Source organism: Triturus cristatus, chromosome 8 (assembly GCF_964204655.1).
Source record: "Triturus cristatus chromosome 8, aTriCri1.1, whole genome shotgun sequence".
In the NCBI taxonomy this organism is placed as follows: Eukaryota; Metazoa; Chordata; class Amphibia; order Caudata; family Salamandridae; genus Triturus; species Triturus cristatus.
Genome location: NC_140591.1, coordinates 1,526,828,346 through 1,527,405,061, shown reverse-complemented (window position 1 = coordinate 1,527,405,061; position 576,716 = coordinate 1,526,828,346). Strand labels below are relative to the sequence as shown.

General features: G+C 42.4%; 1 protein-coding gene across 1 annotated transcript; it reads right to left on the bottom strand.

The window, feature by feature from the left end:
• Positions 1-277,758: 277,758 nt before the first annotated feature.
• On the bottom strand, positions 277,759-278,694 carry LOC146806064 (olfactory receptor 6Q1-like). The gene has a single exon (XM_085623853.1). It carries the CDS (start codon positions 278,692-278,694, stop codon positions 277,759-277,761), a length of 936 nt encoding a protein of 311 aa, XP_085479979.1.
• Positions 278,695-576,716: the final 298,022 nt, after the last annotated feature.

Below are 576,716 nucleotides of genomic sequence, written 5' to 3'. Positions count from 1 at the left end.
CAGTTCTCTTGTCTCCTTCTGTAACTCACTTGCTTCTTTCTGCACTTTTCTTGTTTTTTCTGCACCTCTCTTGCTTCTTTCTGCACCCTTCCTTCCTTTTTCTGCACACCTCTTGCCTCTTTCTGCATCTCTCTTTCCTCTTTCTGTACCTCTCTTGCCCCTTTCTGCACTTCTGCCTCTTTCTGCACCTCACTTGCCTCTTTCCGCACCTCTCTTGCCTCTTTCTATACTTCCCTTGCCTCTTTCTGCATCTCACTTGCCTCTTTCTGCACTTCTCTTGTTTTTTTGATGCACCTCTGTTGATTCTTTCTGCACCTCTGGTGTCTCTTTCTACACCTCACTTGCTTCTTTCTGCACCCCTCTTGCATCTTTCTGCACCCCTCTTCCCTCTTTTTGTACATGTGTTGCCTATTTCTGCACCTCTCCTGCCTGTTTCTGCACCTCTCTTGCTTCTTTTTGCACTTCTCTTGCTTCTTTTTTTACATACATTTACAGAGTATGCTGTTTGAATCAAAGGAATTCAAGTGTTTGCATGTTTATTTTTATGAAACATGTCACTAGGTAAAAGCAGAGACACAGGCATTCATACCTTCACAAACTTGGTGAGACTGACAACAGTGATATGGTTGGGATTGCCGTTATATATTTGGGCGGCCTAGCATTCTGAGCAGTTGATGAATGGTGAACCTTCAAGAGAAATGTGAGGTTTAAGACATCTAGGGAGAAGGATTGGTTATTAGGCTACATTGAATGAGTCTGTATAAAGGTACAGCCGAAGTAGGCCTCTTTCTGCACCTCTCTTGCTTCTTTCTGCACTTCTCTTGCTTCTTTCTCCAGTTTTCTTCCTCTTTCTGGACGTCTGTTGCCTCTTTCTACATTTTTCTTGCTTCTTTCTGCCTCTTTCTTCCTCTTTCTGCACCTCCATTGTATCTTTCTGTACTTCTCTTGCTTCTTTCTGCACCTTTCTTCCTCTTTTTGTTTGTGTCTATGCTGGCCTAGTTGGAAATTAGCATTTAAAAAACCTTTAAAATTCAATGAAAAAAACAAAGGTTTCAGGGACATTAAAGTTAGAAATTAGCATTAAAAAAACTTAGAATTTCACTGAAAAAAACCACAGGTTTTAGGGACGTTATAGTTAGGCTGACATGTTACTCATATTAAACCAGAGAAATGTGGCCTTTATAGTTACCTGCCCTAACTATAACTCGCGCCCTCGCAATGTACTGCTGATGACATCACATATTACATCACTGACATGGTCAGTGAAATAAATAAAACAAGATCTTGATTTTTAAAGTTTATAGTGAAAAATAGCACCAAAAAGCACAAAGCGCTATGGTGGGATATCTGGTCGCGCCGGACCAGGACAAAGTCACTAGTTCTGGTCGAACATGATCGAGCATGGGCCAGCTACAGGAACCCAGTTAGGACTACTGAACAAAGTACCTTAAATCCTGGTTGCGTAGCATTGTGTGGATCTGCTTTGAAGATGCTTCGAGCAGCAGAAGCAATGTGTCTGTTCCGAGATACGAAGAGGCTGTGGTGTGAGGTCCTGATACATTGAAGTCGAGGATCGGTTGACATGGCTTGCATTGCAAAGTCCAGTGTCAAGGAGGCGAGGTGCAGCAGATGTGATGTGTCAGTTATGATGAATGGTAAAGTTGCAATGCTGAGTTTTGCGTCATCAACAAAGCTGCCGTTGATGAGGGATGTTAGGCGCTTGCACCAGGACATGTGCTGCGCAGCCGAGGTTTCGAAGGTGATGCATCAGTCCCAAGATGCAAGAGGCAGCAGCATTGACAGTTTTTGCAATGGGTCCATTCCACATGGTAACAGTGATGCATCAGTTCTACCTGGGGATGCGTCTCAGCCGAGGAGATGCATCAGTTCAGCTCTGGATGTTTTGCTCAGCTAAGGAGATGCCTGATTCTGCTGATAATCATCTTAGGCCCACTTCTTAGGGTCCAGAACTGGGATAGCATCACTTGGCAGGGTAGACTCGCAGATGCCACGGTGCATGAATCTCTGAGTAAGTCTATGAGCGGGTGTGAAAGAGTATGTGTGGTTCTGTAAGTGAGTAAATGAGTGTCTGAGTTGGTCTGTGAACAATAACTCACTTCTCCCTAACGGACACGGAAGACGTGTTCCTGGGTGATTTCAGTATCCACTGGAACAACCCAGAAGACAAAACAACCCAGAACCTCTCTAACCTGCTTGAAATTACCAACCTCAAACAATTCTGCAATGAACCAACACACATCAAAGGAGCACCTATGGATATGATCATCACCAAAAACTAACTGGTCTCTTTGAGATCGATTTCTCCCATTGACTGGTCTGACCACCACCTCATACTGTTTAATATTGACACACATGTCAGAAAATAACCTATATGACCTGACTGACAAACCTAAGCACTGGACCAGGAACATCAAAGGCATCCCCATAACCAAACTGGAATGCAGGATTCATGGCCATCTACTACCACAGCCCTCCATTACGACCCCACTTTAATTCCACAATGCCAGAGGTGTTAGATCAAGTAGCAACACTCAAACTCAAACATTTAAGATCTATCAAATCTAAATCTTGGTTCAACGTGGATCTTAACAACAAAAGAAGACAACTCAGACAATCAGAAAGGACTTGGAGACTAATCCCTTCAACTCTTAACCTAACGTAACTAAGAGCATCCCGATTGGCTTATAAAAAACACATTATTAGAGAAAATGACACTTTCTTCCCCAGCCAACTAGACCAGGTTAATAATAGACCTAGAGAACTCTTCAACATTGTCAAAAGTCGAACAAACAGCACACCCCCACAAGAAATAAAAGCCACCAAAGATCATTGCGAAGAAATCACCAGCTTCTTCACAGGTAAAGTCACAAAAATGGAGCAATCCTTCATCCAAACCTCAAATCCTCCCTCCCTCACAACTTGCCCCCCTTTAGCCACCCTTGACCAAACAGATCAAAATCATACCACGGACAACCAGGCCCGCTTCCAACTAAAAAATTACGCTAATTGGTTGAATTTTTAACACATGTCAGAAATCGAAGTCTTCAATACAATTGCAAGCTAAAAGCCTTCTTACCACACTATGGACCCCCACCCATCCACAAAATTTCAAAAAAACTCAACCACATCATTACCCCTTTCTGGACAGAAATCATCAACTACCCTCTCACATCAGGTTATGTCCCAGACTCCCTTCAGCTAGGACAAATCGCACCTATACCCAAGAAACCAGGGGCCGAACCCACCAAGCTCAACAACGTCAGACCTATATCCAACCTTCCATTCCTAGCTAAAACCTTGGAGAAGTTTGTTCTCCAATAACTTCACAAACATATTGATGACTTCAACCTTCTCGATACCTTTCAGTTGGGTTTCAGGAAAGGTTGTAGCACCGAGGCAGCGATGCTCAACATTGCAGATGATATCCACAGAGCCTGAGATGAAGGTAAAGCATGTCTCCTCATCTTTATTGACTTATCAGCGGCATTTGATACAATAAACCATTGAGCTTTGCTTGAGACTCTGAAGAGGCGCTCTGGCATTAATGGCACAGTACTAGAATGGTTCACTTCCTCCCTTCAGCACCGTTCGCAACAGATTAAAATCAACTCCTGCCTCTCTGTGCCAACACGAGTCAAACTTGGAGTCCCGCAAGGATAGATACTCTCACTATCGCTCTTCAATCTCTTCATGGAACCCCTTGCAATTATTCTGAAACAAGCAGGAGTTCAATACTACCTATATGAAGATGTCGCATAAATCTACTAAAAAATTAAATCACCCAGTGATGTTCAACACCTCAATGGCACTCTAACCAAGATCCAATCCTGGTTTAACGCAAACCACTTAAAACTGAAGCCGGACAAAACAGATTTAATACTGTTCTCTCCGAAAAGTAACCACCAACCAATTCAAAACTGGGCAAGGAGCTTGATGCTCTAAACTACTCCCTCATCCTCTCTGACTCTTTAAAGTCACTAGGCATTACCGTGGATAAGAAATTGTCAATTAAGGACCACATCAAGAACTCTGCAAAAAGTGTGCTTTACTCTCTAAAACCCCTCAAGAAAATTAAACCTTTCATTCCTCAAGATGATCTCAAGATAATTGTACAATGCCTAGTCCTTTCTAAACTGGACTATGGGAACGCCATCCTAACAGGGACACCAAAAGCTTACCTAGCTCCACTAAGATTAGTCCTTAACATGGCAGCTCAACTCATAACTGATGTAAAAAGATTTGAACACATCTCACCAACCCTCAACGCTCTCAACTGGCTTTCCATGAAAGGTAGATGTATTTACAAACTGGTCTGCATCACACACAAAGCCCTTCACGCCCAATCCCCCAATCCCCCAACTACCTAAACAGCAAACTAGTAAGAGCATGAAAATCAAGAAATCTGAGAAGCACAAACTCACTTCTGATCATCCCTCCGAAACTGAAAAAGAAAACAACCCAGTGCCGGTCCTTCTCTGGTAATATACCCAGGATGTTGAAAGCACTCCCCATTGACCTCAGATGAAACCCTTCCTTCCCCTGCTTCAAAAAGGACCTGAAAATCCTTCTCCTCAACAAATACTTTACTGACCATGTCAACCAACCTAGGCATCAATAACCTAATGGATTCCCCCCTCACTCTGACCTTCAAGGATGGTGATTATCTGACTGCGTCAACCACCTGAGTCGTTCTCCCCTCACTGGATACAGAAGTATTATGTCTTTGCTTATATCTTTATGCATCCTCATGTCCTGCGATGTTACACAATTTTTCTTTTCCTTTGTGTATGTAGAGAGCTCTGATACCCACAGGTTTAGCTAAAGCTATATAAAACTTTATAAATAAAATAAAATAAATAAAAATAAATGTGAATGAGTGTCTGAACATGTCTACGAGTGGCTATTGGAGTGTCTGAGTGGTTAGGTGAGTGGATGTTTGAGTGCCTGAGTGGGTTTATAAGTGGGTATAAGAGTGTCTGAGTGCATCTGTGAGTAGGTGCATGAGTGTCTGAATAGGTATATGAGTTCGTGTGAGATTGTCTGAGGAGGCCTGTGAGTTGGTGTTTGGGTGGGTCTTTGAGTTTGTGTATCAGTGTCTGTGTGTCTGTGTGGGTGTGTCAATAGCTGTGTGAGTGACTGGGCCACAATGGAACCACACCTGCCCCTCATCCTACAGGAGTCTACAGTCTTGCACAAAATATCTACTCAAGTGGAGTAATTTCTTCTGATTAATTATTAACAGCTACCTCATTGTGTAAATGTTCAGTGCGTATTCTACACTTCATCTGTGTAATGGACCACAAGGAAATGTCTCAAATGACCTTGTGTGCTTTTTGAATATTTGATTGCTCCTTGTCTGTCTTCATCCAGAAATCATTGATAACATGAATCTTCCTATAGAGAGGACAATGAGACTACAAAGAGGTAAATCTCCACCAAACAAAGGTACTTTCTCTTAGCTATATCAAGTAAGGGCATATTTTTTTGGTGGGGGATGTCCTCCTATTTTACTACATGAAGAGCACATCATGAAAATTGGGGGGAAATGCTTTTGGGGCCTTTGGGAAAGATATCCATCATCCTGCCAAAAGGCAGAAAGACTTTATATATTGCTAAGGTGGACGGGGTCCAATTATTTGAAAGGGAGAGGGGCGTGTGGCCCCCACCACTGGGCAAAATTCGGCATGAAGACCCTAACCCTCTGTGGCCCGTCGACAATTGAGAGGGAGTTGGTGGGCATGCAGCTCTCCTACCTAAGCCGATTTTTCCCAGGGATCCCATCATCTGTGGTTTGGCCTTGTTATGCCTGGGGCCCTGGAGCCCACCCCGGGTAGCCAGTCTGCACCATTAGGGATGACAGAGGGAGTCTGAATGCTGCCACAGTCTCTGCCAGCTCTCCGTCTTCAGTGGGAGACAGCATTGCTCCCACACACAGGGAGTTGCTAAACATACAGCTCCCTCTGTGTGAAAGCAATCCTTTCATCTTTTCCCAGCCTGCATGATGTAAGGAAGAGAATCAGATGAAGACTCCGCTCCGAGCAAGCTGGAGCAGATTGACAGCTCCCACTTGCTTGGAGCGAAGTTCATGTTTGTTAGGATTTAGCAGGAGCTGTCAAAACTCCTGCCAAGTCAGCGAAAACAGCTATTTCCCGGGGTGGGCACCCTGGGACATAGCAGGAGCCGGCCCTTAGGGGTGGTGGTGTCCAGGGCCATTATTGGCTCCAGAAGGGGGTCTGCTTGGCCCCCTTCTTTAGTTTGCATGGGCCAGCCCTAGGGAAGTCGGGGTCCTCAGGGCCATATATGGCCCATGAGTTATTTGGGCCCATGGAGGTGGTTGTCACAGGCGCCCAGTGTGGTCTGCTTGGCCCCCCATTAGTTTTTATTAAGCCCCGGGGAGGAAGTGGTCCCCTGTGACAGTGCCCACCAAGCAAGAGCAAACAGTAACTCTGCTCCCAGCAGTTGGGAGCAACATTTTTGTCTGTTTCCCCGCCCCCTGTCATGTGGTCAGGGAAACAGATGAAACAATAGCTCCTGCATGCAGGGAGGTAGATATTTAGCAGCTCAGTGCCTGTGGGAGCAATGCAGCCTCCTGCAGGGGGTGAGGAGCCGGCTGGGAGCGTGGGGCCTTGATGCACCCCCATGGTCCCCAATGATGCACACTGAGTGCCCTGGGTGAAACAATGGCCCATAGGTAAGCATGGCGTGGTCCCGGGTAATAGTGTCCCTGTTGCTGAAATAGGCCCTGGGATGGGGGCCGTGTAGGTTCTCTCCCCCATTGAATATTGGCTGGGCCCCAGGGGAGGGGGTCGCTGGGGCAAATCTTAGTCAGGGGAGGGGAGCCACCTGACCCCCATCCCAATTGCCCAAAAGGCAAAACAAAGAGCAGAATTAAACAGAAAAGGGAAAAACAGAGTGGAAGATGGTAAAACAGAGGGCAGAAAATGAGCAGAAAAGGCAAAGCAGAGGGCAAAAGGTGAGCAGAAGAGGCAAAACTGAGGGCAGAAAAAAAACCAGATAATGCAAAACAGAGGGCAGGAAAATGAGTAGAAAAGACAAAACAGGGTAGAAGAGGGCAAAATAGAGGGCAGAAAAATAAGCAGACAATGCAAAACAGTGCAGAAGTGGGCCAAACAGAGGTCACTCAGACACTCACACACCCACTCACAGACTCACTGAGAGACTCACAAACCTACTGACAGACCCACTAAGATACCTTTTACCATACTCAGAGACCCACTTAGAGGCTCATGCAACCACTCACAGACCCACTCAGACACGCCTGCACCCACTCACAGGCCCACTCAGACACTCATGTCTCCCCTCACAGATCCACTCAGAGCCTCACACATCTACTTAGGGACCCCTAAGAGACTCATGCACACACTTACAGACCTACTCACAGACTCATGCACTCATTTACAGACTGACTTACCCACTCATGGAGGCACTTAAAACCTACTCAGACACTCTGAAGCCCACTTAATGAGCCACTCAGACACTCATGCACCCACTCAGACACCCATTCAGACACTTACATACCGACTCACAGACCCACTTAGACACTCATACACCCACTCACGCACCCATTGAGACCCTTATGTAGCCACTCCCAGACCCACTAAGAGACTCACATACCTATTGAGACACTCACTCACACACCCACTGAGACACTCATGAACTCTCTCACACACTCACTCTCAAAGGTTACAGGTTACCATTAGAAAATAACATTTAAAAAACCTTAGTAATTCACTCAAAAAAGAAAGGTTACAGCTACTCACACAACTACTCACTCATCCATAGAACTATTCACACAACCCCTTACTCACTCATACTGCCACTTACACAGCCACTCACTCACCCACACAGCTACCCCTACAACCAGTCACTCATCAATACAGCCACTCACACAGACACACACTCACCTATACAGCTACTCACACATACTTATTCACCTATACATCCACTCAAACACCAACTCATTCACCCATTCAGTCTCCCAACACAGCCACCCACTCCTCCATACAAGCTCTCCCACATGCACTCACTCACCCATTATTACTCATTAGTAGTAGACCTAGTATACTAATTTAACTTTTGTAGTAGCTTAGTCTATTTGTTTAACAATTACATACTTTTAGAAAATACTTACAGCCAGAAAACCATCCATTCACAGACCCATAGAACCACTCACACACCCACTGAGAAAGCACACACCCACTCATATACCCACTGACATATCCATGCAGCCACTCACACACATGCACTCACACACCTATACAGCCACTGACATACCCACTCATACACTCAGATAACATATGTTAGAAATATCATCACTCATTAGTAGTACAGAAAATATACTAATTTCACTTATGTAGTAGCTTAGTATACATCTTTAAATTGAACAAAAAGTTTACGAAATGCCCACACTCACTGGATGATGCCATCAGTGATGTCATCAGTGATGTCATTTGAGATATCATCAGCGATGTCATTGACCATCTCATGAGTGATGTAATGGGTGAAGTCATAAGCAGTACATTGTGGCGTAAGTTAATGTTAGCTCAGGTAACTATAGCTTCTGAACTTCAATGGTTGTGTATGAGTGAAATATGAGCCTAACTATAATGTCCTTGTAACACATGTCAGGAGTTGATTAACTCCAGTTTGGCTTGAATGGTATTTTTTCCAATTCAAAGCTGCAATAGTGTGCCTGGAGTGGTAAAAGGCTTTTGTCATTTTTCAGATAGGTGTGAATGGCACTGTGTTAATCCTATGCTTAAAGACTTGGCTTTAGCAATGGCAAAAAAACGTTACCCCTTTCCTAGATTGAGGCCACTTTGTTAATCCTTCACTGAAAAACTTTAGTTGGAAAACTGACATTTGAGGTGAGCAAATTCAGAGTGTCGCTGGTGTTGTAGGGTGCTTTATACAAGAGTTGCTCTCCACCTGAACTTGGGAACTACCCATAGTTCTCTGCTTCTTTTTGCATAATTTATGCAGCACTTTAAACTTGAAAGGGTATTGTTTTGATTTATACTGGGTGCTCTATTGTGCCTCGAAAAAAGCTAAACCTATCTGGGGAGCCATGATGATAGCAAAACATGTGTCAAGGGTTGCTTTTATTCATTCCAGGTTGGCTCGGAAAGTATTTTTACCAAAGCAAAGCTGTAATTCTTTTGCCTGGAGTGGTAAAAGGGTTTTATCATTTTACAGCTTGCTGTAGATGGCATTGAGCTAATCCTGTGTTTAAAGACTTTGCTGTAGAAATGGCAAAATACTTTGTCCCTTCCTATGTCAGTGTGGATGGCATTGTGCTAATCCTATGCTTAAAAACTTTGCTGGAAAAACAGACATTTGAGGTTAGCAAATTCAGAGTGTTGCTGGTGTTGTAGGGTGCTTTATACAGGAGCTCCTCTCCATCTAAACTTGGGAACTACCTGGTGAGTATATATATATATATATATATATATATATATATATATATATATATATATATATATATATATATACTCACCAGTTTGACAACCTTTGTAGCAGAATGTAATACGCGGCTGTCCTGCCGCAGAGTGTGCATCACCCCGTAATGCTATGGGGGTCACCCGACATGGTAACTATCATGTCGGCAATGTGGGCCAGCAGCGGCAAACAGGATTGAGCACGAGTCCACTTGCAGGGTCCATACAGGACAAGATTTGTGTGCTATCTGGACCACATTTCCCACAATGCACAGTCTCATTCAAGCTTCCCATTGGTGGGTGTGCAATATGAAAATGGCGAAGTGGGTTCAGCGTTTGCTCACCCCGTCTCCGTTCAAGCCTCTGAAGAGAAGCATATGGAGCTTCGAAACACGTCAGGCAATTCCATTACGGAGTGGCTTCTACAAGCGGACCCTCGTCCCTGCCTATCATAAATAAAGCTGCTGATAGAGTGCTACTCACCAGGTGGACAACCTTTGGAGCAGAATATATATATATATTGATGGCCGACTAAATAAAATAAACTAAAATTGCACAGAGACGTGGTCCGTGCCTGCTTCATAAAATTCCGGAGATGGGGAATTGAGACGAGCAGTACATGACGATATATATATCGCCAGTAGATAGTTATAGTTAGAACCTAGTTTCTATAGGAAAAGCATTTTTTGATTTGCTAATAACTTTGTCATCATTTGACGAATCTTCGTGAAGTTCTCCCAAAAAAAAGTCTATCCAGGTCAGCTCCTATCCTGAAAGTTTGGGGGTGATTTGTGAAGCGGGGCTGAGAAAAAAGGGGGGTCCCAAAACGCGTTTTCCCCATATTAATTTCAATAGGAAATTTTGGGATGAGCAACAGCCCGAACTACTGAATGGAATTACCTTAAGTTTGGCAAAAAGGTAGAGCTTGTTTTGGAAAGCAACCTTTTTTTTAAATGGTGTAAACCCGTTCAGTAGTTGCTGAGAAATTCAAAAAATAAGAGTAAAAAAAACAATTTCCCATAGGAAACTTTGGGCAAGGCTACATTGGGGGCCCCCTCCGTCAATTATAAAAACAAAAAAAAATAGAGTTACAGCCCTGGGGGATGGGGTCCCCGGGGCTAATAGAGGCCTCAGGAGGGGGGCCACGCAGCCCCTCCTACATTTAAAAAAAAAAACGATGGCCATACCCCTGGGGATGGGGTCCCGGGGGCCAAAAAAAGCAAAAAGAAGGGGGACCTTACAGCCCCTTCTAAAAAAGAATTTTTAAAAAAGACCGGCATCGTGCTGGAGGCCCCGCCCCCTCCTAGCAACACTCTGGAAACGCACCCTGTGGCACGTTTTAATTTGGAGAATTAATTCCCCTTCAATTCTGGCGGTCCCTGGAGGCCAACTAGCACTCCAGTATGCGTTGCAGAGAGGTGGCCTGAGGCCGTGCCCCTTTTTACACCTCTCTGCAACGCAGCTCTGTGGCACTTACTAGAGGTACCTGGTGGGCTAGTTGGACCCCAGGGACCCTCAGTACTCAAGGGGATTTAATCCCCCAATTTACAATGCACCAGGGGGCGCGTTTGCACAGTGGTGCTGGGAGGGGGCGTGGCCTGATTTGACAAATGCGCATATGCGACCTGTGGCCTTTTTTAAGTTGGAGGATTAAGTCCCCTTCAATCCTAAGGGTCCTTGGGGGCCAACTAGCCCACCAGGTACCTCCAGTAAGCACCAGGGAGCTGAGTTGCAGAGTGGTGGTCCAAGGCCACACACCCTTTTTACACCACTCTACAACACAGCTCTGTGGTGCTTACTGTTGGTAGTTGGTGGGCTTGTTGGCCCTCAGGGGCCATCAGGATTCAAGGAGACTTAATCACCCAGCTTAAAATGCACCACAGGGCATGTTTGCACACTTGTCTCATCAGGCCCCGCCCCCTCCCTGCACCACAGTGCAAACATGCCCTGTGGCTCATTTTAAGTTGGGAGATTAAGTAACCCTTCAATCCTGATGGTCCCTGGGGGCCAAGTAGTCCACCAGGCACCTCTTGTAAATGCCACAGGGGTGTGTTGCAGAGAGGTGCTCTGAGGCCATGCCCCTTTTTACACCACTCTGCAAACGCACCTTCTGGTGCACTGCTGGTGGGGCGATGAGGTCCTCTTGTGTCCTGGGGACCTCAAGACACAAGTGGACTTCATCCTCTGAGCAGCAGTGTGCCAGAAGCTGCATTTGCAGCGTGGTGTAAAAAGGGGCATGGCCTCAGAACACTTCTCTGAAACGCAGGTCTGTGGCGCTGACTGAATGTACCTGGTGGGCTATTTGGCCACCAGGGACCTTCAGGACTCAATGGGACTTAATAGGGATGTCATAGCTAGAAATTAGCATTTAAAAAACCATTGAAATTCACTGAGAAAACCATAGGTTTCAGGTACGTTATAGTTAGAAATTAGCATTTAAAAAACCTTAGAAATTTACTGAAAAAACCATAGCTTTCATGGACGTTATAGTTAGCTGGACATTTCACACGTACAAACCATAGAAATTCCACTGTTATAGTTAGTTCAGCTAACTATAGGTCGTGCCCCCGCAATGCACTGCTGATGACGTCACATATTACATCATTCATGACATGGTCAGTGACATCACTGATGACATCACTTATGACATCTCAAATTACATCACTGATGGCATCACTGATGACATCATCCACTTGATAATCTGAAGCACCTCCTCACACCCTAATACAACCTTTCATACAACAAATCTACAATACAGACTACCGTTTTCGAAACCATAGACACACCAATACCAGTTATTACATACCCACTCACTAATTCCTAGGTCTTCACACACATCCACTCATTCACCAATACCATCACTCACAAATTGCAGTCACTCATTAATACAGCACTATCACATGTACTCATACATCTATACAGACACTCACACACCGCCACTCATCCATAGCGTTACTCACACACCTAGTCAATTATGCAAAAGATCAATCACACTTCCATTCACACACCTATACAGTTATTAAAAAACAAGCTCACTTACAGACACAAACACATACTTAATTTCCTATATAATCACTGCTATAACCACACACTCATCCATACAGCCACTCTCACAATCACTCACTCTCACATATAGTTCATTTATATACTCCGTCACTCACATATACTGCTTTTCAGATATGTCGTTACTCACACATGTACCACTGAGACATCAATTCACTCACAAACACAACCATATACTCACTCACCCATCCATACTGCTCTTCCAGATGTACTCTTCAACCCATACACCTACTGAATCACCCACTTATATATCCATGCATGGAGTCACACATACTCCACCCACCCACAAAGACACTTGGGCATCCATACAGATACTCAGACAACCAATCAATAACCCATATGGACACTCATTTAGCTACTCACCAACCCATGCAACTGCTTACTTACCAACTGACAGACTGATAAACAGATTTATAGTTTAATGACTAACTCATTCATTCACTAAGACACATTTAATTACTCACTTATACAGTCATGCACTTACTAAATCATTCATTCAAACATTTATACACCCAGTCATTCCAATATAAAACATATTTTAAACTTTACATTTTTAAACTTTACAGAAACACATAGTCACAGGATGATGTCATCAGTGATGTCATCAGTGATGTCATTTGAGATGTCATCAGTGATGTCATCAGTGATGTCACTGACCATGTCATGAATGATGTAATATGTGACGTCATCAGCAGTGCATTGCGGGGGCGCGAGTTATAGCTGAACTAACTATAACAGTGGAATTTCTATGGTTTTGTACGTGTGAAATGTCCAGCTAACTATAACGTCCCAGAAACCTATGGTTTTTTCAGTGAATTTCTAATGTTTTATAAATGCTAATTTCTAACTATAACGTACCTGACACCTATGGTTTTTTCAGTGAATATATATATATTTTGCACTATTGCGTTCATTTGCACAGTTGCTGCTAAAATTGCTAAATTATTGAATTATTTTATGCCCTGATAATCAACTGGACTGGACAGACAAATTAAAAAGGTCTTAAACTGTAAAACGGATCATGTGGTGTATGTGCTGGAGTGCCCTTGCAAGCTGAGATACATTGGGAGTACAATCCTACAAGGACATAAGCGGCTACTCCAGCACATACGTGCCATCAAAAACAATGATCAGGGTTATCTAGTGGCTCGCCACTTTCATGAACGGCATGAGAACAATCCAAAGAACCTCAAATACTTCCTTTTGGATTCTGTTTGAAAAACAAAAGAGGAGGTGATAGGGAAAAGACCCAACGTACATTAGAAATGAACTACATCTTAAATTTAGATACGAAGCATCCTAATGGATTAAATAGCTCGGAAGAACTACATGCCAGTTTACAAAAATAATGGCTCTCAGATTTACAATTGGAACCCTGTTAGCAAAACCCTACTAGTAATACCTGACCAGATAAAACAAATAAAATCTAGATAATTTGGAGTATCTAATATGATTTAATCCTTACAAAACATAGCTAGAAAATCCGCATTTAGTAAGTTTACTATACATGCTAAAAAATCTCCCTATTTGCTTTTAAATCACCATTTTCTTATGTATTAGGCACAATGCACTTTTTTTTTAGTAAGCACAATATTTTGCACTTTGTTAATTGACAACCAATCATTTTTCATCTGTGACCACAAAGGACAAGACCTAGATTTAGATGTAAACTTAAGCCGAGACCTGGGAACCGGTGAGACACATAGAAGGAGCTCAAAATGAATGCAATCGCCACAGATGATTTAACAATTAGGCATTTAAAAAAGGTTCATAAATGATCAACAGGAATTTCACATATACAGGAAATATAATTGGACTAGCAATATTGCTGCAATAATGATAATGGATTTAATCAATTATACATAGATTTTATGTATTTATTTATTTATTTATTTATATGTTTTTATCCATTTAAATAATGAAATTTGATTAACTATTACCAATGCTTTTACTGTGGCTATGATTTGGTGTACATATTGCTTACATGTGTTTTTATGTATTTATTTAGTTATTTTCTTATTTGCACTTTGAACAATTGATTGAATTTTGAACAAAATTCTGGAAGGAATTTTCACCTTAGGTTTAATGAGCATAGGAATCAAACCTAGTCCCGTCACTATGTTGATGATTGCTTTACCAGCACTGGGCTCTTTAAAGTGGTTATCATGTGGTTTACATACACAAAAAAAGGTAAAAGAAAGGGGAAGGCAAAAAAAGCGTAACCTTTAAAATGGACACAACAGATCAGCAGAATCCTTTCGCAGCTGTGCAGACCGTTGAACGCCTAACGCGTTTCCGAGTCGTTAGACTCCTTCATCAGAGGCCGCGGTGTGCTCAGAAAGCCGTTCTGATGCCGGCCCTTCCTTTTTGTAGTGCCGTGATCATACGCCCCGAATGGGCAGCGCTGGTTGCATCTGTATGTTGGCTGATGGGAGTTGCAGTCACAGAATGTTCTGCGGGAAAATTAAAAGCCCTGGATGCGCCTCCGCTGGAATGGAGTGTCCTAAATCCCCACTTGCTGTTCCAATAGGGAATAACATCTGATATTCTCCAGGGCTTTTAATTTTCTCGCAGAACATTGCCATGAACATTCTGTGACTGCAACTCCCATCAGCCAACATACAGACGCAACCAGCGCAGCCCATTCGGGGCGTATGATCACGGCACTACAAAAGGGAAGGGGCGGCATCAGAACGGCTTTCTGAGCACACCGCGGCCTCTGATGAAGGAGTCTAACGACTCGGAAACGCGTTAGGCGTTCAACGGTCTGCACAGCTGCGAAAGGATTCTGCTGATCTGTTGTGTCCATACCCAATAAAGGCTTCAAAGCACACACTGCTGTTCAAGTGCGGCTCATTCCGGAGGGAACCTTGGAGCTGTGATTTTTGGGCGGCTTTCCCTGGCCGCCGAGACCGCACCACCCCTTGTCAAAGGGGGCCAGGGAGAATATCAGATGTTATTCACTATTGGAACAGCAAGTGGGGATTTAGGACACTCCATTCCAGCGGAGGCGCATCCAGGGCTTTTAATTTTCCCGCAGAACATTGCCATGAACATTCTGTGACTGCAACTCCCATCAGCCAACATACAGACGCAACCAGCGCAGCCCATTCGGGGCGTATGATCACGGCACTACAAAAGGGAAGGGGCGGCATCAGAACGGCTTTCTGAGCACACCGCGGCCTCTGATGAAGGAGTCTAACGACTCGAAAACGCGTTAGGCGTTCAACGGTCTGCACAGCTGCGAAAGGATTATGCTGATCTGTTGTGTCCATACCCAATAAAGGCTTCAAAGCACACACTGCTGTTCGAGTGCGGCTCATTCCGGAGGGAACCTTGGAGCTGTGATGTTTGGGCGGCTTTCCCTGGCCGCCGAAACCGCACCAGCCCTTGTCAAAGGGGGCCAGGGAGAATATCAGATGTTATTCCCTATTGGAACAGAAAGTGGGGATTTAGGACACTCCATTCCAGCGGAGGCGCATCCAGGGCTTTTAATTTTCCCGCAGAACATTGCCATGAACATTCTGTGACTGCAACTCCAATCAGCCAACATACAGACGCAACCAGCGCAGCCCATTCGGGGCGTATGATCACGGCACTACAAAAGGGAAGGGGCGGCATCAGAACGGCTTTCTGAGCACACCGCGGCCTCTGATGAAGGAGTCTAACGACTCGGAAACACGTTAGGCGTTCAACGGTCTGCACAGCTGTGAAAGGATTCTGCTGATCTGTTGTGTCCATACCCAATAAAGGCTTCAAAGCACACACTGCTGTTCGAGTACGGCTCATTCCGGAGGGAACCTTGGAGCTGTGATGTTTGGGCGGCTTTCCCTGGCCGCCGAGACCGCACCACCCCTTGTCAAAGGGGGCCAGGGAGAATATCAGATGTTATTCCCTATTGGAACAGCAAGTGGGGATTTAGGACACTCCATTCCAGCGGAGGCGCATCCAGGGCTTTTAATTTTCCCGCAGAACATTGCCATGAACATTCTGTGACTGCAACTCCCATCAGCCAACATACAGACGCAACCAGCGCAGCCCATTCGGGGCGTATGATCACGGCACTACAAAAGGGAAGGGGCGGCATCAGAACGGCTTTCTGAGCACACCGTGGCCTCTGATGAAGGAGTCTAACGACTCGGAAACGCGTTAGGCGTTCAACGGTCTGCACAGCTGCGAAAGGATTCTGCTGATCTGTTGTGTCCATACCCAATAAAGGCTTCAAAGCACACACTGCTGTTCGAGTGCGGCTCATTCCGGAGGGAAGCTTGGAGCTGTGATGTTTGGGCGGCTTTCCCTGGCCACCGAGACCGCACCACCCCTTGTCAAAGGGGGCCAGGGAGAATATCAGATGTTATTCCCTATTGGAACAGCAAGTGGGGATTTAGGACACTCCATTCCAGCGGAGGCGCATCCAGGGCTTTTAATTTTCCCGCAGAACATTGCCATGAACATTCTGTGACAGCAACTCCCATCAGCCAACATACAGAGGTAGCCCTTAGGTCAAGGAAGTGCCTTTTGCAGGTCTGGTGTAAATCTGTTCAGTATTTTCAGAGAAAATAGCATTTAAAAGCATTAAAATATCTATACGCGTGCACCGTGCTCGCACGGTGCGCGCACATTGACGTGCGCGAGCGCAATTCTGATTGCTTGTTAGATGTTAGTAAACATTCGAATCGGTCGAAATCAGGAAGTGTCGGCCGCCATTTTGTATGTCGCACTGAAAAGGAAAGTTGGAGAACGTGAACAGGGGGCAGGGTAGGGAGTTCCTGACCCCCTAGCCTTTGTCAGGGGGTCACAGTAGGACCCCGAAGGGCCAAAAAAAGATTTTAATTTTTTTTTAAAAATCGCAGGGTGCGTGCACTGTGCGCGCATGCTGAAAAACCGTTAAAAAAAGAGAAAACACATATAAGAACGTCAAAAGAGGGTAGGGTACAGCGTTTCTGACCCCCTAGCCTTTGTCAGGGGATCCCAAAAGGGCCGCGAAGGGTGAAAAAATAAATTGAATTTTTTTTCGAAAAAATCGCGAGGTGCATGCACCGTGCACGCATGGTGTGCGCACCCTGAAAAAAACAATAAAATAAATAAATAAATTAGCATTTAAAAAACCTTTGAAATTCACTGAAAAAACCATAGGTTTCACACACATTTTAGTTAGGAATTAGCATTTAAAAAACCTTGCAAATTCACTTAAAAAACCATAGGTTTCACACATGGTATAGTTAGCTGGACATTTCACTCGTAAAAAACCAATGAAATTCCCCCGTATAGTTAGTAAAGGGAACTATAACTTACGCGACCGCAATCCAGTGCTGATGACGTCAGATATTACATCACTGATGACATATGTGTCTGTCTGTAAAATAAATATTTATTAAATATGTATAGCTAAAGGTTAAAGGAAGGAAAATGGCTAAATAAGTGTTTAAAAACCGTGATGTAATATCTGACGTCATCAGCACTGGATTGCGGTCGCGTGAGTTATAGTTCCTTTTACTAACTATAACGGGGGAATTTCATTGTTTTTTTACGAGTGAAATGTATAGCTAACTATAACATGTGTGAAACCTATGGTTTTTTAAGTGAATATGTATATATTCACTGAAAAAAACATATGTTTCAGGGGTGTTATAGTTAGGTGGACTTTTCACTCGTACAAAACCATTGAAATCAGCTAACTACAACTCGCGCGCCCGCAATGCACTGCTGATGACGTCACATATTACATCTATGGTTTTTTCAGTGAATTTCTAAGGTTTTTTAAATACTAATTCCTAACTATATCGTGCCTGAAACCTATGGTTTTTTCAGTGAATTTCAGAGGTTTTTTAAATGCTAATTTCTAACTATGCCTACAGAGATAGGACATGTGAAGAAGGAAGTAAAAATGCACAGAAAGAAAAAAAAAGAAATGCAGAAAAAAGCAACATAAGTCCTCAAAGACGAAGAAAAGTGCAGGAAGAAGGATAACATGCAGAAAGAACAAACAGAAGAGCAGAAAGAAGCCTTGTTGCAAAATCATCCTGTACCCTCAACTTTTTCAGACGGATACTGGTGGTAACTGAGTCTGACTAACCAGTCCTAGAGCCAGTGCTATGTTAAAAGACACTCAGAATACAGTGAAAACACCTACATACACTAGGGAACACTATGCGTTGGGGTCCCCCTGTGATCAGCATGTCCTCCTCTGTAAGCCCCTAGTATATAATATGGCAGGGGATTAAAACTACCTCTTAAAACGCGCCACAGGGCGTGTTTGCAAACGTAACCTCAGGCCCTGTCCCCTCACTTACCCACTGTGTAAACACGCCCTGTGGCCGTTTTAAGTTGGGACATTAAGTCCCCTTGAATCCTGAGGGTCCCTAGGGTTGAACTAGACCACTAGGTACCTTCAGTAAGCGCCACAGAGCTGCGTTGCATAGAGATGTATAAAGGGGCACGGCCTAGACCACCTCTCTGCAACGCAACGCTGTGGCGCTTACTGGAAGCACCTGGTGGGCTAGTTGGCCCCCCGGGTCCCTCAGGATTGAAGGGTAATTATTTCCCCAACTTAAAACGCGCCACAGGGCTTGTTTGCACACGTTAACTCAGGCCCCGTCCCCTCCCTTCACCACTGTGTAAACACGGCCTGTGGCCGTTTTTAGTTGGGAGATTAAGTTCATTTGAATCCTGAGCATCCCTAGGGGAAAAATAGACCACTAGGTACATCCAGTAAGCGCCATTGCAGAGAGGTGTAAAAAGGGGCACGCCCTGCACCACCTCTCTGCAAAGCAGAGCAGTGGCGCTTACTGGAAGCACCTGGTGGGCTAGTTGGCCCCCAGGGTCCCTCAGGATTGAAAGGGAATTATTTCCCCAACTTAAAACGCACCACAGGGCGTGTTTGCACACGTCACCCCATCACTTCGCCCCATTTAAGGTTGACGAGGTGGCGGGCATTGAGCTATTAGGATTCTCCCTACAAGAACAGAGAGGGAGGCTCCTTACAGGGATGGTCAGTTATAGACCCCCAAGCTCTAATATTCAGGTTCAGGCGCTCTTGGATGTCGTTGCGGCCCAGTCACTGACCCACTCAAGAATGTTGCTCTTGGGGGACTTCAATATGTGGGAGAATGGTGCTCATGATAGCCATTTAAGAGACTTGACGGAAACTTGTGAGAGTCTTAACCTGCATCAGTTGGTCCAGCAACCTACCCATCAAGGGGGGCATATCTTGGATCTTCTGTTTGCTGACTCTAAAGAAACTGAGGTGGTTAATATCTTACCTCAGACCTGGACAGATCACTCGTTGGTCCAGTTCCGGATTTGTATACCCGATGGTAAAATAAGTAGACTGCCTCCTGCTACATATCGTATGGGGAGAGATTGGGCAAAACTCATGAGGAGCAGGGTTGAGCCACTTTTTCAAAATCTGCCTCCTTTTGATCCTCATGAGTCAGTGTACCTAAACTATCGTCTGTATCAGAATTACATTGTTGAGGTATTAGATCAGCTCATACCTCTGAAACGACTGAAGGCCAGAACAAAACATTCCGCGCCGTTGTTTACTGAGGAGCTGAGTATTATACGTAGAGCTTCTCGGCAGGCAGAGAGGAATTGGCGAAGGCATTATGCTGAGCATGATAAAGTGGCTTTTAAAAAAGTACAAGCTCAGTATAAAGAATTGCTGGCTAAGGCCAAAGTGGACTTTTTCCTCAATTCTATTCTATCAGCACCAAATAGCACCAGAGCTCTTTTTAAGATCATTAGGGACCTCTCTAACCCCACTAGTGTGGGAAATAAGGTGGTAGCTTCACAGATGTTATGCAATAAAATCGCCTCCCATTTTGAGGAGAAAATTGCTAATATTGTAGGAGGGCTTACCAGGTCTGACCCCTCTCCGATAAATGATATTGGACAATCGCCCCTGGTTGAACTAGGGGGAGTAACCTCATTGGAGCACTTCACACCACTCACCAATGAGCTATTTAATAAATGTGCACAGAATGTGAGGTCAGGGTCTCCATTAGACCCCATACCTAACAGGATCTGGAAAGATCATGCTTCGGCTTTGTTCCCCCGGCTATGGCAGATATGCTGTCAATCCCTAGAGGAAGGGATGGTGCCTGAAACATGGAAGTTGGCTGTGGTTACTCCACTATTAAAAAAAACATCTCTGGATCCAGGAGACCCTACTAGCTTTAGGCCCATTTCCCTGCTACCTTTTCCTATAAAAATCCTTGAAAAGGTAGTGAGTAGCTCTCTTTCTGGGTATCTGGAGGAGTAACATTTCTTGGATAAGAGCCAGTTTGGCTTTAGGCCAAGTCATGGAACGGAGACAGCCCTGGTCACGGTGCTGGACAACCTTCGGATGCGGGCTGACAGAGGCCTCTCATCGGTAATGGTCCTCTTAGACATGTCAGCCGCATTTGATACGGTAAACCATCGAATCTTGTTGAACAGACTGGAGCATTTGGGAGTCAAGGGATGTGCTTTGAGATGGATACGATCTTATCTCACAGGGAGACAACAACTGGTTTCCTTGCCCTCTTTTACCTCCAGCAAGACCTTGGTGGAACATGGGGTCCCCCAGGGATCAGCCATCAGCCCCATCCTTTTTAATATCTATCTGCAGCCACTAATTCCTATCATCAAGGCGCATGGGGTTGATATTGTCAATTACGCGGACGACATCCAACTGGTGTTCTCACTAGAGGGAAAGGATGCCATAACTATGGATGAATTCCAGAAATGTATGAGTCAGACCTCGGACTGGCTCAGGGCTAACTCCCTGCAATTTAACGGAGGCAAGACTGAGGTGATCTACTGTTCCCCAGCGAGAGTAAGGGATATGCCTTTTGACTTTAGACTGGCCCCAGAGATGGATCCCATTGTCCCCTCGACTTCGGTGCGGAATTTGGGGGTCATGTTTGATAATGATCTTCAAATGGCTTCGCAAGTTAAAAAAACCGTGGGGGTGTGCTTTGCCCTTATGAAAGCTCTACAGCAGCCACTAATTCCTATCATCAAGGCGCATGGGGTTGATATTGTCAAATACGCGGACGACATCCAACTGGTGTTCTCACTAGAGGGAAAGGATGCCATAACTATGGATGAATTCCAGAAATGTATGAGTCAGACCTCGGACTGGCTCAGGGCTAACTCCCTGCAATTTAATGGAGGCAAGACTGAGGTGATCTACTGTTCCCCAGCGAGAGTAAGGGATATGCCTTTTGACTTTAGACTGGCCCCAGAGATGGATCCCATTGTCCCCTCGACTTCGGTGCGGAATTTGGGGGTCATGTTTGATAATGATCTTCAAATGGCTTCGCAAGTTAAAAAAACCGTGGGGGTGTGCTTTGCCCTTATGAAAGCTCTACAGCAGATTCTACCCTTCCTGCCGATGGAGAAAAGACCTTTGGTAGTTCGCAGTATTATCCTGAGTAGGCTGGACTACTGCAATTCTCTGTATCTAGGAGCACCTCTTTACATCTTTCAGAGATTGCAGAGGGTCCAGTCTATGGCAGCCAAATTGGCGCTGACTAGGAAACGTGACTCTTCAACTATGCTGGCGCTTCAAGAGCTTCACTGGCTTCCTATGAGGGAAAGGGTCAAATTCAAATCCCTGTGCATTGTCTATAAAGCGGCACATGGCTTTGGCCCTTTTTCCCTACAGGAGAAGATCTCCTGGTACAAACCTCAAAGGACTCTCCGTTCCTCGAACGCCTTTTTGTTAAACACTGGCAGGATCAAGAAGGCCAGAATAGGAGGTAGGGCCTTTAGTACTGTGGCCCCACGATACTGGAATGAACTCCCGTTGAATATCAGACAGGCTAACTCTCTGTTGGAGTTTAGGCGAAATCTGAAAACCTGGCTCTTCCCGAGGGAGGGGTCTATGGCCTCTTAGCTTCCCGAGTTTTTAGGTTGGCTTCCGCTCATTTATCTCTCCTCCTCTATCTGTCTCTGCTGACGCACTTTTGTTGGTTAAAGGTTCTATTCCATCACAGTCTAAGCGCCAAGATACCCGTTGGGTGATAGTTGCGCGATATAAAAACTAAATACAAATACAAATACCTCAGGCCCCGTCCCCTCCCTTCACCACTGTGTAAACGCGCCCTGTGGCCGTTCTAAGTTGAGAGATTAAGTCCCCTTGAATCCCAAGGGTCCCTAGGGTCAAACTAGCCCACTAGGTACCTCCAGTAAGCGCCACAGAGCTGCGTTGCATAGAAGTGTGAAAAGGGGCGTGACCTCAGAACACCTGTCTGCAACGCAACTCTCTGGCACATACTGGAGATACCTGTTGGGCTAGTTGGCCCTCAGGGACCTTCAGTATTGAAGGGGAATTAATTCCCCAACTTACAACTGGCCAGGGGGCGCGTTTGCAGAGTGCTGCAAGGAGGGGGCGTGACCTCCAGCACGATGCCGGTCTTTTATTTATTTTATTTTTTTAAGAAGGAGGGCTGTGTGGCCCCCCTTCTTTTTCTAATATACTGGCCCTGGGGACCCCATCCCCCAGGGCCTGCACCCTAATTTTTGTTGTTGAAAAAAATAAATTTGGCCCTCCCAAGGCCTTAATCGGCCCTGGGGACCCCAACCCCCAGGTTATGGCTTTTTTTTTTATTATTCTTTAGGAGGGGGCTGCGGTGCCCCCCTCATCAGGCCACTTATGGCCCCAGGGACCCCATCCCCGGGGCCGGCCTTTGTTTTTTATTATTTTAAAAAAATATATATTTATAGAAAACCCTAGGACATGCTGAACAAACCGTATGTACCTATCACCATGACGATTTGCGTGGTATTCATTAAAAGGCGACTATGCATAGAATGAATCCACATGGAATGTATTTACACCGCTAGTGAAGCTCTGACGTGTCTGATGCCCTACCGTGCCTAATCCCGGCGCCCCCGCCGGTGGGTACTCTCCAAGTAGACACCATTGTCGTTTATTTATACAAACATGGGTAGCTATTGACGGGCGCATTTAATATACACGCACACCAAGCCATTAAAAGGGCATTCGACAAAAATTCGATCAAACTATGCAAGAAACCCCCCTCACGGTTAATAAAACACACATCACTTGAGAGTCACAGCGTGCTCCTGGCTGAGCCCAATGCTGTGTTACACCCACCAGTGCCCGCCGAGTGCCTCACACCTCTATGTTTTATTCCACCAGCTAGTGCATATGCTATGACACTCTCTAGCCCATGTTCACTGTAACACCACCCCGTGAATATGTCATGCCACACTTGCCTTCGCACAGGTTATATTGCTCCATCTAACGTGCCTTCCTCGATGCCTATGTTATAACGCACAGTGCTATGCCATACATATTACAATCTGGGATCCATATCTTTGTTACAGTGCATATACAACGTTACACTCCCCAGCACATATTTTATATTACAACTTTAGAGACTACTTAGGTTACACAACACTGCTCTGTGCATATTACACTCCAAGGCGCATATCGCATAGCACGTGCTAGTGCCTGTGCTATCTCGCGCTCTCCAATGAATCTGTCATTGCACACATTGTATTGCATATTATATTTCATGCCCCGGTTCATCTTATATCACACTTTTTGGTGCATAGTTTATACCTAGGCTGTCCGGTTTTAGGTTTAAACCTATAATAACTGATAAAACCTCACTGAAAGGGAAATAGCCCTCACCAGTGTAAACATATAAACACTGGAAAAACCCCTGCAGAACCACAAACTAAATGCCACTCAAAGAAAGGAAGAGGAGAGTGAAAGTGTCATTTTTTTCTTCCTGAAAGGGCCAATACAATCTAACTTTGTTATACAAGCTAGCAGCAAGAAAGACTGGGCTAACATTATTATGCTTGAATTTTGTTGTCTAGGGATATCACTAAAATACTATTTCTTCTTCCTTTTGCTTTTTCAGTTTTGTAGTCTTTGGTCTAAAGATGCAAGGTTTAGAAACATGTTTTAGGTCTTATTTAATGATTTTATAAACTGTAGAGAATCAGGAAACATCAAAATCATATTTGACATTTTGGCTGTGTTTGATTCTTTCACTGATAGGTGAAATGGCTGGCTTTGTAAGAATCTTTCCCAATATGTGCCATCACAGTTACCTACAGGGAATGGGTAAAAACCCTTGATATATCAGCCCCCAGATTCTAGTGAGTCAGGATTGATACACATTTAATGCAGTGTATAGTGACAAGTATATGTGTAAAGAGTGCTGTCACCAAGCATCTGGGATAGTGGTGAAAACATGACACCAGACTTTTGGAAAACATGGAACGCAATGTCATTTGGAATGCTGCTGCAAAAAGGTTATTTCCAAGTTCAACAAAGATTTAAGTGATATTGTTTGGCTTTGCAGTGATTCAGCTACGTAAATGAAAAAGTTGTGTGATGACCTGTCAAATCGATTCCTGAGCTGAAGTGATTCCCTGTAAGAGATCCTTGCCACTTGTTTGATGATATACTGAAAGCATCTTTACAATCTTCAGAGTTATTGAAGAATGCTATTGACTTTTTAGTCCACTCTGGTGCACTGTTTTGTTATGTGTTTGAACTCAAATGCAAATATTTCTCTTTGTGTGGCATCAAAGAAAGAGTCATCCCAACTGTGTCACTTAGCTGATGGTTCTCAGTCCAAGGGGCTGTGAATGCTATATTATCTGATTCCGATTTTTGTCTTTATTTCGATTCTTAAAATCATAAAAGACACATATAATTACAATACAACACTTTAAAGGGAATTCATGCAAATATGCATCATTCATATAAAGACTAAAAATCATATAGTCATAAAAATACCTTAAAAATCTATTTATAAATTATTTTGCTGAGAACAATAAAACTATTCTATAGCAGCAATCAGTTCCACTATTATCCATGTGGCAACCGTTTACAGAATTGACAATGCCAAAGGCAAGAAATGTGAGGATCTATGGTTGCATATTGATAGTGATGTGAAAAAAAGTACACTCTACTGCATTCTTAGACTTTTACAGGAAAACATAACTGCTGTAGCGGACATAATAAAACAACTAGAGTCTGAAAACACCCTTGTCTGCCAAGTGTTCAGCGTAGATGTGAAACATCTCTTTGAGAGTAGGCTGGGCGACATCATTAGCGACTTTGGCACTGCAACATGTTCCATGTTAGAGTGCTTGCTACCTAGTAAGCAAAGCAATGTTGACAAGCAATTCAGGAACTTTCATTTTACAGTGTATGAGAAATGCCTTGCAATGATGCATAGAAGTGTCCCTTCACCAAACATGGCTTTTGAAGTAAATGAAACCTTACTGTGAGGAGTTTTCTCCGTAGTTTCAAAAGTGTTGCTTCATTTTTCACTGCTTCAATAACTCTAATGGCATAAGCGCCCAATTCAACAAAAATGTTCCTGATCCTGCCTAGAGAATCCCAATCTTCAAGTGCACCACTATTGGCATGGAAAGCTATGTCAGTGGCCAGAGTTAGCAAATTGTGTACTGGCTATTTTGGTGTTGCCCATCTCAAGTGCCAATGCTCAGAGGGCCTTTTCACAGATAGCAGTTTACATGGGAAGGAAAGAGCGAGCACTCGTGACTAAAGATTCACTAAAGAAGTATTGTATGGTACACTACAATAAGATTGATTTGCAAAATTGTATTCGGACCTCATATATACTGTAAGTACACTGTCTATATCCCCTTGACTATCAGTGCAGAAAGCAAGCAATAATAAAAGCAAAACGTTCCAGAAGCACCGGAAAAACACTGTTTCGGTTGTTTTTAATGGCGTGAAAATGTGTAACCACTGATAACCACTGTTTTTTTAAGGTATTGAAATCACTTTAAAACACTGAAAAAAAACCACCAGAATTTACCATAAATAGAAACTGAAAACAGGAAAGCCTAGTTATACCATATACCATATCTAGTTTTCATTTTCAATCGTGTTCTCAGGACTATGTTCTATATAACACTGCGTCCACCTACCCTTTTCACGGGCATTATATTTTGCGATGGGGGGTGGATGGTCAGGGGGTGTTTCTGCCAAGTGAACCCGGAGTCACAGTCACAACCGTCCTCTTCTTCCTGAATAAAAGTGAGATTATGCTGCATACTTGTTCATATTTTAAGTGGTTCGCACAGACACACATTTGAAAAACAATAAAGTTCCTAATACACACCTTCTCTGAACAGTTAGCTTGCTGCCCCATCCACCTCCTCCCTATCCTCTGTTGTCTGAATCCATGGACTAGCCTCCTCCCTCCTACTATGCATGGTCTGATGTGCTGCCACTGCCCTCCATTTAGCATGATGTACCAGTCCACTCCTCCTGCCCTCCATTGCCCAATTCTATGGCCCATCATTGACCTCCTCTTAGCCTCTGTGCTTAGCTTGCTGCCCCTATTCACTTTCCCCCTGCCCTCCGATGTCTTTGTGCATGCCCCTGCTCCATCCTTTTTGCCCACCATGTTCCATGGACCTGCCACTCCTATCTACTCTGAGTGTTCTGTTGAGCTGCCACTCCCCTCCCACCTGCCTAGCATTGTCAGATGACTGTAACCTGTCCCTGCCACCTCCACCCTGCCTGTCTACATGCCATGCCCCTATCCCCTTCCTCCTGACCTCCATGGTCCATTTTACTGCCACAACATTCTGCCCTCCCTGGTGTGTTGTGCTGCAACTGCTCCTCCTGCCTACCCCGCGTGGTATGTTTCCCTTCCCCTGAACTCTCTTGTCTGTGCCCAGGTCCTGACCCTCCCTTCCATCCTCCATGGTCCTTTGTGCATGCCCCTGCACCCTCCTTCTTGCCCATCATAGCCATTGTGCTGCCACTAACCCTCCTGCTTGCCATGCATGGTCTTCTGTGCTGCCATGGCCCCTCCCACCTTCCCTGTGTGGTCAGCTAGCTGCCCCTGACCCCCTCCCACCTTCCCTCCATGGCCTGTGTGTATGCCATCATAGTCTCATTGTTGCTCTCCATGGTGTGTCTTGTTTCTAGTGCCCATCCTGCCTGACCTCCATGGTCATCTTGCTGCTCCTGCCCTGCCCCCTTGCCCCCAGCCCTCTGTTTCCATGTGCAGACCCCTATTCCCTCCCTCCTGGCTTGTCTGTTCCATCGTAATGCCCCTTATCCGTCCCTCCTGCCCTTATGGTCTATTATGCTGCAGCTTTCTCTCCTGTCTGTCCATTATGGTCAGCTAGCTACCATTGCCTCTTTCTCCTCTGTTCTCTGTTGTCCATGTGCATGGTCCTGTCCCCTCCCTATTGCTTTCTATGGATTGTTGTGCTGTACTCCCCTCCCGCATGCGCTGTGTGGTGTATTGTGCTGCTGCAAACCATGATGCCTGCCCTGTAGGGTCAGTTTGGTGCACCTCTCCATGTCCCTCCTGTCCTCTGTTATCCGAGTCCATGTCCCTACCCCAATTCCTCCTGCCTACCATGATCCAATGTACCATACTTGCGAACATTTTGAACTTGGTAAGAGGGAGATTTTGAAAAAAAACTGGGGTATTGATTTTCCCCTTTGAGTTACATAGAAAAAGAGGAGATTGTAGATAGGAGACAGATCAAATAAAGCCCATTTGAGCTTAAAAACATTGGACGTTTCCTGGCTGAAACGGGTCTGTTGGCATGTATGGTTGTACCACAACTGCCTCTTCCTTCTGCCCACAATGGTCTAATATATTGCCACAGCCTCTCTTGCCAGTCCTGTATTGTTGGTTTGTTGCCCCTGCCCCCCTTTCCACTGCCCTCCATTGTCTATTGTGCTGCCACTGCCCTTCCTGCCTGCCCAGTGTGGTCAAATAGTTGCATCTGCACTCTCCTACCTGCCTTCAATTTTCAGAGTCCGTGCCCCTGGCCTCTGCCTCTCAACAGTATCCCAATGAACAACTAGATCGCTAACATTCTATATTTATTACAAAAGTGTGGAACGCCTGACATCATCTTGATGTAATCAAAACTGTAATACCTAGAGTATTTCCTTTAGAAATTACATATATGAGAGGGTCTTATTTGCATCAGAATTATGGTTAGTGCTCTAAAAAACTAAAATGAGGACATATTTTCTGAGTTTTCAAATAGCGACAAAGAACTTTTAAATTATTTGTAATCTTTATGTTTTTTTATCCAGTTGACCACTTGATTAAATGTTGCACCTAGGGGAGAGGATGTGGTGTTACTTCCAGAGCTGCAGACTTTGCAACTGGGGAACCAGGTTGGAGTTTCTGCTCCAGCTCAACATTCTGTGATTCTGGTCAAATCACTTAATCTCCCCATGTCTACAACCAAAATGAATTTGATCGTGTGTGATGTAACCAATGCTCATGTAAAGGACTCCAATACCTGAAAAGTATGCACTATATAAAACTGCAAATACACAAAAAATAAGTGTTTTGCACACTTCTGTCATTGGTCTACATGTGGGTTACATCTGGGTGATATTTGTGCTGCATTTGGGCTCTTTTGTCTCTGGTGGCCATCTTGGGAGATTTATTTGTTATGAAGTTTCCTAATTTCCTCATTTACTGCAGTCTCCTCAGTAGGAAATGCTTTCAGTTTTTTACTTTGATTCCATCAAGAAGGTATTCAGATATGTCACACATTTGCCATACATTCTGAATGTTAGCACTCTAGTTGCTCATTAGATCACTGTAGTAAAACTACTGCTCACCAGGGAAGTCTACTGCTGGTATTCAAAGTGCATGTTTCAGTCTGCATGTTAGAATTATTTTATGAAATAGAAGAGGATTTGAGAAGTCAAAATGTGCCCTAATTTTTCTTTCTGCAGAACTAATCATAATTTCTATGGCAAAATGAACCCCCTCATTTTGTTCCTTTGTAAATTAAATGTTTTAAGTGTTACCACTTTAATCCAAACAAGATGGCTTCAGGTGTGCCATACTTTTGTCATAAGTAAGACTGTTAGCGCTCTAGTTGTTTGTTAGAACACTCTGGGACATTCTGTCATTGGGCTATACTTGGGCTACATTTGGGTGATATTTGTGCTACATTTGGGCTATTTTGTCTCTGGTGGCCATTTTGGGAGATTTATTTGTTATGAAGTTTCCTAATTTCCTCATGTACTGCAGTCTCCTCAGTAGGAAATACTTTCAGTTTTTTACTTTGGTTCCATGAAGAAGGCATTCAGATGTGTCACACATGTGCCATAAATTCTGAATGTTAGCACTCTAGTTGCTCATTAGATCACTGTAGTAAAGCTACTGCTCACCAGGGAAGTAGAACCGAGGCACAAGAAAACAGGAATAGAAATGCAAAAAAAAAGAAAAGGGGGCAGGGTAGAAACACCCTTACCCCCTAGGCCTGCTCAGGGGGTCCCACAATGACCCCCAGGGCCCAAAAAAGCTTTTTTGTTAAATCGGCGAGATTCGCACACCCAGCGTGAATTTTGGCTGAATTTTTCTTTTTTTTTAAACGAAGTTATTCTTTAGCCCCCCCGGTGGGCCAAGTCCTGGGGCCATGTTCAAAAAATATTGGCGGGGGCCCAGGGGGACCCACGCAGCCCAGGGGACCACCACCCCTCAGAGCTTTCTAAAAATATTTGCGGGGGCACACAACCCCCCCCCCGCATCCCTGGGGACCGCCAGCCCCCGGGACTTGTTTATTAAATGGATGGGGGGCCTTGGAGGCCCCCCAAGCCCCAGGGACCACCAATCCCTGGGGCTTTTCTAAAATATTTGCGGGGGTGCTTGAACTTTTTTATTTTTAAAGTACCTGTAGGGGGGCTCGAGCCGCCCACACACCCCATGGACCGCCACCTCCCAGGGGCACTAAACATGCATATTTTGGGGTCTGTTACGGACCCCTGAGCCCCGGGGACCACTACCTCCCCGGGGCTATGTTAAATGATGGTCCTGGGGACTGCCACCCCCCAGGGCTGGCTCCTGCAGTGTCCCGGGGTGCCCACCCCAGGGACACTTCTGTTTGCAATGACAGGGCAGGAGTCTTGCGGCTCCCGCCCTGTCATTACAAATTCTGCTTTGCTTCACTGAAGTGAGAGCAGGGAAACTTGCTCTCGCTTCAATGAAGCAAAGCAGAATTGCTTTTCCATAAGGGGAGCTGCATGTCAGCAGCTGTCCTTCTGGAAAAGCAAAGCTGGCTCCCGCAGGTCACGGGGAGACAGCAGGACTGTGGGGGGATTGGGGACCCCCCACGGTCCCCAATGAGAGGCCAGGCCCCGGGGGATGGGGTCCCCAGGGCCATGAGTGTCCCGGGAATGGGGCCACGTGGCCCCCTCCCCCATAAAGAAAAATAAATAAATAAATAAACAACGCAAAAGCCGGCCCCGGGGGATGGGGTCCCCGGGTCCATAAATGGCCTGAGGAGGGGGGCCACGCAGCCCCCCTCCAGTTATTTAAAATAAAAAAACAATGTCCATGCCCGGGGATGGGGTCCCCGGGGCCAAAAGGGGCCTCAGGAGGGGGGCCATGCGGCGCCCCTTCCATTTTTTTAAAAATTAAACAAAATAGGGGTCAGGCCCTGGGGGATGGGGTCTCCAGGGCCCAAAAATAGGAAAGGAAGGGGGGCCACACAGCCCCCCTTCTAAAACAAATATTTCAAAAAAAAGACCGGCATCGCGCTGGAGGCCCCGTTCCCTCTGCAGCACTCTGCAAACACCCTCCCTGGCACATTGTAAGATGGGGAACTAATTTCCATTGAATACTGGGGGTCCCTGGAGGCCAACTAGCCCACCAGGAAACTCCAGTATGTGCCAGGGAGCAGCGTTGCAGAGTGGTGTAAAAAGGGGCATGGCCTCTGAACATCTCTCTGCAACGCAGCTCCCTGGCGCAGACAGGAGGTACCTGGTGGGCTAGTTGGCCCACAGGGACCCTTAGGATTGAAGAGGAATTAATTCCCCAACATCACTGATGACATCATCCAGTGACTGTGTTTTTTTGTAAAGTTTAAATATGTTTAATATATATGGGGAAAGGCTTATTGAAGAACGAGTTGGTGTATAAGTGTATGAATGGATGATTTAGTAGGTGCGTGACTGACTCTAAAAGGGAGTGATTAAACGTATGTTACTGAATGCATGGGTTAGTGACTAAACTGTGTGAATGTCTGTATCCGTCTGTCTGTTGGTGTGTAAGTGGCTGCATGGGTTTGTGAATAGCTACATGAGTGTCTATATGGGTTATTGATTGGTTGTCTGAGTATCTGTACGGGTGCCTGAGTGTTTGTGTGGGTGGGGTGTGTGTGCATAGATGTTTTAGTGGGTGATTCACTGGGTGCATGGTTTCAAGAGTGCATCTGTGATGGACTATATATATATATATATATATTTTTTTTTTTATATATTAATATATAAAAAAATTACCCCTAAAACTCTACAATTACCCTTACTACCCAAAAAGCCATACCCCTTAAAACCCTTAAATTACCCCATTACCACAGTACTCATACCCCTAAAATCCTAAATTTACCCTTAACCACCCAATACCCATACCCCCTTAAATCTAAAAGTTACCCCTGACACCCCAAAACCCATACTCACCCTGAACCCCAAAATTAATCCTTGCACCCCAAAACCCATTCCCACCCTGAACCTCAAAACTAATCATTGCGCAACAAAACCCAAACACACACTGAACCTTAAAATTACCCCTGGCACCCCAAACACCAAACAAACCTTGAACCCTAAAATTTCCATTGGCACCCCAAACCCACCCTGGACCCTAAAATTACTCCTTGCACCCCAAAACCCAAACCCACCCTAAACCTTAAAAATACTCCTGACACCCCAAAACCCATACCCACCCTGAACCCCAAAAATAACCATTGCACCCCAAAACCCAAACACACACTGAACCCCATAATTATCTCTTGCACTCCAAAACCCAAACACACCCTGACCCCTAAAATTATCCCTTGCACCCCAAAACCCATACACCCCCTGAATCCTAAAATTACCCCTAACACCACAAAAACCATACCCACGCTGAACCCAAAATTAATCCTTGCACCCCAAAACCCAAACACACCCTGAACCCTAACATGATCCCTTGCACCCAAACACCCTTACCCACCCTGAACCCTAAAATTACCCCTGGCACACCAAAAACCCAAACGCACCCTGAACCCTAAAACTAACCTTGGCACCCAAACACCCTTACCCATCCTGAACCCTAATATTACCTCTGGCACTCCAAAACCCATACCCACCCTGAACCCTAAAATTACCCCTTTCACTCCAAAACCTGTATCAACCCTGAACCCTAATATCACTCTTAGCACTCCAAAACCCAAACCCACCCTGAACCCTGCTACACCAAAACCCATACCACCTTAAAAACTTGAAATTACCCTTGGCATCCCAAAACCAAAATCCACCCTGAACCCCATACTTACCATATACTTACATGTTAAACACATATGCCTTTACAACGAAATTCGTTGTAAAGGCATGTGTGGTCAAAGCATATGCATTGTAATGCCATGAGTTATAATGGCATCGCGATGTAATGGTAGTTGCATTTTTACAACCGTGCTGTAATGGCAACGCATTGTAACATCCGCGTTGTAAAGGACGTTTCCCCATTAAACACCTTATTGGCTAAAGGGCTGATGACGGTTGCCCCCAGTACTAGCAGTTTGCGAAGACAAGGATCCATTGGAGACTCTGGGGCATATGTACAAGCCCCCAGCGCCAACTCAACGTCACATTTACCAACGTTGTGTTGGCAATAGGGGCTGTGCCTTATGTACAAGGCAGCATTAAGCCACTTAACGTGGCTTAACTCTGCCTCGTAATAAGGCCCCCTTTCATGCTATGGTTAGCATGAAAGGGATGGGCTGTGGGTATTATGGTGGACGTTCCACTGCAACACCCATTTATTTTGACGCTGCCCCCTATGTACAAGGGTGGCTTACTTAAGAGGCAGTGCCAAAATTAAGACTAGGTAAATCCTAGTCTTAAATTGGCGAAACGAGGAGAAATGCATTATTTCTCCTCGTTTTTGCTTTTTCCGTGTGTGCTGCCTTGTGCAGCACACATGGAAAAAGCAAAATTCCATGGTTTGTTTATGTACAGGAAGGTGTCCCTTCCTGTACATAAACAAACCTTTAAAACATGCCATTTTTTTCACTTTCTTATGTGCTGCATGATGCAGCACACATGAAAGTGACAGAATGGCACTTTAGGATTGTTTCTGTGCAGGAAGGGACACCTTCTTACACATAAACAATCCTCCCCTGCAGGCAGCACCCTTGCACTATGGTGCAAGGGTGCCTGCGTTGGCGCTAAGATCGCAGAGGGAAATGCAAGAGTGCACCACATTTCTTGTAAATATGGTGCAGCCTTGTGTTTCAGAAGTGGAGGAGAGAAGGGTTAAGCCAGGAAGGCTAACGCCTCTCTCGTCCACTTCCTTGTACATATCCCCCCTAGTCTTTACGCCACTGACTTTCCAAATTCCTGCACCAGTTCTTCCCTGCCCTGAGACTGTCTGTAAACCAGGGACCTGATGGCTTACTTCTGCAGGGTCTACGCTGTGAAAGCGGCGCCAGATTCTCAAACGTATTCGGAATCCATCTGTATCCCGAACTGGTATCAACCTCAACTGAGCCCAAAGAGTGGCAGTGAAGAGCAGAATGTGAGTGATACTGTGAAATACAATGTACAATGTAAAAAAATCTGAGCTATACTGTTCCATACAATGTACAATATGTACAACGTGATCTATACCTTACAATACAGTGTACAATGTGAGCTATACTGTACGATACAGTGTAATTGTACTATATTATAAAAAAACACTTTGTAGGTTCACAGGGCAGACATTGTTAGAATTATTATTTTATTCATGCATCAGTGGAACAAAAGGCAAAAAAACAAGACAGTTGACTGCACATCTTCAGAGAGAGTGCCAGTCTTCATTGTTACTATTGTAATTACTGTGACAAGCACCACATTAAAGCAGTAGAAGTTATGATTAGGAAGGTTTCCTCCTGCTACACAGTATTCCTTCACCACACCTTGTGCCCCAGTCATCTGTGGCCATGGGAGACCTCTGTATTCTTTAGACTTTATTCCACAGCACACTACTATTTGGTAACATCATGTCACTAAGCACAGTAATTCTGATGGCAGAAAATCCCCTTAGACAAAATTACTTATTCTATTTTTTAATTATAACAGATTCATTCTAAATTGCTTTATGTCTCCTTGCAATATATTTATAAAGGGCATTAATTACTCCATCTGTTGCTTAGTTTATCTGGTGGACAAAATGTGATCTGCTACTTATATCTTTTTCTACAATACATCCCCGGTTCCAACCAAGCACAGGTGAATCTAAAGAGGATGAACAGGTTTTTGATGCTACAAAGGGTCATTGTCATAAATAAAACCAAAAATCCTTTGACATGTGTCAGTTATGCTTAGCTCGGGGCATGGCCAGGCTGCCAACAATGATGGCTGCGCAGCGCTGAAACTCCGCCAGCAATCCCGACTAACTTCGCCTATTGCACCTGGCCTAAATCGATGCCGCAGCCTGTTGCAGAGCACCCGCATCCATCGGTGTCATTTGTGGAGCCGGAGCTCCGAAAAGTGCGCCAGTGGTAGCAGAAGTGCTCCGACAACGGAGCCGCGGCGTGGAGAAGGGTGTGGCCAGGGATTAGGCTAACCCTGGGCGTAGTTCGCAAAGTAGCGCTACGCGTAGCTACGCAAAGTGCACTTCGCACTACGCGAGCTACGCGTAGCACTTCGAGAACTGCGTAGTACCCTGTTCACACTGTGCAAGATGCTGTTTTCAATGATTGCACAGTGCAGACAAGCATCCGGCACTGTGCAATCATTGAAAACGGCATCTTGCATAGTGCAAGCTGTAGTTTTCTGACGCTCGAGTAGATTTTTACTCGAGCAGCAGCTTTCTCAACGCGGACTGGTAGTTTCTCATCGCGAGCAGTCGCGAGCATACGCGACCACTCGCAATGAGAAACCTGACCTTCCATGTTGAGAATCTCGCCGGGAGGTTTTATTCCACGCACGCGATCGCCAACTTGATGTTGCTGATCGCGAATGAGGAAAAAGTCTCGCCGGGATGTCATTTTGCTTGCTCGCGGTCGCTAACTTGATGTTGAGGACCGCGAGCAAGCAAAAAATGACCGCTGCACTATGCAACGCTACGCGTGTTTGCACTGTGCTACGTGCAATTCGCATAGTGCGAAGTAGTGCAAACTATGCGAGCGTGGCGTAGTGCTTTGCCCAGACTTAGATTAGGCCTCGCAGATCTCCACAGTTGATTTTAGCTCCAGCGGACCTTTGTTGCTGGGTTGATCTTGCGGGCGCTGTCAGTCTAAAGGAAGGCCTGTTCTCTTTGTGCGACCTCCCCTCTTTGGGTGTATTCTGTGGCCTGTGACTCTATACTTACCATTGCTCAGCCCTTTCCGCCCCTGGAGGCCCCGCAGCGATAGGGGCCGCGAGTGAGCCTGGGGGCCAACCACTCGGATGTTGGTGCCAGGCGGGAGGACCGCGGGAGGGTTGGGCTTACCTGGCAGTGCTGTCTGAGACTGCCTGGATGCAGCAATAGCAAGGCATGTTTTTTTTGGGCAATTAATGTTCAAAAATAGGGACCCCCTGCAGGGACTAGCAGTACTCCTAGGGCAGGGTAAATGACATTGTAAAAATAAACACCTAGGCAGTCTAAGCACAAAGCAATATAATGTTCAATAGAAAGACATTAAACAATGTAATATTCAATAGAAGAACATGAATGTTATAGAAGGAGACACAACATACGATATATTATAAAAAATATATTCAATTTATTATATTTGAATATAGCAATGATAGAGATAAATTGATGATACAGGACTATATAATTAGAAGATGTGATTTAAACAGAGATTGAATGAAATGGACAATGCATTAAACAATATGCAACAAATCGCATCTATAGTCGATCAAATAACAGAATATAAATACAGAAAAATAAAAATAGGAGTGGCGAAGACCGAGATGTTCTCAACGCGCGTTTCGACGCTAACACAGCGTCTTCATCAGGAGAGCCACAGTATCTTTAAATCTGTATCGATAATAGAGCAAGACGGTGAGTAAGCCCATGAGGTCCAACTGAAAATCACGGGCGTGAAGAATGCTACCTAATAATTAAAGGCGTCGCTTGTGGCCAAGGATGAGCCAAAATAGTAAAAATCCGCGAAGGAGGAAGTTCAGAGCCGTCCAATTACAGGTTTTAAACTACCGAAGGGTACTGCCATGCAGATCCGGTTGATGTATGTAATGTCGACGGTGGTCCATCGACGCGGAGCTCTTTGATGCGTGACTCTATTAATGGTCACCTGCATACCTTACGCGTCTATCCATGACCCATTACGAAAGCTGGGTTTTTATACGCTGACCAAGCAGATTTCATACTTCCGTTTTCACATTTGCTGCTGTGTAAGGATCACAACGTTCAGATATCTCTTCAATATTGTAACGTGAGGCGTTATACCCACCCGGAGGAAAGATGCAGGCGAGGGCATTCTCACACAAATTTAAGAATTCATGGCCACGTGAGCAATGGCATTTTCACAAGGACATTTGGAGCTCGGAAAACACGAAGTAGGACAGAACAGGGCTGCACGACTAAACTAAGTGTATCTTTCTTCCCATAAGTGCACCCATATACCTGTTAATTTCTGATTATACAGATTTCTCAGCGGGAATCTCTTGATCCACATGTGGTGTTACATGTACGGGTAAAGAGCCAGAGATGCCACACTGTAATTAATCACATATATTTAAACCCGGTGCAGACGTCACAGTACTGAAAATACATGACTTACGGTAGAAGTAGGTATTTCACCAAGCTCTGCATTGCTCCTTGTATAGCGCTTTTGTACTCCTTGCAGTCCCCAAAATACTTACTGGGTAATCAAATTGCAATATTTATAATACACATACTCCTGGTGCAGGCCCGGCCCTAAATTGGATTGGCTGGGACAGCGCCATGGGCGGAAAGAAGAATTTGGCGGGGGTTGGGATTGGTGGTTGCGGTTTAATGGCAGGTGGTGCGAGGAAGATGGCACGAGGGCAGGGGGTGATGGGATGCTACGCTGATGTACCTTAAGGGCTAATTACAAAGGGGCATATGCATCAACATTAGCATTTGCGATTCCTTATTAGCGAAAAATAAGGAATCGCTAATAAGGAATAGCAAAAGGCTATGCATGTAGGAATCGCTATTCAAATAGCGATTCCTTAACATTCCTTATTACCGAATCGGTAATACCGAATCGGTAATAAGGAATACCTACCCATTCATTCCTATGGGCTTGGAGGCCCATAGGAATGAATGTAAAGCCATTCTGTATTAGCTATTCGGTATTACCGAATCGCTAATAGCTGGAGCACTTTCAAGGGTGCCAGGGTGTCAAAAGGACACCCTGTTGCACCCCTGAAAATGATATGTGCACATATGTTGCACACACACATGCTCTAAGGGCATGTGTGTGCGAAACATGACACTTTGAAAAATGCACAAAAGTGCATTTTTCAAAGTTTTTGCAAATTACCATGCAGTTCATCTTCATGGTAATTTGCTCCCCTTATTAGCGAAATCGCTAATTTTTTAACTTTGATGCATTGCATTTAAGGAATCTCACTTTGGGATTCCTTAAATGCAAGAGCTATTTAAGCAATCGGTATTTAAGGAATCCCTATTTAAAGAATCGCTATTTAAGGATTCCTTAAATACCGATTTCTGCTTTTGGGTTGATGCATTGGGATTGGGTATTTTTTACTTAATACCGGGAGCTAATAAGGAATCGGTATTTTACCGACTGGATTTTGGCTTGATGCATAAGGGTGAAAGTCTTTACTGGGACCCGATTTTTTTGGGGGGCGGTTTAATACATAGCATGAACTCGAGCGAAGGTATTTGAGCACTTTACATGAGCACTAGTTAACGTTACACAACCAGGACACATTCATTAGTTTGAGCATCAACCTGTTGTATCTCTTTTATGGGTTTTGGCTCATCCACTGACTGCCATTTGTTGTCGAGGTATTCAGAAATACTGGCTCGTTATTGGTGCATTTGTGCAACTGTCCCTCCTTTGTTTGCTAAGGTCCCTCCCTGACTATTTCACTAAGAGAACATTTTGGTTGGCCATTACACTCTTCAGCGCGTTAGGGCCTCGCCTCCCTAATGGGCATTGCAGTTTTTGTTTTTTGCGAGGTCAGTAAAATAACATTTTTTCTTTACATGGAGAAAAGCTGGGATACAAAGGGGCCCTCACATTATTGGGCTACGGTGTCACTGCGCCTCTTGAGCTGATTCTAGCTGTTTCCTGCGCTCTCTCTGCTTCCAGTCTGTCCCAGCTGACACCCCTTCCAAAGCTCTGATTGTGTTGCCCCTTCATCGCAGCCCCCAGCTCACGAGAGGCATTCCATGCAGCATATCAAACTAATTACGAACTCAGTATGCACTGCTGAGAGCAACATATCTCCAAGAGAAAGGTGACCATGGATCTTAAACAGCGAGACAACCGCATGATTTGAGAGCCCCCTGTGGGGATATTTGCAGAACTCACAGGTTTGAACCCTGGTAGTTCTAGCTCAGCCTCTCATGCTGTGGGGGTTGGTAAAAAGAACAGCGTTAAAATGTGCGTGGACAGGAGCTGTTAAGACTAATTGGTGTAGGTTATTAAAAAATGAAAACACTATAAAATAATATAAACAGACCTGACTGTTGGACAGTTCTCAGTCATTTTTTGTTCTCGCTCCCTAAGATGGTGTGCATGATCCTCAGCGTTGAGTGAAGCAACACAGAAGAGGCAAATAAAAGCCCCTAGAAAAGCGCTGAGCTTGTCACGACCAGGCACAGACTGCAGCCTTCATTAAAAAAGAAATATAGGCCTTGGTGTGGTAAAGGATATAATGCTAACAGCGCGTGAATAAACGCAAAGTGGGCATTCTTAGATTGACATATTTTGACTGAGGCACATTTTATAAATATTTCAAAAACAATAAATATTTTATGAAAGAGACTTACAGGTAACATGCAAATATCTTTCAAATGTTTATGGCAGAGTACCGAAGGTTGGCAAGAGGAGAATGCTACTGTAGGGTGTCGGTGTGATGAAAAATATCTCACTATCCACAGGAAATGTAGCAGCTCAAAGTCATAAGAGGCCAAACTCACTCACCCTGTGTTTTTTAAAAGGAAGCCTTCTTCTCCTCAGCAATGGACGGGCTTTGGTGAGAAGAGGAGGGAGCGGGGAGGGGATCTTCAGACTGCCTGAGTCACCTGTGTTGTAGAAAAGAGAATGTTGTAAAAAAGAGCTCCATAGACTGGCTCACACCTGCTGTATTTGTGATAAAGAACTACTGAATGGAACATCACAATTCTATTTTAGCAATCTGGATCTTACATGCATTTGTTGTGAAAACCCTGCAAAGAGAGATCACATTGATGACAGTAATTTCAAGAGATGTGTACACACATTATTTCCTGCAACTGTAATACAGCATTACACATTTAAACCGACACTGTAGATTCGCTGTGGACTTAATATGAAGTATTTATTGCAGAACTAAATATTCTGCAAAACATGGATGCAATCAAGTTAATTACCCTGATATCTGCACAGGCTAAAATGGGACTTACCTCTCCCCCCCAGCCCCGGATGGGGTTCTACAAGGGATGTGCTGCTTATCTGAACAAATTTATCTGTTCCTTATGGCCACAGAGGAGAGTCACTCTCTAAGGCTTCAAAGTCTCTAACATGATGAAATGTTTGAGCTGAATGCCCTGGGAATATGTTTTTAGCAATCAGAAATGTTATTATGTTTTGCAAACTTCACTTTAAAAGAAATATAGCATTCAAGATGGCTTCAAAAATTATGTTAATTGCCTGTAAAGGCTCCACTGTGGTGTCAACAGCTGAACATAATTAGACCTGCAGTTGTGTTTTTGATTTTATTTTTTCGCGTGTGTTTTTCTATGAGTTTGGGTTAAAAAGTCCAGGAAACGGTCAGTAATTCTGAAGTTGATTTATTCAAGAGTACATACACAGACCACCAGCCCAGGCAGCAGCTAAAATCCAACTGCCAAAGATGCAGCTGGGGAAGATAGAGCATTGTGTTGTCATGGATGACCCAGATAATGCAGAGATGCTGCCCAGCAACAATAATAGAAGGCAAAGGAATGAAGCATAGCTAGGTAAATAACTAACCAGGGGATGAGTATAGAGAACACCGCTAAATGTAGCAAACTAAAACCCACAACACATCTTCCCCCCACACAAAATGAAGAACAAAAAAAACATTCAACAATACAATGTGAAAATGCAAAAGCAATTGAAGAAAAACATTCAAAGGTAGAATTAGAAAACGCAACAGCCAATGAGAACCAGGGCAAAATCAGTCACTGACATCTCAGGACGTCTCATGGTCTTGATGCCAAGTCGGTCTGAATCACAACTTCCTGGAAATCCCCGAATCAGGCACACCAGAACCAGGAACATCACAAGGACCAGACCGCTCAGACACATCAAAAGGACCATGACCACGATCAGACATATTGGGAGCACCATTCCACTTAACCAACCATCGACATGCTTCACACCTCATCAGAGTTCAACACAACAACATTCATCCTCACCTCTTTGATAACAAAAGGGCCCATAAGCCTGGAACGACCTTTCTTCAAAATCCCTGGATTCCTGATCAACACTTCATCACCCACACGCCGAACCCTGCAAAGAGCTGAATTCTTTTGGTCAAACCAGCTCTTATACTTTTTTGGTAGAGTCTCCGCTTAGACACAGACTGTTCATCCCTCCTCACATCTTTCACACACAATCTCAACTACTCAGGACTCAACTTATCATGAGGCTTCTTACCTGTCAAGATAGAAAAGGGGGAACCAAGGTCAAACAGTTAGGCGTATTGCGGTGAACCCACCACGTCTCTCTGAGCATCCTTTTAAGAGAGGACCTAGTCTGCAAAGCCCTCTGAGCACAACTTTTCACCAATTTATTCATACTCTCAGCCCAACCATTGGCTTGAGGTGAATACAAAGCCGTCTTGAAATGAGTAATGGACAACTCTTTCAGAAACAAACTCATGTCACGTGAGATAAACTGAACTCTATTATCAGTAATGAGATGTTTAGGAATGCCCTCTCTTGAAAATTCCACAGAAAGAAACTCAATAACAGCTCCGGTGTTGACTGTAGGCACATATTTGGTGACCACCCACCTAGAAGTGTAGTCCACCAACAGCAACACATAACTTTCATCATGAACAAAAAGTTCAAAGGGACCAGCAAGGTCCAGTCCCAACTTGGACTAAGGCTCTGCGGAAATCTCTACAAGTGACAGAGATGCAGTGCTTGTCTTCTTGCTCTTATCACTATTGGCACGATCCGCAGTTGGACACCAATACCATTCACAAACCCTAGATTTAGTCAGGTTCCTCCCTAGATGCCCTTCATGGGCCAAGTTAATGAGCTTGCACCTAAGATTACTGGGAGATATCACCCCATTACCCCTCAACAACTTCTCCTCAAATACGCACAAATCATCCTTGACATTGAGAAAACCTTTCAAAGACTCAGGCACATCCTTGTCCGCTGGCCAACCCTTCACAGTATACTCCTTAACCATCTCCAAATCCTTGTCACTATGAGAAGCCAAAGACAACTCCTCCAAATTACCAGCAGATGTGTGCACCCACGCCACAAGGGAATTTTCAACCTCCACACCAGATTGATCCAAAGGCATCCAAGACATGCAATCAGCAACAGCATTCTTCAGGCCAGGCACATACTCAACCATGAAGTTAAACTCAGTCAACCCTTCCATCCAATGTTTTATTCTTGGAGAAAGAATATTGACTTCCCTGCAAGTAAAAATTTGACACAAAGGACGATGATCAGTCCCGGCTACCACAGGTTAACCCCAAAGATCAAATTTGAAATGGTGAATAGCCCAGAAAACCGTGAATGCCTCCCGCTCAATTACGGAGTTTTACTGCTCCGCAAGTCTGAGTGAACGAGAAGCAAAAGCAACAATCCTGAATTCGCCATCCGCAACCTGTGAGAGGACAGCACCCAAATCAAGCATGCTGGCATCAGTGGACAGTACAGTCTTTTTGCAAGCATCAAAATGTCCCAAAGTAGGCATTCAACCAATGACATTCTTGATAGTGTTGAAGGCAAGGGTACAATCATCAGGCCATGTAAATCTGGCACCCTTCTTGAGCAATACCCTTAATGGAGAAGACACACAAGCAAAATTGGGAACAAACTTTGAACACAATTTAGCTAACCCCAAGAATGATTGAACTTGATCTCTGTTAGGAGGTACAGGTGCCTTTACAATGCTCTCAGCAAGATTTAATTTGGGACTGATCCCTTCACCAGAAATCGTGTGGCCCAAATAATTTACAGATGATACTCGAAATTTACATTTTTCTTTCTTGATAATAAGACCAGCATCCTGTTCATGTTGATCCGTCCCATAAACAAGAATGTCATCTTGAAAAATGAGAACTTTAGACAACCCTTCCAGTACTTTCTTCATGACTCTCTGGAAGCAGGCGGCAGAAGATGCCAGACTAAAAGCCATGCAGATGAACCTGAAAGCACCCAAAGGAGTCACTAATGATGTTATATGCCTTGAATCCGGATGAAGCAAAACCTGGTGGTATGCGGAAGACAAGTTCATAACACTAAAACATTTAGCATCCTTAATAAGAGTCTCGGAGATGTTTGGCAAGGGGTGCCTGTCGATCCAAATATGCTTGTTTAGGCTGCTCAAGTTCACACACATGCAGATCCCTTTGCCCCGATCCTTGGATGCTAAAACAATCAGGGCCAACGACTCCTAACACTGAATCTCCTTGATAACGCCAGCAGCTAATACCCTTTTCAGCTCCTGACCTAAAGGATCCATCATCATATGAGGTACCTTCCTCACCTTGCTGAGAAACGGCTGGACATTCTGTTTCAAAACAATCTTGTGCTCAAAATTCTTGGGCAAAGCCAGACCATCACTGAAAACTTTAGGGATCTGAGAACACACATCCTCATACAGTTGACCAGAAGACAGAAGCAAAACCTTTTCGGGTGAGTAAGGGTTTGAAGTGATCCCCATGTCCTTCTGGTGTCTCCATCCAAGAAGATTATCACCCCTTTCAGCCAGGTACACTTTCCCAACTGTTTCTTCGTCTCTGACCTGAATTCTTCTGACCACATAACCCAAAACATACATTCTGATGCCACCATAGCCTACAGGATTGATATCCGGTGGAGACAGTGTGGTATGTACATTCATATGTTGTATTTTTACTGTTCCTTTAATGTTCTTTGCTCTTGTCAGAACCCTTATGCTTCAGGGTTCTGACTAGTGGAATTTGGAGTCCTGGTTGATGAGTGAGAGTCAGTTACTCTCAGCTCATCTGACTGCTGTGTTGCTTGGGTTCTTTACAGTTAGCCTTTATCCTGGAATAAAAACCAATTTTCTTCAAGATAAGGTCTCTGAAAGTTATTATGGCTTAATCCCGTACCACAGACAGTTCAACCTTGTCATGACCAAACACAACTTCCCAATTGGCATCACCCACCCTGGTATAAGGCAAACCAGAGTCTGCCAGAAGAGAGAACTGTTTACCATCAATCAACACCTCACACTCAGGCATCTCTAAATTGTCTACATACACAACACCATCTTCTCTGACGCTCAACATATATTTTTTCTCTTCCTCAACACAATGTACCGCTTGGTTCTTAGCAGCTCGACATACAAAAGCGTAATGCCCCTTTTTTCCACAATTATCACAGGTGACAGACCTCGCAAAACAATTGGGGCTGTTGGACATGTGACTTTCACTCCCACACCTAAAACACTTAAAGCCAGGCTTGCTGTACCTGGAACCAGACTGCTCAGAATCAGACAATTTTTTATCCCTCTCGCCAAGAATACTTTTCTTAAAATCAGACCCCTTTGCATCATCTTTCTTGACCTCATGAACCAACTTGTCCTCCAGGGAAATATCATTACTTTTATCAACTCTCATTTCACGCACCCACATGTTGGTGTTCTCCACCCACATGTTGGTGTTCTCCATACTCTCCACAATAGCTAAAGTCTCCTTAAGATCCTGGTTTTTGGCAAGAAGTTTCTGTTGAACCTTCACACCATTAGTGCACCTGTCAATTTGGTCTCTAGCAAGAGAATCAGTAAGCTGTTCGAATGCACAAGTGCAAGCCAATGTTTTCAAGGTTGCCACACAGCTACCTATTTTTTCTTGTTTACCCTGAACTCTAGAAAAAAACTTGAGACGCTCCAAAACTACGTTAATTTTAGACCCAAAATGTTTCTCGAGGCATCATAACAGACATGTCAAAAACATTGTCAGGTTCTCCCTCTCCATGCCCCAAAACAATTTCATCTAAACTACAATACACATGTATACCCTAAAATCCCAGATTGTGTAACAACAAAGCTTGTTTTCTTAAGGCAGAGAATTATTTCTCACCCCCAATATCCACAAGATAAGAATCAAACAGTGACTTCCACCTGTTCCAAGGTAAAATTGGGTCACCTTTATCTGAAAGAAACTGTGGAGGCTGAAACATGCTGGATGAGGCCATTGAGAAGAGAAAAAAAAACAAATAACTGTGAAGCAAAGAGTTAAGAAACAACACAATCTAAATTAACTGGAGAAGCCAAAATGGTGCGTGCACTACAGAAATGCCTCAACAAGTGAGAAAGGTGTGCGCATCACCACGCACATAATGGAGCACAAATTAAACCAGAAGAAGTGAGCCCGTCACTGACACGCTGGAAAAACAAAGTACCTCACAGAAATGGTGTGTGCATCATCACACAATGTTCCAAACTGAATAATAGTAAAACTCAGTACCATAAAAACACAATGTGCATGCCCCAAACTTCCAAGAAGGTGTGCGCATCACCACGCATGCTTACAGCTCAGAGAAAGGTGTGTGCATCACCGCACATGCTTACAGCCCAGGGAAAGGTGTGCGCATCACTGCTTGCATTTGAGAAAGAGGTGTGTGCATCACTGCGCATGCTTACAGCTCAATAGGAAGTGTGCACACAACCGCGCATGCTCCCTGCAGAAGAAAACTTTTGGGCGCACATTGTGCCAGCACCGCACACATCAGGGAGAAATGGCTGCGAAACCTTGCCATACGGTGAATCCAGTAGGTGTAAGTGTGCACCACAACCTGAATGATCCTCTGCATGCCAGAAGGGAACCTTCGATCAGGAACAATGGCTCAAGGGCTTAAGGCTCATCACGCCACCATGAAGAAACCCAACATCAAGAACAATGGAGAAGCGCGTGTGTCCACAGCGCGCACACCATTCAGTTACCAAGGAAACAGCACAGAGGTCCAGGTAAGGGATGTCACAAGGCCTACTCTGACAGATAGTTTGAGTAGAACATTTCCATTACTTCAGGCCTGCAATTTTCTTAAGTTCAATCCCTAGACCACAGAAATAAAATAATAGAAACATTTTCCCCAAAATTATTAAAACCAGGATGTAGAAATAGTTCAAGCCAAATATACAGACTAACTGAATCGCCACAGTCCAAGGAGATGTCAAACCATGGCCAAGTAAGTTCTGCAGTTCATAAATGGGTTTGATGGGGAAGCTGAGGGTCTAGAGATACATGTTCCACGTAGGCACAACTCGTCGCCAGTGTTAAAAAGTCCAGGAAACAGTTGGCAATTCTTAAGTTAATTTTTTCAAGAGTACATACACAGACCACCAGCCCAAGCAGCAGATAAAATCCAACTGCCAAAGATGCAGCTGGGGAAGATAGAGCATTGTGTTGTCATGGATGACACATAGAATGCAGAGATGCTGCCCAGCAACAAAAATAGAAGGCAAAGGAATAAAGCATAGCTAGGTAAATAACTAACCAGGGGATGAGTATAGAGAACACCACTAAATGTAGCAAGCTAAAACCCACAACAATTTCGCATCTTTTTCTTTTGTTGGTCTTAAACAATATCAATGGGGATTTTTCTCAAGCTTGATTGGTTGGAGACTTTTAGGTTGAGAATTTGAATGGGGGAACGGAGATGGCCAGAGAGTGTTCTGGCAAAAATTAATACACTTCAAAGCCAAATCACTGAAACCAATGTCTTTCAGATGGTCTAACGTCTGAGTGGAGGCCTAATAGTACAAAAGCGTCTATGTCACGCTGATAGATCTTTTTCTCTGATCACCAATGACTAAGGTGACAACTGATTCAGTGTTGTGCTCTGGTCTAAAACCTGCCCTAATGTTTGTTTTCATGAATATGTGTTATTGGGTAAAGTCTTGTCTGTCCAGTACTTTCTTTAAAAAGGCAGAAGTGATATCCAATATTATTTGTAGGGTCACTTGGGGGGAACAATAACTTTTATTAATAGTGGCTATACAAATGCCATTTTTTGTTGATGCTGAACAATTCACTGCTTTAGGGAAATAATCAATAAGGTAACCCTTTAATGTATTATTTGCTGTCTCAGCTGTGTCAGGTTCTATGTCAGACAGCTGTCTGAAGGTCAGCCTGAAGATTGAGAAGTTGATGTAATTTAAACTTCAGGTACTGGTATATAAGGCTCAAGAGTCATGGAAATGGGCTTATCTGAATCAATGTAGGAGCAGATATGTTTGACTTTGGAAATGAAAACGTATGATAAATTATTACTGGGATGTTGAGAAGGCTCAATTATCGCTAGATGCCCCACAGGAGCTGAGAGATTTGTGAGTACTCTGAAAGGTTTTCTTGTTGAGCTAGTGCTTGGAAAATGTAAGTTGTGTAGTAGTTTAGCTTGGCTATCCTTAATTTGAAGTTTGTATGTAAAGTAGATTTGTTTTGTTTCCACGCTGTACTTTTATCGTCATTGCATTTTGGCTCTCTTGGTTTTGAGTTTCAGGGTTTTGAGTTGTAGACATTTTTGTGCATTAATTATTTTGTGCATCATTAACAAAGTGCAGTATGTAGTTTTACTCTTAATGTTGCAGGTATACAATGAGAAAATGTTATTGTGTTTGAAACAAAGGACCCTATTACGATGACGATCAGACGAGCATCTGACTGGCATCGTGGCAAAAGTGGGACCTCCCGACAAGAAGTCGGAGGTTCCGCTACCATTATAATGAAGCGCCCACCTTCACAGTGGTCGGAAAGTTTATACTTTCCATTACGGTTGTGAATTATCTCTTGCCCAACCCCTGTATGGGGTTCTACAAGCCATGTGATGCTCATCTGAGCACATTTATCAGTTCTTTATGGCCATAGAGGAGAGTTTCTCTTTAAGGCTTCAAAGTCCCTAGCATGGCGAAATATTTGAGCTGAATGTCCTGGGGATATATTATTAGCAATCAAAACATTGTGCACCCACAATTTGTTGATAGTGGAGCATTGATGTGAGTTAAGAGCACCTCCTTTCTGCTTTCTGCTTTTTTTTCTCCTCTTTTTGCCCTATCCATAGTTTAGTCAAGCAGTGGTTCCAAACTTTTTAGACCCACTGCTCCCTTGATCTCATTGTCCATTGATCATGGCTTCCCACCCTGTCACTTTTTTCAGGTGGGGTAAACCTTTTCAGCTTCTGATTCTGGTAAACAGTAGATCCTGCTATAGACGGCTATAGCACAAGCCCCAATAGGAAATATACACTTCGGAGACATCCATGTGAGCTGCATCACAAGCCATAATAGAAAATATGCAATTTGGAAACCTCCATGCACCGTGTGGCAGGCACCATGCGGTGCCTGCCACATGTGCATGGATGTTTAGGGGGACACCAGGGGTGCCCTCCAGGGCTCATAGTAAAGGGCAATGGGGGACAGGGGACCTGCCGAGGACCCAAAAAGAACCTAATTCCCAACTTTTTCATGGCAGAAAAACCAACTTGAAAAGGCTGGCTGAAATCCCACCAGCGGTGCCTGAGCAGACACGTCCTACATTTTGGGGCATTCAAACCGACTGACAACCCGTCGGAAGCTGTTGGTCAGTACCTCTACCAATACGACCTAACTGACCGCATTGTAATACGGCAGTCGGGCCGTGTCTCCAGATGTCAATGGGACCACCACCTACGGCTTGTTGGTGGCTGTCCCACCAACATCATAATAATGCCCAAAATTCCTGTGACCTATTGAAAGTGTGTTTTATGAACTATTGTTAATGAGGCCTCAATTTAGGTCCAGTCACCATCTTTTTCAAACTGCATTTTTTTCCCCAACACATTTCACAGTTCATGATGTCTGCAGCACAGAGTGAAGTAGAGTCATATTTGTTTATTTATATTGACCTTGTTCTTGCTGTTCTTTATCACATCTTCCCAGATTGGTCACAAATAATGTTACATTATTTGTAACATTTAATGGAACTTCTGTCAGCTAAATATACCTTATTCATTCCTAATAGTTTGCTGTTGTTCATGTAACTAGTTTGTTCTGCCATCTCCGGGTACCATTAGCATAGGGTGGGCAGCATCAATATTCATATAATGAGGTGGTACTTAGATGCTAAGGCAATATAATGTTTAATAACGCTGTCCTTTGAGATGCTTAAAATGTAACATTTTAGATTCAACCACAGTGTTTTTTTAATTTTATGATTAAGTATATAACAATAGTGTATTTAAATCCTTGATTTTGGGAGTGAGCCAGAATTTCTCTGAGAACTTCCCTATGCTGCTATTAATACTGCCTAATTCTCCATTGTTTGTTCTGCTTACTAGGGACTTAGTTATATTTTTGATTTTGTACTTCTCTGTAATGCTCTATTTACTGAGAGACTTCATGACTATGACTTCATATAAATTCTGTACTACATCTTTTGAATTTTTGTAATAAAACTTTTACATTTATTTTGCTGATCTATAACCTAATCATTGTGTGGGGTTTAACACCGTCTTTTATAAATCTATGTTCTGTTGCGGTAAACTTTTGGGGTGTACATTTTTCAGGGTTCCCGCACCCACAAATTGTGGATAGCGTAGCTTGTTTGTGAGTTAAGAGTTCCTCCTTTCTGCATTAGAGAGTCCTCTTTCTGCCCTGTCCTTAGTTTAGTATTGAAGTGGTTTCGAAACTTGTTAGACACACGGCTGCCTTAACCTATTTGTCCTTTGGTCATGGCTCCCCATCATGTCACTTTTTTTCCGGGCAGGTAAACCTTTTCAGGTTCTGATTCTGTTAAACAGTAGAGCCTGGTATAGACTGCTATAGCAGCTGAGCTCCTATGTTGACATAAAGATTGAGAAACACATGTCATATTGAGACCACTCACTGCTCGAGTGACTGGCATGGGGTAAGATTTTTACCTTTTCGTCATCCTTTTATTCTTGTACTTTTGATATTTGTAGAAAATAATGTGGATCATAAAGTAATGAAACATTTTTTGCATGTGTAGACCACTTGCATCCTCTACCAACCCCCAGTGCTAATCATTCCCTCATTCTACTGCTCTAATTAACTTTGTCTAGGTCCCTTTCTCTTATTCGTAACCAAACACTATGCTAAATCTCCTTGCTTAGCTCTTTAACTTTACACTTACCTGTGCTCTTCTCAATTGATTATTTGTATGCCTTTTTTTAACCCATCTACCTCCACAAAAAAAAAGTTTCTGTCATTATATGTAATATAAAAAACTGTAGGGTTAGTGTGAATTAAACTGGTTATTCATGGACACATCACGAAAGTGACAGACAGGTCGATATGGTCACATGTCATGAAAGCATTGTTTGACTGAATTATAGTTATAGCTTTTTCACTTGTACTAACTTTTCCTGTTAAATCAACCCACCAATAAATAATAGCTGAAGGGCATCTTTGTGGCCTTGATAGGAAAGATAAACCACTTCCCTGGAGTGTAGGGAAAATATCACTTCAAAGTTCGGAAGGCCCTGATGAGTGCATAATGTCACAACAATCTGCCCAATTACGAGGCTGGGTGTTAATATGTTCTGAACTCTGCCTCAGATCAGTAGATAGTCCCATGTATTATGCCTGCACCTGTGTCATTTGATATTATTAATTGTGGCACTGAATGACGACACAGCGCAGTGTATACTCCTACGCTTTTCATAGGACTGATGAACCTCCTTTACTGTGCCATTCAAAGGAAAGCGTTGCACTATTCACTGAAGGAACACATAAGGTGGTGTACCTTTTCTACTCATTCAGTGCTCATTAGTGTCATGCTAGGAGGTGGTCATGCTAGAACTGTAGTATTTGTGTGTGAGTTGGTGTTTGACAAAGCTTAGACGGTTTTGTGACTTCGCAATCGTAATGGACACGGTAATGACTGTGGCAAACGGTTTAATGAGATCTAGCCTTGTGGATCTCCTCCATCAAGTCTAAGCACAACCGTACACAAATCCTTAATAATGAGTGGCTCATACTCTGACTTTGGGAACTGTGTAAGATAGGGTGATTTACTTTCATATTGATTGTCAGTATGAAGAGGTTGTGAAATAAGGGGTGGTGTAGAGTTTGGGGAAATTTCACATTTCCTACAGCTCAATGAAACGTACCTGTAATGACGATGGCCATGTGGCAAAACTCGGGCAGCAACAACGCTTGGCATCACTGTGTCTTGATCGCGCCTGGCCCCACCTAAGCAGAGACTCTTTATTACATGAAGCATGTTTCGGGCTGCCAAACCATGAATCCATACACTGACAGGCGGTGCTTTCATAACTCCCCAACATGACATGCCCACATGGGTTACTTGGGGCAGCAAAGGCTTCTTAATACTTAATTCATAAACTTTGCACATTACAAAGATCTTGGTCAGCACCTCTATCAATACTACCTAACCGACCGCATTGGAATGCGGCACTCGGGCCGTGTTCCCAGATGTCAATGGGACCACCACCGACGGCTTGTTGGTGGCTGTCCCTCCAACATCATAATAATGCCCAAAATTCCTATGACCTATTGAAGTGTGTTTTATGAACTATTGTTAATGAGGCCTCAATTTAGGTCCAGTCACCATCTTTTTCAAACTGCATTTTTTTCCCAACACATTTCACAGTTCATGATGTCTGCAGCACAGAGTGAAGTAGAGTCATGTTTGTTTAGTTATATTGACCTTGTTCTTGCTGTTCTTTATCACATCTTCCCAGTTTGGTCACAAATAATGTTACATTATTTGTAACATTTCATGGAACTTCTATTGTGTAGAGTTTGGGGAAATTTCACATTTCCTACTGCTCAATGAAACGTACCTGTAATGACGATGGCCATGTGGCAAAACACGGGCAGCAACAACGCTTGGCATCACTGTGTCCTGATTGTGCTGCCAAACCATGAATCCATACGCTGACAGGCGGTGCTTTCATAACTCCTCAACATGACATGCCCATATGGGTTACTTGGTGCAGCAAAGGCTTCTTAATACTTAATATATAAACTTTGCACATTACAATCTTTTTCAGAACTTAATACTTTTTCCAAATTCCCTAGATGTTCGCTCTACCCCAGGCTAGTTCTAATGGTGCACTGGGGTGCCGTGAGACACAGTTTGGGAACCACTGTTTTAGAGAGAACCTTTAATAATTGGAAGCTAGTTTTCTTAAGACAGACCAAGAATGAGAGGGAGCCTTTACCTAGACATGCATAGCTTGAGGCACCAAATAAATAGTGTTAGAAATTGGTGTCTCTAGTTGGCAATGGTTTGCACCTTTGTCCAAGTAGGAACCCTTGTTCCTAGTCATGGTAATGGGGATACACTTCTAAAATAACCCCTGCTCACCCCCTTGGTAACTTGTCATGAGAAGACAGGCTTATCTCAGAGGCAGATTGTAAAGTTGTTGTGCACACAGACAGTAATACAGTGAAAACACTACAAATAGACACTACACCACTTTAGAAAAATAAGTAGTCTTTATCTAGACCAAACAAGAACAAAACGACAAAAATCCACATTACAGTAATCAAAATATGACTTTTAAAAAGTAGAAACAGTTCTGTCAATGGCAAACTATAGATGCAACACTCTCAACACAAAGTACCTCAGATGCACCACAAACATAAACAAAAACAGCCACAGGGAAAGTGATGTGTGGGGTCCTTCCGCACAGAGATGGTGATGCGTCCTTTCCTTACTCCAGGGGAGGTGATGTGTCGGTTTCTAACTGTGCGGGGAGGTAATGCAGTGTTTCTTACCGCAGCCCCAGCGTTGATGCAGACTTGGCGCCCCCGTTGCAATGCATGAGGATTTGGGCTGCATGGGTTTCTCCAGCAGTGGTCCCACTATGCATTGGTTCTTGCAGGCGCACACCAGGTCCTGCGATGTAATTGTTACGGTAATCTCAAACTTCGTAGATCAGTGGGGCGATTCCTCTCACCGCAGGCTGGCGCTGCGTTTGTTTCTTCAGCGATGCATCGGAAACAGGTGCAGATGCATCACACATTGCTATTCCAGCTTCCAACAGCAGGAACAAACTCCAGGGGCCCAGAACAGCAGCAGGCACCTCCTAGCTGGTTCAAACTCCCAGCAAGGAAGTTCAGGGGAGCTGGGGGTGAAGTCATTGTATCCCTGAGACTTCAAAAACAGGAGGCAAGCTCTACTTCAAGCCATTAGATATCTTCTTCAAGGAGAGGGCACAGCACACAGCAAAGTCCTTGTCCTTTCCTTGGCAGAAACAGCCCCTGCAGGCCAACCCCAGACAGCACACAGGAAAGAGACGGTACTTCTTCTGAGTTTCTCCTGCACTTCTCCTTGGCAAAGGTTCCTCTTGAATCCCAGAAGTAATCTATGAAATGTTTTCTATCCCTGAGACTTCCAACAGGAAGCATGCTCTACTTCAAGCCCTTGGAGAAAACTTTAACAACAGGATGATGAAAGTACAGTCCATTCCTTTCCCTGCCTAAGACAGAAGCAACCACTGCAGGCCAACCCCAACACCACACAACACAAGGGCATCCCCAGCCCCTGTCATTCAAAAGCCAGACAGTCAACCCACAAACCAGCAGAGGCACACAGGATGGCTAAGCAAGAACATACCCACTTTCTAAAAGTGGTATTTTCAAACACACAATATAAAAATCATCTTTACTATAAGATGCATTTTTATATTCTGAGTTCATGCATACTAAACTCCATCTTTCTATCTTGTCCTAATGGGGAGTTATATTTATAAGATGTTATAAATAAACTTCCATTCTATCCTATGGGACAGATAGCATTTCTAGTGAAAAACGAAATTGGCAGTATTTCACTATCAGGACATGCCACACACATCAGGACATGTCTTATGTTTCACATACACTGCAGTCTGCCCACAGGGATACCTTGGGCCTACCTTTGGCGTGTCTTACATGTAAGAAAATGGAAGGTTAGGGCATGGCAAGCCGGTGCACTTGCCAGGTCAACATGGCAGTACCAAACTACACACAGACACTGCAGTGGCAGGTCTGAGTTACATTTACAGGCTGCTCATGTGGGTGGCACAATTATTGCTGCAGGCCCATTAGCAGCATTTGATTTATAGGCCATGGGCACACACAGTGCACTGTACTAGAGGCTTACCAGTTAACCAAATATGCCAACCATGGAATCACCAATCCATCATAATAATTTACAGGGCGACCATATGCACTTTAGCACTGATCAGCAGTGCTAAATTGCCCAGAGTCATAAAACCAACAAAAATAGGATCCAAAACAGGAGGCCAAAAAGCCAAAAATCTGGGGATAAACTCACTAGACAAGCCAGGTCTAACAAACAGGATTAAATGGCCACAAAGAAGGAGAGAAAGAAAATGAAGAAACATGTGAAAGGTTCATTTAGACAGAGGTTGGAAGGCAAGTGGAAGAATATATCTCTTTACATGAATGCGCTACAACGCATTCCATTACAAATTGGTCACTTCAACAACTGTGTTGTTACAACGCAAACCATTACATCACAAGTCATTACAACAACTTGCTGTAGGGGGTGCCCTGGACTTAGGAATAGTATAATTTACTATTCCTACTCCAGTTTGTGCAACAGCAGAAACACTTTCTGCCCTAAACAGCAAGTCGTTGTAACGACTTGCGATGTAATGGTGCACGTTGTAATGGAATGCATTGTAGTGCATTTGTTGTAAACGATGTCTCCCCAAGTGAGATTATAAGGTGAGATGTTAGAGGGAGGACCTGGTGGAAGGAGTGAGAGTTTTCCCTTTACTAGTGAAAGAAATGGTATGTAAAAGAAAAAATAATGAGGGAAACAGAGAGAAGCAGAGCAGACAACAGGATTCAGTTGAGAAGGATAACTTTTTAAATAGTCTTTTGAATTCCAGACCTTCTCCATTCACTGATGGGATCCAGACAAGGGTGAAGTGTTCTGCTGTACCTGATATTGACACACCTGGCGAGGGTATGAGTGGTCAAGCACATGGATAGACAGCACTACAGTTACAGGTATAGAAGCAAGTGCCCCACCTGGAAATACATTGACATTTTGCTGAGATTTTATTGTCGTCTCTCCAGTTTCAAAAGGCATGTCTACTATTACTACTGCTGAGCCTCCTAAGGAGAGAGATATTAATATTGGGCTTAGAAAGACTCTGGGCTCAATTCAGTGTAAACTTAGACCTGAAGTCTAACGTTAGACCCAAAGTCTAAACCTAGACTTCAGATCTAAACTTAGACTTTAGGTCTAAACTTAGACATAGGTCTAACCTTACCTTTGTGAATAAGGTTCCTAATGTCTAACTTTACATCTGAAGTCTAAGGGTAGACTTGAAGTCCAAGCTCACACGTAAAGTATAACTTAGATGAAAAGTCTAACTTTACTACTTTTCCATATTCAACAAAATAAGTTGCTACTAGTAAGTTTACTACTTGTAAACATACTTGTAGTGAAGTTACCACTAGTAACATTACTAGTGGTAAGGTTACTAGTAGTAACTTACCTTTGTGAATACCAAAAAGTAGTACTGTTAGACTTTTGGTCTAAACTTAAACTTCAGTTCTAAACTTAGACTTCAGATATAAAGTTAAACTTCAGGTGAAAAGTTATACTTTAGGTGTAAAGTTGGACTTTAGGTGTAAACTTAGACTTCTGGTCTAAAGTTTGACATGAGATTTGGGATTTCAAAGGAAATATAAAATTAAATAAAAGTTCAAAGCCTGTCAAAATTAATGTAAAACTAAATGCAATTTCCACTAGAATTAGTCAATACAGATTTCCAAAAAATATATATAACGTAATAAAGCCTGATTTTGTAATCTTCCCTCCTGTTTCCCTCTCTCCCACTCCTTTGTACATTCCCTCCCACCCCCAACTCCCTTGGAACGTTCCGCTGAAGTTCGCCTTAGAATGTTGGCACGCTTCTGGCAGTTATGGAGAGGGGATGACAGAATAAAGATGTTTGTACTCACATCTGCGTCAGAGTACTTCTTTACATCACTGGAGATGATTTGGCCCAGGGGGTCAGCTCTGTCATTTCCCCTTTCAGTACTCTCTCCATTTCGTACATCGACGTGCTGGTTCTGCAGTTCTGCATTGCTTCATCTGCCACCTTGTGTCTAGAGTCCTCTGGTTCACCCTTATCTGCCACCTGCCTGATGTTACCAAAGCCTTCTCCATGCCTTTCCTAGTCCCTGTGAAGACTCTTTGGTCTGGCTGGAATCAGAACTACGTTTACTGAGAACCTCCTCATCCCTGCTGCCCCACCTCCATCTCCATGAGGACATTGCCTGCATTATTCTCTGGTGCTCTTAGTTCGCCTGCCCGGTGGTTTTGGAGGTCACGGAGGGAAACCTACTGGAATCCTGCTCTGCCTTCCGGTGGCCCACAGTCCTCCACCTTCTCATCCTTCGAGGCACTTCGGTATTGTACTTCTCTTTGCACTAGCAAGGTGCTTTTCTTCGCCTGCGCTTTTCTTCGCCTGCCCGGTGGTCTCGGAGGTCACAAGGGAAGTCTGTGAGAATTCTGCTCTGCTAACCTATGCCCCAGAGCTCACCGGTCCATCATTCCATCGATTTCCTGCCAGACTTTTTCTGCCTGAGGTGACTCGGACTTCATGGAAGGAAACCATGCCTGCCGACCTCAAGATTTCCTGTTCCCTTGTGCCTGCGCATCATGAGGTAAAATCATTCCTCTCACGGCGGTGCACTTTCGTCTCTCTCGCCAAGATCACCACCATGCCTGCGCTCCTTGAGGTAAAATTTTCCTTCCTCTCAAGGTGGAACATTTCTTCACTCATCAGCTGTGTGGGCACAAGCTATTCGCGGTGATACGCACACCTCTTTCCCCTCAAACTTTTGCACTGTGTGTGCACCTGTACACGGTAACACGCAAACCTTTCACTATAATCTCGCCACTGTGTGTGCACTCCATTTTCGTTGACATACACACCCTTCTGTTAACATTCCATTCATCCCTGCCTCACTCCTCAGTAGTGTGTGCGCCTCTTCGGTGACGCGCACATCTGCACTCCCCTTTTCAAGTGCTCTAGTGCATACCTCAAATGGCCTTACTTTCCTCAATGTGCAGAGCTTATTGCAAATTGTGTTGACTTACTTACCTCCTTTCCCCTCGTCAATAGCGTTCTTCACTTGGAGGAACTACAAGTTTTGCCGACCCTACAGTTTGTTGTGCACATCATCTGCCAAAAACCTTAGGTACTGTGCATTCTGTTCCTTTTAGTCTGCACATCAGTCCTAGTTCGTAGTCTCTGCCTCTTACAGTCATCGTTAGGTCATTTTCTCCTGCAGGTTTAGGTGTGCACACGCTTCCCACGGTGACACACACACCACCTACTCTCAGACTCCTTCTGTGTGGGCACCAGTTACACGGTGACACGCACACCTTCGCCCTATTTTCCACCTTTTATGCACTCTGTCTGGTGCTTCCTCCTCCCTTCCCTATCAGAGTGAGTGCACCCTACGGTGATATGCATACCTCACTCTGACGTCAAAGATCCAAACACGTACCCATGTGTCAGTATATTTTCAGCTTTTGAGGACATTTTAGTTTTAGGTTGCGATATAAGTGGACTTACTTACCGGCAGCACTTCTTTTCTATCTAGAGTTGATTATCTGTGTATACCTATACTAAGATCTCAAGTGATCCAAGTGCATCCTATGTGACAGTACATGTTCTGGTTTTAATGTGATTTTCAGTAGTGGGGATTACCATCTATGTTGACTTGCTTACCTGCAGTACGTCTGCTCTACTAGTGTTGGTTAGCTGTGTACTGATTTCTCCGTGTTCACTTTGTGATTCATGTAATAGTTTTTTGGGCAGGGTAATTGTATTAGCATCTTCTACCTTTACTATGGCTGTACCAGCTATGAGTCAACCAACCTCTTTTCTTAATGAGATTGGGGAACCGGAAATCCACTGGAAGTAATGGATTAATTTGTTTGCTTCATACCTTATCGCTATTGTTGGTAGAATGTATTCTGCCGTTCACAAACAACACATCCTATTACATAACTTAGGTATTAAAGGTAGAAAGATATACAACACCTTACCTGAACCAGAGCTAGAAGAGGATGAGGAGGATATTGATGAGTTTAAGATTACCCTTTTGAAATTAGAGACACATTTTGGTGACAGGATAAATGTAGTCTTGGAGCGGCATAAATTCTTTACTCATATCCAAGGGAAACAAGAATCCGTCACCAACTATATAGCGGCACTCAGAGGTCTAACAAAGTTATGTGATTTTAGGGAACTCACTGATTCCCTTATCAGGGACCAATTAGTCAGGTTCACCAATAATAGTGTCATACAAGAAAACCTCCTGGCAAAAAACCCTACTCTAAAAGAGGCTTGTAGAATAGCGCTATCTATAGAGCACACTGCTCAGTGCATCAAGGAAATGAAAACTCCAAACTAACTAGTTACCAATGTTTTCAACACCAGTGGTGCACACGACAGTTGCAATGACATGGAAATACTTAAGGTTAGACCCGGAGAAGTCAATGTTAACAAATCAGTCAGAGTAACCGAAGGTTTAAAATGCTACAGATGTGGCAGCAGCACTCACCATGTGAACAATATGTGTTGTACTGCCCGCAATGTAACATGTAAAAGGTGTAACAGGAAGGGACACTTTGCTAGAGGGGGACCTATACCCCAATTATGTATTTCAAGTAAAAGATACCAACAATGACGCCTCTCCAAATCCTCCTGAATATACTAAGTATCCTACATGTACCATTCATTTGAACAGCAAGCCCCTGGTTGTGTTTGCTGATTTGTGTTCCTCTTTTACTATTAATCTTGACGATATTAATGATTTGTTTGACATCTCTAGTCTTGATGTGTTGGAACCTGACATTTCACCAAAAGGATACGCCAGAGAAACTATTCCAATAGTTGGGATGGTGAAAATGCTTATAAATTTCAAGGGGAGATCTACATGGGGTAAAGTGTACATTGTAAGAAAAGGTTCTAATCTGTTGGGCAAAAGGAGTTGGGGATCATGCTTGATCCAAATAATAAAGACCAAGTACTCCTTGTGGAATTCCCTATGTTACCAATTTCTGTGGAGCGGGAGGTGGGAACCAACGAGATTGGTAAGGAGCATGCTGAATTGTTCTCTGAAAAATGCCACAGAGGTGGCATTAGCAATATCCTTTTTAATAATATCCATTGTACTGCCCACAATGTGCCACCGGGTGGGGAAAACATCATTATGAACTGTGCTGCCCGCAATCTACCTCCGGGTGGGCAACACATCATTGCGAACTACTCCACCAGGGCACCTGTAGTAGTGGGTATACCAGATCAGTTATCTGCCATAACAGAAAGCGGATGGGATAAATGTATGTCTGATGATAAAGATCTGTACATGCCCAAAAACCCAGTAGCTGGCCATGGACGTAATCAGTCCCATGAACCACTTGGGAGTCCAAAAGAGATTCATGATTGTACTCATTGACTACACCTCCCATTGGATCAAGTTCAAGTTTGTGTAATGTACCACGACAGGTGTTCTCATCGAATTCTTAAGAGACTCATTCACCAGTGAAGGTGTACCAGAAACTTTAGTCACAAACGAGGGTATCAAATTCTCTTCGACTGAAATGATGGAATTCCTAAGTGAGCTGGGCATCAAGAAAGTGAAAACTGCCCTACCTTGTCACATAACCAACTGCCTCATTGAAAGGACAATCCGCATGATTAAAGGACACATTCTATTAGCCCTTATCAACAGTCAGAATGTGGATAAGACCGTAAGAGAAGGTATGTGGACATGTCACACCTCTCCCAACTTGATATCAGGAATCTCCCCTTTTGCCTCCATCAGGGGAAGAGGACCAAGCACTAATAGCAATCCCCTATGTTACCAATACCAATACACTAGAAATCAGCTATATGACCGCAAACACAGAGTCCGTGATCCCAACTGGATGTCGGGGGCTCTTTCAAGCTATTATAGCAACCAAAGGGAAAGTATTCCCAGTAAGCTATAATAGACACAGCTATGTAACCACATAAGCGTTGTTCAGATTGAATTGTTCAGATTGAACCGTCACACTCCAAGGGGGTTATTTTTGTTAATGTGGGCACTGACTCCATGGTCCACACCTTTGGTTGGCTCTAGGGCCTTTGCACTTTTGCTGTTCCGGTTGCATTGTGGTTCCTTCTTGTCCGTGTTCCTGACCCATTATTTTGTGTTCAGATTAACTCTGTCAGTCATGGAAGGGAACCCATCAGGTTTCTTTAGCACCTACCTGTTCTTTGTCCGTAGGTAGATGTGTTGTAATCTTCCCTCCTGTGTACCCCTCTCCCACTCCTTAGTACATTCCTCCTCCTTCCCCCCCACCCCCTTGGAACGTTCCGTTGAAGTTCACCTTAGAATGTTGGCATGCTTCTGGCAGGTTCCTGAAGCCTGTTCCTGGGTCTCATGACTAGTTGTAGTTTGCAGCTGGCCTTTGCGCTTCCTTTCTAGACAGTATAACAATGGAGGGTATGGATGTTGCCAGGATGGGCCATCTCAGATTTGATGAGGGTGGAGCCATCACCTACCACACTTGCAGTTTGAAGGCACAGGATCAGCTTACACACAAAGAACTTTACACTAGCCTACTCTGCCTCGCAACAGACTGGGGTAACGGTAGTGGGGCAGGAAATTCCAGATACATTTAGAAGGGTGGAACTTCAGAAACTTCTCCAACTTCAAAGAAGACACGAGGAATAAATATTGGATCCTCACACCCAATTCTTGAGATTACTTCTGGAGCTGTGGAAGACCCAAAAGAAGGATTGTTCTGCTGCACGAAGAACTGCTCTGCTACTGTGCTGCTCTGCTGGTTTGCTTTGCTGTCCTGCTGCCTCTGTGAGAAGGACTGGGCCTGCACCTTGAACCCAGTACCAACAGAGTGATTGCAAGGGCTAGCTGCCTGGCCTCAGTGACAGAATAAGCTCCAACCAACCTGAGCCCTGCTCATGGACACTGCCCGCTGTGAGTTCTAACCCACCCAAGTGGAGCCTCTCCAGTCCTGGACCCTTGGAATTGGGACTAAATGTGCTCAGCCAGGCCTGCTGTGGACTTCACCAGAACCAATGTAGCATAATGCAAACTAGACACAGCCTTGAAGCTCATCATCACAACCAACTCATCATAACACAGCCTCGTCACAAGCCTGCATTGCAACCTTCACAACCCCTCACTGGAACCGGTTCAGCCTGATGCAGCCTCAATGCCACCCTGCATCATAGTCCTCTCAGTGAATCAGAACCGTTGCTGCATGAAGAATCCTCATTGCAGACCTCATATTGTTCCTTGGAACTGCTGCTGCGCAGCGCAAAGCTCCACACCCCAGACTTGAGGTACAATCATCAGTGGGCCTAGTATGTTTCTTGTACCTGACCCGCACTCCATCACGGTTGGCCTAAATGTGTAACTTTGCTCCAGTCGGGCATGAGCAGATAGCCCTAGTTGGCACTTTGTGCTTTTCATAACTTTTTATTGAAATCTTTAAAATTACATATCTCGGTTCTACCGATTTAATTTTTGTAGTTTTGGTGTCAAATATTTTATCAAAATGTACTCTAGTTTTGTAAATTTGTGTTTTTTTGTGTTGTGTTGCATAAGTACTTTATAAATTGCCTCTAAGGTAAGCCTAATTGCTTTTGTGCCAAGCTTCCAGAAAGTAAAGCACAAGTTAATTTAGTGACTTTTGTGGTTTACCCTGACAGGGATTGTGGCTGTTGCTTGAGCAGAATTATCACCCTGTGAACCAACAACTCAATTTTTCACATGGTCTTTCTACTTTCATTTGAGGTTTTGCATATCTGTACCCAGACTCAGCACAATCAATCAATCAAAGGTTTATTAAGCGCAACTGTTCACCCAGGAGCGTCTCAAGGCACTGGGGAGCAGTGCGTGCAGCTCCTTGGTGCTTGTGAAGTACCGTCAAGAGGCCAAGTAGGTCCTGAGGACTTCCAGGGCCCATCAGGTCTTCCAGGGCCCACCAGGGTTCGTGCAGTTGCCGGACGCTCATGGCGATTCGGCGAAGAGACAGTTCTTGAGGTACTACAGGAACTTGGAGAGAGTTGGTGTCTGGCGGAGGTGGAGAGGGAGGGTGTTCCATGCCTTGGCCGCGAGCAGGGAGAAGGAGCAGCCTCCCGCTCTAGCCTTCTAACAAAAATCATCTTACAAGATATGAACAAGTAATACTGCCAGCTGAGAACATCTTAGATGCGGTTTTCTGAATGCTGCAATGCTGCTTCCCATTTCAGATAACAATAGAGACAAACACAAAAGTGATGAATATGAGAAACCAGAGCACGATTGCATAAATGTCACAAATATATGAAATCCTCTCAAAATAGCTGATCTAATTTTGTTTGTAGATGGATCTTTTATAGACCACTAGTGAGCATTGAAGTCTACTTAAGCACAATGTTCCATTTCTGAAATTCCTGATGCATTATACCTGATTAATATAACGTCAGCTCATGAGCAGATTTTATTGCATTGACAAAGGTTTGTTGCCTCGCAATTGATTTGAATGTGATGATCTATATAGTCGGCCTGTATGATTTTGGAGTGGTTCATGACTTTGGGCATTTGTGGTCACAAAAGCATTTTATGACATCCTTTGGGACACCCAAGAGAAATGGTTCCTATGTTCTTGATTTTTTGGAAGCAATACAAACGGCAGACGGAATTGATGTGGTCAAGTCTACTGCCCACATGATTGGAAATTATATGGTCACACTTGGATATAAATATGCAGATCAAGTAGTGGAATTCTGGTCATTTTAGAATGAAACTGTAGAATGAACTGAACAAATTCTGATTCAGGAAATAGAACAAGTTGAATTAAGGGAGAGTTCTGTTGATAATGCACACATTTTTCATTGTTTCTTGTTGAATCTGCTACAGACTTCCTTGAGTGAATTGAAGGATCTCCGGGAGAAAATACCAGAGGATGGAAAAAAAGGTGGGAAATATTGGTTTAAAAAAGAATTACCAAGATGATTGGATCACTCCTGAGAATAAATATATCCCACCAGACTCAATGGTGACTTGCATGGCAAGATACCTGCATGAACAGATTCTTGTGTAAAGGGATGCTATGACCAGAAGGTTTAATAAATATTAGTTAAAATATCAATTCAAAAATGTTTTAGAAGATTTGTGTCAAATGTGCATTAATTGTCAGAGAAATAATCAGGGAAAGAGGACTGCAGTTATCATGAATCACATTGGCAAATCACAGGGCCCATTTAGGATACTCCGAGTAGACTTCATAAAGATGCCAGTTAACAGTGCCCTTAAGTATATTCTCATGATTGTCTGTTTATTCTGTAAATGTGTTGAGGCATATCCCACCTGGAGATTAGATAGCATGATATTAGCCAAGGTTTTGTTAAAAGAATAAATATCTCGCTTTGGCCAGCTGACCTCTATTGAGACAGATAGTGGTTCTCACTTCAAGAATGACTGAAATAGATTTGTACAGCTCTCCAGATTGATAAAAGATTTCATTGTAATTTCCATCCTCCATCATCTGGTCTTGTGGAGAGGATGACTAAGATCGTCAAAAATAAGTTGCTTAAAGTATGTGCATGTACTAGTTTGAAGTGGCCTGATGCTCTTCGTTTTGTTGTGATGTGTTTTAGGAGTACCCTAGAAAAAAAGATAGGTCTTTCACCTTGTGCAGCATTGAAGGGCATAACTTTAAGACTGGCCTACATTCCTTCAGCTACACTTGTTTCAATAACTGACTACATTGTACTAGGCTACTGTAAAGGTCCGGCTGATGTAGTGAAATCTCTTTCTCATCAGTAGAATTTGGCAGCAGCATCATCAAAAGAAGCGAGCGCCGAACATCAAAAACAGTGAAGAGAAACTGCAAAAGAAAACATTGGCAGAATGAAAGGTTAGAGTCAATCAAAGAAGAGCCTTAAATAATTTAAATCAACTCAGAGAATAGTAAAATTGGTTTGTTAGTTGCTAAATGACAAGCAGGAAAAAGAATTCAGAACAGAAAGTATGTTTCACATTAATTGGCGTATCTTGTAACAGTGGCAGAAGATGAATAAGAAGAATAAGAAGAGTCAATTGCAGGGATCTATACTCCAATAAATTGTTGCCAATTAACTTTTGAAAAATGAGCTAGAACAAGAGTCACCATGAACTCTAAAATAAAAATCTAACAGTGCTGAAATCAGTTTTGAATTTTGGGAACAAATTCACATGAAGAAAAAAGTCTGAGAATATGAATTTTATGAGGCCAGCCAGGAAAAAAGCTAAAAGTGTTTTGAAGCCTTAGAGGCTGTTATCAAAGCAAGCGTTCCAAACACAAAAGCCCTGCAACAGATGTAGACTAAAAATGTGATTCTAATTTAAAAACACAAATGTTTCTGCAGTACGAACAGGAATACCCTCCCCCAAATGAAATATTATCTCTTGAACAGTACGAATACATAATTTATACAGATGGGTCTGCCCAGCCTGCCGTAGGAAGTAAACAGCAATACAGCACAGCATTTGTGATTGTGTGATTGTGTAGGGACATATGCAGGCGGCAAGTTCCTTCCTAGCTATACACAGATGCAGTCTCTAGGAGATTGCACGACACAGTTGGCAGAACTAAAAGCTGTGATACTGGCACTAAAAAATACAGATTGGGAATTCCCCACACTCATTGTGTGGGATTAGTTTTATTGTGTTCAGTCATACAATGAATATCTTCACTACTGGGGTCAGACTGGGTTTAGAGATTCCAAAGACTACACAATAAAGCACAAGCTGCTTTGGGAACAAGTAGAAAAGCTGAAGAAATGCTTGCCATGGGCTCATGTAATTCACACATTGAGTCATCAATGTGTTGGCGTGCACGTTGAAGGGAATTCATTGGCTGAAGAAGCCGCCAAGGCGACAGTGCAAACTGCTGCTATCGCTGCAATCACTGATTCTGGTAGGAGGATAGACAGACAGAAAATGATAGCTGTAATGCTAGGTGCAACAGCTCAGCCTTACCAAAAGGATTTCCACTCAAGTACTCCTACAAGTTAGATGCGCAAAACATTCTGTATGCTCAAATTCCAGGAGTGGGGGATAGAGTAATACCAAATATGAATCGCAGGTTCAGCATACGCAGGTATCACTTCGACTGTTTCACTACTAAAGCAGCATTATTGGTGGCCAGGTCTTACTATGCAGACCAAGGGCTTTGTCCTAAGTGTGACATCTGTCAGCAGATGAAAGGTTCTACCATAGCACCTCCACCTCAAACAACACTACTGACATCAGACAGACCCCTTGCATGTGTCTATTTGGACCACTGCAGCCCCCTACAATCTGTCGGGGCTTACAAGTACATCTTGGTGGAGTGGATTCATGCTCTAGATTCCTGTGATACTAATTGGTTGATACTCAACAATAGGTTGCGTGGTCTCCCCTCGCTACCATACAGGAAGTTCAGATGGAAAGAGTAATAACTTTTGATTACTCCGCTCCATGAAGTGAAGAAATTACCAACAATGGAATGCAACTTGTACCTGTTAAAATTGAAAAACATCAAACTACAAATGATACACAGATCTCAATGCGGCCTAATATCGACATCTATGTGAATATGTCTCGAACAGAGGCATCTGCCAGTTCAACAAAACCTGCTGATCTACCAAAGAAAGATCTGACTGCATCTAGCTACTTCATTGATTTTGACAATTTCTCATTGGATACAAGTGAACCCGAGTTACCGCCAGCGCCTGTTCCCCACAAGCAACAAATTTGTGATTTCTACGTTTGGCTGAAAAAGACTTACTTTATTTTCCCCTGGCATCAGCTCTGGATTGCAATTGTTCTGCTGTTCCTGGTCCTTTAGATTGCTCCTAAATGGACATTACCTCCCAGAACGCTCTGTAGTGCAACATGTGAACCTGGTCCTGAAACCGCACGCATCATCACACCATGAACAGAGAGACCTGTCCTTAGTGAACATTACAGCAGTTCCATTTCCTGAAGCAATAGTTTGGGACAGAGTTACCTATGGTGTGCATGGTCCTACTGAACATTTTGGAATTCCACATTTATTCAAAATTTCTCATCTCTAGTACTCTCTCTGATGGTTGGGACATTGAATCTGTGCATAGTATTCTATCTGATTTAGAACAATCTGCTGCATTTTCAAATGATGAATTGTATGATGGTACATCTAATTTTACACCATGTATTGTTAGCAACACTATGGTCACCATTTTTTGCATAAAGCAAGTATCCCACTTAATTGTTTTACTGACCATCAATGGAAACATAGCAAGGTAGTTGAACAACATTTGCACAGAAGTTTGTTTGTTTTTCTGGGTTTAACACTTTAGACCTGACCTCTTACTACAATAAGCTTGCACCTACACCTGCAAATAAAAATATGCTCACTAACACTAATCTCATATACTCTGCTTCCTTTACTTCCCGACTGTCTGTACAGGGTTTCGAATTTTGGAAAGACACTATAGACACAAAATCTGTCTGGGGGACTAAAGACTGGCAAGATCAGGGAACTGAGGCCTTATTTAGGGCATGCCTCATACCACAACAATGATTTTCCTGATCGACACAATAGATTTCTTGTCTTGGGCTAGCCAAAATCAAGGGCTTGAATACACCTCAGAATCCCTCCCTTACACACTTTGAGTGTTGGCAAAATTACACAGTGAGGATACATTACTAATTGGAAGGGATGGTTGGTTTGGCCTGTCAACACAAATAGGTGTCAGTGAAGAGTGAGGGGTATCCCTAAAGGATTCAGTATCCAAAGGCTTGATCAGCTCTATTTACAATTAGAACATTCGGGGGTGGTGACATATTTACAGTGTTAGGAACTTGTTGGACCCGGCCTCGTAGAGTGGCCCTCCGTGCCCCCGCACCACCGAAACCTGGTGCCTGCAGCCCAAGCACACGGCCCAGCCGACCCTTCCCGCCAGGACACCCGCACCAACCCCGGACATCCCCGTCCATGGCCTCTCTCCTTTCGGCCACCCCGGGCCCACGTGCCCACTCCATGCAACAAGATGGCCGCCCAGCCCCAGCGCGACCCGGGCCTCGAGGCGCCACTCCGGCTGGAGGACATCACGCTTCCAGGGGATGAGAGAGGGAGGAGCAGTTTCTATCGCACCTCTAACTCCCCTGGGACGATGGGTTTCGATCGCCCCTCCGGCCTCCCTGCGGGCTGGCTTCGTGCCTGCTGGGTGTCTGGGACTCCTCCCGACCCGGCCCTGAAAGGATCAAAAGACAATAGCAGGAAACCCCGACAAGCGGCCCCCAGGTGACAAGACCCCTGCCTGCACAGACTCCGGACATCAAAGAGGGGTCGACCTATAACAAGGGGTGCTCTGAGACTGTCCGGCAGATTCGACGCTGGAACAACGAGAGCCTGCCGACGCGGTCGCGGCTCCTGGAACTTGAACCTACCTGAGCCCTGCTGAGTGACTCGCGGCTCCCTGAAGATCGTAAGACCTCCGAACTCGTACCTGAGCCCTGCTGAGTGACTCGCGGCTCCCTGAAGATCGTAAGACCTCCGAACTTGTACCTGAGCCCTGCTGAGTGACTCGCGGCTCCCCTGAAGATCGTAAGACCTCCGAACTTGTGCCTGAGCCCTGCTGAGTGACTCGCGGCTCCTTGAAGATCGTAAGAACTCCGAACCTGTACCTGAGCCCGCTGAGTGACTCGCGGCTCCCCCAGACTCTCACGGTCCCGCCGGACCCCGACTCCGACCACGTATCCCCCAGCTCGAGGATTGTGAGCTGTGCGCCGGATACATCCCTGCTTTGAACCGTTACCAGAGACAGTCCCCGCTACCCCCCTACCTTTCCGAGACTCTTGAGCCCGTGCTCACCTTGTACATATTTGCAGTGATACCTCTTTGATAAAGCTTGTTTTCTGAGAATACCCAGTGTGGTCTCTCTGCGTCGTGTGGTGCCAGAAGTACGATCCTAGTTGCGAGATTCCTCCCCCTGGGGAATCTCTCGCCAGTGCCCGGCTACAATACTACACGGGTGGGACTCAGGGTAGTCAGGACCCCCCTTCCGGGCTCCTCTGAGGTCGCCGTCTAACATTGGTGGCAAGCGACGGGATTCGGGCCCATCACCTAGAGATCGTACAGTGAACAACGGACGCACGTCCAACAAAGATGGCAGAAGGAAGCGCCATGAGCTCCGCAGAAACCAACGCCAACAGAGTGTTCCAGGTGGAGCATCTAGAAGAATACACACACAAAGAGCTAAAGCAATTTTGCAAAGAACTTAAAATCGCTACCACTGGCCTCAACACTAAGGAAGACTTGCAGAAAGCACTGAAAACTTGGGTGGAGACCGGGGCCTCCCGCCCGGAAGGCACGGGGGAGCGCCCCGACGAAGCCGAACCCCCTCCAAGTGAAAGCAGCGACAATCAGGTGCGAGGCATTGTACCAGACGGGGGCCTATCCCCGGAAGAACTCGCGGACAGAGAGAGAAGCCGCAGTCATGAACTCGAGTTAGCCAAACTCAAAATCGAGGGCGAATTGAAGTTAGCGGAGAAAAAGCTAGCGGTAGAGCAAATGCGCGTACAAGGCGAACTGGAAGAAAAGAAGCTCCAACGGGAGCACGAAGGAAGGAAGCTCCAACTGGAGCACGAACGCAGCTTAAAGGAACTCGAGCTCAAGGCCCGAAATGAGGACGGGAGGCCCTCGGGAAGCCGAGAGACGGCCCCCCCAGCGGAACAGAAGGTCCACATCCCCAAGGATGTGGTCAAGGAATATTATAAAAACGATGACATTCAGCAATGGTTTCGGGCCTACGAGGTCGCCATGACCTCCCATCGAATTCCACAGAAGGACTGGGGGGCGGGGTTGTGGGGGCGGTTTCTGAGCGAAGGAAGGGACACCCTGCTCGACCTACCCCTCTCCCTGCAGACCTCCTACAGCCACATGAAAGAGGCTCTCCTCACAAGATACGGCCTCACCCCAGAAATGTACCGCCAACAGTTCCGGGACTGCAGGAAGATCCCGGGCACCACCTGGGTGGAGTATGTAAACTTTTTTAGTCGGGCCTTCGATGGGTGGGTCAAGGGCAGCAAGGTCACCACCCTGGCCGAACTCACTGATCTCATGTTATGGGAACATCTGGCTGCGAACTGCTTCATAGAGCTACGTCAACATCTGCTAGATAGCAAGCTCACAGATCCCCGGAAGCTGGCTGTGGAGGCCGACCGCTGGACCAACACCCGGGTCTCCCGGGGCATGGTAGGAGAGTACCCCCGAACCAGTCAGGGACCACCCCGCCAGAGAGGGGGAGGGAACCAGGGAGGGCCGAGAGAGTCCCAGCCTAGCCCCCCGAAGACACCACCTCCACCTTTCCCGGCGCCCCCCCCACCAGTAACAGGGCCCCCTGGGAGACGAGGACACCGGGTGACCGTCACATGTTTCCGTTGCCAGAAACCCGGGCACTACGCCAATGACCCAGAGTGCCCCATGGCCACCCAAGTCACCCCTGCGAGACAGATAGCCAACGTAGCCCTGGGGGAGGAGGTTGAGGAAGCCGAGGAGTGGGAGCCCGCCGCTATGGCCCTAGTATCCCTGGGAGATAGGGAAATGATCCCTGGTAGCCTCCTACCGTCCAACACACAGAAATATGGGCAGCTCGTCAAGATCAATGGCCACCAGGTAGAGGCCATGCGGGACACCGGGGCCAGTATCACCGGTGTCCTCAGGCACCTAGTTCCCGAGGAGCAGATCCTCCCCAATGTCTTTTGCCCCGTAATATCCGCAGACAATAGGGAAAGTATGTGTCAGGTAGCCCTGGTGCCATAAGAGTGGGGAGGGGTGATAGGTAAACTCAAGGTGGCCGTAAGAACCTCCCAGCCGGTCGACTGCCTCCTAGGGAACGACCTGGAGAGTTCTCCCTGGAAGCACGTAGAACGCAAGGCCCACCTAGGAATGATGGGACTCCCCGAGTGGGTGTGTGCCACCACCCGATCTATGACAGCCCGACTCACTCCCCGGAGAGAAGTCGAGGGCACCCCGGTCGAAGAAACCCGTACCGTCCCCGCCGAGGGTCCTCCCGTTCCCCCATCGGAAGGGTCCGTCGCCAGCGACGAACCCGCACCATCCGACCCCGCCCCGGTCCCCGAGTTGGGGGATCTACCCGAGTTGGCCCATTGGCACCACGAGGGCGGGCCCACCCGGGAAGAATTTTGCCGGGAGCAAGCCACCTGTCCTTCCCTGATCGGGCTGCGGCGCCAGGCCGAGGGCCAAGCCGCAGGTGACCAGACCGGAACGCACCGAATCTATTGGGAGAATAACATCCTGTATAGTGAGCAGAAATCGGTGGAACTGGGATCCGGACGGGTACTGGTGGTACCCCTCCGCTTCCGAGATTTCCTCCTGGGCTTAGCCCACGATGTCCCCCTCGCCGGTCACCTGGGTCAGGACAAGACCTACAGCCGTCTCGTGACCCATTTTTTTGGGCCTAAGATGAAAGCAGCGGTAGAGGCACACTGCAAGTCCTGCCCCACGTGCCAAGCCAGTGGGAAGAGTGGGGGGAAGCGCAAGGCTCCCCTCCAACCCTTCCCGGTCGTCAGTACCCCCTTCGAACGAGTCGGAATCGACATCGTGGGGCCACTGGACCCCCCCACCTCCCAAGGTCACCGGTTCATCTTGGTCCTAGTAGACCACGCCACCCGCTATCCGGAGGCTATTCCCCTACGCACCATTACGGCCCCCGTGGTGGGCCGGGCCCTGATGGGGATCTTTTCCAGGGTGGGTTTCCCCCGCGAGGTCGTGAGCGATCGCGGCACTAATTTTATATCAAGGTATATGACGTCCCTGTGGCAACAATGTGGGGTGTCCTATAAGTTCACCACCCCGTACCATCCCCAAGGGAACGGCCTAGTAGAGAGGTTTAATAGGACTTTGAAAGGGATGATCGCTGGCCTAGAAGAGCCCCTCCGGCGTAAGTGGGACGTCCTGCTCCCCTGCCTCTTGTTCGCTTACCGGGAGGTCCCCCAGAAGTCCTTAGGGTTCAGCCCGTTTGAATTACTCTATGGGCACCCCGTCCGAGGTCCCCTCAGTTTGGTTAAGGAAGGGTGGGAGGCAGCACCCCAGACCACCCCCCGAGATGTGTTCCAATATGTCCTGGCCCTCCGGAACCAGACCAGGAGATTCCGAGAACTGGCCGAGGCCAACCTGGAGGCGAGTCAAGAAGAAATGAAGCGCTGGTACGACCAGAATGCTACTCTGGTCGAGTTCCAGCCGGGCCAGCAGGTGTGGGTCATGGCCCCCGTGAAGCCTGGCGCCCTCCAGGACCGATGGACTGGGCCCTACAAAGTGGTTGAGAGGAAGAGTCAAGTCACCTACTTGGTGGACGTCCAGTCGCCTCGGGATCCCCTCCGGGTCCTGTACGTGAACCGCCTCAAGCCTCACTTCGTGCGGACAGAACTGAGCCTCCTGCTGGCCACCGATGACGGGGCCGAAGATGAGTCGGATCCCCTCCCGGACCTCCTGTGTGTCAAGGAGCAGGATGGCTCCGTGGAGGGAGTGAACCTCTCCCCAGCCCTCACTGCCCAGCAACAAGCGGACTGCCGCCAGCTCCTCAGACAATTTTCCGACCTCTTCTCCCTGACCCCCCGGGTCACCAACTGGTGTGTTCACGATGTGGACACCGGGGACAGCCCGCCGGTGAGACACCGAGCCTACCGGGTTCCTGACCGGGTCCGGTCCTGCATTCAAGCTGAAGTCTCGAAGATGTTGACCCTGGGGGTGATCGAGCCCTCTGACAGTCCCTGGGCCAGCCCCGTGGTCCTGGTTCCGAAGGCAGCAGCCCCCGGTGTCGCCCCCGAGCTCCGGTTCTGCGTGGATTACCGGGGGCTCAATGACATTACCCGAGCCGATGCCCATCCCATTCCACGAGCCGACGAGCTCATTGACCGACTAGGGGCCGCCCGGTTCCTCAGCACTTTCGACCTCACCTGCGGCTACTGGCAGATTGCGCTCACCGAAGGGGCCAAGGAGCGGTCTGCTTTCTCCACCCCCGATGGGCACTACCGCTTCCGCGTGATGCCCTTCGGGATGAAAAATGCCCCGGCCACTTTCCAGAGACTGGTAAATAGGGTCCTGGCCGGGCTAGAACAGTTCAGCGCGGCCTATCTGGACGACATCGCTGTCTTCAGTTCAGAGTGGAGTGAGCACCTCCAGCACCTCCGGAGAGTGCTAACCGCCCTGCGCCAGGCAGGCCTCACCGTAAAAGCCAGCAAGTGCCAGATCGGGCAAGGATCCGTAGTCTACCTGGGGCACCAAGTCGGGAGTGGCCAGGTCGCCCCTCTACAGCCAAAGATCGACGCCATCCTGGCCTGGGACCCACCCATCACCCAAACGGAAGTCCGAGCCTTTCTGGGACTCACGGGCTACTACCGCCGATTCATTCGGGGGTATGGCAGCCTGGTCGGCCCTCTCACTGAACTCACGTCTAAAAAACAGCCAAAGAAGGTGCAGTGGACGGCTGCCTGCCAGGAAGCTTTCGATGCTCTAAAAAAGGCCATGTGCACTGCCCCCGTCCTCCAGGCTCCCGACTACACCAAGGAGTTCATAGTCCAGACCGATGCCTCCGAGCATGGCATTGGGGCCATCCTGTCCCAAGTGAATGATCAAGGCCTAGACCAGCCCGTCGCCTTCCTCAGTCGGCGGCTGCTACCCCGAGAACAGAGGTGGAGCACCATAGAGCGCGAAGCCTTTGCCGTGGTCTGGGCACTCAAAAAACTACGACCCTACCTGTTCGGCACTCATTTCAGAGTCCAAACTGACCATCGGCCCTTGCGATGGCTCATGCAGATGCGAGGAGAAAACCCCAAGCTACTGCGGTGGTCAATCTCCCTCCAGGGAATGGACTTCACCGTAGAACACCGCCCTGGTACGGACCACGCCAACGTTGACGGCCTCTCCCGGTTCTTCCGCCTCAGCGAAGAGAACCCCCCAAGGTGATGGGCAGTTCTCTCCGGCTTTCAGCTGGGGGGGACGCGTGTTGGACCCGGCCTCGTAGAGTGGCCCTCCGTGCCCCCGCACCACCGAAACCTGGTGCCTGCAGCCCAAGCACACGGCCCAGCCGACCCTTCCCGCCAGGACACCCGCACCAACCCCGGACATCCCCGTCCATGGCCTCTCTCCTTTCGGCCACCCAAGGCCCACGTGCCCACTCCATGCAACAAGATGGCCGCCCGGCCCCAGCGCGACCCGGGCCTTGAGGCGCCACTCCGGCTGGAGGACATCACGCTTCCAGGGGATGAGAGAGGGAGGAGCAGTTTCTATCGCACCTCTAACTCCCCTGGGACGATGGGTTTCGATCGGCCCTCCGGCCTCCCTGCGGGCTGGCTCCGTGCCTGCTGGGTGTCTGGGACTCCTCCCGACCCGGCCCTGAAAGGATCAAAAGACAATAGCAGGAAACCCCGACAAGCGGCCCCCAGGTGACAAGACCCCTGCCTGCACAGACTCCGGACTTCAAAGAGGGGTCGACCTATAACAAGGGGTGCTCTGAGACTGTCCGTCAGATTCGACACTGGAACAACGAGAGCCTGCCGACGCGGTCGCGGCTCCTGGAACTTGAACCTACCTGAGCCCTGCTGAGTGACTCGCGGCTCCCTGAAGATCGTAAGACCTCCGAACTCGTACCTGAGCCCTGCTGAGTGACTCGCGGCTCCCTGAAGATCGTAAGACCTCCGAACTTGTACCTGAGCCCTGCTGAGTGACTCGCGGCTCCTTGAAGATCGTAAGAACTCCGAACCTGTACCTGAGCCCGCTGAGTGACTCGCGGCTCCCCCAGACTCTCACGGTCCCGCCGGACCCCGACTCCGACCACGTATCCCCCAGCTCGAGGATTGTGAGCTGTGCGCCGGATACATCCCTGCTTTGAACCGTTACCAGAGACAGTCCCCGCTACCCCCCTACCTTTCCGAGACTCTTGAGCCCGTGCTCACCTTGTACATATTTGCAGTGATACCTATTTGATAAAGCTTGTTTTCTGAGAATACCCAGTGTGGTCTCTCTGCGTCGTGTGGTGCCAGAAGTACGATCCTAGTTGCGAGATTCCTCCCCCTGGGGAATCTCTCGCCAGTGCCCGGCTACAATACTACACGGATGGGACTCAGGGTAGTCAGGACCCCCCTTCCGGGCTCCTCTGAGGTCGCCGTCTAACAGAACTTATGCCTAGAGTGGCTAAAGACCTCGACACTGTTCAAAGTGAAACAACACTTATTCCTTCTCTCAGATGACATGGATCTCAGAGATCTCTTGTTAGGTCCCAAGAAGCCACGTCAAAAGCACTAATTGTATGCTCTTTACAACAAGCTTTTGAAAATCTCTCAACAGGAGGCTGCTGAGAAACTACCTGAAATAGATAGGGTTACCCTTGAAAAGTCTTTGGGGCATATTCTCAAGAAAGTGTGATAACCATCGCAAAAGTTACTGAACACAACCTCCAACATTGCAGTCTATCGCGGGAAATTTACGCTGTGTTAACCAAGTATTCACAACACAGTGGCACCATGCGATAAACCCCAGATAACGCGGCAAATGACCGCTATAAAATCAATGCCACTCCACAAAAATGCAAAACACTAACGCAAAAAAAGCTGCGATGAGGCCAAGTGCAATATAAAAAGCTGCGAAAACCAGCCACAGGCCTGAAAATCCAATGCATCTGGCGGGAAAATGCCCTATAAAAGCAGAACAAGAAAAACTCACCAGAAACAATCCAAAGTACGCCGCACCATGAATGCACCCTGACCGAGCGCAGAGGCCAACGCGAACCTCATAAGCTCTACAGACCACCAGCAAGGTACAACGGGTCAGGGAAGGCCAGGGAGAAGAGGTAGAGGAACATGGGGTGCAGTCCGCAGCAACACAAGACCAGCGTCACGGAGGTGACAGAAAACTATCAGCAACTGTCCCACAATCACACTACCTGGAATGCAGTCGGAGTGTCGGGGAGGACAATGGATGAGCCCAAGAGGCACTGGCATGACCTGAAAACCTAAACCAGGCACAAACCCGCTGCCAACAGGAAGGCAGCAACAGCGACAGGAGGTGGGAGTCTTGTGCCACAGGAGGAGCAGGAGGAAATGGAGGCCAGTCATCAGTGTGGAGACGGTGCAAGGAGGTGGGAGTATGGACACGGCTCAAGAGGACCTGAAACAACAACAACATGGTGAGTAACGACCAGGGACTGAGGGGACCGGGGGAGATTGGCACAATGACACACATGCACAATCAAGTATAGCACACTGCACACCCACAATGACCCAGGATCATGTCCCTCATCCCCGTGGCACACTGCAGCACACACAAATAGCAATCACAGCACATCCCATGACAATGTGGCACAAAGTTCAACACCGACACTGCAGAACACAACTGGGTCCGCTCATGCGCAGAAACAGGCCAATCACATTGGACAGAGCAGGGAACTGTATGAGATGCATATGCATGGGTACAACCTCACATCCGACATGTAGTCCCAATGTCCACTCTCCTCCCCAAATTGCCAGCACCGCCCAAACAGTCACAATGTACATTGTTACACAGTCTGCATGTAAACAGGAACAATGCGCAAACATAAATGTTAACACACTGTCAACATGCATCTCCCCTCCACATTGCAGAGGGACAAAACACACCTCCAGCAGTTCGGACCAGACCACCCATCAGTGATGCCGGAGACGACCACCACACCTCCAACACCGACACCCTACAACAGCTCATGGACTTCTCAGGCAACCCACAGGGCAGCCAAGCTACATAGAGAAGACCCCAGCACCTGCACAGACCACACAGCAGGAAACACCTGCCACCATGGCTGGCTCCCAACACTTCATGGAGGCACACATTGCATTCCAATGCCAGGTGTCAGAATGCCAAAAGGAGGTGGCCGAACAGGTGCGGGTGGGCTCAGAGCTCATGGAAGCCGAAGTAGATCACATACGTGGGCGTTCAAGTCCCATCAGGGACCACCTACACCCCACAAAGGAGACCCACACTGCGACAGACACACATGCATGTGCACATGTCCTGCAATGAACCACGCCCAGACCCACAGAATCATCATTCACACCCTGACGCTGGTCCTCTGTACGGTGGCCCAGTCCACTCCTCTTATGTATTGAGTGGCTGACCAGAAAGCTACATGTCCAAGGTCTTACCCGCTGCCTGCGGTGACATGTCTGTGTCCGCTGTACACAGCACAATGTAATGGTGTAGGGCCCAGGGCCCTCATGCATACAACAAGACAACAGGGGCGCACGCATATATCATGTTGAACTGGCTACAGGCACGTGCGCCTGGCACCTTGATTGGGAGGGCCACATTTACAGTGATGCCTGTGCTGGATGTGTGTGGGGTGAGTATAAGCCAGCCCGCAAGGAGTGCTTGGTGCTGGCAACAACTTGAACAGTGGACACCAGTGCAATGGAAACAGAAAACACCTGCATAACAGAGTCAACAGCTGAGCAACATGGAGGGAGCTGGAGCAAGGACAGCCATCACCCAACATTCAAACAGAAGTGTACGTGAGTTGCAGTGCACTGAGGTTGGGGCACTAGAGATGAGCGCGCTCATGTGAAGAAATTGCTAGGATTGTGTCCCTTCAGGTTAGTCCTGATGCAGATGCAGTGGGGTGTGTTACACCTGCATCAACTTCCTCATCAACGCCCCAGGTCTCCCACTCTGCCTGAGGTGACATTTGCTGCGCAACCTCTCCACAGCACAAAACTCAATCAGTAACGGTCCATGGGTTGCGGTGCACTGAGTCAGTGGCACTTGGAGTGCTGAGCAGGGGATCAGGCAGATGATGGCATCCACGACAGGTCTGAGTGACTCTGTTAGTCTGCCAGTACCACTGTTTCGACTGGCAGATGGTGGATGGCGTTGACCCTTGCGATGGTGGCGTGTGCTTCCTGTGGTGATGCGACATCCGGGCCGGTCAGGACTCGATTTGATGTGTGAGCCCTGGTGGTCCGCAGTTGAGGCCGGAGGCAGCGGACAGCGCAGGGCCACATGCACATGGCATCGATGACCGCAAGACTACCGTCACAGCAGTCATCCAATTTTCATTCAGACAGACAGGGTCCTTGCCTTGAGCTGCACAGAGTTAGTGACAGCGACATTAGGATGAAAACTACCCCCTAGTCCATATACTCAGTCTACACCAATGTATGACCAGAGAGTGTCCATGAATGTGGGGGAACAGACTTAGTGGCACCGGGGCTGGGAGGGGGTGCAGTCTGTGATGGTGCCAGTACACTAATTTGAACTCTGCTAAATCTAGACTCTGTGACCTACTGGACCGCAGTCTAGGCAGGAGACAGGGGTCAGCAGTGGCCCACAGCCACGTCTCATTGGCTCGCGATGCACAGATTTAATGACACCAGGGCAGTTGTCGGTAATGTTCGATCACCTCCGTAACGATGATCCTATTCCCTCCGGACTGCAACACATCATCCTCTTACGCCTCTCCTTGCGTGCAATGATACGTATTCTGCCTTTAAATAATTGATGTTCAGTTCCAATTCTGTGACCTACTCGTGTGCAGCTTAGGCCGAGGGCAGTAGTCCACATAGGCCCACAGACACATGTGGTTGTAATGCTATGCATAGATTTGGTGGCACCACATCGAAGGGAGTATTGTGACATAAACTCTGCCTTAAATAATTTTCACTGCCATGGTGTAATCAAGACTCAGTTCCAAATGTGTGACCTACTTGTCCGTAGTGTAGGCCAAAGGCAGTAGTCAGCAGGGGACAACAGACATGTGTCATAAGAATGCCATGCACAGGGTTGGTGGCACTACATTAAAGGGAGTACACTGATATAAAATCTGCAATGAACATATGTACTCTGCCATCGTGTAATCAAGACTCAGTTCCAAATGTGTGACCTACTTGACTGTAGTGTAGGCCGGATGCAGCAGTAGAGTACGTCAACGTAAAAGGAGTAAAGCAGGCCTGTGTCGTGGAGGCTGTGATGGACTGAGGAGGCTGCCAAGGTCTCAGGCCTCGGGCTTGGAGCTTGCGCTGGCATGTGTTGGACCCTCCATGACACACGCCGTTGTCAGCAGGTGATCAGTGTGGCCTGGCTGCACAGGGGGGGCCTGACGGGTTCGGAGTCCAGGAGGCCGGGGTACGGCAGGCATACAGGATCGCAGGCAAGTCCGCTCATGAGGACGGCGTCGGCCTCGTGCACGGTGAGAGGCGCCGCCCTGGCAGAGACATTGGGCATTCAAGGAAGAGGACCACGCCCAGGGCTACATGTGTTTTATTCACACCCCTACGCTGGCCTAGCGTAGGCCGGGCCATCCGACTCCGCTCATGTTTATAGTGGGAACATAACAGGCAACATTTCTGCGAACTCCCCCACTGGCTGGGGTGACATGGTTGCATCCACTGTCCACTACACTCCATACACCAGCGGTGTAAGTCGCCATGGATATGGGTGTGTTATGCATACTGCGGTCTGTCCAGCACTCGTCGCCACTCTTGGCATTGTGTACTTTCCCAATCATCGTTCTCATGCCTCCTTCCCACATGCCTGGTTCCCACCTCTCCCCACATTCCGCTATTGTGTGGCTGAGGTGCCATGCCGTTGATGGCTCATGTTGACAGCTTGCCCAGGTTACCATTGTAAGTTGTTCTGTTGTGTCTGGTGGGTGGGCATATTGTTTGCATGTTGTATGTGATTTTCTGACGTATGCATTGCCAGATTTGGGAGTTGCATGGTTGTGGAGTTGAAGTGTGTGGGGTTTTCATTTGGTACTTGACAACAGGCAGTGCATTGCCATTGGTGCCATCCTGGAAGCGCATTGGTTGGTGATGGACAGTCGGAGGATGAAGGAATCATGCACACTGGCTGGGTATTTGGTGACAACTTTGGTGGAGATTCCACGCTCTTCGTATGTTGCCTGCACATTGATGTGAGACGTGTGCTTTCTGTTGCGGTGATTGTGTGCTGTGTCACCAGGGGGCACAAGTAGGACATGTGTGCTGTGGATTGCCCCAACACGTGCGTGCATCCAGCTATGGCGTATGGTCCTTGCCTGGTCTCCAACAGATCCTGTGCATTGTGGTGGACGTATCGATACTGGGATACCAGGCTGATGATGGCATCCAGGACAGGTGTGAGGGACTTTGATGTGGCTGGCTGTGAGACTCCTCCGACTGTGGCAGGTGTTGGTTGGGGGTACCAGAGGCCAACGGGTGCAGCACAGCCAGCAGCTTTGTGTGGGGTGGGATGTTGGTTGTCCGCTGTGTTGTTGACGTCGGCGATGATGGTCAGGATGCGTAGGATGGTTGTCCTTTTGAGCCTGTAGTGGGCAATGACATCCTCTAGTGTTTAGTTTGTGAGTCTGGTGCATTTCCTGCGGGTCCGCTGTCTTTGTCCGTGCTGCCTCTGTGGTAGTCTGATGGGGGTTACCGGGGGGGTTGTGGTCCTGGGTGTGGTGGCGGTGGGTGTTGTTGCCCTATTGGGGCTCCGGGCTGCATGTTCAGTTGCTCGGGGCATCTGTTCTTGTTTGGCTTTGGGCTGTGCTCCCTTGGCTGCTGCCAGTTGCCGTCCGACTTTACACCAGGTCAGAGCAGGTGTTAATTTCCGGCTGCTAACGCGCATTATCGCATGTTTCGTGGTCTTTTCCCTGATGTGGCTGGTTGTTGAGAATGTTGGGGAGTGGTGTTGTCGTGGCTTTTTGCATGGGAACTCCTACTCTGCATCTCATTAGCGATAGTTGCCGGCCCATCTGTGGCAATGTTTTTTGCGGATGCTATCGCGGATAAACTGGTGTTATGGGCTGTTGACACCAGTTTGTGAATAGGGTGATAAATGTATCGCAACTTTGGCTGCGATAAAGTGCCGTTAACTCGGCGATAGCGCCTTGAGAATATGGCTCTTCGTGTGGTCGACAATGGTATGACCACACTATCATCTAGGATTTATTCACTGGGCAACATTGAGGCTTCTGAAATAGATATAATGGAACATGATTTGTCTATTCTACAACATGAATAATTGCAGTTACGGTCTATTATATTGCTGAGCTGGAAGCGGTAAATCATTGCATTTGGCCACTGGCCCTGGTGTTACATCAACAGTATGACTCTTTTTTCCAGATACAATCTAATGGAAATGGCGCTAAGAGACGTAATACATACTATATTGCACATTGAGAAATTGGACCAATTTCCTTTCACCGTGGCTGAGTCACCTTCCACAGTATGATTAATCTATGGCTATATTACACTGTTAGTCACGACTTTCCGATTTCAAAACTGTCTCCATCATCACCAGGTAGGCAGATATGAAGCACTAGGAAAAGGATACATACATGAGTACTGGGAATTACCGTATAGATTTAGAAGCAAGAATGGGGACGCTGAAGTTTTTCTCAGCAGTTCAAACTGTGAAAGTGCTTTCAGTGGGTCCTTAGTTTGCAAAGACATTTCGCTTCACAGGGCCAGTAATGACTCGGTTGCTGACGTGTCCTTTCACTTGAAGGGTTTTCCAGTCACCGTGATTCATCCAGTATTTGACCTGCTCTCCATTGGGAGCTTTTTAATGCTGAATGATCAAGGTTGTTGTGGGATGGTACTGCGCATCAGATATCTTGTCACAGTAAGTTCCAGGGTTGCTTGTTGTATGCAAGTATTGTTTCCACTGACCCACACAGTTAGGGAGGCAACTTGATGACCTTCATTGAATGTTTCCTTTATATGGTTTGATTCGCTGAGCAGACTGAAAGCCATGCTTTTTTAGAAAGATGTAGCCTTAACCTCAGCCGGAGAGATGTTTCATCTCCAGGTTGCATTATAGATACTGTCACTAGTCCGTACAAACTTCCCGATCCATTCAAGAAAATGGTTCATTGTATCTTTAACATGTCGGATACGAAGGGGGATCATGCACCTATTTAAACATATAGGTTCTGGACTATTGAGCACATTTCAAATAATCATCGGCATTATTCCAGCATTCATACACTCCGTATTGGGAAGCATTTTTGGAGGGCTTCCCCTGGTCCTACCACTTGTAGTGAGCATCCTGGTTTTCATTTTCCAGCTTCACAATGGACGTCCCGGTTTATAGAGAGATGGAAAAAGCACTGCTTTGTGTGACATTTTAGTGAACGCATGGTGTTTCATCTAGGCACACCTCGACCTCGGGATCTAAGTGAGCGGGATCTAAGCGAGCATTGGTTCCTATCATTCAGACCAGACTGGTTTGACTGCATCTTGCCTGTTTTGCGGATACGAATGCGTGTTGGCATTGTGTCGGATCCTTCCATCGGTTGTGCCACCGGACATAGATATACTACAGGACCCGTTAAAGGCCCACGTGTATCAATGTCCTCAGCATATTCCCATGTTCAAGGCAGCATTCTTTGAGCCTCCACAGGATGCTTCAGCTCCTGGCAGAACAGACAATGGCTCTACAATAGGATCACAGGTGTGGGTGCTTCCTTAGCGGCTGCTGTGGGAACCTGAGAAGATCACCTTTGCTCTATTGACTTGATACAGGATGTATTACAAGGACCGTCGTTTGTGAATGCGTGTGACAGTGATGTTGCATCTTCCACACAGGACACAATAAAATTTGGGTCTTTGTGTGCTGGGAACGATTCAGCCTTTTTTCCAAAACAAAAACAAATTGTAATGAAAACATCAGTATGTTTTATTTTTCTTCTGCTCTCATTGGGCACCATGGCTTTGGATGTAGACCTCTCTTAGCATTAGTTGACCATGTCGACCTTCAGATGAGGAGTGGGTGTTATGATCTCCAATTTAGGCCTAAGTAGCAAAGGGGCCTTTTACCTGCATTTGTCCTACCTTGCTCTACATAACAGTTCTAGCAGTGACCTTTTATCCAGTTATGTGCTGAAAAAAAGTTGATTTGCTCCCTTAAAACTAGCCTCATTTATTATGCATGAGGAAGTACATAACAGGATTAACATACTCTGTACAAAAGTCATTTCTATCTTTCATCCTAGGGTGACCAGACTTCTTTGCATAAGTACAATTATTGATTTAGGCTCATCTACATAATCATACTCACAACATAACGATTGTAGTAAATGCCCTGAGGCTACCTTTTTGTTATAAAAGTACTGTACCTTCACTAGTTAGTGACATGAGACACTTCCATGCTGACACAATACACTGAGGTCCCTGCATGCTGAAGCTTCAACACGCAGCGGTTCAGACATCCCTTGCGGGGTGTTCAACTCGTGACTAATACCGGGTCCTTCATTCTCTCCCATCAGGTAATGAGGTTGGCTCTTTCCTAGGAGATTCTTGGCTTTACACCCACATACATGCTAGCTACACTTAAGTATACTTAGGTGGGATCCGCATCATAGGAGTACGCTTGATTACTGTCATGTTTAAATGCTGCATATATTCGCTGTTTTAGCACCATGGTAGAATTCTACCTTCTATTTACATTGCTGGTGCTTGTAATCTGGGTTTGGTAATTCTATTGTGAATAAACTCAGGCTTTCATCTGTGCTGGGTAAACATATTGTGGGTAAACTTAGGTTTACACTGGGTTTGGCATTCCTCTTATAGATAAACTGGTTTTGGTATACTGTTAGACCTGACAAGATTGAGCTTCTTCTCACAATTCCTGAAACCACATAGCCAAAGAATTCCACTTACAAATATGTTGAGCCCATCCCCCCCACACTAGGTCAGTGGGACGAGGGTCCGACGATGAAGCAAGCCATAGGAGGTACCTCTGGGTGAGGACTCTAAAATATATCCCACAAGGGCACAGTAATTCTCACAGATTTACCTGGGTGAACAATCCTACACCTAAGTGAGATAGTGGCAACACAACTTTCTGTCTTGAGGATTGTAATAGGATTGAAGAAAATAAGTTAACCCTCCTCAAGTATTGCTGCTGTTACACATGTGTCATGCCTGCCATTGCAGGCCTGGGTGTGTGCAATTGCACTTATGCTCAGGTTGGCCTTTCTAAACCCCTAGCCAATCCCGAGGGGCCCTTTCACTACCACTAGGCACCCCTGGGGTAAGTATTAATGGGTGAAGCAAATGGTAGGTGAAATGCAGGGCAGGTAAACATGTCTGTTCCCTGCTCAAGTAGTGAAGAATACTCATGTGTGTTTTCACTACCTATGAGGTTTGATCTTCTCATACATTAACAAGGGGGAATTGTTGAAAAATGCTTCAAGGTGCAAAAATGGCTTAGAGCCCCAAAAGTACTGCCCGTATCGAAGGAGTGTATCCCCTGCACCTTGGGGCCTCAACACGTATAAGCATCTTTTTGGTGGTGGGCGGATTCACCTGTTGTCGGCCCCCATGTGGTCTGTTTTGTCAATCGCGCCGCATCTATCTCGTGAGACATGCCCACTGCATGGGCATTCCATGCAGCGGCCGATCCACAGAGCTGATCTGAGGTAAAATCCTAAACTTACTACTTTTGGTATTCACAGAAGGCATTTAGTAGTAGGAAAGTTAGGACTCCTAACTTTACTACTAATAAACTGGGATAAAATCCTAAACTTACTACTTTTTGTATTCACAGAAGGCACTTAGTAGTAGTAAAGTTAGGAGTCCTAATGCTGGATCTAACCTTCTCAGTCAGCCTGTAAATCTTGTGTTTTATAGGTGCACTATCCCTAGTATCCACATAATGTGTGCACCAGTGGGTGACTCCTGGGGTCAAGGAGAACAGGGAGGCAAACTGTCCCAGTAACTGGTGACAGTCCGCCTGCTGCTCTAAGTGTTGGGGGGAGGTTCACACCTTCCACTGACCCATCCTGATGCTGGGCAGATAGAAGGTCACCAAGAGGGTCACTTTCCTCCCCATTTCATCATCTGTCAGCAGTAGAATGGTCACTTCAGACCTCTCAAAGTGAGGTTCAAGGAAGTTCACATGCAGGACCCTCAAAGGATTCCTTGGAGACTGCAAGATCACCAGTTAGGTGACATCACTTTTGCGCTCCACCATCTCATAAGGCCCAGCCCACTTGTCCTGGAGAGCACTAGGCTTTTCTGGGGCCATGACCCACACTTTCTGGCTAGGTTGAAAATCAACCAGAGTGGCATTCTGATCAACCCAACATTTAATCTCTTACTGGCTAGGCTTCCAGGTTCACCTGAGTGAGTTTCCTGAAGCGCCCAGTCTGGTTTCTAAAGGCCAGAACTTAGCTAAATGCATCTGGGAGGGCTTCTTTGGGAGCTTTCTCCCGCTTCCCCTCATAAGTCTGAGAGGTCCTCTTACTGGAAGCTCATACAGTAGCTCAATGGAACAAAAACCCAAGGCCTTCTGCTTTACCTCCCGGTAAGCAAACAGGAGGCATGACAAGAGGATGTCCCACTTACCCCTCAGGGAGTCTGGCAGACCCGGAATTATGGCGTCCAGGAATTGGTTGAATCTCTCAACCAACTCATTACATTGAGGGTGTTAAGGTGTGGTAAACTTGTAGGTTATACCTCAGCACTTCAGTGCCATCCTGGCATAGGCTGGACATTTGGGGAAGGACAAGACCTATGACCAGCGTGTCACCCACTTCTGGTGGCCCCAAATGCACAGATAATCTGCAACCCATTGTAGAACTTGCCAGATTTGCCAAGCAAGTGGCAAGAGTGGAGGGAGATGTAAGGCTCTTATAGAAATATATGATGTTGGCACCCCAGTTGGATACCACCTCTTTGGGGAAACCCATGTGGGAAAACATCCCCATCAATGCCCGGACCACCACAGGTTCCATAATTGTCCTTAGAAGTAGAGCTTCCAGGTACTGGGTGGCATGGCTCACCAAGACCAGGACAAGCATGTTACCTATAGCTGTCTTGTAAATGCCAATACCCACCCTCTAAAAGGGGTTGCTAGCAACAGGGAAAGACTGTAGAGGAGCCTTACATCTCCCTCCACTCTTGCCACTTGCTTGGCAAATCTGGCAAGTTCTACAATGGGTTGCAGATTATCTGCGCATTTGGGGCCACCAGAAGTGGGTGACACGCTGGTCATAGGTCTTGTCCTTCCCCAAATGTCCTGCCTATGCCAGGATGGCACTGAAGTGCTGAGATACCACCAGCACACAGGCTGACCACAGGCTCAGCAAGCTCCGACTCGCTATACAGGAGATAATTCTTCCAGTAAATCCAGTGTGAGCCAGACTCAAGACCTGCTGCTTGGTCTGGGGCCTGCCGCTGCAAACCCTCAAGGAAAGGGCACTCCTTTTGCTCCCTGCAGAACACCTCCCTGGTAGGACCCTTTCTCGCTGCCAATGAGTCAGCTCGGGTAAGTCTTCCAGTTCATCCACTTGCTCCCCAATAGGTTCCTGGGCACCCCCTCAGGTTCTGCCTCCTCCTGGACTGTGGGAACTTTTGGGGCTGGTTTCCCATGCCCCCTGGTCCTTCTCTTTCCGGCAGTGGCAGATGGTGACTTTTCAAAGTGGTGAGGCATAAAAATGCACAGCCTTATCATACATGCATTAAAGCACTGTGCAGCAGGAGCATGAGTGCAGCGCTAGTAACTACTGTTGGTCATTGTATGAACCTACTGGGTTGTGATGCCACCCTTCGCAATATCATTTGGAAATTTGTAAAATACTCAGTGGGCAAACATGTACAATTTGACAACTGAGTCAACATTCTGCAGATGTTTAAAGGAAGCACCGTGATCGCTCCTCACGTTAAGTAAGGTCACAAAAAGTACATTGCCTCCTCGCAGGAAGGCAGGTGTGTTAAAGTGGCCTATTTCCAGATGGTGAGCTCTTCTAATACGATGCACACTTATTGATTTTGGATATAAAACACTGTCACCTAGAGACAATTGTTATTGCAGAAAAAGGGCTCACTCTTTAAATTTGAAGAAATATGCATGTGTAATTGAATTCCTATGAGAAGCCATTGTTTTCTCAGTGCGTGCCAAATAAACATCATCCTCTGGCAAGTCACCATTTCCAAACATTCAAATGAACACTTATTATTCTTAATTACCACTGCAATAGCGCACTACTGTCACATTGCAGTTTCATTCTTTAGGTTCGGGTATGATTTGCCAAGCGCTAACATCGCAGAAAAGAGACCTATTTGAAATCAAGCTTGTCCTACATTAAACACAGCACTGCCCTTTGTACACACTGCTCACTGCTCACAGGTGCTAAATAACTGTTATAATTTAGGCCGTTATCGGGACACATCACAGCAAATGTTTTTTTATTTTTACTATCATTAAATCATTTTTTCAAAAAAAGAAACACTGACCTAAGAAAGTATCTGCCTTTTGCCGTCAAGTTCCGAAAGGAGACCAGCCATGGCCAGACTACCTCTCTCTCAGGAACGGTCTACAAACAAACTCTGCAGGACAGAAATGAGCGTGAGACAAGGTGACTCTTCTTTACACTGTGCTCAGGCTAGAGGAATACCGAAATTGGAGCTATGCATCGCATTGGATAGGAACTTGGCCAATGACTGTGTAGCTTCAAATAAAGTCACAGAGTGATTGGCCATGTTCCATAATCCTTTGCCCCGAAATGACTTGTGCATACAGGCCTGAGAGAGAAGATAGTCACAGTGAACCAATAGGTACTTTGCTCTCATGTTTTTTTGTGATAGTAAGAGCATGAGAGCACAGAGCCTGGATTGGTTGTGGCAGTGAAGCCACGGCTCTAAAATAGACAGGGGACTGCAACGAGCTCCCACTGGCTTGATAAAGCAGCACAGGTTCAACAAGCCTGAAGTGCGCATGTGGGGCTGGTTGAAGTAAGAGACCTGTCCAACCTGACATGCTCACTTGAATTCAAATCACAGCACCAGCCCTGCTGCCTTCCAATCAATAGAATTGGCCCCACCCCACCTCAGAAACTCAACCCACATAGTACTGTGATCTGGAATACGGTACTGTAATACATTTAAAAAATTGAATATGTGGCATCCCTAATGGACCTGAGACCCCCTAGAAAAGGCAACCTGTGCCACGTTGTACTGGCACTCTGAGATGTCCACAGCAACTATATGGTGAAACACATTGGGGACAACCAGCTCTTCAGACACCAAGTGACACTTTACCATAGTCACACTGGCTCCTGTGTCTCTCAGAGCCTCTACCCTCTGGCCATTGATGGTCATCTACTGCCCATACATCTTAGTGTTCTCAGGCAGGGGTTTCTCTGGACCATCTCACTGTCCCCTAATGAGACAAGGGTCATCTCAGCTGGCTCTCACCCTTACCATGGGACTAAATCCTCACAAGCGCTACACTGCCACCCCAATGACTGCTTACCAGTGGGTGCCGGTGCTCACTTGGGACACTCAGGATTTCCCTTTATGTGGCCCTCCTGGCCACAGGCATAACATTTGTGGGGACCCCCTTCTGCAGGCTTCCCTGCAGAAATTAATGTATTTTTCTTATCTGGGGGATAGGAATCCTTACCCTGGGAACTAATTTGGGGCCCTTCAGAAAACTCCTTCTATTTGCCCTTGTCCCCCCACTCGTTTGCTGGGGACCCTGCCTACCTTTGGCTGAGTTTACCCCATTCTCCTTGTAGACCCAGATACAGGTCCAAGCGATCTGCCTCCTGACAAAGCTTCCTGGGGCCAGTCATCTTGATATCCATCAGATGCTGGTGCAACTCTGGCAAACAAAGACTTTACAAGTGCTCTCATGCAATTAAATCATACAATCCCCATAGTCCATTACTCTGCTGCTCTTTATTTGACCATCAAGCGACTTGCAATAAAGATTCACACATTCAACCCAAGTTTTAGACTCAATCTTTGTAAAAGATCTGAACTTCTCTCTATGCTGCTCAGGAGTGAGCCCTTAACAGAGACATAAAGCCTCCTTTATGATGGGATAAGTAATGGTACGTGCCTCCTCTAGGGTCATCAGGAGGTTCGGCCCATAGACCTCAATGTGTTTCCACAAGCCCGCTCCCCAATGCTTCTCTGAGACCTCATTCATGCAAAGTGCTGCCTCATAAGCTGTAAACCAAGCATTGATGTCCTACTCTTTCTGGAATTTATGTACCAGACCCTTTGGAATGTGTACCTTCCCCACAGACTGCACTGGCCTGCATGCCTGCTTGGCCTTAATTTCCAGCTACTCCGAACTTAACTCATAGACCAGCAACAGTTTTCTCTCTTCCAGAGAAAGGGTCTTCTACTTCTCTTTCTGTTAGAGCACCACCTCAAACTGTTTTTACCTCAAATTTGAGCTTCTCAAGCTCTCTCTGTAGCTCTCTCTCTCCCGTCATCTGTCTTCCAACTCCTCTGGGGACAGACCTCTAGAAAACACACTGCTGCCAAGCCTTGAGGGCCCTCCTACCACTGGCAGATCTTGAGCTCCAAACTCCCCTTGCTAGTTCTGTGCATCCACATTCTCATCCTTAGCCTCCTGAGCCTCTCTTGCTGTCTACAAGGCCTTCAGCACCTTCTGCAGCTTCTCCTTCCTAGCGGAGCTTTTAATTGGGCATTGAAAGTCTATGCAAAACTGTTTAAGTTGATCCTCTTTGCAAGACTGCAACTTCTCAATCGAAAACACACAATTTGCAACATCACTTGCTGGCTCACCGAGAGAGACATGGTATGTGGATACTTCAAGGGTTATCCTCAAAATAGGACCAAGAGTCAAAAAGCAGTATGCGGTTGCATAATGGTCTTCACTCAACAATACTGTACACTAATCACTGTATGTCAAATGCAAATACAAGTCCAAATCCTCACTGCTGACCACCATGTCCAAGTAGGGACCCTTCCTTCTAGTCAGGATAATGGAGTTACACACTTTAGATAACCCCTGCTACCCCATTTAGTAGCTTGGCACGAGCAGACAGGCTTATCCAAAGGTAATGTGCAAAGTATTTGCACCCAGACACACAGTAACACAGTGAAAACACTACAAATAAACACCACACCAGTCTAGAAAAATAAAGAATATTTATCTAAACCAAACAAGACTAAAACAACAATAATCCAACATACACAATTCAAAATACGACTTTTGAAAGGTTTCCAGCAACTCTGTCCATAGAAATCTATGGATGCGCAATTTTACATACTGTACCTTTAAGTGAGTCAAAATGCACAAGGTCAAACAGCTGAAGAGAAGGGAAGCATCGGAAAACACAGTGATGTGTCAGCTCCTGAGTCCTTTGGGAGTTGATGCGAGAATTCTGCTGCTTGGAATCCGGCCTGTTGGGGGAAGTGATGCGTCAATTCCAAGTCGGTTCTGGTCTGCGGGTGATGCGTCTGAAATCTTGCCGCACAGGTTCGATGCATTGAAATCCGGGATGTTCTGGTGGTTGATGCGGTGGTGGCAAACAGGCGCTTCTTTGACTTATTCAGCCTTGGTCCCTCAGTGCATTAATTTTTTAAACCGCATTTCAGGGCCTGTGTCAGAGTCGGTGCGGTGATCTCGGACTTCAGAGGTCAGTGCAATGGACTTGACGTACGGCGGATTTTTCAGCCGCTGAGAGGCACTGAGTTGATTCTTTTGCAGTACAGTGGCAGTACGTGAAATTCTTCCCACATAGTGGTGTGGCTTCAGAAAACCAGGCGCTGGAAGGGCAATGTTTCAATTTTCTCGGTTTCTTTGATCCTTTTTAGTTCCCAGCAGCAGAATAACCTCCAGAGGCCTAGAACTGGAATAGGCAGGCGAGAACTCCCAGCAGTGGAATTCAGGGAAGCTGTTGGTGAAATATTTCTGTCTTTGAGACTTCAGAACAGGTGACAAGCACACACATGCCCTTAAAGATTTTCCACAAGCAGGTTCATAGCAAAGTTCCAGTCTTTGTCCTCTCCTTGGCAGAAGCAGCAACTACAGGCCAACCCAGCAAAGCAACACACAGGAAAGGGGCAGTCTCCTCCTCAGAGCTCTTCTTTCTTGGCAGTGGTTCCTCTTGATTCCAGAAGTTATCTTAAGTTGTGGGTTTTTAGGTCTAATATTTAAACCCCAAATTTTTCTTTTTAGTCTTTGTTTCAAGAGTCTCTGAGCTCAGTAAAAACCAGTTCTGTCCTCCCTGGTCCAGCTTCACTACAGGAGGTGGAGACAGCATTTTGTAGAGTAGACACAGCCTTTTCAGGTGCTACTGAACACTCCTCCCACCACTCTAAGGGCCTCATGTAGGTAGCCAAATACCGGTCGGTAACAGCCGATTTTCGGTAATTATACCGTTACCGACCGGTATTTTGGCTTTTGAGATGTAGGGGGAGAATTTCTGTATTCGGAATTTACCGAATCTGTAAAATTACCGATTCGGTAAGATTACCGATTCGGTAATTTTACCGATTCGGTAAATTCTGAATACAGAAATGAGATGTAGGGGGACTGTGTGGTGTGTGTGGGGATTCGTTATTTACCACCAACTAATAGTTGGTGGTAAATGACGAATATGTGTGTAAATGCAATATTTTGCCCGTAGATGTGTGCAATGTGGCAGACACACATGCCCTCAGGGCATGTATGTGTGCCACATGTGCACACATGGCCGAATCAGGGGTGCAACAGGGTGTCAATGTGACACCCTGCCACCCTTGCATGTGCTCCCCCATTACCGAATCGGTATTTACCGATTCGGTAATGAGGCATACCTTCCCATCAATGGGAAGGTATGCCTCATTACCGAATCGGTAAATATCGATTCGGTAATTACAGAATTTGTCCGAATCGGTAAAATTTACCGACCAATTACCTACATAGCATTTACCACTTCATAAATACCGAATCGGTATGATTCGGTATTTATGAAGTGGTAAATGCCAGCCCACCTACATAAGGCCCTAAATGCAGAAAGGTCTATTCAGCCTGGGTATGAGTCTCCCAGGAAAGGCAGGACACACCTCAACCCCCTTGTGACTGTCTAGAGTGAATGTACATCCCCAGCTCTTGTCACTCGAAAACCAGACGGTGGAGATACAAATAGGCAGAGGCACACAGGATGGTTAAACAAGAAAATGCCCACTTTTTTTATAATCAACAATTAATACTAATTAATTAATTAAAAACACAGAAAAATATCAGAGCAAGGACATCCTAAAAGTGTACCCAACACAAAAATGATTAAAAAAATATCTTTTTTCCTAAAGTAGCAAGATGTAAAAAAGCAATTACAAAAACATGGTGCTCACATAATAACAAAAAATACATAATTCAAATCATAATATACAGTGTAAGACAAAAAAACAATGGTAAAAGGAAACAAGGTCTTTAAACAAGAATCAGTCCAACAAATAACAAGAACAGAAAGTGGCAGTCAATGCTTCCTTATAAATGTAAGCCTAAGGCAGGCGTCTACGGTGTTTCAATCTATAATATTTTAAGGTCATCATCAGGACTGGTACATATTTAAAGGAGAATCCAGTCAAAAGAATTTGCATGTTTCGAAAGAAACATTCTCAATGCGAATATATAAGGGCGACCTCATAGGGACTGCATCCAAAATTTGGAAAAAAGAGAGAATAAAGCAAGTGCAAAGATGAGTCACAAATTCCGTGCCAATCTAGGGATCAGTACAATTTTCCAACCCGACCCAAAGGGAGTTCAGTGCACTAGGCACCTGAACGCAATAGAACAAATCAAAAGAGACTGCATCTCACTTGTGCATCTCAATTCCTGGTTCTGTATGTGCATTATCAACTGACCTGCTTGATATCAGTGGCAACGCATTAGTGTGCTGTGGGTGTGTGTGTGTGTGTGAGCATGCTCCATACAGAACTGCTTGATATCCATGGCAATGCGTATTGGTGCTGAGCGAGTGTGTGGGAGTGACGGTATTTATTACACCAGACAGCGGTGTTGCCTTACACATTGATTCCTTGCCATAAGAATACTATGTTTGACATTCATTTTTACCCAAGTGGCCTTGACCCACTGTGCTGTTTAAAAGTGTTGAAATTATTTATATGTACATTGTGATCTGGAGTGCACCCTATAATTGTGTGATATTAAATTTCAATAATTGCCAGGGTGGGCCTAGTTCTTACAATGGTTTGCACCATATAAGGGTGCGGGATGGTAAAAGTAGGATCTTTTGCAAGTGTGCATACTACTAATGTCATTTTAAAATGGTTGGGCCTAGTACTGCTAGTGATATTTCCAAATATGATTTATGCCCAGAAATCATGATCATGTTGTGTAAATTAATCTGTGTGTTGAAGACAAAGTTTATTACATATACCATTTGTGAAGTCTCTTTTGTGACACTCAATGTATTTATTTTGTGAGAGTACTACGCCAATGCTTTACACATTGCCTCTGTGATAAACCTGACTGCTCAGTGCGAAGCTAACCAAGGGTGAGGGCATGTTATACAGTGAGTGTAATCATCCACCTCTGATGGGAATAATATGTTCTGCCTGGCTAGGACACCTTCTTTGCCAACCGAAAAGTGCCAGTTTCAACATATACCTATCGTGGATAAACTAGGGTTTTAAACTGGGCTTGGTTAGCCTATAGTGGCTAAGCATAGGTTTTGCGCTATTGATACATTGATATCGAGAGTTATTACATTACTGGAGTTACACCAGGAGTTTTTCCCTTGCAGGTAAGATTTCAGTCTTGTACTTTATAAATCTTTACATTACAGATATGTTATATACTTTTATTGTTTTTAGTTACCTAACCTTACATGTTTTTGTGTGTGTGTATTTACTGAAAAAAATAAAGACTAAAGGGACATTATAGTTAGGTATTATCATAATAATAACACTAATGTTTAAAAACAAAATAAACACACTGAAATTCACCAGTTATAATTATGTGAACTAACTGTAACTTGCATCCCCCATACGCTCCTTATGACCTCACATATTATATCACTCATGATATGTCGAATGGCATCATTAATGACATCACTAATCACATCTCAAATGACATAATTGATGACATCACTGATGACATCGTCCAAGCTAAAGCTCATCAAATGGCTCTAGGTACTGCTTGATCATTTAAAAAAGCAAAGTAAGTAGTAATGAACCTTTAAACATATGCAGCGTAGACTGACTTTATGTACATGCAAGCATGTGCGAAATAGAAATAGTATAGTTCTGTAAACAATTGTGATTCAGTATGGTAAAAGTTAAATGATGCACACTTTTGCTACCAGTGAAGTTTTAAGTGCAAACGGTACTTCATTTACCAAAGGTAGGGACTGAGGCCAACTTGTGTCAGTTGCAGACCTACTTTCCAAATAGGTTGTGGGTTAGTTACTGATCTGTGGATTTCTGCACACATACTAACGTTAACAGGTTCTCATGTAGTTCTACCAACAATTTCTATTTATTTCAATAATTTCATTATATATATATATGTGTGTGTGTGTGTGTGTGTGTGTGTGTTTGCGTGTGTGTGTGTGTGTATATATATATGTATATCTGCTGGCAATATCCTCGTGCGGACGCGCACAGATAGGACCACGGACACAAAATATGCTGTTGACGATATATGGTGCTTTATTTTATGGAAAAGTGCAGTCTCAGACGCGTTTCGGACATGGACTGTGTCATTGATCACTTGGCGACATATTGAAAACCGCAACATAGCACTTCCGGTTCACGTGATCAGCAAAAACATTAACATGAAGGAAATACTCTACATTGTGTTACTTACTTAGAGGAAACCTCGCTGTAAATACAGCAAAATGGCTACAAATTAAATGCGAAAAATAAATGCACATTACTATTGATAATAGATTTGTAAAACAAAGCAATTTAGAGATCTTAAAAATAGAATTGAAACATTTCTGTTTTGTATCAAATGCACAAATGCTCATATATCAGATCATTATGTTTTGTACCTGCGCCCATCACTATGGCATCTAAATGAAATGTGCAAATACACTGAAGTAAAATTCTACAGGTCGGAAATTCATTTCTTATACCTGAGCAACTTCATACGACATTTTTGTGATGTGCAAATATGCTAATGTAAACTAATACAGGAGTTAGTAATTAATATTTCATCTATATTTAACATGCGCAAATACGCTACAAAATGCTACAGCATATAACAGATATAAATACAATATAGCTAAAACAACTGGTTTTTAAATAAATTAAAAAGCTTATTGCTAACATACTTAAAATACATATTTAGTTGTAATTTTAGCAGCAATATATTGTTATATCTCCTGTAAGCAGAACAAGATGGTATATGACTGAAATGTCCTGACAGATGTGCAAATACGAAATATTAAATTTGATTAGCCAAATAGAAAGAAGTGAAATTTTCATGCCCACACACTATCGATAAAGTGCTATTGGTGTGAGGGGTGCAAAATGAAGAGATTATGTGCAAAATAGTGCTTAAAGATAAAAGAACTAATCCCAAAATGGATTAAGCAGCGAATGTCATTATGGACTGGAGTCTGCAACAATGAATGCAATATCCAATGCTCTAGTACAAATACTATAAATAGCTATTCAAAATAATGGTGCTCCAGTACGATTCTTTGCCATATGTGACCCAAATATTAAATAGATAAAAGGATCTATGTTTGGTTGGGGAAGACAATGTATGGCACAATCAGCATAAGAACAAAGCATATCTATACTGTTGTGACCGTCATAATAAAAGCATATACTTCTGAGGGGAGACTGAGATAATCTAACAGATACAGGTAACATAATAGTCGCAGCCCCTCTTTATAGGAAATTATGTAAATCTTCCCCTGTATTCAGTCCAGTCGGTAACTTAGTGTCTAACTCTATAATGTATTTAGATTCTAGTTGCCGCAGCTGTTTTTCTCAATTCCCACCTCTCTTGTTGAAGGGTGCTGCATCTATTACAAAATATTGTAGACATTTTATGTTGTTCTCATGCACAGCTTTAAAGTGTCTTGCAACTGGATAGGCTGGATCAGAATTTACAATCGCACGGAGGTGCTGCAATATACGCATATGTACCTGAAGTTTTGTGCTTCCAACATAGCATAAATCACAACTACACATAAGTACATATACAGCATGGTCGATCCTACATGTATTTTTGGGATATTGTAGGGGTAGCGACTCCGGCGCAATTTTAAAAGGTTTGAAATATCACTGTGCAAAGTATAAATATCTGTTTTGCTTAAAGACTGTTCACTAAAATACTTTTAAAATAATTTACAATTTACAACTATATATACTTTTAGATGAAATTTTGCAAATTTTATGGACATTTTACGGAAACGTGACATATATGTGGTGGGTTGGTGACTCCTTTGCGACGTCATGTCACATGAAAAGAAAGCTTTTCATTGGTTTGAAAGGTTTTCATTCTCTTAGAAGGAGGATCCAACACCTGTTCCTTTCTTCTTGTTTTGGGGTGTCTGCATCTGTGGACATCTTTTTTGTCAGCTCTACTAACTTTTTTATATTTTTGGTGTTTTGGCCAGCAAATTTTTCAACATGGCATCTTCACATCCAGAAGAAGAGCAGCTCAAGGAGGTATTGAAGAGTCAATGAAGAAGGACAAGAGAGCATTGTTTGGACCTTTTTCACCATTCCTGAGGATGAAAAAAAGGTAAATGTTCGAAAAGTCACCTGCACTCTGTGCCAAAAAGTTGTCTCCCAGAGGATCTGAAAAAACATATTCATGCAGGACATCCTCCATGAAAAAACATCTGGAGACCATGCACCCAACTCATCTTGCAAGGGAAGTGAAGGATCCAGAGAAGAGGGAGAAGGCTACACAACTTGACATCAATGAGCCATCAACATCTGCTGCACCTGTTCTCTCCACACCTCAACTCTAGAGCTTCCCGGATTTGGCAGATGCTGGAGTGCACTGCAGAAAGTGCCAAATTATTCTCTGTGTCGGGTCTATTAATGCTGTCATCAATCTTGTTTAGACACGCCAGTGTACATTTTTTGTTGGCTTTGCAGCCTCATGTTTCTTCGTTGGTTAAATATATCTCAATTGTACTGTAGAACTTTTTTTATTTTTCGTAGAAAAGTCAAAAACATCAAAAAATATAAAAACAGTGTTAGAAAATACAAAAAAACCCTCAAAATAGTTTAAAAAAAATAGGTTCTTAATCAACCACCTATTTTGGTTGAAAATAAAAAAATTTCTGTCATGAAACTTATTGGATGGATAAATGTGTGTGTGGGTGAATGATTTGTATAATAGAGTATGTATATGTGATGAATGGATGATTCGCATTTGAAAGTTTAGTTGACTGGTGAATAGTGCATTACTGTTTGTACGAGTACATAAGTACTGCCTGTTTGATTAAATGACTGTTTAATTAGTGTGTGAATAATTGCAAAAACGTATGCGTAGTGCCCTGATAATTTGATGAGTATATAAGTGTAATGCCTGAGTGATGGAATGAGTTGACAGGTAGTGGTTGGTGATTGGCTGAATGCACAGACACATGGGCAGTGTGTGTGTGATTGCGTGAGTGCATGGGTAGTGCCTGGATGATTGAATGAGTGCATGTGTAGTGCCTCAGTGAATGCATGAGTATAAGGATGGTGCCTAGGTAATTGCATGAGTGCAAGGGTAGTGCCTTAGTGAAACGATGTGTGAAAATGTAGTGCTTAGATGATTGGATGAGTGCATTTGTAGTGCTTGAGTGAATGGATGAGTACATGGATAGTGCCTAAGTGATTGTACGAGTTATGGGTAGGATGTAAGTGATTACATGTGTGCATGGGCAGTGCCTGGGTTGAAGAGTGCGAGGGCAGTGGCTAAGAGAATGGATGAGTTTATGGGTAGTGCATGAGTGTATAGCTGAGTGCAAGGTTACTGTTAGAGGGAATGGATGAGTGGAGAGCTAGTACTTGGTGAATGTATGAGTGCATAGGTAGTGCCTGAGTCAATGGATGAGTGCATGGGTACAGCCTGAGTGTTTGTGTGAGTGCGAAGATAGTGACTGGGTAATTGCATGTATGCATGGACAGTGTCTGGGTACATGGATGAGTGCAAGGGTATTGACTAAGTAATTGCTTGTCCCCATGAACAGTGCCTGGGTGAATGAATGAGTGCAATGGTAGTATTTGAGTGAATTAATGAGTGCATGGGTAGTAGCTGAGTTAATGGATGAGTGCAAGTTTAGTGTCTGGGTGAATGCATGAGTGCATGGATAGTGTCTCTGTGAATGGATGAGTACATGGTTAGCGGCTTAGGAAATGGATGAGAGTATAGGTAGTGCGTCATTAAAAGAATGAGTGCATGGGTAGTGCTTGAGTAAATGGATCAGTGCATGGATAGTGCCTGGGTGATTGGATGAGTGCTTGGGTAGTGCCTGAGTAAATGCATGAGTGCATGGATAGTGCCTGGGTGATTAGGTGACTGCATTGAGAGTAGCTGGGTGTTTGAATAAGTGTTTAGCAGGTGCCTGTGTGAATGGACAAGTGCATGAGTAGCACCTGGGTGATTGGATGGCTGCATATGTAGCGTCTTATTGAATGAATGAGTCAAAGGGTAGTGCCTGAGTGATTAGATGAGTGCATGGGTAGTGCCTGAGTGAATCGATAAGTGCACGGATAGTGCCTGGGTGATTGAGTGAGTGCATGGGTAGTATGTAAGTAAATGGATGAGTGCATGGGTAGTACATATGTGTCTGAATGCATGGATGAGTGTATGGGTAGTAAATGGGTAGTGCCTGGGTGACTGGACAAGTGCAAGAGTAGCACCTAGGTGATTAGGTGAGTCCATGGGTAGCATCTCATTGAATGGATGAGTGCATGGGTAGTGCCTGAGTGAATGGATAAGTGCATGGATAGTGCCTGTGTTATTGGATGAGTGCAGAGGTTGTGCCTGGGTAAATGCATGACTGCAAGGGTAGTGCCTGAGTCAATCAATGAGTACATGGGTACTGCCTGAGTATGTGAATGAGTACAAAGGAAGTGACTGGGTGATTGGATGTGTGCATAAGCAGTACCTGGGTGAATGGATGAGTGCAAAGTAATTTACTGAGTTTATGGATGAGTGCAAAGCTAGTGACTGGGTGATTGGATATGTGCAAGGACAGTGTCTGAGTGAATGGATGAGTGCATGGATAGTGCCTGGGTGATTGGGTAAGTGCATGGGTAGAATGTAAGTGAATGGATGAGTGCATGAGTGAATAGATGAGTGGAAGGTTAGTGCCTGGGTGACTAGATAAGTGGAAGAGTAGCACCTGGGTGATTTGATGAGTGCATGGGTAGCGTCTCATTGATTAGATCAGTCCAAGGCTAGTGTCTGAGGGATTGGATGAGTGTATGGGTAGTACCTGAGGGAATCGATAAGTACATGGATAGTGCCTGGATGATTGGGTGAGTGCATGAGTGCTATTAAAGTGAATGGATGAGTGCATGAGTAGTGCATGAGTGAATAGATGAGTGCAAGGTTAGTGTCTGAGTGAATGGATGAGTGCAGAGGTAGTGCCTGGGTGAATGCATAAGTGCATGGGTAGTGTCTGAGTCAATTGATGAGTGCATGGGTATTGCCTGAGCAGATGAATGAGTGCAAAGGTAGTGACTGGGTGATTGGATGTGCGCATAAGCAGTACCTGGTGAATTGATGAGTGCATGGGTATTGAATGAGTGACTGAATGTGTGTGTGGGCAGAGCCTCTGTGATTGAATGAGTGCAAGGGCAGTGGCTGAGTGAATGACTGAGTGCATGGGTAGTGCATGAGTGAATAGATGAGTGCAAGGGTACTATCTGAGTAAATGGATGAGTGCAGAATTAGTATCTGTGTGAATGCCTGAGTGCATAGGTAATACTTGAGTCAATCGATGAGTGCATGGTACTGCCTGAGTTTATGGATGAGTACAAAGTTAGAGACTGGGTTATTAATGTGTGCAAGAGCAGTGAAAGAATGAGTGCAAGGGTACCACCTAGGTGATTGGATCATTGCATGGGTAGTGCCTGAGTGAATGGATGTGTGCATAGCTAGTGCCTGGGTGATTGAATAAGTGCATGGGTAGTACCTGAGTTAATACATGAGTGCATAGATAGTGCCTGGGTAATTAGGTGACTTCTTTGATAGTTGCTGGGTGATTGAATACGTGTTTAGCTAGTTCCTGGGTGACTGGACAAGTGCAAGAGTGGCACCTGGGTGACTGAATGACTGAATGGGTGGTGTCTTACTGAATGAATGAGTCCAAGGTTAGTGTCTGAGTGGATGGATGAGTGCATGGCTTGTCCCATATATAGTAAAGTCTATAGTTCAAAATTTAGGCCTATTAGCTCTATGTTATATGTTAAAATACTTGTTCAAATGAGAAGATATATTAGACTTGAAAACTGTCAAATTTTCAAAAGTAACAAAATGCACTTTCAGTTTCAAACATAGATATCACTATCTATGTACTACTTCAATTGTACCTTTATGGAGAATAATATAAGGTAGCATAGAGGTAAATAGAGTTTGTTTTCAACATGTTTCAAAAGTCACATAACTATACTAGTGTCTTGAAGCTGAAGCAGTTTGCAATAGAAGGAGTAACTCAAAATAAAAGGCCAACTATTATTGTACCACTTTTATTAGTGTCTGCATTATCTCAGAAAGTGAGTGTGTTACTGCTTCTCGGGAGTAGGATGATACTTTTCAAATAGTCTAAAAGTAGTAGATTATTCATGTTAGACACAAATTACATATTTGTTCATCTTAAACAATTTTCCAGTTTATCATAAATATTGTATTATGTATTCTTACCTTTGACGTAATTTAGATACATCATTCAGTAAATCTGTTTTATAGTAGTATTGTCCTAAACACTATTAAAACTGTTTTCAATATTGAACAGTACCTACTATTAAGAATAAAAAGAAAAACTATTATGTAATCATATTATATTAGAGAAATTATAATATAACCTTTTTGGTAACTTAACATTATTTTATAATTAGATAACATTTTCAGTTTACCTTTTTTTGCTGTTTTCATATTGCACATAACTTCACCATACACAGTGACTTGAATGTAGCATTATCATTGAACATTGAAAAAAACAATCGGATTGATTGTACAAATAAAAGCAAATCAGCATATCAATATGTGTGAGTATGTGTTTTCCTATCTACACTTTGTTAATCACTTCTTTCATTTACATTAACTCTATTATTTATCAGAAATACATAAAAAAAATATAGAATTTCATTTACATCTGGTACAACATTGAAAACAAATATAAAAACTATTTGCTTTTTAAACACAATTTTAAAAATGTAATATCTATCAAGCAAAATAATAATCAAAACACTAATTATAAACTCTAATAGATTGCAGTGCTTTCTTTCGGATTTCTGTTGACATCTTGCCCAATAAGCTGAATGATTTTCTTAAAACCTTTTCTGGTGAAATAATAACATATACGAATTTGATAACTGAGTAAGCAATCTAGCTTTGAATTCCAAGTGGGCATCATTGCAGTGTCTCCATCCTTTGTTACACTTTAAATAAACAGTTTAGTGTCCAGATGTTGCAGTAGGTCTATCATGGTAAATAATAGCCACTAATATATAACTTCTTCCTAAAATAGATATTTGACTTCCTTTAAAATCCTTTATCTTTGTTTCCAATTTTTTCCATTTGCTCTACAATGTTGTAACATTAAAATGACATATTTTTCAAATCTTTCACTATGTAATGTAGATAACATCTCTGATCTACAATGTGAATATATCATATCTTGAATTGTTGTTTCAATCAATTTGTTAAAAGGTACTGATTTGCAGTCTGGTATTAATAAGTATAGGAATCAAACTGATTGCATTTCAGTGGTAAAACTAAATGAACACTCTTTGAAGTTATGGTCCCATTTGTAACTTAAATCAGTTATCAATGTGTATTCCTTCGTGTTCAACTACTCCAAGCATGAGCATTAGAAATTCTTGTGCATCTTGTTCTATGTTTTTAGTAAGTGTCACTAAACCAGTACATATATCTAAAACATGTCTGTCACCTAACAACTGTTGAAATAAATGATTTAGTGCAGAAAGAATCAGTTTTCATGGTTTTCTATGATTTCATGATGAAGATGTTGTAAATGAAACACTATTTTCAGAATCACATTAGCATAACATTTAACATCTGAACTATTTTCCATTTGGTATCCAACAATGTCATCATCACTTTCCACTTGTTTTTCTTTATGCCTACAACTTTCTCTTCAATTGTTTTCTTATTTTCAACTCAGTTGAATGCTTGGCATATTTCCGTTTTGGAAACACTATACACTTCTCCTATATTGGATATTTACCTAAATGAGGATCATAAAGTTTTCTTAATCGATTGTACTCTCCTACACCATTTGCATCAGCACTAAGCTGTTTCTCATCAAAATCTATCAAATACAAACTAGAAAAGGTTCTTTCTTGAGACAATACAATGTATGCAACTCCCTCTTTGAACGCAATACTCCTAATATTTACAAAAGCTCGGTCTACACTTTAAACTGAAATATTTGTGAATAGTTACTGCATATGCTAGAGACAGAGGAAACTGTTGTCTTCGAACATACACGTCCTTGACAAGCAAAAAATGTACAACACAACACCCAATCTGTCTTACCTTTTTAATCTAGTCAAATTTTATATTCAAAAATTCTATTTCATCTCTATTTTGAAAATGTACAAAATTAATGTTTCCCATTGCTTCATTTACTTATCCTTCTCCTACATTCAAATTACGCTGCTAAATTACTCAACAGTTTTTACATACATGTAAACACTTTTCTAATCCTGCAGTTTTAGATAGACTTTTCCAAAGAATTCAATTTAGCCTGTAATTTTTCAGTAAGAATAATTGTTACTCCCTGGTGTTCGATCTGTTTTTCCAGATGTAAACAAGTTCCTTAGTAGGCGACTTTCTAAAGCTTGTTTACCATGTTCTGTAACATACCAATTCTTATCTCTTTATGAATATTTCCGTAATCTTCAAAAACTGCTAGTCGCATATTCTTAAAAAGTTCTTTATATTCAAAGTTTAACCAAATATTTACATTCCCAATACTTCAAAAAGTTTCCTTGTGTCATCAAGGAGAAATGTTTTAAAAACAGGATGTCCTTTAATGGGAGTAAATTGTAGTAGGTCTCCAAATACAATTAAACATTTTCCTCCAAACAGAACATCCTAATTTGTTTGTAAAATCGATTGCATTCGCATGTGTACAAACGCAAGCATTAAGTTTGAGACCAAGTTCACCTCATCAATGATTAAAAGTGTCAGTTTCTTTAGTACTCTTGAGACTTCAGAACAGGCTTCTCCCAATAGCTTTTGATATTCCTAATTATTATTATGGTCGACAGGAAGCATGAGTAATACATGTAAAGTAATACCTTTAATGTTATGTGCTGCTAATCTAGTTGGAGATATTATGACACAAGATACATTTGATACTGTAGTTTTGTGTAGATAACTGGTCAAAACTTTAATTAGGAAACTTTTTTCCTGTTCCAGCTTGACCACTAATGTACAATAGAATAGGTTGAAATTATGAACATTGCCAATCTTTTTTGTAGTGGAGGAAGCCATGTTCTACCTGTTGTTTGACTTGTAGATAGATTTCTTTTTGTTCAATTTTAAGTTGTTCCTCTAACTTTTGAAACTGAATAATATCCTGTTGTGCTTGCTGCTTTGCAGTTTCTATCGCTGCTTTATTTTCAATATTTGGTTGACTCAGTGGGTCTTCAGTCATTGGACCTGAACTTTGACTGCTTTGTGAACTTTCTCTAGCTATTTCAGCTGCAATAGTTCCTTCTTCTTCAATCTCATCATTTAGCATTTGTAAGTAAGTTGGAAAAATTCTACACTGAGGTGCCGATTCCGATCCCTTAAAAATATTCCCCGTAAGAATCGTATCCGTATTTTTTTACGTACGAATCGTACAAGTCCCGTACAAACTGGCAAGTACGATTTGTATGTGAAAAACTACATACGAATCGCATTGGGAAAATTCCCCGACACGTCCTCGGATCAGAAAAAGTCCCTGACAGGTCCCCGTACATTTTTACGTACAATTCGTAAAAATGAAGTCCGAGCGCGCAAGTACGATCCGTCCCGTCCGTCTGACTGTACAACCGTATGGAAAAAAGACCGTACGGAGCGAACTTCAATAGCACTCATGTACATGTCTAAACATGTGCCCGCATACGCACCGAACACCCCTCCCATGTACGTGCCGTACCCCCGGTCCCCCGTATGTACGCACCGTACCCCCAGCCCCCCTATGTACGCGACGTACCCCCATTACGCGCCGTACCCCTGGTACCCCATATGTACGCGCCGGGCCCCCAGAACCCCCTATGTATGCACCATACACCTGGTCCCCCATATGTACGTGCCGTACCCCAAGCCCCCCTATGTACACGCCATGCCCCCAGCCCCGTATGTACGCGACGTACCCCCAGCCTCCCGTATGTACACGACGTACCCCCAGCCCCCCGTACGTCCGTGCCGTACCCCCAGCACATACCCCTAGCCCCCCATATGTACGCGCCGTACCCCCAGCCCCCCCTATGTACGCACCGTGCCCCCAGCCCCCGTATGTAGGCGACGTACCCCCAGCCCCCCATATGTACGCGACGTACCCCCAGCCCCCCATATGTACACGCCGTACCCCCAGCCCCCCCGTATGTACGTGACATATCCCCCAGCTCCCCCGTATGTACGCGCCATACCCCCGGTACCCCGTATGTACGCACTGTACCCCCAGGCCCCTACACCATGCCCGTGCCAGTACGCACCGTACCCCAACACCGTACCCCATCCCCGTGCATGTACGCACCCTACCCCAGGCCCCCACACCAGCACCCTCACCCAGCATCACGCATGTACGAATCGTACTACACCATTGCAAATGTGAGCACTGTACAACAACATGGCGGATGTACGCACCTTACAGACGCGAAAACCACTCGTACTGAACCAGGACACTGTAAAACACCACAAGGAGGGTCAATTCGAATTGCACAACACCACAAAACACGTCCAACAAGCCCAAATACATCGAATACACTGACCTGCAACATCCAAACAGGTAAACAGAGGCCCAAACCACAACCACCTCTTATTACACACCCACCCAAAATTCAAACACAGCCACACCCACAAATGGACCAATAAAAAGGGCCCACACACAAACCATGAGCCTTTGCAACAGACCCACTGCTGCCAGAGCCCACAGACAAACCACTGCACCATACTTGAACCTTGACTACACCTTACACTTGCACACCTTCACACAACAACCTTCACAAACACCCCCTCATCACATTCACACCCACACCGTCACATCCACACCCACACACCCACAACCATCCACACCCACACCCCACACCATACCCACAGACAAGAATCAAAAGTTCACAACGGAGGAGCTGGACATCCTTGTCAACGAAGTCATCAGAGTCGAGCCACAGCTCTTTGGAACATTGGTCAGACAGACCAGCATAGCGGAGAAATCAGCCATGTGGCAGAGGATCGTCGATCGGGTCAATGCTGTTGCGCCCATCAGAAGGACCAGGCATGAATGCCAAGCCAGGTGGTACGATCTGCGGAGGGCGGTCAAGAGAAAAATTAATGAAGAGCACGCCCAGACCCACATCATTGGAGGTGGTGCCCCCCGCAGACCAGTACATTACCATCCCTGGGAGGAGAAGGTGATGGCCACGCTTCCGCCGGTGGGAGTACATGGACTTGAAGGAGTCGCAGAGACTGGTGAGTACACAAAAAACTCAGTTTACATGGGGGGAACCGCATCCACAACCCAACTCCAAATCATGCATGCAACTACCCCAAAGCCCTCACCGGACACATCCACACTAAAAAATCACGCACATGCCACTAACCGGTCCATGCCCCATTCACTAAGCAAGGCCATGCCAAGTCACAGGCTACACAAAACACCAACACAAGACTGGATGTCCACGATGCTGGGAGGTTGGGCCTCCCAAAACACATTGTGCAACTCAGAATCAGACACCAATGCCCTCAGCCCAAATGGCCTAGGGAAGAGTCTTCCAAACAGTGTGTCCCGACACAGTACTGTGTCGCCTGCAAATGGTGGGCGCGTCGCAGGATGACATCGGTATGAACACATAACAGCAGCTAATGAAGAGGCAGCCCTTTGAAAGAGTGTCAGCACACCCCCCCCGCCGCAGCGCAGACTCAGAGACACTCTGCCATTCCAAACTAAGCCTCATGAACAAGCAAATGGCCTTCGAAAGACCTGCAAAGTGTGTGTGCCCAGGAAGCTGGGTTGAGGTGACAGAGGGTCACAGACAGAGGGAGGGAGGGAGACAGAGGGAGGGAGAGAGGGAGGGAGTGAGGGAGACAGAGGGCTGGAGACAGAGGGAGACAGAGAGGGAGACAGAGGGTGACAGACAGAGGCAGAGACAGGGACAGACAGACACTGAGACAGACAGACAGAGACTGAGAGGGAGACCGAGAGGGAGACCGAGGGAGAAAGAGAGATGGAGACAGAGGGAGACCAAATCCCCCTTGGGTGGTTTGGGTCTGCTCGCTCGTCAGCAGGTGGACTTAGTGCATGGTTCCAACGTTTGCCAGTGCGTGAACCAGCCCTTTTTGTGACGTTAATCACTGGGGCATGTGTCAATGTGTGCATGAGTAGATCCTTGCTTCAGGCACAAACCTAACCTTACACCCAGATTTGCCACTCACAGTGTCTGTTAGAACTGATTCACAAATGCCTTAGTAACCTTCCTGCATTCTCTAATTGTCTTTAAAAAGCACCATTTTCCCACTCTCAGTTCAAACCATCAGCCGGTTCTGCCTCCCTCGCTACGCCCGCTCTCTACACTGCCTTACTGTCTCCCAAAATTATGCATCTACAAAAAGTGTGTTACCAACAGGAAAAGTGTGGAAAGCTGTGGCCTAGGGACATACCCATGCACCATGCTCAATGCTCAGGGACTTGCCAAGTACAGATAACGTAGATGACACTTGGCCCTGCTGTAGACAGCACAAGGCCCTCCTGTGACCACTGTACACTCAAACACCAACTCCACATGCCACCTACCTAACACAGGAACTCACATTCACTGTCATGCCAGCATGCACCATGAGGGGATAGACACATCACCTGGTAGATCCAATGACAAATCACACCACACCCAACAGCATGCCCGGTCACACACACCCCCACCCCTTACACAAACACACACCCCCGGGGCAGGCAACGGACTTTGCCACTCCCACAATGGACATGTGACACAACAAGACCAATCCATTGCCAATTAAGCAGGCCACCATTACTGTCACAGGCCAAAGACTCAGGAGAACACATCAAACTGTCCCCCGCAATATACCCATCCACAAGTGTACATTGAGAGGAATGCCAGGCACATCCAACTACCTGGAAGAACTGTGCCAACTTGAATATGTAGCAAACATGGATGTCGCATGAAACACCATTAACATTGTCTCTCTCTCACACACAGGGCAACATCAGGGATCTCCCCCCAACACTGGGGGGGAAGAATCACAGGCCCAGGCTCGGCGTCAAGAAGATCCCACCGGCAGCGACGACTCTCACCACTCTGTGGATGACCCCGACCAACCTGGCCCCTCTGGTGCCCAAGCCCCTGCAGCACCTGTATCAGGTACAACTGTGCCAACCACCACCCCCATTCCTGCCACATCCCAGGAGACACCCAGCAGCCCTGCTCGCACTGAACAACACAGCCAGTCTGACCAGGAGGGACAAGGTTCTCCGGGCACCCAGGAAGAGGCAGGCGACCCCGCAAATGCCATCCCTCAGGGGTCCCGGAGACCCGATGTGCCCACAACGGCAGGCCAGGCTCGTGTGGGCAGGGGTGGTGGGAGTGGAGGACGGCGGAGGCGAGAACGTGACCAGCCAGCTGAGGGAACCGGTATGGCACACATACGCCATATCCTGGACACATACCGGCGTGACACCAGGGGCATCAGCCAGGTAGTGGACAGCCTCACAGACATCAAGGGGACCCTCAAGGAGATGAAGAACCTGCAGGCCGAGCAACATGCCTGTCAACGACAACACCAAGGACGGATGGAGGCAAGACTGGCTGAGCTCGGGGAGGTGCAAACGGACATGAGCCGTTCACTCCGTCGGATTGCCGACAACATGGGCAACCCTCCCTGTGCCACCAGGCGAACATCACCACCAGCCACAGGGAGGGATGAGGAGGAGGAGGATTCGTCTGACGGAGCATCACAAACATCGTCACGGCCTGCATCTGAGGGTCCCCAGAGGAAGGTGGGTCGTCCACGGAAAAGACCGTGAGAGTCAGCGTACCATCAACATCTCCCAGGTCACCTGGCCTGGCACCTGGCCCTCTGGCGCAACAGCAGTACCTCATTCAATGACATTCTCTGCCACATGGACTTGCTGGTCACAGTCTGACCAATGATGACCAAGACTGTGGCATGGACTCTGATGACTTCCAAAGCCAAGGATACCAACTCCCCCTGTGAACTTTGGATTCAAGACACCCGGCGAGCACCTCTTTTCATCCACCAAAACACGTACCCCACCACAAATAAAATTACTCAAAATCATGAGATGTTGCCGTCATTTTGCATTATTCCACAACATGTAAGTGTTGTAATGTCAAACTATGCCTGAGTGTTGAAGTAACTCCAACCATCCATACCCTGGAATCTGAGTCTGGCACAGGACACACATGGGTCACAATGTATCATTCAATACAGACATGGAGCACTATACTCACCCGTGATGGGCTCAACCTGCTGAGGGGGGCTTGCACAACTGTGCGGACAGACCTATTTTGAAGAGCATCATTGATGCGCAGAGGTCAGGGCTCATGTGGACCGTCCTGGGGAGGGAGTCCCAGGTATGTTTAGCCAGGTGGGAGAACTATGTCCTGCCTGCTGGAGTAAGGTGGATGTGGAGAATGGTGGCCAGGCCAAGGTTGGATGCACGGAGATGGCACAATGGGGTCTTGGATGACAGTGCCACAAGGTTGTTTTTGGGTCGTGGTCGTGGCCTGCCTCCTGAGTGTGGGTGTGGAGTGTGAAGGTCATCCTGCATCAGACAGTGATCCATTGCAGCTATCTCTGCAGGACGGTGATGTGGCTGGGGCGCCGGATGTTGAAGCTGAGCTGTGCAGATGCACCCTGTATGTGGACAAGTTTCATGGGAGTAGTAATGTACTTGCTCCGTAGAGGGCAGGGTAGGATTCAACACGGATGTCGTAGTGGAACGGGGGGATGGTCTGTCTTGCCTTGAGGTGGATCAATCTGGGGATCATGTGCATAATGCAGAGTGTGCTGCAGCCTGAGGTACAGATGCTGGTGATCAGCATAGCACATGTGAGCAAGCAATACATGAGGCACACCAGCTTGTGTGCGTGGCCACTGGGTGCTTGTGCAGGGCTCTTGCAGGTGGGACACAAGCAGTTGACCCAGCTGTAAGGGGACAATCCGCAGATGGTCACCACAGTCCTGTACAAGTCCAGCCTCAGGTGGCTGATGTTCAGCCATCTGCCAATGGATCACATGCATTATTGAATATGAGAACTGGCAAGGTCTGCGTCTTTGGGGAGGGTGAGGCGCACCTGGCTGTCAATGGCACACGAGATGATGATGAGATGCTGTGCGCATGTGATGGTGTAGAGGGGGATCCTGGACACATTGTAGACTGACACACTGAGACATGATACCTGTGCCATGTGTCCGACAACAACACCATACTACATGCAGAGGCCTGGAGTCCACTCCCATGGCCTTGTTGGGGTACATAGCCGGTGGGGAGTAGGAGGGACATGACCTGGTTGGTGTGACAGGGCTTGGAAGGCATGCCAGCGCTGTGTAGGCAGTTGGAGTTGCACACTCATTATGCAAAGGTGTTGTGTGGGCGCTCAGTGCATGCCTGAGTGCAGGCAACAGATGTTTCGGATGGACATTGCTTGGAGGGTGGCTGCAACATCATACTATAGCGTGATGTGGCTCATGCAAGGACATGAGGCTCGTGCAATGTGCACCTAGCATGTGCAGACGGTCCAGCCTTTGCCACCGCGTGGCCGCAACTGTGTCACACACAAGCTAATGACACCCAAATGAATGGGTGGAGGGAGGAAGGGAGGAGCATCTTAGAGGCGTGTGTGTGGCCAAATCTTGAAACTTTGTGTGCCCTTGCTGCAGGGCCTGCAGCAGCATGCGACATGTCCTGAAAACCATGCCACAAGTTGCACACGAATACAAGGATGTCAGAAAGGACTACTGCAAAAGGTGTATGTTAAGGAAGGAGTGTCTGGTTCAACATGGCACACACAGAGACAATGGATGCACAATCAGCAAAGATGACTGACACCGGATCAGGAAACTGAAGGGCGAGCTGCGCACAGGAAACAAACACTCAGCGGGTGTTGAGTGCCCGTTGTGGGGACAGAGATGCAAAAATACATACACATCCATGGACTTTATGCACAATACAGATTCAAATCCCTGACAAACAGCCTGCATCTTGCTAATCTACACATTGACTCATATGCACAATCTCTGATGACTATGCCAGAGATGCCGCATGCACAGTGGCAAGAGACGTGTATTGACAGAGATGAGGCACCTTGGAGGATGAGGGACACCTTTATTATTCAGGCTTGCACAAAGGCAAAAGCATCAATACGAACATACGCACAGGTCATGTGGATGAACATGTGGGACCTACACTGGCACCCCCCTTTGCACCACAGATGCTGGAAATCCATTGAACGGGCACACAAGTGACGGTGTTGAGCCAAACACCCCCTGCTGCTCACGGAGAGGCTGCTATTCACCATTGTGCCCCTTATGGGGATGTCCCACACTATGTCAACCCGGTGCATCCCGTATGTTTCCCAGGGCAGTGTTACACACATTGATGCCTTCATCACAATCCACAATCCCATTACAGATGACTGTCACCAAGTGTGACTATCAATTCATGTGAATCCTGCTACATGTCATGTGCCCCATGGTGAGTCGACATGTATGCATAGTAACAACACATGTACAGGAGCAGTGCATACACATTGTAAACAACAACCACACCCAAAAAGCCGTGCTGCAATATTTACCCAAAGGAGACTTTTCACCATGTCCGTGCATGTAACGCAGACTCAGCACACGTTGCTGTACTCATGAGGAATGGCAGGAGCACAACGATGCCACCAGCAGACAGCATGCGCAAATACCTGGGGATGAGAGACACACAAGAAGTCAGCCAAAAGATGCTCATCCGCATACATGGGTATGTACTCGACACGTATAAGGTAGTCAACATGCTAGGTGGAAATAGAGTGTCTCACCAACAATGAGTTTAATGACATCATCACTCGAGTCACACATCCAAACACACCTCTGAGTCACTTAGCATACATGCAGATGGACCCACACATTGCAACACATGCCACACAAGGCTCAATGCGTGCACACTCAGACACTGGAACTCACCATTATGAGATGAAGTTGCGTATGAGCTGACTGCGGATGTCCTCCTCCTCCTCCACATCACTTGCCTCGTGACCAAGCCCTTCCTCCTCCACGGGTGGATGTTCCTGCTCATCCGGATCCAGGATGAGTGGCACAGCTTTCTCCTCTGCCATGTTGTGCAGCATGCAGCACACAAGGAAGATTTTGCAGACCTTCACCGGTGCATATGGGAGGGACCCGCCGGTTTTGTGGAGGCACCGGAATCGGCTCTTCAGGAGGCCAAAAGTCCTCTCAATCCCTCGCCTGGTCTGGCCATGGGCATTGTTGTACCGGTGATCGGCAGCCGTTCTGGGGTTGCGGAGAGGCGTCATCAGCCATGGCATGTTGGGATAGCCAGAGTCCCCTACATGGAAACATCAGGGACAGAAGTGGGTCAGGAGAAGCTGTGAGATACAAAGATACCGCTAAATACAGGACTAACAGAGTCTACCCACCAACAAGACATGCTCGTTTGTTGCGCAGCTGCAGCATCATTTCAGGCACCCTGCTACGCCTCATGATGTATTACAAAGAACAAAGGTCCTTAGCTTAAGGTAGATAATAAAAGCATTTCAACATAGGCTTCAATGAGAACTATGGATAGTTTTCCAATGTCCAGCCGGACAAAGGAGCGTTTATTTAGAATAGATGTCACAAGAATTAAACAAATTGAAGCAAGTATGAAGGATAAAGCAAGGGCACAATCCTGTGCCGAGTTTTGAAAGAGAGAAAGTAGAGAAATACGTGGAAAAAGTATCAGGCAGAAACTTTGGAGCAATTGGTGGCTTAAAATATAATACAATCTTCAAAAAGCTCAAAACAACAGTAACCACAATAAAGTTTACACAATGGATACATTGCGGTACTGTTTGAAAAGTCGACGTTTCGATCTCTAGCTCCTAATACAATGGGATCACCTTCAGGACTAAACATTAAACAGTTGCCTGATTTAATGCCTGTGGAATACAATCATGAAAAGGGGGAAGAAAAGGGAAACAATAAGGACCAACATTTAAAATTGGAGAAAACATGTCAATGTCAGTTGCAAATTGAGCGGATCATATAAAGGCTACGTGATTAAGTGAATAATTACTCAAGCGATAACCAGAATCATGCAAATGATTTGCGGAAGTGTCAAAGGAAGCTGTGGTGAGAGTCTTAGGACCTAAAAAGAAAAATTCTTTCATTCATACACGTGCTGTGAACCAGTGTTTGAAAAAAGGTGAGAAAGGAAAAGTGATGCAATGAGAAGTAAAACAAAATCAAACTCAGGCCTATCAAGTGCATGTTCTAAGTGCTGGTGGATTAGAATGGCATGCCGCGAGGAGTTCGGTGTGGGGCCAAGCAGGCGAGTGCTTGAGACAATTATCAACAACACAGATGGCGCGGTGTGTCAATTTTCGGGTGGCGGCGCACGGGTAGCGGTCACAGGGGAAGTGTTAACGTGTTAAGGAGGTGTACGATGTTGTGAATGATGTAAACTCACTGGGAGCAACCGAGGGGTTTGGAACGGTAACTCGTGGTAGGACCAGTAATGTAGACAGTCACGTAGTGGTATGATTGCACCTGGGGAGGAAGGGAAGTGGTGAGCGGCTAGGGAGCTAAACAGGCATGACAATTAGTTTCAAGGCAAGGCGGCGGTGCACCATTACCTTGGCCTCGAGTCTTGAGTGGAAGTGCTCGGTGATGGAAGTACCCGGCTAGGTACGGCGTCAGTATGGACACAGTGGGAATCAAGGTAGCATGCTGGGGCTGCTGAGCAAAAGCGGAAAGGGGCATTTAGTTTAAAATTATCTAGGGCAAGAGTCATTCCCGGACCAACGGAAACACTATCGGTGATGTACCTCAAAAGAAGTGTCTTGGGTGCAGCGACCGGTCGTCCTTAGTTTGAAACACGGTGGCTGTGGCTCGATCCCAGCAGCTACAATGGCTGATGTATATTTATGGAGCTGTAATTGCGGAAAGGAACATTTGGTATATAATTATAAAGGGGGGGAAGGGGAGAGAGAGTGATTCCCGATATGCCGGAAACAGTCTCGGTAGTTTACCTCATGCGAGTCTCGTTGTGGCTGTGTCCGGTCTTCCTTAGTTTACAGCATGATGGCTGTAACACGGAGTGGATCTGAGCCGGCTGTATTTGTGCGGGACTCATGGAGCTCTAAAAATGGAAATGGACAGGGGACTATGCAAACAGTGTTGGAGCTAGTGCTTGTGTGGGGGCCATTTTGAGTAGGGCTGGTTGTCTGGCAGACATCTTGGAATGGTGAATGGGAGACTATAGTGATGGCGCCGAGTGCACAATTAGAAAGAAATAATTTAGAAGGAACCAGTTATGGGTGCCGTGATGCTAGAATATTGGATTCTTTAAAGACAAGTAACTGTATAGATCTATGATCTTGTTATATACATATTTACAGTGATGTTCCGAAGAAAAAGCAGTAAATACAATAAACAATGCATCCAAATTAGGACAATGTCATTAGAGCTAACCTTGCTTTTAGTGAGTCTCTGTAAAGTACAACAACCTGGTGTTTAAATTAGAGTTGTCCAATCTTCGGTTCTATTCAACCCCTTTCGTATCGAGTCAAAGAGGATAATCAATTTTAGTTCCTCTCTGTTCAGCAATTGGGCAATATTGCCTCCCCTTTCGGGCAATTTCAAGACTTTGAGAACAGTCCAGCGTATGTAATCTTCATTGTGATTAGCATCAAGGAAGTGGTCCACAAGGGGCGCATTTGGTGTCCTGCAACAAATGCGGCTTCTGTGTTGACATATTCTCATCTTGACTCTTTGGGTGGTTTGTCCAATGTATACTTTTTGGCAAGGACAGTTGATAAGATAGATCACATTGGAAGTATTACAATTGGAAAATGATTGGAAATGTATTGTGACGTTCTGAAACGTGAAGCTTTTTCCTTCAATGGTGAACACACAAACATTGCATCCCCCACATTTAGAGTGACCAACAATGGGGGACAGACCCCACATTGCATCAAGAGTAGAAGCGTTAGGAGTGACAGGTAACGCAGCTCTGACAAGCTGATCCTTTAAGTTTTTACTCTTTCTAAATGCAAATGGAGGTCTGTCAATATTAAGAGTACCTGCATTTAGAATTGGCCAGTGATGTAATATCATTTTCCTCAATTTGTTGGACACAAGGGAAAAGGTTGTAACGCATGCTATTCTTTTTAATTCTTTTTTAGGTTTTGGGGTCAATAGGACTTCTCTGGGGCAATACCAGGCTCGTTTAGAAGCATTTTTAACAAGTCTTTTGGGGTATCCCCTGTCCTTTAGTTTCGAAGCAAGAACAGTTGCCTCTCTGAAGTAGTCAGCCTTACATGAACAGTTTCTCCTGATTCTCAAAAATTGGGAATAGGGTAAAGAGTCCCTTAGGGCCCTGGGGTGATTGCTGGTGTAATTAAGGAGTGTATTGCGCTCAGTCGGTTTGCGGTATAGGCGTGTGAGTAGCTCGCCCTCCGAATGAAAGATCGTTAAATCCAGAAACGCAATAGAGTCACTATCAGTGGTGATTGTGAAGGACAACCCCGAGCAATTATTGTTCATCCAATGTAGGAATTGGCGTAGAACACAACCGTCTTGTCTCCAAATAATGAAGATATCGTCGATGTATCTACGCCAAAAAACAATGCCTTGAAAAAAGGGGTTTGTAGGAGTCAGAATAAGATTGGTTTCAAGTTAGTCCATGAAGAGCACTGCCAGATTAGGAGCAAAAATAGCACCCATAGACGTGTCCTTGATTTGTTGATAGTAGGTATTATCAAACAGAAAGAAATTGCGAGTGAGACATAGTTCTAGGAGTTGTAGGATGAAGGTGCTTGGTACAGCGTGTGGGCGTGGGCATGAGTCCAGAGTTTTTTGTATCACTAGAAGAGCAGTCGTCTGTGGTATATTCGTGTACAGAGACTCCTTGTCCATGGTGCACAGAATCTCTGACAAAGGATTGTAAGGGCGGTGTTCAATCATATTTATCATTGCCATAGAGTCTCTCACATAACATTGGGTGGTGGGAATGAAATCTTTGATAAAAAAATCCACGTAGGAGCCGAGTGGTTCCAAAATTGAGCCACAAGCCGAAACAATTGGATGGCCAGGAGGGTTGGTTGTGTTTTTATGGATTTTGGGGAGTGTGTATAGTACAGGAGTACGGGGTGTTTTTACGTTCAGGAAATTAAATTCCTTCTTTGTGAGGAAGCCAGCATGGAGTCCCTCTGAGGTGGTCTTGAGGATCAATCCCTGTATCTCTTTTGTGGGGTTTGAAGCTAGCCTCATATAATGCTCCTTATTCTCTAGTTGGCTTTGGATTTCTGCTATATATGCAATTTTTTCTTGGAGCACTATCCCGCCCCCTTTATCAGCACTTTTGATTACAAGTGTGTCATTTGTTTTGAGGTAATTGATTGCTCGTTTTTCTTTGAGTGTAATGTTAAAAGGGATGAACCTTTTGTTGCTCTGTAGGCAGCAAAGGTCTTTCAAAACCATTTTTTCAAAGGTGAGTATTTCTGTGGGTATCATACCCACAGAAGGCAGAAAAGTTGAAGGGGGACGAAAAGGTGTGTTGGCAGTGTGTTCTGTTGTGGGATGCAACTGGAAGAAGGCTTGGAGGCGTATGCGACGGAAAAATCTAAGGAGTTCTGTCTGTAGATCCATCAAGTTCGGTGGAACTGTCGGAACAAAAGATAGTCCTTTTTTAAGGAGGGATAATTCGTCTTTGGTCAATGAATGGGTGGAAAGGTTAAAAATAGGAATTACGACAATACAGTGCTCTTCAGAGTGATCTGGTATTACCATTGGTAAAAAATTTTGCGGGTCCTCCGTTCCCCTGGCGGATTGTAATAACGCTGTGTTTTCTTCACTCTGCTGCGTGGAGGAGGATCTTGTGGACCCCTGGCTAAAAAAGTATTCTGGTGTGAGCCCCCCCTTCTTGCAGTGCTGCTGCCTTCCCCTGGGTCAGAACTATCAGATGAGTCAAATGAGGTGTCTGAGAAACCTACCAAATTCTGTCGTCTGTTGTAGCGGCCCCAAGGGCGGTTATTCTGATGTGTGGAATAGGACCTGTTGGTATAGAAATCTTTATGAAGGTATGGGTAGGTGGACTCTACAGTGTAAGATTTTATATCTTTCTTTATTTTGTTGGCCTTTTTATTCTGCTCAATTCTGTGAAAATCTGCGACCGTTTTGTCGATCTGTTCTAACAATTTTTTGCCTTCAGACGTTGGGTTAGAATCTTGAATTTGTTTAAGTATGTCTGAAATCTCTATTTCTAGTTCTTTGAGAGTTTCTGTGGCAATGTCAATTCCGAGTACCAACCAGTGGCGTGAACAAGTAGTGCCGATGTAGCTAAAATTGGATATATATTTAGGATTGTCGGTAAAGATGCCAGGAATGTTGCGTACCTGGAGACCTAGTGGGGTGACTTCTGCCTTGAGGTAATCTGTTAGCATCAGAATCATTAACTGGAATCGGACCTGCTTTTTCTTTAGTTTCTCAAGTTGGTCTGGTATTGAAGCAATCAATTACCTCAAAACAAATGACACACTTGTAATCAAAAGTGCTGATAAAGGGGGCGGGATAGTGCTTCAAGAAAAAACGGTATATATAGCAGAAATCCAACGCCAACTAGAGCATAAGGAGCATTATATGAGGCTAGCTTCAAACCCCACAAAAGAGATACAGGGATTGATCCTCAAGACCACCTCAGAGGGACTCCATGCTGGCTTCCGCACAAAGAAGAAATTTAATTTCCTGAACGTAAAAACACCCCGTACTCCTGTAATATACACGCTCCCCAAAATCCATAAAAACACAACCAACCCTCCTGGCCGTCCAATTGTTTCGGCTTGTGGCTCAATTTTGGAACCACTCGCCTCCTACGTGGATTTCTTTATCAAAGATTTCATTCCCACCACCCAAAGTTATGTGAGAGAATCTATGGCAATGATAAATATGATTGAACACCACCCTTACAATCCTTTGTCAGAGATTCTGTGCACCATGGACGTGGAGTCTCTGTACACGAATATACCACAGACGACTGCTCTTCTAGTGATACAAAAAACTCTGGACTCATGCCCACGCCCACACGCTGTACCAAGCACCTTCATCCTACAACTCCTAGAACTATGTCTCACTCGCAATTTCTTTCTGTTTGATAATACCTACTATCAACAAATCAAGGGCATGTCTATGGGTGCTATTTTTGCTCCTAATCTGGCAGTGCTCTTCATGGACCAACTTGAAACCAATGTTATTCTGACTCCTACAAACCCCTTTTTTCAAGGCATTGTTTTTTGGCGTAGATACATCGACGATATCTTCATTATTTGGAGACAAGACGGTTGTGTTCTACGCCTATTCCTACATTGGATGAACAATAATTGCTCGGGGTTGTCCTTCACAATCACCACTGATAGTGACTCTATTGCGTTCCTGGATTTAACGATCTTTCATTCAGAGGACGAGCTACTCACACGCCGATACCGTAAACCGACTGAGCGCAATACACTCTTTAATTACACCAGCAATCACCCCAGGGCCCTAAGGGACTCTTTGCCCTATTCCCAATTTTTGAGAATCAGGAGAAACTGTTCATGTAAGGCTGACTACTTCAGAGAGGCAACTGTTCTTCCTTCGAAACTAAAGGACAGGGGATACCCCAAAAGACTTGTTAAAAATGCTTCTAAACGAGCCTGGTATTCCCCCAGAGAAGTCCTTTTGACCCCGAAACCTAAAAAAGAATTAAAAAGAATAGCATGCGTTACAACCTTTTCCCTTGTGTCCAACAAATTGAGGAAAATGACCTTACATCACTGGCCAATTCTAAATGCAGGTAGTCTTAATATTGACAAACCTCTATTTGCATTTAGAAAGAGTAAAAACTTAAAGGATCAGCTTGTCAGAGCTGCGTTACCTGTCACTCCTAACGCTTCTACTCTTGATGCAATCTGGGGTCTGTCCCCCATTGTTGGTCACTCTAAATGTGGGGGATGCAATGTTTGTGTGTTCACCATTGAAGGAAAAAGCTTCACGTTTCAGAACGTCATAATACATTGCCAATCATTTTCCAATTGTAATACTTCCAATGTGATCTATCTTATCCACTGTCCTTGCCAAAAAGTATACATTGGACAAACCACCCAAAGAGTCAAGACGAGAATATGTCAACACAGAAGCCGCATTCGTTGCAGGACACCAAATGCGCCCCTTGTGGACCACTTCCTTGATGCTAATCACAATGAAGATGACATACGCTGGACTGTTCTCTAAGTCTTGAAATTGCCCCAAAGGGCAGGCAATATGGCCCAATTGCTGAACAGAGAGGAACTAAAATTGATTATCCTCTTTGACTCAATACGAAAGGGGTTGAATAGAACCGAAGATTGGACAACTCTAATTTAAACACCAGGTTGTTGTACTTTACAGAGACTCACTAAAAGCAAGCCTAGTTCTAATGACATTGTCCTAATTTAGATGCATTGTTTACTGTATTTAATGCTTTTTCTTCGGAACATCACTGTAAATATGTATATAACAAGATCATAGATCTATACAGTTACTTGTCTTTAAAGAATCCAATATTCTAGCATCACGGCACCCATAACTGGTTTCTTCTAAATTGTTTCCTTCTAATTGTGCACTTGGCGCCATCACTATAGTCTCCCATTCACCATTCCAAGATGTCTGCCAGACAACCAGCCCTACTCAAAATGGCCCCCACACAAGCACTAGCTCCAACACTGTTTGCATAGTCCCCTGTCCATTTCCATTTTTAGAGCTCCATGAGTCCTGCACAAATACAGCCGGCTCAGATCCACTCCATGTTACAGCCATCATGCTGTAAACTAAGGAAGACCGGACACAGCCACAACGAGACTCGCATGAGGTAAACTACCGAGACTGTTTCCGGCATATCGGGAATCACTCTCTCTCTCCTTCCCCCCCTTTATAATTATATACCAAATGTTCCTTTCCGCAATTACAGCTCCATAAATATCCATCAGCCATTGTAGCCGCTGGGATCGAGCCACAGCCACCGTGTTTCAAACTAAGGACGACCGGTCGCTGCACCCAAGAGACTTTTTTTGAGGTAAATCACCGATAGTGTTTCCGTTGGTTCGGGAATGACTCTTGCCCTAGATAATTTTAAACTAAATGCCCCTTTCCGCTTTTACAGTTCCGCATTGCTCAGCAGCCCCAGCATGCTGCCTTGATTCCCACTGTGTCCATACTAACGCCGTACCTAGCCGGGTACTTCCATCACGGAGCACTTCCACTCAAGACTCGAGGCCAAGGTAATGGTGCACCGCCGCCTTGCCTTGAAACTAATTGTCATGCCTGTTTAGCTCCCTAGCCGCTCACCACTTCCCTTCCTCCCCAGGTGCAATCATACCACTACGTGACTGTCTACATTACTGGTCCTACCACGAGTTCGTTCCAAACCCCTCCGTTGCTCCCAGTGAGTTTAAATCATTCACAACGTCGTACACCTCCTTAACACGCTAACACTTCCCCTGTGACCGCTACCCGTGCGCCGCCACCCGAAAATTGACACACCGCGCCATCAGTGTTGTTGATAATTGTCTCAAGCACTCGCCTGCTTGGCCCCGCACCGAACTCCTCGCGGCATGCCGTTCTAATCCACCAGCACTTAGAACATGCACTTGATAGGCCTGAGTTTGATTTTGTTTTACTTCTCATTGCATCGCTTTTCCTTTCTCACCTTTTTTCAAACACTGGTTCACAGCACGTGTATGAATGAAAGAATTCTTCTTTTTAGGTCCTAAGACTCTCACCACTGCTTCCTTTGACACTTCCGCAAATCATTTGCATGATTCTGGTTATCGCTTGAATAATTATTCACTTAATCACGTAGCCTTTATATGATCCGCTCAATTTGCAACTGACATTGACATGTTTTCTCCAATTTTAAATGTTGGTCCTTATTGTTTCCCTTTTCTTCCCCCTTTTCATGATTGTATTCCACAGGCATTAAATCAGGCAACTGTTTAGTGTTTAGTCCTGAAGATGATCCCATTGTATTAGGAGCTAGGGATCGAAACGTCGACTTTTCAAACAGTACCGCAATGTATCCATTGTGTAAACTTTATTGTGGTTACTGTTGTTTTGAGCTTTTTTAAGATTGCATTATATTTTAAGCCACCAATTGCTCCAAAGTTTCTGCCTGATACTTTTTCCACATATTTCCCTACTTTCTCTCTTTCAAAACTCGGCACAGGATTGTGCCCTTGCTTTATCCTTCTTCCTTGCTTTCAATTTGTTTAATTCTTGTGACATCTATTCTAAATAAACGCTCCTTTTTCCGGCTGGACATTGGAAAACTATCCATAGTTCTCATTGAAGCCTATGTTGAAATGCTTTTATTATCTACCTTAAGCTAAGGACCTTTGTTCTTAGTAATAAGTAATCCCCCGAGGTCCGAAGCTACCTGATCGGGTCCCCTTGTTAACTATACTGTGACTTAGCGCAATCGCTGGATTGCAAGGGGCCCTTACCCCTACCAGCCCTGTTCTGATTTGGCCAACCTAGTACTGAGTGTTCCCATATCCCCTCTTTCCCATTCGTCTGTATTGTCCCCATTTTTTTACCACAGCATGTCAGCCTTTGCACCACTATATACGGATGATTATATAAAACAGCTCTGTTCAGGTCCATCACTACTATCTGATACTTCAGATATACCCACCGCATCAAAGACTTCAATACCAGACCAACTTGAGAAACTAAAGAAAAAGCAGGTCCGATTAGAGTTAATGATTCTGATGCTAACAGATTACCTCAAGGCAGAAGTCATCCCACTAGGTCTCCAGGTACGCAACATTCCTGGCATCTGTACAACAATCCTAAATATATATCCAATTTTAGCTACATCGGAACTACTTGTTCACACCACTGGTTGGAACTCGGAATTGACATTGCCACAGAAACTCTCAAAGAACTAGAAAGAGAGATTTCAGACATACTTAAACAAATTCAAGATTCTAACCCAACGTCTGAAGGCAAAAAATTGTTAGAACAGATCGACAAAACGGTCGCAGAGTTTCACAGAATTGAGCAGAATAAAAAGGCCAACAAAATAAAGAAAGATATAAAATCTTACACTGTAGAGTCCACCTACCCATACCTTCATAAATATTTCTATACCAACAGGTCCTATTCCACACATCAGAATAACCGCCCTTGGGGCCGCTACAACAGACAACAGAATTTGGTAGGTTTCTCAGACACCTCAGCTGACTCATCTGATAGTTCTGACCCAGGGGAAGGCAGCAGCACTGCAAGACGGGGGGCTCACACCAGAATACTTTTTTAGCCAGGGGTCCACAAGACCCTCCTCCACGAGGCAGAGTGAAGAAAACACAGCGTTGGTACAATCCGCGAGGGGAACGGAGGACCCGCAACAATTTTTACCAATGGTAATACCAGATCACTCTGAAGAGCACTGTATTGACGTAATTCCTATTTTTAACCTTTCCACCCATTCATTGACCAAAGACGAATTATCCCTCCTTAAAAAAGGACTATCTTTTGTTCCGACAGTTCCACCGAACTTTATGGATCTACAGACAGAACTCCTTAGATTTTTCCATCGTATACGCCTCCAAGCCTTCTTCCAGTTGCATCCCACACCAGAACACACTGCCAAAACACCTTTTCGACCCCCTTCAACTTTTCTGCCTTCTGCAGGTATGATACCCACAGAAATACTCACCTTTGAAAAAATGGTTTTGAAAGACCTTTCCTGCCTACAGAGCAACAAAAGGTTCATCCCTTTTAACATTACACTCAAAGAAAAACAAGCAATCAATTACCTCAAAACAAATGACACACTTGTAATCAAAAGTGCTGATAAAGGGGGCGTGATAGTGCTCCAAGAAAAAATGGCATATATAGCAGAAATCCAACGCCAACTAGAGAATAAGGAGCATTATCTGAGGCTAGCTTCAAACCCCACAAAAGAGATACAGGGATTGATCCTCAAGACCACCTCAGAGGGACTCCATGCTGGCTTCCTCACAAAGAAGGAATTTAATTTCCTGAACGTAAAAACACCCCGTACTCCTGTACTATACACGCTCTCCAAAATCCATAAAAACACAACCAACCCTCCTGGCCGTCCAATTGTTTCGGCTTGTGGCTCAATTTTGGAACCACTCGGCTCCAACGTGGATTTCTTTATCAAAGATTTCATTCCCACCACCCAATGTTATGTGAGAGACTCTATGGCAATGATAAATATGATTGAACACCACCCTTACAATCCTTTGTCAGAGATTCTGTGCACCATGGACGTGGAGTCTCTGTACACAAATATACCACAGACGACTGCTCTTCTAGTGATACAAAAAACTCTGGACTCACGCCCACGCCCACTCGCTGGACCAAGCACCTTCATCCTACAACTCCTAGTACTATGTCTCACTCGCAATTTCTTTCTGTTTGATAATACCTACTATCAACAAATCAAGGGCACATCTATGGGTGCTATTTTTGCTCCTAATCTGGCAGTGCCCTTCATGGACCAACTTGAAACCAATGTTATTCTGACTCCTACAAACCCCTTTTTTCAAGGCATTGTTTTTTGGCGTAGATACATCGACGATATCTTCATTATTTGGAGACAAGACGGTTGTGTTCTACGCCAATTCCTACATTGGATGAACAATAATTGCTCGGGGTTGTCCTTTCACAATCACCAGTGATAGTGACTCCATTGCGTTTCTGGATTTAACGATCTTTCATTCGGAGGGCGAGCTACTCACACGCCTATACCGCAAACCGACTGAGCGCAATACACTCCTTAATTACACCAGCAATCACCCCAGTGCCCTAAGGGACTCTTTGCCCTATTCCCAATTTTTGAGAATCAGGAGAAACTGTTCATGTAATGCTGACTACTTCAGAGAGGCAACTGTCCTTGCTTCGAAACTAAAGGACAGGGGATACCCCAAAAGACCTGTTAAAAATGCTTCTAAACGAGCCTGGAATTGCCCCAGAGAAGTCCTATTGACCCCGAAACCTAAAAAATAATTAAAAAGAATAGCATGGGTTACAACCTGTTCTCTTGTGTCCAACAAATTGAGGAAAATGATATTACATCACTGGCCAATTCTAAATGCAGGTAGTCTTAATATTGACAAACCTCTATTTGCATTTAGAAAGAGTAAAAACTTAAAGGATCAGCTTGTCAGAGCTGCGTTATCTGTCACTCCTAACGCTTCTACTCTTGATGCAATCTGGGGTCTGTCCCCCATTGTTGGTCACTCTAAATGTGGGGGATGCAATGTTTGTGTGTTCACCATTGAAGGAAAAAGCTTCACGTTTCAGAATGTCACAATACATTGCCTATCATTTTCCAATTGTAATACTTCCAATGTGATCTATCTTATCCACTGTCCTTGCCAAAAAGTATACATTGGACAAACCACCCAAAGAGTCAAGACGAAAATATGTCAACACAGAAGCCGCATTCGTTGCAGGACACCAAATGCGCCCCTTGTGGACCACTTCCTTGATGCTAATCACAATGAAGATGACATACGCTGGACTGTTTTCAAAGTCTTGAAATTGCCCGAAAGGGGAGGCAATATGGCCCAATTGCTGAACAGAGAAGAACTAAAATTGATTATCCTCTTTGACTCGATACGAAAGGGGTTGAATGGACCTGAAGATTGGACAACTCTAATTTAAACACCAGGTTGTTGTACTTTACAGAGACTCACTAAAAGCAAGCCTAGTTCTAATGACATTGTCCTAATTTGGATGCATTGTTTACTTTATTTACTGCTTTTTCTTCAGAACATCACTGTAAATATGTATATAACAAGATCATAGATCTATACAGTTACTTGTCTTTAAAGAATCCAATATTCTAGCATCACGGCACCCATAACTGGTTTCTTCTAAATTGTTTCTTTCTAATTGTGCACTCGGCGCCATCACTATAGTCTCCCATTCACCATTCCAAGATGTCTGCCAGACAACCAGCCCTACTCAAAATGGCCCCCACACAAGCACTAGCTCCAACACTGTTTGCATAGTCCCCTGTCCATTTCCATTTTTAGAGCTCCAAGAGTCCCGCACAAATACAGCCGGCTCAGATCCACTCCGTGTTACAGCCATCATGCTGTAAACTAAGGAAGACCGGACAGAGCCACAGCGAGACTCGCATGAGGTAAACTACCGAGACTGTTTCCGGCATATCTGGAATCACTCTCTCTCCCCTTCCCCCCTTTATAATTATATACCAAATGTTCCTTTCCGCAATTACAGCTCCATAAATATACATCAGCCATTGTAGCTGCTGGGATCGAGCCACAGCGACCGTGTTTCAAACTAAGGACGACCGGTCGCTGCACCCAAGAGACTTCTTTTGAGGTAAATCACCGATAGTGTTTCCGTTGGTCCGGGAATGACTCTTGCCCTAGATAATTTTAAACTAAATGCCCCTTTCCGCTTTTACAGTTCCACATTGCTCAGCAGCCCCAGCATGCTGCCTTGATTCCCACTGTGTCCATACTGACGCCGTACCGAGCCGGGTACTTCCATCACGGAGCACTTCCACTCAAGACTCAAGGCCAAGGTAATGGTGCACCGCCGCCTTGCCTTGAAACTAATTGTCATGCCTGTTTAGCTCCCTAGCCGCTCACCACTTCCCTTCCTCCCCAGGTGCAATCATACCACTACGTGACTGTCTACATTACTGGTCCTACCACGAGTTACCGTTCCAAACCCCTTGGTTGCTCCCAGTGAGTTTACATCATTCACAACGTCGTACACCTCCTTAACACGCTAACACTTCCCCTGTGACCGCTACCCGTGCGCCGCCACCCGAAAATTGACACACCGCGCCATCCATGTTGTTGATAATTGTCTCAAGCACTCGCCTGCTTGGCCCCACATCGAACTCCTCGCGGCATGCCGTTCTAATCCACCAGCACTTAGAACATGCACTTGATAGGCCTGAGTTTGATTTTGTTTTACTTCTCATTGCATCGCTTTTCCTTTCTCACCTTTTTTCAAACACTGGTTCACAGCACGTGTATGAATGAAAGAATTCTTCTTTTTAGGTCCTAAGACTCTCACCACAGCTTCCTTTGACACTTCCGCAAATCATTTGCATGATTCTGGTTATCGCTTGAGTAATTATTCACTTAATCACGTAGCCTTTATATGATCCGCTCAATTTGCAACTGACATTGACATGTTTTCTCCAATTTTAAATGTTGGTCCTTATTGTTTCCCTTTTCTTCCCCCTTTTCATGATTGTATTCCACAGGCATTAAATCAGGCAACTGTTTAGTGTTTAGTCCTGAAGATGATCCCATTGTATTAGGAGCTAGGGATCGAAACGTCGAATTTTCAAACAGTACCACAATGTATCCATTGTGTAAACTTTATTGTGGTTACTGTTGTTTTGAGCTTTTTGAAGATTGTATTATATTTTAAGCCATCAATTGCTCCAAAGTTTCTGCCTGATACTTTTTCCACGTATTTCCCTACTTTCTCTCTTTCAAAACTCGGCACAGGATTGCGCCCTTGCTTTATCCTTCTTCCTTGCTTTCAATTTGTTTAGTTCTTGTGACATCTATTCTAAATAAACGCTCGTTTGTCCGGCTGGACATTGGAAAACTATCAATAGTTCTCATTGAAGCCTATGCTGAAATGCTTTTATTATCTACCTTAAGCTAAGGACCTTTGTTCTTTGTAATAAGTAATCACCCGAGGTCCGAAGCTACCTGATCGGGTCCCCTTTCTAACTATACTGTGACTTAGCGCAATCGCTGGATTGCAAGGGGTCCTTACCCCTACCAGCCCTGTTCTGGTTTGGCCAACCTAGTACTGAGTGTTCCCATATCCCCTCTTTCCCATTTGTCTGTATTGTCCCCATTTTTTTACCACAGCATGTCAGCCTTTGCACCACTATATACGGATGATTATATAAAACAGCTCTGTTCAGGCCCATCACTACTATCTGATACTTCAGATATTCCCACCGCATCAAAGACTTCAATACCAGACCAACTTTAGAAACTAAAGAAAAAGCAGGTCCGATTACAGTTAATGATTCTGATGCTAACAGATTACCTCAAGGCAGAAGTCATCCCACTAGGTCTCCAAGGACGCAACATTCCTGGCATCTTTACCGACAATCCTAAATATATATCCAATTTTAGCTACATCGGAACTACTTGTTCACGCCACTGGTTGGTACTCGGAATTGACATTGCCACAGAAACTCTCAAAGAACTAGAAATAGAGATTTCAGACATACTTAAACAAATTCAAGATTCTATCCCAACGTCTGAAGGCAAAAAATTGTTAGAACAGATCGACAAAACGGTCGCAGATTTTCACAGAATTGAGCAGAATAAAAAGGCCAACAAAATAAAGAAAGATATAAAATCTTACACTGTAGAGTCCACCTACCGATACCTTCATAAAGATTTCTATACCAACAGGTCCTATTCCACACATCAGAATTACCGCCCTTGGGGCCGCTACAACAGACAACAGAATTTGGTAGGTTTCTCAGACACCTCAGCTGACTCATCTGATAGTTCTGACCCAGGGGAAGGCAGCAGCACTGCAAGACGGGGGTGCTCACACCAGAATACTTTTTTAGCCAGGGGTCCACAAGACCCTCCTCCACGCGGCAGAGTGAAAGAAAACACAGCATTGGTACAATCCGCCAGGGGAACGGAGGACCCGCAACAATTTTTACCAATGGTAATACCAGATCACTCTGAAGAGCACTGTATTGACGTAATTCCTATTTTTAACCTTTCCACCCATTCATTGACCAAAGACGAATTATCCCTCCTTAAAACAGACTATCTTTTGTTCCGACAGTTCCACCGAACTTTATGGATCTACAGATAGAACTCCTTAGATTTCTCCATCGCATACGTCTCCAAGCCTTCTTCCAGTTGCATCCCACACCAGAACACACTGCCAACACACCTTTTCGTCCCCCCTTCAACTTTTCTGCCTTCTGCGGGTATGATACCCACAGACATACTCACCTTTGAAAAAATGGTTTTGAAAGACCTTTCCTGCCTACAGAGCAATAAAGGTTCATCCCTTTCAACATTACACTCAAAGAAAAACAAGCAATCAATTACCTCAAAACAAATGACACACTTGTAATCAAAAGTGCTGATAAAGGGGGCGTGATAGTGCTCCAAGAAAAAACGGCATATATAGCAGAAAACCAATGCCAACTAGAGAATAAGGAGCATTATATGAGGCTAGCTTCAAACCCCACAAAAGAGATACAGGGATTGATCCTCAAGACCACCTCAGAGGGACTCCATGCTGGCTTCCTCACAAAGAAGGAATTTAATTTCCTGAACGTAAAAACACCCCGTACTCCTGTACTATACACGCTCCCCAAAATCCATAAAAACACAACCAACCCTCCTGGCCGTCCAATTGTTTCGGCTTGTGGCTCAATTTTGGAACCACTTGGCTCCTACGTGGATTTCTTTATCAAAGATTTCATTCCCACCACCCAATGTTATGTGAGAGACTCTATGGCAATGATAAATATGATTGAACACCACCCTTACAATCCTTTGTCAGAGATTCTGTGCACCATGGACGTGGAGTCTCTGTACACGAATATACCACAGACGACTGCTCTTCTAGTGATACAAAAAACTCTGGACTCACGCCCACGCCCACACGCTGTACCAAGCACCTTCATCCTACAACTCCTAGAACTATGTCTCACTCGCAATTTCTTTCTGTTTGATAATACCTACTATCAACAAATCAAGGGCACGTCTATGGGTGATATTTTTGCTCCTAATCTGGCAGTGCTCTTCATGGACCAACTTGAAACCAATGTTATTCTGACTCCTACAAACCCCTTTTTTCAAGGCATTGTTTTTTGGCGTAGATACATCGACGATATCTTCATTATTTGGAGACAAGACGGTTGTGTTCTACGATAATTCCTACATTGGATGAACAATAATTGCTCGGGGTTGTCCTTCACAATCACCACTGATAGTGACTCTATTGCGTTTCTGGATTTAACGATCTTTCATTCAGAGGGCGAGCTACTCACACGCCTATACCGCAAACCGACTGAGCGCAATACACTCCTTAATTACACCAACAATCACCCCAGGGCCCTAAGGGGCTCTTTGCCCTATTCCCAATTTTTGAGAATCAGGAGAAACTGTTCATGTAAGGCTGACTACTTCAGAGAGGCAACTGTTCTTGCTTCGAAACTAAAGGACAGGGGATACCCCAAAAGACTTGTTAAAAATGCTTCTAAACGAGCCTGGTATTGCCCCAGAGAAGTCCTATTGACCCCTAAACCTAAAAAAGAATTAAAAAGAATAGCATGCGTTACAACCTTTTCCCTTGTGTCCAACAAATTGAGGAAAATTATATTACATCACTGGCCAATTCTAAATGCAGGTAGTCTTAATATTGACAAACCTCTATTTGCATTTAGAAAGAGTAAAAACTTAAAGGATCAGCTTGTCAGAGCTGCGTTACCTGTCACTCCTAACGCTTCTACTCTTGGTGCAATCTGGGGTCTGTCCCCTATTGTTGGTCACTCTAAATGTGGGGGATGCAATGTTTGTGTGTTCACCATTGAAGGAAAAAGCTTCACGTTTCAGAACGTCACAATACATTGCCAATCATTTTCCAATTGTAATACTTCCAATGTGATCTATCTTCTCCACTGTCCTTGCCAAAAAGTATACATTGGACAAACCTCCCAAAGAGTCAAGACGAGAATATGTCAACACAGAAGCTGCATTCGTTGCAGGACACCAAATGCGCCCCTTGTGGACCACTTCCTTGATGCTAATCACAATGAAGATGACATACGCTGGACTGTTCTCAAAGTCTTGAAATTGCCCCAAAGGGGAGGCAATATGGCCCAATTGCTGAACAGGGAGGAACTAAAATTGAATATCCTCTTTGACTCAATACGAAAGGGGTTGAATAGAACCGAAGATTGGACAACTCTAATTTAAACACCAGGGGCCGATTCACAGAACAAACTTAAGACTAAATCCTAAACTTAGTACCATTCTGGTATTCACAGAATGCACCTAGTACTTCTGGTATTCACAGAATGAACTTACAACTTTTGCTATTCACAGAATGAACTTAGGACTTTTGCTATTCACAGAATCCATTTACTACTACTAAACTTACGTCCGCACCCGGGCCGGAACTTCCGCACCCGGAGCGGCCTTTCCGCACCCGGAGCGGAAAGTCCGCACCCGGAGCGGAAAGTCCGCTTATGGGCCGGAAAGTCCGCTCACGGGCCGGAAGTCCCGCCTACGGGCCGGAAAGTCCGGCTACAGGCCGGAAGTTCCGATTGCGGGCCGGAATGTCCGATTTGGTGGCCATTGATCATGTGAGCCAAGGGTGAACACCTGTCCAAGTCCCTACCATCCCCCACCATGCATCAGCTGACACACTCCAGCCAATCCTAGCTCGGCAGCATGTATAACTGCAGAGCAGACACACACAAACCCTTTCAACATGTCACTGAATGTGTTTATTGCACTGCCCCTTGCCATGTGGCAAAACGACTTGAGGAGGAGGAGGAGGAGAGCCAGAGCAGAGAGGATCTTCAGACAGAGGATCAACTTATTTGGAATGTCCAGTCAAGATGTAAGGGCCAGGTACCGTTTCCCTCCAGAAATCATCTTGGATATGGTATGTGAGTGGGAGCAGGAACTTGACTCCGTGACATACTGCTCACATGCAATACCAGCATACCTAAAGATCCTATCTGCGCTCCATTTCTTTGCCACTGGCTCATTCCAAAGGGTCTCCAGTGACCATGTGGGCATATCCCAGGCGAGCCAGTCGCGGTGCCTGCATCAGGTACTGCGATGCATCACTGCAAGATCCCACCACCACATACATATGCCACCGACACTGGCCCTGAGACAAAGGGCAGCACGAGATTTCTTTCTCATTGCACAATTCCCACGTGTGCTGGGTGCAATTGACTGTACCCATGTGGCCCTTCAGCCACCCCGCCACATTGCACACATCTTCTGCAACAGACACCGATGGCATTCCATCAACGTACAAGCTGTCTGTGATGCCAGAGGGAGGTTCATTGATGTGCATGCGGTGTTCCCCGGCAGTACCCATGACAGCTGACAGCTTCATATTCTGCATGTCACCTCTTGCCCGGCGGATGGCTGCGGGAGAATTTGGCAACATGTGGCTACTGGGTAAGTACCAAGCGTTAGAAAGGAGGAATATGTGTTTTTGAAATGTCTGAATGCCCCCCAACATTAACCATTGTACTATAAGAATCATAAAGCTAGATACAGGGCCCAACTGACAATGCATGTAATACAGTATAGATCATGTCCTGTGCAATTCAAAGAGGGAAATGTAACCAACTGCCCTTTCCCCTCTACTCAGGTGACGCTGGGTATGCACTCACCCCACATCTCCTCACCCCTTACAGGCGTGAAGACACTGTACCACGGCGTAGGTACAATAGGGCACACATACGGACTCGAGCCATCATAGACCGCACTTTTGGTCTGTTGAAGTCGCGATTCAGATGTCTCGACCGTACAGGGGGGGTGCTGCAGTACTCCCCAGAAGTAGTGTGCAAGATCATTTTAGCCTGTTGTGTCTTGCACAACATTGCCTTAACGCATGGCTTACAGATACCGCTGGAACCTCGGCTAGCTATGAATCTGGGAAACCGAGCCATTGCACATTACCGAGGTCAGGGCATGCAAGTCCGTGAGCAGCTCGTTGCCACGTTTTTCACATGAGCAACCTGTAGTGGAATGGACTAAATGTGGATTGCTGTCTGTTGCCAATGATGAAACTTGGATATACACGACTGTGTCAACAAATTCCTTCCTGAGGCAACTTTGCAAGCCACACTAACTGCATGTTAATCACAGCTCTTGACAGTAGTCAAAAGGTTGAGCCTGCTTCAGCACATGTGCCCATGTCAGCGATCAGTGTAGTGGATGTCCCTAAAGAATCTATTGCCGCAGATGGAAGATGATACATGTACTGAGAGACCTTGCGGGACCTCATAAGGATGGGTCACTTAATCAGAAAAGGCCATAACCATAGCATTGTCGGCCCTGTGCCATCAACAGATGTGACTCCCCCCAATTGATCCGCCCACGACGTGAGTGATGCAATGGGTCAATCAGACACCATGGGGCAGGTCAATGTGGGACTTGCGCCCCTTTCACGCCGCCGTTGCGTCACTTTTGGGATGCAGCGGCGGTGCAAAGCCAGCGCCATGCTGCGGGGTATGTACTATATGACGCATCTAGGAGATGCGTCACATTGTAAAGGCCTGCGCCACATGTAGGTGTCCTGGCGCAGGGGGGGGCCTTCCGGCGCAGGGACGCCTCCTAAAAGTGCTGGGTGAAATCCACAATATTTCACTCAGTCACCTTCAAGGCCATGCTGCGTCAAAACCCTGCGCCTGCTTGAAGCAGACGTAAGGATTGATGCAGCATCATGGGGATAGGGCACCCCCGAGCCTTGCTGGAGCTGCGTTGCGCTTGCGACGCAACTCCAGCAATGCGCCGCCTTTCCAATGGGGGATGCGTCACGCATCTGCACATCCGAGCACCACGGTGCACCGCATTGTCAATGCGGCGCATCTGTGTTGGCGCACGGGTGGGCAGATGCATCGCAACTCTTCTGATGCATCTCTGCTGATTAGCAGAGATGCGCCAGAAGTCGTAAATCTTCCCCCATGTGTCTGTAATATATCCACACTTCTCCAACCCAATGTTCCGTAACACATCACACAACTCTGCAAATGAGCACCTAATATGGACTACATGTACCATAATGCAAAGCAGGAGAAACAGAAACTGAAACTGCAGATATGACTTGAAATTGTCTCTTCCCCGTCTTTTCACATTTTAATAATTCTCACATGCACTGTCTTTTCTTTTTTATCCACAACAGAACAGCAGGATGGCAGTAGATTTGATTCCTGATTGTGGATGGATCTGGATGAATACAAAATGGCTGCCAACTATTTCCTGTGATGTATTTCCTGCCTCCCACTCCCTGTCAAACATTTCCTGTATGGAATTATATGTTCCGGGTCATTTTCGGAGTTTACGGCCAAAAAGCGGAAGTTCCGATAACGGAGTGTACGGCCCGTGTGCGGACGCTCCGATTACGGAGCGTACGGCCCGTGTGCGGAACCCCCGCTCCGGAACCGGAAACTGCGCTTACGGGCCGTAAACTCCGAAAATGACCCGGAACACATAATTTCATTCAGGAAATGTTTTACAGGAAGTGGGAGGCAGGAAATACATCACAGGAAATAGTTGGCAGCCATTTTGTGTTCATTCTGAGTCATCCTCCATCACAGACAGATCCTCTGACACCCTGCTGCTCTCATCCTTCTTATTATCCCCATAAAGGTTGAGGGTTACGAAGAGTAGGCACCCCCTTTCACTGAAAGTGAGTTGAACATCTTGGCTGAGGGGGTGCTGGCCAAATTTCCTCAGCTATATGGGGACCCTGAACACCAGCTGAGCAATGCAGCCCGGGCCAGGCTGTGGGCCAACATCGCCGAGCTCTGCAGTGCAGTGGGAGTCCACTCCAGGAGTGCGAGGGCATGCCGCAAGCGCTGGGAGGACCTAAAACGGTGGGCCCGGCACAAGGCTGAGTAGCTGGTGGGCCAGTCTTCCCAGCACCATGTGCATCGTCCTCGCCTATCCCCACTGTACCGGAGGGTCCTGCGATCAGCTTGGCCGACCCTCCATGCTCAGCTGGAGGAGCATGAGGAGCAGGGACATGGTAAGTGCATCATATGCTAAATGTGTCTGGGAGTATGATGTGAGTTAAACAGTGCTGTACCATTGTGTGTCCGATGCCTCCATTCACAGATTCCGTGTCCATGCAGCAGTCACCAAGCTTAAAAAGGCACACTGTGGCTTATGGACTGTACAGGGCAGAGTGCATTTTGGGAGTTGGAGTTTCGTCATGACAACAGGCTAAATGAGCCATAATTGTGCATTTATACTGAAATCTGCTCCTCCCGCACCACTACAATTGGCACTAGGAAATCATGTGTGCATTGGATGAGCAATGGTACAGACACTGTCCAGTGTGCGCATGGCAGGCCAAAGGGTATTGGATGCTATGACTTGCATTGCATTTTTAGAGTTTGATTTCCAATTGTGACAAAACATCATGTGCCATGGAGTCAAGACAGACTTTGACATCCTTGCATCACTCTTAAGCGCTTCTAAATTTGCAAGGGGTGTCCACTGACAGACGTCTCAGCCTCAGTGGCCTGTTTCACATTTCACATGTACAGGTAGCTGTCACTAAATTCCCCCAGTGTTCAGCAGTGTACTGCATTACCATATCAGTCACCAAATCCAAAATGTGCCACTGGATTGTCAGAACATGTGTGGGGACAGCCAAAGGCTAGACTCACAATTTAGCTACAGAAATAGGCCAGAGCCTCAGTGCATGTGTGAACCACATTCGCCACATGTCGTGTCCCATACAATGCTACAAAGCAGATGACACTTGTCCAGACCTTAAATAGCTGTGACTCCCTATGAATGGCCATAATCTGAGATTCTGGACTTCATGTTCTCCATTGGTGGACTGCTTTTGGAACCTGCACATGTAGCTGTGGCAGGACACACAGATCACCAGATTGCCAGGTTGAGGGTTGGCCAATACAGTTGTGTAAGCCACACACATCCACGTGAGATGGCCATGTCAGACTCAATCCAGTAAATGACGGTGAACATACACGTAATGTCAGCTCATAGACACTGACAACTATTGAGTGTGATCAGAGGACAATAAGTCTGACCTTGGCTCCTCTATGAATGTGTCTCGTCCTGCATGACACAAACATAACATTTGGATTTTGCTTACATTTCAGCAGGCACAGCTGGCAAAACAGAAGGACAGCAGGACCAGGTCCGGAGTGCGAGGCCACCAGTGCGGCGGCGGATACACCCTCTTTCCACCAGTGAGGAAGAGGAGGATGAGGAGGGACCCTCAACATCACGAGGCAAGGGGATTGCGCCCACCCGGACTGACAAGGGACACCCTGATGCTGGTGCCACATCCCGGGTGGAGGCTGCAGACATTGAATCGGGGGGGTGAACACGACACCTCGGACCATGAGGTGTTGGAGAGCTACTCTCCTCAGGGATCTACACCTGTGGTCCCTGAAGAGGTGTCCTCGGGGCAGGCCAACAAACAATCTGGGCCTGCCATCATCCCCTCCCTACCTCTAGAGTTCCCCATTCCATCGGGGGACCCAGCTGCATCCCCTGCAACCAGTCCCCCTCATCGTAGCCGCCAGCTCCCGAACATCATTGGCTCCGGACCTCGAGCACCACATCCCTCTTGTCCCCCCCAGGCCACTCCCGGTGTTGTTCCTCCTGTGGCTGTGCCAGTGGACTTGATGTGGATGTGTGAGGGTCAGCCAGACATGTCCGCTCGCATCATGCTACAAGTGTGCATGGAGGTACACATGATGCGAGAGGACATGCTCCGATGTATGGCCACCCTCGCCACCAGCATCAATTCACTGACCACAGCCATGTCGTCTGTTGTCTCCCCAATCCCTTCCCATACCACCGTCAATTTCTCCCCCTGTCCGTTGCCCCACACTGTTTCCCCCCGTACTCCTCATGTGGCACGAACCCAAGTGGTGCCTGTTCCTGCACCCGCCAGACGTGTGCCTGCATCGGACTCTGAGGATCTGGACATTGTGGTCCTAGAGGATGACCAGAAGGACCCTTGACTTTTGACGTGAACAATTATTTCATTTTCCCCTTGTAAATAGACTGTTTTCCCTGACGCTCCCTGACGTGTTATATTTTTGTTGCCCCACCCCAATCCAGGTTCCCATCTCCCTCTGCATTAAGATCATAATTTTTTTCCTTTCTCCCTTCCAAACGGACGGTTGTTCTTTTGTACCTTCTTAAAATACAATTTGGAATACTAATAACTTCCACTTGTTTGACTTCATTCTGAATGTCTGGTTCTGAAAATGGACACATATTTGGTGAGTCATCTGCTATGCACATAGTGGCTTGTTGCAATGATGGGTTACACTTGTAACTGTGTCACACACACACATACCTTCTCACATCTCGAGGCCAACTACATCGTTACACAGGACAAGATACACAACAGAATGTTATTTTTGGTAGGTGTTTATTTGGTGCACACACAATCACGTGATCACATTGTCCTGGGTTCCTGTCACTGGTGAGTGCGACGCCGCAATTTGGGGGGTGATGACCGCTCGGAGTGCTCAGGTCTGGCTCGCCGCCTACGTGGAGGTGGGTACTGTCCAAGGGACTGTCCAGGGTCATCCACATGTGCTGGGGCAGATGCTGTATGCACACTTGATGGTTGTGCATGTGGTGGGAGTGCCTGTACAGGTGGTGGTGGTGCTGGTTGGGCAGGTGGCGGGAGTGCCTGTACAGGGGTTGCTGGTGGTTGTGCGTGTGGTGGGAGTGGCTGTACAGGTGGTGGTGGTGGTTGTGCAGGTGGCGGGAGTGACTGTACAGGTGGTGGTGGGAGTGACTGTACAGGTGGTGGTGGTTGTGCAGGTGGCGGGAGTGCCTGTACAGGGGTTGTTGGTGGTTGTGCAGGTGGTGGGAGTGCCTGTACAGGGGTTGTTGGTGGTTGTGCAGGTGGGGGAAGTGCCTGTACAGGGGTTGATGGTGGTTGTGCAGGTGGCGGGAGTGCCTCTACAGGGGTTGGTGGTGGTTGTGCAGGTGGTGGGAGTGCCTGTACAGGGGGTGGTGTTGGGAGTGCCAGTTCAGGCTGCTGGTGTGGATGTCTCACTTTGCTGTGTTGGTGTGCAGTTGGTACAGGTGTGGGGATGTGCTGTCCTGTGGGCAGATATGATGGCTCCCCTCCCTGCGTTGACCGTGAAGGGAAAGGTTGGCTCACTCTCAATATGCCCTCCATCATCTTCATGGCCAAGGCACGGTGTCTTGCACTCTCTTCCCTCTGGATGGATAGCATGTCTCGCATATTTCTGGACATGTCCTGCCAAGTCCTATCCATCCTATCCAACACTTGGCTCAGCCTCTCCACCACCTGAGGGAAGTGGACCATGTCCTGCAGGGAGTCCGACATGTCGGACAGGGTAGCCCCTATGGCACTAATGTCCTGCCTCACATCGCTCTGCTGTTGGAAGAAGTCCTGCTCCCACTGGTCATCACAGCCAGGTGCAGGCCCTCTCTGCAGCTGTCTGCCGATGAGCAGGTCCTACGGCAGGGGGTGGGGTGGGAGGTGGGAGCCTGTGGGCAGGTGAATGGTGCCCAGGGGATTCCGGCAGCACAACAGGGCTGGTACTACCCCCAGATGGTGGAGAGGATGGCAGGGATACACTGTCTAGGGAAGAGTGGGTAGGGGAACCACCATGTTGCTCCTGGACATGAGGACTGTGAGGGAGTGATGTCTGTGTTGTGATGCGTGTGTGCTGTGGCTGGTTTGCTTGAGTCTGGGGACAGGCCATGGTATGCCTGGGAGGAGGCTGAGGGACGTTGCTTGGCAGAGGAGTTGATGCCCTGACCGATTTAGCCAATCTGGCACGATATCGCGCATTGGCATCTTCATCGTCAGACATGTAGTCCTCATCATCCACCAAGTAGAGGTCCTCAGGAAATTCTTCCTCCTCCTCCTGAGCAGTGCTTGCAGCCGACATCACAGCTTGGAGGATCAGGGGATTCTCCCCTCTGATTCCACGTCAGCCCGCACTGGTCATAGGCCTGTCATCCTCGTCATCAGCATCCCCTGGAACAGAGGTTGCAACCGTATTAGGGATTGACCTGGTATGACATGTGGTGCAACACAAGGGTTTGTATCAACTGTATTTTGCATCAACAGATGAGGATCATGTGACCTGTGTAGGGTACCACCACAAATGACAGCTCACACCATAGCACTGAGGTGTTACACAGATACAGGCAAACTCACCAGCTCCAGCCACAACTCTCTGTCCCTTGGTGTTCCCCCCTAGTGTCACCTGCTGGACCTGTCTCCTCACGGACCTAGCTGTCCCTGAACCAGCAGCTGTAGAGGGAAGTGACAACATTCTCAATTATCTGCATCACCAATTGTCAGACAGGCACATGACACTCCTGATTTGTATTTCACTTTGTACACAACAACTGCTGATTACATGCAGAGGGGAATCAGGATCTCTGTCATGGCTTTGGAGTCAAAGCCAGTGACACACCTCATGCCAGAATTACCTGAAGGACGGGTGCGCGAGGGTTGAACTGCAGCAGCCAGGATGTCATTCAGTCCCCGGGATGGTGCATGCTGCTGGGGTGTAATCCGGTCAGCAGCTGTGATAAGACATACAGGTCTATATTTTGCAACCACAGATGGTAGCTCTGAGCCAACATGTCATTCTCAATGACTATTTGTGGGTAATCCAGAACTATGTGCAGCATGTTTAGCTCCTGAACTTTACATTTGGGCACCTGCTCACATGCAGCAGTTGCCAGCCGTACCCTCCACACAGCAGTGACATCAATCAGATGACACATCAACAGACACCTCATGCTAGAATTACCTGAAGGATGGCTGCGCGAGGGTTGAACTGCTGCAGCCAGGATGTCATTCAGTCCCCGGGATGGTGCACGCTGCTGGGGTGTAATCCGGTCAGCAGCTGTGATAAGACATACAGGTCTATATTTTGCAAGCACAGATGGTAGCTCTGAGCCAACATGTCATTCTCAATGACCATTTGTGAGTAATCCAGAACCATGTGCAGCATGTTTAGCTCCTGAACTTTACATTTGGGCACCTGCTCACATGCAGCAGTTGCCAGCCGTTCCCTCCACACAGCAGTGACGTCAATAAGATGACACATCAACAGACACCTCATGCTAGAATTACCTGAAGGACGGCTGCGCGAGGGTTGAACTGCTGCAGCCAGGATGTCATTCAGTCCCCGGGATGGTGCACGCTGCTGGGGTGTAATCCGGTCAGCAGCTGTGATAAGACATACAGGTCTATATTTTGCAAGCACAGATGGTAGCTCTAAGCCAACATGTCATTCTCAATGACCATTTGTGGGTAATCCAGAACCATGTGCAGCATGTTTAGCTCCTGAACTTTACATTTGGGCACCTGCTCACATGCAGCAGTTGCCAGTCGTTCCCTCCACACAGCAGTGACATCAATAAGATGACACATCAACAGACACCTCATGCTAGAGTTACCTGAAGGACGGCTGCGCGAGGGTTAAACTGCTGCAGCCAGGATGTCATTCAGTCCCCGGGATGGTGCACGCTGCTGGGGTGTAATCCGGTCAGCAGCTGTGATAAGACATACAGGTCTATATTTTGCAAGCACAGATGGTAGCTCTGAGCCAACATGTCATTCTCAATGACCATTTGTGGGTAATCCAGAACCATGTGCAGCATGTTTAGCTCCTGAACTTTACATTTGGGCACCTGCTCACATGCAGCAGTTGCCAGCCGTTCCCTCCACACAGCAGTGAAATCAATAAGATGACACATCAACAGACACCTCATGCTAGAATTACCTGAAGGACGGCTGCGCGAGGGTTGAACTGCTGCAGCCAGGATGTCATTCAGTCCCCGGGATGGTGCACGCTGCTGGGGTGTAATCCGGTCAGCAACTGTGATAAGACATACAGGTCTATATTTTGCAAGCACAGATGGTAGCTCTGAGCCAACATGTCATTCTCAATGACCATTTGTGGGTAATCCAGAACCATGTGCAGCATGTTTAGCTCCTGAACTTTACATTTGGGTACCTGCTCACATGCAGCAGTTGCCAGCCGTTCCCTCCACACAGCAGTGACATCAATAAGATGACACATCAACAGACACACATGTATGAGAAGATTACTGATAGGAAGGGATGAATGACCCGGATTCCTCCCCATTAAACTGCTATCACCTTTGCCATTCAGACTTACATATTTCCAGAGTCTCATGTTGTTTGTTGTCAAGTCAGAAAGGGTTTCATGTGTGAGATTTGCAATAGTCAGGGACATGATGTTGCTCATTTGTGCTTCCCCACGCATGAAGTCACACATATTTGTATGAGAGAACACAGATGTCTTATATCCATCCTTTGAGTGTCCTCTCTTTGCGTACTCTATTTCCCAGATCATGGTACTACTTAGCTGACGATGATTGGTGTCTTTTAGAGCAGACATCCAAACCTCATATGTCAAACACTCACATATACATGTGAATACAGTAGGAGAGGAGGCAAGCGGAATGTAACATTTGGTTTATACTCACACATTGCGGATAGGCTGAGAGGCTTTGATGCCTTCTGCCTGCACTGGATTAGCGTGTTGCTCTTCTGCCTAGTCATTTAGCATGTGTAACTGCATGAAGATTCACCTTAGCAGCCCCTACATTCATCTCAAAGGTACACTACTGGCATCAGTGTTGGCCTCAGCCATGCTATTTTCATCATGGTGTTTCCTATCATTGAATTGCAAGCCGGTTGTGTTTTGGTCACTTCATATGACTCATAGTACTATTGAATGTCCATTCTGCACTCACTTGGCATACATCTTGTGTCATCCTTTCATTAGCCACCAGGGTCTGATCTTGCATGGGTTCAAATGCCACATGTGAGCATATTGTGATGCAGAACAACAATGTTGTAATACACATGCAACATACGGGGCGGACGTGAAAGGCACATTTCATGAGCAGTCAGCCTGATATATTCTTGGGTTCCCCTCCCTTGGCCCAGCACGGGAACAGTGAGTGGGCCCTGAACAGATGTCACAGCCAACCTTGTAGCAGAAGTCAGTGTGTGTCTTTGATTCTGGGAGGACCTCGTTGTACCTACTATGATAAGTGTGTTTTGCTACTTAACATTCCTGCAGCCACATGTGATGCACTAGATTTCTGGCACAAAGGATGAGCACAAGCAGTTGTGGGCACCAGCGTCGCTGAAGTGTGTTATACGTAATTTTATGATTGCTCCCACATGACTTCGAATGGGCCCACTACCTGGATGCAACCAATATCGCAATGACATGTCTACGGATCCTGATGTGAGGTCCACTATCGTGTTTTGTTGATGGGCAACACAAACGCCAGACAATGTAAGTGGTACATGACCAGCTGTGTGGACTGGGAATTTGATCTATATTGGAAACATTCAAAGTTGGACAGTGTATGCATTGTCAATACTAATGACCCTGGGATCTCACTTGTTCATCATTGCCATATTTCAGTCATTTACTTTGATTGATTACGTCTACAGACACCATTACAACATAGTGGGGGCACCCTTTTGAGTAGTTGTGGCACTCGATAACAGGATTGGATTCCCAGGTCTGGGGCTGTTGCTGTAAAACATGTCATGTTCCGCAATTACGAAGGTTTGATGAGCCAAGACATGTAATATATTGTCTTCAGCTGTTCACAATTATAATTAGCTAAAGGTGGATGTCCATTGACTACTCCAATAGTAATGCAGTTATTTGTTCATCTCTGGTTGACTTTCATATGTGGGCACTATATGTCCCTCGGTCACTCCTGACAATGTATGCATTTTGACCATCTCCTGGCCACTTTGACTTACCAGTCGGTGAGGGTGTACGGTGGCGATTCCTCCCAGTCGATGCAGGGACCTCTGCTGCAGCAGTTGTCTGTGTTCTGGCTGAATGTGTCAATGGGTGAGAAGAGAGAAAACTAAACATCTGGAATATGTGCTTGTGGAACATTTCTGTGATTTCCCCATTTCTTCTGCATGCTAACAGTGTTATGCAGTACTGCCGCTGACTGGGCAGGTAGGAGCAGTGGTGCATTGGGGTCGTAATGGCGTGGCAGGGTGGGAAATGTACAACAGAATAGGTGTCTGACTTTTGGATCAGATGATTCTCTAACCTTCTGCTTTGTGCTTTAAGCTTGCACGGGGTGATTTACTTCTTTGATATTTAGTGGCAGGTTTCCACGCCCCTTGTAAAACATTTACACCGCAGTTGCGTCACTTCTGTGACACAGCGGTGGGGTAATACAGGTGACACATTTAGACTTATTCCCAATGTACTGCATCTATGGGGATGCCTCACGGGGTGCGGTCCTGTGCAACATTAAACATGCATCAGCTGTGATGTAGGCAGGGTGTGTGTTTATTTGGTTATGCCTCGTACAAGTGATGCATTGTAATCGACGGCATTTCACGTAGTCACTTTTCATAGGGTGGTGCCATGCTAACTTAAACCAGCTTGAGGCACATGTAATGAGTTGCCCTGAACGTTAGGTGTAGGCGGTCCATGGACATTGTTGGAGTTGAGTCACACTTGCGACACTACTCCAGCAGAGCATCCCCCTAATGCCATCAGTTGCGACACCCATCTGTCTATCCCAGCGCCACAGTGCACCGCATTGTAAATGTGACGCATTCGCGGTTGCACAAGAGTTGGATTGCGTGTGGCATTGTTACTGGCGCATCTCTGCTGATATTTGTCAATTGCTAGTTAGCGGGCTGGTGTATTACTACAACTGGACAGTGGCCATGTTTTCTGAAGTGGGGGAGAGATTTGCCATTTCCATTGCTAAGGATTGTGGGACTTGTAGTGCTACATACAGAGGGTGACACAGGAGTCTCTGACTGACGGATTAATTTATACACTTTGGACTACTTCCTTATTCACACTGACAGTGCAACACAGACATTCTATTCATGCACTTTATCTTTTCATCCCACTTACCTGGTACCACGTAGCGGACGTCACTGACAGGCAGCCCATGGACCAAGTGGGGGTGTATGGTTGTCAGGATATCCTCCTCCAGTGGGGTGAGGCGGATGCGTGGTCCAGAGTGTGCGGCTGGGAGGATCCGTTGTAATTCCATCCTGGAGTATTTCTCCTTTACCCTCAGCCGCTCATCCTGCCATTTTTTTTTTAGGTCCTGGACAGTGCGCCTCTCCTCCCCCAATGCTGTGACAACAGTGGATAATTGCTGCCACAGGGCTGCCTTCTGTGTCCCACTGGTGCAGTAGGGTGGGAGTCCATAGAGGCGTTTGTGGTGCCTGACAATGAACTCCACAAGCATGGTGGTCTTCTCTGCTGTGTATTTCCTCTTTCTCTTCAGGAGCTCCATTTTTCTTAGCCGGTCTCTGCTTGCAAATACAAACTGTGTGTGGCCAAACCTGTTCCTTCACTGTGTGCTGCTTTTAAATGTTTTTTTGCTGCTGGTCAATGAGTGTTAATTGGCTTCAGCTGGATCATGGTGGGGGATGGTAGGCACTAGCAACATGATGGCTAACTGGAGCAGTTGGCTTGGATTGGCTGGAGTGCGTCAGCTGATGCATGGTGGGGGGTGGTAGGGACTTGAACAGGTGTTTACCCTTGGCTCAAATGATCAATGGCCACAGTTAATGTAGTCTGGTCCCAAATCTGATTTTCCAGCCCGGGAGTGGGATTTCCGGCCCGAGAGCGGAATTTCCGGCCCGGGAGCGGAATTTCCGCCTCCGGGCCGGACTTTCCGGCCCGTGAGCGGACTTTCCGCTCCGGGCCCGGAAATTCCGCTCCGGGGGCGGAAATTCCGGCCCGAGTGCGGACGTAAGTTTAGTAGTCGTAAGTCCATTCTGTGAATAGCAAAAGTCCTAAGTTCATTCTGTGAATAGCAAAAGTTGTAAGTTCATTCTGTGAATACCAAAAGTACTAGGTGCATTCTGTGAATACCAGAATGGTACTAAGTTTAGGATTTAGTCTTAAGTTTGTTCTGTGAATCGGGCCCCAGGTTGTTGTACTTTACAGAGACTCACTAAAAGCAAGCCTAGTTCTAATGACATTGTCCTAATTTGGAAGCATTGTTTACTGTATTTACTGCTTTTTCTTCGGAACATCACTGTAAATATGTATATAACAAGATCATAGATCTATACAGTTACTTGTCTTTAAAGAATCCAATATTCTAGCATCACAGCACCCATAACTGGTTTCTTCTAAATTGTTTCTTTCTAATTGTGCACTTGGCGCCATCACTATAGTCTCCCGTTCACCATCCCAAGATGTCTGCCAGACAACCAGCCCTACTCAAAATGGCCCCCACACAAGCACTAGCTCCAACACTGTTTGCATAGTCCCCTGTCCATTTCCATTTCTAGAGCTCCATGAGTCCCGCACAAATACAGCCGGCTCAGATCCACTCCGTGTTACAGCCACCATGCTGTAAACTAAGGAAGACCGGACACAGCCACAACGAGACTCGCATGAGGTAAACTACCGAGACTGTTTCCGGAATATCGGGAATCACTCTCTCTCCCCTTCTCCCCCCTTTATAATTATATACCAAATGTTCCTTTCCGCAATTACAGCTCCATAAATATACATCAGCCATTGTAGCTGCTGGGATCGAGCCACAGCCACCGTGTTTCAAACTAAGGACGAACGGTCGCTGCACCCAAGAGACTTCTTTTGAGGTATATCACCGATAGTGTTTCCGTTGGTCCGGGAATGACTCTTGCCCTAGATAATTTTAAACTAAATGCCCCTTTCCGCTTTTACAGTTCCGCATTGCTCAGCAGCCCCAGCATGCTGCCTTGATTCCCACTGTGTCCATACTGACGCCGTACCTAGCCGGGTACTTCCATCACGGAGCACTTCCACTCAAGACTCGAGGCCAAGGTAATGGTGCACCGCCGCCTTGCCTTGAAACTAATTGTCATGCCTGTTTAGCTCCCTAGCCGCTCACCACTTCCCTTCCTCCCCAGGTGCAATCACACCACTACGTGACTGTCTACATTACTGGTCCTACCACGAGTTACCGTTCCAAACCCCTCAGTTGCTCCCAGTGAGTTTACATCATTCACAACGTCGTACACCTCCTTAACACGCTAACACTTCCCCTGTGACCGCTATCCGTGCGCCGCCACCCGAAAATTGACACACCGCGACATCCGTGTTGTTGATAATTGTCTCAAGCACTCGCCTGCTTGGCCCCACACCGAACTCCTCGCGGCATGCCGTTCTAATCCACCAGCACTTAGAACATGCGCTTGATAGGCCTGAGTTTGATTTTGTTTTACTTCTCATTGCATCGCTTTTCCTTTCTCACCTTTTTTCAAACACTGGTTCACAGCACGTGTAAGAATGAAAGAATTCTTCTTTTTAGGTCCTAAGACTCTCACCACAGCTTCCTTTGACACTTCCGCAAATCATTTGCATGATTCTGGTTATCGCTTGAGTAATTATTCACTTAATCACGTACCCTTAATATGATCCGCTCAATTTGCAACTGACATTGACATGTTTTCTCCAATTTTAAATGTTGGTCCTTATTGTTTCCCTTTTCTTCCCCCTTTTCATGATTGTATTCCACAGGCATTAAATCAGGCAACTGTTTAGTGTTTAGTCCTGAAGATGATCCCAGTGTATTAGGAGCAAGGGATCGAAACGTTGACTTTTCAAACAGTACCGCAATGTATCCATTGTGTAAACTTTATTGTGGTTACTGTTGTTTTGAGCTTTTTGAAGATTGTATTATATTTTAAGCCACCAATTGCTCCAAAGTTTCTGCCTGATACTTTTTCCACGTATTTCCCTACTTTCTCTCTTTCAAAACTCGGCACAGGATTGTGCCCTTGCTTTATCCTTCTTCCTTGCTTTCAATTTGTTTAATTCTTGTGACATCTATTCTAAATAAACGCTCCTTTGTCCGGCTGGACATTGGAAAACTATCCATAGTTCTCATTGAAGCCTATGTTGAAATGCTTTTATTATCTACCTTAAGCTAAGGACCTTTGTTCTTTGTAATAAGTAATCACCCGAGGTCCAAAGCTACCTGATCAAGTCCCCTTGTTAACTATATTGTACGCCTCATGATGTAGGCATCGTGTGCTGACCCTGGAAAACGAGCACAGACATGGGAAATCAGCATGTTAGCAAGACACACCACAAGGGCATTAATGGAGTGTTAATGTTTACGGTTCCTATAGGCTACCTCCTGTGCCTGTGGTGGTACCAAAGCCACATGTGTCCCATCAATAGACCCAATTACATGGGGCATCCCTCCCAGGGCATAGAATTCACCCTTGACACCTGTCAACTGCTCACGAGTTGGGAAATGTATGAATTCATCCAGGTGAACCAACATGGCCTCTAAAACATCATGCAGGACACGGCTGAACATGGTCTGGGACATGCCACCAACATCAGCTATGGTCAATTGAAACGTACCCGTGGAAAAAAAATGTAGGGCTGCCATCACCTTCATCTTGGGTGTCAATGCAGTAGGATACCTGTGTAGCAGTTGGAGGTGTGGTGCCAGCTTTGCGGTCAAGTTCTCAATCAACGGTTGCGAGAAGCGGCAGCGGCGTATACAGTCACGTTCCCTCAGGGCAGCCAAGTCTGGCATTGGTCGGGGGAGAGGCGGTGCCCTGCATTAATTTGGAAGGGATAACGAAGAGTGAGTACATTACAACACCAATGTCAATGGACTGAGCACATGTTCAACAGCTAATACACATATGCTACATACAGAGTCTGGTCTGTGCAATATATCCTGGACACGTATGCCAGCCAGGTGATACTCCTACCAAGAGCCAGCTACAAACGTGGGTTCTCAAGGTCAACATGCCATGAAACTAGCTGTGTGCCAGTGTAAGTGAACAGGCAGACGCATTACAGGAGTGACAGACATCCACATATGTGCAGAAGAAGGATCTTTCCTCATACAGGCAGGTTGCAGAACACTAGACGCACAGGTCACATGTCATAGAAAAAGGACAGACCACACACCTTGCCATGAAGGGGTACATGTCAAGACTGATCACACATACATTGAGACTACGCAGATATGTCCTTGTCTCGCAAGTCCATGTTCGATGCATGCATACACACGTTACGTCTGATTCCACATGTGGCCTGGTATGCGTCATTGTGTGCCATGCCCATCTACACACAGACACATGTTGGATGCAGCAACTGCAGATGCATTTGACGGAACACCAACAGCAAGCTCATGGGAACACATGACACACACATGATATCGTCACATCGTGCCACGCCGGTAGTTACATGTCAGGTGTAATTATCTGTGTACCTGGCATGAGGGGACAGTTGTGGGTGTTGGTGACTGTGCCATGCCAGTGATGCAGTGCTCGACAAGTCTGTACTACATGCACACATGTAAAAGGTGTGAAGGGGATGTGTGGCACATAGTGCACCGTCACACATGACATGTGTACACACCTCATCACACATCTATTGGGTTCAAACATAAGGAGATATGTGCAACATCACAGCCTGACACACCTAGGCCGGAGACATGTAGGAATGCACTGACAATGACTTGATGTCCAGCCTTGGGCAAGTATGTCACCAGTGTAAGGTGCGAAACGCACCGTACACAGGCTCTGAGGGCGTGTGTAGGGTCCGTATCACTATGCTAGTGTTGCCGTAGGCGGACGCCATAGGGATACGGTCTGTACACGCGTGTGTAGGGTCCGTATCACTATGCTAGTGTTGCCGTAGGCATATGCCATAGGGATCGTCCGTACAGATGTGTAGGGTCTGTATCACTATGCTAGATAGGGATACGGACCCTACACACGCGTGTACGGACCGTATCCCTATGGCGTTCGCCTACGGCAACACTAGCATAGTGATACGGACCCTACACACGCGTGTACGGACCGTATCCCTATGATGTACGCCTACGGCAACACTACCATAGTGATACGGACCCTACACACGTGTGTACGGACCGTATCACTGGAGTAGTGGTGCCCTAGGGGTACATGTGGAACGCACCATACCTGTGTGTGTATAGTGAAATTACATAGGGGACACGTGAGGGACAAGTATAAGGGCCTAAATGCATGCTGGTTGTCATGGAGACCGGGTTTCCATTTCAAATCTTTAATCAGGTGGCCAGCAAAAGTCGGTTGGAGACAATATACTATGTTGCAAAGTGGTTGTTGACTTGACATCATGCTCAAATTTTGAACCATGCAAAGGCCCTAACTGGGGTAGGTTTAAAGGGATTGGAGGAAACGTGGGATGCAAATGAGATTGACCAATCACTCTGTACTCCTGTAAATGAAACAGCCCAGCAAGGCAGATATAAGGCAGCCAGGACCCAGGAGAGAGCACTTGCCTGCACAACCTTTCATTCCACACCACTGCTGCTGCTCGTGATTCCTCTGGCACCATGTCCAGGTCTGTGGAGAGGGCCCAGCCATTCACCCTGGAGGAGAATGTGGCATTGCTGTATATCATCCTCCCACAGTACCCCAGCCTGTATGGGAGACCAGGGTAGCAGGTGAGTGCTGACTCCACTAGCTTAGACTGTGCCCCTTTTTTGTGACTGTCACTTCTGGCATTGTGTCCAGGTGTGACAGACATGCAATGTTGTTTAGAGTGGGTCCCAGGGGGGGAATGCCTCATGTCTCCCATGCAGAGCATGATGTAGTTCATGTCTGCACTCCTCACTTGCATTGTGCTTACTGTGACAATCACTGCATGGTGCATGCCACATTCAGCCTGGCTAATCCTCTTGGGAATGTTGTTTCTACAGTCCTGATGTGATTCTGTGGTCCCCCCAGTGTGACAGGTGACTGTACCCACAGATGTGTGTGAGTTGAGTGTAGCTGTGGTGAGAGTGTCCAAATGATGTGTTCGTCCCCTGGACATTGGTGTGTATGTAAGTCCCCTTTCATGTGGGTGAGTGTCTATGTGGAGTGTTGCACCCCAGCTGCATGGAGGATGCATGTACCCTACCCATCTGATGTGAGCAGGGAGCAGTGCTGTGTGTCTGATGTGCTGAGCTAGCCCCACGCCTGTGACACCCCCCAGTCAAGTGGCACATGTGCAGAGTGAGGTTTGTACCCGCAGTTGCCAATGGCAGGTGATTGTCCTGTGCCTGTGTGTGTCTGTGTACTCTGCTGAGGTTGCGTCAGTGGCCTGGGGCATGTGACTGCTTTGAGGTGCTGTACATAATCCTGGTGTTGCTTGTGATGCACAGTGTGAGCCATGAGCATTGATTGTTTTGCACCCCTCATGCCACCTGTGTACTTTCAATGCCACGTAGTGCATTTGGCCTTTCCCAGAGGATAATGTCCCTATGACTAAGGTGCAATGAGTTGGCTGCATACTATGCCCTGTTCAAACCATCAAAATTGTTCTAATGTGTGTCTCTGTGACATGTAGAAGGTGTATTGATGTTGTCTCACTTTGTCATCCTCACAGGTAGGCGCCTATGCCAAGAGGGAGATCTGGAAGCAGGCCGTCAGGGCTGTGAGGTTGGTGGAGGGTCGCAAGCGGCGCCTGGCCCAGGTGAGGAAACGCTGACAGGATATCCGGTGCTGGACCAGGTGGATCGCCCGGGTCCTGCTGGGAGACTCACCACCACGCCCCCACGGCAGGCGTCGCCGACTGACCCACCTAATGAAGTGTGTCCTGGCGGTGGTCTTCCCAGAGATGGATAGGCGCTTACAGGAGAAGCAGCAGCAGGAAGGGGGTAGGTACATGTGTGTTTGTTGGGTGTCACCAGCTTTTGGAAGTGCTCAGTCGCATGGATACACTGCCAGGGTTTATATGTGCAGTGCATTTCCTGTTCCCCCAAGTCAACCGGTGCAGTTCTTCCTCCCTTCCCCTGCTTGACATGTGTTCCCTGGGCTGTGTGTAGTCACTCTTGCACAAGGATATGTAGGCTGGCAGTAAATCCAAGTGCCCAATGCTTGCAGCATCATGTGTGGGGGTGGTCTGTGACATTTGTGGGGACCTTGCCTGTGCCCTGTCCAGTTCAGTCATTGGGGGGTCCATGATAGTTGGCACTGATGCTGAGTCCCGACATAGGAGTATGTCTTAAAATGAACTGCCTTACAGCATGCATGACCAATGTTGTGCCCTCAGACATGATGTGCATGAGTGGGAGATATGCATAGTGCATGGACGGTCGCTCCTGTTGCAGTCATATCCATCTAGGAGCATGGAGGAGTGTGGCCACTACAGTCCCCTGGGGCACCTTTTCCTAGGTATCATGTGTGTCATCCAATAATGTGGACATTCTCTGTGTCTTCAGCATAGGTTGGGCTCTGTGGCATTGTACCCTGGCCTCATTTGTATTTACGTAAAGTGTGCTACATGTGTCCACTGTACAGGGTGACCCAATTTGGCTTGTGCCTACTCACAGTGGCCAGTGCCTGTGTGTCTCGGTACAACTATCTGATGATGGTTGTTTGTCAATAATATGTGTGGTCAGGCGCACAAGGTGTAGTTTGTGTACAATCAGGATTTCTTGGAGGCCATTTTTTGGATCCCCGAGTAAGAGGTGTAAGTACTTCCTCTGTCTCAATCACATTGTGTCAGGTAGGGGGGGTTTGTGCGGGCAAGGCCTACATGTCCAAACCTTATGTATCCTTGCCAGGTCTGGCCTGTGTGTGATGAATGTCTGAACTGACACTCATCAAGTATTGTCCCAGTCATGTTGTGCATGGTTTAATGTATTTGCTTAGCAGCATGTGTCAAAAGTTTAAAGACATGGTTCCTGCTCATCCTTTTTTTGGCAACGGTGTGTGGTCCAGAGACACTAGCCCCACTGTCCCCAGACACTAGCTCCTCTGTATAATGTGATATCAAGTTCTTTGCTGTTGTTCGATGCTCTCCATTGTTTTTCAGTGGCATGGTGGGTCAACCGACTGTGTGGTGCAGGGCCTACATATGTGCGGAGTATTGTAGATGTTACTCATGTTGCTTTTCATGCTATGCACTGTGACCTATGTAGTTTGGACTCATGTGTCATATGTATACAGGTGTCTGATTATTTCCTGTCTCTTCACCTTGCCCACAGCATCGTCGGGGGAAACCTAGGGAGACACTGGCACGGACGTGGAGGAGGGATCCAGCACCGGTGCCACCAGTGCTGGGGAGTCTGGCACAGCTAGTGGCATGGAGGCCGAGGGGAGTGAGGCGGAGGACCTGTCCGGTCCCACCACCGACTATGACGCTGACGGGTCCGAGGCTGAGCTCCCAGAGGGGGCGGAGGCTGCTCCCAGCGCTGAAAGCAGCACTCCATCTCTCGCCGCCCCCTCCATTCCCATCACCGGCCTCCCACTTGCTCGGGTCCCTTCTGTCCGTGCTAGGCGACAACATGTCTCCTTCGTGCCAGGCACCGCACCCCCTGCCCCTGTCTCCCCTGCTGCCGTCAATGCTGAGTCTGTGGACATTCTGCGGCAGTTGCAGGCTGGTCAGACATCGCTGCCTAATGTCCTCCATGGCCACACCAGACTGCTGACACAGATGGTGTCGTACATGGAGGGCATGTCAGCAGCGATGTCTGACCAACGGATGTTGCTGAGGTCCATGGACTCGTCACTGACGGCAGCAGTGGGTCTCCTGCAGCGCTCCATCCCCCCCTACCCCTGCACCATCCACACTTCCCACTCCCATGCCTGTCCCAAGCACACCCAGACGTCCCCATGCACGCACCCCACCAGACACAGGCAGCACACCACCAGGGAAGGCCAAGCGCACACCTCCTGTCACGCACACACAGGGGGGAGTAGGCACAGCCACTGGGTCGGGGGGCAAACAGCAGCCACGCAGTCACAGTGGGAGTCTGCAGTCCTCACGACCCACTTCCTCCAAAACCACTCCCCTTAGCTCTCCTGCCCAACAGTCAGACAAAGAGTCCTTCATGGCCAGTCTGTCCCTCAGCCCCAGTGTGACACCACCCCACAAGCGTTTGAGGGATTCCCCGGGCAGGGTAGTTGAGGCCCCCCCGTCCACACCCTCCCCCAGTAGCGCTGCAACCCATCCCTCCAACCCCCCACTCTCCTTGGGGCCTGTGGTTCCTTCGGGTGCAGGGGAGACGCTGCAAGACCTTGCCACCGTGTGCAGCGCCCTGCTAACCACCACCTTTGGCGCTGCCCCACCCCCTGTGGTGGAGTCGTCCGTCCCTGCACCCACAACACCTACCCTTGCCCCTCCTGTCCCTGCGGTGCCTAGTCCTTCCCCCCCAGATGAGGCCCCCCCTTCTGTGGATGACATGGAAGAGTGAACTGTGCAGGCAAGCTAGGGGAGACGCGTCCCAAAGTGTCCCCTCCCCAGGACTTTGCACATGGCCTGGCCTATGGGCCATGTAAATAGTGGACATTTCAGTGCCACAAAATGTTATTTATGCTGAATAAAGCATTTTGTTTTTCATTTGCACACTAATGCTTTTCTGGTATTGCTGTTGCTGCTGCTGCTCCATGATTTGGGGTGGTGATAATGTGTTAGGTGTCTGGGAAAAGTTGTATTGTGCTGCTCATGGGGTGGACCCTGGTATCTGCGTGCCATCACAAGGTCTCTGCAAATAATCTTTGGTCATCTTAGCTCTTACTGTATGCTGACATTATCCCAAGGTGTGTTCCTTCCACTGTGGCACCTGACATCTTCCCTGCAGGGTGTTTCCCAATAGTTGTGCTGACCTGTGTCTACATTTCCTTGGTGTGTGACGGATCTCTTCTACTTTGGCCATGCATGCTCAGCAATGTCTCAACCTGCATCGTTTGTGGCATCCTTGGTGGTCACTGTACTTGTGTATGGAGTATATTGACATGACTTCATGTGGACATGTTCCCTTTTACGCACTATGCATGTGTGTACTCCCAGCCTCGCACACATGTGTTATGTGTTCTGCAGGGTATTTGGGCACCTGACTGCCAATTGTGGGCATTGTATCTGTGGGTACTCCAGCCTTTTCCTTCCATGGGAGGGAACAACTTGTTGGCTGCCCCAGCACCTGTAAATTCCTATCAGTCCTTGAATGTGCGTGACAGTGTGTTTTCCCTTTGGCTCTCTTAGTTTAGTAGGGTGGAACATGAGTATACTGTCTTGTGACATGATCTGAGTGTGTTTATTGTGCTGCCAGCGCCAGGGGTGAGTATGCATGTGTAATCTGTCATCACACCCACATGTGGTGTGTCATGCAGTGGGGGATGGACATCCACCCTCATGGGAGTGGGACACTGCTGTCAGTGATGTGTTGTCATGGCACTCTCAATATAGTCGCACATTGTGGATGCCTTCATGCACCCATGGAGTTTTGCTCATTGTAGGATGGTGTACACACCCCCATGTCTCTGTCCACTGCTGGGAGGACTCTGCACCAACCCCTCATATGTCTGGGCACTGCTGGGAGGACTCTGCACCCACCCCTCATATGTCTGGGTACTGCTGGGAGTGATAGGCACCCACCCCTCCTATGTCTGGACACTGCTGGGAGTGATAGGCACCCACCCCTCATATGTCTGGGCACTGCTGGGAGTGATAGGCACCCACCCCTCGTATGTCTGGGCACTGCTGGGAGGACTCTGCACCCACCCCCATATGTCTGGGCACTGCTGGGAGGACTCTGCACCCACCCCTCCTATGTCTGGGCACTGCTGGGAGTGAGAGGCACCCACCCCTCCTATGTCTGGGCACTGCTGGGAGTGATAGGCATCTACCCCTCATATGTCTGGGCACTGCTGAGAGGACTCTGCACCCACCCCTCATATGTGTGGGCACTGCTGGGAGGCCTCTGCACCCACCCCTCCTATGTCTGGGCACTGCTGGGAGTGATAGGCACCCACCCTTCCTATGTCTGGGCACTGCTGGGAGTGATAGGCACCCACCCCTCATATGTCTGGGCGCTGCTGGGAGGACTCTGCACCAACCCCTCATATGTCTGGGCACTGCTGGGAGGACTCTGCACCCACCCCTCATATGTGTGGGCACTACTGGGAGGACTCTGCACCCACCCCTCCTTTGTCTGGGCACTGCTGGGAGTGATAGGCACCCACCCCTCCTATGTCTGGGCACTGCTGGGAGTGATAGGCACCCACCCCTCATATGTCTGGGCACTTCTGGGAGGACTCTGCACCCACCCCTCCTATGTCTGGGCACTGCTGGGAGGACTCTGCACCCACCCCTCATATGTGTGGGCACTGCTGGGAGGACTCTTCAGCCACCCCTCCTATGTCTGGGCACTGCTGGGAGTGATAGGCACACACCCCTATGTCTTTGTCCACTGGTGTGGTGCGACCCGTACCCACGCTCTGAAGGCCTGGGTACGGGCCGTGCCCCCAATGTTGGGGTGCTGTAGGGGTACGGCCCGTACCCAGGCCTTCAGAGTGTGGGTACGGGTCGCACCACGCCTACCCGTACGTCACCCCAACAATGGTGGGACGGCCCATACCCAGGCCATTAGAACGTGGGTACGGGCCGTACCCAGGCCATTGTAACGTGGGTACGGGCCGTACCGCCATAGTTGGGGTGACGTATGGGTAGGCGTGGTGCGACCCGTACCCACGCTCTGAAGGCCTGGGTACGGACCATGCCCCCAATGTTGGGGTGCCGTAGGGGTACGGCCCGTACCCAGGGAGCGTGGGTACGGGTCGCACCACGCCTACCCATATGTCACCCCAACAATGGTGGGACGGCCCGTACCCAAGCCATTAGAACGTGGGTACGGGCCATACCCAGGCCATTGTAACGTGGGTACGGGCCGTACCGCCATTGTTACGGTGCCGTAGGGGTACGGCCCGTACCCAGGCCTTCAGTGCGTGGGTACGGGTCATACCACACCTACCCGTTTGTCACCCCAACAATGGCGGTACGGTCCGTACCCACGTTACAATGGCCTGGGTACGGCCCGTACCCACGTTCTAATGGCCTGGGTACGGGCCGTCCCACCATTGTTGGGGTGACGTGCGGGTACGCGTGGTGCGACACGTACCCACGCTCTTAAGGCGTGGGTACGGTGCGTAGCACAATTGTTGTGGTGACGGCTCGCGTCCACGTCCACTTCCGTTGTGGCGGGACGCAGGCCTTGGTGGACAATCACCCACCCCCGAAGTGACCAGGCCCTGGAGGTCAGGTATGTACAGGGCATGTATGATTTTTAACTTGGGTGGGGGTTATGTTTCCTGCCCCAGCCCCCCCTTTGCCCCTGGGTGTTGTTCTGACCTTCTGCGGCGTCTGCGGCGGTTCCTGTGCACCAGGTCGTAGGCTATGAGGGCCGGGATGACACGTAGGATGGGGTCCATGGCTGTCCGTCGCATACAGGTGCTCCTTCTGCGCGTCGTCCTGATTTCCCGGCAGTTTTTGGCTGCCGTAAAATATTATCCGTGCGGAGTGACGTGGGCACGAATCGTACTTGCTGGTTCATGAAACGCTGCCTGACTCCGTCCGGACGTCACGTACGCGGTGTCCCGGATCGGAATTGTGGGTATTTTTTTGTCGGTCGGTGGTTTTTACGAATCGTACGTAAATTGTATTTATGTACGAATCGTACTTGCGGGTTTGTAAGGTGTTTGTCCCGGGTACGAGTCGGATGGAGAAAACGCTCCGTACGACGGTTCGTACCCTGGTTTTACAGGATAGGAATCGACCCCTGAATGTTGTCTTTAGTTGCATTGAAAGAATCTTCATAGGAGTCAAAAGCTCTAAGTAATTCTGTTTCACGACGCCAAGGGAAGACCAGTTGCAGAAGTGCTAAATGGAAAAATTCTCTCTTATCTGCAGTTTAACAACTCAGTTTTCTGAGGTTACTAAGATTACATTTGACATGTTTCACTAAACATCCATCACTTCCAATTATTGCATATTTTTCTGCTTTTATATTTTCTTTAACATTCTTTTTAAACCTGTAAGGTTGAAGTATTTCATACAGACATAGGTTTTCAAGATCTGGACTCCTTTTGGGATAGTATGTATCCAACATATTAGTTTTGACAATATCAGTACTTTCTAGCTCATACTGTGCTAAGTATTGGATTTCATGTGTAGGCTAGACCTAGACTTATCAAAATGATTCCTCTTGACTTTGAATACAAAGTGGCTGAGCTCAAGTGATCTGAACATTTGTAGGATCCTATCTCTCTATGGGAAAGCAATTTCACGCTGAAGTGGTTCAATTTCTTACAAAGTCTCTTTTCTGTAGACATTTCTTCCCACATTTCTTTCATCTCTGACTTTTCTGAATTTGTAATATATGATGTGACATAACGAGCAACAGCAATTGAATTGTCTCCAACAAACTGAATATCTATGTTTGCATTCCACATTTTTAAAATAACTGGATTCTAGTCATTGATGTACTTTGAAGCTTCTGTTCTTCTTAAATTCTAGGTATTCTTGGGAGATTTTTGATTTATTGTATGTCTTACTGCTAAGAGAAAACTATTTACTCTTCTTTTAGAAATTATAGGATATGGGAATCCAAAACGACTCTTTGTATAAAACGTTCCTTTACATTTATAATTCTGTCTGCAGTATTTCCCATATCTATGACTTTAAAACAGTAAAACTTGTTGTCTAAGGTCTTTTCTCCTTCTTGTTTTGGAATGGCACATGCAACATTCTGTTCAATGAAACACAGAACAGCTTCATCACTATGTGTTCCAAATGTTGGTGCATTCTTTATTCATGATAGCATATGTATATGAGGAGCACCTCTGGCTTGGTACTCTTTTCGCTAAAAATAATTCAGTTACCTATCCAAGAGGTTGAATGTTTTTATTGCAGATAAGTGACATCATAGCTTGAAACCTATGGTTAAAGTATCTGACGAAATGTACAGAATCCAAGGAACAGAGTTCTCCAGCTGTCTTCAGTTTAATGTTTCTAACATTAGAATTTGCTTCTGGTAGGAATTCTAAATCATTGCATGCATTTTCAGCACAGCACAGTGTTAGAAACCATGTAGGTGTACCTACATTTCTTAATATGCATTTAAGTTCACCATGATGGTGATACCAATATTCATTTGTGCTACGTTGGCACGCCATCAAATTGATTAACTGAGATTATAAATTTTCATATCTTTCTTAAAGTTTGTCCATGAACTCTTTTGCAGAAACATGTTGAAGATGAACTCCTGTTTTTAATATATGGTTTACTGCATATGAAAGTGCAAACAAATCACTCTCATACAGAAGATGAAATATGTATGGAATGCACTGCCGAAATCATGAATCTTCACAATACAATCTTGTTGATCGGTATTCTGATGCTGGAATCCATACAGCTCACTCATCAAATTGCCCACTTTCTCCAGTGGGGAATAGCTTTAGAAAACAATGAGCTTCTAAACTTTTTTCCCGTACACTCATGGGAGCTCACTTTGCTTCTTTCATTTGAAATAATTCAATGCTGGTTCCTTTTAATTTGTTTCAAATGCAGAGGATGTATTGTAATAATGTTCATAAATCTCTTCACTCCTGAATGTCTCCCCTTTTTCAATTTGGCCAGCTGCAATTACTGTTTCCTCTTATAAGCATAATACTTTTCATCAACATTTACATTCTTATAATAAATATTATTCTGTACCAGGTATAATGTATCATTCCGAAGTTTATTAAGATCTACAATCCCTTGCCAAATTTGTTTACTCTTTGTTGGTACACCATTTACTAAAATAACTACAGGTTCATTTTCCTCTCTCTCTCTACACCAACAGTTTCAATATTTTTCTTAAAATCTGATGGTAAGTACAAAACTCTTCCTTTGAGACCATATTGTCAGTCTGTTGGTGGTAACTTCCCTTTCTGAGGCTCCATAAAAATGATGGCCTGGAATGGGTGCACAGATTGGAGAAGAATAGACTCATATACACTTAAATCTCTAGTTCCTGAGGAATAGGTGTCAACTCTAAGTTGTTATTTCTTGCTCTAGCTGGTATTTCATTTTTTTTCTTATTTGTTGTAACAGTACTTACATATAACTTGATCACTAGACAACTCAAATTGTCCTTCTACAAATAACTAAAGAGCAAATTGCTGCCGCTTATTACTGTTTTCTTTTTCACTTTTGAAATATAAATCAACATTCCTAGTTTAACTTTTGTAGTGAGTATATCAACAACAAATGCACACATAGTTTGGTTTTTCTGAGGAAACTTTGTTAAACTTGGTAATTTCTTCTGAAAAATCATCAATACTAATCTCTTTGTCCTGGTCTACTGCACCTACAGTTATGTCCTCAGTTTCTCTACACTCCTGTTCAGAACCAGAAAAACAAACTGTACATCAACACAACATTTCTGTACATCTGCTACACAACCATGCAAAAGAGATGTATTCATCTCAATTAAACATAATGCAGGTGTTTTTACATAGTATAGTCTTCTTACTAACTTCCGCATTTCAGATTGGTGTACCGCTAACATTCTTAAATGACGAAATGTACTTTGGCACACTATTCTCGAAAGACAAGCCAGAGAAGGACCCTGCAACTTAGTATATTTTCTTATTTTACATCGATCTAGTCCTTGCAACATCTTAATCTTCTGTTAAACACTTTTCTTTTCGTATTCACGTAAACAAAATTCATAATATGTCAAAAGACCCCTGTTGAATACTGCAAATACTGCTACAATCCCACTTATATACAGAAGCTTGTGCATGCCTTCCTTGACATTTTTCAGCTATTATTTCTTCTACATTTCTTGGAACCATGTTTTCCTTTGGTATGGTAGACCCATCTTTCACCTCATAACATCAACAACTAGTATCAACTGCATGTACTAAAGTGTTCTCTTGAAAATAGCTTTCTGCATTAACCCCTTCCCTGCTCATGACGGAACCACTCCGTCATGAGCCACGGGTGCCGTGTGCTCATGACTGAGTGGTTCCGTCATGCTGCGGCCGTTGGCGGCCGCTCCGCCCACGCGGCCCTAATTCCCCGCCTGTGCGGGCGATTAGCGCCGTGGGCGGAGTCATGACGGAACCACTCCGTCATGAGCACGGCGCCACCGCAGTGCCCCCAAACCCCACCCTAGCGCCGCTGCGGAATTCCCGCCGCGGCGAAGGGGTTAAAGAAAGGCTCAATACTGGGAGGTGCTTCCATTCACCAGTAAAAGTTTTTTTAAAGTTAGTTCTATTAACCAATCTTTTTCTCTCACTTTTCTCCTTCATAAACACCTTTATTTTATCAAGTATTCTCAATCTCTTCAATATTAAGATAAATAATATTTGTTTCAACTCGAAAGCTTCATCTACTACTCTTTCAATCGGTTGCTTTTTCTTATAAGCTGCTGATCTTTTTTATATTGTTTTAAATTCCTTAATAAATGTTGAATTACTCTAGTTCTAAACACACTTCTTATATCTTTATTCTGTTTCTGCCTTCTTATTAAATGTTTTGTTTTTCTACAATTTGAACTTATTTCAGCTTGACTGTGAGAAGTTGGGCAGGTGTATGATGTTGCACCTGTCCAAACAACCCTTATGGTGATTTAAGAAGCCAAAGATAACCTAAGAAAGCTATCCAAGTGGTAGCTCTGTAGAGAAGCCTTCATGCTTAGTCTTGAAGGAATGTTAAGCAGCTTGTTTTTACCAGAATGCAACCTAATTGTATTGGTTAAATGAAAGGTGAACCACACAGTAGTAATAAGATTATATATATTTATTATTATAACACCTTAAATGCCTAAGAGTATCTGCTACACGCAGATAAACACAAAGCACACAATACGGTTGCACAGAAAGAATCGTGAGTAGCACTAATACACAGTGGGCTCATGGGAAGACCAAACCATATACTAAAATAGTGGTATAAGAACTATGACTCGAGTCGAGACAATGTCTATAGGTTGTAGAATCACTGGGACCCCAAGGAACCACCCAAGGTAAGTAAGTAGGGACCCCACGGAGGACAGCTGCAGTGTGAGAACACGACTGTGTGCTAGGTAAAATTCAATATAAGAGTCGCATTTGAAAATTTAAAGTTTGAAGACCCTTACCAGTGGATTACGAGGAAACCCTTTGGACCATAGAAGGTTGGAGAGGCACCCCACCTGTGGATACCGAAGTGCCAGATTTACCTATCCCAGGGATGCCGAATGCATAGGGCTGAAGTGGCATTGGAAATCGCTGTCGGTCTCAATGGGATTCTTTAAAGAAATGCCACTGGTGGAAAGAAGAAAAGTGTCAGGTGGAACCCACAGGGGGATTCCTGCTGGAAGGAAACTGGAACCAGTGGGGAAAGAGTCTTGTATTGTTATTGTTATTATTACATGCATTTGTAGCGCGCTCAGCTACTCCAGAGAGTGTCCTGGCGTGAAACCTGAAAGGGCCATAGCTCAGAGAATTAGAACAAGAAAGTTTTCAGCTTTTACTTGAAAGTCTGGGAATCTTGAATGCTGCGTACAGCCAAAGGCAGTGCGTTCCAGCCAAGAGCAGCTTTCCGAACAAGGGAACAACCGCCAAACCTTTGACGGATAAAGCGGGGGATCTGAACCAACAGTTGGGAAGAGGAACGTAGCTGTCTTGACGGCGTAAAGAAAGAGAACCTCTTCTGCAGATAGCTGGGCAAGGCACAACGGGCAATCAACAAGACCTTACATTTAATACGCACCTCCATAGGAAGCCAATGCAAAGTGTGCAAATGGGGACACACACTACTCCTTCTGGGGAGATCAAGCAGGAGGCGGGCCGCAGAAATCTGCACCACCTGGAGCTTATTCTACAAATAGCCAGGGGTTCCAACATACAGTGCATTAGCATAGTCCAGGCACGAGAGGATCAGAGCCCGAACCACGGTTTCCCTTGCAGCCTTTGGTAGAAGAGGGAGAAAATTCCTCAAAGTTTCTAAAATGCCAGAGCAGGACCCTGCCAGTTTCTTAATCTGGGTGGCAAAGGTTAGGTTATCCTCAAACCATGCACGCAGATTTTTTGCAGCAGTACCCGTCAGGCAAGGCAAAGGAAATCCAGCGGGCCATCATAACTCTCTAAAATTAAGCGGAAATTTTCCATAGAGAAGTATTTTGGATTTCTCCTCATTACACTTCAGCTGGGCCTGAGCCAGCCAGCGAAATATCGAGAGCAGGCAGTGTTGGGTGGAGGAAACCTCAGCGTCGTCACCCTCCCAGGTAAACAAAAGCTGAGTGTCATCCGCATAGACAATCACCTTAGCCCCAAGCTCCTCCGCTAAATATATCAGCGGGGTGACATAGATGTTAAAGAGCAGGGGGCTAAGGGACAACCCCTGCGGGACGCCTGTAACTACAGGCTGAGTTGCTGAGGTGCAAGGTAGGAGCCAGACCTGCTGCAACCGGTCGGCTAAGAAAGAAGTAAGCCAGCCTAAGGCGGAACTGGCAATGCCAATCTCCGAGAGTCAAGCAAGAAGAAGGGAGTGAGGCACCATGTTGAATGCCACCGAGAGATCCAGCATAATCAAAGCTGCCCTCCTGCCAGCATCCAGACACTCTCGGATAGCCTCTGAAACCTCTATCAGCGCAGCCTCTGTGCTATAAGAGGCTCAAAAGCCAGACTGCGCTGGGTGCAACAAGCCAGCACCTTCAACAAAGTCAATGAGTTGTCTCGTGACCATCTTCTCACACACTTTTGTCAAACTTGGCAGAAGAGAGATTGGGCGGTAATTTCCAGGGGACAAGGGATCTAGTAAAGGCTTTTTAGAAGAGGGAGAATCATAGCCTGCTTCCAGGAAACAGGCACCCGGCACTCCGACAGGGACATATTGACAATATTGTTAACCTCAGGATTCATAAGGTCAGCAGCTGAGGCTAACAGCCTAGCCACACACGGATCGACAGGCGAGCCCGATTTCAGACCCTTAAGAATTTTGAGGGTACAGGACAACTCTGCTGGGGAAAAAGAGTATAATTTATGGACAGGGCCAGCTGGGGATCCGGGGGGAGAAGAAGGAACAGAGGGTCCCATGGAACAGGCGGAAAAAGCCGCCTGGATAGCCTGAATCTTATCCAAGAAGAACTTAGCAAGAACATTGCACCATGTCTCAGAGATTGGTGCCGAACAGAAGTGGGCACAGGGGGCCACAAAACTTTGCACTATTGAAAAATTTCTTTCGAGTTGTCATTCGTCTGGTCAATGCGCAAAGAAAACTAACGTTTTTTTGCTTCCACAATCGCCCTGTAATAGTTCTTTCGTTTGGTTCTAAGAGCATGTTGCGCCTGCAGACAATAGTTATTAGAACGCCATAACCTCTCCAATACCCTACAGTCATGTTTCAGTGATTGGAGCTCAGGCAAGAACCAAGATTTCTAGGGGGAGTCTCTTGCGAGCCTAGGTGCACGTGAAAGAGAAAGGCGGTCACAGATTTGGAAATCCATTCAGTGAACCCCACCAAGCACCCTTCTAGGTCCAGCTGACAAGTGGGCCGAGAAGAAGCTAAATCACTATTAAACAGGTGAGGATCAATTTTATGAAACAATGGGGGACCACATTGGCAACAACTGCTGCGGGACATCCCAAGAAAAGCAGACAAGAAAGTGGTCTGACCAAGAAACCGGCAGGGCTGGTCCACCTGAATGGGGAAGTTAGAACAGATGGGGTCTAATAAATGGCCACCTTGGTGCGTGGGAAGACAAACCCATTGTGAAAGTTGGGCCAAATTGAGCGAATCCAGATAATCACTGGGATCCCTGTTTTCAGGCTGATCAAGATGGAGGTTAACATCTCCTAAGACCAGGTAATGCAAAAAGTGATTCGCCCACTCCTCCATGGCATCACTAAAAGAATTGAGAAAAGTACTAGCTGGGCCTGGGGGACAATAGATAAGAGAGCCCCCCAGCGTAAAATGAGCGGAGAGGAGTAGGTTAAAGTCCAACACCTCACGATCGCCCCAAACGTTGATGTCCTCCTTGTGGACATACCACTTATCCCTATACAAAATGGCAATGCCCCCAACCCTTCCAACCTTCCGGTCTAAGTGGGCGATCTTAAAACTGGCTGGGGTGGCTAGTGCAGCAATTGGATTTGAAGTGTCATCGAACCAGGTCTCCATGATGAACAATAAATCCAAGCCGTTATACAGTATCAGATCAAATACATCAAAATGATGCTTCCTAAGAGATCTCACGTTGATAAGGGCAGCTCGAAGACACAGGGACCTAGATATTAGACTGGGAGGAATCCTACCTGGGGGATCCAGTATCGGCCTAAAACCACATGTATTACAAACATAGTCCGGGCAGCAAGGTGTAACCATCCTACCTTGTGGTAAACACATAGGCGGCTGAAGTGCTTTTAAGAACTCCGCAGACCGTGAGACCATTTTACCCACCGCCTCTTTCAATTGGGCAGCATGACTGGCCCTGGCCGCTGTTGGTGCCCTGGCGGGCGCAGACGGGCTTGCCTTAGGCGCACCTTCGGCGTGCCAGCTGCGCGCGTCTGCTACGCGTACAGGCAGTAGCCATTAGATAGTGTGTTTGAAGTCCTGCTTGCAGCGACTGAGCGCTGACCGGGCAAAACATGTGGCACAAACAAAATGGACACTCAAGCCAGCGTTTCCCTGCAAAGTGCTAGGAACAAGTTTAGACAGCAAAAGGGAGTTTAACACACTCCAGAGTAAAAATCAGCAAATGGCATAAAAATTTGAACAGTTAAAATAACACAGCCCCCAACAGTTAAAATCGCCTTAGTTACAGCAATCACATTAATATTCCCATTAGAAAATTCATAAAACACAACCCATTCAGGCACCGCGCTCCCGAGCACTGCCCGTTAAATAGTGTGTTTGAAGTCCTGCATGCAGCGACTAGAGCGCTGACTGGGGAAAATGCGTGGCACTAACAAAATGGCCACTCAAGCCAGCGTTTCCCCACAAAGTGCTGGGAACAAGTTAAGACAGCAAAAGGGTATAAAGATTTGAACAGTTAAAATAACACAGCCCCCAACAGTTAAAATCGCAGTAGTTATAGCAATCACATTAATATTCCCATTAATAAATTCATAAAACACAACCCATTCAGGCTGCTGGGTCACTCAGGAGTGACCAGGGGATCGGTAGACGAATGCCCACTGATGTCGGGTGCTTCAGATGTGAAGAAGGAGACCTTGACTCTACAGCTGCAGGGACCAGGAGATGGTGGGGATGACCAAAAGCCAGATACGAGCTGTCACACAAAGGATGTTGAGTGCTGAGGGGTCGGTGTCCAACGGGAGCACCAACAAGCCTTGGCAACGGCAACCCACAAAGAAGGTCAAAGAAGGTTACAGTCTGGCCCCGCAGGGACCAGGGGACTCACAACAGCAAGGGGAGTCAGGGCAGGCCTGGAGCAACCAGGGGAGCCCAAGAAAATCAGGATTGTCCCTCAGATGGACCCACAGGCCGAAGGCATAGGAGTCGCGAGGGTCGCAGTCGCAGTTTCACAAAGCAACAGCTTGCAGGCCACAGAGTGCAAGGAGGCCAAAGTCCTTTGTACAAAATATGTGCAGAGATGGGGCTATTGACAGCCTAATGCACAAAGTTGGGGAACACCAATAAGCATATGCACTTGCAATTGTATGTGGTGCACAGGAGTTCAGGTTATGCAGTCCCCACGAGGGATACTGACCTCAAACTTGATGAGGGCAGCTCAACCTCAAGGAACATAGCAACCTACCTCCTGTGTTGCTGGAGCCTTCAGAGTTTGCAGGGGCTCAGGACCAGCAGACTGGCCAGTTGCGTTACGCGAAGGCAGAGGAGTGACTCCTTCACACCAAGGGAGATATTTCAGTTGTCCTTGATGCTCCACAGGTCCTGTACAGAGCCTGTATGGTGAACAGGCACAGACGATTCTGTGGACAGAGAGGGAGATGAAGTCGGGCCCAGTCTAAGTCCAGCGAAGTCCTGAGTGTCCAGGCGGTCGAATGTTAGGGGTTTCTTGAGTTGAATCTTGTCCTCATCGAATCACGGGTCCTACAGCCATGTAAGCCATGTTGTACCCAGGGGAGGGCCAGGACAGTTTCACGCCAGAGCAGGAGCCAATGGCTCACAGAACTGGTTTGAACTGGACTTTGCAAAGGGATACAAAATGTGCCCCATATGCAGATTTTTAGGCACTTTGGAAGTGCACCCACCCAGCTCCAATACACTGAAATCCTCTCTGGTAGGTGGTCACACCACCCTGTGACAGGATGCCTATTGTGCTGCCTTCCCCAGCTCGAGTGTGGCGCAGCAGCAGGAGGGCAGAAATGTGTCTCTGGTTGGCAGCAACCACTTTGTGCCGTCCAGGTCAAGAAGGCTGGTACCTGGAAAGACCAGGGACACCACAAAGCTTGCTTCTGAAGGGTGGAATCATACCGCCCACACCAGTTAACGGTGTGGAGGTATGATTCCTAGGTGATTCCAAACATGACATGGTTTATTGCAACCATTTTTGAGATAGCATTTTACGTGAGCATATAATGCACCTCTACCTATATGTCTGATTGCGTCTCTGACAACCCGGGAGAATGGTCTCCGAAGCCTGCAGGGGTGCTCTGATCATGCAGGGGCACCATCTCACTTAAAATCCAGCACTCTGCCTTCAGGATTGTTAAGACCTACTTAAGGGGTAACTTATAGGTTTTCATGTGTAGTGACCTATAGATATAGTAAACCTGTATCTAAAGTAAGTGGTGCATGCACCATCTTACACAGGCTGCAATGGCAGACCTGTAGTTCCATTTTGCATGGCCTCTCATGGGTGGCATAATACATGCTTCAGCCCTGGGAATTTGTTCACCAACCTTTGGGATGTGGCAGGTGCATTATTCAAATTAAGGCATCACAATGAATTGACAATGTCCACCAGGGGTTGGGAATGCTGTTTTTGGTTTGACATCCTCAGCTAGTCTGATTTGCCAATATCCAGCAGTGAGGTCAAATGTGCTCAAGAACTTAGCTGAGGCCAAAGTGTCAATGCGTTCATCTGCCCTAGGAATACGGTGAGCACCAGTCCTAGTGACTGCATTGAGCCCCCTGTAGTCCACACAAAACCTAATTTCTATTTTACCACCCTAGGTATGAGGTTTTGGTACCAGGACCACTGGACTAGCCAAAGGGCTATCTTAGGGTTCAATTACTCTCAATCCCAGTATCTTTCGGACCTCAGTCCTGATGCCATCTCTGACATGGCCAGGCTGCCTGTAAATCCTATTTTTTACAGGTAGACTCTCACCTGTGTCCACTTCATGGGTACACCAGGTGGTCTGACTAGGAGTCAAAGAAAACATTTGCCTGTATTGATCAAAGACCTTCCTGCAATCAATCTGCTGTTGCTCAGTGAGGCTGCCAGCCAAGGCTACACCATCAACTGAGCCATCATCAGGGTTCTGAGAGAGGAGATCAGGGAGTGGGTCGCTCTCTTCCTCCTGTCCCTCATCAGTAGCCATGAGCAAACCCATGTCTTCCTTGTCCACATTGGATTTGGGCCTGTTTACATGGAGCACCATGGGGCTCCTGGGAGTTCCAAGGTCCACCAAGTAGGTGACCTCTACCTTCTGCTAAAGAATAGTATGAGGTCCACTCGACTTGTCTTGGAGAGCTGCTGAGGCCACAGGATCCAACACCCATACGTTCTGTCCTGGCTGATAAACAGTCAGTACAGCCTTTTGGTCATACCAAACTTTTTGCAATTCTTGACTTGCTTCAAAGTTTTTGCTAGCCTTCTTCATATACTCAGCCATCCTGGAGCGTAGCCCAGGTAAATAGTCCACTATGTCTTACTTGGGCGGTTTGAGTGGTAACTCCCATCCCTTCTTCACCAAACAGAAGGGACCCCTAACTGTATGCCCAAACAAAAGTTCAAAAGGGCTGCAGCCAAACCCCTTTTGTGGGAACTCTCTGTAGGCAAGGAGAAGGCAGGGCAACAGAACATCTTATTTTTGCCTAAGCTTTTCTAGTAGGCCCATGATCATGCCCTTTAGGGTGTTGTTGAATCTTTCAACCAACCCATTGCATTGTGGGTAATAGGGCATGGTGAATTTGTAATTCACTCCACACACCATCCACATTGCAGTGATGTAACTAGACATGAAGTTTGTACCTCTGTCAGTTAAGACCTACTTAGGGAAACCCACTCTGGAAAAAAATCCCAGGAGGGCCCAGGCCACCAAAGGAGCTGTGGTGGTTCTCAGGGGACTAGCCTCTGGATACCTAGTGGCATGGTCAACTACCACTAGAATATAACTGTGCCCAGATGCATTTGGAGGGTTCATGGGACCGATATGGGACCGATATGTAAATACCAACTCTCTCAAAGGGAACCCCCACCACAGGTAGTGGTATCAGGGGGTCATTGTGGTACCACATGACGTGCCACTGGCTTGACAGGAGGTACAGGAGCGACAAAACCCCTTGTTGTCCTCTGACATGTGAGGCCAGTGAAAGTGAGGGATAAGCCTGTCCCAAGTCTTACTTTGGCATAGGTGTCCTGAAAAGGGAATGTCATGTGCCAAGGTGAGTAGAAAGCCCATAAACTTCAGCGGTATGACCAACCTCCTGGTGGCACCAGGCTAGGGTCTCTACTCTCTGAGTAAAGGAGTCCTCATCCCAATAGATCCTGTGGGATCCACTGACACTCCCAGCAGCCTCAGCAGCAGCTTGATGTCTGAGGTGATCAAGAGAGGGGCAGGTTTGCTGCTCCTGGCTCAGTTTTGCCCTGAAAGGGTCCCCTGTCCCCAAGAACTCAACCTGATCATGTTCCACTTTATCTGGGACAGTTCCTTCACAGGTACTGAGATCATCTCACTCAAGAGATTGATACTCTTTCTGAGCCTGGGGGAAGACACAGCCTTAACCCCCCCCCCCTGCTCCTTCTCTTGGAAGGCACCTGGTCCTATTTTTCAGAATCCAGGGCCTGTTCAGTAGACATCAGTTTGGCATGTGACCTGGTCAAGGAAACACATCTACAGAGATTCCCAGCATTGCTGCATGGGTCCTTAATTCCACTTCAGCCCTGGCCGAAGTTTCAATATTATTGCCCAATAAGTGTTCCACTGGAAGGTCTGCGCTAACCACAACTTTCTTTGGGGCAGTTACCCCGCCCCAGCTGAAATTATAACTGCCAAGGAATGATCAGTCCTGACATGGTTAGCATTGGTCACTTGGTACATCTCACCAAGTATGATCTGTGCAGGGTCCGCAAGATCTTTTGTTACCATAGTGACACTTGCACTTATGTCCCTGTATGCCAGGGCCTCCTTACCATTAATCAAAGGCTGTTGTCTGTATTTGCCCAGGTTACTGGGACTGACAAATAACGTGACAATATCCATGCCACCTTCACAGACAAGTACAGCCTGAGCTGGAGTTCTGACTGGGCCAGAACCCATCTCAGAGCCCAAGGTTAACCCTACTATTCCCTTGTTCCCTGTACCACCACTTGAAACTGTACTAGGGGGAGCAATTGCCTTAGGGGCAGTGGTGGTTGGAGATGAATCCTTGGCCTCTAGACAATTAACTGGCACAGTGGGCGTCGGTGGCAAAGGGCCTTTTGCTCTCTCTGGGGCCGGTTCACAGAACTAATCTGAGATAAAATCCTAAACTTGCTACTTTTGGTATTAACAGAAGACATTTAGTAGTAGTAACATTGGGACTCTTAACTTTACTGCCACTAAAAAGAGGCAAAATCCTAACTTTATGACTTTAGGTATTCACAAAAGGCATTTAGTAGTTGTGAAGTTAGGAGTCCTAACTGTACTACTACTAAATGCCTTCTGTGAATACCAAAAGTAGTAAGTTTAGGATTTTATCTCAGATTAATTATGTGAATCAGCCCCACCCAGTTGGACACATTCAGGGCATGGGAAATGAAAAGGACGCAATAGACACGGGTGTCGACCACAGCTGGCTGTAGGAGTGTGTGCCCTGAGTCCCCTGCGGAAGTGGCTCGGCTAGTGCCGGGGACGTCTTGCAGAGTTGTACTCGGAATGCCCTGCCTGTGCCCAGCGTCAGCACCAGTGCCTTTGGGACAAGAACGCCTACAGGTCCACAGTTGCTTTGACCCCAGCGAAACTTGTATTATTAAGTAAGGAGGTAGCAATAACTTGCAACCACCTGCTGGGAATGGTCTGGGTGATTGTGAGGAGATGGTGCAAAAGAGAAGAGTTTTTAGCTCTGAGATCTGCAGGAGAAGCGAACTGCACAGCAGAGTGGAGCATATTGGAACTGTTTGGAATGGTTTGGTGAAGCTAGGAGGAGAGTTGGTTGATTCCTCCCTCCGTCGGTTGTCCACATGCCAGGGAGAAAAGGAGCAGTGTGCTTGTACAGTCTGGCGAGGTGAGGTGCATACTGCAAGCAGTGCAGTGCAGGAGTGATATCATGGGAAGGCTGTGACTCATAGCGATTGCTGCTATTGGAAATATTCATAAAATATATCAAAAGTTTACCGTTGAACATAATTGTAACCATATAAGTGTCAAGGTCTAGAGAACTGTACAACAGTAAGACCATGAGGTCCGTCCCCCCCGTGGGACAGTGTTACAACAGCATAAAAAGCAATGGAAAAGGAGACTGGGAAAAGTCAATTCTGAGACAATCTGTGGAGGGGTGACCAACTGGGGAAAGATAAATACACTAATTCCAACTGTGCTCTGCCCTTTAGTTGGTCTGCACCCAAATATTAGTGAAAAGACTTTATTGAAAAATCATAGTGAGGCCTTCCAGCCAACCATCGCTGACTATTTAAAACCCTCAGAAAAGAACAAGGATTGTAAAATGGTCCCCGGGATTCAAATAAAAAAGAACAGAGACACAACACCGATGGAACTAAGCTGTATAAAATCAGTCATAACAACATATATTTCTAAAAAGACTTTAGGAGAAGCTTAAATGAAAAAATCTTCAGCTGTTGGCACAAGCCCACAAAATTCATCGGAAGTAAACAATACAGTCTCTACTCAGGGCTATCATTCTATGGTGGTAAAAACCCAAGTTCATGCTCTATGTACCACAATTGTAGGAATTATGTCTAGAAATCAAGACAGTGGGACCAGGAATTTGCCCATGGCAAACACTATCAGTAGCAAGGGATCAGAGAAAAGGTCTCCAAATGTTGATGATGAGCGTGCATTCTCAGATAGAGCGGATTTGGACTTAAGCCTGGTGATTATTGGTACATCAGGCACAGAGACAACCACAGGTGATGATGATTTTCTGCCTCCTATTATATTGTCACCATGCAAATCAGCCTGATCCAATCATAATACGGATTTAAACTACCAAATTATAAGACAAGAAGTGTTCTCAAGTTCCAATAATCCCAAAAGTGGAACTAAAATAGATCCCTTTAGCCCAACACCTACAATAGGAAGAGCAAACCTTGACTTGAAACCAGCCATGATCCCTGAGATAATACATATTGAATGTGTACATATGCCACACATAACTGAGAACACCGACTCTATGAATAATCCTTATTATTAGCTAAATATGATACAAATTTCTCTGTTAGAGCAACATAAACAGAGGACTCGATAAAATCATAGTCACAAATTTGGACAGTCTGCTTAAAACCATGGACTCTATAACCACTGCCCTGAATTACTATTCAGATAAATTGAATATCCAGGTGGATCTATTAAACACTCTGGCCCTTTATGCAGCCGAAATTGATACCAAGTTACTCCATTTAACAAATGTAGTGGTAAGGGCTCAATCAGATAGAGACAATCAAATGAGCACCTGTAACTGTGCTCACATCATAGATAAAATACACAATTTACCAAATATAGTTGGTTCTTTAATAAATGAAGTCAAACAAATGTTACTCAAAAATAAACCAAAGCTAGTGAATGTATTTAATCATAGCCATGGCCATGTCATCAAAGCCTAGAATACCCAAACATATAAACAAGCCTCTCATGGAAAACCAAGTAAGGTGATAGAAGGAAATGAGGACATTAATAACAATGAATTTTGAAACGACATAGAATTTCAGCAACCAGAAGTACAATTTATTAAAGAGGAAGAAAGAAGTATCATCCCCACAATAGGGCAAGGAAGTAATTTCAATGGCGTCCAAATCTCTCTGGCTGCGCCAAATGAAAATAAAGTTAATCAACAAAAATTAACGGAAATCTATGAAGCATATCCTATTATAAATAACCCAGAATCATCTCCTCATGCAAAAACATTTGGTCTCACTTGAAGAGCAAGGAAAAAACAGAGGAAAGCTCAAAAAAGAATCACAAAAAACCAACACAACTACCATTAATGCAGCTCATATCCTCAAGAAAAACTATGCAATTTTTAAACTATCTGAACAAAAGCCTTTCACAGTAGGAGAAGGAGATAAAGGAACTATAAGCTTGGCATGTTCTGATATGCTAGCTTCTCCTGAGGATGCCCTGGTTAAGCCAGTACTCTCCCACAACAAAAAGTTTCAAACAGCTGTAAGCTAGAACATGACTCTGCACAGAGTCCACTATTAGTAAATGGAGCCATTCAGTTATCGTCAGTGGACAAACGTAAAAAAGGCCAAAGCACTTTAAGTGCCATAAATGAGAATAGAATTACATATTCACATTTTTCTTCACCACCTGGTAAAAACTCAGCGCAGGTAAATGAAGTACAATCTGAAAGAAATCAGGAACCCAGTCAAGCTTCTTCTGTAGAATATAGTCATAGAAACTCGAGGTCACAAGGTACACGTCAAATTACAACCCCATCACTTTTCAAAGATCAGTCTATGAAGAAAACAGCGGGGGTCAGTTGTATTGATTCTCCTGCAAAGTTACTCTTTACTCCATTGTATATCTCAAGGGGCCCACATGATATTTTAAATGGCAGTAATATACTGAAGCTGCTACCTTAAATCACAGAGTTAGGCAGCTTAACATCAGATGCCTTAGAATCAGTCCAATTCAAACAGGAGCCTAAAAATCCTACATTTGAGGTAACTTGTACCATATGGCGTAATGAGTTCGCTTCTTGCCTTAAGATCACAGTTGCTGTTCGGGTTCAGGAATTTGTAAAGAGTTTCAAAAATATTCAGGCCCAACAGACGATGAGCATGGCTCTCAAAAGCACTCAGCAAAGTGAATCTTGACAAGAACTTTGAAAATATCGATTGACGGTTGAGCTGCCCGTACAAAAACAAAGAACACGCAAATATTACAATTTGCTCAAAGAATGTTCATGGCCTTAAAAAGTTGTCAGAAGACCAAGAGACAATACATTTTATTCAGAACTTTAAAATCTTAATGGAAAATGTGTTATGAGCCCATTGTTGGCTACCAAGACTACGCTAATGTTGCAAGTTGTTCATCTACTCATGGCCGTGCAAATGGTGTCATTGTATCTAGAAGTCATCCATCTTGTAATTGATTTTCCACTGGATTGGCTATTATGCATTAAGGTTGACTTTGAATTACCGATTATTTTTCTAACTGCTTATTTGAGTATAAAAAGAGTAGTAAAGACAACACAGTTTACCGTTTTATGGGAAATAATTAAAACTTTATCCTATCAATACCCTGCATTTAGTCTTATTATCTCGGGAGATTTCAATATGCACCTGTTTTCTAGGAATTCAAAGAAGGGTGACACAGCTCTATCTAAGATATTCCACTGCTTGTTACAAATATGAGCTCTTTTGCTGCAAAAAGGAGGTTATTCAACATAATATGACTTGTATTTCAACATTTAAAAATTCACGATAACATTCCATTTTAGATTATAACAATCAATCAATTTAATTTATGATTTGGAACTCTGTGGAGGACCACATAATCTGGGAAAACCAACAACACAATATTAAATATTCTATTTTGATAATAAAAGTAACCCAGAAAATGTTTCTAACCCACAAGGCATCAGCAATCCTAAGCGGAATAACAAATCTTCAGATTAAAACATATCATTATAATATACGGTACAAAATGATTAAAAATATCCTTTATGCCCTAAGTGCAAAAATGTGAATGACATAGGATAAAAAATAAGTATTAGCAGCCACTCCCTACATACCTAATGAGCCTTAGTACATGTTTAGAATACACTTAAAAAAGTAAAAAATTCTATAGCAGAACATTTCATTTGGCGGCTCATAAAGAGAATCAATTAGTGCTTAGTCTGAAAGAATAGATAGCTCCATTTCCGCCGACACTATAATAATGCTGGGCAAATAAATAATACATGATAAGCATCTTGCAGGCCATTATTGCATAAATTACTAATCGGTGATGAACCATACTGTTCAGACAATAAAGGATTTAAAGGGAGCATACACTGCCTCAATAATAGCCAAAAACGGCACACTCCATTAGGCATGTTCCAAAAAACATAGGCCTGTACTTCATTTATCAAGCAGGAATCAATGACCGTATGGATACTCCTTGTGAAACTTGATTCCTGAGTGGCCTGTTTCAAGGTGGCCCTTAATTGGTATGGCGATAAGGTAAAGAGCAGTGACTGATCAAATTACAGCAAATCAATTTCAGTCCTAAAATTTCAAAAAATTAATGACTGTTCGTTTAAACATTCTAAAATATATTTCCAAGGTAAAAATCTTAATGTACCATAATCACCTTTAGCCAGACCTAGGACCCAGCGCACTATCCCCGTGCGACCCTGTGCTCAGGTATTTCTCAATCCAAATTCTAACCTGAGGGTGGCCACGGAACATGCCGAATTAACTGAGGCTAAACCTCTTAAAATTTGGCCTTCTGTTGCATTTAAAAAAAAACATTTCTCTGCATCGATCAATTCCATACTATATAGCAGGGAAGCAGGAAGTTTTGCACAAAACACCTTCAATAAAAGTGCAAAATGTCTTTTTCCAGTAGACTTATAAAAGGAGCCCAAGCTTTTCCCCTGAATGGTGGCTTTAGAGATGCTATTTTCTATATGGGCTTTATCATTTAGGTTGCCACACACTATTTTTCCTAAAAAGGTATATGATTTTACATGTTCCAATATTTGGCCACCTACAGATCATACACAATTTCCGTACTTCAGCTTCTATCTTCCATGCATACACATGATTTTACTTTTTGAAATGTTAATCTTTAAATGGTGAGCGTTAGATCCAAAATGATTATGTTGTCTGCATTGAGGGGACACACAATAAGTTTTCTCCAACATACAGGCGCAAAGCCCTCACTTTGGGCCAAATACAGAGGGGGATCAGACATATATAGGGAGAAAAGCAGGGGAGCTAATGAACATCCTTGTTTTAAACCATTTGCCGTGGGGATAGCTTGTGAGAGACCTCATTCCCATCTCATTAGGACTCTGCACCAAGTATCACTATGGAGGGCACAAACTAACTCCAAAAGTGTGCCTGGCATAGCCAAATGTAAGAGCTTACTCCACAGCAACAGATGATCTACTTGGTAAAATGCTGTGGAGAAGTCTATAAAAGCTGTATACACCCTACCTCAAAATATTTTTCTTTTATTACCTGTAGGGCAGTTAAATTATCAATTGTTCCATGTTTCGTTATGAACAAAGTTTGCTCTAAAGGTAACATTTTTATTGGATCTGTCCAATTGCTATTTTGGGTCAAAAGGCATTTAGCGAAGACTTTACCCACCGCATCAAGAAGTGCAATCTGACGATAATTTTGAGGAAGATCTCAGTCTCCTTTCTTAAACAGATTATATACTTCCCTTCCAGGCGGGGAGAAGCATTTTATTTTCATAACAATACCTAAAAACCATGCAGAGTTTTGCTCTACAGTGTACTGTTTTGTTTTAAGACTGTTATTGGTATTTCATCAGGGCCCATTGCTGCTGAGGTACGCATTTCTCTGATCACCATTTCCATTTCTTTTTCAGAGGGCGATCCATATGAAGTAAAGTCTTCCTTTGATGCAAGGTACTTAATTGCCGCCTCATTAGATGCATATAGATCCTGAATAAAGCTAACTGATTTATGTTCTTCAATAGCCTCTGGGAGTGATCGAGCTCTGGCTTCACAACCCTCCACGACAAGAGACCAAAAGGTTCTTATCTGGCCTTTAGAGGCTGCTTCTCTAAGTTTTATCCAAATACTATATTCCCCCTCCATTCTTAACCTGGCCTTTACCCACTGCCTCCTCTTTTTTAATAATAATATTCTATAGTATATTTCTGGGGAATAATTCAGATACTGTTTCCTAACTAGAGTATTTATTTAAAGATTTAGCGGCAGGAGGAATCGGGGAACCAATTTAAGACTTTGCCTTTGATTCACCTTCCTTGCAGTTTCCACGGCTTGTTGTATTAAAACTTGCTATTTCTGCTCCTGCCCAGCTGGGCAGTTTCTCTAAGGTAGTTGTGAGGACACTGTCAAGGCCTAGAGTGGCCCTGTTATCCCTGTTTTCTTGGTGAAGCTAACAGATTCACCATCTAATGCCCATGAGGTTAGGCAGAGACAAAACAAACATTTATACGGAGAGGTAATAACTTGTGATCACTACAAAAGGAATCAGAGAACGTTAAGTCTTTCAACAGGATAAAAAGCACTTCCCACCACCGGTCATTCTAAAATGTAGTCTCCTCTAGAGGTTTTACATGTACCTGTGTGTCCAATGGAAGTCTCCTATTAACTGTAACGCTATGGGCCTTTCCAATTCAACAAAACTATTTCCCTCTCTTTTATTTTTTGTGGAAAAAGAGCTTGCGGAATCCACATGGATTCTTCTTTTTCTTTGTCCCGAAATCTGTCCAATGTAGAGTTAGAGTTCTTACAATTCAGATCTCATACCAAAACTATATTAGGGTGAAATTTGGTATCATTAACTTTTGTTTTTGCAGGGGAAGACCGCATTTCTTAGAACATCATAATGAGAGTCATAAGGAGTGTCTGGCGGAATATAGGCATTTGTCTACATCAATGGTGGACTTTTTGCATTTCCATTAAGGCTAAACAACGTTAATACCAGAAAAAGATTGCTGGGATCTTTGCAACAGTCATAATTCTATTGTATCTTATTCAACAGTAGATAGGCCACCCCCCCTTTCGTGTCCCTTCTTGGAAAGTGTTGCTTTACAGTCTAAATTGAGAAAGTCCCTGCATATCAAATCCTTTAAGCACCAAGTCGCCTGGAGGCACACGACATCAGCATTTAAAGTACTCAACTAAAGTAACTTCTCCCTAATATTCTTTATTCCTGCGGCATACCAGGATATTTTTAATTTATTTCTAGTAGGATGGCTGCTGTGAGTGATTGCTTTAAACACACACTTCCCAACCAGTTCCATTTGGGGCGCTCATGTTTAGAGTTCCTCCTAAGTGAAATGGAGGGGCATTCTTAAATGACGACACTTGTCTACCCTATTTATTGATACAATGTTTTATTTTCTTTGCTTCATGCAAGTATCCACTAACTGGAAATATTGGGTTGGCAAAGACCTATTGTCGAGGGCTCTGTATCGGGTTTACTCAAAAAATTGAATAACATCAATCCCCCTATTTTGAAGGCCTTCCGATCATTTCAAAATCAAATATACAATAATTTTGGAAGTGACCATTACCCTCGACTTATGACCAACTTCAGTGGCTGAGATGGAGACTAGATTTACATCGCTACTTTGTATAAGTTTCAAACTTTTGATCTCCGAGAAACATTTCAGTAATGAAGCCCTATTTATAATTAAGTCTGCATCAAACAGAGGAATAACATATAGTCTACATGGATCCATATTTCACCAGAAGGGTTCAAAGCTATTTATCTATAAATGACCTCTCATTTTAATGGAGTCAGGTAAAGGGACAACCAAGGGGTTAAGTGTTGATGGAGTAAAGTTAACAAACCCCCTTTGTTTCTACTGTTATGGCTGCTAAAGGCCCCTCTACTAGGGCATTAGCATAATCTCCTTTGGGGACCAGAATATTCAACGAGGGAGACTCATAAGCCACCATCGGCTCTACTATTAATTCTTTGTCCTGAGAGTTCACAAAATCATTTTCATTTTCCGGCTACATATCTCGTGATGTACTTTGCAGGGGCTGAATAAAAGTCTCCATTCTTGTTATAATATCTATGTTTTCTTCAAAGTAAATTCTCCTTCTCCTTTTTTTTGGAATATCTACGTGTTGATTTCATCTTTTTTCCTCTCTTCTTTCCCTTTCTCCCATTCTTTTTTAGATGCAGGGCCCCTGAGACATCATCTTTCCCACCACTTAGCTTGGTTTTAAAGATAAGAAATACTTCCTGATCTGTTCTTCTAGGTGAACCCTCCAAGCTTTTTACTTTTTGTGCGGTGTCAGAAATGACTTGTATTGCTTCAGGTATAGGTTCAAGAGTCCTCTCTGGCATCTTTATTCACTAGCTTATAATTTAGGGGATTACCATTCTGGACATTACAAATGGATCAACTGCCAGTATCCACATTAACACCACCAAATATATTCTCTAATACCCCTTTCACTTTGGCTTGTTCAACAAGGTCATTTAGGCCAGTCTCCCTTTTCTGTTTACTTCTTAACAGGAAATTTAATATTTGAGTTACTGTTTCCAACACACAGTCAGAGCCTCCTACAATTTTTTCTAGAAACTTTAGGATAGAGGATAATAGTCATTCTAAGCTTGCTAGCGAATCCGAGACTATTATGTCTTTCCTTAAGAATTGACTAGGTTGAGTGCCACTAGTATTTAGATCAGGAGTCAGAGAGAGGTGTGATTGCAATAGAGAATTAATGGATTTATTAGAGGGTAAACTGCTTAATAATTTCAATCCTATAAGAGCTATTACTACTTGGGTATCTGCCACCTCCATGACCTTAATGGCATCATGAGAGATATATCTCCTGCAGAGCTCCAAATCCAAATCAGGTAGAGTAAAGTCCTCATTTTGGGCATTCTCTACTAAGTAGGGACAAAGGGGCTCTCCTATGTATGCATGTGGTGTTCTGTGTGGGTTTCCATTTGCTGTTTCTGATGATGGCAAGAGAGAACCTGGAGGTAACAAAAGGGCGGGAGAGCCAATAAGACCCCCAGAACCCCATACTGGATACTTCTCCAGGTTCGGCTTCAACAGTATGCGATTTTACACCCCCAACCGCATTAGTTACAATGTTAACAATTGTATCATAATTACTGGACACATTGTCTCCCCATTCCAATTAGTCAATGCATGTATTTCTACTTGAGGATTTTTCTCCTTTTCCCTTAGCTGAATTTTTGTTGTTTTCCTTTCAACACCATGGCTGGAATGTCCTTGTTTTGTAGGGGGTTTGATTTAGTCTTTACACAGGCTCTGCCCACAAGAAAACATTCAAATCTAAGTTTTCTTGCTGTCATCCTTGTCTACATCTAGCACGAAGATTATCTGCAGGAGAATCCAGCAGGTAATACCAGCCTCAGATATACTTGGTGCAGTCTTATTCCAAGTCCTTTTAATATCAGGATGTGGCAGCGGTGGACAGCAACTAAAGAGAAATTGGCCAAGTATAAACATACAATATGCAAGAGACGACTGGCGAAAGAGTGTGGCATACACCCTCCCAGAGGGAAGCAAGACATTCCAGCATAACGCTGGCCGCTTCTGCACCCACAGGGAACTGGACGAGGTCCTAATGCCTTACACGCACCCACCCCTGGACTGTCCTTGTTTTCCGACTTAGAGTTTGTACTCCTTCGAGGCCTACTGATTGCACTTAGGACCACACCAACCACACTATTACAAGATGGAACCCTCTCAAATAGGTAGAAACCTGCTATTCTTTTCCAAAGGGTGGAATGTCTGGGGCCAGTTGTGAGGGATCACACACAGCAGAGAAAAGAGTGCCCCACAGACTTAGGTGGGCCACCTCCGTAGTCTGCCAGCTCTGCCTTGAGGGAAAGTGCTACATTGCTCCTACACTGCCCCCCCCCCCGGAATCTGGCTGGGGCAAGTCAAGCAGGCGCTAGCTGCTGTTTTCAGCCATTATTCATTATTAATGATGCCTCTGGTGGTTGTCAGTACTTAATGCCCGAAAAGTCTTCTTATATGCTCCCATATGCCTCTCACCTCTTACTTTTTCTAGATGATGAGATGATGAGTAGATCCTCTTCAACAGCATCAAGAGGGTCAGCAAACCATGGGAGAAAGCAAACATCCACCAACAATGGGCAGTGTTCACCAATAATGGGCGCCTCTTCAACCCCCTGGCTCACCACAAGAACAAATAGACCAGTGGCAGCCCACACCTCCTCCACACAGCCTAGCAGACACTGGCCTCAGACTGCACGGGGCGAGCCCTGCAGCTGGGGAGGCAGTTCAGGCACTAAACAAACAAACAAAACTCGGAGCGCCGGTGGAGAGAGCTGCGTTGCGATCCTGCTGAAACCTCCGGCTCCTCCCTCTGGTGCACGTCTGATGTACGTTTCTGGCGTCACTTCTTCTCAGTCTCCATCTTTGTCTCCGTGCAGCAGCTCACGTTATACCATTATCTCAAAGAAATTGTCAACCAATTTTATTGGGTTTCAAGTGGTCCCATGGGTGGAAAGTGACCATAATCCCCAATCCATTACATCATTGCTAGTAGTGGCTCATTTACCAAAATAAAGTACTCTTGACTTAGAGCCTATCACTTATAATCTGAAAAGGCTAGCATGGAGCTCAGAAAAACAAGAAGAGATTTTGGCTCACATAGATCTAATAATGGAACTAGTACAGAATAAGCATCAACACGATAAAATAATGGTTGAAATTTTGCCGTGTATTTGCTTTTCATTAGTGGTTGGCTTTCCAGCAAAAACAACATCTAGGGGAAATACTATTTACCAAAAAGAAACATCTGGTATTCATATAGGCTATATCAACAAAAGATGGCACTTAATAAAGCTTCCCGGGCTATCTGCAATCAACCAAATAGTGTCATCAAATCCGTTAAATTATATTCATTAAAGAGCCTAAGAAAAGCTTATAGAAATGAGATCTGGAAGGCAAAAAGGGCACATCACCAAGGTCTATGGACTAAATTACACCATGCTAGTAGATATAATATTCTGAGAGCATTTTGTGGCGCAATTAATTACCTTGAGTATGGCAATAGGAGAAATAATAGTGCGAACATCACCGCGTCTGATTGGGAGTCTTTCATGTCCAATCTGTATGGAGCTTCTCCTGTAAATGCATTAGGCTTGGATCTGCTTCGCCAACTAACTTAAGCAGCGAGGATCATGAAAGAGAACATTTTTGTGGCAAACAACTGCTAGTGTTTGAGTTACCTCCCGAGGACATAGTAAACACATTGATAAGTAAGAACAAATCATACGGGGCGCCAGGCCCAAATCAGATGCCGAATGTCATGTTTAAAGCCAAGATAGACTTATGGTAAAAAAGTTTATCAAAATTACTTAACGATGTTGTGAAATTTAATGTGGTCCCTGAATCCTGGCAAGGCAGCATAATACAGCCAATTTACAAAAGTGGCCCGCCTGACAATCCAGCCAATTACAGGTTGATAGTATTAACCGATGTAGAAGCAAACATTTTTGTAACAGGTCTACTCATGAAATTGAAACAATGGGCGATGAAAAGGAAAATATTTCTAATCTTCCAAACCGGATTTTGCAGGGGGCAGTTATTGATTGCGAACCTGTTACTACTCACTTTGCTGCCTGAGAGAACAAAATATAAAAAACAAAAGTTCTATATTTGTTTTGATGATCTAAAAGCTGCATTCGATTCAGTTCCTCAAAATTTACTTTGGGCAAATCTATCAGCATAGGGTGTACCGAAGAGCTGTTAGATTTGATCATATTGCTTTACTCAAATACATTGGTGCAGGTTAAATTGGGTTTATGGAGGTTGTAACACATGCCGTCTGGAAACATATAGTGGCCTCAAACAGGGCTGTCTACTTGCCCCTTGTGTTTTTAACCTGTTTATGGGCGATTTATTATACCATCTGCAAAATGTTAATTCACACTCTCCAATCTTTGCAGGCCTTGCTGTAAAATATTTGCATTATGCAGATGACACCATATTGCTGAGCCACACATAAATAGGGCTTAAAAGATTGATAGTGTCATTTAATCATTATACTGTAGCCAATGGTCTTCAAATGAATAATAAAAAAAGGAAAATTATGATGATAGGATCAAATAAATTTGACAAGAAAATATCGGAAATCGATGGGTTAGCTATTGAATCAGTAAAGCAGTATAAATACTTAGGAATCATGTTGGACAACAGAATTAATTTTAAACAACATTTTATTAACTTAAAGGCCAAAGCAACCTCATTCTCCTTTGCTTTTAGATCACTTAGAGATAAGCTGGTAAGCCCGAGTCATAAACATTTTTTGAAGGTAATGAAGGAAAAAACTGATTTCCTCACTCACCTATGGTTCAATTATTTTCCGGGGCAAAGATAGCAAACTCCTTGAGAATTTACAAATAAAAGTCATTTAAGCAATATTTAGGATTCCGAAGAACGCAGGGCATGCCAACGATAGATTGGAGTTTGTCTTGTTGAACCAATCTTTGGCGAAACAATCCGCATTTTTAAAATGTTTATTTTCACTTTTTTTTATTCGATCCTGAATTGTTTTGCAGATTTGTGCTGGCAATAAATAAAAAAGAAATAGTGTGCCAGAGCTTGGAGATTATATTTAACAGAGAGCTTAAATACCTTTAAATCCCCACAATATGAACATCTGTGTAAAAGTACAATTGTTTTAAAACAGACTTTAAGTCAATCTACTAAATTGTTATAATATAGCCTTATAGCCCGCCGTTGCCGGCTTTACCGGCTATTAAAAGCCTGCTCCAGTGTTAAAGGCCCGAGCTGAAGGCGAGGGCCTTTAACAATGGAGCGGAACTTTAATAGCCGGTATAGCCCAGCTACGAAGGGCTTTAAGGCTATTAGAACATTCTGCCACTAGAGGGCAGAATGTTCTAACAAATTAAACAAAGGCCTCTCGGAGCCTTAGGGGATTGAAGGCCTTTGTTTAAACAACATTGGAATGTTGCTCTGCGGGCCTTTACCGGCCCGTAAAAGCACAGACCACTTCATTGTCTTTAATGGAGTGCTCCACATTCCAATGTTCTAATTTTTATTAGCCCAGAAGGCGATTGCACATAAAAAACATACCTGGTCGATCATTAACTCGTATAATAAAATCGAGTCCCAATCTTCCCAAACCACTCATTTAAAACAAGTAGTGAGGGATAGACTTCTTATGTTAAGATTTGGTTGCTATCCAACTAAGGATAGGATGCCAAGATAGGAGAAAAACTGGCAAACACAACACTGTAGACTATGTGGCTATGTCATTGAAACATTACTGCATATCTTATGTATGTGCCCAAGTTTGCAGCAAGAGAGGGACACATTGGTAAAACCATCTTTCAAGGACATAGGAGTGAGAACGTGCTGCCAAGCAATTATAGCATGCCTTTTAGAGCACAACATTAATCTAATATTGCATTTTGTCAAGTTTATTCTGATAGCTGAGAAAAAATTGAACCAGGATGATGTTTTGTCCGCAGTATAGGAGTAGGTAGGTTGTTTTAAAAGGGCTAAGTTGAAAACAGACTTTAGGCATGGATGCACTTTATAGATGAAGTTACCATGTATTATCATCATATTTGGCTATGTGCTTGAATATAGGTTGCTCGAAGGGACAGCATAACAGCACTTTAACTATCGGTCTTGATATGATAGTTATCATTGTTGGTATGGCAGGTATTATTCTATATAGAGACATTATCACCAATAATGAAATGGATTGATATAATTAAGATATGAACAGAATACAATTTTTATGAGATTTCATGGGTTTTGTATGGCATGATACCCTTAAATTATTTTAACATCGGTAATGTATCAGTTCAAAATGTGTGATGTGTCTGTTTCAATAAATAATCTGTTTTAAAATGTTCATGATTGTAATGATTTTCATTAATTAAACAGTACACGTTTACACACTAACCAGTTATTTAAATTACAGAAAAACTGTAAATGATTGAAAGAATTGCGTAATTTAAAAAAAAAAAATGGTATATTCTTTCAAATTCTACATCGATGACTTTGTACTTATTATACCAGACAGACAGGAATGAACCTGTGTAAGCAAGTGCTTACATCAATCCTCTCTAGCAAACATATGTGTTTTTGTGCCACTAAAATGTGAAGTACTTCTAATAATGGATGTAATAGACTGTATAATATTTACTTTGTATTATCAGCTTTACCATACATGTCAAACTAAACACAGAACTAAAGACATACATAACACATGATACCAGTGACACATTCAAATTTCACACAGTATACTTTCAGTCTCAAGAACGCACCTCACTATGTACGATATACTTTCAGAGTACCATTGAAGAGACCTATATCTAGCAACATGTTTTAAAGTTCACTTTCCTGTAACACTTTCATTAGAGAAACAGAGCTCTCACTGCGAGGCCTAAGCCAAAATGAAACACTAACTGCCGTCATGGCACTCTTCTATAGCCTTAGAGCCCTCCTAGCGGGCTCTACCGGCCATTAAAGACTCGCTCCAGCGTTAAAGGCCCGAGTAGAAGGCAAGGGCCTTTAACGAGGTAGCTGGCCTTTAATGGCCGGTAGAGCCCACTAGGAGGGCTCCAAGGCTATTAGAACATTGCGCCCCAGAGGGAATTCATTTCTAATTGGTGAAAACAAAGGCCTCTCGGAGCCCAAAGAGATTTAAATCCCCTCAGGCCCCAAGAGCCCTTTGTTCACAGCAGTAGCTGTGAATGAAAAAGAACATTAGAATTTTGTTCTCCGGACTTCTACCGGGCCGTAGAAGCCCAGAGCACTCCACTGTCTGCAATAGAGTGCTCAACATTCTAATGTTCTTATTAGTGTTATCATCTATCTAGAGATCTCAATAAGTGTGTCAGTGTCTTTTTAGAGAGAAGATAATATATTGAAACAACTGTATATGTACTAGAGTGCCCTTATTTCACATTGCATGCTTTCCAAATATGTATTAGAAAAAATGTACACAATAACTTTCTGCTCATTACACAAGGCAAGAAGGTATGAAAGTGTGTCTTCAAATGCTTTTGTGATTCCAGCATAGGCAAGAGATCTCTGTTTCTGCGACTGAATGCTGAAGAACCTGTGACAAGATTTCTACAGGAGTATGAAAAACTGCATAGTTTTTAAGTTAGGCTCATCTGCTGTACCGCACATGACAGACTACAAGTAGAATTGCAGACATATGTGAGACATGATAGCAGTCAAACTTTCAAACGTGACAGAGTACACTTTCAGTTTAAAGCCCACACCTCACTATCTACAACAAATTTTAAGTGTTCCTTTCCAGAAAGTTATATCAAGTAGGGTACAAATTAGTACATCTGCCAACATCCTTTAAATCTAGTTTTCTTCTGTGGGTTTTGTTACCGAGTAAGAGCTCACAATGCCAGACCTACGCCAAAATGAAAGGCTGAGTCCTGTCATGCACCCTTGGTACTCTGGGCATCTTTCTAAACATCTTCCTAAGTGTCTGTATGCCTTTTACAGGTGAGACAATATATGTAAAGAAGCTTATAGGTGAAACACTACCTCAGTTTCACACTGTATGCTTTCTAAATGTCTGTACATAATGCTGCATGAATCACTTCCTACTCATTCCAGAGGGTAGCCATGAATGAAGTTATGTGTTCAACTGATTTCGTGATCCCTGCCTAGCTAAGACATCTGTGATTTTAGGACTCACAGCTGAAGTAGATCTCACAAGATTTGTGCAGGGGTATGATAGCCTTATAACATTTAAGTTAGGCTCATAAGCTCTGCCATACATGTGAGACTACATGATCAAGTGCAGACATACTTGAAATATGGTATAGATCAGACATTCAAACTTGACAGACTACGCTTTCAGTTTAAAGCCACACCTCTGTATCTAGGGCCTACTCCCAGTTCACCTATGAAGAGACTTATATGCACTAGGATACAGATTAATACATACGAGAACATGCTTGAAACATCACTTTTCTCTACCACTTTTATTAGTGAGTTAGACCTCATAATGGCAGGCCTAAGCCAACATTAAACGATGACTGCTATCATACCAGTCTTTTGAGTCTCAGCATCTTTCTAAAGATCCTAATGAATGTGTGTATGCCTTTTAGACGTGAGGTGGCATATGTAAAGAAGATAATAGATGAAACAGTACCTCAATGTCATACCGCATACTTTCTAACTGTTTATAGAAAAGTCTGGGTGGATCTGTATTTGCTGCTTATACACAGTAGGCTAGTATGCAAGGGAGTGTTTGAGTGCTTCTGTGACTGATCTATGCTTCTGGGACTGAATGCTGGAGTACCTTCTGTCAAGATTTTTGCAGAAGAATGAAATACTGCATAGTTTTTAAGTGAGGCTCATCAGCTGCACCAAACATGAAAGACTAGAATTCGAATTCCAGACATACATGGGACATGATAGCAGTCACACATTCACAATTCACAGAGTACACATTCAGTTTAAAGCCCACACCTCAATATCTACAATGTACTTGAAGTGTTCCTTTGCAGACAGTTATATCAAATACGTTAGAAGTTACTAAATCTGGCAACATCCTTTACACCTCATTTTCTTCTATCTGTTTCATTAAAGAGTCAGAGCTTCGAATGCGAGGCGTACACCAAAATGAAAGGTTGGATCCTGTAATGCACCATTTTGAGTCTCAGCATCTTTTGAAACAACTTACTAAGTGTCTGTATGCCTTTTAGAGGGGACAAAACATATGTAAAGAAGCTTATAGCTGAAACACTACCTGAATCCCTTTCTACTCATTACAGAGGGCTGCCAGGTATAAAGGTATTAGTTCAATTGACTTTGTGATCCCTGCTAGCTAAGGCATCTGTGTGTTTCAGACTTACAGCTGAAGTAGGTCTCACAAAATGTGTGCAGCGGTATGATAGTGTGTACAGTTTCTAAGTTAGGCTTATGAGCTGCACCACACATATAAGACAACATGTGGATGTGGAGACATACCTGAGACATGGTATGAGTCAGACATTCCAACGTGAAAAATTACACTTTCACTTTAAAGCCCACACCTCCTATTTACAATGTACTTGAAGTGTTCCTTTGCAGAGACTTATATCAAGTAGGATACAGATTACTATATCTGCCAATGTCCTTTAAACCTAGACTTCTTCTATCGGTTTCATTACAGAGTCAGAGCTCACAATGCCAGACCTATGCCAAAATGAAAGGCTGACTCCTGTCATGCACACTTGTGAGTCTCAGCATCTTTCTAAACACCTTACTAAGTGTCTGTATGCCTTTCAGAGGTGAGACAACATATGTAAAGAAACATGTAAGTTAAACACTATGTCAGGACTGGCCAGCTTAAGTCATTACCTTGTCAAAAAACCCTTCCCGTGTTTCACAAAATCCGCCATTTTAGATCAATAAGAAACTTGCATCATCGTTGGCTTCCCCTTTCCTTTAAGAAACGACAGATTCATGCACAGCGGAATTTCAAGATGGCCGCCGGCGATAACCTTTGAGGTTGCCGGTCTAGTTTTTTTCCTCCTCCCCAGGCAGCTGTGCTCGAGACTGCAATCGCGGCAAACTGTGCACTTCGACTGATATTTTGAAGAAAATGGTCGCATCTTTTCAAGTGGCGTTTTTTCACTCTAACAAACCCTGAGTCAGTGAGTATTGAGGCATTACCTGACAATCTGCTTCCGCGGCTGCGGAAGATAAGGCGATTTATTTTTGCAACAATCTGGGACTTCTGTAAAATTCCAAAAGTAGAGAAGTGGCAGAGTAGGGTTTGACTAAGTCATTCCACAAGTTAGTAGTGACTTTAGAAGAAGGAATTGGTTCTCAGTCTTCAGTCAACATACCTAACAGTTCTCAGCAGGCTTGTTGAGAATTTTGCTTGAACTGTGTTTCTTGATACTGGTATATGGAAGAGACATAGGAAGCTGTGTAGTTATATATATATATATATATATATATATATATATATATATATATATATATATTATCTACTGGCGATCGCCAGTAGATAGTTATAGTTAGGACCGTGTTTCCATAGGAAATCTGAAAATTATTTTTGAATAACTTTGGCGCCGGCTGACAAATCCTCGCGAAATTTTCAAAACTAATGGGGCGCTCCGCTCAGCTCCTACCCTGAAAGTCTCGGGGTAATTCGTCAAGTTGTGGCCGACAAAAAACGGGGAGTCCCAAAACGCGTTTTCCCCATGCATTTTCCCATAGGACCTTTAGTCGAAGGTACAGCCCGAACGGCTGAACAGAATTACTTGAAATTTGGCAGAGAGGTAGTCCTCAGGTCAGGGAAGTGCCTTTTGCAGGTCTGGTGTCAATCTGTTGAGTAGTTCCTGAGAAAATAGCATTTACAAGCATATAAATATCTATAAGCGCGTACCGTGCGCGCACCGTGCGTGCACCGTTCGAGCACTGTGCGAGCACCCTAACGTGCGCGAGCGTAATTCTGATTGGTGGTTACATGTTAGTCAACGTTTGAATCGATCGAAATCAGGAAGTGTCGGCCGCCATTTTGTTTGTTTTCAGTGCGAGAGTGAAAAAGGAAGGTGGCGAACGTGAAAAGGGGGCAGGGTAGAGAGTTCCTGACCCCCTAGCCTTTGTCAGGGGGTCCCTGAAGGACCCCGAAGGAAGAATAAAAAAATGTAATTTTTTTTTTAAAAAAATCGCGGGGGTGCGCACTGTGAAAATCCAAATTAATACGTAGTTTATTGTAAAATAAATATATAAAAAAATAATAATACAAACATAACTTAGCATTTAAAAAAAACGTACAAATTCACTGAAAAAAACATAGGTTTCATACACGTTATAGTTAGGAATTAGCATTTAAAAAACCTTGCAAATTCACTTAAAACACCATAGGTTTCACACATGTTATAGTTAGGTGGATATTTCACTCGTAAAAAACCAATGAAATTCCCCCGTTATAGTTAGTTCAGATAACTATAACTCGCGCGACCGCCACTCTATCACAAGGATGATGTAATCAGCGATGTCGTGAGTGATGTCACTGACCATGTCATGAGTGAGGTAATATGTGACGTCATCAGCAGTGCATTGCGGGCGCGCGAGTTATAGTTATCTGAACTAACTATAACGCGTACCCCGCGATTTTTTTTAAAATCAATAAATGTTTTCTTTGTACTTTTCTGTCCTTCTTTGACCCCCTTACAAATGTTAGGGGGTCTGTAACTCTCCTCCTTGCCCCCTTTTCTTGTTATCACTCTTTTTTTTCTGAGTGAAACACACGAAATGGCTGCCGCCGCTTCCTGGTTTCGACCGATTCGAATGTTTACTAAGATCTAAGAGCCAATCAGAATCGCGCTCGCGCACGCCACCGTACGCGTACGGTAAGCGCACCGTAAGCGCACCGTAAGCTGGCTCAGATATATATATAGATTTAAAGGCTATTTTCTCAGAATCTACTGAACAGATTTACACCAAACCTACAAAAGGCACTTCCTTGACCTGAGGACTACCTCTCTGCCAAATTTCTAGTAATTCTGTTCAGCCGTTCGGGCTGTAGCCCTGTCTAAAGGTCCTATGGAAAAATGCATAGGAAAAACGCGTTTTGGGACCCCCCTTTTATCTAAGCCCCCGCTTGACGAATCCCCCCGAGAATTTCAGGGAAGGAGCGGAGCGTAGCGCCCCACCTATTTTGAAAAATTCGCGAGGATTCGTCGACCGGCGCCAAAGTTATTCAAAATAGAATGTTGCGGATTTCCTATGGAAACGTGGTCCTAACTATAACTACCTACTGGCGACCGCCAGTAGGTAATATATATATATATATATATATATATATATATATATATATATATATATATATCTACTAGCGATCGCCAGTAGATAGTTATAGTTAGGACCGTGTTTCCATAGGAAATCTGAAAATTCTTTTTGAATAACTTTGGCGCCGGTTGACGAATCCTCGCGAAATTTTCAAAACTAATGGGGCGCTCCGCTCAGCTCCTACCCTGAAAGTCTCGGGGTGATTCGTCAAGTTGTGGCCGACAAAAAACGGGAAGTCCCAAAACGCGTTTTCCCTATGCATTTTCTCATAGGACCTTTAGTCGAAGGTACAGCCCGAACGGCTGAACAGAATTACTTGAAATTTGGCAGAGAGGTAGTCCTCAGGTCAGGGAAGTGCTTTTTGCAGGTCTGTTGTCAATCTGTTCAGTAGTTCCTGAGAAAATAGCATTTAAAAGCATCTATAAGCGCGTACCATGCGCGCACCGTGCGTGCACCGTGCGAGCACCCTAACGTGCGCGAGCGTAATTCTGATGGGTGGTTACATGTTAGTCAACGTTCGAATCGATCGAAATCAGGAAGTGTCGGCCGCCATTTTGTTTGTTTTCAGTGCGAGAGTGAAAAAGGAAGGTGGCGAACGTGAAAAGGGGGCAGGGTAGAGAGTTCCTGACCCCCTAGCATTTGTCAGGGGGTCCCTGAAGGACCCCGGAGGCAGAATAATTTTTTTTTATTTTTTTTTTAAAAAATCGCGGGGGTGCGCACTGTGAAAATCCAAATTAATACGTAGTTTATTGTAAAATAAATATATAAAAAAAATAATAATACAAACATAACTTAGCATTTAAAAAAACATACAAATTCACTGAAAAAAACATAGGTTTCATACACGTTATAGTTAGGAATTAGCATTTAAAAAACCTTGCAAATTCACTTAAAAAACCATAGGTTTCACACATGTTATAGTTAGGTGGATATTTCACTCGTAAAAAACCAATGAAATTCCCCCGTTATAGTTAGTTCAGATAACTATAACTCGCGCGACCGCCACTCTATCACAAGGATGATGTAATCAGCGATGTCGTGAGTGATGTCACTGACGATGTCATGAGTGAGGTAATATGTGACGTCATACAAAATCAATAAAGAAAAATATGGGAATCACATATGTTATAGGTAAGAATTAGCATTTAAAAAACTATACAAATTCACTGAAAAAACCATGGGAATCACATATGTTATAGTTAGAAATTAGCATTTAAAAAACCTTGCAAATTCACTGAAAAAACCATAGGTTTCACACATGTTATAGTTAGGGATTAGCATTAAAAAAACCTTGCAAATTCACTGAAAAAACCATAGGTTTCACACACGTTATAGTTAGGAAATAGCTTTTAAAAAACCTTGCAAATTCAGTGAAAAAACCATAGGTTTCACACATGTTATAGTTAGCTGGACATTTCACTCGTAAAAAACCAATGAAATTTTCCCGTTATAGTTAGTTAAGCTAACTATAACTCGCGCGCCCGCAATGCACTGCTGATGACGTCACATATTACATCACTCATGACATGGTCAGTGACATCACTCATGACATCACTGATGACATCTCAAATGACATCACTGATGACATCACTGATGACATCATCCTTGTGATAGAGTGGCAGACCTCCTCTCACCCTAATATAACCTTTGATACACACATTCAAAAATGGAGACTGAAATTTTCAAAAAAATGGACATACCAATACCAATTACAACAACCTCTTCAATAATTCTAAGAACCACATACACATCCACTCACTCACCAACAGTCCTGTACAGTCACTCATTCATGTACTCACACATCATATGTACTCATACACCTATACATCCTGTTACACAACACCACTCATCCATAGAGTTACTCACACACATAGTCACTCATGCTAATAAAGATTCAAACATCCATTTACTTGCATATACAGTTATACACACACCACCACACTTACTTCTATGGAAACTTACACATACTTAGTCTTTTAAACAATCACTTATAGAAACACATACTTATTCATACAGGAACTCTTCCAATCTCTCACTCTCACATATACTCACGTATATACACCAATAGTCACATATACTAGTTTAAAACATATGTAGTTACTCATAAAGACACTATTGAGACAGTCATTCACTCACTAACACACCCATACACACACTCATCCACCCATACAGTCCTGCACACATGCTGTCTTCAACACATAAAAACAGTGAGTCACTCATTCATGCACCTATGCACTACATAATACCCCCCACCGAACCATGCAGTCACTCAGACTGATACTCAAAAAACAACCTAAAAAATAATATACACACCCATGTAGCTACTCACCAACCCATGCAGACACTTATACACAAAGTGAGAGACTGATAAAGATATTTACATATTTAAACATTACTCACTAAGCCATGTATTCACTATGATACACTTAATCAGTCAGTTACACAATCAATTTTTCAAAAACAAATCATCCATTTAGACACTTATATACCCATTTATTCTTCCATCGACCTTGAGATATACATATATAAAACATATGTAATTTTCAGAAAAACACACATTCACTGGATGATGTCATCTGTGATGTCATCAGTGATGTCATTTGAGATGTCATCAGTGATGTCATAAGTGATGTCACTGACCATGTCATGAGTGAGGTAATATTGCGGATTTCCTATGGAAACGTGGTCCTAACTATAACTACCTACTGGCGACCGCCAGTAGGTAATATATATATATATATATATATATATATATATATATATATATATATATATATATATATATATATATATATTATCTACTGGCGATCGCCAGTAGATAGTTATAGTTAGGACCGTGTTTCCATAGGAAATCTGAAAATTCTTTTTGAATAACTTTGGCGCCGGTTGACGAATCCTCGCGAAATTTTCAAAACTAATGGGGCGCTCCGCTCAGCTCCTACCCTGAAAGTCTCGGGGTGATTCGTCAAGTTGTGGCCGACAAAAAACGGGAAGTCCCAAAACGCGTTTTCCCTATGCATTTTCTCATAGGACCTTTAGTCGAAGGTACAGCCCGAACGGCTGAACAGAATTACTTGAAATTTGGCAGAGAGGTAGTCCTCAGGTCAGGGAAGTGCTTTTTGCAGGTCTGTTGTCAATCTGTTCAGTAGTTCCTGAGAAAATAGCATTTAAAAGCATCTATAAGCGCGTACCATGCGCGCACCGTGCGTGCACCGTGCGAGCACCCTAACGTGCGCGAGCGTAATTCTGATGGGTGGTTACATGTTAGTCAACGTTCGAATCGATCGAAATCAGGAAGTGTCGGCCGCCATTTTGTTTGTTTTCAGTGCGAGAGTGAAAAAGGAAGGTGGCGAACGTGAAAAGGGGGCAGGGTAGAGAGTTCCTGACCCCCTAGCCTTTGTCAGGGGGTCCCTGAAGGACCCCGGAGGCAGAATAATTTTTTTAAATTTTTTTTTAAAAAAATCGCGGGGGTGCGCACTGTGAAAATCCAAATTAATACGTAGTTTATTGTAAAATAAATATATAAAAAAAATAATAATACAAACATAACTTAGCATTTAAAAAAACGTACAAATTCACTGAAAAAAACATAGGTTTCATACACGTTATAGTTAGGAATTAGCATTTAAAAAACCTTGCAAATTCACTTAAAAAACCATAGGTTTCACACATGTTATAGTTAGGTGGATATTTCATTAGTAAAAAACCAATGAAATTCCCCCGTTATAGTTAGTTCAGATAACTATAACTCGCGCGACCGCCACTCTATCACAAGGATGATGTAATCAGCGATGTCGTGAGTGATGTCACTGACGATGTCATGAGTGAGGTAATATGTGACGTCATCAGCAGTGCATTGCGGGCGCGCGAGTTATAGTTATCTGAACTAACTATAACGGGGGAATTTCATTGGTTTTTTACGAGTGAAATATCCACCTAACTATAACATGTGTGAAACCTATGTTTTTTTACGTGGCTATATATATACATATATATATATATATATATATGTATATATATATATATATATATATATATCCCATGTTTGCCGTCTCCAAAAAATCCGTGTCCACGGAAAACAGAAACCACGCAGATCCAAAGTCATGCACAATAGTTGTTATTTTATTTTAAAGCCGAGTCTTCACAAATATCTGACGCGTTTCGGGCATCCGCCCTTGCTCACAGACAATCAGTTCAATAAAATGAGCCCATTTTATACAACATGACTTTCAATTGGCTGCATTTTTTTCACCGTTTTTTTGCACCATGTGACATTTAGAAAGTGAAGACACACTACTCCAACCTCGAAAGTCTGTTTTCCAAACAATACATTCAAGACCACATTGAATATGCTGTGCAATTCAGTAACAGGTTAAAATCCAAACGAACTCAGGATTGTTATTCGGTATGAAATACATAAAACTCCATATTCATTGATTCAATAATATCCAAACTTAATTGACTGTGCAAAATACGCAATAAAGTGCAAATATATTCGATTAAAATTCAATATATATACAAATAATGTGCAAATTACGCAATGATGTAAACACAAAAAGTTGTGCAAATAACGCAAAAATTGTCAATAATTGAATTTGATTTTTGGATACAAGTATCAAACCATGGAGATAAAAATACAAAAAATATCAAAACGCATAAAATGCAATTAGCATAATCGAAATGATGATCATATTGTATTGTTAAGCACCTGAGAGTTGAGATATAATTGTAAAGCATTGCAAGTGAATTCACTATTGTTAATCGTATGGTCCAAACAGACATATCTAAGAGTCTATGTCTAATTAATGAAGTGAAAAAAAACACATTTAATCTATTCCTAAATCATGTAATTAAACACATTAGGAAAGATAGAATTGTAGGTGTAAAAAGAAAGAAAATGGGATCAAAAACTGGAAATTCATAATCTATATACGTGGAAGCAGGCAGGGCAATACACTCCATAGAAATTTAGCCTAATACAATACAAGATGCAAAGTTAAAGGAAAACATGAAGATCCTCAGTTGCATTAAGCCCATTTGGGAATCTGCTGTCTAGTTTTAAAATATATTCAGATTCTAATCTTCTAAGCATTTTATCACGGTCACCCCCTCTCTTGATTTTAGGAACTGAGGCAATAACAAAGTAATTGAGGCATTGTAGATTGTTATTATGACAAGCCTTAAAATGCCTCGCCACCGGATATGTTGCATCATTGTTTACAATGGCACGTAAATGCTGGAGAATCCTAACGTGTACTGGTTGCCGGGTGCTCCCGACATATCTTAGATCACAGGTACACGTTAGTACATAGACAGCAAATTCAGTTTTGCATGTGAAAGATCCATGTATATTAAATGGAACTGGGCTAAAAGGTGTGCAATATTGGTTGGTGTTTTTACCAAATTTGCACGCTCTACATGTGGAGCAACGCTTAAATCCCGGCCGGGATTTCAACCACTCTTCTTGTTTTCTGAGCTCGGGAAACTCATGGCAAACTTGGGTCCTTAAAGAGGGTCCCCTCCTATATGTTATTGTGGGCCCATCAGATAACCTAGGTTTTAAGACCAAATCAGTTTTTAATATCGGCCATCGTTCTTGAACAATGGACCTGATTTGTCTCGCCTGTTTGCTGTAGGCTATGATGAGTCTGGGGGTCTGGCTATTGTTGGTAGAGTCACTGTCAACAGAAGAGTTAGATGTTGTTAAAAATAATGACTCACGCGTTCTAGCTTCCATTTTCCGAACTGCCTCCCTCAAAATGGACTCCCTATAGCCTCTTTGTCTGAATCTTTCCAGAGCTTCAGTTGTACATAATTTGAGATCATCCGTTTCACTACAAATCCGTTTGAGCCTCAACAATTCACCAAACGGAATATTATCGATAACATGTTTGGGATGCGCACTGCTGGCATGGAGAGTAATTTTTCCAGCAGTGCTTTTTCGATAAAGTTTAGTGGCCAAATGATTCTGATGTACAAATACTTTAACATCCAAAAAAACAGCTTCACATTTGCTGATAGAAGAGGTGAATCTAAGATTTTGCTGATTGTTATTTAGTACAGTAACAAAATTAGTCGCACTGGCAACATCGCCACACCATAAGATAAAAACATCATCAATAAATCGCACCCAAAGTGCCACATGTTCTTTGTAAATATCGTGGTGTGTTAGTCTGAGGACATGCTCCTCCCACCAGCCTACATGTAAACATGCATAGCTGGGAGAGAAGCATGCCCCCATCGCCACACCACGCTTCTGAATGTAAATATCATTACCAAACAGAAAAAAGTTGTTATTGAGACACCAACTGGTAAGTTCCATCAGTAATTGTTATGGTTGTATCAATTAATCGGCCTTTTGCCCAGGAAAAATTCCAGGGCCCGAAGCCCAGATGCATGGTCAATGCTTGTGTAAAGCGATTCGATGTCTAAGGTGATAAATAGCATATCGTCGCTCCAACCAGCATCCTTGATCTTACCAATGAAATCCCCAGTGTCTCTGATATAAGTGGGAAGACCCTTTACCAAGTCCTGCAGGAAGTAGTCGATATATTCAGTCACATGTTCCGCTACTCCCGCAATGGCAGAAATGATAGGTCTCCCAGGCACCGGAACAACTTGTTTGTGGACCTTGGGTAAAAGATATAATTTTGGTAAATATATATATATATATATATATGTATATATATATATAAGCCAGTTCTGAAACTGTTCGGGACTTTAAAGGCACAACATTTAAATGCGTAATGAGCCTGCTTTCATTATCGTAACCTACTAAAGGAGAAAAAGAAGCATTACTTGTAAATATACACATTGGAACTTACAAAAGTGATTAATTAAGTCACATTTATGACTCCATGCCCCAGAATGCACTCAGGACTTTGCATGTAATTTTCAGAAAAACACACATTCACTGTGATGTCATCAGTGATGTCATTTGAGATGTCATCAGTGATGTCATGAGTGATGTCACTGACCATGTCATGAGTGATGTAATATGTGACGTCATCAGCAGTGCATTGCGGGCGCGCGAGTTATAGTTAGCTTAACTAACTATAACGGGAAAATTTCATTGGTTTTTTACGAGTGAAATGTCCAGCTAACTATAACATGTGTGAAACCTATGGTTTTTTCACTGAATTTGCAAGGTTTTTTAAAAGCTATTTCCTAACTATAACGTGTGTGAAACCTATGGTTTTTTCAGTGAATTTGCAAGGTTTTTTTAATGCTAATCCCTAACTATAACATGTGTGAAACCTATGGTTTTTTCAGTGAATTTGCAAGGTTTTTTAAATGCTAATTTCTAACTATAACATATGTGATTCCCATGGTTTTTTCAGTGAATTTGTATAGTTTTTTAAATGCTAATTCTTACCTATAACATATGTGATTCCCATATTTTTCTTTATTGATTTTGTATGATTTTTTTATTATAAGTTTTTTAAACTTTTTATTCTCTTAAAACACTATGTTTTTTTAAAAAAAAATATGCAATATGTCAATTTTTTTTTTTTTTTTTTACCAAACAGGTAAGATATATTAGTATAACATAGAAAATATATATATATATTTTTTTTATTACGCGTACGGTAAGCGTACGGTAAGCGTACGGTTTACGCAATGTTTGTAATTTATCTACTCTGTTTGCGTATATTTACGCAATTTGCGTAGCCGCGCGTACTGAGCGTGGGGTGCGTAGGCGTGTACGCTACACGCGCACGTTACGCGGAAGTGTTGTAGAGTGACTGTTTTGCGCATGCGCACGAGCGCGTGTCTTTTTTACGCGCATGCGCACTTTTACCGTAAGCGCACCGTAAGCATAACGTAAGCGTAACGTACGCGCACGGTGGGTCATGTGATCATGAAACACAACTTTTGATTGGTTGAAACTACTTTCAGTTCTAGAACTCTCCTACACCACACCCATTCCCCTCATTTCTGCTTGTGATCCCTTAGGAGAAGGAGCTGACTTGTCTTTGTGATACGATGGCAGAACAGCACTCTTCTGCTGAGAGTGAGGCTAGCAGCACCACCATCAGGCAGAGAAGGAGGAAACAGAAGGGCTCTTTCATATGGGAGTATTTTACTTTTCCTGAGGGTGAGAAAAAAGTCAATGCTGCCTTGGTGACTTGCAAGCTGTGCAAGCGTGTACTTTCGCGAGGTAATCCCAACAAGAAGTATTCCTTCGGGAATCACACTATGTTGAGACACCTTGAGGATGTGCATCCTAGGACACATGCTAGACATACTAGGGGCAACCCTTCAGTAAGTCAACCAAGCACATCCACAGCAGCTCAGCCGAGTCCTTCTTCGGAAGTCAGCAGAGCCCTTCATCTGTGGGGGCACATTCACCTTTTTCTGAACCTCTGGAAATGAACCCTCGGTTTGGTAGGGTTACTATGCGGTGTTCATTTTGCCATGGTCTAATTGTTCATAGGGAGACCAGTGTTTCCCTCATTAACAACAGAATAGATCAGCACAAATGTCCAACCAGCTAATGTTCCCATACTTCCTTTCCTCTGTCCCTGCATGAACACAACGGCTCTTTTAAGAGCCAACCTTACCTCTCAACTTTTTTTTATTTTTTCTTTAAAACTTTTTTTTTATTTTACCGTACGCGTACGGTAAGCGTATTTTTTTTTTTTTTTTTTTAAAACACTAAAAATCAATTACCACATCTCAAGATCCTTGAGGAATTAATAACTAAATACTAAAAATCTTTTTGAGATAAAGAGGAAGAAAAGGACCATCTAATTTCTCACTTACCTGACCCACCCAACAATTTAATTTTTAATTAAAATGTAATTGAAATTACTTGAAAAATTGGTTGGTTTTTTTTGAAAATTTTCTTTCACAATCTGAAAAAAAAGAAAAAAGTATTATTATTTAATAAATCAATATATTACACACGTATTTACATGTTTTTTCCCAAAAAATGTTTGCCTTTTTTTTGCTGTTTTCAGAATATATTGCATTTCACTATAAATTGTGAAAGCAATTGCATTAATCATTTAACAGCGGGCAAAAAAAAAAAAATAACAATCTTAAAGATTGTATAAAAAAAGCCCAGAATCTCTTTTAACTTAAACATAATATTATAGAAATGCATAATATTCTAAAAAAAATATCAACTAACATCAAAACTTATTTCTTTAAAATACCGTCTGACATTTTTGTTTCAGAAGTATAATCACAAAAATATATCTCAAATAACTCCACAATACATCTGGTTCCATTTCCTTTAGGCCAAATAGTAATTTTAAAATTCTTTTTTGATTAAATTTCCAATGGTAATCCAATCTCACCGATTCTCTGTAACATTTTGGTTTCCGAAAGATTAATTAATAATTAAATAAGTCCACAATACAATTGGTTACCTTTCCTCATGGCCAAATAGTAATTTTAAAAATCTTTTTTGAATAAATTTCCAATGGCAATCCAATAACATTCCAAAATTTAAATTGTGCAGATGTTACCGATTTTGTCTAAATTTTTGGTTTTCCAAAGTTTCATTAAAAATTTAAAAAGTCCACATTACAATTGGTTATCTTTCCATTAGGCCAAATGATAATTTGAAAAATCATTTTTTTTGAAAATTCCAATGGTAATCCAATAAAATGGTAAAATTGTTTTGTACACATCTTGCCAAGTCTCTCTAAAATTTAGGTTTCAGGAAGATTAGATAGGAATTTGCTAAATCAAAAGGCAAACGTTGCTTGAAAATCAATTGGAAATCATTACACAGTGTCCAGCCCTTTTCACATTTAAGATAAACTGTGTAATGTCCAGAAGTAACAGTAGGTCCTTCATGGAATATTATTGCAACTGTTACAAAAGTTTTTCCTGAAATTGATAATTGCTGTCCTGTAAACTTCTTTATTAAAGTATCTAATTTTGAACCATCAGCTTTATATCGTTGCATCATTAAAATTACATATTGTCCGTATTCCTTTAAAAGTAACGTTGAAAACATTTCAGATTGACACTCACTGCATTCCATGTTATGATTAGCATCTTTAACTAATTTAGCAAAAGTGACTGTTTTACTTTCTGGCAATGTTAAATAAATAAACCTTTCAGAATCAACATAAGAGCCACATGTATTATAACAGTTTTCACAACTATGTTCCCATTTATAAGAGAGACCAAATAAATTTTCAATGGGAACCCCTTCTTCTTCCAGTACCTGAAGAAAAAACATCAAGAATTCCTGTGCATCTTGCTGTACATTTTGAGAAAACTGTGTTCGTCCTGAGCATACATCTAAAAGTTTTCTAATTTCAGTAGCACTTTCTATTTGAGTCTTATCATTACTCAGCTTTTCAAAAAGGAGACTCAACTCAGAACAGAATCTTTTTCTCTGATTTACTATTATCTGCTCTTGCACACTTTCCAGATAAAATGCAACATTCAGCACTACATTAGCGTAGCAGTTGACACCAGAGCTATTTTCAAAATGACATCCTACAACCTCTTCTTCATTTTCCTTTTTCTTTTTGCTTGCAATTACATCACTCCTCTTTTTTTTCCTCCTCTCTACATCTTCATTACAGATATTCTCATTTCTCCTTTTACGAGAAACTACACGTTTCTCCAACACAGGATACTGACCTAAATGAGGAGCATAGCTTCTTCTTAATCTATTATACTCCTTTACACAATTTGTATCAGCACTAACTTTTGAGTCATCAAAGTCTATCATGAATAAACCAGATAATGTTTTCACTCGTGACAAAGCTACATAAGCCATACCTTCTTTGAACACAGTTGAACCAATGTTCACAAAAGCACAATCTACAGTCAATCCTTGAGACTTGTGAATAGTTACAGCATATGCTAGCGAAAAAGGAAACTGCTTCCTACGTACATATAAGTCTTTCACAAGCATGAAACGAACTGAACAACGACAAATATCTTTAACTTCTTCTATCTGATCAAATTTTATTTTTAAACATTCAATTCCATCTTTTTTCTGATAATTAATAAAACCCACAACTCTTCCCATAGCTCCATTAACTAAACCTTTTTCAACATCCAAATTTCTCCTTAAAAATACTCTACAGTTCATGCAAACATACAGATTTTTTTCTAATCCAGCTATTTTGGAAATGTTCTTCTCTAGTGAATCCAATTTATTTTTCAGTGTGCCTGTTAATGTGATAGTAATTCTTCCATCCTCAATTTTGTCCACTGCTTCCAATTTCCTGATATCTTCCTTTTCCAATTTTAAAAGCTCCTCGTTGAATATTGAGCATTCACGTAGAGTTGGCATTAAGCAAATGACACTTTTCTTTTCTGCAATGTTCTTGTATATCTTCTCTGCAACTATTTCTTCCTTTGGAAATAAATTATGTAGCAGCCGACTCTGTAATGCTTTTTTGCCAACTTCTGTGAGTAGTCCAATCCTGATATCTTTCAGAATACTTCCATATTCTTCATCGTTTGCTTGCCTCATATTAGTAGTAAGTTCCTTGTACTCAAAGAAGGACCAAATATTTGCATTACCGATGCTTCCCAATGACTTCTTCGTGTCTTCATGTGTCACAGTATTAAACACTGGTTGTCCTTTAACTGGAGTAAGCTGTAGAAGATCCCCAAAAACTATGACATGCTTTCCACCAAATAACACGTCATAGTCTGTCCTTAGAATTTGCTGCATTCTTAAATGCACAAAGGCAAGCATTAAGTTTGATACCATGCTCACCTCATCAATAATGAGAACTTGCATCTTCTTCAATACTCTTGAAACTTCCAAGCATGCTTCTCCAGTTAGCCTATTGTATTGTATTTTGTTCTCATGCTCCACTGGTAACATTAGCAAACGATGTAAAGTGATTCCTTTTATGTTATATGCTGCTAACCCAGTTGGAGCAGTAACCACACAAGACAAAGTAGAATCCGTTTTTTGCTGTAGGTAGCTTCTGATGACTTTTATAAGGAAACTTTTTCCAGTTCCAGCTTGTCCGCTTACATACATCCTGATTGGATGAAATGATGTGCATGAACACTCATTTTTTTCATGTAGAAATCCGTGATCAATTTTGTTTCTGATCTCTTCATAAATTTGTTGCTGCTCTTCGTTCAGTTGTCTTTCCAAATTTTGTAAGTCTATAAATTCTTCTTGAGCTTGATTCATAGCCGTTTCCACTTCATTCATGGCTATTGATGCTTCATTTTCAACGATTGGTTGTCCTAGGGGATCTTGACTGAGTGTTCCTGAACTTTGGCTGTCCTGAGAACTGTCTCTAGCTACTTCTGCTGCAATTGTAGTTTCCTGTTCAATTTCTTCATTTAACATTTGCAGATAAGTTGTGAATGTATTGCATTGTATGCTGTCTTTGCAAGCATTAAATGAATCTTCATAGCTTTAAAATTCTCCCAGTAGTTCATCCTCTGTACGCCAGGGTTTAAATAGCTATAAAAGAGCCAAGTAGTAAAATTCCTTTTTGTCAGTAGTGTCGCAACTCAGCTTCCTGTGATTTATCAAACTTCCTTTTGTTTGCTTCACCAAATATCCTTCCTCACCAATGACTTTATATTTTCCATTGTTGATGTCTTCTGCGGCTTTCCGTGAATAAATGTAGTCCTGCAGTACTTCATAGAGACACATGTTCTCCAGATGTTGACTTCTCTTGGGATAATATGTGTCCAACATGTTTGATTTCAAAATATCTGTACTTTCTGGGTCATTCTCGGCCAAATATTCAATTTCTCCAACAGATTTCAGTACCCGATTTCTCATTGCTGCAAGGCCTAAACTTGCCCAAATTATTCTTCTTGATTTCGAGTAGAGACTTGCAGAAGATAACCTATCTGAACATTCGTAGGATCCAATTTCTCGATGCGATAACATCTTTAAACTGAAACTGTACAGCTTCTTACTGACAGTCTTCTCGTAAGAAATCTCTTCCCACATTTCTTTCAATTCCGTTTTTTCAGATTTAGTAATGTAAGACGTTACATATCGAGCAACAGCAATGGAATTGTCAGCTACATACTGTATATCCATGTTAGCATTCCACATGGATAAAATGACTGGGTTGTAGTCATTTATATTTTTTGATTCTTCTTTTCTTTTTAGGTTGTAGGTATTCTTAGGTGATTTTCTTGTGATAGTATGTCTCACAGCTGACATAAAACTGTTTACTCTTCCTTTTGAAAGAACAGGTCTAGGAAATCCAAATCGACATTTAGTGTAGTATTTTTCTTTGCTCTTGTATTTCCGTCGACAGTATTTTCCACACCGATGACTTTGGAAACGTAAAACTTTCTCCTTTAAGTTTTTCTCTTCTGTGCTTTTTGGTATAGCACATGTTGCATATTCTTCAATGTAAGATAACACTGCTTCATCAGCATCTGTTCCAAACTTTGGGGCATCCTTGATCCACAACAGCATATGAATATGAGGAGCACCTCTTGCCTGGTGCTCTTTTCTCCAAAAGAAATCCACTACTTCTCCTAGAGGTGGATTTTTTTTATTGCAGATGAAGGACATCATAGCCTCAAATCTATGATTGAAATATCTGCAAACATTAACCGGATCCAATGAGCACAGTTCTCCTGCTGTCTTGTATTCGATGTTTTTAATGTTTGAATTTGCCTCTCGTAGAAAATCCAGTAAATCATCCCAAGCGTACTCAGCACAGCTTAGGGTAAGGAACCATGTTGGTGTTCCTAAATTCCGTAACATGCATTTTAATTCACCATGGCGTCGGTACCAATATTCATTTGTCCCACGCTGACAAGCCATCAGATTGATCAGTTGTGTTTCCAAATGATCATCTCGGTGCTGCACTTTCTCCATAAAATCCTTAGCAGACACATTTTGTAAATGTACTCCACTTTTTAAAATGTGATTTACTGCATAAGACAGTGCAGACAAGTCGCTTTCAAATAAAAGATGGAACAAATAAGGAATACTTTGTCGAAATCTGGGATCTTCAGCATATAGTCTTGTAGTCCGATACTCAGAAGCTGGAATCTGTTCTGGATGTTCATCGTATCGTCCTCCTTTTCCTTTAGGAAACAGCTGGGGAAAACATCGAGCTTCCAAGCTCTCCTCCCATACACTCACGGGAGTTCCTTTTGCTTTCTTCATCTGAAACAGATCAATATTGTCTCCCATAACTTCTTTTGAATGAAGAGGATGTATGCTAAAATGTTCATAAATTTCTTCTTCCTTTGACTTGTCCACTTTTTCAATTTGTCCAGTTGGTGTTTCTGTGTCTTCTTGTAAATCTTCTTCTTCTTCTTCTATATAAATTGATTCATACCATTTGTTATTCCTTTTCAAATACAAATTTGCTCTTTGTACTTTCCGTACATCTACCAGCTCCTGCCAAATCTTCTTATTCTTTGTAGGTACACCATTAACCAGAATAATTAATGGTTCAGTTTCCAAAGTATCCGCATCAATAGTTTCCATATTTTTTTTCAAATCCAAGGGCAAATACACCACTCTACCTTTTAAACCTCTCAGTAAATCTGAAGGAGGTAATTTACCAGTTTTGGGCTCCATACGTACTATGGTCTGGAAAGGATGAACACATTGAATAAGTATAGACTCATATGTATTTAATTCAGAAAGTTCAGCAGGAATAGCATCCAATTCTAAATTATTATGTACAGCTCTGGTCGGCATTCGATTTTCCTCTAACTTGTTGTAACAGTATTTACAAATACGCTGATCTTCACCCAATTCAAAACAATTTTCTAGAAATATATATGTGGCAAAATCCTTCCACTTATAATTATCTTCATTTTCACTCTTTCTGTAGAGATCAACATTCCTAGTTTGTTTTCTATAATGAGTTCTGCGGCAACAAATACAAGTAATATTTGGTCTTTCATTAGAGATTATTGCAAATTTTGTTATGTGATCATTAAATGTCTTACTTACAGAGGGTTCTACATTCTCTTCCACTTCTTCCTCATTTACAGTGTTCTTTTCTGCACTGTTTTGTTCAGGACCAAAGTAACAAAACTGAATTTCATCAACAACCTTCTCTACATCTGATACCGATCCACGGAACAGAGCCCTATTCAATTCATCTAACTTTATTGCTGGACTTTTAGCAAAATACAACCGTCTCACAAACTTTCTCATTTCAGTATGATGAACAGCCAGCATCCTAAAATGATGGAAAACACTATTACACACTTTTCTAGATAGACAAGCCAGAGAATGACCCTTCAAACCAGTATTCTCACTCACTCTGCATGGATCTAGACTTTGAAGCACCTTAATCTTCTGCTTTACACTTTTTTTACTATATTCTCTTAGAAACTCACGAAATTTATCAATAGATTCCTGACGCACAGTGCAAATACTACTACAATTCCAAGTGTACACTGGGGCTTTAGGACGTCTCCCCATAGCCTCATCCGCCATCACTTGTACCTCATCTCTTGGAACCATTACCTCCTTCTCCATTATGCAACCATTTTTCACTTCATAAGCACGACCTCTGGTGTCAACTGCATGCAACAAACTATTACTTTGAAAATAGCTCTCTTCATTAAAAAAAGTTCACTACTTGAACTATGCATCCATTTTCCTAAAAACACTTTACAAAAGTTTGTTCTGTTCACTACTCTTTTCCTTTTGCTGTGTGATTTCAGTACATTAACCATTTTATCTAACGTACGCATCCTATTCAAAATTAAAATGAATAGTTTCCTTTTTAATTCTAATGCCTTTGCTGCAATGGCTTCAATTTCTTTTTTTCTCTTGAAAAATTTTGCCTTTTGCTTATATTTCTTCACATCCTTTATCAAATTGGACATAACTCTTCTCTGAAACATTTTTCTACGTATCTCTTTAAACGCTGTTTTTCTGTTTAAGTTAATCTTTATAGTTGCAGAAGGTATATTTGCATTAACTAAATTCTCAATTTTTTCCTGTCCTTTTCTATTGAAAACATTCTTTCCAGTACAGACATTTTGTACATTTTTCCTTTTTTTGAATATGTTCTTTAAAAAATCTTTTGTCTGCTTACCAGAAGATTTTTTCTTTTTCCCAACATGAGCATCTCCAACTAACTTAGGTCCTCCAGTTGTCTTAAAATATAGGTTTTTTTTTTTGGTCTTTCTTTAGTCTGGATTTTGTAGGCATCTTAAATTTTGTTCACTGCTCTTCAGCAATACCTGAAAAAAACTAAAAAAAAATACCTTTATTTTATTTAAATATATTACTACATTTGTTATGATCTTTTGAAATCTTAAAATACTAAGTAACCCTTTCCTAGAAGTGAAAATCACAATAACACCTTCACAAATTAAATATCTAAAAATAATTCCTGTTTGCACACAAAGTCATGCTTTGAAATTAGGCAGAAAACGAAATTTCTTTACCAATTGCAAAGCATACTTTCTACTACTTTTTAGGCAAGTGATAAGTACTTTTACAGACTGACACATTTTGAATCCACTTTTCAGATTTTTAAAAAAGCACATGTCCAAACTGCTTTTTCAGACCAGCACCATGTGTAACCTGGGTGACTGACTACACTCCAGCAAGGGCAACCAGCCTTAGTGATGCTGAATGTATTTCCATTACTGACTGAAACCTCAAACCCCACTCGGTTGTGAATACTGTGCATGATTCCACAGGATAAGCAGCTGCGTGTGTGCTAAGAGTCTGCTTCTGCACAAAAAAATGGCTCCCCCTTTCCATCTAATGCAAATGTGAAATCTCCAGAGCAATACGCAATAAATCTCTGCCTGTAATTCCTATTTGCACACAGAGTCATGTTTTCACATTAGTCACATAACGAAATTGCTTTGCCAATTTGAAAGCACACTTACTACTCTTTTTTTTGGCAAGTGATAAGTACTTTTACAGACTGACACATTTTGAATCCACTTTTCAGATTCTTAAAAAAGCACATGTCCAAACTGCTTTTTCAGACCAGCACCATGTGTAACCTGGGTGACTGACTACACTCCAGCAAGGGCAACCAGCCTTAGTGATGCTGAATGTATTTGCATTACTGACTGAAACCTCAAACCCCACTCGGTTGTGAATACTGTGCATGATTCCACATGATAAACAGCTGGGTGTGTGGTAAGAGTCTGCTTCTGCACAAAAAAAATGGCTCCCCCTTTCCATCTAATGCAACTGTGAAATCACCAGAGCAATACGCAATAAATCTCTGCCTGTAATTTCTATTTGCACACAGAGTCATGTTTTCATATTAGTCACAAAACAAAATTTCTTTGCCAATTTGAAAGCACACTTACTACTCTTTTTTTTGGCAAGTGATAAGTACTTTTACAGACTGACACATTTTGAATTCACTTTTCAGATTCTTAAAAAAGCACATGTCCAAACTGCTTTTTCAGACCAGCACCATGTGTAACCTGGGTGACTGACATGCTGAATGTATTTGCATTACTGACTGAAACATCAAACCCCACTCAGTTGTGAATACTGTGCATGATTCCACATTATAAGCAGCTGGCTGTGTGCTAAGAGTCTGCTTCTGCATACAAAAAAATGTCTCCCCCTTTCCATCTAATGCAAATGTAAAATCACCAGAACAATACGCAATAAATCTCTGCCTGTATTTCCTATTTACACACAGAGTCATGTTTCCACATTAGTCACCAAACGAAATTTCTTTGCCAATTTGAAAGCACACTTACTACTCTTTTTTTGGCAAGTGATAAACACTTTTACAGACTGACACATTATGAATCCACTTTTCAGATTCCGATAAAAGCACATGTCCAAACTGCTTTCTCAGACCAGCACCATGTGTAACCTGGGTGACTGACTACACTCCACCAAGGGCAACCAGCCTTAGTAATGCTGAATGTATTTGCATTACTGACTGAAACCTCAAACCCCACTCGGTTGTGAATACTGTGCATGATTCCACAGGATAACCAGCTGGCTGTGTGCTAAGAGTCTGCTTCTGCATACAAAAAAATGGCTCCCCCTTTCCATCTAATACAAATGTAAAATCACCAGAACAATACGCAATAAATCTCTGCCTGTAATTCCTATTTACACACAGAGTCATGTTTCCACATTAGTCACAAAACGAAATTTCTTTGCCAATTTGAAAGCACACTTACTACTCTTTTTTTGGCAAGTGATAAACACTTTTACAGACTGACACATTATGAATCCACTTTTCAGATTCTGATAAAAGCACATGTCCAAACTGCTTTTTCAGACCAGCACCATGTGTAACCTGGGTGACTGACTACACTCCAACAAGGGCAACCAGCCCTAGTGATGCTGAATGTATTTGCATTACTGACTGAAACCTCAAACCCCACTCGGTTATAAATACTATGCATGATTCCACAGGATAACCAGCTGGCTGTGTGCTAAGAGTCTGCTACTGCATACAAAAAAATGGCTCCCTCTTTCCATCCAATGCAAATGTAAAATCACCAGAGCAATACGCAATAAATCTCTGCCTGTAATTCCTATTTACACACAGAGTCATGTTTCCACATTAGTCACAAAACAATTTTTTTTTGCCAATTTGAAAGCACACTTACTACTCTTTTTTTTGGCAAGTGATAAACACTTTTACAGACTGACACATTATGAATCCACTTTTCAGATTCTGATAAAAGCACATGTCCAAACTGCTTTTTCAGACCAGCACCATGTGTAACCTGGGTGACTGACTACACTCCACCAAGGGCAACCAGCCTTAGTAATGCTGAATGTATTTGCATTACTGACTGAAACCTCAAACCCCACTCGGTTGTGAATACTGTGCATGATTCCACAGGATAACCAGCTGGCTGTGTGCTAAGAGTCTGCTTCTGCATACAAAAAAATAGCTCCCCCTTTCCATCCAATGCAAATGTAAAATCACCAGAGCAATACGCAATAAATCTCTGCCTGTATTTCCTCTTTACACACAGAGTCATGTTTCCACATTAGTCACAAAACGAAATTTCTTTGCCAATTTGAAAGCACACTTACTACTCTTTTTTTTGGCAAGTGATAAACACTTTTACAGACTGACACATTATGAATCCACTTTTCAGATTGTGATAAAAGCACATGTCCAAACTGCTTTTTCAGACCAGCACCATGTGTAACCTGGGTGACTGACTACACTCCACCAAGGGCAACCAGCCTTAGTGATGCTGAATGTATTTGCATTACTCACTGAAACCTCAAACCCCACTCGGTTGTGAATACTGTGCATGATTCCACAGGATAACCAGCTGGCTGTGTGCTAAGAGTCTGCTTCTGCATACAAAAAAATAGCTCCCCCTTTCCATCCAATGCAAATGTAAAATCACCAGAGCAATACGCAATAAATCTCTGCCTGTATTTCGTATTTACACACAGAGTCATGTTTCCACATTAGTCACAAAACGAAATTTCTTTGCAAATTTGAAAGCACACTTACTACTCTTTTTTTTGGCAAGTGATAAACACTTTTACAGACTGACACATTATGAATCCACTTTTCAGATTCTAATAAAAGCACATGTCCAAACTGCTTTTTCAGACCAGCACCATGTGTAACCTGGGTGACTGACTACACTCCACCAAGGGCAACCAGCCTTAGTAATGCTGAATGTATTTGCATTACTGACTGAAACCTCAAACCCCACTCGGTTGTGAATACTGTGCATGATTCCACAGGATAACCAGCTGGCTGTGTGCTAAGAGTCTGCTTCTGCATACAAAAAAATGGCTCCCCCTTTCCATCCAATGCAAATGTAAAATCACCAGAGCAATACGCAATACATCTCTGCCTGTATTTCGTATTCACACACAGAGTCATGTTTCCACATTAGTCACAAAACGAAATTTCTTTGCAAATTTGAAAGCACACTTACTACTCTTTTTTTTGGCAAGTGATAAACACTTTTACAGACTGACACATTATGAATCCACTTTTCAGATTCTGATAAAAGCACATGTCCAAACTGCTTTTTCAGACCAGCACCATGTGTAACCTGGGTGACTGACTACACTCCACCAAGGGCAACCAGCCTTAGTAATGCTGAATGTATTTGCATTACTGACTGAAACCTCAAACCCCACTCGGTTGTGAATACTGTGCATGATTCCACAGGATAACCAGCTGGCTGTGTGCTAAGAGTCTGCTTCTGCATACAAAAAAATGGCTCCCCCTTTCCATCTAATGCAAATGTAAAATCACCAGAGCAATACCAAACAGCTTTCTTAGACCAGCAACATGTGTAACCTGGGTGACTCACTACACTCCAGCAAGGGCAACCAGCCTCACTGATGCTGAATGTATTTGCATTACTGAGTGCAACCTCAAACCCTTAAAGTATTCCTTATTTTTACCAGTACACCTTAAATTTTCGCGAAAACATAGTCCATATTATTTTACATGTTCCTCACATTTAAATTTCTCCCAAAACAGAAAATAATAAACACAACTTCAACAAAAGGAATTCCAATTCTATTATTCATTTCTTAATTTACCATATACATCCCCTCTCAAACTCTAAACTCACCTTTAAAATTAGTTAGTTGTGAAAGAAATGTGGCACTCAAACAACAGATTATCAGAGCCAGGATCTCTGTTCTCTACACCTCTCTCCTCTCAGCAGAACCAGATAATGGCAAAGTTTCCCTCTATTTTTCCACACATATACATGTAAGTTTCAAATCTCAGTGCTTCCCCCTTTTTTTCAAATGTAATCACACATTTCTATTGGTTGAAAACCAACCCTTTTCCAAAAGTACCCTTCCCCCAACTTGACTTCTGCCTGCTACCATAGCAACAGCTCATGGAACACTGCTGTGTAGAGTCAGGTCAGAAGTTTACCAAACAATGTTTCATTTCCAAAGAGCAGGAGTGCTTGACTTTTCAAACCGAACAGCAAATCCATAGTACTGTTCTTTGGTAACACATTTTTCTGTACCAATACAAAACATGCTTCTATAAATTTACACATACAGCCTAGTTTTTATTCTAGAATGGTATGAAACAGCTAATCAGATTTAAAAATAAAATAAATATGTTTGCCTCCATTTCCAAACTGTCTTTCATTTCTTTTTACCATTCTACTGAATTACACCTCCTGAGTGCATCCAGTTCTCCTTTGAAGATGTTCACAGTGTGGATTGTAGGGCACAGCTATGTCTTCTGGAGTGAAAAGTATGCAGAGAAAACAGATATGGTGAGAGACCTTGCTTTGCCAAATGTAGACATTAAATGGATTGGTCAGAGAGGGTTAAAGTGGCACCAATTGATGCCATTGTTGAAATCCTTCATGCAAAACCAACACCCTGACCTCATAATAGTGCACTGTGGTGGCAATGACCTAGGCACTTTGACTGGGGTAGGTCTGGAAATGCTTATGAAGGACACCTTTGCACAACTGTTTTCACTTTTCCCTAAAACTGCCTTTGTGTTTTCTAACATATGCCAAAGGCAAAAATGGAACTGGTCCAATCATTTCTGTCCACAGATTGACAAAGCAAGAAAACACGTCAACAAATCTGTTTCTGCTTTCCTCCGAGACTATGGTATGGGATCCATTTACCACAACAACTTGCGTTACGACATGCAAGACATTTATAGAGGAGATGGTGTGCACTTCAATGATGAAGGGAACAGAGTCTTCCTCTTGAACCTTAGACTCTGCATCGGTACTTACTTGTAGGTACCACTAAAAAATCACTTCATAAACACAACGGCTCTTTTTAGAGCCCCCTAATATCTAAACACTTAAATCTGCATTTCATTTCTTTTTTTTCTTTTTTTTTACCGTACGCGTACGGTGAGCTTACCGTACGCGTACCCCGCGATTTTTTTTAAAAATCAATAAATGTTTTCTTTGTACTTTTCTGTCCTTCTTTGACCCCCTTTCAAACGTTAGGGGGTCTGTAACTCTCCTCCTTGCCCCCTTTTCAAATCATCACCCTTTTTTTTCTGTGTGAAACACACAAAATGGCGGCCGCCGCTTCCTGGTTTCGACCGATTCGAATGTTTACTAAGATCTAACAGCCAATCAGAATCGCGCTCGCGCACGCCACCGTACGCGTACGGTAAGCGCACCGTAAGCGCACCGTAAGCTGTCACAGATATATATATATTGATTTAAAGGCTATTTTCTCAGAATCTACTGAACAGATTTACACCAAACCTACAAAAGGCACTTCCTTGACCCGAGGACTACCTCTCTGCCAAATTTCTAGTAATTCTGTTCAGCCGTTCGGGCTGTAGCTGTGTCTAAAGGTCCTATGGAAAAATGCATAGGAAAAACGCGTTTTGGGACCCCCCTTTTATCTTGACAAATCCCCCCGAGACTTTCAGGGTAGGAGCGGAGCGTAGCGCCCCACCTATTTTTAAAAATTCGCGAGGATTCGTCGACCGGCGCCAAAGTTATTCAAAATAGAATGTTGCGGATTTCCTATGGAAACGTGGTCCTAACTATAACTACCTACTGGCGACCGCCAGTAGGTAATATATATATTACGCTTATGGTGCGCTTACGGTAAAAGTGCGCATGCGCGTAAAAAAGACACGCGCTCGCGCGCATGCGCAAAACAGTCACTCTACAACACTTCCGCGTAACGTGCGCGTGTAGCGTACACGCCTATGCACCCCACGCACAGTACGCGCGGCTACGCAAATTGCGTAAATATACGCAAACAGAGTAGATAAATTACAAACATTGCGTAAACCGTACGCTTACCGTACGCTTACCGTACGCGTAATAAAAAAAAATAAATAAAAAAAAATAAAAAATTATTTTCTATGTTATACTAATATATCTTACCTGTTTGGTAAAAAAAAAAAAAAGAAAACACTTGACATATTGCATATTTTTTTTTTTTAAAACATAGTGTTTTAAGAGAATAAAAAGTTTAAAAAAACTTGTTTTTTAAAAAAAAAAACACATTTAAGATAAGAATTTATAATAAAAAAATCATAAAAAATCAATAAAGAAAAATATGGGAATCACATATGTTATAGGTAAGAATTAGCATTTAAAAAACTATACAAATTCACTGAAAAAACCATGGGAATCACATATGTTATAGTTAGAAATTAGCATTTAAAAAACCTTGCAAATTCACTGAAAAAACCATAGGTTTCACACATGTTATAGTTAGGGATTAGCATTAAAAAAACCTTGCAAATTCACTGAAAAAACCATAGGTTTCACACACGTTATAGTTAGGAAATAGCTTTTAAAAAACCTTGCAAATTCAGTGAAAAAACCATAGGTTTCACACATGTTATAGTTAGCTGGACATTTCACTCGTAAAAAACCAATGAAATTTTCCCGTTATAGTTAGTTAAGCTAACTATAACTCGCGCGCCCGCAATGCACTGCTGATGACGTCACATATTACATCACTCATGACATGGTCAATGACATCACTCATGACATCACTGATGACATCTCAAATGACATCACTGATGACATCACTGATGACATCATCCTTGTGATAGAGTGGCAGACCTCCTCTCACCCTAATATAACCTTTGATACACACATTCAAAAATGGAGACTGAAATTTTCAAAAAAATGGACATACCAATACCAATTACAACAACCTCTTCAATAATTCTAAGAACCACATACACATCCACTCACTCACCAACAGTCCTGTACAGTCACTCATTCGTGTACTCACACATCATATGTACTCATACACCTATACATCCTGTTACACAACACCACTCATCCATAGAGTTACTCACACACATAGTCACTCATGCTAATAAAGATTCAAACATCCATTTACTTGCATATACAGTTATACACACACCACCACACTTACTTCTATGGAAACTTACACATACTTAGTCTTTTAAACAATCACTTATAGAAACACATACTTATTCATACAGGAACTCTTCCAATCTCTCACTCTCACATATACTCACGTATATACACCAATAGTCACATATACTATTTTAAAACATATGTAGTTACTCATAAAGACACTATTGAGACAGTCATTCACTCACTAACACACCCATACACACACTCATCCACCCATACAGTCCTGCACACATGCTGTCTTCAACACATAAAAACAGTGAGTCACTCATTCATGCACCTATGCACTACATAATACCCCCCACCGAACCATGCAGTCACTCAGACTGATACTCAAAAAACAACCTAAAAAATAATATACACACCCATGTAGCTACTCACCAACCCATGCAGACACTTATACACAAAGTGAGAGACTGATAAAGATATTTACATATTTAAACATTACTCACTAAGCCATGTATTCACTATGATACACTTAATCAGTCAGTTACACAATCAATTTTTCAAAAACAAATCATCCATTTAGACACTTATATACCCATTTATTCTTCCATCGACCTTGAGATATACATATATAAAACATATGTAATTTTCAGAAAAACACACATTCACTGGATGATGTCATCTGTGATGTCATCAGTGATGTCATTTGAGATGTCATCAGTGATGTCATAAGTGATGTCACTGACCATGTCATGAGTGAGGTAATATTGCGGATTTCCTATGGAAACGTGGTCCTAACTATAACTACCTACTGGCGACCGCCAGTAGGTAATATATATATATATATATATATATATATATATATATATATATATATATATATATATATATTATCTACTGGCGATCGCCAGTAGATAGTTATAGTTAGGACCGTGTTTCCATAGGAAATCTGAAAATTCTTTTTGAATAACTTTGGCGCCGGTTGACGAATCCTCGCGAAATTTTCAAAACTAATGGGGCGCTCCGCTCAGCTCCTACCCTGAAAGTCTCGGGGTGATTCGTCAAGTTGTGGCCGACAAAAAACGGGAAGTCCCAAAACGCGTTTTCCCTATGCATTTTCTCATAGGACCTTTAGTCGAAGGTACAGCCCGAACGGCTGAACAGAATTACTTGAAATTTGGCAGAGAGGTAGTCCTCAGGTCAGGGAAGTGCTTTTTGCAGGTCTGTTGTCAATCTGTTCAGTAGTTCCTGAGAAAATAGCATTTAAAAGCATCTATAAGCGCGTACCATGCGCGCACCGTGCGTGCACCGTGCGAGCACCCTAACGTGCGCGAGCGTAATTCTGATGGGTGGTTACATGTTAGTCAACGTTCGAATCGATCGAAATCAGGAAGTGTCGGCCGCCATTTTGTTTGTTTTCAGTGCGAGAGTGAAAAAGGAAGGTGGCGAACGTGAAAAGGGGGCAGGGTAGAGAGTTCCTGACCCCCTAGCCTTTGTCAGGGGGTCCCTGAAGGACCCCGGAGGCAGAATAATTTTTTTAAATTTTTTTTTAAAAAAATCGCGGGGGTGCGCACTGTGAAAATCCAAATTAATACGTAGTTTATTGTAAAATAAATATATAAAAAAAATAATAATACAAACATAACTTAGCATTTAAAAAAACGTACAAATTCACTGAAAAAAACATAGGTTTCATACACGTTATAGTTAGGAATTAGCATTTAAAAAACCTTGCAAATTCACTTAAAAAACCATAGGTTTCACACATGTTATAGTTAGGTGGATATTTCATTAGTAAAAAACCAATGAAATTCCCCCGTTATAGTTAGTTCAGATAACTATAACTCGCGCGACCGCCACTCTATCACAAGGATGATGTAATCAGCGATGTCGTGAGTGATGTCACTGACGATGTCATGAGTGAGGTAATATGTGACGTCATACAAAATCAATAAAGAAAAATATGGGAATCACATATGTTATAGGTAAGAATTAGCATTTAAAAAACTATACAAATTCACTGAAAAAACCATGGGAATCACATATGTTATAGTTAGAAATTAGCATTTAAAAAACCTTGCAAATTCACTGAAAAAACCATAGGTTTCACACATGTTATAGTTAGGGATTAGCATTAAAAAAACCTTGCAAATTCACTGAAAAAACCATAGGTTTCACACACGTTATAGTTAGGAAATAGCTTTTAAAAAACCTTGCAAATTCAGTGAAAAAACCATAGGTTTCACACATGTTATAGTTAGCTGGACATTTCACTCGTAAAAAACCAATGAAATTTTCCCGTTATAGTTAGTTAAGCTAACTATAACTCGCGCGCCCGCAATGCACTGCTGATGACGTCACATATTACATCACTCATGACATGGTCAGTGACATCACTCATGACATCACTGATGACATCTCAAATGACATCACTGATGACATCACTGATGACATCATCCTTGTGATAGAGTGGCAGACCTCCTCTCACCCTAATATAACCTTTGATACACACATTCAAAAATGGAGACTGAAATTTTCAAAAAAATGGACATACCAATACCAATTACAACAACCTCTTCAATAATTCTAAGAACCACATACACATCCACTCACTCACCAACAGTCCTGTACAGTCACTCATTCGTGTACTCACACATCATATGTACTCATACACCTATACATCCTGTTACACAACACCACTCATCCATAGAGTTACTCACACACATAGTCACTCATGCTAATAAAGATTCAAACATCCATTTACTTGCATATACAGTTATACACACACCACCACACTTACTTCTATGGAAACTTACACATACTTAGTCTTTTAAACAATCACTTATAGAAACACATACTTATTCATACAGGAACTCTTCCAATCTCTCACTCTCACATATACTCACGTATATACACCAATAGTCACATATACTAGTTTAAAACATATGTAGTTACTCATAAAGACACTATTGAGACAGTCATTCACTCACTAACACACCCATACACACACTCATCCACCCATACAGTCCTGCACACATGCTGTCTTCAACACATAAAAACAGTGAGTCACTCATTCATGCACCTATGCACTACATAATACCCCCCACCGAACCATGCAGTCACTCAGACTGATACTCAAAAAACAACCTAAAATCCAATATAAACACCCATGTAGCTACTCACCAACCCATGCAGACACTTATACACAAAGTGAGAGACTGATACAGATATTTACATATTTAAACATTACTCACTAAGCCATGTATTCACTATGATACACTTAATCAGTCAGTTACACAATCAATTTTTCAAAAACAAATCATCCATTTAGACACTTATATACCCATTTATTCTTCCATCGACCTTGAGATATACATATATAAAACATATGTAATTTTCAGAAAAACACACATTCACTGGATGATGTCATCAGTGATGTCATTTGAGATGTCATCAGTGATGTCATGAGTGATGTCACTGACCATGTCATGAGTGATGTAATATGTGACGTCATCAGCAGTGCATTGCGGGCGCGCGAGTTATAGTTAGCTTAACTAACTATAACGGGAAAATTTCATTGGTTTTTTACGAGTGAAATGTCCAGCTAACTATAACATGTGTGAAACCTATGGTTTTTTCACTGAATTTGCAAGGTTTTTTAAAAGCTATTTCCTAACTATAACGTGTGTGAAACCTATGGTTTTTTCAGTGAATATATATATATATATATATATATATATATATATATATATATATATATATATATATATATATATATTCCATCAAAGTTGCCCTCAGCAACGAGAGGTCACTCACCAACATTTCTCTGAGATGCAGCCTGCCTTTCACAATCCTTATTGTTTCCTTTTAATGCCGACGCGTTTCAAGGCTGAAAGCCTCTTCTTCTTGGGCTGCAGTAACATCACATTAGACACTCGCATTGCTTCAGTTACTTGACTTTATTTATTTCCATGACCCCCACTGGGCGTGAGCTAAGTGCAAAGTCCTGAGTGCATTCTGGGGCATGGTGTCATGAATGTGACTTAATTAATCACTTTTGTAAGTTCCAATGTGTATATTTACAAGTAATGTTTCTTTTTCTCCTTTAGTAGGTTACGATAATGAAAGCAGGCTCATTACGCATTTAAATGTTGTGCCTTTAAAGTCCCGAACAGTTTCGGAACTGGCTTATATATATATATACATATATATATACATATATATATATATATATATATATATATATATATATATATATATATATATATATATATATATATATATATATATATATATAGCCATGTAAAAAAACATAGGTTTCACACATGTTATAGTTAGGTGGATATTTCACTCGTAAAAAACCAATGAAATTCCCCCGTTATAGTTAGTTCAGATAACTATAACTCGCGCGCCCGCAATGCACTGCTGATGACGTCACATATTACCTCACTCATGACATGGTCAGTGACATCACTCACGACATCGCTGATTACATCATCCTTGTGATAGAGTGGCGGTCGCGCGAGTTATAGTTATCTGAACTAACTATAACGGGGGAATTTCATTGGTTTTTTACGAGTGAAATATCCACCTAACTATAACATGTGTGAAACCTATGGTTTTTTAAGTGAATATATATATGTATAAAGATGCTTACCAACCTTAAGAAGTTCTCATCTTCCACTTGAATGAATCTGGAAGCTTCGTCCACAAGAAGTGATCAATCTACTGAAAAATAAAGGAGAATGCGATTAGCTACTACCTAGGTTTTCAAGGTAAAATACAGTTTATATACCTATAGACACAATAGAGAGAGAGTGATCAGAAACACTACTTAATTCTTGAATCTGGTTTAATTTTAGAATCCTATTAATCAACAGAACTATTGAGTATCAGAGATCTAATAGAAGCAAACCTACAAGAGAATAGACAGCCACTCAGCTAAGACAAGTAATCATTTAGGGATTTAGTGTAAGACTCGAAAAGAAAGACTAAATATATTAAAATGTTAATGTAGATCTGTTTTGCAGGAAGAACCCATCAGAATAGAAACATTCCTGTCCAGTAGAAGAAGACGTGGTGTATCTCTTTTCTTTCCAACTCCCCTTTCCCCCCCTCTTGCTGCTTGGGCATATGTATATATATATTGTGTGTACATTGCTTTGAGTTTGGGAATTGCGGAATAGTCATCGGCTCCTGCGGAAGCTTGAAGTTCTGTGACAGGTACTTGACACACTACCTCTGCTTCAAACCGTATGCTTTCTAAATGTCTGTACATAACACTGCATGAATCACTTTCTACTCATTACAGAAGGCACCCAGGTATGAAGGTATGTGTTCAACTAATTTCATGATCCCTGCCTAGCTAAAACATCTGTGCTTTTTAGACTCACAGCTGAAGTAAGGCTAACAAGATGTGTGCAGGGGGATGGTAGCCTGTATAGATTTGAAGTTAGGCTCATGTGCTGCACCACAAATATCAGACTACATGTTCAATTGCAGACATACCTGAGACATGGTACAGGTCAGACATTCAAACTTGAGAGACTACACTTTCACTTTGAACCCACCCCACAGTATCTAGGGCCTACTCCCAGTTCACATATGAAGATTCTTATATGGACTAGGATAGACATTAATACATCTGGAAACATACTTTAAACCTCACTTTTCTCCACTAGTTTCAGAAGAGAAAGATAGAGAAGGCACACAACCAGACCTAAGCCAAAATCTAAGTCTGTCTCCTGTGAGGCCAGTCTTGTAACTATCAGCTTGTTTCTAGAGACCTCAATGAATCTGTCAGCTCTTTTGTAGACACAAAATAATCATTCAAACAAGCCTATACATGCTAGCGAACCCCTTTTTGACACCACATGCTTTGCAAATATTTGCGGAGTAACCAGTGTAAATCACTTTCTACTCATTGCACAGTCCACTCAAGTACAAAGGTGTGTGTTTAAGTAATTTCACTATGCCTACCTAGCTTATAGAATAAAATACCATTTCTTCCTATAGCACTTTTATTAATGTCACCATGTTTCCAGACAAGCCAATGATTCTCTGAATGCCTTTTTAGGGGTGAGATAATACATGGAAAGTATGGTATAGGCAAAATACTACCTGTATTACAAACCTTATCCTATACAAATATGTTGTCTACAAGAAATTGCAGGGATCTGTTTTGAAGAACAGTCAGAGAGGAAATTGAGGGGGTCATTGCGATGCATCGTCCCGAGGATTGGAACCAGCCGCCTATAAGGCTGTGGTCCCACAAGTGAAATTACAATGCAGCCGCCACCACGGCAGCCACAAATGGTATGTTTAACATTGTGGCGGGAGCTGCTGGCTGAAACACCAGCCGCAATGTTAAAAATGCCCTTTTTGCATTTCCCTGCACTACGTGGCAGGTATCATGCAGTGCCTGCCACATGGTGCAAGGAAATGTAGGGGGCACCATAGGTGCCCCCCAAGTGTTCAAACAACCAGCCCCTGCACAAGACGGCCCAGAAACGGGCCCCCAAAGGACATCCCCACCAGCCTTTCCATGGTGGTTGAACCACCATAAAAAGGCTGTCGGGGATGCAGCATCCTAATGTGGCGGACAGTGCCTGCTAGGCAACGCTATTATTCTGAGGATGAGGGCGGGTCCGACAGGCAATCAGAATGATTGCCTTTGTCTTACCCGTTGCGGGATGGGCTTTCCCCCCACCATCACAATCTGGTGGGCGGTGAATTGCCTTACGATGGTGGTGAACACCCCACCGGCAGACTGCTGGTGGCGGGTTCACTGCCATTGTAATCAGGCCTTGTGTGTTAAATTGGTCTCAGAAGCCCTATCTTCCTAACTCATCTTTGCTTACAAAATACATTTCTAAAGTAGCTCTTACAATATTTCTCTACAGTTATGATAGACTGAATATGTTTTAACTTATTATCAACACCTGAATCAAATCTGTGAAATAACACACAAAACTACAAACAAACCTAGCACATGGTACCAGTTAATTATTCAAATTTGACATAATACGCTTTTAGTTTCAAGCAGAGGTATTATTATGTACAACCTATTTGCAGTTATCATTTCTGTAGAATTATATAGAGTGCAAAATAAAATCCTACATTTCATAACATGTTTTAAACCTTACATTTATCTAAAACTTCTCAACTTTTATAAATACTGCATTTTAAGATTAAAAATGTAATTACAATCACTGAAGCAGTACTAACCATACATCACACACCTTACACATTTTAACTTACCTCTGAAATCCTGTTGTACAATGTGAACATATCAGAAAATCTTGAATATTTTCTTTTCCCACTCAATAAGTGTGAAGCACTACTTTCAACAAGAAAAAACAGTAATGGCAAATGTTCCCTCTCATTTTCTACAGAAATGAATTTAAGTAACAAATCAAAACACTCCCTTCTTTTTTTCAAAATCTTCCATTCTATATTTTAAAACCACATTTTACTCTAAACCCTTACCCCATAGTGGTTCATGTTAGTTTCCATAGTAACAGTAGGAATTCATAAAGAGCTGGGTTTGCAAAATATGGATATTAAATGGTTTACACAGAGAGGACTAAAGTGGCACCAATTGCTGCCTTTGGTTAAAACTTTTTTGAATTTGCAACCCCTTGACCTCTTGATTGTGCACTGTGGTGGCAATGATCTAGGTACTTTGACTGCGGTAGAATTGGAAATCACAATGAAGGATACCTTTGCACAACTGATGTCGCTTTTTCCCCACACTGTCTTGATATACTCTAACATATACCGAAGACAGAAATGGAAGTGGTCAAATCAATTCTGTCCACAGATTCAGAATGCTAGAAAGAATGTCAATAAAGCTGTTTCTGCTTTCCTCAGAGAACATAACATGGGCTCAATCTATAACAACAATCAACGTTTTCATACGCATAACATCTACAGAAGTGATGAAGTTCATGTCACAGATAAAAGTCTTTCTCAACAAACATAAGCTATGAATCTGCACTTACATGTTGCTTCAACAAAGCCATAATAAACACAACTGCTCTTCTTAGAGTCACCCTATAACCCAACAGTGATAGTTATATATTTTTTAACATATATATAAAATTTACTATTTTTATCGGATTCACTAACCCACGCATTCGCAAAACAAAAGCACAAATTCAATTTACTCTAGCACATATAACCTTTATACTTTAACTTTTAATTTCCATTTTAAATATTATATCAAACTCTCACAATTTTAATGTGATTATGAAGTTCAAACTCAGTACATGTATAAAAAAGTCCACAACTGTCACCCTATAACCCAACAGTGATAGTATTATATTTTTTAACATATATATAAAATTTACTATTTTTATCCGATTCACTAACCCACGAATTCGCAAAACAAAAGCACAAATTCAATTTACTATAGCACATATAACCTTTATACTTTAACTTTTAATTTCCATTTTAAATATTATATCAAACTCTCACAATTTTAATGTGATTATGAAGTTCAAACTCAGTACATGTATAAAAAAGTCCACAACTGTAACACTACTTTCTGAATTCGTTATTATTTATTTAGGATGGATCCGTAGATCCACCGCATTGTTACATGGGAGGCCATCCTGAGCGCCACGAGAGGGTCGCTAAACCTAGCGCGAGAGAGATCAAAAAAACAAATCCCCTCAGTTCCATGCAGCCATTCCGGCCCTGTGGACCCCATTTCCCAGGCCAAAGAATTTCATTATTTTAAAACTAATTTTAAGGATGGGGGCCATGCGGCCCCCTTCCCAATGCTGATTACTGCCCCGGGGACACCATCCACAGTGCCCAAACATTCAATTTATTTTATTTTCTAAAAGAAGGGAGTGGGGCCGAGTGCCCCCCCTACTGGCCATTTTCTGCCCCAGGGTCCCCATCCCCGGGGCATGGCCATCATTAAAGGGACCGCGGGGGAGGCTGAAGGCCCCAGCAGTCCTGCAAGGCTCCCACCTCCTGTGAGGGCTGTAATTGCTTTTTGCCTCCAGGGTGCTGCTGACATACAGCTCTGGAGGCAAAAAACAAAGTCCTCCACTGTGAACAAGTGAGAGCAAAGTGCTTCCCAGTTCACAGTGGAGCACTTGTTTGCTATGGGATTGCGGGAGCAGTGCTCCGGCCATCCCATAGCAATATCCCGGGGGTGGGCACCACAGGACATTTCTGGAGCTGGCCCTGGGGTTGGCAGTCCCCAGGGCCATAAAGGGCTCCATGAAGGGGGCCCTGTGGCCCCCCTACAACACAAACAAAGCCCAAGAGAAATTGTGGTCTGCAATGGACCCCCGCAGTTAATAAATCTATTCCCCTGGATGGTTGCAGTACCCGGGGCAGCAGGGGAATCAGAGGGCCCCACACTATAGTTTTGTATTGCCCCCGGGACCTGGCCCAACCGGGGACTTAAAAGAAACAGATGCGGGAGACCAGGCTTTGTTTTTTATATTCGCCGAGATTCTCAGACCCTACGCAACTCCCGCCGAAAATAAAAAATAAATTAATGCTTTTTGGGCCATCAGGTTCCCTGTGGGACCCCTGAGCAGGCCTGGGGGGTCAGGGTGTTTCTACCGTGCCCCCTTTTCTTCATTGTTAAAAATTTTTCAAGTGACTCTGTTCAACCGAGTCACAAGATGGCTGCCAACACTTCCTGGTAGGAAGTGCTAGCAGCCAATCAGACCTCAGGCTCCAGATCGGGAGGGTTTGTGGATCCACCGCAGCAACAGTTATATATCTGAGAAATCTTGAAAATGTCTCAGGAACTACTGAACGTATTTACACCATTGCCAAATTTGGTGTAATTCCGTTTAGCAGTTTGGACTGTAGCCTTGTCTAAAGTTTCCTGTGGAAATTAACATAAGGGGAAAACACATTATGGGACCCCCTTTTTTCTTGGCCCTAGCATGACGAATCACCCCGAAACTTTCAAATCAGCAGCTGACCTGACCGCCCCATTAGTTTTGGAAAGTTTGTGAGGATTCGTCAAACGATGCTAAAGATATTGGCAAATCGAATAGGTCCTAACAATAACTATCTACTGGCGACCGCCATTAGTTAATACATATATATATATATATATATATATATATATATATATATATATATATATTACCTACTGGCGATCGCCAGTAGGAATTTATAGTTAGGACCTATTTTCCATAGGAAATCCGCAACATTCTATTCCCAATAAGTCTGGCGCCGGTTGACGGATCCTCGTGAAATTTTTCAAGCTTTTGGCCATCTCCGCTCCTACCCTGAAAGTTTCGTGGTGATTCGTCAAGCGGGGGCCGACAAAAAAGGGGGATCCCAAAACGCGTTTTTCCTATGCAATTTCCCATAGGATCTGTTGTCGCAGCTACAGACGGAACCGCTGAACGGAATGACACCAAATTTGGCAAAGAGGTAGTCCTCAGTTCAGACTCGTGCCTTTTGCATAAATGGTGTGAATCCGTTCAGTAGTTCCTGAGAAAATTAGAGTTAAAAGTACATAAATATCTATGGCCGGGGAGGATCCGCGGACCCTACCCGCACTGTAAGCGCACCCTCCCCGAACAGAGCGCGCACCCTCCCGATTGCGCGCTGAATGCTAATTGGCTGTCAAGTGTCTGTCTACATTCGAAACCAGGAACTGTTGGCGGCCATTTTCTGCCTCGGTAGAAGCGAGGCTGAAGAAGCAAGGGAAATAAGTGTGTAAAACATATAAAGGGGGCAGAGTGGAAATACTCTGACCCTCTAGAGGTGCTTAGGGGGTCCTAGAAGGACCCCCTGGGCTCCCATTTCTTTTGTTTTTTTAAACGGCGGAATGCGCGCACGGTGCGCGCATCCTATCGCGTTGGGTGCACGGATTCTCTGGCGTTGGGTGCGCGGATCCACGGAAATGTTTTTTGAAAAAAGACAAGAAATCATTGGTTGTATGACTACTTTCAACACTGAAAGGTAGGGTGTATATTTCTGTTTTTTAAAGGTATGATTCTTATTGGTTGACAAAAACAGATTGTAAGGAACATTATATATGATAAGCTGATATGTTGAAAAGTCAAGCACACTTCCTGTCTTGTTTAGCAACATTGTGTGCTGAACTTGTGACCTGTGTGCTCAGTGCAGTGTTCCATGAGCTGTTTCTATGGTAACAGGTAGAAGGCAGATTGGGGGAAGGGTTGAAATGTATTTCAGTTGGAAAGGGTTGAAATGTCTAACCAATAGAAATGTGTGTTTGCTTTTGAGTTTATGTGTGAAGGATTGTGATTTGATGTTTACATGTATATGTGTGGAAAATGAAAGGGAAATTTTTCCATTCCTTGTTTTTGCTGAGAGGTGCACAGTGCAGAGATTCTGTAAAAGAAAATATGGTGAGTGACTGATATACTTTTTAATCTACAAAACAACTTGAACGGTGAGTTATTTAATTGTGAGGGGATGTATGTAGACTATTTTCATTTTAATCAGACTAATGTATTTCTCCTGCTAAAGTGTAGGGATTACTTTTTTTCTCTACAATTTTATTGACAGTGTGTGTGCATGTACAAACCATTCTGTGATAAGCATTTGTGTTTTTCATGTGTTTGTAGACAGATAACTGTGCTGTTTTTATATTTTGGTAGAATTAGAAACCAGTCATTGTTTATGAATTTGTGAAATGAGTTATATTATGTATCTATACTAAAATGTAGTACTTCTTCTAGATGAAGAAATGTGTTTTGGTATAGTGCAAGGGATAGTGTTGTTTGTCTAGAATCACACAGTGAGTATGTGTGCATTCGGGAACCACTGTGAAAGAAGCATTTGGTAACATCGTGTATTTGCTGACAGATAACTGTTTTAAAACCTGTCATGTTGTCAAGTTTTAGTAGCATTAGAAGCTAGTCATTGCTTATGCGTTGATTAAATGAGTTAGGTTTTGACACAAAAGTGCAGTCCTGAAATATGTAGATTGTGTGCAGTTCCCTTACCACTTCCACAGTAGTGAATGATTTTTGGTAAACTCCTAGGGATAGTGTTGCTTGTCTAGAATCACACTGTGAGTCTGTGTGCATTTGGGAACCACTGTGAGAGAAGTATGTGGTAATATTGTGTATTTGCTGAAAGATAACTGTTTTAAAACCTGTCTTGTTGTCAAGTTTTGGTAGCATTAGAAGGCAGTTTTTGCTTATGCTTTGATTAAATGAGTCAGGCTTTAACACAAAAGTGCAGTCCTGAAATATGTAGATTGTGTGCAGTTCCCTTACCACTTGCACTGTAGTGAATGAGAGAAGTATGTGGTAATATCGTGTAATTGCTGACAGATAACTGTTTTAAAACCTGTCTTGTTGTCAAGTTTTAGTAGCATTAGAAGGCAGTTTTTGCTTATGCTTTGATTAAATGAGTCAGGCTTTGACACAAAAGTGCAGTCCTGAATTATGTAGATTGTGTGCAGTTCCCTTACCACTTGCACTGTAGTGAATGAGTTTTGGTAAACTCCTAGGGATAGTGGTGCTTGTCTAGAATCACACTGTGAGTTAGTGTGTATTTGGGAACCACTGTGAGAGAAGCATTTGGTAACATTGTGTATTTTCTGACAGATAACTTTTTTAAAACCTGTCATGTTGTCAAGTTTTAGTAGAATTAGAAGCCAGTTTTTGATCATGCTTTTATTAAATGAGCCAGGCTTTGACAGAAAGGTGCAGTCCTGAAATATGTAGATTGTGTGCAGTTCCCTTATCAATTCCACAGTAGTGAATGATTTTTGGTAAAGTGCTAGGTATAGTGTTTGTTGTCTAGAATCACACTGTGAGTCTGTGGGCATTTGGGAACCACTGTGAGAGAAGCATTTGGTAACATTGTGTATTTTTCAGCAGATAACTCTTTTAAAACCTGTCATGTTGTGAAGTTTTAGTAGCATTAGAAGCCAGTCTTTGCTTATGCGTTGATTAAATGAGTCATGCTTTGACACTGATGTGCTGTACTTAAATATGTAGATTGTGTGCAGTAGCATTACCTCTTCTAGACTAGTGAATGAGTTTTGGTAAACTGCTAGGGATAGTATTGCTTGTCTAAAATCACACTGTGAGTCTGTGTACATTTGGGTAAGGATTGTGAGAGAAGCATTTGGTAACATAGTGTATTTGATGACAGATAACTGTTTTAAAATCGGTCATGTTGTCAAGTTTTAGTAGGTTTAGAAGCTATTCTTTGCTTATGCATTGATAAAATGAGTCAGGGTTTGACACTAAAGTGCAGTACCATGTACTAATCTCTTCACTGTGCCAGAACTGAACATTTTAAAGTTTTACCCAGGCACTAAGCTAGCAGTAGTCTGATGATTTAGTCAGTTTTTAAGTACTCATGTTGTGAACCATACATTACCACATAGATTGTTTGAAATGTCTATGTAGTATGCATGCAGTCTTCTAACATACTATACACTTGTCTTTCACATTTTCAATTCGCTAGTCAGTATCCATACACTTCCAGGAAACACCCTGTAACTCCCTTTGCAGTCTTCTAGTGACCCATTCAGCATCATGTACTAATCCAGTCACTGTGCCACACCCCAAACACTTATAAATTCACCAAGATACTATCTTTGGAATACTCTAATCATTCAGTCAGTGCCTATGTATTCATGCACTGAGCCAGGCCTTAGCACATGGAATGCTTCAAACCCCTATCCACTATGTATGCAGTCTTCTAACCACCTAGACACGTGTCTTTCACACTTTCAATTCCCTAGTCAGTATCTATACAGTCCAGCAAACATCCTGTCACTCCCTTTGCACTCCTCTAGTGACCCATTCAGTACCAAGTACTAATCCATACACTGTGCGAAAAGCCTACCACTTATACATTCACCTAGGCATTCTCCTTGCTGTACTCTAATCATTCAGTCAGTACCCAAGTAGTCATGCAGTGAGCCAGGCCTTAGCACATGGACTGCTTTAAATGCCTATGCAGTATGGATGCATTCCTCTAATCACCTACACAGTTGTCTTTCACACCTTCAATTCCCTAGTTAGTATTCATACAGTTCTAGCAAACACCCTGTCACTCACCCAGTGTGTCTCCTTATAGTACTGTAATCATTTAGTCAGTTAGCATGTAGTCTTTTAGTTAGGTAGGCTTAACCCCTTCGATGCTCATGAGGGAACGGTTCCGTCATGAGCATCGGTTGGGCTGTGCTCATGACGGAACCGTTCCGTCATGAGGACAGCCCCTGGGGGAAGCGCTGGCGCTCCCCCCCTTGCGCATCGATCTTGCCCCCCTTTACGGGGGTGGCAGCGGAAGAGCTTCCGCTGCCACCCCCGAGCCCCCCCACGCTTTCTGATGACGTCAGCGCGCACAGCGCGCGCCGGCGTCATCAGGAAGCGTTGGACGCGCTGGAATCCATTTCTTCCAGCGCGTCCAAGGCAGCAACAGGTAGGTTCCCTTGTCCGGTGGGGGCCGCGGGGGTGATTTCTTTTGTATTGAGGCATCGGGGGAGAGGAAAGAGTATTTCCTCTCCCCCGATGTCTCAATACAGGGCATTCCTGCTCCACGATCGCGCACAGCGTCGCGATCGTGGAGTAGGGATGCCCCACTAGACACCAGGGATTTGTTTTTTTGAATTTGGGAAGCGACCCCTTAGGCTAGGGTCGCTTCCTTGGGGGCAACATTTTTCGAAGTCTTTTCTGCCCCCCCTGGGGGCAGATCGGTCCGCTTTCTGCGCGTTTCTGCCCCCAGGGGGGGCAGAAAAGCCCACTAGACACCAGGGATGTCTATTTCGTTATGTAGGAAGCGACCCCTTGGGCAAGGGTCGCTTCCTTGGGGGGAAAAATAATTCAAAGACTTTTCTGCCCCCCCTGGGGGCAGATCGGTCTTCTTTCTGCCCGTTTATGCCCCCAGGGGGGGGCAGAAAAGCCCACTAGACACCAGGGATGTCTTTTATGTTATGTAGGAAGTGACCCCTTGGGCAAGGGTCACTTCCTAGGGTGGCAAAATAATTAGAAGACTTTTCTGCCCCCCCTGGGGGCAGATCGGTCGTCTCTCTGCCCGTTTCTGCCCCCAGGGGGGGCAGAAAAGCCCACTAGACACCAGGGATGTCTTTTTCTTTATGTAGGAAGCGACCCCTTGGGCAAGGGTCGCTTCCTTTGCGGCCTAATTATTTAGAAGACTTTTCTGCCCCCCCTGGGGGCAGATTGGTCGTCTTTCTGTCTGTTTCTGCTCCTAGGGGGGGGCAGAAAAGCCTACTAGACACCAGGGATATAAATATTATTGTAGGAAGCGACCCCTTGGGCAAGGGTCGCTTCCTTGGGCCCCTAAATTTTTTGAAGACTTTTCTGCCCCCTCTGGGGGCAGATCGGTTTTATTTTTTTGCCGTTTCTGCTCCCATTGGGGGCAGAAAAGCCCACTAGACACCAGGGAATTAGTTCAATTAGAAATAGAAGTGACCCCTCGCTTCCAGGGTGCAATTTGTTATATGTATTTGGCTCACCCGCCCCGGGACTGAGTAGCCTTTTTTTTCCTGCTGTTTTCTGCCCCACCTGGCACACAACCCGATTGACCATTTGGGTAGTGACATGGCATGTTATAATGTTTATTGTTATATTGTTTGTGATTTCCAATTGTAATGTTTTTTTTTTGTTTACTTTTTTGTTCTAGGTGAAGGCTTTTCTTCTTTTCACGTTGACGTTTTGGTACTGGTGGTTCTGCTGTTTGTGTAGTTTGGTAAGAGACTGTTTTTTTGTACAATGCAAATGTGTTTGATTTCTCTGCCTGTTTTTTTTTGCAAATGGTGTAATAATAGCAGTATGTTTGGTTTTTGAGTGTCAAAAACTTTTTGCATTGGTGCTCGATGTGTATTTTGTTGTCTTGTGAGTAATTTGTTTTTTTTTCTTCTTTCTAGTTTGATATCGTTGGTCTTTGCTGTGTCACTGCAGAGTTTGTTTCTGGTGAGTGCAGCTGTCTCTTGTAATTGGATTGTATAGTTTTTGAGTACATTGATCTTTGTGATAAAAGGTACACATTTCTTTACTTACTTGGTTTGCACATTGTTGGTTGTTGTTGACTTGTTTGTGCAGTCTTCTATCTTAGTAAGTATAATGGCTAGCCGCAGGATGACTGCTCAGCAGGTTGTTGGTTTGCTGTTTGAGTCTTCCTCTGATATTGGGTCAGAGACTGACTCTGCTTCTGAGGGAGAGGAGGCAGGGGACGATTCTGGCAGTGAGTTTTCTCTCCGTATGGGGTCATCGGATGATGAAGATACTCTTAGTGCGGATGAAGTGCCTGTGTTAGAGGAGGAGACTGATGTGCCGATAGTGCGGCAAGAGGCATCTGGGCTGCAGCCTGCGGCTGCAAGGCTTCCCGTTGGTGTAGTGCGGCAAGAGACATATGGGCTGCAGGCTGGGGCTGCAAGGCTTCCCGTTGGTGTAGTGCGGCAAGAGGCATCTGGGCTGCAGGCTGGGGCTGCAAGCCTTCCCGTTGGTGTAGTGCGGCAAGAGGCATCTGGGCTGCATGCTGGGGCTGCAAGTCTTCCCGTTGAAAGTGATGACCTCTGGGTTGCCCCTGGCATGGTGCAGCCGGAATTTCCAGAGTTTACTGGTGTTCCAGGGTCTAGAGTGAATACTGAGAACTTTTTGCCTGTAAATTATTTTCAGTTGTTTATGGACGATGTGTTTTTGGCAGAGATTGTTGAGCAGACTAATTTGTATGCCGAACAGTTTTTGAGGGACAACAGTGCCAGTCTTAAGCCACACTCTAGAGCTACCCGGTGGACTCCCACAAATGTTGAAGAGATGAAGACGTTCTTGGGTTTAACTTTTTTGATGGGCTTGCTAAGGAAGCCATCATTGGCTTCATATTGGTCTAGCAGTCCCTTGATGGCAACGTCTATTTTTCCGGCAGTCATGAGTCGTGACAGGTATTTGCTTCTGCTTCGGATGATGCACTTTGTTGATAATGGTTTAGCGTTGCCACGAGATCACCCTGATTGTGACCGTCTTTTTAAGATTAGGCCTGTCCTTGATCACTTTGTTGATCGATTTTCTGAGATTTATGCCCCTGGTAGAGAAATTGCAGTGGATGAGTCTTTGGTGTTGTTCAAGGGCCGCTTGGTTTTTAGGCAATACATTCCTAGTAAGAGGGCACGCTATGGAATAAAGCTGTATATGCTGTGTGACAGTAGGACTGGATATGTCTCTAATTTCAGGGTGTACACCGGTAAGGAATCTAGGTTTAACCTCCCTGGTTGTCCGTCCACTTTTGGAGTGACTGAGAAAATTGTTTGGGAACTTGGTAGAGGATTTTTTAACAAAGGCCACCATTTATATGTAGATAACTTCTACACTGGTGTGCGGTTGTTCAGGGAATTGGCCAAAGTGGACACTTTTGCTTGTGGCACAATCCGCTGTAACCGTAAAGGTTTTCCGAAAGAACTTGTTTGTCAAAAGCTTGTGCGGGGACAGTGCAGTGCGTTGCGTTGCCAGGAGCTTCTTGCTGTGAAGTTTACACACAGGAGAGATGTCTACATGCTGACTTCCATCCATGATGAAAGCACTGCACCTGTGACTGTTTGGGGTCAGGTCGATGAAGTGCGCAAACCTGTGTGCATTTTAGACTATAATAGGCACATGGGTGGTGTTGACAGAGTAGATCAGAGGTTGGAACCTTACGCTGCTCTTCGTAAGGCTTACATTTGGTACAAGAAGTTGGCTATCCATCTTTTCCACTTGGCAATGTTTAATGCTTTTGTTGTGTTCCAGGATTCTTGCCCTGAGTCAAAGATGACTTTTGCTAAGTTTCAGGAGTCTGTAATAGGCAGCCTTGTTGTAGTGGAACAGGCAAGTGTTCCTAGAGTTGGACTGGTGAAGGATGTTGCTAGATTGAAAGAACGCCACTTTCCAGATCACATTCCTCCCACACCCGCAAAAGATTTTCCCAGTAGGAGATGTAGAGTCTGTTGGCGAAGAGGTTTGCGGAAGGAGAGTCGTATGTACTGCCCCGATTGTCCCTCTCATCCTGCACTGTGTCTCCCTGCTTGTTTCAGAGCGTACCACACGCGAAAGAATTTTTGGGAGCATTCATGAGTGGTAAAGTGAACTGCCTGGTCTGTATTCTTTGGAAAATATGATTCTGTTTCAAGGTTGGTGTTAGTGCAATGTATTTAGATGCTGATTTTCTGTTAGAAGATTTGTATCTATATGCAATTTTTTTTTTTTTTTTCTAAAAAAATCCAAAATGTGATGGCGGTGTGTGTAGGCTTGCACTTGGCTGTTGGTGTGTGTGGACTGGCACTTGGTTGGTGGTGTGCGTGGAATGGTGCTTGGCTGACAGTGTGCGTGGACTGGCGGTGTGCATGGACTGGCGGTGTGCGTGGACTGGTGCGTGGCTGGTGGTGTGCGTGGAATGGTGCTTTGCTGGCGGTGTGCGTGGAATGGTGCTTGGCTGGCGGTGTGCGTGGAATGGTGCTTGGCTGGCGGTGTGCGTGGACTGGTACTTGGCTGGCGGTGTGTGTGGACTGGTGGTGTGTGCAGACTGGTGTTTGGCTGGTGGTGTCTGTGGACTGGAGCTTGGCTGGTGGTGTCCGTGGACTGGAGCTTGTCTGGTGGTGTGCGTGGACTGGAGCTTGGCTGGCGGTGTGCGTGGAATGGTGCTTGGCTGGCGGTGTGCGTGGACTGGTACTTGGCTGGCGGTGTGCGTGGACTGGTGGTGTGTGCTGACTGGTGCTTGGCTGGTGGTGTCCGTGGACTGGAGCTTGGCTGGCGGTGTAGGTGGATTGGCGATTGGCTGCCGGTGTGCCTGGACTGGCGATTGGATGGCGGTGTGCCTGGACTGGCCCTTGGCTAGCGCTGTGCGTGGACTGGCATTTGGCTAGCGGTGTGTGTCGACTGGTGCTTGGCTGGCTGTGTGTGAGAAGTGACTTTCTGCTGGTCACTACACACACTGCTAGCTGAGTGCCACTCCACGCAATCCTTCAGCCTGTGTAGTTGCTGTGTCTGGATTGTGGGCGTGTGAAAGTGATGGGCCCTTGAATGGCGCTGTGTGCTGGTGTGAGTTTTGTTATGTGATGGGCCCGCGGCTGGCGGTGTGAATGGTTTTGTATGTCTCACACGTATGAAAGGTGTATGAATGGCCTGTAAAGAGGTTGGTGCCTTGTCGTGGCTTTACAGCTCACGAGCTGTGAGTCAATGGTTCAGTTTCTCGCCCTTTCAATTATTACCAGTGCATTTCATGTTTTGTGAAATCACTTGCTAATACAATTTTATCTACTGAACCATCACTCACCCTCGTGCCAAATCCAACCAGTATGTGTGTGTGCTTGCGGGTTAGATGGCTGTGCAGTAATATTTGTCTTTCTGAAGCAGGGTGTACCTTGTCCCTTTTTGGTGATTTTTGTACTGTGTTGCTTTTGTACCTGGTGGTGCGAATGGTCTTGTTTGTATCACGTATGAAAGGTGTGTGAATGGCCTGTAAAGTGGTTGGTGCCTTGACGTGGCTTTACAGCTCACGAGCTGCGAGTCATTGGTTTGGTTTTTTGTGAATTTAATTATTGACAGTGCATTTCATTTTTGTGAAATCTCTTGTTAATAAAATTTAATACACTGAACCATGACTCGCCCTCGTGCCAAATCCAACCAGTATGTGTGTGTGTTTGAGGAATAGATGGTTGTGCAGGAATCTTTGTCTTTAGTTTCTCTGCCAAGGTACACTTTCCATGTAAGAATAACCCACCAACTGTAGATATTGTCGAAAACCCTTGGGAGTTCATGGTGATGTCTCTCTAGTGAATTGAAAAATATTTTTTATCCCCATTGTCCTGTAAACCTCAAACTGTCTGCCACATTTTCTTTGCAGTATTATTCCTAAATTCTCACGCTGTAGTAACAATAGTTAATCTGGTTTTGCGAGGGGGGTTACTTTGGTTTTTTGCCCAGGGCTCGGCGGCCATCTAGGGAAACCTTCCAAACCCACGCATTTCTGAAAACTAGACACCCGGTGGCTTCCAGGGAGGTATGGCTTGCGTGGATCCCCCAACGTTTCCTTACCCAGAATCCCCTGCAAACCTAAATTTTTGCCCAAAAAATCACTTTTTCACACATTTTGGGGTGGGAAAGTAGTGGCATCACCGGGCTCACACAAATTTACCACCACCCAGCGTTCCCCCAGGTCTCCCGGTAAAAATGGTGCCTCACTTGTGTGGGAGGCCCAAGTACCCGCGGCAGGCAAGGACAACAAACGTAGTGAGGCGACATCAAGATGGCCTATCGCCAAACCACCTGGTTTTGCAAGGGGGGTCACTTTGGTTTTTGGCCTGGTGCGCGGCGGCCATCTAGGGAAACCTACCAAACCCACGCATTTCTGAAAACTAGACACCCGGCGGCTTCCAGGGAGGTATGGCTTGCGTGGATCCCCCAACGTTTCCTTACCCAGAATCCCCTGCAAACCTCAATTTTTGCTCAAAAAATCACTTTTTTCACACATTTTGGGGTGGGAAATTTGTGTGAGCCCGGTGATGCCACTACTTTCCCACCCCAAAATGTGTGAAAAAAGTGATTTTTTGAGCAAAAATTGAGGTTTGCAGGGGATTCTGGGTAAGGAAACGTTGGGGGATCCACGCAAGCCATACCTCCCTGGAAGCCGCCGGGTGTCTAGTTTTCAGAAATGCGTGGGTTTGGTAGGTTTCCCTAGATGGCCGCCGCGCACCGGGCCAGAAACCAAAGTGATCCCCCTTGCAAAACCAGGTGGTTTGGCGATAGGCCATTTTGATGTCGCCTCACTACGTTTGTTGTCCTTGCCTGCCGCGGGTACTTGGGCCTCCCACACAAGTGAGGCACCATTTTTACCGGGAGACCTGGGGGAACGCTGGGTGGTGGTAAATTTGTGTGAGCCCGGTGATGCCACTACTTTCCCACCCCAAAATGTGTGAAAAAAGTGATTTTTTGAGCAAACATTGAGGTTTGCAGGGGATTCTGGGTAAGGAAACGTTGGGGGATCCACGCAAGCCATACCTCCCTGGAAGCCGCCGGGTGTCTAGTTTTCAGAAATGCGTGGGTTTGCTAGGTTTCCCTAGATGGCCGCCGCGCACCGGGCCAAAAACCAAAGTGACCCCCCTTGCAAAACCAGGTGGTTTGGCGATAGGCCATTTTGATGTCGCCTCACTACGTTTGTTGTCCTTGCCTGCCGCGGGTACTTGGGCATCCCACACAAGTGAGGCACCATTTTTACAGGGAGACCTGGGGGAACGCTGGGTGGTGGTAAATTTGTGTGAGCCCGGTGATGCCACTACTTTCCCACCTCAAAATGTGTGAAAATAGTGAATTTTTGAGCATACATTGAGGTTTGCAGGGGATTCTGGGTAAGGAAACGTTGGGGGATCCACGCAAGCCCCACCTCCCTGGAAGCCGCCGGGTGTCTAGTTTTCAGAAATGCATGGGTTTGCTAGGTTTCCCTAGATGGCTGCCGCGCACCGGGCCAAAAACCAAAGTGACCCCCCTTGCAAAACCAGGTGGTTTGGCGATAGGCCATTTTGATGTCGCCTCACTACGTTTTGGGCCCTTGCCTGCCGCGGGTACTTGGGCCTCCCACACAAGTGAGGCACCATTTTTACCGGGAGACCTGGGGGAACGCTGGGTGGTGGTAAATTTGTGTGAGCCCGGTGATGCCACTACTTTCCCACCCCAAAATGTGTGAAAAAAGTGATTTTTTGAGCAAAAAATGAGGTTTGCAGGGGATTCTGGGTAAGGAAACGTTGGGGGATCCACGCAAGCCATACCTCCCTGGAAGCCGCCGGGTGTCTAGTTTTCAGAAATGCGTGGGTTTGCTAGGTTTCCCTAGATGGCCGCCGCGCACCGGGCCAAAAACCAAAGTGACCCCCCTTGCAAAACCAGGTGGTTTGGCGATAGGCCATTTTGATGTCGCCTCACTACGTTTGTTGTCCTTGCCTGCCGCGGGTACTTGGGCCTCCCACACAAGTGAGGCACCATTTTTACCGGGAGACCTGGGGGAACGCTGGGTGGTGGTAAATTTGTGTGAGCCCGGTGATGCCACTACTTTCCCACCCCAAAATGTGTGAAAAAAGTGATTTTTTGAGCAAACACTGAGGTTTGCAGGGGATTCTGGGTAAGGAAACTTTGGGGGATCCACGCAAGCCATACCTCCCTGGAAGCCGCCGGGTGTCTAGTTTTCAGGAATGCGTGGGTTTGCTAGGTTTCCCTAGATGGCCGCCGCGCACCGGGCCAAAAACCAAAGTTACCCCCCTTGCAAAACCAGGTGGTTTGGCGATAGGCCATTTTGATGTTGCCTCACTACGTTTGTTGTCCTTGCCTGCCGCGGGTACTTGGGCCTCCCACACAAGTGAGGCACCATTTTTACCGGGAGACCTGGGGGAACGCTGGGTGGTGGTAAATTTGTGTGAGCCCGGTGATGCCACTACTTTCCCACCTCAAAATGTGTGAAAAAAGTGAATTTTTGAGCATACATTGAGGTTTGCAGGGGATTCTGGGTAAGGAAACGTTGGGGGATCCACGCAAGCCATACCTCCCTGGAAGCCGCCGCGTGTCTAGTTTTCAGAAATGCGTGGGTTTGCTAGGTTTCCCTAGATGGCCGCCGCGCACCGGGCCAAAAACCAAAGTGACCCCCCTTGCAAAACCAGGTGGTTTGGCGATAGGCCATTTTGATGTCGCCTCACTACGTTTGTTGTCCTTGCCTGCCGCGGGTACTTGGGCCTCCCACACAAGTGAGGCACCATTTTTACCGGGAGACCTGGGGGAATGCTGGGTGGTGGTAAATTTGTGTGAGCCCAGTGATGCCACTACTTTCCCACCCCAAAATGTGTGAAAAAAGTGATTTTTTGAGCAAAAAATGAGGTTTGCAGGGGATTCTGGGTAAGGAAACGCTGAGGGATCCATGCAAGCCATACCTCCCTGGAAGCAGCCGGGTGTCTAGTTTTCAGAAATGCGTGGGTTTGGTAGGTTTCCCTAGATGGCCGCCGCGCACCGGGCCAAAAACCAAAGTGACCCCCCTTGCAAAACCAGGTGGTTTGGCGATAGGCCATTTTGATGTCGCCTCACTACGTTTTGGGCCCTTGCCTGCCGCGGGTACTTGGGCCTCCCACACAAGTGAGGCACCATTTTTACCGGGAGACCTGGGGGAACGCTGGGTGGTGGTAAATTTGTGTGAGCCCGGTGATGCCACTACTTTCCCACCCCAAAATGTGTGAAAAAAGTGATTTTTTGAGCAAAAAATGAGGTTTGCAGGGGATTCTGGGTAAGGAAACGTTGGGGGATCCACGCAAGCCATACCTCCCTGGAAGCCGCCGGGTGTCTAGTTTTCAGAAATGCATGGGTTTGCTAGGTTTCCCTAGATGGCCGCCGCGCACCGGGCCAAAAACCAAAGTGACCCCCCTTGCAAAACCAGGTGGTTTGGCGATAGGCCATTTTGATGTCGCCTCACTACGTTTGTTGTCCTTGCCTGCCGCGGGTACTTGGGCCTCCCACACAAGTGAGGCACCATTTTTACCGGGAGACCTGGGGGAACGCTGGGTGGTGGTAAATTTGTGTGAGCCCGGTGATGCCACTACTTTCCCACCCCAAAATGTGTGAAAAAAGTGATTTTTTGAGCAAAAAATGAGGTTTGCAGGGGATTCTGGGTAAGGAAACGTTGGGGGATCCACGCAAGCCATACCTCCCTGGAAGCCGCCGGGTGTCTAGTTTTCAGAAATGCGTGGGTTTGGTAGGATTCCATAGATGGCCACCGCGCACCGGGCCAAAAACCAAAGTGACCCCCCTTGCAAAACCAGGTGGTTTGGCGATAGGCCATTTTGATGTCGCCTCACTACGTTTGTTGTCCTTGCCTGCCGCGGGTACTTGGGCCTCCCACACAAGTGAGGCACCATTTTTACCGGGAGACCTGGGGGAACGCTGGGTGGTGGTAAATTTGTGTGAGCCCGGTGATGCCACTACTTTCCCACCCCAAAATGTGTGAAAAAAGTGATTTTTTGAGCAAAAAATGAGGTTTGCAGGGGATTCTGGGTAAGGAAACGTTGGGGGATCCATGCAAGCCATACCTCCCTGGAAGCCGCCGGGTGTCTAGTTTTCAGAAATGCGTGGGTTTGGTAGGTTTCCCTAGATGGCCGCCGTGCACCGGGCCAAAAACCAAAGTGACCCCCCTTGCAAAACCAGGTGTTTTGGCGATAGGCCATTTTGATGTCGCCTCACTACGTTTGTTGTCCTTGCCTGCCGCGGGTACTTGGGCCTCCCACACAAGTGAGGCACCATTTTTACCGGGAGACCTGGGGGAACGCTGGGAGGTGGTAAATTTGTGTGAGCCCAGTGATGCCACTACTTTCCCACCCCAAAATGTGTGAAAAAAGTGATTTTTTGAGCAAAAAATGAGGTTTGCAGGGGATTCTGGGTAAGGAAACGTTGGGGGATCCACGCAAGCCATACCTCCCTGGAAGCCGCCGGGTGTCTAGTTTTCAGAAATGCGTGGGTTTGGTAGGTTTCCCTAGATGGCCGCCGCGCACCGGGCCAAAAACCAAAGTGACCCCCCTTGCAAAACCAGGTGGTTTGGCGATAGGCCATTTTGATGTCGCCTCACTACGTTTTGGGCCCTTGCCTGCCGCGGGTACTTGGGCCTCCCACACAAGTGAGGCACCATTTTTACCGGGAGACCTGGGGGAACGCTGGGTGGTGGTAAATTTGTGTGAGCCCGGTGATGCCACTACTTTCCCACCCCAAAATGTGTGAAAAAAGTGATTTTTTGAGCAAAAACTGAGGTTTGCAGGGGATTCTGGGTAAGGAAACGTTGGGGGATCCACGCAAGCCATACCTCCCTGGAAGCCGCCGGGTGTCTAGTTTTCAGAAATGCGTGGGTTTGGTAGGTTTCCCTAGGTGCCGGCAGGGCTAGGGTTCAAAATCTACAGCTAGTCACTTTGCCAAAAAAAGGGTCATTTTTCGCTGCAAAACCACGTTGCGTTTTGCGCCGTTTCCTGTCGCGGGCACTAGGCCGACCTGCACAAGTGAGGTACCATTTTTCTCGTAGGACTTTGGGGAACGCGGGGTGGGTGGAAATTTGTGGATCCACGCAGATTCCAGAACTTTCCATCACAGAAATGTGGGGAAAATGTGTTTTTTTTGTCAATTTTTTACGTTTGCAAGGGATTCTGGGTAACAGACCATGGTGGGAGGCAGTCAAGTCACCCCATCCTGGATTCCCCTGGGTGTCTAGTTTTCAAAAATGTATAGGTTTGCTAGGTTTCCCTAGGTGCCGGCAGGGCTAGGGTTCAAAATCTACAACTAGTCACTTTGCCAAAAAAAGGGTCATTTTTCGCTGCAAAACCACGTTGCGTTTTGCGCCGTTTCCTGTCGCGGGCACTAGGCCGACCCGCACAAGTGAGGTACCATTTTTCTCGTAGGACTTTGGGTAACGCGGGGTGGGTGGAAATTTGTGGATCCACGCAGATTCCAGAACTTTCCATCACAGAAATGTGGGGAAAATGTGTTTTTTTTGTCAATTTTTTACATTTGCAAGGGATTCTGGGTAACAGACCATGGTGGGAGGCAGTCAAGTCACCCCATCCTGGATTCCCCTGGGTGTCTAATTTTCAAAAATGTATAGGTTTGCTAGGTTTCCCTAGGTGCCGGCAGGGCTAGGGTTCAAAATCTACAGCTAGTCACTTTGCCAAAAAAAGGGTCATTTTTCACTGCAAAACCACGTTGCGTTTTGCGCCGTTTCCTGTCGCGGGCACTATGCCGACCCGCACAAGTGAGGTACCATTTTTCTCGTAGGACTTTGGGGAACGCGGGGTGGGTGAAAATTTGTGGATCCACGCAGATTCCAGAACTTTCCATCACAGAAATGTGGGGAAAATGTTTTTTTTTTGTCAATTTTTTACGTTTGCAAGGGATTCTGGGTAACAGACCATGGTGGGAGGCAGTCAAGTCACCCCATCCTGGATTCCCCTGGGTGTCTAGTTTTCAAAAATGTATAGGTTTGCTAGGTTTCCCTAGGTGCCGGCAGGGCTAGGGTTCAAAATCTACAGCTAGTCACTTTGCCAAAAAAAGGGTCATTTTTCACTGCAAAACCACGTTGCGTTTTGCGCCATTTCCTGTCGCGGGCACTAGGCCGACCCGCACAAGTGAGGTACCATTTTTCTCGTAGGACTTTGGGGAACGCGGGGTGGGTGGAAATTTGTGGATCCACGCAGATTCCAGAACTTTCCATCACAGAAATGTGGGGAAAATGTTTTTTTTTGTCAATTTTTTACGTTTGCAAGGGATTCCGGGTAACAGACCATGGTGGGAGGCAGTCAAGTCACCCCATCCTGGATTCCCCTGGGTGTCTAGTTTTGAAAAATGTATAGGTTTTCTAGGTTTCCGTAGGTTCCGGCAGGGCTAGGGTTCAAAATCTACAGCTAGTCACTTTGCCAAAAAAAGGGTCATTTTTCGCTGCAAAACCACGTTGCGTTTTGCGCCGTTTCCTGTCGCGGGCACTAGGCCGACCCGCACAAGTGAGGTACCATTTTTCTCGTAGGACTTTGGGGAACGCGGGGTGGGTGGAAATTTGTGGATCCACGCAGATTCCAGAACTTTCCATCACAGAAATGTGGGGAAAATGTGTTTTTTTTGTCAACTTTTTACGTTTGCAAGGGATTCTGGGTAACAGACCATGGTGGGAGGCAGTCAAGTCACCCCATCCTGGATTCCCCTGGGTGTCTAGTTCTCAAAAATGTATAGGTTTGCTAGGTTTCCCTAGGTGCCGGCAGGGCTAGGGTTCAAAATCTACAGCTAGTCACTTTGCCAAAAAAAGGGTCATTTTTCACTGCAAAACCACGTTGCGTTTTGCGCCGTTTCCTGTCGCGGGCACTATGCCGACCCGCACAAGTGAGGTACCATTTTTCTCGTAGGACTTTGGGGAACGCGGGGTGGGTGGAAATTTGTGGATCCACTCAGATTCCAGAACTTTCCATCACAGAAATGTGGGCAAAATGTGTTTTTTTTGTCAATTTGTTACATTTGCAAGGGATTCTGGGTAACAGACCATGGTGGGAGGCAGTCAAGTCACCCCATCCTGGATTCCCCTGGGTGTCTAGTTTTCAAAAATGTATAGGTTTGCTAGGTTTCCCTAGGTGCCGGCAGGGCTAGGGTTCAAAATCTACAGCTAGTCACTTTGCCAAAAAAAGGGTCATTTTTCGCTGCAAAACCACGTTGCGTTTTGCGCCGTTTCCTGTCGCGGGCACTAGGCCGACCCGCACAAGTGAGGAACCATTTTTCTTGTAGGACTTTGGGGAACGCGGGGTGGGTGGAAATTCGTGGATCCACGCAGATTCCAGAACTTTCCATATACAGAAATGTGGGGAAAATGTGTTTTTTTTGTCAATTTTTTACGTTTGCAAGGGATTCTGGGTAACAGACCATGGTGGGAGGCAGTCAAGTCACCCCATCCTGGATTCCCCTGGGTGTCTAGTTTTTAAAAATGTATAGGTTTGCTAGGTTTCCCTAGGTGCCGGCAGGGCTAGGGTTCAAAATCTACAGCTAGTCACTTTGCCAAAAAAAGGGTCATTTTTCACTGCAAAACCACGTTGCGTTTTGCACCGTTTCCTGTCGCGGGCACTATGCCGACCCGCACAAGTGAGGTACCATTTTTCTTGTAGGACTTTGGGTAACGCGGGGTGGGTGGAAATTTGTGGATCCACGCAGATTCCAGAACTTTCCATCACAGAAATGTGGGGAAAATGTGTTTTTTTAGTCAATTTTTTACGTTTGCAAGGGATTCTGGGTAACAGACCATGGTGGGAGGCAGTCAAGTCACCCCATCCTGGATTCCCCTGGGTGTCTAGTTTTCAAAAATGTATAGGTTTGCTAGTTTTCCCTAGGTGCTGGCAGGGCTAGGGTTCAAAGTCTACAGCTAGTCACTTTGCCAAAAAAAGGGTCATTTTTCACTGCAAAACCACGTTGCGTTTTGCGCCGTTTCCTGTCGCGGGCACTAGGCCGACCCGCACAAGTGAGGTACCATTTTTCTCGTAGGACTTTGGGGAATGCGGGGTGGGTGGAAATTTGGGAATCCACGCAGATTCCAGAACTTTCCATCACAGAAATGTGGGGAAAATGTGTTTTTTTTGTCAATTTTTTACCTTTGCAAGGGATTCTGGGTAACAGACCATGGTGGGAGGCAGTCAAGTCACCCCATCCTGGATTCCCCTGGGTGTCTAGTTTTCAAAAATGTATAGGTTTGCTAGGTTTCCCTAGGTGCCGGCAGGGCTAGGGTTCAAAAACTACAGCTAGACTCTTCGCAAATAAAGTGTATATTTTCAGTGTGAAAATGTGGTGTGTTCACCTTAGGTTTTGAGCCACTTCCTGTCGTGGGCACTATGCCTACCCACACAAGTGAGGTACCATTTTTATCGGGAGACTTAGGGTAGTTCAAATTTGTAAAACAACTGTTATTACCTATTGATTTTTGATGCATTTCTCCCTTCCAAATGAAAGACATTGTGTAAAAAAAAAGTCATTTTGAAAAATGACCAATAATTGTCATGCAAATATGAGTATTCCCAATTTCGAAAATGTGCAAATATGCACTGTTTCTAAACTCTGTAATTTGCTCCCATTTCAGAAATACATAGGTGACTTTCATACCGATTTTTCCATGTATACATTTTCCCACAATAATTGCTATATACCCGGACCAAAAAAAAAAAACATTACAAAATGCTGCTCAGTTTTCTACTCTGGGTTCGTTGGGCTCTTGGTGAACCTACAAGTCCTATATGTCCCCACAACCAGGAAGGTCTACCGGATGTAACGGTACATTGCTTTCAAAGAGATGTCATAATTCGAAGAAGTTACAGGTGAAAACGTTGACTCAAAAGGCTGCTTTTTTCAACAAATTTTTAATTTTTCCTATATTTGGCTGTAAATTTCTATAAAGAAACCTTGATGGATCTACACAAATGACCCCTTGCTGAATTCAGAATTTTGTCTACTTTTCAAAAATGTATAGCTTTCCAGGATCCATTATTGTTTTTGTACCCATTTCTACCGTTAACTGGAAGGAGGTTGAAAGCACAAAAAATAGCAAAAATAGGGTATGTCCCAGAAAAATGCCAAAACTGTGTAAAAAATGTTGGTTTTCTAACAAAATTCTGTCATTCCCTAAAAGCTGGAGAAATGGTGATTTCAGCCCCACAAACCCTTTTTTGATACCATTTGCAGAGAAAAACCCAGAAGCTTTCATTTGCAGCCCGTTTTTCACATTTTTCACAAAAAAAAAATAAATGCTGTATTTTGACTAATTTCTGGGAACCCTCTAGGAGAATCCACAAAACCTGGGTACCTTTAGAATCCCCAAGATGTTGGAAGAAAAGGACGCAAATTTGGCGTGGATATCTAATGTGGTCAAAAAGTTACAGAGGCCTAAGCGCGCACTACCCCAAATAGCCCAAAAAAGGCTTAGCACAGGAGGGGAAAAGGCCTAGCAGCGAAGGGGTTAAGGGCATGTACTGAGAGAAGTATGTGGTAATATTGTGTATTTGCTGACAGATAACTGTTTTAAAACCTGTCTTGTTGTCAAGTTTTAGTAGCATTAGAAGGCAGTTTTTGCTTATGCTAATGATTAAATGAGTCAGGCTTTGACACAAAAGTGCAGTCCTGAAATATGTAGATTGTGTGCAGTTCCCTTACCACTTGCACTGTAGTGAATGAGTTTTGGTAAACTCCTAGGGATAGTGGTGCTTGTCTAGAATCACACTGTGAGTTAGTGTGTATTTGGGAACCACTATGAGAGAAGCATTTGGTAACATCGTGTATTTTCTGACAGATAACTTTTTAAAAACCTGTCATGTTGTCAAGTTTTAGTAGAATTAGAAGCCAGTTTTTGATTATGCTTTTATTAAATGAGTCAGGCTTTGACAAAAAAGTGCAGTCCTGAAATATCTACATTGTGTGCAGTTCCCTTATCAGTTCCACAGTAGTGAATGATTTTTGGTAAAGTCGTAGGTATAGTGGTTATTGTCTAGAATCACACTGTGAGTCTGTGTGCATTTGGGAACCACTGTGAGAGAAGCATTTGGTAACATTGTGTATTTTTTAGCAGATAACTCTTTTAAAACCTGTCATGTTGTCAAGTTTTAGTAGCATCAGAAGCCAGTCTTTGCTTATGCGTTGATTAAATGAGTCATGCTTTGATACTAATGTGCTGTACTTAAATATGTAGATTGTGTGCAGTACCATTACCTCTTCTAGACTAGTGAATGAGTTTTGGTAAAGTGCTAGGGATATTGTTGCGTGTCTAAAATCACACTGTGAGTCTGTGTACATTTGGGTAAGGATTGTGGGAGAAGCATTTGGTACCATAGTGTATTTGATGACAGATAACTGTTTTAAAATTGGTCATGTTGTCAAGTTTTAGTAGCTTTAGAAGGTATTCTTTGCTTATGCATTGATAAAATGAGTCAGGGTTTGACACTAAAGTGCACTACCATGTACTATTCTCTTCACTGTGCCAGAACTGAAAATGTTAAAGTTTTACCCAGGCACTAAGCTAGCAGTAGTCTGATGATTTAGTCAGGTTCCAAGTACTCATGTTGTGAACCATACATTACCACATAGATTGTTTCAAATGTCTATGTAGTATGCATGCAGTCTTCTAACATACTATACACTTCTCTTTCACATTTTCAATTCGCTAGTCAGTATCCATACACTTCCAGGAAACACCCTGTAACTCCCTTTGCAGACCTCTAGTGACCCATTCAGCATCATGTACTAATCCATTCACTGTGCCAAAACCCAAACACTTATAAATTCACCAAGATACTATCTTTGGAGTACTCTAATCATTCAATCAGTGCCTAAGTATTCATGCACTGAGCCAGGCTTTAGCATATGGACTGCTTCAAACCCCTATCCACTATGTATGTAGTCTTCTAACCACCTAGACACTTGCCTTTCACACTTTCAATTCCCTAGTCAGTATCCATAAAGTCCAGCAAACATCCTGTCACTCCCTTTGCACTCCTCTAGTGACCCATTCAGTACCAAGTAATAATCCATTCCCTGTGCGAAAAGCCTACCACTTATAAATTCACCTAGGCACTCTCCTTGCTGTACTCTAAACATTTAGTCAGTACCCAAGTAGTCATGCAGTAAGCCAGGCCTTAGCACATGGACTGCTTTAAATGCCTATGCAGTATGGATGCAGTTCTCTAATCACCTACACAGTTGTCTTTCACACCTTCAATTCCCTACTTAGTATTCATACACTTCTAGCAAACACCCTGTCACTCACCCAGTGTGTCTCCTTATAGAACTGTAGTCATTTAGTCAGTTAGCATGCAGTCTTTTAGTGAGGTAGGCTTTAGGGCATTTACTGCTTCAAAGTAGTATGCACTATGCATGTAGTGTTTTAACCATCGTCACACTTGTGGTTCAGGGCTATAGTTTCTTAGTCAGTTTTTATATAAAATGTGTTTGTAGAGTAATGGAATAGTATAAATTTGAAAGGTATTAATATACATTTTTTTGTGATTCTTTTTTACAGATACAGAACAGGAGTGTTTCTCATCTGTTTGCACTCTTCTCGTGCAAGATTGTTTGGATGATGGGTCCTTAGGTGTTTCATCATGCTTGCTGGGCCGCAGGAGTATTTTTTGGTTGGATCCCCACGTAACAGAACTCTTTTGCAAATCTTGCGCGTGACGAAGGTGGCATTGGTCTTTGTTTGCCCCTCGAGAAAAGTAGAACATTTCCACATCACTGAAGGAAAACGTTGTGGGCGTGGTGCATCCTCCAAAAATTCATCCTTAGATTCGGTGAATATTTTAAAGTGACAACATTTACAGTTTTTGTAAGTTAAACTTATAAAATTTTGTTAGCTGTATGCATTTTATATATCTGTGATTTGTATCTTGTTTTTTTTTGAGAATAGCATGTTGTTTTTTTTTTAACAATCTTTGAGATTGTTTTTTTTTTTGCTCGCTGTTAAGGGATGAGTACGATTGAAATCACTATTTTTAGTGAAATTTAATATATTCTGAGAACAGCAAAAAAGGCAAAAAAATTACTTTGTGGAAATTATGCTGTGTTGTAAAAAATGTATTATTACATGTTATAATTTTTTTTCCTTTTCTTTCACAGATCCAAATTTTAAAATAAGCAATTTTTATGGATTTAGATTGGAATGAAAATGTGAAAAAAATGTGTACCATTTTTTATTCCTATTACTGTGAAGGTAAGTTTAACTAAGTCTCAATATGCAGAATGAGGAGGTCTGCAAGAAGCTACAAAGTTGAAACATGTTTCTAAAAACACTCTGTTTATACCTTTTTTAGTTTTGAAATCTGACCATAATCAGATATCATGTGACCTGCTAAAAAAGAGATTTGAGGGGTTCATAATATTTCCTATTTTAGTTATTGAAGGACCGCAATTATTTCAATCATTCTTCTTTGAACATCTTTCCAGACAAAACTCTGTGCTTACCTTTTATCATTCGCAAGGAATTTTAAAACTGGAAATATGTCACTTTTTGTAACATAGTTATTGTGTAAGATACTCTTTCATATTTACAAAGAGAAGAAAAGGCACTCTGTGCACTTTTTATACTCCATGTAAATACAACCTCATCATGCAGACCACTTTGTGTTGAAAGGGTGTTCTATAAGTGTTGTTGTACATGATTGCACTTAATACTCATAGAACAAGACACATGTCTAGATTTATCAGAAATCATAAATCTCGATATGTGTGTGAATGGTGCACCATTCTAAAATTGGTGTAGGAAAGCACAACAAGGAGAATTGTTTCAATTTCTCCACATTTTTATATCTTCTTTGCATGCTGAAATGTTCAGCATACATTGAAGGAGAAAAATGCATTTTCTCATTGTTTTTGTGCAGGAAGGTGTGTCTTCCTGTAGAAAAACAAACAGCACATGACACAGATATCTTTGCACTATGGTGCAAGGGTGCCTTTGTCACCACATGGCTGCAGTTTAAGTAGCCGTGCAGACAGAAGCATAGATTTGCAACATATTTATGTACATATGTTGCATCCCTGTGCTTCGGCAGTACTACAGCACACTGCAGTTAAAGAGGTTACTGTGTGATGCTACAGCACTTCCTCATAGTTCTGCACTTATACATTCACCATACGCTACTAATGCATTCATTCAGTCAATTACGTACTACACATACATTCAGCTTAACTAACACTAACAAAGAAATTTAGCTCTTTTTTTAAACCAGGAAAGTTAGTTCTTACAAGAACTGTTTTTTTCTTCTTTCTTCTTTTATAATTATTTTTTGAGTTTTCTGAACAATTTTTTTTTTTTTTTCATTTTTCTGCAAAAAAAGGACAAAAAACAAAACAAGAGAAACCAAACAATGACCTTCAGAGAACAATAAAAAAAACAAAAAAAACCTAGCAAATGTGACTTTCTTGCTGGCGGCAGATCAGATTGATCGACTGCTCACCATAGCACCAAGTCGCATTGCACTTAGTGCAGAGCATTTTTAAAAATTGAAATTGAGGATGAATGTCCAAGGTTTGGGCTGATGGATGCACTCTTGAGGTGCTCGGCTGCGATGAGGTGGATGGCGCAGGAGCAGGAGTGTTTCTCATCCATTGGCACTCTTCTCGTGCAAGATTGTTTGGATGAAGGGTCCTCATGTGCTTCATCATACTTGCCGTGCCGCACGAGTATTTCTTGTTAGGATCCCCTCACGACAGGACTCTTTTGCAAATCTTGCACGTGACCAAGGTGGCATTGGTCTTATTCTGCCCCTCGGGAAAAGTAAAAAAATTCCACACCACTGAAAAACAACGTTCTTTGGGTGGTGCCTCTACAAAAAAGTCATCCTCAGAAGTATGAGGTGATGCAGGTGATGCCTGCTGCCCTGAAGCCATTTTTGGTTAAAAAAAAGTTAGAGCTAAGTGTAAACTTAGTATAAAAAATCTTCTTCGCTCCAAAGAGATGGTGCTCTAAAGAAGGTCAAAGAAGAATGATTGAAATGGGTTGGGTCTTTCAATAGTTAGAAGAGGAAATGTAATGAACCAATCAAATCTCTTTTTTTGCAGGTCACATGGGATCCGCACACCCTTCGCTTACGCAGCACGCACCCAGCGTGCATCTGCGAAATTGAATAAAAAAAATTTATAGGATTAGATGTGAAAATATATTAGATTTAAGACTAGTTTAGAGTTTGTCTTCAATTAATATCCACATGAAATACATATATATATGTTTTTTTAAATGTTAAATATTTCACGGGATCAGCACACCTACCGCATCATAGACGCAGATGACGCATCGCGGAGGCGCATAAACGTCGCGTTACGTACATCGAACGTGTCGCGTATAGGCTGGGAGTCGCGTACCGGTCGCATTGCAATCGCGCACTAAACACGTACCCAACGCTTACCATGTGCGGATGCTATCGCATAGGGATCGAGAACGGTGCGCTTAGGGTGCGCGGATCCAAAAACATTGAAAAAATATATATAAAATAAAGTTTTGAACATGTTTGACAACCCATTAAGTTCAAATAATATTTTTTAATTTTTAAAAGAATTAATTGAAAAAATAAGTTTAAAAAATGGTGATAAAAAAGTATTTTAAGAAAAACGTAATTAATTAAATTGACACACTGAATTTGAAAAAATATACAAATCCAATGAAAATCATTAAACATGATATCTTCAGAGATAAGTTATAGATAGGAATTAGCATTTAAAAAACCTTTGAAATTCACTGAAAAAACAATAGGTTTCATGCACGTTATAGTTTGAAATTGGCATTTAAAAAACCTTTGAAATTCACTGCAAAAACCAAAGGTTTCAGGGGCGTTATAGTTAGGAATTGGCATTTAAAAAACCTTAGAAATTCACTGAAAAAACCATAGGTTTCGGGGGTGTTATAGTTAGCTGGACATTTCCCTCGTACAAAACCCTAGAAATTCCCCTGTTATAGTTAGTTCAGCTAACTATAACTCGTGCCCCAGCAATGCACTGCTGATGACGTCACATATTACATCACTCATGACATGGTCAGTGACATCACTCATGACATCACTGATGACATCTCAAATTACATCACTGATGACATCATCCATGTGATAAATTAGTGCATCTTCTCACACCCTAATTTAACCTTTGATACACCAACTCAAAATTTCAGACGTCCATTCTCAAAACCATAGATACTCCAATACCAATAGCTACATACCCACTCATTAACTCTTAGGTCTACATACACCTCCACTCACTCACCTGTACAGTCACACATACTTACAGTCACTCCGTACAAGACTATCATATGCATTTATACACCTATATAGACACTCACAGAACGCCAATCATCCATTGAGGTACTGACACACCTAGTCAGTCGTGCAAGTAATTAAACACAGTCCAATTTACTCACCTATACAGTTAAACACACTCAAGTTCACTTACTTATAAAAATAGTACCACATTCTTACGCTCTTATACAATCATTGATACAAGCACACACTCATCCATACAGCCACTCTCACAATTACACACTCTCACATATTCCCACTTATATACTCGTACACGCATATATACTGCCTTTCACATATGTAGTTAGTCACACATGTACCACTGAGATATATATTTAATCCCTAACACACCCATACATACACTCACCCAACCATACAGTTGATCACAGATGCACTCTTAAAACCATGCACCCATAGAATCACCCACTCACACATCTATGTATAGAGTCACACACACCCTACTTACACAAACACTCAGGCACCCATACAGATACTCAGACAACCAATCAATAACCCATATAGACACTCATATAGCTGTTCACAAAACCATGCAGCCACTTATACACCTACACACAGACACATACAGACATTCACACAGTTTAGTCACTAGTCCGCAGTAAGATACATTTAATGACTCACTTATAGAGTCAGTTACGCACCTAGAAAATCATCCATTCACACACTTGTACACCCACTCATTCTTCCACCGGCCTTTCACTATCAATATATGAAATATATTTAAACTTTACAGAAACACACAGTCACTGGATGACATCATCAGTGATGTAATTTGAGATGTCATCAATGATGTCATGAGTGATGTAATATGTGACGTCATCAGCAGTGCATTGCGGGGGCGCGAGTTATAGTTCGCTGAACTAACTATAACAGGGGAATTTCTAGGATTTTGTACGAGGGAAATTTCCAGCTAACTATAACACCCCTGAAACCTATGGTTTTTTCAGTGACTATATATATACATATATATAAATATATATATATATATATATATATATATATATATATATATATATATATATATATATATATATTCACTGAAAAAACCATAGGTTTCGCACATGTTATAGTTAGCTGGACATTTTACTCATAAAAAACCATTGAAATTGCCCCGTTATAGTTAGTTCAGCTAACTATAACTCGCGCGCCCGCAATGCACTGCTGATGACGTCACATATTACATCACTCATGACATGGTCAGTGACATCACTCATGACATCACTGATGACATCTCAAATGACATCACTGATGACCTCACTGATGACATCATCCAGTGAATGTGTGTTTTTCTGAAAATTAAATATGTTTTATATATGTATATCTCAAGGTCGATGGAAGAAGAAATGGGTATATTACTGTCTAAATGGATGATTTCTTTTTGAAAAATTGATTGTGTAACTGACTGATTAAGTGTATCATAGTGAATACATGGCTTAGTGAGTAATGTTTAAATATGTAAATATCTGTATCAGTCTCTCACTTTGTGTATAAGTGGCTGCATGGGTTGGTGAGTAGCTATATAGGATATTAGTTGGTTTTTTGAGTATCAGTATGAGTGTCTGCATGGTTTCGTGGAGGGTATTACGTAGTGCATAGGTGCATGAATGAGTGACTCACTGTTTGTATGTGTTGAACACAGCATGTGTGCAGGACTGTATACCCATGAGTGTGTGTATGGGTGTATTAGTGAGTGAATGACTGTCTCAATAGTGTCTTTATGAGTAACTACATATGTTTTAAACTAGTATATGTGACTATTGGTGTATATAAGTGAGTATATGTGAGAGTGAGAGATTGAAAGAGTTCCTGTATGAATAAGTATGTGTTTCTATAAGTGATTGTTTAAAAGACTAAGTATGTGTAAGTTTCTGTAGAAGTAAGTGTGGTGGTGTGTGTATAACTGTATATGCAAGTAAATGGATGTTTGATTCTTTATTAGCATGAGTGACTATGTGTGTGAGTAACTCTATGGATGAGTGGCGTTGTGTAACAGGATGTATAGGTGTATGAGTACATATGATGAGTGAGTACATGTATGAGTGACTGTATTGAACAGTTGGTGAATGAATGGATGTGTATGTGGATCTTAGAATTAATGAAGAGGTTGTTGTTACTGGTATTGGTATGTCCATTCTTTTGTAAATTTTAGTCTCTATTTTTGTATGTGTGTATCAAAGGTTATATTAGGGTGAGAGGAGGTCTGCCACTCTATCACAAGGATGATGTCATCAGTGATGTCATCAGTGATGTCATTTGAGATGTCATCAGTGATGTCATGAGTGATGTCACTGACCATGTCATGAGTGATGTAATATGTGACGTCATCAGCAGTGCATTGCGGGCGCGCGAGTTATAGTTAGCTGAACTAACTATAACGGGGCAATTTCAATGGTTTTTTACGAGTAAAATGTCCAGCTAACTATAACATGTGTGAAACCTATGGTTTTTTCAGTGAATTTCTAAGGTTTTTTAAATGCTAATTCCTAACTATAACGTGTGTGAAACCTATGGTTTTTTCACTGAATTTCTAAGGTTTTTTAAATGCTAATTCCTAACTATAACGTGTGTGAAACCCATGGTTTTTTCAGTGAATTTGCAAGGTTTTTTAAATGCTAATTTTTTTTTTTTCTTCTATTTTTTCTAACATATTTTTATTTTAATTTTCTTACCTTTTATAAAGACTATGATTAAATTTTTTAAATTCTTTAATATGTTTTTTTTAATATATTTTTTAAAATAAACATGTAAAATTTATTTGCAGTACTTTTTTTCTATTTTTTTTAATTTTTTTAGTACGCGTACCGTAAGCTCACGGTAAGCGTACGGTTTACGCAACGTCCGTAATTTTTCTACGCTGCTTGCGTATAGTTACGCAATTTGCGTAGCCGCGCGTACTCCGCGTGGGACGCGTACGCGTGTACGCTACACGCGCACGTTACGCGGAAGTGCCGGGGAGTGACTGTTATGCGCATGCGCGCAAGCGCGTGTCTTTTTTACGCGCATGCGCACTTTTGCCGTAAGCGTACCGTAAGCGTACCGTAAGCGTACGGTAGGTCATGTGATCATGAAACACAACTTTTGATTGGTTGAAACTACTTTCAGTTCTAGAACTCTCCTACACCACACCCATTCCCCTCATTTCTGCTTGTGATCCCTTGGGAGAAGGAGCTGGTTTGTCTTTGGGATACGATGGCAGAACAGCAGAGCTCTTCTGAGAGTGAGGCTAGCACTAGCAGCACTGTCTTGAGGCAGAGATCGAGGAAACAAAAGCCCTCTTATGTATGGGATTATTTTACTTTTCCTGAAGGCCAGCAAAAGGTGAATGCACCCTTAGTAACTTGCAGGCTGTGTAAGCGTGTACTTTCTAGAGGTAATCCTGACAGGAAGTATTCCTTTGGGAATCACACCATGAAGAGACACCTCCAGGATGTACACAGAAGGACACATGGTCATCTTTTTGGAGGTAACTCTTCAGAAAGACAAGCAAGTACATCCACAGCAGCTCAGCCTGGACCATCATCTGCAGGGCTGACTCCTTCTTCTGCAGGTCAGGTGAGCCCTTCATCTGTGGGGGGAGAATCTCCTTTTGCTGGCCCTCTGGAAATGAACCCTCGATTTCGGAGGGTTGATATTCGATGCGCCTTTTGTCAAGATCTAATTTGCCATAGGGAGACCAGTGTTTCCCTAGTGAACAACAAAATAGATCAGCACATTTGTCGCTTTGAATAATTTTCCCATGCTTTCTTTCCTCTGTCCCTGCATGAACACAACGGTTCTTTTAAGAGCCAACCTTATCTTTCATCTTTTTTTTACATATGTTTTTTAAAACTTTTTTTTTTTTTTTTTACCGTACGCGTACGGTGCGCGTACTTTTTTTTATTTTTTAAAAAAAACACTAAAAATCATTTATCACATTACAAGGTCCTTGAGAGACTACAATTATTATTATTGACTTACCATACTCACTCAAAAAATATTTATTCATTTGTTTTTTTTAAAAATAGTTTTAAAAATGGTTCTAGTTTTCGAAAATTTTCTATATCTATCTGGAAAAAAAGAAAAAAGTATTAATATTTTTAAAACAATTTATAATACAGTACACATATTTACATTTTTTTCCAAAAAATATTTTTGCCTTATTTTTGCTGTTTTCAGAATATATTGCATTTCACTATAAATTGTGAAAGCAATTGCATTCATCATTTTACAGCGGGCAAAAAAAAATAACAATCACAAAGATTGTATTAAAAAAGCCCTGATTCTCTTTTTACTTAAACTTAACATTATAGAAATGCATAATATTCTAAAAAAATATCATCTAATACCAATACTTATTTCTTTAAAATACCGTCTGATATGTTTGTTTCAGAAGTATAATCACAATATTATATCTCAAATAACTCCAAAATACATCTGATTCCATTTCCTTTAGACCAAATAGTAATTTTAAAATTTTTTTGGGAATAAATTTCCAACGGTAATCCAATAAAATTCTAAAGTTTAATTTGTCCAGATCTCACCGATTCTCTGTAACATTTTGGTTCACGAAAATTTTTTGAATAATTTATTAAGTCCACAATAGAATTGGTTACTTTTCCGCATGGCCAAATAGTAATTTTTTAAATCATTTTTGAAAAAATTTCCAATGGCAGTCCAATAACATTCCAAAATTTAAATTGTGCAGATGTTACCGCTAATCTCTAAATTATTGGTTTTTCAAAGTTTCATTAAAAATTAAAAAAGTCCACATTACAATTGGTTATCTTTCCATTAGGCCAAATGATAATTTAAAAAATCTTTTTTCTACAAAATTGCAATGGTAATCCAGTAAAATGGTAAAATTATTTTGTCGAGATCTTGCCAAATCTGTCTAAAATTTAGGTTTCAGGAAGATTAGATAGGAATTTGCTAAATCAAAAGGCAAACGTTGTTTGAAAATCAATTGGGAATCATTACACAGTGTCCAGCCTTTTTCACATTTAAGATAAACTGTGTAATGTCCAGAAGTAACAGTAGGTCCATCATGGAAAATTATTGCAACAGTTACAAAAGTTTTTCCTGAAATTGATAATTGCTGTCCTGTAAACTTCTTTATTAAAGTATCCAATTTTGAACCATCAGCTCTACATCGTTGCATCATTAAAATTACATACTGTCCGTATTCCTTTAAAATTAATGTTGAAAACATGTCAGAATTACACTCACCACATTTCATGCTATGATTAGCATCTTTAACTAATTTTGCAAAAGTGACTGTTTTACTCTCTGGCAATGTCAAATAAATAAATCTTTCATTATCAACAATAGAGCCACATATATTATAACAATTATCACAACTATGTTCCCATTTATAAGAGAGACCAAAAAAAATGTCAATGGGAACTCCTTCTTCTTCCACTACCTGTAGAAAATACATCAAAAATTCATGTGCATCTTGCTGTTCATTTTGAGAAAACTGTGTTCGTCCTGAACATACATCTAAAAGTTTTCTAATTTCAGTAGCACTTTCTATTTGAGTTTTATCTTTACTCAGCTTTTGAAAAAGGAGACTCAGCTCTGAACAGAATCTTTTTCCCTGATTTACTATTATCTGCTCTTGCAAACTTTCCAGATAAAATGCAACATTCAGCACTACATTTGCGTAGCAGTTGACACCAGAGCTATTTTCAAAATGACATCCTACAACCTGTTCTTCATTTTCCTTTTTCTTTTTGCTTGCAATTACATCACTCCTCTTTTTTTTCCTCTTCTCTCCATCTTCATTACAGATATTCTCATTTTTTCTTTTACGAGAAACTACACGTTTCTCCAACACAGGATACTGACCTAAATGAGGAGCATAGCTTCTTCTTAATCTATTATACTCCTTTACACAGTTTGTATCAGCACTAACTTTTGAGTCATCAAAGTCTATCATGAATAAACCTGATAATGTTTTCACTCGTGACAAAGCTACATAAGCCATACCCTCTTTGAACACAGTTGAACCAATGTTCACAAAAGCACAATCTACAGTCAATCCTTGAGACTTGTGAATAGTTACAGCATATGCTAGAGAAAACGGAAACTGCTTCATACGTACATATAAGTCTTTCACAAGCATGAAACGAACTGAACAACAACAAATGTCTTTAACTTCTTCTATCTGATCAAATTTTATTTTTAAACATTCAATTCCATCTTTTTTCTGATAATTAATAAAACCCACAACTCTTCCCATAGCTCCATTAACATATTAGTCAGAATTCGAAATTTCTTTGCCAATTTGAAAGCACACTTACTACTCTTTTTTTTGGCAAGTGATAAGTACTTTTACAGTCTGACACATTATGAATCCACTTTTTAGATGTCCAAACAACATTTTCAGACCAGCAACATGTGTAACCTGGGTGACTGACTACACTCCAGCAAGGGCAACCAGCCTTAATGATGCTGAATGTATTTGCATTACTGACTGAAACCTCAAACCCCACTCGGTTGTGAATACTATGCATGATTCCACAGGATAAGCAGCTGGCTGTGTGCTAAGAGTCTGCTTCTGCACCAAAAAATGGCTCCCCCTTTCCATCTAATGCAACTGTGAAATCACCAGAGCAATACGCAATAAATCTCTGCCTGTAATTCCTATTTGCACACAGAGTCATGTTTTCACATTAGTCACAAAACGAAATTTCTTTGCCAATTTGAAAGCACACTTACTACTCTTTTTTTTGGCAAGTGATAATCACTTTTACAGACTGACACATTATGAATCCACTTTTCAGATTCTTAAAAAAGCACATGTCCAAACTGCTTTTGCAGACCAGCACCATTTGTAACCTAGGTGACTGCCTACACTCCAGCAAGGGCAACCAGCCTTAGTGATGCTGAATGTATTTGCATTACAGACTGAAACCTCAAACCCCACTCGCTTGTGAATACTGTGCATGATTCCACATGGTAAGCAGCTGGGTGTGTGCTAAGAGTCTGCTTCTGCACCAAAAAATGGCTCCCCCTTTCCATCTAATGCAACTGTGAAATCACCAGAGCAATACGCAATAAATCTCTGCCTATAATTCCTCTCTGCACACAGAGTCATGTTTTCACATTAGTCCCAAAACGAAATTTCTTTGCCAATTTGAAAGCACACTTACTGCTCTTTTTGTTTTGGGGCAAGTGAAAATCACTTTTACAGACTGACACATTATGAAACCACTTTTTTTGATTTTCTTAAATGCACATGTCCAAACTTCTTTTTCAGACCACCTCCATGTGTAACCTGGGTGGCTGCCTACACTCCAGCAAGGGCAACCAGCCTTAGTGATGCTGAATGTATTTGCATTACAGACTGAAACCTGAAAACCCCACTCGCTTGTAAATACTGTGCATGATTATACATGGCAAGCACATGGGTGTGTGCTAAGAGTCTGCTTCTTCCCCCCAAAATTCGCTCCCCCTTTCCATCTAATGCAACTGTGAAATCACCAGAGCAATACGCAATAAATCTCTGCCTATAATTCCTCTCTGCACACAGAGTCATGTTTTCACATTAGTCCCAAAACGAAATTTCTTTGCCAATTTGAAAGCACACTTACTGCTCTTTTTTTTTCGGGGCAAGTGAAAATCACTTTTACAGACTGACACATTATGAAACCACTTTTTTTGATTTTCTTAAATGCACATGTCCAAACTTCTTTTTCAGACCACCTCCATGTGTAACCTGGGTGGCTGCCTACACTCCAGCAAGGGCAACCAGCCTTAGTGATGCTGAATGTATTTGCATTACTGAGTCCAACCTCAAACCCTTAAACTATTCTTTTTTTTTCCAGTACACCTTAATTTATTGTGAAAACATACTCCATATTATTTTACATGTTCCTCACATTTAAATTTCTCCCAAAACAGAAAATGATAAACGCAACTACAACAAAAACAATTTCCATTTCTATTATTCATTTCTTAAGTTACCACATACATCCCCTCTCAAACTCTAAACTCACCTTTAAAATTAGTTAGTTGTGAAAGAAATGTGACACTCAAACAGCAGATTATCAGAGCCAGGATCTCTGTTGTGTTCACCTCTCTCCTCTCAGCAGAACCAGATAATGGCAAACTTTCCCTCTATTTTTCCACACATATACATGTAAGTTTCAAATCTCAGTGCTTCCCCCTTTTTTTCAAATGTAATCACACATTTCTATTGGTTGAAAACCAACCCTTTTCCAAAAGTACCCTTCCCCCAACTTGACTTCTGCCTAGTACCCTTCCCCCAACTTGACTTCTGCCTGCTACCATAGCAACAGCTCATGGAACACTGCTGTGTAGAGTTAGGTCAGAAGTTCGCCACACAATGTTTCAATTCCACAGAGCAAGAGTGCTTGACTTTTCAAACCTAACAGCAAATCCATAGTACTGTTCTTTGGTTACACATTTTTTTGTACCAATACAAAACATGCTTCTATTAATTTACACATACAGCCTAGTTTTTATTCTAGAATGGTATGAAACAGCCAATCAGTTCTTTTTGTTTTGAAAAAAATATGTATGCCTCCATTTCCAAACTGTCTTTCTTTTCATATTGCCATTCTACTGAAAGACACCTCCTGAGTGCATCCAGTTCTCCTTTGAAGATGTTCACAGTGTGGATTGTAGGACACAGCTATGTCTTCTGGAGTGAAAAGTTTGCAGAGAAAACAGATATGGTGAGAGACCTTGCTTTGCCAAATGTAGACATTAAATGGATTGGTCAGAGAGGGTTAAAGTGGCACCAATTGATGCCATTGGTGAAATCCTTCATGCAAAACCAACACCCTGACCTCATAATAGTGCACTGTGGTGGCAATGACCTAGGCACTTTGACTGGGGTAGGTCTGGAAATGCTTATGAAGGACACCTTTGCACAACTGTTTTCACTTTTCCCTAAAACTGCCTTTGTGTTTTCCAACATATGCCAAAGGCAAAAATGGAACTGGTCCAATCCTTTCTGTCCGCAGATTGACAAAGCAAGAAAGCACGTCAACAAATCTGTTTCTGCTTTCCTCCGTGACTATGGTATGGGTGCCATTTACCACAACAACTTGCGTTATGACATGCAAGACATTTATAGAGGAGATGGTGTGCACTTCAATGATGAAGGGAACAGAGTCTTCCTTTTGAACCTTAGACTCTGCATCGGTACTTACTTGTAGGTACCACTAAAAAAATGACTTCATAAACACAACAGCTCTTTTTAGAGCTCCCTAATATCTAAACTCTTAATTCTTCATTTCTTTTATTTATTTTTTTTTTTTTTAACCGTACGCTTACCGTACGCGTACCCCGTGATTTTTAAAAAAATCAATAAATGGTTTTTTTTGTACTTTTCTGTCCTTCTTTGACCCCCTCACAAATGTTAGGGGGTCTGTAACTCTCCTCATTGCCCCCTTTTCTTGTTTTCACTCTTTTTTTTCAGAGTGAAATACACAAAATGGCGGCCGCCGCTTCCTGGTTTCGGCCGATTCGAATGTTTACTAAGATCTTAGGGCCAATCAGAATCTCGCTCGCGCACGCCATTTTTCTTCCGTACGCTTACCGTAAGCTTACCGTACGCGTACCCCGTGATTTTTTAAAAAATCAATAAATGTTTTCTTTGTACTTTACAGTCGTTCTTTGACCCCCTCACAAATGTAAGGGGGTCTGTAACTCTCCTCATTGCCCCCTTTTCTTGTTTTCACTCTTTTTTTTCTGAGTGAAACACACAAAATGGCGGCCGCCGCTTCCTGGTTTCGGCCGATTCGAATGTTTACTAAGATCTAAGAGCCAATCAGAATCGCGCTCGCGCACGCCACCGTACGCTTACGGTAAGCGTACGGTAAGCGTACCGTAAGCGGGCTCAGATATATATATTGATTTAAAGGGTATTTTCTCAGAATCTACTGAACAGATTTACACCAAACCTACAAAAGGCACTTCCTTGACCTAGGGACTACCTCTCTGCCAAATTTCGAGTAATTCTGTTCAGCCGTTCGGGCTGTAGCTCGTTCTAAAGGTCCTATGGAAAAATGCATGGGAAAAATGCGTTTTGGGACCCCCCTTTTATCTCAGCCCCCGCTTGACGGATCCCCCCGAGACTTTCAGGGTAGGAGCGGAGCATAGCGCCCCACCTATTTTGAGAAATTCGCGAGGATTCGTCGACCGGCGCCAAAGTTATTCAAAATAGAATGTTGCGGATTTCCTATGGAAAAGGGGTCCTAACTATAACTACCTACTGGCGACCGCCAGTAGGTAATATATGTATATATATATATATATATATATATATATATATATATATATATATATATTTATATATATATAGATAAAGAATCATCCGTACGAGAGCATCACCACTGAAACAAAGCCACGGGACCGCGGGTCTTTGACCCGAGGAGCCGGGCGACGAGCAGGTGGTGAGTGCTTTCATGAACTGTACATTATACCGGTAAGGGGCGTTAGAGCAAGACCAGTGTCCAAAGTTGAAAATCTTATCGTTCTCTGCAATGTATCATGTTTACTGATACAGAGAGAGAGGAAGCAGCAGAAAGCTTGTTTGCTAAATAGGGAGACACTGCAGGGAGTAAAAACGAACAAAGCAGTAGGAGTATCCCCACTACAATGAAAAGTTTATATGTATTATTACAAAAAACGTACGAAAAAGAGATACGGAAGTGGTGGGAGGCTACCAGCCTTCAGAAATATTTGGACTTTTGCCGTATCCCCCGCAGACTTCGTATTTACACAGTCCCTTCCTATGAAAATCCAAATCCAGCCCTATTACAAGAATGGGCTGAGTACACAACATAAGTAACAAAAGGGATGCAAAACTTTTTAATCAAATATGCATGGAGCGATTGAGCGAAACTACAAGAAGAAATGATAGAGAAGAAAATCAGTGGTGAAAAAGATCAAAGAAAGAGTGATGAATTACGACAATTAATGAAAAAACGTCTCATTGATTATGAAACAACCATTAAAGTAAGAAAACAAACAAAATTCTTGAGAGACGAACGCGACTATGTAAATGGTTGGATATTAAAGTTCGCAAAGAAATATGATGGCCCCAGAAAAGAACTGAGCTCCGGAATAAAGAAAGTGCAAATCCAACAAGACACTTCAGAATCAGAAGTAGAGGTGTTTGAAGGAGAACAGTCATCTAATGATAAAGAGGTTGGAGGCCAAAGCCAACCCCCCACTTTTTTTCAGAAATACGAGCTCATGCGAGAAGTGAGGCAACGACCTGCTCAATGCACGCATCCCCCGAAAACAAGAGGAGGAGGACGAGGAGGGACAAGAAAGGTAGGAATGGAACGTTCCACCCCAATGGTAACACGCAGAAAACGGGGGGGACGATGGAACTAAGAGAAAACAATCAAACTGTACTCAATCTTTCAGATCGGTGATTGACTGAAACTGAAACCACAGTTCTCCAATTAGGCCTAACTTTTTGCCCCACTCCAGAATTTGACTATACTCAGACACGTATAGATATCTATAAATTTATTCGTAAAATCAAACTAATGAAGATACATCAACTACATCCCAAAAGAGCAGAAGATAAACTAGTAGAAGGAACAGGACCAATGACTGAATTAACAGGAGCTGATTTAGAAGCAATTTGGACTCTTCAGGAGCTGGATGAAGACTCTATCTATCAAATTAATTCACAAACAAATGCAACACAGATGTTGGAAGAGACTGGTATTGCACAAAGTGGATGCAAAAGTAATCTAAGAATGAAATCAAGAGTGATTCCAATAACCCCACATGATGTAATAGATGCCTTTCAGGAGGTAGTAGTAGAAGAACTGAAAACACTACAGAAAGACAGATTCAATGGAAAAAAGAGAAACTTAACTAAAGACCAATAATAAGACCATAATAATTAAGCCCTCAGATAAAGGGGGAAATGTGGTTATTCTCCACAAGACGCAATATGAGGATGAAGCATTTTTACAACTAAGAAACAAAGAGCATTATATTCCCATTAATAGGCAGCAATATCAGAACAGTATATCAGAGTTTTATAAGTTGATTACACAATGGAGCGATGAAGGAACATTGGATCAAGATGATTGGACCTCTCTCAATTGTGAATATCCAGAGCTAGCAACCTTTTATCATTTACCAAAAGTATATAAGAATAAAATCCGGCCACCAGGAACACCTATTGTTTCATCAAAAAATAGTCTTCTAGAAAACACCTCTATATATATTGACCATTTCATTTCACCCATGGTGAAAGATCTGAGCTCATACTTACGTAATACAAAAGATTTTCTACGTATCATTGAAGGAATCAGATGGGAATCAGACATGTTGCTAATAACTCTGGACATTGTCAGCTTATACACTTGTATCAACCATGAAAAAGGCCTTAATGCCATCAGCTTCTTTTTACAACAAAGACCATTGAAATATCGTAAACATAATCAACTGCTTGTTGAGCTGACGAAGTTTTGTTTGAATAACAACATCTTCACTTTTGCAGGACAGTTATATTTATAAAAGCAAGGTACTGCGATGGGAACGTGCTTCGCCCCCAGCTATGCATATTTATTCGTGGGCTGGTGGGAGAAGCACATGGCCTGGGCAGAGACCAATGACAGATGGATGAATAGCGTCACTCTGTGGATGTGATATATTGATGATTTATTCATCGTGTGGCAGGGTCCGCAGAGTGAAGCTCAGGAATTCATTGGAATTCTGAATTCAAATGATTTCAATCTACAATTTACCAGCTGCATCAGCAAAAATGAAGTGGTCTATTTAGATCTTAAGGTATATGTAGATAACAACAGTTTGGAAACCTCTCTCTACCTCAAGCCAACAGCAAGCAATACGACCTGAGGAAACCCTGAACACGGCCGTACGGACGGCACCCGCCACTACATGGCCCCCCCTCACAAGGCATTTCCAGCGCTCATTTGAAGTATAAAACTTACCCTGTTATGCGATTTCCATCCTGCTGCATGCTGGTATCAGTGGTCTTACACTGGAGCACAGCTGCTGCGAGTTAATAGGGTCAGCTGCTCTCATATTAATGGGAGGGCCAACAAACTAACTGAGGAGGGAGAGGGTGCATTCTGGTGGTTTACGGCGTCTGAGGAAGGCTAATCGAGCTGAAATGCATCACGCTGCGCAACACAAAGTGAATAAAAGGTTTCTGATGGAATCCCCGCTGTGTCCTTGGTCTACTTCAAGTAAAGTGGTCTTCTTCGTCATATATATATATATATACATATATATATATTTATATATATATATATTCACTGAAAAAACCATAGGTTTCACACACGTTATAGTTAGGAATTAGCATTTAAAAAACCTTAGAAATTCAGTGAAAAAACCATAGGTTTCACACATGTTATAGTTAGCTGGACATTTTACTCGTAAAAAACCAATGAAATTGCCCCGTTATAGTTAGTTCAGCTAACTATAACTCGCGCGCCCGCAATGCACTGCTGATGACGTCACATATTACATCACTCATGACATGGTCAGTGACATCACTCATGACATCACTGATGACATCTCAAATGACATCACTGATGACATCATCCAGTGAATGTGTGTTTTTCTGAAAATTAAATATGTTTTATATATGTATATCTCAAGGTCGATGGAAGAATAAATGGGTATATAAGTGTCTAAATGGATGATTTGTTTTTGAAAAATTGATTGTGTAACTGACTGATTAAGTGTATCTCTCACTTTGTGTATAAGTGGCTGCATGGGTTGGTGAGTAGCTACATGGGTGTCTATATAGGTTATTAGTTGTTTTTTTGAGTATCAGTCTGAGTGTCTGTATGGTACGGTGGGGGGTATTACGTAGTGCATAGATGCATGAATGAGTGACTCACTGTTTGTATGTGTTGAAGACAGCATGTGTGCAGGACTGTATGGGTGGATTAGTGTGTGTATGGGTGTGTTAGTGAGTGAATGACTGTCTCAATAGTGTCTTCAGGAGTAACTACATATGTTTTAAACTAGTATATGTGACTATTGGTGTATATATGTGAGTATATGTGAGAGGGAGAGATTGAAAGAGTTCCTGTATGAATAAGTATGTGTTTCTATAAGTGATTGTTTAAAAGACTAAGTATGTGTAAGTTTCCGTAGAAGTAAGTGTGGTGGTGTGTGTATAACTGTATATGCAAGTAAATGTATGTTTGATTCTTTGTTAGCATGAGTGACTATGTGTGTGAGTAACTCTATTGATGAGTGGCATTGTGTAACAGGATGTATAGGTGTATGAGTACATATGATGAGTGAGTACATGTATGAGTGACTGTATTGGACTGTTGGTGAATGAGTGGATGTGTATGTGGATCTTAGAATTACTGAATAGGTTGTTGTAACTGGTATTGGTATGTCCATTGTTTTGAAAATTTTAGTTTCTATTTTTGAATGTGTGTATCAAAGGTTATATTAGGGTGAGAGGAGGTCTACCACTCTATCACAAGGATGATGTCATCAGTGATGTCATTTGAGATGTCATCAGTGATGTCATGAGTGATGTCACTGACCATGTCATGAGTGATGTAATATGTGACGTCATCAGCAGTGCATTGCGGGCGCGCGAGTTATAGTTAGCTGAACTAACTATAACGGGGCAATTTCATTGGTTTTTTACGAGTAAAATGTCCAGCTAACTATAACATGTGTGAAACCTATGGTTTTTTCACTGAATTTCTAAGGTTTTTTAAATGCTAATTCCTAACTATAACGTGTGTGAAACCTATGGTTTTTTCAGTGAATTTCTAAGGTTTTTTAAATGCTAATTCCTAACTATAACGTGTGTGAAACCCATGGTTTTTTCAGTGAATTTGCAAGGTTTTTTAAATGCTAATTCCTAACTATAACGTGTGTGAAACCCATGGTTTTTTCAGTGAATTTGCAAGGTTTTTTAAATGCTATTTTTTTTTTTTATTCTTCATTTTTTTCAAACATATTTTTAATTTAATTTTCTTATCTTTTATAAAGACTATGCTTAAATTTTTAAAATCCTTAAATATTTTTTTTATATATATTTTTTAAAATAAACATGTAAAATTTATTTCCAGATTTTTTTTTTTTCTTTTTTTTTTTTTTTTATAGTACGCGTACCGTAAGCTCACGGTAAGCGTACGGTTTATGCAACGTCCGTAATCTATCTACGCTGCTTGCGTATAGTTACGTACTTTGCGTAGCCGCGCGTACTGCGCGTGGGACGCGTGCGCGCTTACGCAACACGCGCACGTTATGCGGAAGTGCCGGGAAATGACTGTTATGCGCATGCGCGCAAGCGCGTGTCTTTTTTACGCGCACGCGTACTTTTTGCCGTAAGCGTACCGTAAGCGTACCGTAAGCGTACGGTAGGTCATGTGATCTTGAAACACAACTTTTGATTGGTTGAAACTACTTTCAGTTCTAGAACTCTCCTACACCACACCCATTCCCCTCATTTCTGCTTGTGATCCCTTGGAAGAAGGAGCTGGTTTGTCTTTGGGATACGATGGCAGAACAGCAGAGCCCTTCTGAGAGTGAGGCTAGCACCAGCAGCACTGTCTTGAGGCAGAGAGCGAGGAAAGTAAAGCCTTCTTATGTTTGGGATTATTTTACTTTTCCAGAAGGCCAGCAAAAGGTGAATGCACCCTTAGTTACTTGCAGGCTGTGTCAGCGTGTACTTTCTAGAGGTAATCCTGACAGGAAGTATTCCTTTGGGAATCATACCATGATCAGACACCTCAAGGATGTACACAAAAGGACACATGGTCATCTTTTTGGAGGTAACTCTTCAGAAAGACGAGCCAGTACATCCACAGCAGCTCAGCCTGGACCATCATCTGCAGGGCAGACTCCTTCTTCTGCAGGTCAGGTGAGCCCTTCATCTGTGGGGGGAGAATCTCCTTTTGCTGGCCCTCTGGAAATTAACCCTCGGTTTGCGAGGGTTGAAGTACGGTGCGCCACTTGTCACGATCTAATTACTTATAGGGAGACCAGTATTTCCCTAGTGAACAATAAAATAGATCAGCACACTTGTCGTACCGTCTAATATTCCCAATCTTTCTTTCCTCTGTCCCTGCATGAACACAACGGCTCTTTTAAGAGCCAACCTTATCTTTCATCTTTTTTTTACATATGTTTTTAAAAACTTTTTTTTATTTTTTTTTTACCGTACGCGTACGGTAAGCGTACCTTTTTTTTATTTTTTTTAAAAAAAACACTAAAAATCATTTATCACATTACATTGACTTACCATACTCACTCAAAATAATATTTATTCATTTGTTTTTTTAAAAAATAGTTTTTAAAATGGTTGTAGTTTTCGAAAATTTTCTATATCGATCTGAAAAAAAAGAAAAAAGTATTAATATTTTTATAACAATTTATAATACAGTACACATATTTACATTTTTTTCCAAAAAATATTTTTGCCTCTTTTAACAATTGGAAATCACTTTTACAGACTGACACATTATGAAACCACTATTTTTGATTTATTTAATTGCACGTGTCCAAGCTGTTTTTTTTTCAGACCACCACCATGTGCATTCTCTGTGACTGCCTACACTCCACCAAGGGCAACCAGCCTTAGTGATGCTGAATGTATTTGCATTACAGACTTAAACCTGAAAACCCCACTGGCTTGTAAATACTGTGCATGACTATACACGGCAAGGACATGGGTGTGTGCTAACCCTCTGCTTATTCCCCCAAAAATTCGCTCCCCCTTTCCATCTAATGCAACTGTGAAATCACCAGAGCAAGACGCAATAAATCTCTGCCTATAATTCTTCTATGCACACAGAGTCATGTTTTCACATTAGTCCCAAAACGAAATTTCTTTGCCAATTTGAAAGCACACTTACTGCTCTTTTTTTTTTCAGGGGCAAGTGTAAATCACTTTTACACACTGACACATTATGAAACCACCATGTGTAACTACAACAAAAACAATTCCCATTTCTATTATTCATTTCTTAAGTTACCACATACATACCCTCTCAAACTGTAAACTCACCTTTAAAATTAGTTAGTTGTGAAAGAAATGTGACACTCAAACAGCAGATTATCAGAGCCAGGATCTCTGTTGTGTTCACCTCTCTCCTCTCAGCAGAACCAGATAATGGCAAACTTTCCCTCTATTTTTCCACACATATACATGTAAGTTTCAAATCTCAGTGCTTCCCCCTTTTTTTCACATGTAATCACACATTTCTATTGGTTGAAAACGAACCCTTTTCCAAAAGTACCCTTCCCCCAACTTGACTTCTGCCTAGTACCCTTCCCCCAACTTGACTTCTGCCTGCTACCATAGCAACAGCTCATGGAACACTGCTGTGTGCAGTTCGGTCAGAAGTTCGACACACAATGTTTCAATTCCACAGAGCAAGAGTGCTTGACTTTTCAAACCTAACAGCAAATCCATAGTACTGTTCTTTGGTTACACATTTTTTTGTACCAATACAAAACATGCTTCTATTAATTTACACATACAGCCTAGTTTTTATTCTTGAATGGTATGAAACAGCCAATCAGTTCTTTTTGTTTTGAAAAAAATATGTATGCCTCCATTTCCAAACTGTCTTTCTTTTCATATTGCCATTCTACTGAAAGACACCTCCTGAGTGCATCCAGATCTCCTTTGAAGATGTTCACAGTGTGGATTGTAGGGCACAGCTATGTCTTCTGGAGTGAAAAGTTTGCAGAGAAAACAGATATGGTGAGAGACCTTGCTTTGCCAAATGTAGACATTAAATGGATTGGTCAGAGAGGGTTAAAGTGGCACCAATTGATGCCATTGGTGAAATCCTTCATGCAAATCCAACACCCTGACCTCATAATAGTGCACTGTGGTGGCAATGACCTAGGCACTTTGACTGGGGTAGGTCTGGAAATGCTTATGAAGGACACCTTTGCACAACTGTTTTCACTTTTCCCTAAAACTGCCTTTGTGTTTTCCAACATATGCCAAAGGCAAAAATGGAACTGGTCCAATCATTTCTGTCCACAGATTGACAAAGCAAGAAAGCACGTCAACAAATCTGTTTCTGCTTTCCTCCGTGACTATGGTATGGGTGCCATTTACCACAACAACTTGCGTTATGACATGCAAGACATTTATAGAGGAGATGGTGTGCACTTCAATGATGAAGGGAACAGAGTCTTCCTCTTGAACCTTAGACTCTGCATCGGTACTTACTTGTAGGTACCACTAAAAAAATGACTTCATAAACACAACAGCTCTTTTTAGAGCTCCCTAATATCTAAACTCTTAAATCTGCTTTTCATTTATTTATTTTTATTTTTTTACCGTACGCTTACCGTAAGCTTACCGTAAGCGTACCCCGTGATTTTTTTTAAAATCAATAAATGTTTTTTTTGTACTTTTCTGTCCTTCTTTGACCCCCTTACAATTGTTAGGGGGTCTGTAACTCTCCTCATTGCCCCCTTTCCTTGTTTTCACTCTTTTTTTTCAGAGTGAAATACACAAAATGGCGGCCGCCGCTTCCTGGTTTCGGCCGATTCGAATGTTTACTAAGATCTAAGAGCCAATCAGAATCGCGCTCGCGCACGCCACCGTACGCTTACGGTAAGCGTACCGTAAGCGTACCGTAAGCTGGCTCAGATATATATATTGATTTAAAGGCTATTTTCTCAGAATCTACTGAACAGATTTACACCAAACCTACAAAAGGCACTTCCTTGACCTAGGGACTACCTCTCTGCCAAATTTCGAGTAATTCTGTTCAGCCGTTCGGGCTGTAGCTCGTTCTAAAGGTCCTATGGAAAAATGCATGGGAAAAACGCGTTTTGGGACCCCCCTTTTATCTCAGCCCCCGCTTGACGGATCCCCCCGAAACTTTCAGGGTAGGAGCGGAGCGTAGCGCCCCACCTATTTTGAGAAATTCGCGAGGATTCGTCGACCGGCGCCAAAGTTATTCAAAATAGAATGTTGAGGTTTTCCTATGGAAACGTGGTCCTAACTATAACTACCTACTGGCGATCGCCAGTAGGTAATATATAGATATATATATATATAGATATATGTATATATATATATGTATATATATATATTAAAAAATATATATATATTATATATATATCCAATCTAAAACTCCCTCCATTGAAGATATATATATATATATGTGTGTTTGTGTGTGTGTATATATTATATATATGTGTAATGTGTATATGTGCTTTTTATAGTAGTATATTTTTTTTAAAAACTACACATTTAACTTTTTTTGAACAATCAAAAAATTTCTTTGAGACACACTAATTGCTTGACATGGATGGATATGTGCGAAGCCAAGGTAACCACTAGGATAAAAGCACCCATGATCAAACCTCCTGTGGGCATTTTGATGATATAAGATAATTGCTTGAAATCAAGAATAAGATGTTGATATACATATATATTATAAAAAATTGTGCAAGTCCTCACTTGTGTTTAAACTATTTGGCATCTTTGTATCAAGTGCCAGTATAAAGTGAGACTCTAACTGTCGTAAATGTCTCTCTCTTTTAACACCACCTCTAGATACCGGGACAGCACCTGTAACAAAGTACTTAAGCTCCTTCAAGTTGTTGTGATGTGCTAACGGAAAATGTTGGGCTACTGGATAGTTGAAATCGGAATAAACCACTTGCAAAATTCTGTTGAATACAAGGGGTTTAGTACTGCCTGCGTACTTGAGCCCACATGTGCATTCTAACACATACACAGCATGGTCACTTTGACATGTGAGAGGACCTTTGATTTGTACAGGTTTTGTGCTGAATGCTGTTACATATTCAGTGGTATTAGTTCCAACTTTACAAGCCCGGCATGAACTGCGCTTGTAAAAACCCGTTATAGATAACCACGTTTCTGTGGGGATGAATTCTGGGCTACTTTTTACTAGTGTGTCGCTCATCGAAGATGCTCTTATGAACTTGATGGACAGGAGAGCAGGGAGAATTTGGTTTAACGTTGTATCAGTGAGGACAATTGGCCAATGCGAATAGATGATGTGTCTGATTTTGTTCTCTTGTTTGCTGAATGCTGTAATTAATGGTGTAGCCTACAATGTCTCATGATTTGGAATGTTGAGAGTGGCGATGGTGAAGACAAAAACTCTCTCATCTTTTGGTAATAGGCAAACCTCTCTCATGAGTGAATTCGCCTTACACAGAGCCTTCTGCACCTCAGAATTTTTGAAACCACAGGGGATAAAACGCTGTATAGCCTCTTGTTGACACTGAACCAAATCTGTGTAGGAACTGCAGATATGGCGTATATGTAAAAATTCTCCGTAAGGAATACTGTTTATGAGATGTCGGGGATGAGAGCTGCTGGCTTGGAGGATGGAACTTCCAGCCGTGCTCTTGTGATGAAGTTTGATTTGGATCTCACCCCTACTCAAATAGAGCTGTACATCTAAAAATTCCACCTTGAGATTTCTAATCTCAGCCGAGAATTTTAAATTTAACTCGTTGTCATTAATAGCCAATACGTAAGCTTGTGCCTCTTCCTCAGTAACATTCCATATTATACAAATATCATCTATATATCTCCAATAAGGCTTGACATGTGCATCCCACATCAATTTGTGTTGGACCTTGAGGACATGCTCCTCCCACCAGCCAACTTGAAGACATTTGTAGCTGGGGAGAAGCATGCCCCCATCACCACTACCCTCAATTGCTGGTACACTTCCCTGTTGAAAAGGAAATAATTATTGTGGAGGCAAAGTTTAATCATCTTGAGAATCAACAATTATGTTCATGTAAATAGATGGTCTTTGATCTAAATAGTGCTTAATAGCAACCAGCCCATCTGTGTGATGGATACTCGTATGGAGTGATGTTATATCCATTACAATAAAAAGGTAGTATTGGTCCCAATGTATATCATTGATCTTTCTCAAAAAGTCCCCAGTGTATTTAATGAAAGAGGGTAAACTAGTTACATGTTCTTGCAGAAAATAATCTACATATTTTGACATTGACTCCATGATGCTCTTCCTAGCCAAAATAATTGGTCTTCCTCGAATGGGTGACACATTTTTGTGTACTTTTGGGCTAAAGTACAGAACTGGTGTTATGGGGTGTTTATTTTTTAAGAAATTCAACTTGTTTTTAGTCAATAACCCCATCCGTTTCCATAATGATAAATGTTGGAAAATTGTGTCCTTCATTGTCCGAAGATCATGAACTGAGGATTTCTTGTAACAAGATGAGTCCCCTAGATGTCTGTTGGCCTCTTCGAGATATTGTTGTCTGGGCCACAGAGCGATGTTACCACCCTTATTTGTTTTATTGATTATAATTTCATGATTATCACCCAATTTCTTCATGAGATTGATGTATTGCAGTTGCATGTGCTTTCTCTGATGTCTAGAGCAATTGACAGTTCTGTTAAGTTGTTTTAGCTCTTCCATTACTCGATCGCTGAATACGTCAATGACATCTTAAGGCATCATTGGAACAAAGGTAGATGGTGGGCGAAAGGGGCTATTAGCTGCTTTAGTGATATTGATCAGCTAACACTTATTGTGTGGACTTGGAGGAATCGGTATCATCATTAGCTAATGAGTGTAAAAGCCTAAGGGTGGTGACGTCATTTACTCGAAGGTTGGTATCACTGTCATTGGATGGTATGTCATCCTTAGAATTGTTTGTGGTATTTCTGAGTTGATGAAATTTAATCAGTTTTAATATGCAGATGAATTTATATACACCTATTCTGGACTGATCATATTCAAATTTACTTGCCGGGCAATATGAAAGCCCCAGCGAAAGTAATTGCAATTCTGCAGCTGTTAATGCAATATCCGTAAGATTAATCACAGTGTTATCCTTAAGTGTGGTTACGTTGCCACTTCCTGGCTTGTGTTGTTCTGTTGGTATTTCCGTTTGCATTCCCTCCTCGCCTCTCGCTCCTGGGCTTGTTCCTCCTTTGCCTGCTTTCACTGGAATCACTATTGCTGGTAAGTGAACCGGCCTCAGACTTTGAACTTTCTGCAGCATTTACTGCCTGTGTTGCAATTAGGACTTTGGGTGTTTTATTGGACAGAGCTTGTCTTCTAAAAGTATCAAATTTATGTGAAAGAGTGAACAACCTTCATGTGGCATAATCATTTTTGTCATGCGCAAACTTGAAGATTTTTCTAGCTTTTATCATGTCTTCATGTTTTTTCAATCTTGATTCAATGTCTGCGCATCCTTTGGTAATCCTTTCTTTTTGCTCCAACCCATCCAGTAGGCCATTAACTGTTTCTATTTCTTTGAGTGTTGTATCTCAGTCAATTTTGGCATATTTGATGATGATGGTTACCATATTCATGGATGCCTGCAGGTTGTTTTCTGCCCACTCCTTTAACATAGATGGATTGAGGTTCTCAAGTGTTGGCACGATCAACACTCGTAATCCTCTTGGTTCCTGTGGTATATAATGCTGAATTTGTTATGTCCTTCTACCAAGTGTAATTCTGTATTGGAATATATGGGAACAGAATATTAGAACACCTTGTCTTGCGGTTGGTGCTGATCCTCTAGGCCCGTTAGACAACCTGTATACCTGCTGTTCCAATAAAGTTCCTACTCAAGTATTTATGCTGTGGACCACATCTTTTCATTTGGCAACAATCTTGGGATCAGATTTGGAGCGAGCTGATTTTCTGCACGTACTTCATTTTTCTGCCTCTGCTTCCTCAAGGTACTGTTTTTTTCCCTTCTCCTATTGGGCCCAGAGGTTGTATTCCCTCAACTTCCAGCGTCCTACCCTTGTGCTCATCTACTTCTACAGAGCCTTATGTTCCTGCTCTTGGATGTTTTTTCTCTCAACTTTCTGCTAACAGAGGTAAGCTGGTCCATTCCTGCTTTTCCCTAGCTTTTGTGCTTCCTTTAAACCACCCCACGAGCAGGACTGCTTCCCTGTTTCGCTTGTTTCTTTTTATTTGGGTATCTTGAGAGCAGAGCTCCCTTTTGGCTCGTATTTTACCTGAACTGACTTTAATCTGCCTAGTGAGTGCTTCTACAAGTGCCACTACTGCTTACTTTTAAATGTATGCACATACACTCCCTCACGCCTCGTTCCTCGCACTCCCGCAGTTTCCAAGCCTGCCTTCGAACATCACAGTCACAGTGAGTTACCTGGATACGCTCTGTCTGTCTTCCAGCTCTGGCACTGTCATCCTGCTCCTTTGTTCTTTAGCCGTGGGATACCTCTCCGGCTTGCCTGCTCCTGAAGTCCCTGTCACGCCTGGGCATCGCGACCGTGGGAGTTCGCTCCGGTCTTACTTCCAGCATTTCTTCATGTCATCTTCCTGGTCATCGCCACCATGGGAGCTTGCTCCGGTCGTGTTGCTGGCATGTAGTGATGTCACTTTCTGTGGGCTTCTCACTGAACACTAGCGCACCAACATCGTCCAAGCATTTGTGCATTCAGTGATCCACACACATTTTACAGTTATTCATGTGCTATTTCCCACTGTGCTTGTGGATTCAGCGATTTATTCAACTTTTCTTTTTTGTCCTCATACCACCATTGTATGAAAATTGCAGCCTGTCGACCGCCCTGTTCCTCCCCAGGCTATTTGCGACATTTAAATAGTCCTGTGTACCAACCCGTCCAGTGCCCTGGTTACTAGTTCCACGCAGGTCTAATCATAGGACTAATGTGATTAAGTTCTTATTGTGCCATTCCAATTCAAAAAAGCCTCCCAGATCTCAGAGTGTGTATCAGTCTCTGATCCTATGTCCATTTTACAAATACTTTTTGCCGCCTGGAACCAGTCTATCCCAAGGAGTGGTACGGCATCTGTCCATTTTTTACAAACCTCTAGCCTAGCGAGGAGAATCAAATAGAAAAGTAGGACCTGCTTCTCCCTAGAGAGGGGCATAATTGGCTTATCTTCCACCCCTAACATGATCAATGTTAATTTTATTTTTATGCTGGCACAGAGAATTTCATTTATTGCTTTCTCCACTGCGGACGAGTAGTCCTGTAACAGAGGGCATTTGAAAAACATGTGTCTGTCATCTGCACTCACCAGACCACATCTATGACATCTTCGGGCAACAGCTATTACTGTGGGAGGATGACCATTTTTGCTAGGGAGACGCGTCCCACCAGAAAAAGCGGCAATGCAATCCATTGGGTTGTGCAGCTGGCAATACGGTCGAGGGCAATGCCATGATTGAGACGTATTAATTCCTCTTGATCTCTGGAAATGCATATCTCTAGGTATCGCAAATAAGAGCTGCACCATTCCAGTGGAAAGTCCATGGGGAATTGTGTGGCAGCAGGTGTGAGAGGAAGGACTACCGACTTTCCCCAATTGATATGAAACCCGGAGAGTTTCCCCAAAACAATAAATTCTTGCAGGAGTGGGTTTAGGTTGTGTTGTGGGTCCCGAACATTATAGGGTGACGTCGTCAGCATAGAGGGATTTAAGTATTTGGCGCAGGTTGCAGCGTATTGCCTTGTCCTGGTTGTGTTGACGGAGCTTAGCCGCCAGGGGTTCTATCGCAAGGACAAAAAGAAGGGGGAAAAGTGGGCACCCCTGTCTGGTACCCCTGGTTAAGGGAAAAGCCGGAGATAGGTGGCTATTGATCAGAGAATGTATATCCTAATTGCGTGACAGACAGTGTCGACGGGGCAAGGCCTCGGAAGATGAGACAATAATCCAATCTAGACCATGAAGCAGAGTGCACTGTGAAATGTGTACCTTCCGCAGTGTGGGGGTGTAGGTGACGCCAGGCATCTATCAGCTCATTGTTGGTCACTATATCTTGCAGCACTGTTTGCGCTGTAGTGTAATGATGTGGCACGGGGATGGACCTACCTGTAGCAGGATTAAGGGCAACATTGAAATTATGTGGGTAGAACAGATTGCTATGATTTTTCTCCACAACGTGGTAAAGAACTCAGGAGAGTCAATACTGGGACCATAACAGCATGCCAAGGTGACCGATTCGGGGCCTTATCTGCCCATACAATGCAGTAGCGTCTCTGCTGGTCTTGTGTTGTGCCGGCTACCACAAAGGGAGTGTTCTTTTTTATGAGAATGGCCGTCCCTCTAGAGGAATAGGATGAAAATGTTCGGTGCTCCGCCCATTTGGACGCAAATGTGGACTTTGGGGATGCAATGTGTTAGTCATCTGAGAATGCGAAAACAAATGCTCTTTGTTTTGATTTCTGTACCCCTGTACTGAGTGTTAAGGATCTAAACCTCGTCTGTCTGTCACAATATGTCACTTATGTCACTTGTGGTAAGAAAACAACCATAAACAGCCCCCTTTCCCCCTTCCACTGAAGCATCACAAACATGCCAGAAAATACATCCTCCCCTCCCAAAACCCAATGAACAGCCAGAAACTTCTGCAGACTGGTCTGCAGTAAGAGAAAAAGTGGGTACGCCCTCTGGGGGGACCTTCTAGATGCCAGCACGGTTCCTCCCCGCCCTCCGCGTAGCAAGGCGATGGAATGATCCTGTCTCCCGGGGTGAGGGCGCTCGGTACATAAACTAGTATGCCCTTGTGTAACATTAGCCTGGCCGGTACCATCAAGTGTCCAATTCTTCCGATGTAGTCTGTCTGGGCTTGGCGTAGTTTTTGCTTGGCGGGGTTGAACTTGCATCGTTCTTCCTGCACCGCATTTGAGAAATCCGGGTATAGCGTAATCTTGTTGCCTTCGTAGATGAGTTGGCATTTCTCCCGGACCTTCTTGAGAGCCACATCATGATGTCGGTAATTTAGGAGGCAGGCAATTATAGGGCGCGGCGTGCCTCTCGGGGGTGGTCTGGGGCCAAGGGTGCGGTGCTCCCTTTCGACTATAAATTGAGAGGAAAAGGATGCAGCCCCAATAGTGTCTTTTTGGCAGTTTTTCAATGTATTCTTCCATTCTGCCTGGGTTGGTACTCTCTGGAATATCAAGAATGCGTATGTTATTCCTGCGACTGCGCGCTTCAAGATCCTCATTCTTTGCGGCTATGATCTTGAGCAGCTTGCCCATCTGCGCCACATGAGTCTGAATGCTGGAGGAGCTGTCTTCCGCTTCTGAAATGTGGTGCTCAGTTTCTTTAATGCGCTTGTTGTGTCCATCCAGCTTGTGGACGATGGCATCCATTCGATTGGTCATTGCGTCCATTTTTTCAGCAATGGAGGTGAGGCTCTGTCGCATCTCTAATAGTAAAGATTTCATGTTGTCATTCTGTATGGGGGCCGTTTCTGTGTGGCGTCCTCTCTGGCCCCCTCGGTATCCTCCTGCTGAGTAAGACCAACCTTCTTGGACTCGAAATACAGCCGGGGCTGTCTGATGTCTGCCTTCCCCATGTTGTGTGTGGAATAACTGCCGGCATAGTGTTAAGAATTGCAGGCATGAGGATGATGCCAAGGTGGGGTGTAGGGGGCGTGTGCGACTGCCAAGCACACCTCACGCAGTGAAAGTAGGCTTTCACGTTGCTCTTCCCCAGGGCCACAGTGCTGGGCCTGTCACCTCCAGTGGAGTGTAATATAAACAGTCAATCAGTCATCTGGGAGGTGCGGCACCTCCGGGACAGTGACGTCCAGCTATATGGGCTGTTGCAGTACCTGAGAGGCCAGTGGGCAGATTGCTCAGTGTTTGGTTTGTGCAAATTTAGCAGGCCATGCAATCAAGAAGAGCCCAGAGTGGTGCAAAATATCGAGGAGACAACAAGTTGCAGCGTCAGCCAGCCACGCGGCTCAGCAGCACAAAGGAGTGCAGAGTCACAAATTATACAAAGGCCTTGAGCCCACCGGGGCTCTACAATGCCGGAAGAGAAAAGGCGAGCCCCAGCTGTGTTCGTTGGTGGTCGGGGATAGTGCAAGTGCGGTGGAGACAGCAGGAGCGAGGCCCAGCCCCTATTTGGCGAAGCGGACGGGTAGTGGTGGCTTTATTCTGTGCAGGCAGTTTGAAGTTATGCCATGCAGCTGGGCAGACCTCACCACACCGCACGCACCCCTCCAGGGGTGCCTGCGGAAGTGCCATGACTGCAGCGTTATGTCATTCCCCCGCAGCGTTGGTATCGCCGCCTGGGAGAGAGGATGGCGGGGCCAGACAGTGCCACAGGCACCACAAGTAGTAATGAGCCAATTTCGCCTGCTATCTGGCAGCAGCAGTTCATTCAATCTTTCACTCCCTCACTCCAGCGACAGGATTGACCAGCGCATAGTCAGGTAACGCGCTCCAGCAATGCCGCGTGGGGGGCCAGGGGTCAATGGATGAGTTCGCCTTCAGGTATGTGGGCGTCGTGACAGTGGCTATCCCTCTGCATGTGCAGGATATTGATGGCTCAGGAGCGCACCGGGGGTAGTTTAAGGTTCACTCCCTCCTGGTGTGTAGCAGCGGTGCAGGATTCAGCCACGGCCAGGATGCGGCCCACATGCCACATGGGTGATATGGAGCTCGAGTGGCAGGTCTATCCCGACAAGGGCACTGGGCAGTACAGGTCTCTCCAGCGGCACCACCAGCGATACCACAGCAGTGTGGCTTGACAGCGCGCTACCAGCCCCAGATTCGCTATGCCGGTGCACCAGATCTCAGGTGTCCCATCTCCGCAGCAAGGTGCAGATTTTGGTCCAAGAAGCAGGATAATTGTCAGGATAACGGACGCCGAGCAGCAAGAGCCTCACACCAGTGTGGCCATTTTGCTTGTGCGCCACCTAGCGCCCCCCAGGGGCAGAAAGGTTTCCTCTTCCCTCTGCCCCTTTTGGAAACTGAATGCTATCAAGTGTGATTGTTCTGTATCCTCTGAAGTTTCTAGGGCCAAGATTGCCTCTGATTACTGCAATCACTCCAAATATGAAAAGCTCTGTCATTCTGGACAGAGGAGAGTGATTAAGTTTGGGGTAAGAGACTTGGTCAGGGTCAACGATCCTTTGTTACTCCAAAAAGGAAAGTCCAAATTCAGGGAACCTCGCTGCATTGTTTAGATTAAAAACCATGCAGTGACAATGGTCACAGGATCTCATAATGTGGCAATTTACCAAGCTTTTTGTTTATGTCTTCTGCTGAGTCAACTTTAAGGAGAAGTTGCAGAGCTATAAAAGTTCCATACAAACTTTGTGATTGGTAGTTTTTATTTTCTATTTTCTTTTTCTTTGATGTTTTTTTGGGGGTATGCCCTGTTCTTTTTTTTTTTTTTTTTAAAGGGGGAGATATGTGGTGTTCTACATATTACTGTGTTCCTTCTTTCTGTTCTTTATGGTATAGAATGCTAAATTTGTTATGTCCTTCTACCAAGTGTAATTCTGTATTGGAATCTATGGGAACAGAGGATTAGAACACCTTGTCTTGCAGTTGGTGCTGATCCTCTGGGCTCATTAGACCTCTGTACCTGCTTTTCCAATAAAGCTCTTACTCAAGTATTTATGCTGTGGTCCACATCTTTTCAGTTCCCTATTGGCATCTCTGTACTTCTCAAGGAACTTCTTTTCCCATCATTTGGTGAGTTCAGTTTTCAGTAGTTTCTCTAATGTACTCAACAAGCTTTTCACATCATAGTTGATCGTATTGCTGATTTGACCATTTTGTTCTCTAATTACTTCAGGTAAATTAAGAAATAGCACTTCAGCCTCGCGTTCTCACAGCTCGTTGTTGGTTGACATTGTGTGTGTAACTTAGACATTGTTAGCACTGGTGCGAGCCACCTCAATTGTCCATGTACAATCTCTCCACCCGCTGAGTCAAACTTTCTAAGTTGTCCCTGCTTACCCCATAGAGTCAGCCGGTTCCCAGGGTCCTCTGACCTCTGGAACACCGCCAAATCCTCCCTGGAACCACAGAGCTTCAACCTCATGCTGTTCCAATTGCGGGGGGCGCAGTCTATTCGTACTCCTTCCGGGTCAACATTTTTTCACTTACGCGATGATGGCTGTGCGTAGCTTCACATCAAATGGAGAGAGGGTCCTTAGTCCGTAAGCAACCTGATTCCGGATGAATTTGAATAAAAATCGCAATCCGGGCCCACCTTGTTGCCGATGAGTTCACCCAGGTGCGGACCATCACACACAGAGACAAAAATAATCTTCAATAAAGTGCTTTAATCATGCCAATAGTACACAGTCTATATCAGGCTAGTGCCTGCCATGACGCGTTTCGGCTTGATCACATGCCACGCCGCTAATGTGACAACATTTAAATAGTGCACAACCCCTTCCCGTGATTGAAAATACCATGCACAGTTGATAGACATCAAAAAAAGACATCTTACAAATGTATAAAACATATGTGCTACATTGATGGCCACTCAAACAATTGCTGACTGTCTTTTTATGTTAAACTACATTTTATCTGTCAACAATAATAATTGTTATTTATAAGGTAAAATCACCCCATTACTTCTCTATTAGATCTCGAATAGACAATATTATTACCTTCAATGAAGTGCTAGTGCTATCTAAATCAATTGATGACAGATCCATAATTAGAAAATATATATACATATATCTATATAGCATTAAATATTAACTAAATATATGTGGTTTACATTTTATTAATGGTATATATACTAAAATATTTGGGATTTACTATTGTAAACTATATATATATATATATATATATATATATATATATATGTATATATATATATATATACAGAAAACATCGCCTTCTTTTTAAAAAACGATAGGGGACACAGCAGTTCATGTTCAGGTGAGTTTATTCTGTATTTAGCATGACACGTTTCGGATGTATATCCTTCCTCAGATGATAAAACCATACTGCACTGGTGCCAACAACAGTCCTTTCTGAATGGTGACTACTTTCTCCCCATTGGTGGAAGTCTAAGGACTGCAAGATCCAGCATCCATCTGGGCAGCCAACAGTAAAAGCTATCAGGATCCAGAGTCTTTTCACTTGGGACAAAACAACTCTCCTTACATGTCCAACGCCTTCTGCAGCCTCCGTTTCGGGCGAAACCAGGAATATATATATATATATTCAAAACTATTTTTTTAATGGAATTAATGTGAAACAATATTGTTTACTATATTTTTGTACTTAGAGTTATAATTATGGGGAAACACTATTTTTGACACCACATTTATGCATATCGATATTGTTGTGGTAGATATTATGTCAGTGATTCAGAACAAATGTACAGAATGCAAAACATTGCGAAATGTAAACACTCAGTTAACTAGAAACTGCAATATAATATAATATAATAACGGAAATCACGTCATGGAGCAGCCGTTTTAAACAACTAACATTAAATGCTGCTTTTATTTCTGTTCTGTGTTTTTAAAATCTACCATGACAAGCAGAAAGTAGATATGTGTGGCAGCATGTTTATGTTTTTGCAGTACTTGGGGAAATTATAGAAAAGTTAGAATCGTTCTACATGTTTGTGCTGTGCACTTCTTTTTTTTTTGCAGCTGACTTCTATTGAACTGCTTCCAAAACCTTTTTTTCAGCAACTAGCTGGCAGCCTTTTTTGATTAGTGATTCTATATTTATTCTTCATGTTTGCAAACATATTCTCTCTTTCATATCAAAGAGCTATGCACCACAGATTTAAGTGTCTAATGGGTAAGGTGATTTTGTCACCATGCATAATAAGGGAAAAAGTACCACCGTCATACATAATAAAGATATTGCAAGTTACCTCAGAGATCCTTAACCTAATATAATTTTAATAGCTCTCCCCAAGGTGCTTATGGTTAAGACACTATTGCAAAGGTTTAGTCCAGGGGTTTGTTACAGTTAATATTGGTAGTAAGGTTTTCAGGACAGTACTGAAGTGCTAGTATGTGATTAGAGAGAATGTATTTGAAGGCTGCACTAAGCCTTGAGGGACATATAGTAACATTTGGGCTGACTATAGAAAGTTTTGTTATCACTTAGAAGGTGAAAAGAATGAAAGTTCTCTCAAGATGGAGCCACTCATAAGCAGCTTCAACTGAAGTCTAGTTGTCCGTGGAATGCCCTATGATGTTCTTGCAGAGAAGAAGTATTTAGAGGAAGATATTTTAATGTCACCAAGTGCTGGCAGAGGTACCATCTCTGAATGATCCAGATACAGCTCTCTGGAAATTCGCAAGGCATCGCAGTGCACAGTTGTTTAGATAAAGTTAAGCTGGCTCCTACGTTTGCCTTTGTGAAGTGAACCCTCGGTCTCTCTACTTAAAACTTGAATCAATTGCCTCACTGTATAGTATTCTTTTTAATGGTGGTTCCATTAGAAATGCAATTAAACATATTTCGAACTATAGGATTGAGATCAGTTCAGCTCATGAATTAGCACAAGTGGGTTATAAAAGGTTATAGGGGAGCAGCAGACTGAAATAATCCCCTTCTTTTGCAGTTGAACTAATAATTGTATGATTGAAAAGGATACATAGCTTGTGCTAATGCAATTGTAATACAGTGGAATGTTAAATCTGTGCAACGGCAACCTTCATGGTGTTTAGATTTTGTTTCATGGATATCTAGGGAGGATGCACTTCCTCAATTATGTTTAATTTGTAGAATTACAGTGGTTATGTTTTGCATAATGCAAATGATGCTAGTGTATACGCTATGCCCCTGTGGACCATTTTACACAATATGCACCGTGATAGAATACATCATGTTCAATATTGTGCAATTTAAATCTAATCAGATAAAAAAACACATAATCACCTCTAACTTCATTCTAAATTTAAATGGTGGACTATTATAATCCTAATTTGCAAATTTGAAGCCGTCAAACCTTACACTGAGAAGTCTGATGAGAAGGCATAATATCCAGTGATTAGTCCCCATTTTCATGCTTGTGAGTCAGACTGGCAAAAAGTGCCTCTAGATTATTAATTATAACATCTATGAGTGGTCTTTTATTGTTCATTTATCAAGAGATTTTGTTATTATAAATCTAAATTGAAAATCTGTATTTGTAATATTTGTCCCTTACTGTTTAGGAAGTAGTTTGATAATGTTGAAGGGATGAAGAATTCTAGCCCAAGCAGATAATAAAGTATTAGGTCTCTACAGAAAGTCATTTATACTTTTCACATGTGGCTTTCCTTATGGCACTCTGAACCTCCTTGTTTCTCAAGCTGTAGATAAATGGATTCATGAGTGGAGGCACAATGGTGTAGAACACAGATAGAACTTTGTGTTGTTGTTCATTAGACGTTTTCCCGATAGGTCGGATGTAAACCAAACCTCCCGTCCCATAGAACATAAATACAACAATCAAGTGGGAGAGGCAGGTGGACAAGGCCTTCTGTTTTCCTGTACCAGGTGGAAAATTTGCAATCACATAAAAGATGAAGATGTAAGACACAATAATAAAAGAAGTTGTGGTTGCAGCAATTGTAATTGAATAGAGAAAAACAAGGCGTTTTATGTAGGAGCTATCAGAGCAGGAGAGCTGTAGCAAGGGGACAACGTCACAAAAGAAGTGATTGATTGAATTAGGGCCACAGAAATTAAGTCTAGCTATAAGAAACATTGGAGCAACAGGGACCAGGAAACCAACCCCCCAGGCAACAAAAGCTAGCTTGATAGTGAAGGTACCAGTCAAAATGATGCCATATTGCAGAGGGTAGCATATTGCAACATATCGGTCAATGGCCATGAGTAGAAGCAAGAAGCATTCAGTAAAGACCAGTGCAACAAAGAAATATAACTGAGCAAGACAACCGAAAAAAGTTATTTCCCTGTGACCAGTCAGTAGAACTGAGAGAGCCTTTGGGACAATCACTGATGTGTAACTCATCTCTGCAGTAGAAAAGTTAAAGAGAAAGAAGTACATGGGAGATTTTAACCTGGGATCAACCAATGTGACATACATGAATGTGAAGTTTCCCATCAAGGTTATGATGTAGACTACTAGAAAAGTCACAGAGAGCAAAGTATGGAAACGCTGGAACCCCAAAAAGCCATTGATGAGGAATTCTGTTACTGTACTTTTGTTATTGCTTTCCATCGTCTTGAAAGTGTAACAGACCTACAAGTAAAGAAAACACCACATATATAATTTAAAAACAGGAAGCAGTTTGCACCCAACTTTTCCTCTGTCACAAATAAGCCTACATTTCTATTACCAACTCATCTCTCTTCATCCCATTACCTGTGAAATTGTGGATAGTCCAAGCCAAAGAGAAAGGGAACTATGCTTGCTCTTTACGATTCCAAGTGTTTAATACCTTGAGAATGGAATACTTACACCAGTTTATGTTTGTCTCCCAGAAGGTAAGGGGCGACACCTAAGCTTGGTATGGCTGTCTGTTGCTTTTGTGGCTTAATTAATTTCCATTTAACCAACATTTTAAATGTTATTTCTGCAGTATAAAAATGTGTTGTTAGAGGTTTCTTCTGGGGAAGAATTCTTTAGTGGGCTTATCCTGTTTTTTCACAGGCACCACCTTAGTATGTTTATGACCATTGCGGCCCTCATTATGAGAAGCCGTCATTCCCGAGGGGGGTAGGAAGGAACCCTGCTGTTGGCCTCATTGCGAATTATGTGATGTGCAGCCAACATCTCTGGGGGAAACTGCCGGGGGGGAAAACGTTAAACTTTTTGGGGGACTGAACATAGAATTATCATTTTCTCAAATAATTCTTCATTGCTCAAGGCATTCATGAGGATCAACCTGGAATTCGTATTAGTTCCACACGCCTGGAGTTAACAGGTCCCAGTATCATTAACACCTGGGTCCGCATTACAATAAGTGCCCCGGGGGTGCCACAGGCGTTTGCGCACCCCCAGGGCACTTTGAGATTACAGAAGGGGGCACAGATACTTGTGCGTCTCTTTCAGTAATACCGATAGCGCTGGGGCACTTAGAGCGCCAGCCTTACCAACAGGAGGCGTTCCCTCCTTTGCAGATGGGCGTGTCCTTTGCAAATGAGGGTATTCCTTTACCTCTGCTCCCGCACCATATTACAGACGCGGGCACCAATACAAAGAAGCTCTCAGGGGGCACTCTCTTGGTGAGCCACCCAGAAAAATTATAATATAAAAAAAATACCCAAACAATCTGTCTGTAAAATATTAACTTGAAAATTTATTTTGAGTTCCTTTTCCAGCACCTTCTAGGTGGTGCACTGTGAGTGTTCCCCCTGAGAGCAGCCTTCTGGAGGTAAGACATGAGGTCCTACGGACTCCCAGGCATCCCCTTTCAGGCAGGTGCTGTCACTGACTGCACCCACCTGCAAGGGGATCCTTAATCCTCTTTAAAAGTGCATGACAGTTGCCGCCTGCACTGCAAAAACACAGAGTGGCTGAAAGCAGCCTCTCCGTGTCTTAACATGAATGCGCTGCCCCTAGGACAACACTTGTTCGCGGCCAACGTGGGGGCAGCGCATTCGCCATAATGGGGTGCATTGTCATGGTTTACTCCCGGCGGCCCTATTAAAAAGAGCACTTGTTGCAGTGCATTAGCTCACATTCGGCTACTGACCTGAAATGTAATTCCATAGTGTGTGGTGAATAGATACATTTGATTGGCTGTTGTATGCACCTGTCCTCTAAAGAGATATTCACATTTCCCTTAGTCAGAGCCTTCCACTTTAATTATGGGTCTGGTTAATTCTAACTGAACACATTTGCATATAGAACTGTGATTCTTTGCGAATATTGTAGACTTTCTTATTTTCCCCTCATCTTTTTGGAAAACTGGTATGTAACTCTTGGGGCCCTTCATTTTAAGTGGCCTGGTCAAATGTCAAATCATTTCAAGTTGTGCAGTGAATTCAAACTGATCAACGATTTTCATCCTGCAAATTTCATCTGGTGGAATTTGCAGAGGGAAATGCTCAAAAACAAGAAAATTGGGGTTTTTTCTTGATGCAAACCAAAAATCATGTTATCACCTCTTTCTAAAAGCCAGTAGGGTGCGCGTATTGATTTGGGCCTTTCCCTTGTTTTGCTAGTTAATTCAGAAGGAGAGCTTTAGCGGTAAATTATTTAGGAAATCACCATGCCCTACCACCACTTTAAATATCATGCAAACTCCACAGCTGGTCATGCTGCCCCATGTGAGCTGAAGGCGCATTGCCTGATGACCTACTTTCCATCCCTGTAAAGGACATGATTGCACAGCATCACCTTGTCATTTGAGGCCCAACTCTTGCAGGTCTTCAAGTGAGGTTCTCCCTTTTCACACACTGGGGGTAGAGAGTAGACCTGGGCGTAACTTTTTGGAGTAGTTCTGCTTTATTCTAGTGACGTATAATTATTTCCTCATGCTGCTGGAAAATGAACTCAAAATGCATTTTCAAGGTGATATTTTACTGAAACAGATCATTTGGGTATTTTTTTTTAGCACCAAACGCACTTTTTACATTATTTTGTTTTTTAAATCTAATGAAGTGCCCTAGAGATTGGTAAGCTACTGTATATACAGAAGCAACTTCCTAATCGTGTCCTGAAGACTCCTTCTTATGCTTTGTCTAGCCCTTGGTCACTGTGCATTTAGATTTTGAAGGAAAAATATCACTGTCTATCTGCAATCTGCAGTATCCACACCATTGGACTCAGCTTTTTGAGAAAAATCAATGTAGCACTTTTGGAAAGATTTGAGGTTTGAAAGATGGTATTCTTTGTTCCTCCTTGTGGTTTTTGATTTTGTATCTTTGTTGGCAAATGGACTGGAGTTTGGGCTGGAATTGGGGCTGATCCATGTGGGATTAACCTTTTTTAAGGGCAAATGTTGCACTTTTTTTATGGGGGAGGCCTAGGGTTAGTTTTCTCTATTTTCTTGCGTGGGTTAATTTTAATAGTCTACTGATTTGCTTACCATTTTGTTTTACTGCTTGGGGCCTAGTTTGCCATACACTAGACCATCAGTGTATTTCTAATTTATTTTTTATATTTTCACTGCTGCTGTGCAGTAAGACGTTTAAAAATCTTTTGGTGTTTGCAATTTGTTTTGGATAAAATGCAAAAAATTGGTTATTTTCTGGTCTCTATGTGCCTGTCATGGTGACTCCTGAAATTCAGGTTCATGTAGCTAGACATCTTCCTTTGTTTTCAGCTACCTTTCTGCCCACCATGTTTTGTGAGTTTGTGTATGTATGATATGGTTGATATTGTGCTAGTCGATTTTTTCAAATTTATTTATTTCCATTTTTCGCATTGCTGGTTTCATGTTGGTGGGTAAGGAGCAGATACATTGGGTAAATAATATATTTGCAATCCTTTTCCTACAAACCTACATTATGTTTTTCTGAGGTTGGGAAGGTACTCCAGGTAGAACAGCTGCCTTCTTTGTTCTGCTTCTCCTTTGCTAACCATACGGCAGTGGTCATTTGGTGTACCCATTGTGTATGTTTGCTATAGGCTGCTATGTGTTCTTTGTTTTTAGTGTCTTCCTTGCTGGCCATTTTGTAGAGCCAATGTGTGTGTGTGTGTGTGTGTGTGTGTGCGTGCGTGTGTCAGTGTGTGTGAGTCTGTGTGTGTTTGTGTGTGTGGTGGCCATGTTGTCTTTCTCTATGCCTCCTTCTTTTCTGGTCAGGCAGCAAAGAAAGAGCCAGCTAGTGTGTGTGTATGGTGGCCATTTTGTTTTACCATGCCTCCCTCTTCAGTGCCATGCGGTTGGTGGATGAGCTAACTTCCACCATTGTGTGCTGCCAGTATGTGTCTAAATCCCTCCTCCCACAGTCTCCAAGGGCCCTGGTGGGGCACTACCAATTATTTAATGTATTTATTTATATTTTTGCCTGCCTTCCTGTTGTCCATGGTAGGGACCCAGCAGTTAATAAATGTATTTATATATTTTTTCTCTGCACTCCCTGCTTTTTATAGCGGTCACATGGCTCTGGAGGGACACAAATGAACCCTTTCTGTATAATGTCTTATGAAAAATAGTTTATGCATGTTTTAGATACACTAAGTTGTCTTACAATGGGTAGATTCTTCTGATTGTCCTCGTTTCACTAACGTTTTTTGTTGCTTTTCTAGCAGGTGCTGAAGTCATCACCCACAGTACTGAGTCCTCTGCTAGGTGCTTCTGCTCCTAGTGCTAAGTGCCAATTGCTAGTGCTAAGAAAATGGCCCCAAAGAAGGAGTTTCCTGCCAAGAAAGTCACCAGTGGGGAGGAGAGGAAGCCAGTTTAATCAAGCCCTCTTCCTTTTTCAGTAAACTTAATGCACTGCTGCACCCTTCTCTTGGCAGAAACGGGCTGAAATTACCACTTTCGCATCACCAGCATCATCTCCACCAAAACCTAAGGCTATGTCTCTCAGTGCTGCAGTGACTGTAGTCATTGAGAGTAGTGAACTTGAAATGGAACTATCCCAGCCATGCACCAAATCATTTCTGTAAAGTCTTAAACAGGAGCCACCATCAACTGTAGATCTTCTGAAAGTAGGAGCAGAGCAGTGGGTTGAGGTTTCTGGTGAGCAAGATGTTGTTGAAAAGCCTGTTTTACCCACATCGGAATATAATCTCCAGCAAGTAGAAGAAAGTATACTCTCCCATCTTCTCCAACCTGCCCTTCTGATGACCAGGACATGGATTAGACCTCGACCGCGTCTGAGAGATAAAGGAAACGGAAGTTTCCTCAAAGCCGTGCAAGTGAGAAAGGTGGTGATGATGATGATGAGCCAGTGATCATCAGTGTGGAAAATGGCATATAGGAGACATAGATCACCTCTATTCAACTTCTCAGAGGCATGTTGTTCCACCAACACCGCAGGCTCTTAGATTTGCAAGACCCCCAGAAGCCTGCAGCTGCCACCACAATCCCTACAACAGTCACATCATGCCTTACAGAAAGGCAAACAGCACAACCACCTAGCTTTATCTACAGTTGTTCAGACTTTGGTATGATAAGAAAGCTCTACTCTTCCATCTGGGACTTTTTATGCTTAACCAGCAAGAGGATAACACTGTACTATGCTTCATTTGCCACAAGAAAGTTCTTCGCTGTCAGCAATGTATTCACTGCGATACAAGAGGTCAACTGTCCATTTGAAAAAAACCTGTACACAATCGCATACATAGCACCTTAAAAACATAACTGCTGATCATGCAAGAGAACCAGCAGCTGAAGTGATAGAGGAGGGCAATCAGGAGGAAGAAGAAGATGACATCAGCACAAGACCCATTAAAAGCCTATTTCTACACAGAAAAGCTTACTAAAATGTTAGCCCTTGACCTGGGCTTTCAGGAATTTGTGGAAACCTTCTGCCCAAAGTGGAAGGTTCCCAGACATACCTATTTTGCCAGACTTGCTGTGCCAGTGCCTCATCATGAAGTGCTGCAACTGATTGGCAACACTATGAAGCAAAGTGCTTTTTAGTCTATCTACCACATGACGGACATGTGGAGAACCAGTTGTCAAGCAACAGATTACATGTGCGTCACTACACAATAAATTTCTTTTCAGGGAGTTGGGCAAAGGCTAGCTGCTGGTCTTACTGCTAACAGTGCTTTTCAGGGCATTTATCAACATGCAAGTGTTGGGATGTTCGTCATAGAGAAATCGCATACAGCCACTAACATTTTGGAAGAGTTTTATACCAAGACATATGAATGGCTTAAATCCAGAGATCTCACAATTGAATTTGTTGCCACTGACAATGGTAGTAATATTTTCATATAATATTGCTTACGCTGGACGTTTCCAAGTTCTGTTTTCTGCGCATTGCATCAGCCTAATTGTGCAGGGCTTTCTAAAAAAAAGAGTATGTAGTCAGCAACATACTAGTCACCTGCCAAAGAATATGCACTCACTTCAGTCATTTATTCAAAGAACAGAAGCAGTTGAGCATCTTTCAAGGTGTTAATGAGCTACCTGTAAAAGCCAGCGTACAGGAGGTTCCAACGTATTTCATGCTGGAACACCTGTTTGAAAAGCACAATTATATTAATGAATATGTAATTTAAAGTTGAGCAAATGCAACTGCCAAAGACATGACAATGGAGGTAGACAAATGGGGTCTGCTGGAGTGCCTGATACTAAGTCTACTTCCTTTTGAGATTATGATACAGAAAGTCAGCAAAGAAGACAGTACAATCCTCCAAGAAATTCTGTTGTTGCATCTGCTACAGGATCAGTTGAAAAAGGTAGAATGAAGGTTCAATACCAATGGCAATGAAGAAGCAGCTTCGTTTGTGGAAAGCTTAATCCTTCACTTGAACACTAAAAAAAGCTGCCAAAAGAGATTACAACTCTACCACAAAACTGGATCCATGCTACGGTACAACTGTTGCCTACTTTCATTTATTTACTGAAATGGATGTTTTATTTGACAAGACTTGGATCTAAAGACACTACAGTACGTAGTAAATTGGCAAGAGGGGGATCTTTGGAGCGCAAGATAAAGGTGACCCCGTCTCTCAGGACTTACTTTAAAGTGCTTCTGAAAACCGTGGTGTTGAGGAATAACCCTATGATAGCGGCAGTAGAGTTTCAACAAAATCTGCAAAAGCAAAGTGATCAATTAGAAGACGGTGAATGTGACCAGATGGTAGTTTAGAGCCCTTAGTTAAGTCACTTTCAGATGGAGTTAAATCTTTAATTCCTGAAGAGGTCCAGAGTGACTTGGAGCGTGGGAGAGATACTATGCTGAGCCAGAAATATATGGATAGTGGGGGGGTAAGCCCAGGAAGTGGAGATGCCTCCATAAGCGTGTTGCTCACCACCCTTACTCTAGAGATTCGAGAGAGATTCAGAAAGACATCAGGTCTGCGTGTGAAGTGTTAGAGAAAAAGATGGATGATTTGAGTGGGAGGACACTGGCACTTGAAGCCGAAGTTAGAGGCCTCAAGGAGGACATCCAGGTTAACAGGTAAGAGATTGAAGGGTTCAGAGGTAGGGCGAGAGAGCAAGAAGAAAGAGTGGAACGGTTAGAGAATTTTCAAAGGAGGAACAATTTAAAGATTCTAAAAGTTCCCAAGGGTAAGGAAGGAGGAGACATCAAAAGTTTAGTGGCTCAGATGTTGAGAATATTCAGAGGATACATTGGGATCCCTTTAGGTTAAATACAAATAGAACCAAACCTAGGGGAATTCTTGTACATTTCCTCACTTATGCTCTGAAGGAGAAGATTTTAGCCAAGGCTCTGAAGAAGAAAACTTTAGAAGAGGACGGAGTAAGAAACAAAATGAGATCGGATTTGTCGGTGGTAACATCCAATAGACAATGGGACCTAGGGAAAAGAATGGAGCCGCTAAGGAAGTTAGGTGCTTCGGTTCAGCTAAAGTTTCCTGCGTTACTTAAAGTGATGTTAAATAACAAGATGCACTCCTTTCGTTTTGTTGAGGACGTCGATAAGTTTATTGAGCAGCTTGAGTCGGCGAGTCATTAAATGCTATACCTTGGAGGAAGGAGGATGGGTGTCTGCTTAAGTGCTGTTTCTAACAGTTAAACTAATTTTTGTTATGTATTTTGTTTAACTCGCACTAAGGGTATTTAAGTGATTTTTGCGTTGCACGACACAGGGTCACTCACTCGGCTGTTTGCAATGGGAATTTGGTTAGGGTTTTCCAAGGGTGGGGGGGTGGGGCGTAGGGTGCACAGAGTGGGGAGTTTAGGGGAGAAAAACATACAAATTACCTCAAATGTCTTGTTGCTCACCAAACTGGGTTGTTTTGCGAGGGTTTTTAGGGGATGACTGGGAATAGAACAAATGAGTTAAAAGTTTTGTATTGGAATGTGAATTGGCTCCGGGTGAAGAGCAGGAGAGACAAGAAAATGCAGTATTCGAAAGACGGACCTGCACAATTATAATTTTACAAGAGACACACTTGATGGAAGGGGAATGTAGGATGATCTTCAAGGCACAGTGATTGGTTGCGCAGGCAATTTATACGAGGCAGACAGCCGTTACTAAGGGGTTAGCGTTATTGCTTAAACACGGCACAAACATTTTGATAGTGGGTGATGTCTCAAATATGGCAGGAAGATGGTTTGTAGCGAAGCTAAAAATGTTTGGGCAGAACTTTACAGTGGTGGGCTATTACGGTCCAAACCAAGACGATACAGGTCCTTTAGACGAGCTAGCTAATGAGCTTCTGGGTTTCCCTGATCAGAATATTATGGCGGGAGACTTTAATACAGTGTTGGATCATAAACTAGATAGATCCCTGAATAGCAGAGCAGCAGCAAACCCCAAGATGTCAGATAGGGTGCGATTGTTGATGGCGCAGTGGGGTCTTTGTGATATATGGAGATGTAAGGCTGGCTCTCAAATAGGTTTCACATATTATAATAAGAAATACAAACATAAGTCTCAGACTATTTTTTGGTTGACCGAGTTGTTAAGGATTCCGTTTTGGAGGTTGAACACATTGGGGTACACTTCTGCTATTCTCTTGCATATGAGGGTAGGAGATGGAATTGTGAGTTCTAGATGGAGGTTAGATCGCACGATCTTACTTGAAACAGAAACGAGACCTTAAAAGAGGAAATCAGGGAATTTTTTAGAGGAGTCAGGCCTCAGCTATGATTGGGATCATATGGGATGCTTACAAGACCTATTTAAGGGGCACGTTAGGTGCCTTAGTGGCAAGGAAAAGGTGAGCATACTACAAGAAGGTTTTGGATATAGAATAGCAGATTCGGAAGTTGGAAGAGGTTTTAAACAATTCAGGAAGCCATGAATGTAGTGAAAAGGAGTTGGATGAAATAATAAACTTAAAAGCGAGTTTGGCAGGAGTCTTAAGGGATAGAGTTAAAGAGAGATGGAAGTCTAGCCAGATGGCCTTCCCATTGAGGTTTATAAAGTCTTGGCTGGTGCTTTAATACCCATTTTGAGGCAGCTCTTCAATGCTATCTTTCTGTCAGATGTTGCTTTGCCCGAATCCTGGAAAGAGGCCAATATAACTTTAACTCCTAAACCTGAGAAGTTATTAAAGAGTGTTGACTCGTATAGGCCTTTTCTCTTTTAAACGCGGACTACAAGCTCTTTGCGAAGGTTATAGCAGGGAGGTTAAATGGGGCGATGTCGCACTTGGTGCATGAAGTTCAGAAGGGCTTCATCAGAGGTAGGGCTTTGAAAGAGCTGATGTATTGGCTTATAGGCTCTATAGATATGGCTACTGCATACAACCTTCCTTTGGCAGTAATAGCGCTAGATGCTGCCAAAGCGTTTGATCGTGTAAATTGGGTCTACCTGCAGACACTGGCCAAACATCTTATTTTGGGTACCAATTTCTGTAGAATACTGAAAGGTATATATACTGCTCCAGAAGCTAGAGTTCTAGTTAATGGGGTACTGACACAGCCAGTGCGGATTATGCGGGGCACTAGGCAGGGTTGTCCCGTGTCCCCACTTTTGTTTGACCTGTATATTGAGCCGCTAGCAAGAAAAATAAGGAGCTGTAATGGTATATTGCCTTTTGTATTTAATGGCTGGTCTAAGAAAATAGGGCTGTATGCGGATGACATCTTAATTTTCACAACTAATTTACCACAAACTTTGAGGTATCGTCTGGATATAATGAACAATTTTGGAAAAATTTCAGGCTATGATATTAATAAGGATAAAACAGAAGTGATGGCTTGGAATATGGGGACAGAGGGGTTTGAATGCAAAAAAGAAATGAGATATCTAGAAGTCAGGATCACCCAGAATGTTGCAAATCTTACTAAGGCAAATTTTGACAGGGTCAAGAAGGAAATAAGTGCTAGTCTACGGGGCTGGATGCATCTTTCACTAACATTATTTGGCCGAGTAAACTTAGTGAAGATGATTGTCCTTCCAAAGTTAACCTTCCTGTTTGAAACAATCTCCTTAACCTTCAGGAAAGAGTGGTTTATAAAACTACAGAGTGAAATCAGCTCTTTTATTTGGACGTCTAAAGGGCCGTGGCTTTCCTGGAAAATACTTAGTAGGAGGCTGGTGAAGGGGGGTCTAGCTCTGCCTGATTTGTTGTTCTATTCCTGGGCGTTTTTATTAAAAAATGGAAGGATGTCATTAGACACCCCTGCAAATTCAGAGATTGGCAGGATGTATAAAGAAATGTTGAGAAAAGAAAAAGGAGCAGAAAGGGGGTTCATGTATAAATATCCTAATCCAAAATATTTTAAGAATGTCAGGTTAAAGGTTTTAAAGGGCATGGCTGAAACATGGTACAGATATAAAAAAGCCCTAAGAATTCCGTACTTTAGTCACCTGGCCCCTAACTGGGACGCACCAGGGTCTCCACATTGGGCTAAGGATCTACTGGCTTTACCCTTAAAAGAGGAGGGTATATTCAGGTGGAAACAGCTTTTCCTAGATGGTCAGTTAATTTTGTGGGGGTGGTGTGAGCAGGAGTTGGGCTCAAGGTTCTCGAGATTTAAATTCGTCCAGATACAGAGTTGGTATTTGGCGTTGGGTGAAAAAGAAATAGGAGGCCCCAATGAATTTGCCAAGAAACTTCTGTCCAGCATTGCTTTCAAAAAGAAAATCGAACTGTGGTATTGGCTGATGCTTGAGACGGATGATGGTGCTTTTACTCTACCGGAGGATCTGTGGGGAAGATGCTTGCCAGAGACTGCACTGAAAGATCAATGGCAAGTATCAATGTCTATGCTTTATAAAACAGTCAAGCCAGCATATATGAGGAGGAACCATTTTTTTTACTTTGCATAGAGCTTACTGGACTGGTTGTCTGAATTTGGGTTAGGAGGAGTGGTGGCATGTCCTAAGTGCAGCAGTCTGAATGAAGATGACCTACACATGTTTATACATTGCCCGAAGATTTAGTCCTTTTGGGAGGCTGTGAGTAATTACCTGTCCAGTGCTTTGAATTTGCAGATCAAGGTAAGCGTTATATTGGTTATATTTGGAAGCTTGGATCTGTAATGCACTGTTACCAAAGACTGTGCAAAGCTGCTATTCTATGCTGTACTTTTGGCTCGCATGGAAATATGTAGGTTATGGGTATCTTCAGCTCCCCCAACGGAGGCTGGCTGGTTGCAATCGATGAGATTTATTGCTAAGTTGGATATTTCAGATCAAAAAAGAAAGATATGAATTTTGGACTCCTTTTCTGTCCTGGTGTGGTTGATGGTTGGGCAATCTGAAAATAATGTTCCGATAATTAAACCTTCACCTGCCTCGGCTGGTACCCTCTGTGTTGGCAGGAGGACATGGGAAAAGGTCAGTGGTTGAACGAAGGAGGAGGTTTCTCAACAGAATCCAAGGGCACTTTTTGGGGAGCCTTCACCTTGTTTTTCCCTTTTACCAGTGTATGAGGTTTGAAAACCCAGGATTGAAGGGTGGAAACAAGGGACATGAGGACAACAAAAAAGACTTGGATCATCAGTAAAGTGAGTGATCAAGAAAAGTGACTGCACATTTGAGGCTGGGAAAGAATTTCTGAAGTACAGTGTTCAATCTCTACACAGGGCAATGTTGTTACTCAAAGTCTCTGCACCAGCTGCAGGCACCATCACCAGCTCCTCTAAAACCCACAGCAACAACTGCTTAAGGTTCACTGCTGCTCTCCTCAATTTTCTGATTTCTATTCAGCAGCATTTATGTCAAGAGCCGAGGACATAGAGATATACCTCGATCTGTGGATGGAGGGCACAGTAGACAAATGTCAGCATGCTGACAATAAAGTATCTTGCATGTCTGGTAGCCAGTGTTTCCTCAGAGTGTATTTTCAGTGCAGCTGGTGCAATTATCACAGTCAGAAGGACCAGTCTCTCACCCTAAAATGTGAAGAGATTGGTGATGATTAACATTAAAAACCATTTAATTCCCAATGTTTATAGCGCTTCTGAAACAACAAAAGATGACAAGGGCAATTGGTCTGACATCTCAAGTTTGGCCAGTAATTATCCTTGCGATGACATCCTTGGGTTTGAGGATGATTTCTACTTTCCAGACAAATGCAACATAAGTTACATATAGCAGGGCTGCTTAAAAAGAAGTTATTGATAATTCATGTTTGATGTGAGATTTAAACCTCCTATTGTAAATGTTAAACTGAAATAAAATGGACCAGGGTGCATTGAATGGATAGTCAATCAAGAAGGGCACAGCAATTAATTGGACTGGGGAGGCTGAGCTGAGAGAGCTGAAATAGACTAATTTGACTCTAATTCAACCGTTGACTTTGAAATGAGCAAATTGTGACAGTCTGCCTCAGTTTTCTAAAGAGACATTAAAGAACAAGATGTCTTCCATTCCTTTTCTTTGTTTCATTCCCTTGCTGGACTGGCAGTGGAGTTTTAAAAGACTGCACTGTATTGTGTATTGATTCCATGGTAAAGAGAGACACATAAGTACATATATACCAGTCTTGAAAGAGGTAGCTTACTTGCAATAATGCGTATTATCACATTAATGATTCATGTTGTGGTGGATGGGGTGGTCTGGAAAGCTAAAACTTTATAAGATAATGTTTTGGGGGTCATTCTGCATCTATGCTTGCCTTTCATATTTCACATTTCAATGATATACATACTTTCATTTTCTTTTTGTTAACTTAAGGCCATCATCTCTGGGTTCATCTGAGACCAGTCAGTTTATTTACCAAGCATAAATTCATCTTCAAATTATTTTCATTTTCTTTTTTAACACTACGGAGGTAAAAAAGGACTTAAAGAGGCCTACCCTGCTACATGTATGTGTTGAAAAGGGAAGATGTAGAGTAGTGGTTAGAATTGTAATTTCTTATTAAGTGGTTGACTTGTAGTCTGGTTGACTATACACAGAAAAATGTTGTTATTGTTAGAGTGATCAGTCGGGCACATAAGAAAAGAAGTTCTCAGGGAAGAGAGATTGATGCTTCTGGTGCATGTTGATGATTGATTCAAAACAGAGAGTTGCTGTTCCTAGGGTAGAGGTATAGAACATTTTGTTTTTAAAGTCAGAGAGACTTGTACCTGATGCCCTCACACACCCCGAAGGATGTTATGCTGCATCATAGGGTGGTGCTCCTCATTGCACCGGTGCTGCAATGCCCTATAGGAACCCCGAAGGGTCACTTTGGCGGAGATCTTTTGTTTGTCAAGCCGTGAGGTGTGTGCGGGTCAGTATTGATTCTGTGGAAAAGAGGTAGTGAGTGGTGGGTTAAGAATGACTGGGGTTATCCAGAGTGAGCATGTTTAATAGAAAGGACCCCTCTGTCATGGTTAAAAAACCAATAGGTTAAGTTCTGCACAATGGTAGTTATGGCCCTTGGTAGCAAAAATAATGTGGTGCTATTTATGAAAGTAAAAAGCAGCAGATCAACATGTTTCGTGCTTCACTTGGTCTCAGGAGGAGATCCCTAGCACTTATTCAGGACCAAAAGGGGTGGAAAAGATAATAAGGAGTAAGTGAAAAATGGCCTTGTTGATTGATATGGTGCAACTGACAGGACCTGGGAGTCGGTCCAATCTATCGTAAATAGGTTCTTTGCACCATGAATCACCTGAGAGCATGCTGGTTGTCACAATAGTTTTGTTGCCAGGCACAGTTTATTGCACCTACCCGACCTCTCAGTTGCTCGAAGGGGTTGATGAACCGCATTTGAGGTCAATAGTTACAGTGGGTAGGACAATGGCAGTACGTAGTTTAGAAATATTACTGACCCCAATGGGTGCTGCTCAGCCTGATTAGGCCATGAAAGGGTGGGAGGGCTGTGTCTGGTCACTCATTTTGTATTTTACAACACTGTTTGCAAAAGGGGAGTACTGGTTTTGAAGAATTCATGTTAGTGGTGGGGGGAATTTTCCATTCCTCTAGCACAATTTGAGGATTAAAGGGCCTAATTGGGAGTTCAGCGGTCTTTGGACCGTGTTGTCATCAAATTCACCACCCACCAACTAAGCAGTCTGCCTGGCTTATTACAACGTCAGTTTTCAGAACAAAAGACCGCAGTAGCTCTGCCGACATTGCCAGCCATTCGCAGACCGCCGTGGCATTGGTAGGGGGAAAGCAGCTGTCAGAGGGCAATGCAGAGAAGTTCAGTGCTGTCCGAATTATGAGTTGGCTTTCCGACGAGCCAACCGTGGCAGGAAGATCACCGCAGTTGAGTCATCGGGATAGAAGGAATTGGGGTGCATACTCAACCATTTCCATTTCTTCCCTTCAGTCTCCGATGTGGATCCCTTCCTCCAGATCCCCCTTCCCAGCAGCATCTTGACTCTGAAAAAACAGCGCTGGTTGCGCCAAAACCCAGGTAAGTCCATTTTGTACTATTTACCCATTTGCTAGACTGGGCACATAATGGTCCAGACTCCAGCATTCGGAAAGTATTTTTAGTAGGTATTTTTTAGAATGTGTCATGCATAAGTAATACAACACTTGTGCAGTCAAAATATACACACATGCATCAACACATATTAAAAAACATTCATTACCGTCTGAAACACTGCTATGGTGACAGTAGTGATATCGAAATACGGCGAGCGGGGGCGCCAAATTCGTAATCAGGCACTTAGTAATTCTGCATTACTCTTGTAACGTGGAATTACTAATATATCCCCCTTATCTACTCCACCAGCGGAAATAATCAACCCTGGGAAAGTATAACTGTCTGCAAGCCCCCAAGAGATGACCTTTAGCAGAGGCAGAGAGCAGCGCATGAGTCGGAAAAAGCCACAGTTAAGAGTCAGTGGCGGTGAAATAGATTGTCACCACAGGAGGAGCTACAAGGAGAAGAGTGTCTAAGAAGGCAGCAAAAGACCAGGGCCCTGAGTGATAGTCTGAGATGGTCTGTAGTTAAGTTCCATTAGGGTACGACAGGAGGCAGGAAAGAACTTTAGCGAGGATTGCATATATCTCTGAGGTGTTAAAATCTAAGCAAATGCAGGGAGCTGGAAATAGTAAATATCAAACTAGACTCTTTGATGGGTTGGGTTTATGATTTTTCCTGAATGGGTGGGCGGGGGGCTCAGTCTGTCTGGCGCAGTCATATATTTGTGTCTACTTGCTAAAGGTGGTCACATCTATGTTTTATAGGATGCTGTTAGAACTAATCTATGTCTTCACTGTTTTGCTGATGGATAAGATCATCTCCCAATACCCTTGCATGCTGTTTGGTGAGTTTTGGTTTTTCATTGAGCTTAGGGGTCTAGATTATCAGTTTATCTAGGATGCAGGTGGGGAGTGCTCGTAATGTTTAGTGAGTCATGTAACCTTTCCTCACGAGTTTCTTGTGTGAGGATCTGTATTCTCAAATACTGTTGCAGGTGACCAGAAACTGTATACCCCACCCTCGCATTCTGGCTAGTGGAGTTGATCGGTATATATTTGAACTAATGGGTGTTGATCTGTGAATACCTGATGTCCTAAAATGTAGGATTGTTTCACCTCCCATTGCTTCACTGCTTGCTCTCCTGAATGGAATGGAATGGAACAGGATGAAAGGGTCTCTCGCCAAATATTATAATTTGAAAATTGTATAGGGTAATGCAGGTGGTGTAAATGAAGCCAATGAAAAATTCTGCAGTCCCTTGTGGCACCAGTGATATCTTCTTCATTTAACAAATTTAGAAAATAAAACAAAAGTTCATTGTCCAGCACAGATCTAACATGTCCAACTCGCTGCTTATTCTTTCTTCATGCGTGCTTGAGGCCTTTCTGATGTCACTTGTTTTGGGACTACGTTTTTTGGTCTGTGGTATTATTGTTCTTTTTCTGTGTCCATGCTTTGAAATCAGATGGCTGATGTTCAATCTTTAGGTGATTGTAGAATGTAATCACAAGTGTACTAGGAGCTGTGGTCTTTTTCGGGGTATTTACCAGAATTTCGAAGAGCAAAAGCACTAATTTTCCCAGAAATGAGTGCATAATGATGAGGACATATTAAGGGATAAGGGGATGACAAGATACTCATAGCTTTGTTATAAAATAATGATTTCATGAACCGTGTCTTTCGATCTTGACTGACTACATGTTTTGACGTGAAGCCACCACATCGATCACAGGTTGAGCCATACCTATAGGGAAATGTAGTCCAACACCCACTTGACTTAAGTTTTATTTGTAATGATTGGTAAGCAGAACTCTGCAGACTCAAGCAGAGTTTTATGTAAAACCCTGTGAGCTCCGCCCACCCCTAGTTTAAGTAAGTACCCTATTCAACAACACCTGTAAAGTTAAATCAGGTAAGAAAAGTTGAAAACTTGAAGAATGGAAGGGATAGACACAGTGGAACAATTGGTTTGTAATGGGGCAGATGCAGAGAACAGCTTCAGTTGGTAGCACTTCTTATTTGACTGCGTGAAACGCTACTGCAGTCAGTAATGCAAAGACTGATATTCATAATGATAAACAAAAACTCATCTATTTACCAAAATATACAAAAGTCCCATCTCCTCCTCCCACATCAGGCCCATTCCGTCAACCAAACTCAAGCAAATTCCAAAACACACAGGGTCCCAGATTGTCCTTCCCACCCTCTCCTTTCCCAGAGGATCACCCATGCAACCAAACCTAATAAGAAACACAACACACTGTCCCAAACTATCATTCCCACCCGCATCTCCCACAACAGTCTCTACCAGTCCTTATGCAAAATAGGACTCAACAGCCTCCATCCAGTGCAAATAGTCCTGCAGACAACGCTTGGTCTCCTCCAGGTCCGTGCAATTTGCAGGAGTAGGCCAGAATCCAAGATATGTGAGATTTGTGGGGTAGGGGCTGGCTTAGATCGTTTGGCACCTCAGATGCCTGCAGTGGCAACAATGTTGTTGCCTGTGTCCTTTCAACTGGTAGATGGTACCTCAGCACCAGTCTTCTCTGGTTCTTCTTAAAGAACCACCAGCAGGCAGTACTCCATTAAATTGGCTTCATTTTCACGTGGCTGTATCCCACTGCGTGTGGGGCCCCGTGGCAGATTCTCCAGTAGGAGTAGCTAGATAGCCAAAGAAAATATAAAGGAAAAACATGATTTGTAGTACTCAAAGCATTGTTATTATTTTGTTGTGAATCTTGATCAGAGGGCAAACTTAGTTCTTATGCATACTTCCCCGATAATACAGTAGCAGTGAGTCATAGGAATTAATCTATGATTCTTAACACAGTTAAAAATAGATTCTTTTTATTAAAAAGGATAAAAAGTTCAAACGATTTCATGTGGTGACATCTACAACACATGTATAATGTGTGTTTGTGTTAATTGATGAAAGAGCTGCCAAATATAAATATATAGTGTCATAGCAGAAGAGGTGTGGCGCAGTGGACAGGGTGCCTGACTTCGGACCACGGGGTTCACGGTTTGATCCCTGGTGCTGGCGACAGGTCGGCCCAGCACCATGTGACTCTGGGCAATAGCTCACTTAATCTTCCCGAGGGCCCCCAGCGCCGTTAAACCACTTCAGAGGCAGCTGTGCGCTTTACGAATTCAAAGTTATTATTATTATTATTGATGAACATGGGACATTAAATTAATGCTGCATGTAAGAAATTGGGTTATTAGTTGTGCAAGATGTGGGCCTGCACAAACATTAGGTCAAAGTGTACGACCCAGGCACCCTATAGTAGCACTTGACTCTTTTAGGGTAGCGAAGCAGAGCAGCCCAAGGCCTCATGGGGGGTGATGTGGCTAATATTCACCATTCACTGCCACCAAATAATATCCCTCAATGAATGATTGTCTAGTCAGTGCTTTTTCTTTGGTAAAGGAAAAGGAAAAGTACATTTAATAAATACTATGCATCAGTTCGCAAATATATACATGAGGTGAAAAAACATCCCTCAGATGACATTCTGCTGGAGACAGGGAGTGGCTTTGAGGCCACCACCATCAGAGTGTGCAATAGCACACTTCCTCCCTCTTCTGGGAGTGAGGGCCTGGAGATGGGGTCCCAGTCCCCATTCCTTTGTTGCGAGAGGAGCGCCAAAGCACTCTCCCCTCTTTCTTTCTTTGGCTGGATAAAGCAGCTCAGGGTTTGGATCCCCAGGCCTTGAGGGGCCCCGGTGGAGGGGTCACCATGCACACTTTTTCCCTGGAAATAATGAAATCAATCTTGTGCTGACTGATCCCAGGGCCATGGCCCACCCTAAGGGTTTTTTCAGGAAACAGTGGATGAGCCCCAACAGATTTGTGCTAGGAAATATAAATGTTGGATTCTTGAAATTAGCCTACCTCGGGGCTTGGTGGCCAATTTCAAAGATCATGTGCCCTTTTTACTACTGGTGTTCCCTTGCAAAAAAACTAGGTGGCCCCTCCTATCAACCGTTGCTCTCTGTCATCAAAGCAAAATTGCTTTCATCGCTAACTTATGCAAGTACGGTGATGCATGGTAAGGATTCTAAAATGCTGGATAGACTAAAAATTAAAACACACAAACGGGTCTTTGGTCTTCCCTGTAATGCTTCTCCTGCTCAAAACCATTTGGAATTTGGATTGAATCAGCAAAATATAGCAGGAAGATATCATGTTATTAAATCCATGCATAAAATATGAAACAATCAGTCCAGCCTTTTAATCAGCGCTTTATGGGAATCTCTGAATAACGATGTGAATTCAAGTTACAATAAATATTTATCATCTTTACAAATATCTAATACATGTGACTTATGGGACTCTACTTTTGTGCCAACCCATGAATAAAGCAGCAAAAATTCATTAGCTTGTTGATGATAAAAGCATATTCTCACGGTGATCCCACGCCTCGATGACAATTCAAACGTATATCACATTGCAACCTGCAACATATCTACATCTAACCTATCCAGCTTATCTCAAGGAAAAGCTATTGGCCATACGCTTAGGTGAACTGCCATCTTTGGCAGATAAACCACTATAGCGATATAAAGGACCAAAAATGTGCAGATTATGTGATGCCCCAAAAGAGGACTTTGTGCATTTGGTCTGCATATGTCCTTTACTAAATAATATATGCCGTACACTTTTAAAGCGCATATTAAATGAGAGAGGGATTCGCACATGTAGAACAGCTATCATGAGAAGCCTGGACCCCACAGACCCTCAGTTAAACTGCAAACTCTTGAAGTTTTCACAATTTTACGATAAAGCAGTCAAACAGGATTGCAAGCTGCTTACAGCAGCATAAGGAATTGCTTCACATTGTGAGCACAAGACATTGATATGATATTGACACAATTGTGGGATGTTGACATTTGGAGCTGTGGATACTTTTATAAACAAAACTAATAGTGAATTTTACACTGATGCACATGCCACTTTATAGTAATGGAGAAGAGTATCAACGAATGAATTGTAGAAATTTTATAATGATATGCTTCAAAGAAGACCAATATATATATATATATATATATATATATATATATTATCATCATGACAGCATCCACAAACAGGCACCGACTCTGTGAGTAATTGGCAAAGAAGGTTTTATTCCAACTCCGACCCAGACGCGTTTCGGCGGATCAACCGCCTTGTTCACTGCCTCAAGTCATATATAAATATATCTATATTCCAATCGAAAAAGCACCCACAATTGGGGACTCAATCACAGTGTGATTACCATCTTTATTTCACCAGGCAGCATCGCCAACTACATCAGCACATCAGGGTTCAGCCATTGTCTTCCTTGCGCGTTTCGGGCGTTCTGTCACCCTTTATCACAGGAATGGCATATTTGGATCAGCAGCGAGGAGGTGAGTAGATAAGTGTTCTCAAGTCCCGCCCAATGGGCGTGTCAGCTAAGTGCTTCATGGTACTTTGAGTCTTTAAAGATTAAAACCTCTCGTAGGTGCCGCTGCTACTTGATCTTCAATGAATTACAACTTCCCAAATGGGTTGCTCTGCACATATATATATATGTCTTCCTGTATTGTGGTAACATTAATCTATGCCTTTAAGAAAACTGATCATTTTAAAAAAGGATTTCTTTTATATGCACATCTAATTTGTATTGTGACGGTTTTCATTAACTAATAACAATAAACGTATTCATTATTCATTACTGGTGGAAAGCTCTAGCCAGTAGCAGTTCCAGCAAGCCTCTTGGCCGCCTCAAAAATGGTTTCTTTTGCAGGGAATTGGCTCCACCATTTTTTCCCTGGTCTTTGTCTCTGGTGCTCCTCTCCTCCTTCTGGGGCACAGAAGTCTATATCATCCCCCAACTTGTCCTTAATATGTAAGTTAACCATTATCCTTGGTCCTGAAGAGACCCTCTGGTCCTGGGTTGAAGTTTAGGCAGGATTCTGAGTCAATTAGGGCATTACAGGCTTGACCTTTTAGTTGTCCATGGCTACTGCCACCATCCAGGTCCAGTGTCCAATCCAATAACTCCCTTGTGCAAGAATTTTTAAATGGGGGTGGAATGTTCTAGAAGCCAGGCACACCTGACTAATCCAAGGGTGCTACATCACATGTCCACTCTTGCCCCAAAACTCCTATACAGCATTCTCGAAAAATTAAAGATGGCTCCACCAAGAAGTCACTGCTCACATCTTCTTTGTGGTCCTCAGATCTCCCCCTAGTTGACATTAGTGCCAGGGTCTTTACCACCAAAACGCCAAAGGAAAACCCCTTCCTGTGTTGGCTCCAGGGGTCTAGCTTTCCTCCTTTTTTGGTGGGCCTGTACTGTCCTAGACCTGGTACAGTGTAACAGCTAATTAACAAATGCATATGTTCTTACCTACCCTTTCCCTCAGGAGAAGAGGGAAGGACTGTTATTACTCATTTTATGTCACTGGGCTTTGTTCCCTCTGCTGGAGAGCAGAGTAATTAACATGGTCCTGCAAGGTGACAAAAGTCCTGGACTCTAATCTGGAGCTGAGCCGGAGAACATGAAAAATTGAGACAACACATTAGGTGTGCATGTATGATTTTGGGGTCTTCGTAGTCAAACTGGGTGTACATGTTTCACGCTAGTTTCATACCTCACTGAACTTTGTAGGCCTAAGGGAAAATTGACTCTAAGGCAGATTTCCCCCTTGTTTATAATACAGCGCCACCTAACTTTTAAGGGCTTTTCAAAAGCATAGTTCTTTATCTGTTGCTCAAAGGGCTAGAAGAAGAGAGTTTCAGAGGTTAGCTGCTCTTAAGCTGAAAGATCGTCCTCCTCTTCTGGCACTTTTAGCACTGGGGCCTATTTTCAAATGGAGGATCGAAGACTGTAGTGGTCCATTGGGGATGTAGGGGGAAGCAAACGGGTGTAGAATAGGTGGACCTTGTCCTTGCAGAGCATGATGAAAAATGCATAGTGACTTAAATTCCATTCTCAGAGTAATGGGGAGCCAGTGAAGGTCTCTCAAGCTCTGTCTGACTGACTGCTCTCTAGGGATCTCAAGTAACATGTATGCAGACTAATTGTAAACAACCTGCAGTTTCCGTGTCATTCCTTTAGGAGACCCCAAGTACAATGAATTGCAATTATCAAGATGTAAGAGAACATGGGCTTTTACTACCACCTGTCTTGAATTTTGTAAAAGCAGGGGTAGGATCTTACTTACCATCCTTAGAAATCCAAAGCAACTTGCAGAAATGTTAATAGCATGGGCCTCCATTGTTAAAGTATTCTCAAACCACATCCCTAAACTTTCTATGGCTGGCTTGGGGACTGGTGGGGAACTGAGGCTAGTAGGGCAGTCTGGAATTTGTTGAGTGACAGAGTTGTTTCCCAGAATCATTAATTCTGTGTTTTGAGCTTAAAGCAAGACTAGTCGTCAATCTGCTCCAGGCATGGTCCAAGTGTGGATTAGAAAGGATTCAAATCTGGAGCAGGAGAGTAGACCATTTAGGTGTCATCCTCATAGGAAACTATAGAAATCCTATGAGGACCTATAATGTCCATGAGTGGCTGCAGGTATATATTAAACAGTGTTGGACACTTAAGGGAACCCACACATAGTGGGCATGATTTTTGATAAACCGTCTTTGTCAAAGACCTGGAATGTTTGTTCCCTCAAAAAGGAACTCACCCAATCCAGGGCTTTTCCTGCGATACCAGCTTTACCCACCCTATCTAGGAGTGTGGAGTGGTCAGCGGTATGGAAGGCTGCACTGAGATGCAAAAGTATGATAGCTACCATGGCCTCCTGATCCAGTCTCCTTTTGGCCTCCTCCACCACAACCAGAAGGGCAGTTTCTGTGCGGTGTTTTGACCGAAAGCCCACTTGTGTGTGGTGCAAAATGGAGTTAGCTTCTTGAGGTCAGTGCTGACCATTGCCTGTTTCCAGGGGAGGGACACTATACCCGTTTCTAAAAATAGATAAACCATGTCCAATAAAATGGGAAAGATAGTTTACAGCTCAAGGGCAAGGATTCTCAGAGGTGTCAGTTCCAATGGAAATACTGACATAACTTTCTTGAACCGGGCAGTGAACTCATCCAGAGAGAGGGGAGTGAATTGTGAAAGGACCGGAAGATGCCTCTCTTTACTGTTATTCACTGACATGGTGTTATCACTTTTATTGTCCACCTTAAGTGAGCGATGGATGTAATTAACTTTAGTGTTGAAATAGGTGGCTAAGGCATTGCACCTATCAATTAAAGGTTCGGCCACCGTGGGTTTTTGTTGGATTCCACCAAGGATTTTTTCATTTTGAAGAATTCTCTTGGGGAGTTAAGAGCTTCTTTAATTCTACTTTAAAATATGTGTCCTGAGCTTGATGAATTTTTATGTTATGGATCCTCAATCTCTATAGTATTTTTTCATTTTCTCCATAGTTTTTGCTCCATGCTCTTTCTGTGATCTTGCAGCTTTTTTTTAGCATTCTAAGCTGAGGGGTGTATCATTAGGCAGACTTATTTTGGGGATTTGTGAGTTTCCATTCTCTTCTAGAGAATGGCAAAGCCAATCTGAGATCATATATTTGGCATCTTCAAGGTTAGGATCTAACTCAAGTAGTGTTAGGCTTGGGGAGTGTCTCCAGTTTTCTTGGTTTAATTTAGACCAATATCATACTTCTACTGTCTTATCTTTAGGGAATGGTGTAGACTCAGCTATCCTAAGAGTCATGGGGATCAAGAAATTATGAGTCCATGAGAGAGATATCAGATTAGATACCTGTAAAGCCAGGCTGCTTGTAGAAATGGGGGCGAGTAAATGGCCATTTATATGAGTGGAGACCTGAACTCTTTGCTCCAGTTTGATTGCAGCCAGATAAAATGCTAGGCAGGTTGCTTGAGTATCTATGCTTCATTAAAGTGTAGGTTCAGATTCTCCAACAATCTAAAATTGCTATGTTTTGAGGCCATGCTTGCTATAGCTTCCAGAAATGTCTTAGTGAATAGGCCTGAAGGTCCTAGGGGGTGGTATATCAAGGCTCCAGAGAAAATGGTTGTATGGGACAGTGAGATATCAAATACTACACTTTTACATTGTGGGAGTTTGAGGAGGTCTGTTTGACATTTGAGGGAGAACTTCAAAATTATATTCAGCCCTTCCCATTATTTGCCTGTTGTAGGAAGCTGGCTCTGTATATACTATACCAAAAAGAAGTATAGTGTGCAAAGAGTCCCCAAAGGTATGGCAGAGGTTAAAGTAGATACTACCTTGCTCTCAATTTAGTGGTAGCTGGGCTGAGCAGCTAGGCTTGTCAGAGGGTAGTGTGGCTGAATTTGGTGTACACACAAGTACAAGGTAGCAACACACACTCTAGGACTGACTAGTCTCTGAAATCAACCCAGGACTGACTCAAGGTTTGTGAGCCATTAAGTGATATGATCACCTTTCTCATATTTGGGGACAATCCCTTTGGTGATTTATGGTCATACATTTGTTTCATTTCGTTATTTGGTGTGCATCCACCATTGATGTGGGCAAAGCCCATCTCTGGTACCTCCTTTTCCAGAGCTAGGAGTCTGGACTCTAGATCTACTCTTTTGGACAACCTTGCTCGAAGGATGTCCTCTTCATTGAGGCTGTCCTCAATGATATCGTCATAACCTGTCACACATGTGTGGGATCTAGGTGCTGTAAGTACTACTCTTGGATTTAGAGGCACATGGGCCCTGTTCTCCCTATCTAGTGAAGAAGGTTGGGGGTTTTCCTCCAAATCACTAACTTCATCATCTTCTGAGTTTGGATCTCCCACCTCAGCAAGGGTGGTCCCTTGCATACTCTGTCAAGAGCTCCGGGAGCTTGACCTTGGAAGAGTGGGACCCTATGGCAATGTTTTTAAGTTTACAAAAAGACCTTAACTATCTCATCTCAAGATGGAGGTAGGGGGTGATGTCGAGCTCCTCAACCACATGTCAGTCGTTACTTCACTAATAATTAGGATATTTTTAAAGAGGTCTATTAAAAAAACTTCTAAATAATTTTATCCCTAACTACAGTAGTTGTTTAACTTTGAAAATTCTAAATGGGCTTAACCAAGGCCCTAAAAGGACTTTTGAACATTTAGACAACAATTTTCAATTGAAATGCATGAGAATCTAAAGCCAATTTAGGAGTTTTGCTGTGTAATCAGGTGTTGACTAACTATTCCAACAAATGCAAATTCGTACACCCCACTGCTGATCCACCAATGTAGGAGGCTGGCTCTATATATAGTATACCAAAAAGAGGTATAGTGTGCAAAGAGTCCAGTAAGTCCCCAAAGGTTTGTCAGAGGTTAAAGTACTCTCAATTTAATGGTAGCTGGGATGAACAGTTAGGCTTATCAGAGGGTAGTGTGAATACATTTGGTGTAAATACTCACAAAAGGTAGGAACACACACTCAAGGACTGACTCCAAGCTAATATTTGTAAAGAAATATTACTTTAGTTACTGTTATTTCTAGGAACCAAGATGAACTCAGTTACAGGTAAGTAGAATGTTAGTCAAAACTTTCACATTACTGGCAATAGGTTGGGGGGAAAAGGCAGCAGGCTTGATTCGGGAGGCTGACTGAAGGATTCCCATGACTGGAGAGCTAAGCTGGATAGTGGGGGGATGCCAGGACACCATTGGTTGGGTACATCAAGGCCGATGGGCTGCAGGTGCTGGGGTGTCTTTTGGCTTCGGGTTTTCTCACCAGCTCCGGTCGCGGCCAAAGGGGCACTTCAGGTTGAGGCTGCAGGTGTCAAGAGGAAGATCAGGAGAGGTTATCCAACACTGGATCTCAGGTCAGGATCACTGGGAAGGCTTCATGGGTCTGTGGGCCACCTGGGCTCGGGCCGTGGGCATTGAGTGCAGGGTGGTGACAGGCCACGGATAAGCCTAGATCAGTAGTCCTTTGGATGAGTTCTTTTCTGGACAAATCTGGTGTTAATGGGAGACACTTTGTCGAAGATAGTGCAGGTCCCTGGAGTTCTTGGAGGTTGCTGGCTGCAGGCCATGCCGGTTTCTTGGAGCAGGGTTGTTGGAGGAGGAGAAAGGCTGGTAGGGCTGGGGCCAAGTCATTCGTCACCTTCTCCACTTCTGCATGTCTCTGCAATCCTTATTTTTTTAGGCCATCAAATCTGAGAAGCAGGGTTCAGAGAAGCCCTCAAATACTAAATTTTAGAGTGTTACTGGAATTGGAGTGGAGTAGCCAATGACTACTGTCTCTTAGGGTGATTAAACCCTTCAGGTGCCCCTTCCCTTTGGGAAGAGGGGCACAGCCCTATTCCTATAGGGCCCAATTCTCCAAACTAAGATGGAGAATTTTGAGGGGAGAGAGGTTCACCTCAGCTCCTGGCACCCTAGGGGCATGCCAAGCCAAGGTGGACACTCCTACTTTGTTTACTAATTTTCTCACCTGTCTTGCTGCCACAAAGTGGGGCTAAGACAGGCGGGGGCATCTCCACTGGTTTGAGCTGTCCAAATCAGCCTAACACAAGGGGAAAACCTTTGAGGCTCACTGCCAAGTGTTGCTGTTCCTGCAAGGGGGATGTGTGAAGCGCCTCCACCCAGAGCAGGCTTTTTTCTGAGCACAAAGGATTTCACCCATAAAGTCAGAAACCTGCCTGGTGGTGGCTGGTTGGCAGGGTTCAGTCAGCCAATACACTAGAAGCTGGTCGTTTTTCAGGGGGCATGCTCTCTGAGTGTATTTTATATTAAATCCAATACTGACATCAGTGTTGGTTTATTATTCCGAGAAGTTGGATACCAAACTTCTCAGTCTTCAGTAAAGCCATTGCAGAGCTTTGGAGTTCGTTTTGACAAACTCCAAGCCCATGTACTCAACATGGCTCCACTGAACTTACAATGTCAAGAATGCCACAAACACTGTAGTTGCATATTGCTCAGGCAGCTATGCCCTCCCCTGTGCTGTAGTGCACCCTGTATTTAGGGTTGAGGGTTGACTTACCATTTGCTACAGGCAGCGTTGTGTAGGCATGTCACCCAGGAAGTTGTGTCATGTTGACTCTTTTAGTTTAGCTACACCAAAACACATAGGCTGCAATGGCAGTGTGCATGTGTCTGGTTCTTCAGGGTGGCACAATACATGCTGCAGCCTTAAGGGACCCTCTCTGGCTACAAGGCCCTAGGTACCACTGGTACCTTTTACAAGGGACTTATATGTGGGCCGTGGGTGTGTCAACTTTAGAAACAATGGTACAGTTTAGGGAAGAACACAGGCCCTGGGTACCTGATTGGCAGGACCCAGGGCACACTCAGTCAAAGTGCAACAGAAATTTGACAAAAAATGGGGGACTGCTGCAACAGAAATCAACTCTCCTATACCTACTCTGTCTCTACATACTATGCAATGATTTGGGTGAAGCATCTAAACTATATCAGGCTTGTAACAAGGAGTTCCAGAATCAATCTGCCAACTGCCAGATGGTGGAGTACTTTCTTGCACACGGCTTACCAACAGTAAGATGGTGAGCGAGAATTGGCATCCCCTAGTGCAATATCTGGGTGCTAGGACTTCAACCGGCGAGATGTGCTCAATGTTGGCGGTCGCAACCGTTCGCGGTGAGAATGCTGCTGCTCGAGTAGATAATCTGCTCGATCAGCTGCAAAGAAGAAGTGCCCTAAGGTGTGCATATGGTGCTGTTAACACTGATTTTGCAGTGTGGAACAAGCTTCTGGCACTTAAAATCAGCACGATGTGCTGATTCCCCCTGCTTGCGAAACCCCACGTAATCTAATGTGTTCATGTAACTCAGCAGAATTCCCCGGAGTGAAACTCCGCAAGCTCCGCCCACTCCTAGTTATTTGTTAAGTTGTAATTGTTATGTGTGCACGTTAGCAATATCTTTTGATGAGTATAGTCACAGTCTATGTCTATCTAAGAGTATCTTATTTGACTCCATTACATATCGATAGGTAGTGTGCCTCAGATTGGTTGAGCAATCATTGTATGAAGCCTATTGGACTATAAATAAATAAACAGTTCAACGCTTTACCTATCTGGCATAATACAGCTGATGTAAAATATGCGCCACAAGTTCTCCGATAGTGCCTTATCAGGCTTTCCTGACATCTTGGACACTATGGCCTATACAAAAATACATAATTTCAAGGTTAAATGTGGAAGTGGAAATATATCAGATTACATTTCCTAGTCTCCACTGGTGCTCCCACGTGATGACATTTGATCATACCGCACAAAGGCTGTCTTTTACTTATCTGGCGCTGTACAGTTAGTGTTAAGATGTACCACAAGAGCCTTAACAGTGCCCTGTCATGCTTTTCAACATTTTGCCCACTACAACCTAAAAAATAGAATTTCAAGGCTACATGAGAATCTGGATAAACACCAAACTACATTTCCTAGCCTCCATTGACGCACTCATGTGGCAAGATAAGACAATGCTCACATAAAGGCCATTCAACATTGCTGATTACATTTTTTTTGCCCGATGTGATGAGACACCACCGTGCAGAGGTCCTGATGACAGCAGGTAAGGACAGGCTACTGATCATCTAATTTGTAAATGTACTACTGATTACTGGGCTAAGAATATTTTTCAGACTGTGATACTGATACTATATTGAATACGTGGATTTTGGAAGACCCCGACTAGCACAGTTGGGCTTTGATTATATCCACTTTGGCTAACCTGTATACCAATTAAAACTTATGAACTCTGTGAGTATTTACAAGTTATTTTCAATATATACCAGCATGTTTTCTATAAAATATATCCGTACTATGTCTAGATATAGACTGTTAACCCAAGTGTTGACTATTTTTTAGTGTTACACATTCCTACTATTGTTATAATATAACCTTCTTGTGAATTCAAGATCAGTATGCACTAGACTGATGGCTACTATTGGTATATCTTATCTAGTGCTCAACCGATATTTTCCAAAGTTGGTGATGAAAAGCAGAGGTGGAGGCTGCTTCAGTATGCAAAGTCTTTCTCTCATCGCATACTGCAATGCACAGAGATGAAGCTGAGAAAGGTACAAGAGGAATGAATCAAACGTTTCTGGCACTGCAGTAAAAAGAAGTGAGTTAGACAGCTGCTGAAACAGGTAATATAGAAAAGACAAGGAAATATATGGGGCAAATGAACATTGAAGGAGACCAAAGGAAGTTAGGAAAATGGAAAATACAGAATGCTATTATATACACAAGGTGAGAATTGTTAAAAGTAATAAATAAGTTAAAAAAATTGCTTATCAGCAACAGCAAGAATAGCTTCTGTGGCCAGTCACCTTCCATAGCACCATCACCTGACTGGGCCCCAGACATGTTGCTGCTGCTGGCATCCTTCACCTGCTCACCCTGTTTAACTCTTTTCAGGTCTTCTGAAAGGAAGAAAGATAAAGAGGACAATGACTAGTAGTGGTCTATTCAGAGGAGTATTCAGGCATTATACTGTCTGACTAACCAATCCTATTGCTTCCTTCAACCTGCTCCCTAAAATCACTTGTCTTTCCTATACATTGTTTGCTTTCTACAATGATATTGCAACTCAATTTGAGTCACTAACATTTTCTGTTGAAAGGCAAAGTTAGTCTACTTTCACATACGGCACGTCAAGGAGATTAACACTGTAGTAGTACATGCTGGAACATAATCCAGTGATTCACTTGATGGCTACTCCACATCCATTCAGATTCTCTTGTCCTCTACCCTCTTTGTCAGGTTAGCAGTGGCAACATGGCCCACTATTCTATGGACCACATGCACAGTTCACCCCTATAAGTACACAGAGAAACTATAACTTAAGTTATAACATGCCTTTGAAATAAAGAGAGTAGATGCAGGCAAGTGCATGTATATATGTGAGTAGCACACATCAACACTATGAAATGAGCCCCAGTCACTGTGAACATAGTACTACTACAAACATAAATAAATGTCCTTTTGACATCTGGCATTTTTTTTTTAATTACCTGAGTTTCCAGACACGTTAAGTCATAACGTTCTTTTGTATGGCACGTTCAGGGGCTCCGGTTATTAAATAAATCTCTGAGGCAATGTCTTGATCGTAATTTTTAACATGATGTTTATCATATGTCAAGATGGCAACAGGTGACTTGACTTTTGACTGTGCCCAACCCGTTTTCTATGCTGATCATATGGGTCCTTTCTTTATATTCATGCGCATACCTTTGCTTCATCACCCACGACCAAGGCCCTCTGAGCTGACCTAAGACTGCTGGATTTGTTTTTGACCCAGAGAGCACGTTACTCTGATTGAAGTGTGTGGTTTCAATTATATGGGCTCTTCACCCATATGTGCACCCTTGCCTCGGGTTCCTGGAGGAGAAAGAACTGGGACTTGACTATATATATATATATATATATATATATCATGCTCGGTGGGGGGGTGACCAACAGGTGAGTTGCACTCGGACAAAGGGAAGGTTTTCCCCAAACAACCTTTATTTTCGAATCAGCCAGTGCTGACGAGGGTTACTGGCTGATTCGAAAATAAAGGTTGTTTGGGGAAAACCTTCCCTTTGTCCGAGTGCAACTCACCTGTTGGTCACTCCCCACCGAGCATGATATATTGGCGGCCGTCCTGCCGCCGGGTTTGCACCACTCCTGAAGCTGGAGGCCACTGGGCTCGTATACGAGGGGCTCTACGTGTGGGACAAGGGACACGAAATGCGCCTGCCACGCTTGCCAGAGGCTCATGTGAGAGCCTGCATCTAACTTTGAAAGCGCATCCATCCAGGAAAAGAAAAAGACTACACCTCCCATAAAGCTAAGCATAGACTCATCCAGAGCAGCCAATCAGGGGCATGCTATGCGGCTTGAAATTTGAAGGTGGGCCAATCATGCGCTTTCTGACTGCAACATCCTTTGAAAAAGAGAATCCCTCGAAACGCGTCAGGATTGCAGTCTCATTTGCTGACGAGGGTTACTGGCTGATTCGAAAATAAAGGTTGTTTGGGGAAAACCTTCCCTTTGTCCGAGTGCAACTCACCTGTTGGTCACTCCCCACCGAGCATGGTATATTGGCGGCCGTCCTGCCGCCGGGTTTGCACCACTCCTGAAGCTGGAGGCCACTGGGCTCGTATACGAGGGGCTCTACGTGTGGGACAAGGGACACGAAATGCGCCAGCCACGCTTGCCAGAGGCTCATGTGAGAGCCTGCATCTAACTTTGAAAGCGCATCCATCCAGGAAAAGAAAAAGACTACACCTCCCATAAAGCTAAGCATAGACTCATCCAGAGCAGCCAATCAGGGGCATGCTATGCGGCTTGAAATTTGAAGGTGGGCCAATCATGCGCTTTCTGACTGCAACATCCTTTGAAAAAGAGAATCCCTCGAAACGCGTCAGGATTGCAGTCTCATTTGCTGACGAGGGTTACTGGCTGATTCGAAAATAAAGGTTGTTTGGGGAAAACCTTCCCTTTGTCCGAGTGCAACTCACCTGTTGGTCACTCCCCACCGAGCATGATATATTGGCGGCCGTCCTGCCGCCGGGTTTGCACCACTCCTGAAGCTGGAGGCCACTGGGCTCGTATACGAGGGGCTCTACGTGTGGGACAAGGGACACGAAATGCGCCAGCCACGCTTGCCAGAGGCTCATGTGAGAGCCTGCATCTAACTTTGAAAGCGCATCCATCCAGGAAAAGAAAAAGACTACACCTCCCATAAAGCTAAGCATAGACTCATCCAGAGCAGCCAATCAGGGGCATGCTATGCGGCTTGAAATTTGAAGGTGGGCCAATCATGCGCTTTCTGACTGCAACATCCTTTGAAAAAGAGAATCCCTCGAAACTCGTCAGGATTGCAGTCTCATTTGCTGACGAGGGTTACTGGCTGATTCGAAAATAAAGGTTGTTTGGGGAAAACCTTCCCTTTGTCCGAGTGCAACTCACCTGTTGGTCACTCCCCACCGAGCATGATATATTGGCGGCCGTCCTGCCGCCGGGTTTGCACCACTCCTGAAGCTGGAGGCCACTGGGCTCGTATACGAGGGGCTCTACGTGTGGGACAAGGGACACGAAATGCGCCAGCCACGCTTGCCAGAGGCTCATGTGAGAGCCTGCATCTAACTTTGAAAGCGCATCCATCCAGGAAAAGAAAAATACTACACCTCCCATAAAGCTAAGCATAGACTCATCCAGAGCAGCCAATCAGGGGCATGCTATGCGGCTTGAAATTTGAAGGTGGGCCAATCATGCGCTTTCTGACTGCAACATCCTTTGAAAAAGAGAATCCCTCGAAACGCGTCAGGATTGCAGTCTCATTTGCTGACGAGGGTTACTGGCTGATTCGAAAATAAAGGTTGTTTGGGGAAAACCTTCCCTTTGTCCGAGTGCAACTCACCTGTTGGTCACTCCCCACCGAGCATGATATATTGGCGGCCGTCCTGCCGCCGGGTTTGCACCACTCCTGAAGCTGGAGGCCACTGGGCTCGTATACGAGGGGCTCTACGTGTGGGACAAGGGACACGAAATGCGCCAGCCACGCTTGCTAGAGGCTCATGTGAGAGCCTGCATCTAACTTTGAAAGCGCATCCATCCAGGAAAAGAAAAAGACTACACCTCCCATAAAGCTAAGCATAGACTCATCCAGAGCAGCCAATAAGGGGCATGCTATGCGGCTTGAAATTTGAAGGTGGGCCAATCATGCGCTTTCTGACTGCAACATCCTTTGAAAAAGAGAATCCCTCGAAACGCGTCAGGATTGCAGTCTCATTTGCTGACGAGGGTTACTGGCTGATTCGAAAATAAAGGTTGTTTGGGGAAAACCTTCCCTTTGTCCGAGTGCAACTCACCTGTTGGTCACTCCCCACCGAGCATGATATATTGGCGGCCGTCCTGCCGCCGGGTTTGCACCACTCCTGAAGCTGGAGGCCACTGGGCTCGTATACGAGGGGCTCTACGTGTGGGACAAGGGACACGAAATGCGCCAGCCACGCTTGCCAGAGGCTCATGTGAGAGCCTGCATCTAACTTTGAAAGCGCATCCATCCAGGAAAAGAAAAAGACTACACCTCCCATAAAGCTAAGCATAGACTCATCCAGAGCAGCCAATCAGGGGCATGCTATGCGGCTTGAAATTTGAAGGTGGGCCAATCATGCGCTTTCTGACTGCAACATCCTTTGAAAAAGAGAATCCCTCGAAACGCGTCAGGATTGCAGTCTCATTTGCTGAAGAGGGTTACTGGCTGATTCGAAAATAAAGGTTGTTTGGGGAAAACCTTCCCTTTGTCCGAGTGCAACTCACCTGTTGGTCACTCCCCACCGAGCATGATATATTGGCGGCCGTCCTGCCGCCGGGTTTGCACCACTCCTGAAGCTGGAGGCCACTGGGCTCGTATACGAGGGGCTCTACGTGTGGGACAAGGGACACGAAATGCGCCAGCCACGCTTGCCAGAGGCTCATGTGAGAGCCTGCATCTAACTTTGAAAGCGCATCCATCCAGGAAAAGAAAAAGACTACACCTCCCATAAAGCTAAGCATAGACTCATCCAGAGCAGCCAATCAGGGGCATGCTATGCGGCTTGAAATTTGAAGGTGGGCCAATCATGCGCTTTCTGACTGCAACATCCTTTGAAAAAGAGAATCCCTCGAAACGCGTCAGGATTGCAGTCTCATTTGCTGACGAGGGTTACTGGCTGATTCGAAAATAAAGGTTGTTTGGGGAAAACCTTCCCTTTGTCCGAGTGCAACTCACCTGTTGGTCACTCCCCACCGAGCATGATATATATATATATATATATATATATATATATATATATATATTACCTACTGGCGGTCGACAGTAGGTAGTTATAGTTAGGACCACGTTTCCATAGGAAATCCGCAACATTCTATTTGGAATAACTTTGGCGCCGGTCGACGAATCCTCGCGAATTTTTCAAAATAGGTGGGGCGCTACGCTCCGCTCCTTCCCTGAAAGTCTCGGGGGGATTCGTCAAGCGGGGGCTGAGATAAAAGGGGGGTCCCAAAACGCGTTTTTCCCTTGCATTTTTCCATAGGACCTTTAGACAGGGCTACAGCCCGAACGGCTGAACAGAATTTAATGAAATTTGACAGAGAGGTAGTCCTCAGGTCAAGGAAGTGCCTTTTGTAGGTTTGGTGTAAATCTGTTCAGTAGAATCTGAGAAAATAGCCTTTAAATCAATATATATATCTGTGGCAGCTTACCGTGCGCTTACGGTGCGCTTACCATACGCGTACGGTGACGTGCGCGAGCGCGATTCTGATTGGCTGATAGATCTTAGTAAACATTCGAATCGGTCGAAACCAGGAAGCGGCGGCCGCCATTTCGTGTGTTTCACTCAGAAAAAAAAGAGTGATATCTTGAAAAGGGGGCAAGGAGGAGAGTTACAGACCCCCTAACATTTGTAAGGGGGTCAAAGAAGGACAGAAAAGTTCAAAGAAAACATTTATTATTTTTTTTTTAAAATCGCGGGGTACACGTACGGTAAGCTTACGGTAAGCTTACCGTACGCGTACGGTAAAAAAAAAATAAAAGAAATGAAATGCAGATTTAAGAGTTTAGATATTAGGGGGCTCTAAAAAGAGCCGTTGTGTTTATGAAGTGATTTTTTATTGGTACCTACAAGTAAGTACCGATGCAGAGTCTAAGGTTCAAGAGGAAGACTCTGTTCCCTTCATCATTGAAGTGCACACCATCTCCTCTATAAATGTCTTGCATGTCGTAACGCAAGTTGTTGTGGTAAATGGAACCCATACCATAGTCACGGAGGAAAGCAGAAACAGATTTGTTGACGTGCTTTCTTGCTTTGTCAATCTGCGGACAGAAATGATTGGACCAGTTCCATTTTTGCCTTTGGCATATGTTAGAAAACACAAAGGCAGTTTTAGGGAAAAGTGAAAACAGTTGTGCAAAGGTGTCCCTCATAAGCATTTCCAGACCTACCCCAGTCAAAGTGCCTAGGTCATTGCCACCACAGTGCACTATTATGAGGTCAGGGTGTTGGATTTGCATGAAGGATTTCACCAATGGCATCAATTGGTGCCACTTTAACCCTCTCTGACCAATCCATTTAATGTCTACATTTGGCAAAGCAAGGTCTCTCACCATACCTGTTTTCTCTGCAAACTTTTCACTCCAGAAGACATAGCTGTGCCCTACAATCCACACTGTGAACATCTTCCAAGGAGATCTGGATGCACTCAGGAGGTGTAATTCAGTAGAATGGGAAAATGAAATGAAAGACAGTTTGGAAATGGAGGCATACATATTTTTTTCTTTAAAAAAAGAACTGATTGGCTGTTTCATACCATTCTAGAATAAAAACTAGGCTGCATGTGTAAATTAATAGAAGCATGTTTTGTATTGGTACAGAAAAATGTGTTACCAAAGAACAGTATTTTGGATTTGCTGTTAGGTTTGAAAAGTCAAGCACTCTTGCTCTGTGGAATTGAAACATTGTTTGGCGAACTTCTGACCTAACTCCACACAGCAGTGTTCCATGAGCTGTTGCTATGGTAGCAGGCAGAAGTCAAGTTGGGGGAAGGGTACTAGGCAGAAGTCAAGTTGGGGGAAGGGTACTTTTGAAAAAGGGTTGGTTTTCAACCAATAGAAATGTGTGATTACATTTGAAAAAAAGGGGGAAGCACTGAGATTTGAAACTTACATGAATATGTGTGGAAAAAGAGAGGGAAAGTTTACCATTATCTGGTTCTGCTGAGAGGAGAGAGGTGTAAAGAACAGAGATCCTGGCTCTGATAATCTGCTGTTTGAGTGCCACATTTATTTCTGAACTAACTACTTTTAAAGGTGAGTTATGAGTTTGAGAGGGGATGTATGTGGTAAATTAAGAAATGAATAATAGAAATGGAATTCCTTTTGTTGAAGTTGTGTTTATCATTTTCTGTTTTGGGAGAAATATAAATGTGAGGAACATGTAAAATAATATGGAGTATGTTCATAATGTATTTTTCTTTTCCAGAGGGGGAGAAAAAGGTGAATGCTCAATTGGTCACTTGCATACTTTGTGGTCTGGTCCACTTTATCTCAAAAAGATTTTAAAAAATTAGTTATTAATTTCTCAAGGATCTTGAGATGTGGTAATTGATTTTTAGTGTTTTTAAAAAAAAAAACTTTCAAAGAAAAAATAAAAAAAAGTTGAGAGGTAAGGTTGGCTCTTATAAGAGCCGTTGGGTTCATACAGGGATGGAGGAAAGAAAGAATGGGAGTATCATGAGCGTCTACAAACATGCTGGTCTATCTTATTGTTAATAAGGGGAACACTGATCTCCCCAAAAACAATAAGACCACCACATTTTGTACACCTCATTTCAACGCTCCCAAATCGAGGGTTGATGTCCACAGGAGAAGAAAAAGGTGATGCTCCCACATCAGAGGAAGGGCTCGGCTGAGCATCTGAGGCTGGGCTCTGGTGACTTACTGAAGGGTTTTTTTCAGCATGTCGAGCAAAGGTCCTTGGGTGTCTGTCCTGGAGGTGTCTCTTCATAGAGTGATTTCCAAAGGAGTATTTTCTCCTTGGATTTCCTCTTGATAAAACACGACCACAAAGTATGCAAGTGACCAATGGAGCATTGACCTTTTTCTCCCCCTCTGGAAAAGAAAAATACTCCCATACAAAAGAAGACTTTTGTTTCCTCCTTCTCTGGATCATGGTGGTGCTGCTGGCCTCACTCTCAGAAGAGGTCTGCTGTTCTGCCATTGTATCCCAATGTCAATCCAGCTCCTGCTCCTAGAGAATCACAAGCAGAAATGAGGGGAATGGGTGTGGTGTGGGAAGAATCTGGAACTGAAAGTAGTTTCAACCAATGAAAAGTGTTCTTTCAAGCAGTAATGAGGGGAATGGGTGTGGTGTGGGAAGTTTCTGGAAGTGAAAGTAATTTCAACCAATAAAAAGTGTTCTTTGTAAGTCACATGACCTGCCGTGCGCGCACGTGACGCTTACGGTGCGCTTACGCAGCGCGTATGGCACTCGCGCATGCGCATTACACGCCCCTGCGTAACCGCGACGTTGCTTCCGGGTGTACGCGTACGTCACGCACGTATTGCGTATCGCGCATGCGCATTACACGCCCCTGCGTAACTGCGACGTTGCTTCCGGGTGAACGCGTACGTCACGCACGTATTGCGTATCGCGCATGCGCATTACACGCCCCTGCGTACCCGCGACGTTGCTTCCGGGTGTACGCGTACGTCACTCACGTACGCGCACCGTACTTATGACGTACGAAGCGCGTACCGTCAGCTTACCGTACGCGCACGGAAAAAAATGCATGAAAAAACCAAAAAAAAAACCTTTCCATTATGCAGGATATAGTACATATATTATTTTATACAAAAGCTTACAAAAAATGAACAAAAAAAATTTGCATTTAAAAAACCGTACAAATTCACTGAAAAAAACATGGGTATCACACATGTTATAGTTAGAAATTAGCATTTTAAAAACCTTGCAAATTCACTGAAAAAACCATGGGTTTCACACATGTTATAGTTAGGGATTAGCATTTAAAAAACCTTGCAAATTCACTGAAAAAAACCATAGGTTTCACACACGTTATAGTTAAGAATTAGCATTTAAAAAACCTTCGAAATTCAATGAAAAAACCAAAGGTTTCACACATGTTATAGTTAGCTGGACATTTCACTCGTAAAAAACCAATGAAATTTCCCCGTTATAGTTAGTTCAGCTAACTATAACTCGCGCGCCCGCAATGCACTACTGATGACGTCACATATTACATCACTCATGACATCACTGATGACATCTCAAATGACATCACTGATGACATCACTGATGACATCATCCTTGTGAAATAGTAGCCGACCTCTTCTTCCCCTAATATAACCTTTAATACACACATTTAAAAAAATGAAACTAAAATGTTCGAAATAATGAACATATCAATATCAGTTACAACAACCTATTCAGTAATTCTAAGAACCACATACACATCCACTCATTCACCAACAGTCCTATACAGTTACTCATACATGTACTCACTCATCATATGTATTCATACACCTATACATCCTGTTACACAACGCCACTCATCCATAGAGTTACTCACACACATAGTCACTCATGCTAATAAAGAATCAATCATCCATTTACTTGCATATACAGTTATACACACACCACCACACCTACTTCTACAGAAACTTACACATACTTAGTCTTTTAAACAATCACTTATAGAAACACATACTTATTCATACAGGAACTCTTTCAATCTCTTACTCTAACATATACTCAGTTATATACACCAATAGACACATATAACAGTTAAAAACATATGTAGTTACTCATGGAGACACTATTGAGACAGTCTTTCACTCACTAACACACCTTTACACATACTCATCCAACCATATAGTCATGCACACATGCTGTCTTCAACACATACAGTGAGTCACTCATTCATGCACCTATGCACTACGTAATACCCCCCACCGAACCATGCAGACACTGAGACTGATACTCAAAAAACCAACTAATAACCTATATTGACTCCCATGTAGCTACTCACCAACCCATGCAGCCACTTATACACAAAGTGAGAGACTGATACAGATATTTACATATTTAAACATTACTCACTAAGCCATGTATTCACTATGATACATTTTAACAATCAGTTACACAATACATTTTTCCAAAAAAAATCATCCATTTAGACACTTATATACCCATTTAATCTTCCATCGAGCTTGAGATATACTTATATAAAACCTATTTAATTTTCAGAAAAACACACATTCACTGGATGATGTCATCAGTGATGTCATCAGTGATGTCATTTGAGATGTCATCAGTGATGTCATGAGTGATGTAAGTGACCATGTCATGAGTGATGTAATATGTGACGTCATCAGTAGTGCATTGCGGGCGCGCGAGTTATAGTTAGCTGAACTAACTATAACGGGGAAATTTCATTGTTTTTTTACGAGTGAAATGTCCAGCTAACTATAACATGTGTGAAACCTTTGGTTTTTTCATTGAATATATATATATATATATATGTATATTCACTGAAAAAAACCACACTCATGCAGCTACTCATTCTTCAATACACCTTGGTGGATATATATTAAATTCTTACAATTTTTAAAAACAGTCACAGGATGATGTCATCATTGATGCCATTTGAAATGTCATCAGTGATGTCACTGACCATGTAATGAGTGAAGTAATATGTGACATCATCAGCAGTGCATTGCAGGGGTGAGTTATAATTAGCTCAGCTAACTATAACAGCCAAAGTTCTCTGGTTTTGTACGAGTGAAATGTCAGCCTAACTATAACATCCCTGAAACCTGTGTTGTTTCCAGTTAATTTTCTAAAGTATTTTAAATGCTATTTCCTCACTATACAGTGCCAGAAACCTCTTTTTTCAGTGAATTTCTAAGGTTTTTTAGATGCGAATTGCTAACTATCACGTACATGAAACCTGTGTTGTTTTCAGTGAATTTCTAAGTTTTTTTAAATGATAATTCCCAAGTATAAGGTCCCTAAAATTTGTGGTTTTTTTAGTGAAAATGTAAGGTTTTGTAACTTGTTCTGAAATTTGTACAGTGGAAAATTAATGGCACTATATGTACAATAATTTCTGAACAATTACAGTGTGTAAAAGTAACATTACAAATTAAAAATACTTGTTCTAAATTCTTTTGCATTTATGAAGGTAATGTCATTTTTTATCCTTTTTAACATATATGTGTACAATTTTCTTTCATTTTTTTTAAACTGTGAGATTTGCGTACCGATCATGTACCAGTCATGATGGGTACGCAAATCCAAGCATTGTGCATCCATATTTGTTAAGTCGTGCAGAATATGCGTACGTTGCTTGATGGGTGCGCGGTTCTCATTTTTAATTTTTCAAAAATTTAAATACATGTTATATTCTGTATATTTTTTTAAACAATTGTATATGCTTTATTAAAAGAGTTATAAAAATGATATTAAAATAAATAATTTGAATATTTGAATTCTTTTAAAGAAGTTACAGGTGCAACGATGGGCCCGCATAACCTCATGTGCATATTTCCGGGTACGCGTCATGTACACAAATCCTGCGCAAGTTATTTAGTTTTAAAAGTATATATATACCTTTATCATATATTTTATACCAAGAGATTTACATTGAAATTTGTAAATGTAGTATATTTGCAACTGGAATAAAGATATATTATTGTTAAATCTATTGTTCGGGAGTCTCGTCTGGTGCACGCTTACTACGCGTCAGGTACGCGACTCCCATGTGACTTCAAAAAGAAAGCATTTAATTGGTTAAGAAGCTTTCTATTCTAGTACTTGCAGGACCCCACCCAATTTTTTCATTCTTTAGGAGTATTTTTTCAAGAAACACCTTGTGTTTGCTGAGCCTCTTTATTTGATGTTTTTGGTGGTTTTTTTCCAAGGGAGGTAATGGCATCTCAAAATCCACCACAGAATATTCCTAAAGATAAAGAGGAGCTGGAAGAACCCATTAAGAAAAGGAAAGAGAGTATTGTGTGGGCTTTCTTCTCTATACCAGCAGGAGAGAAGAAGGTAAATGCGTGCAAAATCACCTGCACCGTGTGTGAGAAAGTTTTATCTTGTGGATCAGAAAAAAATAAAACATCTTCAGACCACGAACCCAAACCATCTTGCATGAGAACAACATTGGCGTCAAATACAAGAGTCACAACAAGATGAGGTAACAGGACTTAGTACTCCTGTGGGATCCACTGCATCCACACAAACTACACTAATTGTTCCAGAGTTTGCAGGACTGGAACAGCACTGCATACAGTGCAAGAAATGTCTTTGTGCAGGGGAGCAATCTGTTGCAGCTGTTGTTGTTGCTACAAAGAATCCCGAAAAATTAATAGAAGAGTAAAAAAACACAAAATAATTGAAAAACAAAAAAGAAGAAACATAAATGGTACTTTTTAGATCCACCTTATTGGTTAAAAATAGACAAACTTGTATGTGTTCTGTGAATGACTGCAAGGGTAATGTCTGAGTCATTGTATGAGTGAATAAGTACTGGCTGCATAAATGAATGAGTGCAGCAGTATTGCCTGAGTCATTGGATGAGTGCATGGATAGTATTTGAGGGAATGGATCATTGCAGCAGTAGTGCCTGACTGATTGCATGATTACTTGAGTACTGCCTGGATTATTGCATGAGTGTATGGGTAGTGCCTGGGTGATTGGAGCAGTGCATGGGTAGTGCTTGAGTGTATGGATGAGTACATAGGAAGTGTTTGAGGGAATGGATGAGTGCATGGGTAGTGCCTGGGTATATGGACCAGTGCATGGGTAGAGCCTGACTGCATAAATGAGTGCATGGGTAGTGTTTGAGAGAATGGATGAGTGCAACAGTAGTGTCTAAGTGATTCCATTGGTGCATGGTTAGTGCCTGACTGATTGTATGAGTGCTGGGGTAGTGTCTTGGTAATTGTAGCAGTGCATGGGTAGTGCCTGAGTGTATGGATGAGTGCATGGGTAGTGTTTGAGGAAATGGATGAGTGCAGCAGCAGTGCCTGAGTGATTGCATGAGTGCATGGATAGTGGCTGGGTCCATGGAGTAGTGCATGGGTAGAGACTGAGTGCATAAATGAGTGCATGGGTAGTGTTTGAGGGAATGGATGAGTGCAACAGTAGTATCTATGTAATTGCATTAGTGCATGGCTAGTACCTGGTTTATTGTATGAGTACAGGGGTAGTGCCTGGCTGATTGTTGGAGTGCATGGGTCGTCCCTGAGTGCATGGATGAGTATATGGGTAGTGCCTTGGTGATTGCATGAGACTTGAAGTACTGCCTGCATGGTTGCTGGAGTTCTTTGGTAGTGCCTGAGTGCATGGATGAGTGCATAGGTAGTGCATGGGTGATTGGAGCAGTGCATGAGTAGTGCCTGAGTGTATGGATGAGTACATAGGTAGTGTTTGAGGGAATGGATGAGTGCATGGGTAGTGCCTGGGTACATGGACCAGTGCATGGGAAGAGCCTGACTGCATGGATGAGTGCATGGATAGTGTTTGAGGGAATGCATGAGTGCAACAGTAGTACCTATGTAATTGCATTAGTGCATGGCTAGTACCTGGTTTATTGTATGAGTACAGGGGTAGTGCCTGGATGATTGTAGGCGTGCATGGGTCATCCCTGAGTGCATGGATGAGTATATGGGTAGTGCCTGGGTGATTGCATGAGAACTGAAGTACTGCCTGGGTGGTTGCTGGAGTGCTTTGGTAGTGCCTGAGTGCATGGATGACTGCATGGGTAGTGCATGGGGGATTGGAGCAGTGCATGGGTAGTGCCTGAGTACATGGAGAAATCCACAGGTAGAGCCTGAGTGTATGGATAAGTACATGGGTAGTGCCCAGTTAAAAGTATGAGTGCATGGGGAGTGCCTGGGTGCATGGATGAGTGCAAGGGTAGTGTGTGAGGGAATGGATGTGTGTAATAGTAGTGTCTGAGTGATTAGATGTGTGCATGGGTAGAGTCTGAGTGCATGTAAGAGTGCATGGGTAGTGCCAGGGTAAATGGAGGAGTGCATGGGTAGTGCCTGAGTGCACCAATGAGTGCGTGGGTAGTGTTTGAGGGAATGGATGAGTGCTATAGTAGTTTTGAGTGATTGGATGAGTGCATGGCTAGAGCCTGAATGCACGGATGAGTGCATGGGTACTGCCTGGGTGATTGGAAGAGTTCATGGGTAGTGCCTGAGTGCATGGGTGAATGCATGGTTGAGTGATTGGATGAGTGCATGTGTACTGCCTAGCTGATTGTATGAGTGCAGGGATAGTACCTATCTCATGATATCTGAAAGTTTTTAAATAGCGTAAAGGTTCAACATTCTTTTTATTAGAAATAAATAACACATAAATGAATGTTATCATGCATATTATGTTATGTGTTCTTACCTTTTTTAGTAATTTAGATACATAACTCTGTGGAACTATTTTAGAATAGTATTGTCATAAACTGAATTAAAACTCTTTTCAAACTTCACTATTAACTACTGTAAAGAAGAAGAAAAAAGTTATATAATGTAATGTATTACTGAAATTAAATTATTACACTTTTAAGAATACAACATAATTTAAAAATTACATAACATTTTCAGTTTCTCTTTTTTGCTGTTCTCAGATTCTACTAAACTTCACCATGCACAGTGATTTCAGCACAGTATCATCATACAACAGCAGGGAAAAAAACAGTCAATGAGATTGTGAAAAAAAACCCACAAATCATTATTTCCAATATTTGTAACTATATGTTTACCTATCTACAGTTTCTTAAATACATCCAACTTGAACATTAAGTCTTGTATTACTCTCAAGTACATTTCCTAAAATGTACACTCTCATTTACATCTGGTACAATATACTAGACAACAAATATACAAACTATTGCTTTTAAACACAATTTTCTAAATGCAGTATCATTTAGCACAAATAATGACCCAAACACTAATTATAAATAGTAATTGTTTGAATGCTGTCCACTTTCTGTTCACATCTTCCCACTAGGCCAAATTATGTGTTCAAAACATTTGCTTAGAAAAAATCCAAAACAAATGTGTTAATTTGTGTTCACATCTTCCCAATAGGCCGAATAATGTATTAAAAACTTTGGCTTTAAAAATATCAAATATGAATTTGGTAATTCGAAAGGCAACTTAAATTTGAATTGCAAGTGGGCATCAGTGCAATGTGTCCATCCTTTATTACACTTTAAATACACCATATAGTGTCCAGATGTTGTAGTAGTATATTTTAACAAAAACAAGTTCTTGTAGTAGGTCCATCATGGAAAATAATAACCACTGCTATAAAAGTTCTTCCTGAAATAGATATTTGCAACAAAAGTTTTTATATGGTTTCCAATTTTCTTTCATTTACTCTACAACATTGAAACATTAAAATGAGATATTTTCCAGATCTATCTATATGTAATGTAGACAACATCTCTGATTTACATTGCGAACATTTCATATCCTGTTTTTACTAATTTGTTAAAAGGTACTGATGTCCAATCTGGTATCGTCAAGTATATGAATTGTTTTGTGTCTATTTCAGTCCTGGAAGTAAGTAAACACTCTTCACATTTATGAATCCATCTGTAACATACTCCAAATACATTTTCAATCTGTATTCCTTCGTGTTCTAATACTCCAAGCATAAGCATTAAAAAATATTGTGCATCTTGTTGTACATTAAAAGTAAATGTCAAAGAACCAGTACATGTATCCAAAAGATGTCTAAAACCAGAAGCAGTATGTATTTTACTCCTGTCACTTACCATCTGTTGAAATACATGACGTAATAAAGAACAACATCTTTCATATGATTTCCCGTAATTTCACAATTAAGCTCTTCTAGATAAAACACAACATTCAAAATCACATTAGCATGGCAGTTGATACCTGAACTGTTTTCCAACTGGTACCCTACAATCTCAGCAACGGTTTCCATTTTCATTTTTAATACACCTTCATGATTGTCTTCAATTGTTTTCTTTTTTTGAACCTCAATTGAATGTTTGACAAATTTCCGTTTTGGACACACTACACATTTCTCAAATATAGGATATTCACCTAAATGAGGAGCATACAGTCTTTTTAAACAATTGTACTCTATTACACAATTTGCATCAGCACTAAACTTTTTCTCATCCAAATTAATCAAATACCAAACAGATAATGCTCTTACTCGAGACAATGCAACGTATGCCATTCCCTCATTGAACACTGTACTTCCAATATTTACCAAAGCACTGTCTATATGTAAACCTTGAGATTTATGAATAGATACTGCATATGCTAAAGACAAAGGAAACTGTTTTCTGTGAACATACAAGTCTTTTACAAGCAAATCTTTAATCAGATCAAGTTTTATCTTCAAAAAGTCTATTCCATTTATGTTCTGAAAATATACAAAATCAACAACTTTTCCCATTGCTCCATTTACTAAACCTTCTTCTACATTCAAATTACAGCGTACTATTACCCGACAGTTTATACATACATTGAAAGTCTTTTCTAAGCCTGCAGTCTTAGATACATAATTTTCCAAAGAATCCAATTTTGACTGTAGTTTCTCTGCGAGAAAATTAGTCACTCCTTGATGTTCAATTTTATCAATAGCTTAAATTTTCACTATTTGTTGTTTTTCCAGTTTTAAAAGTACTAAATTAAATGTAGAACACTCTTGCAGTGTAGGCATTAGGCAAACTATAGACTTCTTTTCTCCAAGTGTATTATGCATTATTTCAGCAGCTGTGTTTCCAGTTGAATATAAGTTCCTTAGTAGCAGACTTTCTAAATATTCTTTACCATGTTTCATCAAGACACCAATTCTTATATCTTGAAGAATATTTCCATAATGTTCATCACTTGCTTGTCGCATATTCTTAATAAGTTCTTTATATTTAAAATGAGACCAAATGTTCATATTTCCAATACTTCCCAAAGATTTTCTAGTATCTTCATGGACAAGTGTTTTGAAAACAGGTTGCCCTTTTACAGGAGTGAGTTGGAGTAGATTGCTGAATACAATTACATGTTTTCTTTCAAACAGAACATCTTAATCTGTTTTTAAAATCTGTTGCATTCTCAAGTGTACAAAGGCAAGCAGTAAGTTTGAGACCATGCTCACCTCATCAATGATTGGAAGTTTAATTTTCCTCAGTACTCTTGAGACTTCATAACAAACTTCTCCAGATAGCTTGTGATATTCCAATTTATTTTAATGTTCAACTGGTAGCATAAATAATCGATGAAAAGTAATCCCTTTAATGTTATGTGCTGCTAATCCAGTAAGAGCTGTTACAACACAAAATAAATTTGATTCTGTAGTTTTGTATCGATAGCCTGTCAAAACTTTAATTGAGAAACAATTTTCTGTTCCAGCTTGACCACTGATGTTCATTAGAATAGGTTTAAATTATGAGCATTGGCATTATTTTTTTCATGTTGCAAACCATGTTGTATCTGTTCTGTCACTTGTAGATATATTTATTTTTGTCCAATAGTTAGTTGTTCTTCTAACGTTTCCAACTGAATAATATCCTGTTGTTCTTGTTGCATTGCAGTCTCTACTCCATTCATGGCTATTGCAGCTTCATTTTCAATAATTTGTTGTCCTACTGGATCTTGACTTAGTGGATCCAAACTTTGACTATCTTGAGAACTGTCTCTAGCTATTTCAGCTGCAATAGTAGTTTCTTATTCAATCTCATCATTTAACATTTGTAGATAAGTTGAGAAGATAATGCATTGAATGCTATCTTTACATGCATTAAAAGAATCTTCATAGCAGTCAAAAGTTCCAAGTAATTTCGCTTCACTACGCCAAGACTTGAACAGTTGCAAAAGTGCTAAATAGAAAAATTCCCTCTTAGCTGGACTTTTGCAACAGAATTTTCGGTGGTTAATAAGATATCTTTTGACATGTTTTACCAAACATCCATCACATCCAATTACTGCATATTTTTCTTCATTTATATTTCCTGAAACGTTTCTTTTAAAGCTATAATGTTGATGTATTTCATAGAGACATACATTTTCCAGATATGGATTCCTTTTAGGATAGTATGTATCCAACATATTAGTTTTAACAATATTTGTACTTTCTGGTTCATTCAGTGCTAAGTATTCAATTTCTTGTAATGTTTTCAATACTCTATTTGTGTGTAGGCAAGACCTAAACTTATCCAAATGATTCCTCCTGACTTTGAATATAAACTGGCAGAGCTCAACTGATCCGAACAATCAAAGGATCCAATCTCTCGGTGGAAAAGCATTTTCAAGCTAAAGCTGTACAATTTCTTGCTAAGATTCTTTTCCTGTGAAATTTCTTCCCACATTTCTTTCATCTCTGTCTTTTCAGATTTAGTTATCAATGATGTAACATAGCGAGCAACAGCAATTGAATTATCTGCAACACATTGAATATCCATGTGTACATTCCACATTGTCAAAATCACTAGATCATGGTCAATAATATAATTTGAATCTTCAGGTCTATTTAAGTAGTATGTATTCTTTGGAGATTTCCAAGTTATTGTATGCCTTACTGCTGACATAAAACTATTTACTCTTCCTTTAAAATTATTGGACGTGGTAATCCAAAACAACACTTTGTATAAAATTGTCTCTTTGATTTGTATTTTCATTGACAATATTTGCCACATTGATGACTTTGAAACCGTAAAACTTTTCGTCTCCCTCTCTTGGACTGGCAGAGGTAACATACTGTTCAATGAAAAACAAAACACTTTCATCAGTAGCAGTTCCAAATTTTCGAGCATTCTTGATCCTTAATACCATGTGTACATGATGAACACCTCTGGCTTGGTACTCTTTTTGCCAAAAGAAATCAGTTACTTCTCCAAGAGGAGGATTTTTTTTATTGCAGATAAATGACATCATACTTTGAAACCTATGATTACAATATCTGCAGACATTTACAGGATCCAAAGAACATAGGTCTTCACATGTCTTCAATTCAATATTTTTTTACATTTGAATTTGCTTCTCCTAGATGTAGGAAGGTGGAATCTGACTATATTGTTGCCCCCACTTTTTGCCTGGTGTTTTGCTGGTTTATGACTTAGTTGGACTGGGATCCTGCTATTCAGGGCCCCAGTCTATCTGCTTTCTCTGTAAAATGGTTTCCATGTACATTAGGTACATTTCTAATTGGATTCTGGAGTGCCTTATAAGCCCCTAGTATATGGTATACTATGTACCTAGGGCATAGGTACCTCAGAGGCCTACCAGGGGCTGAAGCATGTACTATGTCAACCCTGGGAAACACTCCAAAATGACACCCCAGGTCTGCTACTGCAGCCTGGGTAAGGTGGTGCTTGCACCCCTTACAGTGGTATAGGCTACCTATATCACTACCATTACATACACATATAAAACCTATAAGTCACTCCTATGGCAGGCCTTGACAATCCTGAAGGCAGAGTGCTTGGTTTTTATATGAGAGGGTGCCCCTGCATGAGAAGAGCCCCTCTGCAGCATTCAGAGTATCAGAGCATTCACATGCTGTTTGTGGTGCAGCATGACCATATACTCTCAAGTAAATTATAACCTCGCGGTAAATGCTAACTTTGGAATGGCTGCACGGAAACATGACGTGTTTGGTATCAAACGCTTTGGGATACTACCCCCCCCGCCAGTTCTGGCAGCGGGGGTAGCATTCCACCCTTCTAGATGGAGAGACTTGTTCACACTGGTCTAACCCGGTAGGACTTTCTTGAGCCCTGGCATCACAAAATGGATGACTCTGCCACAGACACAGGTCTGGCCTTCTGCTGCTGACCGACACTCCGGCAGGGGAGGCCTGGGCAATAGATTTCCTGTCCCAGGGAGGTGTAACCATCTCCCCAGACAGGCAGATGTGTATTGGGGCTGGGCGGGAGCACTCTCTGGTGCTTTGAAGTCCTGCACTGGGGACACACTTGGTGTCCCTGTGCATAGTCCAGTTCAAACCAGTTGCAGGGGCTACCTGCCCCTGCTGTGGCGCAAAACTGGACAAAGGAAATGGGTGTAACCACCCCTCTTTTCAAACGCTCCCATAGGTGGGTCCCTAGAGTATGTCCAACCTCCAAACCTAGTATAAGTACGGGAACCCAGTCCTTGCGACTTTAGACTACCCTGGACGAAACTCTGCAACATATATCCTGGACCTTCGACTTTCTATTTCAACTAGAAGATGGAAGAAATCTCCATTGGGGTCAAGGAGTGACTCCCCTGCTTGGCAGGCACCAAAGAAACAACTGTCTGGTCTGCAATTCCGAAGCTCCCGTTGGATGCCAAAGTCTCTGCATCACCAGAGGTGGATTTCCTGACTTCCCCGAGGCAACCCTGAGTCCACAGCAAAGCTGAGGCACGTGGCTATCGTGGGTGACGAGGATCCATGACCCCTGGGCACCGCATACTAATGCTGGTACATCAACTTCCTGTTTATCCTTGAAGTTTTGCTTTGGGCTCCGAGTAGCCCCAGCCTTGAGCACTTACTGCACTGAAGATCTCTGGCCTCCACTCCACGATTGACCCGTGGGCCGGGTTCCACTGTGACCGCTCAAAGCTCCTTTGCGATCTCTAGCCCATTGACTAGTTGGTCCCCACGAAGGCAACTCCTCTTCTGCTTGGGCTTACCTGGTTGCTCCAGACGTGCCCTGACTTACTCTTGCTGGATGAGTCCCTCAGACCGTGCTGGTTTGCACCAACGTCCTTCTTCTCTTTCCATGAGACTTGCCGTTGCCAAGGCTTGTTGGGTCCAATCCAAGGGAAGTATTTTGGATATATGTCCTTAAGACACAAGAAAAAGGCCTTAACGAAAATCTGCCCTGGGAAAATGCAATTATTTAAATTGGCCTTTTTTGGCACTACCCCCTGAGGATTCCTTGGTCCTAACTAGCACACTACATGTACTCCTTAGTACCTATTGATTCTATTCCACCCTTTTAGCCTTGAGGTAGACTCGATTAGACACAGAAGGTAAGCGGATTGGATACACGCCCGCCGGATATGTATAAACTTCCCTATAGGATAAATATAACTATATAAGAATATTGTTGGTCCCATCTAGTCCAAATAGAGGGAACTATATTTACTACCCTGAAACCATTTCTGGTATAGTTATTATAAGAAATGATATTTCTTCATCTAGAGAGGTTTGTCTTAAATACATCTGGGTAATGCCGGTCCGTATTATACCCCTACTACTTCATCCACACCCGTGTTACTCACCACGTGCCCTTTTTTCATATAAATATAGGGTTTAAATAACATCACAGGGTTATACTCTATCTTGAGACTTATATATCCCTTATACGCACCAGAGTAATTATTAAGTATCTTTTATGGACATAATTTTCGGTTCCATGAAACGGGAAAATAAATCCCAAGGCTAGGTTTCAGCCCCTTCGTCATCCCCAAACTCATCGATTTTTAGTCACACGACCCTTCAATAATCTTTTCCCATCCTAATATTGGTCTCTTGAGCAAACAACTTTAATCTTTGTATTCTATACCTGGCCTTGACTATTTTCTAACAAGGAGGAAATATCGTGTTTGGGTTCCGTTTAACTTTGATATAGATCTTCAACACACTTCCAAGATGTCCGCCGATACAGACTACCTGCAGCTCTGCATCTTTAATGGAGAATGCATTGTCGGGCCGCGTTCCCGTCTCATTTGTAGTCCCTTCTCAGTGCCCACGATTTAATCACTACTTCCTGGCTTTCCTTATAAGGGAAACGCCAGGTTTCACTTGCTAATCACGAAGAGCGCAAGCTATGGCATCCTTCCTGAACCTTAGCTGAACGGAACGGTAAGAATAACATGTAGCCCCGGTCTCACTATCCCCACATCTTTTAATCCGTGTAGAAGACGAGAATCAACGACTGTAGGTTTACTTTAGTAATTATCTCTAAACGCTAGTTTATTCTCTTACAGAAGTATTGTATGAGCATTGGCAATTATATCCAAAAATCGGATACGCTTAGCGAACTCTCGTCATTTTATGGACGAACTAACAAGTCTGAATACCAGACCCTAAACAAGTACGTGGTAATTTCTGACAAGCTTCGGCCCCACTGCCCCGTAGGAAGCTCCTCTTATCAGTATCATTTCTTGTTTGTTTCTATAGCAATGTCAGTATCTCCATCATGCCGTCATTTCAGTCAAACCCATTATAAATTTTATTTTAGACTGACGTTTTCGTACCTGGATCATTACATGACCGACCAGAACTACACTTGAGATCTTTAGTCTTCCGCAAATACTTCATTAAGAAAGAGAACAGGTAACCAGTCTGTCTGCCCTTAATTAAACCGTGCATTCATCTATACAACTTTTCAGGACTCGCTCCCCCATTATCTTTACTGAAATCGAACCTTGTGTAACTTTTAAGGCGGTTGATAAGTGACGAAATATATCTGACCGGTCCATTGCGAGAAATATTATTGGCACTAGACAGGAAATGTAAATCCCTCACTATCGGGATAAACCATTAAATATAACAATATTCTCCCCAGAAGATACAGTATTTATTTGAAAACAACTCCCAACATAGAATGAAAACCTTCATCTTAGTTGTTCCACGCTTTGTACTCTCATGGCAAGCACTAATTGGTATTTTTCTGGGAGCCTATTATGCCATCATCATTAATTTTAGTCATTGTTTCTTTCCCTCTATAGTGTAAAATATCTAAGCTAAAGATTTAGGATTTCCCGTAATGGTTCCCCTGTATATAAGAATCTGCCATTGGCAAGTATGTTGATATTATTATTCACTACTCATTTTTTTAAATATGTTTCGTCTATCTATTCTTTAGTTTCATTTTTTCTAAGTTTAGGTGATTTGGGACTATTATACACATCAACCTCTATCTTTGGGTGCTTGTATCAACACGGACATAAATTGTGGTCTTTATTCTTTTCTCTTTCTATGACTCCTGCTCCATTTTAGCCTTAAATAAATGTAAAGGTAGTTAAATAAAATTTCCAATCACTCATTGTGATTTTTTGTACCCACAGATCTACGGCTGTAAAAAAGATTTCTGTTTAACTGTTATATAGGAGTACTGGACATCAAACTAGTTCTTGAAGCCTTTTTTTCTCTTCTGAAAGACCACAGTTAAACGCCCTGAAGAAGGAGCCTGTTAAGATCATATTTGAGCTCCGAAACGCGCGTAGGCGTTGGTCCTATGGTCATAATTTACAACCCATGATTTTTAACTGTTGATTGTTGCAGATTTATTGTCTTTTATTGTGCGTCTATATGTGGTATATATGTCTTGATATTTGTATAATGGTTGTACAATTAATTACAAATTGTGCTTCTACAGCTTGATGTAAATCATATTGTATATACTATAACATAAAAATTGTTCAAAAAATGATATATATATAATAAAAAAAATGATAAAAATAATTAATAAATGAAATAATACAGTTTTATATACCGTTTGCTGTGGGTATCATTTCATTGTATGGACATATTGTCTTCAACTCAAGTGATATAGTGTAGGAAGTTTTGTTTTTCAATTCCAATCCAGTCGCTGACACCGTAGCACTCGACAGACTTTGTAGGACAGCTCGAATCCGGCTCCTGGACTTCGTCGACACCTCCTGGACCTCGTGGCAGAAGAGTGAAGACACCCATCAACTCACCTTAAGCACCTGACATCTGTGGGCATTGGTCCATCCTGCACTCGGTCACTAGCAAGTGACCCAGACTCTGTCCCCTCTGCTTTCAGGTTCCTTCCTTACTAGATCCAGGCTTGGATCTCTTTAGACACTTCTCCTCTTCACGGCAGCAGCAGTTCTTCGCCAACTTCCATTGTAATCGACGACGCGACCCGACACCAAAAGACACCTATGCACCCGGCTTCCCTGGGTGAGGTAACACGAGTACTCCAGTGCTCCCATGGGTGCTAGCCCTAGAACTGCTTAAGTCCAAAAGGGTTTGGTCCTGACTCGATTCTAAGTGTCCCTAATCTTTACACTTCCAACCGCGACATTGCCCAATGAAGCTAACGGGAACTCGCTGCTGTGTTTATACACTGCACATGGTCCACGTGAGTCCCCTGTGTCACTACCTTGGGTGGTTCCTTGGGGTCCCAGCGATACTACGGGCTCTAGGCCTTGTGTCTAATTCAGTTGTGGTTCTTATATCACTTTTTTTATATATTGTTTGGTACGCCCCTAGGGCCCAAACGTGTATTTGTGCTATTACTGTTGATTGCTAACTTGTAAATTAAGTACGTCGAACTCCAGCCTCATGAAGACTCTAGAGGGGTGTGTTTGATCTTAAATACATAGGGGCAGATTTACAGGCCCCTTGCGCCACTTTTGCGTCACTTTTCCCATGTTAAAAGCGACGCAAAAGTGGCGCAAGGCGCTTATAAATCTGCCCCATATATTTTAAATATATACCTGGTGTGGTTGTCTTTTCATTTGATCAGTCAAGAGATTATAGACTGGTAAAACAAGCTGCTTTACATTCCTTCAAGACTTAGCCTGAAGGCTGCTCTCCATAGCTACCACTAGGATAGCTTTCAATAAAGGTTGTCTTTAACCAATTCACCATAAGGGGTTGTTTGGACTGATACAAGGTGCTCACTAGAACTAGTGGACAGCATATATCAGGCCAACTTCTCACAGTAGAGATTTAGGAAATATAGTAGAGATTTAGGAAATATATTTTGAATAAACTGTTGAAATGTTGGATCTTCCGAGAACAATCTTGTTGAGCGGCATTCTGAAGCTGGAATCTGTACTGCTCGTTCATCATATTGTCCAACTTCTCAGTGGGGAACAGCTGTGGAAAACATTGTGCTTCTAAACTTTATTCTCATACGCTCATGGGAGTTCCCTTCACTTTCTTCATTTGAAATAATTCAATATTGTTTCGTATCACTTCTTTTGAATGTAGAGGATGTATACTGTAATGTTCATAAATCTCTTCACACCTAGACTTGTCCACTTTTTCTGTTTAGCCACTTGAAATTTCTGTTTCTTCTTCTAAACATATTTCCTGTTCATCAATGCTTACATTCTTATAATAAATATTATTCGCCACCAGATACACTGTAGCCTTTCGAAGTTTGTTAACATCTACAAACTCTTGCCATATTTCTTGACTCTTTGTTGGTACACCATTAAATAGAATAACTACATGCTCACTTTGCCTCCCGCCTATACCAAAAGTTTCAAGGTTGTTTTTTTTAATCTAAAGGTAAGTATACAACTCTTCCTTTCAGACCTCTTTGTAAATCTATTGGAGGCAGCTTCCCTGCTTTAGGCTCCATACAAACTATAGCCTGAAACAGGTGCACAGATTGAATAAGAATGGACTCATATGTATTTAAATCTGCCAGTTCCGGAGGAATACATACCATCTCTAAGGTTGTTATGTGCAGCTCTAGCTGGTATTTTGTTCTCTTCTAATTTGCTGTAACAATATTTACAAATATGTTGATCAGTAGCCAACTCAAAACGACCTTTCACCAACAAATAAGCACCTAATTGCTCCCACCTATCAATGTTTTCCTTTTCTCTATTTAAATATAGATCAACATTCCTAGTTTGACTTCTATAGTGAGTTCAATGAAAACAAATACAAACATAGCTTGTTTTTTTGGATGAAACTATCTTAAACTTTGTTATTTATTGTGCAAACTTGTCAGTACTAATATCTTCCATCTGTTCTTCAACACCTACACTTTCTCTACACTCCACTTGTGAACCACAGAAATAAAATTGTATATCATCACAAATCTTTTTTACATCTGATACTGAACCATGCAAAAGACCTGTGTTCATTTCACTTAAACATAATGCAGGACTTTTTACATAGTAGAGTCTCCTTACTAACTTCTGCACTTCTGAGTGGTGTACTGTTAAAGTTCTTAAATGATGGAAAGTACTTTTACACACTTTTCTTTAAAGACAAGGCAGAGAATGACCTTGAAAGTTAGTATATTTTCTTAGTTTACATGGATCTAGTCCTTGTAACATCTTAATCTACTGAATAAGGCTTTTTTGGGCATATTCTCATAAAAAAACTTGTAATATGTCAATAGATTCCTGTCGAATACTACAAATGCTACTACAATCACCCTGAAATACTGGAGCTTGTGTACACCTTCCTTGAACTTCTTCAGCTATTATTTCTTCCACATTCCTAGGAACCATCTTTTCTTTTTGAATTGGGCAACCATCTTTCATCTTATAGCAACAACCACTAGTATCAACTGCATGAACTAATATATTTTGCTGAAAATAGCTTTCTTTACTAATGAAAGGCTCAGTACAAGAAGTGGGCTTCCATTCACCAGTAAAGATTTTGCAAACGTTTCTTCTATTAACTAGAATTTTTCTTTTTTTCTTCTCCTTAATAAACAGCATTGTTTTAGCCAATATTTTCATTCTCTTCAATACCAATATAAATAATTTTCGTTTCAATTCAAAAGCTTTTTCTTCTACAATTTCAATCTGTTGCTTTTTCTTATAGGGTGCTGATCTATTTTTATATTCTTTACAATCGTTCAATAAATGTTGTAGTACTCTACTTTTATACATTCTCTTTCTAATGTCTTTATATTCTTTCAGCCTTTTTTCAACATGAGTTGTTTTCCAATAACATGATTTAATATGTCCTTATCCCATTTCCTCCCGATTGGCTGTAGAACTTTTCTTTCTCGTTTCCACATGTTGAAAATCCTTTACATTTTTTAAAAGTCTTTTAACAAACTCTTTAGTTCTCTTACCAGAAGCCTTTGTGTTCAATGTGCCATTTTGCACTTCATCTAATTTCTGCTTTTCTCTTTCCCTTAAATAGTATTGTTTATTTCTTGTCTTTTCTTTTGATCTTTTTTTTCATACTCAATCTTTCTTACTAATAATGGTAAATATCTGAAAAAAAAGAAAAGTTTAATAGTTTCTAAAAATAATTTTATATTATTAAAATAATTATATACAAATATTCGCATCCATAAATAAACAAATACTTTTAATTGCATTGCAAATGTCTCCATAACACATCCATATTTAGAATATTATACTTTACATATTATCAAGCCAATAATAAGAACCAAATATTTAAACAATAACATCTTAGAGTACATACTATCTAAATTTGAGGAACAAAAGTGTATGTATTCATTTCTACTCACAAAATATGGCACCTGGGTATTGAACAAGCTGTGTCACACACTGCATAATTCCTTCATTCAGAAGACATCACAAGCTCTTCAACAGAATGACAGAGCATAACTATAGGGTATCTCTACTACTAACCAAACCAACCGGGTTCAGATGTATAATAAATCAGACAATAGAAGTAGAAGAAGACACATACATTATTCACAACACCATAAAGTAACTTAAACTTCACAGACTCGTGTTCCCATTTCAAAATAACACATAGAGTGTTGAGTATACCCACATATAAAGCAGCAACCCTTAACATGTCTCTGTTGTAAGTCTCAACATATTCCTGAAAGCATGTATACATGTGTATGTACCTTTTGCTAGTGACACCATATATAAATGAAACATACAAATAGTTTTATACCTGTGTTTTTCCAAAGACTCAGATAAAGTAGCCTAATCACAAATCCCTCTTCCAACATGTCTTAAACCTCACTTTTGTGCTGCAGCTTCACCATTCTACTACCACTCAGAGTGTTCAGCCTAGCCAAATACAAAGCAGCAACCCGACACATGTCTCTGTTGTAACTTTCACCATACTCCTGAAAGCATACATTCATGCACCTGCATCTTTTCCTAGTGGCATCATATATAAGAGAAACATACAAATAGACGTATACCTGTCTTTTTTACGTCTAGCATCTTCAGATGCATAACACATATGAGAAGACATGTGCAAGTAGAGACATACCTCAGTCACAACACCATGCAGACCTTTAAACTTGACAGACACCTACATTTATGCGGCATACTTCAAGTGTACCTTTCCTCACACTCATACAAAGTAGCCTAATCACTAATCCGTCTGCCAACATATTTTAAACCACACTTTTGTGCTGCAGCTTCACCATTCTGTGGCTACTCAGGGTGTTGGGCCTAGCGAAATATAATCAGCAACCCTTCACATGTCTCTGCTGTAACTCTCACCATATTCCTGAAAACATGCATGCATGTCTCTGCACCTTTTGCTAGCATCAACATATATGAAAGAAACATGCAAATAAATGTATACCTGTGTTTAATACGTCTAGCATCTTCAGATGCATAACAAGTATCACAATATATGTGCAAGTAGAGACACACCTCAGTCAAAAGACCATGAAGACCTTAAAACTTGACAGTCAGTACATCACATTTCAAACAGAAACCTAGATTTATGCAGGGTACTTTAAGTGTACCTTTCCATAGACTCATACAAAGTAGCCTAATTGCTAATCCCTCTGCCAACATATCTTAATCCTCACTTTCCTGCTGCTGCTTCACCATTCTCCTACTTCCCAGAGTGTTGAGCCTAGTTAAACACAAAGTAGCAATCCTTTACATGTCTCTGTTGTAAATCTCACCAGATTCCTAAAACCATACATAAATGTGTTTGTACCTTTTTCTGGTGACACCATATACAAAAGAAACATCCATATATAGAAGGAACATAAAAATAGGCATATACCTGTGTTCTATATGTAAAGCATCTTCAAATGTATAACACATATCAAAATACATCTCCAAGTAGAGACTTTCCTCAGTCACAACACTCTGCAGACCTGAAAACTTCACAGAACACACTTCCCATTCTAAACACACACCACACATTTTGTGGCATATTTCAACTATACCTCCCTGGAGACTTATATAAAATAGACTACTCACTAATACCTCATGTCAACATGTTTTAAACCTCATGTTTGTGCTTTTATCCTCCATTCTAGTACTATACACAGTGTTCAGCCTAGCCACATCCAAAGCAGCAACACCTCTCTCTTATACATCTTGCATCTTCAAATATATAAGACATATGAGAATACATATGTAAGTAGAGACATACCTCAGTCACAAGTCCATGCACACCTTAAAACTTGACTAACTGCACTTCACATTTCAAACAGACACCTACATTTATGCGGCATACAAGTGTACCTTTCCCCAGACTCATAGAAAGTAGCCTAATCACTAATCCCTCTGCCAACTTGTCTTAAACCTCGCATTTGTGCTACAGCTTCACCATTTAGCATCTGGTTAGGGTGTTGGGCCTAGCCAAATATAAAGCAGCAACCCTTCACATGTCCGTGCTGTGAGTCTCACCGTGTTCCTGAAAGCATGCATGCATGAGTCTGCACCTTTTGCTGGCATCACTATATATAAAAGAAACATACACATAGATGTATACCTGTGCTTAATACATCTAGCATCTTCAGATGCATACCAAGTATCAAAATACATGGGCAAGTAGAGAAATACCTCAGTCACAACACCATGCAGGCCTTAAAACTTGGCAGACTGCACTTCACATTTATGCGGCATACTTCAAGTGTACCGTACCCAAATTCATGCAAAGTAGCCTAATCACTAATCCCTCTGCCAACATGTCTTACACCTCACTTTTTTTTGCTGCAGCTTCACCATTCCACCACTACTCAGGGTGTTGGGCCTAGCCACATATAAAGCAGCAACCCTTCACATATCTCTGTTGTAAGTCTCATCATATTCTTAAAAGAATGCATGAATGTGTCTGCACCTTTTCCTAGTGACACCATATATACAATAAACATAAACATAGATGTATACCTGTGTTTTATATGTAAAGCATCTTCAAATGCACAAATCAGAATATATCTCCAAGTAGAGATGTTCCTCAATCACACCGCTCTGCAGACCTGAAAACTTCACATCACACAATTCCCATTTCAAACACACACCAGAAATTATCTGACTTTTATCAACTGTACCTCTCTAGAGACTTATACAAAGGAGCCTTATCACTAATACCTCATGTCAATATGTTTTAAACCTCACCTTTGTACTGTTGCTTCTCCATTCTAGTACTACCCACAGTTATGATCCTAGCCACATACAAAGCAGCAACACCTCTCTGGTATGCATCTTGCATCATCAAATATATAAGACTGTGGTGCGGTGGAGATGCAAACCAGGACCAAAAGATCAGTTCTGCAAAGTGGGTTTTTGTTTTGGAACTGAAAGGAGAGGAGTTGGCCTAACGGCTAGGGCGCTCAACCCCAGACCTGGGGAACTGGGTTCGAGTCTCGGTAATAACACCAAAACATCCTGTGATTCTGGGCAAATCACTTAATCTCCCCATGCCTAACAAAAAATGAATGTGTGTCCTCATGTAACGTAACTGGTGCTATGTAAAGCGCTCTGATACCTGATTGGATTCGGGTCAAGTTCGCGCTATATAAAAAAAAAAATAGAAACAGGGGCTTAAACAGGGAACTATGGGTGGTGTAGTCCTTATTCCTCTTTGTCTTACTGTTCCGAGGATAATGGGGGGGGGGGGGGGGGGGAAGCACCAGCGTCTTCTTTCTTGAAGTGTCAGGATGTCAGGTAATCATCGAGAACCAGCGGAGCATGTGGAAAAAAAAACCCAAACACCTGGTAAGGGTAACGGTTGGTTCCTTTCATGGGTGTGGAAAGCAGGGGAGTGTCAGGGATATTCACCCGGTTCCGTCACCAGTGAAGCAGGCTCAATTATACTAAGAGAAACAAGGTTATCGCTTAAATGCGGAGCCCTTCAATCTCACGCCACTCTGGTACCCCCTCCCTTATGAGTCTCAAGTGTACGGCCCCAGATCGCCCCAAGGCATCCCCGTACCTTGTTAAGCCATGACCCTCCTGGGCTATGGCTGGCTTCCTCATGTTGCCGGATTGGGTCCGGCGTCCCATCCGTAGTTCTCCCTCCGGTTTCTTGCTCTCAAGCTTCCTTCGTTGGAGGCGGCTCTTCGTCTTAATAGGCGGTCCTCCGGTCTCTAAACTGGGGGCTTATAACAAAGGTCTGGATGTGGCAGCAGTCCTCGTTGGATCTTCAGTTCTTGACAACCCGAGCTCCCTGTGAGATGGGCCTTTCCTCAGCGTCTTCCTTTTTCAGTCCGTGGGCATCATCTGACTCGGTCACGTGACCGGTTCCCGGGACTGGGTTAAAGAAACAGTCGGCACAGTCTGAAAACAAAGAAGGAGACAGGGAGAGAGGTGAGTGGGATAACGTTCTATACCCGTTCCCGGTGTATTAGTGTCTGTGATCTCTGCCTCTTCATCACAAAGACATATGAGAATACATATGCAAGTAGAGACATACCTCAGTCACAAGTCCATGCACACCTTAAAACTTGACTGACTGCACTTCCAATTTAAAAGCGACACCTAAAATTATGCGGTTTACTTCAAGTGTACATTTCTGCACACTTAAACAAACTACCATCACCACTTATCCATCTACCAATGTACACTTATTACTATACACAATATATTTGAGTCATCATTCCAGTATGATTAAACAAACTACAATTTACATCTCTACATTTAATAACATATTTCAAACATCACAGTTCTTGAATATTTTTTCAAATTTCAAAATAACATTTTTCAAATTTGAAAATATCACTACAAACAGTAAAGCACTATTACATAATACATAATATACCTCACACATTTGTAACTCACCTTTCAAATAGTATTGTAGAATATGAAATATCAGAAACTCATAAAAGATTTTCTTTTGAACAAAAACAATGTAATGCACCCCTGTCAACAATGTAAAACTAGTAATGGCAAACGTTCCCTCTCTTTCTCCACGCAAATAAATGTAAGTAACAAATCACATTCCTTCCTACATTGTTTCAAAGTGTGAAACACATTTCTGTTAGTCGTGACTCTACTACGGTGCCACAGTATAGCGCCGCAATGGAACCGCAAATTCCTAAGGGAGTTCAAAAACCTATTATTAGTAATACTACCATTATTTTTTAAGAACACAACACTTCTAAACAAAGTACTGATTTGGGGAATCTTACTTTCATAACATATCACTTATATATACATTACAATTTCATAATTTAAAACCACAGTTAAGTTTCAACCTTTCCCCCATTCTGCTTAATCCCAATTTCCATAGTAACATTTTCTGCAACATTCAACTGTACAGACAGGTCATAAGTTCAACATATTTTCAAGTTCACTACAGTAGCTTACAAATGCAAATAGCAGATGTGATTAACTTTTGCAAAATATGACCTTATCCTATCTACTGTACCTTTGAAACATTTTTTAACCTCTTCAGTGCCCCGCCCTTTCCCCGCCCTGTGCCGGGCGTTGCATTAGCGGGCGGGGTTCATGACGAGATAGTCTCGTCATGGGCACAGCGCAACCACGCTCCATGACGAGACTATCTCGTCATGGGCACTGAAGGGGTTAATAACCAATAAGAAACATGCTTCTTTAGGAAAGTAACATATATCCTATTTTTGAGTGTACAATGTTTATGAACATCCAATCCTTTTCAAAAACAGCATCTTCTCCACCCTTTTAGATACCACTCATTCTACCAACTGACCACCTCAGCTACAGACATCTTTTCACTTCCTTCCACAACCCTTCATGATGCTTACAGTATTTTGTATACTCGAATACATGCCAAAGACAGAAATGGAAGTGGGCAAATCAATTCTGTCCACAGATTGTGAAAGCTAGAAATAATGTCAATAAAGCTGCATTTGCTCACCTCAGAGACCATAGGGTGGGCTCCATTTAAAAACTTAATCTACATTTTGATGTGGATGACATCTACAGAAATGATAGAGTATACTTCACAGATCAAGGGAACAGAGTATTTCTCAACAACATTAAGCTGTGTATCTGTACTTACATGTAGCTACAACAAACTCATAATAAAAACAAGGGCTCTTTTTAGAGCCACCCTATCACACAATAGTGAATCTCATTTTTTTTTTTTAAATACAACTCCATTTTTTTGTGTTAATTCATGACCCTGTTGCGAATCTGCAAAATTCACAAATTCAATTGTCTACAACACAATACACTTTTCAGGTTTCACTTTTCATTTTTCATTTTAAATATTTTTACTAACTGTATCAATTTTAATATCATCATTAACTTCAATCTCACTAACTCTATGAAACAAGTTCACAAATGCAACACTACCCTCTAAATTATATACTAATAAATGATTTACTTGAGAGGGATCTGCGAATCCAACGCGACGTTAAATGGGGTGGCCGTGGTGAGAGCTGCAATGGGGTTGCGAATCCAAAATTGAGAGAACAAAATGCCCCACTTCCATTACTCTGTATCCACCCCCGGGTCCCCATCCCCCGAGGCATGCTCTCACGTTAGGGATTGTTGGGGGATCACTAATGCCTCTGCGGTCCCTGCCAGCTCCCCGCCTCCTGTGGGAGCCAGCATTGCTTTTGGAGAAAGGGAGCTTCTGACATGCAGCTCCCTTTGCCCAAAAACAATTCTGCTTCTCTTCATGGACGCAAGAGCAGGTTTCCTGCTCTCGCTTCCATGAAGCAAAGCAGAACTTTGCAAAGGCAGGGCGGTAGCAGTGCTCCCACCCTGCAATTGCAAACTGCAATGTCCCGGGGGTGTGCACCCAGGTACATTGCTGGAGCTGGCCCTGGGAGGTGGCAGTTCCCAGGGCCGAAGAGGGCTCTAGGAGGGGGCCACATGGCTACAATAAATTAATTCATGCACTTATGTGGTGGTCCATGCCCGTGTACAGGAGGAATCCGAGGAAGGCAAACAGAATCCTATATATATATATATATATATTCACTGAAAAAACCATAGGTTTCACACACGTTATAGTTAGGAATTAGCATTTAAAAAACCTTGCAAATTCACTGAAAAAACCATAGGTTTCACACATGTTATAGTTAGCTGGACATTTCACTCATACAAAACCATTGAAATTCCCCTGTTATAGTTAGTTCAGCTAACTATAACTCGCGCGACCGCAATCCACTGCTGATGACGTCACATATTACATCACTCATGACATGGTCAGTGACATCACTCATGACATCACTGATGACATCTCAAATGACATCACTGATGTCATTTGAGACATTTAAGAGGAGGTCTGCCACTCTTACACAAGGATGATGTCATCAGTGATGTCATCAGTGATGTCATTTGAGATGTCATCAGTGATGTCATGAGTGATGTCACTGATCATGTCATGAGTGATGTAATATGTGATGTCATCAGCAGTGGATTGCGGTCGCGCGAGTTATAGTTAGCTGAACTAACTATAACGGGGGAATTTCAATGGTTTTGTACGAGTGAAATGTCCAGCTAACTTTAACATGTGTGAAACCTATGGTTTTTTGACTGAATTTGCAAGGTTTTTTAAATGCTAATTCCTAACTATAACGTGTGTGAAAGAATTCCTGTGCATCTTGCTGGACATTTTGAGTAAACTGTGTACATCCAGAACATACATCTAAAAGATTTCTAACATCAGAAGCACTTTCTATTTTAGTTTTATCATAACTCAACTTCTCATAAAGGAAACTCAGCAGAGAACAAAATCTTTTTTCATGATTTAGTATTATCTGCTCTTGCAAACTTTCAAGATAAAATATAACATTCAGCACTACATTAGCGTAGCAGTTGACACCAGAGCTATTTTCAAAATGACAACCAACAACCTCTTCAACATTGTCCTTTTTCTTTTTGCTTGCAATCACATCACTATCCTTTTGTTTTCTCTTCTGTACATCCTCATTACAGGTATTCTCAATTCTCCTTTTCCAACAAACAACACGTTTTTCAAACACAGGATACTGACCTAAATGAGGAGCATAGCTTCTTCTTAATCTATTATACTCCTTTACACAATTTGCATCAGCACTAACTTTTGAGTCATCAAAGTCTATCATGAATAAACCAGATAATTTTTTCACTCATGACAAAGCAACATATGCCATACCTTCTTTAAACACACTAGATCCAATGTTTACAAAAGCAGTACCTTGAGATTTGTGAATAGTTACAGCATATGCTAGAGAAAACGGAAACTGCTTCCTACGTACATATAAGTCTTTCACAAGCAAAAAACGAACTGAACAACGACTAATGTCTTTAACCTCTTCAATCTGATCAAATTTTATTTTTAAAAATTCAATTCCATCTTTTTTCTGGTAATTAACAAAACCCACCACTTTACCCATAGCTCCATTCACTAAACCTTTTTCTACATTCAAATTACGTCTTAAAATTACTCGACAGTTCATACATACATAAAGATTCTTTTCTAAACCAGCTGTTTTCAATATGTTTTTCTCTAGAGAATCCAATTTAGTTTTCAATTTGCCTGTCAATATAATAGTTATTCCTTCATGCTGTATTTTATCCACGGCTTCCATTTTCATAATCTCTTCATTTTCCAATTTCAAAAGTTCTTCGTTGAATATAGAGCATTCATGTAGTGTTGGCATTAAGCAGATTACAGTATTTTTTTCTGCAATTTCCTTGTATATTTTCTCTGGAACTATTTGTTCTGTTGGAAACAAATTACATAGCAATCGACTCTGTAAAGCTTTTCTGCCATGTTCTGTGAGTAGTCCAATTCTGATATCTTTGAGAATACTTGCATAATCATCATCATTTGCTTGCCGCATATTGGTAATGAGTTCTTTGTACTCAAAGTATGACCAAATATTCACATTACCTATACTTCCTAATGACTTTTTCGTGTCTTCATGTGCAAGAGTATTAAATACTGGTTGTCCTTTAACTGGAGTGAGCTGCAGTAGATCCCCAAAAACTATAACATGTTTTTCTCCAAATAACACGTCATAGTCTGTCTTTAGAATTTGCTGCATTCTTAAATGCACAAAGGCAAGCATTACGTTTGATACAATGCTTACCTCATCAATAATGAGAACTTTAATTTTCTTTAACACTCTTGAAACTTCAAAACATGCTTCTCCTGTTAGCTTGTGGTATTCTATTTTGTTCTCATGCTCTACTGGTAACATTAGCAAACGATGTAAGGTAATTCCTTTTATGTTATATGCTGCTAACCCAGTTGGAGCAGTAACAACACAAGACAAAGTTGAATCAGTTTTTTTCTGTAGGTAGCTTCTAATTACTTTAATTAAGAAACTTTTTCCAGTTCCAGCTTGTCCACTCACATACATTCTGATTGAATCAAGTGATGTGCATGAGCACTCTTTATTTTCATGTAGTAATCCATGATCAATTTGTTTTGTGACTTCTTCATAAATTTGTTGTTGTTCATCATTCAGTTGTTGTTCCAAATTTGGTAAGTCTATTAAATCTTCCTGAGCTTGATTTATAGCTGTTTCCACTTCAGTCATGGCTATTGCAGCTTCATTTTCTATGATTGGTTGTCCTAGGGGATCTTGACTGAGCGTACCAGAACTTTGACTGTCTTGAGAACTGTCTATAGCTACTTCAGCTGCAATTGTAGCTTCTTGTTCAATTTCTTCATTTAACATTTGTACATAATTTGTGAAAGTACTGCATTCTATGCATTCTTTACATGCATTAAAGGAATCTTCATAGCTCTGAAAATCTCCAAGTAATTCATCCTCTGAACGCCATGGTTTAAACAGCTGTAAAAGTGCTAAGTAGTAAAATTCCTTTTTGTCAGTAGTGTCGCAACTCAGCTTCCTGTGATTAATCAAACTTCCTTTTGTTTGTTTCACCAAACATCCTTCCTCACCAATGACTTTATATTTTCCGTTGTTGATGTCTTCTGTGGCATTCCGTGTAAAAATGTAGTTCTGCAGCACTTCATAGAGACACATGTTCTCAAGATGATGACTTCTGTTTGGGTAATATGTGTCCAACATATTTGTTTTCAAAATGTCTGTAATTTCTGGTTCGTTCTCTGCTAAAAATTCAATTTCTTGAATAGATTTCAGTACCCGATTTCGCATTCCTGCAAGGCCTAAACTTACCCAAATTATTCTTCTGGATTTGGAGTACAGACTTGCAGATGATAACCTATCTGAGCATTTGTATGACCCAATTTCTCAATGCGATAACATCTTTAAACTGAAACTGTATAGCTTTTTACTAACAGTCTTCTCGTGAGAAATCTCTTCCCGCATTTCTTTCAATTCCGTTTTCTCAGATTTAGTGATGTAAGATGTGATATACCGAGAAACAGCAATAGAATTGTCAGCTACATACTGAATATCCATGTTAGCATTCCACATGGATAAAATGACTGGGTTGTAGTCATTTATATATTTTGACTCTTCTTTTCTTCTTAGGTTATAGGTATTTTTCGGAGATTTTCTTGTAATGGTATGTCGCACAGCTGACATAAACCTGTTTACTCTTCCTTTTGAAAGAACAGGTCGTGGAAATCCAAATCGACATTTTGTGTAGAATTTATCTTTACTCTTGTACTTTCGTCGACAGTATTTTCCACACCGATGACTTTGGAAACGTAAAACTTGCTCTTTTAAGTTTTTTTCTTCTGTGCTTTTAGGTATAGCACATGTTGCATATTCTTCAATGAAAGATAAAACTGCATCATCAGAATTTGTTCCAAATTTTGGGGCATCCTTGATTCACAACAGCATATGAATATGAGGAGCACCTCTTGCTTGGTACTCTTTTCTCCAAAAGAAATCCACAACTTCTCCAAGAGGTGGATTTTTTGTATGGCAGATGAAGGACATCATAGCCTCAAATCTATGATTTAAATATCTACAAACATTAACATGATCCAATGAGCACAATTCTCCTGCTGTCTTGTATTGGATGTTTTCAATATTTGAATTTGCCTCTCGAAGAAAATCCAGTAAATCATCCCAAGCGTACTCAGCACAGCTTAGGGTAAGGAACCATGTAGGAGTTCCTAAATTCCGTAACATACATTTCAATTCTCCATGGCATCGGTACCAATATTCATTAGTTCCACACTGACAAGCCATCAGATTAATCAATTGAGATTCCAAATGATCATCTCGCTGTTGCACTTTGTTCATAAAATCCTTTGCAGACACATTATGTAGATGTACTCCAGTTTTTAAAATGTGATTTACTGCATAGGATAGTGCAGACAAGTCACTTTCAAATAAAAGATGGAACAAATAAGGAATACTTTGACGAAATCTTGGATCTTCTGCATATAATCTTGTAGTCCGATACTCAGAAGCAGGAATCTGTACTGGACGTTCATCATATCGTCCACCTTTTCCTGTAGGAAACAGCTGGGGAAAACAACGAGCTTCCAAGCTCTCCTCCCATACACTCACGGGAGTTCCTTTTGCTTTTTTCATCTGAAACAGATCAATAGTGTTTCCCATAACTTCTTTAGAATGAAGAGGATGTATGCTGAAATGTTCATGAATTTCTTCTTCTTTTGACTTATCCACTTTTTCAATTTGCCCAGTTGGTATTCCTGTGTCTGCTAGTAAAACTTCTTCATCTTCATCCATATAAATTGATTCATAGTACTTATTATTTCTTTTCAAATATAAATTTGCTCTTGGTACTTTTCATACACCTACTAGCTCCTGCCAAATTTTCTTATTCTTTGTAGGTACACCATTATTCAGAATAACTAATGGTTCAGTTTCCAAACTATCTGCATCAATTGTTTCAATATTTTTTTTCAAATCTAATGGCAAATAGACAACTCTTCCTTTTAAACCTCTTTGTAAATCTGAAGGAGGTAATTTACCTGTTTTGGGCTCCATACAAACTATAGTCTGAAAGGGATGGACACATTGAATGAGTATAGACTCATACATATTTAAATCACTAAGTTCTGCAGGAATATCAACCAAATCTAAATTATTATATACAGCTCTAGCTGGCATTTTATTTTCTTCTAACTTGTTATAACAGTATTTACAAATACGTTGATCCTCACCCAAAACACCATCAAAACAATTTTCCAGAAACAAATATGTAGCAAAATCCTTCCACTCATAATTATTTTCTTTTTCACTTTTTTTATAGAGATCAACTTTCCTTGTTTGAGTTTTATAATGGTTTCTCCGGCAACAAATACAAGTAATATTTGGTCTTTCATTAGAGATGATAGTAAATTTTGTCATTTGATCTTCAAAATTTTTACTAACAGTGGGTTCTACATTCTCTTCCACATTTTCTTCAATAACTGTGTCATTTCCTGCACTTTCTTGTTCTGGACCAAAGTAACAAAACTGAATATCATCAGTAACCTTCTCTACATCTGATACAGATCCACGCAACAGAGCACTATTCAACTCATTTAACTTTAGTGCTGTACTTTTAGCAAAATACAATCCTCACACAAACTTTCTCATTTCAGTATGATGTACTGCCAGCATCCTAAAATGGTGAAAAACACTTTGACAAACTTTCCTAGAAAGACAAGCCAGAGAATGTCCTTGCAAACCAGTATTCTTTCTCACTCTGCATGGATCTAGTCTTTGAAGCACCTTAATCTTCTGTTTAACACTTTTTTTACTATATTCTCTTAGAAAGTCACGTAATTTATCAATAGATTCTTGTCGTACAGTACAAATACTACTACAATTCCAAGTGTACACTGGGGCTTTAGGACGTTTCCCCATAACCTCATCAGCTAACACTTCTTCCTCATTTCTTGGAACCATTTTCTCCTTTTCCATTTCACAACCATCTTTAACTTCATAACTTTGACCACTGGTGTCAACTGCATGCAGCAAACTATTACTTTGAAGATAACTTTCTTCATTAAAAAATGGTTCAGTACTTGAACTATGCTTCCATTCTCCTAAGAACACATTATAAACGTTTTTTTTCACTACTCTTTTCCTTTTGCTTTTTGACTTCATTACATTGACTATTTTATCTAATGTACGGATCCTGTTCAAAATTAAAATGAATACTTTTCTTTTTAATTCCAAAGCCTTTGCAACAATTGATTCAATATGTTTCTTTTTCTTATAAAATATTGCTTTCTTCCTATATTTTTTCACATCCTTTAGCAAATTGAACACCACTCTTCTCTGAAACATTTTTTTACGAATGTTTAGAAATTCTGTTTTTCTTTTTAAGTCATTCTTTCTTGCTTCTGATTGTACATTAGCATTTAGTAATTTCTTTCTAATGTCTTGTTGTTTTCTTCTTGAAACACAATTTGCAGTGGATATAGTTTGTACATTTTTTCTATGTTTCAGGATATTTAAAAAAAAAATCCTTAGTCTGCTTACCAGAAGACTTTTTCTTTTTTCCGACATTAGGTTCTTCAACTAATTTCTGTTGTCCAGTTGTCTTCAAATATAGATGTTTTTGCTGTTCTTTTCTCTTTCTTGATTTTATAGGCATGTTTAATTTATTTCAGTGTTGTTCAGCAATACCTAAGGGAAACTAAAAAAAAAATACCTTTATTTAATTTAAATATATTACTATATTTTTTTTGAGCTTTTCAAATCCTATCATATGAGCTGCCCCTTTCCTACGAGTGCAAGTCTTAAAGAACAAGAGCAACACAAATTAAATCTCTGACAACAATTCCTGTGTGCAGACAGACTCATGGTGTGATTCTAGGCAGAAAACGATATTTGATTGGCAATTCCAAAGCACATTTACTACTGTGGTAGAGCAAGTCATAATTACGGTAACAGCCTGACACATTTTCCTTAAAGTTTAGAGAGGCAGAAAAGAGCACATGTCCTAACAGCTACTTGAGACCATGAGCATGTGGAACCTGGGTGAGTGATTAGACTAGAGCAAAGGAAATTAGCCTTGGTGATGTTGAATGTGTTAGCGTTACACACTGCTATCTGAAATACCACACAGTGCTGAATAGTAAGCAGGGGAATGCAGGAGAAGCAGCTGGCTGTGTGGTAAGAGTGTGTTTCTGGAGACTGTGTATGGTCAGGTGCAAGAGAGATCTGCATGGACGCTTCCACAACTGCATGAAGACTGCAGAGATGTATGTAAGATCACCTGTGGTAAGGGTTAATTGGAGTTTTGAACATGTAGGAACTACCTCACCCATTGCAGGAGTGGAAGGAAAATCTACCCTGTTGTTTTCAAATGTGTTACCATTTGCCTCTCATCTGTGAGATAGTGATTTGTGCTGAATGCTAACCATCACAGTTCAAGAAAACAAGCTGCCCCTTTCCTACGAGTGCAAGTCTTACAGAACAAGAGCAACACAAATTAAATCTCTGACAACAATTCCTGTGTGCACACAGACTCATGGTGTGATTCTAGGCAGAAAATGATATTTGATTGTCAATTTCAAAGCACAATTTCTACTGTGGTAGAGCAAGTGATAATTACTGTAACAGCCTGACACATTTTCCTTATAGTTTAGAGAGGCAGAAAAGAGCACATGTCCTAATAGCTACTTGAGACCATGAGCATGTGGAACCTGGGTGAGTGATTAGACTAGAGCAAAGGAAATGGGCCTTGGTGATGTTGAATGTGTTAGCGTTACACACTGCTATCTGAAATACTACACAGTGCTGAATAGTAAGCATGGGAGTGCAGGAGAAGCAGCTGCCTGTGTGCTAAGAGTGTGTTTCTGGATACTGTGTATTGTCAGGTGCAAGAGAGATCTGCATGGACTCTTGCACAACTGCATGAAGACTGCAGAGATGTATGTAAGATCATCTGTGGTAAGAGTTAATTGGAGTTTTGAACATGTAGGAACTACCTCACCCATTGCAGGAGTGGAAGGAAAATCTACCCTGTTGTTTTCAAATGTGTTAGCATTTGTCTTTCATCTGTGAGATAGTGATTTGTGCTGAATGCTAACCATCACAGTTCAAGAAAACAAGCTGCCCCTTTCCTACGAGTGCAAGTCTTACAGAACAAGAGCAACACAAATTAAATCTCTGACAACAATTGCTGTGTGCACACAGACTCATGGTGTGATTCTAGGCAGAAAATGATATTTGATTGGCAATTTCAAAGCACAATTTCTACTGTGGTAGAGCAAGTGATAATTACTGTAACAGCCTGACACATTTTCCTTATAGTTTAGAGAGGCAGAAAAGAGCATATGTCCTAATAGCTACTTGAGACCATGAGCATGTGGAACCTGGGTGAGTGATTAGACTAGAGCAAAGGAAATGAGCCTTGGTGATGTTGAATGTGTTAGCGTTACACACTGCTATCTGAAATACTACACAGTGCTGAATAGTAAGCATGGGAGTGCAGGAGAAGCAGCTGCCTGTGTGCTAAGAGTGTGTTTCTGGAGACTGTGTATTGTCAGGTGCAAGAGAGATCTGCATGGACTCTTGCACAACTGCATGAAGACTGCAGAGATGTATGTAAGATCATCTGTGGTAAGAGTTAATTGGAGTTTTGAACATGTAGGAACTACCTCACCCATTGCAGGAGTGGAAGGAAAATCTACCCTGTTGTTTTCAAATGTGTTAGCATTTGTCTCTCATCTGTGAGATAGTGATTTGTGCTGAATGCTAACCATCACAGTTCAAGAAAACAAGCTGCCCCTTTCCTACGAGTGCAAGTCTTACAGAACAAGAGCAACACAAATTAAATCTCTGACAACAATTCCTGTGTGCACACAGACTCATGGTGTGATTCTAGGCAGAAAACGATATTTGATTGGCAATTTCAAAGCACATTTACTACTGTGGTAGAGCAAGTGATAATTACTGTAATAGCCTGACACATGTTCCTTATAGCTTAGAGAGGCAGAAAAGAGCACATGTCCTAACAGCTACTTGAGACCATGAGCATGTGGAACCTGGGTGAGTGATTAGACTAGAGCAAAGGAAATGAGCCTTGGTGATGTTGAATGTGTTAGCGTTACACACTGCTATCTGAAATACCACACAGTGCTGAATAGTAAGCATGGGAGTGCAGGAGAAGCAGCTGGCTGTGTGCTAAGAGTGTGTTTCTGGAGACTGTGTATTGTCAGGTGCAAGAGAGATCTGCATGGACGCTTACACAACTGCATGAAGACTGCAGAGATGTATGTAAGATCACCTGTGGTAAGGGTTAATTGGAGTTTTGAACATGTAGGAACTACCTCACCCATTGCAGGAGTGGAAGGAAAATCTACCTTGTGGTTTTCAAATGTGTTAGCATTTGTCTCTCATCTGTGAGATAGTGATTTGTGCTGAATGCTAACCATCACAGTTCAAGAAAACAAGCTGCCCCTTTCCACGAGTGCAAGTCTTACAGAACAAGAGCAACACAAATTAAATCTCTGACAACAATTCCTGTGTGTACACAGACTCATGGTGTGATTCTAGGCAGAAAACGATATTTGATTGGCAATTTCAAAGCACATGTACTACTGTGGTAGAGCAAGTCATAATTACTGTAACAGCCTGACACATTTTCCTTATAGTTTAGAGAGGCAGAAAAGAGCACATGTCCTAACAGCTACTTGAGACCATGAGCATGTGGAACCTGGGTGAGTGATTAGACTAGAGCAAAGGAAATGAGCCTTGGTGATGTTGAATGTGTTAGCGTTACACACTGCTATCTGAAATACCACACAGTGCTGAATAGTAAGCATGGGAGTGCAGGAGAAGCAGCTGGCTGTGTGCTAAGAGTGTGTTTCTGGAGACTGTGTATTGTCAGGTGCAAGCGACATCTGCATGGATGCTTACACAACTGCATGAAGACTGCAGAGATGTATGTAAGATCACCTGTGGTAAGGGTTAATTGGAGTTTTGAACATGTAGGAACTACCTCACCCATTGCAGGAGTGGAAGGAAAATCTACCCTGTGGTTTTCAAATGTGTTAGCATTTGTCTCTCATCTGTGAGATAGTGATTTGTGCTGAATGCTAACAATCACAGTTCAAGAAAACAAGCTGCCCCTTTCCTACGAGTGCAAGTCTTACAGAACAAGAGCAACAAAAATTAAATCTCTGACAACAATTCCTGTGTGCACACAGACTCATGGTGTGATTCTAGGCACAAAACAGTATTCCTGGGTGATACCAGTACACCTTAACTTATGGTGAAGACATACTCCATAATATCTTCAAGGCAGTTAAATATCTTCCAAAACATAAAATGTAAAACACAACTTTAAAAGAAGAAACACATTTCTATTATTTATATTAAAATACACCACATACATCCCCTCTCAAATTCATAACTCACCTTTAAAAGTAGTTAGTTGAGAAAGAAATATGCCACTCACACAGCAGATTATCAGAGCCAGAATCTCTGAGCTGTACTCTTCTCACCAAAACCACTAAATGGCAAAATTCCCCTCTGTTTTTTCACACATATCCACAGCATATCCAAAGTAATCTTCTGTGGGAACACATTTTTTGGACCAATACAAAACATGCTTTTAAAAATTTAAACATACACCCTAGTTTTTAGTGTTGAAGGGTCTGAAACAGCCAATGAGCTCTTTTTATTAAAAAAAAAGTATGTAAGCCTCCATTTTACAACTGTCTTTCTTTTCATATTGCCATTCTACTGAAAGACACCTTCTGAGTGCATCCAGATCTCCTTAACCCCTTCAGTGCCCATGACGAGCTGGACTCGTCATGGGCTGCGGTGGCGCTGTGCCCATGACGAGTCCAGCTCGTCATGAACTCCTCCCGCTAATGCAAGGCGCGGCACTGGGCGGGGAAAGGGGCGGGCATGCAAGGGGTTAAAAGATGTTCACAGTGTGGATTGTAGGTCATAGCTATGTCTACTGGAGTGAAAAGTATGCAGAAAAAAGAGGTATTGTGAAAGACCTTGCTTTGCTAAATGTAGACATTAAATGGATTGGTCAGAGAGGGTTAAAGTGGCACCAATTAATGCCTTTGGTAAAATCCTTTCTACATCTCCCACAGCCTGACCTTATAATTGTGCACTGTGGTGGAAATGACCTAGGCACTTTAACTGGGGTAGGTCTGGAAATGCTTGTTAAGGACACCTTTGTGCAAATGATGTAACTTTTTCCACAAACTACCTTTGTATATTCTAATATATGCCAAAGGCAAAAGTGGAACTGGTCCAACCAATATTGTCCGCAGTTTGAGAAAGCAAAAAAGCACGTCAATAAGTCTGTTTCTGCTTTCCTCAGAGACTATGGTATGGGTTCTATATACCACAGCAACTTGTGTTACAACATGCAAGGCATTTATAGAGGAGACGGTGTTCATTTCACAGATGAAGGGAACAGAGTCTTCCTCTTGAACTTTAGACATCAGTACTTACTTGTAGGTACAAAAAAAACACTTAATGAACACAACGGCTCTTTTTAGATCCAACCAACATCGAAACACTTAAACTTGATTTTTGATTCTATTTTTTTCATGAATTTTTTGCCGCCGTGCGCACACCGTGCGCGCACCATGCGCGCACCATGCGCGCACCTCGCAATATTTATAATTTTTTTTTTTTTGGGACCTTAGAGGTCTTTCATGGTCCCCCTGAGAAGGCCTAGGGGGTCAGGGACTCTCTACCCTGCCCCCTTTTCACGTTCTCCACTTGTGTTTTAAGCTCTCTTCTGCCTCTAATACTCAAAATGGCGGCTGGGGGGTGCGCGCACCCCGCGATTTTTTGAAAAAAAATAAAATGATTTTTTCACCCTTCGGGGTCCTTCAGGGACCCCCTGACAAAGGCTAGGGGGTCAGGAACTCGCTACCCTGCCCCCTTTTCACGTTCTCCACCTTTCTGTTTCACTGCCACACACAAAATGGCGTCCGACACTTCCTGATTTCGACCGATTCGAATGTTGACTGACATCTAACCACCAATCAGAATTAGGCTCGCGCACGGCACGGTGCGCGCCGCACGGTGCGGGCATGTAGATATTTATGTACATTTAACTGCACTTTTCTCAGGAACTACTGAACAGATTGACACCATATATGCAAAAGGCACATCCCTGACCTGAGGACTACCTCTTTGCCAAATTTCAAGTAATTCTGTTCAGCCGTTCGGGCTGTACCTTCGACTAAAGGTCCTACGGGAAAATTGTCAGGCGGGGGCCGAGAAAAAAGGTGGGTCCCAAAACGCGTTTTCCCCATGCATTTTCCCACAGGGCCTGTTGACGTAGCAACAGCCCGAAGTGCTGAACGGAATTACACCAAATTTGGCAAAGAGGTAGTCCTCAGTTCAGACTCGTGCCTTTTGCTTAAATGGTGTAAATCCGTTCAGTAGTTCCTGAGAAAATCAAAAGTAAAATCACATATATATCTGGGCGGAGCCTAACCACACATCTCATCGTGAGATCTGATTGGCTGTCAGAACTTCATCCAAGAAGTGTTGGCAGCCATCTTGGGACCAATATACATGATAGCACCTCATTAAAAAGCATTGCAGTTAATAGAAGGTTTTAAGACTTTAGTTACATTATAAATCATTTGTTGATGGTACCATACTCATTTTAGGAATTGTGGTGTGTTCTAAGGTGATTTGACCATGTGAAAAAGCCTTCTGCTGTGATATCATGAATCATGTTTGAGAGAAAACTATTTTCTCATGCTTTTCCCACAGAGGTTTGGAAGGTGATCCATAAGCTAAACTGAGAGCATATTTTCTGTAAATTCACATTATCTTTCTCAGTCATGTGAGAATGAAGTCTGACATTCTCAGTAAAACATGTACATCCAACAAGGGCAGAGACTGTCAGTTGATTCCTTTGTGTTCTACTGCAGCTTCCCAGAGTGTTCTAAAGAACAACTAGAGCGCTTACAGTCCTACTTATGACAAATGTATGGCACACCTGAAGCCATCTTGGTTGGATTAAAGTGGTAACTCTTAAAACATTTAATTTGAAAAGAAACATTTTGCCATAGAAAGTATGATTAGTGCTGCAGAAAGAAAAATTAGGGCACATTTTGAGTGACTTCTCAAATCCTCTTCTATTTCATAAAAAAATTCTGACATGCAGACTGAAACATGCACTTTCAATACCAGCAGCAGACATCCCTGGTGAGCAGTAGCTTGACTACAGTGATCTAATAATCAACTAGAGTGCTAACATTCTGAATTTATGGCAAACGTGTGACACATCTGAATGCCTTCTTGATGGAATCAAAGTAAAAAACTGAAAGTATTTCCTGCTGAGGAGACTGTAGTAAATGAGGAAATTAGGAAACATCATAACAAATAAGTCTCCCAAAATGGCCACCAGAGACAGAAGAGCCCAAATGTAGCCCAAATATCACCCAGATGTAGCCCAAGTATACCCCAATGACAGAATGTCCCAGAGTGTTCTAACGAACAACTAGGGCGCTAACAGTCTTACTTATGACAAAAGTATGGCACACCTGAAGCCATCTTGATTGGAATAAAGTGGTTACACTTAAAACATTTAATTTACAAAGGAACAAAATGAGGGGGTTCATTTTGACCTAGAAATTATGATTAGTGCTGTAGAAAGAAAAATTAGGGCACATTTTGAGTGACTTCTCAAATCCTCCTCTATTTCATTAAAAAATTCTGACATGCAGACTGAAACATGCACTTTCAATACCAGCAGCAGACTTCCCTGGTGAGCAGTAGCTTTACTACAGTGATCTAAAAAGCAACTAGAGTGCTAACATTCTGAATTTATGGCAAATGAGTGACACATCTGAATGCCTTCTTGATGGAATCAAAGTAAAAAACTGAAAGTATTTCCTGCTTAGGAGACTGTAGTAAATGAGGAAATTAGGAAACATCATAACAAATAAGTCTCCCAAAATGGCCACCAGAGACAAAAGAGCCCAAATGTAGCCCAAATATCACCCAGATGTAGCCCAAGTATAGCCCAATGACAGAATGTCCCAGAGTGTTCTAACGAACAACTAGAGCGCTAACAGTCTTACTTATGACAAAAGTATGGCACACCTGAAGCCATCTTGATTGGAATAAAGTTTAAACACTTAAAACATTTAATTTACCAAGGAACAAAATGAGGGGGTTCATTTTGCCATAGAAATTATGATTAGTTCTGCAGAAAGAAATATTAGGGCACATTTTGACTTCCCAAATCCTCTTCTATTTCATAAAACAATTCTGACATGCAGACAGAAACATGCACTTTAAATACCAGCAGCAGACATCCCTGGTGAGCAGTAGCTTTACTACAGTGATCTAATGAGCAACTAGAGTGCTAACATTCAGAATTTATGGCAAATGTGTGACACATCTGAATGCCTTCTTGATGGAACCAAAGAAAAAAACTGAAAGAATTTCCTACTGAGGAGACTGCAGTAAATGAGGAAATTAGGAAACTTCATAACAAATAAATCTCCCTAGATGGCCACCAGAGACAAAAGAGCCCAAATGTAGCCCAAATATCACCCAGATGTAGACCAAGTATAGCCCAATGACAGAATGTCCCAGAGTGTTCTAACGAACAACTAGAGCGCTAACAGTCTTACTTATGACAAAAGTATGGCACACCTGAAGCCATCTTGATTGGAATAAAGTGGAAACACTTAAAACATTTAACTTACAAAGGAACAAAATGAGGGGGTTCATTTTGCCATAGAAATAATGATTAGTTCTGCAGAAAGAAATATTAGGGCACATTTTGACTTCTCAAATCCTCTTCTATTTCATTAAAAACTTCTGATATGCAGACTGAAACATGCACTTTTAATACTGGCAGCAGACTTCCGTGGTGAGCAGTAGCTTTACTACAGTGATCTAATGAGCAACTAGCATTTCCTACTGAGGAGACTGCAGTAAATGAGGAAATTAGGAAATTTCATAACAAATAAATCTCCCAAGATGGCCACCAGAGACAAAAGAGCCCAAATGCAGCACAAATATCACCCAGATGTAGCCCACATGTAGCCCAATGACAGAAGGATACAAAACAATTATTTTTTGTGTATTTGCAGTTTTATATAGTGCAGACTTGTCAGGTATTGGAGTGCTTTACATGAGCATTGGTTACATCACACAAGATCAAATTCATTTTGGTTGGAGACATGGGGAGATTAAGTGATTTGACCAGAATCACAGAATGTTGAGCTGAAGCAGAAACTCCAACCTGGTTCCCCAGTTGCAAAGTCTGCAGCTCTGGAAGTAACACCACATCCTCTCCCCTAGGTGCAACATTTAATCAAGTGGTCAACTGGATAAAAAAACATAATGATTACAAATAATTTAAAAGTTCTTTGTAGCTATTTGAAAACTCAGAAAATATGTCCTCATTTTAGTTTTTTAGAGTACTAACCATAATTTTGATGCAAATAAGACCCTCTCATATATGTAATTTCTAAAGGAAATACTCTAGGTATTACAGTTTTGATTACATCAAGATAACATCAGGCGTTCCACACTTTTGTAATAAATATATAATGTTAGCAATCTAGTTGTTCATTGGGATACTGTTGAGAGGCAGAGGCCAGGGGCACGGACTCTGAAAATTGAAGGCAGGTAGGAGAGTGCAGAGGCAACTATTTGACCACACTGAGCAGGCAGGAAGGGCAGTGGCATCACAACTGACTATGGAGGGCAGTGGAAAGGGGGGCAGGGGCAACAAACCAACAATACAGGACGGGCAAGATAGGCTGTGGCAATATAATAGACCATTTTGGGCAGAAGAAAGAGGCAGTGGTAGTACAACTATACATGCGAACAGACCCATTTCAGCCAGGAACCGTCCAATGTTTTTAAGCTCAAATAGGCTTTATTTGATATGTCTCCTGTCTACAATCTCCTCTTTTTCAATATAACTCAAAGGGGAAAATCAATACCCCAGTTTTTTTCAAAATCTCCCTCTTACCAAGTTCAAAATTTTCGCAAGTATGGTACATTGGATCATGGTAGGCAGGAGGAATTGGGGTAGGGACATGGACTTGGATAACAGAGGACAGGAGGGACATGGAGAGGTGCACCAAACTGACCCTACAGGTCAGGCATCAGTGTTTGCAGCAGCACAATACACCACACAGAGCATGCAGGACGGGAGTGCAGCACAACAATCCATAGCAAGCAATAGGAAGGGGACAGGACCATGCACATGGACAACAGAGAACAGAGGGGAAAGAGGCAATGGTAGCTAGCTGACCATAATGGACAGACAGGAGAGAAAGCTGCAGCATAACAGACCATAAAGGGCAGGAGGGATGGATCAGGGGCATTACAATGGAACAGACAAGTCAGGAGGGAGGGAATAGGGGTCTGCACATGGAAACAGAGGGCTGAGGGAAAGGGGCAGGGCAGGTGCAGCAAGATGACCATGGAGGTCAGGCAGGATGGGCACTAGAAACAAGACACACCATGGAGAGCAACAATGAGACTATGATGGCATACACACAGACCATGGAGGGAAGGTGGGAGGGTGTCAGGGGCAGCTAGCTGACCACACAGGGAAGGTGGGAGGGGCCATGGCAGCACAGAAGACCATGCATGGCAAGTGGGAGGGTTAGTGGCAGCACAATGGCTATGATGGGCAAGAAGGAGGGTGCAGGGGCATGCACAAAGGACCATGGAGGATAGAATGGAGGGTCAGGACCTGGGCACAGACAAGAGAGTTCAGGGGAAGGGGCCTCACAACAGACCGCGCGGGGCAGGCAGGAGGAGCAGTTGCAGCACAGCAGACCAGGGAGGGCAGAAGGGTGTGGCAGTAAAATGGACCATGGAGGACAGGAGGAAGGGGATAGGGGCATGGCATGTGGACAGGCAGGGTGGAGGTGGCAGGGACAGGTTACAGTCATCTGACAATGCTAGGCAGGTGGGAGGGGAGTGGCAGCTCAACAGAACACTCAGAGTAGATAGGAGTGGCAGGTCCATGGAACATGGTGGGCAAAAAGGATGGAGCAGGGGCATGCACAAAGACATCGGAGGGCAGGGGAAAGGAGAATAGGGGCAGCAAGCTAAGCACAGAGGCTAAGCAGGAGGTCAATGATGGGCCATAGAATTGGGCAATGGAGGGCAGGAGGAGTGGACTGGTACATCATGCTAAATGGAGGGCAGTGGCAGCACATCAGACCATGCATGGCAGGAGGGAGGAGGTGGATGGGGCAGAAAGCTAACTGTTCAGAGAAGGTGGGTATTAGGAACTTTATTGTTTTTAAAATGTGTGTCTGTGCGAACTACTTAAAATATGAACAAGTATGCAGCATAATCTCACTTTTATTCAGGAAGAAGAGGACGTTTGTGACTGTGACTCCGGGCTCACTTAGCAGAAACACCCCCTGACCCTCCACCTCCATCACAAAATGTAATGCCCGTGAAAAGGGTAGGTGGACGCAGTGGTATATAGAACATATTCCTGAGAGCACGATTGAAAATGAAAACTAGATATAATATATGGTATAAACTATGCACCAAAAAGTGTGATATAAGATGAACCGGGGCGTGAAATATAATATGCAATACATTGTGCGCAATGACAGATTCATTGGAGAGCGCGAGATAGCACAGGCACTAGCGCGTGCTATGCGATATGCGCCTTGGAGAGTAATATGCACAGGGCAGTGTTGTGTAACCTAACTAGTCTCTAAAGTTGTAATATAAAATATGTGCTGGGGAGTGTAACGTTGCATATGCACTTCGACAAAGATATGGATCCCAGATTGTAATATGTATGACATAGCGCTGTGCGTTATAACATAGGCATCGAGGAAGGCACGTTAGATGGGGCAATATAACCCGTGCGAAGGCAAGTGTGGCATGACATATTCACGGGGTGGTGTTACAGTGCACATGGGTTAGAGAGTGTCATAGCATACGAACTAGCTGGTGGAATACAACACAGAGGTGTGAGGCACTCGGCGGGCACTGGTGGGTGTAACACAGCATTGGGCTCAGCCAGGAGCACGCTGTGACTCTGAAGTGAGGTTCTTTTCCTTTCCAGAGAGTAAAATAAAAAGTATTACACATCCGGCAGTGGATGTGTATTTTATTAACCGTGAGGGGGGTTTCTTTCATAATTTGGTCGAATTTTTCTTGAATCCCCTTTGAATGGCTTGGTGTGCGTGTATATTAAATGTGCCCGTCAATAGCTACCCATGTTTGTATAAATAAACGACAAGGGTGTCTACTTGGAGAGTACCCACCGGCAGGGGCGCCCGGATTAGGCACGGTAGGGCGTCAGACACGTCAGAGCTTCACTAGCGGTGTAAATACATTCCATGTGGATTCATTCTATGAATAGTCGCCTTTTAATGAATATCACGCAAATCGTCATGGTGATAGGTACGTACGGTTTGTCCAGCATGTCCTAGGTGTTTCTATAAATATATATTTTTTAAAAATAATAAAAAACAAAGGCCGACCCCATTGGATGGGGTCCCCGGGGCCATAAGTGGCCTGAGGAGGGGGGCAACACAGCCCCCTCCTAAAGAATAGAAAAAAAAAGGCCATGACCCAGGGGTTGGGGTCCCCGGGGCCGATTAAGGCCTTGGGAGGGCCAAAATAATTTTTTTCAACAAAAAAAATGAGGGTGCAGGCCCTGGGGGATGGGGTCCCCAGGGCCAGTAAATTAGAAAAGGAAGGGGGGCCACACAGCCCTCCTTCTTAAAAAAAATAAATAAATAAAAGACCGGCATCACGCCGGAGGCCACGCCCCCTCCTTGCAGCACTCTGTAAACGCACCCACTGGCCAGTTGTAAGTTGGGGAATTAATTCCCCTTCAATCCTGAGGGTCCCTGAGGGCCAACTAGCCCAACCAGTATCTTCAGTATGCGCCAGGGAGCTGCGTTGCAGACAGGTGTTCTGAGGCCACGCCCCTTTTTACACCTCTATGCAACACAGCTCTGTGGCGCTTACTGGAGGAACCTAGTGGGATAGTTTGACCCTGGGGACCCTTAGGATTCAAGGGGACTTAATCTCTCAACTTAGAACAGCCACAGGGCGCGTTTACACAGTGGTGAAGGGAGGGGACGGGCCTGAGGTGGCGTGTGCAAACACGCCCTGTGGCGCGTTTTAAGTGGGGGAAATAATTCCCTTGTAATCCTGAGGGTCCCTAGGGTCCAACTAGCCCACCAGGTGCTTCCAGTAAGCGCCACTGAGCTGCGTTGCAGAGAGGTGGTCCAGGCCTTGTCACTTTTTACACCTCTCTGCAACGCAGCTCTGTGGTGCTTACTGGAGGTACCTAGTGGGCTAGTTGGACCCTAGGGACCCTCAGGATTCAAATGAACTTAATCTCCCAACTAAAAACGGCCACAGGGCGTGTTTACACAGTGGTGAAGGGAGGGGACGGGGCCTTACTTAACGTGTGCAAACAAGCCCTGTGGCACGTTTTAAGTTGGGGAAATAATTCCCCTTCAATCCTGAGGGACCCTGGGGCCCAACTAGCCCACCAGGTGCTTCCAGTAAGCACTGCTGTGTTGCAGAGAGGTGGTCTAGGCCGTGCCCCTTTTTACATCTCTCTGCAACGCAGCTCTGTGGCGCTTACTGGAGGTACCTAGTGGTCTAGTTGGACCCTAGGGACCCTCAGGTTTCAAGGGGACTTAATCTCCCAACTTAAAACTGCCACAGGGCGTGTTTACACAGTGGGGAAGTGAGGGGACGGGGCCTGAGGTGACATGTGCAAACACGCCCTGTGGCACGTTTTAAGAGGTAGTTTTAATCCCCTGCCCTATTATATACTAGGGGCTTACAGAGGAGGTCATGCTGAGCACAGGGGGACCCCAACGCATAGTGTTCCCTAGTGTATGTAGGTGTTTTCACTGTATTCTGAGTGTCTTTTAACATAGCACTGGCTCTAGGACTGGTTAGTCAGACTCAGTTACCACCAGTATCCATCTGAAAAAGTTGAGGGTACAGGATGATTTTGCAACAAGGCTTCTTTCTGCTCTTCTGTTTGTTCTTTCTGCACGTTATCCTTCTTCCTGCACTTTTCTTCGTCTTTGAGGACTTCTTTTGCTTCTTTCTGCATTTCTTTTTTTTCTTTCTGTGCGTTTTTTCTTCTTTCTTCACATGTCCTATCTCTGTAGGCATAGTTAGAAATTAGCATTTAAAAAACCTTTGAAATTCACTGAACAAACCATAGGTTCCAGGCACGTTATAGTTAGGAATTAGAATTTAAAAAACCTTAGAAATTCACTGAAAAAAACCATAGGTTTCAGGGGCGTTATAGTTAGCTGGACTTTTTACTCGTACAAAACCATTGAAATTCCCCCGTTATAGTTAGTTCAGCTAACTATAACGTGCGCGCCTGCAATGCACTGCTGATGACATCACATATTACATCACTCATGACATGGTCAGTGACATCACTCATGACATCACTGATGACATCTCAAATAACATCACTGATGGCATCATCCTTGTGATAGAGTGGCAGACCTCCTCTCCCCCAATATAACCTTTGATACACACATTCAAAATTAGAAACTAAAATTTTCAAAACATTGGACATACCAATATCGGTGACAACAACCTATTCAGTAATTCTAAGATCCACATACACATCCACTCATTCACCAACAGTCCTATACAGTCACTCATACATGTACTAACTCATCATATGTACTCATACACCTATACATCCTGTTACACAACGCCACTCATCCATAGAGTTACTCACACACATGGTCACTCATGCTAATAAAGAATCAAACATCCATTTACCTGCATATACAGTTATACACACACCACCACACTTACTTCTACAGAAACTTACACATACTTAGTCTTTTAAACAATCACTTATAGAAACACATACTTATTCATACAGGAACTCTTTCAATCTCTCACTCTCACATATACTCACTTATATACACCAATAGTCATATATACTAGTTTAAAACATATGTAGTTACTCATAAAGACACTATTGATACAGTCATTCACTCACTAACACACCCATGCACACACTCATCCACCCATACAGTCCTGCACACATGCTGTCTTCAGCACATACAAACAGTGAGTCACTCATTCATGCACCTATGCACTACGTAATACCCCCCACCGAACCATACAGACACTCAGACACTCATACTCATACTCAAAAAAACAATTAATAACCTATATAGACACTCATGTAGCTACTCACCAACACATGCAGCCACTTATACACAAAGTGAGAGATTGATACAGATATTCACATATTTAAACATTACTCAATAAGCCATGTATTCACTAAGATACACTTAATCAGTCAGTTATACAATCAATTTTTCAAAACCAAATCATCCATTTAGACACTTATACACCCATTTATTCTTCCATCGACCTTGAGATATGCATATATAAAACATATGTAATTTTCAGAAAAACACACATTCACTGGATGATGTCATCAGTGATGTCATTAGTGATGTCATTTGAGATGTCATCAGTGATGTCATCAGTGATGTCACGGACCATGTCATGAGTGATGTAATATGTGACGTCATCAGCAGTGCATTGCGGGCGCGCGAGCTTTAGTTACCTGAACTAACTATAATGGGGGAATTTCAATGGTTTTGTACGAGTGAAAGTCCAGCTAACTATAACGCCCCTAAAACCTATGTTTTTTTCAGTGAATTTCTAAGGTTTTTTAAATGCTAATTCCTAACTATAACGTGCCTGAAACATATGGTTTTTTCAGTGAATATATATATATATATATAAAAATATATATATATATATATATATATATTTTATATTACCTACTGGCGGTTGCCAGTAGGTAGTTATAGTTAGGACCCTGTTTCCATAGGAAATCTCAAAATTCTATTTTGAATAACTTTGGCGCCGGTTGACGAATCTTCGCAAAATTTTCAAAACTAATGGGGCGCTCCGCTCAGTTCCTACCCTGAAAGTTTCGGGGTGATTCGTCAAGCGGGGGCCAAGAAAAAAAGGGGGTCCCAAAACGCGTTTTCCCCATGCATTTTTCCATAGGGACTTTAGTCGCAGCTACAGCCCGAACGGCTGAACAGAATTATGTGAAATTTGGCAGAGAGGTAGCCATAAGGTCCATGAAGTGCCTTTTGCAGGTTTGGTGTAAATCTGTTCAGTATTTCCTGAGAAATTAGCATATAAATCAATATATATATCTGTGAGCGCGCAGCGTGCGCGCACTGAGCAAGTCCAGTGCGCGCACCTTGCCGTGCGCGAGCGCACTTCTGATTGGTTGTTAGATGTCAGTAAACATTCGAATCGGTGGAAATCAGGAAGCGGCGGCCGCCATTTTGTCTCTCGCATAAAGAGGGGGTGAGAAACAAAGGGGGAGAACTTGAAAAGGGGGCAGAGTGGGGAGATATTGACCCACTAGGCATTGTAAGGGGGTCACAGTAGGACCTTGTAGGGCAAAAAAAAAGATTTATATTTTGGAAAAAAATATCGCCGAGTGCGCGCACCCAGCGCGCACCCAAACATTTTTTAAAAACAAACAAATTAAAAAAAAATTGCAATTAAGTAAAAAGATATAAGGTGGCTCTAAAAAGAGCCCTTGTGTTTATTGTGTGTTTTTCGGTACCTACAAGTAAGTACCGATGCAGAGTCTAAAGTTCAAGAGGAAGAATCTGTTGCCTTCATCAGGGAAGTGTACACCATCTCCTCTATAAATGTCTTGCATGTTGTAACGCAAGTTGTTGTGGTATATAGAACCCATACCAAAGTCTCTGAGGAAAGCAGAAATAGATTTGTTGACGTGCTTCCTTAATTTGTCAATCTGTGGACAAAATTGGTTGGACCAGTTCCACTTTTGCCTTTGGCATATGTTAGAATATACAAAGGCAGTTTGTGGAAAAAGCGACATCAATTGCACAAAGGTGTCCTTAATAAGCATTTCCAGACCTACCCCAGTTAAAGTGCCTAGGTCATTACCACCACAGTGCACAATAATAAGGTTAGGCTGTGGGAGATGTAGGAAGGTTTTCACCAAAGGCATTAATTGGTGCCACTTTAATCCTCTCTGACCAATCCATTTAATGTCTACATTTGGCAAAGCAAGGTCTCTCACCATACCTCTTTTTTCTGCAAATTTTTCACTCCAGAAGACATAGCTGTGACCTACAATCAACACTGTGAACATCTTCTAAGGAGATCTGGATGCACTCAGGAGGTGTCTTTCAGTAGAAAGGCAATATGAAATGAAAGACAGTTGAAAAATGGGGGCACACATAGTTTTTTTTATAAAAAGAACTCATTGGCTGTTTGAAACCATTCTACACTAAAAACTAGGCTGTATGTTTAAATTTTAAAAATCATGTTTTGTATTGGTACAAGAAAAATGTGTTACCAAAGAACATTACTATGGATTGGCTGTTAGGTTTGAAAAGTCAAGCACTCTTGCTCTTTGGATATGAAACATTGTCTGCTGAACTTCTGACCTCTCTCCTCACAGCAGTGTTCCATGAGCTGTTGCTATGGTAGCAGGCAGGAGACAAGTTGGGGGAAGGGTACATTTGGAAAGGGGTTGAAGTTTTCAACCAATAGAAATGTGTGATTTCATTTGAAAAAAAGTGGGAAGCACTGAGATTTGAAATTAACATGTATATGTGTGAAAAAAGAGAGGGAAACATTGACATTTACTGGTTCTGCAGAGAGGAGAGAGGTGTAGAGCTCTGATATTCTGACTCTGATAGTCTGCTGTTTGAGTGGCATCTTTCTTTCACAAGTAACTAATTTTAAAGGTGAGTTATGAGTTTGAGAGGGGAAGTATGTGGTGATTTTTGAGAAAAATATTAGAATTGTGAATCTTCTTCAAAAGTTATGTTTTACATTTTGAGGTTTGGGAGATATTTAACTGTCTTGAACTTGTAAGATATTAAGGAGTATGTTTTCACCATAAGTTAATGTGTACTGGTAACAATGAGGAATACTGTTTTGTGCCTACCATCAAACCATGAGTCTGTGTGCAGAGAAGAATTGTTGACAGAGATTTAATTTGTGTTGCTGTTGAAAAGTAAGACTTGCAGTTGAAAGAAAAGGACAGCTTCTTTTTAATTGTGATGGTTAGGATTTAGCAGAAATCACTTTGAAAGAAAAGAGAGGAAAATGGTAGCACATTTGAAATTAGCATTAGTTCTGTAAGAATTGCAGTCCCAGGAAAGGGGCAGCCTGTGTTGTGCCTACCAACACAGCATGAGTCTGTGTGCATATAGGAATTGTTGGCTGAGATTTAATTTGTGAAGTTGTTGTTCTGTAAGGATTGCAGACACAGGAAAGGGGCAGCCTGTGCTTTGTGCCTACCAACACAGCATGAGTCTGTGTGCATATAGGAATTGTGGCCAGAGATGTATTTTGTGTTGCAGTTGTTCTGTAAAACATGCACTTGCAGGAAAGGGACAGCTTGTTTTCTTCAAATGTGGTGGTTTGCAGTCAGCAGAAATCACTAAATCGCAAATGAGAGTCAAAAGCTACAACATTTGAAACCAATAGGGTAGATTTTCAATTCAAAATAGCAAAGGCACAGGTAGTTGCCATATATTCAAAACTGAAAATAACCCTTAGCACACATGCACTGTTACATACATCCCAGCAGTCTTCATGCAGTTTTGGAAGTCTCTTTGCTCATCTGTCTTGTACCAGACAATACGCAGTCTCAAGAAACAAACTCTTGGCACACACGCAGCAGCTTCTCTCACACTCCCATGTGTAGTACTCAGGTCTGTGTGGTGTTTCAGATAGCACTGTGTAATGCAAACACATTCAACGTCATCAAGGCACATTTTGTTTGCTCTAGTGTAGTCACTCACCCAGATTGCACATGCTCATGGTATGATGTAGCTGTTAGGACATGTGGTCTTTTCTGCCTCTGTGATCTAGAAGAAAAATGTGTCAGGCTGTAACAGTAATTATCACTTGTTCTAACACAGTAGTAAATGTGCTTTGAAATTGCAAATCAAATTCTGTTTTCTGCTTAGACGCACACTATGAGGTTGTGTGCGCACAGGAATTGTGGCCAGAGATGTAATTTGTGTTGCAGTTGTTCTGTAAAACACGCACTTGCAGGAAAGGGACAGCATGTTTTCTTCAAATGTGGTGGTTAGCACTCAGCAGAAATCACTTAATCGCAAATGGGAGGCAAAAGCTAAAACATTAGAAACCAACAGGGTAGATTTCCCTTTCAAAATAGCAAAGGCACATGTAGATGCCATATATACAAAACTGAAAATAACCCTTAGCACACATGCACAGTTACATACATCCCTGCAGTCTTCATGCAGTTCTGGAAGTCTCTTTGCTCATCTGTCTTGCACCAGACAATACACAGTCTCCAGAAACACACTCTTGGCACACACACAGCAGCTTCTCCAACACTCCCATGCGTAGTACTCAGCTCTGTGTGATGTTTCAGATAGCACTGTGTAATGCAAACACATTCAACGTCACCAAGGCCTCATTTAAATTGATCTAGTCTAATCACTCACCCTGTAACACATGGTCATGGTCTTAAGGAGCTGTTAGGACATGTGCTGTTTTCTGCTTCTGTAAATGATAAGTGAAATGTGTCAGGCTGTAATAGTAATTTGGTACTATTCAGGAACACTGTTTTGTTCCAAAAAACATAGCATGAGTCTGTGTGTATACAGGAATTGTGGGCAGAGATTTAATTTATGAAGTTGTTGTTCTGAAAGAAATGCAGTCCTAGGAAAGGGGCAGCCTGTGTTATGTGCCTAAAATGATGATATGAGTCTGTGTGCACACAGGAATTGTGGGCAGAGATTTAATTTATGAAGTTGTTGTTCAGTAAGAATTGCAGTCCCAGGAAAGGGGCAGCCTGTGTTATGTGCCTAAAATGATGGCATGAGTCTGTGTGCGCACAGGAATTGTGGGCAGAGATTTAATTTGTGAAGTTGTTGTTCAGTAAGAAATGCAGTCCCAGGAAAGGGGCAGCCTGTGTTATGTGCCTAAAATGATGGCATGAGTCTGTGTGCGCACAGGAATTGTGGGCAGAGATTTAATTTGTGAAGTTGTTGTTCAGTAAGAAATGCAGTCCCAGGAAAGGGGCAGCCTGTGTTATGTGCCTAAAATGATGGCATGAGTCTGTGTGCGCACAGGAATTGGGGGCAGAGATTTAATTTGTGAAGATGTTGTTCAGTAAGAATTGCAGTCCCAGGAAAGGGGCAGCTGTTGTGTTTACACAAATTATCCCTTAGCACACATGCATTGTTACATACATCCCTGCAGTCTTCATGCAGTTTTGGAAGTCTCTTTGCTCATCTGTCTTGCACCAGACAATACACAGTGTCTAGAAACACACTCTTGGCACACACACAGCAGCTTCTCCAACACTCTCATGTGTAGTACTCAGCTCTGTGTGCTGTTTCAGATAGCACTGTGTAATGCAAACACATTCAACGTCACCAAGGCCTCATTTACATTGATCTAGTCTAATCACTCACCCTGTAACACATGGTCATGGTCTTAAGGAGCTGTTAGGACATGTGCTGTTTTCTGCTTCTGTAAATGATAAGGGAAATGTGTCAGGCTGTAACAGTAATTTGGTACTATTCAGGAACACTGTTTTGTTCCAAAAAACAAAGCATGAGTCTGTGTGTATACAGTAATTGTGGGCAGAGATTTAATTTATGAAGTTGTTGTTCTGAAAGAAATGCAGTCCTAGGAAAGGGGCAGCCTGTGTTATGTGCCTAAAATGATGATATGAGTCTGTGTGCACACAGGAATTGTGGGCAGAGATTTAATGTATGAAGTTGTTGTTCAGTAAGAATTGCAGTCCCAGGAAAGGGGCAGCCTGTTGTGTTTACACAAATTATCCCTTAGCACACATGCACTGTTACATACATCCCTGCAGTCTTCATGCAGTTCTGGAAGTCTCCTTGCTCATCTCTCTTGCAGCTGACAATACATAGTCTGCAGAAACAAACTCTTGGCACACACGCAGCAGCTTCTCCAACACTCCCATGCGTAGTACTCAGGTCTGTGTGTAATGCAAACACATTCAACGTCACCAAGGCCTCATTTTCTTTGCTCTACTCTAAACACTTACCCAGGTTGCAGATGCTTATGGTATGAAGTAGCTGTTAGGAAATGTGCTCTTTTCTGTCTCTGTAAACTATAAGGAAAATGTGTCAGGCTGTAACAGCAATTATCACTTGATCTACCAGAGTAGTAAATGTGCTTTGAATTTGCAAATCAAATTCTGTTTTCTGCTTAGAAGCACACCATGAGGCTGTGTGCGCACAGGAATTGTGGCCACAGATATAATTTGTGTTGCAGTTGTTCTGTAAAACATGCACTTGCAGGAAAGGGGCAGCTTGTTTTTTTTCAACTGTGGTGGTTAGCACTGTGCACAAATTAGTAAATCACAAATGAGAGGCAAATGGAAAAACATTTGAAAGTAATGAAAAGCAAAAAAAAATATTTTAATGAATTATAATTACAAAAAGGAAATTTTTTTAAGTTTCTTGCAGGTATTGCTGAGCAACAGTGAAAAAAAATGCCTTTAAGGACAAGAAAGAGGAAAGAAAAGCAACAACAAGTATATCTGGACAAAACTGGGAAAAAAAAATAGGAGGAGAAGCTGGTGATGGCAAAAAGAAAAAGTTCCTGGTAAGCAGAGTAGAGATTTCTTAAAAAAGATTTTCAAAAAACAAAAAAATTGCAAAAATAAATGTTAATCAAACAGTGTTTTATGTACAAAGCATCAACAGAGTCAACAGCAAAAAAAAAGCTAATGTACAATCAGAAGTATGTCAAACTGATTTAACACGAAAATTAGATTTTAAAAACATTCGTCGAAAAATGTTTCAGAGAAGAGTGATGTTAAATTTGCTAAAGGATGTGAAAAAATATAAGAAAAAAACAAAATTTATTAAGAAAAAAAAAATTATAGAAAATATTGTAAGTAAGGCTTTGGAAATAAAAAGAAAACTTTTTATTCTAATTTTGAATAGGATGCGTAGATTAGATAAATTAGTGAATGCAATGAAGTCACAAAGCAAAAGGAAAAGAGAAGTGAAAAAAAGTAACTTTTGTAAAGTGTTCTTGGGAGAATGGAAACACAGTTCAAGAACTGAACCATTTTTTAATGAAGAGAGTTATCTTCAAAGTAATAGTTTGCAGTTGACATCAATGGTAGAGCATATGAAGTTAAGGATGGTTGTGTGATGGAAAAAGAGAAAATGGTCCCAAGAAATGAGGAAGAAGTACTGGCTGCTGAGGCTATGGGGAGACATCCAATAGCCCCAGTGTACACTTGGAACTGTAGTAGTATTTGTACTGTGCGTCAGGAATCTATTGATAAATTACGTGACTTTCTAAGAGAATATAGTAAAAAGAGTGTAAAACAGAAGATGAAGGTGCTTCAAACACTAGATCCATGCAGAGTGAGAGAGAATACTGGTTTGCAGGGACATTCTCTGGCTTGTCTATCTAGAAAAGTGTGTAAAAGTGTTTTTCATCATTTTAGGATGCTGGCTGTTCATCATACTGAAATGAGAAAGTTTGTGAGAACATTGTATTTTGCTAAAAGTCCAGCAGTAAAGTTAAATGAGTTGAATAATGCTCTGTTCCATGGATCTCTATCAGATGTAGTGAAGGTTACTGATGAGATTCAGTTTTGTTACTTTGGTCCAGAACAAGAAAGTGCAGAAAAGGACACAGTTAATGGGGAAAATGAGGAACAGAATGTAGAACTCATTATTACTAAAAATTTTGAGGATTAAATGACAAAATTTACTATCATCTCTAATGAAAGACCAAATATTACGTGTATTTGTTGCCGCAGAAGTCATTATAAAATTCAAACAAGGAACGTTGATCTGTATAAAAAAAGTGAAAATGAAGATAATTATAAGTGGAACGATTTTACAACATATATATTTCTTGAAAATTGTTTTGAATTGGGTGAAGATCAGCGTATTTGTAAATACTGTTATAACAAGTTAGAAGAAAATAGAATGCCGACCAGAGCTGTACATAATAATTTAGAATTGGATGCTATTCCTGCCAAACTTTCTGAATTAAATACATATGAGTCTATACTCATTCAATGTGTTCATCCGTTCCAGACCATAGTACGTATGGAGCCCAAAACTGGTAAATTACCTCCTTCTGATTTACTGAGAGGTTTAAAAGGAAGAGTGGCGTATTTGCCCTTGGATTTGAAAAAAAATATGGAAACTATTGATGCAGATACTTTGGAAACTGAACCATTAGTTATTCTGGTTAATGGTGTACCTACAAAGAATAAGAAAATTTGGCAGGAGCTGGTAGATGTACGGAAAGTACAAAGAGCAAATTTATATTTGAAAAGGAATAATAAATGGTATGAATCAATTTATATAGATGAAGAAGAAGAAGATTTACAAGAAGACACAGAAACACCATCTGGTCAAATTGAAAAAGTGGACAAGTCAAAGGAAGAAGAAATTTATGAACATTTTAGGATACATACTCTTCATTCAAAAGAAGTTATGGGAGACACTATTGATCTGTTTCAGATGAAGAAAGCAAAAGGAACTCCCGTGAGTGTATGGGAGAAGAGCTTGGAAGCTCGATGTTTTCCTCAGCTGTTTCCTACAGGAAAAGGTGGACGATACGATGAACGCCCAGAACAGATTCCAGCTTCTGAGTATCGAACTACAAGACTATATGCTGAAGATTCAAGATTTCATCAAAGTATTCCTTATTTGTTTCATCTTTTATTTGAAAGCGACTTGTCTGCATTATCTTATGCAGTAAATCACATTTTAAAAAGTGGAGTACATCTACATAATGTGTCTGCTAAGGATTTTATGGAGAAAGTGCAGCACCGAGATGATCATTTGGAAACACAACTGATCAATCTGATGGCTTGTCAGCGTGGGACTAATGAATATTGGTACCGACGCCATGGTGAATTGAAATGCATGTTACGGAATTTAGGAACTCCTACATGGTTTCTAACCCTAAGCTGTGCCGAGTACGCTTAGGATGATTTACTGGATTTTCTACGAGAGGCAAATTCAAACATTAAAAACATTGAATACAAGACAGCAGGAGAACTGTGCTCATTGGATCCAGTTAATGTTTGCTGATATTTTAATCATAGATTTGAGGCTATGATGTCCTTCATCTGCAATAAAAAAAATCCACCACTTGGAGAAGTAGTGGATTTCTTTTGGAGAAAAGAGTACCAGGCAAGAGGTGCTCCTCATATTCATATGCTGTTGTGGATCAAGGATGCCCCAAAGTTTGGAACAGATGCTGATGAAGCAGTGTTATCTTTCATTGAAGAATATGCAACATGTGCTATACCTAAAAGCACAGAAGAGAAAATGTTAAAAGAACAAGTTTTACGTTTCCAAAGTCATCGGTGTGGAAAATACTGCTGACGGAAGTACAAGACCAAAGATAAATTCTACACAAAGTGTCGATTTGGATTTCCTAGACCTGTTCTTTCAAAAGGAAGAGTCAACAGTTCTATGTCAGCTGTGCGACATACTATAACCAGAAAATCTCCCAAAAATACATACAACCTAAAAAGAAAAGAAGAGTCAAAATTTATAAATGACTTCAACCCAGTCATTTTATCCATGTGGAATGCTAACATGGATTTTCAGTATGTGGCAGACAATTCTATTGCTGTTGCTCGGTATGTCACATCTTACATCACTAAATCTGAGAAAACAGAATTGAAGGAAATGTGGGAAGAGATTTCTCACGAGAAGACTGTCAGTAAGAAGCTGTACAGTTTCAGTTTAAAGATGTTATCGCATCGAGAAATTGGATCCTACGAATGCTCAGATAGGTTATCATCTGCAAGTCTTTACTCAAAATCCAGAAAAATAATTTGGGTAAGCTTAGGCCTTGCAAGAATGAGAAATCGGGTACTGAAATCTGTTGGAGAAATTGAATATTTGGCCGAGAATGACCCAGAAAATACAGATATTTTGAAATAAACATGTTGGACACATATTACCCAAAAAGAAGTCATCATCTTGAGAACATGTGCCTCTATGAAGTGCTGCAGAACTACATTTTTTCATGGAAAGCCACAGAAGATATCAACAATGGAAAATATAAAGTCATTGGTGAGGAAGGATGTTTGGTGAAGCAAACAAAAGGAAGTTTGATAAATCACAGGAAGCTGAGTTGCGACACTACTGACAAAAAGGAATTTTACTACTTGGCTCTTTTACAGCTGTTTAAACCATGGCGTTCAGAGGACGAACTACTGGGAGAATTTCAAAGCTATGAAGATTCTTTTAATGCTAGCAAAGATAGCATAGAATGCAGTACTTTCACAACTTATGTCCAAATGTTAAATGAAGAAAATGAACAGGAAGCAAAAATTGCAGCTGAAGTAGCTAGAGACAGTTCTCAAGACAGCCAAAGTTCAGGAACACTTAGTCAAGATCCCCTACGACAACCAATCATAGAAAATGAAGCTGCAGTAGCCATGACTGAAGTAGAAACGGCTATGAATCAAGCACAGGAAGATTCAATTGACTTACTAAATCTGGAACAACAACTGAATGAAGAACAAAAACAAATTTATGAAGAAGTCACCAAAAAAATTGATCATGGATTACTACATGAAAAGAAAGAGTGCTCATGCACATCATTTGAACCAATCAGGATGTATGTGAGTGGACAAGCTGGAACTGGTAAAAGTTTCTTAATAAAAGTCATCAGAAGCTACCTACAGCAAAAAACAGCTTCAAATGTGTCTTGTGTGGTAACTGCTCCAACTGGGTTAGCAGCCTATAACATAAAAGGAATTACCTTACATCGCTTGCTAATGTTACCAGTGGAGCATGAGAACAAAATAGAATACCACAAGCTAACTGGAGAAGCATGCTTCGAAGTTTCAAGAGTGTTGAAGAAGATGCAAGTTCTCATTATTGATGAGGTGAGCATGGTTTCAAATTTAATGCTTGCCTTTGTGCATTTAAGAATGCAACAAATTCTTAAGAGAGACTATGACGTGTTATTTGGAGGTAAACACGTCATAGTTTTTGGAGATCTTTTACAGCTCACTCCAGTTAAAGGACAACCAGTGTTTAATACTGTGACACATGAAGACACGAAGAAGTCATTAGGAAGCATTGGTAATGCGAATATTTGGTCGTTCTTTGAGTACAAAGAACTCACTACCAATATGAGACAAGCAAACGATGAAGATTATGCAAGTATTCTGAAAGATATCAGAATTGGACTACTCACAGAAGTTGGCAAAAAAGCATTACAGAGTCGGTTGCTACATAATTTATTTCCAAATGAAGAAATAGTTGCAGAGAAAATATACCAGAACATTGCAGTAAAAAATACTGTAATCTGCTTAATGCCAACACTACGTGAGTGCTCAATATTCAATGAGGAACTTTTGAAATTGGAAAAGGAAGAGATTAAGAAAATGGAAGCAGAGGACAAAATTCAGCATGAAAGAATTACTTTTACATTAACAGGCAAACTGAAAAATAAATTGGATTCACTAGAGAAGAACATTTCCAAAACAGCTGGATTAGAAAAAAATCTATATGTTTGCATGAATTGTCGAGTGATTTTAAGGAGAAATTTGGATGTAGAAAAAGGTTTAGTGAATGGAGCTATGGGAAGAGTTGTGGGTTTTATTAATTATCAGAAAAAAGAAGGAATTGAATGTTTAAAAATAAAACTTGATCAGATAGAAGAAGTTAAAGACATTTGTCGTTGTTCAGTTCGTTTCATGCTTGTGAAAGACTTATATGTACGTAGGAAGCAGTTTCTGTTTTCTCTAGCATATGCTGTAACTATTCACAAGTCTCAAGGATTGACTGTAGATAGTGCTTTTGTAAACATTGGTTCTACTGTGTTCAAAGAAGGGATGGCATATGTTGCTTTGTCACGAGTGAAAACATTATCTGGTTTATTTATGATAGACTTTGATGACTCAAAAGTTAGTGCTGATACAAACTGTGTAAAGGAATATAATAGATTAAGAAGAACCTATGCTCCTCATTTAGGTCAGTATCCTGTGATTGAAAAACATGTTGTTTCTCGGAAAAGGAGATTTGAAAATATCTGTAATGTGGATGAACAGAACAAAAAAAAAAGGACAGTGATGTGATAGCAAGGAAAAAGAAAAAAGACAGTGTTGAAGAGGTTGTTGGTTGCCATTTTGAAAATAGCACTGGTGTCAACTGCTATGCAAATGTAGTGCTGAATGTTGTATTTTATCTTGAAAAGTTGCTAGAACAGATCATAGTAAATCATGGAAAAAATTGTGTTCTCTGCTGAGTCTCCTTTATGAGAAGCTGAGTAATGATAAAACTGAAATAGAAAGTGCTAATGATGTTAGAAATCTTTTAGATGTATGTTGTGGTTCTACACAGTTTAAAGAAAATGTCCAGCAAGATGCACAGGAATTCTTAATATATATTGTGAGTGTACTTGAAGATGAAGGAGTAGAAGTAGAAAACTTATTTGGTGTCTCTTACAAATGGGAACATTGCTGTGAAAACTGTATGAACACATGTAGCAGTAATGTTGATTCAGAAAGGTTCATATTTTTACCATTACCAGAGAGTAAATCAGTGACTTTTAGTAAATTAGTTAAAGATGCCAATCACAACATGGAATGTTCTGAATGCAAATCTGACATGTTTTCCACGTTATTTTTACAGAAATATGGTCAGAGCTGATGGTTCAAAATTGGAAACTTTAATAAAGAAGTTTACAGGACAACAATTATCAATTTCTGGAAAAACTTTTGTTACAGTTGCAATAATTTTTCATGAAGGACCTACTGTAACTTCTGGACATTACACAGTTTATCTTAAATGTGAAAAAGGCTGGACACTGTGTAATGATTCCCAATTGATTTCCAAGCAACGTTTGCCTTATGATTTACCCAATTCTTATTTAATTTTTCTGAAACCTAAATTTTGAAAACTAAAAACTGCATCTGAACAAAGCATTTTTTGTATTTTTAAAGGATTATAATTGAAGATATCACTTAAAAAGGATTTTGAAATTACTATTTGGCCTAAAGGAAAAACAATTGTGGACTCCTTTGACAGAAATTATTTTGCCATGTGTGTTTTTGCGACAAGGTTTAAAGACGGTTTGTCTAGAAAATTTTTATTCATCTAGAAAAGTACTTGTAATATATATGTAATATTTTTAACAAGGTATATTTTAGTGAGGAAAGTTTTAGGGCTTTTTTTTTTGCCCGCTGTTAAATGATGAATACAATTGTTTTCACTATTTTAAGTGAAAAATAAAAAATTCTGAAAACAGCAAAAAAAGGGCAAAAAATTGTTTTGTAAAATATGTAAAAACATGTAATGCTTTTTGTAATGTATGATTGAATATTAATACTTTTTTTCTTTTTTTGCAGAACTGGAAAGAAAAAAAAAAATATTCTGTTTCCTTGCAAAATACTTTAAAAAAATTGTTTTCAAAAAAATTTATTTTTTTAAAAAAATAAGTGAAAAATATTAGTATTTCTCAATCCTCCCTTTTCATGCTTCCATTTCTTCACCTCTTTTTGTACATTAAATTAAAAAAAAAAATTAAAAAAATAATAAAAAAAAAACCTTGGGTGCACGCAGGGTGCGCGCACCCCCCCAAAAAAAAAAAAAAATAAATCCCCCCAAAACATTTTTTGGGTTTAGTTTTTAAGTGGCTCTTAAAAGAGCCCTTGAGTTAATGGAGGGAATCAGGAAGAGAAAAACGAAAAAAAAGAAAAAAAAAACTGTTCAACTTTATCCTAATTGAAATTTAAAAAAAAAAGCAAAAACAAATAAAAGGATACAGATAATATATAAATGAATACATAGGAATTTTATTTTTAATATAAAAAAAAATGTTTTAATTAAATAATTCAAAAATTAGCATTTAAAAAACCGTACAAATTCACTGAAAAAACCAAAGGTTTCACACACGTTATAGTTAGGAATTAGCATTTAAAAAACCTTGCAAATTCACTGAAAAAACCATAGGTTTCACACATTTTATAGTTAGCTGGACATTTCTCTCATACAAAACCAATGAAATTCCCCCGTTATAGTTAGTTCAGCTAACTATAACTCGCGCCCCCGTAATGCACTGCTGATGACATCACATATTACATCCCTCATGACATGGTCAGTGACATCACTCATGACATCACTGATGACATCTCAAATGACATCACTGATGACATCACTGATGACATCAACCTTGTGAAAGAGTGGCAGACCTCCTCTCACCCTAATATAACCTTTGATACACACATTCAAAAATAGAGACTAAAATTTTCAAAACAATCGACATACCAATACCAGTTACAACAACCTCTTCAGTAATTGTAAGATCCACATACACATCCACTCATTCACCAACAGTCCTGTACAGTCACTCATACATGTACTCACTCATCATATGTACTCATACACCTATACATCCTGTTACACAACGCCACTCATCCATAGAGTTACTGACACACATAGTCACTCATGAAAATAAAGAATCAAACATACATTTACTTGCATATACAGTTATACACACACCACCACACTTACTTCTACGGGAACTTACACATACTTAGTCTTTTAAACAATCACTTATAGAAACACATACTTATTCATACAGGAACTCTTTCAATCTCTCACTCTCACATATACTCACTTATATACACCAATAGTCACATATACTAGTTTAAAACATATGTAGTTACTCATAGAGACACTATTGAGACAGTCATTCACTCACTAACACACCCATACACACACTCATCCACCCTTACAGTCCTGCAGACATGCTGTCTTCAACACATACAAACAGTGAGTCACTCATTCATGCACCTATGCACTACGTAATACCCCCCACCGAACCATACACACACTCACACTGATACTAAAAAAACCAACTAATAACCTATATAGACACCCATGTAGCTACTCGCCAACCCATGCAGCCACTTATACACAAAGTGAGAGACTGATACAGATATTTACATATTTAAACATTACTCACTAAGCAATGTATTCACTATGATACACTTAATCAGTCAGTTATACAATCAATTTTTCAAAAACAAATCATCCATTTAGACACTTATATACCCATTTATTCTTCCATCGACCTTGAGATATACATATATAAAACATATTTAATTTTCAGAAAAACAGACATTCACTGGATGATGTCATCAGTGATGTCATTTGAGATGTCATCAGTGATGTCATGAGTGATGTCACGGACCATGTCATGAGTGATGTAATATGTGACGTCATCAGCAGTGCATTGCGGGGGCGCGAGTTATAGTTAGCTGAACTAACTATAACGGGGGAATTTCATTGGTTTTGTATGAGAGAAATGTCCAGCTAACTATAACATGTGTGAAACCTATGGTTTTTTTCAGTGAATTTGCAAGGTTTTTTAAATGCTAATTCCTAACTATAACGTGTGTGAAACCTTTGGTTTTTTCAGTGAATATACATATATATACACACACACATATAAAGATAGATAGATATCTATATCCCTATCTATATAAATATAGATAGATTTATGTGTGTGTGTGTGTTTGTGTGTTACAAATTGGATTGTAAGTTGTCCGGGGTGTGAGCACTAGTCAAGCAGCAACCATAATTCTAGACAGGGTAAGAGGCAGGCAAATCCCAAATTATCCTGTGCTCACCCTCTGATAGCTTGGCACAGAACAATCAGGCTTTACTTTAGAGGTAATGTGTAAAGTATTTTTGAAAAAATTTCAAAGAGTAAAACAGTGAAAATGCCACATAGATTCCACATCAGGTTAGAAAAATAGTACTTAATTTAAATGATAAACCAAGACAAAAATGACAAACATCTAACAAGTAGAACTTGATATATGAATTTTTAAAGCATAAACTGTAAAATAGCACTCAGCAGTAATAAATGCTTATTTGGGATATCTGTTCGTACCGGACCAGGAGAATGTCAGGGACCCAGTGAGACCCACTGAACAAAAGTACCTTAATCCTGGTGGCGTCGACAGATATTCATGGTGCAGCTAAATTGATGAGTTGGTTTCAATCCGGCACCGTAAGTGATGATTCAATTTTCTCCACACAGTCGAGGTGATGAGTCGATTTTCTCCACCCAACAATGGCGAAGCGTCATTTCCGAGGGTAGCGAGCTGGTTCTGAATGCGATGCATTGGTTCTGCTCCTGCAGCAGAGGATGCATCAATTCTGAGGGCAATGGGCTGGTTCCGAAGGCGATGCACTGGTTCATTCCCTGCAACAGCGGTGATGCATTTATGCTGCTTCTTCAGGAGAGGAGATGCTTCGGTTCCATGGGGGCATAGGGGCAAGGTGTTTGGAAGTCTTTTATGTCCCTGAGACTTTATATCAGGAGGCCAGCAAGCCCTTAGAGTCACTCTGGGTTCAAGTGATGCAGGTCCAGTCCTTCTCACCCAAGCAGGGTGACGATAAGCAGCAGGGCAGCACAGCAAGGCAGGAATTCAGCAAAGCAGCAGTCCAGAAGAGTGGGAGTCGCTCAACAGCAAAGTAGTCCTTCTTCCTGGCAGAGTCTTCACAATTCCAGAGGTGTACCGAAATGATGAGGTCACAGGTCCTCAATCTTGCCATTGCTCCAGACTCACTACAGGGGAGAATACAGGCCCTCATGTGGGGATAGGACTCAGCCTATTCAGGTGTAAGTGAAGCTGGGTTCAGCTCCTCCCTCCCATCCTCCCAGGCTGGCCCATCAATTCACACCTAAGCTCTTTTTGTGTGTGGCTATCTAGCGGTAAAACATAAATCCCATCTGTCACTCACCTCAGACTGATCAGACAGGCAGCAGGCCCAAATGCCTCTTAAATACATCGCACTATGCTCTCTGTGTTGTCCAGGGCTTACGTTAGGGGTGACTTATATGTATACAAATGGAAGGTTTGGACCAGGCAAAAGGTTTGTTTTTACCAGGTCAATCTGGCAGTGTAAGACTGCATACACATGCTCTGCAGTGGCAGGCCTGAGACATGGTTAAAAGGCTACTTTAGTGGGTGGCACAATCAGCGCCACAGGCCCACCAGTAGCATTTAATTTACAGGCTCTGGGTACAGGGGTCACCACTTTACTGGGGAATTTAATTTAAATATGACAATTGGGGATGAAGCAATACTGCCACGTTTAGAGGAGAGCGCACACACACTTTAACACTGGTTAGCAGTGGGAAAGTGCACAGAGTCCCAAAGCTAGCAAAAAGGAGGTCAGAAAATGTAAGGAGGTAGACAAAAGTCTGGGGGCAAGATCACCCTAAGGCTGTCAGGTGTAGCAATATTAATTCACTTTAAAAAACAAAGGTTACAGGGAAGGTATAGTTGGGCTTAGATTTCACTTGTTCAAAACCAGTGAAATTCAGCAGTTATAGTTACCTGAGCTAATTATAACTTATGCCCCCGCAATGCACTGCTTATGACCTTGCATATTACATCACTCATGATATGGTCAGTGACATTACTGATGATATAACTGATGACATCTCAATTGACATTTGGTCTATTTCAGTGAACGTCTACATTTAAAAAAAATCTATTTCCTAATTATAATGTCCCTGTAGCCTTTGGTTTTTTTAGTGACTTTCTAAGGTCTTTTAATTGTATTGCCTAACTGTCACCTGTAACCTTTGAGGGTAAGTGTCTGAGTGAGTGCATGAGTGTCTCAGTGGGTGTGTGAGTGTATGATTGCCTCCATGGGTATGTGAGTGTCTAAGTGGGTGTCTGAGTAGGCAATGAGTGTCTGAGTGAATGTCTTAGTGGGTGTGTTAGTAGGTGTGAGAGTGTCTCAGTGGGTTTGTGAGTGCCTCCATGAGTGTGCGAGTTTGTCTGTGAGTGAGTGCATGAGTGTCTCGGTGGGTCTGTTAGTGGGTGTATGAGTCTCTGAGTGGGTCTGTGAGTGAGTGTTTGAGTGGGAGTATGTGAGTGGGTTTGTGACTTGACTGCCTCTGTAAGTGTGTGAGTCAGTCTGTAAGTGAGTTCAAGAGTGCCTGAGTGGGTCTGTAAGTGTGTGTATGAGTATCTAAGGGATTGATTATGACTATTGGTGATGCAGAAGAGGGTGGTATGCCACTATCGTGCTCCTGCACTGCCGAAGGTCACAACCCCTTGCCTGCCAGATTGCAAGCTTAAAGTGGTCTGGTGGGCTGGCGAGTGGAGTGGCGGTCCCAAGGTGATACATTAAAAAACACGCAGCACAATGGGACTGCGCAACAAGGTTCATGCACGGCATAGACTCAAATGTCTATGCCTTGCAGGAACTGGAGTGCATGCACACATGGAGGCACAGCATATGCCCTACTGCATGCATCCCCAAGCATAGGAGGCATAAGGGGCCCTGTAGGGTCCCCTTTTTTCCTCTCAACCACGGTTTACATGGAAGAGGTACCTCCATGACACCACTGACAGAGCTGGAGCTCATAATATACTTGGCGGGACTGTGGCGGTCCTGCCAAGCCTATTGTGGTCTCATGACTGCTGCTCCACTTCCAGGGAATGGCTGCGGTGGTCCCATGGATGTCTGACCACCAAAGTCATAATGGGGCAGTCAGTCTGCTGGAGCAGCAGTGGCTGACCCTCCACCACCACACCTCCATGAGTACCCCCTGACTTATAATCAGGCCCTAAGTGAGCCTGAAAGTGGGTCTGTGAGTGAGTGCATGAGTCTCTAAGTGGGTCTATTAGTGAGTGCATGAATCTCTGAGTGGGTCTGTGATGGGGTGTGTGAGTCTTTGAGTAGCTCTATGACTGGCTGCATGAGTGCCTAAGTAGGTCTATGAATCAGTGCATGAGTCTCTGACTGTGTCTGTGAGCGAGTGCTTGAGTTTCTTAGTGGGTCTGTGAGTGGGTGTGTGAGTCTAAGAGTGCTCTCTGTTTTTCCCTCTTCTGTTCTGTTTTGACTTTTCTGCTTGTTTTTCTGCCCTCTGTTTTGCCTTCCCTGCTCCTTTTTCTGCCTCTTTTCTGTCCTTTTCTGCTCTGGTTTGCTTTTCCTGCTAGTTTTCTGCTCTCTGTTTTGCCTTTCCTTCTCGTTTTTCTGCCCTCTGTTTTGCCTTTTCTTCTTGTTTTTCTGCCCTGGGTTTTGCCTTGTTTTCTCCCTCTTAAATGGAGTAAGGGGCTACTGTAATTTCAAAAGTACAGGGAGGCCACGGAGGCCTTGGGCCTGACCACGAATATATGGGGGAGGGGGCTGCAGGCCCTCTACCTGGGCAGTTTTTGGCTCAGAGACCCCTTCCTCCCAGTGTACCTTTCAGGGACCGAGGATGGAGCCTCAACAGCCTGCAGTTCCAGCTGGCTCTCAGTCTCTTGTGGGAGCTGGCATTGCTATTGCAGATAGGGAGCTGCAAGACAATAGTTTCATCTCTTTCCCTGCCCCTGTGTCTATGCGCAGGGAAAAAGATAAAATCTCTGCTTCCAGCAGGCAGGAGCACTTTGATAGCTCCTGCCCACTGGAACCGGAGTGTGTGCTTTTCCTTGGTGGGAGCTGTCAGCTCCGGCCAAGCAAAATCAAACCGCTGTCTCCCGAGGGTGGATACCTTGGGAGATAGCTGGAGCTGTGGATGGTGGTCCCCAGGGCTATTTATGGCTTCAGGAGGGAGACCGTTCTATCTCCCTCCTTAAAATTACAAGGGCCTGCCTCAGGGAGGTGGTGGTCCCTGCAGCTGAGATTGGCCCAAGAGGTGGACCCCATGGCCCCATGCACCTCCCCCTTCAAAAAAGAGAAGCCCCGGCAGGTGGTGGTCCCTGGGCTAGGGGTGTCCGCATGGACACCCCCTATTATTTTTTTTAATGTAGCCGCAAGACCCTACCACATTTTAACAGTAGCCCTGGGGAGGTGGTGGTCCCCTGGGACTGGGGGGTGCATACAGCCCCCCCTAATATTTTTTAAATGTTGCCCTAGGAAGATTGTGGTCCCCAGGGCATGGGGGTCTGTACATTCCCCTTGCATAATTATTAAATGTAGCTCCAGGGAGGTGGTGGTCCCTGAGGCTTTTAATAGCCCCAAGAGGGGGACATGTGCACCCCTCCTTAGTTATTAAATAGTTCATACCCCCTGACCTGGCACTCCTGGACGCAAAGATCACTGGGAATAAAAACATTTTTTCTCATTGTTTTTATGGGACTTGGCTGAATCTGAGTCCCAAGGTGGCTGCCAACACTTCCTGGTTTGAATGTTGGTAGCCAATCAGAGCTCTGCAGATCTCTGCACAAGCTTGTTATTATTCCTGAGGTCACTGCCATCATGGATATACAAATTCGATTATCTTTCATTTCTCGACAACTGCAAAACAGATTTCCACCAAATAAGTGGACGCATGATCTGTGTGACCAAATCTACCTTTCTGCCAAATTCAGTGCAATTCCGTCCAGCGGTTCGGGGTGTAGTCATGTTCAAAGTTCCTATGGGAATTACAAGGGAAATGCACTTTTTTGACCCCCCCTTTTTTCAGCCTCCCTTGACATATTGCCAGTAGTGTATATCTATCTATCTATATATATATATATATTTATATATATATATATATATATATATATATATATATATATATATATATATATATATATATATATACACATATATATATATATATATATTCACTGAAAAAAACATAGGTTTCAGGCCTGATATAGTTAGGAATTAGCATTTAAAAATTCTTTGAAATTCACTGAAAAAAAACATAGTTTTCAGGCCTTATATAGTATTAGATATAAGTATCTAAGGAACAATAATCCAGTGACACCGATACTGTATTTCATCCCCAAGATTCATAAAGATGCAAGCAAACCACCAGGTAGGCCAATAATATCTGCCGGAAACAGTATTTTCGAAAAGACTTAAATTTACATTGACTTTTTTCTCCAACACTATGTTCAGTCATTGGAATCCTATATCAGGGACACTGGGGACTTTTTCAAATGGAATGATGAGTATTTACTTATTACCCTTGATGTAACTTCTCTGTACACACCGATCAAACACAGAGATGGGCTTAGAGCGATACAATATTACCTTGCACGCAGAGGTCCAGAATATACTGAACACAATAACATGTTAATCAACATGATAGAAAGCTGCTTAACTAATAACATCTTTTTATTTCAAAATGCTTACTTCCAACAGGCAAGAGGAGTTGCTATGGGAGCCAGCTTCTCTCCCAGCTATGCATGCTTGCATATGGGCTGGTGGGAGGAGCTGGTTCTCAAGCAAGAACACCAGACATTTAAAAACATGGTGGAGGTTCATTGATGACTCTTTTTAATATGGCATGGTACTTACAGTGAAGCTGAGAATTTTGTTGCCCAAATTAACAAAAACCAGCTGAATCTAAACTTCAGTGCCTGTATAAGTGACAAAATTGTCAACTTTTTAGATATGGAAGTTTACATTGAAAAAGGAAAAATTGAAACACGACTCCATAGAAAGCCTACAGCTGGGAATGCAATTCTACACGCTAGTAGTGCCCACCCTGGGCACTTGATTCAGAGTATTCCTTATGGGGAACTGTTGCGTTTAAAACGCATATGTAGCAATGAACAGGACCTACTGCAAGCTCAGGGAGAATGTATAAAACGTTTTCGGGAGAGGGGATATAGTAAAAAATGTCTAGAAAATGCCCTCACTAAAAGTAACCGAGAATCCAGGGAAGCCCTTGTAAAAACCAAACTCAAGGGATCTAAGAAGACTGAGACACAGGATAAATTCAGATTTATTTTGAAATTTAATCAACAGGAAGGGGCTGCACGAAAAATAATCAAAAGAAATTGCCATTTGATTAGACAAGACCCTATTATTGGCCCCACAGTACCTCAACAACCTGCAATCACATATTGTCGAGGAAAGTCCATGAAAGATTATTTAGTTAAAAATTACCCATTTTAATCCCCAGTTCAGAACACATGGCTATTGCAACGTGTGGGGTTTCATAGATGTAAAACCTGTAAGGCCTGTCAACATGGTATATCTAAAACTAGTTATAAGACGGCATTCAGTGAACAAAAAAATTCTATAAATAAGGTGCTGAATTGCAAAACGGATCATGTAATCTATGTGCTGGAGTGCCCCTGCAAACTAAGGTATGTGGGTAATACTGTTCTACAAGGCCACAAGCGGGTACTCCAGCACATACGAGCAATCAGAAACAATGATCCAGCATACCCAGTGGCCTGCCATTTTAATGAAAAACATGGCGGAAACCCCAAGGAGCCACAGTACTATCTGGTAGACACCATTCCAAGAACTAAGAGGGGAGGTGATCGTGAAAAAGCACTTCGGAAATTGGAGATGATCTATATTCTAAATCTAGACACCATACACCCCAGGGGTATTAATGTCACTGAGGAACTTCATTCTAGTCTGTATCTATAAAAACAAACTGTGGGACTTACAGTAATCAACAGCACTTCAAAAGGATTTTTATTAAAACTTTTTAGATATTTACATATTTATACATATACACACTTTTTTAACATTTATGTGATTCGTGTATGTACATCTATGTATCTCATACGGTAAATGGGTGGTTGTATTATGCAATGACTGATTCTCTAATCAAATTAATTGATTTAATTAATCATCCCATTCCTTACACTTCATTTTTCTTCACTATGTATGTCTTTAACACTTAAAAATCATAGGTAACAAAGCAGTAAATATATAACATAGCTGCCTTAAACCTGCCGTGCACATAGAGGTTCCTTTTCTCTTTTTTATTCACTGGGTTGTGTACAGTTGGGAGATAAAGAAGATGAATAGCACTAAACAGGGATTATGTATATTATGTTTGGGTTTTTTCACATATAATTTCAAAAAAACAATAACAAATAAAAAATATTTTAAACTAAAGGGATAGGTAACATACAACATAGCAAGGTTTCAAATTGGAGAGATGTTCTAGTAATATCTAATCATGTTAAGATTGGCCAAATTAATAGGGATCCTACGAATTTTGAGGTATTTAAACCAGGACCGAAGCCAATGGCAGAAAGAGGGCAATGAATAATATTAAAAACAATAGAAATGAATGCATACAGCAGAAAGATATATAGGTGCAAGTTTAACCTTTTAAATCAATAAATTATGCATTTATTTATATATTTATATATTTATATCTATATATTGAATACTTTTTTGTATACTTTTTAACATCTTTATGTATTTAATTATTTATTTACATATTTATTTATTCAGAAAATCTGCTGATTTCAAGTGAATGCCATTTATGCATTTGAATATGAACCAACGCTGTCTTAATACATAAATAAACCTTTTTCCTTTACCTGTTACCTGATTTGCACTGTCATTTTAAGGTTTTAGTCACATGACACATAGCACAAAAAAACTCAAAAGTATTTAAACAACTGTTATGGCTGACAGCGCGTCATGTGATCAAGTCCCCTGCGAGGGACGAAACGTGTCATGGCTGCTGCAATGTTGGGAGAGTTTAAATAAAATACAGCTGACGAGCCACTATATATATATATATATATATATATACAAATTCACTGAAAAAACCATAGGTTTCACACATGTTATAGTTAGTGGAAATTTTACTGATAAAAAACCAATGAAATTGCCCCGTTATAGTTAGCGCAGGCAACTATAACTCACGCGACCGCAATCCTCTGCTGATGCTAATACTGTATTTAGACACTTATTTGCCCATGTCTTCTTCCATACATTTTTAGCTATACATATATTACAAATATTTTTTTTTCATAAAGACACATATGTCATCAGCAGAGGATTGCGGTCGCGTGAGTTATAGTTGCCTGCGCTAACTATAACGGGGCAATTTCATTGGTTTTTTATCAGTAAAATTTCCACTAACTATAACATGTGTGAAACCTATGGTTTTTTCAGTGAATTTGCAAGGTTTTTTAAATGCTAATTCCTAACTATAACGTGTGTGAAACCTATGGTTTTTTCAGTGAATTAGTACGGTTTTTTAAATGCTAAGTTTTTTTCCCTTATAATAAGCCCTGTACATTTGGTGGCCTACGGCCACCAAAAGCACAGGGGGTGGGGTAAGTGTGGATAGTGTTTTTTTCCATTGTAATAAGCCCAGCACATTTGGTGGCCTTCGGCCACCAAAAGCACAGGGGGTGGGGTAAGTGTGGATAGTGTTTTTTTTATTTTTATTTTTTTACCGTACGCTTACCGTAAGCGTACGGTAAGCGTACCCCGCGAAATTGCCGAAAAAAAAATAAAACCGTTTTTGCACTTGGGGGATGTTTGGGGACTCCCTCAACATGACTATGTGGGAGGGAGTTGTCAAAACAGCCCCTTTACATGTTTTTGGGCTTCCGATTTTAAAAAGCTCTCTCAGTGCGAGAGACAAAATGGCGGCCGCCGCTTCCTGGTTTCGGCCGATTCGAATGTTTACTAAGATCTAAGAGCCAATCAGAATCGCGCTCGCGCACGCCACCGTACGCTTACCGTAAGCGTACGGTAAGCGTACCGTAAGCTGGCTCAGATATATATATTGATTTAAAGGCTATTTTCTCAGAATCTACTGAACAGATTTACACCAAACCTACAAAAGGCACTTCCTTGACCTAGGGACTACCTCTCTGCCAAATTTTGAGTAATTCTGTTCAGCCATTCGGGCTGTAGCTCGTTCTAAAGGTCCTATGGAAAAATGCATGGGAAAAACGCGTTTTGGGACCCCCCTTTTATCTCAGCCCCCGCTTGACGAATCCCCCCGAGACTTTCAGGGTAGGAGCGGAGCGTAGCGCCCCACCTATTTTGAGAAATTCGCGAGGATTCGTCGACCGGCGCCAAAGTTATTCAAAATAGAATGTTGAGGTTTTCCTATGGAAACGTGGTCCTAACTATAACTACCTACTGGCTATCGCCAGTAGGTAATATATATATATATATATATATATATTTTTGCCACAATGGGATCCAATCGATCCTGCGCGCTCAAGTGCGGGTGCTCTGCATAGGGGTCGGATCCAGACCCAATTCATCAATTTTACTTCCAATGATGCGGCACTATTGGTGCCGCATCATTGGAAGTAAAATATATATATATATATATATATATATATTTTTTTTTTTCAACTAATTCCCTCGAGAAGGAAACACTGCACACCAAGGAAGTTGTAGATTTGACGGGATTTATTCTCAGTGCAAGTAGTCACCAATATCCACCACCAACGCGTTTCAACCACAAACGGTCTTGATCACGGTTAATTACGAGGACTGGCCCGTTCTCGGCACTAGCACCCGCCACAAGAAAGAGTGCTCTCCTTTTGGGCCGTTTGACGAGTTGATATATATATATATATATATATATATATATATATATATATATATATATATATATTCACTGAAAAAACCATAGGTTTCAGGCCTGATACAGTTAGGAATTAGCATTTAAAAAATCTTTGAAAGGTTTTTTAAATGCTAATTCCTAACTATATCAGGCCTGAAACCTATGGTTTTTTCAGTGAATTTCCAAGTTTTTTTTTAATGCTAATTCCTAACTATATCAGGCCTGAAACCTATGGTTTTTTCAGTGAATTTAAAAGGTTTTGTAAATGACAATTTTTAATGTATTAATTATTATACTGATTTTTTTATACTGATTTTCTACATTTTTTAAACTATTTATTTTTAGATATTTTTTTTATTATATTATAATTACATTATACATTACAATACAAAATATACATTCTCAGAATGAATTACTTTAGATTAAATACTTTGCAAATAGGCAATAGACTTTTAAGCACAGTAGTTACAGTTGTTGTAATGGGCAACACAATTTCAAAGACAATGCAACATTGAGCTCAATGTATTTGAATTTCTAGTCAAATGCAATTAGTTACTTTATGGATTACTTTTCTAACCACAGGACTGGATCCTAGATTCAGTCCTTGGACATCTCCTGTAAACAGTTGAGTAAAAGCGTTTTGGTTACAGTAGTGATTTTTAAGGAATATTATTGTTTTTTAAAAGTTGACACAGATTTTTTCACATAGAATCACCAATGTTATCCTATGGTAGAAAATTCACTTAACAGGTAAGTAGTGTTATCGTTACTTTTTCTTACTCAGTGGTGGATTCTGGATCCAGCACTGGTGAATCTCCTGTAAACAGTTGAAAGAATGTGTTTAAGTCATACGGACGATTTTTTAGGACAATTTTTAGTTTGTGAAAATAGACACTTATAACCTTTTCTGCTGAAAACCACACAATGGATTTCTATGGAAGGAAATACAAGTTTCTGGTAAGTATGTTTACAATAGCTTTTCAGGGTCAGTGCTGGTTTAAAGGGATGCAGCCCTGGGTTGTCTCCTGATAACAGGTGAGTAAATCGGAATTCATAGTTCGGCTGATTTTAGAGGAATATTTGTACAATGGTGAAGGAAGGGGGGGGCCTGAGGTGACGTGTGCAAACACGCCCTGTGGCGAGTTTTAAGTTGGGGAAATAATTACTCTTCAATCCTGCGGTCCCATGGGTGCCAACTAGCCCACCAGGTACCTCCAGTATGCTCCAGGGAGCTGCGTTGCTCCCGAGGCCATAATTTGCCCCGGGGACCCCATCCCCCAGAGCATGGCCAACTTTTTAAATCTTTTTATGGAGGGGGGCTTCGTACTTGACCTGAGGTCTCCCAGGCTGACTTTTAATTCTCCTGAGTCTGAGGTATACCAAAGAAAGACTCGTAACAACATCATTACATTCTTTAGATACTGAGTATCATCCTCAATGTGTTGCATCTTTGTTACTTCACAAAGTGTCTCATTTAAATTATTTTTCCAGTGAGTATACAAAAAATAATGTGCATCAATTGTAAATTCATTGACATGCCTTTCCCTTGTTCTCAATATAATCATACATACACAGTGTAATGTTTTATAAGTTCAAGGGTTAATACATGAGTGGCAAAGTTATACAAAATCTTAGGCAAGTGCCCTTAGTGTGCCATTACTCACTTTTTTATATATGACTCAATTTCATTTCTGCCTTTATTTATTTACTTTACAGGGTAAGTACCCCTACATTCTATCACAGTACTCAGTAACTTAGGTAGATGTTGCCAATTAATTTCATGATTCATAGCTTCACAGGATTAGCACCCTGGTTAATGTTCCTTTTTCCATCAACTACACACACAAATTAAATTCCTCATCAAAGTTTAAACCATTCGGAGCCATGCTATCCAATGTTAAAATGTACCTTCTTCAAGTTCACACAGTTTTCTAGTGCGGTCGCCCAATCTTCTATCAGCTGGTCCTGAGTCAATTATAAAATACCTAACTTGTGTTGGGTCTTTCCCATGCACCACCTTACAGTGCCTGGCAACTAGACATGATCTGTCACCATTTGCTATGGCCTTCATGTGTTGCAAAATTCTTTTGTGGACTTGTAACATGGTGCTATCCACGTATTGTAGTCCACACCTGCATACCAGTACGTATACTGCAAACTCTGTTTTGTAGTTAAAAGATCCTCTAATCGGTATGCAGACATAATATCGACATTTAAATATCGATATACCATTATATCAATGTTTAAATATCGATATGACAGAATATTGACCATCAAGAATATCGTTAACCAGAATATCGAAATGCAGGTTAGAAATTTTGTTTTAATCAATATCGATGTTAGTAATATCGTTAGTAAAAATATCGATTTTCTTTTGTGTTGAATGTTAGCATATGTAATAAAAATATAGCTTATTTTTGTAATGTATGTTTGAATTTTTAACAAGTAATTCATTTTATTTGAATTAATTTTTGTGTATTTTAGTTCCGTAGTGGGTTTTGGGTTTATAGGGGGATAGGGCGGGAAGTAATTTAATTTTAATATATTTAATATTAATTTTTTAGCATTCAATAATTTATATTGTCAATTGTGTTAAATAATTTGCTATCAATTCATTGTTTAGTATTAATAATAATTATGAATTAATTGGTAAATATGTTAATTGTGTAATTTTTGTGAAGCGGGTTGTGCGTTATATGGTATATATTAATAATTCCAATATTTATTATTTGTGTAATTAATATTTTATATTGCTAATCCTGTTAATTTTTTAATTAATTAGTTATTAATTGGAAATTAATTATTAATAATTAATTGGTTCTTATGTTAATTGTGTACGTTTTTATGAGTTGGTTGTGTGTTGATAGGGGAGTAGGGTGGGAAGTAATTTCATTTTAATAAAATGTTAATTCTTTTTTTATTTAAATATTTATTTAACGTTATTTTATGGTGTTAATTGTGTAAACTATTTTTTTTGTTTGTTATTATTTTGCTTATTTCCCTCTGCTATCCAACACTTTCCCTACAGTTGCACTCGCTGGAGTGGGAATAGTAATTTTTACCCACCCGCTATCCAACACTTCCCCTACTGTTGCACTCACTGGAGTGGGAATAGGAAATTTTACATACCTGCTATCCAACACTTTCCCTACTGTTGCACTCACTGGCGAGGGAATAGTAATTTTTACACAACAGCAATCCACCACTTTCCCTACTGTTGCACTCACTGGAGTGGGAATAGCAATTTTAACATACCCACTATCCAACACTTTCCCTACTGTTGCACTCGCTGGAGTGGGAATAGTAATTTTTATCTGCCCGCTATCCAACACTTTCCCTACTGTTACACTTGTTGGAGTGGGAATAGTAATTTTTACCCACTTGCAATCCAACACTTTCACTACTGTTACAATTGGTGGATTGGGAATAGTAAATTATTCCCACCCTCTATCCAACACTTTCCCTACTGTTGCACTCGCTGGAGTGTGAATAGTCATTTTTACCCACCCACTATCCAACACTTTTCCCTACTGTTGCACTCACTGGAGTGGGTATAGTAATTTTTACCTACCCGCTATCCAACAATTTCCCTACTGTTGCACTCACTGGAGTGGGAATAGTAAATTATTCCTCTCCGCTATCCAACACTTTGCACTCGCTGGAGTGAGAATGATAATTTTATCCCCTACGCTATCCAACATTTCCCTACTTTATGTTAATGTAGTGTAAGATGTTTTTTCCAAAATAAATATTAATTTTAATATTTTAATGTATTATTTATATATTGTATTTATATATATATATATATTTATAACTTTTCTTATATTTTTAACATAATTATTTATTAGTATTTATAAGTTAATATATATGTAAAAAAAGAAATGCATGTTTAATTTTTTTAAATTACATTTTTTATTTATCAGTTTTTAACATTTTGAAAGAATTCTAACTATGTTATTATTAATTATTTTTATTATTTACTTATTTTTATATAATTTTTTAGACATTTTAAAAAAATGCTATTTTAAACAACGATATTTTGGTTTCGATATTTTTGTACTTACCATTGTAGAGATAGGCTGTCGATATTCTGTCCATCGATATTGTAGACTCGATATTCTTGTACATCGATATTCTGTCTGTCGATATTCTGTTTGTGATCCCCCATAATCTTCTTACTCTTTCCTCCAAATGGAGACGAGAAAATGACAGTGTCCTGGCCTATGCTGCATGCTCTGCAGCGACTACATTTTCTGAAACCCGATGGTGGTTTCAACCAGCTTTCTCCCTGTTCATTTTCTGGGCTTATCTTTACAATTGGCTCTCTTAAAGAGGGTGCTCTTCGGTATTTAATTGGAGGATGTCTGGGTAGTATGTTGCCAATTACATGGTCATCCTTTAACAGGTGCCAGTTTCTATTACATAAATCCCTTAGTTCCCTATACTGGGTGTTGTTGTAGGTAGTAAAAAACCTTAATTGATGTATGACTTTCCCCACCTTTATTTCTCTCTTAGATAGATAGATATATATTACCTACCAGTAGGTAGTTATATTTAGGACCTAGTTTCAATAGGAAAAGCGTTTTTTGTTTTCCCAATAACTTTGGCGCCGTTTGACAAATCTTCGCGAAATTTTCAAAACTAGCGGGGTGCTCCCGTCAGCTCCTCTCTTGAACGTTTGGTGGTGATTCGTCAAGCGGGGGCCGAGAAAAAGGGGGGTCCCAAACGTGTTTTCACCATGTAAATTTCCATAGGAAACTTTAGACAAAGCTACAGCCCGAACTGTTGAACGGAATTACACCAAATTTGGCAAAAAGGTAGCCCTTTTTGTTAAATAGTGTAAATCTGTTCCATAGTTGCTGAGAAATTAGAAAAAGAAAAAGTTTCGACATCTAGGGCAGCGGTGGATTTGCGAACCTTCCAGAGCACGAGCTTCATGCTCATTGGCTGTCAACACTCCAAACCAGGGAGTGTTGGCAGCCATCTTGTGACTCAGTAGAACCGAGTCACAACAAAATAGTAGAAAAAAACGTTAAAAAACAAGAAAACCTGCTCAGGGGGTCCCACAAAGACCCCCAGGGCCAAAAAATGAATTTTTAAAAACATTTATGAAGGCGGAAATCGCAATGGGGCCGCAAATCCCACAGAATTTATACAAAAAAATGAAGCGCGGGCTCCCGCTATTCATTCAAATGAGGCCCCTGGGTGGGCCAGGGGCATTGCCCAATTCATATTTTATAATTGTGGGGGCCTGCAGGGGCCCCTGCAGCCCTGGGGACTGCCACTTCCCTGGGGCTATGTAAATACTATGCAGGAGGGCACGCGGCCCCACCGCAGCACCGGGGACTGCCACCCCAGGGCTTTTTGTTATCAATCTGTGGGGGGCCTCTCATGCCCACCCAAGTCCCGGGGACCACCCCCCCAGGGCTTTTGTTTAATATTCATGGGGCACTCACCCCGCACTGCCCCAGGGACCACCACCTCCAGGGCTTGTTTTTTTTAATATTAAATAAACCTGTGGGGGAGTCTCGAGCCCCCACACATGCCCCGGGGACCACCACCTCCCCGGGGCACTAATAATGCAAATGCAGGGGTCTTTTACGGACCCCCGAGGCCCGTGGATCACCAACTCCCTGGGGCTTTCTAATTAAAGGGAGGGGGTCCCCTCCTGGCGCCCTTCATGGCCCTGGGGACCACCACCCCCAGAGCCGGCTCCTGCAGTGTCCCGGGTTGACACCGGTGTGACTGTGCTGTTTGCTATGACAGGGCAGGTGCCTGCCTCCCGCCCTGTCATAGCAAACCTGCTCTCGCTTCTGAAATCTAAAGCAGATTGCTTTTCTACACAGGGAGCTGCATGTTAGCAAGCGCCACCGAGCTGTGTTGCAGAGAGGTGTAAAAAGGGGCATGGCTCGGACGCCTTAATCTCCCAACTTAAAAAGCGCCAAGCGGCGCGTTTGCATACTTGTCACATCAGGCCCCTCCCCCTACCTGCACCAACGTGCCCCGTGGTGCATTTGAAGTTGGGGGATTAAGTCCACTTGAATCCTGAGGGTCCCTGGGGGCCAACTAGCCCACCAGGTACCTCCAGTAAGTGCCAGGGAGCTGCCTTGCAGAGAGGTGGTCCAAGGTCACGCCCCCTTTTTACACTACTCTGCAAAGCAGCTCTGTGGCACTTACTGGAAGTAGTTGGTGTGCTAGTTGGCCCCCAGGAACCCTCAAGACTGAAGGGGACTTAATCCCCCGATTTACAATGCACCAGGGGGGGAGTTTACACAGTGGTGCAGGGAGGGGCTGTGGCCTGATGTGACAAGTGTGCAAATGCTCCCTGTGGCACAGTGTAAGTTGGGGGATTAAGTCCCCTTGAATCCTGAGGGTCCCTGGGGGCCAACTAGCCCTCCAGGTATGTCGAGTAAGCACCTCAGAGCTGCATTGCAGTGAGTTGGTCCAAGGCCACACCCCTTTTTACACCACTCATCAAACGGGGCTTCTGGTGTACTGCTGGTGGGGTGATGAGGCCCTCTTGTGTCCTGAGGACCTTAGTACACAAGTGGACTTCAGCGTCTGAGCAGCAGTGTGCCAGAAGCCGTGTTTGCAGCATCGTATAAAAAGGTGCTTGGCCTAGCAACACGTCTCTGCAACGCAGCTCTGTGGCACTTACTGGAGGTACCTGGTGGGCTACTCGGCCACCAGGGACCTTCAGGATTCAAGGGGACTTAATAGGGATTTTATAGTAGGAAATTAGCTTTTATAAAACCTTTCAAATTCACAGAACAAAGCATGGGATTGAGGCACATTATAATTAGAAATTTTCATTTAAAACACCATTGAAATTCAGTGAAAAAACCATAGGTTTCAGGGACATTATAGTTAGGAATTGGCAGTTCAAAAACATTGAAATTCACTGAAAAAACCATAGGTTTCAGTCACGTTATAGTTAGAAATTAGCATTTAAAAAACCTTAGAAATTCACTGAAAAACCATAGGTTTCATTGACGCTATGGTTAGTTGGACATTTCAATCGTACAAAACCAGAGAAATTCCGCCATAATAGTTAGTTCAGCTAACTATAAATTGCGCTCTCGCAATGCACTGCTGATGACGTCACATATTACTTCATTCATGACATGGTCAGTGACATCACTGATGACATCTCAAATGACATCACTTATGACATCACTGAAGACATCATCCACGTGAAAATCTGATCCACCTCCTCACACTCTAATATAACCTTTGATACACCCACTGTAAAATACAGACTACCATTTTCGAAACCATCTACACACCAATACCAGTTAGTACATACGCACTCATTGATTCCTAGGTCTACACACACATTCATTCATTCACCCATACAATCACTCATACATGCAGTCACTCATCAATACAACGCTATCATATGCATTCATAATACCTATACAGACATTCACACACTGCCACTCATCCATGGACCTACTCACACATCTAGTCAGTCATGCATAGAATCAATCACACTCCCATTTACTCACCTATACAGTTATACACACACCACCTCACTTATTCATACAGATACTAATGCATACTTACTCTCTTATATAATCACTGTTACAAGTACACACTCATCCATACAGCCACTCTTACAATCACTCACTCTCACCTATAGTCATTTATATACTCCAACTCTTACATACACTGCCTTTTACATATGTAGTTACTTGGACATGTACCACTGAGACATCCATTCACTCACCAACACACCCATACACACACTCACCCACCCATACAGCTGTTCCCACAAGCACTCTTGAACCCATACACCCAGTGAATCAACTACTCATACATCTATGCACAGAGTCACACACCTTCCACCCATCCACAAGCACACTCAGGCACCCATACAAATACTCAGGCAACCTATCAATAACCCATATAGACACTGACCAACCCATGCAGCAGCTTACACAACAACAGACTGATACAGAGATTCACACAGTTTAGTCACAAACCCATGCATTCAGTAAGACACATTTAATCACACACTTATACAGTAAGTCACGCACCTACTAAATCATCCATCCGGACACTTATACACCCACTCATTCTTCAATACACCTTGGCATATATATAAAACATATTTAAACTTTATAGAAACACACAGTCACTGGATGATGTAATCAGTGATGTCATCAGTGATGTAATTTGAGATGTCATCAGTGATATCACTGACCATGTCATGAATAATGTAATATGTAACGTCATCGGCAGTGTATTGCGGGGGTTCGAGTTATAGTTAGCTGAACTAACTATAACAGCGAAATTTCTCTGGTTTTGTACGAGAGAAATGTCCAACTAACTATAATGTCAATGTCAGTGAAAATATATATATATATATATATTCACTGAAAAAACCATAGGTTTCAGGGACGTTATAGTTAGTTTGAGATTTCACTCGTACAAAACAATAGAAATTCGGACATTATAGTTAGTAGACCTAACTATAACTCGTGCCCCCGCAATGCACTGCTGATGACGTCACATATTGCATCACTCATGACATGCTATGTGACATCACTGATGGCCCAATGGAAATAAAGCTCCTTGGGCCGAGCAGAACGCTCTATTTGTTTTTAAATTGGCACTCCTGTGAGAGTCTCAAGACCGAACTCTTAAGATATACCATTATTTTTGTCTCTTCATTTCTCAAAAATGTACTGATTGGATTTACACTAAATCACAAAAAGCGCAATCTTCTGACCAATATCTAGCTTCCTGACAAATTTGGTACAATTCCATTCAGCAGTTTTGCTGTAGCCTCGTCTAAAGAAATATATGGAAAATGCTTAGGGATTTTGTGTTTTGGGATCCCCTTTTTTCTCGGCCCCCCACTAATCACCTCTAAACTTTCCAGGAAGGAGCTGAGGTGGATTAACTTTTTTTCATTAAGTTTTGTGAAGATTCATCAAATGGGGCCATAGTGATAAGCAAACCAAAAAACGCTCATTCTATGGAAAAGCAGACCTAACTATAACTACCAATATGTTTTTTGTTTTTTTTAAATGAACATGATGTTACATTGCTCGTTGTGAACAATTCCATTCTACTTGAAGCAACATTTATGTGTTTACTAATGCCACTGGGCAGAAACAAACTTTGGTTGACCACTAAGCCTCTTTTGGGACTTGGTTAGAATTCTGAGGATGAATATTGCATGTCTTATTCTTTGCCTGCTGAATGATATGCACACTTGCACACATAACAAAGAAACCCAATGCACCATAGAGTTGGATTTATTTTCATGGGGTAATCATGGTTTGTCATAATTTTTCCCTGATAGGGGCAAATATTGTATACTCTTTTGAGGGGAAACAGCCATTACAACACGGCAGTTACTACGCATGCCATTACGTCGCATGCGTTATAACGCATGCGACGTAACCACGCGTACACATTACGATGGAGGGCATTACATCGCATGCGCTTTTAAAACGCCTGCGATGTAATGGCGTCGGAGCGCAGACAGCAACGCGGGAACCGGGAAAGGGACTGGAACACAGGAAACTGGAGCAGAGACGACCCCGAGGAAGGAGAGAAGTAAGGGGGATGAGGGTTTAGGGTAGTCTCATTTGGTAGTAGTGTAGGCTTTATGGCTTAGGGGATAGTCAAAAGGGGGTTGTAGTGTATGCTAGTGTTTTAGTATTTAGGGCTTAGGGTAGTCTCAGGGGGTTGTAGTGTATGCAAGTATTTTATGCTTTAGGGCTTAGTGTAGTGTCAGGGGGTTGTAGTGTATGCTAGTGTTTTATGATTTAGGGCTTAGGGTAGTCTCAGGGGGTTGTAGTCTATGCAAGTATTGTAGGATTTAGGGTAGTGTAAGGGGGTTGTAGTGTATGCTAGTGTGTTTTACTTTAGGGCTTAGGGTAGTGTCAGGGGGTAGTAGTGTATGCTAGAGTTTTAGGGTTTCTAGTCTATTAGGCTTTAGGGCTTAGGGTAGTGTCAGGGGGTTGTAGTATAATGTAGTGTATTAGGCTTTAGGGCTTAGGGTAGTGTCAGCGGGTTGTAGTGTATGCAAGTATTTTAGGATTTAGGGCTTAGGGTAGTGTCAGGGGGTTGTAGTGTATGGTATTGGTTTAGGCTTTAGGATTGTGTAAGCAGGTCCGGTATGATAGTGTTATATTTTTAATTTAGTGTTAATATTTTGCGATGTAAAGGCATGCGGGAAACTTGGATGCATTGTAAAAGCATATAGTTTTCAAAGGAAATGCGAACTAATGCCATCCGTAGAAAAAACATGCATTGTGACGGTACATGCGAACTAAAAACCGCGTTGTAAAAGCACGCGTTGTTTTAGTTTGCGAGCGATGTATCGTCATACAAGCAACCTCTTGAGATGTGGACATATGACGCGTATTTTTTTTATATTGAATTAATTTTTTCTGTAGGCTGGCTTCTTCTTTATAATGCGTCATTGATTTAATCATTTAACAGTGATACTGAAATTTATACCAAATACGTGCTATACAAATCATCTGGCATTTGGGTATTGTGACGGGGTTGTTGCACAAGAGGTTTTCTATGTTTATTGTTTGACGTTTCCTTATGAAGGTGATTTACCACATTGAATTTGTATCAGGCTGTGATGAAGACCCTGTGTGGTTGAAACGTGTAGCCAATAAATGATTTTGGATTATAATTGGAGTGTCGAGTGCGACCCTTTCCGTGTCCCTGATACTGACACGGAACTTGTTGTGTATTGTTAACTGGCCCTGCACCCATCTGTATGCACCGACCCCTCTCAGGGGGACATGACCGGCTTATATATATATTCACTGAAAAAACCATAGGTTTCACACACGTTATAGTTAGGAATTAGCATTTAAAAGACCTTGCAAATTCACTGAAAAAACCATAGGTTTCACACATGTTATAGTTAGCAGGACATTTCACTCGTGAAAAACCAATGAAATTCCCCCGTTATAGTTAGTGCAGGCAACTATAACTCACGCGACCGCAATCATCTGCTGATGCGTCAGATATTACATCACTGTATTTAGACACTTATTTACCCATGTCTTCTTCCATTAATTTTTAGCTATACATATATTACAAATATTTTTTTTTCAGAAAAACACATATGTCATCAGTGATGTAATATCTGACGTCATCAGCAGAGGATTGCAGTCGCGTGAGTTATAGTTGCCTGCACTAACTATAACGGGGGAATTTCATTGGTTTTTCACGAGTGAAATGTCCTGCTAACTATAACATGTGTGAAACCTATGATTTTTTCAGTGAATTTGCAAGGTTTTTTAAATGCTAATTCCTAACTATAACGTGTGTGAAACCTATGGTTTTTTCAGTGAATTTCAAAGGTTTTTTAAATGCAATTTTTTTTTTGGAGATTTTTGTTAAAAAATAATATCCAACCTATGTATAAAATATTATATGTACTATATCCTGCATTATGGAATGGTTAATTTAAAAAAAATTAATGTTTACATACAGTTGTACATCACAGTTATTATCTTCTACAACCCTTGAAACTTTTAATAATTTTTTTTTATTGATTTTTTTGCCATGCGCGCACGGTACGCGTAGTTGCGGAATCGTTACGCGAAGTTTGCTGATTTTTTCCGTTTACGCCGTGCACGTACGCTACGCGCATTCCGCGATTTTTCGGAAAAAAATTACAATTAATTTTTGCCCTTGGGGGTCCTTCTGGGACCCCCTGACAAAGGCTAGGGGGTCAGGAACTGTCCACCCTGCCCCTTTTCGCGTTCTCCACCTTTGTTTTTCACCCCCTCAGACTGCGAGAGACAAAATGGCGGCTGACACCTCCTGGTTTCGACCGATTCGAATGTTTACTAAGATCTAACAACCAATCAGAATCGCGCTCGCGCACGGTGGCGTGCGCGTACGGTAAGCTTACGGTACGCGCTCGGAGCGCGCCTATAGATATATATTGATTTAAATGCTATTTTCTCAGGAAATACTCAACAGATTTACACGAGACGTTCAAAAGGCACATCCCTGACCTGAGGGCTACCTCTCTGCCAAATTTCAAGTAATTCTGTTCAGCCATTCGGGCTGTAGCTCGGACTAAAGGTCCTATGGAAAAATGCATGGGGAAAACGCGTTTTGGGACCCCCCCTTTTTCTCAGCCCCCGCTTGACGAATCCCCCCGACACTTTCAGGGAAGGAGCGGAGCGGCCCACCTATTTTGAGAATTTCGCGAGGATTCGTCAATCGGCGCCAAAGTTATTCCAAATAGAATGTTGCGGATTTCCTATGGAAACACGGTCCTAACAATAACTATCTACTGGCAACCGCCAGTAGATAATATATATATATATATATTCACTTAAAAAACCATAGGTTTCACACAAGTTATAGTTAGCTGTACATTTCACTCGTAAAAAAACAATGAAATTCCACTTTATAGTTAAATCAGGTAACTATAACTTGCGCGACCGCAATCCACAATGTGTAATTTCAGATGTCATCATTGATGTCATGAGTGATGTCACTGACCATGTCATGAGTGATGTACTATGTGACGTCATCAGCAGTGGATTGCGGTCGCGCAAGTTATAGTTACCTGATCTAACTATAACGTGGAATTTCATTGGTTTTTTACGAGTGAAATGTACAGCTAACTATAACTTGTGTGAAACCTATGGTTTTTTAAGTGAATTTGCAAGGTTTTTTAAATGCTAATTCCTAACTATAACGTGTGTGAAACCTATGGTTTTTTCAGTGAATTTGTACGGTTTTTTAAATGCTAAGTTATCTATTTATTGCAAGAAGACAAAAGATCTATAGTAGCCCTAAAACACAAATAATAAGGATAAGAAGTCCATTCAAACGAGTACTGGTGACCTATTCCGGCTCAACTACAAGCTCAGGAGCAATGTACACCCGCAGGCAATAAGCTCTAGTCTATTCTGGGAAGATGTGAATATTCGGGGAAAACCAATCCCAAACTTCATAGAGGCTCCGGATGCCGAGGAGGCAACACCGCTATAAAAATCTCTCACTGAAGAACAAACAAAAGATCTTGAAAACCTAAAAATACTGTTGTAACCCAAATACATCTTGCAGGGGAAGAGGCACATCCTCAATAGAGAAAACCTCATGAAGCTTTGTGCAAATATCCCTGGCATAGAAAATATTAAAACAACGGACATTGATAGTGTTGCTTTCTCTGCTCCAGGCCCAAATGAGATAAATGAGACAACAGAGATAACTTTCACTAATTTAGCCATGGCCTATGCCCTAAGAGGAAATAAAAGGCAATTGGATAATTGGGGCAGAAAAATCAAGACCCCGTCTATCACAAAAGATCCAGTGATCCTGAAAAGCAGAGTGCCAAATGTACTGCAGGGTATTCAAGAACTAAATGACCAGGAAAGAATGAATAGAAAGCATTCAACTCGCCCAGCAACAGGGTCTATCCTGCATGGCACCAAAGGTGGACCAAGAATAAATCCGAGTTGCGATAGATCCATTCAAATCACAATGTGCGCAGAAGCGGCCAAACAGCTCTGTTTGACTATGGGGAATAACAGCAAAGATTGGTCCTGGCTGCCACGGGCCTTAAACTCCAGTGCCTAACAATATGATGTCTTCTTCTAATAGGCTAAACTCAACCCTCAAATTGAAAATCTGCTGTTGGAATATCAGGGGACTCACGAACGATGAAGTCAAAAGGGATGCAATACAACATCTCCAGAGCTATGACATCATCGCTGTCCAGGAAAACTGGGCTTTGTCCTCAATGAATCACATGCCATAGCATCACAAGTAGGGGGGCATGCCTCGGGTGGAGAAGACGTCTATGTAAAAAACAATCTGGCCGTACCAGTAACATTGAAAAGTGAGGAAAACGGAGATTACGTTTTCATTAAATCAAAGTGGCAACAAAAAGCCCAGCCAGCTCAGATTGATCAAACCATGATCCTTGGCTGTATTTACTTCCATCCTTCTGAGTGCAAACAAGAAGAATCACTAAGCAGAATGCTACAAACAATTGAGCTTCACTCCCAGTGCCCAGATGGCTTATGGATGTTAATGGGAGACTTTAATGCTAACTTAATGGCTTCTGGTCTAAATTCTTCCCTAGTAGCCCTGGATGATTCCGGCTGGGGCATCCCAGATATAATCGGCCAGTTCCAAGGAAAAGACAATCACTGCCTCAAACTCTCAGCCTTCCTTAATCATTTGGGTCTCCGTATCCTAAATGGCAGAGCTGCCGCTGACTCCTCTGCTGCTTACACCCATCTTTCAAACTATAGATTAGCTTCCTTAGACTATATCTGGATTTCGATCACCCATTTCCATGTAATTCAGGATTTCTTGGTAACACCTACCGTGGCAAGTGACCACGCAATAATTTCCTGTGGCATTATAGCCCCGCATTGTCGCCGACCGAGAATTAAACTCATCGACGAGAAGGAAAAATGTGAGCTGATATACAAAATTAGGTGGACAACAGAGCACTTAGAAAAAATCAACATAGAAGTGGAATCTTTGTTGAATAGAGTAACCCAGGATAACAGCAAATCTTTCTCAGGCAAGTCATGGGAACTCCTTTTGGAAGACACAAGGGATAAATTAACAACACTGTCAAACTCAAGTTCCAACCAACCCCCAGAATAAATGATTATCTTGCGAATCAAAAGCTGCTAATGCAATCATTAAAATGAAAATTAAATAATCTTCTGTGTAAAACTACAAAGGAGGTGTTGGGGCATGCATCTCTTAAAGCCAAGTGTAAAGATATCCACCATGAATATAGAAAAGCGAGATTTTCGTAGACCAGAATGAAGGAAGAAAACCACTGTAGTAAAGCTCATGAGATTATAAAATCACGAGACCAGAAGCGCTTCTGGAACTGGATGAGTAGGTGCTGTAGGCCCACCTGCTGCCCTACAACTACAAATATTTTACCTACAATATGGGAAAATTATATTAAAGTACTGTGGAGACATCCAGTTATAATAGCATAACTCCCCCCATGAGGTATATTAACAACAAGTATTTGAGTTAGGAGTCACAGGCTCAATCTGGCGGCCAAAAGGAAAATACATTGGGTGAAGTCCTGTATTTTTTTTAAAAAAAATTGGCTCTGGAGATGACTCCAGGCCCCAATGGAATCCCCCCATTGTTTTCAAAGTAATGGCGGATAAGTGGGCAAAAATTATGGCGCCTCTATTCCAGGAGTTTCGGCTGGGAAGAAGTATCCTGTAATCGTGAGGGGATCACTGCTTGTACCGATACATAAAAAAGGCTCAAGATCCACACCGGAAAACTATAGAATGATGGCGCTCCTAGATGTGGACGGGAAGTGCTATGCCAGCATTCTGCTGCAAGAGCTGACTGCTTGGGTAGAGCAGTGCAAACTGATCCTTTATAGTCAAACAGGGTTCCAAAAGGGTTCACACATTGAAGACAACTTGATTTGCATTTCCAACCTGATTGAAACAACACTGGCAAGAAAAGGCGGGGCACTGTACTTTGCTTTCATTGACTTTCAAACTGCCTTTGACAGTGTTTCCCGTCAGCGATTATGGATGAAACAAAAAAATTGGGGCATTGATAATGCACTACTAACAGCACTGATTGCCCTATATTCAGACACCTGGGTTAAGATCAGAGTTACAACCACTTGTGCTACCATCAACAAAATTCATACTAATAAGGGCTTATAGCAAGGTTGCCTGTTGACCCCAATGCTTTTCAATCTATGTCTGGCTGATTTGCCGGAACGGTTGGCTGTAGCGCGAGCATTTCCCCCCCCAAAATAGCCATACCTAAAATCCAATCACTCCAATATGCGGACAATACGATATTGCTCGACCAAACCCAGATTGGTCTGCAGCGGCTGTTAACGGCATTATCTCTATATTGCAGAGAGAACAACCTACAACTGAATACAGCAAAAACAAAGGCAATGATAATATCGTGGCAATTAAAAAGAAAGGGTGCATGTAACATCGAAGGTAAATCCAATGAGATTGTCACCATCTATAGGTATTTAGGTGTGTGGATCAATCACAAGGGACGGAACGCTGCTCACATCACTGCAATGCAAGGTACAGCTCAATCTTTCCACTGATCTCACTTCTCTAATCCGATTAATGGGGGCAACATTTCTACCATCAGTAGCCCATGGAGCAATATCCTTCAAAGATAAGATAACTACATGGCTGAATAGAGCACAGTCGGCCTGTTTGCGTAAAGTTTTTTTCTTACCGACTGCCACTGCTCATGCTCAAATTCAGAAAGAATTCAATCTTTCTTCCTCAAAATAAATCCTGAAGGCTTAACAAGCTCAGGAAAACACCTTGAAACAACATATCTGCACAATGATAAATACCCAGGGGTCCATGTGGTGTGAATATCTAGCCCATTGTGTTGAGGTATTGGTTGCAAAGGAAATATGGTCAGCCTCAATATCCACACCAGCGGCCTCACAACTTTTAACAGGCAAAGCTACTGTCTGCCGACTGTGATATGCAAATAAAAACTTAAAGCATGGAAGCTGGGCCTCGACCCTCTATGTCAACGTGTCCTTGCCATATTATCTGTCCTCTCCTTTAAAACCAATACTGAAGCGACAACTTATGAGATTGCAGTTCGGTCTGATCCCAATGTTGGCATACAAATACGGGCAAGAGTATAAAGAGTTTGTAGTTACCAACTGCCGAGCTTGCGGAGCAGCAGAGGAATCACTAATTCACATATTGTGCATTTGCGAGAAACTGCGTCCACTGAGAATATACTGGCTCCGTCCAATTTGGCGTATTTTAAAAATATGAACATGTCACCCCGATTTAGTTGAGTGCATGAAAGGTGAATCAGCACAGCTGGCGGCCCGGTTCCTGAAATATTTGATGGGAATAAGGGCTTCTCTGGACTCCCCCTTCGTATAGAACTTTAACTTGTAAAGCTGGCCCATGTTATGTACTCCTTTTAAGGTTTTTATGTTTATAGAGTCCAAAACGGGGTTTAAATTTTCTTAACTTTTGCATAATTGATTGAAACAACCTGTCTTTTTATCTTGTACAATAAGGGAACAACATTTTATACTGTGTATTTATATGTGGTCTCATTGCAATGGTTTTAATTAATTGTGCAATAAAAAAAATCTCTACCCATGCACTCATCCAATCACCCAGGCACTTCCCATGCACTTATTCATTCACCCAGCCATTATCCATGCACTCATCCATTCACCCAGGTGCTACCCACACACTCATACAACCAAGCAAGCACTACCCATGCAATAATCCAATCACCTAGGTACTATCTATGCACTCATCCAATCACACACCCACTATCTGTCAGGATGTGTCAGCAGCGCCAAAACAAGTAATGTCACTAACCTTTAATACCACCAGCGGGGACGACGAAGTGTAGAGAAGTCCCCCCACTCCCTTGAGCACTACCACACACAGCGTAGACACACACTACTATGTAAGGAAGCACCCCGGGGAATAGGGAAAAGGGATAAAATAATACACTCTGCTGCGGTGCTGGAGACTTCTTACACCTTAAATCTGGTCTATGGCTCGGTATAACTTCAGAAGTCACCCCACAAACATAAGCTGCAGATGAAAGAACAGAGAGGGATATGAGAAATAACTAAGGGATTCATTCATATCACACAACAGGATGCTCATTTAGTCAGATACTCACAATATAACAAGCAGCAATACTCTTAGAGAAGGTTCTGAGACTATCCAATCCCAGTGAGACCATACACTGAGAGATGATAAACTGGAATGCCCTGAAGTTTATGAGCTCGCTGAACCGAAGGATGATTTCAATCAACAAACAAAGTCACAGTAAACGTTGCCTTAAGAGGACTATGAATAGCACCATAAAAGAGCTTAAGAACGCTGTTAATAGCACAATGTAATAGCAAAGGAATAAAGTCACAAGCTCAAGTTCAATACCACTGAACAATTGCGCGCAAAACCACTGTTTGCAAGCAAAGTGTAGATTGTAGGCACAGGCTTCAAAAGAGATGACCAGCTTGAAAATAATTACAAAATTAAACAGTTTCAAAAAGCAGAAGGAGCACTCCAGCACTTCCTTTGTGAGTGAGACTAAATACCTTGCATTTCCAGTGTCGGAAAAAAACAGAATCCTCTGACCTTCAAAGCAACCCTTCAAACACTTCGGAATGAAGAAATGTCCGCCACAGTGATTAATGTGAACCAGCTGGAACACTCGTCAGAGAAAGCCCGGGCCTCGGAAAGCAATTGCCTTGCTTGACAAAAGAGCATCAGCTGGAAACAACAAATCTAAACCCGAAATCCTGCGGGGAATACCACCCACTTACTCGAACTCAAAAACAGGTGAGATTGTCAAGCCCCACCCCAGGAAGGGGAGGGGCTTTATAGGAGCACAAATACAGGCATCTCCTTATCCATCTACCAGCATTACGTCCCAAGGGATTCTGGGACATGTAGTCAGCCGTGCGCCAATTGCCAATAGACCTGGTAACATGCATACATTGGAAAAGAGCCTTAACTGTAGGTGCAGGGAAACCATCTTTCCTGACCTATGCTAAAGAATCACAACACTATCCATACATTCACACAATCACCTAGACAATATCCATGCAATCACCCAATCACCCAGGCACTGCCCTTGCACGTGTCCAATTACCCAGGTACTACCTTACATTCATTAAATCACTTAGGTGTTACCCATGCACTCATTCATTCACTCAGGCACTACTCTTGCACTGACTCATTCACTCAGGCTCTACCCATGCCCACATCCAACCACCCAGACACCTCTATTGCATTCATCCATGCACTCAGGCATTACGCAAGTGCTCATCCATTCACTCACACACTACCCATGCACTCATCCAATGACCCAGGCACTACCCATGCAATCACCCAGACACTGCCCTTGCACTCATCAATTCAATGAGGCAGTACCCATACACTCATCCAATCACCCAGGTGCTACTCTTGCACTCATCCAGTCACTCAGGCAGTACCCGTGCACTCATCCAGTCACTCAGACACTACCCATGCAGTCATCTAATCACCCATGTACTATCCATGCATTTGCCCAATCACCCAGGCACCACCCTTGCACTCATCCGTTCACTCTGGCACTACCCATGCACTCATACATTCATTTAGGCACTACCCATGCACTTGACCATTCACCCAGGCACTACCCATGCACACATCCAATCAACCAGTTACTACCATTGCACTCATCCAGTCAGTTTGGCAGTACTGATGCGTTCATCCATTCACTCAGATACTATCCATGCAGTCATCCAATGGTCCAGGCACTATCCTTGCACTCATCCATGCACTAACGCACTACCCATGCACTCATCCAATCACCCAGGCACTACACTTGCCCTTATCCATTCACCCAGGCACTACCCATGCACTCATCCATGCACCCAAGCCCTACTGATACATCCATGCAATCACCCAGGCACTACCCATGTGCTCATTCAGTCACCCAGCCATTTTCCATACACTCATCCAGTCACTCAGACACTACGTATGCACTCATTCATTCACCCAATCACCCAGGTGCTACTCATACACTAACCCAATCGCCCAGCACTATCCATGCCCTTTTCATTCATTCACCCATGCACTACAAGTGCGCTTATCCATTCACCCAGGCACTGCATTTGGACTCATCCAGTGATCCATGCACAGCACTTGCATTCATACATTCACCCAGGCACTATATTTGTACTCATCCATTCATCCAGGCACTGCACTTGTACTCATCGTATCATCCAGTCAGTGCAATTGCACTCATACAATCACCCAGGCACTACCCATGAACTCATCCAATTGCCTAGGCACTATCCATGCAGATATGCAATCACCCAGGCACTACCTTTGCAATCATGCATTCACTCAGGCACTACCCATGCACTCATGCATTCAACCATGGCACTACCCATGCAGTCATATATATATATATATATATATATATATATATATATATATATATATATATATATATATTACCTACTGGCAGTCGCCAGTAGGTAGTTATAGTTAGGACCACGTTTCCATAGGAAAACCTCAACATTCTATTTTGAATAACTTTGGCGCCGGTCGACGAATCCTCGCGAATTTCTCAAAATAGGTGAAGCGCTACGCTCCGCTCCTACCCTGAAAGTCTCGGGGGCATTCGTCAAGCGGGGGCTGAGATAAAAGGGGGGTCCCAAAACGCGTTTTTCCCATGCATTTTTCCATAGGACCTTTAGAATGAGCTACAGCTGAACAGAATTACTTGAAAATTGGCAGAGAGGTAGTCCCTAGGTCAAGGAAGTGCCTTTTGTAGGTTTGGTGTAAATCTGTTCAGTAGATTCTGAGAAAATAGCCTTTAAATCAATATATATATCTGAGCCCGCTTACGGTACGCTTACCGTACGCTTACCGTACGCGTACGGTGGCGTGCGCGAGCGCGATTCTGATTGGCTGTTAGATCTTAGTAAACAATCGAATCGGCCGAAACCAGGAAGCGGCGGCCGCCATTTTGTGTGTTTCACTCAGAAAAAAAAGAGTGAAAACAAGAAAAGGGGGCAATGAGGAGAGTTACAGACCCCCTTACATTTGTGAGGGGGTCAAAGAAGGACTGTAAAGTACAAAGAAAACATTTATTGATTTTTTAAAAAATCACGGGGTACGCGTACGGTAAGCTTACGGTAAGCGTACGGAAGAAAAATGGCGTGCGCGAGCGAGATTCGGATTGGCTGTTAGATCTTAGTAAACATTCGAATCGGCCGAAACCAGGAAGCGGTGGCCGCCATTTTGTGTGTTTCACTCAGAAAAAAAAGAGTGAAAACAAGAAAAGGGGGCAATGAGGAGAGTTACAGACCCCCTTACATTTGTGAGGGGGTCAAAGAAGGACTGTAAAGTACAAATAAAACTTTTATTGATTTTTAAAAAAATCACAGGGTACGCGTACGGTAAGCTTACGGTAAGCGTACGGAAGAAAAAATAAATTAAAAAAGAAATGAAATGCAGATTTAAGAGTTTAGATATTAGGGAGCTCTAAAAAGAGCTGTTGTGTTTATGAAGTCATTTTTTTAGTGGTACCTACAAGTAAGTACCGATGCAGAGTCTAAGGTTCAAGAGGAAGACTCTGTTCCCTTCATCATTGAAGTGCACACCATCTCCTCTATAAATGTCTTGCATGTCATAACGCAAGTTGTTGTGGTAAATGGCACCCATACCATAGTCACGGAGGAAAGCAGAAACAGATTTGTTGACGTGCTTTCTTGCTTTGTCAATCTGCGGACAGAAATGATTGGACCAGTTCCATTTTTGCCTTTGGCATATGTTGGAAAACACAAAGGCAGTTTTAGGGAAAAGTGAAAACAGTTGTGCAAAGGTGTCCTTCATAAGCATTTCCAGACCTACCCCAGTCAAAGTGCCTAGGTCATTGCCACCACAGTGCACTATTATGAGGTCAGGGTGTTGGATTTGCATGAAGGATTTCACCAATGGCATCAATTGGTGCCACTTTAACCCTCTCTGACCAATCCATTTAATGTCTACATTTGGCAAAGCAAGGTCTCTCACCATATCTGTTTTCTCTGCAAACTTTTCACTCCAGAAGACATAGCTGTGCCCTACAATCCACACTGTGAACATCTTCAAAGGAGAACTGGATGCACTCAGGAGGTGTCTTTCAGTAGAATGGCAATATGAAAAGAAAGACAGTTTGGAAATGGAGGCATACATATTTTTTTCAAAACAAAAAGAACTGATTGGCTGTTTCATACCATTCTAGAATAAAAACTAGGCTGTATGTGTAAATTAATAGAAGCATGTTTTGTATTGGTACAAAAAAATGTGTTACCTAAGAACAGTACTATGGATTTGCTGTTAGGTTTGAAAAGTCAAGCACTCTTGCTCTGTGGAATTGAAACATTGTGTGGCGAACTTCTGACCTAACTCCACACAGCAGTGTTCCATGAGCAGTTGCTATGGTAGCAGGCAGAAGTCAAGTTGGGGGAAGGGTACTAGGCAGAAGTCAAGTTGGGGGAAGGGTACTTTTGGAAAAGGGTTGGTTTTCAACGAATAGAAATGTGTGATTACATTTGAAAAAAAGGGGGAAGCACTGAGATTTGAAACTTACATGTATATGTGTGGAAAAATAGAGGGAAAGTTTGCCATTATCTGGTTCTGCTGAGAGGAGAGAGGTGAACAGAACAGAGATCCTGGCTCTGATATTCTGCTGTTTGAGTGCCACATTTCTTTCACAACTAACTAATTTTAAAGGTGAGGTTAGAGTTTGAGAGGAGATGTATATGTGAGGAACATGTAAAATAATATGGACTATGTTTTCACGATAAATTAAGGTGTACTGGAAAAAAAAAGAATAGTTTAAGGGTTTGAGGTTGGACTCAGTAATGCAAATACATTCAGCATCACTAAGGCTGGTTGCCCTTGCTGGAATGTAGGCAGCCACCCAGGTTACACATGGTGGTGGTCTGAAAAAGCAGTTTGGACATGTGCATTTAAAAATATTAAAAAAGTGGTTTCATAATGTGTCAGTCTGTAAAAGTGATTTTCACTTGCCAAAAAAAAAGAGCAGTAAGTGTGCATTCAAATTGGCAAAGAAATTTCGTTTTGGGACTAATGTGAAAACATGACTCTGAGTGGAAATAGGAATTACAGGCAGAGATTTATTGCGTTTTTTTCTGGTGATTTCACAGTTGCATTAGTAGGAAAAAGGGGGAGCGATTTTTTGGGGGAAGAAGCAGACTCTTAGCACACACCCATCTGCTTGCCATGTATAATCATGCACAGTATTTACAAGCGAGTGTGGTTTTCAGGTTTTAGTCTGTAATGCAAATACATTCAGCATCACTAAGGCTGGTTGCCCTTGCTGGAATGTAGGCAGCCACCCAGGTTACACATGGTGGTGGTCTGAAAAAGCAGTTTGGACATGTGCATTTAAAAAAATCAAAAAAGTGGTTTCATAATGTGTCAGTCTGTAAAAGTGATTTTCACTTGCCAAAAAAAAAGAGCAGTAAGTGTGCATTCAAATTGGCAAAGAAATTTCGTTTTGGGACTAATGTGAAAACATGACTCTGTGTGGAAATAGGAATTACAGGCAGAGATTTATTGCGTTTTTTTCTGGTGATTTCACAGTTGCATTAGTAGGAAAAAGGGGGAGCGATTTTTTGGGGGAAGAAGCAGACTCTTAGCACACACCCATCTGCTTGCCATGTATAATCATGCACATTATTTACAAGCGAGTGGGGTTTTCAGGTTTTAGTCTGTAATGCAAATACATTCAGCATCACTAAGGCTGGTTGCCCTTGCTGGAATGTAGGCAGCCACCCAGGTTACACATGGTGGTGGTCTGAAAAAGCAGTTTGGACATGTGCATTTAAAAAAATCAAAAAAGTGGTTTCATAATGTGTCAGTCTGTAAAAGTGATTTTCACTTGCCAAAAAAAAAGAGCAGTAAGTGTGCTTTCAAATTGGCAAAGAAATTTCGTTTTGGGACTAATGTGAAAACATGACTCTGTGTGGAAATAGGAATTACAGGCAGAGATTTATTGCGTTTTTTCTGGTGATTTCACAGTTGCATTAGTAGGAAAAAGGGGGAGCGATTTTTTGGGGGAAGAAGCAGACTCTTAGCACACACCCATCTGCTTGCCATGTATAATCATGCACAGTATTTACAAGCGAGTGGGGTTTTCAGGTTTCAGTCTGTAATGCAAATACATTCAGCATCACTAAGGCTGGTTGCCCTTGCTGGAATGTAGGCAGCCACCCAGGTTACACATGGTGGTGGTCTGAAAAAGCAGTTTGGACATGTGCATTTAAAAAAATCAAAAAAGTGGTTTCATAATGTGTCAGTCTGTAAAAGTGATTTTCACTTGCCAAAAAAAAAGAGCAGTAAGTGTGCTTTCAAATTGGCAAAGAAATTTCGTTTTGGGACTAATGTGAAAACATGACTCTGTGTGGAAATAGGAATTACAGGCAGAGATTTATTGCGTTTTTTTCTGGTGATTTCACAGTTGCATTAGTAGGAAAAAGGGGGAGCGATTTTTTGGGGGAAGAAGCAGACTCTTAGCACACACCCATCTGCTTGCCATGTATAATCATGCACAGTATTTACAAGCGAGTGGGGTTTTCAGGTTTCAGTCTGTAATGCAAATACATTCAGCATCACTAAGGCTGGTTGCCCTTGCTGGAATGTAGGCAGCCACCCAGGTTACACATGGTGGTGGTCTGAAAAAGCAGTTTGGACATGTGCATTTAAAAAAATCAAAAAAGTGGTTTCATAATGTGTCAGTCTGTAAAAGTGATTTTCACTTGCCAAAAAAAAAGAGCAGTAAGTGTGCTTTCAAATTGGCAAAGAAATTTCGTTTTGGGACTAATGTGAAAACATGACTCTGTGTGGAAATAGGAATTACAGGCAGAGATTTATTGCGTTTTTTTCTGGTGATTTCACAGTTGCATTAGTAGGAAAAAGGGGGAGCGATTTTTTGGGGGAAGAAGCAGACTCTTAGCACACACCCATCTGCTTGCCATGTATAATCATGCACAGTATTTACAAGCGAGTGGGGTTTTCAGGTTTCAGTCTGTAATGCAAATACATTCAGCATCACTAAGGCTGGTTGCCCTTGAAGGAGTGTAGGCAGTCACTGAGGATACACATGGTGGTGGTCTGAAAAAGCAGTCTGGTCATGGGCTTTTTAAAAAAACTGAAAAGTAGTTTCATAATGTGTCAGTCTGTAAAAGTGATTTTAACTTGCCAAAAAAAAAGAGCAGTAAGTGTGCATTCAAATTGGCAAAGAAATTTCGTTTTGGGACTAATGTGAAAACATGACTCTGTGTGGAAATAGGAATTACAGGCAGAGATTTATTGCGTTTTTTCTGGTGATTTCACAGTTGCATTAGTAGGAAAAAGGGGGAGCGATTTTTTGGGGGAAGAAGCAGACTCTTAGCACACACCCATCTGCTTGCCATGTATAATCATGCACAGTATTTACAAGCGAGTGGGGTTTTCAGGTTTCAGTCTGTAATGCAAATACATTCAGCATCACTAAGGCTGGTTGCCCTTGCTGGAATGTAGGCAGCCACCCAGGTTACACATGGTGGTGGTCTGAAAAAGCAGTTTGGACATGTGCATTTAAAAAAATCAAAAAAGTGGTTTCATAATGTGTCAGTCTGTAAAAGTGATTTTCACTTGCCAAAAAAAAAGAGCAGTAAGTGTGCTTTCAAATTGGCAAAGAAATTTCGTTTTGGGACTAATGTGAAAACATGACTCTGTGTGGAAATAGGAATTACAGGCAGAGATTTATTGCGTTTTTTTCTGGTGATTTCACAGTTGCATTAGTAGGAAAAAGGGGGAGCGATTTTTTGGGGGAAGAAGCAGACTCTTAGCACACACCCATCTGCTTGCCATGTATAATCATGCACAGTATTTACAAGCGAGTGGGGTTTTCAGGTTTCAGTCTGTAATGCAAATACATTCAGCATCACTAAGGCTGGTTGCCCTTGCTGGAATGTAGGCAGCCACCCAGGTTACACATGGTGGTGGTCTGAAAAAGCAATTTGGACATGTGCATTTAAAAAAATCAAAAAAGTGGTTTCATAATGTGTCAGTCTGTAAAAGTGATTTTCACTTGCCAAAAAAAAAGAGCAGTAAGTGTGCTTTCAAATTGGCAAAGAAATTTCGTTTTGGGACTAATGTGAAAACATGACTCTGTGTGGAAATAGGAATTACAGGCAGAGATTTATTGCGTTTTTTTCTGGTGATTTCACAGTTGCATTAGTAGGAAAAAGGGGGAGCGATTTTTTGGGGGAAGAAGCAGACTCTTAGCACACACCCATCTGCTTGCCATGTATAATCATGCACAGTATTTACAAGCGAGTGGGGTTTTCAGGTTTCAGTCTGTAATGCAAATACATTCAGCATCACTAAGGCTGGTTGCCCTTGAAGGAGTGTAGGCAGTCACTGAGGATACACATGGTGGTGGTCTGAAAAAGCAGTCTGGTCATGGGCTTTTTAAAAAAACTGAAAAGTAGTTTCATAATGTGTCAGTCTGTAAAAGTGATTTTAACTTGCCAAAAAAAAAGAGCAGTAAGTGTGCATTCAAATTGGCAAAGAAATTTCGTTTTGGGACTAATGTGAAAACATGACTCTGTGTGGAAATAGGAATTACAGGCAGAGATTTATTGCGTTTTGCTCTGGTGATTTCACAGGTGCATTAGTAGGAAAAAGGGGGAGCGATTTTTTGGGGGAAGAAGCAGACTCTTAGCACACACCCAGCTCCTTTCCATGTATAATCATGCACAGTATTTAGAAGCGAGTGGGGTTTTGAGGTTTCAGTCTGTAATGCAAATACATTCAGCATCACTAAGGCTGGTTGCCCTTGCTGGAGTGTAGCAGTCTGGACATGGGCTTTTTAAAAAATCTGAAAAGTGGTTTCATAATGTGTCAGTCTGTAAAAGTGATTTTCACTTGCCCAAAAAAAAGAGCAGTAAGTGTGCATTCAAATTGGCAAAGAAATTTCGTTTTGTGACTATTGTGAAAAGAAATGTAGTAATATATTTAAATAAAATAAAGGAAATTTTTTTTTAGTTTTTTTCAGGTATTGCTGAAGAGCAGTGAACAAAATTTAAGATGCCTACAAAATCCAGAGTTCAAAAAACGCTAAAAAAAAAACTATATTTGAAGACAACTAGAGGATCAAAGTTAGTAGAAGATGCTGATGTTGGGAGGAAGAAAAAATCTTCTGGTAAGCAAACAAAAGATTTTCTAAGGAACATATTCAAAAAAAGGAAAAATGTACAAAATGTCTGTACTGGAAAGAATGATTTCAATCGAAAAGGACAGGAAAAAATTGAGAATTTAGTTAATGCAAATATACCTTCTGCAACTAAAAAGATAAACTTAAACAGAAAAACAGCGTTTAAAGAGATACGTAGAAAAATGTTTCAGAGGAGAGTTATGTCCAATTTGATAAAGGATGTGAAGAAATATAAGCAAAAGGCAAAGTTTTATAAGAGAAAAAAAGAAATTGAAGCCATTGCAGCAAAGGCATTAGAATTAAAAAGGAAACTATTCATATTAATTTTGAATAGGATGCGTACATTAGACAAAATGGTTAATGTACTGAAATCACATAGCAAAAGGAAAAGAGTAGTGAACAGAACAAACTTTTGTAAAGTGTTTTTAGGAAAGTGGATGCATAGTTCAAGTAGTGAACCTTTTTTTAATGAAGAGAGCTATTTTCAAAGTAATAGTTTGCTGCATGCAGTTGACACCAGAGGTCGTTCATACGAAGTAAAAAATGGTTGCATAATGGAGAAGGAGATAATGGTTCCAAGAGATGAGGTACAAGTGATGGCAGATGAGGCAATGGGGAGACGTCCTAAAGCTCCAGTGTACACTTGGAATTGTAGTAGTATTTGCACTGTGCGTCAGGAATCTATTGACAAATTTCGAGAGTTTCTAAGAGAATATAGTAATAAAAGTATAAAACAGAAGATTAAGGTGCTTCAAAGTCTGGATCCATGCAGAGTGAGAGAGAATACTGGTTTGCAGGGTCATTCTCTGGCTTGTCTATCTAGAAAAGTGTGCAATAGTGTTTTCCATCATTTTAGGATGCTGGCTGTTCATCATACTGAAATGAGAAAGTTTGTGAGACGGTTGTATTTTGCCAAAAGTCCAGCAATAAAGTTAAATGAATTGAATAGGGCTCTGTTCCGAGGAACGGTATCAGATGTAGAGAAGGTTGTTGATGAAATTCAGTTTTGTTACTTTGGTCCTGAACAAAACAGTGCAGAGAAGGATACACCAAATGAGGAAGAAGTGGAAGAGAATATAGAACCCTCTGTAAGTTACACATTTAATGATCACATAACAAAATTTGCAATTGTCTCTAATGAAAGACCAAATTTTACTTGTATTTGTTGCCGCAGAACTCATTATAGAAAACAAACTAGGAATGTTGATCTCTACAGAAAGAGTGAAAATGAAGATAATTATAAGTGGAAGGATTTTGCCACATATATATTTCTAGAAAATTGTTTTGAATTGGGTGAAGATCAGCGTATTTGTAAATACTGTTACAACAAGTTGGAGGAAAATAGAATGCCGACCAGAGCTGTACATAATAATTTAGAATTGGATGCTATTCCTGCTGAACTTTCTGAATTAAATACATATGAGTCTATACTCATTCAATGTGTTCATCCGTTCCAGACCATAGTACGTATGGAGCCCAAAACTGGTAAATTACCTCCTTCAGATTTACTGAGAGGTTTAAAAGGTAGAGTGGTGTATTTGCCCTTGGATTTGAAAAAAAATATGGAAACTATTGATGCGGATACTTTGGAAACTGAACCATTAATTATTCTGGTTAATGGTGTACCTACAAAGAATAAGAAGATTTGGCAGGAGCTGGTAGATGTACGGAAAGTACAAAAAGCAAATTTGTATTTGAAAAGGAATAACAAATGGTATGAATCAATTTATATAGAAGAAGAAGAAGAAGAAGAAGATTTACAAGAAGACACAGAAACACCAACTGGACAAATTGAAAAAGTGGACAAGTCAAAGGAAGAAGAAATTTATGAACATTTTAGCATACATCCTCTCCATTCGAAAGAAGTTATGGGAGACAATATTGATCTCTTTCAGATGAAGAAAGCAAAAGGAAATCCCGTGAGTGTATGGGAGGAGAGCTTGGAAGCTCGATGTTTTCCCCAGCTGTTTCCTAAAGGAAAAGGAGGACGATACGATGAACGTCCAGAACAGATTCCAGCTTCTGAGTATCGGACTACAAGACTATATGCTGAAGATCCCAGATTTCGACAAAGTATTCCTTATTTGTTCCATCTTTTATTTGAAAGCGACTTGTCTGCACTGTCTTATGCAGTAAATCACATTTTAAAAAGTGGAGTACATTTACAAAATGTGTCTGCTAAGGATTTTATGGAGAAAGTGCAGCACCGAGATGATCATTTGGAAACACAACTGATCAATCTGATGGCTTGTCAGCGTGGGACAAATGAATATTGGTACCGACGCCATGGTGAATTAAAATGCATGTTACGGAATTTAGGAACACCAACATGGTTCCTTACCCTAAGCTGTGCCGAGTACGCTTGGGATGATTTACTGGATTTTCTACGAGAGGCAAATTCAAACATTAAAAACATCGAATACAAGACACCAGGAGAACTGTGCTCATTGGATCCGGTTAATGTTTGCAGATATTTCAATCATAGATTTGAGGCTATGATGTCCTTCATCTGCAATAAAAAAAATCCACCTCTTGGAGAAGTAGAGGATTTCTTTTGGAGAAAAGAGTACCAGGCAAGAGGTGCTCCTCATATTCATATGCTGTTGTGGATCAAGGATGCCCCAAAGTTTGGAACAGATACTGATGAAGCAGTGTTATCTTACATTGAAGAATGTGCAACATGTGCTATACCAAAAAGCACAGAAGAGAAAAAGTTAAAGGAGCAAGTTTTACGTTTCCAAAGTCATCGGTGTGGAAAATACTGTCGACGGAAATACAAGAGCAAAGATAAATACTACACTAAATGTCGATTTGGATTTCCAAGACCTGTTCTTTCAAATGGAAGAGTCAACAGTTTTATGTCAGCTGTGAGACATACTATCACAAGAAAATCACCTAAGAATACCTACAACCTAAAAAGAAAAGAAGAATCAAAAAATATAAATGACTACAACCCAGTCATTTTATCCATGTGGAACGCTAACATGGATATACAGTATGTTGCTGACAATTCCATTGCTGTTGCTCGATATGTAACGTCTTACATTACAAAATCAGAAAAAGCAGAATTGAAGGAAATGTGGGAAGAGATTTCTCACGAGAAGACTGTCAGTAAGAAGCTGTACAGTTTCAGTTTGAAGATGTTATCGCATCGAGAAATTGGATCCTACGAATGTTCAGATAGGTTATCTTCTGCAAGTCTCTACTCGAAGTCAAGAAGAATAATTTGGGCAAGTTTAGGCCTTGCAGCAATGAGAAATCGGGTACTGAAATCTGTAGGAGAAATTGAATATTTGGCCGAGAATGACCCAGAAAGTACAGATATTTTGAAATCAAACATGTTGGACACTTATTATCCCAAGAGAAGTCATCATCTGGAGAACATGTGTCTCTATGAAGTGTTGCAGAACTACATTTATTCACGGAAAGCCGCAGAAGACATCAACAATGGAAAATATAAAGTCGTTGGTGAAGAAGGATGTTTGGTGAAGCAAACAAAAGGAAGTTTGATAAATCACCGGAAGCTGAGTTGTGACACTACTGACAAGAAGGAATTTTACTACTTGGCTCTTTTACAGTTGTTTAAACCATGGCGTACAGAGGATGAACTACTGGGAGAATTTCAAAGCTATGAAGATTCTTTTAATGCTTGCAAAGACAGCATACAATGCAGTACATTCTCAACTTATCTGCAAATGTTAAATGAAGAAATTGAACAGAACACTACAATTGCAGCAGAAATAGCTAGAGACAGTTCTCAGGACAGCCAAAGTTCAGGAACACTCAGTCAAGATCCCCTAGGACAACCAATCGTTGAAAATGAAGCATCAATAGCCATGAATGAAGTGGAAATGGCTATGAATCAAGCTCAAGAAGAATTTATAGACTTAGAAAATTTGGAAAGACAACTGAATCAAGAGCAGCAACAAATTTATGAAGAGATCAAAAACAAAATTGATCACGGATTTCTACATGAAAAAAAAGAGTGCTCATGCACATCATTTCATCCAATCAGGATGTATGTAAGCGGACAAGCTGGAACTGGAAAAAGTTTCCTAATAAAAGTCATCAGAAGCTACCTACAGCAAAAAACGGATTCTACTTTGTCTTGTGTGGTTACTGCTCCAACTGGGTTAGCAGCATATAACATAAAAGGAATCACTTTACATCGTTTGCTAATGTTACCAGTGGAGCATGAGAACAAAATACAATACAACAAGCTAACTGGAGAAGCATCCTTGGAAGTTTCAAGAGTATTGAAGAAGATGCAAGTTCTCATTATTGATGAGGTGAGCATGGTATCAAACTTAATGCTTGCCTTTGTGCATTTAAGAATGCAGCAAATTTTGAAGACAGACTATGACATGTTATTTGGTGGAAAACACGTCATAGTTTTTTTTTTTTTTTTTTAAACCGTTTATTGCATGTTGAAAAAGTTACAGGTATGGGCCTACAACCATCCGGCCGGCCGCTAGAGTAGCAAAAGCATATGACATACATACAGTAAGAGTCTCTTGGCGGAGCAGATTGGCAAATCAGGAGATATCAGTAGCGCAGGCCGCATAACTCCTAGCCCACAATACGGTGTCCTTTTATCAAACAGAACAACACAAAAAACCACACCCGCAAGGCAACCCGCAATCCAAAACGACAGCACGTGCTCCGTAAGTGGGGGATCCTAACCAGCAGCAAAACTCTGAAGAGGGGAATGGGAGTAGATCAGGGACTGGGGTACCACGTGCCCACGGCTGAGGGAGGGGGTCGGCTACGGGGACGGGGCTGGCGAGGCAGCCGGCAGCAGTGGTGGCTCACAAATACCCCCGCGGTAGGCGTTCCAGGGGCCCCAGATTTTCACCCACGCCCCAGGCTTACCCCTCGCCACATACACCACCTTTTCACGAAACATACACCAATCCATATGTTCTTTCCAGGCCAACACCGCCGGGGGCCTCTGGGATCCCCACAATTGAGCAATGTCACGCTTAGCTATCATGTATCCCAGAGTCACCCACCGCGTCTGCGGGACCGAATAGTCATTTGGTTCCCACACATTCAGCAAGCATCTCCTCGCTTCAGGCAACAGCGCGACACGCGTAACCACACGCAAGACCTCATGCACACCACGCCAGAATCGCTCCACCTTTGGGCACTCCCACAGTATATGCATGAAAGTGGCCAAAGCACCACAGCCGCGCTTACACAATCCGTCACCAGCAAAGCCCATACGTAGAAGCCTTGGCCCCGTCACGTAAACCCGGTGAAGGATCTTAAGCTGGACGAAGCGAAGGCGAGCCGGGATGGCCACCTCCTTCGGAGAGGCCACCGCGGAAATCCAGTCCTCGTCGTCCAGTTCCAGCCCATCGGCAACCCAGGCCTCGCGGAGGCTAGTCAGCAGGCACGATCTGTCATTGATCAGTTTCTTATATATAAGGGAGATCGTGCTGTCTGGGACATGGCCATCCAGCACCCGGTCCTCCAGGGGGGAAGACTCCGGGATGGACGCGACATCCGGGAAGACGGAGGCCAGCGCGTGGCGGACTTGTAAGTACCGAAAGTACTCACTGCCTTGCAGCTGAAACTCCGTCTGCAGCGTCTCAAAAGTTTTGAATCCCCCCCTCGTCCAGAGATCTCCCACTGTGCTGATTCCGATCGTGTCCCACTTCTCGAAGCCCTTCGATGTCCACAGGGAGCCCAACCTCTCTGACGCATATAGCGGTGACGCCCGGGTCAAACGGTCCTTCCACCCCATAGCTGCATTAGCCGCGTGCCAGACACGCACCATGACACGCGTCGGTCCCGTCAGACGGGAGTCGGGCGCGCCAGAGTAGAGCGCTCGATTGTAATCGCCACCGGGCAGGAGCATCTTGTCCATTTCAAATGCCGGGTTCAAGGTGGGCCCGTAAAGGCCATGATTGATTGCAGCTAGCTGGGAGGCCCAGTAATACCGTTTAATGTCCGGGAGGGCGACCCCCCCATCGTACCACGGGAGCGTCAATTTGGCCAGAGCAATACGCGGCCTCCCGTCCCAGAACAGGCGCCGCTGTAGGCTCTCCACCTCACGGAAATAGCGCGCTGGTACCAAGTCCATAGTGTTCTGGAGGGCGTACAGGAAGCGTGGCAAGGACATCATCTTAAACAAGGCCGCTCGGCCAAGCGGCGAAAGCGGAAGACGCCGCCAACGCGCCACGTCCTCCCTCAAGCGCTGGAGGGGGGGTAGCAAGTTCCGCTCATAGCGGGCCTCCGGGTCTAGAGTGATATATATACCCAGGTACCGGAACCCCTGGGAGGCAATCTGGATCGGGCAGTCCCGTGGTAGGGCCGGAGCCTCCCCGGAAAGCACATATACGCAGGATTTCGCCCAGTTGATGACAAGGCCTGAGTTACGACCGAAGGAGCGCAAAACATCAACCAGGACAATCAGCGATTTACGCGGGGAGGCGAGATACAAAAGGATATCATCGGCGTAGAGGGACACGCGGTCCTCATGCTCAGGGGTCCAGCGGAGACCGCGGATAGAAGGGTGCCACCGTAGCCACTCCGCCAAGGGCTCCAAGGCCAGTGCAAACAGGAGCGGCGACAAGGGGCAACCCTGACGCGTGCCCCGCCCCAGCACGAATGGGGCCGAGACTCGCCCATTCACCACCACCTGCGCCAATGGGCCCGAATACAACAATTTGACCCAGCTAATGAACCCCGGGCCAAATCCAAATTTCGCCAGCATCGCCCAGATGTATGGCCATTCAAGCGTGTCAAACGCCATGGTGGCGTCTAAGGACGCCAAGATGGCCGGCTCCCGCACAAACGGGACACGCGCGAGCACCCCGTGCAAGCGTCGCAGATTAAGAGCCGTGTTGCGATGGGGTATAAATCCAGATTGGTCTTGGTGGACCAAATCGGCCACCACGCCGACCAACCGGTTGGCCAACACCTTGGCGAGGATTTTGGGTTCCGCGTTCAAGAGCGAGATTGGCCTATAGGATGTGACCCGCTCACGGGGTCTCCCCTCCTTGTGTATCACCACGATTGTGGCCAGACGCTGGTCCGGCGGGAGGGAACCCTGCGAGTGGGCCGCCAGGAACATCGCGCGCAGGTGGGGCGCTAGTACATCCGGGCGCAGCTTGTAAAGCTCGATGGGGATACCATTCGGGCCCATGGCCTTGCCGGATGCGACCGAGCGAATAGCCAGGGCAATTTCGTCCGAGGTGGGAGGAGCGTCCAGCGAATCCCTGTCCTCCACCGAAAGGGAGGGCAGCGCGATGTCCCGAAGCAGGGAATGGGAATCTTCCTCCGAGCAAGGGGAAACCGGGGAGTACACCTCGCGGAAGTAATCCGCGAAGCAGGAGACGATGGCTTCCGGCTCGGTGACACGCGCACCATCCATCCTCTCGATCAAAGGAACCACACGACTCGCTCTCTCCCTCTTATCCAACCACGCAATCAATTTACCAGCCTTATCACCCACATCATACAATCGCCCCTGTTGCTCTCTACTGAGGCCCCTGGCCGCCTCCGTGACGAGGGCCCTATAGGCCGCCTGCTTGAGGTGCAGAACATGCAACTTGGCATCCGTTACCCCGCTCCCCAGGTCACCCTCCAGTTCCGCAATCTCGGCCTCCACCCGGGTTACCTCCTCCCGCTCACGCCTCCGGGCATGGGAGATAAAGGAGAGGGCCTCCCCTCTGAGGACTACCTTAAAGGCCTCCCACAGGGAGATGGCCGAAGGGACAGACCCCACATTCTCGTCAAAATATCGCTGTAAGGGGTCTCGCAAGTACCATGCATTGATTGGGGCCACCCTGCCCTCCCCCCTCGGTAAGACATCGAAATGTAACAGTAATGGGGAGTGATCTGAAATACCCCGCGCCAGATGGCACACCTCTCCTACCCTCCCAGCGTGGGCCGCCGGGACAAGGATGTAGTCAAGTCGCGAGAGGCTACCATGGGCACCCGAGTGGAAGGTGTATTGCAGCTGCGCGGGATGCTTTAGTCGCCAGCAATTCACCAGGCCCAGTGTGTCTAAAAGGCCGGACAGCCACGCCTGTGCCCGGGGGAGGTCCCTAGGGGGGTGACGATCCATAGACCCAGAAACTACCGCATTGAAGTCCCCCCCAACCACCAGCAGGCCACCCGGGAGGTCCAGGAGGAGGCGCCCCAGGTCCGCAAATGTAGTAGCTTGTAACCCAGGCGGGACGTACACTGATATGAAAACAAACACTCTACCCTCCATTCTACCCACCAGGACAGTGTAGCGTCCCCTCTCGTCATGGCGCACCTCATCGATCTCCAACGGGAGCGAGTTCTTGATCATGATACCCACCCCCCGGGAGCCCGAAGTGAAGCCCGAATGGGCCACCAAACGATAACCCCGCCGATTCATGGCATGAAAGGAGTTACCTATAAGGTGTGTCTCCTGCAGAAAGACAACATCTGGCGAAATACGTTTCAGGTACTGCAGGACCACACCACGCTTAATCCTATCCCCCAGGCCGTTAACATTCCAGGACAACACAGTCAAATCCCTACCCCCCATCATACGTAGAAGCAATCAGTCGTCCCCCACAGAGCATTTCGAGAGCAACAATACAGTAAAGGGTTTGCCTTGCGGTGCAAACACACAACACACCCCCCCCCCACCCCCCCATCCCAACAGAACTCCCCCCTCCCTGCACCCCTGCATGAGCCCAGACAGCCCCCCCAAAGTGCAGTGTGCCTGTCGCCCCATAGAGAAAAACTAACTAGTGCCCCAGAGGAGGAGGGAAGCCCCCAACAGACCCCGTACGACCTCCATAGGAGGGGAACATACACGATCAATAAATGGTAAAGAAGTGTTGTCCCGAGCAGGGCCTATTATTCACCCCTTAGTTCTGATCCGGCGGGCCCTCCCCGCCGACCGCACCCCCCCCACCCCCTCGGCCCCGATCTCCAGGCAGAGTGTCCAACCAGTCCCCAGCCGCCTCGGGTCGGTCAAAGAAGTGTGTGCGACCATCCACCTCCACCCTTAGCTTAGCTGGAAAAAGCATTGAGTACTTAAGGTTCAGGTCCCGCAGGCGACGTTTAACACCGAGAAAACTCAGTCTCTGCTTTTGGACCGCCGGAGTAAAGTCTGGGTAGGAATGCACATCCATGTTGTCAAGCTTGACCGGTCCCTGTTGCCTGGAGGTCTGCAGGATAGCGTCTCTGTCCCGAAAGTTAAAAACCCGGGCAATGAGAGGCCGCGGCGGGGCACCGGCCTTAGGTCTGCCCCCAGGGACCCAGTGAGCACGTTCCACCGCAAAAAGCTTACTCAGGCCCCGGGGCTGAAGATGGGTAAGGATCAATTCTTCCACAAAAAGATCTGCCGCCTCCGCCTCTCGTCCCTCCGGCACCCCCACAATGCGAACATTATTCCTCCGGGCCCGACCCTCGGAATCCTCCAGTCGCCGGTCCATCAGGGCGCTCGCCTGGCCAAGCCGGCGCACCTCCTTTTGGAGGGCCACCACATCCGTCTCGAGGCTCGTTGTGGTGTGGGTCAGGGAATCGACCCGGTCGTTTGTTTTAGACAAGTCAGCCCTCACAAGGCTCACATCCACAAGGACCGAGTCAATCTTTTGCGCTAGGGTGTCGAAGCGCTGGTCCACCGAGGCCTTCATCTCTGCGATGGCGCCCATGACGTCCCGGAGGGTCAGATCCACCGGCTGAGCAGATGCCTCCGTCGGGCCCGCCGGGGATGTGCGCGATGCCTCCGGAGATCCCTTCTGGAGAGTGTAGCGGTCCATACTGTTGGATTGGTGCGCCGGGCCACGGCGGGTCGTCTTCACCTTCGCCCGGTCGCCATCTTGTTTGGTGGACACGCTTGCTCTCCCACCGTCATGCCAATCTCCTCGAAAGGGCCGATAAACCAGTTCACGGGTTCCGGGGGGGGAGGGCGGCCACTGGACCGCAGGACGACCCACAGCCGGCGGGTCAGCCGGGCACCTGGACAAGACCACACCACCGCACCCCGCTCCGCGACCCTACCTCGCTTGAGGGCAAGGAGGGCGCAAAAGCGAAAGTGAAAGCGCGGGGTACGCGAGTCGCCCAGCCGTGCCCGCCGCTGTTGTTCACTTTGTCCCCGGATCGCCCCACTACTCCAATCCGGGGGGCCGGCGCGGAGAAGGCCGCAACCTTCGATCGGTGCTCCCACCGGTGTCCGGGGTCCGATTCGAAAACGGAAAACGGGTGGCGCCTCAGCTCGGGTTCACCGACACAGTCCCCTCAGCAAGGACAGGATATAGCCAGGATTAATTCAGGAGGTCGCGGAGGTCCTCGGGAGCCTCGCACCTACGCGGCCATCTTGGTTGCGCGCTAGGCTCCTCCTCCCACGTCATAGTTTTTGGAGATCTTTTGCAACTTACTCCAGTTAAAGGACAACCAGTATTTAATACTGTCACACATGAAGACACGAAGAAGTCATTGGGAAGCATCGGAAATACAAATATTTGGTCCTTCTTTGAGTACAAGGAACTTACTACTAATATGAGGCAAGCAAGCGATGAAGAATATGGAAGTATTCTGAAAGATATCAGAATTGGACTACTCACAGAAGTTGGCAAAAAAGCATTACAGAGTCGGCTGCTACATAATTTATTTCCAAAGGAAGAAATAGTTGCAGAGAAGATATACAAGAATATTGCAGAAAACAAAAGTGTCATCTGCTTAATGCCAACTCTACGTGAATGCTCAATATTTAATGAGGAGCTTTTGAAATTGGAAAAGGAAGAGATCAGGAAATTGGAAGCAGTGGACAAAATTGAGGATGGAAGAATTACTGTCACAGTAACAGGCAAACTGAAAAATAAATTGGACTCACTAGAGAAGAACATCTCCAAAACAGCTGGATTAGAAAAAAATCTATATGTTTGCATGAACTGTAGAGTATTTTTAAGAAGAAATTTGGATGTTGAAAAAGGTTTAGTTAATGGAGCTATGGGAAGAGTTGTGGGTTTTATTAATTATCAGAAAAAAGAAGGAATTGAATGTTTAAAAATAAAATTTGATCAGATAGAAGAAGTTAAAGATATTTGTCGTTGTACAGTTCGTTTCATGCTTGTGAAAGACTTATATGTACGTAGGAAGCAGTTTCCGTTTTCTCTAGCATATGCTGTAACTATTCACAAGTCTCAAGGATTGACTGTAGATTGTGCATTTGTGAACATTGGTTCAACTGTGTTCAAAGAAGGTATGGCATATGTGGCTTTGTCACGAGTGAAAACATTATCAGGTTTATTCATGATAGACTTTGATGATTCAAAAGTTAGTGCTGATACAAACTGTGTAAAGGAGTATAATAGATTAAGAAGAAGCTATGCTCCTCATTTAGGTCAGTATCCTGTGTTGGAGAAACGTGTAGTTTCTCGTAAAAGAAAAAATGAGAATATCTGTAATGAAGATGTAGAGAAGAGGAAAAAAAAGAGGAGTGATGTAATTGCAAGCAAAAAGAAAAAGGAAAATGAAGAACAGGTTGTAGGATGTCATTTTGAAAATAGCTCTGGTGTCAACTGCTACGCAAATGTAGTGCTGAATGTTGCATTTTATCTGGAAAGTTTGCAAGAGCAGATAATAGTAAATCAGGGAAAAAGATTCTGTTCAGAGCTGAGTCTCCTTTTTCAAAAGCTGAGTAAAGATAAAACTCAAATAGAAAGTGCTACTGAAATTAGAAAACTTTTAGATGTATGTTCAGGACGAACACAGTTTTCTCAAAATGTACAGCAAGACGCACAGGAATTCTTGATGTATTTTCTTCAGGTAGTGGAAGAAGAAGGAGTTCCCATTGAAATTTTTTTTGGTCTCTCTTATAAATGGGAACATAGTTGTGAAAATTGTTATAATATATGTGGCTCTAATGTTGATAATGAAAGGTTTATTTATTTGACATTGCCAGAGAGTTAAACAGTCACTTTTGCAAAATTAGTTAAAGATGCGAATCATAGCATGAAATGTGGTGAGTGTAAATCTGACATGTTTTCAACATTAATTTTAAAGGAATACGGACAGTATGTAATTTTAATGATGCAACGATGTAGAGCTGATGGTTCAAAATTGGATACTTTAATAAAGAAGTTTACAGGACAGCAATTATCAATTTCAGGAAAAACTTTTGTAACTGTTGCAATAATTTTCCATGATGGACCTACTGTTACTTCTGGACATTACACAGTTTATCTTAAATGTGAAAAAGGTTGGACACTGTGTAATGATTCCCAATTGATTTTCAAACAACGTTTGCCTTTTGATTTAGCAAATTCCTATCTAATCTTCCTGAAACCTAAATTTTAGAGAGATTTGGCAAGATCTGGACAAAATAATTTTACCATTTTACTGGATTACCATTGCAATTTTGTAAAAAAAGATTTTTTAAATTATCATTTGGCCTAATGGAAAGATAACCAATTGTAATGTGGACTTTTTGAATTTTTAATGAAACTTTCAAAAACCAATAATTTAGAGATAATCGGTAACATCTGCACAATTTAAATTTTGGAATGTTATTGGACTGCCATTGGAAATTTTTTCAAAAATGATTTAAAAAATTACTATTTGGCCATGCGGAAAAGTAACCAATTCTATTGTGGACTTAATAAATTATTCAAAAAATTTTCGTGAACCAAAATGTTACAGAGAATCGGTGAGATCTGGACAAATTAAACTTTAGAATTTTATTGGATTACCGTTGGAAATTTATTCCCCAAAAAATTTTTAAATTACTATTTGGCCTAAAGGAAATGGAATCAGATGTATTGTGGAGTTATTTGAGATATAATATTGTGATTATACTTCTGAAACAAACATATCAGACGGTATTTTAAAGAAATAAGTATTGGTATTAGATGATATTTTTTTAGAATATTATGCATTTCTATAATGTTAAGTTTAAGTAAAAAGAGATTCTGGGCTTTTTTAATACAATCTTTGTGATTGTTATTTTTTTTTTGCAAGCTGTAAAATGATGAATGCAATTGCTTTCACAATTTATAGTGAAATGCAATATATTCTGAAAACAGCAAAAATAAGGCAAAAATATTTTTTGAAAAATATGTAAATATGTGTACTGTATTATAAAATGTTTTAAAAATATTAATACTTTTTTCTTTTTTTTCAGATTGATATAGAAAAATTTCGAAAACTAGAACCATTTTTAAAGCTATTTTTTTAAAAAACAAATGAATAAATATTTTTTTGAGTGGGTATGGTAAGTCAATAATAATAAATGTAGTCTCTCAAGGACCTTGTAATGTGATAATTGATTTTTAGTGTTTTTTTTTAAAAAAGTACGCGCACCGTACGCGTACGGTAAAAAAAAAAAAAAAAAAGTTTTTAAAAACATATGTAAAAAAAGATGAAAGATAAGGTTGGCTCTTAAAAGAACCGTTGTGTTCATGCAGGGACAGAGGAAAGAAAGAATGGGAAAATTATTCAAAGCGACAAATGTGCTGATCTATTTTGTTGTTCACTAGGGAAACACTGGTCTCCCTATGGCAAATTAGATCTTGACAAAAGGCGCATCGAATATCAACCCTTCGAAATCAAGGGTTCATTTCCAGAGGGCCAGCAAAAGGAGATGCTCCCCCCACAGATGAAGGGCTCACCTGACCTGCAGAAGAAGGAGTCAGCTCTGCAGATGATGGTCCAGGCTGAGCTGCTGTGGATGTACTTGCTTGTCTTTCTGAAGAGTTACCTCCAAAAAGATGACCATGTGTCCTTCTGTGTACATCCTTGAGGTGTCTCTTCATGGTATGATTCCCAAAGGAATACTTCCTGTCAGGATGACCTCTAGAAAGTACACGCTGACACAGCTTGCAAGTTACTAAGGGTGCATTCACCTTTTGCTGGCCTTCAGGAAAAGTAAAATAATCCCATACATAAGAGGGTTTTTGTTTCCTCGCTCTCTGCCTCAAAACAGTGCTGCTAGTGCTAGCCTCACTCTCAGAAGAGCTCTGCTGTTCTGCCATCGTATCACAAAGACAACCCAGCTCCTTCTCCTAAGGGATCACAGGCAGAAATGAGAGGAATGGGTGTGGTGTAGGAGAGTTCTAGAACTGAAAGTAGTTTCAACCAATCAAAAGTTGTGTTTCATGATCACATGACCTACCGTACGCTTACGGTACGCTTACGGTATGCTTATGGCAAAAGTGCGCATGCGCGTAAAAAAGACACGCGCTTGCGCGCATGCGCATAACAGTCACTACCCGACACTTCCGCGTAACGTGCGCGTGTAGCGTACGCGCGCACGCGTCCCACGCGGAGTACGCGCGGCTACGCAAATTGCGTAACTATACGCAAGCAGCGTAGATAAATTACGGACGTTGCGTAAACCGTACGCTTACCGTAAGCTTACGGTACGCGTACTAAAAAAATAATAAAAAAAATAGAAAAAAAGTACTGCAAATAAATTTTACATGTTTATTTTAAAAAATATATTAAAAAAACATATTAAAGAATTTTAAAAATTTAATCATAGTCTTTATAAAAGGTAAGAAAATTAAAATAAAAATATGTTTAAAAAAATAGAAGAAAAAAAAAAAATTAGCATTTAAAAAACCTTGCAAATTCACTGAAAAAACCATGGGTTTCACACACGTTATAGTTAGGAATTAGCATTTCAAAAACCTTAGAAATTCAGTGAAAAAACCATAGGTTTCACACACGTTATAGTTAGGAATTAGCATTTAAAAAACCTTAGAAATTCAGTGAAAAAACCATAGGTTTCACACATGTTATAGTTAGCTGGACATTTTACTCGTAAAAAACCAATGAAATTCCCCCGTTATAGTTAGTTCAGCTAACTATAACTCGCGCGCCCGCAATGCACTGCTGATGACGTCACATATTACATCACTCATGACATGGTCAGTGACATCACTCATGACATCACTGATGACATCTCAAATGACATCACTGATGACATCACTGATGACATCATCCTTGTGATAGAGTGGCAGACCTCCTCTTCCCCTAATATAACCTTTGATACACACATTCAAAAATAGAGACTAAAATTTACAAAACAATGGACATACCAATAACAGTTACAACAACCTCTTCAGTAATTCTAAGATCCACATACACATCCACTCATTCACCAACAGTCCAATACAGTCACTCATACATGTACTCACTTATCATATGTACTCATACACCTATACATCCTGTTACACAATGCCACTCATCCATAGAGCTACTCACACACATAGTCACTCATGCTAATAAAGAATCAAACATACATTTACTTGCATATACAGTTATACACACACCACCACACTTACTTCTACGGAAACTTACACATACTTAGTCTTTTAAACAATTACTTATAGAAATACATACTTATTCATACAGGAACTCTTTCAATCTCTCACTCTCACATATACTCACATATATAAACCAATAGTCACATATACTAGTTTTAAACATATGTAGTTACTCATAAAGACACTATTGAGACAGGCATTCACTCACTAACACACCCATACACACACTCATCCACCCATGCAGTCCTGCACACATGCTCTGTTCAACACATACAAACAGTGAGTCACTCATTCATGCACCTATGCACTACGTCATACCCCCCACCGAACCATGCAGACACTCATACTGATACTCAAAAAACCAACTAATAACCTATATAGACACCCATGTAGCTACTCACCAACCCATGCAGCCACTTATACACAAAGTGAGAGACTGATACAGATATTTATATATTTAAACATTACTCACTAAGCCATGTATTCACTATGATACACTTAATCAGTCAGTTACACAATAAATTTTTTAAAAACAAATCATCCATTTAGACACTTATATACTCATTTATTCTCCCATCAACCTTGAGATATACATATATAAAACATATTTAATTTTCAGAAAAACACACATTCACTGGATGATGACATCAGTGATGTCATCAGTGATGTCATTTTAGATGTCATCAGTGATGTCATGAGTGATGTCACTGACCATGTCATGAGTGATGTAATATGTGACGTCATCAGCAGTGCATTGCGGGCGCGCGAGTTATAGTTAGCTGAACTAACTATAACGGGGGAATTTCATTGGTTTTTTACGAGTAAAATGTCCAGCTAACTATAACATGTGTGAAACCTATGGTTTTTTCACTGAATTTCTAAGGTTTTTTAAATGCTAATTCCTAACTATAACGTGTGTGAAACCTATGGTTTTTTCACTGAATATATATATATATATATAGATATAGATATAGATATATAGATATGTATAACATTCAACAGTATGTTTAACAGTAGAACTTTAGTGGTGTACTTTTCAAACTCATATTTTTGTAGAGTTTCCCCAAAAATCGTATTCAAAGGCTATTTTCCATATTCACGGTGATGCCAGAGAGCTCATGTTTTGTACAAAGTGTAAAACATATATATATAGACACATTCTACAGTATTTTGATTTATAAAAAAAAGAATGGCAGTGGTTACAAGAACAGGTCAGCACCTCCGTCTCTGTCTTATCCCAGTATTGTAACAGTACTAAATTTATAGGTGTCCTCAATGTAGAACACCGTGCCATCTAAAGGTGTCTTATTTATATACAGAATGGAATACTCTTCCTCATATATAATACAAACAAATATCAATTACAGAGCACAACCAATAGCATGTCTTATTATCTGACTTAGTAGTCAGAATGGTTTTAATAGATCCAAAAGAAGATACAGTACAAGTAAAAGAGAAAACAACAAATGTCAATTTAGTAGACAAATGAAAGATTCATTGGAGTCTTGATGTAGTTGGCTCAGTATGTTTAACAGTAGAGGTGTATTTCTATATAGTGTAAAGTTATGTTGTAGTAGTTGAAATCTATTTTTCCAGATTTCGTGAACATATTTATAATTTTGACAATGAGATGTCTTTGAAAAGTAAAAAAATGCATATTTACATATTTTACAGTAATGTGTGAAAGTAGGTGCTCATATACCAGAGCTTTAAAATTATGCATTTATATTTACATCAATCAAACCTAGTTTCCTATTTCCTTTTGTGACCTGAAAAGAATGTGATATGATTGGATAAAACAGTTTTCAACTATATTAATAGTAAGTCCCCACCCATATTTTTTTCTTGAATGTTCCATTCATTGGGGAATCATTCTGAGCAGGTGTGTATGCAGTGGAGAACTCATTGTAGAGATTTGCTGCTTTTTACTTTCTAAGAAAAAATATCAGCAGGAAGTGCAGTAGAGGACCAGTGCCGACAGGAGGCAGAAAAGGATATTGAGGAGGTAGAAGACGGAGAAGAAGAAGATGAAAACTCCCAGCTGAAGAAGAGCAGTATATATTTGGAATCTTTCACTATCTCATCTGAGGAGTCTAAGACAGTTGCAAAATTACAAAATGTTCCTTGTATATATATTGCAACCACTCCCGACTTGATTCAAAATTGGACACCGACACAGGAGTTAGCTTTTGCCATTCAGCTTGTAGGTTTATTAATCCTTTAGCTTGACGCGTTTCGGCACACCTGCCTTGTTCACATCTTTAAAAAATACACCTGCCTTGTTCACATGGGCAATCACATAAAATCAAACGTTTTTAAACAGAGGATTTCTAGTCACATGATCGTTTTCAAATAGATACGGAAGAAAGACTGTCATTTCTACATAAGGGAAGATACAACTTTACAGAGACCAACAAAAGCATCCAATAATTTATCTATAACTATAAATTATCTTAAATCTAATTACATTATTTCTCCTTCAACATTTTGACCGCACTTAAAATTTAATTAATGTGTCAAATTGCTAGCTATATATCACCAAGGATTGGCTATATTCTATCATTAATACTTGAATGCATTACTGGTCATGCAAAAGTAAAAAACATTTGAAAATCCCTATTATTCTCCTTTGATAACATCTCATTGAAGACACATTCGAATTTATACATCCTTGGAGATATCTTCACAACCAGTGCTTCCATTTGTTTTTACATTTGCTATGGTCTCACAATATTGATTTATCGTGTTGTATTCTTCACTCAAAAATTTAAATATATATATTTTACACTTTGTGTAAACCACGTGCTCTTTGTAACGGGGGTTGTCTCCAATTTTGATCACAGAAAGAGAAGCTAAATCAATATTTTACTAAATATCTAGACTTAAACTTTATTTAAAAACATGTCTTTAAGTGTATTTTTCAGTATGTGAAATGCATTTGCTGATCACAGAATTTCAAAAGTAAATGGGGCAATGTTGTGCCAGCTCAATACATTCTTAAAAATAAAAACTGTAATTAATGTACTTTCTAATAAACACATGTCAAATAAAAAAATGAATGGTATATAATATATATATAGTGTCAATCCCATTATAGAAAATATGAAAATGTTAGGAGCTCACTAAAAAAATGGACTTTACAATTAAGAAATAGAATTTAGTTTAAAACCTTAGAAATTCACTGAAAATACCAAAGTTTATAGGGGAATTAACATTTAAAAAGCCTTAGAAATTCACTGTATAAAAACTACAGTTATAGGGCCATTATAATTCAGAAATAGAATAAAAAAACCTTAGCAATTCACTGAAAAAATCTAAGGTTACAGGGACATTATAGTTTGGATCAGACTTCACATGCATAAAACCAGAGAAATTCAGCAGTTATAATTAGCTGAGCTAACTATAACTCATACCCCTGCAATGCACTGCTTATGACCTCACATATTACATCACTCATGACAGTGACATCATGGTCAGTGACACCATTGATAACATCACTCATGACATCATCCCCAGAATCTCTGACACATCCATTCACACCCCAATATAACCTTTCATACACCCACTCCAACTTCCACAGTAGCATTTTCAAAACCATTGGCACACCCATACCAGTACTTACACATCCACTCACTGATTCATAGGTCTATACACATATCTACGCAGTTACCATTACAGCCATGTATTCACTAATTCACTCACTAATACAGCCACTGATATATCCACTCATACATGCATACAGCCACTCATACACTATCAATCACCCATAGAGCTACTCACACACCAACTCAGTCACCAATAGAGTCAGTCACACAGCTACTTATTCGGCTATACAGTTATACACACCCACTTACTTATTCATACAGATACTAACAAATCCTTGCTTACCCATACAGTCACTCACACAAGCACACACTCACCCATACAGCCACTATCACAATCCCTCACTCACTCACACATACAGTCATTCATATACTCCAGCACTCACCTATAGTGCCTATCACATATACAGTTACTCACCCATATACCACTGACATGTCCATTCACTGACTGACTCACCCCTACACGCACTCAATCACTTATACAGACCTTCACTTACACAATCACTAACCCATACAGTTACAGACTCTCCCAGTCACTCATCCATGCAGGCAGTCACACACACCCTCACCCACCCACACACACACTTATATACTCATGCAGGTACTCAGACAACATATCAATCACCCGTACAGCCACTCACCAACCCAGACAACCACTTAGACACCAACTGACAGACTGATAAAGACATTCACACAACCTAATCACTCACTCATACATTAGCTGAGACATCTAATCACACACTTATACAGTGAGTCACACACCCACTGAATCATCCATACAGGCACTTATACACCCACTGATCCATCAATACACCTTCATATATATATATATTTAACACTCTCAAACATTTTAAAAACACTCAAGTCACTAGATGATGTCATCATTGATGTCATTTGAGATGTCAACAGTGATGTTGTCAGTGATGTCAATGACCATGTCATGAGTGATGTAATATGTGAGGTCATAAGCAGTGCATTGCAGGGGTGACAGCTATAGTAACTATAACTGCTGAGTTTCTCTGGTTTTGTGCATTTGAGATCTGAACCTAACTATATCATGCCTGTAACCTTTATATTTTTCATTGAATTTCTAAGGTTTTTAAAATTCCATTTTCTAACTATAACGGCCCTGTAACTTTTGGTTGTTCAGTATATATATGTATATATATCTATATCTATATCTATATATATCTATATATATATCTATATATATATTCACTGAAAAAATCATAGGTTTCATGCACGTTATAGTTAGGAATTGGCATTTAAAAAACCTTTGAAATTCACTGAAAAAACCAAAGGTTTCAGGGGCGTTATAGTTAGGAATTGGCATTTAAAAAACCTTTGAAATTCACTGAAAAAAACATAGGTTTCATGCATGTTATAGTTAGGAATTGGCATTTAAAAAACCTTAGAAATTCACTGGAAAAACCATAGGTTTCAGGGGCGTTATAGTTAGCTGGACATTTCCCTCGTACAAAACCTTAGAAATTCCCCTGTTATAGTTAGTTCAGCTAACTATAACTCGCGTCCCCTCAATGCACTGCTGATGACATCACATATTACATCACTCATGACATGGTCAGTGACATTACTAATGACATCACTCATGACATCTCAAATGACATCACTGATGACATCACTGATGACATCATCCATTGAGTATGTGTTTCTGAACAGCTTTAATATGTTTAATATATGGAGGGAAAGGCCTGTTGAAAAATAAGTGGGTGTACAAGTGTGTGAATGGATGATTTTCTAGGTGCGTTACTGACTCTATAAGTGAGTCATTAAATGTATCTTACTGCAGACTAGTGACTAAACTGTGTGAATGTCTGTATCTGTCTGTCTGTTGGTGTATAAATGGTTGCATGGTTTTGTGAATAGCTATATTAGTGTCTTTATGGGTTATTGATTGGTTGTCTGAGTATCGGTATGGGTGCCTGAGTGTATGTGTGGGTGGGGTGTGTGTGACTCTGTATATAGATGTGTGAGTGGGTGATTCAATGGGTGCATGGTTTTACGAGTGCAACTGTGATGGACTGTATGGTTGGGTGAGTGTATGTAAGGGTGTGTTAGTGATTGAATGTATATCTCAGTTGTATATGTGACAGTAACTACATATGTGAAACACAATGTATATGTGTATAAGAGTATATAACTATCTATATGTGAGAGTGTGTGATTGCGGGACTGGCTGTATGGATGAGTGTGTGCTTGTACTAGAAATTGAATAAGAGTGTCAACATTTTTTTGTATTTTTATGAGTAAGTGAACTTGAGTGTGTTTAACTGTATAGGTGAGTCAATTGGACTGTGTTTAATTATTTGCACAACTGACTAGGTGTGTCAGTACCTCAATGGATGATTGGTAGTGTGTGAGTGTCTATATATGTGTATAAATGCATATGATAGTCTTATGCGGAGTGACTGTAAGTATGAGTGACTGTACAGGTGAGTGAGTGGAGGTGCATGTAGATCTAAGAGTCAATGAGTGGGTATGTAGTTATTGGTATTGGAGTATCTATGGTCTTCAAAATGGGTGTCTGAAATTTTGAGTTGGTGTATCAAAAGTTATATTAGGGTGTGAGAAGGTGTACTAATTTATCACATAGATGACGTCATCAGTGATGTTATCAGTGATGTCATTTGAGATGTCATCAGTGATGTCATCAGTGATGTCACTGACCATGTCATGAGTGATGTAATATGTGACGTCATCAGCAGTGCATTGCGGGGGCGCGAGTTATAGTTAGCTGAACTAACTATAACAGGGGAATTTCTAGGGTTTTGTTTGAGGGAAATGTCCAGCTAACTATAACGCCCCTGAAACCTATGGTTTTTTCTGTGAATTTCTAAGGTTTTTTAAATGCTAATTCCTAACTATAACATGCATGAAACCTATGTTTTTTTCAGTGAATTTCAAAGGTTTTTTAAATGCCAATTCCTAACTATAACGCCCCTGAAACCTTTGGTTTTTTTCAGTGAATTTCAAAGGTTTTTTAAATGCCAATTCCTAACTATAACATGCATGAAACCTATGGTTTTTTCAGTGAATTTAAAAGCTTTTTAAATGCTAATTCCTATCTATAACTTATCTCTAAAGATATCATGTTTAATGATTTTGATTGGCTTTCTATATTTTTCAAATTTAGTGTGTCAATTTCATAAATTATTTTTTTTTTAAATACTTTTTTATCACCATTTTTTAAACATATTTCTTCAATTAATTCTTTTAAAAATTAAAATATATTATTTGAACTTAATGGGTTTTTCAAACATATTTTTTTATATTTTTCTAAATATTTTTTTAACTATAAGTGCAAAACTTTATTTTAGATATATTTTTTTCAATGTTTTTGGATGCGCGCACCCTAAGCGCACCGTTCATGATCCGTACGCAATAGCATCCGCACATGGTATGCGTTGGTTACGTGTTTAGTGCGCGATCGCTATGCGCCATGTACGCGTCTCCCAGCCTATATGCGATACGTTCGATGTACGTAACGCGACGTCTATGACGCGGTAGGTCCGCGGATCCCGCGAAGTATTTAACATTTTAAAAAACATATTTATGTATTGCATGTGAATATTAATTGAAGACAAACTCTAAACTAGTCTTAAAACTAATATATTTTGACATCTAATCCTATATTTCTTTTTAATTCAAATGCGTGCTGGGTGCGTGCTGCGTAAGCGCATGGTGCGCGTATCCCATGTGACCTGCAAAAAAAGAGATTTTATTGGTTCATTACACTTCGTCTTCTAACTATTGAAAGACCCCACCCATTTTAATCATTCTTCTTTGAGCTTCTTTGGAGAACCATCTCTTTGGAGAGAAGAAGATTTTTTTAGACTAAGTATACACTTAGTTCTAATTTTTTGCAACCAAAAATGGCTTCAGGGCAGCAGGCATCACCTGCATCACCTCAAACCTCTGAGGATGAATTTCTGCCGGAGGAACCACACAAAAAACGTTTTGCTTCAGTGGTGTGGAAATTTTTTACTTTTCCCGAAGGACAGAATAAGACCAATGCCACCTTGGTCACATGTAAGATTTGCAAAAGAGTCTTATCGAGAGGGGATCCTACCAAGAAATACACTTGCGGCACGGCAAGTATGATGAAGCACATGAGGAGCCTTCATCCAAACAATCTTGCACGTGAAGAGTGCCGTCGGATGAGAGACACTCCTGCTCCTGCGCCATCAACCTCATCGCAGCCGAGCACGTCAAGAGTGCATCCCTCAGACCAAACCTTGGACATCCGTCCTCAATTTCAATTTTTAAAAGTGCTCTGCACTAAGTGCAATAAGACTTTGTGCTATGGCGAGCAGTCAATCGACCTCATCTGCCGCCAGCAGGAAAGTCATATTTGCTAGGTTTTTTTTGTTGTTTTTTTTACTGTTCCCTGAAGTTCATTGTTTGGTTTCTCCTGTTTTGTTTTTTGTTTTTTTTCAGAAAAAACAAAAAAATCACAAAATTGTTCAGAAAACGCCCCAAAAAACATAAAAGAAGAAAGAAGAAAAAAAAAAGTTCTTGTAAGAACTAACTTTCCTGGTTTAAAAAAAGAGCTACATTTCTCTGTTACTGTGTGAAAGTTTAGATGAATGTATGTGTAGTACGTAATTGACTGAATGAATGCATTAGTAGCGTATGGTGAATGTATAAGTGCAGAACTATAAGGAAGTGCTGCAGCATCACACAGTAACCTCTTTAATTGTAGTGTGCTGTAGTACTTCCGAAGCACAGGGATGCAACATATGTACATAAATATGTTGCAAATCTATGCTTCTCTCTGCACGGCTGCTTAAACTGCAGCCATGTGGTGACACAGGCACTCTTGCACAATAGTGCAAGGATATCTGTGTCATGTGCTGTTTGTTTTTCTACAGGAAGACACACCTTCCTGTACAAAAACAATGAGAAAATGCATTTTTCTTCTTCAATGTATGCTGAACATTTCAGCATGCATTGAAGATATAAAAATGTGGAGAAATTAAAACAACTCTCTTTGTTGTGCTTTCCTACACCAATTGTAGAATGGTGCACCATTCACACACATATCGAGATTTACAATTTCTAATAAATCTAGACATGTGTCTTGTTCTATGAGTATTAAGTGCAATCATGCACAACAACACTTATAGAACACCCTTTCAACCGAAAGTGGTCTGCATGATGAGGTTATATTTTCATGGAGTATAAAAAGTGCACAGAGTGCCTTTTCCTCTCTTTGAAAATATGAAAGAGTATCTTACACAATAACAATGTTACAAAAAGTGACATATTTCCGTTTTTAAATTTCCTTGCGAATGATAGAAGGTACGCACAGAATTTTGACAGGAAAGATGTTCAAAGAAGAATGATTGAAATGATTGCGGTCCTTCAACAGCTAAAAAGATGAAATATTATGAACCCCTCAAATCTCTTTTTTTGCAGGTCACTTGATATCTGATTATGGTCAGATTTCAAAACTACATAAACAAAGTGTTTTAAGAAACGTGTTTCAACTTTGTAGATTCTTGCAGGCCTCTTCATTCTGAATATTGAGACTTAGTTAATCTTACCTTCACAGTAATAGGAATAAAAATGTTATTCATGTTTGCCTATTTTTCATTAAAATATAAATTCTTAAAAATTGCTAATTTTAAAATTTGGATCTGTGAAAGAAAATAAAATAAAACTTATAATATATAATAATACATTTTTTACAACACAACATAATTTCCACAAAGTAATTTTTTTGCCTTTTTTGCTGCTCTCCGAATATATTGAATTTCACTCGAAATAGTGATTTCAATAGTACTCATCACTTAACAGCGGGCAAAAAAAAAACAATCAGAAAGATTGTTAAAAAAAAAACAACATACTATTCTCAGTAAAATACCAGAAAATACAAATCATACATATATGAAATGCTTACAGATTACAAAATTTTATAAATTTAACTTATAAAAACTGTAAATGTTGCCACATTAAAATAATCACCATATAAATGACCACCAAAAAGCCCATAATTCAAAAATATACTTTTCCTTGAGGCCAAATGGTATTTTTGCACTTCTTCTTTATGTAAACTGTCCAATGGTAGTTCTATTAAATTATAATAATAAATTCCTCAGAGAGTGAATTAGCTTCCTAAAACTTTGGCTTCAAAAATATTAGGTAGGAATTTTGTAATTCCCTAGGCAAACATTGTTTGAAAACCAACTGGGCATCATTACAAAGTGTCCAGCCTTTGTCACATTTTAGATAGGCAGTGTAATGTCCAGATGTGGTGGAAGGACCATCATGGAAAATTATTGCAATTGCTACAAAAGTCCTTCCTGATATTGATATTTGTGCTGCTACAAATTGTTTTATTAAAGTATCCAATTTTCTTCCATCAGCTGTACAACGTTGCATCATTAAAATTATGTATTTTCCATATTTTGTTAACAATAATGTTGGCTACACTCCATGTTTTGAATTGCACCTTTCACTAATTTATTGAAAGCCACTGATTTACAGTCTGGTAATGTTAAATACAGAAATCTCTCAGTGTCTACATTGGTGCTACATGTATACGTGCAATTTTCACAATTATGTTCCCATTTGTAAGAAAGGCCAAAAATATTTTCTATTTCTACACCTTCATTTTCAAAAATGGTAAGCATATACATTAAAAATTCCTGTGCATCTTGTTGGATATTTTGTGTAAATTGTGTAGAACCAGAACACACATCCAAAAGACTACGAACATCTGAAAGACATTGTATTTTACTTCTATCTGTTGTCAATATTTCATAAACAGAGTGCAACAGAGAACAAAATCTTTTTTGTCGATTCTCCATAATTTGCTCTTGGAAATCTTCAAGATAAAAAACAACATTGACCACTACATTAGCATAGCAGTTGACACCAGAACTATTTTCAAACTGATAACCAACAATCTCTTCAACAGTGTCCAATTTCTTTTTACCTGCAATCACAACATTATCTTGTTCTTTTCTTTTCTTGATACCTTCAGAACAGATATTCTCTAACCTTCTTTTTCGACCAAACACACTCTTTTCATATACAGGATATTGACCTAAATTTGGAGCATACGCCCTTCTTAACCTATTATACTCTATTACACAGTTTGCATCTGCAGTAACCTTTGTCTCATCAAAATCAATCAAAAACAAACCAGATAATGTTCTGACTCGCGACAAATCAACATATGCCATACCCTCTTTAAATATAGAAGATCCAATGTTCACCAATGCACTGTCTACACTTAATCCTTGAGATTTTTGAATAGTCACTGCATATGCCAGAGAAAATGGAAATTGTTTCCTACGGACATATAAATCTTTAATAAGCAAAAAACGAACTGAACAACAACCAATTTCTTTAACTTCATCAATCTGATCAAATTAAATTTTTAAAAATTCAATTCCTTCTTTTTTCTGATAATTCACAAAATCCACCACTTTACCCATTGCACCATTAACTAAACCTTTCTCTACATCCAAATTACGCCTTAAAATTACCGGACAGTTTACACACACATACAGTGTCTTTTCCAAACCAGCAGTTTTAGATATTTTTTTTTCTAAACAATCTAGTTTTGATCTCAACTTAGCCGTTAAAATAATAGTGATTCCTTCATGTAGTATTTTATCGATGGCTTCCATTTTGACAATTTCTTCATTTTCCAATTTTAATAATTCTTCTTCACGCAGTGTTGGCATTAAGCAAATCACTGACTTATTTTTAGCAATTTCCACGTACACTTTTGCAGCAACTGCATTTTCATTTGGAAAGACATTGCAAAGTAATCGACTCTCAAAAGCTTCTTTCCCTTTTTTTGAAAGAATTCCAATTCTTATATCTTGAAGAATAATTCCATCTTCAGCATCATTTGACTGTCGCATATTTGTTGTCAGTTCTTTGTATTCAAAATTACTCCAAATGTTCACATTACCAACACTGCCAAGAGACTTTCTAGTATCTTCATGGGCAAGTATTTAAATACCAGTTGTCCTTTTACCGGTGTCAGTTGCAGTAGATCTCCAAAAACTATGACGTGTTTTCCTCCAAATAACACGTCATACGCAAGCATCAAGTTTGAAACCATGCTCACCTCATCAATAATGAGAAGTTTCATTTTCTTCAGCACTCTTGAAACTTCACAACAAGCTTCTCCAGATAGCTTGTGGTATTCCAATTTGTTCTCATGCTCTACTGGCAGCATTAGTAAACGATGTAAAGTCATTCCTTTAATGTTATGTGCTGCCAACCCAGTTGGAGCAGTGACAACACAAGACAAATGCGACTCAGTTGTTTTTTGCAGATAACTTGTAATTACTTTAATTAAGAAACTCTTTCCTGTTCCAACTTGACCACTCACATACATTCGGATAGGTTGAAATGATGTACATGAGCAGTCTTTCTTTTCATGAAGTAATCCATGGTCAATCTGCTCTTTCACTTGCTGATATATTTCTTTCTGTTCAACATTTAGTTGCTCTTCCAAGTTTCCTAACTGTATTGCATCTTCTTGTGCTTGATACATTGCTGTTTCCACCTCATTCATGGCAATTGCTGCTTCATTTTCAACAATTGGTTGTCCAAGTGGATCTTGACTCAGTGCAGCAGAACATTGACTGTCTTGAGAACTGTCTCTAGAAATCTCAGCTGCAATTGTAGCTTCTTGATCAATTTCATCATTCAACATTTTCACATAATTTGCGAAAGCACTGCATTGTATGCTATCTTTACAAGCATTAAATGAATCTTCATAGCTGGGAAAATCTCCAAGTAATTCCAGTTCATAACGCCATGGTTTGAACATTTGCAAAAGGGCTAAATAGTAAAATTCCCTTTTGTCAGCAGTGTCGCAACTCAGTTTTCTGTGTTTAATTACATTTCCTTTGTTTCACCAGACATCCTTCAGAACCAATCACTCCATATTTTCCATCGTTGATGTTCTATGTAATATTCCGTTTAAAAGTGTAGTTTTGCAACACTTCATAGAACATGTTCTCAAGATGATGACTTCTCTTTGGATAGTATGTGTCCAACATATTGGTTTTCAAAATATCTGTACTGTCAGGGTCATTTTCTGCTAAATATTCAATTTCTTGAACAGATTTCAGTACCCGATTTCGCATTCCTGCAAGACCTAGACTCACCCAAATGATTCTTCTACTTTTGGAATATAGACTTGCAGATGATAACCGATCTGAACATTCATATGCTCCAATTTCACGATGCGATAACATTTTAAAACTGAAACTGTATAATTTCTTACTTAGACTCTTCTCATGAGAAATCTCTTCCCACATTTCTTTCAATTCAGTCTTTTCTGATTTAGTAATGTAAGACGTTACATATCGAGCAACAGCAATAGAATTGTCCGCAACATACTGAATATCCATGTTAGCGTTCCACATGGATAAAATAACTGGGTTGTAGTCATTTATGTATTTTGATTCTTCGCTTCTTCTTAAGTTGTAGGTGTTTTTCGGAGACTTTCTTGTGATGGTATGTCGTACAGCTGACATGAAACTGTTCACTCTTCCTTTGGCTAATACAGGACGTGGAAATCCAAAACGACATTTGGTATAGAACTTATCCTTTGACTTGTACTTTCGTCGACAGTATTTTCCACACCTATGGCTTTGAAATCGTAAGACTTGTTCTTTTAAGTTTTTGTCTTCTCTGCTATTTGGTACAGCACATGTAGCATAATCTTCTTTTTTTTTTTATTATTTTTTTATTGAAAATACATTAGTCAGTACATTCAAAATAGTCAATATACAACATGATATACAGATAAACCGTAAATATAAGGTCATTTAATAAACAAATAGCATAAAGAATGGCTGGATAATATGCGATTAAAATGAATGCCACCACTTCCTAAACGAAAGAAAAAAAAAAACGTGGTTAAAGACACTAAATAAAGTTTATATTCTGAGATCCGAAGACAGATATTGCTTAACTAAGCCCCAGATTTGCCATCCCAACTGCCTTTTACGCTGGCCTTTAATAGCATATAAACTATACTCCATATTATAAACCTGATAAAACTGTGCACGCCATGCCTCGAATGTGGGAGGTTCTTTCTGAAGCCAGTACGAAGCTATACTTAACCTAAAAACTGCAGTAGCAAGAAATATTAGATATATCTGCTTCATCGGTATCCCTTCTACCACACTTCCCATTTCCACCCCCAACAAAATTTGAACAGCTGTTAATTGTATAGGAACACCAACATTTTTTGTTAATAGCTGCTGCACCTGATACAAGAGTCTAGCTAAAGTAGAACAAGAGAAAAAAATATGTATATCATCTGCGGGAGAGTGCCCACATCGGAAGCATTGCCCTGTATGAACCCCACTCCATTTTGAGGTTTTATCTGGAGTATAGTATAAATTAAAAAGCGATTTGAAATGTTGAGCCGACAGTTTAGCAGATAAAAATAGTTGGATTGCCAAATTAATAGAGGCCTCTAAATTTATATCAGATCTTCCCAGTCTGATCCCCCATTTTCGATTCTGCTCTTCTAAATCATCCAACTTAGTGCTAAGCATTAAACTATATAAAATGCCTATTCTTGCAGATTTCCGATTTGCTTCCAGCAAAGGATTAGTCAAAATGTTGCCACGCAGCTGCATTAAATACTGTCTAATTTGTAAGTACTTGTAAAAGTCTTCTCTAGGCAACTGATATTGCTCACAAAGTTGGTCGAATGATTTCATACCCGCTATAGAATATAGATCCCCCACCAGGCATATGCCTTTTATTTTCCAATTATAAACCACCCGGTCCCAAAACACCATTGGGAAAAAAGTTGTAGCAGCTAGTGGTGTATACCACGAAATTTTCCGAAAATGATACATTTTCCTAACGGCTTTCCACACTTTATAAGCTGCCCCTAGAACCTTAAATCTAGTACGCTTGTAATAGCTCCAATCCAAATTCAAAAACAGGCAATTTTTTGCTTTAACACCCAATAGCATCTCGTAAATAGAAGGACACTCCGCCATATCTAAAGATCCTACTCCTATGAGTAGTATATTCATTCTTTGTAGCATACATGTATAATAGTACAGGGTAAAGTCTGGTACCGACCAACCTCCTGCCAACCGTGGCAAAACCATAAATCTCATAGCACGGCGGGCCTTTCCCCTAGACCATAAAAAACGCATACAGATGGATTGTAATTGCATTAAGCTTAGATGAGAGATTTGTAGCATAATCTTCAATGAAAGACAAAACACTTTCATCTGAATCTGTTCCAAATTTGGGGGCATCCTTGACCCATAACAACATATGTATGTGAGGAGCACCTCTTGCTTGATACTCCTTTCTCCAAAAGAAATCCATAACTTCTCCAAGAGGAGGATTCTTTTTATTGCAGATGAAAGACATCATAGCTTCAAATCTATGATTGAAATATCTGCATACATTGACAGGATCCAAAGAGCACAATTCTCCAGGTGTCTTGTATTCAATATTATATACATTGGAATTTGCCTCTCGAAGAAATTCAAGTAAATCATCCCAAGCATACTCAGCACAGCTTAGTGTAACAAACCATGTAGGAGTTCCCAAGTTCCGTAGCATGCATTTCAGTTCTCCATGTCGACGGTACCAATATTCATTAGTCCCACGCTGACATGCCATCAGATTAATCACGTGAGATTCTAAATGATCATCTCTCTGATGCACTTTATCCATAAAACTCTTTGCAGTTACATTTTGCAGATGCAAAACTGACTGTTCCCAGAGTCAAAACTAAAAAGTTCGGTGCCCGCTCTTTCGCCCTTCTGGCCCCTTCCCTCTGGAATTCATTATCTCTCCCCATCAAGTCTAGTTCCTCCCTCCTCGACTTCAGGAAACTGTTAAAGACTTCCCTCTTCCCCCCTCCTTGCTAACCTGCCTATTGCTGTCTGTCATTCTGCTGCTGCTCTCATTCTTCTGTCATTAGCGCCAGGAAACCATTGGTGTCAGTGCGCTTTACAAGCTTCATTTAACATAACATAACAGATGCATTCCAGTTTTTAAAATGTGATTTACTGCATATGAAAGTCCAGACAAGTCACTTTCAAACAGAAGCTTAAACATATAAGGGATACATTGTCGAAATCTTGGATCTTCTGCATATAATCTTGTTGTCCGATATTCAGATGCAGGAATCTGCACAGGACATTCATCATATCATCCACCTTTTCCTGTTTGGAAACAACTGCGGGAAACAACGAGCTTCCAAACTCTCTTCCCATACACTCATGGGACTTCCTGTTGTTTTTTTCATTTGAAACAACTCAATTGTATTCCCCATCACCTCTTTGGAATGAAGTGGATGTACACTGTAATGTTCATAGATCTCTTCACATCTGGACATGTCCACTTTTTTAATTTGTCCACTTAATGTTTCACTATCTTCTGCTAAATCTATTTCTTCTTCTCCAACAAACACATTTCTATAGTACTCATTATTTTTTATCAGATACAATGATGCCTTTTGCACTTTTCTAACATCCACTAACTCTTGCCAGATTTTCTTATTCTTAGTAGGAACACCATTAACTAGAATGACTAGTGGCTCATTTTCTGCATGATCTACACCAATAGTTTCCACATTTTTCCTTAAATCTAATGGTAAATACACAACTCTTCCTTTCAATCCTCTTTGCAACTCCGATGGAGGTAATTTACTTGTTTTGGGCTCCATACGAACAATAGCCTGAAATGGGTGAACACATTGTATCAGAATAGACTCATACGTATTTAAATCTATCAGCTCTGGAGGAATAGCAACCAACTCTAGATTATTATGAACAGCTATAGCAGGCATTTTATTCTCATTTAATTTATTATAACAATATTTGCAAATACGCTGCTCACATCCCAAATCAAAACAATCCTCTACCAACAAATAAGTTGCAAATTCCATCCACTTATCATTATCTTCTATTTCACTTTTTAAATACAGATTGACGCCCCTAGTCTGATTTTTATAGTGACTTCGCCGACAACAAATACAAGAAACATTTGGTCTTTCACCTGAAATTACCTTAAACTTTGTCATTTCATCCTCAAATGTTTCTGTAACTACAGGTTCTACATTGTCTTCAACATTTTGTTCTACTAATGTGTCAGTTTCTTCACTATCTTGCTGAGGCCCAAAGTAACAAAACTCAATATCCTCACAGACCTGCTTCACATCTGAAACTGACCCACGCAAAAGAGCACTGTTCAACAATCTTAACTTTAGTGCTGGACTTTTTGCATAATACAACCTTCTCACTAACTTCTGCATTTGAGTATGATGTACTGCCAGCATTCTGAAATGGTGAGAAACACTTTCACAAACTTTCCTAGAAAGACAAGCCAGAGAATGACCTTGCAAACCAGTATGTTTTCTCACTCTGCAAGGGTCTAGTCCTTGCAACAGCTTTTTTTAGTATAGACTCGTAAAAAACGACATAATTTTTCAATAGATTCCTGTCGTACACTACAAACACTACTGCAATCCCAAGTGTACACAGGGGTTTTAGCATGTCTCCCTAAAACTTCATCAGCTATCACTTCTTCTGCATTTCTTTCAACCATTTTCTCTTTCTCCATTGGACAACCATCACTAACCTCATAACCTCTACCACTGGTGTCAACTGCATACAATAATTTTTCTCTTAGTGGATAACTCTCTTCATTAAAAAAAGGCTCTGAACTAGAACTGTGTTTTCATTCTCCCAAAAAAACATCACAAAAATGTTTTTTTATTAATAACTCTTATCCTCCTACTTTTGGCCTTCATTACATATATTGATTTATCTAGTGATCGAATTCTGTTTAACACTAAAATAAACAGTTTCCTTTTTACTTCATAAGCTTTCTCCACAATGCTTTCAATATGCTTCTTCTTTTTATAAAATAAAGATCTCTTTTTATATTTCTTTACATCTTTCAGCAAATTATGCACTACTCTCTTGTAAAATATTTTTTTGCGTAATTCCTTATACTGATTTTGTCTTCTTTTACCATACTTTATCTCCTTTGACTGAACATTTGCTTTTTTACTTTTCCTCTTATTTTGATTTTTTTTCTTACTTAAAAAATGATTTGAAGTTGCAGCATTCTCTACATTCTGTTTGCTCCTACAAACATTTTTAATAAATTGCTTCGTGATCTTACCAGAAGATTTTTTCCTATTAGCCACATTATCTTTTTCATTCAATACTTGTGGTTGATGTTTCTTCAAATAATCCTCCTGTCTCTGTTCTCCGGCATACTTTCTCGAGTTTAACGTTGAAAAACAGTATCTGCAAAAAAGGGTCACAAATAAATGTATATTAATAACTTTCAAATTTACAATATTCCATTACTGTACAAACACATTTTATATAAAAACAGACTAAAAAACTATAGCCCTGAACAACAAGTGTGACGATGATTAAAACACTGCATACATAATGCATACTACTTTGAAGCAGTTCATGCCCTAAAGCCTACCTCACTAAAAGACTTCATGCTAACTAACTGAATGATTACAGTACTAAAAAGAGACACACTGGGTGAGTAACAGGGTGTTTGCTAGAAGTGTATGAATACTAACTGGGGAATTGAAGCTGCGAAAGACAACTGTGTAGCTCATTAGAGAACTGAATGCATACTGGATAGGCATTTATAGCAGTCCATGTGCTAAGGCCCGGCTCACTGCATGAGTACTTGGGTACTGACTGAATGATTATACTACAGCAAGGAGACTGCCTGGATGAATGTATAACTGGTAGACTTTTCGCACAGGGAATGAATTAGTAATTGGTACTAAAAAGGTCACTAAAAGACTGCAAAGGGAGTGACGAGATGTTTGCTGGACTATATGGATATTGACTAGGGAATTGAAAGTATAAAACACAAATCTCTAGGTGGTTAGAAGACTGCATGCATAGTGCACAGGGGTTTGAAGCAGTCCATGTGCTAAGTCCTGGCTCAGTGCATGAATACTTAGACAGTAACTGAATCATTAGAGTACTGGAAAGAGAGTGTCTTGGTGAATTTATAAATGTTTGGGTTTTGGCACAGTGAATGAATTACTACATGGTGCTGAATGGGTCACTAGAAGACTACAAAGAGAGTGATAGGGTGTTTCCTGGAAGTGTATGGAAACTGTCTAGAGAATTGAAGGTCTGAAAAACAACTGTGTAGGTGGTTAGAGAACTACATGCATACTGCATGGACATTTGAAGCAGTCTATTTGGTAATGAATGGCTCACAACATAAGTACTTAGAAACTGACTAAATCATCAGACTACTTCTAGGACAGTGCCTGGGTAAAAATATTGAATTTTCAGTTCTGGGGCAGTAAAGAAAATACTACTGTACTTTAGTGTCAAAGCATGACTCATTTTATCAACGCATAGGCAAAGACTGGCTTCTAATGCTACTAAAACTTGACAACATGACAGGTTTCAAAACAGTTTTCTGTCAGCAAATGCACAATGTTACCAAATGCTTCTCTGACAGTGGTTCCCAAATGCACACAGACTCACAGTGTGATTCTAGACAAGCACCACTATCCCTAGGAGTTTACCAAAACTCATTCACTATTCACTACAGTGGAAGTGATAAGGGAACTGAACACAATCTACATATTTCACGACTACACTTTAGTGTCAATGCCTGACTCATTTAATCAACACATAAGCAAAGACTGGCTTCTAATGCTACTAAAACTTGACAACATGACAGGTTTCAAAACAGTTTTCTGTCAGCAAATGCACGATGTTACCAAACACTTCTCTGACAGTGGTTCCCAAATGCACACAGACTCACAGTGTGATTCTAGACAAGCACCACTATCCCTAGGAGTTTACCATAACTCATTCACTACAGTGGAAGAGGTAAGGGAACTGCACACAATGTACATATTTCACGACTACACTTTAGTGTCAAGGCCTGACTCATTTAATCAACACATAAGCAAAGACTGGCTTCTAATGCTACTAAAACTTGACAACATGACAGTTTTCTATCAGCAAATGCACAATGTTACCAAATGCTTCTCTGACAGTGGTTCCCAAATGCACACAGACTCACAATGTGATTCTAGACAAGCACCACTATCCCTAGGAGTTTACCAAAACTCATTCACTATTCACTACAGTGGAAGTGATAAGGGAACTGAACACAATCTACATATTTCACGACTACACTTTAGTGTCAATGCCTGACTCATTTAATCAACACATAAGCAAAGACTGGCTTGTAATACTACTAAAACTTGACATGACAGGTTTCAAAACAGTTTTCTGTCAGCAAATGCACGATGTTACCAAACGCTTCTCTGACAGTGGTTCCCAAATGCACACAGACTCACAGTGTGATTCTAGACAAGCACCACTATCCCTAGGAGTTTACCATAACTCATTCACTACAGTGGAAGAGGTAAGGGAACTGCACACAATCTACATATTTCACGACTACCCTTTAGTGTCAATGCCTGACTCATTTAATCAACATATAAGCAAAGACTGGCTTCTAATGCTACTAAAAGTTCACAACATGACAGATTTCAAAACAGTTTTCTGTCAGCAAAAGCACAATGTTACCAAACGCTTCTCTGACAGTGGTTCCCAAATGCACACAGACTCACAGTTTGATTCTAGAAAAGCACCACTATCCCTAGGAGTTTACCAAAACTCATTCACTACACTGGAACTGGTAAAGGAACTGCACACAATCTACATATTTCACGACTACACTTTAGTGTCAATGCCTGACTCATTTAATCAACACATAAGCAAAGACTGGCTTCTAATGCTACTAAAACTTGACAACATGACAGGTTTTAAAACAGTTATCTGTCAGCAAATAAACGATGTTACCAAATGCTTCTCTCACAATCCTTACCCAAATTCACACAGACTCACAGTGTGATTTTAGACAAGCAATACTATCCTAGGAGTTTACCAAAACTCATTCACTATTCTGGAAGAGTTAATGGTACTGCACACAATCTACATATTTAAGTACACCACATCAGTGTCAAAGCATGACTCATTTAATCAACGCATAAGCAAAGACTGGCTTCTAATGCTACTAAAACCTGACAACATGACAGGTTTCAAAACAGTTTTCTGTCAGCAAATACATGATGTTACCAAACGCTTCTCTGACAGTGGTTCCCAAATGCAGACAGACTCACAGTGTGATTCTAGACAAGCACCACTATCCCTAGGAGTTTACCAAAACTCATTCACTACAGTGGAAGAGGTAAGGGAACTGCACACAATCTACATATTTCACGACTGCACTTTAGTGTCAATGCCTCACTCATTTAATCAACACATAAGCAAAGACTGGCTTCTAATGCTACTAAAACTTGACAACATGACAAGTTTTAAAACAGTTTTCTGTCAGCAAATACACGATGTTACCAAACGCTTCTTTCACAGTGGTTCCCAAATGCACAAAGACTCACAGTGTCATTCTAGACAAGCACCAGTATTCCTAGGAGTTTGCCAAAACTCATTCACTACACTGGAAGTGATAAGGGAACTGCACACAATCTACATATTTCACGACTGCACTTTAGTGTCAATGCCTGACTCATTTAATCAACACATAAGCAAAGACTGGCTTCTAATGCTACTAAAACTTGACAACATGACAGGTTTTAAAACAGTTATCTGTCAGTAAATAAATGATGTTACCAAATGCTTCTCTCACAATCCTTACCCAAATGCAAACAGACTCACAGTGTGATTTTAGACAATCAACACTATCCTAGGACTTTACCACAACTCATTCACTACTGTGGAAGGGGTAAGGGGACTGCACACAATCTACATAATTAAGTACAGCACATCAGTGTCAAGGCGTGACTCATTTAATCAACATATAAGCAAAGACTGGCTTCTAATGCTACTAAAAGTTCACAACATGACAGATTTCAAAACAGTTTTCTGTCAGCAAAAGCACAATGTTACCAAACGCTTCTCTGACAGTGGTTCCCAAATGCACACAGACTCACAGTTTGATTCTAGAAAAGCACCACTATCCCTAGGAGTTTACCAAAACTCATTCACTACACTGGAACTGGTAAAGGAACTGCACACAATCTACATATTTCACGACTACACTTTAGTGTCAATGCCTGACTCATTTAATCAACACATAAGCAAAGACTGGCTTCTAATGCTACTAAAACTTGACAACATGACAGGTTTTAAAACAGTTATCTGTCAGCAAATAAACGATGTTACCAAATGCTTCTCTCACAATCCTTACCCAAATTCACACAGACTCACAGTGTGATTTTAGACAAGCAATACTATCCTAGGAGTTTACCAAAACTCATTCACTATTCTGGAAGAGTTAATGGTACTGCACACAATCTACATATTTAAGTACACCACATCAGTGTCAAAGCATGACTCATTTAATCAACGCATAAGCAAAGACTGGCTTCTAATGCTACTAAAACCTGACAACATGACAGGTTTCAAAACAGTTTTCTGTCAGCAAATACATGATGTTACCAAACGCTTCTCTGACAGTGGTTCCCAAATGCAGACAGACTCACAGTGTGATTCTAGACAAGCACCACTATCCCTAGGAGTTTACCAAAACTCATTCACTACAGTGGAAGAGGTAAGGGAACTGCACACAATCTACATATTTAACGACTGCACTTTAGTGTCAATGCCTCACTCATTTAATCAACACATAAGCAAAGACTGGCTTCTAATGCTACTAAAACTTGACAACATGACAAGTTTTAAAACAGTTTTCTGTCAGCAAATACACGATGTTACCAAACGCTTCTTTCACAGTGGTTCCCAAATGCACAAAGACTCACAGTGTCATTCTAGACAAGCACCAGTATTCCTAGGAGTTTGCCAAAACTCATTCACTACACTGGAAGTGATAAGGGAACTGCACACAATCTACATATTTCACGACTGCACTTTAGTGTCAATGCCTGACTCATTTAATCAACACATAAGCAAAGACTGGCTTCTAATGCTACTAAAACTTGACAACATGACAGGTTTCAAAACAGTTTTCTGTCAGCAAATTCACGATGTTACCAAACGCTTCTCTGACAGTGGTTCCCAAATGTACACAGACTCACAGTGTGATTCTAGACAAGCACCAGTATTCCTAGGAGTTTACCAAAACCCATTCACTACACTGGAAGTGGTAAGGGAACTGCACACAATCTACATATTTCACGACTACACTTTACTGTCAATACCTAACTCATTTAATGAAAGCATAAGCCATAACTGTCTTCTAATGCTACTAAAACTTGACAACATGACAGGTTTCAAAACAGTTATCTGTCAGCAAATGCACGATGTTACCAAACGCTTCTCCACAGTGGTTCCCAAATGCACACAGGCTCTCCGTGTGATTCTAGACAAACAACACTATCCCTTACACTATACCAAAACACATTTCTTCATCTACAAGGAGTACTACATTTTACTGCAGAAACATAACTCATTTCACAAATTCATAAACAATAAGTGGTTTCTAAATCTACCAAAATATAAGAACTGCATAGTTATCTGTCTACAAACACATGAAAAAACACAAATCCTTATCACAAAATGGTTTCTACATGCACACACACTGTCAATAAGATTGTTAAACATTTCAACCCTTTCCAAATGACATAAACTTCAACCCTTCCCCCAATCTTCCTTCTGCCTGTTACCATAGAAACAGGTCATGGAACACTGTAATGAGCACATAGGTCACAAGTTCAGCACACACAATGTTGCTAATCAAAACAGCAAGTGTGCTTGACTTCTCAACATATCAGCTTATCATATATAATGTTCCTTACAATCTGTTTTTGTTAACCAATAAGAATCAAGCGTTTAAAAAACAGAAATATGCACCCTACCTTTCAGTGTATAAGGTTTTCAAACAACCGATGATTTCTTGTCTTTTTTCAAAATTGCATCTTAGCCACCATTTTAGAAACATCTTACTTTCCAAACTGCCATTTCATTTACAGAGACCATCTGAGTGCATCCAGACCTCCTTACAAGATGCTTACAGTGTGGATTGTGGAACACAGCTACATTTTCTGGAGCCAAAGGTATGCAGAAAACAAAGGTATTCACAAAGACCTAGGTTTGCCAAATGTAGACATTAAATGGATTGGACAGAGAGGGTTAAAGTGGCACAAATTGATGCCGTTGGTGAAATGCTTCATGTGAATCCAACACCCTGACCTCATAATAGTGCACTGTGGTGGCAATGACCTAGGCACTTTGACTGGGGTAGGTCTGGAAATGCTTATGAAGGACACCTTTGCACAACTGATTTCACTTTTCCCTAAAACTGCCTTTGTGTATTCTAACATATGCCAAAGGCAGAAATGGAACTGGGCCGATCATTTTTGTCCACAGATTGAGAAAGCTAGGAAACATGTGAATAAATCTGTTTCTGCTTTTCTCCGAGACTACAGAATGGGGTCCATTTATAATAACAATCTGCGCTTTCAAATGCAAGAGATATATAGGAGAGATGGAGTACACTTTACTGATGAAGGAAACAGAGTCTTCCTCAACAACTTTAGACTCTGTATAGGTACTTACTTATAAGTACCAAAAACTCTCAATGAACACAACGGCTATTTTTAGAGCCACTCAAGAACAAAACACTTAAGCTTAATCTTTATCTGCCAACAGTTAAAAAAAAATTCCCTTGGATCCGCGAACCCACCGCGAGAGGATCCGCGCATCCAACGCGATAGGATGCGCGCACCGTGCGTGCATTTCGCCGCTTTTGTTTTTAAAAAAAGGGGGGCCCCAGGGGGTCCTTCTGGGACCCCCTAAGCACCTCTAGAGGGTCAGAGTATTTCCACTCTGCCCCATTTATATGTTTTACGCACTTATTCCCCTTGCTTCTTCAGCCTCGCTACTACCGAGGCAGAAAACGGACGCCAACAGTTCCTGGTTTCGAATGTAGAGAGACGCTCGACAGCCAATTAGCATTAAGCACGCGATCGGGAGGGTGCGCGCTCGGTTCGGGGAGGGTTCGCGTACGGTGCGGGTAGGGTCCGCGGATCCTCCGCGGCCATAGATATCACTAACTATTTTTACCCTAATTTTCTCAGGAGCTACTGAACAGATTCACACCAAATATGCAAAAGGCACGAGTCTGAACTGAGGACTACCTCTTTGCCAAATTTGGTGTCATTCCATTCAGCGGTTCGGGCTGTAGCTGCGACAACAGATCCTATGGGAAATTGCATGGGAAAAATGCGTTTTGGGACCCCCCTTTTTTCTCGGTCCCCGCTTGTCGAATCACCACAAAACTTTTAGGGTAGGAGCGGAGCGGAGCTGGTCAAATGTTCGTCAACCGGCGCAAAAGATATTCCCAATAGAATGTTGCGGATTTCCTATGGAAAATAGGTCCTAACTATAACTATCTGCTGGCGACCGCCAGTAGATAATATATATATATATATATATATATATATATATATATATATATATATATATATATATCACTGCCATCCAACCACATCTACCACACGGAGCCAGTGCAACAGAGTGGGAGCAGGCCCACTCATAATTAATCAAGAAACCCCTGCATCCAAGAATTCTCACAGGAAATAAGTCTTGCACTCCAGAATATACAGTGGTAACAATTTAATTTCACTTGAAGCATTTCGACCCGAATTCTCTCTGTCAAAATGTACAGAAATCGTTGATGCCAGTGCTACCTTTAAAACACTGTCTGCATGAATAGCAAAGACATACTGCACATCTATAAAATAATAAATACTTCAAAACACAGTGTAACGCAGGCAACATACTCTAAATCCATAAACACCAATTGACAAGTAAGCAAAATTTACTTTTGCATTGTAGAGAAGTCTGGCATTCCACAGTGATCGGCACAAAACATTACAAAGAAATTGCTTCAAAGTGGGAAGTATCGCTGTCACATCGGGTGACGTGGCACATACTGCGTCACATAGCAACAGTGGCTACAAAGGCCAGAGCATCCAAAAACATACCAGAATAACTGGTAATGTTATCCCAGTGCTGTGTGGCATAAATATAAAGAGAGCTCCACATTCAAAATACCCATCTCAATTCTAAAGGTGCTGAAACTTCTTGAAGTTTAGAATGACTTGTTCACATGTGCACCACAACACTGATTTATAAAAATGCTTATGCCTAGTGGCTCTAGTAAAGCACATTTCACAATACAAATATATGCCTAGGAAATAAGACAATTCAATATATATATATATATGTTTGCTGTACACACACAAATATGTAACAACTATGGTATTGAGTGGCTTGCGTAAAGCAAAATTCTTCAAAAGCAATTCTAACATCAATTTACAGTTAATGTAAGCCTTATGATCCACCCCTGTGCATTAAAACACTACAAATATCATGCAAAACAACCCACAGGTACTACCAAATTACAAAATGGAAATAAAAAACACAGTAATAAAATTAAAGGAGTGTGGCAAACCGTCTGGTTCTTAATACAGTTTTCATCAAAAGATCTCACAAAACATGATATAAGTAAGAACACATTGCTTGTACATTATTCATATCGTAGGGAAACCCAGCCCCCTACCACCAAATTCCCGCCTGCAGTGGTCAGGCTCACTCTCTTCACCCACTGTCTATGTGGTGTCTGAGCACATGTTTGACAAACTTTGCCAGGTCAGCTTTTGGTTCCCAGTCTGACCCTGATTTGTACATACCCTCTGCACCTTGCACCCCAACTAGATCAGGTGGACCTGAGAAGTTGTTTCTGTATATGCCAGCCCCATATGCTCTGGTCATCTTTGCAGGAAAAAAGGGGAAGCTTAGTTGGTTCTATCCCTGTACCAAGCTTTATTCCTGAGTACAATTGTTTTGCTTACATTCATTTGTTTACCAGGGTGTCATTTAATCTGAGAGACACATGTTACTTGACTGCCTTGAATAAACAGGTTGGACTTCTTTTTGGTGTTTTTATCCTTTACTCATCAATGACAGAGCAAGGGTTTGTCTCTCCCTTAGTGCCCTCTGATAGATTGAATTCCCATGTGATTCAGTCTTCCCATTACAATTTGGTTTAGGAGTAGTCCAGAATTAGCAGTTTTATGAAAGTAATATGATACCTGCCATTCCCAGTTATATCCCTTTTATTGAACTGGAACAAAACCCACTTTTCAGCATATATTAAAAGTACAGATGACAGCCAGAAAGTGTGGGAAGAAAGGGCTATTGGGTAGGGAGTGGGATCCAAAGAAAAGGGGAGCAAAAAACAGTGCAATGAGTGATAATTTAAGAAGGTTAGAATGGATAAAGGATCCAACAGAAACAAAGAGAGGTAAAAGGGAGAAAGAGTTATAGTGGAGGAGAAACAGAAAAAGAAGGAATGAGAGGGAAAGAATGAGGAAGTTAGGGAGGGGAGATAGGGAGTGAGAGAGAGCCAAATGCCTACAGCCAGGTCCTGCACCCATCCCCACTACCCACACGGATAAGGGCGCTGCTTATACCCTCGCATATTACATCACTCATGACATGTTCGATGAGAGAATTGATAACAACACTGATGACATCTGATATTACATCATTTATGACAACTCTTTGCATGGTGGGGGCATAAGTTACAGTTACTATGAACCAACACACTACCTTCTTGGCCTGCAATGGAACATCAGAATTTCAATTCTTGTTCACCATTGAGATGTTGTTCAAGTGCAGCCTGAGCTTACTTCAGTGAAGATGGTGTGAATGTGAATCTGAGTAGAGTAAAATATAATTATCATTGTTGCAATAAAGACGTGACTACACAATAGTTAAAGCACACTTTATAAGTTTATATATATACACATACATATATATGTATGCATATATATATTCACTGAAAAAAACATAGGTTTCACACACGTTATAGTTAGGAATTAGCATTTAAAAAGCCTTTGAAATTCACTGAAAAAACCATAGGTTTCACACATGTTATAGTTAGGAATTAGCATTTAAAAAACCTTGCAAATTCACTGAAAAAACCATAGGTTTTACACATGTTATAGTTAGCTGGACATTTCGCTCGTAAAAAAACAATGAAATTCCCCCGTTATAGTTAGTTCTGCTAACTATAACTCGCGCGCCCGCAATCCACGGCTGATGACGTCACATATTACATCACTCATGACATAGTCAGTGACATCACTCATGACATCACTGATGACATCTCAAATGACATCACTGATGATTTTTCACAACTATGTTCCCATTTATAAGAGAGACCAAACATATTTTCTATTTCTACCCCTTCATCTTCCAGTACCATAAGCATATACATCAAGAATTCCTGTGCATCTTGCTGGACATTTTGAGTAAACTGTGTACATCCTGAACATACATCTAAAAGTTTTCTAACATCAGAAGCACTTTCTATTTTAGTTTTATCATTACTCAGCTTCTCAAAAAGAAAACTCAGCAGAGAACAGAATCTTTTTACATGATTTAGTATTATCTGCTCTTGCAAACTTTCAAGATAAAATACAAAATTCAGCACTACATTAGCGTAGCAATTGACACCAGAGCTATTTTCAAAATGACAACCAACAACCTCTTCAACATTGTCCTTTTTCTTTTTGCTTGGAATCACATCACTCTCCTTTTGTTTTCTCTTCTGTACATCCTTATTACAGATATTCTCAATTCTCCCTTTCCTACAAACAACACGTTTTTCAAACACAGGATACTGACCTAAATGAGGAGCATAGCTTCTTCTTAATCTATTATATTCCTTTACACAGTTTGCATCAGCACTAACTTTTGAGTCATCAAAGTCTATCATGAATAAACCAGATAATTTTTTCACTCGTGACAAAGCAACATATGCCATACCTTCTTTAAACACAGTAGATCCAATGTTTACAAAAGCACTATCTACAGTTAATCCTTGAGATTTGTGAATAGTTACAGCATATGCTAGAGAAAATGGAAACTGCTTCCTACGTACATATATGTCTTTCACAAGCAAGAAACGAACTGAACAACGACAAATGTCTTTAACCTCTTCAATCTGATCAAATTTTATTTTTAAAAATCAATTCCAACTTTTTTCTGGTAATTAACAAAACCCACAACTCTACCCGTAGCTCCATTCACTAAACCTTTCTCTACATCCAAATTACGTCTTAAAATTACTCAACAGTTCATACATACATAAAGATTCTTTTCTAAACCGGCTGTTTTCGAGATGTTTTTCTCTAGAGAATCCAATTTACTTGTCAATTTGCTTGTCAATATAATAGTTATTCCTTCATGTTGTATTTTATCCACAGCTTCCAGTTTGACAATCTCTTCATTTTCCAATTTCAAAATTTCTTGATTGAATATAGAGCATTCATGTAGTGTTGGCATTAAGCAGATTACCGTATTTTTTCCAGCAATTTCCTTGTATATTTTCTGTGGAACAATTTGTTCTGTTGGGAACAAATTACATAGCAATCGAAAGCTTTTCTGCCATGTTCTGTGAGTAGTCCAATTCTGATATCTTTGAGTATACTTGCATAATCATCATCATTTGCCTGCCGCATATTGGTAATGAGTTCTTTATACTCTAATTATGTCCAAATATTCACATTACCTATACTTCCTAACATCTTTTTCGTGTCTTCATGTGTAAGGGTTTGAAATACTGGTTGTCCTTTAACTGGAGTGAGCTGCAGAAGATCCTCAAAAACTATAACATGTTTTCCTCCAAATAGCACGTCATAGTTTGTCTTTAGAATTTGCTGCATTCTTAAATGCACAAAGGCAAGCATTAAGTTTGATACCATGCTTACCTCATCAATGATGAGAACTTTCATTTTTTTCAATACTCTTGCAACTTCAAAACATGCTTCTCCTGTTAGCTTGTGGTATTGTATTTTGTTCTCGTGCTCTACTGGTAACATTAGCAAACGATGGAGGGTAATTCCTTGTATGTTATATGCTGCTAACCCAGTTGGAGCAGTAACAACACAAGATAAAGTTGAATCTGTTTTTTGCTGTAGGTAGCTTCTAATTACTTTAATCAAGAAACTTTTCCCAGTTCCGGCTTGTCCACTCACATACATTCTGATTGGTTCAAACGATGTGCATGAGCACTCTTTATTTTCATGTAGTAATCCATGATCAATTTGTTTTGTGACTTCCTCATAAATTTGTTTTTGTTCATCATTCAGTTGCTGTTCCAAACTTGGTAAGTTTATTAAATCTTCCTGAGCTTGATTCATAGCTGTTTCCACTTCAGTCATGGCTATTGCAGCTTCATTTTCTACGATTGGTTGTCCTAGGGGATCTTGACTGAGCGTCCCGGAACTTTGACTGTCTTGAGAACTGTCTCTAGCTACTTCAGCTGCAATTGTTGCTTCTTGTTCAATTTCTTCATTTAACATTTCTACATAAGTTGTGAAAGTACTGCATTCAATGGTATCTTTGCATGCATTAAAGGAATCTTCATAGCTTTGAAAATGTCCAAGTAATTAATCCTCTGAGCGCCATGGTTTAAGCAACTGTAAAAGTGCTAAGTGGTAAAATTCCTTCTTGTCAGTAGTGTCGCAACTCAGCTTTCTGTGATTAATCAAACTTCCTTTTGTTTGTTTAACCAAACATCCTTCCTCACCAATGACTTTATATTTTCCATTGTTGATGTCTTCTGTGGCATTCCGTTTATAAATGTAGTTCTGCAGCACTTCATAGAGACACATGTTCTCAAGATGATGACTTCTCTTTGGGTAATATGTGTCCAGCATGTTTGTTCTTAAAATGTCTGTACTTTCAGGTTCGTACTCTGCTAAATATTCAATTTCTCGAATAGATTTCAGTACCCGATTTCTCATTCCTGCAAGGCCTAAACTTACTCAAATTATTCTTCTAGATTTGGAGTACAGACTTGCAGATGATAACCTATCTGAGCATTCGTAGGATCCAATTTCTTGATGCGATAACATCTTTAAACTGAAACTGTATAGCTATTTACTGACAATCTTCTCGTGAGAAATCTCTTCCCACATTTCTTTCAATTCCGTTTTCTCAGATTTAGTGATGTAAGATGTGACATACCGAGCAACAGCAATAGAATTGTCAGCTACATACTATATATCCATGTTAGCATTCCACATGGATAAAATGACTGGGTTGTAGTCATTTATATATTTTGACTCTTCTCTTCTTCTTAGGTTATAGGTATTCTTAGGCGATTTTCTTGTAATAGTATGTCGCACAGCTGACATAAAACTGTTTACTCTACCTTTTGAAAGAACAGGTCATGGAAATCCAAATCGACATTTTGTGTAGAATTTATCTTTACTCTTGTACTTTCTTCGAAAGTATTTTCCACACCGATGACTTTGGAAATGTAAAACTTGCTCTTTTAAGATTTTTTCTTCTGTGCTTATAGGTATAGCACATGTTGAATATCCTTCAATGAAAGATAAAACTGCATCATCAGAATCTGTTCCAAATTTTGGAGCATCCTTGATCCACAACAGCATATGAATATGAGGAGCACCTCTTGCTTGGTACTCTTTTCTCCAAAAGAAATCCACAACTTCTCCAAGAGGTGGATTTTTTTTATTGCAGATTAAGGACATCATAGCCTCAAATCTGTGATTAAAATATCTGCAAACATTAACCGGATCCAATGAGCACAATTCTCCTGCTGTCTTGTATTGGATGTTTTCAATATTTGAATTTGCCTCTCGAAGAAAATCCAGTAAATCATCCCAAGCGTACTCTGCACAGCTTAGGGTAAGGAACCATGTAGGAGTTCCTAAATTCCATAACATACATTTCAATTCTCCATGGCGTCGGTACCAATATTCATTAGTCCCACGCTGGCAAGCCATCAGATTTATTAATTGTGATTCCAAATGATCATCTCGCTGTTGCACTTTGTTCAAAAAATCCTTTGCAGACACATTATGTAGATGTACTCCAGTTTTAAAAATGTGATTTACTGCATAAGATAGTGCTGATAAGTCACTTTCAAATAAAAGATGGAACAAATAAGGAATACTTTGACGAAATCTTGGATCTTCTGCATATAACCTTGTAGTCCGATACTCAGAAGCAGGAATCTGTACTGGACATTCATCATATCGTCCACCTTTTCCTGTAGGAAACAGCTGGGGAAAACAACGAGCTTCCAAGCTCTCCTCCCATACACTCACGGGAGTTCCTTTAGCTTTTTTCATCTGAAAGAGATCAATAGTGTTTCCCATAACTTCTTTAGAATGAAGAGGATGTATGCTGAAATGTTTCTTCTTCTTTTGACTTATCCACTTTTTCAATTTGCCCAGTTGGTATTCCTGAGTCTGCTAGTAAAACTTCTTCATCTTCTTCCATATAAATTGATTCATACCATTTATTATTTCTTTTCTAATATAAATTTGCTCTCTGTACTTTTCGTACATCCACCAGCTCCTGCCAAATTTTCTTTTTCTTTGTAGGTACACCATTAACCAGAATAACTAATGGTTCACTTTCCAAACTATCTGCATCAATTGTTTCAATATTTTTTTTCAAATCTAATGGCAAATAGACAACTCTTCCTTTTAAACCTCTTTGTAAATTAGAAGGAGGTAATTTGCCTGTTTTGGGCTCCATACGAACTATAGTCTGAAAAGGATGGACACATTGAATGAGTATAGACTCATACGTATTTAAATCACTAAGTTCTGCAGGAATTTCAACCAATTCTACATTATTATGTACAGCTCTTGCTGGCATTTTATTTTCTTCTAACTTGTTATAACAGTATTTACAAATATGGTGATATTCACCCAAATCAAAACAATTTTCCAGAAACAAATATGTAGCAAAATCCATCCACTTAGCATTATTTTCTTTTTCACTTTTTTTATAGAGATCAACATACCTTGTTTGATTTTTATAATGGCTTCTCCGGCAACAAATACAAGCAATATTTGGTCTTTCATTAGAGATGATAGTAAATTTTGTCATTTGATCTTCAAATGTTTTACTAACAGTGGGTTCTACATTCTCTTCCACATTTTCTTCAATAACTGTGTCATTTCCTGCACTTTCTTGTTCTGGACCAAAGTAACAAAACTCAATATCCTCACAAACCTTCTTCACATCTGTTACAGATCCACGGAACAGAGCATTATTCAACTCATTTAACTTTAAAGCTGGACTTTTAGCAAAATACAATCTTCTCACAAACTTTCTCATTTCAGTATGATGAACAGCCAGCATCCTAAAATGGTGAAAAACACTTTGGCAAACTTTCCTAGAAAGACAAGCCAGAGAATGTCCTTGCAAACCAGTATTCTCTCTCACTCTGCATGGATCTAGTCTTTGAAGCACCTTAATCTTCTGTTTTACACTTTTTTTTACTATATTCTCTTAGAAAATCACGAAATTTATCAATTGATTCCTGTCGTACAGTACAAATACTACTACAATTCCAAGTGTACACTGGGGCTTTAGGACGTCTCCCCATAACCTCATCAGCTAACACTTCTTCCTCATTTCTTGGAACCATTGTCTCCTTTTCCATTACACAACCATCCTTAACTTCATAAGCTCAACCACTGGTGTCAACTGCATGCAGCAAACTATTACTTTGAAGATAACTCTCTTCATTAAAAAATGGTTCAGTACTTGAACTATGCTTCCATTCTCCTAAGAACACTTTTTTCAGTTCTCTTTTTCTTTTTCTTTTTCTTTTTGACTTCATTACATTCACTAATTTATCTAATGTACTGATCCTGTTCAAAATTAAAATTAATAGTTTTCTTTTTAATTCCAAAGCCTTGGCAACAATTGATTCAATATGTTTCCTTTTCTTATAAAATTTGGCTTTCTTCCTATATTTTTTCACATCCTTCAACAAATTGAACATCACTCTTCTCTCAAACATTTTTCAACGAATGTTTTTAAAATCTATTTTTCTTTTTAAATCATTCTTTCTTACTTCTGATTGTACATTAGCATTTAGTATATTTTGTCGATTGTCTAGTTGTTTTCTACTTGAAACACTATTTTGAGTGGATATATTTCTTACATTTTTTCTTTGCTTGAAGATATTTTAAAAAAAATCCTTAGTCTGCTTACCAGAAGGCTTTTTCTTTTTTCCAACATGAGGTTCTTCAACTATTTGTTTTTGTCCAGTTGTCTTCAAATATAGATGTTGTTGCTGTTCTTTTCTCTTTCTTGATTTTATAGGCATCTTTAATTTATTTCAGTGTTGTTCAGCAATTCCTGAAAAAAACTAAAAAAAAAAGACCTTTATGTAATGTATATATATTACTATATTTTTTAAGAGCTTTTCAAAACATATCATATGAGCTATCCCTTTCCTACGACTGCAAGTCTTACACAATAAAAGCTACACAAATTAAATCTCTGACAACAAATTCCTGTGTGCAGACAGACTCATGGTGTGATTCTAGACAGAAAACGATTTTTCATTGGCAATTTCAAAGCACATTTACTGCTGTGGTTTTACAAGTGATAATTACTGTAAGAGTCTGACACATTTCCTTATAGTTTAGAGAGGCAGAAAAGAGCACATGTCCTAACAGCTACTTGAGAGCATGAGCATATGGAACCTGGGTGAGTGATTAGACTAGAGCATAGGAAATGAGCCTTGGTGATGTTGAATGTGTTAGCGTTACACACTGATATCTGAAATACCACACAGTGCTGAATACTTAGCATGGGAGTGCAGGAGAAGCTACTGCCTGTGTGATAAGAGTGTGCTTCTGGAGACTGTGTATTGTCAGGTGCAAGAGAGATCTGCATGGACACTTGCAGAACTGCATGAAAACTGCACAGATGTATGTAAGAGTACATGTGTGGTAAGGGTGAATTGCAGTTTGGAACATGTAGGATCTACCTCACCCATGGCAGGTGTGGAAGGAAAATCTACCCTGTTGTTTTCAAATGTGTTAGCATTTGCCTCTCAATTGTGAGATAGTGATTTCTGCTGAATGCAAACCATCACAGTTCAAGAAAACAAGCTGCCCCTTTCCTACGAATGCATGTCTTACAGTACAAGAGCAACACAAATTAAATCTCTGACAACAAATTCCTGTGTGCACACAGACTCATGGTGTGATTCTAGGCAGAAAACGATTTTTCATTGGCAATTTCAAAGCACATTTTCTACTGTGGTTTAGCAAGTGATAATTATTGTAAGAGTCTGACACATTTTCCTTATAGTTTAGAGAGGCAGAAAAGAGCACATGTCCTAACAGCTACTTGAGAGCATGAGCATGTGGAACCTGGGTGAGTGATTAGACTAGAGCATAGGAAATGAGCCTTAATGACGTTGAATGTGTTAGCGTTACACACTGCTATCTGAAATACCACACAGTGCTGAATACTTAGCATGGGAGTGCAGGAGAAGCTACTGCCTGTGTGATAAGAGCGTGCTTCTGGAGACTGTGTATTGTCAAGTGCAAGAGAGATCTGAATGGACCCTTGCAGAACTGCATGAAGACTGCACAGATGTATGTAAAAGTACATGTGGGGTAAGGGTTAATTGCAGTTTGGAACATGTAGGATCTACCTCACCCATGGCAGGTGTGGAAGGAAAATCTACTCTGTTGTTTTCAAATGTGTCAGCATTTGCCTCTCATTTGTGAGATAGTGATTTCTGCTGAATGCAAACCATCACAGTTCAAGAAAACAAGCTGCCCCTTTCCTACGAATGCATGTCCTACAGTACAAGAGCAACACGAATTAAATCTCTGACAACAAATTCCTGTGTACACACAGACTCATGGTGTGATTCTAGGCAGAAAACGATTTTTCATTGGCAATTTCAAAGCACATTTTCAGCTGTGGTTTTGCAAGTGATAATTACTGTAACAGCCTGACACATTTTCCTTATAGTTTAGAAAGGTAGAAAAGAGCACATGTCCTAACAGCTACTTGAGAGCATGAGCATGTGGAACCTGGGTGACTGATTAGACTAGAGCAAAGAAAATGAGTCTTGGTGATGTTGAATGTGGTAGCGTTACACACTACTATCTGAAATACCACACAGTACTGAATACTTAGCATGGGAGTGCAGGAGAAGCAACTGCCTGTGTACTAAGAGCGTGCTTCTGGAGACTGTGTATTTTCAGGTGCAAGAGAGATCTGCATGGACGCTTGCAGAACTGCACGAAGACTACACAGATGTATGTAAGAGTACATGGGGGTAAAGGTTAATTGCAGTTTGGAACATGTAGGATCCACCTCACCAATGGCAGGTGTGGAAGGAAAATCTACCCTGTTGTTTTCAAATGTGTTAGCATTTGCCTCTCATTTGTGAGATAGTGATATCTGCTGAATGCAAACCATCACAGTTCAACAAAACAAGCTGCCCCTTTCCTACGGATGCATGTCTTACAGTACAAGAGCAACACAAATTAAATCTCTGACAACAAATTCCTGTGTGCACACAGACTCATGGTGTAATTCTAGGCAGAAAACGATTTTTCATTGGCCATTTCAAAGCACATTTTCTGCTGTGGTTTTGCATGTGATAATTACTGTAAGAGTCTGACACATTTTCCTTATAGTTTAGAGAGGCAGAAAAGAGCACATGTCCTAACAGCTACTTGAGAGCATGAGCATGTGGAACCTGGGTGAGTGATTAGACTAGAGCATAGGAAATGAGCCTTGGTGACGTTGAATGTGTTAGCGTTACACACTGCTATCTGAAATACCACACAGTGCTGAATACTTAGCATGGGAGTGCAGGAGAAGCTACTGCCTGTGTTCTAAGAGCGTGCTTCTGGAGACTGTGTATTGTCAGGTGAAAGAGAGATCTGCATGGATGCTTGCAGAACTGCATGAAGACTGCACAGATGTATGTAAGAGTACATGTGGGGTAAGGGTTAATTGCAGTTTGGAACATGTAGGATCTACCTCACCCATGGCAGGTGTGGAAGGAAAATCTACCCTGTTTTTTTAAAATGTGTTAGCATTTGCCTCTCATTTGTGAGATAGTAATTTCTGCTGAATGCAAACCATCACAGTTCAAGAAAACAAGCTGCCCCTTTCCTACGGATGCATGTCCTACAGTACAAGAGCAACACAAATTAAATCTCTGTCAACCAATTCCTTTGTGCACACAAACTCATGGTGTGATTCTAGGCAGAAAATGATTTTTCATTGGCAATTTCAAAGCACATTTACCGCTGTGGTTTTACAAGTGATATTTACTGTAAGAGCCTGACTCATTTTCCTTATAGTTTAGAGAGGTAAAAAAGAGCACATGTCCTAACAGCTACTTGAGAGCATGAGCATATGGAACCTGGGTGAGTGATTAGACTACAGCAAAGGAAATGAGCCTTAGAGACATTAAATGTGTTAGCGTTACACACTGCTATCTGAAATATAACACAGTGCAAACCATCACAGTTCAAGAAAACAAGCTGCCCCTTTCCTACGAATGCAAGTCTTACAGAACCAGACCACCACAAATTAAATCGCTGACAACAAATTCCTGTGTGCACACAGACTCATGGTGGGATTCTAGACAGAAAACAGAATTCCTGGGTGATACCAGTACACCTTGACTTATTTTGAAGACATACTCCATATTATCTGACAAGTTCATGGCAGTTAAATTTCTTCCAAAACATAAAATGTAAAACACAACTTTAAAACAAGAATCTCATTTACATTTATTTTTATCAAAATGCACTACATACATCCTCTTTCAAATTCATAACTCACCTTTAAAAGTAGTTAGTTGAGAAAGAAATGTGGCACTCACACAGCAGATTATCAGAGCCAGAATCTCTGAACTGTACACCTCTCAGCAGAACCAGTAAATGGCAATGTTTCCCTCTCTTTTTTCACACATATACATGTTAACTTCAAATCACAGAGCTTCCCACATTTTTTCAAATGGAAACTCACATTTCTATTGGTTGCAAATTTCAACCCTTTTCCAAATGATTCCTACCCCCAACATGACTTCTGCCTGCTACCATAGCAACAGGTCATGGAACACTGGTGTGAGCAGAGAGGTCAGAAGTTCAGCACACAATGTTTCTAATCCAAAGAGCAAGAGTGCTTGACTTTTCAAACCTAACAGCAAATCTAAAGTAATGTTCTGTGGGTACACATTTTTCTGAACCAATACAAAACATGCTTTTAAAAATTTAAACTTACAGCCTAGTTTTTTGTGTAGAATGATCTGAAATAGCCAATGAGCTCTTTTTATTTAAAAAAAAGTATGTAAGCCTCCATTTTACAACTATCTTTCTTTTCATACTGCCATTCTACTGAAAGACACCTTCTGAGTGCATCCAGATCTCCTTGAAAGATGTTCACAGTGTGGATTGTAGGTCATAGCTATGTCTTCTGGAGTGAAAAGTATGCAGAAAAAAGAGGTATTTTCAAAGATCTTGCTGTAGACATTAAATGGATTGGTCAGAGAGGGTTAAAGTGGCACCAATTAATGCCCTTGGTGAAATCCTTTCTACATCTCCCTCAGGCCTGACCTTTTAATTGTGCACTGTGGTGGAAATGACCTAGGCACTTTAACTGGGGTAGGTCTGGAAATGCTTGTTAAGGACACCTTGTGCAATTGATGTCACTTTTTCCACAATCTACCTTTGTATATTCTAATATATGCCAAAGGCAAAAGTGGAACTGGTCCAACCAATATTGTCCACAGATTGACAAAGCAAGAAAGCACGTCAATAAATCTGTTTCTGCTTTCCTCAGAGACTATGGTATGGGTTCTATATACCACAACAACTTGCGTAACAACATGCAAGGCATTTATAGAGGAGACGGTGTTCATTTCACTGATGAAGGCAGCAGAGTCTTCCTCTTGAACTTTAGACTCTGCATCAGTACTTACTTGTAGGTACAAAAAACACTCAATAAACACAACGGCTCTTTTTAAAGCCAACCAACATCTAAACACTTATACTTGATTTTTTAATCTATTTTTTTAATGTTTTTTTTGCCACCGTGCGCGCACCGTGCGCACACCCCGCGATATTTTTTTAAATTTTTTTTTTTTTACGCCTAAGAGGTCTTTCATGGTCCCCCTGACAAGGCCTAGAGGGTCAGGGACTCTCTACCCTGCCCCCTTTTCACGTTTTCCTCTTTTGTTTTTAACTCTCTTCTACCTCTAAAACTCAAAATGGCGTACGGGGGCTCTAAAACTCAAATGGCGGACGGGGGTGTGCGCACCGTGAGCGCACCCCGCAATTTTTGGAAAAAATAAATGTTTTTTTCACCCTTCGGGGTCCTTCAGGGACCCCCTGACAAAGGCTAGGGGGTCAGGAACTCTCTACCCTGCCCCCTTTTCACGTTCTCCACCTTCCTTTTCCACTCTCGCACTGAAAACAAACAAAATGGCGGCCGACACTTCCTGATTTCGAATGTTGACTGACATAAATCCACCAATCAGAATTACGCTTGCGCACGTTAGGGTGCGCGCACCGTGCACGTACCGTGCGCGTACGGTGCGCGCATTTAGATATGTATGTGCTTTTAACTGCAATTTTCTCCGGAACTACTGAACAGATTGACACCATATATGCAAAAGGCACATGCCTGACCTGAGGACTACCTCTCTGCCAAATTTCAAGTAATTCTGTTCAGCCGTTCGGGCTGTACCTTCGACTAAAGGTCCTATGGGAAAATGCATGGGGAAAACACGTTTTGGGACCCCCCTTTTTTCTCGGCCCCTGCTTGACAAATCCCCCCGAGACTTTCAGGGTAGGAGCTGAGCGGAGCGCCCCATTAGTTTTGAAAATTTCGCGAGGATTCGTCAACCGGCGCGAAAGTTATTCAAAATAGAATTTTGAGATTTCCTATGGAAACACGGTCCTAACTATAACTATCTACTGGCGACCGCCAGTAGATAATATATATATATATATATATATATATTCACTGAAAAAACCATAGGTTTCACACATGTTATAGTTAGTGGAAATTTTACTGATAAAAAACCAATTAAATTCCCCCGTTATAGTTAGTGCAGGAAACTATAACTCACGCGACCGCAATCCTCTGCTGATGCTAATACTGTATTTAGACACTTATTTGCCCATGTCTTCTTCCATAAATTTTTAGCTATACATATATTACAAATATTTTTTTTTCATAAAGACACATATGTCATCAGCAGAAGATTGCGGTCGCGTGAGTTATAGTTTCCTGCACTAACTATAACGGGGGAATTTCATTGGTTTTTTATCAGTAAAATTTCCGCTAACTATAACATGTGTGAAACCTATGGTTTTTTCAGTGAATTTGCAAGGTTTTTTAAATGCTAATTCCTAACTATAACGTGTGTGAAACCTATGGTTTTTTCAGTGAATTTGTATGGTTTTTTAAATGCTAAGTTACTTTACGCCATTCGTGGCGTGCGCGCCCACTTAACGCAGTTCGTTCCGTGCGCGCACGGTGCGCTTCGCGCACCGTGCGCGCACAGTGAGCACGCGGTGCGCTTCGCGCACCGCGCGCCCACTTTACGCAGTCAGTGCCGTGCACGCACGGTGGCCCCGCTTGACGAATTCCCCCGAGACTTTCAGGGTAGGAGCGGAGCGTAGCGCCCCACCTATTTTGAAAAATTCGCAAGGATTCGTCAACCGGCGCCAAAGTTATTCAAAATAGAATGTTGCGGATTTCCTATGGAAACGTGGTCCTAACTATAACTACCTACTGGCGACCGCCAGTAGGTAATATATATATATATATATATATATATATATATATATATATATATATATATATATATATATATATATATATATATATATATATATATATATATATATACATATATATATATATATTATCTACTGGCGGTCGCCAGTAGATAGTTATAGTTAGGACCGTGTTTCCATAGGAAATCCGCAACATTCTATTTTGAATAACTTTGGCACCGATTGACGAATCCTCGCAAAATGTTCAAAATACGTGGGGCGCTTCGCTCCGCTCCTATCCTGAAAGTCTCGGGGAATTCGTCAAGCGGGGGCTGAGAAAAAGGGGGGGTCCCAAAACATGTTTTCCCCATGCATTTTTCCATAGGACCTTTCGTCCAAGCTACAGCCCGAACGGCTGAACAGAATTACTTGAAATTTGGCAGAGAGGTAGTCCTCAGGTCAGGGATGTGCCTTTTGTAGGTCTGGTGTAAATGTGTTCAGTATTTGCTGAGAAAATAGCATTTAAATCAATATATATATCTATAAGCGGGCTCCGAGCGCGTACGGTAAGCTTACCGTAAGCGCACGATGCCGTGCGCGAGCTTAATTCTGATTGGTGGTTACATGACTGTAAACATTCGAATCGGTCGAAATCAGGAAGTTTTGGCCGCCATTTTGTGTGTCTCACACTGATAAACAAAGGTGGAGAACGTGAAAAGGGGGCAACGAAGAGAGTTGCAGACCCCCTAGCGTTTGTCAGGGGGTCCAAGAAGGTCCCAAAAGTATGAAAAATACATTTACTTTTTTTTTTTTAAATCGCGGGGTGCGCGTATGGTAAGCTTACCGTACGCGCACGGCAGAAATAAAACAATAAAAAAAATAGAAGTAAAAATTAAATGTAAGTGTTTAGATATTAGGGGGCTCTAAAAAGAGCCGTTGTGTTTATGAAGTGTTTTTTTTGTGGTACCTACAAGTAAGTACCGATGCAGAGTCTAAAGTTCAAGAGGAAGACTCTGATGCCATTATCAGTAAAATGTAAACCGTCTCCTCTATAAATGCCTTGCATGTTGTAATGCAAGTTGTTGTGGTATATAGAACCCATACCATAGTCTCTGAGGAAAGCAGAAATAGATTTGTTGACGTGCTTTCTTGCTTTGACAATCTGTGGACAAAATTGGTTGGACCAGTTCCACTTTTGCCTTTGGCATATATTAGAATATAGAAAGGCAGACTGAGAAAAAAGCGACATCAATTGCACAAAGGTGTCCTTAAAAAGCATTTCCAGACCTACCCCAGTTAAAGTGCCTAGGTCATTTCCACCACAGTGCACAATAATAAGGTTAGGCTGTGGGAGATGTAGAAAGGTTTTCACCAAAGGCATTAATTGGTGCCACTTTAACCCTCTCTGACCAATCCATTTAATGTCTACATTTGGCAAAGCAAGGTCTCTCACCATACCTCTTTTTTCTGCATACTTTTCACTCCAGAAGACATAGCTGTGACCTACAATCCACACTGTGAACATCTTTCAAGGAGATCTGGATGCACTCAGGAGGTGTCTTTCAGTAGAATGGCAATATGAAATGAAAGACAGCTGTAAAATGGAGGCATACATACTTTTTTAATGAAAAGAACTCATTGGCTGTTTCAGACCATTCAACACTAAAAATTAGGCTGTATGTGTACATTTTTAGAAGCATGTTTTGTATTGGTTCAGAAAATTGTGTTCCCACAGAAGATTAACTTGAATTTGCTGTTAGGTTTGACAGGTGAAGCACTCTTGCTCTTTGGATTTGAAACATTGTGCGCTGAACTTCTGACCTCTCTGCTCACACCAGTGTTCCATGAGCTGTTGCTATGGTAGCAGGCAGAAGTCATGTTGGGGGAAGGGTTCATTTGGAAAAGGGTTGAAGTTTTGAACCAATAGAAATGTGTGATTTCATTTGAAAAAATGTTGGAAGCACTGAGATTTGTAATTAACATGTATATGTGTGAAAAAAGTGAGGGAAACATTGCCATTTACTGGTTCTGGTGGGAGGAGAGAGGTGTACAGCTCTGAGATTCTGAGTCTGATAATCTGCTGTTTGAGTGCCACATTTCTTTCTCAACTAACTAATTTTAAAGGTGAGATATGAGTTTGAGAGGGGATGTATGTGGTGAATTTTGATATAAAAAATAGAATTGTGATTCTTCTTTAAAAGTTGTGTTTTACATTTTGTGGTTTGGGAGATATTTAACTGTCTTGAACTTGTAAAATATTATGGAGTATGTTTTCACCATAAGTTAAAGTGTACTGGTATCACTGAAGAATAATGTTTTGTGCCTAGAATCAAACCATGAGTCTGTGTGCACACAGGAATTGTTCTCAGAGATTTTATTTGTGTTGGTCCGGTTCTGTAAGAATGGCATTTGTAGGAAAGGGGCAGCTTTTTTTTTATAAATATGATGGTTTTATTAATAAATAAGTTATTTTGTTGGTCAGGTAAGTGTGAAATTTCTGTATTTATCACACATTTAGTTTCATGCTCCCTTTTTTTCACTTCTCCTCTATCTGCTTTTCTCTTTTCCGTTGTACTCCCTCAAGGACCTTGTAGGGTGTAAAAACATTTTTTTGTTTTAAAAAAAAAAATATGCGTACCGTACGCGGACGGTAAAAAAAAAAAATTAAAAAAATTTATTAAAAATGTTAAAAAAAAGTTGTGATGTAAGGTTGGCTCTTAAAAGAGCCGTTGTGTTAATACAGGGACAGAGGAAAGAAAGAATGGGAATATTAACAAGGACCACAGATGTGCTGGTCTATCTTATTGTTTATTAGGGAAACACTGGTCTCCCCATGAACAATTAGACCATAACATCTGGTGCACCTCATTTGTACCCTCTGAAATCGAGGGTTCGTTTCCAGAGGAGCAGAAGAGGGTGATGCTCCCACCGCAGAGGAAGGGCTCGGCTGAGCTGCCGAAGATGTACTCGGCTGAGCTTCTGCGGGTGTGCTAGGGTGACTTACTGAAGGGTTTGCTTCAGAATGTCGAGAAAAAGTCCTGGGATGTACATCCCTAATGTGTCTCACCATAGTGTGATTACCAAAGGAATACTTCTTCCTTGGGTTACCTCTAGATAAGACACGCTCACAAAGTGAGCAGGTGACTAATGGAGCATTTACCTTTTTCTGCCCCTCTGGAAAAGTGAAATACTCCCAAACAAAAGAATTCTTTTGTTTCCTCCTTCTCTGTCTGATGATGCTGCTGCCCTGCTCACTCTCAGAAGAGGTCTGCTGCTCTGCCATTGTATCCCAAAGACAATTCAGCTCCTTCTCCTAAGAAATCACAAGCAGTAATGAGGGGAATGGGTGTGGTGTAGGAAGATTCTGGAACTGAAAGTAGTTTAATCCAATCAAAAGTGTTGTTTCTTGATCACATGACCACCCGTACGCGCACGTTAAGCTTACCGAGCGGGTACGGTAAAAGTACGCATGCGCGTACGAAAGACACACGCACACGCGCATGCGCATTACAGGCACACTCGTACACTTCCTCGTAACGTGTGCGCGCGCGTGCACGTGTAAAGCATGCGCTTACGTGTCGCGTAGGAAGTACGGACGCCTACGCAAATTGCGTAAGCATGCGCACACGGAGTATAAATATTACGTACACTCACCATACATAAAGCGAAGCGTGCGCTTACGGTAAGCTTACCGTACATGCACGGTAAAAAAAAAAAAAAAAAAAAAAGGTTTGTTGAAGATATTAACTATTGTTATACAACTATATCTAACCATTTATTTAAAAAAGGTGAATCTTTATAAATTGAAGAATGCAGTAAAACCATGAATATATACATAGGTAGAATAGTGTTTAAAGGAAAAAATAAAATAAAAAAAATGATTTAAAAAAACAAACAAATTCAATGAAAAAAACATAGGTTTCACACACATTATAGTTAGGAATTAGAATTCAAAAAACCATGCAAAAACACAGAAAAAAACATAGGTTTCACACACGTTATATTTAGAAATTAGCTTTTAAAAAACCTTGCAAATTCACAGAAAAAACCATAGGTTTCACACACGTTATAGTTAGGAATTAGCATTTAAAAAACCATGCAAAAACAGAGAAAAAAACATAGGTTTCACACACGTTATATTTAGAAATTAGCTTTTAAAAAACCTTGCAAATTCACTGAAAAAACCATAGGTTTCACACACGTTATAGTTAGGAATTAGCATTTAAAAAACCTTGCAAATTCACTGAAAAAACCATAGGTTTCACACACGTTATAGTTAGCTGGACATTTCTCTAGTAAAAAACCATTGAAATTCCCCCGTTATAGTTAGTTCAGCTAACTATAACTCGCGCACCCGGAATCCACTGCTGATGACGTCACATATTACATCACTCATGACATGGTCAGTGACATCACTCATGACATCACTGATGACATCTAAAATGACATCACTGATGACATCACTAATGACGTCAACAATGTGATAAATTACAAAATCTTCTCACACCCTAATAAAACCTTTGATATACCAACTCAAAATTACAGAGTTCAATTCTCATATCCATAAATAATGTAATACCAATAACTGCATACCCACATAATAACTTTTAGGTCTTCATACACCTCCACACACTCACCTGTCACTCATAGTTACAGTCACTCCATAAAAAAGTATCATATGAATTTATACACACACCTATATAGACACTCACACACTACCAATCATCCATAGAGGTACTCTCACACCTAGTCATTCATTCAAATAATCACACTGCCATTTACTCACCTATGCAGTTATACACACTCAAGTTCCCTTGCTCACAAAAATAGTTTCACATTTTTATGCTCTATTAGAATCATTGAAAAAAGCACACACTCATCCATACAGTCACTGTCACAATCACGCATTCTCACATCTAGCCACTTATATACTCTTACACACATATATACTGCCTTTCAGATATGTAGTTAGTCACAAATGTACCACTGAGATATACATTCAATCCCTAACACACCCATACATACACTCGCTCAACCGTACAGTCCATCACAGATGCACTCTTAAAACCATGCACCATGCACCCATAGAATCACCCACTCACACATCTATACACAGAGTCACACACAGCCTACCCACACTAACACTCAGCCACTCATACAGATACTCAGACAACCAATCGATAACCCATAAAGACACTCGTATAGCTATTCACAAAACCATGCAGCCACTTATACACCAACAGACAGAAACATACAGACATTCACACAGATTAGTCACTAGTCTGCAGTAAGATACATTTAATGACTCACTTATAGAGTCAGTTACGCACCAAAGAAACTCATCCATTTACACAATTGTACACCCACTCTTTCTCATTCTTCAACAGGCCTTTTCCTATATATATTAAACATATTAAAATTGTTAAGAAACACAGACTCAATGGATGATGTCATCAGTGATGTCATTTTAGATGTCATCAGTGATGTCATGAGTGATGTCACTGACCATGTCATGAGTGATGTAATATGTGACGTCATCAGCAGTGGATTGCGGGTGCGCGAGTTATAGTTAGCTGAACTAACTATAACGGGGGAATTTCAATGGTTTTTTACGAGAGAAATGTCCAGCTAACTATAACGTGTGTGAAACCTATGGTTTTTTCAGTGAATTTGCAAGGTTTTTTAAATGCTAATTCCTAACTATAACGTGTGTGAAACCTATGGTTTTTTCAGTGAATATATATATATATATATATATATATATATATATATATATATATATATATATATAACAAATCCAATTGGCCGCACACTGCTCGTCTTACCCGCAAGTTGCCCCAAGGAACTATGGTCGATGTAGTGGCGACGGAGAGTACGCCTGTGCCACAGTGTTGAAAGCAAGTAAGTGTCGCATTAGCCATCCCTGGACACGTGTTTCGAGGTAGTTGCCTCTCGTCAGCAGGGAGTAGGTGAGTGTAAGGGGGTGCCGCGTAGACTGCCAATAACGTATTAACAGGTAAAGTACCTCTCATGGCGCACATATATTTATATACTACCTACTGGCGGTCGCCAGTAGGTAGTTATAGTGAGGACCTAGTTTCCATAGGAAACTCATTTTCTGTTTTCCCTATAACTTTGGCGCCGGTTGACGACTCTTCGCGAAATTTTCAAAACTAATGGCCCGCTCCGGTCAACTCCTATCTTGAAGGTTTCGGGGTGATTCGCCAAGCTGGGGCCAAGAAAAAAGGGGGGTCCCTAAACGTGTTTTCTCCATGTTATTTTCCATAGGACACTTTAGAAACGGCTACAGCCCGAACTGCTGAACGGAATTACACCACATTTTGCAAAAAGGTAGCCCTTGGTTCAGAAAGAGCCCTTTTTGCTAAATGGTGTAAATCCCTTCAGTAGTTCCTGAGAAATTAAAAAAAAAGTGGTCAAAAAATGCATTTCCCATAGGAAACTTTAGACACGGCTACAGCTGGAACTGCTGAACGGAATTACACCAAATTTGGCAAAAAGGTAGTACTTGCTTCAGAAAGCATCCTTTTTTTAAATGGTGCAAATCCATTCAGTAGTTTTTGAGATATTAAAGGAAAAATGTGGGCGGAGCCTAACCCCGAGCACGAGCTTGGCTCTAATTGGCTGCCAACCAGGAACTGTTGGCAGCCATCTTGTGCCTCGCATCAAGAGAAAATACATCCAGTCTCCCCACTAAGAGGCGCGTTTTGGGCTTTTTTAATAAGTGGTGCTACACCATATTTGGCAAAAAGGTAGCCCTTAGGTCAGAAAGAGCCCTTTTTGTTAAATGGTGTAAATCCGTTCAGTAGTTCCTGAGAAATTAAAAAAAAAGTGGTTGAAAATGCATTTCCCATAGGAAACTTTAGAGACAGCTGGAACTGCTGAACAGAATTACACCAAATTTGGCAAAAACTTAGTGCTTGATTCAGAAAGCATCCTTTTGTAAATGGTGTAAATCCGTTCATTACCTACTGGCGGTCACCAGTAGGTAGTTATAGTTAGGACCTAGTTTTCATAGGAAACTCATTTTTTGTTTTCCCAATAACTTTGGCGCCAGTTGACGAATCGGCCCGAAATTTCCAAAACTTATGGCCTGCCCTGGTCAGCTCCTATCTTGAAAGTTTTGGGGTGATTTGCCAAGCGGGAGCTGAGAAAAAAGGGGGGTCCCAAAAAGTGTTTTCTCCATGTTATTTTCCATAGGAAACTTTAGACACGGCTACAGCCCGAACTTCTAAACGGAATTACACCAAATTTGGCAAAAAGGTAGCCCTTGGATCAGAAAGAGCCCTTTTTGTTAATTGGTGTAAATCCATTCAGTAGTTCCTGAGAATTTTTTTTAAAAGTGGTCAAAAAATGCATTTAGGAAATGTAGGCACGGCTACAGCTGGAACTGCTGAACAGAATTACACCAAATTTGGCAAAAAGGTAGTGCTTGCTTCAGAAAGCATCCTTTTTTTTAAATGGTGCAAATCCGTTCAGAATTTTTTGAGATATTAAAGGAAAAAAAACTTTATATATGTGGGCGTAGCCTAACCCTGTAGCACGAGCTTGGCTCTAATTGGCTGCCAACAGTTCCAACCAGGAACCCAACCCACCTATTTATACTTTTTAAAAACTGAAGCGGGAGCCCACCCCGCCGGTTTGTGGACCCTGCGTGAGGCCGCCGCTGAGAACACCTGGGATGAGCTGAACAGGAAGTCAGGCAGAGTCCGCCTGGCTGTGGGCGGGGCCTGCAAGTGCAGCAGCATTCATGGTGGTGGTGGTATGAAGAAACTGGGTTTCTTCAACTGTCACACAGAACATGTACACGTTTTCCGTTAACAGAATGTCTTAGCTCATGCTCTCTGTACGTCCATATACACATTGCATGATCAGTAAAAATGTGTGTATCATACAAGAGCTGAGCAGCGGAAGCTTGAAGGTGCGGGCCGAGAAAAAATGGCAGCAGGAGGAGCCTGCGGTAGCGCCTGATCGCCGGAGCCGCTGCCGGGAGTGGCGTCCATCTGTGGAACCCTTGAGCAGTGTGGACGTTGAGGCGGGGGTGTCCTCCTTGCCGGCTGGATTACAAGCTGCAGAAGAGCCTGGGGACAGTGGGTGAAACTTCCTTCTCTCGCCCCCCGCCGCCATACTGTAGCTGCGGGCCGGTGACCTGTAGGCATCAGGCCCAGGTCTTGATGGAAGGGAGTTGCATCCTGCAGCTGGAGTCGTCTGCCTGAAGTGGGAGTGCAGCCAAGGCCGTGATGCCTTTTGCCGGTGGTCACACAAAGCGACCGGCTGCCCACCAGGTGCAGAGTGAGCCCAGAGAGAAGTGCAGTGCAGGAGACACGGAAGGCGATTACCAGGGGGACGAGGTGTTGCTCCTGCCACCGAACATAACACCCAGCAATTCGACCCTGGTGCCAGCTACAAGACTACACTGTCCAGAAAGATAGAAGCATAGCAGAGCAGCCTGCATAAGATCGCCAAACGTGTGAGAGGCTTGGCAAGGAAGAGGAGGGAGGGGGTATCGCTCAGCACCACTGCGTGAGGCTGAGTTCCAGCGGAGAAGTGGCAGCAGAAGGCCCACTGAAGACACCCTAGAAAAGGTTGAGTTGAGCAATTGCAGGTAGCTTTAGCATGGCACACAGCCCCATGCCGGCTCTACAAGCATTCCCTACACCAGCGACCCCAGACCTGCATGGAAAGGACCACTGTCCCAGTTTATCAGCATTGCGGGAATCCCCCACTCGACACAGTATAACAGCGAACACCTGCCAATACTGGCATCAATCTCAGGCCCAAGGTGCTTGTTACTGTATGCACATAGCTGTAGTCATTGCCCAGCCCAGGGCTACCACCTGCCCCTTTAGCATCTGGCTATGCTTTACCTGGGTTGCCCGGCCTTTAGTAGGTAGCAGTTTTACATTAGGGCTGATGCGGGCATTCCTTCACCTGCTGTTAATTATCCCCTTTGTTACCACCTTCCTCCCGTTGTTTCAAAGCATCGGCATGGTGAAACCTATGCCTCCAGAAATGCTCTACAGGATCTGGTAGGTTAGGGTGGGTGCATGCCCTGCTGGCTATACTATGTGGGTCGGAGGGGGAGGGGTCGGTGGACAATCGCCCATGTTTTTTTTTGAGAAACCTTGAGTTTCACTACACGGTGTTTCATATCCCGTGCCTGTGGGCATTTGCACACAGCTCATACCAGGCAGAGACAGGCTCACTTGCCTGCTCAGTCTTGTTTCCCCCTTATGGCTCAGCATTAGTCAGCTCTGCATCCCTGTGTTTTATGTTGTGCTTTCTGTGCCTGTGTTGATTGCTCAATCACCTGTGAGTTTATTCTGTAGCTCGCCTTACATACAGAGTAGTGTCCAGACAAATGAGTGGAGTTAAGGCTGCGTTTTGTGTTAGTGAAAGGTGCCACATTAAAATCACTGAGGAAGTTTCTTATGTTACCCTCTTGTGCTCATCAAGTTCTCATAGTGGGCCCCGGATGAAGCTTTTGCCGCTGCCCTCCAGCATTATTAAATCTTCTCACACTTCTCAGCAGTGCAGGTCAAGCTTCTTGCACTGCCCACTAGTGCGCATCCAGCTTCAGACTGCTCATGACTGTGTACCTGATTTCTCACACTGCCCACTTCGCTTGCTAACCTCTAGTGTACGTGTAGATTGCACCCTGCCCACAAGAGAGGCACCCAGCTTTTCACCCTTCCTACTTGTGAACATATAGCATCTTGTGCTGCTGACCAGCAGTCATCCAGGCATTACCTCTGCTCACAGGTGAATATTGAAATTCTCTCTCTGCCAACAGCTCACACTAAACTTATCCCATGGGCTTTAGGCTTTTCCACGTTCAGTGTTCTGAACAGAAGTAATAAACTGTTTATATGGAGACACATAAAACTGTAACAGGTAAGAACGGCATCATGGTAAATTTTGAGGCACAAAAACGAGAATTCACCAAAAAGTAGTTGCTGTTGCTGAACCATCAAAATGGGTTCAACCCCTTAAGGAGAGCAAATCCGGCGCTCCTTCCTCCGGGTAGTTTCAAGCTCTGACATTTCTCAGCTCACTCAGTGGTTCTTGGTTGCCAGGTCCTGGGATATGATTGCCCGTGTCCTTGCGTTGTGGAGCGTTCATGCCTGTGACCATGATGGTTCCTGCTGCTTAGACTTTGGCCTGTGTTGGCCTGGTATCTTGTATTTGCAAACCTGCCTACTGCGTTAGTGATTTTTTGGTGCTAGAATGCAGCATGTGGCGGTGTAATGGCTTGCACACCACAGGACTAATGATTTTAGGCCTGGCATTTGCCAAGACCTTTTGATTTTAATAAAATGATATGCTTAAAATACTTCTGTCTGGGGACTGTCAGCTAGCCCTCTTTGTTCGATGATCTGTTTTTGTCATTCACATATTTCTTCCACCCACTCCAGCATAGAGCATGGGGAAATGGTCAGCTAACTTCGCTATGAGTGATGACATCCTGCCCTGTCACATAGAGCACATTCACATAAAGTGTAGTTTCCAAAATGCCAGCGGCTACTATGTGCTTCTTGAGAACAAAATAATTTTTGCGTTTAGCAACAACAAAAAAAAAGATTTCTTTGAGGGCACCTCGGCTTCCACAGCAGTAACGCTTATAAAACCCTGACAACACAAAGATATGGCCTAACGGCTAGGGTGGTGGATCTCAAATCTGGGTAACCAGGTTCGAGTCTCGGCAATGACGCTCAACATTCTGTCTTTCTGGGCAAATCACTTACTCTCCCTGTGCCTAACAAAATGAATGTGTCCTTGTGTAACCCAACTGGTGCTCATGTAAAGCGCTCTGATACCCGATACCGTCGGGTCGCGTTGGTTCTATATAAAAACTTCAGGGAAAAAAGCTAAAAGATTGGCAGCAATGCCACACAGATTGGCTTAGACATTGCTGTTGATGTTGTACTCGGTCTCCGATCTTGCACATGCTCACCTCTGGTTTGTGTTATATTAGCTGCTCCTAAAGCTCTGAATACCAATTGCTGGTGCTGCAAACAGTCAGATCTGCGACTGTCTCAAATCTTGTATTTGCAAGTACCTACTGGCGGTCACCAGTAGGTAGTTATAGTTAGGACCTAGTTTCCATAGTAGGTGTGTGACAGACTGTTTAAGTGAATTATTAAATGTATCTTACAGAATACATGGCTTAGTGTATAAAGTGGGTGAATATCTGTATCACTCTGTCTGTTGTTGTGTACGCTGTTGCATCGGTTGGTCAGTAGCTACATGAATGTCTATATGGGTTATTGATTAGTTGCCTGCGTATTTGTATAGGAGACTGAGTGTGTGAGTGGTTGGGTGGGGGGGTGTAACTCTGTGCATAGATGAGTGAGTGGTTGATTGACAGGGTGTATGAATTTAAGAGTGCATGTGGAAATAGTTGTATGGGTGGGTAAGTGTGTGTATGGGTGTGTTACTGAGTGAATAGATGTCTCAGTAGTACATGTCCAAGTAACTACATATGTAAAAGGCAGTGTATGTGAGAGTTGGAGTATATAAATGACTATAAGTGAGAGTCAGTGGCTGTATAGATGAGTGTGCACTTGTATCAGTGATTGTATAAGAGAGTAATTATTGAACCCATACACACAGTGAATCAATCACTCAAACATGTATGCACAGAGTCACACACCTCCCAGGCACCCACACCCACATTCAGGCACCCATACAAATACTCTGGCAACCAATCAATAACCCATATAGACACTCATGTAGCTACTAACCAACCCATGGAGGAGCGTATACAACAGCAGACAGACTGATACAGATATTCACACAGTTTAGTCACTAACCCATGCATTCAGTAAGACATATGTAATAACTCACTTAAAAAGTCAGTGATGCACCTACTAAATCCTCCATCCAGACACTTATAATACACCCACTCATTCTTCAATACACCTTGGCATATATATAATACATATTGAAACTTTATAGAAACACACATTCACTGGATGATATCATCAGTGATGTCATCAGTGATGTCATTTGAGATGTCATCAGTGATGTCATCAGTGATGTCACTGACCATGTCATGAATAATGTAATAAGTGACGTCATCAGCAGTGCATTGCGGGGGCACGAGTTATAGTTAGCTGAACTAACTATAACGGGGGAATTTCTATGGTTTTGTACGAGTGAAATGTCCAACTAACTATGACGTCCCTGAAACCTATGTTTTTTTCAGTGAATATATATAGATAGATAGATAGATAGATAGATAGATAGATAGATAGATAGATAGATAGATAGATAGATAGATAGATAGATAGATAGATAGATAGATAGATAGATAGATAGATAGATAGATAGATAGATAGATAGATAGATAGATAGATAGATAGATAGATAGATAGATAGATAGATAGATAGATAGATAGATAGATAGATAGATCTAACTCACAGTCCTGACAGCAAGACGTTTCTCCAGCAAATGCACAGGAACGGACCACCATGCAGCAAGGTATTCTTAAGTGCTCTTTATTCCAAACACAGCAACATGACGCGTTTTGACTGGGTTTCCCCGGTCTTGTTCACAAGATATATATATATTTATTTATTTATTGTTAGAAATTGGGTTGTTGGTTCACTGGGGATAAGCCCTAGTCAAGCCGCAACCACAATCCTAGTCCGGGCAAGAGGCAGGAAAACCCTACAGTAACCTATGCTCACCCTCTGATAGCATGGAATAGAGCATTCAGGCTTAACTTAGAGGCTGTGTGTAAAGTATTAGTGCAACACTTCAAACAGTAAAAACACCACACAAATGAATCCACACCAGTTTAGGAACATAGCTCTGATTTTAATAGATAAAACAAGACCACAATGACTAAAGTCCAATTAGTAGAACCAGAAATATTGATTTTTAAACTTTATATTGAAAAATAGCAACAAAAAGCACAAAGCGCTATGGGGGAAATTTGATCTTGCCAGCCTGAGACAAAGTCACAAGTTCAGGCCGAATGTGCTGGAGCGCGAGCAAGCTACAGGAACTCAGTTAGGCCAGCTGAGCAAAGTACCTTAAATCCTGGTTGCCTAGCATTGCGTGGGTAAGCATTTTTGTATATCGGTGTTGTTCGAGATACAAAGAGGCTGTGGTCTGAGGTCCTGATGCATTGATATCGAGGATCCTGTTGTCAGGGCTTGCATTGTGAAGACCAGTGTCAAGGAGGTGAGGCGCAGCTGAGGTGATGTGTCAGTTCTGATGAGCGATAAAGTTGCAATGAGGAGTTTCTTCTTCGTTGACAAGGATGCCATCAGCAAGGGATGTTAGGAGCTTGCACCAGGAAATGCATTGTGCAGCTGCGGTTCCAAAGGCGATGCATTGGTCCCATGATGGAGGAGGCAGAGACAGTGCAAGGTTTTGCAACTGGTCAAAACCACGCCGTAGCCATGATGTGTCAGTTCTGCTCAGTGATGTGCTGCTCAGCCTAGGAGATGCATTGGTCCTGCTTGTGATGTGTTGCTCAGCAGAGGAAATGCATTGATTCCGCTGGTAAGCACCTTAGGCCCACTTCTGAGAATCCAGGACTGGGATGACATCACTTGTCAGGTTAGACTCACAGATGGCACTGGGTTAGTCTCTGAGTAAGTCTATGAATGGGTGTAAAACAGTGTGAGTGGTTCTGTAAATGGGTGAATGCATGTCTGTGTGGGTCTGTTAGAACCTGTATGTGTCTCAGTGGGTCTGTGAATGGGTATGAGTGTCTGAATGGGTCTGTGAGTGCCTGTGAGAGTATCTGAGTGGCTCTGTGAGTAAATGCATGAGTGCCTGAGTGGGTGTGAGAGTGTCTGAGTGCATCTGTGAGTAGCTGCATGCTTGTCTGAGTAGGTCTATGAGTATGTGTGAGAGTGTCTGAGCAGATTTGTGAGTGGGTGCTTGGGTGGGTCGTTGAGTGTGTGTTTGAGTATTTGAGTGGGTCTGTATGTGTCGGTCTGTCAGTGGGTGTGTAAATTCATCTGTATATGAGTGGGTGTCTAAGTGTCTGTGTGTGTGTCATTAGCTGTGTGAGTGACTGGACATCTATGGAACCACACCTGCCCCTTTATCCTGCAAGAGTCTACAGATTTGCACAAAATATCTACTGATGTGGAATACTTTATTCTAGTAAATTATTAAGTACTACCTTGTGTAAATGTTCAGTGTGTATACTACTCTTTATCGGTGTAATGGGCCACAAGGAAATGTCTCCAGTGACCTTGTGTACGTTTTGGCAATGTGATTGCTTCTTGTATGTCTTTATCCAGGAATGTGTGAAAACATGAATCTTCCTATAGAGAGGACAATAAGACTACAAAGAGGTAAATCTCCACCAAACAAGAGTACTTTCTTTTAGCCATATAAAGTAAGGGCGTCTTTATTTGGTAGAGATGTTGTCATATTCCAGGGCATGAGGAACACATCGACAAAATTTATGGAAAATGCTCTGGAGGGCATTTTGGTAAGATGTCCATCATCTTGCCAAAAGGCAAAAAGAGATTTATACACTGCTAAAGTGGATGAGAGTCCAATTATTAGAAAGGGAGGGGGGTCCTGGGACAAGTTTGGCCAAAAGACCCTATCCCTCTGGTGCCTGTCCACAATTGAGAGGGAGTTGAGAGGAAAACAGCCCTCCTCCTGAGCTAGTTTTGGCCACTGGGACCCATCCCCTGAGGTACAGGGGGAACCTGGGTGATGCCACAATCCCTACCTCCAGTGGAAGACAGCATTGCTCCCACATACAGGGAGTTGTCAAACATGCAGCTCTCTCTGTGTGGGAAATATCCTTTCATCTTTTTCCCAGCCTGCATGATGCTGGGCAGGGAATCAGATGAAAACTCTGCTCCCAGTGAGCTAGAGCAGATTGTTAGCTCCTGCTTGCTTGGAGAAGAGTTTGTGTTTGTGTCAAAGCTCCCGCTAAGTCAGAGTAAACAGCTATATCCTGGGGTGAGCACCCTGGTAACTATTAGGACCCGGCCCTTGGGGTTGGTTGTCTCCAGGGCCATTTATAGCTCCAGAAGGGGGTCGGCTTGACCCCTCCTTCTTTAGTTTGCATGGGCCTGCCCTGGGTAAGTGGTGGTCCCCATGGCCATATGTGGCCCATAGGTTATTTGGGCCAGAGGAGTGGGTAACAGGGGCCCGAGGGGGCTACTTGGCCCCATTAGTATTTATTTAGCACTGGGGAAGAAGTGGTCCCCTGTGACAGCTCCTACCAAGCAAGAGCAAACACTCACTCTGCTCCCAACAGGTAGGAGCAGTTAATCTGCTAAAGCAAAGTGTTCTTCTGTTTCTCTGCCCCCTGTCATGTGGTCAGGGAAACAGAGGAAATAATTGTTCCTGCATGCAGGGAGCTGCGTATTTAGCAGCTCCCTCCCTGCGGGAGCAATGCTGGCTCCTGCAGGAGGTAGGGAGCATGCTGGGACCGTGGGGGCCTTGAGGCTCCCCCATGGTCCCCAATTATGCACATTGAGTGTCCTGGGTAAAACTAGGACCCATAGATAGACATGGCTCAGCCCCGGGGAATAGGGTCCCTTGGGATGAAATAAGCCCTGGGAGAGGGATCGCACAACCCCTCTCCCCCATTGAATTCTAGCTGGGCCCTGGGGGATGTGGTCGCTGGGGCTGAAATTGGTCCAGAGAGGGGGGCCGCATGATCCTCCACCCCAATTGCTTTAAAGGCAGAACAGAGGGCAGAAAAACAAGCAGAAAGGCAAAACTGAACAGATGATGGCAAAACAGAGGCTAGAAAAATTAGCAGAAAAGGTAAAACAGAGGGCAAATAAATGAGCAGAAAAAGCTAAAATGAGGGCGGAAAATGAGCAGAAAAAGGGAGAACAGAGCAGGAGGGGGCAAAACAGATGGCAAAGGGCAGAAAAACAAGCATAAAAAGGTAAAACAGAGGACACAAAAACAAGCAGGAAATGCAAAACAGATGGTGGAAAAACAGTCAGAAAAGCAAAACAGTGCAGAAGAGGGCTAAATAGAGTTCACTTAACACTCACACACCCACTTGCAGACCTATTCAGAAACTCACTCACCCACTTACAGACCCACTGAGACACTCATTACCATACTCACAATGTCACTCAGAGACTCCCTCAGACACTCACATACTCACTAGACACTCACATACCCACTCACAGACCCCTCAGAGACTCATTCACTCACACACAGACCCACTCACAGACTCATGCACTCACTTACAGAATGACTCACACACTCATGGAGGTACTCACAATCCCACCCAGACACTCTGACACCCACTCAAACACCCACTCAGAAACTTATGCACCCACTCAGGCGCTCACAGACCCACTAGCACACCCACTCACATACCCAGTGAGACACATATGTAGCCATTTTCAGACCCCCTTAGAGACTCACACACCCACTCACAAACCCATTGAGACACTCACTCACACACCCACTGAGACATGCATGAACTCTCTCACACACTCACTCTCAAAGGTTACAAGTTACCTTTAGAAAATACAATTTTAAAAACTGTGAGAAGTTGGCCTGGTATATGCTGTCCACTAGTTATAGTGGGAACCCAGTACCAGTCCAAACAACCCCTTAATGATAATAGGTTAAAAACAACCTTTATTGAAGGCTATCCTAGTGGTAGCTATGGAGAGCAGCCTTCAGGCTAAGTCTTGAAGGAATGTAAAGCAGCTTGTTTTACCAGTCTATAATCACTTGAATGGCTAAATGAAAGACAACCACACCAGGTATATATAAAAAATATATGTATTTATTTCTAAACACACCCTCCTCGTCACTTTATGAGACTAGAGGTCAAAACACATAAGTTACAATTCAAATATTACAGTACACTAGCACAAATACACATCAGGCCCTGGGGCGAGCCAAACCATATACTAAAATAGTGGTATAGGGAACCACGACTTAACTAGACAAAAGGCCTAGAGCCTGTAGAATCACTGGGACCCCAAGGAACCACCCAAGAGAGTGACACAGGGGACCCACGGGGCCGTGTGCAGTGTTAGAACGGAATTTGTGAAATCCACTTTCGCAAATTATCGCGAAAATGTTAAAAATTATCACAAACATGCAGAAATATCGCGAAGATGCGGAAGTTTTTTTCCCGCATGTTCGCAAGATTTTCTGCATGGTTGCGGCTCGCCGACTTACCCATGTGGTTTGCTCGCGGGCGCGGCCATCTTGTTTTCAGTTGTCTCACGGTGCATGATCGCGAGAAGAAAGACCTGATCGCGCGACGCATGACGTCACTGCGGGCGCGAACTGTCGCGAGACAGCGCAAATGGCTAAAAACAATACAACATCTCATGGAGAACGCGACCGGATCAAGAAAACTTGTCGGCGAACGCAGGGATTCATGTAAGGCGATCGCGCGCGCGAGAGAATGTATTATTTTACAGCGCGAGCAAGAAACAAATTATCGCCAAGCTGCGGAATGCGGAAATTTTGACATTTTCAGGCTTTCCGCGGAACGCGAAAATGTCAAATTATCGCAATTTCCACGAACGGAACAAAATTTTAGCCCAGGCCTAGTGAGAACACAGCTGCTAGCTCCCATTAGCTTCTATGGGGAAAGTCGTGGTTAGATTTTTAAAGATTAGGGACACTTAGAAAGGAGTCAGGACCGAACCCTTTGGGACTTAGAAAGTTCTAGGGTCAACACCCACGGGAGCACCAGAGTACTCGTGTTACCTCACCCAGGGAAGCCGGGTGCATAGGTGTCAAATGGTGTTGCGTCGTTGATTTTAATGGGAGCTGGCAAAGAAGTGCTGCTGCCGGGAAGATGCGAAGTGTTCGAAGAGATCCAAGCCTGGATCAATGATGAGAAGAACCTGAAAGCAGAGGGAACAGAGTCTGGGTCACTTGCCAGAGACCAGGAAGGCGATAGGCGAATGCCCACAGATGTTGGGTGTTTCAGGTGAAGAAGGTGAAGCTTGACTCTTCATCCACAAGGACCAGAAGGTGTTGAGGATGACCAGGAGCTAGATTCAAGCTGCCCTATGAAGGATGTCGAGTGCTGCAGTGTCGGTGCCCGGATTGGATACAACAAGCCTTGGCAACAACAACCCACACAGAAAGGAGAAAGATGCTTTGGTGCAGACCAGCAAGGTCTGAGGGACTCACCACTTGGTTGAGAGTCAGGGCATATCTGGAGCAACCAGGAAGCCCAAGGAAAATCAAATTTGCCTTCACAGGGACCCACCAGTTGACAGACCAGGGATCGCAAAGGAACCTCGAGAGGAAATACAAAATGGCGGCCCACGGGTCATTCGGGATGACTAGGCCAACAATCTTTGGTGGATTTTCTGCTCGAGGTGGGGGCTACAAGCGACCCCAAGCACAACTTCTAGAGACATTGAGAAGTCAATGCACTTGCAAAAGTGCATGGTGAGTAGGAGTTCTGGTTCCACGCTACTCACGAGGACTGTGGGTCTCAGCTTTGCTGAGAACTCTGGCAGTCTCTGAGATGACTGGAAATTCTCTTCTTGGGCTACAAATACTTCAGAGTCCAGTGGGAGCTTCAGAAATGCAGACCGGCAAAATGCTTCGTTGGTGCCTGCCAAGGAGGGGAGTCACTCCTTGACCCCAAGGGAGATTTCTTCAGTCCTCTAGTCTTTAGTAGAGCATCGAAGTTCCAGGATTCAGCTTCACAGTTTTGTCCAGGGATATCTAAAGTTCTGGTTACAGAGGTTCCTTACTTATGCCTAGGGAAGGGGTTGGACTAACTCTAGGGACCCACATATGGGAGTGTTTGGAAGGAGGGGTGGCTACACCCATTTCCTTTGTCCAGTTTTGTGCCAGAGCAGGGGCTGTAAGCTCCTGAACCGGTTTGAGCTGGACTATGCACAGGGACCCCAAATGTGCCCCCAGTGCAGGACATCAAAGGACTCTGAGAGTGCTCCCACCCATCCCCACTACACATCAGCCAGTCTGGGAGGTGGTTACACCTCCCTGTGACAGGAAACCTATTGTCCAGGTCTCCCCTGCCAGAGCTTCGATCCGCAGGAGGAGTCCAGACTCGTGTCTGTGGCTGCAGCATCCATTTTGTGATGCCAGGTCTCTGTTAAGTTTCTACTGGGTATACCAGTACTGCCATGTCTCTTCCTCTAGAAGGGTGGGATCATCTCCTCACATCAAGAACTGATGTGAGGGTATGATTCCAAGGTGTTTAACACCAAACACGACATGTTTCCGTGCAGCCAGTCCAAAGTTAGCATTAACCGTTTAGGGTATAATGCACTTAAGAGTAGATGGTCAGGCACCACTGACAACGCCAGGGAAGAGATTCCAAAGGTTGCAGAGGGGCTCAGCTCATGCCTGAGCACCCTCTCACATATAACCAAGCATCCTTCCTTCAGGATTGTTAAGGCTTGCCATAGGGGTGACTGATAGGTTTGTATGTGCAGTGATAGGTGAGGGATATATGTAGGCTGTCCGGTTTTAGGTTTAAACCTACAAAAACGTATAAAACCCCACTGAAAGAGAAATAGCCCTCACCAGTGAGCTGCATTTGATTCTTTCACTGATAGGTAAAATGGCTGGTTTCATAAGAATCTTTTCTAATATGTGTCATCACATTTGCCCACAGAGAATGGGTAAAACCCCTTGATACATCAGCCCCCAGTTTCTAGTGAGTCAGTATTGATAGTAGGCGAATTTGCAACACCTCAAGCTTTAAACATTCAATGCACGGTATAGTGACAAGTATATGTGAAAGAGCGCTATCACAAAGCATCTGGGATTGTGGTTAAACATGGCACCAGACTTTTGGAAAACATGGAATGCAGTGTCACTTGGAATGCTCTGCAAAAATGGTTCTTTCCAAGTTCAACAAAGATTGGAGAGAAATTGATAGTATTTGCAGTGATTCAGCTATGTTTATGAAAAAGTTGTGTGATGACCTGTCAAAATCGATATTTGAGCTGAAGGGCTTGCCTGTAAGAGATCCTTGCCACTCGTTAGATGGTATGCTGAACGCATCTTTACAATCTTCAGAGTTAATGAGGAATGCTATTGACTTTTTAGTCCATTCTGTTGCACTGTTTTCTTATGCACAGGAACTAAAACGCAAATATTTATCATTTTGTGCTTTGTGTGGCATCAAAGAAAGAGTCATCCCAACTGTGTCCCTTAGCTGATGGTTCTAAGTCCAAGGGGCTATGAATGCTATATTAACCACGTGGCAACTGTTTACAGAATTGTTGCAGAGTGATGATGCCAAAGGCAAGAAATGTAAGGATCTATGGTCACATATTGATAGTGATGTGAAAAAAGTACACTCTACTGCATTCTTAGATTTTTACAGGAAAACATAACTGCTACAGTGAACATAATAGAGTCTGAAAACACCCTTTTCTGCCATGTTTTCAGCATAATTGGTGTAGATGTATAACATCTCCTTGAGAGTAGGGTGGGTGACACCTTTAGTGACTTTGGCACTGCAACATTTTCCATGTTAGAGTGCTTGCCACTTGGTAAGCAAAGCAATGGTAAAGAGCAATTCACAAACTTTTATTATACAATGTATGAGAAATGGCTTGCAATGATGCATAGAAATGTCCCTTCACAGCCAATGGCATTTGAAGTCAATGAAACCTCACTGTGGTACTCTGTTCTAGATCCCTTCGATAAAGGGGAATTTCCTCCATAGTTTCAAAAGTGCTGCTTCATTTTTCACCGCTTCAGTAACTCTGAGGGCATAGGCGCCCAGATCAGCAGAAATGTTGCAGAACCTACCCTGAGAATCGCAATCTTCAAGTGAACCAGTATTGCCATGGAAAGCTTTGTCAGTGGCCAGAGTTAACAAATTGTGTACTGGCCGTTTTGGCATTGCTCATCTCAAGTGCCGATGTTGAGAGGGCCTTTTCACAAAAGTTTACATGGGAAGGAAAGAGCGAGCGCACATGGGCAAAGACTCACTGAAGAAGTATTGTATGGTGTACTACAATAAGTTTAATTTGCAAAAATCTATTTGGACCTCATATACACTATACTTACACTGTCTATATACCATGTGCTATACATGCAGAAAGTAAGCAATAATAAAAGCAAAATGTTCCATGAACACCAGAAACACACTGTTTCTGTAGTTTTTAATGGCGCGAAAATGTGTAATCACTGATAACCACTGTTTTTTTAAGGTATTGAAATCACTTGAAAACACTGAAAAAACCCCACCAGAATTTACCAAAAATAGAAACTGAAAACAGGAAAGCCTAGATATATGTTATGTTTTATAAATGTATTGCGCTCACGGCTACTCGTGAGTGTCCCGGCGCGAGACCAGCAAGTTGCGGCAGTGGGCTTCAGGTAAATAAAGGAGTTTTCAGTTTTTTCTTAAATACAACTGGATCCTGGATGGTACGCAGGACCAGAAGAAGAGCATTCCATGCAACCGCTGCTTTTACTGAAAAGGAGCTTCCCCCTATCCTCTGACGCTTAAAGCGTGGGACCTGGGCAAAGCATAGGGACGAAGAGTGCAGGGAGCGCGCAGGAACATAGAAGGATGAACGCCTCGGCAGGTAAAGAGGGCCACACCCGTAGAGCGCTCGGTGGGCCAGGAGTCCGCGCCTTTGTCCCAGGTAAGAAGCAGCTGGGTGTCATCCGCATATGCCAAAACCTTAACCCCCAGCTCCTCTGCCAGGTAAATCAGAGGAGTCAAATAGATATTAAATAGGAGGGGACTAAGGGAGGATCCTTACTGGACACCCGTTGTTACCGGCTGAGGGGAAGAGGACAACGGTGGAATCCAGATCTGCTTGGACCGCCTTTCCAGGAAGGATCGAAACGAGCCCCACACAGTGCCTGACAGACCAATCTTGGCCAAACGTGACAAAAGAAGTGAGTGCGGGACCGTGTCAAATGAAGCCGAGAGGTCGAGCAAGATCAGCGCAGCCCTCCTGCCTGAATCCAAAAAGTCCTGAGGAGCCTCGGCCACCTCAACCAGCACCGTTTCTGTGCTGTGTGACACCTGGAACTCAGATTGAGCTGGGTGTAGTAGCGCCTCATTTTCCACAAAGTCGGTGAGCTGATTGTTTACCACCTTCTGACACATCTTTGCCAATGCAGGGAGGAGAGAGATAGGCCGGTAATTCCCCGGACAAAGGGAGTCCAATTACTGCTTTTTCAGGAGGGGCAAGATCTTGGCCTCCTTCCAAGCCAGAGGAACCACCGCTTTCTGGAGGGATAGATTAATGAGGGAGGTCACTTCTGCGTTAACGACCTCAGCTACCGCTGCCATAATCCTAGCAGGACAAGGGTCCGAAGGCAAGCCTGACTTTAGACCTTTAAGGTTTTTAAGACATTCCAGAGGATCAACTGGCCTAAATTCTGACAGTGAGTGACATATGTTAAGCGGTTGACACTCCAGAGATGCCTCCCAATAGATACTGCAGGGGGTAACTGCTGCTTGAATAGCCAGGATCTTGTCCCTAAAAAAGCGAGAGAGGATGTTGCACCAAGAAGATGAAGATGACAACACACTTGCTTGGGCCACAGGAGACATGAAACACTGGACAATCGCATACATTTCCTCAGTGTTATTGTTGGCGGATTCAATAAGAGCTGAGTAGAATTGCCCTTTAGCCAACTTGATCGCTGCATAATATGTCTTCTGCTTATCTCTAAGCTTTCTCGTTTCAGCTGAGCCATAGCAACTCTTCCGCCAGGCCCCCTCAAGGATTTTGCAGTTGTGCTTAAAAGCTTTGATGGATGGCTTGAACCAGATTTTTCAATGGAGATTCTCTAGCCAGCCTGGTGGATTGTGGAGGGGCCACAATAGCAACTGCAATCGAGATTAAGGGTGGGCGGAGTGGTCCGCTCCGCCCACGGAGTGTACATAGTGCTGCCTGCTTCGTGGTCCACGAAGTAGGCGTAGCAGGAAGCACTACGCACACGGCGTGGCGGAGCAGAGCTGCCCGCCTCCAGCCCGCCCTCATTTTAAAATAATTTAAACTATTGTAAAGTATGAGAATTCCTTACCTGAGGTTGGCGTCCCGGGGCTCCCTCTTCCTGGTGCAACCGCAACTTCTTTCTCGCAAATGCGCATGCACGGACGCCCGCGAATGCGCATTTCTCATGAGAAACCATTGAACTATAACTCGCATGCCCGCAATCCACTGCTGCTGATGTCACATATTACATCATTTATGACATGGTCAGTGACATAACTGGTGACATCACTGATGACATCTCAAATGACATCACTGATGACATCACTGATGATATCATCCAGTAGATGTAATATGTGACGTTATCAGCAGTGGATTGCGAGCCCGCGAGTTATAGTTCGTAGAACTAACTATAACGGAGGAATTTCAATGGTTTTGTATGAGTGAAATGTCCAGCTAACTATAACACCCCTGAAACCTATGGTTTTTTCAGTGAGTTTCTAAGGTTTTTTAAATGCTAATTCCTAACTATAACATGTCTGAAACCTATGGTTTTTTCAGTGAATTTCAAAGGTTTCTTAAATGTTAATTCCTAACTATAACATGTCTGAAACCTATGGTTTTTCTCAGTGAATAAATATATATATATATTCGAGGCGGCAGCCTCGAAACGCGTCAGGTCTATGGAAGAATGACCGTGAACTCTGTTACAAGATCCCGCTTTTGTAAAATAAACCAACTGGTTTGAAATGCTGTGAGTGCATTCCTAAGCTTTCGGGCCATTGCAAGAAAATAAACGACACGGCTGCCCTGCCGTGAGGAGTGGCACCATCCTACTACAACAGGAGGCCGCGCCGGAACTGTATCCAGATGCGACATGCGGCACAGCAAAGATGGTAATTAGATCTTGAACAGAACGTCTGGGCCCACTGCGGGTGAATTGACCTTATTAAAAGTGCTTTTTCATGTAGAAAGCAAACGCTGTGCCTACCAAAGGTGAACACTAAGTCCTATCGGACTACACGTCCCAGCATGCAGGCCCACTGAGGGAAAATAAAAGCATGCTAATTGGAACCACATGCGAGACTTTCTTAAAGCGACCTCGGAAGAAGAGGCGGCAGCCTCGAAATGCGTGAGGTCTATGGAAGAATGACCGTGAACTCTGTTACAAGATCCCGCTTTTGTAAAATAAACCAACTGGTTTGAAATGCTGTGAGTGCATTCCTAAGCTTTCGGGCCATTGCAAGAAAATATATATATATATATATATATTCACTTAAAAAACCATAGGTTTCACACATGTTATAGTTAGGTGGATATTTCACTCGTAAAAAAACAATGAAATTCCCCCGTTAGTTAGTTCAGATAACTATAACTCGCACGCCCGCAATCCTCTGCTCATCATGACGTCACATATTACATCACTCATGACATGGTCAGTGGCATCACTCTTGACATCACTGATGACATCATTCTTGTGATAGAGTGGCGGTCGCGCGAGTTATAGTTATCTGAACTAACTATAACGGGGGAATTTTATTGGTTTTTTACGAGTGAAATATCCACCTAACTATAACATGTGTGAAACCAATGGTTTTTTAAGTGAATTTGCAAGGTTTTTTAAATGCTAATTCCTAACTATAACGTGTGCGAAACCTATGGTTTATTCAGTGAATTTGTACGTTTTTTTAAATGCTAAGTTATGTATGTATTATTATTTTTTATATATATTTATTTTACAATAAACTACGTATTACATTTTTTTTAATGGTTTTTCACCGTGCGCGCACGGTGCGCGCACCCCCGCGATTTCTTTTGAAAAACAATGTCAAGGTTTTTTTCTGCCTTCGGGGTCCTTCAGGGACCCCCTGACAAAGGCTAGGGGGTCAGGAACTCTCTACCCTGCCCCCTTTTCACGTTCACCACCTTCCTTTTCCACTCTCGCACTGAAAACAAACAAAATGGTGGCAGACACTTCCTGATTTCGACCGATTCGAACGTTGACTGACATGTAACCACCAATCAGAATTACGCTCGCGCACGTTAGGGTGTGCGCACGGTGCGCGCACGGTGCACGGCTATAGATATTTATGTGCTTTAACTGCAATTTTCTCAGGAACTACTGAACAGATTGACTCCATATATGCAAAAGGCACATCCCTGACCTGAGGACTACCTCTCTGCCAAATTTCAAGTAATTCTGTTCAGCCGTTCGGGCTGTACCTTCGACTAAAGGTCCTATGGGAAAATGCATGAGGAAAACGCGTTTTAGGACCCCCCTTTTTTCTCGGCCCCCGCTTGACGAATCCCCCCGAGACTTTCAGGGTAGGAGCTGAGCGGAGAGCCCCATTAGTTTTGAAAATTTCGCGAAGATTCCTCAACCGGAGCCAAAGGTATTCAAAATAGAATTTTGAGATTTCCTATGGAAACACGGTCCTAACTATAACTATATACTGGCGACCGCCAGTAGTTAATATATATATATATATATATATATATATATATATATATATATATATATATATATATATATATATATATATATATATATATATATATATATATATTACCTACTGGCGGTCGCCAGTAGGTAGTTATAGTTAGGACCCCTTTTCCATAGGAAAACCGCAACATTCTATTTGGAATAACTTTGGCGCCGGTCGACGAATCCTCGCGAATTTCTCAAAATAGGTGGGGCGCTACGCTCCGCTCCTACCCTGAAAGTCTCGGGAGGATTCGTCAAGCGGGGGCTGAGATAAAAGGGGGGTCCCAAAACGCGTTTTTCCCATGCATTTTTCCATAGGACCTTTAGACAGGGCTACAGCCCGAACGGCTGAACAGAATTACTTGAAATTTGGCAGAGAGGTAGTCCTCAGGTCAAGGAAGTGCCTTTTGTAGGTTTGGTGTAAATCTGTTCAGTAGATTCTGAGAAAATAGCCTTTAAATCAATATATATATCTGAGCCAGCTTACGGTACGCTTACCGTAAGCTTACCGTACGCGTACGGTGGCGTGCGCGAGCGCGATTCTGATTGGCTCTTAGATCTTAGTAAACATTCGAATCGGCCGAAACCAGGAAGCGGCGGCCGCCATTTTCTCTCTCGCACTGAGAGTTAGGTTGTAAAATAAAGCCAAAAAACATGTAAAGGGGCTGTTTAGACAGCTCCCACACACATAGCCATGTTGAGGGAGTCCCCAAAGACCCCCCAAGGCCAAAAATGCAATTTTTATTTTTTCGCCAATTTCGCCGATTACGCTTACCGTACGCGTACGGTTAAAAAATGTAAAAAAAAAAACACTATCCACACTCTCCCCACCCCCTGTGCTTTTGGTGGCCGCAGGCCACCAAAGGTCCGGTGCTTATTAGAGGTGTGAAAAACCACAATATTGTAAACAAAAACAATAAAAGAAAAAACAATCCACACTCTCTCCACCCCGTGTGCCTATTGTTCCCCTGAGGTGCACCATTTGTGCATGGCTTATAAAACTTACGAAAAATTAAAATATTACCTTTCAAAACGAAGTGCATCATATGTCCTCCATGTGCGCACGGTGCGCGAAGCGCATCGTGCGTACATGGCCCATCTAGCGTAACGTGGGCACGCGGTGCGCGTAGCGCACTGCGTGCCCACCGTGCGTGCACGGCACTAACTGCGTAAAGTGGGCGCGCGGTGCGCGAAGCGCACCGCATGCTTACTGTGCGCGCACGGTGCGCGAAGCGCACCGTGCGCGCACGGAACGAACTGCGTTAAGTGGGCGCGCACGCCACGAATGGCGTAAAGTAACTTAGCATTTAAAAAACCGTACAAATTCACTGAAAAAACCATAGGTTTCACACACGTTATAGTTAGGAATTAGCATTTAAAAAACCTTGCAAATTCACTGAAAAAACCATAGGTTTCACACATGTTATAGTTAGCGGAAATTTTACTGATAAAAAACCAGTGAAATTCCCCCGTTATAGTTAGTGCAGGCAACTATAACTCACGCGACCGCAATCTTCTGCTGATGACATATGTGTCTTTATGAAAAAAAAATATTTGTAATATATGTATAGCTAAAAATGTATGGAAGAAGACATGGGCAAATAAGTGTCTAAATACAGTATTAGCATCAGCAGAGGATTGCGGTCGCGTGAGTTATAGTTGCCTGCACTAACTATAACGGGGGAATTTCACTGGTTTTTTATCAGTAAAATTTCCGCTAACTATAACATGTGTGAAACCTATGATTTTTTCAGTGAATATATATATATATATATATATATATATTCACTGAAAAAACCATAGGTTTCACACACGTTATAGTTACGAATTAGCATTCAAAAAACCTTGCAAATTCACTTAAAAAACCATAGGTTTCACACATGTTATAGTTAGCTGGACATTTCACTCGTAAAAAACCAATGAAATTCCCCCGTTATAGTTACTGCAGGCAACTATAACTCACGCGACCGCAATCCTCTGCTGATGACGTCAGATATCACTGTATTTAGACACTTATTTACCCATGTCTTCTTCCATTAATCTTTAGCTATACATATATTACAAATATTTATTTTTCAGAAAGACACATATGTCATCAGCAGAGGATTGCGGTCGCGTGAGTTATAGTTGCCTGCAGAAACTATAACGGGGGAATTTCATTGGTTTTTTACGAATGAAATGTCCAGCTAACTATAACATGTGTGAAACCTATGGTTTTTTAAGTGAATTTGCAAGGTTTTTTAAATGCTAATTCGTAACTATAACGTGTGTGAAACCTATGGTTTTTTCAGTGAATTTGTACGGTTTTTTAAATGCTAAGTTATGTTTTTATTATTTTCTTTTTTTTCAGGTTTTACACCGTGCGCGCACCGTGCGCGCTCTGTGGGCACGCGCAGGGTGCGCGCACCTCCCGATTTATAAAAAAAAATATATGTTTGTTTTTTTCTCCCTTGGGGGTACTTCTGTGACCCCCTGACAAAGGCTAGGGGGTCAGGAACTCTCTACCCTGCCCCCTTTTCACGTACACCACCTTCCTTTTCCACTCTCGCACTGAAAACAAACAAAATGGCGGCAGACACTTCCTGATTTCGACCGATTCGAACGTTGACTGACATGTAACCACCAATCAGAATTACGCTCATGCACGTTAGGGTGTGCGCACGGTGCGCGCACGGTGCACGGCTATAGATATTTATGTGCTTTAACTGCAATTTTCTGACCTGAGGACTACCTCTCTGCCAAATTTCAAGTAATTCTGTTCAGCCGTTCGGGCTGTACCTTCGACTAAAGGTCCTATGGGAAAATGCATGAGGAAAACGCGTTTTAGGACCCCCTTTTTTCTCGGCCCCCGCTTGACGAATCCCCCCGAGACTTTCAGGGTAGGAGCTGAGCGGAGAGCCCCATTAGTTTTGAAAATTTCGCGAAGATTCCTCAACCGGAGCCAAAGGTATTCAAAATAGAATTTTGAGATTTCCTATGGAAACACGGTCCTAACTATAACTATATACTGGCGACCGCCAGTAGTTAATATATATATATATATATATATATATATATATATATATATATATATATATATATATATATTACCTACTGGCGGTCGCCAGTAGGTAGTTATAGTTAGGACCACGTTTCCATAGGAAAACCTCAACATTCTATTTTGAATAACTTTGGCGCCGGTCGACGAATCCTCGCGAATTTCTCAAAATAGGTGGGGCGCTACGCTCCGCTCCTACCCTGAAAGTCTCGGGGGGATCCGTCAAGCGGGGGCTGAGATAAAAGGGGGGTCCCAAAACGCGTTTTTCCCATGCATTTTTCCATAGGACCTTTAGAACGAGCTACAGCCCGAACGGCTGAACAGAATTACTCAAAATTTGGCAGAGAGGTAGTCCCTAGGTCAAGGAAGTGCCTTTTGTAGGTTTGGTGTAAATCTGTTCAGTAGATTCTGAGAAAATAGCCTTTAAATCAATATATATATCTGAGCCCGCTTACGGTACGCTTACCGTACGCTTACGGTAAGCGTACGGTGGCGTGCGCGAGCGCGATTCTGATTGGCTCTTAGATCTTAGTAAACATTCGAATCGGCCGAAACCAGGAAGCGGCGGCCGCCATTTTGTGTATTTCACTCTGAAAAAAAAGAGTGAAAACAAGGAAAGGGGGCAATGAGGAGAGTTACAGACCCCCTAACAATTGTAAGGGGGTCAAAGAAGGACAGAAAAGTACAAAAAAAACATTTATTGATTTTAAAAAAAATCACGGGGTACGCGTACGGTAAGCTTACGGTAAGCGTACGGTAAAAAAAATAAAAATAAATAAATGAAAAGCAGATTTAAGAGTTTAGAAATTAGGGAGCTCTAAAAAGAGCTGTTGTGTTTATGAAGTCATTTTTTTAGTGGTACCTACAAGTAAGTACCGATGCAGAGTCTAAGGTTCAAGAGGAAGACTCTGTTCCCTTCATCATTGAAGTGCACACCATCTCCTCTATAAATGTCTTGCATGTCATAACGCAAGTTGTTGTGGTAAATGGCACCCATACCATAGTCACGGAGGAAAGCAGAAACAGATTTGTTGACGTGCTTTCTTGCTTTGTCAATCTGCGGACAGAAATGATTGGACCAGTTCCATTTTTGCCTTTGGCATATGTTGGAAAACACAAAGGCAGTTTTAGGGAAAAGTGTAAACAGTTGTGCAAAGGTGTCCTTCATAAGCATTTCCAGACCTACCCCAGTCAAAGTGCCTAGGTCATTGCCACCACAGTGCACTATTATGAGGTCAGGGTGTTGGATTTGAATGAAGGATTTCACCAATGGCATCAATTGGTGCCACTTTAACCCTCTCTGACCAATCCATTTAATGTCTACATTTGGCAAAGCAAGGTCTCTCACCATATCTGTTTTCTCTGCAAACTTTTCACTCCAGAAGACATAGCTGTGCCCTACAATCCACACTGTGAACATCTTCAAAGGAGAACTGGATGCACTCAGGAGGTGTCTTTCAGTAGAATGGCAATATGAAAAGAAAGACAGTTTGGAAATGGAGGCATACATATTTTTTTAAAACAAAAAGAACTGATTGGCTGTTTCATACCATTCCAGAATAAAAACTAGGCTGTATGTGTAAATTTATAGAAGCATGTATTGTATTGGTACAGAAAAATGTGTAACCAAAGAACAGTACTATGGATTTGCTGTTAGGTTTGAAAAGTCAAGCACTCTTGCTCTGTGGAATTGAAACATTGTGTGTCGAACTTCTGACCTAACTGCACACAGCAGTGTTCCATGAGCTGTTGCTATGGTAGCAGGCAGAAGTCAAGTTGGGGGAAGGGTACTAGGCAGAAGTCAAGTTGGGGGAAGGGTACTTTTGGAAAAGGGTTCGTTTTCAACCAATAGAAATGTGTGAATACATGTGAAAAAAAGGGGGAAGCACTGAGATTTGAAACTTACATGTATATGTGTGGAAAAATAGAGGGAAAGTTTGCCATTATCTGGTTCTGCTGAGAGGAGAGAGGTGAACACAACAGAGATCCTGGCTCTGATAATCTGCTGTTTGAGTGTCACATTTCTTTCAGAACTAACTAATTTTAAAGGTGAGTTTACAGTTTGAGAGGGTATGTATGTGGTAACTTAAGAAATGAATAATAGAAATGGGAATTGTTTTTGTTGTAGTTACACTTGGTGGTTTCATAATGTGTCAGTGTGTAAAAGTGATTTACATTTGCCCCTGAAAAAATAAAAGAGCAGTAAGTGTGCTTTGAAATTGGCAAAGAAATTTCGTTTTGGCACTAATGTGAAAACATGACTCTGTGTGCATAGAAGAATTATAGACAGAGATGTATTGCGTCTTGCTCTGGTGATTTCACAGTTGCATTAGATGGAAAGGGGGAGCGAATTTTTGGGGGAAGAAGCAGAGGCTTAGCACACACCCATGTCCTTGCCGTGTATAGTCATGCACAGTATGTACAAGCCAGTGGGGTTTTCAGGTTTAAGTCTGTAATGCAAATACATTCAGCATCACTAAGGCTGGTTGCCCTTGGTGGAGTGTAGGCAGTCACAGAGAATGCACATGGTGGTGGTCTGAAAAAAAAACAGCTTGGTCACGTGCAATTAAATAAAGCAAAAATAGTGGTTTCATAATGTGTCAGTCTGTAAAAGTGATTTCAAATTGTAAAAAGAGATTTTCACTTGCCCCTGAAAAAATAAAAGAGCAGTAAGTGTGCTTTGAAATTGGCAAAGAAATTTCGTTTTGGCACTAATGTGAAAACATGACTCTGTGTGCATAGAAGAATTATAGACAGAGATTTATTGCGTCTTGCTCTGGTGATTTCACAGTTGCATTAGATGGAAAGGGGGAGCGAATTTTTGGGGGAAGAAGCAGAGGCTTAGCACACACCCATGTCCTTGCCGTGTATAGTCATGCACAGTATGTACAAGCCAGTGGGGTTTTCAGGTTTAAGTCTGTAATGCAAATACATTCAGCATCACTAAGGCTGGTTGCCCTTGGTGGAGTGTAGGTAGTCACAGAGAATGCACATGGTGGTGGTCTGAAAAAAAAACAGCTTGGACACGTGCAATTAAATAAAGCAAAAATAGTGGTTTCATAATGTGTCAGTCTGTAAAAGTGATTTCAAATTGTAAAAAGAGATTTTCACTTGCCCCTGAAAAAATAAAAGAGCAGTAAGTGTGCTTTGAAATTGGCAAAGAAATTTCGTTTTGGCACTAATGTGAAAACATGACTCTGTGTGCATAGAAGAATTATAGACAGAGATTTATTGCGTCTTGCTCTGGTGATTTCACAGTTGCATTAGATGGAAAGGGGGAGCGAATTTTTGGGGGAAGAAGCAGAGGCTTAGCCCACACCCATGTCCTTGCCGTGTATAGTCATGCACAGTATGTACAAGCCAGTGGGGTTTTCAGGTTTAAGTCTGTAATGCAAATACATTCAGCATCACTAAGGCTGGTTGCCCTTGGTGGAGTGTAGGCAGTCACAGAGAATGCACATGGTGGTGGTCTGAAAAAAAAACAGCTTGGACACGTGCAATTAAATAAAGCAAAAATAGTGGTTTCATAATGTGTCAGTCTGTAAAAGTGATTTCAAATTGTAAAAAGAGATTTTCACTTGCCCCTGAAAAAATAAAAGAGCAGTAAGTGTGCTTTGAAATTGGCAAAGAAATTTCGTTTTGGCACTAATGTGAAAACATGACTGTGTGCATAGAAGAATTATAGACAGAGATTTATTGCGTCTTGCTCTGGTGATTTCACAGTTGCATTAGATGGAAAGGGGGAGCGAATTTTTGGGGGAAGAAGCAGAGGCTTAGCACACACCCATGTCCTTGCCGTGTATAGTCATGCACAGTATGTACAAGCCAGTGGGGTTTTCAGGTTTAAGTCTGTAATGCAAATACATTCAGCATCACTAAGGCTGGTTGCCCTTGGTGGAGTGTAGGCAGTCACAGAGAATGCACATGGTGGTGGTCTGAAAAAAAAACAGCTTGGACACGTGCAATTAAATAAAGCAAAAATAGTGGTTTCATAATGTGTCAGTCTGTAAAAGTGATTTCAAATTGTAAAAAGAGATTTTCACTTGCCCCTGAAAAAATAAAAGAGCAGTAAGTGTGCTTTGAAATTGGCAAAGAAATTTCGTTTTGGCACTAATGTGAAAACATGACTCTGTGTGCATAGAAGAATTATAGACAGAGATTTATTGCGTCTTGCTCTGGTGATTTCACAGTTGCATTAGATGGAAAGGGGGAGCGAATTTTTGGGGGAAGAAGCAGAAGCTTAGCACACACCCATGTCCTTGCCGTGTATAGTCATGCACAGTATGTACAAGCCAGTGGGGTTTTCAGGTTTAAGTCTGTACTGCAAATACATTCAGCATCACTAAGGCTGGTTGCCCTTGGTGGAGTGTAGGCAGTCACAGAGAATGCACATGGTGGTGGTCTGAAAAAAAAACAGCTTGGACACGTGCAATTAAATAAAGCAAAAATAGTGGATTCATAATGTGTCAGTCTGTAAAAGTGATTTCAAATTGTAAAAAGAGATTTTCACTTGCCCCTGAAAAAATAAAAGAGCAGTAAGTGTGCTTTGAAATTGGCAAAGAAATTTCGTTTTGGCACTAATGTGAAAACATGACTCTGTGTGCATAGAAGAATTATAGACAGAGATTTATTGCGTCTTGCTCTGGTGATTTCACAGTTGCATTAGATGGAAAGGGGGAGCGAATTTTTGGGGGAAGAAGCAGAGGCTTAGCACACACCCATGTCCTTGCCGTGTATAGTCATGCACAGTATGTACAAGCCAGTGGGGTTTTCAGGTTTAAGTCTGTAATGCAAATACATTCAGCATCACTAAGGCTGGTTGCCCTTGGTGGAGTGTAGCACTGTGGACATGGGCTTTTTAAAAAATCTGAAAAGTGGTTTCATAATGTGACAGTTTGTAAAAGAGATTTTCACTTGCCCAAAAAAAAGAGCAGTTTGTGTGCATTCAAATTGGCAAAGAAATTTCGTTTTGTGACTATTGTGAAAAGAAATTTAGTAATATATTTAAATACAATAACGGATTTTTTTTTTAGTTTTTTTCAGGTATTGCTGAAGAACAGTGAACAAAATTTAAGATGCCTACAAAATCTCGAGTTCAAAAAACGCTAAAAAAAAAACTATATTTGAAGACAACTGGAGGACCAAAGTTAGTAGAAGATGCTGATGTTGGGAAAAAGAAAAAATCTTCTGGTAAGCAAAAAAAACAATTTCTAAACAAAATATTCAAAACAAAGAAAAATGTACAAAATGTCTGTTCTCGGAAAAATGTAACAAAAAATAGAGAACAGCAAAAAATTGAGAATTTAGTTAATGCAAATATACCTTCTGCAATTGAAAAGTTTAACATAAACAGAAAAACAGCATTTAAAGAGATACGTAGAAAAATGTTTCAGAGAGGAGTTATGTCCAATTTGATAAAGGATATAAAGAAATATAAGCAAAAGGCAAAATATTACAAGAGAAAAAAAGAAATTGAAGCCATTGCAGCAAAGGCATTAGAATTAAAAAGGAAACTATTCATTTTAATTTTGAATAGGATGCGTACATTAGATAAAATGGTTAATGTACTGAAATCACAAAGCAAAAGAGTAGTGAACAGAACAAACTTTTGTAAAGTGTTTTTAGGAAAGTGGATGCATAGTTCAAGTAGTGAACCTTTTTTTAAAAAAGAAGGCTATTTTCAAAGTAATAGTTTGCTGCATGCAGTTGACACCAGAGGTCGTTCATACGAAGTAAAAAATGGTTGCATAATGGAGAAGGAGATAATGGTTCCAAGAGATGAGGTACAAGTGATGGCAGATGAGGCAATGGGGAGACGTCCTAAAGCCCCAGTGTACACTTGGAATTGTAGTAGTATTTGCACTGTGCGTCAGGAATCTATTGACAGATTTCGAGAGTTTCTAAGAGAATATAGTAAAAAAAGTGTAAAACAAAAGATTAAGGTGCTTCAAAGTCTGGATCCATGCAGAGTGAGAGAGAATACTGGTTTGCAGGGTCATTCTCTTGCTTGTCTATCTAGAAAAGTGTGCAATAGTGTTTTCCATCATTTTAGGATGCTGGCTGTTCATCATACTGAAATGAGAAAGTTTGTGAGACGGTTGTATTTTGCCAAAAGTCCAGCAATAAAGTTAAATGAATTGAATAGGGCTCTGTTCCGAGGAACGGTATCAGATGTAGAGAAGGTTGTTGATGAAATTCAGTTTTGTTACTTTGGTCCTGAACAAAACAGTGCAGAGAAGGACACAGTAAATGAGGCAGAAGTGGAAGAGAATGTAGAACCTTGTGTAAGTAAGACATTTAATGATCACATAACAAAATTTGCAATAATCTCTAATGAAAGACCAAATGTTACTTGTATTTGTTGCCGCAGAACTCATTATAGAAAACAAACTAGGAATGTTGATCTCTACAGAAAGAGTGAAAATGAAGATAATTATAAGTGGATGGATTTTGCCACATATATATTTCTTGAAAATTGTTTTGAATTGGGTGAAGATCAGCGTATTTGTAAATACTGCTACAACAAGTTAGAGGAAAATAGAATGCCGACCAGAGCTGTACATAATAATTTAGAATTGGATGCTATTCCTGCTGAACTTTCTGAATTAAATACATATGAGTCTATACTCATTCAATGTGTTCATCCGTTCCAGACCATAGTACGTATGGAGCCCAAAACTGGTAAATTACCTCCTTCAGATTTACTGAGAGGTTTAAAAGGTAGAGTGGTGTATTTGCCCTTGGATTTGAAAAAAAATATGGAAACTATTGATGCGGATACTTTGGAAACTGAACAATTAATTATTCTGGTTAATGGTGTACCTACAAAGAATAAGAAGATTTGGCAGGAGCTGGTAGATGTGCGGAAAGTACAAAGAGCAAATTTGTATTTGAAAAAAAATAACAAATGGTATGAATCAATTTATATAGAAGAAGAAGAAGAAGAAGAAGAAGAAGATTTACAAGGAGACACAGAAACACCAACTGGACAAATTGAAAAAGTGGACAAGTCAAAGGAAGAAGAAATTTATGAACATTTTAGCATACATCCTCTCCATTCGAAAGAAGTTATGGGAGACAATATTGATCTCTTTCAGATGAAGAAAGCAAAAGGAAATCCCGTGAGTGTATGGGAGGAGAGCTTGGAAGCTCGATGTTTTCCCCAGCTGTTTCCTAAAGGAAAAGGAGGACGATACGATGAACGTCCAGAACAGATTCCAGCTTCAGAGTATCGAACTACAAGACTATATGCTGAAGATCCCAGATTTCGACAAAGTATTCCTTATTTGTTCCATCTTTTATTTGAAAGCGACTTGTCTGCACTGTCTTATGCAGTAAATCACATTTTAAAAAGTGGAGTACATTTACAAAATGTGTCTGCTAAGGATTTTATGGAGAAAGTGCAGCACCGAGATGATCATTTGGAAACACAACTGATCAATCTGATGGCTTGTCAGCGTGGGACAAATGAATATTGGTACCGACGCCATGGTGAACTAAAATGCATGTTACGCAATTTAGGAACACCAACATGGTTCCTTACCCTAAGCTGTGCCGAGTACGCTTGGGATGATTTACTGGATTTTCTACGAGAGGCCAATTCAAACATTAAAAACATCGAATACAAGACAGCAGGAGAACTGTGCTCATTGGATCCGGTTAATGTTTGCAGATATTTCAATCATAGATTTGAGGCTATGATGTCCTTCATCTGCAATAAAAAAAATCCACCCCTTGGAGAAGTAGTGGATTTCTTTTGGAGAAAAGAGTACCAGGCAAGAGGTGCTCCTCATATTCATATGCTGCTGTGGATCAAGGATGCCCCAAAGTTTGGAACAGATACTGATGAAGCAGTGTTATCTTACATTGAAGAATATGCAACATGTGCTATACCTAAAAGCACAGAAGAGAACAAGTTAAAGGAGCAAGTTCTACGTTTCCAAAGTCATCGGTGTGGAAAATACTGTCGACGGAAATACAAGAGCAAAGAAAAATACTACACTAAATGTCGATTTGGATTTCCTAGACCTGTTCTTACAAATGGAAGAGTCAACAGTTTTATGTCAGCTGTGAGACATACTATCACAAGAAAATCACCTAAGAATACCTACAACCTTAAAAGAAAAGAAGAATCAAAAAATATAAATGACTACAACCCAGTCATTTTATCCATGTGGAACGCTAACATGGATATACAGTATGTTGCTGACAATTCCATTGCTGTTGCTCGATATGTAACGTCTTACATTACGAAATCAGAAAAAACAGAATTGAAGGAAATGTGGGAAGAGATTTCTCACGAGAAGACTGTCAGTAAGAAGCTGTACAGTTTCAGTTTGAAGATGTTATCGCATCGAGAAATTGGATCCTACGAATGTTCAGATAGGTTATCTTCTGCAAGTCTCTACTCGAAGTCAAGAAGAATAATTTGGGCAAGTTTAGGCCTTGCAGCAATGAGAAATCGGGTACTGAAATCTGTTGGAGAAATTGAATATTTGGCTGAGAATGACCCAGAAAGTACAGACATATTGAAAACAAACATGTTGGACACATATTATCCCAAGAGAAGTCATCATCTGGAGAACATGTGTCTCTATGAAGTGTTACAGAACTACATTTATTCACGGAAAGCTGCAGAAGACATCAACAGTGGAAAATATAAAGTTGTTGGTGAAGAAGGATGTTTGGTGAAGCAAACCAAAGGAAGTTTGATAAATCACCGGAAGCTGAGTTGCGACACTACCGACAAGAAAGAATTTTACTACTTGGCTCTTTTACAGTTGTTTAAACCATGGCGTACAGAGGATGAACTACTGGGAGAATTCCAGAGCTATGAAGATTCTTTTAATGCTTGCAAAGACAGCATACAATGCAGTACATTCTCAACTTATCTGCAAATGTTAAATGAAGAAATTGAACAGGAAACTACAATTGCAGCAGAAATAGCTAGAGACAGTTCTCAGGACAGCCAAAGTTCAGGAACACACAGTCAAGATCCCCTAGGACAACCAATCGTTGAAAATGAAGCATCAATAGCCATGAATGAAGTGGAAACGGCTATGAATCAAGCTCAAGAAGAATTTATAGACTTAGAAAATTTGGAAAGACAACTGAATCAAGAGCAGCAACAAATTTATGAAGAGATCAAAAACAAAATTGATCACGGATTTCTACATATCAAAAAAGAGTGCTCATGCACATCATTTCATCCAATCAGGATGTATGTAAGCGGACAAGCTGGCACTGGAAAAAGTTTCCTAATTAAAGTCATCAGAAGCTACCTAAAGCAAAAAACGGATTCTACTTTGTCTTGTGTGGTTACTGCTCCAACTGGGTTAGCAGCATATAACATAAAAGGAATCACCTTACATCGTTTGCTAATGTTACCAGTGGAGCATGAGAACAAAATACAATTCAACAAGCTAACTGGAGAAGCATCCTTGGAAGTTTCACGAGTATTGAAGAAGATGCAAGTTCTCATTATTGATGAGGTGAGCATGGTATCAAACTTAATGCTTGCCTTTGTGCATTTAAGAATGCAGCAAATTTTGAAGACAGACTATGACGTGTTATTTGGTGGAAAACACGTCATAGTTTTTGGGGATCTTTTGCAACTTACTCCAGTTAAAGGACAACCAGTGTTTAATACTGTGACACATGAAGACACAAAGAAGTCATTGGGAAGCATTGGATATACAAATATTTGGTCCTTCTTTGAGTACAAGGAACTTACAACTAATATGAGGCAAGCAAACGATGAAGAATATGGAAGTATTCTGAAAGATATCAGGATTGGACTACTCACAGATGTTGGGAAAAAAGCATTACAGAGTCGGCTGCTACATAATTTATTTCCAAAGGAAGAAATAGTTGCAGAGAAAATATACAAGAATATTGCAGAAAACAAAAGTGTCATCTGCTTAATGCCAACTCTACGTGAATGCTCAATATTTAATGAGGAGCTTTTGAAATTGGAAAAGGAAGACATCAGGAAATTGGAAGCAGTGGACAAAATTGAGGATGGAAGAATTACAGTCACAGTAACAGGCAAACTGAAAAATAAATTGGACTCACTAGAGAAGAACATCTCCAAAACAGCAGGATTAGAAAAAAATCTTTATGTTTGCATGAACTGTAGAGTGTTTTTAAGGAGAAATTTGGATGTTGAGAAAGGCTTAGTGAATGGAGCGATGGGAAGAGTTGTGGGTTTTATTAATTATCAGAAAAAAGAAGGAATTGAATGTTTACAGATAAAATTTGATCAGATAGAGGAAGTTAAAGACATTTGTCGTTGTTCAGTTCGTTTCATGCTTGTGAAAGACTTATATGTACGTAGGAAGCAGTTTCCGTTTTCACTAGCATATGCTGTAACTATCCACAAGTCTCAAGGATTGACTGTAGATTGTGCATTTGTGAACATTGGTTCAACTGTGTTCAAAGAAGGTATGGCATATGTAGCTTTGTCACGAGTCAAAACATTATCTGGTTTATTCATGATAGACTTTGATGACTCAAAAGTTAGTGCTGATACAAACTGTGTAAAGGAGTATAATAGATTAAGAAGAAGCTATGCTCCTCATTTAGGTCAGTATCCTGTGTTGGAGAAACGTGTAGTTTCTCGTAAAAGGAGAAATGCGAATATCTGTAATGAAGATGTAGAGAAGAGGAAAAAAAAGAGGAGTGATGTAATTGCAAGCAAAAAGAATAAGGAAAATGAAGAACAGGTTGTAGGATGTCATTTTGAAAATAGCTCTGGTGTCAACTGCTACGCTAATGTAGTGCTGAATGTTGCATTTTATCTGGAAAGTTTGCAAGAGCAGATAATAGTAAATCAGGGAAAAAGATTCTGTTCAGAGCTCAGTCTCCTTTTTCAAAAGCTGAGTAAAGATAAAACTCAAATAGAAAGTGCTACTGAAATTAGAAAACTTTTAGATGTATGTTCAGGACGAACACAGTTTTCTCAAAATGAACAGCAAGATGCACACGAATTTTTGATGTATTTTCTTCAGGTAGTGGAAGAAGAAGGAGTTCCCATTGACATTTTTTTTGGTCTCTCTTATAAATGGGAACATAGTTGTGATAATTGTTATAATATATGTGGCTCTATTGTTGATAATGAAAGGTTTATTTATTTGACATTGCCAGAGAGTAAAACAGTCACTTTTGCAAAATTAGTTAAAGATGCTAATCATAGCATGAAATGTGGTGAGTGTAATTCTGACATGTTTTCAACATTAATTTTAAGGGAATACGGACAGTATGTAATTTTAATGATGCAACGATGTAGAGCTGATGGATCAAAATTGGATACTTTAATAAAGAAGTTTACAGGACAGCAATTATCAATTTCAGGAAAAACTTTTGTAACTGTTGCAATAATTTTCCATGATGGACCTACTGTTACTTCTGGACATTACACAGTTTATCTAAAATGTGAAAAAGGCTGGACACTGTGTAATGATTCCAAATTGATTTTCAAACAACGTTTGCCTTTTGATTTAGCAAATTCCTATCTAATCTTCCTGAAACCTAAATTTTAGAGAGATTTGGCAAGATCTGGACAAAATAATTTTACCATTTTACTGGATTACCATTGCAATTTTGTAGAAAAAAGATTTTTAAAATTATCATTTGGCCTAAAGGAAAGATAACCAATTGTAATTTGGACTTTTTTAAATTTTAATGCAATTTTCAAAAACCAATAATTTAGAGATAATCGGTAACTTCTGCACATTTTAAATTATGGAATGCTATTGGACTGCCATTGGAAATGTTTTCAAAAATGATTTAAAAAATTACTATTTGGCCATGTGGAAAAGTAAGCAATTCTATTGTGGACTAAATAAATTATTCAAAAAATTTTCGTGAACCAAAATGTTACAGAGAATTGGTGAGATCTGGACAGATTAAACTTTAGAATTTTAATGGTTTTCCCTTGGAAATTTATTCCAGGAAAAAAAAAAAAATACTATTTGGCCTAAAGGAAATAAAATCAGATGTATTTTGGAGTTATTTGAGATATAATATTGTGATTATACTTCTGAAACAAACATATCAGACGGTATTTTAAAGAAAAAAGTATTGTTTTTAGATGATATTTTTTTAGAATAATATGCATTTCTGTAATGATAAGTTTAAGTGAGAAGACATTCTGGGCTTTTTTAATACAATCTTTGTGATTGTTAATTTTTTTGCCCGCTGTAAAATGATGAATGCAATTGCTTTCACAATCAATAGTGAAATGCAATATATTCTGAAATCAGCAAAAATAAGGCAAAAATATTTTTTTGTAAAAAATGTAAATATGTGTATTGTATTATAAAATGGATAAAAAATATTAATACTTTTTTCTTTATTTTCAGATCGATATAGAAAATTTTCGGAAACTACAACCATTTTAAAAACTATTTTTTAAAAAAACAAATGAATAAATATTTTTTTGAGTGAGTATGGTAAGTTAAAAATAAAAATTGTAGTCTCTCAAGGACTTTGTAATGAGATAAATGATTTTTAGTGTTTTTTTTTAAAAAATAAAAAAAAGGTACGCTTACCGTACGCGTACGGTAAAAAAAAAAAAAAAAAGTTTTTTAAAAAAAAGAAAAAAAAAGATGAAAGATAAGGTTGGCTCTTAAAAGAACCGTTGTGTTCATGCAGGGACAGAGGAAAGAAAGATTGGGAATATTAGACGGTACGACAAGTGTGCTGATCTATTTTACTGTTCACCAGGGAAACACTGGTCTCCCTATAAGTAATTAGATCGTGACAAGTGGCGCACCGTACTTCAACCCTCGCAAACCGAGGGTTAATTTCCAGAGGGCCAGCAAAAGGAGATTCTCCCCCCACAGATGAAGGGCTCACCTGACCTGCAGAAGAAGGAGTCTGCCCTGCAGATGATGGTCCAGGCTGAGCTGCTGTGGATGTACTGGCTCGTCTTTCTGAAGAGTTACCTCCAAAAAGATGACCATGTGTCCTTCTGTGTACTTCCTGGAGGTGTCTCTTCATGGTGTGATTCCCAAAGGAATACTTCCTGTTAGGATTACCTCTAGAAAGTACACGCTTACACAGCTTGCAAGTAACTAAGGGTGCATTCACCTTTTGCTGGCCTTCTGGAAAAGTAAAATACTCCCAAACGTAAGAAGGCTTTACTTTCCTCGCTCTCTGCCTCAAGACAGTGCTGCTGGTGCTAGCCTCACTCTCAGAAGAGCTCTGCTGTTCTGCCATCGTATCCCAAAGACAAACCAGCTCCTTCTCCCAAGGGATCACAAGCAGAAATGAGGGGAATGGGTGTGGTGTAGGAGAGTTCTAGAACTGAAAGTAGTTTCAACCAATCAAAAGTTGTGTTTCAAGATCACATGACCTACCGTACGCTTACGGTACGCTTACGGTACGCTTACGGCAAAAAGTACGCGTGCGCGTAAAAAAGACACGCGCTTGCGCGCATGCGCATAACAGTCACTCCCCGGCACTTCCGCGTAACGTGCGCGTGTTGCGTAAGCGCGCACGCGTCCCACGCGCAGTACGCGCGGCTACGCAAAGTACGTAACTATACGCAAGCAGCGTAGATAGATTACGGGCGTTGCGTAAACCGTACGCTTACCGTGAGCTTACGGTACGCGTACTATAAAAAAAAATAAAAAAAAAAAAAAAAAAAACTGGAAATAAATTTTACATGTTTATTTTAAAAAATATATATAAATAAAATATTTAAGGATTTTAAAAATTTAAGCATAGTCTTTATAAAAGATAAGAAAATTAAATTAAAAATATGTTTGAAAAAAATGAAGAATAAAAAAAAAAATAGCATTTAAAAAACCTTGCAAATTCACTGAAAAAACCATGGGTTTCACACACGTTATATTTAGGAATTAGCATTTAAAAAACCTTTCAAATTCACTGAAAAAACCATGGGTTTCACACACGTTATAGTTAGGAATTAGCATTTAAAAAACCTTAGAAATTCACTGAAAAAACCATAGGTTTCACACACGTTATAGTTAGGAATTAGCATTTAAAAAACCTTAGAAATTCAGTGAAAAAACCATAGGTTTCACACATGTTATAGTTAGCTGGACATTTTACTCGTAAAAAACCAATGAAATTGCCCCGTTATAGTTAGTTCAGCTAACTATAACTCGCGCGCCCGCAATGCACTGCTGATGACGTCACATATTACATCACTCATGACATGGTCAGTGACATCACTCATGACATCACTGATGACATCTCAAATGACATCACTGATGACATCACTGATGACATCATCCTTGTGATAGAGTGGCAGACCTCCTCTCACCTTAATATAAGCTTTGATACACACATTCAGAAATAGAGACTAAAAATTTCAAAACAATGGACATACCAATACCAGTTACAACAACCTCTTCAGTAATTCTAAGATCCACATACACATCCACTCATTCACCAACAGTCCTATACAGTCACTCATACATGTACTCACTCATCATATGTACTCATACATCTATACATCCTGTTACACAATGCCACTCATCCATAGAGTTACTCACACACATAGTCACTCATGCTAATAAAGAATAAAACATACATTTACTTGCATATACAGTAATACACACACCACCATACTTACTTCTACGGAAACTTACACATACTTAGTCTTTTAAACAATCACTTATAGAAACACATACTTATTCATACAGGAACTCTTTCAATCTCTCCCTCTCACATATACTCACATATATACACCAATAGTCACATATACTAGTTAAAAACATATGTAGTTACTCCTGAAGACACTATTGAGACAGTCATTCACTCACTAACACACCCATACACACACTCATCCACCCATACAGTCCTGCACACATGCTGTCTTCAACACATACAAACAGTGAGTCACTCATTCATGCATCTATGCACTACGTAATACCCCCCACCGTACCATACAGACACTCAGACTGATACTCAAAAAAACAACTAATAACCTATATAGACACCCATGTAGCTACTCACCAACCCATGCAGCCACTTATACACAAAGTGAGAGATACACTTAATCAGTCAGTAACACAATCAATTTTTCAAAAACAAATCATCCATTTAGACACTTATATACCCATTTATTCTTCCATCGACCTTGAGATACACATATATAAAACATATTTAATTTTCAGAAAAACACACATTCACTGGATGATGTCATCAGTGATGTCATCAGTGATGTCATTTGAGATGTCATCAGTGATGTCATGAGTGATGTCACTGACCATGTCATGAGTGATGTAATATGTGACGTCATCAGCAGTGCATTGCGGGCGCGCGAGTTATAGTTAGCTGAACTAACTATAACGGGGCAATTTCATTGGTTTTTTACGAGTAAAATGTCCAGCTAACTATAACATGTGTGAAACCTATGGTTTTTTCACTGAATTTCTAAGGTTTTTTAAATGCTAATTCCTAACTATAACGTGTGTGAAACCTATGGTTTTTTCAGTGAATTTCTAAGGTTTTTTAAATGCTAATTCCTAACTATAACGTGTGTGAAACCCATGGTTTTTTCAGTGAATATATATATATATATATATATATATATATATATATATATATATATATATATATATATATATATATATATATATATATATATATATATATATATATATATATATGTATATGTATATGTATATATATATATATTACCTACTGGCGGTCGCCAGTAGGTAGTTATAGTTAGGACCCCTTTTCCATAGGAAAACCGCAACATTCTATTTGGAATAACTTTGGCGCCGGTCGACGAATCCTCGCGAATTTCTCAAAATAGGTGGGGCGCTTTGCTCCGCTCCTACCCTGAAAGTCTCGGGAGGATTCGTCAAGCGGGGGCTGAGATAAAAGGGGGGTCCCAAAACGCGTTTTTCCCATGCATTTTTCCATAGGACCTTTAGACAGGGCTACAGCCCGAACGGCTGAACAGAATTACTTGAAATTTGGCAGAGAGGTAGTCCTCAGGTCAAGGAAGTGCCTTTTGTAGGTTTGGTGTAAATCTGTTCAGTAGATTCTGAGAAAATAGCCTTTAAATCAATATATATATCTGAGCCAGCTTACGGTACGCTTACCGTAAGCTTACCGTACGCGTACGGTGGCGTGCGCGAGCGCGATTCTGATTGGCTCTTAGATCTTAGTAAACATTCGAATCGGCCGAAACCAGGAAGCGGCGGCCGCCATTTTCTCTCTCGCACTGAGAGTTAGGTTGTAAAATAAAGCCAAAAAACATGTAAAGGGGCTGTTTAGACAGCTCCCACACACATAGCCATGTTGAGGGAGTCCCCAAAGACCCCCCAAGGCCAAAAATGCAATTTTTATTTTTTCGCCAATTTCGCCGATTACGCTTACCGTACGCGTACGGTTAAAAAATGTAAAAAAAAAAACACTATCCACACTCTCCCCACCCCCTGTGCTTTTGGTGGCCGCAGGCCACCAAAGGTCCGGTGCTTATTAGAGGTGTGAAAAACCACAATATTGTAAACAAAAACAATAAAAGAAAAAACAATCCACACTCTCTCCACCCCGTGTGCCTATTGTTCCCCTGAGGTGCACCATTTGTGCATGGCTTATAAAACTTACGAAAAATTAAAATATTACCTTTCAAAACGAAGTGCATCATATGTCCTCCATGTGCGCACGGTGCGCGAAGCGCATCGTGCGTACATGGCCCATCTAGCGTAACGTGGGCACGCGGTGCGCGTAGCGCACTGCGTGCCCACCGTGCGTGCACGGCACTAACTGCGTAAAGTGGGCGCGCGGTGCGCGAAGCGCACCGCATGCTTACTGTGCGCGCACGGTGCGCGAAGCGTACCGTGCGCGCACGGAACGAACTGCGTTAAGTGGGCGCGCACGCCACGAATGGCGTAAAGTAACTTAGCATTTAAAAAAACGTACAAATTCACTGAAAAAACCATAGGTTTCACACACGTTATAGTTAGGAATTAGCATTTAAAAAACCTTGCAAATTCACTGAAAAAACCATAGGTTTCACACATGTTATAGTTAGCGGAAATTTTACTGATAAAAAACCAGTGAAATTCCCCCGTTATAGTTAGTGCAGGCAACTATAACTCACGCGACCGCAATCTTCTGCTGATGACATATGTGTCTTTATGAAAAAAAAATATTTGTAATATATGTATAGCTAAAAATGTATGGAAGAAGACATGGGCAAATAAGTGTCTAAATACAGTATTAGCATCAGCAGAGGATTGCGGTCGCGTGAGTTATAGTTGCCTGCACTAACTATAACGGGGGAATTTCACTGGTTTTTTATCAGTAAAATTTCCGCTAACTATAACATGTGTGAAACCTATGATTTTTTCAGTGAATATATATATATATATATATATATATATATATTCACTGAAAAAACCATAGGTTTCACACACGTTATAGTTACGAATTAGCATTCAAAAAACCTTGCAAATTCACTTAAAAAACCATAGGTTTCACACATGTTATAGTTAGCTGGACATTTCACTCGTAAAAAACCAATGAAATTCCCCCGTTATAGTTACTGCAGGCAACTATAACTCACGCGACCGCAATCCTCTGCTGATGACGTCAGATATCACTGTATTTAGACACTTATTTACCCATGTCTTCTTCCATTAATCTTTAGCTATACATATATTACAAATATTTATTTTTCAGAAAGACACATATGTCATCAGCAGAGGATTGCGGTCGCGTGAGTTATAGTTGCCTGCAGAAACTATAACGGGGGAATTTCATTGGTTTTTTACGAATGAAATGTCCAGCTAACTATAACATGTGTGAAACCTATGGTTTTTTAAGTGAATTTGCAAGGTTTTTTAAATGCTAATTCGTAACTATAACGTGTGTGAAACCTATGGTTTTTTCAGTGAATTTGTACGGTTTTTTTAAATGCTAAGTTATGTTTTTATTATTTTCTTTTTTTTCAGGTTTTACACCGTGCGCGCACCGTGCGCGCTCTGTGGGCACGCGCAGGGTGCGCGCACCTCCCGATTTATAAAAAAAAATATATGTTTGTTTTTTTCTCCCTTGGGGGTACTTCTGTGACCCCCTGACAAAGGCTAGGGGGTCAGGAACTCTCTACCCTGCCCCCTTTTCACGTACACCACCTTCCTTTTCCACTCTCGCACTGAAAACAAACAAAATGGCGGCAGACACTTCCTGATTTCGACCGATTCGAACGTTGACTGACATGTAACCACCAATCAGAATTACGCTCGTGCACGTTAGGGTGTGCGCACGGTGCGCGCACGGTGCACGGCTATAGATATTTATGTGCTTTAACTGCAATTTTCTGACCTGAGGACTACCTCTCTGCCAAATTTCAAGTAATTCTGTTCAGCCGTTCGGGCTGTACCTTCGACTAAAGGTCCTATGGGAAAATGCATGGGGAAAACGCGTTTTAGGACCCCCCTTTTTTCTCGGCCCCCGCTTGACGAATCCCCCCGAGACTTTCAGGTTAGGAGCTGAGCGGAGAGCCCCATTAGTTTTGAAAATGTCTTGGTCATTCCCCAAAGAGCCTGATTTATGTGCGGCCGTCCTGCCGCAGGGCTAGCACCACTCCAGTAAATGGGGGCCACGGGGCTCCTAATCATGAGGGGCTTCACATGTGGGACACAATCGAAGGATTGAAGCAGTCACGTGTGCCGGGGCTTATGTTAAGCCGTAAGCAAGCAAAGAAATGTGAGCGCAACCATCTGAGGATATATGAGTGGACTTCACCTCCCAGCAGGCAACGTGAATTTACTCATTAGAGGCGTCCAATCAGGACTCACGATATGGTGCAAAAGTATGGGGAGGTGCTGCCGCATTTGCGCTCTGGACCACGACTACCCTTTGAAAAAGAGAATCACTCGAAACGCGTCAGGGTTGTGGACCGCTGCTTTTAAACTCTGGACAAACGTGACTGCTGTACCTAAATAAAGCGAATGGGGTAAGCTCTCTTGTGCCCGAGTGCTGCCTACCTGTTGGACATTCCCCAAAGAGCCTGATTTATGTGCGGCCGTCCTGCCGCAGGGCTAGCACCACTCCAGTAAATGGGGGCCACGGGGCTCCTAATCATGAGGGGCTTCACATGTGGGACACAATCGAAGGATTGAAGCAGTCACGTGTGCCGGGGCTTATGTTAAGCCGTAAGCAAGCAAAGAAATGTGAGCGCAACCATCTGAGGATATATGAGTGGACTTCACCTCCCAGCAGGCAACGTGAATTTACTCATTAGAGGCGTCCAATCAGGACTCACGATATGGTGCAAAAGTATGGGGAGGTGCTGCCGCATTTGCGCTCTGGACCACGACTACCCTTTGAAAAAGAGAATCACTCGAAACGCGTCAGGGTTGTGGACCGCTGCTTTTAAACTCTGGACAAACGTGACTGCTGTACCTAAATAAAGCGAATGGGGTAAGCTCTCTTGTGCCCGAGTGCTGCCTACCTGTTGGACATTCCCCAAAGAGCCTGATTTATGTGCGGCCGTCCTGCCGCAGGGCTAGCACCACTCCAGTAAATGGGGGCCACGGGGCTCCTAATCATGAGGGGCTTCACATGTGGGACACAATCGAAGGATTGAAGCAGTCACGTGTGCCGGGGCTTATGTTAAGCCGTAAGCAAGCAAAGAAATGTGAGCGCAACCATCTGAGGATATATGAGTGGACTTCACCTCCCAGCAGGCAACGTGAATTTACTCATTAGAGGCGTCCAATCAGGACTCACGATATGGTGCAAAAGTATGGGGAGGTGCTGCCGCATTTGCGCTCTGGACCACGACTACCCTTTGAAAAAGAGAATCACTCGAAACGCGTCAGGGTTGTGGACCGCTGCTTTTAAACTCTGGACAAACGTGACTGCTGTACCTAAACAAAGCGAATGGGGTAAGCTCCCTTGTGCCCGAGTGCTGCCTACCTGTTGGACATTCCCCAAAGAGCCTGATTTATGTGCGGCCGTCCTGCCGCAGGGCTAGCACCACTCCAGTAAATGGGGGCCACGGGGCTCCTAATCATGAGGGGCTTCACATGTGGGACACAATCGAAGGATTGAAGCAGTCACGTGTGCCGGGGCTTATGTTAAGCCGTAAGCAAGCAAAGAAATGTGAGTGCAACCATCTGAGGATATATGAGTGGACTTCACCTCCCAGCAGGCAACGTGAATTTACTCATTAGAGGCGTCCAATCAGGACTCACGATATGGTGCAAAAGTATGGGGAGGTGCTGCCGCATTTGCGCTCTGGACCACGACTACCCTTTGAAAAAGAGAATCACTCGAAACGCGTCAGGGTTGTGGACCGCTGCTTTTAAACTCTGGACAAACGTGACTGCTGTACCTAAATAAAGCGAATGGGGTAAGCTCTCTTGTGCCCGAGTGCTGCCTACCTGTTGGACATTCCCCAAAGAGCCTGATTTATGTGCGGCCGTCCTGCCGCAGGGCTAGCACCACTCCAGTAAATGGGGGCCACGGGGCTCCTAATCATGAGGGGCTTCACATGTGGGACACAATCGAAGGATTGAAGCAGTCACGTGTGCCGGGGCTTATGTTAAGCCGTAAGCAAGCAAAGAAATGTGAGCGCAACCATCTGAGGATAGATGAGTGGACTTCACCTCCCAGCAGGCAACGTGAATTTACTCATTAGAGGCGTCCAATCAGGACTCACGATATGGTGCAAAAGTATGGGGAGGTGCTGCCGCATTTGCGCTCTGGACCACGACTACCCTTTGAAAAAGAGAATCACTCGAAACGCGTCAGGGTTGTGGACCGCTGCTTTTAAACTCTGGACAAACGTGACTGCTGTACCTAAATAAAGCGAATGGGGTAAGCTCTCTTGTGCCCGAGTGCTGCCTACCTGTTGGACATTCCCCAAAGAGCCTGATATATATATATATATATATATATATATATATATATATATATATATATTTATATATATATATATATATCATCGCTCCCTCTGCACCTCCAGACCAGCGCACTCAAAAGACGGGTGCTTTAAAACGCGAAGGTGCATTCCCGTTCATAAATACGCGCTCATTCCTAGTCGCTTTCAGGAACTCGGGAAAGCACTCACGGGACTCTCCTGCAGTTATTTAGTCATTTATTGCATAGCGAGCATAGAAAACATGACGCGTTTCGGCTATACCTTAGTCTGATGTTTTATATATATCCATATATATTTATATACTACCTATTGGCGGTCTCCAGTAGGTAGTTATAGTGAGGACCTAGTTTCCATAGGAAACTCATTTTCTGTTTTCCCTATAACTTTGGCGCCGGTTGACGACTCTTCGCGAAATTTTCAAAACTAATGGCCTGCTCCGGTCAACTCCTATCTTGGAGGTTTCGGGGTGATTCGCCAAGCTGGGGCCAAGAAAAAAGGGGGGTCCCTAAACGTGTTTTCTCCATGTTATTTTCCATAGGACACTTTAGAAACGGCTGCAGCCCGAACTGCTGAACGGAATTACACCACATTTGGCAAAAAGGTAGCCCTTGGTTCAGAAAGAGTGCTTGCTATGTTCAACACTCCGTCCATCATTTCCTTTGGTTTTTGCTTTGTTCGCCATAAGTTGGCAGGGTATGCTCAGACGTGAGTCCCTTGCTCACTTTGCCACTGAATTCAAGCAAGCCTGGCTGAAGACGGCTGAAATGCCAGAAACCGGTCCTAGGAAGCTTGTTTCTGGTCCAGGGAAGACATGGCTTGGCAGTTCGGGCTGGACTGTTCCCATGAGGCACAGGGTCAGACTGATTTGCATATGGCCATGTCTGAGCTGGGGTGGCAGAGTGGGCTAAAGAACGGCGATGGATTAAACCCAGATCAGTTGACTGGGGGTGAGTGCTTGCAATGTTCAACACTCCGTCCATCATTTTCTTTGGTTTTTGCTGTGAAAGAAAAATTAGGACATGTTTCAAGTGTGATCTCAAATATCTTCCTGTTATATTTCAACAGGAGCAGTCTGTCAGTTGATGCCTTTGTGTTCTACTACAGCTTCCCAGAGTGTTCAAAAGAACAACTAGAGCTTTAACAGCCTTACTTATGACGTATGGCACACCTGAAGCCATCTTGATTGGAATAAACTTGTCACTCTTAAAACATTTTAGTTAAAAAGGAACAAAATGAGTGGCTTCAATTTGACATAGAAATTATGGTTAGTGCTGTAGAAAGAAAAATTAGGACATGTTTCAAATGAGATCTCAAATATCTTCCAGTTATATTTCAACAGGAGCAGCCTGTCAATTGATGCCTTTGTGTTCTACTGCAGCTTCACAGAGTGTTCTAAAGAACAACTAGAGCGCTAACAGCCTTACTTATGACAAAAGTATGGAACACCTGAAGCCATCTTGATTGGAATAAACTGGTAACACTTAAAACATTTAATTTAAAAAGGAACAAAATGATGGGGTTCATTTTGTCATAGAAATGATGGTTAGTGCTGTAGAAAGAAAAACGAGGACATGTTTCAAGTGTGATCTCAAATATCTTCCTGTTATATTTCAACAGGACCCGCCTGTCAGTTGAAGCCTTTGTGTTCTACTACAGCTTCCCAGAGTGTTCTAAAGAACAACTAGAGCGCTAACAGTCTTACTTAACACAAGAGTATGGCATACCTGAAGCCATCTTGATTGGGATAAACTGGTAACACTTAAAACATTTTAATTTAAATAGGAACAAAATGATGGGGTTCATTTTGTCATATAAATTATGGTTAGTGCTGTAGAAAGAAAAATAAGGACATGTTTCAAGTGTGATCTCAAATATCTTCCTGTTATATTTCAATAGGAGCAGCATGTCAGTTGATGCCTTTGAGTTCTACTGCAGCTTCCCACAGTGTTCTAAAGAATAACAAGAGCGCTAACAGACTTACTTATGACAAAATTATGGCACACCTGAAGCCACCTTGACTGGAATAAACTGGTGACTCTTAAAAAGTTTAATTTAAAAAGGAACAAATTGAGGGGGTTCATTTTGTCATAGAAATTATGGTTAGTGCTGTAGAAAGAAAAATTAGGACATGTTTTAAGTGTGATCTCAAATATCTTCCAATTATATTTCAACAGGAGCAGTCTGTCAGTTGATGCCTTTGTGTTCTACTGCAGCGTCCCAGAGTGTTCTAAAGAACAACTAGAGCGCTAACAGCCTTACTTAAGACAAGAGTATGGCATACCTGAAGCCATCTTGATTGGGATAAACTGGTAACACTTAAAACATTTTAATTGAAAGAGGAACAAAATGATGGGGTTCATTTTGCCATAGAAATTATGGTTAGTGCAGTAGAAAGATAAATTAGGACATGTTTCAAGTGTGATCTCAAATATCTTCCTGTTATATTTCAACAGAAGCAGCATATCAGTTGATGCCTTTGTGTTCTACTGCAGCTTCCCATAGTGTTCTAAAGAATAACTAAAGCGCTAACAGTCTTACTTATGACAAAATTATGGCACACCTGAAGCCATCTTGATTGGAATATACTGGTAACCAATGTTCCCTCTAATTTTTTTCCTCTGTGTGCGGCAGTGTTGGGTCTCTGTGCGCTGCAGCCAATGCTATGTGCGCCAAGAACCGGACCGCACATATGGGGCAGTGACAAATATCAGCTCAAACATCACTCCAAACTTTTGCTTGAAAAATGAAAATACGGTGCATTCCACACATACAGTGCAACATGATGGCTCTTATGGCAGGTTTTCAATTTACATACACATACCATGACATGAATTGGTTACACAGGCAAGCACACTTCAGCTTTAGAAAAGCACAGGACTCACAACAGTGGTACCAATATAAGATTTCAGTAATTATTCTCAACTAGAGCTCTGTTCACAGGGTGTGGAAATGTCTGGAGCCTATACAAGCTTGTATAGCTGGGGAAACATGCAGGGGGGCACATGTTATTCCCCCCTGTGTGCATGCACCCCAAGATCCTGCAGGGCATGACCTTGGCAGTCCATGCCCTGCAGGACTGTGCTTTGGCGTTCCTATTTCGGTGCCTTTTTTATAGGTACCGCAGTGGGACAGCCAGGCACTTTGAGATCTGTATGTTGCACATTCTTTGCATCAGGCATATTAACCCTCTGCTGTACCTTAGAACTTGCACTAGAGAAAACTCAGAGAGTTATCTTGACATATTTATAATTGCATGACAATTGCTGGAGTCAAGGAACATAGCAGCAGGTGCTATTAATACAATAATATACTTGCAAACACGGTGTCCCCCCCCCCACCCACCTGAAGTCTGCACCCAGTACAGTGGCACCGGTCACACCTTCCTAAGGCTGGCACTGGCCCCGCGGCTGCACCCTATTAACCAAAGAAATGCAGCAAGTCTACCGGGCACATCTTAAGGATTTTGGGGTCCCTGGGCCAAACCTATTTTGGGGGCCCCTGTTCAGAACAGGTATGAATTTATGATTTAATTTCAGCTCTTTCTTGCCCTCTTAGGCCAGGTCACTGAGAGTATACAGGCGCAATTGTCTGGATTCTACATGTGTTTACATCTAAATGTTCAGGGATAGTGATGTGTGTTATCAATTTTGTAACACATCAGCAGTTCACTAATATTACTGCAAAAAATATCTGTGACGCTCCCATGTCTCATGTTTGGTCCTATTGCGATCTAAAAGAAACTTTTTTATGGGTGTTGAATGAAAAATAAACATTTCTCTGCAGAATGGCAAGAATAGACTCTCGCACATCACCCACCTTATAAATAAATTAAGGGAAAATGGTATTCAAAACAATCGGTTTAGTAATTATTCAAGGTCATCATGGCAAGACTATCGGGAGCCTCCCCTAAAAGGCTGGGGCCCTGGGCCAGAGCCCACTTTGGCCATGCCTTAACTCGCCTCTGAAGTCTCAGCTATGTCAAGTGCCACGCATCAGGCCTTAGACTAACACATTTCAGTGTGTTGGTCCGTATCACTGCCCTGAAATGCAAAGTCTGGGCTTGTCAATCATTAGGGGCAGAAATGATAGTGGGATTCTGCACTTTTCTGGCTACATCGGCACAACGTTAGTAAAAAAGGTACTGTTTGCGGGCGGCGCTGGCACAATCATGGCGCTCAGCTCGTGGTTAAGTTGCTGCTCTTAATGCTCGGGCTGCCCATGCTGAGGCGGCCGCCACCCACGGCAAATTCAATTATATTGCCGAGCCTGGGGTCCAAGGGGCATATCAACAAGGGCTTTATCTCTGCTTTTTTGGCTTTAAAAGCCAAATAAGCAGAGGTAAAACTAGCACTCTATCAACAACAGGGTGCTAACATGCAAATTCGCATGTTAGCACCCTTTTACTCTATGCTTCCCCTTGCATCTCTAATGAGATGCAAAGGGGGCGTTCCAGAGTAAAATAATAGGAGAAATGTCACTAAGCGACAATTCTCCTATTATCAAGAATATCGCTAACCCTGTTAGAGACAAAAAAAGCAGCGCTAACCGCGCTTAACGCTGCTTTTTTACGTCTGGTATTTTTCTGACTTAGCTATGATATCCTATGGAAGGAGGATATCATGGCTAAGTTTGTCTGTCCCTATCAACAAGGTAACGTGAGATTATCGCTGGGTTTCCAGCGATAATCTCACGTTAGCCACTTAGCGTGAGGATTTTTATCGCTATTGAGATAAGCGTTGCTAATAGCACGCTATCTCAGCGATAAAAATCAATGCTAGCCGGCGATAATTATCCTCACGCTAAGAGCGCTAAGCGATAATTATCGCCGGTTGTTGTTGATATGCCCCCAAGTCTTGTGCAGTCACGGAGGCAGTGACTGACTTTCACTCGGTTGTGCAGCGACCCCGGGCCGCCAGGACAGCTGACCAGCCTGGAATAAGGAGAAGGGCACCGGCATACTGAAATGATTGCTGCTCGCTGCAAATGGATAATAATTGAAATAATTATTTTTCATAACGACAGTGAGCAGCTGTCTGTGTAATTCGATCTAGACTACAAATGACATTTTTTTAGTTGATGGGGACGTTTACCCACAGGGTGTGGATACTTAACGCCACTTTGCTTCACTCCAGCGCTGCCTTAGTTGCCCCTCACCCAGCGTAAATCCATATGCACCCGTCAATCATTTTATAAAGAGCCGGTTGCAGGGCCCTGTCCAGCTGTACGCAACACAAAAGGAGGGGAGAAAACGGAGTGACTGTCACATACAGGCAGAGTTCGGAAAGCTGTAATTTGCTTCCCCACCTACCCAATAGAAGTCAAATGTCAGAAAGGAATACAGCCCAGACATCTGCTTACGGCAGACACCGTGGGAATGCCAATGTACATCCTCACTGGGCAGCGTGAGATTTTAGTGCCGTCATCCTTAACTGGGCTGAAAACAATTCACACGAAGATGACGTACGCTGTGCATACCTCGAAAATTCGAAGTTCACATAGGATGATATCGCTCGTAAAGATACACACAGTCACGTTTTTAAGCTTATCGGTTAAAATTAATTAGGTTGACATCACATTGCTGAAATAATGCTGCTCTCGCAAACCAGGCCCCCAGTAATTGCTGCTGCAGCTCAGCGCTGGCTAAGTTAAATTACAGGAAGACCGATGCCTATCTTCGACCTCCTGACCTCGACACACAAGTGCGTGTTCGTGCCTTTCTATTACTGGTGCTTTACAGCAGTTAACATCTTCTTTGGGTTTATCATTGCTCAAATGTGTGTTATTTCTATATTTCTCTCAGCTTCATTGCGTGTTTAGCTCGCGAGAATATGCCACTCAAAGTTGTTGAAATGTCACTCGTAATTAACCCAAATTTTGCATCGAGACACCCATTTCGGCTCTCTGTCCCCTGCTTGCTCGGTCTGCCTTTCACAAATGAAAGGCAGCAAGTCTACAAGCATGATGTGCTTGTAGACTTGCTGCCTTTCATTTGTTAATAGGGCACAACACTGAACAGCCGTGCAGATTGTGTGCCTTTATTAAAGTAAACATGTTAATAGCAGCGCTTGACGAGCGCTGCGATTAACATGATTACTTACAAAAGGGACACAATCTGACCGTTTTCGGGGCCGCACGCATTTTAAAAGCGGCGGCGCCGAAGTTCCTCAGTTGCCTGTGCGCGCTTTGTAATTTACAGTGCGCGCTCCAGGAGATATAAGTGCGCGCCCGCTCATGCGCGCAGGTTGGAGGGAACAGTGCTGGTAACTCTTAAAAAACCAAATTTAAAAGGAACAAAACGAGGGGTTCATTTTGTCATAGAAATGATGGTAAGTGCTGTAGAAAGAAATATTAGGACATGTTTCAAGTGTGATCTCAAATATCTTCTTGTTATATTTCAACAGGAGCCGCCTGTCAGTTGAAGCCTTTGTGTTCTACTACAGCTTCACAGAGTGTTCTAAAGAACAACTAGAGCGCTAACAGCCTTACTTAAGACAAGAGTATGGCATACCTGAAGCCATCTTGATTGGGATAAACTGGTAACACTTAAAACATTTTAATTGAAAAAGGAACAAAAGGATGGGGTTCATTTTGCCATAGAAATTATGGTTAGTGCTGTAGAAAGAAAAATTAGGACATGTTTCAAGTGCGATCTCAAATATCTTCCTGTTATATTTCAACAGAAGCAGCATATCAGTTGATGCCTTTGTGTTCTACTGCAGCTTCCCATAGTGTTCTAAAGAATAACTAAAGCGCTAACAGTCTTACTTATGACAAAATTATGGCACACCTGAAGCCATCTTGATTGGACTAAACTTGTAACACTAAAAACACTTTATTTAAAAAGGAACAAAATGATGGGGTTCCTTTTATCATAGAAATTATGGTTAGTGCTGTAGAAAGAAAAATAAGGACATGTTTCAAGTGTGATCTCAAATATCTTCCTGTTATATTTCAACAGGAGCCGCCTGTCAGATGTAGCCGTTGTGTTCTACTATAGCTTCCAAGAGTGTTCTAAAGAACAACTAGAGTGATAACAGCCTTACTTAAGACAAGAGTATGGCATACCTGAAGCCATCTTGAATGGGATAAACTGGTAAAACTTAAAACATTTTAATTTAAAAAAGAACAAAATGATGGGGTTTATTTTGTCATAGAAATTATGGTTAGTGCTGTAGAAAGAAAAATTAGGACATGTTTTAAGTGAGATCTCAAATATCTTCCACTTATATTTCAACAGGAGCAGCCTGTCAGTTGATGCCTTTGTGTTCTACTGCAGCTTCCCAGAGTATTCTAAAGAACAACTAGTGTGCTAACAGTTTTACTTATGACAAAATTATGGCACACCTGAAGCCATCTTGATTGGAATAAACTGGTAACTCTTAAAAAAATGTTTTCAAAGGAACAAAATGAGGGGGTTCCTTTTGTCATAGAAATTATGGTTAGTGCTGTAGAATGAAAAATTAGGACATGTTTCAAGTGAGATCTCAAATATCTTCCACTTATATTTCAACAGGAGCCGCCTGTCAGTTGAAGACTCTGTGTTCTACTACAGCTTCCCAGAGTGTTCTAAAGAACAACTAGAGCTCTAACAGCCTTACTTAAGACAAGAGTATGGCATACCTGAAGCCATCTTGATTGGGATAAAATGGTAACACTTAAAACATTTTAATTTAAAAAGGAAAAAAAATGATGGGGTTAATTTTGTCATAGAAATTATGGTTAGTGCTGTAGGAAGAAAAATTAGGACATGTTTCAAGTGTGATCTCAAATATCTTCCTGTTACATTTCAACAGGCACAGCATGTCAGTTGATGCCTTTGTGTTCTACTACAGCTTCCCCAAAGTGTTGTAAAGAACACCGAGAGCACTAACAGCCTTACTTATGGCAAACGTATGGCACACCTGAAGCCATCTTGATTGGAATAATCTTGTAACTCTTAAAACATTTTATTTAAAAAGGAACAAAATGCTGGGGTTCATTTTGTCATAAAAATTATGGTTAGTGCTGTAGAAAGAAAAATTAGGACATGTTTCAAGTGTGATCTCAAATATCTTACTTTTATTTTTCAAGAGGAGCCGCCTGTCAGTTGAAGCCGTTGTGTTCTACTACAGCTTCCCAGAGTGTTTTAAAGAACAACTAGAGTGCTAACAGCCTTACTTAAGATAATAGTATAGCATACCCGAAGCCATCTTGATTGGGATAAACTGGTAACACTTAAAACATTTTAATTTAAAAAAAGAACAAAATGATGGGGTTCATTTTGTCATAGAAATAATGGTTAGTGCTGTAGAAAGAAAAATTAGGACATGTTTCAAGTGTGATCTCAAATATCTTCCTGTTATATTTCAATAGGAACAGCATGTCAGTTGATGCCTTTGTGTTCCACTGCAGCTTCCCACAGTGTTCTAAAGAATAACTAGAGCGCTAACAGTCTTACTTATGACAACATTATGGCACACCTGAAGCCATCTTGATTGGAATAAACTGGTAACTCTTAAAAAGTTTAATTTAAAAAGGAACAAATTGAGGGGGTTCATTTTGCCATAGAAATTATGGTTAGTGCCGTAGAAAGAAAAATTAGAACATGTTTTAAGTGAGATCTCAAATATCTTCCACTTATATTTCAACAGGAGCAGCCTGTCAGTTGATGCCTTTGTGTTCTACTGCAGCTTCCCAGAGTGTTCTAAAGAACAATTAGTGCGCTAACAGTTTTACTTATGACAAAATTATGTCACACCTGAAGCCATCTTGATTGGAATAAACTGGTAACTCTTAAAAAAAATATTTAAAAGGAACAAAATGAGGGGGTTCATTTTGTCATAGAAATTATGGTTAGTGCTGTAGAAAGAAAAATTAGGACATGTTTCAAGTGTGATCTCAAATATATTCCTGTTATATTTCAACAGGAGCCGCCTGTCAGTTGAAGCCTTTGTGTTCTACTACAGCTTCCCAGAGTGTTCTAAAGAACAACTAGAGAGCTAACAGTTTTACTTATGACAAAATTATGGCACACCTGAAGCCATCTTGATTGGAATAAACTGTTAACACTTAAAACATTTAATTTAAAAAGGAACAAAATGAGGGGGTTTATTTTGCCATAGAAATTATGGTTAGTGCTGTAGAAAGAAAAATTAGGACATGTTTTAAGTCAGATCTCAAATATCTTCCTGTTATATTTCAACAGGAGCAGCCTGTCACTTGAAGCCTTTGTGTTCTACTACAGCTTCCCAGAGTGTTCTAAAGAACAACTAGAGAGCTAACAGTTTTACTTATGACAAAATTATGGCACACCTGAAGCCATCTTGATTGGAATAAACTGTTAACACTTAAAACATTTAATTTAAAAAGGAACAAAATGAGGGGGTTTATTTTGCCATAGAAATTATGGTTAGTGCTGTAGAAAGAAAAATTAGGACATGTTTTAAGTCAGATCTCAAATATCTTCCTGTTATATTTCAACAGGAGCAGCCTGTCACTTGATGCCTTTGTGTTCTACTGCAGCTTCCCAGAGTGTTCTAAAGAACAACTAGAGAGCTAACAGTCTTACTTATGACAACATTATGGCACACCTGAAGCCGTCTTTTTTGGAATAGACTGGTAACACTTAAAACATTTCATTTAAAAAGGAACAAAATGAGGAAGTTCATTTTGCCATAAAAATTATGGTTAGTGCTGCAGAAAGAGAATTTATGGCATGTTTTAAGTGAGATCTCAAATCCTCTTCTATTTCATTAGAACATTCTGATATACAGACTGAAACAATCACTTTCAATACCAGCAGTAGACTTCCAGTTAACTCCCTGGTGAGCAGTTGCTTTACTACAGTGATCTAATCAACAACTAGAGTGCTAACATTCTGAATTTATGGCGAATGTGTGACACATCTGAATGCCTTCTTTATGGAATCAAAGTAAAAAACTGAAAGCATTTCCTACTGAGTAGACTGCAGTAAATGAAGAAATTCGGAAACTTCATAACAAATAAGTCTCCCAAGATGGCCACCAGAGAAAAAAGAGCCCAAATGTAGCACAAATATCACCCACATATAGCCCAATGACAGAAATGTGCAAAACACTTTTTATTTTGAGTTTTTCTGCAGTTTTATATAGTGCAGACTGGTCAGGTATTGGAGTGTTACATCTTCCTTGGACCCCTTATTGCGTATTTTGCACGAAGTACATGAGATTGATCTTGCAAAACATTGAACTTTACGATTCTGTTAACCTGAAGATGCTCTGAACCGGGCTTTGTAACAGCCGTTTTTACCTACTGGTTTTAATGAAAACTCTCACTGTATTGTATTAGGATAGAGAATTTACTGTTTTTATGTACACTTTTATGATCTATGTTTCTAAATCAGATCAGATAAAGTTTAATGAATTCTAGGGCAGGATGGAGGCGAGGATTATGCATATCTTTCCTCACTTTATTTGCATAGCAGTTCAAAGAAAACGTAACACAACAATCATTAAAAAAAAGACTACACAACCCATGAACCATTAGGGGGGTAGTCTCCAAGGCAACCATAGTCCAATCATATCACAGTCCATCGTATATATTATCGTGACGTCCCTTCCGCTTCCTCTTTCATCACTGCTCATCAGTTAAGTGCATTCCTTACATTCTTGGCTTACTCTGACGTTGTTGCAGTTTGTATAGCGGTTTCTTGTACACGTTATTAGCATTATTGCCTTGGTAGTGTTACATATTCCCTGTGCAGCAGGCTCTTGTCCGAGAGTGTTGTCCCCCTTGCAGTTTCTCCCGCTGTGCGTTCTGTGTGCGGTGAGATCCTGTCAGGTGCGTCGGGTCCAACTCCCCCACTGGTCTTTACACGCGTTTGAGAATCCGGTCACTCCTTTAGTGTCTGCTTGATTCCCGACCAACGCTTGCCTAATTTTGACACCGCTACGCTGTGATTTCCCCACATGGCCACGTCAGTGACCAGCGCCACCTGGTGGTTGTAATTGGTATTGCGCCTAAGTCTATTCTTATAACAGCTTCGGGGAAAGCCCAGCTGTTGGAGCACCGGTGAGGGGGCTGGCTTAAGGATTTTAAGGGCATGTGTTCTGTGCTCACTCCCTCTGCTATCATGTCTTCTCCAGAAGACCATGCTTACTCCTCCTACCATGAAGTGGAGGAGGAATGGCCCCCCAACTTCTCCCTCCAGCAGTGGACCAAGCCCTCTCTCTGGCTATTTCTAGGGCGCTGGCTCCTCTTAGGGATCAGGCTGATATGCTGGCGAAAAGCATCCCTGGGGTTTTTCAGTGATCCAGATCTGGTGGTGTCTGGTCCCAGTAGCTCCCAGGTGGGGAATAAAAGGGCCATTAAGCTTAACGCGGGGCACTTGGAAAGATTTGATAAACTTACGGAGACCTTCCTCAAGAATGCGCAAACGCTAAAACATACACCCTGCTAGGAGGAGGAGGAGTCCGGAGAAAATTGCGACGTGGTCACCACTATTGTATACCCCAACGGTGGGTTTCCCTTAGAGGGAGAGGGTGTATCGGAGGACTATTTCTCCTTCAATGATGTTAAGGAACTCGGAGCGTCCCTGGCATCCAGATTCCCACTCCTCTCAGTCCCGGGTTGGGGACGGGGTCCACTCGGACATGTTCGAGCCTACCCAAATTTCCCATCGTAGGTCGGCGGGGTGGACCCCTGACACCAAAGTGGCAGAGTATGTGGTGGGGGAAATCCATCAACCCCTTGAAAGGGAGGTCAGGAATAGGATGAGAGGAGAATGCCCCAGCTCCTCACTGAAGGAGAAGGTGGCACACACGCCTGAAATTGATGAGAAACTATGTACCTGTTTCTCCAAGTATATGAGGGATCCCAAGAAAGGAATTGAAAGGTCTTGGACGTGGTAGGGCCCTTGACCCACATTATTAAATTGGCGGAGCATTCAAAAGAGTCAGGATCCCCTTTGTCCATGGATATTGTGTCTGGTTGGGTGCACTACCCTAAACCCTAAAACACTACCCCCTCCACTACCCAAACACCACTGCACTACCCTAAACCCTAAAACACTACCCCAGCACGACCCCCTACACTAAACAAACATCACTGCACTACCCTAAACACTAAATCTACCCCCAGCATTACCCCCTACTCTACACAAACACCACTGCACAACCCTAAACCCTAAAACACTACTCCCAGCATGACCCCCTTCACTACCTAAACACAACTGTACTACATTAAAACCTAAAACACGAACCCCTACACTACACAAACACCACTGCACTACCCTAAACCCTAAAACACTAGAACTCAGCACAACCCCCTACAGTACACAAACACCACTGCACTACCCTAAACCCTAAAACACTACCCCCTACACTACACAAACACCACTGCACTACCCTAAACCCTAAAACACTACCCCAGCACTGCCCCTACACTACCCAAACACCACTGCACTACCATAAACCCTAAAACACTACCCTCAGCACAACCCCCTACACTACGCAAACAACACTGCAGTACCCTAAACCCTAAAGCTACCCCCAGCACGACCCCCTATACTACCCAAACACCACTGCACTACCCTAAACCATTAAACACTACCCCCAGCATGACCCCCTACACTACACAAACACCACTGCGCTACCCTAAACCCTAAAACACTACCACCAGCATGACCCCCTACACTACTCAAACACCACTGCACTACCCTAAACCCTAAAACACTACCCTAGCATGACCCCCTACACTACCCATACACCACTGCACTACCCTAAGCCCTAAAACACTACCCCCAGCATGACCCCCTACACTACTGCACTACCCTAAACCCTAAAACACTGCCCCAGCATGACCCCCTACACTACCCAAATACCACTGGACTACCCTAAACCCTAAAACACTACACCCAGCACGACCCCCTACACTACCCAAACACTACTGCACTACCCTAAACACTAGGGGGAAAAAAACACTCAATCCCCCTTACCTCTCACTCCTCTTGGTTCCTTTCTCCTCGTGGTTCCTGCTTCACGTCGTCTCTGAGGGGCGGTGCACATCATTGTGAGGAAACGGAACAGCCTCTGTTTCCTTACAACAACGTGGATCGTCTACATGTTTTTTAGAACGCATGGTCATTTACCATACATACCTTTACAACAATATTTGTTGTAAAGGCATGCGGGGTAAATGACCAAGCGTTCTAAAAAAATGTGTAGTAATGACTTCACGATGTACAACGCATGCGTGGTAATGCATGCGTTGTATTGGTATCGTGAAGTAAAAAAGTCATTGTAACGGCTGTTTACCGATCGAAGCTGGCCCCTGTTCTTCAGTGAGACGGTTATTGGATTAATTAGGAGAAAGGAATATTTTTTTTACCGAAAATTGCATTCCCAGCTGTTGTATTGTGAAAGTGTCCGCGTGGCCTGGTTTCACTTCCGGTGAGAAAGTGGAAGAGTCTGTTTGGATCTAAAGGAGGTCTGCTGTTGGACGGGCCGGCGCAAAACATCATCAGAAAACATAGCTATAGGAAAGCGTCCTCCCTGAAGTGTGGAGCAGTGCCATGAGAGGTCAACGAGTGAGCGTCCCACCGCAGTATGACCGTACCGCATGACCCATGTGCCGCCTCCAGGGTACGGGAGGCAGAAGCGGCATCACAGGTCCTCTTGAAGACCATTGTAGCACTAAATCTGCATTTTGGTACTAGGGCATTTTAACTTTGTTGTTCCTGCCAGATACAAAGAGAAGATCCTGTGTTTATTAGTGCCCTTGTTACCTTTTTTGTGGGTTGTGGTGCTTGTCACTTCGCTGCCCCGCCTGTGCACATGACTGGGCACCCCACCTTGTGCGCCATCTGCAGGGCCACTGCCCTCAGATCACTGGTTTTAGTTTCTGGAGTAGCAACACAAACAGTTGCTCCAAAAGGACTAGCCTGAATGCTTAGGTGAATATCCCCTGCACCAGCATTCCACAGAAATTCTTTCCTAGCTCTCCCACGTCAACGAGGATGTCATAATAGCACAGCTCCGCTCGCGACACCGTATGATGTCATTGGGGCCATAAGAGGACCTCGTCGGCGTGCTGACGTCAGTTCCACCTATTTATCTGTGCTACCGAGGCAAACAGGCGGACCGAGACATTTTCACATGTATACATAGTATAATAAATATATATATATTCACTGAAAAAACCATGGGTTTCAGGCACATTATAGTTAGAAATTAGCATTTAAAAAACCTTAGAAATTCACTGAAAAAAACATAGGTTTCAGGGGCATTATAGTTAGTTGGACATTTCACCCGTACAAAACCATAGAAATTCCCCCGTTATAGTTAGTTCAGCTAACTATAACTTGCGCCCCCGCAATGCACTGCTGATGACGTCACATGTTACATCACTCATGACATGGTTAGTGACATCACTCATGACATCACTGATGACATCTCAAATGACATCACTGATGACATCACTGATGACATCACCCTTGTGATAGAGTGGCAGACCTCCTCTCACCCTAATGTAACCTTTGATACACACACTCAAAAATACAAACTAACATTTTCAAGTATGTAAAATCATTGCAGTCATTAACAACACTTGTTCCATCTCAATTGACATGTTTTCTGAGAACGCAGTGCATGGTAGAGTGGAGTCAGTTACAGGGTAAAATATTTCTATGTGAGACAAAATTGCTATTACCAGGAAGAGCCCCGCAACACAGAGAGTCTGATTCAATACACAATAAAAATGGTAATGCAATTAAAATACAGTGGGTAACCAGGTCACCTGGACTATTGGTGCTATAGGCTGTTCGCCATTGCTAAATGATCTCCTACACTGTATTTCGTACACTCGTAACTGAAAGACACTGATTGGAACATGATGCATACATTTTATCAAAATGGGTAAATGTTTAAACACAGTTGCTATATCTCCAGCAAATATATATTGCTCATGATGGTAACTGATCCAACAGAAGGAAGTATTGCAGTCCTCTCCTGTGGTGCTGGAACCAGGGGTGTGGAAGGTGCTGCAGCACCCCTAATTCTACTCCAAGAACTTCAGCCGGTCAATGAGCAATAATGTAGGATGGAATAACATATTGCTATTTAGCACACGTTAGGAAAATATTTGCTAGTTTCCATTCTAAAACAAAGACATTGATCAAACTATTTCTATAGCATTGGAAAAAGAAATCTTATGTTATATTAGGGACTTGTGTCTAATGACTTCCTGCCATTAGTATGGCGTGCTTTAAAGGTGTTGGCTTCAGGCAGTGCTCATGCGCTGTTTCAAAATAGACAAGTATCTTCTTTTTGGGCTTCAGCCCACACACAGGCTTCCCATTTGCTGGCTCCTTCATATCGCTAATACACACTACAAGACCTGGAGATATCAAGCACTATTTCAAAGTGAATGGGATTGGGAGAGGGGCAATATAAACAATTATTATACCCTCAAAAGTAGTTCATATCATGAACTATCAATACCATCCCAAGTGCTTCAAAATTTGACATTTAAAACAACCCAACATGTGCAAAACATTCCATCAAAAGCATAAACCAGAAAAAATGTGTGGAGAATGAGAAAGCATCTCACGTGCGCAACACCAGAGGAGCTGCTGGCTGGTACTCGCCAGTGTGCTCACGAGTTTCTCATCATCGATGTCTTTCTCATGAAAATAATGTGAAAAAGAAATGTGTAAAGGGTTGTATGAAAAAAGTACACCAGGGAAGGTATATTAGGCAGCCCAAAAACCAATCAGAAAGAAAAAAGTTCTTAGAAAAAAGACCCGTGTGGTCTTACAGATAAGATTAGGTATGACCCACGTCTGTATTTTGACCCGTTTTATTCCACTCTGTGAGTCACCCCAAGGTTAAAAACACGGTCATGTTCAATAACCACATTTATGAATGGCCAACATGTTTCATTGCCTACTTAACTTTGCGGCAAATTCATCAGTGCGTCATGGAACTGCGATCACCTCCCTGGGATAGATCTGTTGAGAAACAGAAATCGCTGCGTATATGCAGAGAACATAAAAACACATGTCAGGTTGACAGAAACACGAAGGAACCACATTATACCCCCCTTCAAGCCAAAACGACACACCATTTCACAGGGGACATTACCTCGTGAAAGCCAAGGGCCCATGTACCAGCTCTCACAAAGTCAATGTATTAAATGAGCACTGTCAGTTGCTCTATTGGTCCTAATGCCCACACACATCCGTTATTTTGTGGTGCTTAGACCGTCATCTGTCGAGACAAATCAGATACTTTAGGAGGTGCCCACGTGTCAAAACTCATGCAAGCTCGCTCGTGACACTGAGTCTTATCTCAGATTAAAACCTATCACTACCCACTAGTCTACTCATAAAAGATAGTTGGCAAGCATCTATTTCACCCACTTCATCCTGGTTATCCCAGTTAGCTCGTAATTAATAGTGCTCTCTCACTATCATTACACACTAATGCCTCGCATACTCTCAGTCATAAAATTTCCAATGCGCCTCTACTGTTATAAAAAGGTCTGCCAGGGGTCGCCGTGTGGTTGAGGAACTCTATTTACCGAAGTTCGCCCTGGTTATCCCAGTTAACTCAACATATTAATGCTCTCTTGCTCTAACTGCGTATTATCGCCCCGCATCCAATATTAATGCTAACCAGCCCAGACTCACCGTACGGTTGACGAGCTCACGCCGTAACTCATTCCCGGAACAACCCGGGGAATGCGCGGCCGAGATTTAAGCCGGCGGCGCAACACTGGTACTTCCGGGTTAGGGCTGATAACCCGGATCATTACGTGAAAGGCAAGGACGCGTCCATCAAGGCGGCCATCTTGTAGTGGCCAGATTTAAGACTAAATGCATCGACAGTGCATTAGTCTTTCACCCAGGCAAAGGTATGTTTAAAGGAAACGGCATACGGAATAGAATTTTTTTAAAAAACTTATACAGATGTATTACCAGGAATCGGATGTGGAAAATAGAAAATTTTTCAATTATTTTGCCCAACATTACTCAATGATGAATATCACAGTCCCAAAGGCCCGATAGAGATCCTTACATAGAATATGTCAAGCCACATGGGGACAGATGTTTAAAGGAAGCGGGCACACAGTACATACAAGGAGTATATACATCAAAATGTCAGGACCTACATAAGTGACCCCAGTTTTCATCGTCTGGAAATCTTATTCCACTCGATTTGATCATTCAGGCCAACTTGATCGACCTTTTCGGAATAAATCCAGCGAGCTTCCTTCACTGCAAGGGTATTCTCGATCTGATTCACATTGCCCATCACTCTTTCCAACACCAACCATTTAACAGCCTTGTAGTTGTGCTGGTGGTCCTTGTAATGTTGAACCAATTTCGTAGTTAATTTGCCGTTCTTGATGGTACTGAGATGCTCTTGTATCCTCACCTTGATTTTTCTTGTGGTGAGGCCAATGTAGTGAAGCCCACATGGGCAAGTAAGCCTGTAAATCGTATTTGATGAGTTGCAATTACTGAACTTGTTTAAGTGCCAAGTCCGTCCATCCTGCAACTGAACACTAGTTGTCTTTTCAGTTAGTTCACAGACAGAGCAGCCTCCACACGGGTAATGTCCCGGGGGAATGGATGTGTTGGTCACTTGTGATTGAGGCCTTGTATGGACGAGCCTATCTTTAAAGTTCTGAGCTCTTCTGAAAGCAAACCGGGGGGCGGGCATTTTGTAATCGCTGGTGGATAATAAGGACCAATGCTTTCTAATGGCCTGGCGAATTTTCGTCGCAAGAGGGTCAAAGGTAAGCACTATGGGTAGACAATCAGAGCTCTCCCTCGAATTCCTTTCCAACAGTGCTTCACGTGGGGTGTTATGTGCCCTCTTGCGAGCTCTGTTGACAATTTTTCTTGGATATGCCCTTTGCACCAGTTTCTCAGTGAGGGCCTCAGACTGTTTCAAAAAGTCAGCAGTCGAGGAACAGTTTCTGCGGTAACGCAGAAACTGTCCCACTGGGAGATTATCCCTCAACGCTCTTGGATGGAAAGATTGGTAATGCAAGAGGGAATTTTTGTTGGTAGGTTTCTGATGAACAGTCGAAGTTAACCTGTCACCAGTCACAGTGATGTCCAAATCTAGGTATGTTACCTTCTCGGTGCTCATGCTCCATGTGAACTTCAAACATTTGTCCCGATTATTGAGCCATTCCAAGAAATCACACAGATGGCTACGTGTACCAGTCCATATACAAAAGACATCATCAATATACCGCTTCCAGAGGCTGATGTGCCCCTGGAAGGGATTAGATGGATGGTATAGATGATGCTCTTCGAACTGGCCCACGTAGATGCAGGCCAGACTCGGTGCGAAGGTAGCACCCATAGAAGTCCCAGATATTTGTAGGAACATATCATCCTTATAGGCAAAGTAATTCCGAGTGAGTGCTACCTCTATGCATTGCATAACAAAGGTTTGGGGGGTGTCATTAAACCACTCCTGACCTTCAAGGGCGCGTGCTGCTGCCACAAGCGTTGCGTCTTGAGGGATACTTGTATATAACGATTCAATATCGATAGTAACAAGTATCTGTTGCAATTCATCAAACTTTAAATCTTGGATGGTATTCAAGATGTCAGTGGTATCCTGGACATATGACAGTTGTTTGACTACCGACTCCCTAAGGAAGAAGTCAGCAAATTGAGACAATGGTTCCAGTACAGAGGAGATCCCCGACACTATCGGGCGTCCTGGGGGGGGCCGTTGTGCCTTATGGATTTTCGGCAAGATGTAAAATGCCGGAATCCTGGGTTTGATGTTAACTAGGAAGTCAGCTTCCTTGGTGGTAATCCAGTTTCTTTCTCTAGCATGTCCTACCATAGTGGTGATGGTATTCAACAATTCAGCGGTGGGGTCCCTAATCAACGGTTGATAGTTTTTTCTATCATCCAAGAGCCTCCGGACCTCTCTCTCATAGTCAACAGTATTCATAAGGACGATAGCCCCACCCTTATCGGCCGATTTAATCGTAAGGGCTGAGTTTTTTTGCAACGATGTCAATGCATGCCAGTCGTTCTTGGTCATGTTGCTGAATACATTTCTTTGTTCTGTCTCCTCAAGCAACCTGATCTCATCAAGAACCTTTCTTTCGAAAGCCAGAACTTCAGGGCCTACTGTATGACTGGGGGGACAAAAATGAGAGGGTCGGTGTAAATTAGTGGTGAACAGTGATGGAGGTTCTGAGTCCTTCAGTGCGAAAAACTTTTTTAATTTGATCTTCCTCATTACCTCATGTACTTCCATTCTGCATTTGAAAGGGTCATGCCGAGGAGTTGGAACATAACCCAAACCCTTATTGAGCACTCTCAGTTCATCAATAGAAAGTTGGTAGTCTGACAAATTAACTACGATATTGTTTATGTGGGCATTCTGCCCCTGCTCCTGGTTACGCGGGGGGAGAATGACTGCCATGTCTGGGACTGATTCTGACGTCCTCGACCTCGACCTCTCGACCCTCCCCCTCTGTTTCCTCTCTGGCTCTGGACTAAAAAAGAGCGTAAAAGACCACCCAGGTCCTGATTGGATTGAACCTGTGGGTTAAATCTCACTCCCCTTTGTTCCGGACCTGATGTCCCCTCTTCTTCCTCACTCGAGGTATTGTCGAATGTCCAGTTCTGGGGAGTGCGCCTAGCTTGTACTCGGCCTCCCCTCTGGGACCTGTTCTGTGGTGCCTGATCACTATCCTGCTGATAGTACTTATCCTCTGTGTACGGAAAAATTGTCAACAGAGCTCGCAAGAGGGCACATAACACCCCACGTGAAGCACTGTTGGAAAGGAATTCGAGGGAGAGCTCTGATTGTCTACCCATAGTGCTTACCTTTGACCCTCTTGCGACGAAAATTCGCCAGGCCATTAGAAAGCATTGGTCCTTATTATCCACCAGCGATTACAAAATGCCCGCCCCCCAGTTTGCTTTCAGAAGAGCTCAGAACTTTAAAGATAGGCTCGTCCATACAAGGCCTCAATCACAAGTGACCAACACATCCATTCCCCCGGGACATTACCCGTGTGGAGGCTGCTCTGTCTGTGAACTAACTGAAAAGACAACTAGTGTTCAGTTGCAGGATGGACGGACTTGGCACTTAAACAAGTTCCGTAATTGCAACTCATCAAATACGATTTACAGGCTTACTTGCCCATGTGGGCTTCACTACATTGGCCTCACCACAAGAAAAATCAAGGTGAGGATACAAGAGCATCTCAGTACCATCAAGAACGGCAAATTAACTACGAAATTGGTTCAACATTACAAGGACCACCAGCACAACTACAAGGCTGTTAAATGGTTGGTGTTGGAAAGAGTGATGGGCAATGTGAATCAGATCGAGAATACCCTTGCAGTGAAGGAAGCTCGCTGGATTTATTCTGAAAAGGTCGATCAAGTTGGCCTGAATGATCAAATCGAGTGGAATAAGATTTCCAGACGATGAAAACTGGGGTCACTTATGTAGGTCCTGACATTTTGATGTATATACTCCTTGTATGTACTGTGTGCCCGCTTCCTTTAAACATCTGTACCCATGTGGCTTGACATATTCTATGTAAGGATCTCTATCGGGCCTTTGGGACTGTGATATTCATCAGTGAGTAATGTTGGGCAAAATAATTGAAACATTTTCTATTTTCCACATCCGATTCCTGGTAATACATCTGTATAAGTTTTTTTTAAAAAATTCTATTCCGTATGCCGTTTCCTTTAAACATACCTTTGCCTGGGTGAAAGATTAATGCACTGTCGATGCATTTAGTCTTAAATCTGGCCACTACAAGATGGCCGCCTTGATGGACGCGTCCTTGCCTTTCACGTAATGATCCGGGTTATCAGCCCTAACCCGGAAGTACCAGTGTTGCGCCGCCGGCTTAAATCTCGGCCGCGCATTCCCCGGGTTGTTCCGGGAATGAGTTACGGCGTGAGCTCGTCAACCGTACGGTGAGTCTGGGCTGGTTAGCATTAATATTGGATGCGGGGCGATAATACGCAGTTAGAGCAAGAGAGCATTAATATGTTGAGTTAACTGGGATAACCAGGGCGAACTTCGGTAAATAGAGTTCCTCAACCACACGGCGACCCCTGGCAGACCTTTTTATAACAGTAGAGGCGCATTGGAAATTTTATGACTGAGAGTATGCGAGGCATTAGTGTGTAATGATAGTGAGAGAGCACTATTAATTACGAGCTAACTGGGATAACCAGGATGAAGTGGGTGAAATAGATGCTTGCCAACTATCTTTTATGAGTAGACTAGTGGGTAGTGACAGGTTTTAATCTGAGATAAGACTCAGTGTCACGAGCGAGCTTGCATGAGTTTTGACACGTGGGCACCTCCTAAAGTATCTGATTTGTCTCGACAGATGACGGTCTAAGCACCACAAAATAACGGATGTGTGTGGGCATTAGGACCAATAGAGCAACTGACAGTGCTCATTTAATACATTGACTTTGTGAGAGCTGGTACATGGGCCCTTGGCTTTCACGAGGTAATGTCCCCTGTGAAATGGTGTGTCGTTTTGGCTTGAAGGGGGGTATAATGTGGTTCCTTCGTGTTTCTGTCAACCTGACATGTGTTTTTATGTTCTCTGCATATACGCAGCGATTTCTGTTTCTCAACAGATCTATCCCAGGGAGGTGATCGCAGTTCCATGACGCCCTGATGAATTTGCCGCAAAGTTAAGTAGGCAATGAAACATGTTGGCCATTCATAAATGTGGTTATTGAACATGACCGTGTTTTTAACCTTGGGGTGACTCACAGAGTGGAATAAAACGGGTCAAAATACAGACGTGGGTCATACCTAATCTTATCTGTAAGACCACACGGGTCTTTTTTCTAAGAACTTTTTTCTTTCTGATTGGTTTTTGGGCTGCCTAATATACCTTCCCTGGTGTACTTTTTTCATACAACCCTTTACACATTTCTTTTTCACATTATTTTCATGAGAAAGACATCGATGATGAGAAACTCGTGAGCACACTGGCGAGTACCAGCCAGCAGCTCCTCTGGTGTTGCGCACGTGAGATGCTTTCTCATTCTCCACACATTTTTTCTGGTTTATGCTTTTGATGGAATGTTTTGCACATGTTGGGTTGTTTTAAATGTCAAATTTTGAAGCACTTGGGATGGTATTGATAGTTCATGATATGAACTACTTTTGAGGGTATAATAATTGTTTATATTGCCCCTCTCCCAATCCCATTCACTTTGAAATAGTGCTTGATATCTCCAGGTCTTGTAGTGTGTATTATTGACTGAGTGGAGGGTGGCCTGGTTGGTTTGTCCCTCTTAAACTCCTTTTTTTGAGTATAAACAGAGTACGGCGGCTCAGCCGTGAGAGTTTTTAACTACACAGTTCTATAACAGATAACTGAAGGTTCCACTATAATCCCCTGCCTACATTAATATAGACACTTCCAGTGCGCTCGACTCAGCATCTGTTGAGACAAACTATCAGGCCCCTCTTTGTTTCCTCTTTGAGATGGACAAGAATTGTCTAGCCTTTACGGATGATCAGATCGCTGCGATCCTTTCAGGCCCCTCACTTCTTCCAGATTCCGGTCTTTCCAATACGGGCTCTATACGTGAAGAATGGGAGAAATTGAGTTTTACTAAAAAGAAGCAAGTGAGAGTTGCTTTACATGGGGCGTTGATGACTGAATATTATCGAGCTGGTGCAGCCCCCTCCAGTCTGTTGGTGAGGATTGAACCTAGGATCTTTTTAGAGGATAAACAATTCAGGATCGACTGGAGTTTCATCGCGAATAAATGCACCAGAGATTGGCTGATTCTGATTATTCAGACAGCCAAACGATTGAGCGAGGAACTCCTAAAAGAGATCCTAGAATTAGAGGAGAGTATAAAATCAGACTCTAGTATTACAGACGCTAAGGAACAGCTGCAGAGAATTCAAGAGGATCTCAGTGAATATAGAAACTACATGATCAGTCAGAAGATCAAGGGGTTGAAGAGAAATCTAGAAAGATATTCACACGAGTGGGCATTTCCGTACACAGAGGATAAGTACTATCAGCAGGATAGTGATCAGGCACCACAGAACAGGTCCCAGAGGGGAGGCCGAGTACAAGCTAGGCGCACTCCCCAGAACTGGACATTCGACAATACCTCGAGTGAGGAAGAAGAGGGGACATCAGGTCCGGAACAAAGGGGAGTGAGATTTAACCCACAGGTTCAATCCAATCAGGACCTGGGTGGTCTTTTACGCTCTTTTTTAGTCCAGAGCCAGAGAGGAAACAGAGGGGGAGGGTCGAGAGGTCGAGGTCGAGGACGTCAGAATCAGTCCCAGACATGGCAGTCATTCTCCCCCCGCGTAACCAGGAGCAGGGGCAGAATGCCCACATAAACAATATCGTAGTTAATTTGTCAGACTACCAACTTTCTATTGATGAACTGAGAGTGCTCAATAAGGGTTTGGGTTATGTTCCAACTCCTCGGCATGACCCTTTCAAATGCAGAATGGAAGTACATGAGGCAATGAGGAAGATCAAATTAAAAAAGTTTTTCGCACTGAAGGCCTCAGAACCTCCATCACTGTTCACCACTAATTTACACCGACCCTCTCATTTTTGTCCCCCCAGTCATACAGTAGGCCCTGAAGTTCTGGCTTTCGAAAGAAAGGTTCTTGATGAGATCAGGTTGCTTGAGGAGACAGAACAAAGAAATGTATTCAGCAACATGACCAAGAACGACTGGCATGCATTGACATCGTTGCAAAAAAACTCAGCCCTTACGATTAAATCGGCCGATAAGGGTGGGGCTATCGTCCTTATGAATACTGTTGACTATGAGAGAGAGGTCCGGAGGCTCTTGGATGATAGAAAAAACTATCAACCGTTGATTAGGGACCCCACCGCTGAATTGTTGAATACCATCACCACTATGGTAGGACATGCTAGAGAAAGAAACTGGATTACCACCAAGGAAGCTGACTTCCTAGTTAACATCAAACCCAGGATTCCGGCATTTTACATCTTGCCGAAAATCCATAAGGCACAACGGCCCCCCCCAGGACGCCCGATAGTGTCGGGGATCTCCTCTGTACTGGAACCATTGTCTCAATTTGCTGACTTCTTCCTTAGGGAGTCGGTAGTCAAACAACTGTCATATGTCCAGGATACCACTGACATCTTGAATACCATCCAAGATTTAAAGTTTGATGAATTGCAACAGATACTTGTTACTATCGATATTGAATCGTTATATACAAGTATCCCTCAAGACGCAACGCTTGTGGCAGCAGCACGCGCCCTTGAAGGTCAGGAGTGGTTTTATGACACCCCCCAAACCTTTGTTATGCAATGCATAGAGGTAGCACTCACTCGGAATTACTTTGCCTATAAGGATGATATGTTCCTACAAATATCTGGGACTTCTATGGGTGCTACCTTCGCACCGAGTCTGGCCTGCATCTACGTGGGCCAGTTCGAAGAGCATCATCTATACCATCCATCTAATCCCTTCCAGGGGCACATCAGCCTCTGGAAGCGGTATATTGATGATGTCTTTTGTATATGGACTGGTACACGTAGCCATCTGTGTGATTTCTTGGAATGGCTCAATAATCGGGACAAATGTTTGAAGTTCACATGGAGCATGAGCACCGAGAAGGTAACATACCTAGATTTGGACATCACTGTGACTGGTGACAGGTTAACTTCGACTGTTCATCAGAAACCTACCAACAAAAATTCCCTCTTGCATTACCAATCTTTCCATCCAAGAGCGTTGAGGGATAATCTCCCAGTGGGACAGTTTCTGCGTTACCGCAGAAACTGTTCCTCGACTGCTGACTTTTCGAAACAGTCTGATGCCCTCACTGAGAAACTGCTGCAAAGGGCATATCCAAGAAAAATTGTCAACAGAGCTCGCAAGAGGGCACATAACACCCCACGTGAAGCACTGTTGGAAAGGAATTCGAGGGAGAGCTCTGATTGTCTACCCATAGTGCTTACCTTTGACCCTCTTGCGACGAAAATTCGCCAGGCCATTAGAAAGCATTGGTCCTTATTATCCACCAGCGATTACAAAATGCCCGCCCCCCGGTTTGCTTTCAGAAGAGCTCAGAACTTTAAAGATAGGCTCGTCCATACAAGGCCTCAATCACAAGTGACCAACACATCCATTCCCCCGGGACATTACCCGTATGGAGGCTGCTCTGTCTGTGAACTAACTGAAAAGACAACTAGTGTTCAGTTGCAGGATGGACGGACTTGGCACTTAAACAAGTTCAGTAATTGCAACTCATCAAATACGATTTACAGGCTTACTTGCCCATGTGGGCTTCACTACATTGGCCTCACCACAAGAAAAATCAAGGTGAGGATACAAGAGCATCTCAGTACCATCAAGAACGGCAAATTAACTACGAAATTGGTTCAACATTACAAGGACCACCAGCACAACTACAAGGCTGTTAAATGGTTGGTGTTGGAAAGAGTGATGGGCAATGTGAATCAGATCGAGAATACCCTTGCAGTGAAGGAAGCTCGCTGGATTTATTCCGAAAAGGTCGATCAAGTTGGCCTGAATGATCAAATCGAGTGGAATAAGATTTCCAGACGATGAAAACTGGGGTCACTTATGTAGGTCCTGACATTTTGATGTATATACTCCTTGTATGTACTGTGTGCCCGCTTCCTTTAAACATCTGTCCCCATGTGGCTTGACATATTCTATGTAAGGATCTCTATCGGGCCTTTGGGACTGTGATATTCATCAGTGAGTAATGTTGGGCAAAATAATTGAAAATTTTTCTATTTTCCACATCCGATTCCTGGTAATACATCTGTATAAGTTTTTTAAAAAAAATTCTATTCCGTATGCCGTTTCCTTTAAACATACCTTTGCCTGGGTGAAAGACTAATGCACTGTCGATGCATTTAGTCTTAAATCTGGCCACTACAAGATGGCCGCCTTGATGGACGCGTCCTTGCCTTTCACGTAATGATCCGGGTTATCAGCCCTAACCCGGAAGTACCAGTGTTGCGCCGCCGGCTTAAATCTCGGCCGCGCATTCCCCGGGTTGTTCCGGGAATGAGTTACGGCGTGAGCTCGTCAACCGTACGGTGAGTCTGGGCTGGTTAGCATTAATATTGGATGCGGGGCGATAATACGCAGTTAGAGCAAGAGAGCATTAATATGTTGAGTTAACTGGGATAACCAGGGCGAACTTCGGTAAATAGAGTTCCTCAACCACACGGCGACCCCTGGCAGACCTTTTTATAACAGTAGAGGCGCATTGGAAATTTTATGACTGAGAGTATGCGAGGCATTAGTGTGTAATGATAGTGAGAGAGCACTATTAATTACGAGCTAACTGGGATAACCAGGATGAAGTGGGTGAAATAGATGCTTGCCAACTATCTTTTATGAGTAGACTAGTGGGTAGTGACAGGTTTTAATCTGAGATAAGACTCAGTGTCACGAGCGAGCTTGCATGAGTTTTGACACGTGGGCACCTCCTAAAGTATCTGATTTGTCTCGACAGATGACGGTCTAAGCACCACACAATAACGGATGTGTGTGGGCATTAGGACCAATAGAGCAACTGACAGTGCTCATTTAATACATTGACTTCGTGAGAGCTGGTACATGGGCCCTTGGCTTTCACGAGGTAATGTCCCCTGTGAAATGGTGTGTCGTTTTGACTTGAAGGGGGGTATAATGTGGTTCCTTCGTGTTTCTGTCAACCTGACATGTGCTTTTATGTTCTCTGCATATACGCAGCGATTTCTGTTTCTCAACAGATCTATCCCAGGGAGGTGATCGCAGTTCCATGACGCCCTGATGAATTTGCCGCAAAGTTAAGTAGGCAATGAAACAGGTTGGCCATTCATAAATGTGGTTATTGAACATGACCGTGTTTTTAACCTTGGGGTGACTCACAGAGTGGAATAAAACGGGTCAAAATACAGACGTGGGTCATACCTAATCTTATCTGTAAGACCACACGGGTCTTTTTTCTAAGAACTTTTTTCTTTCTGATTGGTTTTTGGGCTGCCTAATATACCTTCCCTGGTGTACTTTTTTCATACAACCCTTTACACATTTCTTTTTCACATTATTTTCATGAGAAAGACATCGATGATGAGAAACTCGTGAGCACACTGGCGAGTACCAGCCAGCAGCTCCTCTGGTGTTGCGCACGTGAGATGCTTTCTCATTCTCCACACATTTTTTCTGGTTTATGCTTTTGATGGAATGTTTTGCACATGTTGGGTTGTTTTAAATGTCAAATTTTGAAGCACTTGGGATGGTATTGATAGTTCATGATATGAACTACTTTTGAGGGTATAATAATTGTTTATATTGCCCCTCTCCCAATCCCATTCACTTTGAAATAGTGCTTGATATCTCCAGGTCTTGTAGTGTGTATTATTGACTGAGTGGAGGGTGGCCTGGTTGATTTGTCCCTCTTAAACTCCTTTTTTTGAGTATAAACAGAGTACGGCGGCTCAGCCGTGAGAGTTTTTAACTACACAGTTCTATAACAGATAACTGAAGGTTCCACTATAATCCCCTGCCTACATTAATATAGACACTTCCAGTGCGCTCGACTCAGCATCTGTTGAGACAAACTATCAGGCCCCTCTTTGTTTCCTCTTTGAGATGGACAAGAATTGTCTAGCCTTTAAGGATGATCAGATCGCTACGATCCTTTCAGGCCCCTCACTTCTTCCAGATTCCGGTCTTTCCAATACGGGCTCTATACGTGAAGAATGGGAGAAATTGAGTTTTACTAAAAAGAAGCAAGTGAGAGTTGCTTTACATGGGGCGTTGATGACTGAATATTATCGAGCTGGTGCAGCCCCCTCCAGTCTGTTGGTGAGGATTGAACCTAGGATCTTTTTAGAGGATAAACAATTCAGGATCGACTGGAGTTTCATCGCGAATAAATGCACCAGAGATTGGCTGATTCTGATTATTCAGACAGCCAAACGATTGAGCGAGGAACTCCTAAAAGAGATCCTAGAATTAGAGGAGAGTATAAAATCAGACTCTAGTATTACAGACGCTAAGGAACAGCTGCAGAGAATTCAAGAGGATCTCAGTGAATATAGAAACTACATGATCAGTCAGAAGATCAAGGGGTTGAAGAGAAATCTAGAAAGATATTCACACGAGTGGGCATTTCCGTACACAGAGGATAAGTACTATCAGCAGGATAGTGATCAGGCACCACAGAACAGGTCCCAGAGGGGAGGCCGAGTACAAGCTAGGCGCACTCCCCAGAACTGGACATTCGACAATACCTCGAGTGAGGAAGAAGAGGGGACATCAGGTCCGGAACAAAGGGGAGTGAGATTTAACCCACAGGTTCAATCCAATCAGGACCTGGGTGGTCTTTTACGCTCTTTTTTAGTCCAGAGCCAGAGAGGAAACAGAGGGGGAGGGTCGAGAGGTCGAGGTCGAGGACGTCAGAATCAGTCCCAGACATGGCAGTCATTCTCCCCCCGCGTAACCAGGAGCAGGGGCAGAATGCCCACATAAACAATATCGTAGTTAATTTGTCAGACTACCAACTTTCTATTGATGAACTGAGAGTGCTCAATAAGGGTTTGGGTTATGTTCCAACTCCTCGGCATGACCCTTTCAAATGCAGAATGGAAGTACATGAGGCAATGAGGAAGATCAAATTAAAAAAGTTTTTCGCACTGAAGGACTCAGAACCTCCATCACTGTTCACCACTAATTTACACCGACCCTCTCATTTTTGTCCCCCCAGTCATACAGTAGGCCCTGAAGTTCTGGCTTTCGAAAGAAAGGTTCTTGATGAGATCAGGTTGCTTGAGGAGACAGAACAAAGAAATGTATTCAGCAACATGACCAAGAACGACTGGCATGCATTGACATCGTTGCAAAAAAACTCAGCCCTTACGATTAAATCGGCCGATAAGGGTGGGGCTATCGTCCTTATGAATACTGTTGACTATGAGAGAGAGGTCCGGAGGCTCTTGGATGATAGAAAAAACTATCAACCGTTGATTAGGGACCCCACCGCTGAATTGTTGAATACCATCACCACTATGGTAGGACATGCTAGAGAAAGAAACTGGATTACCACCAAGGAAGCTGACTTCCTAGTTAACATCAAACCCAGGATTCCGGCATTTTACATCTTGCCGAAAATCCATAAGGCACAACGGCCCCCCCCCCCAGGACGCCCGATAGTGTCGGGGATCTCCTCTGTACTGGAACCATTGTCTCAATTTGCTGACTTCTTCCTTAGGGAGTCGGTAGTCAAACAACTGTCATATGTCCAGGATACCACTGACATCTTGAATACCATCCAAGATTTAAAGTTTGATGAATTGCAACAGATACTTGTTACTATCGATATTGAATCGTTATATACAAGTATCCCTCAAGACGCAACGCTTGTAGCAGCAGCACGCGCCCTTGAAGGTCAGGAGTGGTTTTATGACACCCCCCAAACCTTTGTTATGCAATGCATAGAGGTAGCACTCACTCGGAATTACTTTGCCTATAAGGATGATATGTTCCTACAAATATCTGGGACTTCTATGGGTGCTACCTTCGCACCGAGTCTGGCCTGCATCTACGTGGGCCAGTTCGAAGAGCATCATCTATACCATCCATCTAATCCCTTCCAGGGGCACATCAGCCTCTGGAAGCGGTATATTGATGATGTCTTTTGTATATGGACTGGTACACGTAGCCATCTGTGTGATTTCTTGGAATGGCTCAATAATCGGGACAAATGTTTGAAGTTCACATGGAGCATGAGCACCGAGAAGGTAACATACCTAGATTTGGACATCACTGTGACTGGTGACAGGTTAACTTCGACTGTTCATCAGAAACCTACCAACAAAAATTCCCTCTTGCATTACCAATCTTTCCATCCAAGAGCGTTGAGGGATAATCTCCCAGTGGGACAGTTTCTGCGTTACCGCAGAAACTGTTCCTCGACTGCTGACTTTTTGAAACAGTCTGAGGCCCTCACTGAGAAACTGGTGCAAAGGGCATATCCAAGAAAAATTGTCAACAGAGCTCGCAAGAGGGCACATAACACCCCACGTGAAGCACTGTTGGAAAGGAATTCGAGGGAGAGCTCTGATTGTCTACCCATAGTGCTTACCTTTGACCCTCTTGCGACGAAAATTCGCCAGGCCATTAGAAAGCATTGGTCCTTATTATCCACCAGCGATTACAAAATGCCCGCCCCCCGGTTTGCTTTCAGAAGAGCTCAGAACTTTAAAGATAGGCTCGTCCATACAAGGCCTCAATCACAAGTGACCAACACATCCATTCCCCCGGGACATTACCCGTGTGGAGGCTGCTCTGTCTGTGAACTAACTGAAAAGACAACTAGTGTTCAGTTGCAGGATGGACGGACTTGGCACTTAAACAAGTTCAGTAATTGCAACTCATCAAATACGATTTACAGGCTTACTTGCCCATGTGGGCTTCACTACATTGGCCTCACCACAAGAAAAATCAAGGTGAGGATACAAGAGCATCTCAGTACCATCAAGAACGGCAAATTAACTACGAAATTGGTTCAACATTACAAGGACCACCAGCACAACTACAAGGCTGTTAAATGGTTGGTGTTGGAAAGAGTGATGGGCAATGTGAATCAGATCGAGAATACCCTTGCAGTGAAGGAAGCTCGCTGGATTTATTCCGAAAAGGTCGATCAAGTTGGCCTGAATGATCAAATCGAGTGGAATAAGATTTCCAGACGATGAAAACTGGGGTCACTTATGTAGGTCCTGACATTTTGATGTATATACTCCTTGTATGTACTGTGTGCCCGCTTCCTTTAAACATCTGTCCCCATGTGGCTTGACATATTCTATGTAAGGATCTCTATCGGGCCTTTGGGACTGTGATATTCATCAGTGAGTAATGTTGGGCAAAATAATTGAAAAATTTTCTATTTTCCACATCCGATTCCTGGTAATACATCTGTATAAGTTTTTAAAAAAAAATTCTATTCCGTATGCCGTTTCCTTTAAACATACCTTTGCCGGGGTGAAAGACTAATGCACTGTCGATGCATTTAGTCTTAAATCTGGCCACTACAAGATGGCCGCCTTGATGGACGCGTCCTTGCCTTTCACGTAATGATCCGGGTTATCGGCCCTAACCCGGAAGTACCAGTGTTGCGCCGCCGGCTTAAATCTCGGCCGCGCATTCCCCGGGTTGTTCCGGGAATGAGTTACGGCGTGAGCTCGTCAACCGTACGGTGAGTCTGGGCTGGTTAGCATTAATATTGGATGCGGGGCGATAATACGCAGTTAGAGCAAGAGAGCATTAATATGTTGAGTTAACTGGGATAACCAGGGCGAACTTCGGTAAATAGAGTTCCTCAACCACACGGCGACCCCTGGCAGACCTTTTTATAACAGTAGAGGCGCATTGGAAATTTTATGACTGAGAGTATGCGAGGCATTAGTGTGTAATGATAGTGAGAGAGCACTATTAATTACGAGCTAACTGGGATAACCAGGATGAAGTGGGTGAAATAGATGCTTGCCAACTATCTTTTATGAGTAGACTAGTGGGTAGTGACAGGTTTTAATCTGAGATAAGACTCAGTGTCACGAGCGAGCTTGCATGAGTTTTGACACGTGGGGACCTCCTAAAGTATCTGATTTGTCTCGACAGATGACGGTCTAAGCACCACAAAATAACGGATGTGTGTGGGCATTAGGACCAATAGAGCAACTGACAGTGCTCATTTAATACATTGACTTCGTGAGAGCTGGTACATGGGCCCTTGGCTTTCACGAGGTAATGTCCCCTGTGAAATGGTGTGTCGTTTTGGCTTGAAGGGGGGTATAATGTGGTTCCTTCGTGTTTCTGTCAACCTGACATGTGTTTTTATGTTCTCTGCATATACGCAGCGATTTCTGTTTCTCAACAGATCTATCCCAGGGAGGTGATCGCAGTTCCATGACGCCCTGATGAATTTGCCGCAAAGTTAAGTAGGCAATGAAACATGTTGGCCATTCATAAATGTGGTTATTGAACATGACCGTGTTTTTAACCTTGGGGTGACTCACAGAGTGGAATAAAACGGGTCAAAATACAGACGTGGGTCATACCTAATCTTATCTGTAAGACCACACGGGTCTTTTTTCTAAGAACTTTTTTCTTTCTGATTGGTTTTTGGGCTGCCTAATATACCTTCCCTGGTGTACTTTTTTCATACAACCCTTTACACATTTCTTTTTCACATTATTTTCATGAGAAAGACATCGATGATGAGAAACTCGTGAGCACACTGGCGAGTACCAGCCAGCAGCTCCTCTGGTGTTGCGCACGTGAGATGCTTTCTCATTCTCCACACATTTTTTCTGGTTTATGCTTTTGATGGAATGTTTTGCACATGTTGGGTTGTTTTAAATGTCAAATTTTGAAGAACTTGGGATGGTATTGATAGTTCATGATATGAACTACTTTTGAGGGTATAATAATTGTTTATATTGCCCCTCTCCCAATCCCATTCACTTTGAAATAGTGCTTGATATCTCCAGGTCTTGTAGTGTGTATTATTGACTGAGTGGAGGGTGGCCTGGTTGATTTGTCCCTCTTAAACTCCTTTTTTTGAGTATAAACAGAGTACGGCGGCTCAGCCGTGAGAGTTTTTATCTACACAGTTCTATAACAGATAACTGAAGGTTCCACTATAATCCCCTGCCTACATTAATATAGACACTTCCAGTGCGCTCGACTCAGCATCTGTTGAGACAAACTATCAGGCCCCTCTTTGTTTCCTCTTTGAGATGGACAAGAATTGTCTAGCCTTTACGGATGATCAGATCGCTGCGATCCTTTCAGGCCCCTCACTTCTTCCAGATTCCGGTCTTTCCAATACGGGCTCTATACGTGAAGAATGGGAGAAATTGAGTTTTACTAAAAAGAAGCAAGTGAGAGTTGCTTTACATGGGGCGTTGATGACTGAATATTATCGAGCTGGTGCAGCCCCCTCCAGTCTGTTGGTGAGGATTGAACCTAGGATCTTTTTAGAGGATAAACAATTCAGGATCGACTGGAGTTTCATCGCGAATAAATGCACCAGAGATTGGCTGATTCTGATTATTCAGACAGCCAAACGATTGAGCGAGGAACTCCTAAAAGAGATCCTAGAATTAGAGGAGAGTATAAAATCAGACTCTAGTATTACAGACGCTAAGGAACAGCTGCAGAGAATTCAAGAGGATCTCAGTGAATATAGAAACTACATGATCAGTCAGAAGATCAAGGGGTTGAAGAGAAATCTAGAAAGATATTCACACGAGTGGGCATTTCCGTACACAGAGGATAAGTACTATCAGCAGGATAGTGATCAGGCACCACAGAACAGGTCCCAGAGGGGAGGCCGAGTACAAGCTAGGCGCACTCCCCAGAACTGGACATTCGACAATACCTCGAGTGAGGAAGAAGAGGGGACATCAGGTCCGGAACAAAGGGGAGTGAGATTTAACCCACAGGTTCAATCCAATCAGGACCTGGGTGGTCTTTTACGCTCTTTTTTAGTCCAGAGCCAGAGAGGAAACAGAGGGGGAGGGTCGAGAGGTCGAGGTCGAGGACGTCAGAATCAGTCCCAGACATGGCAGTCATTCTCCCCCCGCGTAACCAGGAGCAGGGGCAGAATGCCCACATAAACAATATCGTAGTTAATTTGTCAGACTACCAACTTTCTATTGATGAACTGAGAGTGCTCAATAAGGGTTTGGGTTATGTTCCAACTCCTCGGCATGACCCTTTCAAATGCAGAATGGAAGTACATGAGGCAATGAGGAAGATCAAATTAAAAAAGTTTTTCGCACTGAAGGACTCAGAACCTCCATCACTGTTCACCACTAATTTACACCGACCCTCTCATTTTTGTCCCCCCAGTCATACAGTAGGCCCTGAAGTTCTGGCTTTCGAAAGAAAGGTTCTTGATGAGATCAGGTTGCTTGAGGAGACAGAACAAAGAAATGTATTCAGCAACATGACCAAGAACGACTGGCATGCATTGACATCGTTGCAAAAAAACTCAGCCCTTACGATTAAATCGGCCGATAAGGGTGGGGCTATCGTCCTTATGAATACTGTTGACTATGAGAGAGAGGTCCGGAGGCTCTTGGATGATAGAAAAAACTATCAACCGTTGATTAGGGACCCCACCGCTGAATTGTTGAATACCATCACCACTATGGTAGGACATGCTAGAGAAAGAAACTGGATTACCACCAAGGAAGCTGACTTCCCAGTTAACATCAAACCCAGGATTCCGGCATTTTACATCTTGCCGAAAATCCATAAGGCACAACGGCCCCCCCCAGGACGCCCGATAGTGTCGGGGATCTCCTCTGTACTGGAACCATTGTCTCAATTTGCTGACTTCTTCCTTAGGGAGTCGGTAGTCAAACAACTGTCATATGTCCAGGATACCACTGACATCTTGAATACCATCCAAGATTTAAAGTTTGATGAATTGCAACAGATACTTGTTACTATCGATATTGAATCGTTATATACAAGTATCCCTCAAGACGCAACGCTTGTGGCAGCAGCACGCGCCCTTGAAGGTCAGGAGTGGTTTTATGACACCCCCCAAACCTTTGTTATGCAATGCATAGAGGTAGCACTCACTCGGAATTACTTTGCCTATAAGGATGATATGTTCCTACAAATATCTGGGACTTCTATGGGTGCTACCTTCGCACCGAGTCTGGCCTGCATCTACGTGGGCCAGTTCGAAGAGCATCATCTATACCATCCATCTAATCCCTTCCAGGGGCACATCAGCCTCTGGAAGCGGTATATTGATGATGTCTTTTGTATATGGACTGGTACACGTAGCCATCTGTGTGATTTCTTGGAATGGCTCAATAATCGGGACAAATGTTTGAAGTTCACATGGAGCATGAGCACCGAGAAGGTAACATACCTAGATTTGGACATCACTGTGACTGGTGACAGGTTAACTTCGACTGTTCATCAGAAACCTACCAACAAAAATTCCCTCTTGCATTACCAATCTTTCCATCCAAGAGCGTTGAGGGATAATCTCCCAGTGGGACAGTTTCTGCGTTACCGCAGAAACTGTTCCTCGACTGCTGACTTTTTGAAACAGTCTGAGGCCCTCACTGAGAAACTGGTGCAAAGGGCATATCCAAGAAAAATTGTCAACAGAGCTCGCAAGAGGGCACATAACACCCCACGTGAAGCACTGTTGGAAAGGAATTCGAGGGAGAGCTCTGATTGTCTACCCATAGTGCTTACCTTTGACCCTCTTGCGACGAAAATTCGCCAGGCCATTAGAAAGCATTGGTCCTTATTATCCACCAGCGATTACAAAATGCCCGCCCCCCGGTTTGCTTTCAGAAGAGCTCAGAACTTTAAAGATAGGCTCGTCCATACAAGGCCTCAATCACAAGTGACCAACACATCCATTCCCCCGGGACATTACCCGTGTGGAGGCTGCTCTGTCTGTGAACTAACTGAAAAGACAACTAGTGTTCAGTTGCAGGATGGACGGACTTGGCACTTAAACAAGTTCAGTAATTGCAACTCATCAAATACGATTTACAGGCTTACTTGCCCATGTGGGCTTCACTACATTGGCCTCACCACAAGAAAAATCAAGGTGAGGATACAAGAGCATCTCAGTACCATCAAGAACGGCAAATTAACTACGAAATTGGTTCAACATTACAAGGACCACCAGCACAACTACAAGGCTGTTAAATGGTTGGTGTTGGAAAGAGTGATGGGCAATGTGAATCAGATCGAGAATACCCTTGCAGTGAAGGAAGCTCGCTGGATTTATTCCGAAAAGGTCGATCAAGTTGGCCTGAATGATCAAATCGAGTGGAATAAGATTTCCAGACGATGAAAACTGGGGTCACTTATGTAGGTCCTGACATTTTGATGTATATACTCCTTGTATGTACTGTGTGCCCGCTTCCTTTAAACATCTGTCCCCATGTGGCTTGACATATTCTATGTAAGGATCTCTATCGGGCCTTTGGGACTGTGATATTCATCAGTGAGTAATGTTGGGCAAAATAATTGAAAAATTTTCTATTTTCCACATCCGATTCCTGGTAATACATCTGTATAAGTTTTTAAAAAAAAATTCTATTCCGTATGCCTTTTCCTTTAAACATACCTTTGCCTGGGTGAAAGACTAATGCACTGTCGATGCATTTAGTCTTAAATCTGGCCACTACAAGATGGCCGCCTTGATGGACGCGTCCTTGCCTTTCACGTAATGATCCGGGTTATCAGCCCTAACCCGGAAGTACCAGTGTTGCGCCGCCGGCTTAAATCTCGGCCGCGCATTCCCCGGGTTGTTCCGGGAATGAGTTACGGCGTGAGCTCGTCAACCGTACGGTGAGTCTGGGCTGGTTAGCATTAATATTGGATGCGGGGCGATAATACGCAGTTAGAGCAAGAGAGCATTAATATGTTGAGTTAACTGGGATAACCAGGGCGAACTTCGGTAAATAGAGTTCCTCAACCACACGGCGACCCCTGGCAGACCTTTTTATAACAGTAGAGGCGCATTGGAAATTTTATGACTGAGAGTATGCGAGGCATTAGTGTGTAATGATAGTGAGAGAGCACTATTAATTACGAGCTAACTGGGATAACCAGGATGAAGTGGGTGAAATAGATGCTTGCCAACTATCTTTTATGAGTAGACTAGTGGGTAGTGACAGGTTTTAATCTGAGATAAGACTCAGTGTCACGAGCGAGCTTGCATGAGTTTTGACACGTGGGCACCTCCTAAAGTATCTGATTTGTCTCGACAGATGACGGTCTAAGCACCACAAAATAACGGATGTGTGTGGGCATTAGGACCAATAGAGCAACTGACAGTGCTCATTTAATACATTGACTTCGTGAGAGCTGGTACATGGGCCCTTGGCTTTCACGAGGTAATGTCCCCTGTGAAATGGTGTGTCGTTTTGGCTTGAAGGGGGGTATAATGTGGTTCCTTCGTGTTTCTGTCAACCTGACATGTGTTTTTATGTTCTCTGCATATACGCAGCGATTTCTGTTTCTCAACAGATCTATCCCAGGGAGGTGATCGCAGTTCCATGACGCCCTGATGAATTTGCCGCAAAGTTAAGTAGGCAATGAAACATGTTGGCCATTCATAAATGTGGTTATTGAACATGACCGTGTTTTTAACCTTGGGGTGACTCACAGAGTGGAATAAAACGGGTCAAAATACAGACGTGGGTCATACCTAATCTTATCTGTAAGACCACACGGGTCTTTTTTCTAAGAACTTTTTTCTTTCTGATTGGTTTTTGGGCTGCCTAATATACCTTCCCTGGTGTACTTTTTTCATACAACCCTTTACACATTTCTTTTTCACATTATTTTCATGAGAAAGACATCGATGATGAGAAACTCGTGAGCACACTGGCGAGTACCAGCCAGCAGCTCCTCTGGTGTTGCGCACGTGAGATGCTTTCTCATTCTCCACACATTTTTTCTGGTTTATGCTTTTGATGGAATGTTTTGCACATGTTGGGTTGTTTTAAATGTCAAATTTTGAAGCACTTGGGATGGTATTGATAGTTCATGATATGAACTACTTTTGAGGGTATAATAATTGTTTATATTGCCCCTCTCCCAATCCCATTCACTTTGAAATAGTGCTTGATATCTCCAGGTCTTGTAGTGTGTATTATTGACTGAGTGGAGGGTGGCCTGGTTGGTTTGTCCCTCTTAAACTCCTTTTTTTGAGTATAAACAGAGTACGGCGGCTCAGCCGTGAGAGTTTTTAACTACACAGTTCTATAACAGATAACTGAAGGTTCCACTATAATCCCCTGCCTACATTAATATAGACACTTCCAGTGCGCTCGACTCAGCATCTGTTGAGACAAACTATCAGGCCCCTCTTTGTTTCCTCTTTGAGATGGACAAGAATTGTCTAGCCTTTACGGATGATCAGATCGCTGCGATCCTTTCAGGCCCCTCACTTCTTCCAGATTCCGGTCTTTCCAATACGGGCTCTATACGTGAAGAATGGGAGAAATTGAGTTTTACTAAAAAGAAGCAAGTGAGAGTTGCTTTACATGGGGCGTTGATGACTGAATATTATCGAGCTGGTGCAGCCCCCTCCAGTCTGTTGGTGAGGATTGAACCTAGGATCTTTTTAGAGGATAAACAATTCAGGATCGACTGGAGTTTCATCGCGAATAAATGCACCAGAGATTGGCTGATTCTGATTATTCAGACAGCCAAACGATTGAGCGAGGAACTCCTAAAAGAGATCCTAGAATTAGAGGAGAGTATAAAATCAGACTCTAGTATTACAGACGCTAAGGAACAGCTGCAGAGAATTCAAGAGGATCTCAGTGAATATAGAAACTACATGATCAGTCAGAAGATCAAGGGGTTGAAGAGAAATCTAGAAAGATATTCACACGAGTGGGCATTTCCGTACACAGAGGATAAGTACTATCAGCAGGATAGTGATCAGGCACCACAGAACAGGTCCCAGAGGGGAGGCCGAGTACAAGCTAGGCGCACTCCCCAGAACTGGACATTCGACAATACCTCGAGTGAGGAAGAAGAGGGGACATCAGGTCCGGAACAAAGGGGAGTGAGATTTAACCCACAGGTTCAATCCAATCAGGACCTGGGTGGTCTTTTACGCTCTTTTTTAGTCCAGAGCCAGAGAGGAAACAGAGGGGGAGGGTCGAGAGGTCGAGGTCGAGGACGTCAGAATCAGTCCCAGACATGGCAGTCATTCTCCCCCCGCGTAACCAGGAGCAGGGGCAGAATGCCCACATAAACAATATCGTAGTTAATTTGTCAGACTACCAACTTTCTATTGATGAACTGAGAGTGCTCAATAAGGGTTTGGGTTATGTTCCAACTCCTCGGCATGACCCTTTCAAATGCAGAATGGAAGTACATGAGGCAATGAGGAAGATCAAATTAAAAAAGTTTTTCGCACTGAAGGCCTCAGAACCTCCATCACTGTTCACCACTAATTTACACCGACCCTCTCATTTTTGTCCCCCCAGTCATACAGTAGGCCCTGAAGTTCTGGCTTTCGAAAGAAAGGTTCTTGATGAGATCAGGTTGCTTGAGGAGACAGAACAAAGAAATGTATTCAGCAACATGACCAAGAACGACTGGCATGCATTGACATCGTTGCAAAAAAACTCAGCCCTTACGATTAAATCGGCCGATAAGGGTGGGGCTATCGTCCTTATGAATACTGTTGACTATGAGAGAGAGGTCCGGAGGCTCTTGGATGATAGAAAAAACTATCAACCGTTGATTAGGGACCCCACCGCTGAATTGTTGAATACCATCACCACTATGGTAGGACATGCTAGAGAAAGAAACTGGATTACCACCAAGGAAGCTGACTTCCTAGTTAACATCAAACCCAGGATTCCGGCATTTTACATCTTGCCGAAAATCCATAAGGCACAACGGCCCCCCCCAGGACGCCCGATAGTGTCGGGGATCTCCTCTGTACTGGAACCATTGTCTCAATTTGCTGACTTCTTCCTTAGGGAGTCGGTAGTCAAACAACTGTCATATGTCCAGGATACCACTGACATCTTGAATACCATCCAAGATTTAAAGTTTGATGAATTGCAACAGATACTTGTTACTATCGATATTGAATCGTTATATACAAGTATCCCTCAAGACGCAACGCTTGTGGCAGCAGCACGCGCCCTTGAAGGTCAGGAGTGGTTTTATGACACCCCCCAAACCTTTGTTATGCAATGCATAGAGGTAGCACTCACTCGGAATTACTTTGCCTATAAGGATGATATGTTCCTACAAATATCTGGGACTTCTATGGGTGCTACCTTCGCACCGAGTCTGGCCTGCATCTACGTGGGCCAGTTCGAAGAGCATCATCTATACCATCCATCTAATCCCTTCCAGGGGCACATCAGCCTCTGGAAGCGGTATATTGATGATGTCTTTTGTATATGGACTGGTACACGTAGCCATCTGTGTGATTTCTTGGAATGGCTCAATAATCGGGACAAATGTTTGAAGTTCACATGGAGCATGAGCACCGAGAAGGTAACATACCTAGATTTGGACATCACTGTGACTGGTGACAGGTTAACTTCGACTGTTCATCAGAAACCTACCAACAAAAATTCCCTCTTGCATTACCAATCTTTCCATCCAAGAGCGTTGAGGGATAATCTCCCAGTGGGACAGTTTCTGCGTTACCGCAGAAACTGTTCCTCGACTGCTGACTTTTTGAAACAGTCTGATGCCCTCACTGAGAAACTGGTGCAAAGGGCATATCCAAGAAAAATTGTCAACAGAGCTCGCAAGAGGGCACATAACACCCCACGTGAAGCACTGTTGGAAAGGAATTCGAGGGAGAGCTCTGATTGTCTACCCATAGTGCTTACCTTTGACCCTCTTGCGACGAAAATTCGCCAGGCCATTAGAAAGCATTGGTCCTTATTATCCACCAGCGATTACAAAATGCCCGCCCCCCGGTTTGCTTTCAGAAGAGCTCAGAACTTTAAAGATAGGCTCGTCCATACAAGGCCTCAATCACAAGTGACCAACACATCCATTCCCCCGGGACATTACCCGTATGGAGGCTGCTCTGTCTGTGAACTAACTGAAAAGACAACTAGTGTTCAGTTGCAGGATGGACGGACTTGGCACTTAAACAAGTTCAGTAATTGCAACTCATCAAATACGATTTACAGGCTTACTTGCCCATGTGGGCTTCACTACATTGGCCTCACCACAAGAAAAATCAAGGTGAGGATACAAGAGCATCTCAGTACCATCAAGAACGGCAAATTAACTACGAAATTGGTTCAACATTACAAGGACCACCAGCACAACTACAAGGCTGTTAAATGGTTGGTGTTGGAAAGAGTGATGGGCAATGTGAATCAGATCGAGAATACCCTTGCAGTGAAGGAAGCTCGCTGGATTTATTCCGAAAAGGTCGATCAAGTTGGCCTGAATGATCAAATCGAGTGGAATAAGATTTCCAGACGATGAAAACTGGGGTCACTTATGTAGGTCCTGACATTTTGATGTATATACTCCTTGTATGTACTGTGTGCCCGCTTCCTTTAAACATCTGTCCCCATGTGGCTTGACATATTCTATGTAAGGATCTCTATCGGGCCTTTGGGACTGTGATATTCATCAGTGAGTAATGTTGGGCAAAATAATTGAACATTTTTCTATTTTCCACATCCGATTCCTGGTAATACATCTGTATAAGTTTTTTAAAAAAAATTCTATTCCGTATGCCGTTTCCTTTAAACATACCTTTGCCTGTGTGAAAGACTAATGCACTGTCGATGCATTTAGTCTTAAATCTGGCCACTACAAGATGGCCGCCTTGATGGACGCGTCCTTGCCTTTCACGTAATGATCCGGGTTATCAGCCCTAACCCGGAAGTACCAGTGTTGCGCCGCCGGCTTAAATCTCGGCCGCGCATTCCCCGGGTTGTTCCGGGAATGAGTTACGGCGTGAGCTCGTCAACCGTACGGTGAGTCTGGGCTGGTTAGCATTAATATTGGATGCGGGGCGATAATACGCAGTTAGAGCAAGAGAGCATTAATATGTTGAGTTAACTGGGATAACCAGGGCGAACTTCGGTAAATAGAGTTCCTCAACCACACGGCGACCCCTGGCAGACCTTTTTATAACAGTAGAGGCGCATTGGAAATGTTATGACTGAGAGTATGCGAGGCATTAGTGTGTAATGATAGTGAGAGAGCACTATTAATTACGAGCTAACTGGGATAACCAGGATGAAGTGGGTGAAATAGATGCTTGCCAACTATCTTTTATGAGTAGACTAGTGGGTAGTGACAGGTTTTAATCTGAGATAAGACTCAGTGTCACGAGCGAGCTTGCATGAGTTTTGACACGTGGGCACCTCCTAAAGTATCTGATTTGTCTCGACAGATGACGGTCTAAGCACCACACAATAACGGATGTGTGTGGGCATTAGGACCAATAGAGCAACTGACAGTGCTCATTTAATACATTGACTTCGTGAGAGCTGGTACATGGGCCCTTGGCTTTCACGAGGTAATGTCCCCTGTGAAATGGTGTGTCGTTTTGACTTGAAGGGGGGTATAATGTGGTTCCTTCGTGTTTCTGTCAACCTGACATGTGCTTTTATGTTCTCTGCATATACGCAGCGATTTCTGTTTCTCAACAGATAATAATAATAATAATAATAAAAGGGATCTTGTCATGCGCAAACATAGCCCAATGGGCGTCAAGGCGCCTAATTCCAAAACCAGCTCATAACAAAGCTCCTGCAGCTCAACCTGTGTAAGCTCTAGAGAAGCACCAGGTTTTTAGGGCCTTTTTAAACAGAGCTAAAGAAGGCAGAGTCTTCAGCTCTATCGGCAGGCTGTTCCAAAGTTGTGGCGCAACAACTGAGAAAGCCCTGGCTCCCCATCTGGCGAGCTTAAAACGAGGGACAACAAGTTGAAGCAGCCCTGAAGAACGCAGACTTCTTGAAGGGCAGTAACGAGTAAGCAAGGAGCTGATGGCGCCTTTAGATTCATCCTCCATTGCTCTGTATGTCAGACACAGAATTTTAAAGTTAATTCTGTGCTGAATAGGCAACCAATGAAGGTCTCTCCTCGCAGCAGTAGCAGAAGAAGACCTGGAGAGATCCAGGACAAAACGTGCAGCAGCATTCTGCACGATTTGCAGTCGATGTATAAGGCCCTTGTTGGCTTCCATGTAAAGAGAGTTGCAATAATCCAACCTGGAGCCAACAAGGGCGACTGCAATCTGCTTGCGAGCTTGAAGTGACAGATAGCTGCGAATTCTATTGAGCGTCCTGATCACGCCCCAGCAGGTCGAGACAGTCCGATTCACCTGTAGGGACATTGAGAGTGAGGTGTCGAACATTACACCCAGATTTCTGGCAGATTGAGATGGAGTCGGGCAGATACCCAGAGAGGAAGGCCACCACTCACTTGACCAAATCTCTTGGTTCTTCCCGAAAATCAAAACCTCAGTCTTGTCGCCATTTAGCTTTAGGGAGTTTGCAACCATCCAGTCTGCAACATGTTGCATGCAAGACCGGAAGCTAAAGGCAGATGTTGTGACAGAGGATTGAGTCAGCGAAACCATGATCTGGGTGTCGTCGGCATATGATACCACCTCCATCCCCTGCGATTTTACTAGTCTAGCAAGGGGGGCCACGTAGATATTAAACAGGGTGGGACTTAATGCCGACCCTTGTGGCACCCCACATTGCAGAGACTTTGCAGGGGAGAGGTGGTTGCCGAGCATTACTCTTTGTTCCCTATCGAGGAGAAAGGAATTGAGGAGACTCAATGCCGAACCAGTGACACCTGCCTCTCTAAGCCGGGATGTTAAAATGGCAGGGGACAGATCTATCCCAGGGAGGTGATCGCAGTTCCATGACGCCCTGATGAATTTGCCGCAAAGTTAAGTAGGCAATGAAACAGGTTGGCCATTCATAAATGTGGTTATTGAACATGACCGTGTTTTTAACCTTGGGGTGACTCACAGAGTGGAATAAAACGGGTCAAAATACAGACGTGGGTCATACCTAATCTTATCTGTAAGACCACACGGGTCTTTTTTCTAAGAACTTTTTTCTTTCTGATTGGTTTTTGGGCTGCCTAATATACCTTCCCTGGTGTACTTTTTTCATACAACCCTTTACACATTTCTTTTTCACATTATTTTCATGAGAAAGACATCGATGATGAGAAACTCGTGAGCACACTGGCGAGTACCAGCCAGCAGCTCCTCTGGTGTTGCGCACGTGAGATGCTTTCTCATTCTCCACACATTTTTTCTGGTTTATGCTTTTGATGGAATGTTTTGCACATGTTGGGTTGTTTTAAATGTCAAATTTTGAAGCACTTGGGATGGTATTGATAGTTCATGATATGAACTACTTTTGAGGGTATAATAATTGTTTATATTGCCCCTCTCCCAATCCCATTCACTTTGAAATAGTGCTTGATATCTCCAGGTCTTGTAGTGTGTATTATTGACTGAGTGGAGGGTGGCCTGGTTGATTTGTCCCTCTTAAACTCCTTTTTTTGAGTATAAACAGAGTACGGCGGCTCAGCCGTGAGAGTTTTTAACTACACAGTTCTATAACAGATAACTGAAGGTTCCACTATAATCCCCTGCCTACATTAATATAGACACTTCCAGTGCGCTCGACTCAGCATCTGTTGAGACAAACTATCAGGCCCCTCTTTGTTTCCTCTTTGAGATGGACAAGAATTGTCTAGCCTTTAAGGATGATCAGATCGCTACGATCCTTTCAGGCCCCTCACTTCTTCCAGATTCCGGTCTTTCCAATACGGGCTCTATACGTGAAGAATGGGAGAAATTGAGTTTTACTAAAAAGAAGCAAGTGAGAGTTGCTTTACATGGGGCGTTGATGACTGAATATTATCGAGCTGGTGCAGCCCCCTCCAGTCTGTTGGTGAGGATTGAACCTAGGATCTTTTTAGAGGATAAACAATTCAGGATCGACTGGAGTTTCATCGCGAATAAATGCACCAGAGATTGGCTGATTCTGATTATTCAGACAGCCAAACGATTGAGCGAGGAACTCCTAAAAGAGATCCTAGAATTAGAGGAGAGTATAAAATCAGACTCTAGTATTACAGACGCTAAGGAACAGCTGCAGAGAATTCAAGAGGATCTCAGTGAATATAGAAACTACATGATCAGTCAGAAGATCAAGGGGTTGAAGAGAAATCTAGAAAGATATTCACACGAGTGGGCATTTCCGTACACAGAGGATAAGTACTATCAGCAGGATAGTGATCAGGCACCACAGAACAGGTCCCAGAGGGGAGGCCGAGTACAAGCTAGGCGCACTCCCCAGAACTGGACATTCGACAATACCTCGAGTGAGGAAGAAGAGGGGACATCAGGTCCGGAACAAAGGGGAGTGAGATTTAACCCACAGGTTCAATCCAATCAGGACCTGGGTGGTCTTTTACGCTCTTTTTTAGTCCAGAGCCAGAGAGGAAACAGAGGGGGAGGGTCGAGAGGTCGAGGTCGAGGACGTCAGAATCAGTCCCAGACATGGCAGTCATTCTCCCCCCGCGTAACCAGGAGCAGGGGCAGAATGCCCACATAAACAATATCGTAGTTAATTTGTCAGACTACCAACTTTCTATTGATGAACTGAGAGTGCTCAATAAGGGTTTGGGTTATGTTCCAACTCCTCGGCATGACCCTTTCAAATGCAGAATGGAAGTACATGAGGCAATGAGGAAGATCAAATTAAAAAAGTTTTTCGCACTGAAGGACTCAGAACCTCCATCACTGTTCACCACTAATTTACACCGACCCTCTCATTTTTGTCCCCCCAGTCATACAGTAGGCCCTGAAGTTCTGGCTTTCGAAAGAAAGGTTCTTGATGAGATCAGGTTGCTTGAGGAGACAGAACAAAGAAATGTATTCAGCAACATGACCAAGAACGACTGGCATGCATTGACATCGTTGCAAAAAAACTCAGCCCTTACGATTAAATCGGCCGATAAGGGTGGGGCTATCGTCCTTATGAATACTGTTGACTATGAGAGAGAGGTCCGGAGGCTCTTGGATGATAGAAAAAACTATCAACCGTTGATTAGGGACCCCACCGCTGAATTGTTGAATACCATCACCACTATGGTAGGACATGCTAGAGAAAGAAACTGGATTACCACCAAGGAAGCTGACTTCCTAGTTAACATCAAACCCAGGATTCCGGCATTTTACATCTTGCCGAAAATCCATAAGGCACAACGGCCCCCCCCAGGATGCCCGATAGTGTCGGGGATCTCCACTGTACTGGAACCATTGTCTCAATTTGCTGACTTCTTCCTTAGGGAGTCGGTAGTCAAACAACTGTCATATGTCCAGGATACCACTGACATCTTGAATACCATCCAAGATTTAAAGTTTGATGAATTGCAACAGATACTTGTTACTATCGATATTGAATCGTTCTATACAAGTATCCCTCAAGACGCAACGCTTGTGGCAGCAGCACGCGCCCTTGAAGGTCAGGAGTGGTTTTATGACACCCCCCAAACCTTTGTTATGCAATGCATAGAGGTAGCACTCACTCGGAATTACTTTGCCTATAAGGATGATATGTTCCTACAAATATCTGGGACTTCTATGGGTGCTACCTTCGCACCGAGTCTGGCCTGCATCTACGTGGGCCAGTTCGAAGAGCATCATCTATACCATCCATCTAATCCCTTCCAGGGGCACATCAGCCTCTGGAAGCGGTATATTGATGATGTCTTTTGTATATGGACTGGTACACGTAGCCATCTGTGTGATTTCTTGGAATGGCTCAATAATCGGGACAAATGTTTGAAGTTCACATGGAGCATGAGCACCGAGAAGGTAACATACCTAGATTTGGACATCACTGTGACTGGTGACAGGTTAACTTCGACTGTTCATCAGAAACCTACCAACAAAAATTCCCTCTTGCATTACCAATCTTTCCATCCAAGAGCGTTGAGGGATAATCTCCCAGTGGGACAGTTTCTGCGTTACCGCAGAAACTGTTCCTCGACTGCTGACTTTTTGAAACAGTCTGAGGCCCTCACTGAGAAACTGGTGCAAAGGGCATATCCAAGAAAAATTGTCAACAGAGCTCGCAAGAGGGCACATAACACCCCACGTGAAGCACTGTTGGAAAGGAATTCGAGGGAGAGCTCTGATTGTCTACCCATAGTGCTTACCTTTGACCCTCTTGCGACGAAAATTCGCCAGGCCATTAGAAAGCATTGGTCCTTATTATCCACCAGCGATTACAAAATGCCCGCCCCCCGGTTTGCTTTCAGAAGAGCTCAGAACTTTAAAGATAGGCTCGTCCATACAAGGCCTCAATCACAAGTGACCAACACATCCATTCCCCCGGGACATTACCCGTGTGGAGGCTGCTCTGTCTGTGAACTAACTGAAAAGACAACTAGTGTTCAGTTGCAGGATGGACGGACTTGGCACTTAAACAAGTTCAGTAATTGCAACTCATCAAATACGATTTACAGGCTTACTTGCCCATGTGGGCTTCACTACATTGGCCTCACCACAAGAAAAATCAAGGTGAGGATACAAGAGCATCTCAGTACCATCAAGAACGGCAAATTAACTACGAAATTGGTTCAACATTACAAGGACCACCAGCACAACTACAAGGCTGTTAAATGGTTGGTGTTGGAAAGAGTGATGGGCAATGTGAATCAGATCGAGAATACCCTTGCAGTGAAGGAAGCTCGCTGGATTTATTCCGAAAAGGTCGATCAAGTTGGCCTGAATGATCAAATCGAGTGGAATAAGATTTCCAGACGATGAAAACTGGGGTCACTTATGTAGGTCCTGACATTTTGATGTATATACTCCTTGTATGTACTGTGTGCCCGCTTCCTTTAAACATCTGTCCCCATGTGGCTTGACATATTCTATGTAAGGATCTCTATCGGGCCTTTGGGACTGTGATATTCATCAGTGAGTAATGTTGGGCAAAATAATTGAAAAATTTTCTATTTTCCACATCCGATTCCTGGTAATACATCTGTATAAGTTTTTTTTTAAAAATTCTATTCCGTATGCCGTTTCCTTTAAACATACCTTTGCCTGGGTGAAAGACTAATGCACTGTCGATGCATTTAGTCTTAAATCTGGCCACTACAAGATGGCCGCCTTGATGGACGCGTCCTTGCCTTTCACGTAATGATCCGGGTTATCAGCCCTAACCCGGAAGTACCAGTGTTGCGCCGCCGGCTTAAATCTCGGCCGCGCATTCCCCGGGTTGTTCCGGGAATGAGTTACGGCGTGAGCTCGTCAACCGTACGGTGAGTCTGGGCTGGTTAGCATTAATATTGGATGCGGGGCGATAATACGCAGTTAGAGCAAGAGAGCATTAATATGTTGAGTTAACTGGGATAACCAGGGCGAACTTCGGTAAATAGAGTTCCTCAACCACACGGCGACCCCTGGCAGACCTTTTTATAACAGTAGAGGCGCATTGGAAATTTTATGACTGAGAGTATGCGAGGCATTAGTGTGTAATGATAGTGAGAGAGCACTATTAATTACGAGCTAACTGGGATAACCAGGATGAAGTGGGTGAAATAGATGCTTGCCAACTATCTTTTATGAGTAGACTAGTGGGTAGTGACAGGTTTTAATCTGAGATAAGACTCAGTGTCACGAGCGAGCTTGCATGAGTTTTGACACGTGGGCACCTCCTAAAGTATCTGATTTGTCTCGACAGATGACGGTCTAAGCACCACAAAATAACGGATGTGTGTGGGCATTAGGACCAATAGAGCAACTGACAGTGCTCATTTAATACATTGACTTCGTGAGAGCTGGTACATGGGCCCTTGGCTTTCACGAGGTAATGTCCCCTGTGAAATGGTGTGTCGTTTTGGCTTGAAGGGGGGTATAATGTGGTTCCTTCATGTTTCTGTCAACCTGACATGTGTTTTTATGTTCTCTGCATATACGCAGCGATTTCTGTTTCCCAACAGATCTATCCCAGGGAGGTGATCGCAGTTCCATGACGCCCTGATGAATTTGCCGCAAAGTTAAGTAGGCAATGAAACATGTTGGCCATTCATAAATGTGGTTATTGAACATGACCGTGTTTTTAACCTTGGGGTGACTCACAGAGTGGAATAAAACGGGTCAAAATACAGACGTGGGTCATACCTAATCTTATCTGTAAGACCACACGGGTCTTTTTTCTAAGAACTTTTTTCTTTCTGATTGGTTTTTGGGCTGCCTAATATACCTTCCCTGGTGTACTTTTTTCATACAACCCTTTACACATTTCTTTTTCACATTATTTTCATGAGAAAGACATCGATGATGAGAAACTCGTGAGCACACTGGCGAGTACCAGCCAGCAGCTCCTCTGGTGTTGCGCACGTGAGATGCTTTCTCATTCTCCACACATTTTTTCTGGTTTATGCTTTTGATGGAATGTTTTGCACATGTTGGGTTGTTTTAAATGTCAAATTTTGAAGCACTTGGGATGGTATTGATAGTTCATGATATGAACTACTTTTGAGGGTATAATAATTGTTTATATTGCCCCTCTCCCAATCCCATTCACTTTGAAATAGTGCTTGATATCTCCAGGTCTTGTAGTGTGTATTATTGACTGAGTGGAGGGTGGCCTGGTTGATTTGTCCCTCTTAAACTCCTTTTTTTGAGTATAAACAGAGTACGGCGGCTCAGCCGTGAGAGTTTTTAACTACACAGTTCTATAACAGATAACTGAAGGTTCCACTATAATCCCCTGCCTACATTAATATAGACACTTCCAGTGCGCTCGACTCAGCATCTGTTGAGACAAACTATCAGGCCCCTCTTTGTTTCCTCTTTGAGATGGACAAGAATTGTCTAGCCTTTACGGATGATCAGATCGCTGCGATCCTTTCAGGCCCCTCACTTCTTCCAGATTCCGGTCTTTCCAATACGGGCTCTATACGTGAAGAATGGGAGAAATTGAGTTTTACTAAAAAGAAGCAAGTGAGAGTTGCTTTACATGGGGCGTTGATGACTGAATATTATCGAGCTGGTGCAGCCCCCTCCAGTCTGTTGGTGAGGATTGAACCTAGGATCTTTTTAGAGGATAAACAATTCAGGATCGACTGGAGTTTCATCGCGAATAAATGCACCAGAGATTGGCTGATTCTGATTATTCAGACAGCCAAACGATTGAGCGAGGAACTCCTAAAAGAGATCCTAGAATTAGAGGAGAGTATAAAATCAGACTCTAGTATTACAGACGCTAAGGAACAGCTGCAGAGAATTCAAGAGGATCTCAGTGAATATAGAAACTACATGATCAGTCAGAAGATCAAGGGGTTGAAGAGAAATCTAGAAAGATATTCACACGAGTGGGCATTTCCGTACACAGAGGATAAGTACTATCAGCAGGATAGTGATCAGGCACCACAGAACAGGTCCCAGAGGGGAGGCCGAGTACAAGCTAGGCGCACTCCCCAGAACTGGACATTCGACAATACCTCGAGTGAGGAAGAAGAGGGGACATCAGGTCCGGAACAAAGGGGAGTGAGATTTAACCCACAGGTTCAATCCAATCAGGACCTGGGTGGTCTTTTACGCTCTTCTTTAGTCCAGAGCCAGAGAGGAAACAGAGGGGGAGGGTCGAGAGGTCGAGGTCGAGGACGTCAGAATCAGTCCCAGACATGGCAGTCATTCTCCCCCCGCGTAACCAGGAGCAGGGGCAGAATGCCCACATAAACAATATCGTAGTTAATTTGTCAGACTACCAACTTTCTATTGATGAACTGAGAGTGCTCAATAAGGGTTTGGGTTATGTTCCAACTCCTCGGCATGACCCTTTCAAATGCAGAATGGAAGTACATGAGGCAATGAGGAAGATCAAATTAAAAAAGTTTTTCGCACTGAAGGACTCAGAACCTCCATCACTGTTCACCACTAATTTACACCGACCCTCTCATTTTTGTCCCCCCAGTCATACAGTAGGCCCTGAAGTTCTGGCTTTCGAAAGAAAGGTTCTTGATGAGATCAGGTTGCTTGAGGAGACAGAACAAAGAAATGTATTCAGCAACATGACCAAGAACGACTGGCATGCATTGACATCGTTGCAAAAAAACTCAGCCCTTACGATTAAATCGGCCGATAAGGGTGGGGCTATCGTCCTTATGAATACTGTTGACTATGAGAGAGAGGTCCGGAGGCTCTTGGATGATAGAAAAAACTATCAACCGTTGATTAGGGACCCCACCGCTGAATTGTTGAATACCATCACCACTATGGTAGGACATGCTAGAGAAAGAAACTGGATTACCACCAAGGAAGCTGACTTCCTAGTTAACATCAAACCCAGGATTCCGGCATTTTACATCTTGCCGAAAATCCATAAGGCACAACGGCCCCCCCCAGGACGCCCGATAGTGTCGGGGATCTCCTCTGTACTGGAACCATTGTCTCAATTTGCTGACTTCTTCCTTAGGGAGTCGGTAGTCAAACAACTGTCATATGTCCAGGATACCACTGACATCTTGAATACCATCCAAGATTTAAAGTTTGATGAATTGCAACAGATACTTGTTACTATCGATATTGAATCGTTATATACAAGTATCCCTCAAGACGCAACGCTTGTGGCAGCAGCACGCGCCCTTGAAGGTCAGGAGTGGTTTTATGACACCCCCCAAACCTTTGTTATGCAATGCATAGAGGTAGCACTCACTCGGAATTACTTTGCCTATAAGGATGATATGTTCCTACAAATATCTGGGACTTCTATGGGTGCTACCTTCGCACCGAGTCTGGCCTGCATCTACGTGGGCCAGTTCGAAGAGCATCATTTATACCATCCATCTAATCCCTTCCAGGGGCACATCAGCCTCTGGAAGCGGTATATTGATGATGTCTTTTGTATATGGACTGGTACACGTAGCCATCTGTGTAATTTCTTGGAATGGCTCAATAATCGGGACAAATGTTTGAAGTTCACATGGAGCATGAGCACCGAGAAGGTAACATACCTAGATTTGGACATCACTGTGACTGGTGACAGGTTAACTTCGACTGTTCATCAGAAACCTACCAACAAAAATTCCCTCTTGCATTACCAATCTTTCCATCCAAGAGCGTTGAGGGATAATCTCCCAGTGGGACAGTTTCTGCGTTACCGCAGAAACTGTTCCTCGACTGCTGACTTTTTGAAACAGTCTGAGGCCCTCACTGAGAAACTGGTGCAAAGGGCATATCCAAGAAAAATTGTCAACAGAGCTCGCAAGAGGGCACATAACACCCCACGTGAAGCACTGTTGGAAAGGAATTCGAGGGAGAGCTCTGATTGTCTACCCATAGTGCTTACCTTTGACCCTCTTGCGACGAAAATTCGCCAGGCCATTAGAAAGCATTGGTCCTTATTATCCACCAGCGATTACAAAATGCCCGCCCCCGGTTTGCTTTCAGAAGAGCTCAGAACTTTAAAGATAGGCTCTTCCATACAAGGCCTCAATCACAAGTGACCAACACATCCATTCTCCCGGGACATTACCCGTGTGGAGGCTGCTCTGTCTGTGAACTAACTGAAAAGACAACTAGTGTTCAGTTGCAGGATGGACGGACTTGGCACTTAAACAAGTTCAGTAATTGCAACTCATCAAATACGATTTACAGGCTTACTTGCCCATGTGGGCTTCACTACATTGGCCTCACCACAAGAAAAATCAAGGTGAGGATACAAGAGCATCTCAGTACCATCAAGAACGGCAAATTAACTACGAAATTGGTTCAACATTACAAGGACCACCAGCACAACTACAAGGCTGTTAAATGGTTGGTGTTGGAAAGAGTGATGGGCAATGTGAATCAGATCGAGAATACCCTTGCAGTGAAGGAAGCTCGCTGGATTTATTCCGAAAAGGTCGATCAAGTTGGCCTGAATGATCAAATCGAGTGGAATAAGATTTCCAGACGATGAAAACTGGGGTCACTTATGTAGGTCCTGACATTTTGATGTATATACTCCTTGTATGTACTGTGTGCCCGCTTCCTTTAAACATCTGTCCCCATGTGGCTTGACATATTCTATGTAAGGATCTCTATCGGGCCTTTGGGACTGTGATATTCATCAGTGAGTAATGTTGGGCAAAATAATTGAAAAATGTTCTATTTTCCACATCCGATTCCTGGTAATACATCTGTATAAGTTTTTTTTTAAAAATTCTATTCCGTATGCCGTTTGTTTTAAACATACCTTTGCCTGGGTGAAAGACTAATGCACTGTCGATGCATTTAGTCTTAAATCTGGCCACTACAAGATGGCCGCCTTGATGGACGCGTCCTTGCCTTTCACGTAATGATCCGGGTTATCAGCCCTAACCCGGAAGTACCAGTGTTGCGCCGCCGGCTTAAATCTCGGCCGCGCATTCCCCGGGTTGTTCCGGGAATGAGTTACGGCGTGAGCTCGTCAACCGTACGGTGAGTCTGGGCTGGTTAGCATTAATATTGGATGCGGGGCGATAATACGCAGTTAGAGCAAGAGAGCATTAATATGTTGAGTTAACTGGGATAACCAGGGCGAACTTCGGTAAATAGAGTTCCTCAACCACACGGCGACCCCTGGCAGACCTTTTTATAACAATAGAGGCGCATTGGAAATGTTATGACTGAGAGTATGCGAGGCATTAGTGTGTAATGATAGTGAGAGAGCACTATTAATTACGAGCTAACTGGGATAACCAGGATGAAGTGGGTGAAATAGATGCTTGCCAACTATCTTTTATGAGTAGACTAGTGGGTAGTGACAGGTTTTAATCTGAGATAAGACTCAGGGCCTCATGTAGGTAGCCAAATACCGGTCGGTAATGGCCGATTTTCGGTAAGTATGCCGTTACCGACCGGTATTCAGACAAGTGAGATGTAGGAGTCCAAAAACGAATTTTCGGTAAATATGAGGCGGTAAATACCGAATCATATTTACCGAATTCTAAAATACTGAATCAGATTTACCGAATACATACTTAACGAATCGGTAAATATGAAGTGGTAAATATTAAAATGACATGTAGGAGCACTCGGTAATTAAGAAATCCATGAAAATCGGTAAATAAGAGTCGGTAATTAACACGGATTGAAAGTAGGTGGTAACCATCAACAGTGCATATAAGCAATCCCAAAATGCAACAGCGTGGACAACATGGCCGCTATGTATGTCATTGCAAGGCGCCCACGTCTACAGGCAGCAGGACTGAGGGTTTGGCGACGGGAGGAACACATCTACAGACAGCGCATCACACTATTACAGCTGACTGATGCAGAGATACATGAGAGGTACAGGCTACACCCCGAACCCATCATGGACTTAATCAGGGACCTTCACCCACTCCTGGACCAGCCAATAAGAAGGGCGCACGCCATACCCCCACATGTGCAGGTGCTCTGCAGCCTACATCTGCTGGCATCTGGCAGTGATCAGGTGGTGATAGCTGCGGTGGGTGGTGTATCCCAGAGTTGCCTGTCACGTTTCTTCTGGAATTTCCTAGATGCCATGATGCAGAGAATGCACCACTACATCAGCTTCCCCAACACACAGGCTGCACTGCAGAAAACAAAAACAGACTTTCATCACATGGCACAGTTCCCCCATGTCATCGGCTGTATTGATGGTACACACATCCCAATCTGTCCACCAGCTGACACAGAGCACATCTACAGGAACAGGAAGTCCACCCACTCCATCAATGTGCATACCGATTGGAATGATTTTGTTAAGGGTCCTGTGGGTGGCAGAACCAAAAGGTGGGCGTATGCTATTTCACGCTGCTTGCAAACGGTAGTTATTTAAGTTTGAAAAATGAAGCTTGCTGCGGGATGTTAGTGGGAATCCCAGTAACTGTCTTGCAGAAAGATGTCTGCTGCAATAATGTTCTTTTTCCACCCCCGCATGGGCGGCTGGATGTTTCCATCTGGCCTTCGAGTCCAACCTTGAAAGCAGAGTCCTACACGTTGAGCAGAATAGCGCTATTGTCCCAAAAAGATGTGCCTTTGACTTCCTCTCGGGAAACATTTGTCCTTCACGTTGCTAATACGCGCACCGAGGTACAGGCGCTTCTGAATACTGACCTCCCCCTGCATTTCGGCTCTTTGATCCAAACTATTTTCAATGCCTCGTCCACGGACGGCCTGGCTCATTTTTTTAAACTTGTGGGCTCGGGTCTCGTGACCTCTTTCCAAACTATTTTTGGTGTGATTCCGGCATTTTTACATTCACTTTTCTCGAGCATCTTTGGAGGTGTCCGGCTGCTTCTGGCGCTAGTGGCAGGTGTGCTGCTTTTCCTTTTCATACTCCGGAATGGCTGCTCCTTCTGTGCCACACGAGCACCTGTCCCGTCTGCATCTTCTTCGTGATAGGATGCTTGACTTTTATGGTACTTTGCCATTGGCGACTGTGAGCCTGGCTTATGGATTATCCTTCAGGTATTCCTACTTCACCTGCGTACAACCTGTATTCCACTGCCTGGATGGTCCCTTTGAATGGCCTCTGGATTTGTGCTTGACCAACATGGTGTCTCCGGTGCCGGATTTCGATCGACTGATGAGGCCCTTAGTGTCTCACGAGTTGGCCTGTTCTGGTGTCCGGATCATGGCCTGTGGTGCGGCGCATGGTATCCTGGGTAATTGGGACATCTCAGCGGCCGCCTACGACTTCTTGGCTATGAGCTTTTTGGAGGAACATTCCGGGTGCCCTCTGATTGTGCTAGAGGCTCCGATGGTTGGAGAACACGTATGTTCCTTTTCTTTACTTAATTGGATGGCTGAGACTTTTAGTGGCCCTGAAAACGATTTTTTGTTGGAAGCAGTGGCCACATATGCTGCCTATACATTCATGGATTAACTGGACTGTCGTCCATTGCGCCTGTGCTACTGGACAGCACCCTGGCGCAACATTTATTTCTTTTATTTCTCTTTTTTCTCTTCCTGATGGTCGTTTTGAGTTTTTTCATATACTTGCATTTTTTTTTGGGATGCTATGCTGCTTTTTTTTGTTGTTTCGGACTTTGGCGCAGCATTGGTTACGCCTTGTTCTGCTCTGACGAAACTGAACTCTGCGTTCTCTCTTTTCTTGCCTATTAAATAGTGCTTCGATCAAGGGGGCGTGTAGTGAGTTCTCCCTGTATACGTACATACATTGTTAAGTTTGCATAACCACGTTGAATGTTAGAAAGCCATCTTTTTGTCTTTGCACACGACACTGCGTTTACATGTTATTTCTTAAATAAACTGCTGACTCGAGACTTGCTTCACACGAGAGCAATCTGTTGTTACCATCCCAAGCTCTGCGCAGCGACCTTGGTCTGTACATGGTGTGACAAACAGTCTGGAATATTACATAATGCATGTTTTCCACTCTAGGTTGATCGACCCACTATTTTTCCATGACACACGCGCAGCTGCAAATACCTGAATGTTGGTGCTTTTAATATCACAGACATCATGTTTATTATTCAGACCGAAGACGAGCCTTCCTGCGAGAAGACTCCTGATGCTCCTGTGATGTGATTTCACTAAGCTGATCTTTGAGGTATGGGGTCCCCTATTCAAGCCTAAGAGACCTTCTATTAGCATAATAATGATATTGGCTTCTTAGTAAAGGGAAGGTGGTAGTATCCTCGGTATTTTCCGATTCGTTAAATACCACCTCGGTATTTTCCGATTCGGTAAATACCACCTCGGTATTTACCGATTCGGTGAATTCCGATTCGTGATTACCGAATGTTACCGAATCGGTAACTGTTACCGAATTTTTACCTACATATAACTTACCGATTCTAATTTACCGATTCGGTACGGCTCGGTATTTAAGAAACGGTAATATTTATTTACCTACATGAGGCCCTCAGTGTCACGAGCGAGCTTGCATGAGTTTTGACACGTGGGCACCTCCTAAAGTATCTGATTTGTCTCGACAGATGACGGTCTAAGCACCACAAAATAACGGATGTGTGTGGGCATTAGGACCAATAGAGCAACTGACAGTGCTCATTTAATACATTGACTTCGTGAGAGCTGGTACATGGGCCCTTGGCTTTCACGAGGTAATGTCCCCTGTGAAATGGTGTGTCCTTTTGGCTTGAAGGGGGGTATAATGTGGTTCCTTCGTGTTTCTGTCAACCTGACATGTGTTTTTATGTTCTCTGCATATACGCAGCGATTTCTGTTTCTCAACAGATCTATCCCAGGGAGGTGATCGCAGTTCCATGACGCCCTGATGAATTTGCCGCAAAGTTAAGTAGGCAATGAAACATGTTGGCCATTCATAAATGTGGTTATTGAACATGACCGTGTTTTTAACCTTGGGGTGACTCACAGCGTGGAATAAAACGGGTCAAAATACAGACGTGGGTCATACCTAATCTTATCTGTAAGACCACACGGGTCTTTTTTCTAAGAACTTTTTTCTTTCTGATTGGTTTTTGGGCTGCCTAATATACCTTCCCTGGTGTACTTTTTTCATACAACCCTTTACACATTTCTTTTTCACATTATTTTCATGAGAAAGACATCGATGATGAGAAACTCGTGAGCACACTGGCGAGTACCAGCCAGCATCTCCTCTGGTGTTGCGCACGTGAGATGCTTTCTCATTCTCCACACATTTTTTCTGGTTTATGCTTTTGATGGAATGTTTTGCACATGTTGGGTTGTTTTAAATGTCAAATTTTGAAGCACTTGGGATGGTATTGATAGTTCATGATATGAACTACTTTTGAGGGTATAATAATTGTTTATATTGCCCCTCTCCCAATCCCATTCACTTTGAAATAGTGCTTGATATCTCCAGGTCTTGTAGTGTGTATTATTGACTGAGTGGAGGGTGGCCTGGTTGATTTGTCCCTCTTAAACTCCTTTTTTTGAGTATATCCTTCATATCGCTCACAGTTTTTCTCTCCATTTGTCGATGGCATGCATTTGTCAAGCCTCTTCCTGTGTTTTCCCCTCTCCTAGAGCAGTGACCAGATACAGTATATATCAAGAGGGAGGGACTTGGAGCGCTTAAAGGTCCCCCTCTCCGGACTAAAATTTAAAGGGGGAGAGGGGTTGTGCGATCCCTCTCCGAGGGCTTATTTCAGTATCTATGTAGGCTGTAGGTCACTTTATTTCAAGCCTAATTTAGTCATGTGAATGATCCAGTGGCTTTTCTTCAGGACCATAAAAATCTAATCTGCACAGTGACTGGGGTTCCGATATATCAGTTCATTTGTGTTACTCCCAGCCACCTATACTTCTTTATGAATCAATATAAGTTAATATAAGTTAATCAATTTTTTAGAAGACCCACTGAGGGTATAAATCAGGACTCCTCGCGTATTTTGCCTCTTCTGAGGTTCCCAGAGTGAGTAGGTCTTCCAGTGTGCTGATCTACAGGACTTCCAAGCTAATAGGCATGTCACCAGGAAAACTACTTGAGGAGTACTAATTTATCCCCTCAGTGGGTCTTCTCAAAAATTGATTTACCTATATTGATAAATAGAGAAGTATAGGTGGCTGGGACTAATATAAATGAACTCATATATCGAACCCGCAGTCACTGTGTAGATTAGGTTTTTATGGTCCTGAAGAAAAGCCGCTAGATCATTTACAAGACTAAATTAGGCTTGAAACATGTCAACCTTCAGGTACCTTAGATAATCACTTCTAGTAGGTGGCACTACTTATTTTAACATAGGCAGTAGGACTCAATTGTTAAAATATTGCTGTAGAATACCCCCGTTCTAGTTTTGCCCCACTCTTTCACCTATTTACTTAAATTACACCAATCTACTGCTTTACCATATGGCTGATAAAATGATCTCTGGTAAAGAGCCCCCATTGAGGGTGCCCGTCGGGCATTGCAGCGCCGGCCCGCAATGGAGAAAAAGCCTAATGATGAAGCATAACACCTATCCAGGTATGCAAGGGCCTTTGTTCCTACAGAGTAATCCCCCTGCAGAATCTGTGGAACTTAACTAACCTAAGCAGACAAACCCGTATTTACTAGAAACTGCATACCCCTGTGATCTTGACCAAATACAGTATCCCTGCGCTATTTCTCATTTTAAGATCAATGAAGGAACTTATTTTTGTTTCCTTTAGGAACTCCTCTCAGGAGTACTGGTGTTCTCATTAGAGCCGAGTGCTGTTTCTTTCGAGGTCGAGCCTAGCGCAGCGCGCATAATCTGTCTAGGAAATCGGCCTCTTG

Excerpts from the sequence above, each read along its gene's own strand:
- LOC146806064 (XM_085623853.1), bottom strand. The coding sequence starts at position 278,694 with ATGGAAAGCAATAACAAAAGTACAGTAACAGAATTCCTCATCAATGGC.